This window comes from Vidua macroura, chromosome 4, assembly GCF_024509145.1.
Source record: "Vidua macroura isolate BioBank_ID:100142 chromosome 4, ASM2450914v1, whole genome shotgun sequence".
Classification (NCBI taxonomy): domain Eukaryota; kingdom Metazoa; phylum Chordata; class Aves; order Passeriformes; family Viduidae; genus Vidua; species Vidua macroura.
In genome coordinates, this window is record NC_071574.1 from 47019718 (window position 1) to 47588239 (window position 568522).

Here is a 568522-nt window from a genome sequence, read left to right on the forward strand (position 1 = left end):
GAGATTCTTCAATCTGAAACACACAGACAAAGAAGTTGTTTCTAATTGCACAATGTGATCTTGCTGAAACTGCAAATGTCCCAGCACCATAACTGCAAGCAAGCCCCTTTGTACCAGACACAATGCTTGATCATTTTGCATGCTTCTGTGCAGGGTTTGGTAAAGGTGCATCCAGCTGGCAGAGTGCTCTGACATGTTAAAGATGCTCACAGTTCCACTGACATCAGTAAATGTGAGGTTCTGAGCTAATAGGTTTTCAGGTTCTATTTGTTAGCCTAACTATATTTAAAGAGAGACTCTTCTGCATCTTGATCAACAAAAGTCCAAGCTACAGGATAAACATCAAAGATAAAAATCAAGTTCCTGCATGCATCTGTTGCATGATTTATAGCTCTTTTGAAAATATAACACGCAATTCGTAAAGTGAATTACCTGTCTAAGAAAAGTAAAATGAGCAAAGCCTGCAAAAATCATGTTAAATGCTTTGATTCCAAGAAAACACTGCCTAAAAGTCAGTTCTTTGTTCAGCAAAGCCTCAGTACTAGAGAAGTCCAGGGAATTGATGGAACTTGTATTAAAAACAGTGTATACAAAGAAGTATTTCATGGTCCAGCTGTTCTTAATTTCTTGTATACTTGTAAAATAAAATTAGCCCTTAATACATAGTTATTTATACTTTTCTACCCACCTGGAACTTTCTGTGAATATTTTACAGGTAACACCATTCATAATTAACAGTAAGCCAACAAATGCCTGGTGCTTGAGTGATGACTTAATGTACACTTGCAAGCTTAGCCAAGACCTGGTGTGACCAAGCCAAATGAAGGAGGGGACATTGTGCAAGAATGTGTCTGCCTGCTATTGGAAATCTGGACTTTTTTTTTTTTTTTTTCCTGCGTCAACTGGTGTGACCACCCCATGTGGACTACTCTGTGGGCTTGAGCCCAAGCAACAGACTTGGCTCAGAGTCCCTGGAGGCTCCAGCTCTTGCTGAGCTGCTCTTGCAGTGTATACCAGCTCACTGTACTTGCACAAGCCTGCAGTCGTCAGCTTTGGTGTCTCCTACCACCAGTAACAGCTGAGACCTTTCAATGCAGAAATCACAGGAGGCAATTCTCTTCCAAACTGTTTTTTTTTTTAAACATAGAGTATTTGGTGTGAGAGTCAGTTCTCATGATTCTTGGGGGCTCTTCCTTGTTCAAACTATCAAGGTGACAGCCTTGAAGTTAATGTGCATTGGCCCACAAGCCTTGTAAGGGGGTTTACTGGTAACAATAGCCACAAAGCCACAACCGAAAAGCTGTGTGCTTAATCTACAGGATTAACACAAACAAGATGTCCTTGAGCAGGATAGGTTTACAGCAGTCTAGCAGGAGTCATTTTTTGCGAGAACAGAAAACAAAACCTTTGTAAGCAGTGCCTGGGGAGACGGGAGCAGAGCAGACCCCCAGGGTGACTGTCAGCAATGGGCTACCGGCTCTCCCCACTGCTAGCCCACACGAGCTGCTCTCCAGCTCCCTAGCGTGTGTCTGTGCCTGTGTGGGATCCTCTGCTGCTGAAGCTGTTTCCAGTTCTCTGCAAGCTGGAGCCATTGCTGCAAAGAGCAATGCCCTGGTGCTCTGAGGTGCTGGTGAGCACATCTTGGGCATGAACTACAAGATATCTGAACTCATATGTGTCCTTTCTGACCTCTCTTGGTGCATGAAAGCCAACCTTTGTTCAAAGGTAGGATTTGGTGGTGGTGGAAATAATCCTCTGCTACCAGGGGCCTGGAGTAAAGGATGATGTCCATTTGTGAATGGCAGCTGGCTAACTCCATCTCCCACCGCAGTTTCCAGTTCTACTCCAGCAATAGCAACGTATTTTGTCCCACACCTTCATATTTGTTTCTCAGTTAATGACTCTGCAGTTAATTTTTGTTCAGTGGACTTTTGTTTGTGAATCTGTTCTTTTTGTCTTGGCCCACTTGGTCTTGCTGTCAGACCTCACGGAAAGCTCTCCCTAAACTTAACAGGGAGCCAAGGAGAAAAATGTTTCATATTTTTACTGTTCTCAAAACTACCAGTTGGAGTGAATTTATCTAAAAACAGGTTTAACCCTTTTCTAGTCCTCAATGCAAAGGATACCATCTCTTGTTGATGATATTCCTTGAATCTCAGCAATCCTGATTTAGACTTTTAAGACGGTTTCTGCATCCAAGAAGACTGGAAGTTCCCTATGAAAATTTTTTTATTGTTGTTGTTTTTTTTTTTTTAGGTAAAAGAGAATCCCTAACATGCACAAATGAAAAAAAAATCATGCTCTCAAAAAAAACCCCAAAAAACCAAAAAACCATATAAACTTTAATTTTATAATCATTCTTTACCAGTTGGAGGAACTATGCTTACTAGGAAACACAGTATTTACTGGGATAGCATGGGTTTACACCAGCTTCCCTGGTAGCTGATTTCTGCAAGAATACAAAATGCAATCCTAGCCCAGAAGTTTTAATGGACTCTGTGTCTGTGTGCTGCAGCTTTGCAGGTGTGATGGATAAATTAAGTCTCACAGCACTCCCTTGAGATGGTGCCCAGAGTAAGAATCTGGGCCTGGACATCTGAAGCTAAATCCCTCTGAATAATTTTAAAAGCAAATTGGCAGCACTCTAGAGAATAGTGAAGTGAAGCAGGGAAGGAAGGGGGTGTAGGGATGCTGCTATCCAAGCAGGGCTGAATCAGAGGGTTAAGGAAGGCATAACAATAAGGAATGGAAAGACTTAGGAGTCTGAGTTAACAGGTGACTTCTGTGAAGGTAGGGAAAATATTATTTGCTATTGTAATGCTAGGAACAGATTGATTGCTTCCTAATGCTGTGTATAAAGGCAGATGGAGCAGTGGTGGGTGAAGAAAGCAAGTGAAAAGGCAGTGGGTTACATCTTCCTCTTTCAGAAACTGTTCATCAAATAAATTAGAAGAATTTGTACACTCTTTTGAAAATACTTCTAGCCTTAAATACAATAAAGATAGCTATGTTGTACAATGAAATAGTACATTACAAAATAATTTCAGTTTCTCTCATGCCTTATATTGCCCTTACATTTACAGCTCTCTGTACAAAATAGGTACTACCTACCTGTGTCAGCTGAGTCTCAAGCAACAGCAGTATAAAAACTGCTTGTGAAGAATGTGCTGACTCTTGGACAGTATCAGAATATTTCACCAGCAAGACCTCAACAGGCACAGGTGAAGCTCTCATTAACCAGAGTAGAAAGACCATATATTAGATCAATTATAAGAAATAGTTATAAGAAATGAAATAATGCTAGAAACACTGGTCAAGAAGGATCCTGCTTCATTATAGATATCAGGCAATAAGACTTCTGACCTGGGCTTATAGAAGAGAGTGAAAATCTTTTGGTTATTCTGTGAAAGATTTTTACCATAGTCTCTGGGAGTATCTAGGTTGTTTGAATTCTGAATAATTTCTGATTAACAATTTTCCTAATTTTAGCAGTCTTGACTTATTAACATGTCATGCATTACCCAACACACTGACCTGTTAACTAGTCTTCTATCTGAGATGCCATAAACACCTCTGCACTTTCATTTTGCAACATCTATGAATGATTTTGGAGCACACTAATTCCTAAAAGAAGCATTTTGACTCTGGAAAAAAAGCAAACCACTTTGAAGGTCTGTCATCCCCTCACTTTATTTAAGAACCACTCAGCACAGACGTGACTGTCAGCATTTTATCCAGGTTGTGGGTTCACTCTATTGTGCCTGGTTTGGACACAGTTGCCTGAGAGCCAGCCTCAGGCACTATCACATCTCCTTTGCACAGATGAAAATGATAGTGAGACACTGAAGTAGTTGTGCAAGAGAGCAACACCTCTCCAGCATGACCAACCCTGCTTTTGGGCTTCTAAGGCTGGATGGACTAGGGAGTGCCCTGTGTTGTCAGCTGGCAGTTTTGAGTCCCTTTCCAATACCCATATTACACAGATATTTTCCAGTATGTGGAGCAGAAAAGTTAATAATTTCTGAGTGATTTCTTCTCTATCATTTGTGAAGTTAACCAAGTCTGCAATGACATCCATTTATTTTGGGAAGGCTTAGGAGGAGACTGAGGCCAGTACAAGTAGCATTCAGTTAATAGAGTAGAAAATGAAGACTCAAGTGCAACACATCGAAGACTTTGCTTCCATTAAGCTGTGCCAGTGCTTCACATGATCTTTTTGAGTGGAGAATGAATACATGATTTGAAGTGTGGGCCCAATATCTACATAAAGGAGTAAGTTCTCCAAGGCAGAAATGGCTTCATAAGCCAACATGACCTCTCAAATGAGACTACAAGGCTACTGTGCAAATGGGTGCCATCCATCTGCTACTCAGCTGGCAAAGGCTGACTGCGTTTCAGAAGCTGAATGTTCTTCCCATGCAGTTAATTTCTTCCCTGGCAGAAAATGCTGATGTAGAGTTTGATTTTAAACAATGGGAAGAATAATGGGAACTACAAAACAGTCCAAGGAACTTTGTTTCTTTCACTTGGCTCAGTTCCTGTCCTCAGGCATTGCACTGCAAGAAAAAAAGCCATCCTGGTAGAGTTCAGGAGATACCCTGCCTGAGGGTTTTTCAAAGGCTCTCTGAGAGGTAGCTTGTGATTGCACCAAACCAGTGCTGCAAAGAAAGAAATCTTTCCCTGAAATGTTAATAAGCTGCTCTGCTTGTAAGAGGTTTCTTCCCTTCTGGCCTGAGAATGACTAGTCAGTAACTGAAGGGATGAGGTGGTGAGGTCTGTATGATCAGCTAAGGACTTGGGGCAGCCTTGTGCAGCTCCAGGGTGGCTGAAGGCTCTGTGCTTCCCACTGCAGTCTCACTGCAGTGAAGACCAAAGGGCCTTCCTGAGCTCCACGTGTCCAATGTATTGAGTCACTAAAATGCACATGATCTAGACAAGCACTTTTTAATTTTTTTGGGGGTTTTTTTTGACAAAGATACCTACACCTTTGTATCTATCTCCCTATTCTTACACTTTACATTTTGGATATTTATTGTACAGTTTAAGTATTTGCTTTAAAGAAAATGTAATTCAATGTCTCCCCAAAGATTTGCTGTTCCCCATAAACATTGCCTGGAAACATCTGTTTCCCTCATATGGATCTCATAATTTGTGCTTTGGATTTCATCCAGTGCTCTGTGGAAAACTGATGCCTTCCAGAGACAGAAACCTGATTATGAGAAGCCTCATGGGCAATAGTGAGTGCCTTTGTTGCAACTGATTTTGAAGAGACAGAGATGGGAGAAGCGTTTTTTATGAAACTTTTTTCTTTACAGGGACATGTCATGCACTCTTGTAGTCCTTTCAGGGAGATCCACAGTAGCATCTGCTGAGTCTGCCTCTCTGTTTTTTTGACCCCATACCAACTCCTCCCATACCTGACAGACACAGGGGTCTTGAAGATAACAATGTTCTTGAGGTTTCGCCAAAGTAGGTTAGTGGAAGAGTAAAAGGACAATTTTCTCCAAGTGCTCTGACTGCAGCACTACATTGTTAGGCTTCAGAAAATCTATGCAGAAAGAATTTGCAAAGAATATGAGAATTAAATAAGCTTTAACTAGTCACAAAACACAAGTAAATATACCAGACTTTGTTTCAACATTGATAAAAATAATTGAAAATAAAGCACCTACGGACTCCAAACATCTTGAAGAACATGTGCTGTGTCCTGTACTGAACAGGAGCTTTGCAGAAAGCAACATATAGGACTGGGTCTCTTCTTCACCTTTCTCCCTCCCTCCATGGCAGTGGAAGATGGTCCCTTCTACAGAGCAGCAGTCCAGGAGTCCAAGAAGGTGGTGGAAAAAGCCTTGCCCTTTGGCCTGCTTTGGCTTGCACCAACTGATGGTACAAAGGAAGGATAATGTGTTCATTACCAGCCTATGCACTTCCTGGGGTTCAAATGCTCTTTGGCATTTCTTAGGACTTGTCCTTGTGGAGAATGAGAATGACTTAGCTTAAAATAAAACAGCTGGAGAAAAGAAGTGGCAAAAAATGGTGATGGGAGAAACTTGCCAGAAGAGGCAAGAATTCAAAATTCCTTTTCTCCGTTCAGTGTACGAATCCTGTCCACCTAGCCATTTGTCTTTGAGAACAAGCCTGAGGAGGAGGTGGCAGTATACAGATCGAATGATCAGAGAGTTTGCCCAGGGATGCAGTGTTCAGATATGTCCTCAGCCTGAAGCGCCCACGATCCCTCATCTCCTATTTCCTCCCATCCCCAGGACAGTGCTGTTAAGCATTTGCGTCTGAATGGAACCATTTTGCACTACTGTGATTAAGATCTGCATAACAAAGTCGGTTGGGCCAAGTTTGCAGTCAGTCAAGAATTTTATTGGATTCAGCTCTACATTTAGCTTTGCTCTGAGCTAGTCATGGAATTCTGGATAAATAACCAATCTGTGCTGTATTGTATTGACCTCCTAAACATGTCACAAGACTTAGGAGTTCAGCCTGTGGGAGCAGGAACTTCCCTTGTGTTTCAGCAATGCCAAGTTCTTTGACTAACATTAAGAAATGGTCCAAGATTACCATTGTCTCTGCACAAGCAAGTTTTTACCTCTGCTTGGAAGAGCACTGTGGGTCCACCAGGCTGTACATTTGCTTGTGACATACTACACTTCTTGGCTTTTGGTAGCTGCCCACACCCTTCCCTTGTGTTTGTTGTAATCGGTTACATCTGTCAGTTTGTTTTTGTGCACATACTGACCTCAAATAGGAACAGGAAAATCTCTCTTTGGGAATAGCTGTGATGAGGTACATATCCTTTGTATCGGTGCTCATGATCCCTGGTTGTTTGGTTTGGGCTCACCTCTCTGTACACATATTTGGTTTTGCCAGGCCTCTGGAATTTTCTTCTATTTTGCCCAAAGCGACTCTTAAGGAGGGGCTTTCCTTCTTGAGCAGTGAATTTTGGATACTCCCATGTGTTCACTATGTCCAAATAGCATTACGCATATGCTGCTACATGAATTGTTCACTTAAAATTACTGGGACTGGGGCTTTGATACCGGGCAGATCAGGACCATGGTGAATGTATGCGTTGCATCTTGATTAAGTGAAAGCAACGGCTTCATTATTCCAACACCTTTAAAAACTTGTTTTTATTGTAGTTCCTTCTTTCTAATTCTTCATCCTGTGGTCTTCTTACAGCTGAGGAAATCTCTACCTTCTTGCCCCTTGCCACCCTGTAAGAATCCTGATGCAAAAGGGTGGTTAAATGCTAAACTATGTGTTGCTCTCTTGCTCTATCTCTTGGTGCTGCAGAGATGCCCCAGAAGAGTCAGCCTGGGTCTGGGCCACCAAGCAGTCCCCAGATGATCAATGTAACCCTGCAAGCATGAGTTGCTCAGTGTTCTCCTGCCTCTGAATTTGCTCCGCAGGAATGGAGCTGCCAAATTCTAGTCAGAGAGTGGAGAGTCAATATTTATGGGATCTGAGCATTATTTATGTCACAGGAAGAAAAATAGGGTAGATTATGGTCACCAATCCATTTGTGTTCTACAGACGCACAAGAAGCATCATTAGAGTTTGAGTCCAGCAAAGACCTAGTTTGTTTAAAGCATAGCTCAGTGTTTTTCATTCCTGAGGAATAGGTGTCTCTTGGTTCTGAGTCAAATGGTACACTTAGGAAAGAAAGGAAAAACCAGAAAATGTGAGTACAGCTTGCAGTCTGCCTCTTCAAAATACGAGCTGTGCTGAGGTAAAACACTTCCCGGGATAGCAGCCATCTCTGGGTGGGGTTGTTTTGGAGGAGGGAGTTCAAGTAGGCACGGACATGAGCGAGGAAACTGCTGCAGTTTTCCTGAAAGTGGAATGATGTTTTAAAAATTTCTATCCACCCTCAGAACTTGGGGTTTGCTGTCTGTCTCTGTTAGGCAAGCACGTCTCAACTTAAAACCTAGCATGAAGTTCATGTTCAGATGGCCTGCTGGCTGTACTGAACATCAGCAAAATGCTGGGTTTGGACCTTGCATCTGTCTCTTCAAGAGCCTGGTCCTTTCCTCACCACAATCCAGCCTGAAGTCTGTCCCTGGGAGGGAGGGGGCTCTGTGTTTGCGATTGAGCGATGTGGCTGGGTTTGGGAAAGCCCAGTGTGTGATCCCTCAGACCCTTCCCGCCCTCTGCTTGCTCACCAACCCTGTCTATCTTTTATTTGTTTGTTGTATTCTTTATATTTATTGTCATCCTTCCCAGAACTGAGGAGGCGCCGCGGGGAGATGTGGGGTATCGCTGCTCCTGCTCTGCCCTCTCTTGGGTAGCAGCAGTGGTGTTGTGCCTTCCCCAGGGCAGGCAGCAGCAGATGCTTGCCAGAAGTGTTTTAACCAAGGTCTGGCACACCAGCGATGCTGAGCAGTGCCTGAACTCTCCCTATCCCCGTGGGATGCTGCGGACGCCTGAGCCCTGGCCCTGGCTGGCTGTCGGGGTAGGGGATGTGCTGACGTGGCTCGCTTAGGGAGCCCACGGAGCATCCCAGTCCCTGGTGACAGAGCTGCTGCAGCACCTCGGCTCTGGCACGTCAGGCTGCCCTGCTCGCACTTCGGTCCTTATTGGTGCTCATTGATCCTTCTGAGACCAGGGAAGGTAAAGCTTGGCAGCAGTGCGATGCAGCAGGAGCATGTGAACCTTTCAGCTGGGCAATCCAGGGATGTTCAGGGAAAAGAGGAGCCTTCAGGTTTCTTCATTTTTTTGTAATGAAGCCTTAAAAAATATTTTTCCCCCCAGTCTCCACACTTTAGAAAGGGGGAGGGAAGGACCTCCAGCTCAATATGAAAAGGTGACTTTTAAAAAGAGTAACAGTTTGGAAGCGAAGGCAAATGGAATTCATTTGTTTGCTTTTGTTTAGGTTTGAGTTGTTGTGAGGATTTTTTATTTGACTTTTTTTTTTTTTTTTGTAACAGCATTGCTCAATATTTAATCTTCTGCAGAACAAATAACTCCTGCTTCCTGTGTTATGAAATCTTGGAAACAGTTTTGAATTTTAAGGAAAGCAAGCACACTTCTGCAAAGAAGACGTAGCAAAAGAGCTCCCTCTCTTGTCCATTGTAGGTTTTGGTTCGTTTGCTGCAACGTAAAAGTATCAGGCTAAAAACAGAGAGAAACCGGTGTTAAATTACATTGAATTGAGGGTTTATCTGCAGTTTTCTGCTTTATATCAATATAATTCAAATGTTTGGAAAAAGCTGAGTAGCAATTGTTGGCATTCAACTCCCAGTTGAAAAAATGAAACCAAAACCAATGAAACATCCAACTGTTTTTGATAAAGCACTGAAATGCTACTTCTGAAATTAGTCCTTAAAAACACAGTGGGAGATGTGTCTTTCATGATATCTATAAAATATTCAATAAAAGTTGGTTTTGATTATATTTTTCTCATCAGTTTTTGTTACCAGTAAAACTTCATTATACTGGGTAAAAATAAAAATCTCTTTAACCCTCACTCTCAGAGTCAGGTCAGCTTGGCTTAATCCAGTAGTAGAGTAAGTCCAAGGAAAAGATGTTTTAACAGCAGCTATTGAGCTGTTAATTGTTAATTACTGTGGAAAGCTAGAAGCAAAAAACTTGTGAAGTGTCACTTTTCCAAGGTAGTTCTAACAATCCTGTATATATGAAATGTGACTTTCTGGGCACTACCACAATAAAAATTGCATGTTCAGTGTTAAATGCTCCATTTAATTTGTGCCATACCTTGTAAAGTCAAGTTACTGCATTTGTTTGCTTGGTTTTCCGGTGAAAATCTTTCATTTAATAGGAAAATGGCTATACTAAGAAGGCTTCTTAATGATACAGTGCTTCTTCTAAACTGTAAATTTTGCTGTGTTTGGAATATGTTTTCTTTTATGAAACACATTCTCACTTGAGATTTAATATCCTGATTAACTGCATTACCAGTTTTACGACTCCAGTCAATTTTTTTTTTCCTACTGAAATAAATAGATAACTTTTTTACAAGTTTGCATCTGAACACTTTGAAAATTACTCTTTGAAACACTTTGAAAATTACTCTTATGCCTTAGGAGTAGCCAAGTGCTTTTGATAGTTCATCTGAGATGACTTAGCAATTGCAGCATTGTAACAGCTTTGCAAATTCTGCCCTGCAAGAAGATAGAAACCAAGCAGCATGTAAATCTGCCTCCAATATTTTCTTAAGCTCCATGCTGTCCTACCTAAAAGCTCCTACAGATTTCCCTTCACTCAAGGCCAGACTGATGTTTGTGAAGACATTTAACAGTGATAGTTTGGACTGAAATCTGCCAGTCTTATCAAGGCTTGGGGGATACCGACTTTGCAGAAAGAGTTGAATGACTGTGGTTACCACTAAATGGATCCCTAGTACTCAAGATAAATTATGTTGCTTTAAAACAGTGGGCAGAAAGGTCTTCAAAGTTTGAGACAGGGATTAATTAAAGAGGCAAAACAGATCTTCCACCCAGCTTGGCTTCTTGCTCTTCTTAAAGAAACATTTCACTTCAACTAAAAGATAATTTAGCTTTTAGCTTTAACATTAGCTTCAACAGAAAGCTAATTTCATTGCCTTATTTGAAAAAGTTACTTTAGCATTTCAGATTTCTTGTTACTTCAATGGGATTTTTTTCTGCATATTATATGTTTCATTCAGTCTTTTCATCATATAATCAGGCATTTTTTTGATGGCACTTTCACAGTGCTTTCAAATAACTTGGTGAGTATTGTTACCTTGATTTTAAGTGTTATGCACTCTTCTGCTGATTGGAGACAGAGAAGTACAACTTGGGAAACAACTTGGGAAACTAAGAGAAAAATTCTTACTTTAGCAAACACAGAGTATGCAGAGGCAGCAAAAGCAAGTCTTTCCTAGAAAGAAAAACACTTTAGCCTTGCAAAAAAAAAAAAAAAAAAAAAGTGGGAACTTCTTGATATGCTTGTTTTCAAAAGTTCTTAAAAGCAAATTGATTTGATTTTTTTCTAATTAAGGCCTCAAAATTTTGTTGTATATATTAAGTGGGCTGTAACATAATGGAGATATGTTCTGTAGCAGACTAGGAATAAATTACAGAAAACAGCCTAGTTAATTTAATGAGCTAGGTCCCCCAAGGAGGAAGCAAATCTTCAGCTGAAATGGGATGCATTTCCCTCCCCTCAGTGATGGCATGTGCTGCTGTGAGCCATCCAGAGGTGATTAGGGGAGATGGATCCTTCCTCGACCCCTTCTGCCTGTCCTCTCTACCCCATCTTCCCCTCTGTGACTCTTTGGCTACATCTCAGCCCCAGCAGGGCATGGCTGCTCCAAACCTCAATTACTGCCTCCTGGGAACAGCAAGAGATGGCTGGGAAATGTGGCTTGCTACCAGGAAACTCAGTTTTACTTCAAAAGTACGGTTTTTATTTTGAAAGTGACACCTAGCGTTTTGAAGGTGGCCTTGGCAGACTGCTGGCTACTGTTTTGTATAGGTTTTGGCACTTGGGTAGCTTGCTGGTAAATCAAGTGAAAAATAATAACAAAACTAGAACAGATGCCTACTTTACAAACTGGAAAGAAAGAAACTTTTTTAGCTGACCTGCACATAGAAATCTAGAATCTGACAGGCTTAACTACTCAGTCTTTTTTGGCACCAGAACACTTTTGTGGCATTGTGCTCTGGGCTCCTGAAGCTTTCTTTATTTAATTTAAATCTCTGTGAGCTACTGTGTAAATAAATAAGGAGTAGAAGGCTGCGCTGTCCCTTTCCAGAGCATTCCATGATGCTGTGCATGGGGCCAAGACACCAGTTATCAACCACCTCTCCCAGCAGACACCCACCCCATCTGACAAAACAGGTCTCCCAGAGACCTGCCTTTGAACTTAATGTCAACAGGCAGAAAAGTGTGGGGAAAGGGCTCTGTGAGGTGGAGACCCCCAGCCCCTGCCAGGCTTTGCTGTGTATTTTCCAGCAAACCATGGCTAACAGCAAAGGAATTTTCTGAAATCGTTACACAGGTTTCAAACTATCATGGTGTTGATTTCCAGTGTGGTGTTTTTTTCAGTTTTTCCATACTTGTTTGGTCTTAAATAACTTGGGGAGAAGTTCAGAAGTAAATAAATGGCAGGATACTTTGTCTGAAGATTTCAGGGTCACGCTAGTTGTAAGTCAACTTGAAAACAGCTCAGACAATTGCCTTTTTTTCCTTTTTTTAAATCTAAAGAAAGCCAGCTCACAACTTTGAAGGCTGTAATCCATATACTAAAACACAGAGTAGGAGAGGCCGATTCAGCAGCATCTGCTGAAAAGTCCACAGCATACAGAATGTACAACAATGGATCCTATCAGGCAGTGAACTCTCATTTACAGGGCCATATGCTTTACAAGGAATGTTGATAGGTTACCCTTATCTCTGTTTGTCATCACTTCTTCATTTCATTGCTTCCAAAGGAAAACACTCCAAATTGTTAGCATCCTCCACTGAACCACTGTCATTTCTTATTTCTTATGTTGGCCCTTCCACCCTGGAGCTTTCTGCCCCCATATCTCAGCTTCCTTGTCATTTCAGTTTAAAGATGAGCAAGAGGTTAGTTTCCCCCTGCGTGGTGGTACTCACACTGTTGTCTCTTTATAACAGGCTACACAGCTTGTCACCTGCTGCCAACATCTGAAGACAGGAGCTTAGGGAAAAATAGCACAATAAAGTACACAAGCCCATAAAACCACACTTAGTGATTTGTCATGCTTCCCTGCATCCTGTTAAAAACAGGCCCTATTTTCCCCCACAGTCTTAGGGCTGCTCTGTTTCCTGCATGCATTCCTTGTGTAAACCTGGTGCTAGCATGCCAGCAAATCCCACAGTAGAGACAACTGTTATTTTGGGGTGTTCTCACCTGCAGGATGATGCACCAAGGTGATGTGTGTGATGTCCTGGAGTGCAAGCAAAGAAGTAGAACTAATAAGACTCTTCCACGGTTGGTTTTGGCAAATACCAAATTCTGCACCATGTTGTGAGACTTAACATTGACAATGACATCCCTTTTCCAAAGGAAGAGAGTCAAGTGTGGTGTGGCAGTCCCATGGGACATGGAAGGTGCAGCAGGGAATAGGTGTACCCCAATCTCCTTCTCTACTGCTCTCCCAGGGCGAGTGCAGGACCTGCTTGTGCAGGGGCCTCACTGCACTGGGCTCTCCAGGAGCCTTCATCCATGGGTACAAGCCCTGGTCAGGGAGCCTTGGTCAACCAGGCCCCAGAGCACCCAGCAAGAGGGAGTGCAGGCAGTACTTGGGCTGGGATTCACTAGGTCAGTCCCATGTGCTGTAAATGGGTATTTTCTACCTCTGAGTTTTCCACTGAGCAAACACCAGTCGGAATACCTGATGGGGGACGTTCCTCTTCCCATTCCTTCAGGCTCTGTCAGTTCTTAGGGTCCCAGAGTTTTCCAGGTGATTTTGCACTAGGAGGGATGCAGAGCTGCAGACAAGGAGCTTTGCTGTCATTTGCATTTCTTATGTGTCAATAGGAAATAGAATCATGGTGCTCTCTTCATTCAAGAGAGACAGGTTTTTGCTTTTTACATTTTCCCTCCTCTGCCCAAAGTTGTCCATGTGACTGGTTACACAGTGCAGGAAACTCTGTGCTGTGCTTTTTGACATTGTAAACTCAGTATATCAAAGGAAAGGAGCTATCAGTGCACAGAGGTTTACTGAAATTCCTATGGTGTGTACCAGGAGAAGGGACTTGCCAAGGAGCCAGCCCAGTTCAAATGGGGTAAGGCAGCTTATACAGGGAAAAGAGGACACAAGGAGTTTCTAGGCTCAGGCAAAAAGGCTGAACAGACTAACAGCCTCCTGGAAGGCCTCAGCTAAGAACAACACTAAGACCTCTGCAGGGACAGTCGGGGGGCTGTGACTTTCTCTCCCCACACTGAGCAACAGAGCTGGCCTTGTGCATGTGGGCTGTACAAAAGGACTTGGTGAAGCCACTCATGGGGCTGGCTTTGTGCTGATCTCCTCAGTCATAAAGACAGCAGAGTGAATGATTCAGGATGTGCCTTGAATGCTGGCTTTGCCTCAGGTTTCATTTAATTCCAAATTCAAAGTATTTTCTTACACAGCCACTGTTTTGTCCTTCATAGTATGTTATTAGCTTGCTTTTGCTGGGAAAGCATTCCCAAATCTACTAGTGCCTAGTGCAGACAGTGAGTTGCAGTCTCTCTTGTACACCACTGTAAAATGTCCATATTCATAAAACATGTTTATTTTGCAAAAATAAGGAATGTAATTGTCTGTAACATTTTGTCTAACTTTCCCATATTTTAGCTCAGATGGTTTTACAGTGTTAGGAGAGTCACACTTTAGGGATATGTGGCAAATGGGCTGTTGTACAAGCCTTGTAGGAAAAGATTGATGGCTAGGTTGGTTGTTTTGACACATCTGAAAGTCTCATTTCCCTTGTGCTTTTAGGAGTGCAGAATGTGTAATTTCCCTTGTGACGTAAGGGCTCAGAGGATCTGCTCTTCTGAGCCTCCTCTTTCTGGAGCAGCTTTCAGTAACACGGCTCAGATATCAACTGAGCTTATGGTCATGCCTGAGCCACCTCCTGGGGTTGAGTCATTACAAAACTCAAAGAAGGAGGTGTGGGCTGGGGGCAGCAGCTGTAGACACAGACACAAAAGGAAAACTGTTAATATGGAAGAGATTGGCTGGAAGAAAATAATTGCAAAAGAATTGGAGAAACTGGGATTTTTTTTGCTGTAAAATGATTTTTGTCAGCCTCTCTGTCTAATCATATAAGAAAAACGTAGTAAAGAAACCTGACTCTTCTTTACACCAAACAAAAATGCCTTTCTTCCTTAATAACACACCAAAGGTACGTTGTTTGTTTGTGTGAGGCAAATCTTTCTGTGGGAGCACTAAACTGCAGGGCTCACAGCTGTGCAAACGGAGGGCACACTTGCAACTGCCCAGCACATGCAGAACTGCTCCATATGGGGCCAGAGGTGGAAAAAAAACAGGCTTCAAAGCTGCTTTTTGAGAATTCCTTCTTTTTCCCTGTTAGCTCAAAGCTAAGCAAGGAGTGGTGCTAAGCCCAGTTCTTCTCATGCCTTGTAGCAAATAGGGGCTTATACTGCTTTTCAAGAAGAACTGCTATATTTCATAACAGCAAATGCACTTCCCAGAAAGGTGTCTAAGGTGCAGTTCTCCCCTCTTGGCTCCCTCAGGCAATCAAGGTGCAGGCAGCTACCATGCTGTGTGCTGAGAGACTGCAAGCAGTAGTGCCCTCCACACCACAGCACCTTACTCTAGGCAAGGGTGGGCAGCTACTTCAACTTATTAGGTACAGGTGTCAGAGGTGATGCCTTGCCCTGTGTGTGCTGCTGAGTCTTGTGCTCACATGTCCCTTTTCCTGCCTCCTGTCTTTCAGTCTTTCTTTCTTCTCTTGGTCAGGTCCTCTCTCAGCAAGGGACAGGTCTCACTCAAGGATGTACTTCAAGTTTTTTCTTGTAGTGAGCCTGCCCTTCCTTTGGTTTCTCTGGTTTTTGATCACAGCAGCTCCCTTAGCTCCTCTTTCCCTGTATCCACGCTTTTTCTCTTGCCCTGTGCACATCCTGACTGCCATTCTCACCACTGGCCTTTGCTTAGCAAACACTGCTGTAGGTAGATGTCCAGGCAGAGCAGCCGAGGAGCGCAGAGGCTACTGGAAGATGGTGAAACAAAGGGCTGACACATGGCAAAATGCCACTGCAAAAGGATTCCCTGTGGAGAGTGCAGTGGCCTGGAATGGCCTCGGCCCCAGGGCTTGGGGACTGCTTTTTTCTGTGCCATGTTGACTTAACTCTGTAAGAAGCTCATCTTGACTGCATCTGAGCATCCCTGTGGAGTTGTCTCTTTGTTAACTGTGTTATCAATTAAAGTCTTGCAGTAATCCAAAGAACCTTTCTGTTTATGCTTCCTGGTACATTTTTTTATTAGAAATAGCTCTTACCCATGCTTGCTGGATACTTTTCCTGCCACAGAAGATATCTGAAGTTTTCTCCCCAGTTCAGAGCCTTCTTTGGCCAGCTTTCCTAGCCTGAGGTAGGAAAGGAGCAACTTACCTGCATTCCCTCAAAGCTGCCTAAGGGGAAATGCAGACACTGGGTGTAGTCACAGCTTGGTCTGGTATAAAACATCAGAAACTACAAAATCCCCGTGGTTGCAGCTTTTTTTTTTTTTTTTTTCCATAGTACAATATTTTAGAAACCAGACAGGAAGTTTTTCCCATGTGATGGCCTGTGGCAAAGATAAACTGACTTCTGGTGATTTTAGGACAGCTGCTGGTGAATTCATTTCCATTGTATTCTCTAATTCAATTGCTTGCACTAAGTAAATGTATTTTCACTCTACTTCCAGCTAATGTTTGTATAGCTTGATAGAGAAATGGGGTCTGGCTTCTGCAGAAAAAAGAAAACTCCCCTGTTCTTTGAGACCCCATGTTCATTCATCTCCTTGCCCTCAGTGCATTTTTCTGTCAAGATCCCCATTCTCTGAGCTCATTACATTCCCCATCTCCTCTCCCCTCCAGGCCCCAGCAAACGTCTCCCACTAGCCCTGTAAGTCTGACCTTGGACCTCAGTTGCTCTCCCTATCTGACCCCAGCTGTGCATCCTGGCAATGTGCTGGGCCAGGGAGCTCTGGGAGGGAGAGGAAGAAGGACAGAAGTTTGCCTTATTTCACTCCTGTTCTCCCTAAGACACACAGCAGCTGCAGTGAGAGGTCACCACTGGGCACATGGATTCACACTTCCTGAAAGAATAATCTCTTTGTGAAAACTTCACCAAAATCAAGGGCCAGAGTACTTCTGCTTTCAGTACCACTTTGTAAGAACACAGCAATGTAACATCAGGCTTTGGCACTGGATCCCAAATCATATAGAAGTGCTGAGAGGGACTGGGGAGACCAAGGCTTTGAGAAATAAGGGACAAGTCTAATGTAGCTTAGACATTCAATTATGCTTTAACCCAAATAATAGCTTTTACCAGTCACCCCACTGCTTTCAAGAATGTGTTTTCATGCCTAGCTATAAATTAGTCCTGCTCAATAACTAGGAATTTCACCCAAAAATGCAACAGGCACCAGTTTGTGGTAGAATGCAAATAGCAATTGGACAAGGGATGATATTAAGATACAATAATAAAAGCTGACATGTTTAGGACATCTGGCAACAGTGACCTATTGGTCATCTCTCAGTAACTGCAATTGACAGGCTGCTGCATTTGCAATAATTTAGGAATAGGAATTAGGAAAAGTAATCCATAAATATTTAGTGTGAAGTTCTTGGAAAAAATTGTCTCCATACTCGCCCTTCATTCTCTGAGAAGTTAAGTAAGCAACTCTATTCCTATTTTTTGTGAAAGTAATATATCTTAAAGGTTAAAAGATCTTTGAGATTTATGATGAAAGGGCAGTGACTTGTTGCAGAAAAGATTATTTTATGCTTCTGGAGTATTTTACCCACTTTGCTGGCCTTTGGCAGGACTTGATCTGAGGGACTCACTACTATAATTAATACAGTTTGTCAGCCCTCTGTTTCTGAAAGAGCCCAGCTTTCTTTCTCCAAAACAGAAGTATAAATGTAATTGCAAAATAAATCTTGAGTCCATGAATGGATGTCATCCATAAAGGATTCTCCAAACTCTAGAAATCAGCTTGTTTAAGAGTGTTAGACCTGAACTGTAAAGATGTTCTTACAGGTGAATATTGATAGCTATTTCTTCACTGATTGTACAAACAACCGTTCAATATCCCACAGATATGGTCAGTTTTATTCCTGGGGAAAAGTAACCGTTTGGATTTTTTTTTTACTTCAGACTTTTCACCTTCCTTTTTCTGCTCTGATTTTTATTTTTAGGAAACAAAGTAAAAGTAAATATCTTCACTGAATAACTTTTCCTCTGAACTCTGGCATTAATTAATGAACATTAGCGTCCTTGTCAGATATCAAAATGAAGTCCATACTGTGGGCCTGTCTCAGTGTGCTTGTGTTCCTGTGCAAGCTGGTGATCAGTGTTTTTAAATCAGGGAGCAACACTAACATAAGCCCAGTGGTTGCCTGGCTGGTGGCATCTGTGGTTACAGATGAATAAATAAACTAAGCATGTTTAAACATATGTCTGTGCTTATACAATATACATTCTGAAAATCTTCCTGCTATTTTGATAGAACGAGGACAGAGAGTCTCCTGGGCAAAGCTAGGCTTTGCCCAAATGCCAGCTTGTGTGCTAAAAACATCTTCCAGAAGAGCAATTTGGGTTAGATTTTCTGGGAAACATCACAGGAAGCTTTCCTATATCACAAAGTAATTTTCAGCACAGCCAGACATCACTCTACTTTTCTTCACTGCCCCAACAGGTCCCAGTGTGAATACAATTTCCTCAGATTCTGCTATGAAGATGGGGACAGATAAAAGAAAGGGGGATTTACCAGTTGATCCTTTATTCTATATCACTTTTCCCCTTTGCTGGAAAAGTGAATATTGACTGGAAGCTTGCAAATTTGAATTTGAGAATATATATCCTACTTAAATGAAGAGCTGTATTGCCCTGGAATTTGTGATTCAGTGCAAATAACTATTAAATGTAAGACATTCTCTATATTTACACAAAATCATATAAACAGGCTCTTTTAAATACAAAACTTAGTCCAAGCCAAACTTTGAAAAGGATTCTGAAAAAAAAAAAAATTAAAAAGTGAAAATACAGCTATCAAGAACACAGCCAAAATTGTGCTTCAAATAATCACCTCAATGGAACACCTGATTTATTCAGTTTAGAATTTGATTTATATCTGGATAGAGATCATTCTCAAAGGGTAATCCTTTAAAACTCTTCTAGTCTGCCCAGTAGTGTAGTGGTAGGTACTTAGACAAAACTACTTCTTATAACAAACTTCCATAAATCAGCTGTAATTTGGGAGGGAGTAGTATCTCTCAGTGGACTTGGCATTAGTTAATTCTCTCACCAAATTTCTAAATCTTTTCAAGCTTTACTGATCATTCTGCACAGCTAAGCTCAGTTTTTTTAAATAACAGTTGAGGATTTCAGCAGTGCTGTTTTCTCCCTGCTGTCTATAGAAGAGACAAACCCAACACTAGAGCCAATGCTCAGTCTTTGCACTGGAAATTCTGCCTGTAAAGAACATATCAGCACTTGATTTGAAGGTCCATGTGATAATTTCTTCATGAAGCATGTCTAATCTAGATATTCTTTCCCTTCAGGGAACATGAGTACAGTAATTTCTGGTGAATATTTTCCAGTGTTTCTGAATGTCAATGAACCATTTGGACTTTTGCTACTAGTTTTCCTCTGTGCTTTTTCTGGCCTTTCATGGCCCTCCCATGTAAGCTTCTCTCTGCTTAAAAATTTATTTATTTATTAATTTTCCATTTGGCTGCTGTGATTTGTTCCAACATTACTGTCCCTTAGAGGCCAGTTTGGGATTACCACCATGATTTGCTTGTCCCTGTGTGGTACCACTTTGACAGGACTTCCCCAGCAGCAGCCTTACTCTCTTATCTGGTGCAGCTTTCTAAGGCGCCTTAAATCTGCTGCTTCACAATAGTCAGCAATCTTGACTATTGCTGTTGAATTCCCATTTATTTCATTTTCTGAGGCTTTTACATGGTGAGGCTACTGCAAAATAATTTGAAATATGGGCTCTGCTCTGTGGAAGTAAGCTGGAGTAGGGGTAAAGGTGCAGAAAGAGTGGAAATACCCATTAATTTCACTGAAGATTGATTAACAGCAATGACTTTACCCTTTTCAGTTCTTGTTTGTCCAGGCTTCATTATTTCAAATGGGCCAATTCACTCTCTACAGCAGGAAAAGGTTAGAGACATAATTAATTCAAGGCATTTGGCATTTCCTGTCAAAATGGCAGATATTCATCACGCTGTGAAGATTGCTGGGTTTCACGTCCACTCAGGGCTGATGTTCAGAGTGTTTTCCCAGCATGTCTCTGCACAACTTGCACATCTCTGCATTTTGAATACTTCCTCCACAGCCAAGCACAGCTCCTCATGCTGACCCTCAGTCTACTCGAAACCTCCTGTCAAACCCATTGCTGCCACCTCTTCCTGTCCTCTTCTAGGGTACTCTGAGAAGTGGCTGGAGCTCACCTGGCTCCCCGTGCCCTTAGGAGCAGCAGTGGATTACCAACACATGCTGCAGGGATGCTGTTCTGCCCCTTTTTATTGTGGTTGCAGGGACCCTGCAGCCATACCATGACCTTGCTGCTGTTCACTGCTGTTCTGGCCAGGAAACTGCAACAGAGGGGGTATAAGAGCGAGGGGACAAATGATGGGAAACAGGGAGAGCAGAGCTCTGGAGAATTTAAATTAACAAAGTCTATGGCTACATGGCTGGGTACAAGCCAGTTTCAGACTTTAAGGCACATCAGCAGAAAACTGTTAAACAACACTTAAACAGTAAAATAAAGAAACTGTTCTTGGCAGCAAAGCTCTTCTGTGGGGTGCTATGCCCCCAAGAAAACTTCCTGGCAGCTCTCCGCTTCAGGCTGTGGAGATGCACCCAGTGACAAGGGAAGGGCTTGACTATGAATAAAACCAGCATGTTTAAATACTGAGGTGATTTGATAGCATTTGGATGCAGTTCTTTGGCTCATTGTATGTGGTCACAGCTCTCACACTGCTGTCTGGAGGACACAGGTTCATATATTTTTTTCCCCTCTCTGTTACAGCAGTAATGGAGTGGATCACTCGGAGAACCTGTCTGTTCACAAACCCTTGTGTGAGATGAGATGGTAAAGAAAGAGTGAAATGTTTTCTGATTTGTGAAAAGTCTGGCAGGTTAGACTCTAACTTAGCAGAAAATGATTAAATTAGATGTGACGGTAGCACAAGAAGTCCATAGTATGGCCCTGTCTTGTAACTACCCTGAAATTAGGTGAACAAATCTGGTTGATAATGGCTTTAGAAAAGTAAATGCAGCATCTAAATTTGACAGCTATGCGGCTGAACTGATAGATATGGTGATTGTTGTTGGCACACAGCAGAAAAATAGAATTACATTGTGTTTAATCAAAGGGACCTAGTCTGGGATAAGCCTTGGATCCCTTCTCTACATGAAAAGCAGGCTTTAGAACAAAGGAAGTTCTGCATAATGTTATTTAGTCTGCATGAACCGCTAACTGTGTGTCAGAGCCCTGATGAAGTCACAGCTCAGAAACCATTAGGAGATAGCATACAATCGATGTGATATACTTTGCTTTAGCTGGGGAACACGTTTCTGGCAAGTAATGCAGCCATCAGGTCTGGTGTGCACACACAAAAATTGCCAACAAGCTAGGGTACATCAGATATAAAACTCCAAAGATTTCTGCCATGCTAAAAAAAGTTTCCTTTCAAAATGTGCTGTCAGACCATTCTTTTTGTTGTCCCATCTCTAATGTGAATCAGAACAGTAGATTTGTCTGAAAGGGAGGATCTCCAAGGATGAGTTTGATATAGAAAAAATATAATTTTTGGACTCCTAAAATACTTCAATATGCAACAAATACTGACACTATTAGCCAAGGGAAAAAGTGATTAAAAATTATTTCCTGCAGGAAAGAACCCCTTGGAGAATAAAAAACAGTATAAAACAAACAAAATAAACCTGAGCATACACACTTTGTTTCCTGGGGAAACATTTTAATTAAGTCGTGCAGTTCACCCCCACCAAAATCCATTAAATCATGAAGGTAAGGAAAATCATGTAGTACCAAGGGCTGCAGCTATGGGAGCACACAGGAGGAGTGAGGAGTGGAAGGGGCATGAGTGCCCTCCATCGCCCGTCACAGAATAAATCAGAGCTGAAATTTTTCTTTTGTGTGGTTTGGAACAGACGTGGGCCTCAAAGACAGAAGATTTGGACCAAAAGACAAGTCATCCCTTTATCTAGTTGTAATTAACTCCAGGTGGTTTCTGCTAACATAATGCAGATTTGAGTCTCATTTATCTTTTTTATTTGGAGACAGCAGAGCTTTCACATTTTTGGGAAAAGTCAGAGGAAAAAAATTAATTGTTTTCTTATTATGGCAGATCAGACCTTTCAGTTTGAATTCTTGGCGTGATTTTTCTTTCTTTTGATAAAGACAACACTGCCTGCCACTCTCTGACATATGAGCTGAACGTGACATGGGACAAACCAGAACTGTTGAAGGTCTGGGCCAGTCATTAAAACTGAATCTTGTCTATCAGAGCAGCAGTGAAAATAGATGTTTCTACTGGTGCATACTTGTCTCTTTCCCTGACAATAAATCAGTGCCATCAAATCCCTTACTCAGTCTTACGCTGCATTTTGAAGATTTTTGAAGGATTTCTTCCTTCTTGCGTCTTGGCTGTGTCAACTACAAAACCCTGGAGCCCTTACACATCTCTCTTTTTCTCCTCTCCCTCTTTCACATCAGCATCAATCAGGAAAGCTCACTGGAGAAGCCAAGACAGTATAAAGCTGCTGGGACAAAGCCGGGGCTGTTGTTTCTGTTCCATGCTGGCCTGAGGGTAGACACCTAAAACACATTGTTGCCTGAATGCTGTTTGTAATCAATATTCCTCTCTGGAAACCAGATCCTTCTTAGGAGAGTCCTGAGGTCTGAGTATTTGGCTTCTTTCTGGTCCCATAAGTCTCCAAAGAGAGAAGAAGTCTCAAAGACTGATTGAGAGACTGAGCAGTACAATTAATTGGGACAGGGTAGGATCTGCATGGACTTTTTATGACTTGGGATGTGAGAGTTGCATGGTGTGGCTCTGCAATGATGGCTGAGAGGAGCAGGGAGTAAGCTCCAAGAAGGAGTTTGTGCTCCTTCTGGAGGGAGAAAAAAAAAGTAGTGTTACTCTCTCTTTATGCTGCAGCTGAAGCTGATTCAAGGGGTCTGAGGCAGCAGTGCTTCTTAGCACAAACCAAACAGCAGCAAGAGATACTGGGAGTTCTCTGGATCCTTTTTGTGTTGCAAACAGACACTATTTGCATGAGTCCATTGCAACAGCAGAAAAGGTGAAATATGAAACTGCTTCCCCACCCTGGCTTGTAAGGAAGTATCAGGTTCTGGCAAGTTTGGACACCTGCAGCAATTGACTTCTTTCCAGCACAAGCCCAAAGACATTCAGCTTTCCAGCAAGTAACTTTCTCCTAGGAAAGAGGCACAAGAAAAGGGAAAATGGAGGAGAAAATGGGCAAAGATAATACAACAGCAAAATGCTCTGCAGGCTGTGTTTTGGGAGGAGGAAAGGACTGGAAAATTCAAGGCAGGGTGTATTTTTGAGGTAGCTACAGCTGTCACATTTGGTTTCAGCATTGCTTCTTATCTTGGGGAAAAAAGGGTGAGTGGAAGATGTGCAAATATGTTAAGGATGTTAAGATGGGATGGAAAGTCTCAGTGATGCAGGGTGGTTATATGGTTGAGGCAGACCATATGGCGTTTTCCTTCACCTCCCCAAAACCAGCAAAAAGACTGAGAGAACTGAATATACCAGAACAAATTCCTGTCTTGGCTACTTCAGAGAAACTCCAGAACAGTCCTTCTAGTATAATCAGGGTCGGATTTTGGCCAGAGCTGTGGAATGTATTAGGAGACTGCTGCAACAGTCCCGACAGGCAGTTCATTTAATGCCACACCAAGGCACTTCCCCTTGCTTAGTATGGGTATAAACCCTACTGTGACTTGGCTCTATAAGCAGGGGTACCAACTATTTACTTTGTCTTTAAGTGTTTGTGTTATTTTTGAAAATTATGATATGTTTTCATGATAAAATTACAATTTCTATACATTTAAAATTGGCTTCCAAAGCATTTCTGTCCAAGCCTTCCTTGCTACTTAAATTTGTTGACTAAGTCTAATTCAAGAGTCTACATTCTTAAATCCTTTAAGTTCTCAAAAAAATGCATTTGAAGACACTAACTGAAAACTTTGAGGTTGTTTCAAACGAGTTTCATTTTGAGCAGCTGAACTTTCAGCACTGGCTGTGAGGTGATGTTCATTTTTCTTTGGCTGGCTAAAGCCAATAAATGGTTCTTATCTGGCACATCAACATGGAATTCAATAAGGGGCATAAGCAAGCAGACAGTCTAGCCCCTGAGGAATGTTTTATTATGTGGAAGGGATGGGAATAATACATAGGCAAGTGTACACAAAAAAAAAGCATTATAATTGCTTAATATAGTGGGTAAAGATGCATTTGTAGCTGAGAGTGACAATAAATTTGCTGCATAAGGCCACAGAATGTGTTAGCAAATGAAAACTAAAAAGGAAAAAAGAGAGACTCAAGAGTGGATAAATATTTCAAAATAGATATTTAATTTTGAATATTTGTGAAAATCTTTAACATTTTTGGAAACCATAGTTACCCATTTGCATTGGACTTGATTTCTTATGAGTAGAAGTTATTCAGTCATCTCAATGGCACTAATTCACCAAATATGATTTGTGCTTATAATTTGTAGTATATTAATGGATTTTAAGTGGTTCCAGCAATTCCATTAAACGTAGATGGAACAACTAAGTGAACACTTTGCCAAAGGTGGAGACACCACAGTTGTGAAACCAGTGGTTTATGTCAAACACAGTCATTTAAAAAATATAGCGGTGAATTAAAGTAAAAGTGACTTAAAGATTAGGTATTCTACAAAGTGTTGCTCTAAATGAAGACAGGAGTATGAGCAGTAACATCTGGATGGAATAAAGACCAATCTGAGAATTCAAGTAAAATAGTGTTGCTTATTTGAACAATTTCAGTGTTAGAAAATAGAAGTTAATATGAAGAACAAGAATCTCTGGGAGTTTTTGGAAGGGGGACAAAAAGTTGACAAATGATGCAGAGTTTTTAGCTGCTTTACTGTCTGTCTTAAGCTAGATAGTTTTTTAGCATTTGCTTATGATGTGCCCAGTGCTGGACCACACTGTCTGTCAGCCTTGGGCATCTTGGAGGTGTAAAGTCCACAGAAGGAATCATAAAGCCAGCTGACAAGGGAGCAGAGGTGGCAAGATAATCCCTTCCGTGTGACTCCTCTGGCTTCACCTGGGGCCACATGGGGACTGAACATATGTGTGTGCTTTTACTTGTGAGAAAACACACATTACAGCCAAGTTTAGGTTTTCCTTTTGTTTAGACTTTTACTTATAGAGTGGTTTTAGTCAGTATGGAGGTCTCATATGCAAAGACATTTTTACTTTCATAAGAACTGCTCTCTTGCATATAAAGATTTTCTTTTTTTGGCCAACTTCTTCCTCATTAACCTACCAGAGAATTATACACAGCAGGGTTTATTTAGATGATCTTTCAAGTGTCCTTCCTGTTTATAGAGTGATTAGCCACATGCACCAGACAAAATATGAGGCCAGGGAATGGAGGATACCATGCTAACAGGGAGACACCATGCTAACAGGAAGCACCTTCATGTAAATAAGGCTGATGTTCCACAGCATCCAGTAACTACATCTTCCTGCAGGATGCAACCAGTTTAGAAATGCTTGTTTGGAAATAGAAGTATTTCTTCTATTAACTGGATTAAGCAACATATGAGATGGCCATGTTTGCACACATAGACACAAAAAGGTGAGTTGTGGAGTGGAGTGTAGGAAATTTCTTTGGGTTACTGACACTGTCATACCTTTGGGAGAGTTGATCATTGCTTTGCCTGATGGACTGAGATAATTTCCCCTCAATATTATTTACCTTGACCACATGAATGAACCTTCAGTTATGCACAGGGGAGGACAATGTAGGTGATAGAGCAGGCTCCTGTGAGCATACTGTTGTGCTTGCTCAGAAATCTTTATTCCTAGGGTGCTTACTAAAGGCATAATTATATCTGTTGTTAATACTATGTTTGTGCCATTATTTAAGGACACATATGGACACCAGAGCTGCTATATCACCAGCACAAAGTCATCCCAGATTTCCCTCTGAAATCCAAAGTCTCTGTATGTTCAAAAATACTTGTCAAATAAAATAGTGAAGACAAATTTGTTCATTTTTGTTAGGGTTTGTTTTTTCATTTTGGCATCTTTTGAATTTTGTGGTGTTTCCCAGTGGTGACAGTTGCCAGTGACCTCCTGTGGACCCAGGCCTACATATGGTGCACTGACCTCACCCACTAACAAACAACAAAGTTGATCCAGAAACTCATTGATGAACAAAATTAAACACTGCAGGTCAAATGGAAATCAATTACAAGCTGTGTATTAGACTTTGGAAGTCAACACCAGCTCTCACCCACAAACTGGGATGGAGGCAATCAAACATTAGGTCTGCTCAGGTCACCCTGGGGCTTTGGTGTCCATTTTTCACTCAGTATAGGATAGGGAACTATAAACATCTGAAAAAGTGGATGAAGTTAATAGATGACTTGGATATGGTGATAGATCCTTTGCTGAACACATTGTGCCAGTACAAACAAATAAAATTATTTAAGGAAATAGACCCTCTTCTTGTAGTAAGCATAAACATGGTCACAGCCATCTAAACAAAATCTGTTAATTTTTGAATTTAACTCTGCCTCTGATTTATGTATAAATTCTAATTGGTATCACCTGTGTAATGCAATTGAACAGTTTTCAGCACTGAGCCTCTCTTAACATTTAAATGAACACAGATTATTTTTACTCAGCAATAGGCCTAACAGGACTGACATCCACAGACTTGCAAGAAAAGAACTTAAATGAATTAGATGTCCAAAGCCCACTCATTTCTATTTCTATACAGCACAGAACTTTGAAATGACCTATGAACTAACTTAAAATGTTATTTTATGCCAATAGTCTTTGAAAATAATTGTGACCTGAGATGGCTCCAGTGCTTAAATTTAAAATGCAAGTCATGACTCCTTTTAACACTTAAGTTACACATATATAGCATGTACAAAAGTATCCTGAATGAAGAAATAATTTTTTAATGTATCTCGTAGTTATTGCAGACTTCTGGAACTATGAAAAGGACCCATCATAAATTAACTTTGTCTCTTCACATGGAGTTGCTTTCAGTCTCAGTTGGTAACCAAAAATGCAGGGTATTCCAGGCTGTGGGTCACAATGGTGATGATGGACATGGATGTCTTAACCACAGTCCTTTTGATTTCCAAGGCATTCAACAGAAGTCCTGCAGACACACAAGGGATGAAACAGCCCAAACTTTATTGACCCAGCACCTGACCCAAAACCAAGGGCTGTCCTATCAATCCTTTTTTGTATCTGAGTGTCTTCAGTCTCTCTTTGTGTTCCTTTTTACATTTCTTGCTACTTCTTTTTCTTGTTTTCTTAAACACCTACCCTCACACAAAACATATCAGGGCCCCATCATGCTTCTCCTCGGTTCCTGGGCAGATGTAAGATGTGTAACTCACCTTTGATTGGGGTGGTGATGAATTCCTGCAGCTTGAGAGCTTTGGATGTGGCTGTTTGTAAACCAGGGAGGCTCTCTGTCAAACTGGTTCACAGTAGTGAGCATAGCCAGATTCTAATTCTTTTAGAGTATGTGTTGCACAGTTAATGATATGTGTGAGCCCAGCTAAGGGTTGCATTTTGGGCCAAGGACTTTGTTTGTAGTCCTTGGGTACTTAAAGCATTTACCCAGCAATGTTAACTTTGCAATGGGGAGTTTGCTGGATTTGTCTGTGGTTTGGATATACTGGGGTGGCTGGGAACTTTCTAACAATATTGCAGCAGGTTTATTTCTTTCATGGAGCATGGGATTAATGCAGAAAAAAAACATACATTATTTCAGTCCATGCAAGGTGGAAAGCAACAATATTAGTAAATCTGCATATTCATCTCTGTGCTGCATTTATTTGAAGAAAGACTTGATCATAATTATTTTATGTGTAGAAGCCTACGGTATCTTATGAAAGTCTTCTCTGGCCAGGAGTTCTGGAGGGAAAAATAATTTGCATAAAATCAAATAGATAACAGTCTGTGCTTTTAAGGTAAGCATGACCACCAAGGCCCTGGGTTAGAGCATTAAATATTCTCCCTTGATCCCAGGGGCTTGGCTTCAATGCGCAATGAGACCTGAATTCTCCAAGGATTGGTAACTACAGCTGCCTGCAAGGAGTCTCAACTGAGGAGTTTTATAGTTTACATCTGGCTCACAGCTCGTACCTTAAATGTCCTCCAGGGAGCTTACAGTCTCATTTTTGTTCTTTAAACACTAGAACAAAATTAAAATGAAAATCTAAATGCAAACCTTTTTCCCAAACCATGTGAAGGTCAAGGAAATAACCTCTTCTGCAAAAACAGCAGGAAAACACATACAGCAAAGCAGATATCATGAATAAAAGTAAGCAGCTATTATTACACCACTAGCAATCTCCTTTATAACTGGTTAGCAGTTCAGAGAAGTTGAAAATGTTCTTTTAAATTACTTTCAACAGCAAAGGATAGGATATTGCACTGGGCATGATACTTTAGGAGGTGGGTCCCATTACCTTCTACTCATATGCATTTTCCGTAATAAGTCAAGGCAAAGAACTACTTTCCCTGCTGCTATTTTTAAAAGTGAGCTTTCAAGAGAAAATTCCACCATGACTCTTCCATCACAGTGGTCTAACAGCAGTGGTGGGGACATGCACAGAGCCCAGATAGAAATGCTGATGGTGCCCTTGGGAACAGGGCTCCTTACTTAACAGTAGATCCTCCATGAAATACATGAAAGGCTGGAGCCTGGGGGCTTCAGCCACCAGTTCCCGTTTGTAAGGAGGCTGTTTGGCAGCAGTGTTCCCACACTGCCCTAAGGCTCTTGAGCAACACGAGGAGAGATGATTTTCCCTGCCTCAGGATGAGCCCTGGCACCTACCCCCTTGCACGGGAGACACTGCAGGAGGAAGGACAAGGAAGGCTGAGTGTGGATAGATAGAGATGTTTCTGCACCCCATGCAACTGCCTTTCCCTCAGCAGCTGTTGGCTGACCACATCTCTCACATAGGTGGCAAAGTAAGAAGTGCTTTGTTGCCACAGGCTCTCCCTAGAGCCAGAACCAGTTCTGGGCAGACAGTGTAAATGTGTTTGAGTAGAGAACAGCAGCCTCTCCCCCTACCCATAGGTGAGGAGAAGTTTGATCCAACTGCTTTATCTATGTGGAAGAGCAATGATCATTTCATTACACACAAAATGTACTGCAGCCTGCTGACTCAAAAACCCCAGGTCTTTGTTGCAGCATTTTGTGCTGTGTTTCTGTGTTTTTATGATGCATACATAGGCTGCAGATCAAAGGCTATTTCTAGGTCATTTTACCAATAAGATTATTGAGATTTCCTGCTAAATCACTGAGAACAGTGAAAATTTGCAGTGTTTTTATTAAACTTTCATAGTCAGCACACAGCAAAATTAGAAGGTATGTCAGCTTGGTTTTGAATACCTCAAAGAAACCAAAATGCTTAAAAACCAAGCAGTTAAACAAAAGTCAACTTATAAATCTCTTGAAAAGTCCCAGAGACCTTCCAATCTGTCTGCTGACACCTTCTGCCTGTCTCTGACCCTCCTAAATCTAAGTGTTTATCTAAAGTACAAAAGTTGACAGTTTGCATTTAATAAAAGTTGCTTGTCTTGTCAATCTGCAGAGCTCTTGTTCCCACTGGCCGTTTCCTTGATGATGTGTTACAGCAGTGCAATAGCCAGCAACACTTAGAGAAATAGATGCAGAAAGTCGCCTGATTAATTTTAAATATGTCCGTTCTTTAATACAAATCGTAGGTTGGAAAGAGAGGCTGTGTATTTCAACCAGCAGAAATTCTGTTTTGGGGGAACAGTTACTGTTCCTGATAACACACATTGTATGACAAAAGAAAAATAAATAAAATGGACCTGGTTTGCTCACAGGCATTTTCAAGGGCTTTGTAATTAACAATAATTCTGAAACAGTTTCAAGTTTCGGTGTACAGTTTTGCTCATGAGCAAAGCTAAAGATCTATTACACTTGCAAGCATCAGAAAAAAAAAAATGTCAACATGTGCTGCTTTTGTGTCTCTGAAATTTTGCAGACTTAGGCTTCAGTCCTGTGTACTGGGGTTTTCCCTTACCCCTATGCTTTAAATGCAGCATTTTCCCACATGATGTAGAATGTAGATTGGAAGTAAATTATAATTTTGAGAAATACGTATTTCCTTGCATATCACATAAGAAATCCTGTTAATAAGGTAATGTTAATCTTGAATGCTGAGTACCCCAAGTAGCCTTCACAAAACAGTGTTAGGTTTTAAAGGTATTGAAATTTATTGGTTATACTTAGTTTCCCTTTTGTTTAGAAGAAAGATTTTTTTTTCTGATACACTGTAGAATACACATCAGATGGAGGCATTCTTAGTTAATGCTAAACACTATTCATTTGTTTACAAGCAATTGCTCTTCCCTGGGCTGGAAGGGAACTGTGGAGCCTTCCCGGTGACCATGGATGGCTACATCATCTGAAACAGCCTCTTAACTTTCAGGCTACTTCAGGGCTGTAAACTCTATTTGGTGGCTTGGAGAGGAAAGCCAAGTGTGCTGGGACCAGTTTAGGCACCATGAAAGATCAGCCAGGGTGTGGGGGGTATCAGGCTGCTGGTAGCAGCTTAGGATCACCAATAGGTCCTGCTGCCTATTTTTCCCATGCTGAGCTGTTGCATTTTCTTCAGGAAAGGGAAGAGGTAAAAGGGAAGCAGCTGCTTGTGTCCAGGCCCAGCAATGAGGAAGGATGTGCAGGACAGATGAAGAGCAAACCCAGGCTCCCCTTAGCTGCAGACCTCACTGGTACCTCTCTGGAAGGCTGTGACAGGGTGTAGGGGAGCGGGCATGATAGGAGGGGTGGTGGCAAGCCTGCACTGATAGGTGTGCTGAGACACAGAGGGTCTCACTCCACGCAGGAGTTGAGGACTTTTGTGTATGGACCATGTGTGTATTTTCTAGGTTCAATTTTACCCAAGTGCTCATTGGCAACTCCAGAAACGCACACATAAATATCAGTCTCCTCAGAAGAAGCACTAATATGTGCTTATCTCTTCTTCTCAAGACTTCATGGGTATCTTCTGTCCAGCTCACAGATACATTCTGAAACTTTCTTTCAGCCTAATGTAGGTGGTAATAAAGCTAACACTCTTTTATTGTCCCAGGCTGTCAGAATAGCTTTAAATCTATGTATTGGGCAGATCAGCCAGGTGTTTTTATCTAAAACAAACTGACTTCTAAAGTCTTCTTAATTAGATGAAATGTGGTTTAAATACATATTTTTGTTCCTTATTTTATAAACTATATCCTACAAAACAAATATTCCTGAAGAAAATGCAAAAAGGCAAAATTCAAAATTGTATACCTTTAACTTACTGTTGCTACTTAAAAAATGTTGCTGAAGAGGGGTTCAGGCCTGCAACTTGAGTTTAAATGTGGAAGAATATGCTGGAGGTGCATAGAAAAGACTCAAAGTAGGTATATAAACAAACTTACAAATGAAAATTGAAATGAATATTGTATTGAAAAACTACATATGCAGACTGTGGCATGAGGTTTGGGAGAATGCAGCTGAGCTTCTGTTGACAGAAATGGAAAGCGGCTTACCTTGTGCTCATCTCCCCAAGGATGCTTGTGGGAGGCCCAGCTCATGAATCTCCGTGTTGGACAGTGCTGAATCCTGACCTATGTATGGTTATAATGAGAGGCATTCTTTTGACAGCTTGGAAACTCATGACCCTTCATTTGCAAAAGACATTTTTAAATAGCAGTGTTTTGGACTCCGAAGACAATCCGTGCTTCGGCAGAGTAAAACATTTCTTTAGTTCATTTTTCTCTTAAGAAACTCCACTCCAAGTCAGCAATCTCATCTTCTGGTCCTGGTTAAGGCATCAAGCAAGGGAGTCAGGCTTTTACAGACGGGCTTATGCTAACACAGACACCCCTACACACCCTGGTTTGTTTTGTTATAAGGCAAGTGAGGGTCACCCAAATTTTTAGCAGGGGAAGTTCACAATTTTAGTTCTGACCCTGACCGTGTTTTAAATAGATGGAGCCCAGCAGAGTTGTGATTTAGTTGCCTGAGGTGTTAGTAGTTTATTAGCTGTATTTGTAGTGCTGATGAGAACTTGGGCTTTTGTGGCACCTTGTCTGCCATGCAGAGCAGACCAGTGGGGTGGTCTCCTTGTAAGAAATCTGCCTTTGGAGAGTAGCCTGTGTTGTAAAGATCCAGCTTTATGTCCACCTGGGTTAGCAAGCAAGGTTTTAAGGTATTTAGAGAAGTCAGGTTGTGAGATATTGCATTTCATTTGGGAGTCCTAAAACCAGCACAGCTGGTGAAGCTGGGGAGGCCTGGAGGATGATGTGAATCCCCTCTTGGCTGTACCACAGAGCTCCTTCCTAGTGGAGGGATGTGATGTGCCTGAACTCCCTGCAGCCACTGACTGCCATCACTGCTCTGCAGAGGCTTTTTGAGTGTGGCTTCAAAGCTGTGCTGTCTGGACTGAACACGTAAACCACAGTGCACAACCCTAAAGCTTAGGCTCAGCCTCCAGAGGGAAAGTGTGGGGGTTTCTTCTGGCCACAGAAAGCTGTGTTAGCAATCTCTGTGCCAGGCTGTGGTGTCGAGGGAGTGTGTGAAAGTGGCCAGTGCTATCTGGCTCACATGCCCTTGGTTCCACTTTTTAGAAATATAATTTATTGTATGAAAAAATGTATTACTGTAGTTTAAAGTAGCCCTGAGGTCTCTGATTTAGGGCTACTTTGAATAACTTCTGGGAATTACAGACTGCTCTCAGGAGTCTCTAAAGCAGGGAGGCAGCAGTCAGCTCTGCTGTGTCATTATTTTTATGCTGCTTTTTCACGGGGACATGTAGATGGCCATGCTTAATGAGGCAGTTCCCATTGCAAAAGCTGCTCTGCCAGAAGGCCAAATTTCTGTTTGCAGTTCACCCATGATAGCTGAAAAATTCAGCTGCGGAATACAGGTTTGAGTGACTTTGGTTTTAGTTGTATTTTTAAACCTCACTAATATGCTATTTTGGTATATATGTATATGTGTGTGTAAAGATATAATACCTATAATGTATTATATATAGTAGCATGCATTTTATATACCTTTGATGCTTGTTTATATGCATAAAGTATGCTATTTCCACTGGCAATCTTACTGAAGAATAATGCTGACAAGGCAGTGGCCTGGCATGGATTTTAAAATTAGATCAATTTTTAATAATTTTGTTATTCACGATATTAGGCTCTGCAGTATGTACTAGACCCACACTGCTCTGGTTGTCTGCTAGATCACTGACCATTGTTTCTCTTCCACCTCTGTATTAAGTTTTTATGCAGTACTGAAGTTTTAACTGTACACCCAGCCTTCTCTTCTTTCCACTTCTTGCTGTAACTCCTTCTGCAACACACATTATTCAATTCATTACAGCTTTTTCTCCATTAATTGACCATTTACAATTCACTGGAACCATAACAATGACCTGTGCACTGCAATGAGAGTAATGGAGTGTCCCCCTGACACAGAGCCAGCCCACCTTGAAAGCCCTGACATTACCTCCACCCCACTGGATTAGTGGAGATGTGGTTTATATTAGTGACCTGAAGGAGGTTCATGCCCTCTGGGAGAAGGCTGTTCCCTGGAATGGCAGTGTGATTAATGGTTTATTTACAGCAGTGACATCAAGGCTGTCAGGACTCTTCATCAGTCTTTGATGTAAAACACACTAAGAGGCCCTAGGTCATTCTTATCTGCTCAGGAAAGAGAAATCAGAAATGAGGAGTGGTTCAGTGTGGCCACAATTCTGGTACAATTATTTTCCACGATGGCAAGAGCAGAAGAAAATTACAAGGTCACATCTACTTCACTAGCCTTGCTGGTGAGAGAGTGTGACCACAAAGAGACCATGGCTTCCCTGTTTTGGCTGGGGGATGACAACAAGACAGCATTAGTGACAGGCAGCTTGTTGAGAAAATGCAAATACCTACATCAAATCCACAGGGTATTGTGAAGGGGGAGTGCTTCAGTTCAGCACAAATCACCAAACAGGACAGGTTTTTCATGTCCTTGGTGAAGCTGAGCTTTGATAGGAAACTTTAGGGGTAACTGTGTAGTCCCCAGCACTATCATGTATAGTAATTTCCAATTTCTGATATTTCATACTATAATACTATTTTAGAAAAGGCTTCTGCTCTTGAAAACTTCCTGTGTTCTTGCTGAGTTGGCTAAGCGTGGTCTGATTTTCCTCAGCTCTGTGTACTGGTAAATCCCACGCAGCTCGTGGGCCGGCTGATCAGTGAGATAATGTTGAGGCAGTGTCAGCCCTTTCCCTCAGCCCCCTGATGGGAAGGGGTTTGCTGACACTCAGCACATTTGCAGGGACAGCCAGCTCCTCCCCTGCCTGATCCAGCTCCTGTGGTGCAGGACTCTTCCAAGAAAGCTCCTGAGTTGGGGGTGCTGCACAGCACTGTGCCCGTGGTGCTTTGGTTCTGCATCGCCTTCCCAGGGCGCTTACTTACAAATGACTAAGATGCCTGAGAAGTTCTCTTGGGCCTACTTGAGATAATAACTGAATGAAAACCAGTTCCTGAAGCTGAGCCAGCTAAGACTGAAAGTAACGTTGAGGAGGGAAGAAAGCTATGTTGGAAAGGCTCAGCTTCCCCAGAGTTTCTCTCTGTTAAGAGGTTTGGCACTTGTGCTATCTGCATGTTCCAACCCACTTGGCTTGGTGTGGGCTCCTCACCATTTCCTGGTGCCAGAGCAGTACAACCCCATGATAGCTTTTCTGCATCCAATATCCTGGCAGACTGCACTCTTTCTTTCTGGGTTAAGATCTACACATAGCAATCTGTGACTGGCAGGAACATACACAGGATATCCCTGTGAACCAAACCATTGATCTTAACAGAGCATTGGCTTGTTCAAAATCCTGTTAACAGGCTTGCTTGGCAGAGCACATTTTGTGGGGCCTGCTCTATTCTTGGCTTCTTGTTGAGTACTGTATGGAAATTAGTGTATGCAGTGAGGACCACCCAAAGCAAATGATTTCCATTAGACTTAATGAGTCCTTAAACACAGGAGTGTAGCATGTATGTTACAGAGATTTCTCAACAGCAGGTGTTACTTAGGGGAAGCAAAAAGCCTCAGGATGTAGTAGGAACAAACCACCCAAATAATGCAATCAAGAAAAAAATATGGAAGCAAATTATAATTTGCACACAATGAAAACAGAGTTAAACAAAACTGTGATTCCCTGCCCTACCTTTAATCCTCTAAGAGGTCTTTAGACATTGCAGTAGACTTCTAGCCCGCTGTAGTATTTTCATGACGAGTATTTCCATTTAATTATACAGTCCTGTGTACAGGACCTAGAGCAGAAAGACTGGAAAAGACTGAAGAAATAAAATACACAGAAAACAAATCTTTGTTGATGACTTTCCCTGTTTGTCTTTCCCCCCATTTCATGGAAGATTTGAGGTAACAGAAGTTTATGTGGCTGATGAATCACAAACAACAATCATTATAGTCAATACACATTATACATATATTTTAGTATTCTCCAGCTCTAAGAGAAAGTTGCATAATTTTCTCATTTTCTAAAACTTTCCCAGACCACTCCCTTTGTAAAATCTGTGAAAGGGCTTTTAGCTATTTTGTGGTCAAGGCTCTGTCCTCTGTTCAGCCTGCTTGTCCCAAAATGCACTTCAGTAAACTCAGAACAAAGTTGGGCTACCCTCAGAACACTCCATTCCCTTTCTTCTCTCCCTCCTAAATTTCTCATGGGAACTCAAAAGCCCATTTTATTGAATGCTGCAGGATTTGTTGGTGATGAGCATCTGCAGCATAGAAATCAGCAAGGGAAACCTGGATTTTCTGGCACCCATTCTGGGAAACACCCGGACCTCCATCCTGTTTCTCTCCCACAGCTCTTGTCTTGCTATTGCAACCTGAGGCTCACCCCTTGCCATGCACATCTCTTTGTCCCTTCTATGCCATCCAGAGAGAGGGCTCTTCTCCTCTGCTGCCTGCCTGCCTGCTGAAGGGGACATGCACAGTCTGAGATGCTCAGGGCTGTCATCTACAGTGTCTCAAAGTGCACTGGGTGAGAAGCCAGCAAGAGGTAGGGTCTGCTCAGGCACCAGCTGCCCAGATATTAGATGGGAAGCTCTGTCCCTGGGGTGCAGAGGCAGGGCATCTGGAGCTGCTCTCTGCTGCTGCTGGTCAGATCAGGCTAAAAAACTCCCTGCTTTTGTCAGACTCCTCCAATGCCCCAGTGGGCAGCACAGACTGTTCTCTCCTTACAGGGAGAAGCAGGTGATGTACATGAATGTTTTAGGAGACCAGCAATCCAAGGGTTAAAATGCAGCTCTACTACAAGCTCTGTTTTAGGTACAGCTCAATCATTAGCAGCTGAATCATATCTGCTTCCCAGATCCCCTCCTCTAGGGGAAGGCAGTCCTGCCAACTCCCTGCATGACTCGAACCTGCCGGCTTGCTGGTCCTGCTTCCCACCCAACAGCCAGCTCCCCACCCACACTGCCTACAGAAAGAGGTGCAGAGCCTTTATACAGCAGTCAGTGCAAAGCAGGAACAGGGGACAGTAGGCCCTTTTTCCCACTGGCATAAGTTAATGGGTCACAGATTGGTTCTAAATCTTAATTCCTGCATCAGAAGTCACAGCTTGAGCAAGCTGCTTTGCCTGCGCTCCCTCTAAACAGCATGTCAAATTTCTACTGTATGCTGTATCCAGAGCCCAACATTGCTTCTTGACTCTGACATAACCTGCTTTACATCGCACAGAGTTCTTGGTGTGGGATATATTGCAGGCTCTGACAGTTCTTACGTTGTGTGTAACTGTTCTTCAGGTGCCAGATTTTTCCAGTTTAACATGCAGCAGATGTGCTCACAGTCTTTTCAGAACTGTTTTAAAAACCAGCTAGAGTCAATCTATTTTCAAAGCTGGCTGGCTTACTAATGTGTCCTTGTTAAAGGATGAATGTTTTTGTAACTACTGATGGAATGCCTCATCATTTTTTCATTGCTTTGTCTATGAAACATTGAACTAATGACTATTAAAAATTACTGCCAGATTAATGTGTTGATATGATATATTCTTTAAAATTTTTGGCATCCATCTGGAAAGATAATGGCTAATAGTCAAGCACTGACAAAATTCAGTGATGCATTTTCCCAAGAAGGTATTACAACTTTTGAATTCTGTAAGTGTTTCAATTATCAAATGCCTGTGCGTTTTGTACGAGGTGTCTGAAACATAGCTAAACTAAATGGATATATAACACTGACAAACCAAAAATCGGAGCAGCCACAATTCTCCAGGCATATTATCCCCAAAGACTTATAAGAAAGTGTGAAATGGGTATAATGCTGCTACATCAGAGTTAAAGACAAAAATCCTTTTAACTTAACTGGAAACAGTATCAAAGCAAAGAAATAACATCTGATAATGAAGCAAATAGGAACCTTCTTGCACTGGGAGAAACAAGAAATGATGCTGCATTGCTGTACATGAAGTTTTGTTTGACAAGGATTGAGTGTGCGGCATGTGGTCTTCTTCCCAGCTCACAGAAAGAAGCAGTGTTGATCCTGGAGTTTTTACCACACTTTGGAGGTGTTTGTTCTCCTGTCAAAGTAGCAACACAACAGTGTTAGCCACGTAGTGTCTTTTTCTTATGCACTGGAATGCAAGGGTGGTTTTCTGCAAGGATGGACTGTACTATAGTCAGGATACAGGAATGGGCCTCAGGTATGAGGTGATAATGCTCCTCTCCATTCGTATGCTGGGACTTCGTTGCCTGTTCTTGAGCTGGACTGAGACATGTAAGTTAGCTTTTTCTGCCCCTCAGTGTGGTGCTGGGGATTTTGTGTGATGCCTCCATGAGTGAGTAGTGTGCCTCTTACAATACCCAGCCACAGCAACTTGTCCCACTTAGCCCAGAGAGAAAGGACCATCAGCTGTGCTGGGCGTCACAGGAACAGATGAGGCAAGAGTTGCTTGTTCTGTCTTAGACAAGTCCTTATGATCAGATCAGTGGAAGAGCTCTTACAACTTGAGTAGGATGTGGGACATTTATGGGAAGCCCAAGTCCAATATGACAAAGATCCTGCTCAGCTAGTCTCCCAGCCTAGAAACACCCAAATTACATAGGCCTTTTCTTTAGGTTCTCCCTGCACTTAGGGCTACTGTGCTTTCCAGTAGTGCCCAGGGCTTTGGCTGAACTTAGACCCAAGATTAAAAGTTCCTCTGCTGAAGTCCCCTGGGATACCAAGTATGCTGAGGCTCACATTGTGCACCTGACTGCCATGGGCATGACAACCCTTTGCAAAGCACTGGAAGCTGCTTCCCTCTTTTCAAGGATGGCAAGGGACAAAGAAGCAAAAGCCCTGCCACTTTCTGTTCTCCCTTTCCCTCGAGATCTGGCTGTCTCCTCAGTTTGAAGGACAAATCCTCTGGTCTTGTCAGCTGAACAGAGTCCTACCCTCAATCTGCCATACTGAGAAACCTGACTCCTGTCTCACTTTTCAGCACATACCCACCTTGCCACACTGATGTGCAAGCACCAAAGTGATCAAGGCTCTGATGAGAGCTTGTGCATGGGATGGAATTCATGGTGGTGTAGTAGGCATGTCCTGGGCAGCACGGAGCACAGCCTGATGAAGAAGCCAACCTGTCCTACACGCAATCCCTGCTATGGAGGCATGGGACTAGAAGTCACAAGTGCCCAACAGTCATCTCCAGGATAAAGAATTCACAGTCTTGCCCTCTGTCTTCTCATGCTTTTGCTTTTGTCTGTTTGTGTCACAAAATTTAATTTAAAATCAATTTTACTAGCATACATGCTGATTTCACTCAAGGGAACTGGGCTTTGCTGTCAGCAGGAGAAGTGTAAAGTACAGCTGAAGGAACAAGGTCTGAGCAAAACACATTTACAAGCCCTGAGTCAGCACAGGCGCTGCACTGTAATCAAGAACATCGCCTGTTTACTTCGCTGTGATTAATATCAATCAGCTGCTCTTTGTTAAATGGTTAGATCCTTAATAATAGGAAATTTCCCAGAGTTATATTTGGAAATCCCATCCATCTCTCAAGAATTTACCTGCTGGCCCTTCACCTTGTGTGGCAGTAGCAATGGCTTTGGCACCAGGGTGGCCAGTGACGAGGCTAGTCCGGCTGGAGATGCTGGACACTCAGGAAATCCCAGAGGTGAATCAGAGCTGAAAATTAATTGCTTTTAATTTAGCTCAGATCTATGTGCCATATCTAAAATAAAGTAATGCCTGAGATATTAACAGTGTTCCTGGTTATGCTAAACTTAAAAAGAATTAAAAGGAAAGGAATCCCTTAGCTTTGTGCAGATTAGCTTCATGCTTGGTCTTTGACATGGAAACAGTTATTACTTGAATGTGGTCTCTTTTCCACTGTCGTCCTGAATTTGCCTTGCCTCTTAGCAAACTAATGCATGTCGAAAAGATTAATGGATTAAACATGGCCAGAGCTAAGCCTATTACCCTAAAGCCCCTTTAAAATCAATCCATAGCTTGTAAAGGAAGAGCTCACCTGAAATAAAAACCTCTGGGAATATCTACAGGGTGCCATGACCATCCCTACCCCATGGCTTCTGTTGTAGGCACATCTAGACTGGACACACCAGTTCTGAGTGTCACACAGGGCAAAGCTGGTCACTGGGGCTCAGAGTGAGCTTCTTGCTACCTCACCACCACCCAAGCCATACCCTACATAGCTAGTTTTAGCATTGGGAAAGATCTGCTCTCAGATGAATTTACTGGACATTTTTTCCCTTGACTTGCCAGAGGTTTCTTTTGCAATCAGTGGTCTGGGCTCAGACCCCAAAGCCACTACTCTAGAGAATCTTGCTGGTGTCATCTTCCACTCTGCCTGCCCTGTGGAGCCTCATGCTTCCTTGCTGCTCCATGATGTCCCTCAGCATTTTCTCAAGAGGTTTTGAAGAATGCTTCACAAACAATTGTCCTATCATGCTGAAAAAATAACCATCTTGTTTATCTATTTTCCTAATTATTTACCACAACTGGTAACTTTAAAATATAGTTTATACAGTGTTTGAACAATTTCATAATTTAAGGGTTATCTTTAGAGATTTTTAAACATTCCATAAACTTTTTTTTTTTTTTAATAGGTAATTACTTCATATAAAAAATGGAAATGGAGAGAGGAACAAGAAAGCCTGACCCTTAAACCAGGGCCTTTAAAAAAGAGGAGGGAGTTACTCTTTCAAGTCTGGAGCTGACATTACCTTTCTGCTCTAAGATCCAGAGCAAACACTGTGCCTTAGAAACCTACCCCTGGAATTTATGTCCACTAGAAGTGGCACAAATGAAGACTATAGAGTTCTGATGCTTTTCAAGCCAACTTTTCATGTATTAATGCTGAAGCCAAAGAGATTGCCTACACAGTAGGGTTCTGCTCCACTGTTTGCAGCTATGGCCAGGTAGCAGAGCCTTCATGTCTCCAGTTTCATGCTACCTGTTAAACTTACAGGGGAAGATAAGCCTTATAAACTTCTCCACAGCGTGGCAAGTCAGCAGCACTTGATCCAATACATCAAGATTTTTGCAAGTCAAATTCTGAATTTGACCTCAAGCCAGCAAGACCCCTTGTAAGAGGGTTTAAGAGAATTTATCTTACATACAGGGAATATAATACTGGTGCCAAGCAGAGGCAGTGTGAGCAAACACCTCACATCTCCCAGAGTGTGCGGTTCAGCCCACTCCCAAACCACCTGGTTGTGTTGCAGTTATCTCACTTCATTTGACTGCAAATTATAGCCATTGATCTCCTGTAACATGACAGCTCTATACTTGTTTGTAGGTCTCTTGATACTGAAAAAACAGATGAACAAATTTACTGCAAATAGATTCAGACTAAGACAAAATCTTTTCAGGAATATCACTTAGATGTCAAACACAAAAGAACTCAATAAGCAGGCCAAGCAAAAGAAAGTGAGAATCACAATCCTGGTGTGAAACACAAAGTTTTTGGGAAAGTATAGAGGGTCTTTAGTCAACAAACAGTTAACAAAGGTGACAAGTTATTTTGACTATCTCTGCAATTATGCATTCAGATGTAGGGGAGCTTGATTTCTAGAGGTGTTTATCCATTCTTTTCAGGAAAATGAGTCTTGCAGGGATGTTAGATGGTAAAACTCTCACACTGAGAAATTTAAAATACTTCCAGTGTAGTAGTAAAAGTAAATAATAGTAAAGTAAATAATATTACAAATAATATTACAAATTACAGTTATAACATATAAGGAAACAACCTTGCTCTGTAGGTGTTTCCATTGCACAAATTTGACTGATGAACTAGAATTTGATTGATGGTCCAAAAATGCTCACCATATGTCCCTTCTCTGTATTCCAGGAGACCAGATAAACATACAATGCTTTCCTGAGAAGAAAGATTTTGTAAGAGCCATATACATAAAACCCATGAATAAGAGATGTTTTGTCTCCATAGATAGTCTTATTTTCAAAAACATGGTATCTTTCTATTTAGCTAGGAACATAGAGGAAAATTTGTTTGTTCCTTTTCTTAAGGAAAACAGGGCTCGCTTCTTGCCTGAGAATGTTTTCCTGTCTTCTTTTTTCCTTAATCTTTTTCAGGATGAGCCTTGTGATGTAAATAATACTGACAATTTGAATTCACTCTAAAAAACAACAACAGAAGTGTTTTGTCTTACTGCAATAGCAGTGTAAAAGTTTAGACACTGGCAGGAGCACCCTGAGGGGTGTAGGGTCACTTGTTAGGTTTCTAAAATCCATTCTCTCTTCATTTCAAATGACCACCGGAATGTCATGAGCATTTGGAAATCGCTGCTTTTGCCTTGAAGGTATGTTGAATCTTTGCTGTGGAGAATGACCATAATGCTTTAAAATCTAACTGACCATCAACATTTCCAGATGTGCAAGGAGGACTGATTTCTTTCTCAAAGCTCCTTTTCAACACACAGCCAGCCAGCAACACAGTTCAGAACATATGGAAAAGGCACCAAGCGTCTGACCTTCTGCTGGAACAGACCTTTACTTGAGATTTGTCCAGTGTGTATCTTACATAGAAACTAGTGCTAAGTATACAAAGCAAAACCACATTTTTGGCTTTAGTGAAACAAATGGCAGCTCCTGACACTCCAAAAGAATGCAGGCTACAGAAAAAGGAAGGAAAAAAAAAAAAAAAAAAAAAGAATGCATCCAAAGTAAAAGAAATCCAACATGCTTAAATCTAAACCCTCCCAAAAGTTGTGTTTAAATTAAAATATCAAGGGAGAAATTTACTTTGATTGACACAGTATTTATTTCTGCTATAAAGGTCCTGTGCAACTCTCTTTCTGCATGCACATCTACAGTAATAGTGATTTTAATGATTTCAAATTACTGTTGATTCTTTAATAGAACACTAAAGGGAATAATAGTATTAATTTTTGAGAATAGAAAATCCTCATACAAATTAAATTACACATGCAAGGTGGTACATATTATATGTATTTTTTCTATTACACGTGTACATGTAATGCAACATCTAATACCCTAATTCATTTTTCAAAACAAGAGTCTCTTGTTCTTTTCTCCTCTCCATGTAGAAAAGCAATATACCTTTAAATGAGTAACATCCCCCAAAGCAACAAGCAAAAAACCTAAATCTTGATTTAATGTTATAATACCATGGCAGTAAATGAAGACTAAGGAAATGTCCTATTCCAAATGCATAGCTAATAACAGAGACTTAAGTCACTGTTATAAAATATAAACTATTCACCAATTCTTCACTGGGCTGTACTCCAGGGAAACTGTATTCTGCTTTGCAGAATTCTGGGGCTGACAGAAATGTAAATAGAATAAATGTCTACATTGAAAAAAGGTTTTTCTTTTGCACATTGAAATTATCTCAGAGAATTTATAAACCTAAGAGTGAATAATACTTTATTTTGCCAAAGCCCAGGTATAATAAATATATCCTCTCAGAAGTGCAGTTTGGGTTTTTTTTTAAAGCAGCAATAGCAGAATTAATTGTATGAATTATAACTTATGAGCAAAGCAAGACACTGAGCTAGGGGAGTTGTTTTGAGGTTTTCCTGCAGAGTATGATACCTATGTCAGTCCAAGTAATGTTTGATTCTCTAGTGTCTGGCATGCCATTTCACTTCATTTTGTGGCAGAATTTGGCCTCAAAGCTCAGGAAGTAAAAGGTGGTTACACAGCTTTTTGCAGTTATCACTCTTGCTGCCAGTAAATGCTGTGGATCCTGCCATACATTCAGCCTTTTAGAAACATTTGGAAAAAATTTATTTCAAACTATACTAAGTTATTTTTACATTGGAGAAAAGAGTGTAAAAAGAGCCTTTCATGTTAGTTTAATTGGGTCAACTTATAGGACCAGCCATTTGGCAACAGCATAACTTTTTGCTTATTGATAAATTCCCCCCTTGGCATTAGACCACATTGAAATATATTCTGTTTTACTACCATGGATGTTACACTTATATATTTTTTCTTGTTTTGACAAAGTCATCATATGATGGATGAAAACATGAAATAATTCAAACACAAGGACCGAAATCCAAAATACTAACTGCATTTCCATTTTATTGTTTGAGCCATTCCAAATTCCTTGACATCTTGCAAAACCCTCCCAGATATTTTCACTTTTTGACTGATGTACAGAGGAACCTCTTTGCAGAAGCCCACTCTTTATCTTTAAGACACTAACTCAGGGAGGAGTTGATGTCCTCCTTTGTCTCGTCCAGGTTCAGTATGGGGTTTGTCCTCAAAGAAGGGTTCCTTGTACAAGGCATGGCAAACAATTAATAATAGCTGTGTCCTGAGGGTACTTGGTATGGGGTGACACAGGCAAATACAGCTGTAGCCACAGGGTATGTGAGAGAAGCACTCATGCACAAAGAGCAGACAAGAAAGTGAGGAAGGGGACAGAAAAAATCCAGGGATACTTAAGCTGTCAAGACCAGCAAAACTGGGGTGGGTAGGTGTAGATTTAAAAGGTTCAAAAGTGAGACATAGAAATTCTGCATGGTTCTATAGGCTGCTGAGTCCAGTCACAGTTATAGGGAAGGGACAGAATATGATTTGTTCCAGGCAGTTTTTAGCAGTACAATAAAACTCTACAAAATGTTTTAGGAAAAGGTGTTGCTCAGGAGCATTCGTAAATGAGTCTCCAGGGAGATGTCAGGAAATAATACCAGGTCTTCATACAAATACATCTCATGCTTCAAAAATCTGTGTGAAATTGATCCTTTAGTCACACTTTGTTGGCCTCTTAGATAACTTCTCTTCACACTTGAAAAATGAAGAGGATGTAAAAAATAGCAATATGCCATGGAAATCATCAGGGATTGCTTATGTGTGTCCACGAGTAGATATATGGCCTCTGGAACCATTTTGTATCTGCTGAAGTCATTAGATTGCTGGATGATTAGCTTGGGGATGAAGGGGCTCAGGTCCTTGGCCCCAGTGCCCAGCATTGGATAGCGAATAGCCCCATCTGTTCCAACAGGCTTTCCAGCAAGTATGTTCTGTTTAAAAAGGTTATGCCTCTGGAATGAAATCTGCTTGGTATCAGTACACACGGGCATTGACATGTTCCTTGTCAATATTTTTAGGAATTCAGCTCCTTGCTAGCTAGCGCAACAGCCTGACGTTGGAAGGCAGCCCATAATGGAAAAAAGCCCATGGGTTTACATAGAAACAAGATAATATGTGAATGAGAATTTATATCAGCCTTGGCAGGGCACACTATTATTGAAATGTCCTGTCTTTCCCACCAGCACAGGGTGGTTTATGCCTAACAATAAGAGGATAATTGAAGACTGGGAGTGTTAGAAGTAATTTCTTTTGGACCCAACAGATGCCGGAGATTTTTACTATTATTACTACCATTATGTGTGTGCATAAAATACTCCAGGGGAACAAGCAAGGTCTGTATGTATCCGTAAGTGGTTGTATCATGGCATAAAATCCTCACATGATGTCCTGCCTTGATTTATACTGGAAAAAAAAAAAAATGCCCTCCAACTTGCTGGCATGGGACAGATTCATGGATAGAGGTCTCAGGTCAATGAGATGGGGTTTGGTATCTCAAATCAGGTGGTCCTTTCTTTTTATTCTTCTCTCATCAATCTGGGTTAGAAGATAAGTTGCTGTGCTTCAAACCAGTGAAAGGAGGAGAAATCAGTCATTGCCATTTCCTCACACTCAACTTTGATCAGATGTTATAATCTTTTTAGTAAAAAAAAAAAAATCCTTACCAGCTCCAACACTAATCAATTAGTTTAATATATATTTTGACTTAAAGGTTTGAAAGTGCCACTTATCTTTAAAAAAGCTCTGATCTTGTTTTTCTGAACATGCTAAACTGCTTCCTCTAGTCATATCCCAAATCTCCCACAGCCTTTTTCTCTCTCAGCCCAGTGGTCAAGTGTCTCGGAGGGGCAGCTGGTGTGGCCCTTTCTCCTTCTCCTTCAGCTGTACCCCTGGGGTGGTAGACAAACATCACCTCTGACATGGTGTTCATATTTGGAGATGGAAAGAAGGGACGTTGCCTCTTCTTCTAAAACATTTTGAGTTCTCTGATATCTCTCTGTAAAAGAAACAGCCTCCAAGCTCTCATTTGGACTCCACTAAAGCAGATGTCTAATAATCCCAATATTTGTAAAATTTTTCTCATTTTTACATCAAGCACCAACATTTATTTTAACTGTGCTTGGTAGGACATTGTGACAGGAGAGTCTCTGCCCTTTAATTCAGTGCTGAGACCATCACAAAGATTTCATGTTCCTTCTGATTACTCTCTTTGCTTCATACTTCCTCAATTTTCTATTTTTTATTTTTGGAAGAGATGAAATTAAATCAATGGTGCTGGTCTGAAAGAGGGATTGAGGACTGTAGTTAACTGGGTCAGTTTAAGCGAGCAGGGAGAGAAAAGAACATCTTTTGATGACCTGAGAACAAGCCAATAGGTTCCCAGGGGAAAGAGCAGCAGTGCCTCCTGAAGTGGGTTTTGAGAATGGGTTCAGGATGCATATTTTAATAGTCAGTTACACCACATCTTTTCCAGCACGGCTCTGATCTCCATGTCACAGAACTCCTAGGGGGAGGCAATGGGTGTAATGAATTCTACCAGCTGAGTTGGATAGTACATTAATTTCTTCCTCTGCAAATGCAGAAGGAAGTTCCTTGGTATTCTGCTGGCCCTTCTCACTGTGAAGGATGCTATGGCTGTTAATACTAGTAAAGAACTTTCCATTTTCTTATCTAAAAAATAATTGCTTTTAGGATTTAATAATGTGTACAAATAATTTTGTTGAGTGCAGAGATAGGATTATAAATTGATCTTTCTGTAATTCATATCTAGGAGCATAAGCGTTAATTTAGAAGCTTAACATTCTTGACCAGTGTTTGAATATAATGCTCCTGTAATTTCATGTGTGGTGATATCTGTAACACTTCAAGAGCACATGTTTTACATCACTAAAATGTGCACTTCTTGTACAATGTGCACTTCTTGTACAATCAGAAGATATGTTATCCATCATGTAAAGAGGGATTTGCACAGTTGCTTAGAAAAGAAGCCATTATATCTCTGCATCATGTGACTTTTAAAGAGATTTTAATGTCTAAAGGTAGTACAAGTCCTCCCTCCATCTTACTATTCAAAAAGGCTGAAAATTCACAGGTAACACACAGCATATACTTGGCAAAGTGCAGGTTTCTGCCATTGTCTTAAACATTCAGGTAGCATATTCTTCATTCCCTGAATCCTAGGCTTTCAGACTTCAGGCTGCAAAAAGATCTTTCTAAATATGAAGGTTATAAAGGTGGTTTCCAAAGCTGAGGTGCGCTTTGGTTCAGAGCTCTTTCAGGCAGGGTTGTCCATCATGTAGGGACAATATGGATTTATGCATGTTTGCCTTTCTTCAAAGTCAAGAATGTAATGGCTTTTCTCCCTACCAAAACTACATTAAACCACCAATTTTCCTTAAGGGGTTTCTTTGTGGAAGCCACATCTCTTTCAGAAAAAATCTTTTGGTGCTGCCACACCAGGGTCTGACTGTCACATGGCAACACACATTTCATGTGAGAATGATATGTCTTTAATTCACTATGGGAAAAGAGTCTTCAAGGTTATGTACCTCACATTTTTAGCTGTTGCTACTATTAGGGAAACTAAGTCAAAAAATCATGCTAAGAAAGTAGCAGAATCAACAATGTCCCAGTAATTTTCTCCCCAGTTACATTCTGCTGTAATTGCAGCAGCACAGCAGGTTGGGAGGAGAGTTCACAATATTTTGAAAGGTCTTGTTTAAAAGACTAATTCTATTGCACAAGAAAGGAAATCTTCATTTATCACCAGGATTTCACATATTTATGCCGTCAGCAAATGTCTTTTGTATTCCTCACTCTCCTAAAACCCCATCATGACTCATTAAAAAGCATTTTGTTGCAATAAACCGCTTGCCATTGTTCGTATTTGGGGCCAATTTTTCTAAGATGCCCCACAGTAAATCTACAAAGGACAGGGGCTCTGCTGTGCCCCTCATTAAGGCATCTCCCTGGATGTTCATGTGTGTTGGCTGGGCTGCCCACAAAGGGAATGGGAGAGTTGGTGCTTTTGTGGAGAGACAGAGGTAAGCACATGGATTTGGGGGCTGAGCACCTGGCAGTGCTGAGGAGAGGAGCGGGGCTTAAACTCTTACCTCTGAGTGATCTGAGTGCTTTACTTGTCATTAAATTTATTAATCCCAAGCTCTCCTCAAGAGATAAGCCACAGAAGACAACCACTTAATGAGAGCCTGGGCATAAAATGATTTTGAATTGAAGAAATACTAAAACATTATTTTTGTCCAGAATCACTCATGATGGTTAAATGCTAATGATATGAAAAGGGATTCAATAAGTATTTGCCTTATTTTAAAAGTAGTGACAGGCTGTCTCTGGACCTCATGAGAATGAAGTGCTTTCCATTTTCTCAGTGCCTGAGTGGATACAAAAAAAAAGACCATTTAGGCAGAAGAAGAGTTTTCAGTTTGGTTTCCTACAGAAATGAGGCAAAAAGGATCTCAGTCTGCAAGATCCTGTCCAAATAATTCCAAACCCACAGACTAATTCTTACCAATTTAGCAGAGGAGATATTTCATAGATATCAGCCCCCGCACACTCTGTGAAAATCAACATCTGGGCAGAGGAGAAAGGCCCCATTAACGCTTCAGTCCGTGAAGGAAAACTGCTCTCCATGGTGTTTGACTGCAGACAGCTGTTGCCAAGCCTGCCAGGTATATCTTGGCCAGATGCCCATGGCCTTTGGTCTCAGGTTTTCACATGGCCAGCCAGATTCACACACTTGTGCTCCAAAAAAAGGAGCCTGGGGTGGAAAGGTGAAGCAGGACACAAATTTGTGTTCATCCCTTCCACTGCTATTGTCTTGTTTCACTTGCAGACTAGGCTTCATAAACAAATGTCTGCAGGGATTTAAATCCCACTGAATGCAATTTCTACTGTATTTTGGAAATCCCATCACAGAAGTAGAGTTCTGTCATGCTTGGCAACTAATTGTAGATTGGTTAATTTGATATCACTTGTGTCAGCTGCCCATTTATGAACTTAAGAGACAAAGACAACAAAAGCACTGTACTTACAGCTAAGTCAACGTGGTTTCAGGAAAAAACGGGACTTGCTGAATGCTCCCGATGTCAGAGCTCTAGAGGCAAGGGTGACTGGGGCAGGTAGCTGGCACAAGTGGTGACTTCTGTGGTGCACTAACAACACTTAGCATCCTGATTATAAATCAATGTTTTTGTGTATCTAACAAGACACTTAACAAGTGACTTAAGGTACGGCTAGCTAACATCTCCAAATGAGGGCATCGAAAGAGACTTGTAACTAAATAGACCAGGGATGCTTCTGCAGTGTCACAGGGACCAGTGTTAAATACACTGTTACCTTCTGAGGTCTTTAATGACCTTCAGGAAAATATTAAATTTCTCCTGATTATAGTTTTGCAAAGATTAGCATGTTCTCAGCATAATTGCAATTGAGAAGAATCACCTTCTCTGGAGTATTTTTTAAAAACCAGGTTAGCTTATATCTGTTGAAGATCATCCTTTCTATGTGTATAGTTTAGGAGGATAGAATAGACTTGAGTTACATGAGTTACATTCCAGGGTTACATGTCTGCTGGCTTGCAGCCTGGACCATAAACTATGTTAGGCTTATCATCTATGACTTGGATTTTCTCAAAACTTTTCATTGACACAATACTTTGAAGAGTACTAGCATCCAAAAGTAAAAAGTCCACGCAAGACTGATTTACAGTCATGCTTAGATTTGTTATCACAAAGGAGGTTGTGAATTCTTCATAACTGATGAGTATTCTAAAGACTGATGAGTCTTCTAAATGATGGTTTCCCTTAAGCTATGAAATGGAAAATCATTCAAATGAACAAGGAGTAGAAATATTATTTCCATTTGTATTTTCAAGTAACAGCCTTTAGTAAACTATTGCCAAGTCAAATTGTCTTTTTACAGAGACAAAATGCATAGATCTAGTGTAAGCAACTCTATCAAATCTAGAAGCTCCTAAGTGGGTGAGTCTTCCTTGACCAGTGTTTGGAAATTGGGTGGTCTAAGACAAGAAAGAATCTTTGCACTGCTAGTCTGACTCGAAAGTGTTGTGTTTACCCTGCTGTAGTTTTGTAGCAGGCCAGTGCTGCTGAATAGGCACAGTTAATAAATCCTTGTGTGTTGGTGTTGTGGCTACCTCCATGCAGAAAAGAAAGGGCAGGGCACTTCCACTGCTTGGATGACCATTGCCAAACCAGTATCTGATGGGATCCCAGCCTCTCTCAGAGCAGGGCTCCCTTCATGGCCACACACAAAAGGAAGAAGGCATTTCTGCAGTTCAGATATTTGACAATCCAATACCACTGAGGAACTGGAGAGACTGTGAACTGCTCTCACAGCCCAGATAGGGACCCTCTCAGTAGGTGGTAGAAATTTAGGCGTTTTTTTTTTTGAGAAATCTTACTGTTCCCACTTTTTCTGCTAGGTTTCCCACAGGCAGGGGAGCAATTGCATGCCAGAGGGGACTTTTTTTGCACTGATGCAAACTGGTTATACATACAGACAAGAAGCTTCTCTGTCCTCTAAGTCAACCACTGCAGATGAAACAGCCCCCAAAGAAGAAGAAGAGATTCAGCCAGCTGCTTGGGCAGGCAGCATTACCCACCATCCTGCCTGCCCCATGGCAGCTGGGAGGAAGGAGGTAGCTCTGGCACTGGGACTGGTCTCCTGGCTCAGGACAGGACATGCGTGGGGAAGGTGGCTCCCACTGAGGTCAGGAGTAAATAGGAATCAGCCAACTCTCAGCAAAGCAGCACTCAAGGAAATTACATGTGGGCATAGGCTGGCTCATCTGGTGGGGGGTGCTGCAGAGTAAATCCCCCACACACACATCCATGCTTATATAGGCTGCTTCTGGAAAAGAGGAGAGAAAAATCCCAACTCTGCAGCGAGTTGGTATAAAAAAAGCGAGCCAGTGGGTGAGCTCAGGTGTTGGTGCATTCCCGTATGAGGGTGCTGGGAAGAAATGAATGGCTGTTGCCTTGGCTCCAGAGCCACATTATGGAATCTCCTTACTCTGCCTGATACAATAACCAGATGAAACTGCTAGATAGAAATCATGAATCATCACCCCTAGTAAAATGCATATGTTATACAGCTGTGCTCTGAGCCAGCCACTTTCCTATCAGCATGTCTCAGGGCTGTGCTAGATCCTCTAGAAGCAAAAAGGAGTAGTCTGCTCTTCCTGCCCAAGTGGGTGCATTTCCCAGACTTGCTGCATGATTGCGTCTGATCAGGTCCAAGCAGGCATTATAGGCCAGTAGTTTGAGAAAGCACTGCAAGAGCAATGTGCTAGTTCAGTGTTAAGCAGTGCTTACTTACAGAAAGGTAATTGGACTGGTTCAGGGAACTACTTTGAAACTCTACCAGGTGTTGTTTCAAAGACGTTTATCAAGTGATGGGCTTGATGCTCCTAACACCAAAGAATTTGCCTGTTTGAGTTTTGCTTTGTTTTGGTTTTGTTTTAAAAGCCATGGTATTTGTACCAAATGCTTACCCAGGAGAAACATTAGAAGAATGTCATAAAGCTTGTAAAATTAGACACTCAAGAAATACCAGAGACAAATTGCAATGCACTCTTGACTCGTCTCCACTGCTTTAATGGTAGTGTTTAACCACATGAATGCAGTCTCTCCTCCTGCTTGTTCAGAGTGGATGATTGTTTCTCAAGTAATATTACAGCTTTTTCTTATTCAGTACTTAGCATTTTGTCTTATTTATTTGTGATATTTAAGATAAAGCTGTTTGTTCCTGGCTTAGTCTGATGCTTGCCATTAAGGTAACTTGGTGTTTCACAAACATTACCACAGTTATTTTTCTGGTGCTTCATTGAAATAAGTGTACATTATGATGACTTTGTGACTGGGAAGTTAATCAAAGAAAGGTAGAAGAGAAAAACCTGGGATTTGAGAATCTTCTGGAAGATTCTCTGGAAGATTCTTCTGGAAGAGGGGTCCACTCTGTGAATGCTCATGCAATTCAGCAAACAACTCAAAGCAGATTAGCTCAGGTTACTAAAAAAAGAGGAATATGCAGAAGACCAGTAAAGAGTTTAGGTCATCTACTCTAGTATTATCTAGGAATAAGTGAATAGTAAATCTTATTTGCTGCCCCATATTCTGCTGCATTACATGGGAAACTAACTTTTTTCATCTGCAGTCCCCAGCCTCATCTCCTAAAATAAGTTGTTTTCTACAGAATCTGGATTATATCAACAGTTTTATATTGTGTCTAAGTCTATTGTATTTCTGGAGCTTCTCTTCCCTTTGCACTTACTCTGGTGAGGGATTGTATGGAAAAAATTCTAACTACTTGTGGAATTGCAAGACAGGATCCCAACAAACAAGCATAAAAGGAACTGCTTTAATCTTGTAGAGACAGCCTTGCTTCAGGCTTAGCTGATATTGCCAAACTTAGTTTTATAAGTACTGGTCTTTGCTGTTTCCTGTGTATAACTTCCCAATTTGCTTTCAAAAGACTATTTCTGCCCCCAAATATTTTGCAACAGAACATTGTTAAGGTATTCATTTGTCACCTGAACTGCACCTGAGGCCTTAAAAAGTATTACACAGACCTCTGGCACTTTAAATAACGTAGTTACTGGCCATCCATAATTGCTGCTTATCCATAGGGACCTAGGCAAGGGCAGAGAGAGGCCATTGGTCACCATCTCCTTGCACAGAGGGATGGTGAGCATCAGGCCAGCCGGGCTCAGTCTTTGCCTCGGGATGGGGAGATGCTCTGGTAAGCACTGCCTTTGTATGTGGGTGTTTCTCACCTCTGCCCACTGATTCCTGCTACTTCTGCCCATTTGCTGCATTCTTTGCTGTCCCTCTGCTATCTCCCCTCTGAGGCTTCCCATCTTGCAGTCATGCCTTGGCTGTCACAGTCCCTGTGCTCCTGTGCTCCTGCAGCCAAATCCCAAGTCCCACCCTCGCAGCAAGAAGGCTTAAGTGTTTTTCTTGTAAGTGTATGGTGTTTTCTTTAATGTGAGCTAAAAAACCTGAATTTTCCTCAGGCTTTGTTCTCGGAAAGAACTGAAATATATGGGCCCAAACTTAAAAAAATGTGTTTGAATAAGAATTTAGGCTTGGTTTCCTTCAGTTCTGCTTCTGGTGTTTGTTGTTACTGTCTTAGAGGGGAAAATGGGCAATTGTAGTAGAATCGGGAAAAGATTGAGAAGCAGTACAGACAGGTCAGGCTAATCATGCAGTGTGTGTTCTATATACATAAAGAACTTAAGGTGTTTATATTTCCCCAAACAGTGCTTGACAGCAGAAAGCATTTATATGCTATCCAGTATCTGTGAAATCTACCAAAGTGCTTTCATAGGATGATTTAATATCAATAATAGTTCCATTTCATGCCAAAAATATTTATGCTCTATGATTGCTACAACCTATGTATTAATCAAGGATAGCAGAGAAAGTACAGTTGGTGAGAGAAGTTAGGACAGTGTTTCCCTTGTGAGCATACCAGGGGCCATGGAGTGCTGTTAGACTCCAGAATTTCAGGAGAAATGGACTTTTTGTCTGATCCAGTATGGCAGCTTGAACAAAAGAGAGATTTTGGTGAGGCAAAGAAGGATACACAGAAAGCTTCAGCTCCTTGAAAGTAGGGTAATAGCCAAGGAGGGAGGTAATGGCACTGCAATTCTTTTGATAAAGGCTCGATGAGTGATGCTTGACTCAGTTAAGTAATGCAGTAGCTCTGCTGACTCACAGCTCAGGACCTAAAATCCTGGAGGCCAGAGGCCTGGACTGGGAGCACGGTGTTAAATTGAAAGGAAGGTGCCTTCTAATTTGATGTGATGGCAAGCATCATCATTTTTCCAGAAAGATGTGATGAAGTAACAAGTGCTTTGTTGCAGCATACCTGACTTACTCCTTCCACTCCAGTGGTTTTTATATCTTTTTGTCAACAGGATGTATTTTGTGGCTGCTCTTTGTTTACACATACAAAAGGACAGTTTATATTCCCTCTGTAGGACTGTCCCTATTTTATTGGGCCAGCTGCTTACAGGAAGTTTTGGAGAGTAAAACTAAATTAATAATTTCATACTATAACACCAAAAAAAATGCATGTGAAACATATTTTTTCCACTCTGGCTTTAATTTACTTGGTCACAATGTCACAGGGGACTAATTTTGCTATTTTCTGGAGGCACGATTGCATTATTGTTGTGTATGTCTGTCTGGTTTTATCAGCTGTGTATGGCATCACATCAAATAATATGAAGTGACATGACTAGTAGAGTCTGACAGGATGCTCTGGGAGAGCCTCTGAGCAGAGATGTCATCTTTAATGCATCTACAAGGAGTTTTGGAGTGCACTTTTTTCATCCTTACCATTCCCTGTAATTAGTACACCATAAAGATCCTGCTCCTCTATGATGGTCCTGGGAAACGGTTCATGCATTTGCTGCCCATAAATATGGGCCATGTCTCTTGAATTTTGATGCCCAGAGGAAAAAAAACTCTGAAGATATCAATGTCTTCTTAAAGTAACCACAGAGACATCCAGAACCTTTTCCTTTATGGTACCTCTTGCCTTTGCCATTTATGAAGGTTTCAAAAGTTAAAGTCCTTCTGACTTTTCTTCCCATGATTCTTGGCCAAAGTCTGCTCAGCTTTCTGCCTGGGGCAAGAAGAGAGTTGCTGGCAGCTCTTTGGGCTGTGTGACTTTTCTGGGGATGTTTGTGAGGAACATATACCCATGTACTCCTCTCAGGCCACAGGAAGCAGGCAGCCCCAAAAAGTGCAGCAAAGCTCTTCCCTTTGCTCTCATCTTTAAATACTACTGAGGAGGGGGAAGTGAGCAGCAAGGCAGCCCTTTCCCCCTTGGCAGTGGGATCTTTGGCTTCGTGTCACCTGGCTCCGGAGTGTTGGTGAAAGAATTGCCCTTCTCTCTGCAAAAGCTGAAGCCTGGTTACTGTCACAACTACAGTAAAATTTCTACCCTAGCCCCGAACCTGAAGGCCAGTGCTCCCTCTACCTCCATGCCAGACATCCCCTAATGCTAATGGGGAAGGCTAAAATTAGCCAGGAACGTAGAAGCAGCTCCCAGATGAACCATGGCCAGAAGCCCATGATTAGACATAGCAGGCTGCAGGTCGGCTAAGGCTGCCAACAAACCTCCTGAGAAGGAAGAAAACACTTAGAACTGTCAAAGCACTTAAAGGTATGAAACTGCTTTCTGAGCTAGGCTACTTTTTTATTTGTTACTTTTTGGTTTACCCATTTTTTTTTTTTCAGGGAATTTATGCTGCAAACAGTAAGTTCCTGAAAAAGATGCTCCTAACCTGAGCAGCATTTGGAGTTTTTGAAGGATCAAGGCTGCAGAGTGACTGAAAGGGTTTACAACAGGATCAGGCTGTGCTGCTCTCAGCTCTGGTGCTGACTGTCTCTTAAGTTTCAACAAGTCACTTAAACCCTTCTGCAGCTTCACTGCTGCAAGACCTAAAACATTTTTCAGATTGAGAGCCTTCTCTCCTAAGACTGAAATTTCTAATGAGGAACTAGAGGACTCTAGAGGTGTTGTGCTAAAGGCAGCCATACTTGAGGTTAATGACTGCATGAGATCAAACATGTTATGGTCTTTCTCTTTTTCTATATTGTATTTAATTTGTGCATTTGAATTGCTTGGGGGAGAAATCTTGGCTCTGCTGATTTCTGAGTATTGTCAACCACAATAATATCACAATGTTACCCTTTGGGTATAGAAGTTATGAAGTTTTGTCCATACAGTCACAGTGTTAGTAACTTTTCCTATTTCTACATGTCTTAACACAAGAGCAGAGGAAACATTTACACTTCTTTTTTTTTTTTTTTTTTCTTTGTTCATAGGAAAAAGTGATGGCTAAACCACGTTTTGGCAGGGGAAGTAGGAGTAGGTTTATGAGCTAAAATTTCTTTTAGCTGTCTTTATATTGGCTAATTGTCAAGCTGACTTGTTTCCATTCACAGCTACACACAGTACTGGAATTCATATGTATGTATATGTTTATATATGTATGTAAAGGAGGTGCACATATTTTTTTTATAAACTTTGTTGTCACTGTAGAAAATAAAAAAACAAGTACAGCAGGCTGTGTGTTGTGGAAGGTGGTTGGTTTGATTTTGTCACACACAGCATTAGATTGTACCAGTGAGTGGTAGAACAGACTTATCAGCTGGCTATTGCCTCAGGTCCATGTGTATTTACTCTTCCTGATTCCTTGTGTGGTGAGGGAACTGTAACAGTGCATCAAGACAAGCACTCAGTACATGAGAAAAAAAGTAGTAGCTAAAATCCATTTTCCTGAAATTTTTCAGCTGTGATCTCTTGAGATATTTTAGACTAAGCTATACATCTAGGGCACCAAAATCTGGGGTGATTTGGGTATCATGCTGAGCCATAACGAGTTCAAGAGACTATATCCTTTTCTGTAGGAGGCGGTGGTCTTGCAGAGAAGGGAACAGGCTGTATTTTGGCCCAGATCAAAGGCTCTGGGAGAACCTGCTGCTCAGCTGCTGTCCTGGGATGGCAAATGGTTGGTGCCTTCTGCAGTGAGGAGATCCCTGGGCAAGCCAGTCTCCTTTAGTCACCCTCCTACTGCTTTGACACTGCCTGCTGCCCAGCTGTGGATTCCCAAGCAAAGAAAACCAGAAGAAATACATAGATTTTATGGTTTCTTCTCCGCCACTATTTTCCTGTACCAGACCAGCAGTCAGTCTTATTTCAGATCTTAATTGCATTGACTGTACTATAGAAGCAAAAGTTATAATACATAACTTTTGTTATAATACATAACTGCAACAGTTATAATACATTTCTGGATCAGAAGTCCTTCTCAGGAGAGGATTTTTTGCAAACATAGCTGCCCTGCCTGCACAGGATGGAATTGCTGTCATCCACTCATACTTTCAATATTTTGCATGCACAATTATGGATCCTAGTCTTTTGCCAAGTCTGTTAAAATCTGGAATTTGAAAATTTGAAGACTAAAGTGCTTCCTGAAAGGGAAGTCTGCACTATGTAGACTGTGAGATTTGAAATTCAAATTCAGCTGTTGTTCTGGCCAAGGAAATCCTCCAGCCAAAGCACTCCTGTAATACCAGGGAATTCATTGGAAAATAACCAGCATCATAGAAGTCTCTGCTTGTGAAAAGTACAGCTTTTCTGAGCTGTTCAGAAGTGTATTTTGTTGAGAGAAAGGGAACTTTTGTTTTTTTTTTTTTTTTGCCTGTAAGCTGTTAGCAGAATTTTCTGATTTATACAGGGTGTTTCTTTCACCATCTGTTTCAAAGACCCAAACTGCTCGTGATTGGGTGTGTGAGGTTTGTCCTTGGTTAGGATGGCAGGTGATTACAGCTCATCACTGTCTGATGAGTGAAAAGGTAGAGATTGAAAGAACAACAACAACACTGTGACAGCTTTACTTGGTGCCATGGAAGGATTCATGTTTATGATGTGCATAATGAACATAAAGCACTTTGTATTGCTCTTTCTACATGGTGAATGACTGTCCCCTTAGCCTAAAGGGGGGTCACCTGTTAGTCTAACACAGATGCCTGAATGAGTTTTTCAGGTTCTGTAGTGATGGTGTTGGCAGGGCACCCCTCGAGGTGTACAGGGCCCCTCCAGGTGCCTTGCTGCTTCTGCACAGTCAAGCAGCTCCTCAAGGCACCTCCTTTCACCCGCAGTGAGCTGCAAATTTGTATTCTCCACCATCAGTCGTTGGATAAGCCACTGAGATTCACATCTGCAGTTTCTGGGCTGGACAACAGATGTTGTGTCCAATCAAGAATTTTTCTTCCAGATCTAAATTTGGCTGTGACTGTCCCAGACTCTCTCATTTGGCCTCCAGCAATTTGGATTACTGAGGGAGGATGGCCACAACTCTCTGCTCATTGCATTGACCTCTGCACAGCCACAGGTCTACTTGATTTTTACTTTGATATCTTGTAATAGGGTAGCCTAGACTGAAAGTCCATGTTCTTCATTACCATCCCCAGCAAGAGGGGTCCTTTGGCATCCTGCACTGTGTGGCTGGGTGCAAGCCACCAAGGTTTGCTCTTTTGTTTGAACTGGTTGAGGTGGTAGGAAAAAAAAATGAAGGGACCTTTCTTATCTGCATAATAATCTGTAAAGCCACACAAATATATATGCTCAGACAGCATCCAGAAGGTTTCATCAGTTAGCCTGGAAAGTTTTATGATTCTTTGGCTTGATTTTTTAGCCTTTCATCTTTGTACATTGAACTACCAGCCTAATGCATCCTCTGTTTTCCTCTTGTGAGTAGGGATAAGCCAAAGAATACATATATCTAAAAGATGAGAAAGCAGGGGAGGATTGAGAAAAGAAAAACCCTATTTTAAGTGCAGTTTATTTCTGTCCCAGTGGAGGTCTGTGAGACTCCTAAGTGTAACTGATTCATCATGACAGCTCAGCAAGGTCTGGTTTCTGCCAGTCTCTGAATTCAGAGGGTGCTGTGGGAAAGATTGCATCCATCTAGAGTGGTGTATCTCTGCTGACGTGGCAAAGGCTAGCTCTGGATCTTCCATGTATTAAATTACAAATCAATACATTTAAGAATAAACCTCTTTAGTGTGTTTGCATATTAATTGTCATTAAATTGTGAGAAGGATGGAAAGGAGGGAGGAAATGAGATAATCCCATCTCCGTAGAGTATAAGAAATTATCGTATTGTTAGCTGGATGAAAGCCATTGCCAGCTCAACTGTAGCACGTGATTTGCTGGAAGGCAAGAGCACTTTAGGTATTTCTGAGTTTGGAATAATTGCACTTCCCCTTCAATCAATACCTTGCATGGTACTTGAGCATATGGTATGGCACTTCAGTGGGATGCTTAATTTAGTTTTAATGTGTCTTAAGTAGAAGGTTAGGTTTATGAACACCCTGCTAAGTCACATTGCACTGAAAATTGGACTGTGTTGAGGCACAGACACAGATAATCATAGCAAGGCTCTGAGTGTTCCTCTGATGTTCCTTAGATTACATTGAATTTGGCTTGTCTTGTTGGAAAATTTTTGGCATCCGTTTAACTGGGTTTCCTGTAACTTTTCTAAAAATTGTTTCAGTCTCAAAATCCTTGTTTTAGACTCCCCCGCACCCCCAAACATGGACTTTCCCCCCTCTTATGGTATAATATTACCATACAACATCAAGATGTTTAAAAAAAAAACTTACTGGAATACAAACTACATTTCAAGTGACTTTATTTTTCTATGCAGTGGTTTCTATTCAAGAGCTATATCTAAAAGACCAGACTTCTGTGAGCTTTTTTTATTTTAAATATTTATTAATTGAGTAAACTAAAGCCTAGTAATGAAAGACAAACATGTAATGTATCCCACCTACACAAGCAGCAGTACAAAAAAGATGCTCATCTGGAACGAAATCCACTTGGACTAGAAAATAATGTGCATCTAGATGCATTGTTCATCCAGAAAGCATCCTCTCCTTCCTGTTTTGAAGAGCATTTCATACTTCCTGTATGCAATTGAGCTATTATCCTTTTTTTTTTAGTTGAGATGGAAAAATGCTTTCTCTCAACACTCTACAAGTTAAGTGTCTTTGTCAGTAAGTTAGAATAGATGGTGACATGTTTGGTAGATTTGTACTAATCCATTGGTACAAAGTAGAAGTGTGTGCTGTATCTATAGCACTTCTGACACCAGTGTAAGGACACAGCCATACTTTCAATCTCTTTCACAAATAGCTAGATCTTTGATTAGTCATTTAAAAACGTGGGAGTCTTTCCTGTGTTCCTGTGTATGCAAGGATGTGAAATTTCCTCTGATGAGTGAGACCAGATTTTGCATGATTCTGTTCGTCTGACCAGTAGATGATTCTAGCTGAATTGCCAGCCCAGTAACTCCTGAAAGGAGAAGAGGCATCATCATCATCCAAGACAAAGATCCTAGTCTGTGTTCTGGAAACAACCCAACATTCTGGAGTAATGTGCCTGGAAGACTAATTATGATTACAAATCTTTGAAAGAAAATATTTGTGGCATGAGAGACAGGGCCGTGACTGCCAGCAGTCATCATCCTCTGAAAGAGCAATCCACTCATTTACAAATGTAACTCAGTGGAAGCATCACTTTTGAGGAGAATCCTCTGAAAACCAGACATCTAAATCTAAGTTAAAACATAATTTCCATTTCCTGATCTTCTAGAATAAACTCTAATCTAGTCCCACTTGTCCTCAGCAATTTTTCTTTGGCAATGACATCTCCAGGAAACATGTATAGCAGCTTAGAGCACCACCTCTGTACTTGAACAAAATAGCTGAAATTTAGCACTCAAGCCTCTGAAGATGAAGTATTTAATCCAAACCCATTTATCTCAGATTTGAGCCCAGGATTTATAGCCCCTGTCTGTAATCACACAAAAGTTAATATTTGACAGTTGTGAGTTTTCTTACTGTAAGCATTTCTTGCAAGCTGAGGCTCAGATGAGAGGACAGTTTTCAGGCTGAACAAAGCCTTTCTAAACTTCATGTGAACAGCAGCAATCAGACCAGTGTAACTGCTGAGCAACAGTGGATTGTGGTCATGTATTTTGGGTTGTTTTGTGTTTTCTTTTTAACTTTTTGCCTTTCTGAGGCTGGAACAGGACAGAACAGTTCCTGTGCCAGGCTCCACAGCTCCCAGCCTCAGCCCCAGTGAGACAGGAAGGCCTCCGGGATTAGAGCCGATGCAGATGGCTGTGCTCCAAGGTGCACATTTCCTGCAAGAAAGCTCAGCTGGGAATGCTGAAAACCAGCTGGAAAACCAGGTCCTACACAAGGCTTCTTCACTGGAGCCTGTGCGGCAAAAAGAAGTCAGAGGGAGTTCAGCAGTGTGAGCTGCTGATCCTGCAGGCTTGTCCAAACCAGAGAAGGCACAAGGTGCTTTGTCAGGGACCTCATGCAAGACTTACATGTGGGCTGACTCCCTTGTCCCTGCAAATGAAGACATGGTGTGAAGCAAGGGAGTAAAATTTCTGGCCAGCATGTATCTGAGGTGTCTCTGCAAAAGCCTCTGGCTCTTGGTAAGGATGTGCCACCTTTTGGGAAGTGGTGTGCTGGCTGCCCTTGGGTCAGAAACTCTTGCACTCAGGGTGGGACTCCTGGGTGTGGCAGCTTTGAAGCTCACAGCCTTCTCCTCTGAGGGCACCTGATGCTCCTGCATCCACATCAGGGCTTGTCTCCTCCTTCCTCCTCATCCCTCTGGCTGTGGAAGTATCTCCCTCCTCCCTTCTCTCAAGGGCAGTCACCTGCAGCAAGTGAAGGTGCTCCTGCATCCTCGGTAAGGCAGTGTCTCAAAAGCTTTTCTCACCTGTTTGTACACCTTTGCATGAAGTTAGAAAAATGATGGGGAAAAAAAACTACTCTGCCCAGACACACTGCTGCTCCTTTGCAGAAACATTTGTTTGTTTGTTTGTTTGCAGCTGTTGTATGCAGAGGATTCCGTTTCCTTTTCTCCCCTGTATTAATAGGTCTCTGCTGTCATGATTTGGATCTCCAGCTTAACACAGAGACAAATTCAGACCACACATGGAGGCTGGAGAGGAGATGATGACCTGGTAGAGCTGTGCACCAGGTGCATCACCTTCCACATAGTGCTTGGGCCACACAAATGTCCCTTACTGTGCCAAGCAGAAAAAGTCACTAACCACTGACTTAACAGGCACCCTGCTTACTTTCACTGGTGCTGTCTGCCTTGGAGTGTACCCCTTTCTTGCTGCTGATGCACCCAGCAGTGCCTCTTTCCCTTCTGCTCTTTCAAACTGTGCTTGAGGTTCCCAAAAGAACAGATTTAGGGCTGTACTGCCATGTACTCTGGTGCAGAAATGGGCAAGTCCTGGAGGTGGTGGCTTTGCTGGACTTGTAGCCTCCCTAGAGCCCAATAGGTGCTGATGTTTAGAGGTTGGACTTTAGGGGAAGGGGATTTCCCCTTTCATTGACTGCTCCCAGCAGGCTGTCTGTGATGTGGGTCAATTAACCATTGCTGTTTGGCTTCACATGCAGAAGAAGACCAGTGCCCAGTGTAACAAACCAGTGGTGAGTGCATGTAGCTGTGTCAGGCTTCCTCTCTTTGCTTGCTCTCAGGGAGAGCTTTCCCTCCAGCTCTTGAGGCAGGACAGCTGTGCCACTTAAATCTCCTGCAAGACCTTTACTTCTGTCTTCCACAATACAAGAGAAAACTGCAGATGTTGAAAACAATGGTGAAATATGACCCATCAGGTTCAAGCTATAAAATAGTTCAGCCTCTGTGATGTGCTGCTCTAATTCCATAGCTGTTCATTGTTTGAAATGAATTCTTACTTGAATTCAAAAATTAAAAACATCAAGACAGAAATGAACAAGCAATCTTGATTCATATGCAAGAGGACGTTTAAGTTTTTTTTCAAACCCACTGATGATGGGTATGAGAAAGAGACAAATATCACCTCAGCTTTTTCAGTCTTCATAAATTCAACCTGGTTTGGTGTCTGTCAATTTTGCCTGACTCAGAACACCACCATAAAATTTGTGTTTCTCCAACAGGTTTTATGGACTATAGAAGCTATAGGAGCTATATAGGAGTTATTCCAGACTCCCCTCTGTTACAGACTGCCCAAAGAAGTGCAGCAATAACTTTATATGGGAACAGCTTGTGTCCAGCCAGCCTGCCCTGAGGCCCGGGGACTCTGCTGTGCTGTGACAAGGCATAGCAGTGTGGTTCCCATCTCCCCTCCACTGCTTTCCCTCCTGTCTGGGTGCAGAGGTGACAACTTGAGCATTAGTTATGCATTCCTAATTGTAGCATAAACCAACAGTAAGATCAGAGAGCATCAGTGATCCCGTCTCAGTCTAGAGCGTGGTCATTGAATCTGGTTTTTGAAGGCTCCCGCACTGGTACCTCTCTGCTATGATGGTTAGCCCAAACATAAATATCTCTGATAGTGCTGAAGGGAGAGAAAATCCCTTTTAGGTCACCAGAAGTAATGGATTAGGTAATGAAAACTTTTAATTTTAAAAAGAATTATTTGGCCAAGGTGGGCTGTTTGAATGCAGGCAGGACACTTCTGTACCTTTTAGAATTTGTGGTTAAAATATTCCCCATAGACTACCTTTTCCACTCATCTAGCTTACACAAATATTTGACTTGAACTGATACTGCTATTAATCTGTTTAGAATGTTGCTATACTGTTTACACAGAGAGGAAAGCTGTAAGTCTGCTTGTCCAAATAGTTTTAAGCAAGGGCAATGCTGCTTTTTAGCACCTGGCATAAATATTTGGAAAAATTTATAAACCCCAGATAACCTTGCCTCTCTCAGATGTAATTACTGCTTCCTAAAACCTCTTCCCTAAAGGTCTTCTCTTTTTTGTTGTTGTTGTTGTTGCATTTAAGAAGAGATTGATTTTTTTTTTCTTTGTGAATTTTATTTGCACATCCTTCATGAGCCCAACCAATGCTGCGACTTTATGAATTAAAATATTTGTCTACCTATATTTGTACAGATATCACAGTCTGGCAGAATGCATCAAGATCACTTAAAAGTGCCTGTGATGTGAGTTAAAACATGCCTACTTGAACACTTCAGAACAATGCAGTAAGCTGTCTCAAATTCTGTATGTCCTGTTTTTCTTCTTACATACATTTAAATTGCCTCATTATCCCCTTGAAGGTTTCTTATACTGAGAAAGATTGCCTTAAATAATAAAAATCTTAGTGCCACTGCAGTATGGTGGACCTTGGTTTTGAGGCTATCTTTTCTTTAGCTGAGGTATATATGAAACAGGTTTGTTTTTTCTTAAGATTTTATCCATTACTAATGTTTTTGTAATTGCTGTTAGGAAAAATATATGTGATTTTTCATGGAAGGAAAGAAACCCCTTCAGTATTCTTGAAGCAGTTTAAGGTTGGTTTTTTTGACTGTGAGACAAAAAAGCAAAGACCAGACAGAATATTTTTATCTGATTATGATTATTATACTGATATTCCAAGAGTGAATCACTTATGCTTCTAAGCAATCTCCCCACAGAGAAAGGGGGAGCTGAGTGCCTTAGGGGCAGGAGCGTGTTTTGTGCATTGAGTTTTCTATACAAACTATTGATAAGTGCTGTGAGATAAAAATATCTTTATGAAGTGTTTTCCCGGCTTCATTTAAAGTTTCTGTGATCTGCTCTTTTTTTTTTTTTTCTTATTAAAGAAAGCAAAAAAGTATTGGTTTTGCATGAGAGCATCATTGAATTTGAGAGATCAGTTTCAGTGTGCTTGACCTCTTGTACTACTTGTTCAGCTTTTCAGAAAACATTAGCTTCCTGGTTCTAAAAGTCTGGGTCTGTAGAATCACACTAATAAAAATGCAAATTGATGAAGACTAAGACTGATCACTGGAGTTAAAGTGCATTATAAATAATGATGCTTTCTACAAGTACAAACTCACTGCAAAAAAAAATGATCCAAATATTGAAATGAAAAATCCAATTTAAAAATATGGGAAGAATTTGGAATTTCTTTGCATAATTTTCAACTGCTTCTTGCCTTGGGGACAGCAACATGGGGGAATGCAAGGAGCTGACCCAGAGATCTGGGGATGATGGGATCTGCCTGTCAGGTGATTTGTGGGGACTGAAGGGGAAGAGAAGGCAGTTCCATAATGGAGGAGAAGGAGTTTGGAAAAAAGCTGCTGGTGAGGAAGCCGTGGATGCTCTAAAGAGAGGACTCTGTGGAGAAGGCAAGCTAAGGACCAACCAAGCCAGGAAAGGTTCAAATATATTTAGGTGTCTGTTATCGAGGTTGGAAATACAAACCAGGTTATTTGTGTGGCTGTGAAGTTAGATCAGATCTTTTCTATAGCAATGTGCACAAATATCACCTGCAAGTTCCAATCTGTTTTCCCTAGGCTCCATGGATCTGGTGAATTTTTGTGAATTGTCCCAAATGCCATGTGTGCAGGAAATGAGTAGTCATACAGATAAGGAAGTGATGAAGGGGTACATATTTCCTAAAGAAGTCAGAGGAGGAAGAGATGACAAAATTTGAGAGGCACTTTGAAAGGAACTCTGTGCCATACTTATATTCTGCGCAGTGTCACGTATAATTTCTTTTTAGCTCACAACAATCTCATTTCTTTCCAGTCTGCTTTCTCACATGCAGAAAATCTACTAAGTTGCATTTGATTACAACCCAAAGATTAAAAAATTATTTGTTCCTCTTGAACGGGTGCTCAGTAAATGTTCAAAGTGCCTGTAACCCACCCTGTATATTGCAGAGCAGAGCAATTGCTCCCATCTCCAGGAAGCTTGCCAGAACCCTCTTCTCTGCATTGTCTCTGAGCCAGGAAATCTAAACATGTATTGCAGTTTGTCAAACTTCCCAAAGTGCTGCTATGTATTTTGGACTATGGTGAGACTCTCTTTATACCTCCCTCAACCATGAACGTGAGAGCATGGAAAGAAGAAAGGAAAAATAATGAAGGGAAAGAAGATCAGAAGTAAGATGTTTGCATTGGAAACTTCAAGTATTGGTATACAGTCTGATTTCAAAGCTGGGGGTCTGTCCTCAGCCTTTGCACATTGCAGCCAAATGCCTGAAAAAGCTGAGAGTAGTTGAGCTGGGTGCAATTTTTTGGTCAAACCTCTTTAGACATAAGTAGAGGGAAGGAGAAAGGGAGAGAGGAAGAAGAAGTGGTAGATGTAAAAAATGAATCTGTATTCAATGGCATGGAGAAATATTGTGAATTTGTGTAGGTGTTAATAAACTGTGTTAGGAGAACAGAAATGCAAATACAGATGTCTGACAGGTAATGCACTTAATTTGACATAAAAATGTTTACAGATCTTCTTCCTATGTGTCCTCTAATTCTGTTGAAATGAAATACTGCAGTTTTGGTGGGAGTTTTATGAGCTGAACAAAGCAAGATGGACAAACTATTTTTTAAATGTGTACTTGATTCATTAAAACACTTGAAAAATATTTATCAGGTTTATCTTGAAGATGTTAAAAAATTCCACCCAAACCTACCTGTATACTTCATATTATTACTATTTACATCCTTCTGCAAAATTCCCACACAATAGGAATGCCAAGACCAGATATTTTCAGCATTTTGAAATGCTAGACACTCATGAAGGTGTCTGAAAGACACACAGACATTCATCTGTAAAAGCTGAAGTTTGGAAGTGTTGCTGTGTGGCTCTCCATGCCTACTTGCAGTGGAGCAATCCTTCATAATAGATCACAAGACAGGACTGTACTGAGCACCTCTGTACTGAGCACCTCTGTACTGAACACCTCTGTACTGAACACCTCTGTACTGAGCACCTCTGTACTGAACACCTCTGTACTGAACCTTGCTGCCAAACAGTCACAGAGGGGAGGGGAAGAGGGGAGGAGCTGTTGAGTTAGATCTACTTTCACGTTACTAGGAGAGGAAGGCAAGAGAAGCCTCAGAAGATCAGATACTGTGCAGTTCTGCCAGCCTCTACCAAAACACAGAGATTCCTTCTGACCTAAGAAGGTCAGGAGGGAAGTCACCATCTGAGCTGCTTTTTGTTGTCATCCTAGCTTTCCCCCTGTTTTCTGTCTTACCCTTCCTAGGAGCACACTTCAAGTACCGCTGGCCTGAGACCTGTGTGTAAGGAGAGGACTAGGGAAACCAACAGGTCGAGGGAGGCAATTCTCCCCCTCTACTCTGTGCTTGTGAGACCCCATCTGGGGCAGTGCATTCAGATCTGGGGCTCCAGCACAAGGAAGCCATTGACTTGAGTCCAGAGAGGAGGGCCACTATGTTGAGCACAGGGCTGAAGCACCACTTCTATAAAAACAGGCTGAGGGAATCAGGACTTTTCAGCCAGGAGAGGAAAAGGCTCCAGTGTGACCTTATAGCATCTTCCAGTTAACAGGGATTGCAACAAGGTTGTAGAGGAGCTTTTCACAAAGGCATGTAGTGATGTAACAAGGGGGAATGGCCTTAAGCTGAAGTGGGGTAGGTTTAGATTAGATATTAGAAATAAATTCTTTACTACGAGGGTGGTGAGGCACTGGAACAGGTTGCCTAGAGAGGTTGTGAATTCCTTATCCATGGAGGTCTTCAAGACCAGGTTGAACTTCTGAGTAACTTGGTCTTGTGAAAGGTGTCCCTCCCCACGGCTGGGGGTTTGGAACTAGATGATCTTTCAGGTTCCTTCCAACCCAAACCATTCTATGATTAAATGGTAGCCAGAAGAAACTTTTCAGGGACAGGTGGATCAGGACATGCCCAAGGTAGCACTCCCTCTAGCACAATCTTCAGGTCATCAGCAGCGTTATTGATGTTGACTCATGATAAATGTCATTCAGGATTCACCATTCTACAAGAAGTACACACAGCACAGAGCTTTGCCTGCAAATATTTCTAAAGTCACAGGACTACCCTGTTTTGTGAAAACCACTTCTCCAAATAATTATATGCAGCCTGAAAAAAAGTATTGGGCCTGGGTGGTGGCCAAGATGAGCTGTCCCCTGTGGCCCTGGCTGGCTGCATTGGCTGGTGAGGAGAGAAGGGGCAGGAATTTAGCTCTGCTTCATCTCCTGTCCCCAAGCAGACCTCTGCAAACAGGACATAGACAGAAATCTGTGCTTGAAATAAATAAGTTTATGTTGCAATGTTTCATGGCAGGAAAGGTTTTGAAAAATGAACGGCCTAAACCTTATGTGCTGCAGAGTAATCCAGGCTCTTCTACAATTGCTGAAGAAGTTTCCTTTTGTGTCTGAAATGCCTGTACTTCCAGGACAGGCTCTCAGTTTTATGGCCCCTGATGGAACAGAAAATGGTTGGGTTTGGATTCAGCTCATGAAAACAACAGAGAAAAACACTGTGCTGTGCTGTCAACTCTTTTTGTGAACAGGCAAGGGAATGCATTGGATGATATGCTCTGTGGTTATCTGTTACTTAAATATGCTGTCCCAAATGTATGTGTGTAACAAAATTCACGATAGGAACTACAAGCAAAAACTCAGTACAGCCTCTACAATGTGATTCTCCTACTGGAAGTCATTAAAGAATGGCTTCTTTCTTACTCCCTATTAACACACCCATTTCTGGACAGATTTTTAGTTTGCATTAAACCAAAATGTAACAATTTCCCAAAAGGAGGGAGGATGACAGGAAGACTGAATGGCAGAGGACTGGGGGAATGGATGAATGCTGTGGAACTGGAGTCCTTCCCGGTCTCCTGAGCTATTTCTGCTTGTGCAACACTGATTAGCTTGTGGAGCATTTTCTCTGTAATTGAAACCTATCTGTTTTCATGGATAACTCATTTTAAGAAGTAGTGGATAAGGACAAATCTGGGTAAGAGCAAATCTGTGCTATGTACTTAGAGTAGAAATATCCTTTTTTCTTTTCAGAAAAAAAAAAAGGGAAGAAAAAAGAAAGAAAGAAGGTGAGATTTTCTATGCTGAATAGTTAAAAAGTCTGTCTGAGATGAAAACAGTTCTAGTATTGCTGTTAAAATCTAGTCTCAAACTTCTGAAAAGATTGATGTTGAGCAATCAAAGTAAGAGTAAATCCCTACTAAAAACACTAAGGATTGTGGCATTCAGTGAAAGTCCACAAAATGAAAATAGGCAACAAATAAGGAGACAAAATATTCCAAGCACATATTGGAAAGAAAATGTATGCTTGTACAGCATTTTTCTGGGAACAGAACACAGCCTGCAGCTCAGATCTAAGAAGAGAAAACAGAGCATCTTCCAGCCTTGCTATAGTGATGGCGTAAGAATCATCTGGGTAACCTCTTAGCATTGAAAACAGCTGATCAGCAGTGAAAAAAATGTGATATTTTATCAAACTATTATTACAACAGAGAGATGATTTTATGATCTCTCTCTGGGATTATGTATTACAGTTAACATTAATATTTTTGCAACGTTGTCAAGCTCCACAAATGGCCTAGAAATGCTATAGTGTATTGAAATTTTCATAGATATATAAATTTACAATGTTTATATTGACAAAAATATTCTAAGGCGTTCCTGATTGCTGATGAAAAGGAGTGGATGAAGTTTTTCCTTCCACAACAATGAAGATATTGTCTGCCTGATAAAACAATTTCAAATGCTCAGCATCATTGGCACAAACAAACTAGTCATCTGCAACTGATCTGAAGTCAGCTTGTAAGGAAATTGGTCCATAATGTCTGGTCAATGACCTTGCAGATGGTATCATACATCATAGTACAAGTAGGAGAAGTGGTGAGAACACTGAAACAGAGGTAAGAATTAGAAAAACTTACCTAATGAGACACTGTGACTTGAAGCCACAGAGCCTCCAGCTTCCTGGGATGGCATAGACTTCTAATTTCCTTTCAGTGGAATAAATTTGATGAATTTCCATTTTTCAGTGTTGATTTTTTTTGTGGTCTTTTCACATTCACATTGCAAGCAGGATTCCTTGCTAACCCCTTGCTGACCCCTTTTATACTTTCCCTTCCTGTTTAAGATCTCAGCTTCCTTTATTTTCCTGAGCACTTTCAAATATTTACCACTAGGTGCACAACCAGATGTGCAGCACCTGTGCTCATCCTCTGAAGAGAGATTTCCAACAGACCTGCTCATTTTGTGTTCTTATCCATCACAGCTAGAATGTACTTAGCTCTTAAGGGATGGTCGAGGTATAAAATGCACTGTAGGGTATTTTTATGATTTGCTAGTACCAACAAAAGGGCTAACTTAAGCAACTATTATTATTTTGAAAAAAAAAGGTGATTTATCATTCATCTTTCAGACTATGGAAGTAGAAAGCAGTCTTTGTCATCAGAAAAGCTACATATTTTTTCCACATGGAAACTTAATAGACCTCTCCTTGTTTAGTAACTAAACCTGTAGTAAGAATATATGAAAAATAAAATTCCACTATATGGCAACATTCCTGAAGAATATGACATACATGAGAACGAGAAATGTCTCTTTTATAAAGATTTTGGCAATAGTAAATGCTAATGGGTTTTTGTGTTTTTAATTGTTCTAAATTCATAGAAATTTGATGTAGACTTCTCTTTTTGTTGTTGTAAATGCACATCATTTACTGGTTTATTTGCTGAAGTACAGATTTCCCTGTATATTCTTATGACTCCGAAGGTTGTCAGTTTGTGCATGTAACAGTTGATGGTGTCAAAAGGAAAAATATTCCCCCTTACCTCAACCCCACAGGGGGCTGTTTTTCTAACCATAGATTTGTTAGGTGGCAGCTAGCCATTCTGAGTGAAGGGGAGGACTCTTTCTAGCTAGGAACCCCACTTAGATGTGATCCCCACAGTTCATCCCTGGACTTGACACACGTGAAAACAATGAGCGCGACACTCCTGGCTGGAGAAAATATTGAGCTTGTCATATGAAACTGTATTTGACTTTGAAACCCTGATCCAGACACTGTGATTATGCCAGAAAATAAAATCTTCCCTTTTCTTGCCAACATTCCTGGTTGTCAGATACTTTAGGCAACAGGAGCCTGGAGCCCCATTATCTATGTGCTTTATAACTCCCCTATGGTTTGAGGTGGACTGAAGGGGTTCACATTTTTTACTTGACACCTCAGCTGTCTATTATTTTATTTGCTCCCCTATATCCAGATGTGTATTCCCTCACTGAGAGTAGTATTACTTACAGTGCCTTCATTTCTTTGAATTGACAGTTCAATTGCATGGATTCTTTATCGAGGAGGATGGGAATCTTTGGTCAAGGTTCTTCATTTACAGGTAATGTGGAGAAGGAAGCAGGAAAGCATCTCTCTGCAGGCGTTTTGCTCTCTTGCTCATTCCCAGACGCCTCCTGTGGGGCCAGAGCAGATCCTCACTCTGGCCCTATGGGGCTGTCTTTGCTTATTACTTGGGTGTGAGCCACTTCATTTCCAGTCAAAACTGCCTAGCTTATGTAAGAGCACACTTATTTCTTTCTGGTGTGTCATCTTGACATGCTCAAACACTATCACCAGCACTGCTATGTCTCCACAGGACCTTTGGAAGGAGGTCAGGGACATCCAGCTTGCACAGGGTGTTGAGATTCCCTGCTGAGCACAACAAGGTTGCGGTTTGATTAGGTATTCAAACTTCTATTTTTGGTTCCATTTTTGTCGGCAGGAGCATTATTTTTGCTGATAACCTCTCATCTGGGCAGAATCTCAGCATAACTCTCCCCAGGCTGATTGATGACTTCCTGGAGCAGGCATTGCAAAGCCGTCTGCTGAACGCTGCTTCCTCCAGAGGCTCCGCCAGAGCTGCTTGGGCTGTAAACGGATTGTGCTCACGGGCAGCTCAGGAGCTGCAGCATGCTAACATTTTATGGCTGTTTTTTCCTTCTCATTATGTCTAATACTAGTCATCCAGGTGCTGCGGGCTTTCCCTCCCCCAGTTGTCCTGGTTGCATGAACTTGTTAGGAACTGTTTATCTGACACATTACCAGGATAAAAAGTTGCTACATTTGTATTTTTTTTTTTATTTCAATGTAGCTGTACCCCTCCAGAGGCATTAACAACTGTACTTCTGCAAGAGTATTTGTTTCCATCTTTAATTTGGATGATTTCCATCCTGCATCTGCTATTTACTTTTAGAGTCATGATAAAACTTGAAGTTCACATGTGTGATAAAGATCTGTATGAACGGATCTAATCAAGATTTCTTCTAGAAAAAACTATGGAGATCATGCTGACCTTCCCAACCAGTCATCCAGAAAATATGTCTATGAATTCAAGTAATTTATTAGTCTTGGCTTTTATTTTATTATTTTGTATATTGCTCACCATGAAATTTTCTCTTGCTAAACATGAGATCCTGCTGGGGATTTTGGTAGCTCTGCTCCACTTCTGTTCTTGTACTATTGAAATATGCTGTTGTTTTTCTTCTATAAATGTGAATCTCTTTCAGTTGACAGGGGATTTTTTAGCACATAGATTGCTGCATCCAATGGCTTGATCTGGATTCCATGCTCTTATTCATTCCAGCTTGTTAATGTTATCTGCTGGTTTTTAGAGAAACAATTTTAGCTTTTATTTCCTGTCAGATCAACTTCCAGCCCCATTTGCCGCCTCCATCAAAAGTCTCTGAGATGCTACTGTCTAAATGTCTTGAGCTATAGTATAAATAGATCTAGCAATTTGTTTATAAACATGCCTTTTTGAACAGATCACAGGGAAAGAAAAGATATAGAGACATTTTGAAAAAACAGCCCCACTTAGACCAATGCACGTTTATTCAGGAGCCTAGGCTCCTTCTGGAGTGTATGATAAACAAATACATGATTGAATTAAATTCACTGCTCAAGCATCTCCCATGTACTGTGAAAGGATGTAGCAAATAAGAACAGAAAGTCCCATCTTGTGTGGTGTTTGTTTGAGCAACACCACTTGGAGAAAGGAGGCTTATTGCTCCCCATATCTCATCATCCCTGTAAGGCTGGAAAGGATGGCAAGTCTATGGAGGGGGTTGTGCTGCTGCCCTCTCTGCACCATGGTCCTGGGGTCAGCTGGGAGCCTGACCCCAGCCAGTGACTCCCACGGCGGAGGGGGGTGGGTGTGTGTCTGTGTGCATGTCTGTGTGTCTGTGTGTGTGCAAGGACCCCCAGGCAAAATTCCCACCTCCTCGTGTGGAGGGCATGTATTTCATCACAGCCTTAGATTGATTCCAGATGAGCAGAGACAACTTCAGAGGAAAGACTGTTTGCAAAGGGGGTGATGCTAGAAATGGACTTTCTGCTTGGGTAGCCTTGCTGCAGGCATGCTGAGCCCAGTTTCCCCCTGGAATCAGGGGAGAAGATGTGTGAGCTGGTGAGCCACTCTCTGCAAAGCTCTGTCCCAGAATTGTCCTCTGCTCTGCAGCAGCTCACCCAGAAAACCATCTCTGGATCAACATTCCTGCCTCCCTAAAAAGCAGACAGAGAAGATGGACACCTTGGTGGTATGGACTCTGAACCATGCCCATGCCATCTGCTGGGCTGTCATCTTCTGACAGCTAAGTCTTTAAAGAAAAGTAATGTAATGAAGTGCTATTGAATATATTTTCAGGGGTACCCCAGGACTCTTTCATTTCGTGTGATCATGATGAGGAAAGAATTGCTCATGGCTGCAGTCAGTAGAGGCACATTCAGAGGTGGCTGCGTGAGAGGTGATGCACCCAGAGAGTGGGGCTCTGGAGGGGGTCACAAGCTGCCTGTGAGTCAGTAGAGTGACATTGCCACAAAAAAAGCAAACTTCCACTGCCTTTATAAACAAGCACATAGTCTGCAAGAAATGTGAAGTAATCCTTCTGTCCGGCTCCACATGGATAGTGCAGCTGGAGTACGGCAGATGACGCATTTCCAGAGGGTCTGGAGAAAGTGGAGTTAGTCCAGAGGGCAGTAGTGGGAGAGGTTGTGTTTCTGAGGCCTGTGATCATTGAAGGAAGGATGGAAGAATTAAACCTACTGTTGTACTAAAAAGGGCAATGGACCAGGCTGCAGTCTTAAAGAATGCATAAATGTTACTAGGCCTACTCTGTTCTCCTTGGCATCTGTAGAAAGGATATAAATGAGTGACTTTAATTTCAGCCAATAAAATCCAGGTTAAATGCTGAGAAAAAGTTTCTCTTTGGGGAGGAGGGAAATAGCTCTCGGGTATAAATTCTTTGACAAAGCTGCAAAGTCACGGGCTGAGTGCCAACATTGGCATCCATCTTAGGGGGACAGGGAAGCAGCAGGGAGCCTGGTCACTCTTCCCTGCCCTCCCCTTCCCCAGGGCACAGGATGCTTGCCAGGCACCTTCCTGCCCACCTAAAACTGTACCAACCCCCTGGCAGAAAGCAGCCACTCGACTTCTATCTGTACTGACCTCAACTTTTCAGTGCAGGTTTTGATCTTCCTGAAGGAGTTATGTGTTGCATTTTGTCTAAAAGGGAAACTTCTTATAATTTCTTTGCAGATTTATTCTTGGGCAATGCTGGACATTACAAAGGTTCAAAACAAATTAATGTCAGTGTTGCAATTGCAGATTGTTTCTTTTTCCCCTTTGAGGTGTATTATGCCTGGCATTTTAATGACTCCAGTTAATAACCCAATTTTTGCTCAGTGTGTTTTGGTTTTTGTTCAGAAACACAAAAATGTTAAAATGTGTCATTTAAAGGAATTTTGCAGAAGCATAAACTATGTTAATCTACTTTAGAGCTTGAGAAGTTAAGAGCTTCCATATGTCAAGATGCAGCCCTGGGTCAGAATATAATGTATGCGTTCACAGCACGTAGAAATGGTAAAGCACTGGAGTCAGTGTCCAGGAGAATTCAGCATTTTTTTCAGATGAAATAGTCAAAACCTGAAAATATTCCTGGCAAGGCTTTAATAAGCATGATTGTTTCAGGTTAGACCTGCTGTGAGTGCCAGAAGACTATGAATTTCATTCATTTTTCTTGAGGGTCCTGGAAAGAGCATCAGCACAAAACATTTTCCTTTTATCTTTTTTTTCAACTGCATTTGATAGTTACAGTTTCCGTTTAGACTGACTCTGGCATTGGATAACTCATAATGGGAATTCCATGGCTTTGGAGACAAAACGTTTAACATGGAAATTTTAGATACCCCTGTGAAGTTGAAGAGCAGCTGCAGTGGCTTTTCATATCTAAATGAATGGGATTTAATTAAATAACAATCCCCAGCAGTTCAATATTGGGAAATGAGTCTCTAAGGTGTTTATCAGAATAAAGCACAGGCTGCTGTCTGCACCTCCCAGCAAACTGGGGACACAGGAGGATGGCAGAAATCTTGCATCAGTTTGCCAAAGCTCCCTCTGAGGAACTTCTCTTCCCAACAGTGGAAGCCCCTTTGTTTTGTGAAGTCCTAAATCAGAGCAGCACTTCCAAGCACAGATTCGTGCAGTCTGGGCTACATTTTAGAAGGAACTGGTCTGCTGCTCAGAGATGTGTTTTTCTAGAAAATGTATTTTCACACAAACTCTTCTTTGATAAATATATTTTCTAAGTTGCTAGTTTAAGGGTTTGCTTACTTTGTAAAAGTATGTTACTTGTGTGGATTTTTTTTCTTTTAGAAGAAAGTGAATGTTCATCTGATATTCAGAAGTGCTGTTTATTTATTCATCCATCCAAAGGCATTTGACTGAAGCATAAATATATTGGCTGTAAAGATGCCACCAACATTCATGGAAATTTCTCTTTGGGTACCTGAGATCTGTGTTTCCCTGGAAAAGATGATCTCCAGCAGATCTTTGGTTTATGTGGTGCACTGCAAGCACATAACTGCCATGAGGAATTACCATATCTTCTTCACAAAGAAAAGAAAACACTCTCTTGTGTGAGGAGCATGACTTTCCTCTGAAACCTAAATGATGTGCAAGAATGACAGCATCCCTCTTCTCATTCAGTTCAGATTTAAAATATTTCTTATTTCTTCAACTGCAAAAACTTTGGCCATTTTAGGTGAAAAATTTTCAAGAGCAGGAGGGATGAATGACCTTTTCCAGTTGAGTTCTGAAATAAATTTTTGAACCACATTTAATAAATATTTTATTTAGCTGCTGCTGCTTCTTTGGTGTCAGTCCAGAGCAGATGCTCACAAGTTTGCTTCTTACTGTCTTTTTAAAACATCATTCAGGGTTTTTTTTTTTTTGGTATCACATTTTATCCCTTGGAATTAACAGTCATATCACAGTGACATAGCAGATTGTCAGATAATTTTTACCCAAATATGCCTCTGTTTGATTTATAAAATTTAAGTTTCTATTAAATTCTGATAGGATGATGAATTTCAGAAGTAAAATAGCTATTTCTTGTTAGGCAGCCAGGACCTTGTTTTGGGCTGCAGAATAAAAATGCAATGAGACTAATTGGTGTAAATTATGCAGTGATTTTTCATTTTTTTAAAGCTTTACTTTGGATCTTTGGATGTCTCTGACTTGTTCTGGATTATTGGTCTTCCTTTTTTTTCCTGATCTACTCTTTGGGAGAAAAGGTTATTTTCATTTGGTTCACAACTTTAAGTGTTATCTTTTAGATATCAGGACTTCTGGGAAAATCAGGCTCTCATTTAGTCCATTAACATCTTGTTACCATCCCTGGAGCCCCCTAGACCCCTTTCTGTGTTGCTGCCTCCAGCCTGGCAGCCAGTGATATGTTCCACCAGGGTACACCAAGCCCTTCTTTGGGAAACCAGGCACCTCTCAGCATATCTTGTGCCAACAACACAAAATAGTAATGAGCAAATGTGATGGGGTGACACAGGCATCACTTCCAAGGAACCCTGTCAGAGAGCAATGGGGTGGTCCCAAATCATATCACCAAGGAGTTTCTGCAGCGTTGTACAAAAGTTTAGGCTTCATTCAAATACTTTCTTATTTGGAGTTTTTCTGCATTTAACAAAGAAATTGTGTTGTTTTCTTTTTTTAACCTCTTTGTAAAAATGTTGCATTCCTGAAAAATGCCCAAAGAGCTCAACTAAAAGACTATGGCTACAAGTCTGAAAATTGCATTGCTCTTGAGGTGGCTGGCAGCCCCAGCTTGTTTAGAAACCTGTCACCAGAACACAGGAGGCTCTTTTCTGAGTTTCAGACCCATTCCTTTCTTTTCACTGTTGTTTATCTCCAGTGCTGAATGCATAGAAGGGGAGATAAATCACTGCAATTGCTGGTATTTCATACTTACATAAATGCATCATTGATGCGGTATGTACTTCCAATTTGTGAAAAGATGATTGCTGCTCAAACTGAGAGCAGGTCAAAAGTGCACAGAAGCCATCTCAGGGTTAAAAACTAAATATATAAATAAATAGCAGAATATGTTGACTCTGGTGTGGAGAAATGCACATCTGAACTCCCTGTTGTATGCATGAGGTGTTTCCTCACTTACCAGACAGAAAATTTTGGAAGAACTTCCTGTGGTGACGCACCTCACATCAGCACTCAGCAGATAATAACAGGGAACAAGGCTGTGACTTGGGATTAGCATTGTGCATGCAGGGTCCTGTTTGGGACTTCCTGCACCAGTGATGCTGCAAAAATTTAAGGAGCCCAGAACAAGCACCACCAAAATGTGTAAACATCAGTGAAAAGAAAAAGGAAAAAATGGAAGGAAAGCAATCCTTTTATATTTCCTATTCATTTCCATCAGGATATCTGTCACCCAGCAAGCAGAGCAGAAAGAAAACAGAAAACAAGTAGAAAGGTGCTTTAGATGGGTAGATATGAGTGGCACAGACAGTGGAAGGGGAGACAGAATTTTAATGTCTGTGGTGCCAGGGTTAAGCCTCCTGTCCTGGGCCATGGCCTTGTGGATGAGCACCCCAAGCCTGCTGTGGGGAGCAGGAGTCTCCTGTGGCTGTGGAGAGGTCAGGGTTCTCTGCAGCCACCTCCACTCCCTGTTTTGAAGGATGGGTACAAGTCAGCGTGCTCAGTAATGCACTAAGCAGGTGGGAGGTGGAGTCTGTAAGGAGCCCTTAACTGCTGCAAATGGGCTGACTCAGAAAATAATGAAAAATAATAACAAGAGACAGCAAGAAGTAGGAGTGTAGTAAATAATGTGGACTATTCCTGCGAAGGAAAGCAGTGAAAGGCTCACTGCCTCCAACAGGAAGGGAGACATTCTTCGCCATGGTAGTGGTGAGGTTATGTAGCAGGTCTTTTCCATCTCTCTTTCTGAGATCATACACAACCTGCCAGGCATGTTACCTGTAATTAAGCATATCATCAGGCACCATTTACCCTGGGGTGTGCCTTGGCTCCTCTGCTCTTTCCAGAGTTATGCAATTACCTCCATTAGGCATAGCTCCCTGAGCACAAGCATCCATGACTCATGGAGGGCTGTCTACCTGCCCAACTGCTCCAGACTCAATTAAACACCATCATGGAGAAAAACACAGGGTCCATTTGCACTGCAGCATGCCATGGCAGCCTGATGCATGAAGTTACCTTGTAAAGGTGCCAGGTCAGGACCATGAGGGGAAGGGGGTGGCCCTCCCCTGCATATGCACATGGGAAGCTAGGTATTGCTCCAGCACTATACTGACAACATCAGGCTTAATACAAATATTGCTCTCCCTTAAAAAAAAAAAAAAAAAAAAAAAAAAAAGAGAGAACTAAAAAGTAGAGTGGAAGTGATGATGTATGCTAAATACTGTCCTTTTTAAAGGTCTGATCTCTCCTTGCTTTGATTTCAGTGCTGGTCTTTATCAGTGTCATTTTTAACGTTGCACACTTGGACTGCTGAATAGCAGCGATCCCCGGCACGATGTAGCGGATGGTGTTAAGACTCCAGCCTAATACTTGAGACGCCTTGGTTTTATACCCTTCTTTGATGGTCTAATCCCAGATTCATCCCAGCTAAATTTAGGAACTGTCTGAAGTAGGAGCTTTGCCTCCTTTCCAGAGGAGCCAGGGATGATGCTGGGCTGTGGTCTCTCTATGCCTTGTATTTCTTAGAAGCTGGGGAGGGGGCTGAGGACATTGGGAAAGGGCTGGGAAAATATAAAGAGGCTGGAAAAGAAGAGGGACTACTACCAAGCACTGAAGTGAAGGACTAACTCTCAGGTAAAAGCCATCAATTTTCATCCCTGAAGTAGGAGAAATGGGCTTTATGTTAAAAAAAGGGTGAGGAGGAGAAATAAGTGGAGCATAGTGAGGCATGTTGATGAGACAGTAATGGGGAGAAGGGCAGGGAACTTTAATTTAGAGACCAATCCCAATAGCTTGTTTCTTTATGCACCAGTGCTGCATACCAAGTAACTCATGAGGATTTGAACAAGCTAGCCTTTCCTTATGGACTTGTCAAGCCAAAGCTTAGATTCTCTGTTACAATTAGAAAACAAAGTGACAGGCAAGCTGCTGTCTTTCCATAGACCTCTGGAAGAGGCTCAGAGGATGGGGTGAACCATACTCAGGGGAAAGAAGTGTTCACAGGGTTGCCAGTAGCAGTACTGCCTGGTACATCAGCTTACACAGAAAGTGCCCTCATGAAAGAGAAGAAATAGATTAGTAGATGTTGTGATGATGGGCATATGAAGATTAGAGCAGATGTGGTATTTAAGACTCTGTAGTATGTGGCTACAGATCATCACCAGAACACGAAGAGAAAAAATCACTGGATTTCTGTAAGCACATGTTAATGCACCAAAGCTGACTTCCTTTTCATGATTTGCTTTTTTGTTTGTTTGTTTTGGTGAGTACAGCAAGTATGTTATTACGTGACTGTGGTAAAGAGCAGTGGTCTCTGATGATCACAGCAGATTAATCCTTACAAAAGCTCTATGAGTAGTAGCATTATTATTAATGCTGGCAAAAGTCTTTAAAGGCAAAGGTGTTCACATTAGCATTTGATAATGAACAGCCCCACAGACATGCATTTGCTCTCACCATCTCCTCTGGAGCCTGCCACAGATGAGGGATGGACAAAGTGTTGCACTGATCCTGAGGATGACTGTTGACTTTTAGGAAATGTCATCCTACATCCTGTTGTAGCTTTGTTGTGGTTGTTGATATCGCTGGTTCCCTTTATTTCTGTAGTAGGAAGTCTGGGGGATTTCAAGTGTGTCTAAAGGGCTTCTATTCATTTGTATCTTAGTGGACTTTGGCTATAATATGCAAAATAGCTTTATATAAAACAAATTACAAACGTACATATAATTACAGAATATATAGATATATATCATTACAAATTACCAAAAAGCTGTCACTCTACATGAGAAAGACAAAAGGGAAGATGTGTAAAAAAAACCGGAAAATTAAACATGCCTGGCAGCTTCCCTGCACCAGATCCAACATCCAGAAACCATGTAAAAATACTGTCTTCCTCTTCCTCTATCACTATTCTGTTTCTCTAAATTTCTGATTTTTTTAAACTTTTTGATAATTTCTTTCTCATTCCTAACACTGGGTTGTTACTGGGTTGAGGGTAAAATCAGATTCAGAAGAAAGTTTCTATTTAGTGACACAGCATGTGAAACTTCCCAGTAGCCTGTGAAACTAGGTGCTCCTGCTTCTTGGGCAGAGCTGTGCTTGGAGCAGCCACAGGAGGTAGTGCCCCACTCCTGAATTACTAGATTTTTCCCCTGAAGGAAGAACCAGAAGCATCTCCTTGAAGCCTTACAGGTGGGGCAGCATCCTGCTAGTCAGCACCAGCTGTTAGCCAGTCACCCCTCCAGGCAGTGGCATCCTGAACACTTCACACTGCCTTGACTTGGTCACTTAATTGGACAGAGGGACAGGTTGAAATTTGCCCTCAGCTTCCTGAGGTTGTCTGCACAAGTCTCTCCACTGTCCTTGTCCCTGCTGTGGATCTCCAAGTTTTATCTTTAAAGTGAGATAAAATGAGTTGCCAAGGCTTAGGGTGACTTTTCCAGGGTACCTTGATGGGTCATTTGGTCAAGCAAGGTGGGAGCAGATGTTTTGTCAGCACACATGCTGCCCTGGACAGGCTGGTGTGCTCCTCAGCTCCTTGTCTCTTGGGAAAAGTGGTCTGTGAATGTGCAGGAAACGTGCTGGACCTTATGAACAACAACTGGAAAAGAGACAGGTGATACTTCTGTTTTATTTATTTACTCATGTGCTCCCAAAGGGGCAGTGTGGCCAGAAGCACTAATGGGGCTTTTTGAATGTGGATTCAGGAAATGCTCTGGGGGTTTCAGTCCAGGCCAAGGATGCCATTGGTGTGAGAGAAATTTTAGTCTGGGAGTGAAGGTGTGTGTGTGTCCAGAAAGACTCTGACCAAGCTGCTCAGCTTTGGAAAAGAGGGATGAAGGGAACCTGAAGTTATAAGCATTTATTTCCCTGGAAAATAAAACCCTGTGGCATATAGCAGGCTGTTAACTAGGTGACCTACCAAGTTTTATAGTACATTCCTCATCACTGAGAGTTTTTGAAACCACGAGTTGATTTTTAACTAAAATGGATGTGTTTATTTCAAACTGGCATTAATTCAGGGAAGGCTTCTCACCTGTGTAGTAAGGCATATCAAATTGGATACTTGTGCTAATCCTTTTGATTTATGAATTTATTAACATTTTCTCCAATGTACTTCTGTATTTCACAGATTGCAAAAGATGTCCTGTGTGATTGTAAAAACTTCTTGTGGTCAGCAGTTTGTAGTAATTTTTGAACAGGAATGCATCTTCCTGTAAAGTACAACTAACTTCCACCCCCTCCTCTTCGCCTCCACCCTGGCTTGTGAGTTGGTTCCAGTTTCAAATACTTAATCATGGGAATTTTTGGTGCTTTATATTCTGGGTAGAATTCAGAGATTGCAAACTTTCTGTGATCCACTTTATTGCAGCAAGATTCTTTCCAGAAACATTATACTATGTGTTGCTGTTTTGTGACTGGGACATGTGGTAAATCTACTTCAAGAATGAGTCAGTGCCAGATTTCTGTGTTGTCATGCATATAGAGCAAAATAAGAAACATCTGTCCTTTTTTTTTTAATTCATTGAAAAGAAATGTTATAAGTACAAACTATTACAGGTGGTACAAGGTGATGCACAAGTGAAATAAAAAGAGCCACTTGGAAGCACAGTCTGGAGTTTATTAAAAAAAAGCAAATCACTAAACATTATTTACTAATAATAAATCTTGATGTTTAATATTCTGCATCTCTTTAGGGGTCACCACTATTTGTCTTGTGACCATGACCTGTGTCTATGTGGAATGCTATTATCATCTTTCAGGGTCTGAAATCAGTTGCAATTTTTCACCTTTGTTGAAGCTTGCTGTTATGTTTTTAAATATTGACTCCAATTCCATATTTTAGAAATGATTTTTTGTTTCAAAATGTTTTATTGCTGTGTTGTTCTTTGGGCCCTTCTTTGGGACTGTATCTGTTCAGAGACTATATCTGTTCCCTTCTGTTCACATTTTTCATGCAGAGAAGCTTCAGATTGACTGTATGGAAAACTGTTCCCAGACCTGAAAGCTAAAATTGGAAGTATACTTCTCGTAGGTTAGTTTAAAGAAAACCCAATTAATTTTGCTTTAAGAACTGCAGGTGAGATGAACCTTAGCTTGATACAAATTTTTCTATAAGCTCACAGGCAGTCCTCTCAATAAAGACAACAAAATTACTGTCATATTTATCATGCTGGGGTGTTTCAGCTCCATGGGATAAACTTGGCAGTGTTCTTGCTCTGAGTACTTGGAAAGCAGCCCTATACATCTCAGTTTGCAGCATTCCAGTAGATTAGGAAAAAACTATCTCTCTTTTTTCACCCTTCATATTTCATATAGTGATAGTGCTTTCCCTGAGTGCTTGTTACAGTTATTCTTTTGGAAAACAACATGCATTTTTCTGTACAATGTTGGCTGATAACACAACAAGACTATACCAGTGCTCTTCCCTTAGATTAACAAATCTCAGTCTAAACAAGATTGAGAGAATAAGGGTTGAGTGAAATGTTTTAGTTCAGAATTCCTTAATGAACCTAGGCAGAAGTTTAATATGCTTTGGAAAAAAGGGATTATCACAGCAATTTCTATTGGGGGAAGACAGGTTATAGCTGTAGAAGCCTCTGTATCACCTTAAAAACATCATAAATATAACTAAAGATTTATATAATTTTTATAACTAATAAAGATTACTTTGGTTCAAAATGCTTTGCAAATTTGATCATAAATATTTCATCTTCCTGAATGAAATAATTTCTTTTGGTTTACTGAAAACTTTGAAAAATAACTATATTTTTTTTAGCAGAATTGTAACCACCCAGATATTCAGTCACATGTGTCGCCCCTTGGCCTCATATTTAGAGCCTTCTCAAAATTACAGGAAGGTATATAATAGCAAATATTGTTAAAATATTTTTTCACTTTTGTTTCTAACTTTTCCTGGGCAGGGTTTGTCCTGTCTGGTACTTGCTCCCATGTGACTTCTTGTGACACTTCTGCCTTTGTGTGTGCATCAGTAACTTAAATGTTGGACACAGTGCTTTGGACTTTTGTTAAGATCAAAAAAGTAATATTATTGAAAAAGTATTAGTAAGATACAATAGATCATTTTCTTGGAATTTCTACTTTATATTTGTCCTGCTGTTCTTCTAATACCTCATTAAGCACTTTTGCTTGCTCATAGAGACATGCATTTTACAAACATTCACTTCCTTTGCTCTTATGGCAATTTTAGTTGTTGGTGATCATGATAAATTGAAATCAAGCAGTTGTAACAGTTTAGTGAAGATTCAACAAGACAGGAATGTCAAGAGTGCACTAGCTTGTTTTTAGGAGCACTATCAATGCTCCCTTTATCCTGTGGGAACAGTTGTGCCTTTGTTTTGGTGGTGCTGTTTTTTGGAAGATGAGTGAATAAGAGACCATTGATACTTTTCCCCCCCACAAAATCTCATGTGTGTTCTTTGCCTGGCATGTCACTCTCTGAAGTGTAAAACTAGTGTGTCACTTTGATTTTTACATATTTGAAGACCGAAAAATGGGGGAGGAGCAGTGAATACCAACTCTGCAGGTACTACTGGATTATTTTATCTTGAGACTCATCAAATGAGGCTGTTCCCTGGCAAAACCACAGAGCATCACTGCTGGGTTCCCAAGCCTCTAACAACTAGACACGTGTTGATGAAGGATGAGGTAATTTCCAGATGAAGGGTGGACAGAGCTGCAAGAGTAACGGTGGTAGGACAGCTGGTGGTGGGAATGGTCTCCTCACAGGTGGTTCCCACCGTTGTGCTCCATAGATGTCTGAGGTAGGTCCCACAGAGGGAAGGAGAAGGGAAGGTGGAGGAAAACAGTGCATTACTGACAGTTCGCTCTGTGTGTGTACATATTTTTTTCATTCAGCTCTCCCTTTGGTTGTAACAGCACAGACTTTGCATGACAGATGGCTTATTGTTTCTCTCCTATAAGCTGCTAAAAGATTTCTGAGCAGGAACTCCCAGTGTTCCTTTGGGAAAGGCACTTTGCAAGAGCTGGGTGCTGTCTAGAGGGACCCGAGATCTAAGTCACGTAGACCACGGGCAGCAAAAAAGTGGTGGGGCTTAATATGTAGCATTCAAAAATACATTTGTTGCTTGTACTAGATCCTCTTTAGTCTGGGATTCAGAAAACATAATGACTTCCAGATATTGCCAATAGTAATATATATAAAAATACCATTTTTTGGTGTTAAAATGTTAGTTGAAAGGAATGGAAAAATACTGAAAATATAATCTTCCTGTAGAAAAAAAAATCAATTTAAGTTTACATATTGAGAAGAAGCACAGCATCTCTAGAAACATCCATAATGAACCTTATGCTTTTGTAGATGGTAAAGAATGTAAGCAAATTTAATCAATTCTTTTCTAGTATTTTCTAGTTATTACAAAAAGTGTGTCTAAATATAAGTATATAATAGTTGTGGAAATAAAACCAAAATATACAAAATATTTCAACTTAGATACTGGTCAAGGTCTATAGCCACAGCAGCAAGTGAGTGGCTAGATCTCTGGCCCTGTATTTTAGTGCTAGAGGCCCTAAAACACAGGGCCAGAGAAGACACACTACATAAAGAATGGTTACTTAAAATCAGGGAATATGTCCTGTGGAAATTTCTTTTAGAATTCTCTATATCATAAAGTAAGACAAAAGCCTGGCTCTGGCTGTTTCAGTTTCAGCATAATATTTTTATGGATGTGGTAACACTTTAAAGCTCATCCTGTGGCTTTAAATCATCACATGAAAGCTGACTAATCTTTATGTATATTTGTGGATATTTTAGCAAGCACAAAATAACATTATGCTTAATAACAACTTATTCCTTTATTTGTTTTGTTTAAAGATATCATGAATCGTGAAGGCTACGTTTGATTAACATTAAATTTCTTTGTGGTTCTCATGCATATCCAGTATCTTACAGAATCATGGAAGAAAGTAGTGGAAGAATAACCAGGTGCAGACTTGCAGAAGTAAACAAACCTAAAATTTTTACATTAAGACTAAAAGAAAATGTGTTATACCTCTGGCCTATCATTCAAAAGTTTTGGTGACATTCTTAAAAATACAGAAAAAGCTTTCAAACCTGGCCCTGTAAGAAGACAAAAGGGTACAATTTTAAAAACCCAAGAAGTACCACCAGAAAAAACCAACTTTTGAGCAGGCTGGTGTGAGGTGCTGAACAAATGCAGAGCTGGACTCCTAAATGTTTAGAGCTGGATCATGTAAAGGGCTACAGAAAACAAGCTACTTGTTTCCTCTCAGGAATCATGTGACAGTTTTCAAACCTTCCACAGGAGGTGAGATCCTGCCTCCACTGAAGTTAGTGGGGCTTTATACTGACTCACCTAGGACCCAGCTTACATTCTCATGAGCTGATAAAATTAATGCTGAAATTAATTAAAAATCATGTTCTCAGTGATGTTCTGGCTCAGTGTTAGACCTTTGAGTGATGCAATACCTTTTCTGTTTTCCTGTGAAGATCCATTACCTGACAAACCTCATGATTCGTTTTGGGGTATTTTTGTTGTTATTTCTTTTCCTTTAATGATTCCCATGTCAGCTTCCCCAGACTGAATGAAATAAGGAGCTCCCTTGGTGACCAAATTCTTGTTAACAGTTTAAATGTGCTCGGGGAAGGGAGCAGGATTTGCACTCAGCAAACTATCTCAAGCTTACAAGATCTTATTTTATTCCTTTTACTTGGAGCTTCATAACAAGGCTGATTTATTTGCAAATGAATTACTTTAATAATAGGTTTAGAGTTACACTGAATATAGACAATCTTGACCCCCATCTCTGCAGCTGTAAAAGTAACAGCATGGGTGTGGTTGCCTGGTGGCTGGCCAGGATGATCCAGTTCAAGGGGGTGGATAAAATAACATTTACACTTACAGTAACTGTTTAAAAATGTAATTTGAGTTCTGCCAAATCCTTCCAGTTCATTTTGGGAATCCAGCTTATTAAGGTTGCCAACACTCAATTCTTCTCACCTTAGTTTTGTCCAAGTGGTCTCCTTCTGCCAGATGCATTTTGCTGCAATACTGTCACTGCAGATCATGCGGTTCCTCCACCAGCCTTGCTCTGTAAATGGTTATGGTGGGACACTCCTTGCTGTCAGCCTGCCCAAGCAAGCAGTGACTGAGCCTGGCCCGTGAGACTCAGCACGGAGGGAGGACGCAATCCCAGAGGAAGTGTTCCACTTACAGACAGCTCTGTTTGTGTCTGCTGCAGTAAATGCTCCCCAGCCAAGTAAGGTCAGGCGTTTGTTGGATCTTGAGAAAGCATGTGGTGGAGAAGATGGAGGCTTGGAGCCTGGAACTTGTCCGTCTGAGTTGGAATTTCAGAAGTGTTCCCAGGCAGTGTGGGCAATGGGAATCAGGCACCATGTCTAACAACAACACAGAGTGAGGTCTTGAACACTTTGCAGACTCACAGCTGCTTAAAAAGGGGCAAGTGTTGTCTGAAATAGCCAGATCACTCCAAATGGACTAAGTGCTCACTCTCTCAGTGTTCCTGCTAAGGCAGCACTTGTTTGAGGACGCAGGGTGATCCTGCACCGTGGCTGGCACAGGCTGCCACGCAGAGCTTTGCTGTGTCTAGTCCTTGCAGCTCTAACCTGCCTCACCACGGTGCTGAGCAGTTCTGAAGTGCTGCAGCACTTCGGAACAAAAAGTGGAAGGCAGCAGTTATGGATAGGAATAGCAATCACTTCCAGTGGCATACTGTGAGCTGTGCTTACTCGTGTAAATTGATGGATTATAGGGATTTTTAGATAAAGAGCCCAAGCAGGGTGGTGCTTGGTCTGCTGCTGCTGCAAAGAAAATTGTTTCAGAGAGTTTGCAATCTCTGCTGTTTGAAGGCCCATGTTCACAGCAGGCCCATCCAACCCAGCATTTGGGACTACTCACAGAGTTCTTGCTAATACCAACCTTCTGCATGACAGCATCCATAACTAAAGCAGAATGGTTCACAGATCTTAGAGACCTTAGGGTCCACTGTCTGCCCCGTCTTTATTATACCATCATATTTCATCCACTTTGGGTAAAATATGTTTTTTTTTCAAATCAGCATCTAGTGTTGAATATGAGAGAGATGTAGAATCACCTCTTCAGTGACTCGCTCACATGGCAAATTATTGCATTCACTTGTTAAGTCAACCTTTCTGCCTTGAATTTGGCAAAGTTTTTCAGGTTAAAAAGATGTTGTGCTTTTTCCAGATTAAAAAGCAGTCCTTTTCTTAGTGAAGGTATACACATGTCCACATGGTCACCAAGTCAGCCTTGTTTTGTGTCTGGATCATGCAGTGTTAAGATTTGTGATTTTCTTTTGTCCACTACCTTCTCTTATCCAACACATTTGGAATACTTTGCTGATTTCAGAAAAGTTTGAATAAGTGTAGAAGTCTCAAAGAGACTTCTTGCAGGCTTGATGAAAAATTGGCCTGGGCAGAGGAGAGAGATTCAGAGAATGGAGACCTCAGCTGCCACACACGATTTGGCAGCACATTGCCAGCCAGTCAGTGGGAAGGTATTTACAGGCCACCTGCAGCATGCATTAGGGGAGTCAGAAGAGACACCAAACTGGGAAGAGTTTTCCTCAAGTTTTGTTTACATCAAACTCTTTTACACCAAAAATTGATATGAATTTATGCATCAGGAAATTTGCTGTTCATAGAACATTTTCTCTTTTGTTATAAAATTAATTGGTTTTCACTTATTAAGCTTTTCAGTAAATTACATTTTCTTCTGCTCTCAAGTCCGCTGTCTTCTTGTCATTCCCTTTTACCCTCTGCAGATTTTTCAAAACTAAACTATGTGTACCAGACTATATGTAGAAAACTGTTACTGATTTTAATAATGTCTTGTTCAGAGCCTTGCTTTCTCCTATCTTCAAAACTTTCCAGCTTTTCTTGCTGTAGCTTTGAAAGGTGAATGTTGCTTATTTGTCATGAACCCCAACTAGACCTTGTAGCTGATGATTTCTAATGTGGTGCCTACCCAGTGCTGCAGACAGAGGCTGCTTCTGAAAGCATGGCCATGCTTGGCTCTGGACACAGTCTCTAGAATAATGTGAAGAGTTTTCCAGATCACTCTATTCAGCCACTATGGTATTCTCAGCAGAGCAATAAGCCCTTAATCAAATTGGTTTTAGCTGATAATTTTTTTCTTCTACTGAAGAAAAATGCCATAGTACTTTTTAACAGTGCCCAAAAACACCCTGAAATATAAATGAACAAACAACATTGTATCATATATGAGAGATAAAAATTACATCATTATGAACTAAGACAGCACTGAGGACAATATCATAATCTTTTAGAATAAATCTGCTCACTTTCCATAATACACTGACCTTCAGTTAGTCTGCAACAAAAAAGTGGTGCCTTGCCTGAGGTCCTACATACATTGTGTCAGATGGTCATCAGTGTCTTTAGAACCATTGCATATAGACTTCATGAACATATAACTTTGCATTTAATTTTATTTTCAATTATATTTTCCTTACCAGGAGAATATTCTTAACAAGTTTAGGTTCAAAAGCCATTGGATACTCCTTTATGAATTTCCTTTAAAAATTTTGAAACTCTGCATTTTCCATAGGAAACTGGGATGCTGGTTTTTAAAGGAAAGTCATTATAAAATCTTCAACATCTTTAAATAAGGTGTGGATATTTCTTTTTCTCTCCACAAGCTTCTATTAAAAATGTCACCAAATTAAAGTGATTCAAACACTGAAGTTTCCATTAAGTATCAGCACAGAAATTGTAGAATCATGCAGCCAAAAATCTGGAAGACATTAACATAAACTGTACCCCAATCTTCAGCATTTGTAAGTCAGATTAATCAGGAGGAAACAAGAGACTATAAAATTGTTTAGATGTTCAAATCAGTGAAAATTAATTTTGAGGAAGGTTTTCTATCTCCATTCACTAAACAAATTCAATCAGTAAGATGTGCTTAAGGTACCAATTGAAGCAAGCATCTAGGAGTATATTGTTTTAATTAGGAGATGGCAGTTTCAAATGCTACTTTTGAATCCAGTCCAACGTTTTCAATGTAGACAGACTGTTTCCAAAACACACTTTTAAATATTAGAGCTTCAGCTCTGGTTTTAAGTACTGCAGTTTGATGAGCTGTTCTGGTCTGGGGCTAGTAAACAAGTCTAGAACTTGCTGGATTTCTCCCAGCAGAAAAATCGTCATCCGCTTACTTTTAATGTTGTCTGGATTTGTCAAGTCTGTCCTGCAATCTTTTTCTCTGGGATAATATGCAATGCAGTCATCTCCTGGGATTATGGGAAGATTTTCAGTTGTAATAATAACAGTTGCAATAATAATTCAAGCGAGCTTTTAGCAAAAAAATCTTCCTTGTGTCTATAAAAGAGGTCAGCTTCCCTGAAGCTAAATTTTCACAACAATCTGCAAAGCTTTTGAAATATCACTCCTGTTGAATTTTAATAGGGAAAGAGTGCTTAGGTTTGTAAGGATGTTGGATTTAAATCCAGACCACGGGTCTGGTTTTTTGAGCTTCCCAACAGACAACAGATGTACAGGTAAGAGCAAACTAGTTTATGTGTGGATACAGGACAGCATGAAATTGCCAGCATTTGTGATTATGTTGCTCATGGACTTAACTAGTCAAAAAAGATCTTTTCATCCTTGCAACATTCTTCTGGTTGTTAAGAAGATGTGCAGACATGTGAACAAAAAATTCTTCCATGCTGGGCTTAGGTGGAAAAAAATGTGTGCAGTTCAGAGAGAGAGCTGCTTTTGGGTTTTGTTTGTTTGTTTGTTTTGGTAATTTAAAAACTTCTTTTTGTTCCTCTGCTCTTCATCAGTCCACATTCTAACATGATCAACTGAAATAATACTCACAAAACTCCTGCCCTTATTAACACTATACTGGGCAAACACTTTACTAGGCAAAATGTCTGTTGGTTTGAGAAGCATTTCTCAAACCTTGCAGAGATTTTTGTGTCTGAAGAGTCTGAAGAGCTTCTCAAGCGCAGACAACACGAGGGATAGCGTGTGCAGCATGGCAGGCACCTTGTTGCTTCTTTATCCATGAACATATTTGGACAAAAGTCTAAGACACTATCTGAGCTACCAGATGCCTTTTTCTAGGAAGGAGATGCTGGTCTCTTCTGCTTTTCTTGACACCTTTAAAAATACTTGGAGACTGCACAGTATCTGTGTTCTTACTGCATTTACTGCAGAAAACACCAGCTATTAACAGTCAAGGCTGGGCTTTTTCATCTCAGGCTTGCTTTATCCTCTGAGGATATTATGATGGTGAGTGTGTCACTCCATCAAAAAGTAGATGGGTTTTGAAATATATGCACAAAAAAGTCTGACCAGAAGGGCCCAGTGTCAGAAGTCTGGAGGTGGGTACCATAGGGAGATGGAGAAGGAGGGAGGGCATTATCCAAGCTGCTAGGAAAGCTGAGAAAAGGAGCTGAGTCACAAGTTTCTGACCAGGCTGACTCCAAGTTTCATAGACATTCTTTCCCATCAGGCAGCAGGGCTCATCCTGTGAGCCATGCAAAGTCTCCCTGGCTGGATGGGGAGCCTTGCTGGCTGGAAGGGAGAAGACATTTCTGATTACTCTTACTCTGTCTGACAGGATCACTACTGTGCAGACTGCCTGTAGCTGTAACAAAGTCCTTTCATCCCGCAGAGGGGACGTAAGATCTGAAGATCTGGTCTCTGGTGGGCTGGGTTTCTTTTCTTGGTATGCTGTGTAAAAAGTCAGAAAGACTTCCCTTTTGCACTGCAAGACTGCTAGCCTGGTTGTTACATGACACTTTTTAAGAGCTATTTAAAATCTCAGCTGACTGAAATGTGGGGTGGAAAGCCTGTTTTGTATTTTGTCACACAAAATATTATGTTTATTCTTCACTAGATTAAAAAAAAAAAATCTAAACTCTTTGTTTTAATGTGGGGCTGAGTCTAAAAGGGGAATTCTTTAGGTTTCCAAATTTACAAAGTGCTCTTCCTGAGTGGTTAACTCTTCCCACATTTGTAAAAAGGAGGGAAGAGAAAACTGGGAAGGAGGTTTTTGAAAATTCCTCTGGACATTAATGGTTTTTTCTGATTTTTTTTTTTTCTTGGTCTAATTCTCATAAAGGTTTCTCAAGTCCCAATATTGTGCTGCTCTCTCCTTAATGTCTACTATAAAAATAAGTTCAATATTGGGAACATTTGTATGGAGTTGGTCTGCTTTCCATCATAAAGCATTTTTGTATCATAAACCTCTGAACCAGGTCTTTACCTCTATCATTAAACATGAAGGGACAGAAACTGAGCCTACATTGGCTCAGTTCCATGGAATTTACTGCTCTGAACAAGTCAAAGATTTCACCCTTTGCAATAAGATTCCTCCTTATGAGATTTATTTTCTTTTGGTTATGTAAACAATCCTTGAAATACAAAAGAAAAAAAAATTGTATTGATTCAGCTTTGCCTAACTCATGGAAGAAATCACGTGCAAGGCAAAATGCAGAATTGCAGCCCCAGCTGCAGCAGTCTGCAAGTGGCAGGACAACACCATGCTGGAGGCTCTCTGCCTGGGATGTGCCCACATGGCTGGGACAGCTGTGAGCTAACTTAAACACCTGCTTGCAGAATGCACAGGTAATTGAATCTTAGCTTAAGCCAGTGCATGTAATAAAATGTAGCCCTCTCCTCTGTGCAGCCTCCCACAGGTGGGTTCCTATGGCAAATCCACAGGCTCCTGGTTCCTGGCCACCCTGGCAGAGCTGCTGCCACCAGCCAGCCATGATGAGGAAGGACTGAGTCAGTGACAACTGCAGCAGTGGTGATACCCAGCCTCTGGCTGCTGCCTTCTGTACCAGGCAGCACTCAGACAATTTTTCCTTGATATTGCACTCCTGAGATTAGCAGATGCCATGTAAATCTCTGTAAACCACCACACCATATTGTATATGGCAGTGTTTAGCACTCAAGTGCTGCTTACCTTGTTTCTGAGGTATTTTTAAATTGGTACATTGTTTTATGCATTTTGTTGCTGTGTTTGTTTTTGAAAACCAACCAGATGTGGAATCTGTTCGCAGTTGACAGAAGGAGTTAAATGAAAAAAACTGTGTTGTATTCCTTTGATTACCTAGCTCTTTCAGATGAAGCCATATCATCTTAAACTATCTTTAATTAGATAACTAAATAAGATATTTTAAATTAAGGACTTCATAAAAGGTCTTGAGAGAGGCTTTTTAGTTTTCCTTTCAAATAATCCTGGAGAGTTTACCACTGAAGTCTCCTGTTTTGATGTAAATTTCCTGGAGAACAAGGCACAGGTACAAACTGAGCTCAGTCATTTCTCTCACACATGCATGTGCAAAAATGCAGTTGCACAGGGAGCTTGCAGGCAAAACCAGAATGTTGTGACAGCAGGTTATGACAACACAGGTTTTGGTGATGGAACTTTTCAGTTCTGATTCCTATGTGAAATCATGCCTGGTTTTGGGAACTAGCTAAATTGCTTTCTTATTTAAGGGACTTCAGCAAAGAACTTGCAATGGTAACATTAATTTAAAAAAATCACTGTCTTTTTCTGCAGAACAAATGGATTCAGTGGATTTTTATTTTAGTCTAATCTCTTTTAAAATCTGATCAAATAGTTTGGGAATGCTGAGTTCTACATACGAAATGTTGTTTATGACCAATTAGAAATACATAATGCTGTCTCTGTTCTGATTTTGGGTGAACTTTGTATTAAGCAAAGGACAGACTTGTAGGTCTCTGAATGTCCTGGTGCCAGCATAAATTAATTTGTAGCTTTCTCATATTCTCCATGATCATGGAAACCTAGACAAAGCTTATGAAATACTTTCACCAGCACTGTTATGAGAAGCACTGTGCTGAAGATGCAGATTCAGGGTCCTTACTTGGCTTCTTTTTCTTCTCCACACCGGGGTAAGTTCTACTGCTAAGAATATTGTTTATAGCTGAGCTGTGCCTACACCAGGGCTAATTACTGCACAAGAGCTCTCCATAGTGTCCCATGTAGCCAGGTACCCTATATTCAGAAATGGGCAGTAACAAAAATCAGTGGAAGGGATAAAAGAAATTGTGCAGAGTGCCTGAAGGCACCTTCAGGAACCTTTACAGGTTTGGAAATCATGAGTCATAATTTGAATATAAGCTACTATGTTTAATATATATATATATAAGAATAATGCTCTGTAGCTCTGACCAGTTTAGGTTTTGATCAAGATGTACTTTGGACCTTTAGCAGAGGTTGGAAATGTATTTCCTTTTGTTGGTTTTAAGCCTGCTGTTTGATAGGCAGCAATCAATCAGGTTATTTCCTCTGTATCAAGGAAAAAGGAATAATCATTCCCTGTTTATTTTCCCTGTGTCTTTCATGATTTAATAGATCTCCATTGCATGTCCTGTATTGTCTTGATCTGTTGCAGTTCTACTATTGCCTTCAGGGGAAAAAAATCTCTGAATATATCCACAGATGAATGCAGTAAGAAAACATTTCCTTCTTTAAATAATTTCTGATATTTCATACAGTGTCTTCAGAGCAGCATGTTGACATTTTCCCAGTGATACTGACATCTGTTTTCCACATGGTAATGGCTATTTTAGAGCCCACTACAGGTACAGTTAAAATAATTTTTCCATAGTACCCTACTTTTAATTTACCAATCCAGTTGCAACATGAAAATGTTACATAATCAAAACTCAAAACTAGCTTATGCTAGTTCTGAAAAAAATGCCTAAGTCCACAATAAGGCACAGCTTTGTTTTCTTAGTTTTAATTGTCAATATATCATAACTCTGATTATCCATTTTGAGTCAGCTATTACAAGCTGCACCTTATCTCCTAGGACACACATACAGTACACTGTTCAGAAACACTTAAATATGTCATATTTTTCATTTTGCTGTAGTGTTATTAGAACTGTGTGAACATTTAAAGGACTTCCATGCCTATTCTTGGGGTTTTTTCTGATCTTTTTTCCCTGACATTTTTTTTGTTGAATTTGCTGCCGATAGTTAAATAAATGGATTTAAGAAGTTCATGATCTGCAGTAGACAGCTATTGATTTGCAGGCTGTTGGCAACTTCATGAGCAAAGATAGGCTTTAAATATGAGTTGTGTTAATTATGCAAACTATGCAATCAAGCTACACATTGACTCTTAATTAGGGACTGGCTCAAGCACAATAGATTCCTAATTGTAAAATATATGTTGCAAATGTAATTGTTTAATGCAGCTGTTAACCACAAAAGAAACGTGCAGTTTAAGTTCTCTCCTGACAAAGAAGTGTGCTCCTGAGAGAAATGCTGCTTTTAGAATGGGAATATTTGAGTGTTTTTAAAAGGGAATCTCTTAGGATATGGCTATGTTGCTGAACTATGCTTCCCTTCAGAGGTAAATGCATGGTTTTGGGTGGAGTGGGGAAAAGATCAGTTTGTCCCTATCAGCAAAATTTAATTCTTTCTCTCCAGCCTTCCTCCACCTTGCTCATTTTTGTTGCCATTTCTCTTCTCTCAATGGTGTGAGCCCTAAATATACAGGGATTAGGATAACTATACACAGGGTCTGCTTATGTGTAGTTCTGCATAGACAAAAGAGTCACTAATCTGAGGACTGAAATAGCTCTGTGACTGAGGCTGTGTATTGCACACTTTATTGCTGGCAGGTTGAGCTCTGTGTACCACTCACCTTGCATGTGCAAGAACTCACTAGGCTTTGTTAAAAAAATTACTGAAATGACCTTGCAAGTTGCCAATTAATTCTATTTAAATACTTACTAATGGCCAGAGAACAAGCGCAGTGCAAACTAAAGCTAAATCTTCCAGTGTTGTTTTGCCAATAATTAGACTCAGGGCCTGCAAGCAATGACCTGCTATTACAGTTTGCCTGAAAGCCCTGACACTTTTCCCCTGACAAAAGTGGTACTGAATGCGGGCCTGTAATGAGGGAGCTGCAGTTGCATTCATTGACAGTATGCCCGAGGGTAAGAGATTTGTATATACAAGGTGTAGAAAATACTTAATTTACTTGTTAAATCAGCTCTCTCTGCTGTTTCCCATTGGCAAAAGTCTTTACCAGCTGTGACTGTAGATCCTGCTAAAGCTTCATGGAAACAGTTTCTTTTTGCTCCTGTTTTTGCAGGTTGGATCTTAGCTCTTTGTGTTGCAGAAATTTTGAGTAGAGATTTCTGAATGAGAGCAGGAAGGAGCTGCTCTCTCCTGGGCTGCCTGGGTGAGCAGAGCTAAACTGAGCCACTCAGGTGACAGCAATGTGCTCTTCTTTTAGATGTCCAAACAAGCCAGTGGTGCTTTGCCTGTCAGTGTCTAAAACCTGCCTGGAAGTAACAAGTAAAGCATTTTATATGTGCCTTGGAAAGGAAGTGTGTGCCTGTGGTTCTGGTTTGATAGAGTTCTGTATGGAGCACATTCTCCATTTGTTGGTGGACAGGTAAAGTATTTTCCTGTAACAAGCTTCCTATTTGTAGCAGATTTTCTTTCTTTTTCTGTTCTTTGTCTTACCATATGTTTGCACTTTGCTTGCACATTGTGGTTGTTTATGGTCAATACAGACATACTACAGGTTTAATTATACATATAATCTATGTACCTAGACAGTGAAGTGCTTTCATGAAAATATGATGCTATCCTGACAGAAAAACTGAAGATATGTAAATTCTCAAATAACACATAATTCCTAATCTTTTTTCACTCTACATGTATGTCATTACTTACTATGTAAAGTTACAAAAATGTAAACGAAAATTTGGTTCTTATCCTTCAGACTTACAAGCCAAAATTATTTGAGCAAAGCCAAACCCTTTGAAATAGATTACATGACAAATTTGCTCAGACATTGCTGCTAGGTTTTCAAACCATTGGACAAGAGTCCTCATTTCTAAGGCCTTTTCATTGTTACACTATGGACAGGAAAAGCTGGATGCAGGATACCCTTTTTAATTCTCTAGAACCAGATGATCTGGAGAGAAGTCTGAAAAGCAAAAAATTATGCAGATGAGAGTATTTTGCCTGTGAGTGTCTTAGTCTGGTTCAACAGTCGTTGTTTCAAATATGCTCAAGAATAAAGATTCCCTTGTCTTCATATGGCTTTGCTCACTGTAGAGGTAAGAATTGTCTTTTAAGCTTAAATTTAGCCATGGATCCAAGTTATCCCAAATGGTGTTTGCAAGGTTGGAATCACTATTCTTTCATAGCTTCACACGTGGTTTGTACTTCAGGAGAGTAATGCATCACCACTGTGTCCTCATCTGCTTAGTAGCAGTTAAATAATAATGAAGCCTATGGAAAGGCTTGTTATGATTGTTTCCCCCCCCCCCCCCCAAGAGATCTGATACAGGGAGTAGCTTCACCCCAAAAGCAATGTGATCACTATCCCTGTGACTGATTTTTTTACTAACAACTATAATGTAGGTCATGTGGGAATTAAGAGCTGCTTCCTTCTAAAAAGGTGCGGGATCAAAAGCCCAGCTGAGGTGGATCTACACCAGTGCATACAGCGAGAGCAGCAAACAGAAGGAGCAGGAAAACTGATTCAGTTACCATCACAGAGACATGAGGGGAAGACTCCTCCAAGTGGAATGCTGCAATGGATGGCTAGAAACACTTCAGAAGGGACAGGCAAAGAAGGCGTGGTGGTGGGGTAGCCCTATAAGTTAGGGAGAGTTTTGCTTGTCTAGAGCTTAACGATGGTGATGATAGAGTTGCATGTTTATGGGTCAGAATTTGGAGGAAGGCCAACAAGACAGGTATCCTGGTGGGAGTCTGTTACAGGCCACCCAACCTGGGCAGAGAGGCAGCTGCAATATTTCATAAGCAGCTGGGAGAAGTCTCACAGTTGCTGGCCCTTGGCAGGGAATTCAGCTGACCAGATGTCTGCTGGAAATACAGCACAGCAGAGGACACAGCCTGAGAAGCTGGAGTGTGTGGCAGAAAACTGCCTGACACAGCTGGTGAAGGAGCCAGGCCCACCACTGAACCTGGTGGTTGTGAATAGAGAACTGCTGGTGTTTGGAGGCCTCTTGGGCACAGCAGTCACAAAATGATAGAGTTTTGATCCACGGAGAAGTAAGAAGGGACTCAGCAGAAATGCTGCCTTGGACTTCTAGAGGGCAGACTTTGTCCTGTTTAAGAGACTGGTTGAGAGAAGAGGGGATCAAGTGCCCCCTCAGTCTGTTCACAGATGACACAAAGTTGAGTAGGAGTGCTGATCTGCTGGATGGCAAGAAGGCTCTGCAGAAGGAACTGGATAGGCTGGGCTAATGAGAACAATTTTATGAGGTTCAATAGGTGAAGTGTTGTGTCCTGCCCATGGGTCACAACAACCCAGGCAGTGCTACAGGCTGGGAGCAGAGTGGCTGCAAAGTTGCCCAGCTGAGAAGGACCTGGGGGTGCTGATTGACAGCAGCTGAAGATGAGCCAGCTGTGCCCAGTAGTTTGCTTGTGCTGCTCCATTCCCTCCGAGCAGAGCTGCTCCTCCCTGGGTGAGGTCATTGGGTGGCTACGAATGAACAGGAGATAAAGGAGATGCAGGCTATGCAGGAGATGCAGTGACAATAAATAAATGCAAAGGGTGCCTCAGAAGAGGGAGGAGTGTATATTAAGGAAGGGAAGAAATGAGTGTTCCCCAGGAGGAGAACAAGGAGGCAGGGTGGGATGACCATGTCCTGTGGAGAGCCCCAGATGTCCAAGGTAGACATTTCACATAGCACGTTGGCTGGTTTGCCCCTCTGCAGCTGTGGGGTTATTCCAGGAATGGTCCTGGTAGCCTCCAGAGGAAGTTAGACAGCTGTGCTCTGCCCTTGAGATGAACATCATGACATGATTGAAAGACCACAAGGAGGAGAGAAGTAACCAGCAAACATGGCAGATTCCTCAGGGCTCCTGTTGATGACAGGTCTAGCTAAGGCATGAGGGAATACATTGTTATTCCAGAAAGCTTTAATGATTTTTGCAGTTGGTTTGCAAGGAACCTAGATTTTTTTTACTTTTCTTCACTGTAATAACAAGTTTCCTGGGGTGCCATAAATAGTTTATATTCACTTTGCTATGATGCTTTAGATTTGATTTGATCTCTTTCTTTTTTTTACACCAGTGCAATCTCTTGCTCAATTACAAATAGAACTCTTTTCCTTAACCATTGAAGATTTTTAGTGTAATTTGTGTGTAATTTTATATAAGTGCCTGAAAGCCAGACTACTAAGTCTGCTTCATTTCCTGTGAAAGAGGTTTCTTGCTTTGGTGAAATGAACTGCCTTGGTTTCCAGTGTGGTTGAGAGAGCTGGGGGAGGATGCATGTCAGCGTGTATATGTCCCATATACACATGATTCTATGAAAAATGTGGTTTTCTGCATACGTAATAATAGAACATGGGTTTGATGATGCATATTTGGAGTACAGGTATAATTTCTGTTCTCATTCATATGATTTGGTGACAGGTAGTACATGTTTATAGTAGATACATTCAAGTATCTGCTATACCATAGAGGCCCAGCCTGCACTTGGTGTTGTGGCCAGACTGGTACTTTCTAGGCAACTCATGCAAGTGTTCCAAGATTAGCTCTGAAATTTAGGGATATTCAAGGAAATTCACAATGGTAGGTCATTCTTACTGCTACCATTTTTAGCTCTCAAATAAACCTCAGCAAAATGTTCCTTGAACATCAAGAAACAAGGGTTTTATTAACCAAGCACTGGCACAGGTTGCTCAGAGATGTGGATCTTCATCCTTGGAGATGCTCAAAAGTCATCTGTACATGGCCATGGGCAGCTAGCTCCAGGTGGCTCTGCTTGAGCAGGAAGGTTCCAGAGGCCCCTTTCAACCTCAAATATTCTATGGTTCTGTGATTCTGCTCCACATTGGAGCTGGTTTACACCTGTTCATGTTTAGCAAGACTTAAAATCTCCCCTTTCATTTTAAGCCAATCTATCTTTCCTTTAAGAAGAAGTAACTAAAGAAATGACATTTTTTTTCTAAGATGATCTGAAATCTCAAGATACTTCAGTCTGGTGTATCTTCTGTGCCTCTGCTGCCTAGATTTAATTTGCTCAGAAATAATGGCAGGCCTTCTTAGAAGAGGATTATTCATGTGGAAGTTCCTGCTGCTTTCTGTCTAGCAGAGATGTGCCAGGCAATTCCTAGGGCTTGGTGTAATCTATTTTCTGCTAACTTCTTATTTAACTTAGCAAAGCATGCCCTGTATTTGATCTAGCTCAGCCATCCACTTGGATGGCTCACACAGTTGAGTTGTCTGAATTGGAAAGGAATGAAAAGCACCCAGCTGACATTGGCAATGCACAGTGAAAAGGGAACAGCTCCACTGTGTCAGGAAAACAATCCATCTAGTGCTTCTCATCTTGATCTGCAAACAATTTGCATGGTCAGATTGCCCATGCCTGCTCCTTAGAACCTGAGATCCTCATACTCTTATCCCAACTGTTTCAGTGCAATTTTCCCCTTTGAGTTCTATATATAAGTTTGAGTTACAAAGCAACAAGTAACGTCCAAGTGTAAAGGAATTTTCTTCTCATCCCAGCAGCAGGAGGCAACAAGGGATCTCTGTAGGAGAAAACAGGGCTCCCAGCCCATCCCATGCACTGGAAGCCAAGCATCTTGTGGGAGCTCTGGCAGTGGTCTGTGGCTCTCAGGTCCAGGTACTTTGCTCCTGGGGCTGTCACTCTTGCTTCCTTCTTGTCCCTCTGCTCTGCTGCATTTCCTCTGTCTTGAAAATGTCTCAGCACTGGGGCTTCTGCCACTCAGTATGCGCATGACAAGGCAGATCCCTCTTTCCACACGTGTGCATTGCATCTTGAGGTGTAAATCAGGATGAGCATTGCAGTCCCGTTGTAGACTGAGCAAAACATCTGCTTTCCCCAGACAGAAGAACAACAATGACACGCAATATTTGCCATACAGCAGTCTTGTGCAGCCTGCGATTTGCAGTCTATGGTTGATTCATAAACATAGGAAGATGAAAGGAGACATGATGGCTAAAAAACACCCTGCCTTCTGGTCATAGCAATGGGAAAATAGCTTTTCTCACTGGCAATGCTCAAGAGAAAATGTGCAACTTACAAAAAAAAAAAATAAAATTACAAGGATAGTGGCTTCTCTTCCCCTAGAGTGGTAGATTACTCCTTGATTTCAAAATGGCTAGAAAAAACTGCTTTCAAGCATTCAGCCTACTAGCAGGAATTGATCCTCTGGGAAATAGTTGATGTCAAGCATAAATAAGTTTGAAAACATACTGGCTAAGAGCTGATTGTGACTAGTGAATATAGTTAAGTGAGACTAGCTGATTTATGGTTTTAAATACTGTTTAATTAAAACAGACTTACTACTGTTCTTGAACATGGCAAAGCCCAATTCAGGTGGCTGGCTGTTACAGAGGAGCCATTCCTAGCTACTGTCAGAGGGGCTGCCTTTGGCAGTGCATGTAGAAATCACATTGCCTCTGTGTGGTATCTAGTCAGCTTATTTTTGAATAAGAGCACAAATCTTCTGGCAGGTCTGTGGTTGCAGTTACAAGGCTGGGGATGACAGTGAGAGTTGGGCCTGGAAAGGCTCTTTCCCCTGGGTCAACACTGGGGCTGCTCTGCAGCTGAAAAAATGCAAGGCTAAATATGTCAGATGGTACTGAGAGGGATTCTGGTTTCTGGGCCTTTTTCTGATCAAACCTCAAAATATTTCTGTTTTTTGGAAAACAAATTAAGAGGTTTTGGAGTGTCACCTTTACTGAATGGTGGAGCAGTTAAGGAATTGGTCCACTTCTCCGAGGATCAAGGAATTGGTCCTCGCCCAAGGTGGAGGCAATCAGGAGGACCTCAACCTCTCCTTTTGAAGTTGTTTCACTTTGGATAAACAATTAACATTTACTAGAAGAGGGACTGGTGCTCAGGAAGTCTAACCTCTCACAAGAAGACCCGCCAGGCTACTGATTCATGCACACACGTGTGTTCTCTCTCAATGAATAGTTAATGTTTTATTAAGGGTGGAATACTTCCAAGGGGATGATTCAAATCTTCTCCCTGGATCCAATACTTGGCTTTCAGCTAATATGCTTTTTGTTCCACTAGAAATGTCATTGCTTTTACACAACTCTTTCTTCTTCTCCTCATCTAAATGCCCTTCTTTGTTGCAGTTGATTTTTGTTTCGTTACTTGCTCAGACACAGCCCTCTACTTTGCTCCTTGACCCTGAGAGAAGGAGAACTGTGCCTCCATTATATTTGAGATTAGCTGAGTCTGTGGAAGGGCCAAAGGTAGTTTCTCCTCTGAACCAAGCTGAGGAGGGCTACATTTTTTCCATCTCCACACTGTCTCCCAAGCCATTTAGAGCATATTGCCCCTCACCTGCTCCATATGCCCTTGATGAGCCTGTAGGTTCTTGACACTTCTCAGCAGCCCATTTCAGAAATTAGCAAAAGTGCAAGGGTGCATTCAGTCCTCATCAGACTCATTTTCACTACCTTCTGCCTCTCTCAGGGTGGTTTTGAAGGGGGAAATACAAATTACAAGTGGTAACCAGCATGTGCAAGCAGTGGGGTCATGCTGCATTGCTTTGCAAATGGAGAAACCCAGAGGGAAATCCCAAGATGAGGACATATACATCACCTTTATTCTGTTGGAATATAGTCCCAGCCTAAACCTGAACCTAACTTGGGGTCACATGAAAAAATCTGCTTTTCAGGACTGTGATGTGTTACTTGGGGTGTGACGTTTCAGCTCAGGATTTTGTGCTGAGGTTGTAGATACATTTCTCTGCCCACATGGTGACATTGATAAGTGTGTTGTTGCACAACATGTCCTGTTCTTGGGGGGTGGAGGTGGATGGAGAAAACGAAAGTAGGGGTGAAACAGCTGAAGGAGATGAGGTTGCTGTCTCTGCACTGGCTGTTGGCCTGACTGGTTGGATCAGTCATAACCCAGAGGAGAATTAATGGCCACTTCATAGCTGACAATAAAATCTGTGGCTAAGTGGCACTTACAGGACTGGTAACAAATTGAACTGCCGATGCAGCCATGAACATTACGCGTTGACCTTCTGCTTTCCTTGGTTCCTTCTGTCTTTTGGCCAACATGTCTCTTCTAGCCTCTCTCTCCATCCCTGAAAATGTCTCCTCTGCTTTACCACCAAGTGGTGATAGGAGACCTGTGTAAAACAATTGTAGAAAGTCCTATGGTAACTGGCTCCTTGGCTAACCAAGCCCCATCTGTTGCAAACCACAGCAATTGCATTGATATCCCAGAGCCATTAAACCATTCCATATGGGAAGTTTTGCCATGTACATAACCTTGTCCACAACAAAGCCTAGTAAAGGACTTGTGATGTTAGGAATAAACAACACAAATCAAGACAAGAGTTAACATAATGAGAGAACATGTCTGCAGTCTGCTAGTTGTAAATTATAAATTCCAGTTGCCCACTGTGCAGCTGTGGGAGAGGAATGTGAGTGACACCAGCACCTACACTCAAATTTCAGATCAGTCGTACCACCTGCTTTGATTCAACTTGGTAAAAAGGGTTTTCATGATATCTACTATTCTTCATGTAGAGCAAGTTGATCTTGTGATTCAAAATGCATACAGCTTTGCAAATTGACCTCAACTCTAGATTTCTGGGGTTTTTTAGAGGACAATCATTGTGTCCTTAAGATGTTTTCTCTAGTTCGTTGTTGTGTCCCCCCACACAGCATGAGCTTCACATCTTGGCTGTCTGAATAAACTCCCTCTTACAGGAAAATCTGTACCACCTTATCATGGTTTCACTATTGCATATGGCTTTTTCTTATCCCAAATAGCATTTGAGCTAACTTGGGCAATGCAGAATGAATTTGGGTTATGCTATCCAAGCCAGTTTAGGCTAAGTTTTACCATGGTAGGGTGAGAAAATTAATGATGTAATTACACTGAGATTTAGTGGCAGGTTAAAGTGCAGAATCTCACAGGAAATGCAGTAAGAAGGAAAAGTCATTCCACTTTTGAAAACCATAGCCAATGTTCTCTCCTAAACTTGCCAGCTGCTCTTTGCCAATGCTTTTATTAGTTGCTTTGTAAAGGTGCCAAAGACACCGAAGAACCCGGGAGCTTTTATTACAAGTGGATTAAGACTCTCCTAGGGTGTGGTGGTTGTTCAGAGATTATGCTGTAAGAAAAGCCAAGCAATGCCACCTTGGGATAGGGAAATTATAGCATAGTAGCCCCTAGCCAGGGAAAGAGATACCTAAACTGTATCAACCTCATTAGAGAGAAGCACGGACAGAGTGACCACACTGAAACAAGCTCTGATGATTTTCTCATGTAAACCCCTGCTCCACTGCCTTGCTGACTTTCATTTGGTCTGTGCAAAACACAGCCCACCTGCAGGTTTTGCACATCTGGTCCCTACTGCTGCTTGGCTGACTTGGGAGTGTGCTGGGAGCAGAGCACAGGCTGTGTCCCACCGCTGGTCTCACAGCATGCCTCTGTGTGTGATGCAGCTGGTGGTTCAGACACGGAGCTGAAATGCTGGTCCCTTTCGAGGGGTGAGGTTGGGCTGTTTGGCCTGCAACTTCCAACTGATTTAACTCATGAAGTATCCCTGCCTCCACCAGGACTCTGCTGCCTTTTTTGTGTCTTTACAGAGATCTTGTCCTCTCTTTCCCTAATAATATTTGTGGACCCTAACAGATCCAGGCAAACTGAAATGATTATGCTACCAGAGGGTATCAAATCTCCATTTTTCATTAGAGACTTAGAATATGGATTTTTGAAAAAAAACCCCAAACCACAACATCCAATGGGCAAAATATCCTGGGAAGCTGGTGTTATTCATGCATAGGTCAAAGTCAAGCCTTTCCTTTCAATAATTGAAATGCAATTAGCAAGATACAACTGTAACTCACTTGGGCTCTCCTCTGAAGCTCTGTGTGCTGGGGGCTTATAAAGGAAGCTGCTCTACACCACCTTGTAGGAGTATAGTAGATACATTCAGCTGCTTTCAGGATACTTCCTAGTCTTTTATTAAATTACAGACTTTTCAAGTAGCAGATATTTTAGGATTTTTCTGCAGAAAGATGAAAGAAATATTCTTAATTTTCTCTCTACTCTTACACGTTCTTTTCTTGTTTTCCAGAACTGAGCAGGTGCTGTGTTTTCTTTCTTGTTGTAACTGTCACACTTTAACTCTTACTTTATCTTTGTTAAAAGCTATATTTTTATGAGCTTGTGGAACATGTTCCACAAGTACTTTCCTTTTCCTTCTGGACATGTAGTAACTTGGTTTTAAATAATTATCTTCAGCATGTATTCTGAAGAGGATTTTAGCTATATGTCATGACAGCAGTGAACAGGTAAATCAAAACACTGGCACATCATTTAAAGCACATCAGACACCTCTTAGAGGAGGAGACTGTCACTTTATAGACTTTCTTGTCTGAAGAATGGCAGCAACACAGATGTTTCATCAGCTGTATTTTGCCTGTCATATGAAGGAAATTTTTGTCACCTCTGTGTTTCTTATTCTGCATGAGTGTACTTCTGTAGAGAGCAAGGGTAATTTGGAGGTTTGTCCCTGCCCCTCACTCACTGCAGCCCAGGCAGCTCTTGTAGATACAAAGGACACTGACAGACATCACTGCCTGAGCACTTGTGCTCCAGCTCATCAGAGCTGCAGAGCAGATGGGAGAGCACTGTGGCAAATCCTATCCTTCCTCTCTCTACAAGGTTAATGTAAAGCAACTTCCCACTCTTTTATAAAAGCTTTTTCATTGGGAGGTTTCAGTTTCGTGTATTTTTTTCTCCCTGATACCTCATCTAGAACAATCTGAGGTGCCATGGGTTTCACAGTCAGCAATATTCTGTCAATGGTTGCCCATGTACCTACATTTTCATGAAAGCAATTTGCTAAGGTGGAGATAGTTCTCCATCTCAACATGCAGGGAACAGCAGGGAGCAGAGCCTCTGGCCGTGGTTCAATCAAGGCACAGCTGAAGTTCAACCAGCTGGAAGAGAGAAAGGATGACAGGGTTACTGCTGAGCCTCTCCCACGGGAAGGTGTATTCTCTGTTGAAGTAACAGCCAGCAGTCCTGTTTGAGCAGCTCCAGGACCAAGTCCAGAGTATGAAACCTCTTTTGTCAACTGCAGCCATGCTAACTGCAATATAGGCTGGAAAAGACCGGAGGAGAATCTTCTCTTATTTAAAACAGGTTACATACATCAAACTAGAACAAGTCTTCCCATGATCTGAGAGAGAGGGGTAAAAAACCTAAAGCAGAAAGTTGGTTATAGAAATTGCTATCCAGATAAGAGTGTCTGCTAAGATATTATTATGACTGGCAAATGAGCCAAAAAGCAGCCATTTACTGCTAAGGCTTTGGGTTAGAAACCTGGAGGGGGTTGAGAAGGGACTATTTTGAACAGGATTTTGGCAATGCTAATGATAATCTGACAGAAACATTTAATATCCACTCAATTCACCTCTTTTTTTTTGAACTAGCACTCTGTGAAGTGACTGAAAGAGAGTGGTGGAAGGAAGATGAAACAAACAGATGATAAAATAACACTGCACAGTAAAGCACTGTGAAAGCATACCTTTTTAAAATTAAAAAAAAAAACCAACTTTCCATTGAAAAAGAGCAACAATAATTTTGTGGGGGTGTTTTAATATGAGAGCTACAATATTTCTAAAATGATGCTTCAATTAGCTATGATTTATTTTCTGCTGTTACGCACTTTCCTTTTCCACGATTGTTGTGCAGTGACCTACAATTGCATTCTAATATTTTGGCACATGTTTTGAGTCTGCAACAACAGACACTGTGAGGCCATGCAGCATATTCTGGTTGGTCTCTGAGATCCTTTCTGAATGAGTGATTTTGGCCTTGAGAATGTTACTTGTTATTTGTGAGATGAAGTTAAGGAGTACAATTCTCGTTCATAAGACCTCTCTTGCCTTTTAAGGAAGACCTTTATAGTCAGTTTTCCCCTCGTTTCCTGTCCATTTTTTTTTCCTAGAGAAGCTAAACTGGGGTGCTGCCCGCAACACTCAGCTCTGAACTCTCATAAATGAGCAGGAACAGGCAGTGCAGTTCCAGCTGGCCAGTAAATGAAGTGTGACAAAAAGCTTTACCTTTCTATTTTAAAACAGAACAAAGCTTTAAACTGCTGTAGATAGAGAGATTACAGGCATTGAAACAAATTAAAATAGCATATATCCTGTGTAGCAGATGACAAGAGATGACTATTTCAGTCCTTCACAATTTTAACTCCATTTTCCTCAAATGTTTTATGCAGCTTTGTGAGACACCTTAATTGCTGTAGGATACCCTCTCTCAGCAAAGATTTCCATGAATACTGCCAATTTGCAATACGGGGAATGATAATACTTAAGCAAAAGCAATATCTTTAAAACAAAGCCCCTCTTTCCACTTAATATTCTGACAGTACCCCAGTAAAGGAATGAAGTTAGGATACAGTGAGACAATTTTGAAATTACATAGATTTGGGCATGATTAATGCTGCAGACTCCTGTCAGGTATCAATTAGCGTCAACTGAAAATAATTATTGGTTCCAATTGCCTGGAGAAGCTCTAGTTCAGTAAATGAGAATGCAGAGAACAGCAGGATGAACAGGAAGCAGGATGTACTCAAAGTATCTGGTTCTGAATATGTAAGTTTAGTAACTCCAGACTGATATTCCAACCCCTGTTGACAAACCACTGGTAGGCTCGTGATAATTCCAGTGGCACAGGGAAACTTATGTCTAATAAGATGAAGGAAAAGTGTAAATAAATCATATAATGGTGACCTGAATATAGAGGGGCATACATCAGGGGCATGCACTTTTTCTATTTTTAAAAGTTATTGAATTGTTGTAGTATTCAGCCTTAATTTCCTCAACAGATACAGTTAAGATGTTCAAAAATACATAGAGAAAACAGTTCCTTCCCACTGCAGGCATATGAAAGATTGTCAGATTTCTGCTGTTTTCATTTTAACAGTGATGTTGAACAGGTAGCTGCTGCCCGAGGTGTCGCTATGTGAGCATAAGAGGATGTAAACCTGGTTTTTTTTTTAAGTCCTCATAACCTTCTGGAATAGAAAAAGGGACTTCTTTGGAATGGGTGGTGCAGAACTTTTCTACATTCATGTAGAATAAGGCCCTGTAAACATTTGACAAGCAGATCTCTCACTTCATTATACGAGAACACAGCTTTGACAAAGAGCCAAGTCAAATCCTCTTGCGATCACTATGAAGATTTGAACAGATCCTGTATGAAAGCAGAACAAAATGAAGTTTATTTTTTCAAAAAAAAAAAAAAAAACAAACAGAAATACCCTTTAAAAATCCAGCAATTCCATCATCCTGACCTTATATATATTTGTTCTCAGTCCCTGAGAAAAAAACATTGTAATGCCATCAGGAACTCGGCCTACCTCTAAGGTGAGTGACTGCTTAGTCATGGTGTACAGGAAGGACTCAAAGGACAGAAGGAGAGAGAGGGAGGTACCAGGCACATCTGTGCAAAAAGGAACTCTAACCTGGAGTCTGCTGCTATCAGTAAAAACCTGCAATTAAAATTCCACTGTCCTTTTAGAGTTTTGTTGGCTGTGAAGTGAAGCTGCACTTGTAACTTTCCATCTGTTTTGCTGCTGTAGCATAGTTGGAGGATGAACATTGTGAGAAGTGACAGAAGCCTACAGCTTGAAATGATCAAACCCACAAACTGAACCTGCAAAATAAACTGTTTCACAAAATATATAGCTATATGTAAAGCTATAAGCTGTAAGTATAGCTATATGTATAGCTATGAGTAAACAGCAACATCTCAGCAGCTAGTAATTTCAGCATGAAACCTGTTACTAGTCACACTATTTCCCTAACCACTCTAAAAATCTGTTAACATCAGAAATCATGGATCAGCATTATTCATCATAGTGCAGGTTTCTCAGTTCTTTTATTCTGGGTCATAAGCAAGTTTTCTCGCTAATTTTTTTTTTTAATATTAGGGATACAAATATCTTATTTGCTTGTTATTTCTTTACTGCATTCATCCGTATTTCTTTTCTATTGCTTATAGTTGTGGTTTTACATGAGATTATGTTCTCCCTTCCCCTCCTACCAGGTGTGTACTTGCTTGAGCTGCTGGTATGTGATCACATAGTTTTTCTATCTACAATGCTGAAGCTCACGCAGATACTGTCTGTGCTGTAAAGACAATCCCCCAGTATTTAGCACAAGTGTGCCATTTCCTCCTCTCAGACTGTGATATGAATGTAGGTTTTTGTATGCTACAATTGGAAACATTTGGGAGTTTCAATAGGATAAACTTTATGACATTACGTGTCCCTTGCAGGTGATGCTGCTGTTGCTCAGGGAACTTACTCTTTCCATTTACCCTCAAATCTTCTAATCCTTGTGTGAAGGCCAGACAAGGCTGTTCCCTGGCACATTAATCTTGAACATTAAGAAAGATGCCTGATTAATGCATGTGCACATGCAGCACTCCACAGAGATGTGCCTGTTAACATTAATGCTGCTGTCAGTAATGTGCTTTCTGAAAGACAGGATGCTCAGTCATGCTAAGAAACAGAGCACAGGCCATGCCTGAGGACATTCTTGTGGTGTTCAGCCTTAAGACAGATGTGCAAATGGAGTCTGCCTTCTTTTCTGTCCTGACTGTTTTATATGGGAACTGAGCAAAGCATCATTAGCAAATTAACTATTTTAGTGAGAGGATGCTTTGCTTGCTAGTCCACTAATTGTGGCAACTGCGAAGACATACACACTTGCTCCTATCATAGGTACCAGAAAATGCAAGCAGATGTATCACTAAATGGGCTACAGGAGGATGCTGTAAGGGAGGATATACCCTTTATGTGGTAACCCTTGAAATCTCAGGCAGATGCCTGAATTTAGGCATCTGGTGTTAGATGAGAGACCCCAGAATGTCTGTGATATCCACATAGAGTTGGTAGCAATGTCACAGGAGCTACAGAAGGTCCTTGTCATGATGGAGGCCAGGCATCCTCAGCGTTTGATTGCCTGAAAGGGCATGAGAAGCCCAACAGTTGAGTTGCAAACCTAAGTCATGAGGTGTCAACAAAAACATGGTTCAATTCTTAGCAACTGGTTTTCTGTGGATAATCAGTGTTTATCAATACAATTCAGCATTTGGGAACACAATTCAGCATGAAACAGGCATTATTTCAATGTTTTTGTTTGCCTTCTGTTGTGGAAAGAAACACCTCCATTAAGAAGTTTTGAAAGCCATCAGCTATGAGGTGATATTTGAGCTCAGCAGGCCATGCAGGCTGCCTTAATGCCTCAGCAACAATGCTAATGTTGCAAATCAAGGCTTCCTGCAACACATTTTTGAAATAACAAGAATCAGAATAATGGGATTTGTCTTGCTGTGTTGCAGAGATACTGTGTTCCCCTCTAGCTTAAAGGCTGCGTGGTTTGCCTTGTCCTTTCAGGAGCAGCTGCTTGGTTTCTGCCGGGGAAGATGGATGGTCCTTGTTCTCCCTTGGTCAGGTCAAGAGCTGAGCAAACACACAGAGCTGATAGCCTCAGGCAGTTCATCGCCTATGGATCAACACCACTGCTTGCAGCCTCTCCTGTTTTCTGTTTCTCACCCCCTTCCCCCACCCTACCTCCATAAATATGACAAGCAGTGCTGCATTATACAAACTCTTCTTCCACAGTGGAAACATCTGCAGCTTGAATGCTTCTGCAGAAATGTCACTTGGGGAAATCACTCTTCATTTTGTGAGAAACCTCTCTTTCAAGCCCTCAGAGAGGCTGGGGGGGAGGGGACACTGGGTTTGACACTAGTTCTGTGCTGTTTTTCAGGGATTTTGTGGAAGAATGTTGTGTCTGATTTTGTGGATTGTCAAAATGAAGCCAGATGGCAGTGGATTAAGTGTAATGCTGTTTTGTTGTTCTTGGGTTCGCGACTGCGCTTCCCCTTGAGCGAGGGAGCCCTCCCCGCACAGCAGCCCCAGCCCTGTGTGCCCCTGGCCACCCAGGGCCCCTTCCCATGGGCTCCCGAAAATGCTGCCCTGGAGGGGGGTAGAGGGGAAACTGTCTTTTGGTGAGGACTGCTAATTGGAAACGGCTTCCTTGACATTTTTCATGCCTAGATTATTCACCAAGAGCCTGTTTGCTGCGCTTGCCATCCGACGAAATACAGGTATTTTCCAATTGTAGTAATGGGCTTGCTTGCTGAAGTGAAGTTGCTGGGTGAGCAGCTTAGCCAGTATCTTAGCTAGTATCTTACAGTTTTGTATTTGGTAGCTGTATTTCCTGATGTTTAGAAAGGTGTGACTTTAATTTAAGTGTTTCCCATAAGGCATTCAGGAATTTCAAGCCTTTTGTTGATTTCTCAGTGTATTTATGCTTCAGTCTTTCTCTCCATATGAATGCTTAGTGGGGTCTCTTTCCTCTATTACTCTGCCTTACTTTCTTTACATCTATGGGCACGTAATATCTTTGAAATCACTATCCTTGGTCAAAGATAAAGTAGTGGAAAAGGCCACTGGACTCTGAAGATATAGAGGGGGACGCATAGACAGACACAGACAGACAAAGGTGTGATTGCCTCAAATTTGTTTCCCTAAGAAATTGAGTTAAGGATAAATTCTTAATTAGGGAGAAGATGAATTTAAAGCTGTGATTCTGAACATTTTCTACTTTCTTAATTAAAGGCAGACATGCAGAAAATTTCCTCTTGCAAGAATTGTTCTTCTCTACACTCTTTCCCCTTGCCATGACACCTTTTTCTTTCCAAGATAACTTTTGACTAATTGGGTTACAGAGCAGTCCTGTCACTCATTCAGAGCTTTGTGAAGGTCACTCAAGCTCTGCTGCCTGTGCTCAGCACCTACAGATCAGTGCAACACCCCCTAGCTTATGAAAACACCAGCAAAGGATGCTTTACATTTTTCTTTTCAGACTGCAGGATCACTTCAGCTGTAAGTTTAAAACTTTTCCTTTAATTTACTCCTCCATGATCATTCATTGCAATTTCAGTTCAAACCAGCAAATTTTATTTTGTAATGAAACTGCATGCTTTCATGTAGACCACTAAGAGTCTGCTCAGGCTTTTTCATGAAGTCCTTAGGCCTGGAAAACATTCTGACAAAAACCTGCTGCTCGATAACACAGGAGAAACCATAAACCAAGTCAGCGCTGCTGCCTTGTTGTGCTCTGTCCTGTTCTTGTCTAAGACAACTTCTCAGCTGCTCAGGAATTTTTTTGAAAGTCAGCCATGCTTCGCAACTGTTCAGAACTTTTAAGCTTTTTTTCAGTAAGTCACCATCCCCTATCTTTTTTGTAAGTCCATCTTTTAAGAATGTCTTTCATGTTGTGCACAAAGTCCTGTACAGATCCATGCAATGTTGAGCTGTTCTGGAATTTCTTGTGCAGATCTAGTCTCCTGATCTCAGCTGCTTAGCTTGCAAAGTCTTTGATGTGCAGACTGTCTGTGTGGTTTGCACAGCACAGTCTACTCTGACAGTTTTTAGTAGGAGAAACTGGTGGAGAAGAAGGGCTGCAATTAGGGTAATGCTATTATATTGCATGTTGTCGTAGTGTAGAGTACAGATAGCCCTAATCTAGTTATTGTCCCCAAAACATAATAAGTAATGGCAATTTTTATAGTGACCATCTATTACCAAGATGCTCAGAAAGGCTGGGGTTTCCTAATCTTCAGTTCAGTGACCTTAGAGATAATTTTTTCCTGATTCTTGAGGAGATACCCTGGTGCTATAAAGGAAAGTTTTGAGTGAATTTGCATTCTAGTACTCAGCTTGTAACCTCTGGATTTCACCTTCTGCCTTGGTGGTCCAGGGGGAGCAGTCCCAACATCAGTTCTGAGTGTACTTTCATCTTCCTTGCACAGTCCGGAAGGTATAAATTAGACATATTCAAGTATTTGACTAATGTACTGAGTCTATTTTCAGCAGAAAATTCAGTAATTGTCTGTTAAGTAGAGGTGAGTTTGGATGTGCTTTTGTTTGTGTTTATTCTCAGAAGTATTTTTCATTTATAGTGTGAGCATCTCCCCCTCAAATTCTTGTCCTGTTTTCTTTACTGTATCCTGTTGTAATAGTCCCTTTGGAAGGTCTTTTAGAGAGTATTTTTTTTACAGAGTCTGAAAACTTCCTTCCTGGCATTTGCATTCTCTCTTCAGATGTCAAAATCAAAGATAATGGTCCATTGCTGGTGTTTTGGGAAGGGAGGGGTAAGCAAGGGAGTTTGCAGTCTCTACACACTCGTCAAGTCAACTCACTTTACGTGCAGTGTGAGGGACTTAGTGTGTACCAACAGTAGCTCACTGTTAGCCAGTACAAGAAGCAGACATTGAAATTCAAAGCAAGCATTTTGAAAATTGTCAGTATTTTCTGATCCATTTCCCCACATACAAAGTGAACAGATCTTCCAAGGAACTTTGTGAACGTGGTGCAAATCTAAATACGAATGGCAATTTTGTCCTCAGGGCATGAATATAGACTTGTTCTGTCAGCACCAGGGATGCTCTGAACAACTGCTTCAGTCTGAAGCCTTTGAAAGCTAATAGTAATGCCCTTCATTTACTCTTAGTGGTATCTCACACAATGTAAAGTTTCAGCACCAGTTCCCTAGCAAAGCAGCATGAGAGGTCAGTAGCAGGAAGCACAGGTATGTCATCATTGTACCTGTGGAGATTTGGGTTCAACTCCTGCCATCATACCATACATAGAAATAGCTTGATGCCTTTGCTGTCCCACATCTAGAATATTTCAGCATATGTGGTCTTCAGAGGCCTAAAAGTACAACAGCAATTGTTACATCAACATTATCAACTAAGATTCCAACAGATGAGCTGTGGTACAAGTGCTTTTTCCAAAACTTCTGCTTTGTATGCCTGGGTTATACCTTAACTTTCACATTTTCAGAAGTTAAACACACTAAATAGCTATTCTTCAGAAATAATTATGCTAGAAAAAAACACACAAAACATTTAAAACATCACCAGACACTGAAAGCTGAGTTTATAGTTTTGTAATGAGTTAAGAAATAATTCTTTCCTTCTTTTCTCTATTTTTTTGAAGACCTTTCTGTGGTTTTGCTGCAGCCCAGAATACACTTGAAGGGGAAGTGCACTATGACAATGACCCAATAACAGGAGATTCCTAGAATCTAGAATATTCCTAGAATATTCTGAATTGAAAGGGACCCATAAGGATTATCAAGTCCAGCCCTTAAGTGAATGGCCCATACAGGTATCAAACCCACAACCTTGGTGTTATTAACACCATGCTCTGACCTGAGCTAATAACTCAGCTAAATGAACTTCTGAATTTTTTTAAATAGCTTTGTTGGAGTTGCCACTCCTAAAATGTTTCCAATGTATAAAAACAAAAGTTTTCTCAAGGAGAAATGATATTTGAAATTATACTAAGCAATGACATTGTCGACCACAAAAAAATTCAATACCACTACTACTAGTACTACTATTTCCTTTATGAACTGCTGAAATGTCATTCAATCTTCAGTTGAATTTTATATATGTATGCATTATATATAATGTGTTATACAGTTACATATTCATTTTTTATGGTTTATGAAAATACACAGCATCTGAATACGTAATGTAGAACACAACAATAGTTAAACAAACAAATCCTTTACTACAGTGTAGAAAACAACTGTAGTTAAACAGATCCATGACCACCAAAGTCAAGGAATCTCTAGATTCATGACTTCTGTGAGCTTCAGGAGAAGATTTTCCTGCTTTTTTGATATTTAAGATCACTTTATCATGATAGGAGCAAGAGCTCTGCATTTTAATAAGACATTCTCAGAGAGAGTTTTCTCCCAGTGTAGTGCTATCAGTCTTTCATCTCCATGTGAAAGCTTACCTGCTTTCACCAAACTTGTTTAATTGCTGTTGAAAGCCCCTGTCATCTGTCAGAAGTGGTTGAAATTGTTCCTCAAATCCAAAAGTCATTGTGGGTTCTTGGAGACTGACAGGTACACAAGCACAGTTACATGAGCTGCTTAAAATGCAATTTCTGTGTCATAGGAGGGCAGAAACCCATGAAAGGAGGGAGGGCTTGCTCTATATGGGAAAGGTCAACAACACAGTTGCTCCTCTATCCACTATTTTCATGCCTTCGGCTTTGTAAGTAGAACAGTTAAGGACAGAGTAGCACTTGCTCATTTGAGTTTTAGGTTACATTTCTGAGTTAAAGACCTTCAGTTATCACCATCTAAGTTTGCAACAAAGTTCTCTGTATATGTTTGACATTTTATACTCTTCATTGGCCTGTGTGTCCTGTGTGGCCACGTTCCTTACAACTTTTGTTTCTGGTCTAATCTATACTGTATGCGTTGCACTGTCAGTAAATAAATGAGCAATTTAGCAGTTAGCAGGTGAAAGGAGCATGTTTAGACTGATGCTTAACTCGGTGAAAGAGACGTTTTCTGCAAGATGTGCACTATTCCCTGTTTGCTGAGCTTGCTGGATCAGTACACAGTGCCACAATCTCCAGGCAGCAGTGTGTTTAGATTGAATGTGCTGGGCTGCTCAGATACCAGTGGGTTGAAAAATTCTCACTGCCTTTGAGGTGGCCCCTTTCTGTGTGCTCTTTCCCAGCAGAAACCTTTCATGATTTGCTGTGTGGATATACTAGAACTTGAAGTGTGTGTGACCGAAGGAACACTTGCATTCCTGAAGGCACACGTTGTACCAATTAGTCCAGTAAAAGATACAGCTCTTCCACATACGGAGAAGATCCCTTACCTCTTCGAGCTAAGAGCAGAGTGCCCATAGTGCTCACAGCATCCTGACTCAAATTTATATCTTTGCAAGTTCTTCTTGTGTTGATGGAAGTGACACACTTTGTAAAGCATACCCTGTTTTTCTTAGCTAGATTGCACAGGCTTTAAAGCCTTCCAGGGACAATCCAGGGCTCAGTGCTGAGTTTTGTCCTCTTATGAGAAGGCAGGTACCAGCACAGTAACCAGGCAGATCCGAGAGGCCCCTGCCTGTTCCCAGAAGGCTTTCTGCAGAACGTTCTAGTTTGTGCTGTGTGGAAAAAAAGACACTTATAAGTGGGTAACTCTGAAACATGTGCAGCTATTAAGACATTTTTTTCTCCTGTGTGGAGCACATCTGGGTCTCTTCAGAGAGTTTCCATGACTGGCTCAAGCCAGCACTGAGCCTTTTGGCTGCAAGGTGTTGCAAGTATTGCAGAAGACTGCAGTTCCTTGATAAGTTGTGCCTGTGTGGCCTACATGGAGTACTTATACTGATATTAAAAATTTTACTTGCTGAATTATTTTGCAAGGCCACCTGCAAAAACATGACACTGACACAGAAAGAATGATGCTGAGTGCCATTTTTTAAACAGTGCTGCAGAGATTGTATTCCAGCCAGCCCATGTCAGCATTCCACAGGTCAGCACAAAATATCCATGTTGGTTTTGGAATGACTACATACCATGGAGCTAAACCCTGTACTGGCTTGTAATATATACAGTACTAAAAGATGGAGCGATTGAATAGGTGTGGCTGGGACAAAATATCCTGGCTCTTGGGAACTGCCACAACTGTATTTAAAGCAACTGCATGCAGAAGGGGGTTAAGAAAGTAAATGTGGTTCAAATTTTCCTTGTCAGGAACAAATTAAATCAGCATGGTGGAGGATCCAAAGAGAAATACATTTGGAAATGCTTATATGCTGAAGCTGGGAATCTGGGTAATAAGTAAGAGCAACTAGAATTTATTAATTATCAAGATAAATTCAACTTAAATGTCTCATCAGGTTACAGTGCTAGAGGGCTCAATATGTTAGAATATTGTATAAGTTGTTTAAACAGACCAAGGGGTGACAAAAAAATTGTGTGAGGGGAATGACTTTGTCTATGACCTGGTGACATATATCTGCCTTAGAACAGGGAAGTGCAGGATCTTAGGAAATGCAGCACAATAAATATGCTGATTATCATGACTCAGCAGTGAGCAGAGGTGGGCAGAGGTGACATTATAAGTCACTGAAATGAATCTGAAGACAGCTTGAGCTACTATTGCATGTGGGGAGGCAACTGTAATTATGGGGAACTTTATTTGGCACACCTGCTGAAGATTTCATTTAGGTACTGGTGAAAAATCCATAGAATAGCTTTAAATACTGGATGATTGTTCTGCAAAAAAAAGTCGTTATATCTAGAGTGGAAGAATTCTCCTTTTAGGTAGCCTGATAGATAAAACTGAATTTATTCACTAGACCAGAAATCAGGTGTTGTCTCAGGAAAAACTGATCATGACCTGGTTACATTTAATATACTTGAAGAGAATATAGTCCCAAATCATAATATCTACACATGCCAATTTGAAAAGGCCAATTTCCCAAAGCTAAGGACCACCCTTCATAAAACTGAATAAGCAGAGGTATGGAGGCATGAACAATACTGAAAGTTTTTCAAGAGCTTACTAAATGGGCAAAACATTGTTATGACAACATATATGGCAAAAGAAGAGAGACAGTAGAAATGGTCTTACTCATCTGTATACATGTGTTTAAACAGGCATGAATTTGTCCACACTTATCTATATATGGGTCTGCATAGGTATACATATCTATAGACACTTGTGTGGGCATGCAAATACACTGTAGTTGCATATTTAAATAAACCCTGTGGCTGCATATTGGAAAAAAGGCTATAAAAGGAAGAGAAATATCCATTGATATATATATATATATATATATATATATATATGTTATTAAATATGGAAATTACTAGTAACTCCTAAACCAAAATCTACTCTTGGCAAGCAAATGGTGTTTTGAAAGAGTTTTAAATTTACATGAGGAAAAAAAGTAGCAATGATGTGGGCCAAGTGAGCATTGTAGGTACTGAAACTATTAATAAGAAATGTATAGATGGCTGAAATGTTAAAAAAAAAATATTTCTGGTTTATATTTTGAAAGAAATAATGTGGTTTGTATATATCATGTGAGGAGGATGAATTCTTTTCCAGCCCATCTGCAACTAAAAGAAAGTTAGTCAACTCCTACTTTGAGGAATCAGCTTTAAGGCAGTAGCCCCTGTTTTCTGAGCAGCTATGCATCCTATTTTTTTTTTTTTCTTATATTGGCTGAGAAATTTTCTGGCCCACTGATAAGAACTTTTGATAAATTTGGGAACATTGGAGCAATCTGCAAAGACTGAAAGTATGCTCTTTTTTTTTTTTTTTTTTTTTTGCCAGTGCCCCAGTGGCACAAACAGGATAATTCTGATAACAGCATGGCAGTCAGCCTGACCTCACTTCCCGCAAAATAATAGAGAAGCTGATATGGGAATTCAAGTATAAAGAACAGAACTATTGTTAATGACAGCCAATGATGTCTTCATTGAATTCAGGTCTTGTCAGGTAAGCTTGGATTGCTGCTTTAATGAGATTACCCAGTTGGTTAAAAAAGTAACTATAGGCCTAACAGAAACTGAAAGTCTTCAGTTTGATATCCTACCATAATTTGATAAAAAATGTAGCATTTTGCATTCTTGTTTAAAAACATGTCAAGTGGCTAAGGGCTGGTGGATCAAAGGTGTTGTTGCAAAATCACTCTAAGAAGAATTTTTTTAGTGAGATTCCATAGCCAGATCAGGACTGAGACTTCTTCTGGCAATGTTCACTTAGTCTTGCAGGAAAAATACTGAACTACTAACTGATTATGCTTGGCACTAGAGAAAAGGGAATCTGAGTTGTCTCAAAAGCGGAGTTCAGACTGAAAAAAGTGTGCTTTAACATGGTCAAGTGTAAAATTATAAACCTGAAAACTGGGAACATGTAACATATGGGGGAGACAGCTTCAGAAAAAAAATTGAGACTTTGGAAAGACTTTGGAGACCTTAATGGACAACCTTAGAATGTAGTCATAAATCAATGGGAGGGCAAAGTATCTGTGTGATCCTTGAGTACATGTGCAAAGGTCTGATTTTGTCTGTGTTTATCATTTGTGTGCATATGGAGAGACTCATGGAGTAACATCAGTCCCATCACAGGCAGCATTTTAAAAGAGGATTTTAAATTGGATGAGATTGCAGGGAATAGCAAAAATGTTACAGGAGGGCTAGCTAATACACCTGCTATATTGCAAGGTCTCTACCACAGCCTTTGTGTTCCACATGAAAAACTGATGAGGATGTTAGTACAAATACCAGATACAGGTGTTAGTGCAACATGAAGAGGTACCAGATACAGATTCCAGCTCTTTCATCTTCCCAGGAATTGCATTGCATGAATTGATGACAATAATCTTAGATAGTGTCATCAAATTAGCAATAAATTATCTATGTGTTTTTACATGTATGCACAATTAATTCCCAGAATAAGATACCAAAGAGACTAGTGGACTCCCTACCTTTTGGTTCTTCAGACCAGAGAGGAATGTCTTTCATGTCTTTCTAGGAAGACTCCTTATAGGATTAAACCCAGGCATTGGGTTCCACAAAGGGATAGACCAGGGGATGTGCAGCTTGTGACATGCAAGGAGTAAGACAAGATGACCTCCATCTCTCAACAAATATTGAACTCTTCAGGTATAAACCTGGATGTAAAAATTAATTCAAGAGTGGACCGAGCACACTATGTATTTATACATGCTTTAAGTACAGAAATTTCTCTCCACCTTTAAACATTTCCTTTACTGTGTCTAACAAAGTATGGGAGAATTAGTGAGATGCTCTTTATGCCAGAGACTTCTTTGGTAATTAGGAGCAAATCACTTAATTTCTGTGCCTTGATTTGCCCACTTCTAGAGAATGAATCCCAGCTTTCCTCAGTTCCTCTCTTCATGCTGGAGAGACCTCTGGGAGGAGCTGCATAAATGTATTCTTCCAAAAAGACACAAATAGTCTGAAATTTCAGGTAGGGCACAGGACTGATGTTCTAAATAGATCAGAGAGCTTTCATCCTGCAGAAGGTACTCATGTTACCTTGGTCGGCAATTCATCTGTACTGTGAACCTTGATGAAATAAATATAATTCTCCTAGAGTTGGTTATGTAACCAGCTTGCATTGCAATTTAACTAATGAATGTGTTAAGAGACCAAAATAATCTTCTAACTTCAAGAATTTCTCCCAGTGGAAAACATATAGCGCCTGCCTATCTATATTATCCTCTCCCTACAGCCAGAGTGGTTTGGCCACTTGAATGTTTGTTTTGCTTATGTATGTAAAGCTCAAGTGTTCACAGATTTTTTTCTGGAAGAGGTAGAAGGACCCCAAGATTCCTGTGAGATTTTACAGCTGTGTCTGTGGGCTTTCCAAGTCAAGGCCATTTCTGAGGAATGCTATATAGGCTCTTTGGTGGGATGATTTTAGTTTCTGATATGGTACAAGTTGCTGTTTTGGGATTTTTCCCAGTAGGGCCATAATCCTGTGCTCTTAGTCTCTGAAAGCAGTCCATTTCAGAAAAATAGTGGTCTGGTACTATTGTTGGTTCATTAATTGAGGTCAAGAGATTATTTTAATTTTGAGATTTTAATTTCCTCATTACGCTCTTGTTCTCCTTCTCAGGAGCCATCTAGAAAATGCAACAATACTGGATACAGAAGATCCAGTAAATGCTTATGACAAATGAAACATGACTTCCCAGAGCAACATGCACTTTGTAAGAGCTTTGCCAACTGTAAACTATACCAAGTGGGTCAATTTTGGAAGTCAACATCTTAGTTAAACTGTCACACTGTGCAGAATTGCTTTTTAATATTGGTGATTAATGACTACAGAGTCCAGTCTAATTTCCAAGCAGACTGTCAGTGGCACTCAGTAGTCAGCAGAGTCCATAATACAAGTGCTTGGCAATCCTTTTCTGTTTTGTGATCCAATTCAGGTTGCTCATTTTCCACAAAGAGGAAACAAGAGATGGAACTGATATGAAAATGCTGGCCTGCGTGCTGGAGTTGTGTCTACACCTGATTATTCCCCTCCTAGAGTTTTTTCCTATTCTTCTGTATGCCTCTACAAGCTGAGGTGCAATCCCATGGGAGAACACTGAATGTTTGTGCTAGATATGCATGTGGTCTGCCATTTGGAGGTCAGGAGAGCCAGTTTCATCTGGAGGACTCCAAACTCCTCCTGTCTCATCTGTCCCCACCACTCTGAGTTGTGACCCACAGCTCTTGATGTTCCTTTCCCGGCACCATTCCTTCTCACTGCTCCTCCACTGAGTCAGAGGGCCAGCCAGGTCTACCTGTCCCCTTTGTCCTGGTCCTCATCCCACAGTCCATCCATGGGGATTGGGGACAAGGGTGTATTTTACCATTGTGGGCACATCACAGAAGTCCCCAAGGAATCTCTAGTGCTGATGAGTACTTGAAAGACACTATATGGCTCAGTCTCCTGCCAGAGCTGTGTGCACAGGAATGTAACACGCACTGGAGAAAGCTCTTTTATTTCCTTTTTTGTAAGCAGCGTGCTGCCTGGCCTGGAGCAGGGGCTGGGAGAGAGTGGTCAGTGGCAGGCAAAGAGCTGACCTGACCCCTGCCTCTTCTGCTCCAGTTTCATGGGGCTTCACAGGAGGATGCACAGGCCTCTGTGTTTGCAGGACACAGTGATCTTTTCAACCCAACACAGATGGCATCTATTACAAGATTATCAACTAACATTGATTACTACAGTTTCCCCTAATATGACATAATCTTTTAATGTAGCTTGCACAGTGTGTACTGCCAATGTTTTCAATGTATGCTGAAATAATTTAGTAGAAGTAAATAAATGAGTAAGTCTAATACAATACTTTATGACATGTCCTCCTGGAAATAATTGCAGCAGTAGTGAAGTATGGGAATATCTGCAACTTGAAATGTCTGTCCTTATACTTGTATTTGCACAGCTTGAGACACATGTACAAATTTATTTTAAAATTAAACTGCTAAATATGTAATTTTTTTTTGCCTCCAATGTATGAATCTATACCAGGAAATTAGAAGTTTATCAAACAGGTGTCAATGCACCAGTCAGATCTATGATACCCAGTCATTTTGGTGCAAATTAATGAATTTGGAAAATGCTCTCACTTTTTTTGTGATGTTGGTGTAGAAAATCTGCCGTAGGAAAGGAGGGAACTGATAAATAATACAGTACACAGTAGTTTAAAGGAAGTTCTTCTATGCTCCTTCCCAGCAGATGAAAGACAGGTTCAGCTAGGATCTTCCATCAGCAGATACCAAAGAGCTCACCAGCAATTTGGTTCAGAGCCAATAAATAACTCACCTTCTAGGAAAATAATTTGCCTGACATGTATAAAGAAGGATAAATGCCATTCCAGAGTGAAGAATTTGGACAGGAATGAGTGCCCAAGAGGGCTGTTTATGTGAGCAGGAGAGCAGAGAGTGTTTTGTCTGAGCGGAGACTTACAGAATTTGAGTGGAAAGGAAAACAGGAAAGCATATCATGAGATAGGAAAGGCAATTTAAGCAATTCAGTAACATTAGCGTGAGAACAAATGAGTTTGAGCTGGCCCTTAGTCTGGAAACTTAGAAAAGCCTCCCAGCAGTGGGAGGGAGGGCAAACTTGGCTAGTTGCTAGGATGGAAATTAAGTCTGTAACCGAGTGTCTGATGTGGTCACCTGTAACAATAGGGCTCTGGGCTTTCTAATCTGGGGCGAGCAGCCTCAGAGAGGCCTCCCATTCGAGGAAGGATTTAAACACAGGCTTTGCTCAGTGGGGATGTATTTGCTAATGTTTAAGCTTCTGTAGCTTAAGCATGTTTTTAAAAGTACATTTCATATGCATAGTTCAATTTTGCAGACGACTGACGCATGAGGCTTGCATATCTGGCCTTGTGACTGCCACGGACATCTGGTCCCGTGCGGGCTGTGTCTCTCCATTCTGCACCAATCCTGGGGGAAGAGCAGCAGCTGCACAGTGCCCCAGATCCAGCACAGCACTGCCTGGGTTTTGAACAACTCTACACTGAGCACTGGCAGACTGGCTTGGCAGGAACCCATCCCAGGTCTTCTTAAGCAACTTGGAGCTGAGGTGCTATGCTGTGAGGGCAGAAAAGGCAAATACTACTGCACCCAAATACAATACCTACAAATACAAAATCCAAATACTGCATTCAAATACATCCATCCAGCTAAGGGTATGACTGTCACACTTGCTGGTAGGACTTGATGTGTCCCTTGATGATTTCTTAAAATAAATATTTAACAAGAGATTTTATAGTCACAAATAATAAGCATGCTTTTAAAATGTTTGAAGAGAAACAAACTTGCATAAGAATAAATTGGAGGCCAGGACCTGGTAGCCATAGATGTTTACATCAAAGGCTGGGGATTTCCTCCTGCCTGTTTTCAGCATTTACTGCAATTGCTTGATTCAAGTCCATCTCCAAAGCTGCCTTTCTTCCTGAATAACACTTCCTTCCTTAGGAGCAAATGCTTAAGATGGCTGAAGTAATTGCATTTATTAGTGATTCATGTAGTTGGAAGATGAGGGTTTCTATTAGTCTATTGAAAATATTTTTTTTTAAAAAGATCTTTTTTGCAGCTGCCCTTTTTTGCTATTAACATTCACTCTCAGCTGTTGCATCACAGTGCAGCAGCATGACACCTTACCTACAGTACAACATTTTATCCCCTTCTTGGTTGCTTTTTAAACTGAACTTTACTGGGTAAGAGGGTTTAATGCAATCTTAATTTTGCAATGTTCAGAAAATTAACAGAGCTTGTATTTTCAGACAGCTGATTCTGGAATTTACAAATTGCTCTTATGTGGTTCAAGTGTTCATCACCAAGTATAAAGGAACAAGGTGAAGATTTTCAGATTCCAGACTATCAATTCTGGGTTAGAACTTGTGGACCCCATCTTCCTTTTCAAAGGGAAAAGCCAACATGAATCTTCTGTCTTGAAGCGATTTTTAGGATGGTCCACTTGTATTTGTTAAATTTGAGCCCTATTGACTGTCAGGTTAAAAGAAGAAAAGAAAGGTAAGGAAGAACCTGACTGAAAATGAACTTTGTTATATGCCGGAAAGAAAAGTGAAAGCTTCAAGTTACATTATTGTATGGGCAGCCTGCACATGCTTATCTGCCTGCGGGAGACATGACCGGGAGGGTGTGGTCTTTTAAACCTTAAATTGCTCAGGTTTATGCAATTCAGCTTTTCTGTATCTTCTGTCATGCCATAGGCTTCGCCATGTGACACGGGCACCAGCTGCTGTCTGCCTGCAGCTGAGGGCTGAGCACAGGCCCTGCCCCACCACACCAGCCCCAGCCTGGTGATTTTACACCTGCACAACTCCCTGCATTGGATGAGAGACAGGCAAAGCCACACAGGTGAGTTGAAAGACTTGTATCTTTGTGCTGTTCCTACTTTTCCCCTTGAGCTTGGCGTGAGTTGTTCCAGAGGAGCAAAGGTGGAAAAAATGCTCTGGTAAACAAACCAGCCCTATTTAGTGGCAGGGGAGTGGGCTCAAACCTCAAACTTCAGCCTGCACACTCTAGAGTGCCATGCAACCAGGCAGTGGTAAATATCTACTGTGTCTGTCATTAGTGATTCAGCTTCCCCATAGCCTTATATGGAGCTTGTTTCCATAATCTAACAGAAATGGCTATATAACATACCTGTAGGTTGCTGCGCTTCTTGGTAGGCAGGGTTAAAATACTACTTACACACATACATGCTGGTATGCAAAAACACTGCTTAGTTCGTATCCTTTTTGTTAGCTAGATGTGCTTGGGCTTCTGTCTTCCCCGTTGCTAAGAAGGTCTATTTATTCAGTAAAGTGTGTTGAAATCCAAACAATTATTTGTGGAGAGGTGCCATTTGTACTGCAGCTGCTTTAGCCCATTGCTTTATTAATCCTCTGGAAACCCATTTCTTCCCCTCCCCCAGGTTAAAGCCCACAAAGTCTCGTTGCAGCTGTAGGAGGTAAATTGAGGCTACATTTACCACTGCTGTATCTTCCTGCTCGATTTTACACATAAAATTACTGCTGAGGTGAGGAAAAAAGAGAGCTTGATTTAGTTTTTATCTTTAGCTCATGTTCTTCGCACTTAAGCTTACACTCAGTTCTTTACTCAAAATATCTTGTAATTCAGTACCGGTATATGCAGCAGTTGCAAACCTGTGAATATACATGAATAGGCATAACTGTTTATAAGTTTTATTTCTATCCATAAGACTGATTGTTCATGTGAGAATGTGTATATTCACAGTGCCAACACAGAACCCAGAACAGCAATGAAGATACGTGGACATCCTCACTCACTGAAATGTATACTTAGAGTACTCAGTAGACAAGAGGTCCAAGTACATAAATCAGAAGGACCTGTTCACATGTCGAAACTTCTTAATGTTTTGGATTGTTAATGTCCAGGGATGGACTGCTTGCATCAAGCTCTCAGCCACTTTTACATCTGCCAAAGAAAAACACAAAACACAAAAAGGGTGCATATTAGACTTGTATGTAATGTTTTCCTATGATGCCTGATAACTAGGAGAGGGTTCCTTCAACAGCAGGAAAAGCAAGATAACCTTTGGTGACTGTACTGGGCACTATGAAAGGCACTTGCTTTCCCACAATCTTTTGTAGAAATGGAGCTTCCACTGCCCAAAACGCTTTTCATTTGCTCATTCAGGTTCATTCAGAACAACATCAAGGCAATTCCATCACTTTATTGAAACAGCAGTGTCTCTTATCTGCTGTTGTTGGAAAAGCAAAAATGCTGATTTGCAAATAAAAGCCAGAAATCACTGTCAAGAATTTGGAAAGCTGCTGATGTGTGAGACGTTGTATCCTCAGTACTCCCATCTACTTTCCTAAGACTGAAAATTCCTCTTAAGGAAGTGATCTGTTACTAATTTGCTATTTTATTCTTCCACCCCAAACCTCAGAGCCTACGTGTATTTTCCAAAGATATAAATTGAATCAATCTGGGAAAGCTTGTCTCATTATTGTCTTATCATTTCCCCCTGAAAATACTCTCCCACTGCTAATTTCTCTTACTTGTTTGTGGTCCTGTAGAAGTGTCCTCCCCTTTGCTCACATGGGTTCTGCTTTCGTAAGGGTATTCCAAGCCCATGTGTTTGAACATTAACTGCATCAGGACTTTGTTGTAGCATAGAGTTGGAAAGAGGAATGTTCCTGGCTCTGAGTTGTGATCATCTACTAGAAAAGAAAATTGAATTGTCTTTTGGAAGAAGTTTGAATGTGCTGGCATCTTCCCTAGCATAGCTTTTCTTTAGTAAAATGGAAATAAATTTTGCACGCAGGATGAGATGATAGATTAACTCCATTTCACTGCAAACCAGGAAATCAAGCAGCATTGTTTCCAGAAGGAAAGTAAATTAATACAGGCTTTCAAATGTAGAGAGTCTCCTCAAGACTGGCTGCTGCAGGGAAGCAGTCTAGGATTTCTGGAGATGTCAGCCTTGTCTGCAGGGCTGGGTGCTGCCACCTGGCTCCTCTCACTGTCGGGGCAGATGGAGACCTGTGGTTGATTCAGAGGGACTCTGTGGCCAGAGCCTTTTGAGGAGGTAATGAGACCCTACTCTTGTTAAATGGGTGGACGCTGGTGTCCTGCAATGCTGCCTGACTGAGCACTTGTTTTCTGTGCATGTCCAGTTCTTTCACAGAAATTAGAAGCTGGGATGGACACATATGCAGTTGATCTTTCCAAGGCTTTCCCTAAAGGCTCAACCTGAATCTGCAAAAGCAATCATTATCTGAATCATGAGATTCAAAAGGATTCAGCACAGAAGAGAAGCTTTCACCTTCAATAAATGTTTAGGGAATGGTTAGTTGGCAGTTCCTGTTGTGTAAAACTGCTTCCCACTGTGTACTGTTCTCATCCCTCTGAGTAAAAGTCAATTCCTCCTTTACAAGGAGCTAAACACTCAAACTTTCTACCTGTCTAGCTGCTCATGGAATCCTCTCATTGGTCCTCCAGTTTCACTTTAATACACCAGCAACATTCTTACTGAAACAAAGAGTCTTAATAAAATAAATGGGGTTTATCTGCCAGTAATTTCTTATTAAGGAATGCTTCCTATTTCTCTGTCTGGATTGGTATATCTTTCAGAAAATGGCTTGTTTGAAAGCAGATAAATTTTGATTGATCTTGGATCTAATTTCTGTCAACTTTTTGCTTGTCTTTTCCCTAAGCTTTTGCTTTCCGTGCTTATAGCTACATTTTATAAATTGTGTTGAAATGCTGATGTTAAAAAAGTATAGATGCTATTATCTTATTTAATTTTCTACTACAAAGCTGATCTTGTACTATATATTTAACAGTGTCAGTTCTCACAGGATTTTACAAGTAGAACCCAGTGCTGGAAAGTATAGCTTTGGGTTCTCATAGTTTCAGTCTGAGAACTCATTTAATCACACTACTACTATTTAAAAGAATATCTCAGTTTAGAGCCACTCAAAAAGGGTCTGAAATAAATATGACTTGTAGAAGGAATGTCAAATAATTAAAAAATCCCCTTGCCTGCCTGCACACAGCAGATGACATCTGATTGTGAGAAAGGATGCAGGAAGCAGGGCAGTTTGAGCATGCAATTCCTAATTGGTTTCTCATCATGGGACTAAGCAGCACACAATTGGTCTTCACACCCACAGAACTGGTTCTGAAGCAGATATTAATTCAGCCACAGACTTAACTATCTTTCCCAGGCTGGTGTCACTCGTGTGTCCTGGCTGACAACACCTCAGTAAGCCTCTTGTTGTTAAGGGGAATATTACAAGGCCATCAGCAACACATGCATGTTAATTAGCAATGGGCTTTGGAGGAGTTCCCATGAAGCCCTAATTAAAGCAGTGGTGAATCAAGTCCAGTGAGTAGTACCATACTCAGGGATGTTGTTTCCCAGCACTGAGCAGATGAAGGCAGAACCAGGCTCTACAGGATGTGTTTTGGTGGCTGAGGGCTTGGTCACTATAATAAACAAAATTTACTTGCTGAGACTTTTGTTGGGCAGGGACCTTAGTCATTATCCTGCTACAAAAAAAAAAAAGATGCCCTGGAACAGAAACTATTGCACAGCCTCATCATGAGAGATCTGCTTCTGCTCCTGCTTGAATACTTTAGGTTTACCTAGCCCTTTCCATTTTAAACATTTTAAATAAGCTCTACTGCACACCTCCCAAATGAGCAATAGGGGCTATCAGCAGATATAAATGGGCACTGTCAGCACTACTTCATAAGAGAGGTCTGTTCAAGAGCCAAAATCTAACTTGTGTCAGCCCCAGAAAACTGATAGTCAGACCACAGTAACTGGGCTGCTGGGTTCAGCCTCTTCAGTGTCCAGTATATCTCCCTCTTTCCAAGAGTACATTTTTCTTAAATATGATATTCAGTACTAAGCAGTGCAAAAAATTGTAAGGTCATCAAAATTTCTTCCCCTTGCCCACCGAAATTTCTATTTATGGCTTCATATTGTGTGTTTTCCCATCTTTTTGGAGGCTGCCCCTAGGCTGTACCACTCCCCTAAGTTGTTGAAATTTACCTTACCAGGTCTTGGGCCCTCCTTTTTCCAGAGGCCTGAATGGGAGTGGGCCCCAGCAGTTGTGACCCTGGGACTGAGTGGCAAGTCATGCTTTCAGACTGTGCTATGTTAAACAGCAGAGTGTCACTGTACCATGCAGTTCTTCAATAGGAACCATTTTTTCCGCTTACGATTTGTTTATTCAGTCATTTTTGTGGACCCAAGTAGCAGGAGGAGGAAAGAATAAGATACAAGTATAATTTAAGTTATAGACCTTTACAGACCTATAATTTTACTTGTATATAGTATATAATATTTAACAATAATTTTCATTATTTTATAATGTATAATATAATAATTACATCTAAATCATAGTACGGGATTTATGTGCAACATAAATAAACTTGAGATACAGATGATTAAATCCTTGCTCCACTGAATTTACTTAATTTTTCCTTTGAGTGCAATGGGCCGGAGGTTTTAACCAAAGCATTTTGCTTCTATTGTTTAGACAAGTTACTCTGGGGAGCCAATTGCTGCAAGTTGCTGTTGTCCCTCCTAGAGATCCATGTCCATAAAGCAGAGGATGCAATCCTAGAAGTCAGGAGTTTGTGAGGGCTTTCCCTCAGATCAAGTCTAAGAGCATCTCTGTGGTCACCTTGCTGCACAAGGATTGCTGTGACAGAATCTGGGCACTGGCCCCACTGGCATGGGAGCAGCCAGCTGCCCCTTCCCCTGCTCATCTAACCAAGTAGGTGCTTCTAACCATATGGGTTGCTTCTAAAAAAAGGTCCCCACAGGGTGTTGTGAGAACTCATTAAGTAGTTTGCCAAGTATTAAGAAACTCCTGGATCAGAGAAGCAGTTGTAAAGGCAGAGTGTAATTAAAGCACAGTTTACTTTATTATGTGTTATTAGCAGGGTTATCCATCACATGTTCTTTGCTTTGTAGTTATTAAATGTTATCTCGTGGTCACATGTGAGAAGATGCTGTGTGGTCTGAAGGTGGCAGCTACCATGGCCGTGGGAGCCGGGTTGAGGTGTAAGGTTTCAGTGTCCTGAGGGGAAGAAGTCTTCCACTTCTCTTTTGCTCCCTCTTCATCAGCTTCCTCTTCCCTCCCCTCTCTGGGAGCACAGAGAAGTAGAATTACCCACCTTCCCTGCTGACCCACTTGGGGCCCTGGGAGAGGATTGCAAAAACAGATTAAGATTTACTGTGAAGCTGTATTAAGTCAAGATTTTCACAATCCCATGCAATTTACTCTGCCTATTGTATTTTTATTTTAAAGTTAAATAGGGCAGCCTGCACAGAGCACACGTGGTCTGCAGTCCCCATTGCAGAGACACAGCAGACACACCTGCAGCAGGGACCAGGGATGCTCTCCCTCATGCAGGTTGCATGTTGCACCTGTTCCCAGCTTACCAACATCTTAAAAGGTAACTGGGGCATGTGGTTGTCCAGCCACAAAAATACAGTTCTGTCATCTGCTCAAATGGCTGAAAGCAAGCTTGTGGTATTTGTGAGGCTGCCAGTCTTGGCAAAGTCAGACAGAGCAATCAGCCAAATCGGAGTGGTAGTGCACCTTTTGTTACATAAGTAGCCATGTCATTTTATAATTTAGTGTGTGGAATGCCGATGGCATTTATTATGTCAATTAGGATGAGCATATGTTTAGGAAGCCCTTGAGGAGTCAATCATAATTGCTCACATTGCCTTGCTTCGACCACATGATTGACTTCCTCTGAGCAGGTAGACTGTGTGCCTTTGGGAAGCAGTTACCCACAGCCTGCCCATTTTGCTACAACTCATCTTCGCACTTGGAGTCTGAGCTTTTAGTTCTGGAATAAGCTGTTGGTCCAAGTCTGGGTTTACTGAGCTTTGAAAAAAGCAAGAAACAGAAGTTACTACCCATAACCATCAGTATTTGACAACTAGAGGCATGCCAGCAATAAGTCTTCTTGGAAGTACTACTTTCTACTGAGGTGAGTTCATTCCTAGGACGTTTTCCTTATAGTAAGGAATACTTAACCTGACGGATATGCGCTGTCTTACTCAGATCTTCTCTTCACTCAGATCTTGTCCAGCTGTTCCTAATATTGTCAGTACTTCTGGACTGATTTTTTTTTTTTTTTCATTTTAACATGCTGAGTAAAGTTTTGTATCCATGAAATCATCAGAAAGAGTAATCTAGGTTTACGTGGGCGTGTGAGAGACAGACAAAAAAGCAGAATATATTTCCATACATTCCTAACAGGCATTTCAGCTACATAATTCCACAACAAAAAACTTTTTCCAACACTGGTTTATTCTGTAAATTCCAGCATGAGCCACAGACAAAAAAAAAAATTATTTTCAAACAGTCTGGTTCTGGTTTTAGAAGTTACTTTGCGTGTGACATTGCTGTTTGGTCTCAGAGCTTGAGCTACAACTTAAAAAGTTGGGGTTATTCACCTACTGTACTGTACCATTGGATTTTTCTATTCAGTAGGAAATGCCTTTCATCGCTAAAGGCTCTGCAAAGTACTTTGTTATAAGCTCTGAGAAGGACTTTTTGACTATTAATAACTTTGAAAAACCAGCTGTCTTAAAACTGGGACCGGGCAGAGGAGAGGTTTTGGAGCTCCTGTTTGTTGTCTCAGAGATGTTCTCTACTGATTTGCTGAACTTTTAAATACAATTATTTTCCTCTAAGAGCCAGTTGTAACAGTCTTTCCTATCATCTTAAAAGTCAAGATGAATTCTTACCTGCTAAATTGGTATCTCTGGGATCCACAAGTCTCCTCCAGCTACTGGCTTTTTACCAGGAGGTATGCATCTCGCCTCTGCCCATAACAAATTTCCATCTAATTACACATCAGGAAGAAAGAAAATATTGTGATTCTTCTTTAGTCAGAATAGATTTAAAAATAAGTGGAAAGGTAGGGAAAAAAGAGACAGTAGTATATATGTAGGAGGAATTCTGGTCAGAAGGCATGATGATAAGATTTTGGGCACCTTAATGTTTTATAAACTTCCTTCAAACAAAGTTTCAAGTCTAGGCAAACTGACTCACCCCTTTGGCCTTTAGTGGAGCTATACGAAGATTGGTGCAAATTATTACATGATATTTTATAGCCAGGTCTTTGAAATGCAAATCACTGTCTTTTTTAATCTGAATTACTGTATAATACATATTATTAAAGTGTAGATCACTCTATAATGTTTTCCACAACTGTTGTATAGTACCACCTTGAACAGTAAAATCAGTGTAATCTATAAAAAACCTCAGTTGGAGAGAAGCAGCTGGTACAAACCACGGTAATGGGAAACCTGGGAGGCTGTTACCAGGGAAGACAGTTTGATGAAAGGTAGGAAGTCAGTTACCATTTTACTAATGGCAAATAGTTTTCTAAAAGCATTCAACCTCATACTTCATTATAAAACCCTGAATATTAAATAAGTTATGTGATCTTGCAACCCAGATTCTGGCAGAAGCAGTAAGGACACAGCTAACCCTGCATAACTGGGAGACTGTTGTGCTTTTGCTTGAGAGGGCGAAGGAGGACCTCTGCTCCCTCCTAGCCATGAACCACTTCTCCCCAGTGAGGGTGAGCCACTAGATGGGGACAATGCCCACATCTAACCTGCCCACATCTAGCCAGTGGCAGCTGGGCTGAGGCTTTGTTAAAGAGCTAATTCTGTAACTGTGAAAGCTGTCAAGCCTCCTAGCAATTTGATGTGGATATTTTTTAACACAAACAGGCAAGATAGCAGTCTCCAAACCCTCAGCAAAGAAGCTGATTATTGAGAAAGCATGCTCACGACTAGTGTGGTGAAAGGAAGGCCAGGTAAAAGCATCTCTGGAGGAATAAGGAGCTCCTACCCTTACCTGACAGCTGTGACTGCTGCTGTGGCAGAGTGGTCTCCTTACATGCCTGTGAATGGGCCCCTTTGGCCATAAACTGCCTTACTGACCCACATAAATGGATGGCTGTGAGTCACTCAGAGATGCACATTTGTAGGAGATAACATCCCATGCTGGGACTGGGGCAAGGATGCAAAATGACTTTGCTATCATAATTTAGCTAAGAAGAGCACAACGGCTCTGTCAGTAGAACCTCCATCTCCCACGGATTGTACAGCAGAGAAATAGGGTGTGAAAAGGCATCTGTTTTAATTTGCAGATACAGGATTTATTATACACATGCTCTGAGTGTGTATAAAACAGACACATTAATTAAAAGTGTCCCTTAAACACAGAAAGAAAACCAAGCTACCAACCCAACAAATATTTGTCAATCTTACTGTGCTATTTAGAATCCATTTTCTTTATACATGCTGGCCACTCTTACCATTGACTGAAGATTTCATTACCACCAAGCCGTACTACTTCAGAATGAACTACTGGAGCTGAACTCCTCTTACTGTTCTGCAGCTCATCTGTTTTGCTCCTCTGTTTTCCAGTGATACCTGTTCACTGGCTTATCTTTCTCCATTTGTGATTTAAGCCAGTAGCTACTCCTCCAGGCTCCATATCATTTTTTTTCTGGCCTTTAGGCATCTGCTTTATTCTTTCTGTGATAGCCATTTCCACAATGTCTTTCATCACTTAATTATTTTTCCTTTAGCTTTGTTACTCATTTTTTGCTACCTGAAGTTTCTCCCATTTTGTGCCATGCTACTTCCAAGTGCAGCCTCCTGAACTGCTGGGTTAATATTTGACGGTGGCTGGGCAGAGGCAGTGAGGTTCTGCTTGGCAAGCCCTCTTCTAGCTACACTGCTGCCAGTGTAACTGTGGTGGTAAGTCAGAATTTAAGCTTAAGATTGGTTAAATGCTTCACTGGGATGGGATAACTATGGATTTGTTATTGCAAGGAGATGAAAGGTGTTCTCTCTACCTACTCTTCATGTTTACTGTCCAGGCTTTTTTCTTTTATTCTTGTAAGTGCTTCTGGTGGCTGCAAATTCCTAAACAGTAAAGACCAGTAAGATGCAAACTTCTTCAAATAAGTGCAGCCTGTTGGGTAACTTTTAAAAAAATATATTATCATGACAGTGGTTTTCACTGTGGTCACAGCCCTGGGGTTATTTTATGCCCTGATGTGACCATTATCATTACAGCTTATGGCTGAAAATTGGCAATATGGATATCCAGATAACAATGTTCTTCCTTCATCATTTGCAATGTATTCTTGTGCTTCTGGTCTCTGCCTTGGACTGAAGCTTGGTTCACCACAGTGTCACAACACTGTGGCATTCTTACAAATCAGTACTTGATTTTCTTTATCCAAGCCAATCTGTGCTAGGTGCTGTAAAACTATGCTAAATCTGGGACCTGAGTTGTTGAAAACTTCCTGCACAGCAGGGAAGTGGCAAATGCTGGTGATATCTGCTTAGGCATGGGACCACCACCTCCTCTAAAAGCTTCTCCTGACGATCATCCTTGGAACCACCCTCTGTCAATATGGCTCTGACTACAAGAAGCATGACACTGCCAAGGTGACATCCATGTTCCACTGAGGCTGCCAGTGGCGACTGACACCAACTCAAAGGAATATAGGATTCCTCCCCTCTGTTTTCCCATCTCTTCCCCTCTCAATGACAGGGCTTGAAGAATAGAATTTCAGTGAGGAAATTATTACCTTTCCTATTTCACTGTGGTTTGCCATCTCCCTTTGCAGGTTTTGTTGCTCAAAGTGTATTTTTGTTTTTTATTCATAGATTATGGAAGGAGCAGAAAATATGCACTAGTAATCAGTAGGTCGAATTTAAATACCTTCTCCCTTGTCTTCTACAATGTTCAAGAGGAATGAAGACTTTAAGCTTCCTAAAAGGACGTGATACTAATTATGTAGCTATTATATGACAGCACATAAATGTTATAAATACAAATGACTGCAAACATTGCAAAGAGCATCTGCCTCTGACTGAATCTGTGTAACAGTTCCATCACATGTTCTCCATGCTAACTCTTTTGGTAATCACTTCCCAAAGATGTCAATCATTCCATTGCTTCATATGTCCAGCAGTTTATGAAGGTTCATGAGTGAATGTGGACCAGGTTATCCAGAAGGGACTGAGATTTTTTTTTCCAGAATTTATATTACTATGTAGACAAAATTTTATAAATAATAGACCTCATAGGACTTGAATTTCCTGTTCTAAAAACTCAGTGCCTGTTACTAATAAATGTGGATAGTTTTGTCTCCCTGTGCTGTAGCAAGTATTTGTAATTTATGCAAACATTGTAAAATTCAGGTACAGCTCCCCACACCTGCCTTTTTCCACTAGCATTGCATTATTACTATGTCAGATTGATAAAGAGTATCGGTAACATGGCCAGGACAGTCAGACTTTGCCTCCTCTGGGGCTTCTCTCATCATTTTTGCTGCAGCAGAACATGGCCTTAGGGCAATGGTGCCTCTCTTTCTCTGTTGTCATTGCGAAAATAATTGCAATAACTGTGGAGCTGTAGTACTGTTTCCAGCTGTAGCTAATTTGTGTCAGGGGTCTTGCTGTGTTGTACATGTGGAAGTGGAGGAGAGGTACTTTCAGAGTTAGGACATGAGATTGGGAAGGGGTGGGTCAGATGTCCATGTACCTGTTCTGGGGGCTGCTCTTTCCTCAGAGCAGGATTTGGCTTTAGCTTTCAGGTTGGCTGATGGGAGCTGTGTATTGGGTCTCCTGCCAGCAAGAAGCAAGAATTCTGTCCTTGAGAACATCCATGAGGCAACAAAATGCTGGAGTTGACTGTATTCTGTTGTGTGGTGCACAGGGCGAGCACCCACATGGATGTACCTGTGCGTGGTGGTGCGAGAGGACATTGAGGGGGAGTGGAGAAACAGCATGATGCTGCCCACAACCCTGGTTGCCCCAGGTGCAAGGCATTCTGAAAATGTAAAAGACAACAAAGTTTATAGCACAGTGCTATTTTTGTCATGCTTTATTGGTTTCTAATTAATTTTACATCTATTTTAAGAATCATTCAATTTCCCAAGCCATGTGTTGCCATTCTTGAAAGCAGTTCTGTTGACTTGAGATCCCTCCATGAGCAAGGGATGTGGAGAGCATGGATACGCACTCACAGCCACCCCACTTCATCTAAAAGTTATCCAAGAGCTTCCTACAGGAGCCACTTACAGTGCCCAGATAGTCTCCACCACAGCCCCTGATAATTTTTGATCTCATTTTATTTTGCTGTGTGTCACCTTAATAGAATTAAATAATAATTCCCATATTAAGATAATAGGTGGAGCTGCTACCTGCACTATGGAGAGATGTTTGTTTCTTCACAAATAGCTTTTCATAAAGCTCTGGTGAATTTTTTTACAAAAGGGAATATTTGACCCAGTTTGGCATATTTTAAATATTTGCAAGGGTTCTAAGAGGCAATGATTTTAATTCCAGTGAAGCTACTGCTAATCAGGAGGCAGAGCTTATGCAGAACTCTCTCTTGCAAGCAAAAACAGGCACTTAACATAATTGCTTCATAAGAATAAGATCTAGCAAAACATTGAAGAGAATGTTTGACATTTAAACATCTGGTTAGTGTTAGTGGAGCTATTATTTTACCTTCATGTCAGAAAAACCTGCCATGTTAAAGTTTAATTTCTCAGGTTTAGAACCCATGAGCTTTGCATAAAAATAAGGGTTTATTTGTATGAAAAAATGCTCAGTCATTGTCATATTTTTCTTATTATTCTTTCCCTCATTTGCCCTCAGACATGGGTGTCTGTGGCTGACACATTGTCTCAGCAAATTAAGTCAAGCTGAAAGCAAGGGCACAGTGTTAAGGCAGAGCAGCAAATAAGATTTACATTTTCAAGCAAGAGCAGTAATTAGGCCATTGCATATTTTATACCTCCATGTTTATTTTCAGAGTGTTATATCAAAATAAGCATAGAAGTAATGAAACATCAGTGCTCCAACAAGCAGTTGGGGTTCATCAAGTAAAAACTACAAATTACTCTTTGGTTTTGCTGCCACCCACAGAGTTTACATCTTTAAAATACCAGCAGGCAGGTGTTGTGGCCAGAGCTAATTGGGTTTTTAGCTAGGGACATACTGGGTTTCTGTACGACAATTTATAAAGGGAATAGGCCTTCTTTTGAGCAATACACTATTTATCATTGTGCTGTGGACTTCAGTTTGTGAGATGTTTGGTTCTTTGCAGAGCAAATGAAGTTTTGAACTGATTATGCTGCTGCAGATGGCTATACCTGTTTGACTGCAGGCAGGCAAACTTTGAGTGCAGGGGTCCAGGTCCATTGCTGCTGTAGTATGAGAATGGTCTACAGGGCCCCAAGCTCTAAATTCTCATGACCCAAATTATCCTCCCTCTGGCTACAATACAGTGTTTGTATGCTTGTGTGTATTAGGTGAAGCTGCTGCTCTCCCTTGCTGTGCTGAACAGGCAACTTGGCCAGCAACCTTTATTCTTACCTGTATTTCTGCACACAGTCTTGCAGTGTTTGCCCACACACAATGCTACCTTTCTGGCAGAAGTAATGTGGCCACAAAATCGTCTGACTGGAGCTGCAATTATATGCTATTTTAAGGTTTTCAACCATTAAATACCTGTAGTATTTCTCCCTATCTTGATATCTTTCTTTACAATGAGATTGTATGTATAAATTAAGCTAGATTTATGAGAAAATAAGTCTCTGGAGTTAATTCTCTCTTTTTTTCTGCCCCCTTCTTTGCTTTACTCTCCCATCCCAAAGACACAATCTTTTCCTAGTACCTGATACAGTACTTCATATCTAGATACATACTGCAAGTATGATAAGAAAACAACCCAGAACATAATCCTTCGGCTTTCCTCCCCACAGATCTGACGGCACACAGGCCTTGCTACAGCTCTCACAATTAGAAAACTGGTTGGGTATTCCCACCTGCCCCCTTTTTAATTGCATCAATTCTGATTATGAGCCAGAAAGAAGAAGAAATGGAGGATAGCTCCCCGCCACTCTGTGTCACCTGCGGCCAAGCACATTTACCGGAAGAAAACCACTTGTACAGCTACACCGAAGAAGTAGATGATGATCTGATATGCCACATTTGCCTGCAACCTTTGCTTCAGCCATTAGACACGCTCTGTGGTCACACCTTCTGCACAGCCTGCCTTACAAACTTCCTTGTGGAAAAAGACTTCTGCCCCATGGACCGCAAGCTTGTGATTCTCCAGACATGCAGGAAGTCCAGCATACTAGTGAATAACCTCCTGGATAAGCTAATGGTTAGCTGCCCTTTCACAGAACACTGCTCAGAGGTTGTGCAACGTGGTCACCTTGAACAGCATTTCCAAACCCAGTAAGTTGTTGTTGATAGACCTTCTTTGACTCTTATTTTTGAGTAGAGCAAAAAATATCTTCAATTAATACTGATCAAAATACACAGTTAACGTAAAGAAAGAGTTGTTGATTTCACTCCTGATGAACAGTGTCATTAATTTAGAGCTCAATTTAGTCCATTTATAGTCTAAGATATAGACTATATCTTACTCTTTTTTTCAGAATCAAATGCATTTAAGGTACTTCATGCTATCATTAGCAGTTCTGGGTGAATACTTTGTGGTTAGCTGCACAATGACAGTGTGTATGTAGTCCAAAGAGATCTGCATGTTTTGGGAAGCTGAGCTATTATAAATATTTTAATAGCACATTAAGGGTTTTATAATTGCCCTTTCTTCAAACCTTTTTTGAATCACAAATGACCTATATGAGAAGTAGAGCAGAAAATATTCCAGTTTGGTATTGGTCTTTGAACCTGAGTGCTCCTTTCTTCCAGGTGAGCACTTACACAGGGCACCATGGGTCTCACAAGTCTGGCTGGACTCCTTCTTCAGCCTAATCCCTCCTGGGAGCCAGGACACCCTCAATCCTGCCTCTGGGAGGAACCCCTCCAGAGAGCAGTTTGTTTCCTCTGCAATGAGAGAACTGAATGATTCTCTGTTTTGCAGAGTAAAAGCATGTGCTGCTGCCTTTGTCTTGCATGTTCTGCCTTTTGTAAGGAAAGTAGAAAGGTAAAGAGGTACTTTAAGGGCTGTGATTTCTGACAGCAGACTAACACTTTGCCATAGTCTGCATAACAGCACCTCAGGTCTGAGGAGCGACAGGGTCTAAGATGTGTCCTTTTCTGTGAGCTGTATGCGTTACCCAGTGAAATTACTTGCCCTGAAGTTGGCAGGTGTAAGTCACGTTGCTAGGTGTGTACTTCTACGTGGGAAATGTGAAGGAAGCCTTGAGCAGCCAGCACAGACCGGCAGTACAGAGGACCAGAGCATGGCTGGTGAGCCAGAGGGTGGAGGTGTGCTCACACACTGCACACTTCACAGCCTGCGAGCCCACAGCCGGGAGTGGCTCTGCAGCCTGCCATTCAACATGTCCTCATTTGCACCGGAGACCTCATTTCCTGAAGCACCTGGATTCTCACTGGGAATTTATTCACAAAGTTATGGTATCCTAACCAAACAAAAATGTGATGATTTTGCATTACTAAAACAAACAAACAAACAAAAAAAACCCCACAAACTTTAGGGATGGTTTTATTAATCCCTTGTGAAGGTCATGAGACCACTTTTCACACGCTGGAGGTTTGGTGTTTGTGGATTTGGGTGCCCTTGTCCCCACATTTCCGGAGCTGGCTTTCCCTGTGAGGGTGCTTCTGGCTCATGGTGCAAGAGGCAGTGGCAGCAGGCCCCAGCCCAGGCCAGCAGTGCTCTGGGAGTTCCAATGTGTGTGGCTAAGGGGACAGAATAACAGTTACTCATCATTTTCCATCTTAGGTCAGCACTTCTCTAACAGGCCTCAAATGTTAATTTCAACAGAAATGCAGGTAAGGGGACTGTCAGTTTTCTGTGAGCTGCTGTCACTGAAATTATGTTTCTCTACAGATTCCAACCACAAAATCTTCATTGAACCCCTAGTGCAAATGCCCTTTCTCTTTGCTATATATATAGCTGAATTTAATGTGATTTAGACCTTCCTGTTTGTCTTCAGTTTTTTGACATGATGATGCTGTGGCCATAAAATTAGCAGGGCACTTATTCCCAATTTACCCCCAACCCCCCAAAAATAAGCAAATTGGAATATTAGTTTTTGCATGGAAGCCACACAGCCAGCACAACTTCTGATTTCTAGTGTTGGTTTTCCTACGTGGAAATGTGCCAGTCACTCCTGTGTCTTAGGTTCTTTTCCTTAAGGTGGTAGTAAAGGTATCCTTCACTACATATCTTACAGAATTGCAGTGCTATAAACAATGATTTGGTCCTGTAAAGGCCTGGCAAGTTTTATTCTAGCACTTCCTCTTGAATGTCAGTGGCTTGGCCTGGATCTTCCCCTCAGGATCTTCAAGATCCTGTGCTTCTGGCTTGCTTGGCCTGAGCCCAAGCAGGGATAGAAAGAATTGTCTCGGTAACATATTCCCACCATCTCTTGCTGTTCCCTCTTCCCTATGTCAGGTTCCCTGCACGAGGCCCCAGGTTTGCAAACCCCAGGAGCAGAAGACCAGAGACATGGAGTAGGGTCTTCCTACCCTAAAGCCTCTAACGTAGTGACGTACAAAGCATTGCTACATAGGCTAGACATTTTTCTTCTTTGCTACTCGTGACATGGATTTTCTTCCCTCAGAATGGTTGGGAGTGCTGAGTTACCTTAAGGCCACAGGGAGAATAGGAAACCACAGGGAACTTCGGCTGTTGGGGGTTTCAGCTTTATAGGGGATAGGTACTGCAACCCCACTAGCATTCCCACTTGGGGGAAGAAATAGGAGTCATCCCTGAAGGTGGACTTCTACATCCTTGTGCTTTGAGACACTGCACAGTACCTTTATTTTTTTTAAGTACAGCATTAATTCATTATCACCTGAGGCATCTTATGCCTTTAATTCTTGGAAATGCAGAAACCTCCCTTGCCACCCCATCTCCCATTAAGAGCAAAGAGAAGGATGTTGTGCTCTGTCATGCCCAGGGACAGATTAAACAGACTGAGCTGATGCTGTTCTCTTTAATTCTGGTGAATCAATAGAGGGAAGGGGAAATGTGTGATTTTGCTAATTAAAAAAATACAGTAATAATCATAAATATTTGGTGTCTGCAGTGAGAACAGTTCAGAGCTCACCTGACATCTCCACAGAACACTATTGTGTTCTCAGTGAATAAATTAAAGTAGACTCTGCTAGGGTCACCAGGGTGGTCAGCAGTCCTCACATTACTTGCATTATTCAGGTTCAGACCAATCCTGGTTCTCAGAAAGAAAACAAAAGTTTGCCCTGATCAGAGATGCGGTCACTGATGGAACAAGGTGAGCTTGCTGTTTTATGCTTTGTAATTGATGAGAGAACTTTACCATTTTTTTTTAAACACTGGTTACCATGGAGCAGTCCACTGAAAGCATCCGTATTTAAAATGTTTGCTCTTGCATCCTTCAAAAAAAACCCTGAGAAGAGACATGTCCTTGGATTATTACAAGATTTATGTTTGTACAAAAACATCTGACTGGATTTGGGGAATTCAGACTGAGATGCAAACAGCCAGCAGTTGGCTGTGATCTTTTGCAGTGTTTTACTTTAAAAAGGTGTGGTCTTCTGATATTGCCTGCTACAAAACTCCACGGGAGGCATTTTTTTCCCTCCCTTGTCAGGCAGCTACACCCTTCCGTGATGCAGTTTAGCTTGTAACCCATCTGCTTGTGGGCAGTGATGTAAACATACCAGCTGCCTCTGAAGAACCACTCTGAATCCTGCAGGAGGCAGGTCTCTTCACCGAGCATCGCTCTCCTCTGCAGCATAAGTCACTGTCTCGCTAACCACGCTGTGCTGTCCCTAAACCCTCACATCTACCCATCTGAGAGTCAGATCGAGTAATCCTCTTACAGGTCAATGATTTTTGCAGTGTAGCTTCGTTTAAGGGATTTAAGCTCGATTCATAATGTGCTACCATTGCGTTGAAATGGAAAGGCTTGCTTAGAAGGGGCTTGGCTGGCACGAAGGCTTCTCGTTGTGTGTCCCACCAGCACAGAGAGACGGTGGGAAGGAGGAAACCTAGCAGCAGTGCCAGCACTGCACTGAAAATGAAGGCTCTCCTGTTACTGGTCCTACCTTGGCTAAGTCCTGCAAACTACATAGACAATGTGGGCAACCTGCACTTCTTGTACTCCGAGCTGTGAGTACGCACAGTCGCGCTGGCATCGTGCTCTCTGTCTGTCTGACCCGAGTGGCGGGAAGGGGCTCGCCATGAACGTTTTGGGGGGTCTGTCTGCCTGTGTGTCTGTGCCTGTGCATACATGTGAAGAAAATCCTGCAACGTCTTGCCAACAGCTTCACACCGTGCTGCTTCCCATCCGGAGGGCTAATAATAGCAGTACGTCCCCATTGCTTTCTGCTTTGGAAGCAGCTGAGACGTAAAGAGTGAAGCTGCTTTTTTCCTCATCAACTCGTTTTTCTGTGCTGATGTTTTAGGTGTTTGTTGGTTTGGGGTTTATTTCAATTTCCAAATCCATGTTTTTCCTTTATTTTCTGTAAATAGTCTGGGGATCTGGGTATAGGGGAGGGCATCAGGATAGACACCCCCAGTAGAGCACTGTCTGTGTACATGCATAATGTTCTGTGTGTAAAGCTGCATGCCTGTAGCAAAACGCTGAGAAACCTTTCACCAGAAATAATTCACTTGAGACAGAAGAGAATTTTCCCGTATTTCTGTTTTTGCCCACAGCAGAATGTTATTTTTTCTGTGAAGCAAATTTAACTGTAGCAATCCATTAATACATCTTCATGTTTTTAAGAAACCCACCTCAAACGACCCCATAGCTGGTCTTTCCAAGCCAAAAAAACAAATATTCTATGATATCTTCTGTAAACGTTACTACTTTAATTTGTGCTTTAATTTGAATGTTATTGTACTAGTTAGTGGAGTTTTTATGACTAGAAATAGATATTTGTTTCACTATGTTTTCATTAATTATGTGTTGTTTGTATTTTAACAAATTGTAAACTTTCAAGATCGTCATTGAGATAATGAATGAAATGTCTAATTCTCTCAAAAATGAAAAATGACTGTATTATGCCTATTGTGGGAATATTTTAGTAACAGTTGTGATGAGCACCAAAGAGACTAATTTTCAAATTATTTTGTCTCTACTGTCAGACAAAAATAGCAGTGTTTTACAGAAACACAAAGTCCCCTTTTGAAATCCTTGTGTGATGTGCATGGCAACTATTAATAATTTAGTCACACTGCGTACAACAGCTTAGGATTTCTGTATGCTGTAGGTGTTTTTAAACATTTAACAAATCTAGTGTTGAGGGTTGCAGCTATGTCCTCATTTTAATATACTGGCATTTTGTTTAAGAATATTAATTAAAAAACAAAAACAAAAAAACACAAACAACAACCAAACAAAAAACAGTTAAGCCAAGCAGGCTACAGGAGCAATCAAGCTCAAATCAGGGCAGATGAACACTTATAATGGAAACAATGGCATCTGGGACATCTAGTTTCCAGGAAAACAAACCAATGGGATTAATCAGAGCACAGGCACAGATGCAGCCTACTTGCTTTTCTTGGGGAATTCAGGTTCACTGATTCTCCCAGGATAAAGGGCTATGATGTACGGTAGCTATTCATCTCTTATTTATTTAGCCTTCTAACCCACAGAGATGTTAGTTGTGCTGAGTGTCTGCACTTGTTCTAATGGAGTGGGTGTGGACTGGGGCTTGGACGTGCATCTTCAGTTGTCAGCAATGGGAGGTGCACATCCCCTCTCCAGCCCTGGATGCTCTCTGGCATCCTGCTGCCAGGAGCCAGTGCTCGGGGCCTCCCACACCACTCTGCCTCTGGCCAGGGCAACAGAAAGTATGATTTACTGTGGCTGACCCAATCCAAACAGGCGCCAGGCAGTTTGACCTCCTTTCAGGAATTTCTCCTTCTCCTCCACGTGTATGTAGTGCCTCTGGCTGCTGCTGGATGCCACACAAGGCGTTGATACATTAATCAGTGGGATGGATTCAAGGTCCTTTCTAATAACAGCAGTTGAAAGAAAAAGAGAAATACTGGTTTTGGTCCTGTTTAACCAGTTTATACAAATGTTATGACCTACAGGTTGATTCTTCAGTTGCTTGGGCACTTGGACATTTTTAATGCAGTTTTATGAGTGAAACAGATAAGCTACTGATGTCCAGGACAGCCTGACACCCAGGGGCATGGGTTAACTGCCACAGAACTTTTGTACCCCAAACCAGCAGCTTTGTATATCTTTCCCCACAGCCGACTGAAGAGCCCCTGCTGTGTGTAGTGTGTCTGATGACTTGCACCATGGCTCAAAACTAGACCGTAGTAGGCAGAAAGCATTTTTTTCGTTATCATACTATCCTTGGTTGCTGGCAAGTACTCATACTGGCCTCAGTCAGGACTCATTATTTTCTTGGCTGTCAGCCACCAGAAATACCAGTTGAGGAGGAAGAGTGGGATGATGGGTTTGCTAACAACAAGGAAAGAGCTGGAGGATAGCGGAGGATGCAGTTACCATCACCAGTGCTGGCACAAGAGGAAGAATAAGGGTGCTAGGATTTACACTGCCCTCTCTCTCACACAATCCATCTCGTCCCTTCTACTCTGTTCAAAGGTTATGTTATTTGTATTGCATTGCTGAGGTTTGCTTTAGTTCCAGGGCATTTTTGTTCCCAAATGTGGAATGGGCTACTTGGAGAATAGGGATTACAGCATAGCACAAAACCCATCTGGAGAGTCAGGCTCCAGAATCCAGCTAAGAAATAAAGAGATTTTAGGAGATTTGAAGAGGAGAGATGAAGTTGGAGAAAGGCTGTGCCAGACCTTTGCACTTCAGCTGGGTGCCACACAGGTAGGAAAGAGAGGTGTATGGATGTGTTGTAGTGGCACTTTATGGGATCGATGTTGGGTGCCACTGTTTTTAGTTTTCTGTTAGCAGTCTGATAATTACAGGTATTCCCAGGAAGCACATACATGTCCCCTGATGCTGTCACCTGCACTAAAACCACTTCCCTGGCTATTGTTTGTTGTCCTTCCCTTAGCACAGATCTCGACACAGTTGTTGTTCCTGTCCTTGCTCTTTGCCAAATTGTGAAGAGTGGCGTGTGGTAAGCCAGGGTTCTCCCTCTTGAAGAGAAGCCCATGGAAACACCTGACAGAAGAACAAGAGAAACCTGTGAGATGTATTTTGAGGGATCTCTGGGACATGGTGGGGATGTAGCCACACCTGCCCAATGTCTCACACCCTTGTAAAGGGTCTACATGGGTGTTGAGGAAACCCTACCCAAGGGTCCATGCCTTCTTCTTTATATACCTGTAAAGACTTTGAAAGGCATCTGCTTGCTTTCTTTCTTACATATCTTCAGACATATCTTCTAACATATCTTCATAGAGGAAATACTAGCCCCAGCATTCTTTTGGGTTGAGGGATGTTATTCCCTCCAGTTAAAAACACAGTATATGGATGGAGAGGCAGCCTGTGGTCACTCTTAGGAGGCTTTCCTGAATGTGATGGCCTGGTGTCACTGCTTACACCATTGATATCCCTCTCACATCATAGGACAAGCCATACAGCACGGTATTCCTCAGTAGCAGGATTTTCTGCACCTTTAGCTCAAAGAGCCACTTAAAATAAAATTGAGGGGAAGGAGGTTGCAAGACAAAGCAGTAAATAACCTCACCTCGTCTCCCTAAGGACATAAATCATGTAACAGCATGGGGTGCTTTTCAACCTTATCCCAGTTCAGCACGTGGCCATGCTGACTGGGCGAGTGCCCGGGATGGTGCTGGGCATTGCGTGTGTTCAACACAGGTCAAGCACTGGGGAGTCCTTGGCAGCCACTCTTGCTGGCACTCTTTCCCTCAAAGGATTAAACAGCTCCTGGCCTTAGTCCCTGCTGGTAATACATCAGCTAGATCTACCCCATTAATCTGAATCAAGCCATTGTTTTTTAAAATTTTTGTTTGGTGGAACTGCACAACCTACTCCCTCATGTGAAAAAAAAAGTACATTTTTTTTCTTACCCTTCTTAAGTTTTGCATGAAACAGTCAAGGGAATCTCACCAAATTAGCTGGATTGAGTTTCCCCATATAACTTTTATACAATAACTACCCTCTTAAATTTCAAATCAGGACTTTGGGATGGAATAACCAGTAAAATCTAGTTTCTCTGTTTATTCAATTTAAGAAGAAGAGATGCAGGTGCCAACTGTCTTCTAGAGCCATTGAGCACATTTTTTTTATGGTAAAAACAGTGAGGTGCACTCTCCCAGCCCCCTTACAGCACTGAACTCTGCAGCAAACGTCTTTAATTTCTGGTCAGCTCAGTGGGGAAACTTGTGTCTGGCTTCAAGTCTATCCTTGTAAAATACCCCACACAGAGGCTGGGGAGTACAGCACATGCAATACTCATGACAAAATTGATAAGCCTGGAGCACCTTTTGAGCTCATGTGTTAGTCCATTGCAAAAGCCACATGTTGGCCTACTTATTCTGTGCAAAGCTGTGTTTATGGAAATCTGTGTCAAAGATAAACTGTGAGGTTAATTAAAGCTGAAAGTGCTGGAAATCAAGGCTTGAATGGAAATATTCTTGAATGATAATATAAATAAAATGTTTAGGATATCTACATTAAATAGCCAGGACAAAGCACACTGAGATAAAAAAGATTCAGAGGGTCTTTTCCAAGATACTAGAATTGGATGTCTCTTGGAAAGCAGAACTGAGGTGAATTAAAACAGAAAGGCATGAGTGTGTCAAGGGCTACCATTAGCTTCACCCCTATGCTACAGCTTCACAAAGGGACCAAACATGGAGTTTGTTTTCCTTCAGAATTCTGAGTTCTCCCATAAAATCTCCAGCAAAGACCTACTCTCAGCCTAGTCCCTCACTGCAGTTAGTCTCACCCCTCTCCACCATCTCTCTCCCTTGTCCTTCTACTTCTGACCTCTGCCTCATACCTCTTCTGGTCCTTAGCTTTGTTTATTCCCCTCCTCTTTCATGGTCCTGCCTCTATTGTGCTCCTTTGTATTTCCAGCCTTTAGAGTGCACAGGAAAGCTTGAAATGTTAGTACAAATAAGGCCAGAAAGCCCCTAAGCAGAATCTCATGTAGGTGAACTGAAAATATGCTGTATTATTGTTAAAAGTACAAAAATAGTTGCAACATAAACTCTTAGTATTGAAGTGCCCAAACAGAAATTTCTAAATATATTGTGTTGCATTCAAGAGTGTTTTATGTTAGCAGAGGAGTGCAGCAGAAAGCTGTCATTTAATTGACTGTAAATGTCTGGGTCTGGTCACTCTTCAGCCAAAGATTAATTGCATCCCTTTAGTAGCACAGTGGGGTCTGGGTTTCTGCCCCACCTTCTGCCACCCTCACACAGAGATGGTGCCTTTCCCCACCAGCACATCCCTCCTGGCTTCTCTGCATAGGTTAGAGAGTGCTGAGTTTTCCTGGTAAGATTAACTGTTACTGGTTAGCATTTTTTTTCCCCAGTGTTGTGATTCTAGGTGCAGAAATAAATATGTCTAGGACAGCTCCAGAAACCAAAAACCCCATGAGAGCATTAAGAATTTGTTGGCTCTGCCTGGGAACTTTGTGTATAAGAAAAATTGGCATTTTAGTTAATGACTGAGAAAGATCCTGCTTCATTCCCTTCTATGCATGCAAGAAAGTTACCTTTACTCCAATCACAGCTACCTATACACACTTGAGATCAGAATTAGGCCTTTTATTCTTCTGGATTATTTTCTCAAGGCTTCTCACACCTTTGGAAAAGGCTGACATTGGCCAGTGTCAATCTCAACAAACATATTTTGTTGCCAAAAGTAAAACCTCAGCCAGCCAAAAAACACTAAAACCCTGCCAAGATGGAAAGGCAATGTAACAATTATGGTTGGCAGAAAGGTTTCTTTTTATGAATGACTTATGTCTCAATTATGTTTGATTTTTCTGTAAGTTGGTCAAAATAAGGCACTTACATGCCTGGCCCACGTAACAGGACCACAGAGAGGTCAAACATTTACCCCACTTGGAAGCCCCCTCACAACAGGCAATTCCACTTTGGAATGGGGACCGAAGAGGGCAAAGCACTGGAGGTCTGGTGGGGTAGGAGGAAGGAATGAGGTGGTGGGAGTTGCAGGAGGTCGGTGATCACTCACAAGCAGCAGACTCTCGTTTCTTGCCTGACATGAAGCCACACAGGCCGTATGCTGCAAGTTTGGCCGACCTCCGCAGCTCTCTGACAATTAACCTAGTTTAACACTGGCACTGGCAGCATGACAAGGATATTTTTCCTTGAGCTATTTCTCTGACAAATCTGCCAGAACTGGGCTGTCCTGCAACGTGAGGATAAGCACTGCTCTTGCAGAGCTCTTATGCCTGTTGTAGCTTAAATCCTGCTCTGAATACTGGTTCTGAGATCAGCCACAGCGCAGCTTGTTACACTGTAGGGAAGCAGACTAGCAGGTCTGAGGGTCTTCTTGGATATCTTTAACACTCTTGACCTTTTGGGGGAATCTGCCTTTAAGGTCCCCAGTCCACAGAGTAGCTAACTGCATTTCATGACCTTCTCCATGGTAAGGGCAATTGTCAGGAACTAGTACTCATATTCTGCATCTTGACATGTGACAGCATGTCTGAACTGCCTCCTGGAGCCATACAGTAACTGGGTGCACAAGGATGCCAACAAGCACAGAACTCAAACCCAGAGGTTTTGTAGTAACATGGCCGGCAATGTTGGACTAATAACATCCTGTGTGGCAGCGTGCAGGTGACTGCTTGGGGCTCCCCCTTTCAAAAGCAGGGTCCAGGCTGGTCCCTCCGTGTTGAACTGGTACCTCAGTGGAGGTATCTGTTAGTCAATGCCATGTCACAGGTCATGGCTAAACCCCCACTACCACCAAAGAATTCCTGGTTTGGATCTGAACTCTGTTTTGGGATTAAGAAAGTGAACTGGTTTTGTAACATCTTAAAAAGCTGAATGAACCCCTTGGCCTCAGCCAAGTTGCAGCTGATAAAGGCAGCATTTCTCCAGTGAATCCTTGGGCTCTCCCTAGAACATGCTTTATCCATTCATTTGGTGTATTGATTGACAACAGATTTTGCATACTGAGCAAGGCAAGTTCAGCAGCAGCCCAGTGAAACGGCTGGAGATTTCAACAGATGTACAACTTTTGCACAAAGAAAAAATTCTGTAAATCATCCATAACTTTTACATGGCGTACAATATTTCCTCCCCACATGAAAGAAAGTAGGCTGACTGTAACAGTGGGCAAGTCAAGTCATATATTCAGAAATTTTCTTTGTCATTTTGGTTGGATTTTTGCTGGCAGCATCCTCATATTTTATTGACAAAGTCTTGTTCTCAGCAGTGCAGGCAGACAACCAGATTTGTAACAATGAAACATTGCCATTGGCTGTATCTGCTCCCATTCTCTCTTTTTATCAAGGCACTGGGCTGAGTGTAGAGGATACCTGGGAGAGGAATAAGAAATCACCATTGACTCCTCTGGTTTAATGGAGTTGTCTTGCTCCATAACATTGCTGTGACACATGGTATGAAGTAGGCTAAGACAAGATATTTGCAGTTGCTGGAGCCATCTTAATTTTTATTTGCTCTTCTACTAAATTACAGCATGTTACTTATCTGAATAATGGAAAATAAGTGAATAAAATGCCTTTAGAGCTATAAATTTCAGCTACAAAATTCAATCATTAGTGTGTTACTTTGTAACTTGTTTTTTTCTGCTCAGCTCTCTTGAAATCATGTTGGCAGTTAGCAAGTGTTTTAGATCAGCAAGTCATTTCATGTGCATGTATTGTGAAGCTTACGCTCTGTCTTACGCATTGCAGTCCCATCATTCACTAGACAGGGTGCAATATATTTTTAATGCAGAATTTCAATATTTTAGCAACCTCTTAAATAGAAGGCAAGGGAAATCTGCTCCAAGGGTTGTGTTCTTCTTTCTCCTCTGCAGAACTTAGTGAATGGATAAGATTAGTAGACTCATGGCCTGGGTTTTTTGTGTTTTATTAAGAACAGACAGTACTAATTTTGAAAGTATAATTCAGGTATTTTCTTTTCTTCTCCCATATGTGATAAGCATTACTGTTATATGTTATTTTTAACATCCAGTAAGCACTGGTGGTATTCCACTGGTTTTAACTTTCCTTCCCATGTAAAAGGAGTAGTGGGATGGTTTCATATAAACGTCCACAGAGACCTCTTCACTTGTAGATTTTATAATTCAACAGTATGAAAGGTCAAAAAACATCCCTTGTGGAGCAGGCATTTATGGAGAGGAGATGGGCATGATTAACCAAGTCTGTCCTGGGACACCACTGGAAGCAGAGGGTGTACTGTGCTGCTGCTAATATATGAGGACGTGTAGGTTGATATGGATGAGCAAGGCTGTTTCTCTTGATATGTATGAACATCTTGTGCCAAGAGGCTAAATTACAGTCAGAAATAGGTGCTCTGTATGAAAAGCACATGTTGCAACTCAACCCTTTGCCCGGGAGGTTTTGCAGTGGGAGCAGAAATCCCAGGAGTTTGTTGTGGCTTGCCCTGGTCAGCTCCCAAAGGAGAATCACCTCTGGTTCTGATTTAAACAATTGGCACATCTCTCCTTCAATCATGACTACCTGGTTTGTTTCTACAGTGGGAAGATGGCACTGCTGGAGTAAGGCTGCATAAGATTCTTTTTCAAATGCAGTGTGTATATTCTGGTGTTTCTTTTTTTTTTTTTTTTTTTTTTTTGTTTTGTTTTGTTTTTTGTTCTTGGTGCTGCTGTGTCTGAGGTTGTCATTAGGATCTGTTGAGGGGATGCAGAATTGAAAGTGCCGGTGGCTACTACTTTGCTCCAACCCAGGCTGTGATGGAAATTTTGATACAAATAATATTACTAACAATAATATTAGTAAGTCAGTTTAGCTATGCTGAGAAGGTTTTTCTGTGGATGCCCAGTGGTATCTACTGCAACCCATGCCCCCCTGCTGCAGCATGGACCCTGCCATTAGATTGGCAGAATCTTGTGCATCCCATACAGCCTCCAGTGTTGGGAGCATGCTGTGTTCTCAACATCTGCTTTCTACCTGCGTTGTGCTGTCATGGGTCAAAGATATGGCCAAATAAATGTACTTTCCTTGGTGCCATATCTGTCAATTTTCTCAGTGTCCATTTTTAGATGGCATTTAAATTTTGCATATCTTGATGAATTTTAGTGGATTGAATGTGTGCAGTTTCTTGCAAACGTGCTGCTTTCAGTTTCTTTCCTCAGAGGAGATTAAATTCCAGTACATTTTTTATTCTTCCAAGGCATGAGTGTAATGAAGTTGGACAGTAATGGTTGCTGCATTTCAGTTTTATTCTGCTCTTTCCCCAGTAGCCTAAGTATCTGTAAGTTTGAAGGCACTTACAGTTATGGTCTTTGAGTTCAAAATAAATCAGAAGAGAACAGACCAAAACAGGACACTGCATCTAATAAGATATATTGTATACATATAAACTTGCACTTAATATGTTGAGCTGAGAAAGCAAACAAATTCAGCCTTGCAGATCTGCCTTTTATGTTATCTAGGCTCAAATAATAGTGAAGTGACCCAAGTGAACAAAAGAAATTTGTGAGGGGAGGCCAAGACCGAGTAACCTTCTTCTGGAGCAGATGAACTGTAATCCATACCAGATATTTAAAAAAAAACCCATTTGCACCTGTTCCATTTACCTCACAACAAAATGTCCCGTCCTCGTCTCCTCTTCTTGCCTCTCCTCGCCAGTAGATGTTAAGTTGCATCCTTCATATTTTTGCTAACTCAGTATTTGCAGAGAGGTTAACAGTCTCTTTCTCAGAGAGAAAATGCATTTCACAGATTTTCTTTTTTTTTTAAGGGCTGCTAATTGGTGCTCAGATCTTCCTGTGCTACATGTCTCCTCTGTTTTTCAAATCTCCAGCAAACAGAGGTTGACAACCAACACAAAAAATACCATAGTGATTTTGTGCCCTGTGGTGCTTTACAACACCAAGAGGACTCACAGCTGACAGTAAAAAGGGTCTAGCCTGTGATGAAAGTGTTTGATTTGTTTGCATGTTGGGTAAAAATAACAGTTTACTCTTAAATAGGTGCTTATCTTTTTGCGGTGCTACATAAACGCTCTGGATGCTACCTGCCAAGTACGAATTGGCTGCTTCTGTCCTATCTATCTTTTAAGAAAAGATGCAGGGTGAGCTTTAAATAGGTTCTTCTGTGGGTTCTCTTGACAAGACTTGTAAAGCTCATTTAGTTTCTGTCATCATCAGTACCAGGCTGTGTTTTGGTTTCTTTAGCCATTTTCCATGTGACTGCTCCTGGCTACATTACATCTTTGTCTTTCTCTTGCTTCCTCTAAATTCCTATTTTGTTTACAGCTCTTCTTTTGCCTCTTGCCTCTCCAACACTTCCACCCCACTAGGTCCAGCTATACTAAAGGATCAAGATTATCAGGAAAGCATGGCTTTGAACACTGAACAGCATGACAGCAGCATGTTTGTTCTGTCTGGTAAAGGAGAACTGCTTTTGGGTGCCCTTGGGTTGAACTGTGAATAGAGATCACCAGCTGTCATTTCAAAACCTCTTGAAGCTGGTAGGTTCAATCAATCAATAGATGGACACTTCTGCTGGGGCTGCACAAGCCGTGTCCTCATTGTTGTAGTGGTGGCAAGACCCTGTCTGCATCCTTCTCTCATCTCTGTAATAGTGAAAGAGTCAGTGAAAGGACAATTCTCTTGAATGTCTTGTCTTGTTAAAGGAAAGGAAGAAAAAAAGAGAGAAACTGGCTGACTTGATCTGTCAAGGACCCTTGTGGTTGACTCCAATGGTGCTGAAGACACCAAGCCTTCTGCCCTCTATTACCTTGCACTGTTGCAGCACTGCAAAACTCTGAGCTGATTATGTTTCTTACTTTAAATTTATGGATTAATGTATGAGTAATGTATTGTGAATTTAAGCTGTAGAACTTAACTTCAGCGAAACATGTGGAGCTGAAGGCTAAAAGCAAGGAAATCTTTATGGGTTGACCAGATTTGCTAAGACTCCCTTCATACTACTTTCACTTCAGCAGTCTCAGTGAATTCTAAACATTTGTCTGTTAGACTAAACATAGGTTAAGGCAGGCCATGGAAATAGCTCAGTTGAAGAGCTGAAATCTAATCAGAGTTTTATCAACTGATCCTCTGCCTAGTTAAATTACCATCTGGACTGAAATTCTTAAAAGAGTTGCAAATTGTCCTACAAAACCCCCTACAAATGGTGAGAATAAAACAAGCCAAAAAAAATAGGGGTCATAAGTTCTCTCCCGGTGTAATTCAATTCCTCTTGCTTAGTTGATTTGTTTAGTTCCAGAACCTTGCTCTAGTTGTTCTGTCTGCTATTCCAGTACCCAAACAGAGGATGCTATATATAGAAGTTATGAAAACAGCTATATCAAAGTGCTTGATTTTTGCCTCACTTAGTTCTATACAGGTATTACTCCACTGACTTCAACAAATTACTCTCTTGAATTTAATTTGAATTAATTTGGAAGAAAACAAGGTTTTGCATACATGGGAAAACTTCTGCTTTTCATACCTATAGAGCAGAGAGATAGAATAGCAGAGATACAAAATAATACTTTTGAGAAAGGAGCGTCTAACCACTCTAATTTACACCATGTGGTTTTTAGCAGAAACATAAATTTTAAAAAACAGAGCATCCCTTGAGAGCATGTGGGTGAATGAGTTGAAACAATATGAATAAAATGTCATGGACTCCAGCTTCTGCAATCTTTGTGACAACCTCTCCCTCCCTCAAAAAACACAGACCCCTGTGTGGGAGATTTGTAAAACCTCAGACTTCACTTCTCCTGTCCCTTGTGACAATGGTAGTTGTATGACAACAGATCTTATAAAACAGTGACTTTTCTCACGGTTTTCATTTTTTGGTGAAATTTATATCCCTGCATTGGCAAACACAAATTCCATGACTTTAACTCTGACCAGAAAGTCCCTTTGGAGAAGCATGTTTTCAGGAGAATAGCAGGACTCGGGATAAAACTGACCCACTGCTGAATAGTCACATCTGCTGCTGAAGGGCCAGGGTACAGAAAGGTCCCTGTTTGTCTCCAGCTCTGAAGTCTGTAAGTCCTTGTAAGGCCCATGCATGCCACCACAGAAGGCTTCTAGGGGTTTAGGGGTGAACAGACTTGCTGCCTATCTTACAAATTACTGAGGAAGCTGTATGGCATAGCTATAGAGTGAGGATTAATCCTGGTCCCCTCTCATTGACCATAGTAATGGGGATGAAGTAGGAATCAGTTTGACATATCCATTTCACCTCAGTGTGCCAGGCATAAGGAAGCAGAGAGTTCAGGTTTGACGTTCTGTTTCTATTGACTGAAGGGAAATTCTTGGCTTACGATTTCTTCATTCAAAATCTTCTGTGTGATTTTTTCCCTCATCTCCTGGTGGTGTCGGGGAGTGAGGTAAGTGTGGTACCATGTGACACACCTTCCTCTCTCTGTCCTCCTTCCTGATGAGGCTGTGGACACAAAGGAGGACAGGAGATAGCACATGTCCATCTGAGACCTGCTTTGGCTTGCTGCATGGGCATGAACTGGCAGTACTTCAAAACAGCCTTGAGATAGTGTTTTGCCTCTGAAGGTATGTGACTGACTTCCTGCAGAACCCAGGAAAAACAGAATTTTGCTGTTTTCTCTGGGACAACTGGCCCAAGGGGGCCAGAAGAGACACAAGTAGAGAGGTAGAGTCATGGGTATTACCTGAAATCCTCCTGGCACATTCTGTAGATGTGGCAGTGACTGAGCAGGAGAGGGCTCATAATCTCAGCTGCTGCATCTACACTGAGACACAGCTGTGCTCTCTGTAGAGAGAAACAGAGAAATTGGATGCTAAGTAATTTCATAATTTACATGTCTGATTTTCAAGTAGTGTTTGTTATTTGGAAAGTTAGTTGGGCCTGGCTTCCTGAACAAAGTTTTCAAGAAAAGCTTGAAACCGTGTGAAGTATCATTCTGGAACCACCTATTGTTCTTTCTGATGATGACAGCTCTCTCGGCACCTTTTTTCCCCCTCTCTGACATTTCCACAAAGAACAGCTGTGCTGCTTACGGTCCCCTGTGCCAGGGAAGCAGTTGCTGATGTAATCCTCCCCTCCCTTCTGGCTGCTTTGCAAAGAGTGCTTCTTCCAGGTCTTCTAAAACAGTCACATTGCAGAGAAATGGTCCTCGCCCTTTGAAGCCATTGGTGAGTTGTCAGGTCCAGGGCTGAGCACAGAAGTTCAGGTGACTCATGATTCTGCATCTTTAGCAACATGTGGATGCAGTGACATATTTAGTAACGCATGTTACTAAAGTCCCAAACTCTTTTGTGCTTTTAGAAGGTAAATGAGTGTTACTTTAATTCCCCTCTCTCCTTTTTGATAGAGATGCTGAGGGAATAAAGTGCTGTTCCTACAGTTAGGACTTTGTGGCAATGCTTTAAGTCTTACTGCTTTTTGTGCTATGGTAGTTTAAAGAGCCAAATGCTGTGTTGTGGGAGATATTGAAAAAGAAAAACAAACATATTAAGCAAAAGGACTTTTTATTACATATTAAACAAAGCAAACTTAGCAACTAGTTTTCAAGATGTGGCATACTGAGGGTTAGACCCTGTCTCTCAAAGAGACCCAGGCTTGACCAATGAGGCATTTGGTGTCCAGAAGAAAGAGTGGTGAAGAAAGGGCAGGAATTACTCTAAAAAGGTGGTTTGTACACACAGGGAATCCATAATAAAGTTGGGTGTGAAGTGACAATACTGTTCTTATTCTAGGATAGCTTAACCTTACTCTGGAATGGGTATGTCTGCAGGGAAGCTATTCTCTGATGTGTGCGTCTACACATATAATATACATAGTGTGCCTGAAGTATCATTCCACAAGCACCACAGTAATCATGTACTTCTCTGTTGCAGACAACCCCTAGGAAGCAGCACCATCTCTGTAAACTGAATGTGGTTAACCTTTGCAGAATACTTTGTGCTCCATTTTGGAAGGTCATCTTAATGCCAGTATCTTAAGTACTCAGAAAACCCTGCAACACGGTGCTGCAGCATCTTCAATTAGATTTTAAAGAAAAATAAAATATTTTTCCATGAGGCTGGCTGTTCTGTTTACAATTGCTAATTGTTAGGTATTTATTTACTTTTCTTCTTCCTTCTTTTCTCTCTGCATTGCAGTCTTATAAACACACAGTGCTGAGTATCTGGCTTTGCCCTTCAGGAACCAAACTTGCTTCAGGGCAGTTAAGGAAGTTCCTCAGAAGCTGAAGATAGGTAAACTGCCAAACACCGGTCTAAGACATTGTGAAAAATTACTACAGAAACGCATGTCTCAATTTCTAATATAAATATTTAAATGCACTAAAATTTTTGTTTAGTCTGCCTATCCCTTTTTTTTTTAATCCTCAGTGTCCATGTCAGGCTGAGGTGGATATTTTGTAACCAGTCGGAAATTTCTCATTCTATCTGTTACACTATTCTCTATTATATGGCTTGTCAAGCCATCTGCATTAACAGCGTGCTGTGTTTATATTTACATGAAGCAAGTAAGATTTGTTTTATGTATTTCCCAGTCAGGGCTGCAAACATGTCCAATGCCCTCAGCATGGTGCTGTCGACTGGACACTAGTATGCATGTCCAGCTGGAGATCCTGTCTTTTGATGATGGTTTGGGTCACCTTGAGGGATGCCTTTGATGTGAAAATTAGCAGAGGATGAGGCATGGCATAAGCATGCTGCTGGAAGTTAGATTGCCAGCTGCCTTCTGAAGGACCAGGGTCATCTCAGTCTGAAGAAGACAGATGTAATTATCCCCATCTCAGAACTGATAATGAAATGACATCATTTCCAATGCCACCTTGGTTTTCCTTCAGGGAGTCCATCATTACTGCTAGCAAGACCCAAGTCTACTTAAATTGTGACGTTAACAAAATCACAGCCTGGGCTGGAACAGCCTCAGGCACAGAGGCTGTCTGAGTCACCCAGATGCCACAAACTGTCACACAGAATTCACAGTTTGAATTCATTTCAGGACAGGCTGTCGCACAGCAGCCTCAACCCATTTTGTGGGAGCAGCAAGGTCAGGCAGGATGTTCCTTCTAGGGCAGCAAGAGCAAGGCCACTGTCCTGTATTACCCAGGGAAATATAATTTTAGCCCATGCTCAAGGTTCAGTACTCCAAACCTACTGCTCAGATTTTCCCACCGTGTTCTAAGTGCCAGCTGTACACATGATGTTTATATTTTAAAATTGAAAGCAAGACTAGTCATTAGAGCTTGAATATTGAAATTTCCAAGGCCGCAGTGTTGTAAAAGGGAAAGGAAACTGCAGCTTCCTGAAGAAGATGTATTTTTTATTCTGTTTCCAGTACTTTAGTTGGATGAATACAAAAGTTAATGTATTTTGTAACAGGACAGGATGAAAGGACTGCCTTTTATCCTGAAGAGGCTTTTTAAAAAATCGAATAATTAAAGAAAAAAAAAAAAAAAAAAAGCAGAGAGAAAACATCCAGTATCTGAATGGGGCCTACAGGGAAACCAGAGAGGGACTCTGCCAGGGACTCTTGTGATAGGACAAGGAGTAATGGGAACAAATTGACAGAAGGAAATTTTAGGTTAGGTATAAGGAAGAAATTTTTTACTTTGAGGATGGTAAGACACTGGAACAGCTTGCCCAGGGAAGTTATAGATGCAAGCAGTGTTCAAGGACAGGTTGGATAAGGCCTTGAACAGCCTGGTCTAATGAAATGTGTCCTTGTCCATGGAAGGTGGGGTTGGGACTAGATGGTCTTTTAGGTTCATTCCAACCTAAACCATTTTATGATCTTATTAATACAATGCAAAAATAGCATGAAATCTGAGCAAATAAAAATGACTAAGAAAACCTAAAGAAACATAAAACATCTGTAAACTAAGGAATATAAAGAGCAACAGCCTGAGAAAAACTGGTTTAAAGGAAGGTACAGAGCAAAACTTGTTTACTCCTCCTACTTTTTTTTCACAGTGAGTAAAATTATTCACTGGAACAACATCTCCAGGGATATAGTAGAGTTCCCATCACTTAAGGTTTTCAAGATGCATAAGGCTAATCACCTCAGATAAAAGTTTTATCACTCAAAGTTTTGGAGAAGATGCTAGATAATCTCATCTAGGCTTTCTCTCCTATGAAAGGTTGGACAACATGATCTGTTGGGGTCTCTTCCAGCCTAGGCTTTTCTATGATTTTATGGTACTTTTTTTTTGTCAGAGATACACATTTTGTGTTGTTGGTAATATGGTACCCACTTCTGACAGCATCTCTTGTCCTTAAGGTTGAATTATTGCTTGCACTATAATTTTTGTGTTTTATTCCTTGATCCACCAGTTATATCCTGGTGATCTGGGAAAACAATACACAGTTTTCCATAGAGGTTCTCAGCCCATATCTGAAGACTCTAAGGCAAATTCTTCAGCTTCAGACTGAAGACAGGTTTGTGTGCCTTAATGTAAATTGCCAGACTTTCCCCAAGATACTGACTGGACTAAAAGGGGAGTGCCTTTCCTGTGAACTCTCTCAAATGCAACTGAAAAGCCACAACAGGCTCTGAAGCAGGACTCAGTTTCTCCTTCCCTATGTGCCAGTTTTTAAGTTGGATGCAGCATTGGTCTCCTACTTGCTTAATTCACCTCTCAGAATAAGCTTCAGCGGGAGGAGCAGAAATCAGACTTATCCCAACCTGAGCTTTAGTGGTTTGAACACTCTTGAAAACTGAGGTGGGAGGGTGTGAGCTCCTTCAGCCTCCTCTGCCAAGTGAGAACTGACAGTGGTCTGCATCCAACAGGAGGGAAGCTGCACCACTGCTCTCTTGGGTGCTTTCCATGATATTGAACACAGCACTGCCTGTAGGTGCCTATCTGGGGAGAAGCGTGAGTGGGTTGGGCTTTTTTTTTTTTCAGATTTGGGTAAAGGAATTCAGGTTAAAAGTATTTCTGATAGTTCTGTTATAAAAGTGTGTTCCAAAAAGAATAAATTTTTACAATTTTTACAGCATAAGTGAGCATTTCCTACTACATGAGATTTCAGGAGACTATAAACAACATTCCAGCCATACTTGTGCTGTGGCTGGATTTGGACTTTCTGAAGTCCTTAAATGTTTTTATAATGTGTGTTTATTTTGATGGATGGGTGAAATATCTCACTGAAATATCTCATATTCAAGTGGGTGGAACCCATAAAACACAAGCAGTGAAGATTTTTGCATGCCAAATGGGTCTGGGGGGATTTGTTCTGAAAACTGGCTTGTGATGTTCCTCTGATCCACCCTCTTCTAATCATACGTGCAAAAGAGAAGACTGCAATGCAGTTTACTTATAGGGCTGATTTGGGGTCCTTGTTGAATATTAGACATCAGATTTTATAAGAATATGGGAAACATTTGTGACATTTCAAGAAGCTACTTAGTTGTACTGGCAGAGATGTTTGCTTAAGACTCAGACGGTGATCTGACAGGGATCTCTGTGGTTTTTCAACTGCTGAGGTGTGCTGAGACCTCCTTTTGTTGTGACCTTCCCTATGAGGAAGCAAAAATGTGTTTAGAGAGTGATATGTACCAAGATGTGTTAGCAGTATAATTATCTGTGTTAGCAGATATTCATGCTGACCTAGAAGGGATCTTATGTGACTTTTGGGTCACAGTGGTCAGAGACAAATGCCACCAGAGCTAGACCTGTGGATAGCTGTCCACAGCATGTTCTGTGAATAAGATTGTATAAAGACACCATTTATTATTTGCTGGATGTAGCTCCATTATTTCTTATAATTTCAAATATTAGTGGAGAACATAGTAGTAAAACCAAGCTTTGGGCTGAAAACTTCCTGAAACTGAACACAGTGTTCTCTTTTTATTCTATCTAGAGACTTATGGGCATGTGTTACTTGTCTTTGCCAACAGAAGCCTCACACCTGCTCTCAGTAGTGCTGGCTTGCTGAGTCTGTGACACAGCAGATATTGTAATTAGTTTTCTTTTAAAAATCAATGCATGCTAAATATGTGTAAATACAAAGTTTCTGTCAGTCAGGCTTTTCTGTCTGTAGCTGCAAGAATTCGGGTTAAGCTGATCCTGTCAACCTTGTTAAAAGCCAACCCCATTTGTCCCATTGCAAACATATTTTGTTCACTGCATCAGACAGTTTTTATAGCATAGGTGGGGATAGTAGGAGGGGAAGACAATGCTGAGATATTAAGTTCCAGGAGACTAGTTATACCTGTTGAAAATAATCCGGTGATCAAAAGACCGAACAATAAACATGAAAAACATCTGAACAATAAACGTGAAAAGCATATGAATCAACAGATTGAATGCTTATTCTTAATATTAATTATATGTGTACCTACATAATTTGAAAAATGTAGTGTATTGGATTGAGAGTATTGGATTATGAGTATTGGATGAGTGTATTGGATATGAGAAAGAGCATTGCAATGCCTCAAGAATTCCTTTGTCTTTGCACTTGCTATTTTTGTCACAGATAACCTGATTTTAGCAGCAATTTTTGAGCCTTTGTGTATATATGCTGTGATTTTACTTAGGCTCATTTTTTAGTTAATGTTCTAGATTAGGAATGTTTTTAGTGATCCTGCTGCAGCTTCATTATATACTATCTCAATTCCTAATGTAAAAAGGTTGTATTATCATTATTTTATTAGTATGAGGCAAAATCAGTGGTCAAGATTACTGGCTGAATGCTAGCTCTTTGAGTGGTCTTGGATGGATGTGAAAAGCAGATATGAAGCTCAGAGCTGCTCATAGCAGGTCTTATGTTGCTTTCTAAATACCCAACTGATACACATTACTTGTGATCCCTCCCTTATGCACAACTTCTGTAGATAGAAGAATATACAAATATTGCTAAGAACCTACATTTTCCATGAAGAAAACTCTCTTTCCAATTTGTGTTTTCTCATTTTCTTTTGGAAAAATGTTCAAGTTCGACTATTCTTGAAGTAGTAAAAGCTGAATCTTTTAAGTATGTTTTATAGGTAATGCTACGATTCTGAAAAGTGATGAAAAGTCTTGGTAAATTTTTCATCAAGCTCCACTTCTACTGAAGTCAAAAGGAGTTTTTAGTACTTCAGTACTTTAATACAGCACTTGGACAGGATTAGTGGGTTTAAATAATGTATTATTTGTTGAATGCTATAAGTATTACAAGCCATCAGCAAGGTTTACAGGTTCTCACCAGCTCAAAACTGCTAGTCCCACGTGTCTTGTTTTTCACTCTTATTTTGTTCTGAATCTCCTAATCAAGTGCTCATAGGTCCCTTGCTGTGTCAATACCTGAGCACCTACCAGGAATAAGAGATAGTGTGCTACCTATGTTTTTCTTGCTTGTGTCAGCTGGTGTGAGTAGATTGCATGAGATATGTAGATCACTCTTTGGGAGCTTCAGTATCTAATTAAGTTCAGTATAAATAAATATTGCTGTTGTTTTGTATCACACAAGATCTCTCTGGTACTGTACCTCTGGCCAGTATCTTCTCTGTTATGACAAATGTTTATTTAGCAGTAATGTAGGCAAATTAGTTTGTCTGTAATCTAGGAGTAAATAATGAATGAGACTGACTGCAGTCTTCCACCCTGCTTAAATCCTCAGTTTTGTGACTCCAGGTCTACTTGTGTTCTACAAGCACTACATTTAAAGGCAGTATTGGAAAAGGTAGAGGCTCTAGAAGGAAATCAAGGCTATGCCTTATGTGAGCAGTGGGAACAGTCTGCTGATGTCTTTGTGCATTCTCAGAGCATTTGTGACTTGAACATGGGGGAAAGGGGCATAGAAGGTGAAGCAAAAGCAATATTCAGAAAGTCAATTGTGAATATTGGCTTCTCTAAAGAAGTGTTATGTTAAGCAAAAACAAGGTGTGCTAACCTGTAAAAAAGAGTTTAAAAGCCGGGGTGCCAACTTGCCCATCTCAGCTCTCTTTAGCAGTTTACAACTCCATTCTCCTGTATGTAAAACAGTTGAAATTTGTTGTATTGCTTTAAGATTAGAAATTGAAATTATAATCCCACCTTGAAGAAAAATCAGTACAGTTGTGGTTTCAAAATCATCAGTGATAAAATAAGGGCCTGAAAGAAGTGTCAGGAGAGAAAGAGAACATGATCTGGACCAACAATTTGTACTTAGTCCCAACAATAACGGGGATCATTGCACAATAATCCCAGCCATTATCTTTGTCTGCAATTGCAGGCAACTAATGTTGTTTACCAATTTCTTCCAGTTCCTGTTCCCATGATAGATGCTAATGGGCCTTTTAAAAGATTTCATAATAGAAGCTCAAGATGGTGGTTGAAATACAACTTTCTGAGTTTTAAAGAGAAGGTAGGGAAAAAATCCTAAACGTGACCTCATGTTAGATGATACTTTGCTGGCATGCACATGAAATTTAAGCTCTACATTATATTTAAGATTAAATATACTTTCATCTCTCTTGAAAACTAATAGGAAATAAGGAGATACCCCCTTTTTTCAGTATGAGCAGTCAAATATGAAATAGTTATTTGGTTTTCATTGAATGCTTGTTCAGTTTGTGTCTGACACCAAGTTTTTGTCCATTGGTAGTTTTGGGAACTGTGAGGTCTGAACTCTGAAATGTAATTCAGTTCTTCACCAATGTAAAATACTTTTAAGGGCCTCAAATATGATGATGAGCCATGCTTGCTCCTCCTTCTCAGCAGACAAATCCCAGAAATGGGAACATGTCACTATAGCTGAAGACTAAATTGTAATTATCAAGAATGCTCAATATTTTTTTCCTCATATGCTTAGAAAGCCTTACCTTTTTAACCTATGAGAACTACAACTCCTTTTTCTACTGGTGGACCCAAATTCATACAGAGTAGTTGATGTGGAAATATAAGTATACAGACACTCCTGTGCACGTTCCTTATATAATGCACAAATATATTTTGTTTGACAGCACCTTAGTGCAAAAGCGTTGTGAAAATGACAGCCCTTCCCTGGGGTCAGATCTTTACAGAGAGGACAAAGCACAGTTTTAGGCTTTGTTAGTAAGGTAGTTTTCCAGAATTTATTGAGTTGTGGTGTCTTCATTAACACAAAAATTGTGTTAGGAAACACAACCTTAGGAAACCATAATGGGAATATGCAGAAATTAAACTGAAACAGATAAATATGTGAGAGTTTTTCCTATCTGGTGGGAAAGTATTTAAGCTAAATAACTTTAGCTTAATACAATAAATATTATGAGGACCTTTATAAATATTTAGAGACTAGTAATGCAGAAATACAGAACCACTAAATCTATTACATGCTTTTACTATGGCAAAGGCCTCTGGCTGACAATACAGAGCAAATAACATGAGAAAATCTCTCTGACAGCTAGACAGAGAAGCCATTTGCCTCATCTAGGTTTCTATCATAGCTATTTCTGTGCTGACACCGAGAAGAGCAGTGTTTATGGAACTGTAGGAAGGAATTGCTGATCCTCAGCCCTCCAGAGGCAGCAGGGATCATGCCACAGGCCCATGCTGCCCTCCCAGCCAGCCCTGATGCCCCAGGTGTCAGGAAGTTGTCTCTAAAACGCTTTTGTTTACAGGGTTATTGAAGAGAAAAAGCAGCAGTAACTGGGACAATTTCCCACTTAAGTGAAAAATATGCATTTTTTCTCCAAACAAGATGGCAAATCTCTGACACTGATGGGATCATCAGGGAGAGAATACCCAAGTGCATCAATGCCAGGGTACAGAGTGCACAGAACAGCAGTGGCAAGCACCTGGAAATACTGCTGGCATTATGAAATTCAAGTGCAGGTGCAGATCAGCCTATTTCTAGTTGCCTGCTTAGATATGGGTTTTGCAGCCTGTCTTTCAGCAAATGTTCACTGGAAACTGTAATCCAGAACTCTAAGCTCTCCTTTTTATATGGCTCATTTCCTTCTTTATCAATATTGAGTAAGGTTTAATGTAGGCAGGGCCTTCTAGCCATAGCTGATGATTACAGTAGCTTGAGGATTGTTCTTGACATGAGACAGTTCTTTATAAAAAGTGGAAAAGACACATGCATTAAAAAAAAAATCAGGTACTTTTCACACAATTATGAGTATTGGATGAGTATTGGATGAATTGGAATATTCCTGCAAGTTAATCCTTGCAGGAACTCAGAATTACCAAGGAAAAATAATTTCTGTGAAGTGTTCTGTTCCAGAATTAATTTCCTTACAAAGCAGAAGAAAAAAAACAAAAAAAAAACCAAAAAAAAACAAACCAAAACAAAAACAAAAAAAAACAAACAAAAAACCCAAAACAAAAACAAAAACAAAAACAAAAACAAAAACAAAAAAAAAAAAAAAAAAACAAACATAAAAACCAACAACAAAAATGAGAAATTTTGTACATAGGACCAGGACTCACAGAAGCTAATTTTCTGAGTAAGGATGTTATAATCAGGTTCAAAGGGCAGTAGGGTAGTGATCACCTTCACTGCCAAAGATATTGGTGTCTCTGATTTCTTAAGCACCAGTATGGTTGAACTGGATGGGAGACCATGTATTTGCTGCATTTTAGCTTGTAATTGTAACATGGGATATAGAGGGAGTTCAGGTGCCTTGCTTCTTTTTTGTATTTGACTCCATTTTCTTGGTGTATTTCCTGGCAAAAGTGAGACCAGAGGAGTTGGTATTAACCCTGTCTGAGACTTGCTCAAGTCACTTCACTCCCTTGTGATGGAGTTTCAGAAAACTTTAGAGTTTAAGTGGTTGGCCTAAAATCCTTGTGGTTGGTGTTTGGGTTATGTTTGGACTACTATCACTGCTAAAGCACGGTGTGAATGGTTCCTATTGGGCAGGAATTGTCAATACCTTCTTGTGAGTCAACCTCTCCAATTAAACCCCGTGTCTCCTTTCTTCCCAGGCACAGCAGGAACCTCTCACCAGGGTCTCACAAGCGAGGTTATCAGCAACAGGTTATCCAGGATGCTCCTGGTTGATCAGCTTTGGTTTCTCCATCATCCTTTCCACTGGATTAGTTTATGGGTACTAGAGCATTCAGGGAGTTTGTGTAACAGAGGTATGGCACACACTGTTGATACTTTGGATCCCAGCTTGTGTCAAGATCAAATTACACAGGGATGAGGCTTCTTGCAGTGAGACCATAGCTGAAACATACTTGTCCACCCTGAACAGGGTTTAGCTATGGAACAGCAATGACAGCCCATTATGCAGTATTTTCTTCTGATGGGCAATCTTAAGTGCTTTGTATTGTATACAAATATTATATATTATTCTTAGTTACATTCCAACAATGTGTCCGCTGCTTCTGCACTAAAGCAAAACAGTGCAAAATATGAGGGGTGCTGGAAGTGAGGCTGAGAAAACAGTACTGGAACTGGGCAGGAGAGGGGTCCTGCTTTGTTTATTTGTGTTGGGCCTGGGTCACAACCACCGTGACTCTTCAGATTCTCTCTTTTCCCCTGTTTCACGCCCAGGCAGAGATTGTGAAGTGACACAGAAGGGAGGGCATTTTTAAGAACACATGCATTATAAATCATAGGATCATAGAATGGTTTGTGTTGGAAGGAACCATAAAGATCATCTAGTCCCAGTCCCCCTGCCATGGGCAAACATTTTTTTTTTTTTTTTACCTGTGAAATTGTTTTATTTAGATCACTAGAAGAGAGGTGAAAAAATCCATGCAGTTGTCCTTGTTTATATTTTGGCTTTACATTTTTTCCCTATGTCATCCTGGGTAATTGAAATCCTTGAGGTCAATCTTACTTTCAATTCCTCCTTTGCTGGGCAAGTCAGGGATGCTGCAAGGAGAACTGTCTTTTCAAACCACTGTTTTAATTTGAATTTCAAATGATGTGGATATGTTACTGTTGGCCTTGAGTTTAACTGAAGGCTGTTTTTATGAATGGTAGGACCAAGTTAAGGCTACCACAAGGTTTTGGATCTCCTTGCTCCGGCTCTTGGGATGTGCTGCTCTTGAAGCCTGGAGTGCAGAGTGTCCCTCAAGTGTGGAACAGGGTGCAGGGCAAAGATTGCCCTGTGGCTGCCAGTGTTGATACCAGCCAGAATTGCAGCCCTGGGTGAAATCTTAGCAGCCACCACTGCTCTCATACCGCCCAGTGGTTAGCTCATACCAGTATATCAAACAGTAGATATCTGCTTCATAAAAGTGTAAACTGTTCTTCTGTGCAAACAGAAGAAACTATTTTCTCAGTTTCCTCTATGCACATAGTGACACTACTTTAATGGCACGAAGTGTACAACACACATTATTCATGTATGTTTATCTCTCTGGGGTTTGGCCTTCAAATTATTTCAGTATCGTACGGCTGCACGGATGTACTCGCTGTCCAGCACAACTGAGAAGGAACATAAATATGTACTTCACCTTGGCCTGCAGACAGTGTTGAGTTCACTTTCTGACTGCCTATGTTAATCAGGTATCCCACTCTTCCAGCTGCAAATCAGACATTGTGATTAATACTCACAATGAGAGAGCTAATTACTGCTGGCATGTAGCTGTTTTATGTTTCTCTCTTTTCTGGGAGCCAAATCCAACCATATGGAAAAATGTAGCTTAAACACTATAAATATGATTCCACTTAGACAGTCATCTCTTCTGTTTTCTGTTATCACAGCAGTGTCAGCACAAGCAAAACAATGAAAGTGAAGAGATGCTGTTGCAAATTTTATTACAAGTTTGAGGTCTTGGGACTTTTTTTCCTTCTTCAAGGACACTGTGTTAATCTGAGGAAAGAGGTCTTGATTTGTGTTCATTTATGCCTGCCACAATTATTTAAGAAATAGCTTCAGTGATCATACTTGAAGAGCTCTGGTTCTTCTTTAACTATTTCTGGCAGCGCTAGAAAGATATGCTTTGTGCTTTGTATCATGACAACTTGTCTTCTCCAATAAGCCACATCTTAAACTGTGTCAGTCCTCTCTACATTCAAAGTAGCTGTCTTCTGTTCATTGCTGTTGGAATGAAGCTGTTGACTGTGTGTCTGCAGTGCAGCCAGCAGCAGCAAGTGAAGATTTCCACAGAAAGGGAAGGCTGTAGCAGTGAACTGCAGATGGGCACCAGGCAGTGATTGAATCCAAATAGCTAGGAATCTTTGGGCTGAGCCACTTCTGATCTTCATATTGATCTTCATAGAGCTTTCCAAAGAAAAAAACCATCTGCATTTGAGAGCCCATTCACAAGGCTGGTGTTCTAGTATCAGCCACTGAAACTTCACTGACATGGGAAAACCACAGGTAAATGAAATAAAATGAGGAGGAGTAGGGATATCTCTTATATTCTGACTCTTTGCAAGATTGTTGTAAAGCAGGGACTGTCTCCTGAGAACAGCAGACAGTTCTCCCCAAAGCCGCTTCTTTGTGTTGGGTTTTTAGACTATTTTGAAACTATTTTGTCAAGCATTCATAGGTTGGATTAGCAAATGTGACTTTATTGCAAGAGGGAGGTGTCAAGGATGGGTTTCCAAAACACTGTGATGAAAACATTTAGGTGAGTAGCAAGAGGGAAAGGCCTTTGTGCTTTTGCTTCCCATGAAATCTAAAGGAGAGCATCCTGCCATGGTTTAGGGTTCTGGGGGAGTGAAAAATATCTGCTACAGTGGAGGCAGGAGAGCTCTTCCTTTCTTTACATGACTATCATTACAATCTTGCCTTGCAATGGGTGCCTCAAATAGCTGTTCATTGGTCTTTTGAAACAGTTGACTAATCTTCTCTTCCATAAGAGTATTTTCTTCTGAGATGCCCCATTTTGCTCATGAAAAGTTTCAGAAATAACTTCCGTTACAGCCATTCCTATCCAAGCCTTAAAGCACATACATAACCTTTACACAGTCGCATCAATATGACAGAGTTTGGTTTGGGTATTTTTCCCCTCTTTAAGATAAAAGTTGTCAGAAGCAGCATAAAGTAAATGATGGTAAACCATAATCTAATGCAAAAAAAAAGGTTCTAATTCAATTGTCTCATCAAAATCAGTGCCATGATAGAAATTAAACTGCTACTCTGAAGCTGATACAGAGGGCTCTATGACATCTCCTCATATCATCTTTCTGTCCCAGGAACTGCTTCCATAATCATTTCTCTTCCAAGTCTTCTGTTCAGTGTACTACTTCTTTTCATGACACTTAACCCACTAGTGTTGTGTACTGTATATATTATGCATTGCCTTTTGTGCATGCCATATATTACAAAGAGCCTTCTATCCCTGAGGGTTTCTGCAGCTATTTCTGTGAGTTTGTCCTACAGGGCACTTTCATGAAAGTCATCAGTTACCCTTTGCCATGAAGAAATGGATAATAGTAACTGAAAGTAGGCCAAGCCCATTAGATTATGATTAAAAGGCAGATTTTTTTTTTTTTAATGCACTGAATGTGGTTCTAATGGGTGGACACTGGGCAGAAATGGTGCTGGTGAAGTCACAAGTGCTGTGTCCTTGGTCACTCTGTCTTTACAGTTACTTTATAGCTTTAATTGAATACTGAATCATGAAGACTACAGTGACCTTTAATTTTATTCTAGTGACTTTCTTTCATGAGTCTTAAAAAAGAAATGCCACGCATGGTCCTGCCTTTGCTGTCTAGAGTGAATCTAGAGCAGATATTGGAAGCATAACTAAGTGTATGTCAAAGCAGGCTTGTAACTTGCCCCTTCTAATGCTATATCTTCAACTCTTTTGGGAACATGTATTTCTCCACTAGAAACAGAGGATTTTCCCCCAGAAGTAGTTTGGAACCTGCTTTGAGGTCCCCAAGCTGGTGAAGTCCCAGGCTGGCCCAAGGACTTTGGCATGAGGATCTGGCCCCAGCCCCTTGGTGGGAGCTCTGCACTTCCTCCTTGACTCTGGAGAGGTTGCAGGGTCAGTGGGACCCCTACCCCCACTTGCACCTCTTCCTCTGTCAAGGCAATGACCTGCCTATTTTAGTGTCTCAGCTGAGCTGGAATAGCAGAGTTGGCAACTTCATCTCTGTGGCTGAATTTGGAAACAATTCATCAGATGCAGTTCAATCAGGTCTGTACAGGCACCGCCTGGGGCCTGGATTCCTGCAGCCCCCAGGTGTTCAGCTCCCACCTGCAGCCCTCCCTTTATTGTTTGCTCTGCTCTCTGCAGACACAGTGCTGTGCTCCACATGTGAGCACGCTGGTGACCAGGAGGGTTTTTCAGGAGGCAGGACCGGGTAAGGTGCCTTTTATTTCACTAGCAGACCCAGAGAAACTGTCAGGCCACACCCTGCTCCCCTTCATCAATCAGAGGCAAGTAGGAAATTACAGATTGTAGCCTCTGGCTTAATTAGCTACCTGATATTCTTGTCCTCTTGCATCTACAGTAACTATTTATACACATAAGACTACATACAAGGCTGAGGCTCTCTGTTTTTCCTTGACCAGCAGTACTCTTCCCATGTAAGGTGGTAACTCACCTCCTTTGAAGTACACAATGGCATTTTTCCCTCTTGTTAATCATCCATATTTCACTGGTCACCATGATCATCACAGGTTGTACTCCAAGTGATTCCTTGAACCCGAGAATTTCCATAAGTATGCAGCATTTAAACACAACTTGCTATCATGTCTCTCTTTCCCTCTCTTCTCCTTAGATGTAAAGGAGCATCCCACTATGGCCTTACCAAGGAACGGAAGAGGCGTTCCCAGGACTGCTCTCCAGACCTTGGCTCCAGCTTAGCAGTAGCTGCCCTAGGCCCTGAGCTCTCAGCAGCTGCGGCCATCGCCTTAATGACAGATGAGCCAGGGCTGGTGAACCCGGCCTTCAGCCCCACCTCAGAGGACAGCCAGCTGGGCAGCAGCCCCGGAGACCTGCACCGCAGCAACAGGAACAGAAGTAAGAGCCAACAATGGTGGCTTCAGAGCCTGCTAGGCCCTTGCAACATTCATTTTTCTGTTAAGTATTAGTCACTGGAGGATTAAAAAAAAAGTAAAAAAAGAAAAAGGGGTGGGGGAAATGAAAGCTTTCATTTTTCATGGTTTATCAAATTGTGCATTCAGTGACACAATAGATTTGAGGTGAAAAAAAAATGGCTTGGCCAGGGGCAGTGTCAAGCTGAAAATGGACTAGCTGAACACATGTAAACTGCAAATCTTTGGAAAGATTATTTAGGTAAGTCAGCTCAGTTGGAAGATTAAATGTTATGTGTGATGGGCGGGGGAGATGGTGTAGCTGGGTAATGTGTCTCCACTAAATCTTAGTGGCTCAAGTAACGCCCACAGACATGGGCACCTACCCAAAACCCTCTTGGGAACTGTGTTTCACATTTGCCAAGTATTTTCAGGAAAAAAACCCTTAAGAATTGCCTTAGGAGCTTAGGGACATCTGCCAGCTTCTTGGGAAGGTGCAGTTTGGAGGACCTGGTCCTGCTGAAATAACAACAGTCAAGGACAAGCTGCATCAGGAAACTTTGCCTTGATCTTTCACCTTGTGATATTTCACCTGTGTCTGATGAGTGTCACGAAAAACATGGCCTGGCCAAAGCCAGAGTCAGAAGTGTTAATGGTGAGTTCAAAGCATGTATTTGAGGATTTTGAAGCTAAAATGGAAAGCCCACCTTGTGTGCTGCCAGTTGCATATTGGGAAAATGGATGACGGTATGAAGAAACACTAGGAAATGAGAAGCATTATCCTTTTGTTGTGCCAGGGTTTGGAGAGGTGAGGAAAGGAAGGGTGCAAGAAGAGAGCACTATAATCTCAATAAATTCTGTCAGTTTTATTGAGTGTAGAGGCCACAGTCTGGTTTGAGGGAATGTTGTATTATTAGATTACAATATTTGGCTAGCATGCAGAGCTGGAACAGACAGAACAGCAACAGCCATGAAGATATCTTTAGCAGGGTGGGAAAGAGTGACATGTTTTGAAAGTATTATGACTTTTCTTTTGTGTTGCAGTACCCGAGTCAGAATATGTGAGGTTTTGGTCCCTCCCACCTGATAATATTTGAATTTTTTTACATGAAACAGTTGGCAATCATTGGTAGCTTTAGAAGCATTGCAAAGTTTTGAGGCAGTAGTAGTAGTGGGGATTTTTTCAAGAAGAGTTTTTAACGACTTCCAGCTTTTTTCCTTCAAACATGTATAGCTTGGGAAGGGCAGTGCTTCTTCCTTTTATATGTATTTTTCACAGAATTGCTGCTGATGGAGTATTATTCTTTCAAAAGCTACCACACTCACAGAAGATTTCTCCATGTGGCTGGCAAAACAAACAGGAAGGTGGCAATTCGAGGGTGTGGGACTGAGGTAGGGTGATTGTACCCAGATTCAGGTGGGTGCAGCCTTGAAGTATCAGCAGGACTCAGGGGCAAAGCTGAAGTACAGGCAGCCCTGATGTTGATGTTGCATCCCATCATATGCCGAGGGTTGCAGAAATGCTGTGGTTCTGACCAGAACTGCTGAACTGTACTGATTTGTTTTTTTTCCTGCTGTTGCAGCTCGACACTTTGAACGTTCCACTATAAGAAGCAGATCTTTTAAAAAAATAAACAAGGCGTTCAGTGTTCTTCGAAGGACAAAAAGTGGAAGTGCCGTTTCCAACCAGACTGACCGGGAAAGGGAGACTGTTGGAAACTCTGCTGCTGGAGAGGAAGGTAATGTTTTGTTCATCTTGTGTTATCACTCAAAATGGGGTAGGGAGCCCTATTCACATGGGAGCTGGATATCCATGACTGACGGGCCTTTCATGTGGTGGGCTGTGCGTGATTAAAAAACAAACAAACCAGAAAATGCAATCTTTCCTTATTTTCTTCTTTCAAAAGATGTTACTGACTGGCAAGCAAGAATATTGCTGGGGTGTGTGGGACCTCATGTAGGGCTGTTCTGGTAACAGCCTGTATGCTATTGCCAGCCCAGGATCTAGCTCATGGGATGTGGGATCTGGGCATTTGGGATCTATTACTGGAGCTGTCATTGATTTGCTCTGTAATTTTGTTCAAGTCTCTTCATCAGCAAGTGCCTGTCTCTCTAAAACAAATGGATCACAATAATCATACTTTAGAAGAACTTAATGAGTTTTGGCTAATGTTTATGAAGCACTGGAAATTCCCAGTGGGAGGACGGTATGGAAGTGCGAAGTACTGTAATTATTCCGCATTTCTGTGGGCTCCTTTATTACCTCAGCCAGGCAGGTGATGAGGTAAGAATGCTCTGCTCTTAAACAGCAGGGAGAGGCAAGTTTGTCTGATGTATGTCAGGGATGAGGGGTCTGGCAGGTAGTAACACTTAACATTTGGCATTCTCAAAGCAATAAGCAAATGTTACTAATCAGTTTGGACCATAATTATGAAACCAACAATGGCATTCATGCATCAAGAGGAAGTGATGATAGAGTGGGAATCAATGTCTTAATCAAGGTCTTCACTCAGCTTATTATTCCTTTGCTTGATGCCTCAGCACGTCATGTCTCTTCCCAGTTCAAATGTTCAGGATGCAGGCTTTAAGAATACAAAATATCCAACTTCCTTTTGCTCTGTATTCAGGTTCTCATTGAAACACAAACAAAATAAGAACAAAAGGCTGCCAAATGCTACTTTCAGGTGTCATTGTGATGCCATTATGAATAGTGGTGAATTGGAGAACCACGTTCAATATTCTTCTGCTTTATTTGTTCACTCTTTCAGGAGAGTTTCACAGTGTTACTGCGTTCTTGGTACTTACTCTCCTACTTCACATACTTGCTGATAGAGCAGAAATAAAACCTGGTAATTCAAAATTGTGAACCTCCTCCATAAAAGGGATGGGAATATACTCCTTGACCTGGAAACATCATGAATAATTTTACTATATTTTAAATAATTTTTATTATTAAAAATAATGGGTTTTTTTCCCCCAAGTAAAATTTTGCAAGTAAGTTGTTTATATCTCTGAGCAGGCAGATAGATTTCTTGTTCCATAGCAACTCTTCAATCCACTGTGAGCAAATGCTTGCCTTTTTTTAGAATTAGTGAAATTCTCCATGCCTCAAGTTCATATTTTTCAAAAGACATCCCTTCAGGATGAGATACAATTTTCTACCTAGACATACAGTTGACATTAGTAATAGTTCCACTGAAATCTTGGCTTCATGTCCAGGGTGTGCAAATAATCTGGATGTCAACAGCACCTATCCAGTAGCCCAGTGCAGTCCAGATGTTAGCAGAAGTTAGCAGAAAAGTGTGAAGATGTCACTGGCCTTTACATTCCCAGCAAATGAAAGGCATTGTTGTCTCTGTAAGGGATGTATAATGGCAATCACTCCAGGGCCCCAGTGACGGTGTCAGGATTGTCATTCTCTCCTTGGCTCTGCTTGTGGTTTCATTCCTCTGCACCCAGCACGCCTGTAAACTTCCAAATGTATTCTGCTGCACTGGAAAAACCAGGTAGGCGTATAATTACTTAATAAGCAGTTACTCTTAAGTATGAGATCACAGAAGCTGTGTACCTAAATTACTTTATTAATTACATTTGCAAAGAATGCATTTTGATTACATAGTTCTGGGACTAGATCTTTAAAAAATGCAAGCAAGTAACTTTACAAATAAATTCAAATTTTTTGAAGCAATGCAAATACAACTTGAAACAAAGATTGCAATTCAGTCCTTTGCAACAGGTGCTTTGTGTAATGGCATCTCAAAGGCTTTCTCTATTTCCTCTTCTTGGAGGAGGAAATGAATGGACTTCTTTCTGTAGCGATTATCATCATCCTGCCAGCTGGGGGCTGGTTTTCTTCTCCAGTTCTGTATGTTTTCTTCTTTTTTTTTTATTTTTTTTAAACCTCAGCTGCTCTGAGCACTCTGCAGCTAGACTTCTGATTAGAGCTGTGGGTCAGTCTTTAGGGATAGCTGCTGTATGCTCTGCCCTGTGCTCACTAAAAGTCTTGCATATTGAAGAAAAGGGAGCCCTGCATATCTGTCTAACCATTGCCTCACCACTCTCCTAGGAATGGAGGTGCTCCTGTGGGGGTGAATGAGGTGGTTCCTCACTTCAGAGGTCCCCACACCCAGTGGGAAAGGTGCTGCTGCCTTGCCCAAAGTTTCACATGTTTGTATCTGGGACCATCTGAGAACAGAACTCAGCCATGACTCATTGCCCCAGGAGTTCAAGCAGCACTTCACCAACTCACTGGTGACCATTTTCCTCACCAGGTTTAGTCAGTGCATGAGCAGAATAAAGCTGAAACTATACCAGCCTCACAGAGTGATATAAGCCCCTTCTTGCTGATAACCTCTTCTTGATAAAGGAGAGGTAAGATCATCTGGCAAAGCTCAATGTGTAATTCATCTGACTCCAGTTTTCAAAATACCCCCATCTTAATTCATATGTCTCTGTTTCATCTATTTTGCCTGTATTTTGGTCAAAGAAGCTCTGAGAATGAGCTCCATAACAAGTACCCGTGTATTAGCCTTCAGCAACCTTTCATTAAAAGTGTGTAGGTGCCTTTAATCCGAAGTTGCTATGTTTGTTGAGCCAGTGCTCAGCTGCAATATGACTGTAAGGGTACAAGACAAAATAATGGTTTCTGATGAGGGAGAAAAAACATTCAAATTCTTGTTAACTTGAAGCTGAATCTAGTACTGGTTTTGGAAAATTCTTTGACACCCAGGGACATTGTAAAACATGATGTTTAATATCAAATGTGTTTCTGTTATAATTACAGCAGAGAAATAGTTACAGTCTAATGCTATCTTATACCTGGAGCTGGTAGCCATCCCGAACTGCAGAGACTACTTCATGATTTATGTTAAAATCCTGTGGTTCGATTTGTTTAAACAATGTTATAGGGGCTCATTTTGGATTTAAATCATTCAGAGGCTTTCTTTATTTCTCTGTTTTTGCGGCATTTTCAGTAGAGAGTTGTTAAATGTCCAAACCAAAGAAAATGTTAGAGGTGAATGAAAAGTACAAATACTAATGAGAAAATATTTTGGGGGAAGGAGCTGTTAACGTTGTCTCATTTTTAATGCTTTGTTATTTGTAAAATCCCATGCAAAGAAATATTTGTCTGTAGGCAGCACCCAAGTTTGTGATATTTATCTGAGAGTAATTTCATTAACAGCATTTACAGCTACAAATAGCTTTCCAGGTCTGAAGTAGAAGTTTAGAAAGTTTAAAAGAAAGAATTTCATTCTGAGATGTGAGGGAAGGTGACAGGGACATGCTTAAGGCACTGATGCATCTAAGATGTAATATCTTCTGACTAGATCTACTAGTGTAAATGACCTTGACAATCTACTTAAATGATAAAATATCTCCAAGCAAAGAGTGTCCAGCTTTGCTATGCTTATTTGTATCACTGTGCTCTTAGTTTGGCTTTACACCTTAAATTCAGTTCCAAGAAGGACTATAGATATATATACTCTTTACTCAAAGTGATCTACAAATACAAGTTGTGAACCAGCTAATGTTCTAGGAGCAAAGAATTTGCAGGTACAATTGAAAAAACTTCCTTACAGTTTTAGAGTAAAAGAGCTGTGTTTTTGACTTTCAAAAACATTCACTGATGTCATTTTGCCGTCAAGACATTGTAAAAGAAATTTAATTTAAGATCACTTGAGGATGGCCAATGTTTTTCAAAGTCAACTCAGTCTCAAAGTGGATGTGGTTCTACCATCTGGTATTGCTTTGCAGCAGGCAAGACCAAGGCAGCCCCAGCAGGCACTGGCAGAACCACAGAACAGGCTTCCCTCTTGTACTGTTCAGTGTGAACCTTGTTATATTTCTGAGCGATATATATTCACATACATATATATAATAAATAGATAGATAATATAAATACTTCAGTGTTTGGAAAAGTACGTGAAGAAAAAGAAGGTAAGTGAAACAAAGATGGTATCAACCACTTCATGGCATTAAAGCTTTCTTTGTACAGAAAAAAAAGTGGTTTATCCAGCCCCAGGACAAGACAGTGTAGCCCAACCTCTGTCTCAGGAAGGCTGCACCCCACAGAAATCCCACACTTTTCCTATTTTTCTCAGATTTGATTCAGTTGCCATTCTGATTTCCCAAAAGAGCTGTTACAGAACTGGTTCAAAGTACTCCGCTCTGGAATGATGAGCCAGGCAATTTCCTGAAGAAAAAGATTGTCTCTATAGCATTTCCTCTACTGCAGACTGATGAATTTGCCTGCTTCATATGAGAGTCACAACTCTTTAGATACACAGTCAACTCCGCAACAGTTTCATTTTAGTTCTTTTGGGACTCCTTTGGCGAGAGGAATGTCCAGAAGCAAGAAGAGAGATTAGAACTGGCATCACCTTCTACCTGCCCCTCCACTGGAGAAGCATCACTGGAGAATTAATGGAAGGCATTAAATCAAAATGATGGCAAACCTTTGGGAGAATGGCATGATAAATGAAAATCTATTGGAAAGGAAAATTTGCAGAATAAAGTTCCCCACCAATACAAGGGCATGTGACACTTACAGACACATTAATTTTCCAAGACTAGGTTATACAAGCTTAATTTAAATTCTGGTGTCCAGATGCTGGGAAGGATGAATGTGTGCTCCTGCAGATGGTCCTGTTTGTGGGGGTGAGCTGGCACATTAGTCAAGCTGCCTGATCTAAATGAGGATTTGCAACCACAGATACAAGTTTTGTTTACAGTGACCTTTGATTAATCTGGACTCAAGAGTCACTGCAAACACTGCACATTGTCACACTGAGTCCCGGGAATGAAGGCAGAAGCTACCCTTGTGGCAGCACTGTTGGAAGGAGCATGATATGCACAGAAGTCAGCAGAAACCTGAGCACTGAAGAAATGCTACCATTAAACATTATAAACTGCGGGGGGAAAAAATAGTAGGCATAATTAAAATTTTGTAAATACTCTGTCTTGGCGACTATACTAATGAATTCTCAGCGTCCCACACTGTGAGATAAATGGAGTTCGCTGTGCAAAGCTGGTCTCTCCTATGTTGTTTACCCATAAAGTAATATGTGAAAATATTGATAACATTGCACACTAATATTAAGAGAATACTGCTTGAGAAAAAAGCCCACACAGTCTTTCTGAATGCAGGTGACATTTTATTATATTGACAGATTCAGAATGCTCCACACAACCCCCCGTGACAAAAACACAACACTCTGTGGGAAAACCTGGAAGAATCACCAAAAACAAGACAGAAAGTTTCCTTCTTTCTAGATTCAGCAGCTCTTCGATATTTAAGGACTGGAAATATAAAATGGTAAAGAAAGGTATGCAATACTCCTGGGTTTTCCTGCTCTGGAAAACCTGACCAAAGAGAACTGAGAATTTTAAATAAGTGTGTAAGGGCTGGAAAATGGAGTCTGTGAAAATTGTTACTCCAGCCTTACAACAGAACGTATATATGTCTGAAAGGTACAAGCCCTCAACTCAGTTTAAGTTCCTTCAATTGGGCTCCTGAGGCCCCAGTGGTTGTATGTAACCAGGTGCTGAAGCAGGATCCACCTTTTCTGTGTATGGTCTACACATTAAAAATTCAATTTGATGACATTGCTTTCTAGACATGGCATCATCATGAGATATGCATGGTAAGTTTTCATCAAACTGCACACAATGTATGCAGATTTTTTGGTGAAAAAGCAATTATGAATTTTCTTATTTTTAAAAAGTGTATTTGTGTACTTTATATATTTATATTGACATACTTACTGTTAGTTTATCAAAATAGGCATTGACCTTTTACTTAGGACAGTCTAGGTTGTTGAGAATCCAAATCTCCATGTAAATGTCTGGGATGAAAAGAAGAGGCAAGTCTTCAAGTAAGAGAGCAGAAATTAATGGATCATAGAGGAGTTATTTTGGTTGCTTAGCCCATCTGAGGAGAAAATATTTTTTTATTATGTATATTTGATAAAGAACACAAATCAAATGAAGACAGGGAATGAGGCAGTACAGTCTGCTAACTATGAAAAGGTGGCATTAGAGACTTGCAGACTGGCAAAATAAAAACATTTTGGGAAGATTTGGGTTGCTGTAGATTGCACATTTCAGAAGAAAATTAGACATTAAAAATTCCTCTAAAAAATCTACATAAAGTCATATTGAAAGCCAAATACCACTACAAGGCTTAACAAACCAGGTAAGGCATTGTTCAAAATGCAAAGAAACCTATTTATGTTTATACATATGTAAAGATATAGGTAAGTCTTGTACAAGTATAGAGACTTGTTCACTGCCACGTTGCCCTGATTTTGCTCTGGGATAATTACAGGTTGAAATAACATGAGAATGTCAATAGCTTGTTCAGTCCGCAATTCTCCATGGACAAGAAATGCAACTGGAATATTTCTTTGGAAGGGTTTTTAGAATGAGCTATGGTAAAATCAGCATCAGTGTCAAAAGGTGTAGTTTGTTAGGATGTGAAGTGAGTCATCATAATAGGTCTATTATACCACTGTTGTGGTAGTCTTCAATATATACACGTATATTAATTTATTTGCATGCAGAGAAGATCCAGGTATCCTGATTTTCATCTGTATTTTTACACATAACTATCCTTGTAGCCACACTGAGAGTGTGAAATGTGCATGCTTATTCTGATGCAGGGATCAGGCCATTGGTGGTTTTTGAGGAGTATTTGTACTGTGTGACTTTAAGCACCCCCCTGAGATGCCAGAGTTAATTGCCTCTTTTCTTACACACCAGTGGAGAACATTTGGCACCTCCGGGGGTGATTTTGCATGGGAATCACTCTCTTTGGGTGCCTGTGGACTGCAAAGGAAGTCAGAGCAAGTAGATCACCAAATTGTGCATTTGAGGCCTGGATTTAGTTCAAGTGAATCCACCCTTCAGGCTAGAGAGAATTGAGCAAATTACAATCTGAGCAAATAGCGTTTAGAAAATAAAGGAGCATGGGGGAAATGAAGCACCTTCCATTCCTGAAACATTAAAGTTGCCTCCAAAAGTGAAGTAAACCTGTATCAGCACAGAAACTGCTATTACAAGAATAAATGGTTGAGTATTAGGTTGGTGAAGGCTGTGTAGTTATCTAGACAGACTTTTATTGCCTGTCAAGTCTGTATAAAACCACAAAGTCGAAGTCTGTGCTACTGGTAGGTGCTTTTTACAGACGTGGAGGAGGACAGCTTCCCACCCTGAAGAGCATATGATCAAAGAAGTGGTAAGGGATGCAACATGGTGTTTCTTAATATTTTTTCCTGTTCTTTCTTTCCCCTTGCCCTTTCTTAAAAGGTTTTGGTGCCTTGCTGGTTTGTTGCCTGCTAATTCTGTAGTAGCAAATATTTATTCTATCTCAGATTCTGGTCTATAAAGTTTCATTTTTCACTAACCACTGTTCATTAACACTCACTGTACTTTAATTTCTAAAATAGGTTCTTGAAAAAATATTAGCAGTTAATTTTTTGACTTACAGGTTTGTCATATAACCACTGGATTGGATTCACATGCAAAAAGCTTAAATGCTTTCTCTGAGCTTTGGGGAATTCAAAATAATTGAAGGCTGCTATGCCTGTGCTGGAAAATTCACTGCTGCTTTTACTTCAGCTTTGCTCACTGCTGAATATGGATTAAAATTTTCAATTGACCTAGAAGGAAAGAAAGTGTTAATGACATGCTGTGAAATCAGACATGCCAGTTGAAAAGTAGGGTTTGGAAGACGATACTCTAATCCAGTGCATTATAAATACAAAAAGGACTCCTGCCCACTATTAGTCCCTCCTCCCCACAGCCAGATTGCCAGGGCCAGCAGAGATCTTTCCAGGTACTTTGAGCATACTGTGGTTTTAATAGACACATCACAGTAAGAGCCACTCATTCCTATTTCCTAGAGCTCAAGCAGTGATAAAAGGAGAGCAGTCTGGTAGGAAAACTACTGTGTTCTTTAGTTTGTCCAAACCTTTGGTTTGTTGTATTTCTGGTAGCTAAAGATAAATAAAAGGCTTCCTTGGATGTCACAAGACAAGAGCCCTCTCCTCCACTGTGACACTAAAAATTGAGAAAACAGAGCAGCCTGGGATGCTACCAGTGGGTTTACAACCCAGCACAGCAGGAATGGATGTTTGTTGAGGTGCCCATGACCATCTGTTCTAGGGCCAGCAAGAAATGTGGCATGGTTCTGAGGTGTCTCTGGTGACCAAAAATGTATTTGATTCCCATAAAATGTTGATGTGTATAACTGTACGTACATTTCATCTGTCCAGATTACATCAAAGGTTTAAGGCTGTATTTTGTGGGGGAAAAAGGAAGTTTTAATATATTATTTGTAGAAAGATCCCTTCAAGTCCATTCAGCAAGCTTACCTATCCTATTCTTCCCACTTGGTATAAATTACATCCACGCATAAAACCTAGCTTGACTAACTGGCAGGTACTCGAGGTTATGCTGTGCATGTTTCAACAAAGCAAAGTTGTGTTGTCAAATAAATACCTTACAATATGCATTTCCAGGTTTTCCCAGGTTGTATCACCTGATTCCAGATGGGGAAATTACCTGCATTAAGATCAGCCGTACCGATCCCCATGAAAATCTGGCCATTAGGATTGTGGGAGGCAGTGAGACCCCTTTGGTTCACATTATTATACAGCATATTTATCGAGATGGGGTAATTGCCAGAGATGGAAGATTGCTGCCTGGAGACATGATACTAAAGGTACAGTACTGTGGAGGTACGAGATAAAAATATCCTGACAAAGAATAAGATGGTTGAAGTCGATCACGATGAGATTTGCAATGTTGCATGCAGAAAGCCATTCTAAAGTTCAGAGCACCACCTGTAAGGCACTATGATTTCCTAGCTTTTGCTGATCCCAGTGATAGCTGAGGACACTTGAGGCATGCCAAGATTGTGCCATGCCTTCTGCTTTATGCCAGACAGACTTGGCCAAAGGGATTTCCCAGGATCACAATGTGGGCATACTTCACTCTAGCAGTGAATAAAAATGCTTCTGCATGGTGGTTCCCAGCAGCTGCTGGATAAGCATCCACTGCCCAGCTACGTGTTTCAGGGAGCCTTTTTGTCCTGGTGCCAGCACAGAGCAGCAGAGTTAATGGCACCACTAAAACAAAGATGTTCCTACAGGGCACGTCCAAACTGCACAATGAAGCTGTGACTGTAGCATGGATGGGCCCAGCCTAGCTCTTCCCAGTCATGGCTGACTGCCCGGGATTTACTAAGGATTCCTGTGAATTTCAGCCCCATCCTGGTGCAGCTCATGCTGTTTGTGGTACCCAAGGTAGCAACCTAAAGCTAGTTGAGCTGTGTTGCTCTGGGTGCAGTCCTCCCCACCAGACTGCAGCAGAACAGCCCCCGTCATTCCTACATAGGAAATCTGCAAAAGCAAACACCAGCCAAGTACTCTTGTCCATGCTGGGGAGTATTTATCTTGCATTTTGGGGATGTTTCTTAATATTTAAATGGTTCAACCTGTGCAATGTAAAGCTACATGGAAATATCTTGTCTGATTCAGGTTTTCTAGCCAGTGATGAAATACAATCTTGCAACTGGTTTTCATTTAGCAATATAAAGTGCAATGCCTAGTTACTCTTACACATATGAACATGATGGGATTGACTGGAAACTCTTTTGTCCTCTTTATTTTCCTCAGCCAAATTTTAAAAATGGTAGTTATACAGTTTTACTCTCATCCGAATTAAATCTCACCTGGAAAACACTGAGAAAAAAAGGAAAGTCTGATTCTCTAGTGTGGTAAATCAGCATAATTGTTAGTAAATATCCAAGGCATTTAAACTTCTACTTGAGGCTCTTTCCTTCTTTGTAATTAGAGATTCATTAGTGAAGAAAAAAAAAAATTTACTGTACCTAGAACAGCTGGGAGATAAAGAAGAAAAGAAACAGCAGGAAAACAGTGGGAGTGAAAGGAAAGGCTGGCAAGGCAATTTGAAATCAGAAGCCTGTAGAATAAAACTAAGATATATGAAAGGATATTGAACCTTGGGAAAGAGCAATAAGAAAGATGAAAGCTAACATGTATGTCTGGAGACTATCAGGGAGAGAAGGGAAGAAAAAGGACAGAAACTGTCTGTGCAGCGCATCCTTTTCTTGCGGGGAAGATTGTTCTGCACCGCAAACTTGGCCTCCTGTGTGACACAGTTTGAAATAGCACGTGTCACTTCAGATGAAGACATCTCTGTATATAGATCTGCCCTCCTCAGTGCCAACTCAGAATACACCATCTTTCTGCTGCTGATTTACTTCTCTGTTCCAGGTAAATGGCATGGACATCAAAAATGTGCCTCACAACTATGCCCTGTCAATCCTGAAGCAACCCTGCCACGTGCTGCGACTGACGGTGCTCCGAGAGCAGAGGTACCGATGCCGAAACAGCGGACTTTCCCTCGATGCTCACTGCAATAGGGATGACAGCTTCCATGTTGTGCTAAACAAGAGCAGTCCAGATGAGCAGCTGGGAATAAAGCTGGTCCGCAAGGCTGACGAGCCAGGGGTATTTATTTTCAACCTGCTGGAAGGTGGCATGGCTGCCCGTGATGGGCAGCTGCAGGAGAATGACCGGGTGCTGGCCATCAATGGGCACGACCATCGCTACGGCAGTCCAGAGAGCGCAGCCCAACTGATCCAGGTTTGTCATCCCCACTTTAACCACAGGGTTCGAACTGTGAAAAACACCAGGAAGTGTTTTTTCACCATCCATTGCAAACACTGAGTCTGTGTATTCAGAAGAGGCAAGGAGTCAAGGTTGAATGGGAATTTACTCCTCTGAAAGCTCCTTGGTTTTACTGTGGGGACAAGTGTGAACATGGGCGTGGACTCTCACAGAGGTGCCTGCTACCATCAGGTTTTGGAAAATATAGATCAGTGCAAACATCTGTATACTCTGATCACCACCAGAGTGATGCCAGCTGCCAGAAGGCATGCCAGCCTGCACCCTGGCAGCACTGGTTCCAGCAGAATCCTGACTCCTCTGGCTCAGGAGTCACCGTGCTCTCTGGTTCAGCCCTGGAGCAAACCAGAGTAGCCTAAGGCAGCGGACTACCAGTATAAGGGAGTCCACACCTTGTAGATATTTCTTACCTAAATCCAGTATATGGAAATCCAGATGTTTTGGGAAAATGGATCTGTAGTTATTAATCTCTCTTTAGACTCATGTGGAGTACTAAATGAGTGCTAATACAGACCTGTCAGATCAAAAAAACCCCATGCCTTTCTCAGCTGTGAAATTGGTCAGCTTCTGCCTAATTTTCCCTCCAGAACCAATTTGGGGTTTTTGCTTACAGACTATGTTTTTAGAAAACTTCAACATAAAAAGCAAAGCCAAGAATCTTTTGTTGCTTTTATCTCATTTTTATAACTGTTATTATACTTGTGCAATTTTGAATTTCATTTGGAGGCGTGTAGACTGTTCACATATTGAAGAATTTCATGGGCTTCAAAAACAAGATGTCAAATCAGGCCAACTTCTTCTTCTTTCTGACAGATATAATCAGAGTAATATCAGTCAGACTGAAACAAACAGTCAACTCCATGCATTTTGTGGAAAGGATTCCTGTGTTAGCATACATTCACAGTTGGTTGGTTGTAGCCAACTTTTTTTGTGAAGTTTATAGCATAGGTGAAGAAAATGTCATCCCCTTACATAATGCCAGTTGTTGAAATTCTGGTCCAGCTTCTTTCTGGATTACCTTATGTAGCTCACTAACTGAGAACAGAAGGCAGAAGGAGGAAGGTTTAAATTCTCTGAGGGCAACAAGTCTGGAATGAAAAATTATCTAAAAAGCTATTATTCTTGGAACAGTTCTTTATGGCTACAAAATAAGGCATCAGTGCTTCACAAGCAAAAAACACATGACATGAAACGGAAAAAATTACTAACAAGAGTATTCACATACAAGTGTTTAAAAATGCAACTAAAGCCCTTATTGGTCTCCAAAGAGTGGATGTTAATTATAATAATGCTTGAAATGCACAACAATCCCTGGAAATTTAAACAAATCCATCAAAGGGGAAACTCAAGTTTCCAAACAGCCAGGATTATATTGCATTGATGTGAGCTCTATGAATCACGTTTGTCTAATGCAAAATTCCTGGAACCTGTGTCTTTTTTGTAATGTTTTTCATCAATTACCATTTGCCTTTCCTGTTTCCATGTTATGCCAGAGAAAAACCTTTATACCGAAGCCACAGGTGTTTTGCATTTGCTTCTTACACGAAGGGCTATTTCACTGTGTCCTCTGATTTCTCAATAGCATCCTTCCTGCCTGTGGAGAGCTCAGCATGCCACTTGCAGTGCATTGAGGTTCTTCTAATTTATGGTGGTGAAAGCTGCAAATACACCATCAGTTTCTTTAAAAACAGAACGTTCACTAAAAGGCGCAGTGGCTTGTTAAACCAAGCGCAGCAGGAAGACTGTCAGATTTCTGTGTAATCTGATTATTTTTGACTTTTAAATAATGAATAATTGAGACAATTGAGGCCTATAGAAACTATACACTAGCATATGTGAAGCAGTTGCTAATCAGTAGGTGTCTGGCTGTTTATAAGCTCTAAGATCTGTCACAAGAACTGAAATGAAGAAAACATGTAAGTGCTAATTAGGAACGTGCACACATCATAACACTTGGGAATTTGCTGCCTCCTGTTTGTCACATCATCTTAAGCCATGGCCTTGTGTCAAAAGTGGCACTTTGAATCTAAATAACGAGACATTCCACATCTGTTTTCCATGAGAGTGACAAGAAAAGGAGCAAGGTAACAGATATGAGGTGCCCATGTGAGCACATCAAGCCAAGCTACATGGGCTGAGTCAGACTTTACTGACCCCAGATGTTCACCCTCCTCCCCACCTCCTTCTCCCACCAATGTTCAGAGCAGCTGCTAGGAACAGATGAGCAGCTCTCCTACCCAGCAACTGCCTCTGACAAGCAGGTTGTGATGTGGAGCGTATCCATGCTCCTTCATCCCGGTGAGACATGGGGCAGCTTCTGCCAGGAGCAGCCCTTCTGCCTCTTTCTAAGATGCAATTACCTTACATGCTACTGAGCATCTTTCTAAGATGCTCAGAAGTTGCCATTGTGTCTCTGCCTTCCTGTTTGATTTGCCTTGGCTGTAACAGATTTTAATTCTTAAAAAAGAGTGTTTCAGCTCTTACTTGCACTTGGTATCAAATGTCACCTCCTTTCTTTAATTTTCACTTCAGCATAAAATACAGAGAAAGAATTGTGGGAAAAGCCACTAGTAAGAGGGAGGGAGAGATTAGAATGAATCAGTAATAAATAATCTGATCAGTAGAAACATTAATGGGTTTTCATACGCATGTAAATACAAAAAACTGTTCTTCTTGTTTGGATAACTTTCTAAACCACTCTGACTTCTGAGAAACTAGTCAGCTTGACTGGCCTGTAGACAAATGTGCCATTGCAACAGACACTCTTGTTGAACTTTTGCTAGTTGTTCTATGAGAATTAATCATGTTTTACAACCTTTCTCTAAATAACCAGCTTTGAGGCTTACCATGTGGCAACAGATAAATTTCAAAATGAAGTTGTGTTAAGTTGAAACTGTTCATTTTAGAGAAAACTGTATCTTTATAGGGCCACATGCCCTTGGGAGGTTTAATCTCATGTTGTTCAGTTCCACCTCAGTCATATTACAAACTAGGGACCAGGGTGGGTTCCTTTCTCCCAACCTACAGAATTCTGCTTTTGGGTACCTGTTGAGTCCAGAGTCCATGCATTAATATTCCATAAAACCAGATCTGTTTAAAATGCCTAGAAAGTTATTTTGAAATTATGTGTGTATGCACCAAATTATATATTATGAAGCTGTGAAGATTTGAGTTTCTAGTCAAAAAAATAGCATACCCCAAGATATTGGGAAAGTAACAAAGACGTGCACTTTTTTTACTTCGCTGAAAATAGCATAGCTTGAACATGTATATTTCAAGCTTGAAGTTGGAGGTTTAGGAGAGGTAAGTTGCTTTTTCTTAACTAAAATGACATTTTTCCAAAGCTTTTTTTAAACTCTCAGCTACAACTATTGAATTCAGCTCCAGAAAGGACAAACCAAGCTATAAAAACAAAAACAAAATTCCCAGAAGCTTCCTCTGGCTTCTGTTAATTGTCTGTGGAAGTTTTGATTTCAATAGCGCAACTGGATCTGGGTTTGGTTTTCCGCTGCTTTTTCAATGCCAGCTTTCCTTGGAGCTTCTCCCCAGTAAGCAGTGCCAGCAAGTGAGCCAGGACGTCAGCAGCCCCCAGGGCTGTGGTACCAACAAGCATTGCAACAGCAGCCCCAGGGCTTCAGGCTCCAGATGTGTTTGTGGGGGGCTAGATACTGAGCAGTTCCTCTGGTATAACCTGAGAGCAAGCAGGCAGGAGTGCCTCTGCAGACTGGTCATCAAGAGCCCCTCCTTCCTAGCACAACACCAAGGTCTTTAGCCTAGAGAGAAGGAGATTAGAGGATTATTTTTTACATCTTCTGAGTATGCTTCTATAGCACTGAGGTTATTGCTACACTGTTCTTCATTTCAGTTCAGTATGTTGGTTTATGGCAGGCATCTATGATTTATCCAGGTAAACTCCACTCCCTCTCAGCTTTATCTTTGCATCACTGTTGTCTTGAACAGATTCATATGAGCCTCACTGAGGGGCAAATGAAGCCATTTGCTTCTAGGCAAACAGTGTTGATTCAATAAGACAGAAAAAAAACCCTACCTGTGCACAGAATTAATGCTAATATCAGACAAACAGAGAGCCCCTTAAAAATAACAAACATAACCTCAGTAGAAGCACTGCAGCATCTCTCAGGCACACAAGTATTCTGACTGCATTATGAAAAAAGGCCTAGAAGTTCTTTGAGCTTGGGTTATTTGCTTTGAAGCTGCTCTTCCTAGAGTGAGAGTTTGTGAGCTGCTTTCCCATCCTAAACTTCATTACTTTGTGTGCTTGCTTGTGCCTACCCTCTTTCTCTACACTCAGCTGCAGTTAGGATTTTATTTCACTAAAGAAAACACCTTTTCTCCCTTTCTTTAAGCTTCCTTACATTTGTCATGCTCATTGCATGCAGGTGGACTTAATTACATTGTTTATTCCCCACTTTCACTGGGCAAGGCCTAAGCACATCCCTGGTTTCGGGGTTAATTGTATCTTTTTCAGTTTTCTCATCCATTGGGCAGCAACAGCTCTGGCAGTCTGCCTGTCTCTCTACCATGGCAGGCAAATTGCTGCTTTGCAGTGGTATACATAGGTGTAGATGAGAGCTGATCAGAACTCACTGTGGTGGATCACTGCTTCCAGCCAAATTTTGGGGCAGGTAGAAAGGACTTTTTAGAGTTAACACCAAATTTTCAAGAGGAATATTAAGTAGCTGGCAGTAAACTTTTATGGACTTCATTGACCTGAACGGATGTTACTGCTTTATGTCATAGCAACCTCATTAATGGGAAATCCAACCAATGTTTAAGTGGTTCCTGCCTCTCACAGACACTCTGGGGCTGAGGTGCAGGGGTTTGTTGCACTGGGGCCATGGGATTCACACTGTGCCTCCTCCCACAGGCCAGCGAGAAGCAGGTGCACTTCGTGGTGTCGCGGCAGACCAGGCAGCAGCCCCCTGACCTCTTGCAGGAGACGGGCTGGAGTTCCAGTGCTGGCAGCTCGCAGCCGTGCCCCGCCGAGAGAAACAACCCTGGCAAGGTGAGGGCACTTGTGTGGTTTCTCTGCCATCCATGGGACAGGGGAATGGGAGGGCACCTCTTGTTTCATGTCTAAGAGTGTTATCTCTGGCTTCTGTCACCAGAAAAAGCATGTCTTACTTGGCAATGGAAGCACAAAAGCTGTGCTGCTCATTATTATTTATCCACTGGTTCTGCCCTGACTCTGCCTGGCGTGGGGAGTGAAAGAGAAGGCAATGGACAGTGCTGGGGCGGGTGCTGATGTGCACACAGTATCCTGGCCATGGCCAGGACTGTGAATCTGCAGAGGACAATGTGCTCCAACAAAAAGAAAAATTTTTCTGAAATTTTCCCACCTGTAGCATAATCTTCACACAAAAATCTTTCACATGCTGGCCTGAAAGATTCCCATAACCTACTTGAAAATTATGGTCATCATTAGGCTGTTGCTCATTTATTAAAATGCCCTGGCTGCTGAGAGCATGAGGACTTTCTGTGGAGCTTTAGACCCAAAGCATGTTTGGTCTGCTCTTGCAGCACCTGGAACTTGCAGGGTGTGGGGTCTGCAAGGGCTGCTGGTGTGCAGCACCCAACCCAGGGACACAGCACAGAGCAGCCATCTCACCCAGATAAGGCTGTGGTTACCAAACTGTGCCCCAGCTGTCCCTGTGTACCTGGTCAGAGTGTGTGTTTATTGCACCTAGACTCGCAATATTCTCTTTGCATAAGGCAGAGAGATGCTGATGCTCAAACATATGAGGTTTTAAGTAGGAACCAATGCAGCTAGAGTTTTGAAGATATGCTTTCTGAGTTTGCTCAGTGTTATTCTTTCCACTTTAGAGAGAGCAAAGCATGTCCTTGCAGGAACTGAATTTATTTCACTAAATTTGAAGCCATATTTCTGGATAATTTACTTTAATCACCCTGAGTGTTACCACTTATGCAAACCCATGCAAGCTTGACCCTGGCCACCGGTGCCAGGGGTGTATCAGGGAGGTGTGCAGGCAGGGCTTAAGTTCATCTTGCTTGATGGATAGCCAGTTGTGTCCTTAAAGGGACCTCTGGACCAAATATCTGGTGCACAGCTGTCAGCCAGGAGACAAGTCTAGCTCTGGATTTTACAAATGTTAAAATATGCCCATTTTTCAGGTCTTTTAAAACTACATTATTCAGTGTTTTTATGTGTTAAAAATGCTAATACATATTTACGTATTTTTAGTTTTCCTTTTCCACAAAGTCACAATCACAGTTCTTATTAGGTGGGGTCAGATTAGCAGGAGTTAAAACAGAAAGCAGTCAGTGTTCAGTAGCTATTACCAAGTAGCAAGTAGCGCCCAACTAATCATGTATCTGCAAGGCATGACTTTCTAATGAAGCAATGATTTCCTTAGGAAGATATGTGTAGGACAGCAATTAGCTTGTGTTGCTACTAAATGCTTCCTAGGGAAAATCCAAGCACCTGCTGACTCTACCATGTTGGTCTGAGTAATTAATTGATACCACATGGGATTATTTGGGAACACAGCTTGTCTCTCTCTGCCCTGAGATCCTCATTTTCTCTTCCTGTACCAAGAGATGTCGGATGGGAGTTCTTGGTAAGTCTCACAATATTTTGGGTAGCTGTGAGATTGAAGGTACAATGTTGGCTTCATAACAGTCCTTTAATGAGCAAGTGCTATAAAGACTAATGAATCATTTCTTGTTGCACAGGCCACAGCTTTTAGGGGGATTTCCATTTTCCCACAAGAGAGGAGTACTGCATAAGCACATGAGTGGGTGTACTGCTGTGGGCTTCTGTCCAATGCCACCATTTGGGCACTTTCCAGGGAAGATCACAGCCAAAAGAAGAAAATTCTGAGCTGTTCCTACCTCCCTTTAGCTTTGTGTGTACATGGTAGAGGGCTTCTATCAGAGAAAATGCTCTGGCAGTAGATCAGCAGATCAGTACAGCCAGTAGACACCATGAGCTTCGGGCCCTGTAGAGTTTTGGTCTGATACAAACATTACTGGAGTGTTAGTTGCCCTTTTATAGGGCATGATTGTGTCAGTTTAAATATTTCATGATATTTTGCTGAGGGTTTAACTGAACATAATTTGCAATTCAAGATTTTTAAACTGTCTTTGAAAGATTAAAAAATATTATTTATTTTAAGTAGGCATTACTGCTGGAGTAATGATTGCAAGCCTAGGGCCTTTACAGTATCCTAATGCAGTGCATGCTCCTGCCCAAAAACCAAGGTAATGCTTGTTGGTTGGACCTCACTGTCAGGGGAGACTCCTATGTGTGTCGTCTGATGAGTCTGCTACCTACTGCTATCTCTGGGATTGCTTTATTGTATGTGATTAATAGAGGATTGCTAGCTGCCTCGATTTCTGGCTTATTTTAAGGCTTTTTTTTTTGTCCCCTAAGCTTACTGAGGAAAGTGATATTAAATGGTCAGGAATGCTTTCTTTGAATGAAACTGCTCTCACTGTAGAGCATGTATGTATACATGGGCTGAAATCTGCTCTCAAGCCGTGGCTGTATTCAGCATTAAGAATAAACTCTAGCTCCCAGCAGCCCTCTGGCTCGTGCGGTGGCTCAGGAGCCACTTTGGGCCAAGCTCTTGGCCTCAGGACAGCCAAGCTCCATCTGTACAGCGTGGGGAGGTGCCTCTCTTTCAGGCCAGTGGCAACCAGCCCTGTTGCCCACAAGGCTCTGGATAAGAAGAGGATGATCTCTTGTGACCATGTCCTTCTCTGGTGGCAGCAATGCCAGGTGTATGGTGTGCCAAGAGATTGGTCCTGCCCAGGATCTCATGGATCTGTTTTCCTTTGTACAAAGACTGGGGGAGCACAGCCCAAACTGTTCTGGCTGCTGCCTGGATTCAGAGAAGAGATGTCACAAACACTTTCTTGTGCAGCTGAGGTTGTGAAGCCAGGCTGTAATGCATAAACAGGCCTGATTCAATTCCTTTGAACTCACTGGGAGCTTTGCCATTAATTAAATAGCACTTGTTTTTAATTGGAACTGTTTTCTTATTTCTTTCAAAATAATTGTCTAGTACTTAGAGCAAAGAAAATGTTGCTGGAGCAGGCAATGTTTCCTGACCATATGAGCAGGTTAACCTTCAGGTGAAGTACATTTTCCAAACAGATACAGCAATGTTTTTGCCTGCAAGACACGTGTCATGGCTTTGATGTTGTGATAATCTGCTGTAAATATTTATTTTCCAGTAAATATACAGAAAAGGAGGAAAAAATAAAAAGAGGAGGAGATGAACTGTTATGTTTTTCTTCTCCTGACCTCTAAGGTCACTTCAAAATGACAGAGAAGGACAATTGTTTAGAAGAGAATGCACTGAAATGCAGTCACTGATAAACACTGCCTTTTAACTGGTTTACTTGCTATCGATTATACCTCCAAGCAAGTTCTACGTGTGTTTACTAAAAAAGGCTTTACTTTCCTTTCATCACTGCCTTTGTCTCAGTCAAGTCACCCCAAATCCTTTCTGCCTGCAGACATATAAAAAATGACATGGGATAGAGTAGCTTCAAAAGAAAATTGGTCCTTTGTGGTTCAACATACAAGTACTGGTACTTCTATAATTCTTCACTGAAATGTAGCAGGACAATTTGTTCCCAAGCAGTACTTTGAAATCTTTTCTCTCTGTGCTGATTCCTCAAAAAATACTGATAAACCAGCTAATGCTCTAATGCTTTTGTTGTCTAAGACAGGATGTATGCTGCATAAGTAACAGGACTGCTCTCTCACTCAGAGTGACAAATAGAATCCCAATTTCATGTTTTGCTACAAAATTTCAGATCGCAATTTTGGGAAAATTAATAGTGCCCCTATCCCACATGTTTCAAAAAGTGGCCTTTTCCTGATTGAAAACCATTCATTTTCAAGGGAAAAGGATATTTTTGGAAAACATGGATGAAACATTAAATTTAAAGATAGAACTAATATGTTTAAAATATTTATATCTTAAAGACAAAGGTGAAAGGTTAAAATTATCTGGATCAGAACATAAAATTTATCTGGAACAGAACCTTTTCTGAAGGTTTTAAAATCTTCAGAAATTCATAAGTTTGTTTGCAAGCCCTAAGCCAAATTACTCTGACATAGTGCCTATGTTCTTCATGGACCACATCTAACATGTCCAAACAACTGTGTTGTTTGGTTTTCTCTCAGAGACTGAGAGAATTCTTCTTTCCACCGAGCTCTTTGCCTTTTTGTTTCTGGAGTTCTGTGGCAGCTACTGTTCATCTGCTCAAGCACAGAGAAGTCCTTTGCTAAGCTTCTAGAGGGTCCTGTGTTTTGTTGTTAACATTGCATCACAAAAATCTTGATGTGGAGTTAGTTCCACCAAACATACCTTAAAAAAAAAAGCACAAATCAAAGACATAGTCTGCCCTACTCCCATGAAAAAAATTCTTGCCATAGCCTGCCTTTGTCCCATCATTGTCACTTAGGGAGACGTGAATTCATCTGCTCCACTTTCCATGCTGCTGGCCCAGGAACCAATGTGAAATGTCTTTGTGAGATGTCAGATTTCTAAAAAGAGATTAGTGTGGCTTTAAATGAGTTTTATAGATTATTTTTGCATATTAAGAATGTGAGGTCACATTTGTGAAAGAGTGTTTTAAATATGCATTTGAAATGTATTTAGAAGCGTGGTATTATATATGAGCCTGAGTAGATAATACTGTTCCTGCAAGAAGGGTTGGGATTGTCAGGAGTTGATGTCAGGAGCACTGCTCATGAAATACTTAAGGAAAGCAAATCAATTAACATTTAAATCCAGATTTATTTGCCTTTCAAACTCTTCTGTAAGAACTGAGTGCATGGTAAACATGACATTCAGTTCACAGGTTTTGTTGGATCTTGCATTGCAGTGGTTCTCCATCCTGAGGGCACCTGTGAATTTGTTGCACCCTCACTCATGCACTAGTTATTGCATGTCCAGCTGTGTGTATTTAACTTTTCCTGTTCAGGGGCAGAAATATAAGGATGACTGTCCCAAATTGACCCTTCAAAGAGAAGCACTAAGAGCACTCTGGAAACTGCTGGCTTTACACTGTAAATGTCCTTCTCTTTTCCTGAACTGAAACACTTATTATTCAAGCGTATTTCCACACATAAATTACACAGAAACACAAATATCTGGAAGATCAAATGTGCCCCCAATGGTTTCATTCCTCAAACCCAAGAAGACTATTTCTCACTAACTTTACAGATGATACTGTATAACGTATCATCTGTACATTGCAACGTACAGATTGCAAGCAGCAAGATAAGAAGCATAACCTGATAGTCAAAGATATGATGACCACTAGTGATATTATTATCAAGAGCTTTTTTTTTTTCTTTTAAAATCAAATTCCACATTTACATTTCAAGGACCTGATTCTATTAACCTTAGCACTGAAACAACTCTGGTTTTCATGGGAGCAGTGTCTGACTTTAACTATTAAAGCACAGTTATCTTGGTAGTAGCTCTGATTGCAGATGCTTAAGCCCCTGAGGGAGTCCTGCCTGCCATCAGGCCAGATGGCTGGGAAGTGTCTTGGTGTTACTTCCATGAATATTTGTTTTGATAGAAAATGCCAAAGCTGTCAGGGAGGTCACCATGCCCACAAAATGTGTTTCTTGTTGCTATTTTCTCCGTCACAGAGCACCCTTCACACTGTCACCTGTCATGAGAAGGTGGTGGCTGTCCGGAAAGATCACACAGAATCACTGGGAATGACTGTGGCAGGTGGAGCATCTAACCGGGAATGGGATTTGCCTATCTATGTGATAAGTGTGGAACCTGGAGGAGTGATCAGCAGAGACAGCAGGATAAAAACAGGTAAAAAGGGGGGATTTTGAAAGCCTGCTTTAAATCAAGAGCTTCTTTTGAAAACTGCAGGATAGTGAAAGAACTTCACACTCTGACATTCTCAGCAAGCCTATAGATTTTGGGATGTGTCGGATTAGAGAGTCTCAAGTCAGCTACCAGAAAAGGCATAATTATGCAGGCATAATATACATATCTCTGTGAAGTAGGATATAGGAATATTCTGGTAGAAAAAAAAGAGAAATAGCTTTTCACAGGAAATTAGTTTGCACCACCATCTCCTAACTCCTGATATATTCATTGTGCAAACTTCATGTGTTTTTAAAGTTTTTTTTTTGCATATTTGTCATTGCACTCATGAATTTGAATGAAATATACAGGATCAAAATTCCCATTATACATTAAGCCATATTAGTGCCTTGTGGCTCAACCTTGTGTCTGGAAATATTGGTTTCCTAACCCCATTTAGCTACTGATGTAACAGAATAAAGATAATAGTTTCTTCCCTTCTGCGTGAATAAGCTTTTAGAGCAAGACGAGGACCATATTTTATCAGTTGGTTTTGTAGGAATAGCTGGGCAGCAAAGGAAAGATGAAACTCTCAGGTTTCAGGATGTTACATCCTCAAGAGTCAAATCCCTCAGTAGCCTACATCCAGCAATGACACAGCTCACCTACCCTTCATCCCCTATATTCTCTTTCAGTCCAGTCACTGCCTGGAAGCTGGAGGGAAATCCTGAGTTTGAGGGAAGTGAAGGCACCCAAAAATGGGGCAGAATAGCTGCAACCAAGTCAGACCCCAGGAGCCTGGGTCTCAGTGTCCAGCATTAGCACACATGGGAACTTCCTCTTTGTGTCTGCTCAATGAAACCCATGTGAGAACTCAACAGGAGCAAAACAGCAGGTTTCTCCTTTCCTTCTGCTGGGAGATGACTGCCTCTCAGTGGGGTACACTTTCTAGAAAATATTCATCATGCGGCAGCATCGAAAACTCAGCCTAGTTAGTTTGCTAAAATTAGAAACAAATGAATATGTGATGTTATAGTAGCACTGTAGGCCTCTGATTTAGAGCAGCTCTTTGGCTGTTGTCCTTCTAACTGGGGACAGACAACAAGAAGAGGTTAATGTTCATTTGCAGTGCCTGGACTGCCAGTGATACATCCCTGCCTAGAGAAGCATCCAGGCTAAGCACTGAGGGCACCCAGGAAAGCCCTGGCATAGGAGCCTGCTATGAAGGGTTGCAGAGCACTTGGCACTGTGGCTGCTTGCATGACATAAGTGATGTCTTTATTGTTCTTCCTGTAGTAATTGAGGTCGTCTTTGCATTTTTCTCTCTGGCTGCTGTGCCTATATTATAAATAAGGCACACAGAAAAATGGCTTGGCTTGCAGCCATTCAAACAGGCATTAATGTGAAAATAATAACATGTTATTCCACAAAGCAAACTAGGAAGAGCCAGTTGGAGTGGCAGTCCTCAGCTAAGGGAGAGCTGGGAGAAAAAACGTCACTGAGTTGTTGGGTTTTAAGCTTAGATTGAGTACAAGTGTTGTTAGCTGGAAGTGGACTTGAGAGACACAGACCAGTAGTAGGCACCAGTACCAAAACTTGTTGGTACAGCAGGACCCCAGCTGTTTGTTCAGCTCCAGATGCAGGACATGATGTGGAAAGAAACCAGGACAAATCCTCTGTCCAGCCACGCAAAGTTTCTGTGTACAGGAATCTTCCCTCATGCCTGTGGCATGTTTACTAGCATATGCTTCGTTAAACAATAGGAATAACAAAAAGCCTCGTCAGGCAGCCGGTTCTTGGCCATGGATTTGACTCACTTGTTTGTGGAGGTGGGGAGGGGATCCTGGAAACACTTGCAGGGGTTTTATCATCCGCTTTATTGGTCTCAGGTGACATCCTCCTGAACGTGAACGGCATCGATCTGACGGGAGTCAGCCGGAGTGAGGCTGTCGCCCTGCTGAAGAACACCAACTCCTCAGTGGTGCTCAAAGCCCTGGAGATGAGAGCATGTGAAGCCCAGGAGGAGCGGGGTCACCTACCACCCCCTGAGGACACACAGGTGACCTCTGAGAGCAGCGAGTGGTCACCGTCCTGGGTTATGTGGCTGGGGCTGCCACGGTAAGTCCACAGATTGCAACCTCTTGCTGAGGGGGAGTGGGAGGAAAGATTTGTATTTTCTGGCAATACTTTCTTTTGGCTTGATTCATTGCACTGACATCTTAATTAAATCCAGGCTCTGTCACTGACTTGACTCAAAATACCTCCCTTTTGTAAATGGGTATGTGTACATGGCAAAATAGACATGCGGTTCCCCTTGCGAGGGAGGATAGGATACTGAATTGTTTAAATCTTGTAAACATATCTGGCACTTAGGGAGTGAAAGGAAAATCTTAAAGGGATACAGGAGCTTGCTGAACTGTAGTTTAGGTTCAAACCACCCTGCAGAAGGCAGATACCCCTCCTGCAACATTCAAGCTGCACAGCCCTTCTCCTTAGCCAAATCCGGCTGATTTGCTTGACTTTACCCAGATGTTGTAAAGTTTGTGCAGTTGGCCAGTATCTCCAAATCACCTCTTTTAACCCCACCCCCGCCTGAAAGAAGTCCATTTGTCACACACAGGAAGCAGCTGTGTTGTCATTTCAGCAAGGATAATAAGAGCCACGTCATCTGTCACTAAGCTCTCTCCGTGTGCGCGGTATAATACCTACAGCTTCCATGACATTCCAGAAAGTATGAAATGAGGACACATTGTGAATCTGTCAATATGCAAAGCTGGGATCACAGAGTTGAAACTGATACTCAGTTTGAAGGAAAGAAGAATTTATCTTATAAGTTCCTCTTGACTGTACTCCTAACTCTGACAGCAGTTCAGGGTCTCTCTTTCACAGGAAAAGATGGTCTGCAGGACAAGTGGGCTTTTCTCTAGGCACAGTTTCAGGACTCCTTTTCATTTCCCACTTTTGCATAACAGGTTTCCCTCTTTCTAGCTGGAGCCATTTTGAGGTCGTTCACCTTGCAGCAAGGTCTGCTGTGAGGGCCAGATGTTTTTCAGGGCTTGGTCTGATGCTAATGACCTGTGCTGAAGCACTGCAAGAGCAGAGGGCAGCCTGTGTGTCTGTAACCCGCAGGCAAAATGTCCTCTCCTCCTCCAGTCCTCTCCTCTCCTCCTCCAGTGGAGAGGACTACATCTTTATACCTATAAAAGAAAAGCAGTAAAAAGAAAATGCAGCAGATGGATGCCCCTTAACTTGCTAGCCCAGGCAATGGTAAATTTTCCTCACTCAGTCTCTGAAGACAGGCAGCCCAGGGAGATCCTCATTCCTGCTAACAACTTCTGCACTCCTGAGCTTGACCAGCACCACGGTGAGAGTACTAGAGCATGGGTAATGCTCTCAGTGAAGAGACAGCAACAGACCAGAGGCCTTATAGGTGCTGCAATCTGCAGTGCTGAGTCTTGCCTTCTGTCACCATCCATTGCTAGATGGACTGAAACAATCACACCCTGCCTATGCCACCTTCATTGGGCAGTGTAGAAAACCTGAGCTGCATGGTCATCATCTTCTACTCACAGCTGCCTGAAGTTCCCACCACCTTAGCATGGTAGAGGACATGAAGGACAGAGCTCCACAGTACGGTAGGCTTGCACTCAGAGTTCACATCAGTCAGTTCCACTTTGCAGTTTGGCAATAAAATGAGTTTTCCCATTTTAGAAACAGTTTCTGAGCTCACTTTAGCCTTCCTCCTCTGAAGGCTGCATGTGTGAAGGCATTCCAACTCTTTTCGTCTGAAGGAAAATCAGCCCCAGTGTCGGCAAGGCTGAAGACAAGAGCTCATTGTAACTCTATCCCCAGCTGTGAGGCCGTGCACAGAGCACAGCATGGCCCTTCTCCTTCAAAGAGACATGGGGACATTGGTATGCTGAGTGGGGACACTGCTCTGAACATCAGACTAGTGCCTGGGACAGGGACCGATGCACATTAGATGTGACAGTAACAAAGGTGCTCTGTTTTCTTATTAGCAGCTGATTGGCTGAGTAGGGGCACAAGAGGATCAGGTTAGGGATTGCTCACTAGGTATTAGCAGACCCTTCAGTCTTCGCCAGCATAATTGTGCTCACTCACTTACTGTTCTGATTCTCCAGGGTTCACATCAGATATCTGAAAGTCCTTCAACAAGTTCTCTCACAAGGATGTGTATCATGTTAACTCACTGTGCTCCAGGTTGAGCATTTAACCTTTCTCTGACTTTCAGTTTGCTTTTGGCAAGGATCACATCTCACTAGGTCCCAAGATATTGTCAGCAGTCTTATGACATTTTCCAGGCTGTTAGAGAAAATGATACTCTGTCTAAATAGATGTCTGACAGGTCCATCTTGGAAAAAAATGCCTGAAATGCAGTTATGGGGCAAAATGTTGAAGAATCACCTACTTTAATTACAACAATTTACTAGAAGGACTGCTCCAAGATATGTGAATCTAAGAATGTTTGGTATAGCTAATGGAAAAGTAGAAATGTCAAAATCATTACTATGCAGGATCATGCAAAGTACTTGGGAAGATGGGCAGAAAGGGGCACACCTATGTAAGAAAAATTGAACAAATAGAAAGGGCAGTAAAACTGGTAGGCCAGGAACAGGCATGGTTTAAAAAAGAGGAAGCTGGATGGTAGATTATTTAAATTCTTTTGAGAAGGGAAAGATGTGGCTCAAGACAAGCCCTGGTAGTGCAGTGTGTGTCTCTTCACAGCAAACAAGGGGGGGTGTTCAGAGGCAGTTTGACCTCACAACTTAGAGTGGGATGTTCAGGCTCAGGAAACTGAGGGGGCAGGAGAGTCTTTCCTTCTTTGTTCCAAATCCATGAAATTTTGAGGAAAATCATGTGAATGGTACCATAAAATGTGCTGAGTTGAACTAAACAGTAGAGCATGTCTACAGACTTCTGTCCATGACCAATGAAGTAGAAAACAGGCTAACATTAATAATAGTTACAAGATTCAAAGTAGCTTACTGTAAATGCCTGATTTTCAATACTAGAACAGAACTCTTCCTTTCACAGGAACTGCATGCATATTGCAGAGATGGTACAGACAAGAGACACAAATATTGAGAATTAGGGAATTATATCATTTTCCTGGATGAAGTTGGTAGGAGTAGAATGAGACAAGTTATGTGATCCCTTGCACCAAAGCTCAAAGACTTGGAAAAGCCATCTTGCTAATTTAACATTTGTGGATCTCACTTAAATTTTGTCCTTTTCTTGTGAGATCTTAGAATTGGTTTTTCCCACTTTTGCATGGCTTAATAATACATAAACAGCTCTTCTGTTCTTTCTGTAGTACAATCCAATATGTGGTGGTTATAAAATATGTGCACATGTGCATCTGACATCTGTCAAAACTTGGCCTGCACGCAAGCGGAGGGGCTGCGGGCTGGGCGGCGGGAGGAAACAGTGATGCAGGACCTTAAGCATTCTCGCCTGAAGACTTATTTCAGGGTAGCTAATTTAATTGTTTGTTGTTTAGGAAGACAGAACTTCTTTATTGGTAAAGGGACACGTTGTTGTGAAGCATGCACAAAGGAAATAACGGGGAACAGCTGGCGAAAAGCATTTCCCCAGCTCTGTGATGCTGCTTCTACCCTTGCTTGTTTTCCTGCTCTCCTTTTTTTGCTCTCCTCACATTTCCTTCCCTCAGCTAGTACTTAGAAAACTTTTTAGATCGTCCTGTCATAACATTTACAAACATTTGTCCTTCACACAAGTGCTTTTCTTCATCTGTAAAGTGAGATGAGAAAGAGACAAGGTGGCCAAAGTAATTCTGCAAACCTGGGGTAGAACAAGATGTAAAACATGAAATTAGGACAGAAACACCTCCAAAGTAACTCAATCTGGGCTGTAGGACGCTGGTGGAAACAATTCTCAAATATTACTTACTTGGCTGCCATTTGTGTACTGTAATGGGAGGGAGGAGGGAGTTATCCTTTTCATAGCTGCTAGTGCTGAAATCCTCCTGCAGTTGGGCTGGTTATCATTCCTAGAGCATAAGGCTACTTGTGCTTTATGAAAATCAGCTGGGAATTGTACATTTAACGGCTTGAAAACAAGCACTTTTAAATTAGTTAGTTGTAGTATTGCTCAGGATAGGACCCTGTGGCTAGACACTGTATATCCCCAAATCTTGTACCTGAGGCAGGTTCACACATAAGTTAGTCCTTATCCTCATCTTCTGGAGTATTTAGTGATATAGGCTGAAGACTGTGAACTGCTCTCTTCTAAGGAGATGGTTCTCCTTAGACTGGTTGCAGTTTAGTGGGTTATGGTACTTTGACTGGGTCAAAACACCCAGACTGGGGCTTTCATTATCACACAAATATGAGCTACTTAAACACACTAGGTATCTTCATATGATTTTATTTTTTCTCTATGGTATTTTGTAGCTTGTCTTTATGATTAAACAGCCCTAAAAGAATGGACTCCCTTTGGGCTGCTCTTTGCTTAGGCAGAGCAGGCATCTCTGCTTAGGCACTGAACTCTTTGGAGCAAGCAGTACCTGCATCACATACAGCTCAGCTTTGCCTGCCAGCATCCTTTTCACAGTTGTGACAGTGCTGACAAACAGCACTGATGCACTGCCATGCTTATACCTCTACCCCATAGGATGGAGATTAGAAAACATTGAATTAAAGGCATAAACACAGTTCAGACACTCCTATTCTTTTAAGAGTCAGTCTCTAGCTATGGCTGTTGTGATGGGTTGGACCTGCCTGCACCAACACCCACAGCAGGGTGAGTGAAAAGGGGAAGAGCGAGTAAACTCATTGGTCAAAAGACAGGCAAGTCCCTCACTCATTATTGTTGTGGCCAAAGCAGACTTGACTTTCAGAACTGAAAGCATTTAATTACCGATTTGGGTATTGGGAACCAAAGAAGACAAGCTTGTAAACATTTTGTGAAAAGGGGAGAAAAGGGGGTTTCCCAAACTGACAATCTCACCAGCACTTCTCCTGACTTCCATGTCTTCACTGTCTTCTTGTCACAGCAGGTTACTCCCAATCCCTTTGGTGAGGCAACAGGCAGCGCAGGGGCTTGGAGTCATAAGAGTGCTTGTTCTCTGCTGTTCCTTGGTTTCCATGTGTTTTCTCTGCTCTGGCAGAGAGAACAATCCTAATGCTATTGTGCTGTGTCTATTTTACTTAAATTTATCATACACTTTGACAGCAAATATGTATTTATGCTTTCTGGACTGATGGAGACCATGCAACTAATAACCTTATAGACTGCATTTATAGAATGCACATAAGGTGTGTTTGGCTTCACTGCCTTTTATCCTCCTGTCTTTACCTGCTTGCCTACTACTTTTCAAAGGCATTAGCATTTAGCTGATTACCTTTCAATTTCAGGAATGTGCTCCTGAAGGAGCAGAGAGTGTAGCACTGGGCAGCAGAGACCTCTGCCCCAAAATCAATGCTGAATTATAGCACTAATGGCTGAATCCTGGCACTGCTTGGTCATAACCTTGATAAGTACCATTAAACATAAAGGGTTTAAGTGATTTTGCATGTTGTTGAAGTCCACAGATGGTAAAGTAATAATGCCTGGCTGCTGAGGAAGAAGCAAATGTCACCTGTTTCTTACATTAGCAACCAGTGAATTCTTGTGCAAATATTACATTTGTGCCATCCTGGCAGCAGGTGAATATTTGTAGGCCTATTAGTAGGGGACTAATCTAGTATGACTGCTGGGAAAGACAGCAAACACACTTTTTAAAACACTAGGTATATCAGTCTTTAAGATAAAGGCTATTTGTTGTCCTATAAGATAAAGGCTATGTGTTGTTGTGTCAGGTGCTTCTTAGAAACCTAAAAAGTCTCTGAATGGAGCTTGTAACAGTTGCCTGCTGTAGGTCAGCCTATAATTTAATATTTGGAGTAGCAAATATATTTTTAGTCATTCAGAAATTTCAGTCATTCCTGGGGACACCACTAATGATAAGATGGTAAAGTACTATGGACAGAAATTTTTATAATTGGAATTTTTATAAATGGAATTAATTTGGTTTAAAAAAAAGGAAACAGAAATTAATGTACTCAGAGCATTAGGCAACATTTAAGAGTCTAATAACACTATTCTTGTTTTGCCCTATCCCTGCTTTTGGAATCTAAGCTTTGAAGAGCATAACATACAGTAACATAAAATACATTAAGAAAACAAATGGAGGGAGAAGCAGATTTCAGGTCTCTTACTGCAAAATCTTGTGTTAATCATTACAGTAAGGACAAGCTATGTTCTTGAGAGCAGACTCAGTACTCCAAAGCACTGGCTCACATGGATAAGTTTCTCTCATCTTCCATGCTCTAACTTATCAGGTTACTCAACAAGAAAAGCTCAGGATCCCTAATTCCACCAATACCTGTCTTTGTGTCATCTGTCATTTTTGTAGTTCATTTCATTGGCCTTAAAATTATTTTCCTTTGACATGCACCACAGTAGTAAGTGCTGGAGCAATCTGACATAATTAATCACATACAGGCTCATATCTGGAAGATAAGTCATTGGGGTGTACAAGGTAGAAGAAATACAGCTTTTTGAATTGCTAATTTACAAACATTAAATCCAGGCTTAAGTGCTTTTCTCCATCACACCAACTAGATCATTGGCATAGACTCCTACCCTATTAAAAAACCTTATTTACTACTTAAGTCCAAGACTAATTTTAGTTTTGACATAACTGATTATCTGGTTATAACAGGAAAGCAGTACTACAGGAACAGAAAAGAAGTGTGAGTGCTTAATACAGTGGAAATACGGCACTACTTTAACTCTTAAAAACACTTTATGGGTGCATGAAAAGGCCGATTCATTATTAGTGGTTCATCAGAATCTAAAGTTACTATAAGACATTTAATTAAACTGGTTTATTTCAGGTATTTGTACAGCTGCAAAGAAATTGTCTTACGAAGAAATACATCTGGAAGTCTTGGCTTCAGCATCGTAGGAGGTTATGAAGAACATACTGGGAACAAACCATTCTTTATCAAATCCATTGTTGGGGGAACACCAGCATATAATGATGGCAGAATTAGGTAATGATTACTATCTAAAAAAAGTTGCATTTAATTAAGTTCTTCTTGTGGCTAACTTGTGGGGGGTTTTAAAAAACGTGTTTTCATTAAGGCAGTGGCAGGGACGGGGGAAGGACTTACTGATACAGCACTAACTCTGGGAGATATGGAAACAGGACATAAGTATCCTGAAGTTTAACAGATCTGCCTTCATAGCATAATATTTTCAGATGTCTAGCACTCTACTAGTACGTAAGTTAAAAGAAGAGTCAATTTGATATCTGAGGTGGTACAAAGCATACCAGCACAGAGGTTTCCCACATAGTTCTAAACACCCCAAGCAGACACCTTCCCTGCAAAAATCAATACACTTGAAAAGAGTAGATGCACAATCATGGCATAAACTTACATCAATTAACAAGGCTTAAAAGGTACAGTTGTTCAGAGCACAGATCATTCTAGTATCTAAAGAGGGTCTACAAGAAGCTGGAAAGGGACTTTTTACAAGGGTATGTCGTGCTAGGACAAGGGCTTTAAACTGAAAGGCAGTAGATTTAGACCAGATATTACAAATTATTTAATGTGAGGGTGGTGAGGCACTGGAACAGGTTGCCCAGAGAAGCTGTGGATGCATCCTCCTTATTCAAGGACAGGTTTGCTTTGAGCAACCTGGTCAAGTAGAAGGTGTCCCTGGCCAGAGCAAGGATTGGAACTGGATTATCTTTGAAGTCCCTTCAGCTGAAGCCCTTCTATGAGTCTGTGATGATGATTCATTAGCATGAATGTCAGAAGAACTATATCATGTTTTCTTTCAAATATGTCTAATTAATTATAAATTTGTAACAAACCCAAACAAGTGACGTATTTTCACCTGCTTTATTCCCTTATTCATGAGCAGTAGCCAGAGATGGAACCATAATACTCATTTCTACCCCTTTCCCCGGCTTAAGGATGTGCTTTGGCATTTGAAAACAGTTACAATAAGTCACCTTGTCTAATTGTTGTCTTGCATTTATTTTTTCAGATGCGGTGACATCCTCCTTGCTGTCAATGGCAGGAACACATCAGGAATGATGCATGCCTGCTTGGCAAGGATGCTCAAAGAACTAAAAGGAAAAATTACTCTCACAATTGTGTCCTGGCCTGGCACATTTTTATAAAACAAGTCTTCGTGGAGAGTATGACAAGTATCTTAACATGCGGAAAAAAAAAATTAAAAAAGGAACACCAGTCTGCTTTTTTGGGGAGTAGAGTATGTATTTATAAAGAAAAGGTTTGTGAAATTTCAACCTGCATGTCAAGAAAAGTCAAGCTTAGGCAAAGCAGTGACACCTGTCAGAAAATCACTTCAGAGTGATCCAAGCTACAGACTTAAGTCCTTCCTTCCCTGTGTTCTTAAGGGTTTTTTGTTGTTTTTTTTATACATACCTATATATCTATTTAATGCATTATAATAAAAATAATGAAATTTATGGAGCAACAGCTTCTGCTCACCCACTTTATTTTGATTTACAAGAAGAAAACCTTGAATAACTTATGGAAATATTTCTTGCAATTTTTCTAGTTGCAATAATCAGGTGAAGGTTTTTATCCAACACGTTAATAGCACTTTGATTATGTGTACCTTTTCATGGTCAGCATGAAGCTGGTATTTTCAAGACTTTCAAGTACTGTTTGTTAGTCTGTAAAACTGTGACTGAAATTTCTAAAATAATTAAAAATAATTGTAACTGTGTACTTGTACAGACATTATTTTCATCCAAAACCAAATTACCTCGTTTCCCTGGTTTGTTCTGATTAATACTATTAAATCTGGGATTTTTATACAGAATATTACTTTTAAGGAAGTACACTGCACCCTCCTAACTCCATCAAGTAAGTCTTTTGAATAGCAGTAAAATTTTTGTGGGACTGCCTTATCAATCACACTTGATACTGTTCTGCATGAAGTAAATCTGAAAGTGATGCTGGTCTTATATGTCTCTTAAAATAGTCCTTTGTCTTTCTCTGCAAATTACTCATGTTCCACAGTCTTGTTTTTATCTCACAAGCTTGCAGTGGGAAGAGGATATGTTTGTTAATCTTTATCATGTTAAGGGCAGCTGTTCCCCTAGAACAAAGACTAAAATGAACTCTCTCTTAAGCCACTGAAAAGCAGCAGGGACGATTATCCAGCTTAATTCATCCTTATGCACCCACACAAACCAGACATAATTACCAAGTGTATCATCACCATGATCAGTGTTCCATTCAACTAAGAACAATCGGCACCTTTCCCACTTTCCCTAGTTTTTTTTTGCTTCACATTATTACAAGGTTTTTGAAGAGCCTGCAGTTCTTGTGTGTCCCTGTAGTAAAGGATGACCTTTCCAAATATGACTCCAAAAGCTATGCTAAACCCACACTGTTCCAGATGTTGGGTATACAATAAAATGAATGCACACTGTTTCTAAAGTCAATAAAAGAATGACCTTCCCGTTGGCTTATGAAAAAAGGAGACAATTTAATGCAAACAGTTTAAGCCCTACTTATATTGTAAGAGCATAAGCCTCTAGCTGTAAGATTTTTTTTCACTGTTTCTTAAAAGACAAAGTCAGTCCAAGAACCTTAACATGAAAAATTCGTTCTTTTATTTTCAAAAAAAACCAAAGTAACCTTTGATTTCAAACTAACAGAACAAGATTAAGAGCAAATTATTATAATTCCCAGAAAAATAACAAGATTTATAGTAATCTATTTCTGGCACTAATATATATGCAAGTAGGCAAAAAAATCACACAAGCCTATTCCACAGGGGCAGCTTCAGTGTTTTCCTGTTCAGGAGCAGGTTCACCACTGGCTTCTTTTCCTTCTTTGCTTCTTTTGGACTTCTTGTGTTTGTGCCTTCTGTGGCTATCCCCTTCTTCACTGTCGTGACGACGTCTGCTGTTACTAAATAGAGAGAAAACATGCCTCAAATACTTGACACTTCAGGCCCTATTTCATTACAAAGTACCAAAAAAACAGTTTCTGCATTCATATTTGAAAACTGGCATCTGCTCCCAACTCAAGAGTTTTTGGATGGAACTTTTTGAATTTTTTTTGAATTTTTCTTGGAACAGAACATACATCTATCCATCCTGTACTTTTTTGGGGAAAAACTGGATGATTTTTCACATTTGTAACCCATATTCTAATAGCAATACTTTTAACAATGTCATGCACCTGTTGGCGTTCCTTAATAATTTGACATTCTTGTTGACCCCATTTTCTGGACTTAACTTTTATTTCTAACTTAAAATGAATCAGGTAGAACAATTTCTATCAAGTGACTGTGAGGATTATTTTACTTACTGAGAATGACTGTTGAGCTGTTCTGTTCATGCTGCTGAATGTCAGCTTCATTCCATCCCTTTCTGACTCACCATTTTTACCCTTCTTTCCCCGATGTCCTAATTTCTGTTCACATACTGACTATCAAATACATCACTCACTATGAGGTTACCCAGGGTCAGTATTGCTTTTTGTCTGTCTACATTTTACATGGCAGACTTGTTCCAAGTAGCACATTCAAGTGTTTACAGTCTTTCCACAAAACTCCTGTTTGTTTGGGGTTCTTTTAAAAGTTTACTTTTTTTTTTTTTTTTTTTTAAACTGGGCAAGTCTTTCATATCCTATTAAAAAAAGAGAAATCAAACCTTCGAGATGACTTGTGTCGAGTCTCTTCTTTCTCTCTGTGTCTCCTGTCTCTGTGTCTGTCTTCTTTCTCTCTGCTTGTCCTATGGCGGTCGTAGCCCCTCTCTGCATAGTCTCTGTATCTGTAGCGTTCTTCATCACTGACTCAGAAAGAAAAGATTTTCAGGACAGTAAGACCAAGGAGTATAACAATAATAACCTAAATGACAGGAAAATCTTAATATTGCATCTGGTGTCTACATGAGTTCCAGGGCTTAAATGATAATAAAGTTCTTCATGTTGTACACTAGACTTGTGCAGTTAATCCAGTTTTGAAAGGAAATTGTTCATTAAAAATGAAAGAGAATACAACAGTGCCCCATGTAAGTTTATATAGGAGTTATCAAGCTGTTAGCTTGAACCTGTATCTAACTGTGAAGGAAATACAATCCTACATAAACTTCAGTAATGTTTTTGGATCAGTGTTTGAAATATTCAACACTTATCAGCACACTTTTGGACTATTATACAATTTGGGTAAATTAAAATTAGATTTTGGTACAGTTAGCTATTTCCTTATACTCGCTTCAAGAAAAGGAAGTACTAAGTACAAAGAGCAAAATATACTAAATGTTTTGGGCTGCTTTTGAAATGAGTTTTTCTCCAATGCTGGTGCTAACCCTACTTCCACTTTTCTCTTGGATTGCCATGGAATGCTGCCCTGCCACAATGCTGGTAAAAACCCCTGAACACGACTCAAATGGTACATTAGCATAGCTTAAAAAGGCATGATCATTTCATCATTTCTCTACTAAGAAAATGCTACCCAGCATAATTTAACAGTGCAACTTCAATACAAATGAACTTAGTGTAATTATTTATATATATCACATGAAGCCTTCCCTAACCATAGTTTGGGAGATCCCCACCAAGTCCTAAAGAAAGGCACAATGTAACCAGTCGTTCTAAAGAAGTAAAATCAGTAACAACTTAGATACTGTTGACCTAATGACAGGCAAGTGTTTCTGTCTCTGCCAACATTCACCATGAAAGAAAGTATCTTCTTGAGGTCCCTGCAGCAGCAGAATGGATCAGACAAATCACACAGGGAGAACAGCCCAAGCCTAAAGAGATTTCTCATGACCTGGAGCAGTGAAAACTGAGATCAAACCCATTTTATCTGCCACAACCTAGATCCTCTGGCCATTTCCCAAGTGAGGATATTACACTAATGATTATTACAGCTATGCATGAAAACTCAGTGAGAAGGGGGAACACCTGAAGCAACAGCACTAGACTTTTTAATAAAACCCTGTATGATTACATCACTAAGCAAATGCCAGAAATTAATAATTTAAGACACTGTAGAGAAACATTAACCACCCGATCGAAAATTCTGCTTTTCTAAGGGACACAAAAAATATTCACACATCAAAACCAGGAAAACTACAGCTACAACTACTGAACTCAAAATTATGATTTGCCACTGAGTAATACAACTTCATTGATTTTATAATGCATTTATAACCTCAGACCTGAGAGCAAGCTGATCAAATCCTGAAAAGCACATTTGAGATCAAATGGCACAAAAACTGAGGTTGGGAGGCATAAGTGGAGGTCATCAGGACCAAACCTCAGCTAAAGCAGGGCCATCAGGACCAGCTGACCAGTAGCATGTCCAGACAGCTTCAGGATATCTCCATGGATATGGAGACTCCCCAGCCTCTCTGTGCAACTGTAGTTTCCTCTCATAACTGATATTGCTTCATAAAACTAATATTTGGATGATCAGTATCTAATTAAAAAGTTAAAATTTGAATGCTTACCACTAACTTCTGATAACATTGCCATGCCAAATAGGATGGCTACTTGTAGACTTACGACTTGGTTTCAAAGATGAGATCCAAAGCCCTTAATGGCAACTCACACTCTGCATTTGCTCTGTCACCCAGTTATTTTATAACACTCTAGAAAAGGTTAAAATATTACTGATATTCCCTTTTAAACCTTATTTTGGCAAACTACAAAAGAACCATGACAGCTTGTAAGTGTGTCTGATGAAAATAAACAGCTTCTCTAAGTAAAACAAAAAATCAGTTTGCCAAGACCAGTGTGTTGGGAGCTTTCAGGAACACTCCAATGCTGCTCAGTGTTTTTGACCTTTATTGCACACTGATCGTGGAGTCTCGTTTAGTTTGTTGACCACCAGGACACCAATCCTGTAAAGTTGCAATCCAGCCAGGTAGACCTTAATTTGCTCTTCTGCATGAGATTATTAAGTTCTTAGAAATACAGTTGCTGGGGTTTGGTTTTGGTTTTTGGTTTTTTTTGGTTTTTTTTTTTTATTTTGTTTTGGTTTTTTGTTTTGGTTTTTTTTTTGTTTGTTTGGGTTTTTGTTTTGTTTTAATTTTTCAAATTGCTGAGGAAGAACCACACTAGAGTAACATATAAATCAAATTCCAATGTCTACATTTTTAGTGGTAACTAATTGACTTGAAACTACCAAAATAAAAACAAAACAAAACAAACGAACCCAAACAAACAAAATAAAGTCCCAGCCTTTGTAGAAGGGAAACAGTCCAAAAATAATGGCATCTTCTCAAAGGGGCAGAGTGAGATGCATTGTAAGAATGCACACTTTTCTCCGAGGATAGCAGGGTAAAAGCAGAACAGAATATAAAGACAGCTGAAAGTTCATTTTTAAACCACATTTTGGTTATAAGAGAATAAAAATAATCTTATTTTCCTATAATTTTAAGAAATGTTGTAGTAAAAACACGGGCTATTCATCTGGAAAACAACTGCTAAAAGCATTGAAAGCTGTAATTTCTGAGCAGTAAAACGCTAAACCTGATGCTTGCTACAAACCCCACCAAAGTACCACTTGATCAAAGTTTAAACAAAGGGAATATAAATAAAAACTATAAATCTGTGCAATCTTTAAAATAGTTCATGTTCTCTTCCTCACAGTTCCATTCATTTTATTTTCCTAAGTGCACACAATTGAAAATAAACCTTCTTAAGAAATATTATATCTGCATGTTCTTTCTTAAGCCTCTCACACATCTTCTGCGATTCCCAAACCAACTTATCCCAGTTAAGGGCCTCCCATTTTCTAATACAGCCATGTGGCAACAGCTTTGCTACAGATGGTGGATAATTCAGTCACATAAAAAAGTTGAGGCCTGCTCTTCCCCCTCCTTCACAGATAACTCTGGCAGCAGCACAGAGATTTCTTGAGGCCTGGAAGCTATTAAGGCTCATTTCAAGCACCCTTGAATGACCAGGGCTCTTTCTGGCCTTCAATCAAGCTGTCTGAGAAACAGATGTTTAGACAGGTCTTCAGTCCTCAGAAACTGACCCTGGAACGAAGCACATGCCCACAGGAGAGGACATCACCACACCAGCATACATGGAAAATCCCCCAGCCTGCACCCAGTTTGGGTCTTCAGCAGCTAACAATCATCATGCAAAAATGTCATCTCTCAACCACAGTAATGCTGACTCTCAGTACTCTCCCTTTAGCTTAAAACCATTAGTAAAAACAATCTGCCTAATAGCTAACATATATATTCTGCAAAAATTTAAACTTAACAATGAACACTGAGAAAAGTGTCAGATATTTACCTCAAAAAGCAGATAACAAGCAGAGGAAATTTAGAAAAATCTGGCTAACCAGTAGACTTCTGTTCTATGGAGCCATAGTGAGCTCAACATTAAGTGCTTTGTACTTGAACACATGAACCACAGAACAGCTTTTTTTTTAAAGCAATTAGAAAGCTGAATACATTTTTCTGACATGATTTTCATCATCTACATCAAAATTAAAGAAAAGTTCTTGACCTTGAAATAATAGTTTTAAATGAGAGAGATTATTATCCAGCCATTTTTAATAACCATATTAACCATTTTAGCAGGTATTTAATACCATTAATTAAGGTGAAATGTTGCAACATGTTGCTCTTAGTACCAAATTTGGTACTTCTATAGATTTTTCTGTAGATTTTTTCTAGACCTACTGATGTCAAAAAGAGATGGGTATTTCAGACATTCTTAAGACTTAAGTCACCTTTAACCTCTAAAGCATTATGACCAATTTGGATGTATACTGTCCTTTTTTTCTGCTTCTGTTTTACATGTAGAAATTTAGAACTATAGCTTCCAAAAGAAAAGGGCAAAGGCGAGGAAGCCACACCACCCAGCCCTCTGGAACATGCAGCAAAGCACTAAATTTGAATGTTGAAGTACACTGTTTAACAGAGACAAGGGTTTTGAGCAGAGTTACAGCACGTTTAGGACATTTCACTGACCTGTTGAACGCACTTGAAGACGGACTGTGATCTCGGTCCCTTTCCCTGTCTCTGGCACGGTCTCGATCTCTGTCTCGGTCCCGGTCCCGGTCGCGATCCCGATCTCGGGATCTCTCTCTCTCACGTTCCCTATCTTTCTCTCTTCGTGCATAGTAATCCCATTGTTTGCTGGTGTCCAAAAGACTAGACCATGAGGGTGCAGAACCTGCAGGGTGTGGAAAGGTGACTAAAGAAAGAGATGTATTTATTAGAAAGAACAAAATCAAATATCATATGGAAACTAATGCACGAAAAAACACTTGTCAGTTTCCTCCAATGACATTTTTTAATCTTTCCCTTTCACTTAATGCTATGCAAACACTGCATTTTCCCCATGATTATTACAAAAGCTTCTGGCACTCATTTAAATACTTCTTATGAGGATGTACAGAACCAGGGTACATGCCCCAAAGACTGTCTAAATACTTATGGGGAAAAAAACCAGATGTGCAAATACTGGCTTAAAGAATCTGATTGTTTGTGGTCAAATGGCTTTATTTTGGGGGAACAACAAAACAAAAACACCAGAAAACAAAACTACGTTTGAAACTCAGGTGCTCTGAAAATACAGGACACTTCCAGCCTTATATTTAAATGCTATTATTTTTATCTCTTGTACTTTAAAATCATTGTATTTGAAATACAATGTTAGCTATGAAGTTCTCATTCACTGATTTATTTTCTATACTATACTTTGTCATACTTTTCTGATTACAGATGTAAAAGGAGCTTAAGAAATAAATTCACTCTGGGGAGAAGAAATAATGCTCCCACTTGCGCTCTGTAAGATAACATTTATGAATACTCAGCACAAACACTAATACCACTAAAATGTAACAGTTTAAGAAAATCAAGCATAGTCTTAATCTAGAAGTGACATGTTAAGACGTTAAGAAGGTAGTTTTAACACTGTCTCCCAACCTTTTTTTGATAGCTAGCAATGGGGAGAAGGAATGCTTCTCCACTGCTTTTTGCCAACTTCAGTGTAATACAGAGCTGCTACTTTTAATACCCCAGTTGTTCTGTCCTGCCCTCCCTCACCAGAAGTCCCGTGAAAGCATCCTGTAAAGGAAAAACAAGGGCTGAATATTTAGCTGGAAAGAGCACTCTCTAGCGGACTTACAGTACTGAGGACTTCTCCCTTTCTGCTTATCTGCCTTGCTAGCTTTCCTAACTTTCAATAAATCGTTTGTTTTGAGCTCCACTTCATCATCTATAATACGAGAACAATATTTACTTGACTTCATGGTGTCACAAAGAGATTAACAGTACAATTAACATAAATATCCACTGAACAATGTAAAGTGTATTACTGGTGCTGTATTTAATACTGTTGAGTTATAAAACCAGTGGCTCCTGCTCATAGCTATGTTCAGACTGCCTTGCCTGTAACGTCTGGGGTATGCCTGCCTCAGAAAGCTATGGCAGAAGCTTAAGAGAGCAGTTTGCCAAGCATCCAGAGGAGGAATACAAAAACCTTTAGAGCAGGCAGTGGAGCAGGAAAAAACACTTCATTGTTAAAATACATTTGCAATGAAAAGTATTATAATTCCTTAAAAACGCATTAATACAAGATTTTGCCTCTAATAAAATACTTGACACAGTTTAATTTCAGGTCTACAAGCAAAATGAAGGGTTAACAGATAAAAATGTCCTAATACAATATTCTGCTGCTCATTATGCTGCCAAGACCTGAAATTCGTCGAAGGAAAGCAGCCAGAAATAGCAAAAAAACCCAGCTGGACTTAAAAGACTGCTAATTTCCTTGACTTGCCACTATGTCAACAACACATGTATGGTACATGAGACATTGGCTGTCAGCATATTCTGATCTAAAGTTTAAACTTAAACTTAACTTTAAATGTATACTACAAACCAATTATTAATGGTAGTACAAACTTTTACAATAAATTTTGAGATAGTCCATCAGATCTTGAGTAATTCTCATCAGACAGAAGTATTTCTCCCCAGTAACATGACATAAAACAGTAATTTAACACACTGCACATTTTTATATCTAGATTTTCACCAGGAATCATTCACAACACAGAAGAAGCTTACTTTCTAGCATGAACTGGTGTTCTGCTTTTACTACATTGAATGAAATAATTTGTCACTTTTGTTATTTCTACATGGATTATTCCAGTAATTTCTACAAGAAGGAAGATACTTCAAAAATTTAACTCTGATTTTATTTTTAAAACAGGAAGAGAGCTTTGAATAATTACTAGTTTTGGAGACATGAGCCCAGTTTTGGAGATACTTTAAAAACTTAAAGCTTCATGGCATAAAGCAAACTATATTTAATGCTTCTTCCTTGTACCTCAAAAAATACTGACTCTTAAACTGTTTCTGTAATGTTAAATGTCTTGCAAGTTCCTAAGATTTAAAGAACATTTAGAGCACAGACTAGAAAACTACTTGAGGAAAAAGCAAAAAAGCATATGATAGAAGGTGCTTCAGTGGCTGATCAAATGCAACTCAAGCAAAGCCAAAGGTATGATGGCAGAGGTAGCACTGAATTGTGAAAGGATTTAAGTGCAAGTTGACTAAACCACATTGATGCGGTGGAAGAGCACAAAAACAGAACAGACATTCTTAAAGTTATAAGTCATTACTTTACTATGTAACCTTCCTAAAGGGTCTTCAGTGGGAAACCCAACTGACCAGAAGAAAGGAGACACCAAAGCGTGAGCTAAGGAATTTGAACAGGCAGAAGAAGGGCTAGTACCTTAATCAAGACCGGTACTTTTTATACTGTGTTCCATTTGCACATCTTCCCCTGCAATTTTGACTAGGAAGTGCACAGACTGTCAAAGAAGACAACAGGTTGGAGACTCAGTGCTATCATCCAAAGCAACTATTAAATAAATATACTTAGTGACTGTAAATCGCAGTGATATCCGTATCCTGCTGTGCAGCTCTTGATGTCCCCAAGTTCTGATTCACAGAGAGCACTGCTAAACACTGACCAGTGATCACACTGCACAACAAGGACTGTGACAGTATGATGCTGACTAGGAAAAAATTTTTCACTAAGAGATGAGCAACAGTGATAAAATGCCACTGAGTCTCTACGGATTCAAAAAATCCCTATGACATAGACAGCTTTGAGACAGACAATTGCTTTGGCAGCAAATATTAAAGCTTTTGCTGCAAAAGGGATACCAGATACACTGGAAGCACACTGGGAAGATAGGAGTAGACTGTGCTCCTTGGTCTCCATAATCATATAAAGGCAAACAATATTTTAATCCTGCTGAAGAAGTTCAAATTCAGTGTTGGCATGATGGTAACAGTCATCCTTTAGAACTGGTGCTGCAACAACACAAGCATGCCATCATCTCTAAAGGTCAACATAAAACTTAGAAGTATTCTTATGTCCCTGACAATATTTGACAGAATAGAAAATTCTAACAAGAGACACTGAAGTGAAAAACATTCTACACTGGAGACTATGTAATAGATGCCACATACATATGTTAGTATGTGTTAGTAAGACTGCTTTCCTTATGATACTCTATATGGCTTTAGTTGTACATCTCAGGTTTTACCTTTTTGCTAAAACACAATTAAATTACTGCTAAAAACAAAGTCTGTGTAAAATCGATGTTTATGAATTCTTTTTCAAGAATTCTTGAAAACATAACAAGCTTTCAATGCATGAAAGCAAACATTTGATAACTGATGAAGATCCTTACAATGTCAACAAAGTACTGCTTGTTACTCCATGAACTGCTACAAATTCAAGAAATTTTGAGCCATTACAAAATGTCATTTTGTATACCCATGCTTAAAACTTCGGAACATTTGGGAGAGAGATTTGCTGAATATTTGATCTGTGCTGAACATCACACATCCTCAGAAACAGACAAAACTTTCCCTACAATTTCTCCTCTCGCCAGCTAGGGTTCAAAGGAACAAGGAGCAAGGGAACAGAATTTAGCTGAAAGAAAAGGCACTAGGCATAGGGCAGGATGGCAGATGTACTGAAGGCAGAGGTAGTGACTGCCAACATTCAAGGTCCTGCATCTGGGTGAGGGCAGTCCTCACTGTCGGTACAAACTGGCGATGAACTGATGCAAAGCAACCCCGCAGAGAAGGACTTGGGGATACTGGGGGGCAAAAATGAAACACATGCCAGCAGTGTGAGTTTGCAGCCCAGGAAGCCACTTACATCCTGGATGCATCAAAAGGAAGAGGCCAGCAGGTTGAGGGAGGTGATTCTTTGTGTGCCCTCGTGAGACACCACCTGGAATACTGCATCCAGCTCTTAGGACCCCAGTACAACAAAGATATTGAAGAGCAGGTCCAGAGGAGGGCCATGAAAAATTATCAGAGCTGGAACATCTCTCCTATGTTGTTCAGGTTGTTCATCCTGGAGGAGAGAAGGGTCTAGGCACACCTTATTGTGGCTTTTCAATACTGCAAAGGGACTTAAAAGAAAGAAAGAAAGATGGAGAGAGACCTTTTGCCAGGGCCTGTAGTGACAGGACAAGGGGCTATGGTTTTACTCTGAGAAATGGTAGGTTTAGATTGGACATAAGGGAGAAATTCTTTATGATGATGGTGGTGGGGCATGGGTTGCCCAGAGAAGTTGTAGATGCCCCACCATTAGAAGTGTTCAAAGCACAGCTGGACAGGACTTTGAGCAAACTCATGTAGTGAAAGGCATCCTTGCCCATGGCAGGGAGGCTTGAAATAGATAATTTTTGATGATTCCTTCCAACTCAAATAATTTTATAATTATATCTACATTATCTTCTTATTTTCTCCTTCAGGTCAAGAAGCAGAGCAGTGCTAGCAGTTCTAAACTCAGCATATATTCTGTGGATGCCCATTTGGTGGCACGTGGTGAAGCTTTTATTTTAGTTCATTCTTATTTCACTTTTACTGAAAAAAAAACACAAAGTCAAGTTTTCCAGCATCAGATTTTTTCCCATAACAGCAATTAGAAAAAGAAAAGATGGACTTTGCAATAGGATAGCTGAAGGTTGTAGCATCTTAGACAAATGTTTTTTTCAAAGGAGAGGTACATAATCAGGATTTCTGAATGATTGCTCTTAGCAATTAAAATTCTGATGCTATCTCAACAGTACTTGTTCTCCTGCTTTTAAATCCTTGAAAAATTCTCCCTGACTTGCAGTCCATATTATGGTATATAATGCTTCAAAAATCACAGTTCTGCAGAAACAGCCGGAAAAGATATCCAGTATATAAACTAATAAGCAAAATAATAGTATTCACCAATAGTAGTTAAATTTGCAACAGCATGTATCTATTTACAATGGTCAGCAATGAGCTTTCATAATGAAATACTGACAGGACCTGTTTAGTTTTCTAGCTAAAATCCTCGTCAGTGTATCAAACAGTTTGATATCACACTGGTCAAAATTTCCAAAGCCAGCAAGCTTGCTTACTTACCACTGCCATATGAAAATGCACGAACAGGACGACCATCATAGCCAGAAGAATGTCCACTGTGGAACACAGATGCAAAACCAGTTTCAGCATGTTGAAGATACACGTTAAAACTCAGCTTTAGCAACAAAGCTACCTCCTTCAGTAAATAGATGCATATATATAATATATTATATACAATATGTACAATCAGAAGTAGCACTCATTCACAGCAACTGTCAGTACAAAGTAAAAATTTTACTTAAATGCACATATGCTGTATTAAGTTAGGATTTTTTCTCAATTAAATCATATGAAGATTTTCTCGGAGATTTTCGATCATCCTCCTGTACCATGTATTTTAACAGAATTTTCAAGTTCAAAGGAACAGATGTGTGCATCTTCCTTCAGTGAGATCCAGAGGACGGACAAGAGGCTTGCACCATCTTAAGTGAGTTTTGCATATGACCTGATTTTGGCCTCCAGCAAAATACAAATATTTTTCAAGGACCGTGCTGGCCAACCTTTTTCCTACTTTTATATATTTATATCTATATATACAAATATATGTATGTGTATACATATAAATGCATATAAAAATAGTATTGAAAAACTCCTAGCCTAACTGGTTAGGCCTGTTACAGCTGGACACTTAGAACAGAATATAAATACAAAATTGGATTCTGTGGAACTCTGGCACTTATAGCTTATGAGAGCTTGAATTGGTGCTCAAGTTCTTGTGTACATCCATAAAAAAGGACATGATAGCTGAAAAGTATACAGATCACATAAATAAGCCTTCAGACCACTAAAGAACACTGTAATAATAATTCCCTTAGGTCTTGGCATTGGTTTACTATCAAAACTGTAACTAATTTGGTATTTTGATAATGTGTCATAACTAAACTAGTTAAGTGGCCAAGTAATCTACTCAAAAAATATGTTGAGAGGTGAGACTAGTAACATTTCTGTAAAATTACTGTAAAAATCTGAAGCTGTCTCTCCTTTTCCAGATGTAAATCTATAAAGCAATGGGCAATGCAAGAGTATTATTCATTTATTTCAGTTACAGAATACTGATAGATTGCTTAGTAAGATTTCAAACAGATAATCACCTGTCTATTGTGGGTATGAGGGAAGGTGGAGGACCGCCAGGTGGTGGTGGAAAACCTGTAACAAGAAATTGGGTAAGGAGGGGAGAAAGTAAAAATCTATCACCCATAAACACATAAAAGAACTAGGCTAAGCATACAATGGCAAACAAATCCCAGAGAGAATAATGAATAATGAAAAATTGTTTCCATGTAAATGGGTTTTCATTTTGTAAGACTAAGAACTACTTTTCAGCTTGACAAAGACAAAACATTAAACATGTATTATCAGTGCTTCAAATTAAAAACTTTATCATTCTCAAAAATATGGTGATACAAAAGCATGGGCAAATTTTAACAATACTTAATTAACAACAAGCAAAACTATTTACTGCATAGCTGAGAAAAAAAGATTTCAAAGAAAATAAGGAGTTATTCATCTAGAAAAGTGGCTGATTAGGTCCACTAATCAACAGCATTTTCATACAATCTCTCTTCTGTCCAGCATCAAAATAACTGAGCCTACGTATACACATTAAGTTTAGTACACAGAGCCCTTTATCTATATTAATTGAAAGAAGTTGGTAAGTTGCACATCAGTTAAAGCTTTCATCTCTTAACCAAATGTGGGAAAAAAAATCTAAGCAAATTTACCTGGTGGTGGCACTGTTATTGGTATACCTAAAAAGACAACAAATATCAGTTATAGTAATAGTTTCTTATCTGAAGTAATAGTTTCTTATCTGAAGACCAGATTGAGCTTTCACTACATGATCAAGAAGAATGACAACATATTTTCTGTGTCCTCAGGTTAAGATGTCACATTAATACTGATTGTTAAAATTTTATACAAGCCTTGTGAAGTCTAGCTTTTGATTTAAATTCCTATTCTTTAAGATCTTATTTATTTAGAGGCAAAAAAAACAGTGAAGAGTGACTCTGGGTCTCAAGGTTAGAATTAAATTCATAATTCTAAAATGCTTAGTATACAGAATGAAACAACATCCCATAGACTACATTTGCTTTACTTTACATTCCATGGCTGGATGGAAGGAAATGCAATTGGCCTCTGACCTTCAATAGCTTGGCACAGGAAACAGTAGGTCCACATGAACAAAGAATTCAGGCAGCAGTAAGCAATACAGATGTCTGAGTCAATGCTATGACACTGCAGTTCATCATTCATTTGCCACGTGGAGGGAAAAAGATTGTTTTTTCTCTATTTTCTTGTAACTATCTGAGAAAGGAGCATCCTTTAACAGAAACATGTGTAAGAATTACTCTAACCTGATTTTCAGATCTAGCTAAGCTGTTATGAATCTAACTAAAAGCTGAGAAAATTTTTCCCAACTAAATTAGTTAGCCTAACAAAATATACTGCATCAACATATAAACCTATCTTACTGATTATGAAAGGAATGATTACAAGATAAAAATAATTTGTACACTTCAAAGGTTCTTATCTTCCCATGCTTTGCAAAGAACTAGCTTTACCTGAACCGAACACATAACACTGCTATATAATAAACTGGGCTAAAACAATACTGGCAGAAAATAAACTTCTTCATCATGCATAAAGCACTTTTAGTTATCAATAATTCTGCTTCCATTAAAAAGTATGTATGTTCAATCTGACAGCTCATGGCAAAACTTTGGGGAGGGAGAGAACAGAAAACTCTGGCACGTGCTTTCATCAGTGTTGACATAACTGCATAAACATTCACACAAAAGAGTACTGGCCACTGCATGACAAAGTTTATATATATCTCATTAGTTCAACACTAAAATTAAAAGACCATTGTATGGCAGCAACATTTTACTAAATCTACGTATTTAAAATGTCTATAAATGCAAACTGGTCCCAGACTGTCTTGGTAGAAGGACAGAATGAAGGAATATGCAAGCAGAGGAACAGAGATCAATATCAAAGTTCACTAATTGTTGACAATTTATCTGACATTAATTCCTAACAGCATTAATCCTACAGGATTAAACACATGGTGAAATATAATTGAGATTTCTTTCCAATCTGGAAGATTTAAAATCTGATCTCTTAGCCAAAATGTAAATCAAGAGACAGTGAACTCCAACAGCCAAATTTCTGAACTGCATGAGCCATTTTCTCTTCACCAGCACACAAGCTTTCAATATGCACTACAGTTGTTAAGAACACTGGGTATCACACCATAAAATTTTTGACAGTGTAACATTTAAAAGACCAAACACTCTAGATGAAAATTCCTGAAAGAAAATCAAGATTAAGAACTCAAACTGTTGCACAGCCAAAGTATTTACAATTCATCTTTTTTGGTTAATTGTTCTAATTAATAGATCCTTCATAAGCCTAAAACATAGGAAAAAAATGTTAAGCATATATGTAATATATAATAATACATTATATAACTGCTATAATATAGCAGTGTTAAGAACATAAGCTAGAAAAATACCAGAAATTCTCTCAAGGTGATTTATTAGCTCCACCTTATACTAAAAAAGACTTCAATTGCTGCACTAAAACCAGTATATTGTTAGCACTGCAAATGGCACTCAGCACTATCCAGAGAACTGCTTGGAAATCCATCAGCTAACTCCTCCTTACAGAAAGGAAAAATTTTGTATTAAGCAATACAAATTTTGTATTAATCAATATTCCTCATTTACAAGAATGTTATCTGTGCAGAATTAAAAGTGAAAATATCACCACAAGACTAAAAGCCAAATGAAAAATTTCACTTAACAACCATTCAAACAAAATTAAGACAGACTGAATACAACTAATATCTAGAGACCAAATGTCCAAATAATTTTAATGAATTTGTTCATGTAGGGTATTACACCAAAAAACCCATAAGCATTCTTTCCCACAAAAATCTTTAAGAACTTAAAGAGTCATGATTAAGAGAAGCTAATTTACTTGATGGTATCACAAAGGAAGAAAGATTCTATGTGCCAAATTGACAAAAAATCTAAAAAGATCTAAACAAATCTTTTTCCTCACCTTCCTCACAATAGACAAATATGATAAAGACAAAAAAAAATCATACCCTTCAGTTAATGGAAAACAAATAATTTCTTAACTCTTCACTCCTTTGCCTTCTAAGCATATGAGAATATACTTGTAGTGTCACTAGCCAATTACTACTTCTGAGAAAAAACACTGAAATATTTTGCCATTTCTTGCAATGAAGAAGAGACTACATTGTACCGGTGCAAGAATGTGGCTTAATATCAACATGTCCCTACAACACTGTTGTACTCCCATAAAAATACATCCAGCATAAACCTAAATACTCAGACTTGTGTGTCAAAAGCAACCCAAATGTCTTTAGTGCACCATTTTACCTACCACACTCAAAACTGCCTTCAGAACATTGTATACCATCCTACTAGCTCAGGGCTGGTAAGTATTTACAGAAAATCAAGTATGTTTTACTAAAGGAAAGCAATGCCACACATGTTCTGCTTGTGGAGTAAGTAATCAAACATGAACAACACAGCCAGAGTTTAACAACATACTGTAAATTAGCTGAACTGCATAACAGCCCTCAGAAATGTAATATATCTCAACTTGGTTCTCTTGCCACAGGCTAAATTAGGTCAAATTCTCTATATCAAAAGATAAAAAGTACACAGGATGCTGAGCCTGAGCAGTCACACCAAACCCTGGTATACATTGCAAAGTTATGCAACAGAAGTTTAGTATTTCAGAGCAATTTCTTTTTTCTTAAATCACAAATACATGTCACATTTTTAACTACTTATGTGCTTAAACCAAAGCACATAAACCAACTTTTAAAGCCTTGGTAACAAGCATACATATTTTGCTTTAGATGAAAATTACACCAACATAGCAATAAACCTAGCAAACAGAAACTAGCACATATTTTGCCACAGCCAATCATCTCCTAAGGACTATTTGAGAATTTTCTACATTTGGTGCTCTGAATTGTTCCAGGACTTGTTCCTCAAAAAAGATTTGAATCACAAGAGTGAATGAATACAGAACAAGAGACCTAACTTCAAAGCAAGATCCTTTTTCAAAGGCGCTTTTGGAGGATGTTTTATATTTGGAATACTTAAATTTTCTGGCAAGTAGTCCCAGTTTAATATTGGGTAAGTGTATTTTTTTTTACTTCTCCTCCAGTGAACCAAGGAGGGGTGGCAGAACCTATTTTTGGAACAGCTTTGATGATAAAGAGCTGGCAACAGCACAATTAAAACACAGGCCTGAGGAAACTAAATCCACAGCTCTTAATCATTATTTTTGAATCTACTTGAAATACTGAAGGATGTTCCAGAAGATCTTCTGAACAAGCCTGTGTCATAAACCAGCCTGTAAACCATGAGACTAAAGCCTAACCTGCTGGCTCGATCTACAACACATGTGCACTTCCTTCACCTTTAAAATCTCAACAGGTGAGGGGTTTTATAAGAACAGTCCAGTACCTGTATGTGACATCCCTGTACCAAGTGTGTCTGGGGTGTCTGTGGGGGTGGTTCTCATGTTTTTGATAATATGCAACTTAGAACGCCTTTTCTGAACCCAATTACAGTTAAAATAATTACTTTCTAAATAGTTGCAATGCATTACATATATTGTTTTATCATAAAGGTTAAATGAAGCTTAAAAACACAGGAAGCATTACTGTCACAACCATCCCCTTTCTGTCCTTCCCCCTCCGCAGTAAGGAAACATCACAAAATCACCAGAGCATTACCATAATCTCACTTCAGAGACTCTATTTTTTATATTTATATTAAAAAAAAAGGAAAAAAAAAAAGGAAAAGGGCAGAGAATTACTTCATTTTTTATGTGTTGTGATTTTTGTGCATAACCATCACAGAGGAAAGCGAGAGCTTGCCAGGCAGAATGAGTTAAGTTTTAAAATTAGGAGGAGCAATTAAAGAAGCAACTTCTTCTATGAGGATTTAAACCCTATAGAAGCTCATACTAGTTGCACTCAAATGTGACTTCTTTGCTTCTGCATAAGAATGTTAACAGAGAAACTTTTAAAATATTCCCTCTGCAAGCAGAATAGCAAAGAAGCTGCTCAGCATGATTTTCAGAACAAGTTAAACAAAAGAATTCAAGGAACAGGAGGAAATAAGGAAAGAGGCTCCATCTTAAATCAGTCTCCTCTGCAGACAAATGCATCACTTTCCTACTCAAATACACCACAAAGATTCTCCATCTATTTTAATTTCTCACAGACAGTTCTTCTTAGTTTCTTGCCAAATCCTTTTGAACTTAATATCTTAAAATGACAAGTACAGGTCACTATACCACTTGTGCAAAAGCCCATGACACTTCTGCCAGGAAATTTCCATATATGTCACATTTCAATATATGTTCAGTAAATATCAGTACATTTTGAAACAGATTAATAGTGGGATAAGTTCTCAAAGAGCTTTGATTCCTCTAAGATTCACAGACATAGAACACTGGAAAAACACATCAGGGACTAATAAGACTTCTAACTGGAAGAAAGGATACGGAGCAAATGCAATACTTATCAGACTTTTGGGAATTTATACATACTCTGAGAGAAGGAGAATTAGAACTTCTCTTGCTGCCTTGACCTTAGACATCAGAGAATCCAACTTGTGACACAAATTCATGGTAAGCCATACTTTTAGTTCAAAAGTTTGTAGAATGATGTGTTAACATATACCTCTCAATTGCATTAACAGTTACTGAATTACAGAATACAGCTTCTCACTTCAAGCATTTTCAAAAACAAAAGAACCAGCAGTTAGTCTTTAAGTAATTAATTACTACTTGGGATTATGCTTACTGAGAAAGTAAAAATAAAAGTTTCTGGGTTTGCCTTGCAGATACACTTAAGAAAAGAGCAGAACATGAAATTCTGAAATTCTGCACAATGTACCTCAAGAATGTGATGTTAATAAATCTCTCATTATTCACATCCTATGTGTGCAGGATATTTACCTGGTGGAGGAATCAGAGGTGGAGCAGTACTGACAGTTGGAGGGGGTGGGAGGAAAGGAGGCGGTGGAAGGTGAGTAGGTGGAGCTCCTGGAGGGAAAAATGGAGGTGGCTTGGTAAAACTGTCTACTTCAGGATTAGAGCGTTCTGAAAGAACCTGTAAAATACCAAACTCTAGTTACAATTGCTATGTGAAAAGAGTACAAGACAGGTTTCCTCTCTTTCAGTTACTAAAATAGGAAAGCATTACTTCACATCTAAAGACCCATATTCAGATGATACAAGTTCTACCTGCATACCTATGTTCAGTGTCCCATATGTGCCAAGTACCTTTCAAGGCCTAAGAGCACCTTAAATTTGTATAATGGAAAATATTTTAAAATCAGTATGAAAAGCAAGAAAACAACCCATGACTATAAATTACTTAAATACTCTTGAGATCAGATGAAAAACACGTGGTAGTGTTTTCAATACTAGCACTACAATCCTTTGCTATTTTCACTATTTAACCTCAATCTCAGTTGGCATGGAAATGCAACTGGAGAACCAAGCAACCCTGATTCTTCTCTCTGATGCTTCAGGAGAGAAGTGTATTCCATCTGTGTAGATGTAGTTGTTTTCTCAGGATAATAAAAGTCTAGATTAAAACCATAAAGACTAATCTTGCAATTTATGGTAAAGTACTACAATACAATTAAAACAAGCTACTACCAACTGTTTATTCCTTCACACCTTATTTTTAAAAGACTACATTTCTCAAACTGCATACAAGGGGGCTTTCACTTCCAGCATTAGTGTCTGGCAGGAATAGGGGGACGAATGGGGGACAAACGGGGGATAAATGGGGACAAAAGTTCAAATATTTATCTTTTCACTCCATAAACAGAACAATCCCACGCAGATCTAGCAGAGCCAATGCTGTCTCCTGGATTGTAAGTCTGCAACATCACTCATTTCTTTTCAGTAAGAGGTATACCAAAACATTTCTCTTTTGAAATTTATCAAATATTTCATCTTAATATATTTTGGAAACTGCCAATATTTTATTCCTGGACTTAAAGTTACTTATGTGTTACTCATTCATACACACTGCTGCTTTAGTCAGAAGCTATGGGGAAAGCAAAAATGTCTTTTAGTCAAAAATAGAATGCAAAACTGCAGTGTAAAACCTGTATGTTGCTGTTTTCATTAGCACGCCGTCGTCCTTCCACCCTGCTGATAGTGATGGTCTGTCCAATCACATCTATTGTGCCAGATATCCGCCTGCAACACAGGACAAACCAGGATCAACAAGCAGAATCAGAAAAGGAGGAAAAAAGAGAAAAAGTTAAAGAAGAAAGCCTTATGGACTTCTCTCATTCTAAACGGCAAAAATTCTTTCTTCTGTAGAAAACATAAAAGACTGTTTCTCAAGAACATTAATGGTGATGCATTTGCTGAACTATGCAAGAGCATAGAACTAAACAATGCAGCAAAAAAGACTTCTTTGAAAAGCAAAGACAAAAGCTGACTCTACAGCAGTCTCCTTCCCCCTCATAAAAGACAGTACTTCTGCTTTTCTGTTACAATAAAAAAACCTAAACAAACAAAAAGATCACAAAACTTCAGTAAGAAAAGAATATATTATGCAGAACTTTCTCAAAAATCTAACATAAAACAGCTATAAACTATTAATTAGAAGTAATTTCTAAATTGTATGAAACTATAATGAAGGATTCCATGGAAGATCAAACAAAGGTAAGGCAGAAGAAAAAAATATTAGCATAAAACATAAACACTAAAATTCAAAGAATAATCAAGCTCTCAAAATCTTCAGGAAATTAACCTTAGAGGAATGTACTGATACAAAAGAAGTACTCCAGGAACCAGACCAGAAAATATGACAAGTATCTGAATGGGACCAAGTAAAACTAAAGCCTGATGTTTATGACAACAGGAATCACTATTTTGAAGAGAGGAATAATCTAGTATAGTGACCTTTTCTGTTTGCAGACCTAAAATGCCAGAAACCAAGGTTTATAGAAAATATATAACTCTTATGCAGATATAATAAAATCTATCTGCATGAGAGTTATAAAAACCACGTCGGACTAAGGCCATGAGCAACCTGCTCTAGGGGGAGATGTCCCTGCACATGGCAGGGGAGGTTGGGCTAAATGATCCTTAAGGTCCAATTCAATCCCTTAACCTTCTATGATTCTACCTGCTCTGCAGGCCACTGTTGATTTCTAAAATAGGTTAAAAAGTAGGATTCACCTAGGTCATCTTTGTTAGAAAATGAGGTATAAAACTACAGTGCTAATGGTTAAGAGAAACAAAGGTACAAAATCTGTGTCTCACCTATAAGAGACGTATATTTTCACCTGTGGTTTCACCTATAATGGAAACCACAGCAGATAAAACTGATATTTACCAAGAGCATGATATGTAACAGTAAAAGACGGGGAAAAAAACCTTCCTAAAATTTCCACAGAAACAAATCCATAGAAAGAAAAAAAATATTTCTAGTTTCAGAAGACAAGTTCTTGTCTTTTTTGCATCTAATGTACTACTAACCACATGAATACAAATATTAGGGAGAACAACTGTAAATTGGAATTATAGGCTCAGAGTTCTGCCAGAGTTCTGCCAATTGCTCAGATACCTAGATTCCAATGCAACTGAAAAAGACACAGCAGACACTAGAGCATGAAGTAACAGTTAGATCTCTCAGAGATAATCTGAAGTTTCATAGCAGACTGAATCCTGAGGATGATACCAATGCCTGTCCTCTCAGTATCTGGGTTTAGAGCTTCCTCCTGGATGTTAAAAAGCAAGCTTATTACGGACAACAGTTTAGAGTTAAAAAAAAAAAAAAAGACCAAATCAGTGCAATGGTACAAGAGTAGAGAACATACCTTCAATTAAAGAGTATATACTATACAGCAATATATACTATACAATGATAACAGAAGTTTAAGAAATTTTCTGGTCTTCTAATACCCCATGCTAGAAGTTAAGATTGTTCCAATAATCAACACCTGCTTTTCTAAACTTCCCCAGTGGTCTTGCATGGCCTTCCAGCACTGCTACACTGGATTATTATTTTCCTTTAAGTAACTGAATTGAAAACATAGGTATTATAAAACAGTTGTTAAAACAATTGTTCTCACTATCTCAGTCTTCACTGACAGTGCATGTGGTTTGAGAATTCTAAGACACTTATTCTCCTCTATCACTGGTATCTTCTCTTAATTATCCAAACCATATCCTAGAAAACTCATTTCACCTAGCTTTAGTCCTTGTGTGTAACAGATTACACTCTTCTACAGCAAAAGGTCCCTGCCTGGCTCACACCACTGATTTACAGGGCTTCCACTTGGGAATGATGTACACAGCAGAATTAAGACTTCCTCTCTTGTACTGTTTGCACACTGCCAGAACTCTTGGAATCAGCACTGAAAACACATACAGTGACACCAGTGCAAGAGTACCAGGCATCAAATCAATATATGCCTCAACTATATTACAGTAATATTAATTCTGGCTTGGGAAGCAGCCCAAACACACCACTGCAATATCAAATGCAGCAAATGCAGACTACCAATTAGTTGGTTCCTAGACATCAATTTTACTGAAATAAACGTTTTCATTTAATTTTTTTTAGATTCGGAAGAGTATACCTGTGCTCACTCAATCTCACTGAGATTATACTTTGTATTTATTATTTAAATAATGCTGTGTAGTGTTATGTCCACTGCTCTTTCCAACAACTGCAAAGAGATTATTTTTCATAATGATGGATTTTGCCATAATACCTTGCACTTGACAAATTCTCTATTTCCAAGATTGCAATAATGATTTCATTGAGAATTTCACTAGAAGAGCTTGAAATCAAACAAAAGAAAGCATAGATTCAGCTGCAAATGAAGCAGCAGATGACACTTCAAATCACATGTTAAGTCACACACACATTAAGTCACAGCAAGCTGGCACAAGGAGAAATTTCCACAACTCCCTAGACATTATCTAGACTCATGGTAAATAGCAGGCAAGACTCAGTTTCTGTCTCAGTGCCATAAGCAAAGAAAAGGAAGGGCTTGGTTTGTCCCTTACGTGATCAAGGCACCTGGGATACAGATGCATTCTCAATGGATCCTCTGAAACATAAAAAGGCAATCCACACGTGTGGGATGCACATGAGCCCACAGCAGAGTTCATACAAAGTGTAGCTTGAAAGGAACATTCCAGCAACTCTGAGTTATCTCACTCTAATTAGAGAATGGTTATTTATGAGCTATTTGCACTAAGAATACCACTTCCATGGAGAGTAATTCAGAAAGGTAACTCAATCTCATTTGGCAAGCTCAGCTTAGATTCTACAGAGCAAAGAGAAAGAAGGGGAAAAAAGAAGAAAAAAAGAAGGCAAACCCAGTTATTTTCCAAGTGCATAGCTTCAAAAATCCTTATCCTTACCACAGATAAAATAAATAAGCTGCTTTTTGGAACACCCCCAAATGACTCTTCCGAATCAGATTAACTATGGGATGCCACATTTGTGCAGTAGACTTATTGTATAGTCTAATATATATGGAATTATGCTTCAATATTTCTTATTTCTTGTTTTACTTATGTATTTTATGTTTTATTTTCCTCCTCTTGAGGAGGGCCTCAACTTTGCTGAGCTCACCACTAACTGATATGAATAAGAACCAAATACCAAAATGAAACAATTTTTATAAAAACCCACTTTTTTCAAAATAACATCTGAGTTTCCATCACTTCCATTACATTTCTCTGAAAGAAAAACCCATTTAGATGTAATGAACACTTCAATAACTATAAAAGCATAAATGGAGGTTAAAAACCAAAAAACTTCAGACAAAAAAAAATTGTGATGGAAAGCTGTAATAGGTATTACTTGAATGAGAAAATACAAGCTTTTGCAGCCAGCTTATAAATGAAACCTATGCTTATGTCTCTATTACTAAAGAAAAACTATCTCATAGTCTTTGAAAAATGACATAAGGAAAAACAGTGGTCTGGAAACAAGACACTTTTATGAAGTAGTTGGTTAGGATACATTTGAAATATGTCGAAGTCCTCTTCATGGCCTAGAAAGCATTGTAGTCAAAACAGGTTCCTTCAGGTTTTTACCGTAATTAGGACTATGCACACAATAAGCCTTTAACTCTCTCTGGAGAACAAAGATTTTATTTCATACCATACTATTTGCATACAATGTCCATTTACTAAACTATTTCCATTTTGATTTAACTCCTCCTTCAGGATTATGCAACACTTTACGCTGCTCAACAGCCCTAAGTATCACAGAATCAAGAAAAGAAATTCAGGTGTCATTTCTAAACAACTAATATCTCAGCTATGATTAAGACAGTCACTGTTCAAGCAAAATTTCCCAGAGATACACTGTATGAACAAGCACTTGAATTACACATTTAGGGTGCAATTCTAGTGAATTAGCAACAATTATTTGCTGGTGAGCAGTAATACTCTTCCTATTCCATCATCTACAACTTCGGTATTGATAACAAGCAATATCATTGCTAGACCTCAGAGGTTTTTTGGGGTTTTTTGAGACAATTTGCAATCACATGCAAACATATACTGGACTCAAATCAAAAAGATGAAAACATAAGCACAAAATTACTTCAATGTTTGTTTATAAACAAATGAAATAAAAAGTAAGCACCACTATCTGTCCCCAACCTGGCAACTGAAGAGCTATATGTAATGCCCATGTGTAAAATCATCCATGAAGCAATATTCAAGCCCTGACTAGTAAGTGAGGAACTAAAATGTTAAATGAGCATCATGCCCTGAATTGTTTTTCCCCTTTACCTTAATTCCCATGATTGGCCCCTCCTGTATTGTTTCTACCACTTTCTGATGCCTGAACTGGCTTTTCGGGAGGCAGTGTTTGTCTGTGACTGAGAAGAGCTGCTGCTTCTTCTGGTGAGGTAAACTGCCTAGGTCTTTCTGTTTTCTTACTGATCCTCACACCAGTGCTGCTATACCAGATTGTATCAGTTTTCTCTCCCTTTCACAAAATATATCAACTACTGCTAGCAGTTCAGAGTTTTACTGCTACATGAGAAATGCTTCCAGCAATTTCTCAACAAGGCTATTGCAAATGCCACATGGCATAAAGGCAATTATTTTAAATTACTGATGAGCTACATTGCTGAAAATTTTCTGCCTACCTAAAATAAACTCTTTAACTAAAGAAAGAAAATAGTCCAACCCCATAAAACCCTGTCTGGTTATACAGAAGTTACTAATACAGGCACTTAGAAACACAAAATACTAGATGTATTATGGAAAAGTCATTAAAGTAGAAATATATATAATCCACACACCTAATACATATTCACTCCTTGAGCTACTCTCACACTTCAGAGCATACAGTTTTCTTTCAAAATCTCTTCCGACCACTTGGTAGAAATACCTTTCTTTACAGAATAATCTATTTTAAGCAAGCGTCTCCATAGGAGCAGATATTAGGAAGATGTCAGTTTTCTCACTGTAACAACTTACAATTACAGTATTCACACCAAATATATACAAAACAACCTATTCTACCCGCTGGAATGCACAAGTGATATAATTGTCAAAGTGTTATGTCACAAAGGGATACATCAAAATAAATGTCACAAAGTGACACAGTCACCACAACTGCAAATTTCACACATAATCTACACAATACATTTTTTCTACAACTTTATACTTGACTACATTTTAATGACCAGGTGGTCATTAATTACTTCCAGAAGTAGTTTAGAGGTTCTGTCCACTGAGATAAGCAAAGAATTGAAATCTTGTAACAAAACCTCTGCTAGATACAGATTTGGAATCCTTGCCCTGTGAAAAATACATTCCAGTTTGAGAACTCTGTTACAAGAACATCATACATTAAAAGCAATTCAGAAAACCAAATTTTAAAAACAGCTACAAGGTTAACAAGAAGTTTGGAAAACTCTTCTCGTTTCTTTGACACAGAAAAATAGAAAAACAGAACTAAAATCTACTAAACACAGAGCAGCATAAGCTGATAGCTCAGAGAAGAATACAGGAAGGAATATGCTAGAAGTGAAAGAAAAGTGCAGGCAAGGGTATGATTGATTTCCTCCTGCCCCCCCAACCCTGCCCCCAAGAAAAATACTTTTGGGTGTTGAACTGACTCTTACAAGATGGAATAATCTAACACAAGTGCCTCTAAATAGTCAAGGTACTTATGGATGCAGCACTAAAGATGGGTCATATCTCCTCATCTTTAATGGCTGACAGCAGAGTATCCAATGTACAACCTGCTCTACCTTTCTTACCATTGTTTGTAATATGATGTAATATAAGGACTTTTAATTTGCACAGAACCAAAACTTCTAAACAGGGTCATTAAATAATTAAAGTAAAGCAGAAGCATGGATTCATCTTAAGCCAAGTGCCAAGTGCCAAATACCAAACAGCAGTGGCTTAGATAAAGAAGAGAGAACTTATTAAAGCCTGGGGCTGGGAGAAGGAACTCAGTAAGGAAATAATTTCTCTCATTTCGAAGAAAATATAATAAAATACTCAAATATGGGGAAACCAGAGCTGCCTTGCAGGAAAGAGACTAGGAATTTCAGGAATTCCTCCAGTTGTTAAAGTCAGAGTTGTAAGATTCCATCTTGTTTAACTGAAAAAATAAGTTACCTAAGACTCATAAGGACCCTAACCAGAAATATTATTATGGCAAATTTAATTATACACAGCACAGTGTAATCAACAGCTGAATTTTTGTAACTGTCTTGTTCCTTGGTCCTGCTGGTTTTTCTCCCCTTTTCTTCTACTTTTTCCCAAATAGCCAAGAAGGTAGCACAGTATTCATGTGCGATTATGCTAAATGTGATTAGGATATCTCTACCCTTCTTTTTTACCTGTTACAGAAGCATAATTTCCATTTTTTTTTCCCTACAAAAATCATAAACTTCAAAGACATAAAGGTAACAGTAGAAAGAGTTTTTTGGTCATGAGTTACAGCTAACTGACCTGTTTGTTGGAATTCCTGATTTGAATAAGGCTGGAGGAGATGTGAAATCGGGTTTGGTCGACTGCACTGCCAACTCTTTCTCCAAATTTCCAGTTCTGCCTTGCTGTACCTTCAAAATAATGTTTCATCATTAGTTTACCCTCACAAGTGCAGTAGCTCCAACACTCAACACACAGCCAACACAAAAAGAAAGTCCAACTCTATTCAGAATTTCAAAACCTGTCACCTCTGCACAGCTAGAAAATTATGTCTTTTGTACTGATGTATTCCTTAAGTACTGTGTTTGATAGATATATAAGAATCAATATGCCAGAGAATGCATTTTTACAGAAGATTAGACAGCTTAAATATTTATTTTCCAAGCATTTCATTTGTATATGAACAGACCAAACTGATTTTCTTGAAGAACTTCCTGTATGAACCAAATTACATCTTGATTTTTAGAAGAAGGACACATATTTTAAAAAAAATTCATAATCTTTACAGAGATATCTAACAAGCCTGCTATCAACTACCAGCAAACCATGAGACAATAAACTTGAATGGATTCTCCATCTGCATCATTGATCGTGAGATCTAGTAACCGCTTAATTTCTGAGTCATACCAGTAAGTCATCCCATACTCTGGGTTATGCAAACTGCAAAAGACTTTTCATTAGTTCAGACTGAATACTTCAGAAACACCCTGCTGTTGCTGAAGTACTGCAAAATTCCAGACACTTCTTTTATTAAAGCTATGCAAAACCTTTGGTGCAAGTACATCAAGTATTGTTTTACTTCAGCAGCAGTTATATATGAGAGAAAAACCTGCATGGGTCAGTATTAAAGACAAATATATAGTGATTCCATTTTTAAACTCACTCCCACCATACAGCTACATCACTCTATGTAGCTAGTTTACTCATACTATAACATTCTATAAGCTGTGATCTCACAGCTTGTAAGCAAGTGAACTACTGTGTTTCTGCAGAACCTCACTTTTAAACATGGGCACATTTCCCAAACCTACAAAAACGTACATAAATAGTTAAAATTCATTAAAAATTGAATTAATGTTTCCTATCCAGAAATATGAGGGGAAAAGGTCAAAGTATTTATCTGAAAAAGATTTCTACAAATTAATGAGCAATTGGGAAATGTAGGAGACATTCTTGCCAGTTACAGGAGATTAATATAAATTACATGTAAATATAATAGAAATTACATTAGACTGTTTCAGAAGAGAAGGAAAAGAAGTTAATGAAATTAATAATTACATGTAAACTCCTTTTAAAACATGACAAACTCTTACAACAACATTATTACCTGTACTGTTTGATCACCAGAGTCAGTACTGAGCTAGAAATAGGGGAAGTTTTGGGTTAGACAACTTACCTTTTTTCCTTCAGAGCATTTCAGAAAAGTTTGAGATTACAGTCAGTTGCAAATTGTAACTCCTACTGTCCACTATATCTACTGTCCCACAGCACTATTAAAATGATAACTGAGAAAGGTATAAAGCCCCAGAAACCTTCTGATCCATTCTTGCTAAAATAAAATCAAAATAACCGAATATCCTCAAGTAGCATGTAAGAGAAAAACACCCATCTGCAATTGACAGTTCTGTATCCGCAATTGACAAGAGTATGCAGAAGAAAGAAACCGTTCCAAGTCACTTCAAAGACAGTTCAAGAACAAAAATTACTACATATTAAGAATAAGTAAAATAAATAACCTTTGTATTATAATTTTAAGCTTAGTATCAAACAAGTAAATGAGAAACTGAAAAGATAAAAAAAGTTCAATCTTAAAATAAATGTTGTCATGTAGGTCTTTCTATTCTCTGAAAACCAGCATTTGTGAATGGAAAAATTATTATACATAACTTGATTTATTGTTAACTAACCCCAGAAGGGCAACACAAAAATATGGAAGATTGATTTTCATCTCAGAGTTGTCAAAGATAACTGTTACAAAACATTGTAGTAAGAGCTACAATGCCAGAGGAAAAACAAACATGCCATAATCTACAAAACTTCCCCACCACATCTGCACAAATTCTTTAATCTGCACAAACGAATGCACTACAACTACAAATAAACCATCACATCAAGAAAAATTAATTTCACTGGGAAATCTGTTAGTTCACCAGGCCACTAACTCACATGCTTGCAGAAGTGACGAACAAAGCAACACTTTTCAATCCACATTTTGTGACATATACAGAAAGTCACTGATGTAGGATGAGAGTATGAAATAATGGCTGTGTCCATATCAGTTGTTCTTCTATCGGTCTGTTCTGGCATGGGAAGCAATACCCAAGAAAAATGAGAGCAACCAACAAAATTTTACTAAAATTCACCTTTAAAAGATGGTATCTGCCATCGAGAATCTCTGCACTTGGTCTTACTTCCATAGCTTTGTCTTCAGCCTAAGTTAAATAACACATTGCCCATTAAGACACCACACAATTCTTAAATGATGGGCCACAGTCTCAATAAAGGTACAAATGCAATCTAGCTGTAGCTGTCTGTCACACTATCCACACAAACTGCCAGTGAAGCAACACAGTAACACTCAAGGTTCAGGGAAGGGAGTCGGGTGCAAACTAACAAATGTACTGAACTGGGCAGAACAAGCTTATGACACACAAGCAGCTTTACAGGGAAAAAAAACATGTACAATACAAAGAAAGCACTATTTACCGTAATTTTATTTGTGGTTGAGGTAACTGGCAAAATTTCAAGACCCATTCGTATTCTCTTTTGTTTTTCACAGTAAGCTTTCCAGGTATCTTCATTGAAGCCATAGTTAAAATAATCTGAGAGATCAGCCCCTTTAAGCAGAGAAGCATAGGATTTTAGGACATTACAAAGTTCATCTTTCCTCCACTAAACATATATACACCTCTACTTAGAGCATCAAAAGTGATTAGGTATTGATCTAAAAAGCATAACTGAAATGCACAGTTCATCAACAGACAGAGTATTCATTGCTAAGATTGTAAACCCATTAAAATTTAGTCAGAAACAGTAACTTGCCTAGCATCATGAAGTGGGGACCAAGAGTAGAGAATATAATGTGGTATTATAATCTCCCATATCTTTACAACAAGATAAATATAAGATCTATAGATTTGCTTTATGTTCAGTGAAGAACTGCTCCCTTTTGTTTTGCTTGTTCTGTATTTGACTTCTCACTTTGTTTTGGCTCCTAGTTTCATTTGATGCCATGAAGTATTTTTAGGGTAAGAGAGAACAGTTGAAACTCACATCCATAGAATATATTTAATATAGCTAACATTTTTGTATTACCATAGCAATATACAAACACTAGAAGAAACCTATATGCAGCAGCAAGATTTACTGGTACTAAAAAACCAAACCAATGCTGATAAAATTAGAAAAGTCTGGACAAATCACTTGAGCCAATGAGACAATACAGAGAAGACTCATGAAAAGTCCATGTGGAAAGTCCCCGTTTCTTATTCAAACCTCATGGATGTCTGTGCATGAACACAACCTAGCACTGGCAGTTATGTTTCACCAGTCTTCATGCTAAAACCTGCCAGAACTATTTTCCATTTTGCTTTATCTTGTGTTCCATGGTACAGAGCAATGGCAGTAATCTCCACAGGAACACAGATTTCCAAGGAGAGCTCAGGATACATATGTATTAAAAAATTGGCCTATCTCTTTCTCCTGACATGTGATGGAGATGTATACTAACAAACAGGGCACACCCAAGAACGCTGTGGCACAGCAGGAAGGCAACAAGTAACATAGTTGCTTTTTCCAAATAATGCTGTACAGTACCTCTGAGGGATAGGTAAGGGGACAGCTGCATGCAGTCAACAGGAAACATTATTAAAATAATCTACTGAACACCTATGAAGCAGTTAACATAAACCAGACATTACCTGGCTTTCTCCAAGGTTTATCTTCAAATGAATCTAAATCTACTTCAAGAAGTGGCACACCATTAATACTCCCTGGTGCATCTAGATCCAGTCCTTTAACTTTTGCACCTGTGAAGAAAAGTTAGTTAGAGCCTTCTGTCTCTACCAAATGGAATTTTATCAGTAGCATTACACTTAGAATAATAACAAACAAATTAAAAGCCAGGCAAATTTATCAAGAAGTTTTAAAAGAAACAATTATTTCCTTAATCCAAAACAATCCAGTTTGGTTTTTTTACTAATATTACTGTATAAATTTTCTTACCAGAAGATCCATAAGCTCGTCCTCCTGCCTTAATATTGAGATTCACAGGTGCTGCTCCATAACTTCAAGAAATTAACAAAAAAAATTAATTAGAAAAAGAAAACTTTTAAACCAGAAGAAAACACAAAACAAGAGACAGCTAGATCCAGAAACATATTGGACCCAGGCTCAATCACCATCCTGAATCTCTAGCTTTCCAAGCTGGTAACTGTAAAAGTAAAGAGATCAGCCTAGGAGGAAGAAAGAGTACCTTTCTATGCTCAGTAGCAACTTCTCCAACTAATAAACAGTAGTGAAGCAAGTCCCAGTCACTCTTCCTGAGTTGAAAGGATAAAGACCTTGATAGAAACAAGAATGGACAGAACCAGAAGAAGAGAGAGAAAGGAAAAATGCAGTTCATTTAGGGATACAGATGACAGTCCGGGGATTAGAGTAAAAACAAAATTAAAAAAAAAAAAGGAAGTGCTTAGATGGATCATTTTCTCTTTTCATAATCATTCCATTTTATCTGTACAGGTGTGGAAAATACAAGCATTTCTCTAAAATTACTGAAGTGCTGTTTCAATGTACTTCTAGTAATCATCCATTCTTGGGAACAATAGAAAAGTATGTAATTTTTCACTTTCTAAAATACTTGAGAGCTTTCTTCATAAAAATGCACTCAGAAATCTAACTACTGAATAGATTTAACTACCTTAGGAATTACAGTATTGTTCATTTGTAACATTAAGAGCTAGCTCTCCCTACCATTTGTGTGTAATGTAACTTATCCTCACAGGTAACCCATATACCTCCTGAGATTTGCATATAATTAGAAGGTCAGGGTATAGTTTACAGTATTCACTTCCATGCAGTGCATTTTCTTTCAAGTGCTACAACAGCATAAAACTGACACAAACATTTAACCTTCTGATCTGCCACGCTGTATTTGTGCATGATTTTGTGAAACAAAATTGTCAGGCTTTTTAAATTGCAGCTGACTACTATATGAAAACCTGTTTAATCCTATAAAACAGACTTGTTCTACTGCAGCTAAAATGTACAACAATGTTCAGTTTGTTTTAGATTCCTGCCCTTCTGTGAACTTTCTGTCTAATTCACCCAGAAAATAAGATTTTTCAGAAGACAGACATTTCTATATAAAATTTTCTACTCTAATTAGATTTAGGATCATCTGCTCATTGTTTCCTGCATACATGGAAAGAGCATCAGCAAATCCACTGAGAATATAAATATAGTTTTGCTTTAGTACCATAAAGTTTGAAGCCACTGCCTAGATCACAAGAATACTGCAAGTCACTGAAAGCAGAAAAATAAAGAACTGAAAGAATTGTCGCTTTTTCTATTACATTCGTTTGCATATTATTTTAGAACATGAAATACGGAAAGTTTAAAAATACTATGTTTCAAACAAGAGCAAATCATCTGCATTCTAAAGTTAAAAACATTATATACATGTGTCAGACCTACCTGCAGACCTGTCATAATTCAATTAAGAAATAGCACCCTAGTAACTTTGGTTTTAATAAGCATAAAAACATTAGGATTGCCAAGAAAAACAAGCAAACCATGTCCCTCAGAAAATTTCCATGCAATGAAAAATATTATTTCATAATTTTGGGTAAAATTAGCACTATACAAAAGTGTTCAGGGAAAAACAAGTCCTTTTTCAAGACCGGAAGGGATACAGGGCAATAAAAGTAGCAAGATCAGTATAAATGCCTAAACAATGATCTTGATAAATAATCTCCAGAGACTCACAGCTTCATCCTTAAGTACATTAAAATCTTATTTGAGAACATCAATAGGAATTGAAACTACAGAGGTCTAATTAGAACTGTATCCACTACAAACAGGAAGAGGGACAAACACTTCTCATTTTCTTGCCATTCTATCCTTGGCAACCAAAATGTCACTGTCACAGTAATGACCCCAAAAATGCTATATATCATGGCAATTCTCTAATAAAAACCAACTCATTCCTTTACAAACTTAATACAATGATTTCTCAAACTCTGGAAACACAATTTAAACTCATATAGAACTCTTCCTTGTACTCCACTGATTTCATTTCACTTGTTTTCAAGCCACTGTATCATTATAAACATTGTTAAAGAGCTGAAAAAGTTCTTAATTGTGCATACAATCTGACGTTTTTGGCAAGTATTAAATGGCAAATATGTGGCAAAGATAAAAAATATATTAAAAATATAAATATAAAAAAGGCAAATAAATGGCAAGCATTAGAGAGACTGCATTAGTAATTAAATATAATCTCAAGTTTCCCCAGTTAATGTTTGCAAATAGCTTACCTAAACTGTGGAGCTCCTGTCTTAATATCCCCTATGGTGACTTGAACATCATCTTCATCGTCATCACTATCACTATCACTGTCATCCTCAGCCTCTGCCACCTTCTATAAAAGAAAAAGTCGTTGCTTAGACAAAAAGCAGTCACTTACCTTCACAATGGAAACACAATCCAGACAAAACCATCCATTCTAGAAATCTTTGAAAGAAAATTCTCTTCCTAGACTTCAGAATTGAGTAGCATTAACAGCAAATTTAGGAGGTAACAAGTACCTGAAACATCTGGATCAAAATAGAGAAGTGTCTTTAACACTAGGTTAAATTTCTCAAGCATAAAAGAGTTTCCACTATCTAATATCCTCCTTCCCTCTATCTAGCTCATACACACTGGCTCTATCCTTACCTTGTCATCCAGGAAAGGACTAAAAGATATGGAAGACTAGCTTCTTGCCATAATCAATTATACATTCAGCATAACTCAGGTAAATGTTTTTCCAGTTGATGATGAACACTGGAGAAAACTATTTAGTTCCTAACTTAAGTCAGCTACATAAAATACTTGAGACATTTCAGCAAACAGACTGAAAAATCAGATACAAGAGCACACTGTATGCTGTATGATACACTGAGATTTTTAGACTCCGGACAAACATTTAAACTTGTCCCTCCTAAGTAGTAATGATCAATTCTGACCATTTTCTTTGTAGATCTGGTTTTTTTCCTCCCAATGAACATCACTCTCCTTTTTCTATGCAGAATTCAATAACCATGTATTAACCAGTCAGTTCTTCACAGACAGACCTTGATCTTACTATCTTGATTAACTTTGTATCATCAGAAAACTTGTGATTTCACAACTTAGCTCTTTTCCAAGTAGATACATTAAACAGCACAGGTTAAGCATAAAATTCCAGTGAATCCTCCCTGGAAGTGACTTTCTTTTACTGAGAAAACAGAACCTTGACTTCTACCCAGTGTTTTCTATCTATTACAAACCAGCTAAAATCAGTTACCCACATAGGACTCATTCTATTACTGCATAGTTTTTAAAAATCCTTTGGTGAGGAACTTCTTCAAAAACTTTGTGGAATTCAAATGAACTTTTCCAACCAAATCACCCTTATTCACATATTGGAATCCTTCAGCAAGAGGCTGAACTCATCGAAGCCAAGCTGATTCTGCCCTAACAGCCTTCAGGTATACATGCACAGCTGAGTTCCAGCCCTTGTCTACTATACCATCTATTAAGTTGCCCTGTACATAAAAAAATCAACAAAAATCAACAAAAATCAACTGCTCCTTAGAAGATAAGATGCTGGAGTGCAGTTCAGCCTCGCTACACAACATTAATATAATTTCATAATGATGAAGAGTCTATTCTTGGAGTAGGGAAGATGGGGCAAATCTAGATCAGTATGGATATTCTGTAAATGACAGCTGAAGACAGTCTTTCAATTCCATATGGCTGAAAAGTGCAAATTCATCATTCATCAGGCAACCCACACAGATGCCATTAAAAAGGCATCAAAAAGGAAATAAAATTTTGTCCAGACAATGTACCTTTTCAACCAAAACCCACTTCATTTATAATCAATGATTTTTCAGTTCCCTCCTCACAGAAATATTCACCTGTTCCTATTCATCTAACTCGAACAACACCCATTTTTCTAAGCTGCTGCTGAACATTCATGGACACCATTTACCATTAAGTTCTCAATTTTATGGAGATATTCTAATGATAATCTAACAATGCCAGGCTTTATATAGATAAAAAAATACACGAGTACAAGAAAACGGAGCCTATAAGGATTTCCAGAAATACAAAAACCTTTGATGCACTTTAAGTAGCTTTTCATTTTAAACAACTGAAATAAGTTTTAAAGTTTTAATAACTTTTTCCCCAATTTTAAATAAACTGAAATGCCTTTCATAAATAAAGTGTTAGAGTTACTGTAATAAAAGTATTTCACTAAGAGGCCAGTTCTTGAAACTTGCAAAAATAGCTCAATAATGGTTTCTACATCACTTAAAGTTATTTCTTGGAAGATATGTTAAAAAGTCCCACTGAACTAAAACTACAGTTTTCTCATAGAACTTCTCATACTTAAATTTTTCCTATTCCCAGTAACCTGAATCCTTCAACCAACACAGCAACTGTAAATTTAATTTCTTCGTCCTTTCCTTCATTGCACTAACACTGACGTTATCAGACATACTAAACATTGACTACTACAAAACAAGTGTTTTGTTGCCTCTGAAAGGCACATGTGATTCATCTCTTGGTTCACATTTTCATAGTTCTGCAAATCCTGCTTGTCTATCATATGCAAAATAAGAAAAATTACCAGAGGACTTTATTTTCTTATCACTAAGAAAAAACAAACTATCATTTTGAAAAGGATGTCCCTGAGAAGAGAGGTGTCTTCAAGCACCGTCTTTCTGTCCTTCCCAAAAAAACTGGGAGTACTATTTATTTATTTCCTGTAAATTAGATTTTGAAAGTGGACTTCGCTGGAAATTTGATTTCCTAATTCAGTAATTTCGGCAGATCACAAATACATTTTAGAAAAAAAAAAAGGTGCACACTTAGGCATTAATTCATTTAAATATATGTCCTAGTCAAATTATGAATTCTCAGTAAGTCATTAAATCAAAACAGATTAAAACAGTATTTCAAAAACACATTTAAAACTACCGTTTTCACAATGCCATTTTCTGCAGCTTCCTCTTCACTTCCAGGTGGGGGTGGAGCACTTGAACAAAAACAAATAGGAAAAGGTGAAACTAGGTATTTATGCACATGTTGCTTCACAGGTATCAGCTAATGATGAAAAAAAGCTTTGCTACATCATTCCAGATGAAAAGCCAAAGCTCCAGTTGTCTTCTGCATTAATTAAAAACCAAAATCAACTTATTACAAAAAACCCTAGATGAATATAACTTTATATTAGCAATATTTAGCTATCATAAATCATACTAACTGGATGTTTGTAGAATAGTTGGAAGCAATGAGGCATTATGCTTGGACCTTCCTTTGAAATCAAACTGAAATACTTTGCAACATATGAAGGGAGAATAAGTTGTCTGTTTTTTTTTTTCCCTGCTGACTGACACTTTTCAAAGACAATAGAAAAAAAAAAAAACATTTAAACACCCACAGGTAATGTTTCACTGAAACAGAATTCCCACATCAGCATTGCGAAATTTTCTTCTACCATATGGAATAGTTACAATGCAATGACTAATTCAATTATATTTTAACTGTAGACTGAGAACCATAAAAATTTTAAAACTACTGGTCCATCTAAAAGGATGAGTACTGTGACATCCATGCAAATGAGCTGTCTCACTGAGCCTATCTACAGCTGTTTCCTACACAGTAATATTTTAATTTCCACAGGCCCATTAGCTGTTAGGATGCTGCACCACAAATGGCAGAGTAAGCAGGGAGCCATCTAGAAACAATATTCTTTCACTGAAAAGGTATTTCTGAAACAGAGTGAGCAACTGCCAATTTTTATTGAATAGAATTAATCTAACCCCATACTCTGTTGGCAACACACCCATGAGTGTTGCACCCAATACAGCCCAGTTATTGCCTCAGGATTCAAGCTTGATCATTTCACCTCATCACCTGGTAAAATGACAGACTAGGTAGAGAACCTGAATAACACATCACCATTTCTGTATATACAAACAATGCCAAAACTGAGAGGCCAGAGACCAAAACTTGTAACAGCTGAACTGTCCCCATACTTCCACAGTTCCAAACACAACTCCTAAGATGGGTAAGTTGGTATTTGTTATGCTTTTTGTCCAAAACTATGCATTGCAAGAGCCAAATGCCAAGCTAGACACTATTGACCAAAAAACTGGAGTACACTGTTTCTAAAGATCATTTTAGCCTCCATGCAAGTAATTTTCCTAAGGAACAGTAGTAGTGACAAACATGACAGGTCAAGAAAAGGTATCTGAACATAAGGAATAAACTGATATGGAATAGCTTCTAAATAAAGAGCAAAAATATAAGAATTTCTTTGTTCTGGAAGAGATGGAATTCAAGTCAAATGCAACAGAGGTCTAAAAACCTGTTAAGACATGGAAGAAGGGAAAGAAAACAACTCTGTTTCTTATACTACAGAAATAATGGGAATCAAACAATCACACCTAATAGCTGCTTCACAATGATATCATATATAGTCATGTGATGGAGATCATTATTGCTTTGTCACTCTGTGCTTGTCAAAGTTGACATGAGTTCAAAAGAGCAACTGAGCAAGCTTATGAACAAACTGTCCACCAAGGCTAACCAAATGCAAGAGTTCTCACTGAAAAAATGGAAAACGTCTATAGAAAATAACAATGTATATTTTTATATACTGATTTTCCCTTTCTTTGTTTAATATACCTTGACAATCGATAATTTCCATATTTTACCAATTACAAGAATTCCCTTCATTCAGCACAAGTGACTGATTCCCTTTTCCAGTCAGTCCTCATTACTAATCTCCATTAACTTTGTTAGATTTTCAAGGGAGCATCTTTGTGCCCTCATACAGCTCTTTGTAACTCAAGCAGGCTGCCCTCAAATATTTCCAAAGCTTTCTTAAGTTTCTCTAAGTTTCTTTCAAATGCTGTCTTACTGGTAAAAAAAAAAAAAAAAACCCAAACCAACCCTGAAAGCCTAAGCAGATGTGATCTGTACATCAAACTACCTGGTAATCTTCCACTGCTTCCTTGTATTCCTGCTTTTGCAACTACACTGCAAACTCTTTGGGAGATAGCGTTTTTAGTTGCTAAATTATCTCAAACAAGTCCTGATCCATCATTAAGACCACAAAGCAGAATGATTACAAAAATAAAAGACCTGTTGGCATCTTGTAAGGGGTTATTGCTGCATACAGTTAAACTAACTTTCATACTTAACTGGCCCAATTTCACAGGTACAGTCATTTCACAGAAAAGCAAAGTCCAAACATACTATCTTAAGGACATTTTCTAAGACACCAGAGCGTGTTCAGGTCCTACCAACTTTCAAGGAGCTGGGAAGAAGTGAGCACATGTTTTGTGCAGTCATGCTACAGGGCTTCCAGTTGTCAGGATACTCACCTAGATTTTTCTTCCTCTGGTCTCTCTGCTTCATTTTCATCTACCATAAGAGAAAAGAAACACAATATTTGAGAATAATATCCCTAGGGTATCAACTGTAACAGATTATCTTGGCATGCAGAATATCAGGCAAGTCTTCAGAGACATATTGACTACTGAGATACGTCATTAACATTTCAATTGTGAAATCAGTCGAGTAAACCCCTAAGCGCCCACAGTGCTCTCCACTGACAGGTCCACCACATGGACAAGGTTTAGTTTATATGCTTCATTAGTATCTGAACGTAAAGACAGTCTCTGAAGTTGTATAAAAAGTTAATAAATAAAAGGTTAAGCCTCTTTCAGTATTTCAACGCCGGGAACTCGGGCAGGAGAGCAATAGGGAAAGCTCGGTGCAGGGATGCCTGTGGGGCAGGGACACCACGCGGGGCTCTCGCCGCTGAGGCCCAGCCCGCCTCGGCCTGCGCGGCCCGGGCTCAGGGCCCGCGGCACAGGCGGCCGAGACCGGGGAAGGGAAGGGGCCGGGAGCCGTCGCCACCGGGGGGCTGGCCGGGAGGAGAGAGGGGCCTGAGCAGCCACGGGGGTGGCGGGACTGGGGCGCCTTGTTCAGCGGCCCGGCGAGGCGGCTCACGGCGCGGCCTGCGCACCTCCGCACGGCCCCCCCGCCACGGCGGCGCCGGGCCGGCCCGCTGGGGAGGCGGGCTGGGCACGGGGGTCGGGGAAGGTCCGTACCGCCATAGAGCCACTCCTCCTCCTCGTCCCCGGCGGCCCCATCGGCGTCCGCCGACAGCCGCTCCGCCTCGCCGGTAGACATGGCCGCCTCCCGCGGGACGCGCGGGCCCGGCCCCGGCAGCGCCTCCCCCCGCCGGCCGCCCCGCCGCGCCGCGCCGCCCCCGGGCTCCCCCGGCGCCTCGGTCCGCGGCCAGGCGGTGCACGGGCGGGCGGCTGCGAACGCCCAACGCGGCCTCTCGCGGAAGATCCGCCGCCGCCGCCGCCGCCGCCCGGCGCTTCCCCTCCCCCCCGCGTGAGTGACACGCACAGGAAGCGGGCCCGGCCCGGCCCCGCGGCGCCCCGGGCACGGGCTGCGGGGGGCGGCCCGGCCGGGCCCGGCCCCGGGACTGCCCTCCCCGCCGAGCCGGCCGGGCACCGTCCGTGCGCGGCCACTCACCGCGGCTGTGCGTTCACCGCTCTCCCGAGGCGCGCTGCGAGAGCCGCCTTCCCTTCCACTCGCTGCCGTTTGCTCTCGGTGGTCCTTGTGCTCTCCTGCGGCCCTGGACGCCCGTCCGTCCCCATCGCAGGGATCACCGGCAGCATGGCCATCTCCTCAGGAACATCCTTGCCTATCTGCAGAAGCAGGACTCGGCTAAACACACGTACACTCCAGTGCCGTGCATCTACTGCCGGCTGATGGCAGCTGCCGAGGGAGCGTAACCACGGGGTAAACACGCCGCTGCCTCTGCTAGTACTGTCCCTCGGCTCAGGAACTATCCCAGCTGGACGTTGTATTTTAGGTTTAACAACTCTTCATAGATTTTTTTTTTTCCCCTCCACAAATTTCCTGACTTTGTTTTTAGGTACAGTGAGAGTTTAACATTCATAGTGTGCTGTGAGTCTTTCAACCTGTTTCTATGTTCGAAGTGTTTCTATGAATTTCATTCATTCTGTTTTAGAAGCTGTGGGGAGTAGTGAGCCATTTTTTTCTGGTGATTTGCTCACTTTACATCTGTGAATGCTAGACAACAACTGTAAGATGCATTAGAAAGGTTAAGTACCAACAACGGTTCAAATAAGTTTCAACCAGTTGTGTGTACAAATGGAGCTTGTGGTGTTTCAGGATGTATGTGAAAACTAAAACAGGAACCTGCTTTTTCACAGCAGGTCATTTTGGGAAAAATCATAGTAGAGGACGGTAACATAAACACAACTCTCAGCAGGTCAGTTTGGGGAAAATCAGACTAGAGGACGGTAACATAAACACAACTCTCAGTGAGGGGAGTTTATTTGAATTGCCTGCATAGAGAAGCTTATTTGAAAGTTTCACATACGGCACGACATTTCACTGGAGTTCACATGAATAACCAACCCACTCAATTTTTTTTTTTTTCACCTAAAATTAAATGTCTGAGTATTACATACAGATAATGAATTATGTGATGTAACTGGGTAGGTTTTCATCTTGCTATTTCATTTTTTATGCAAAAGTTGTGGAGTCAGCAAAGGCATTTTTCACCATTGAGTCACTTGCTTCTCATAAGACAAATGTGTATATGTAGTACCTCTTCATAGACATCAGTGTCTGAATTTTCATTCCTGTTATGTTTACTTTGCCATTTAACACAGTTCTGGCTGACATTAAATGACATAGCTGAATTCAAATAGTTTCATTTGGCTGCAGACATAGAAGAAAGAAAGAAAGAGAAAGAAAGAAAACCATGTTTGAGAAAAATGCAACAAGAGTAGGCTAAGAACAAAAAAGATCTTAAAATAGTTTGATGCAGATCCTCCAAGCAGCTTTCCTTGTACAAACCTTTAAAGAAAAATCACAGAAAGATGGTGGTGATGGAAAAACCCACTTTGAACAGTTGTGGCCTGTAAAAACTGTTTCTTCTAAGGCTTTGAGTAGCTGAAAGGCTGAAGACACAATACATCTTTGCAAGCTGCATCACCATCTTCACTCACAGGTTAAACCCTAGAAACTGACAAAAATGTCTCAAGTTTATGGGAACTCTTTAGTACAGTTCTTCTTCTGACACAGTAGTTGTCACCTTGCACAAGGGACAAAATAAGCTGTAAAAACTACTTAGATAATTTTGTTCTGTAATTTAACTATTGCGCTTTAAACTGATTAACTTCATTTTGTCTCCTAGCAAGCAATTTTTCTTTTTTTCAACACTGGCATATTCAGAACTAGTTGCAAACTGTACAGTATTAATAAAAGGTAAAACTATTAGCTTTCTAAAAAAGCATCTGATGTTTTGATAATAATATCTGAAAAAAACCTCTCAACCTTTTAAAAGAGGTCAGAGCCCCCCACCACCACCACCTTTTTTAATGGTTTTAAGGGTAAATAACCCCTATTAAATTGTTGGGCAAGCCATAATTTATCTAAATTTTGTGGCTCTCAACCTGTGGCTTTCAACCATAAAGCAAAAACTCAGAGATACATAATCTCTGAGGAAATTAACTAAGAGAAGGACAATTCTACTTGTTTATAAATTCAGGGGCCCAGTAGTTAACTATCCCCCATCCTTTCTTAGTGTTCATTTTTCAAATCAAAATAGTCAAGAAGGGTATTAACTTACATATTTTTCTAGCATCATGAAGCTATATGCCCTAAGGTTAAAATAACAGATTGGTGCTGGAACAGCACAAAGAAAGCAAAGAAAGGGAAGAATGTGTCTGAGTAGCAATATCACTAGAGCCCACTGAAAGGAAAGGATCTGATTTAATTACTGGAAATCTAGTGAATTCAGTGTTACTCATGTTTTTCAGTGTTCTGAAACCATTTGAATCTGTAAGAGACCTAGGAACAGCAGTTAAGATAGAGTGTGTACTAACTATTTTATCTCTTTATTAATGCTGATAATCCTGCTGTGTCAGAAAAGGTGCTTTCATGGCTGTGCACCAAGGAGGCTGCCCAGCTGAATTCTGTGTAGAACACAGATTTGCAAGCGGCCCATCCATTCTCCGGGGAGAAGAAACTGTAAATGCTTGTTATGGCGTTTCTCTCGAATTCGAGATCAAGGGCTTTTAAAGGGGGAAATGGAATTAAAATAATTTGTCATACGTCTCTAACTGTACAGAGAAAAGCCGCATTTACTGAGCAAGAGTACTCCGTGTTGCCAGGTCATTCACCGAAGCATTTGTTAACACTAGCACAATGAATACACAAGAGCAGGGCAGGGAGCAGTGGTGAAAGCCTCGTCTCCCGGGTGCTGACCATGTCAGGTGCCGCGGGAGCGGCCGTTCCCGCGGTGTGCCCCCGGCAGCCGCCGGGACCGCCAGCGCCCCGCCCCGCCCGCGCGCAGCCAACCCGCGCCCGGCACATCATCGCGCGGCGCCGGCGGCGCGCCCCGCACGTGCGGCGTGTTGTGGCTGTCACGGGCATGGCGGTGCCGGAGGTGCTGCGGCAGCTGAGCCGCCGGGCCTGGGAGCCCGCGCTGGCCCGGGCGCACCGCGCCGCCGTCCTCATGGACGCGCCCTCCGCCGAGGCGCTGCACTGGGCCGGCGGGGCGGGCGAGCTCCTGGCGGCCGGGGCGCTGGCTGTCAGCGCGCTGTCCGCCGAGTCGGCGGTGCCGGCGGGGGCGGCCTGCGTCGTGTTCGTGGTGAGCGGGACGCTGCGGGGCGGCGCGGCGGCCGCGGTGCGCGGCGTGCTGGAGCAGGGCGCCGCGCGGCACTGCGTGCTGGTGTGCGGCGACGAGGCGGACGGCGGCGGGGCGGCAGAGCTGGAGGAGACCTTGCGGCGGTGGATGGGCGAGGGCGGCCGCGCCGAGGTGGTGCTGCGGGGCCCGCCGCTCCTGGCGCCCGTCTCGGCGGAGCTCTGCCTGCTGCCCGCCCTGGCAGCGCTCCTCCCGCCGCTGGCCGGCCCCGGCGGCTCCGGCCCCGCAGAGGTCGGGCTGGGTGCGCTGCCCGCCGAGCTGCGGGCGGCGGTGCGGGCCCTGGTGGGTGAGCTCGACTCTCTCTTCACCGCCCTGGGCCTGCGGGAGGAGAGCTTCGCTGTGGGGGCCCTTAGCAGGGTCGTCGCCGCTGAGCTGGCAAGCTATGCCTCAGCCAGAAACAGGAGGAGGACAGCCACCAACAAAGCGTCTGTCATCTTCGTGGACAGGACGTTGGACCTCGCTGGTAAGCAATCCTCAGCTGGTATGGGCTGTCATTCTTCAGGGCCCATACCCACCCCACCGGGAGGGTGTCAGATATTGGGAGCACTGGTGTTACCAAAAATCCATATTCCACTTTGTACTGTGTCCTCCCATGGGTGTATAGCTCTAGTTCCAGGCCCTTGGTGGGATTGCTCTTGAGATCTGGTCTGCTGGAATACACTTGTTCAGTGGTTACCAGGCAGTGACGGTAGAACTCTGGGCTTCTCACGAAGCTTGGAGAAACGTGGCTGGGTTCAAAGCAGTAGTTCCTGTAAGTTCCACATCATCCTGCTCCAGTAGGAAAACTTGGTGCTCCAGCATTCTGCTGGTGATACCCAATGTCTTCCTTTCTGTTCCAAAACAGCTATTACCATGGGGGATATGTATATGGTAATCTTTTGTCCCAGTGTCAGTTTCATGCTTTCTGGATTTAAAAGCCACTGCTCACAAGCATCTAGATCATCCATTACTCATGTTATCCAGTTGTTTGGAAAAGTATCTTACAGGCTGCTTCCATGACTCCAAATGCTGTGCCAATGCCCCTAGTGCCAGGTGCATCCTTTCATGCAGAAATAGCTCAAATGGTTTGGTTAAGTAGTGGTCCCTGGGGGTCCCCAAAGTGACCTCAAAGTCATACTTAACTGCCCAATGAACTAGTGCTGCTTTCCAAATTAGGAGAAAAGTTGACATAACTGAGCTGGTTACTCTCTTGTTCTTCTTGGTTTGTGTTTAACATGATCTTGCAGAATAAGCGGTGTTCGGTTCTGTTCCACAGGCTAATGGTTTGAAGAGTAATTGTATTTAGCCACCAGGTATGCAAACAGTTCTTCATCTGGCAACACTGGGAGCATGTTTAATCCCATGGCCATGATGGTTGCTTACACACCCTTGTATCCCAGTGAATTATAGAAATGAAGAGTAAGGCAGAAGGCTCTACTGGAAATCCAAAATTTTGCTGCAAACTAGAAGCCTTAAACTGTGCCTGTGTGCCACCTTGAGGTGTGAAGGAAACTGTCTGCATGTTTCAGACTCAGCCTTATGGATTGCTATGAAGTATCCAGTGAATCTATTTGTCATTGTTATCTTTATGTCTGTCTAGGCAGACAGACATATGTCTCTGTGTAACCCTTAGCCATATCGATATGCCTGAAAGTGCTTCTGTACATATGTGTATTGATATAGGAGTGACTGCATTTGCTATCCCAGTCATACATACCTCCTGCTGGCATGCACAGGGTGTGGGCCTGGTTTTGTTTGTAGTCAATGATTCAAGTCATAATTTTTTGCCATCACATATCATGTAGCAAGTACTTGGCACAGTGTTGCACCCTGCAGCTCGTCTGTTTCTGAATTGTCCTCCATATTTCTTTTCCTCCCATAATTTTGCCATTGTGTATCCTTGAACTGCTGTAGGGTTCATAGCTATCACCAAGGTGCTAAAGAGCAGCTATGAATCCAGGCAGTTAATGCTGTGCTGAGTTGGGAAGATTGATCAGAAGACTGCAGGAAAGTGGACTTGGATAAGGAACCTCAAAATGAAATTATGAGAAGAGTGTTGGTTTGGGGTGGGAACGGGGAAAGGATTTGTTTATGCACTCAGATAGTGATAAGAAATAAAAACAAGAAACAGAACCAGATGTGGGATGACAGGGAGCTGACTGACAAGGAGACTCTTGAGGAGGTATGAAGAGAGATATTTGGTACCAGCTTAAGCTTGAGAAGGGAAGTGTGGAATCTTGTACTTCAGTAGGAGAAGGTTTTTTGGAGATAACATCAGGGCTGTAGTGAGCAGCATTGGAAAGAAATATCAAAGCTCACAGACTAAGGATGAGAAGTTACAGGATTTGTTTTTATTCTCAGTATCTGTAAATGAAATTAAGATCCCTGCATGCAACCATTTTTTTTGTTACCAACAAATGCCTCCAGAATTCATTGGTAATTTCATTTAATTATTCCTATGGTTTGGATGTGATACTCATGCTATCAAATACAATGCAAACTGAAGGAAGAAAAATCGGGTGCATTTCAGAGATAAAGCTGTATATGAACCTGAATTTAGTGCCACACAATAAGATTTGTTTCATTGGTTTGCTAAAAACTGTACAGTAAAAAATGCACAAGGGAAGCAGGGGGTCTAGTTAGTGAGTTTCTTGCTGTTGTTAAAGAACTGGTTGGTTGACTTTGCAAATTGTGTCAGCTACAACTTGTATCAAATGTCACCTATTTCAGTTTGTAAGTTATAATGTAAAGAAAAAATGAAATTAGAGTACCATGATACATAAGAGTTCTTGTATCCTGAAAGCTAGATGTTAGCCTGGCATGAAAGCTCCTATTTTGCAGTGGTCAGATAACTTGTTGTCTGTCACATGAATGCTCAATCTGTCTGTACTTTGGGAGCATTCAAAACCATCACCTGTGCCTTGAACACTGTTTGCTCATGAGAAGCTGCTGAGCAGTCTGTTGACTGTCCTCAGAAGTGGGGAGTAGAGAGGATCAAAACTAGTCCCATGCACCCTTCTGAAGTCATTGCAGTTTGAAAGTGACTCCCTGTGATTTCTTGTCCTAGTCTTGTGAAGTTTAACAATCTTTTCATGCTTGGTTAACTTATGCAGTTGGTCGGGGTGACAGTCACTTTTAAAACCTCCAGTAGATGTTTTGTGAATGGTTTGATGAGGTATGGCAAAGGCCAGTAGCACTGGTGGACCAGTGGAAACCTCCAAGAAGTAACAGTCATGGGAAAGAGACAGAGGCTCTCATTGGCTGTTCACAGAAGCAGCTCGAGTACTCTGAGTCTTCCCCCTCTGCTAGGAAGAAAGGAGAGATGTCAATAACTAATGTGGGTTTATTTGCATTTGAGGTGTTTCTAGTTTAGCTAAATGTCTTGTCTAACTAAATGTTGCTCTCATGCAGCATGTGTGGAGAGACAGATGTTGCTTCCAGTACATGGGGTGGAGGTTCAGAAGGTTACCATGGGTTTTCCCTGTGCAATTTTGTTGCAGTGTGCCTTACACCTGACTGATCTAGTAAGAACAATGTAGAGATTTTGGAGAACAAGATAGCTTAGGGAGTCAAAGACAGCCCAGCTCATTCCATCTGTATTTCACTGTTCTAACTCTGGCTGGGAATGGTAGAAAAGAAAGTTGCTGTTATTCTGTAATTGTTGCAGTTTTTGGTGAAACAAATGGGTAATAAGCTGAGTAGTCAGATGTCCACACTGCAGTACCACTCCACACTGGACATATGTGCCTTCTTTGCTTTCTGTGGATAAAGGCATTGCCAGCACAGAGTTTGGCTTCACTTTTCTTTTCCTTTTTCATTCTTGTTTCTCTTTTCAACTTTTTGCACTATGGAAAAGTGGATAAACCATGGAAAACCATGGCTTACAGCCTGGATACCTGGCTGCTGTAGAATTGCTGGAGACAGTCTTCTGCTTCTGCTGTCCAAGAGCACTTAATAATCTGACCTTAGCAATGTACTTGATGTAAGGGCCTTGTTTGGGTTTATGGAGCATGTGAAGCTAATTCAGCTGTTGAAACAGATATTCTCTGTCTTTGGAAATTATGAAAACATAAGAGCAGATAGCTGCCACACAGATGGACTTAGGAGTGGGACCATACCCTGAGAGAACTTTTTCCTGCCTCTCAGTGGTGCTTCAAAAGTTCCCGTTTTTCTGTGATTAAAGCTAGGACAACAAAACTAAGCTCAGCACTTCTGTCCAGCCCTGTGTTGATGGCTGAACTGTAGCTTAAATGGCAGACTACAAATACCTTCAACTTGTTCCTGACCTAAAGGCAATAAAGTTTCTGGTCCCTCTGTCTTGACTTTTATCTGTAGTGTGTCATGTTTTTCTCCTTTGACTTGGCTCACAGCCCTAATGTTTTTTAAGTTGGTTGTAGAGCCTGTGTTGAGAGTTCATGAATGGAAAGAAAAGCATGTGTGTTTGAAATCAGGAAAATTGAATAAACCATGCCAGCTGGAGTTCAGAGTTTCTCTTGGAATACAGTCAAATTGACATTTTATACTTTGTAACATGGGTTGGTTTAGTTATTTCATGTTTGTTTCACCTGAGCTGCCCTCAGTTCATATAAAAGTGATATGATCTTGATTGTGGCATGCCATTGGTAGTTGTTTATTTTAATATTAGGCTAGCCTGTCTGGGTAGCTATTTATGCAACTTGTAAATAGACCTTTAAAGCACAGCCCTATTAGTTTATGTAGAAAAGTATAGTATGCATGTGGGTGTATATATAAATATTTGCTTGATTTTTTAATAACCATTACAAATATTATTTAACAACTTCCTTAGGCAAAGAAAAATGTTTTTCATGTCCAAGTGTAAAATCAGTGAATATCTAACAACTGTAAAACTAGGTCTAATTTAGTAGTAGTAATATTAGTAGTAGTAATAGTGCTTTTTAAATGAATTTTTCTGAAATGTTTTAAATCCCTTTAACTTTATGCATTCTAGAAATTAATTTTACTTTTGTAGAAAAATATTTTTGAAAAGCTAAGTGTCATTTTGATGTTAGGAGTGCCAGTGTCCTTCTCACCAAAACATGTAGTTATTTTCTTTTCAATTCCTTGTGTTTGTTTTTCTAGTTATGCACCTGATAGTTCTTGGGTCTTTTTTTTTTTTTTTCCATTTTCCTCAGGAGCAGTTGGTCATCATGGTGACAATCTTGCAGAGAAGATTCTTTCTGTGCTTCCTAAACTTCCTGGCCACAAGACCGATGTAATGGTTAACATGGTGGAACTTACAGCACTGCAGACTACAGATGAAACTTGTGGTATTATAGCACCTGGCTGCTTAGCACAACCAAAGTAAACATTCTTTTCTTCTTTCTTTTTTTTTTTTAATTTTTAAATTTTTTTAATGTTGAATATGTTTGTTATCTCTCTGTGAAAAAATGATCAGAGAACAAGTCTTTAAAAAATGAAACAAAAGAAAACAGTCAAGCTTACAGCAAAACCCCATCTGGTCGTAGTTCTGCTGGAATGTAATAGCCTATATGTGTACATTAAGTGAGCAGGCCAGATAAGACTTCCAAAAGTGGAAGAATCTCAAGACCTTTTATACTTGGGTTGTTTAAATTGCTGTAGATTACTGTAGCAGAAATCAGTGTAGAATAACACCAAGAATTCTCCTTGTGAGGAGAATTTTTTCTCCTCCATTTCTTTTTCTGCCTAAGTAATAGGTCATGCAAACAGGTAGGTCTCAATGGTGACTTCCTTTTTCCATAAGCCTCTTTATAAAGTTAGATGGGTGCTGAATTTTTGTTAGAGTACCTGTTAATTTAAGGTTATATCCCTGTTTTCAAACACCATACCTGTGGAGAAGGATAATAAGGCACAAATTCAGGTATACAGACAGCTTCACAGGGGCTTGATTTTTGCTTAAACAAGAACAACCAAAAAGCAGTAACTTCAGGCAATTGTACTTAGCTATGTATAATGTGTAGCTAAGACTTTACAAGTAACGTGCATCAGATTTGATGTTTCACTTTCTAAATTTAGTTGTCCAAACAAAAACTCTCCTGGAGCTTCTGTTACTATGCAAAAACAAGGAAACATACCAGGTGCTGGTTTCACTCCACAAGAAAAGTTTTTCTCAGCAGTGCTTTAGAAACTTATACAGTGCAAAGGAGATTAAAAGTTCTTTCTCTTTTACTATAATGCTCTCCTCATATATTAGAAAATGGTTTTTCGAGATGGGCTATTTAATATAGTTTCTATTCTTCTCTCTTGATTTGTTTTGTGATTTTACACCTGCACTGTATCCTTTTTCTTCCCTTCCCCCCAACAAAGATTTCACAGATTTCTACCATTAGCAGCATATGGCCTTTATTTTCTGAGAGCCTCCAGATCCTTTGTCACCTTCCATCTCTCACACGTGCTGTAACTGGGTCCAGTTTCTAGGTTCTGCATTGCATAACTCTTTTCTTCCATAGAAGCTGGAGAGGAAATGTTTCCTCATAGAGGTGGACTCAGTTGTAACCTGCTGCTGGGGTGACTAGCTTAAATAAAATTTGTTCTGGTTTGCTTCTCACTGTCTGCTTTCCCTCTGATTCCTGAAGCAGAAGTGAAATGTCCTTAAAAATCTGTCTACACAGTAAAATGAAGAGGTCATTGTCCATAGTAGAACTTTGTGGTAGCTTTTTGTGCTAACTTTGAGGAGTAGCTACTAGAAATAAAGAAAATTCTGTCAGTGTGGACGAGGAAAAAAAAAAAAAGATATTTACTGCCCTGAGATTATTGACCTGTGCTACCACTCTATTATTTCTCACATTATTGACATTGAGAGGACTAAAGGTAGTGCTGGTATGCCTTCCCATGGCTAAATTATAACTTCAGTCATGTATTCGTGTTTTTAGTGACAGCTGACAGAGTTTTACTATGTTCTAAGGTGCCTAGGAGTATATATACACATCCATGCTTGTTTGCCTATTTGCTGGCTAATGGGAAGTGCCCTCTGCTAATAGTAGATAGTTTTAACATATTTTGCAGTTTCATATGGACACAGCTGCTTAAAGAACAGCAGGATTTGGCTATGAGATGCAAGTGTGGCAAAGTTGGATGACAGCAGCTGATACCTGGTACCAAAGCAGTGGTGCCATTAACACACTGGTCTGTAACAGCTTCTTCGAAATATTCTCCCTGTGCAAACTCATGGTACAGAATCTGTTACACTGAAAATTTTTGAGAGCAGATCAGGCAAATATTTTAAACAGTCTTAATCTTGCCTTGTAGCACAGCAAAGGGAAAAGATGACCTCTGAAAATCTCTCTTGTTATCACTGTTCACAACTGAAGAAGAGTTGTGGGCCTTAGAAGAGTCTCCAAACTCCAAGTGACAGTGTGATGTTCAACCTGGTTTTCGCTGCTTCTCCAATTATATAATGATCAGGAATAGTTCCTAGTTTAAAATAGGCACTTCCAAACTAGCTTAAGACAGTTGATGAACAGTGCTTGAAACCATAACAGTGGCTGAAGGCAATAGTTTCCATTCTCTTCAACGGGACTATTTTCAGTGTTGGCTTATAAATGCTAACCTTAATCATCTTTGCTAGTGAAAAATGGTTGTTTTTCTGAAGCAAAAAATGAAATGGATTAAAAATTCCCACCAGTAGGTTTCTGTGTCAATTCCATAAGAAATTCCTTAGGACGCTCTCAATTCCTCATGAGCTTGGTTGTTGCCCTTGGTAGCTAGCTCAGAAGTGTTTCTTATAATTGAAAACTTAAGTCTTCATTTGTATTTGTAAATGATGCATGGCAAGGAATGTTCCTCTGCTTGTAAATTTTCAGTTTACTCTGGTGAGTGAAAGTGCCAGCCCTTTCCCCAGAGACAGGGCCAGCGACTTTAGTTACACCCAAATGAAATGTGTGGGGGCTCTTTCACATGAAATTTTGTGATCAGACTGTGGCATTTCAGACTCACATATTCAGAATATTTTTAAAATGTTTTCATTGTTTTCTCTCAAGTAATATTTGAGCATGCTGTAGTGAGGGAAGAGAGACAGTCTGGTTCTTGCATACAGCTTGCTATATTTAACTTCTCTTATGGCATGCCGCTCTAGCAGAAACATCTGGGCTCAGTTACAGAGTTAGCAAACAGAATTAATGAATAATTTATGGTTGGTGTGGTGAAATAAAGCAGGGCTCTTTTCTCAAATCTAAGGAAATAATGGGCTTCTTTAAAGATTTAGATGAAAATGTAAATGCCATATGCTGCTTGAGTTACTGTACTTTGAAGGTGCTCTCTTTGTGAGGGAGGGAATTTCTTAAAAAAAACCCCAAACTATTCTAGTTTGGGTTCTTCTAGTTGGGGTTCTTCTATTTCTTGATTTTATTAGTTTTATTAGTCTCAATAATCTCACGGAGTAATTGTTTGCCCTACTGTAGTCACTGGCATACTGCTGTTCAGTGTGGATGACAGTAATGTTCTTTCAGAATTGTGTCAAAATATTTTATTCATTTTTATATACAGATGGATGTACATAACAGAAGGGAAGCAGTTCACAGGTATTTAGCTAAAGACATCCACTCTTGATGAGAACTGCTGGTGTCTGAATCAAAAAAGTAGTAGCCACCCTGTCCTTTCAAACAGATGATGCATAATAGAAGTGAAATTGTAGTGAAAGCTTAGTGATAGGGGTGATTTGAAAAAATTGATTACAGTTCTCTTGCTGGTCTTTATATTTTGATAACCCATACAGTGTTTTTGGAGAATTCTTGCAAATTTCAGATTCTGATTTTAAGCACACATGTAGTGACTTCTGGGTGTTGTCTGTTTGGATAAACATCAAACTCTGTGTGTTTGTGAGCAATCCATCCTGTACATTTGATAACATTTTGGCCACATTGTTTCTCAAAACACTCCTCTTGTGTTTTGAAAATCTTTTTTTAGCGTGTTGAAGTGTCTTGCTGTCATTAATTAGTTTATTTTGATGGAGGCTTATCTTTTCTGCCTCTTGTGAGCTGGGAGCTGAGGTGCATGAAGCCCCTGTGGCTCCAAAACCCCAAGTGAGGGTTCAGGTGCCTGAATCCTGGTCACAGACCTGTGGTGTGTGAGAAGTAAAGATTTATGTACACCGTGGGCTACCAAAGGAATATCTGTTTACTCTTTTTTCAATATGCTCTTTTATTAGCCAGGAACACTTTTGATATGCTCTCCTATTTTGCTGAATAGATTGAATATTTAATTTGCTTATGCACATTTCAAGAACTTGCTGAATAGAGGTTTCTTGCCTGTTTTTCCACTCTTGCTTCCTTTCTCCAATGTTTGGAGTTTCCAGGCTTCTTAGAATTCAGTATGGTGTTAAAATCTTTTTAGAAAGTCCAGATTTTTATTTAAAACATATATGTATTTAATGCAGTATACAAAGAACCATTGGACTCCTGCAACAAACATTTTTCCATAAAGATGAAATACTTCAATGTTACACAGTTCATATCTGGGCTGCTATGCCTAAAGCAATTCAATAAGCAATACAGCTGAGCTGTCTGGGCACTTTTGACAGAGCATGTGGAGCCTCTAAATCATCTGTATTTGCACTGGGGGGAGAAACAAGTTGAGAATGAAGTGACCATGTTGATGGGTGTGATGCAGAAATCATTTTTATGCAGGCCAGATGTTTGAATAACAGCACCCACAAACATCTTTCTTTAAGTCTTGTATTAGGAGTGGAAAGGTAGGTGTGCTGGGGGAGTGGGTTAAAAATTAGGACATTCCTGGAGATGGAATGATAAAATTTCAGTGTCTCATGTTAGTGGCAGTTGAAAAGACATACTTCTCCCAATCATTCTTAGTTCTGAAGTTGTTATTCACATTTTGGACTGATCAGTACTTCTTACAAATGCTGCAATTTGGATGGAGAAGAAAGCCCTGTTCCAACTGCATCTTTGCATTTGGGTGTGATGTGATGATTCAGTGCTCCTCTGGTACTGGTGGGACTTGGATAACGCCAAGCCTAAAGGAAGGTCATGAGGTCAGGGGACTTGTATTCCAGTCCTGGTTCTGCTTTCAGCTTGCAGCATGATCTCAGGCAGGTCACTTAATTCCTTTCTGCCTCTGATTCCTCTTGTAGTCCTTGTCCTAGGAACTTGTTTTCTAAACCAGTAAAACAGGGAGTTTCTTAGGATACAAGTTTACATACTGAAGGCACAAAAATCCTAGGGGTTCTGATCTCTAGGGGTGCAAGTAACAGTGCAGATGGGTACAAGGGGAGTTAAGGTGTGTCAGGACTATTGAGCACAGGATCCCCATTTGTGTTTCTTTGGTATCGTGTCCTTCCCACTCCTACTCACAGTGCTCTGTTGTCCTGGGGAGGGAAGACAGTTTTGAGTTGTATTCACCTGGCCCCTTTCCCTGGGAACTGATGGAACAGCAGTTCCAGTGATCTCTGTATAACACACACTGCAGTATTCTTTGAACAGTCACATGTATGATGTCAATGTCAAATGAAAGATTTTTTTTTGTGTGTGTATGGCAAAGAAAAGGGCAACAAGAAATAAAACTGAAGAGGAGTATAAAGTCTCCCTTTAATTTGGAAAATAGACTTTTTTTGAATAGTTGATTTTATTCTCTTGAGGTTTTTTTTGTTTGATTGTTTTTTTTAATCAGGGAACAAGCATCTGAAGAAAATTGGTGTTTTGGTTTTTTTTAAAAATGGTGTTTTGGTTTTTTCTTGGATGTTTTTGGTATTTTCAGTCTTTTAAAAGTATTTCCTTTATGTCGGCTGTAGATATTAATTAGGAATAAAATCACAACTTTTTTTTTTGCATGCATACATTTTTAGAAGCTTATAATGAGAAAGTAATTTGGGACAGTGTTATTCTTGAATGAGCTTGAAATTTATGGCATAAATACAAGTAATTTTCCTTTCTGGAATGTTAATATTAAAGAGGAAACATTACTATTGCAGTAAGAAAATCCAGATGTCATGACTCTATTGCTTCATATCCACTGCGAGTCTTGCAGAGGAGGAGGGGTAACTCAAAACGAAGGATGATAAGGCTCCTTTGGACAGGGAGAGAGACAGCTTCATGTACAAACTGCTGTTGGATCTGTCCCGCTATGTTAGTGGTGGCTCAGCAGCAGTGGAGTGCTCCCTGCCCATCGCTGCTGCTGGGGGTGTTCCTCCAGCTTTTCTGCTGCTGGACACTTCCCCCTGCTGGAGGCTGCACGCTCCTGTCTCTGCTGAGCTCTGCTCCTAAAGATTGTTTGAAACTTAAACTCAATGCCCCCAAGACCAAAAAAAAAAAAACCAAAACCAAATCACCCCAAAAGAAGCCACCACCCATGATACAGCTGTTTCCTATCTGCCCTTCTGAACAAGGTGAGCAGCACTTTGGGGAGAGAAGGAAGTTTTAACTGAGAATTTATGAAAAGCAGCCATCCCATTGCATTAAATAAAACTCTAAAACTTTCTTTCATCAATGACAGGTGAAATTACATCCCGACCCTGTGCTTCCAGGACTCCTGTTGTGCCACTAAGGTCCATTTTCAGGGAGATGAATTGTGCTTTAGAGGGTTTTTATGTTGTTATCTTTTGCCTTTCAGCAGTCCAAGCAGGAGATGCTTCACAGAGTGGTGGATTGGGCAGTAGGAATGCCCCAAACACAGCATTCCTTCCTCTCTTCCCCCATGCTCCTGGACTGGCAGCCATCCTGATCATCACTTTATTGTACTCATACAGGCTTAGAGCATAGTCCTGAATTGAGGCCTATTTAGAGTTTCCTCATTGTTTGAAATTTCTCAGGGCATCTTCTTATTGGAAATAAGAGCCCGGACTGGATCAGCTTCTGGGATTTGTCAGTCAAGACAAGCTTTCCAGGAGGTTCTTTCTGCTCATTTTCAAACCAGCCAGAATCAAATGAACGTAATTGACTGTTGTCACAGGATGAGATGAACAAGCTGATAAGATTTATTATATTTTACAATAAATGTGTATATTACCCAGATCCTTTCAACATGGGACCTCACTGAAATGGAAAAAATGAAGGGGTGAGAGGGCTGTGCTGAGAGTGGAAAATTCTGGAAAGAGGTCAGGACCTCCAGCTTGCCTGTGCTATGTAACATACAGCATTGTTAGAAGACCTTGCTGCCACTCTGCAAAAGCCCAGTTTGCTGCAATAGTGAGTCTGTTGAGGGAGGCAGCAGAGGAGTCTCACAAGGGTTCTTTGTCCGACCATCCTCCTCCCTAAAAGGTGCCACATTTTTGTCAATTGTCTGTTATGACAGGGCTCAGAAGCCTTAGAAGTTGTCTTCTAGATAAGAGGAAGTTTGAAGCTTATTTTCCTTGAGATAAAGAATGAATTGGGCTGACAGGCTCTTGGCATCAGCTGGGTGGCTCTTCCTTATCTATGCCTCTCAGCCCACAAAAAGGACTTCTGGGGGCTGTGGGAAGCTGGACTGCTCAAGACTTCTTTCTTGTACTTTGAGAACCTCTTAACTGCCCTCTTTGTCTAGGCAACCCAGGCTTAGTAATGAAACTGTTCAGATGGAATTCAGACTGTTTTTCCTGGGCCCTCTGACACTATCATAGCAGTCCTCAGAGTACAAGGATCAAGAGTTTTGAGATGCTGTTGCCTGTAGAATCAGTTTGGTGAAAATGGTAAAATCAGAACTCTTCATGCTTAATTTTTTGAGGACATTTTTAGTTCTGAAGAAGAAAGACTCCCTGTATTTATATTATTTTCCATATTCTTTCCCTCTATTTCAGTTCTGCCATTAAGTCCCATGTTTTTGATTTTCCTTTGTCCATGGAAAGATGCAATAAATTTGAATCTTACCCTGAAGTTGTCCAGCCATCAACATGTCTGAGTACTTGCATCTTCACCTGGTTATCAGTCAAGGTAGCTTAATGCCTATAAGGAAATTCAATGAGTACAACCCCTCAGATAGTTTGTCATCTAGCTGTTCCCTTGTTACCATTGTGCTCTCTTCTGCAGGGTCATTCCTTGCAAGATATAAAAAAAGACAAATCTCTTTCTGATGACCTATCAGCGTAACTACTGTCTGCACTCAGGACAGAAAGGGAAGATCTTTATGTTGCATAAAGGCAATGATTTTTTGTCTCTCTGTAGCATTTCTTTTTAAACTGACATAACTTTCCTATTCCCTTATTGTTTTTGTTTGTAAATTTTGTGAAGTTTTTTTTCCCTGTGTAAGTTTGCAAAGTGCTTTTTTCTTGGTGTGGCCACAGTGCATTTTCCTGCAGATGTATTCAGAGTTTAATAGTAGCATAAAGACTCTGTCTGTTTAAGTAGACTTTATGGTTCTCTAAAGTGAGCTCTGATCTTTCTTGTGTTGTAGTACAATCTCCTGGAGACTGTTGCTTTGGCTGATGTAGTGAGATTTTTCTAAGACTAGCTCTTACTCTGTTTGGCCATCTGCCTCCCAAGTTTGCCTCCTGAATGACCTCAACAGCGAGGTTTTAAAATGCAGTGATATGCATTGGCCTTATTACATACTGCAGAATTACTCATTTGCTGTTCAACCATAGTGCTAGAACAGAGAGTGACTGAGTGACCTGGAAGGGGTGTTTTCATTTATCATTTTTATACTATAAAGTAAGCCAGCTGTATCTTAAAATAGAGAGAAATGTGCCGTAATAGACTGAGGAGAAGAACAAATGACAGCTGCTCATTTGGATGACGGAGTAATGTTTGGGAAGGAAACAGTATTATCTGTTGGCAACTGGTCTGATTGCAAGTTTTGACTATATGATTTGTGTTATTTCATGATTCCAGACTTAATATGAACCAGGAATCAAAGGTTACACAGGCTTAAATTTATGTGAAGTCAGCTATTTACCTGTCAGAACTTGAAGATGCTTTTACTGTGAAAAGTAGATGGAATCTTGCACAGAGAAATACTCTGGTTTTATACATACATACACAACTATTGATTTTAATTTAATTGAGACAGAAATCCAACATTCTTTTCTGCTATTTAGCATGGCTAAGTAATATTTAGCTTCTGTTATTTAGATGGCAGATCATTGGAATCTAATTCATGATCCCTAGGTCTAGTGTTTACCTCTGTGTGTGTGTGTGTGTGATTTTTCCCGAAGTGTATTTAGGGGATGCTGAAATGGCTATTATAATATAATAATTATTGTGCTTTATAATTGTTCACAGTTTCAAAAGTAGTTGTGAATATTGACCAAGCCAGTTCTTGTGCCCTGATGAACTGCAACCCCCAAGTAGTCCTTCTGCAAGTTCTGGATGACTGTACTTCTCCAAGTACCACTTACTTTCCATAGGTTGTGAGTATATGTTTTTAAATGGTCTTTGACTAGGAAAGATTTCCAGCCTCTGTGGGAGAGAAAAAGTTTTATGACCTTACCTAATTCTCTGCACAGCTCTACTACTTATTTAAATAAGTAACAAGAAAAAGAAATCCATATCAGGTCATTTTCACTAACTGGAAACAGCCACAGAACACAAGCTGAATGTGTATGCTGTATGTGACTGCTTAAGATCCAGTTACCCCTTAAAAAAAAGGAAATGAACCTCAGCAGAAAAAGCTGCAGTTCTTATTGATGATAGGAATGGGTCATGGCTTCAGACCTTCTTTGACAGGTCTGAAAACGCCATCAATGGGACACTTGGTTTGGTGGTAAGGAGGATATGTGGAGGAGGAGGGAATTAGATGGCATCAAACTGATTATAGAAGCCTGTTTTAGGAGGAGGATGCAGAGTTGATAGTGAATGACTACAAAAAGTGACCAAAAATCCAGAGATTTTGGATTAGGACAGAATTCTGCTCTCATCACTCATTCTGTGGCAGGCAGAAGTGTATCAGGAAGGAGTTGTGAGAAGATACCCAGAAACACCAGGTAAATATATGCAATGTGGACAGAAGTCCTTAACTGTTTCTCATGACAGATCAGCCTGAGTATGGAAATGGTTATAAAAATGAAAGCCTGAGGCTGGAGCTTTATTCTCTCTGAGTAGCTGTCAGTTTGGTTTTGAAGGCTGGAATTGTCCATATTAGGTTTGCATGAGATCTGAGGAAGCTATAGCTTTGAAACTATGCATTGAAACTATGACAAATATGCTACTTTGAACTAAGAGAGAGGAATACTGAAGATATGCAGGATTCAGCCCTCAAGTTGATCTAAGTTTTACCAACATGCTAGCAAAGAATCTGGTTCTACATGTTCAAGCATCTCATCTTTAAGATTTAACGACTGCTTCAGATTTTTTTTTGTTTTGCGATTTATTTTGGATCTTGAAGTATCTACTTGAATATTTGTTCCCAACTCATAAAAAGAGTATCTTTGACTCTTTTAACTACTTATACCATAGAACTTACTAAACAGTGATTTTTGTGGTAACAGTCATTTATGCAAAGAGTTGTCTTTCTGTCTGTGATGAAGATGTATTTTTGCACATTACGCCCTCAAAATGGATTGGTCAAGAGGTTGCATTGATGACTCCAGGCCTTAGGCAAGCAAATGAGGGAGGGAGGTCAAAGGAGACTACCAAAAATTGGCTTTATAAATGAAAAACATGGAGGAGAAGGAATTCTTGGCATTCCATGGTATCTGGGTTTATTTTCTTACATTTCTCTAATAAGAAAAACACGCCTCAGATGTGTTCTTGGTAAATGTTTTCACTTGTCTCATCTGTCTCTACTGCCAAACGTGACCCAAAATACATTGGTCTTACATGCCCTGAGGACATCTACTGGATAGCTAAGCAGCGCATCTGTAAAAGTGGACTTGGCACTCCAGCGCAATCCCTAAATGTAGATTCAATTGTCAGCACCTCATTACTAACTGCTCTTTCCCTGGAATCATTTTTATTAAAATAACCTTATGCAATAGCTTTAAAACGCAGAGCAGAATGTTCTAAAGTAACCTATTGTGTTACATGTAGTATTCTCAAGCAATATGTTTGTTGTAAGGATCAGACTTTATATTTAGTATAATTAGTTGCTTTGTCCAAAACTGAAATTAAAATCCCTGACAAGTAAGTCTTTAATATACACATTTTAAAGACATGCTTGCCAAGAATGCTTGCTTTTGCTGTACCTTGTAGTGCACAAAATCCTACTCAGAAGCTTTCAATTAAGTTGATTCATGCAGTAACTCAGTCTGGCATTCTGCATAAGCTGTCCTGCAAGCTTGTAGGAATGAAACATTTTGCTGAAACATTTTGTTGGACTAAAAGGCAGCCAGTTGAAATTCAGACGGGGTTAAGTGATGGTTACGAGTAAAAAGTTTTAGGAAATTATTTGTATGCCCTTTTTTTCCTTCACCCCTGCAGAGTTTGGCCACTGTTAGAGGAGCAAGATTGAATTTTGGGGTAATGCTGGAATGATGGCCTGTTTTATTACAGTGGGCAAGAGGGCTAAGAGGCCTCTCTTAGTGATGTATCTGGGAAGCCTTTCAGCATCAGTCGTTCCCTTTACCTTACAAAGTAGTACGTATCCAGATATGCTAATTGCAAAACAGGGTGGATCAGGTCACAGTAAGCAATTCTACTTCTGACAGAAAGAATTTCACTTTTCAGTGATTTTTCTCATTTGTTTGTCTTGAAGGAAGCAAGTGTTCATCTGGATGTCAGTTGTTTTGTCTCTGGCAGTCCTCCAATTGCTGTGGTGTGCTTGGTTGTTTATTTGGACCAGTCTGCATTTAATTGTTGCTCTGGGGTCTAAAGATCAGGTGTCACTTCTGCTTTTGAATGGTGATGGACAGCTGGAATAACCTTCTTATTTTTGACTTTTTGCTGAGTTTTTGTTTGTTTGGCTTTTAACTCTACTTGACAATAAATCCACATGCTATTCCAGGCTACGCATCTTACCTTTCTATTCTTTCTACAGGAGACCCTTTTGAGAAATCTCTGAAGACCTCCAAGGAATGTATTATGACTGTGGGGGTGGGGGTGCAAGAGGAGACTAGGAAGGAGCACTTCTAGATCTGGTCCCACACTGAGTCAATACAGAGAAGCTTAGTCCTGAACACCTGTCAAGAAATGACAACACTACCATGTGTTTGGTTGGAACTGAAACTTGTTTTTCCAAGTTCAAGTATGATGCATTGTTATCCACAGAGTGCCTCAGTATCACCATAATTGTTTAAGATCCCCTTTAGTACTACTTAACAATGGAAAAGTAAATGGAGTAGCTAAATGTTGTGTTGCCTGTAATAAAGGCTTTTCTGCAGAGATGACTGCTGTGAAGCTATTGCAGAAGGGAAGGAGCCTTATGAGCTGCTTTACAGATAGAAATTCTAACAGTATGTATTATGTATTTTTAAATAACATAATTTTTCAAAGGAATACCTAGGGGTTAGAGGAAGGGTAAGAGTTAAACTGGTTTGAGGTGTCCTGAGCACATCTTAGAGCTAGGACACTTTGCCCAGTGGATAGTTAATCTGCTTTTCTGCTTTCACAGAACGTGTTCAAAATCATGTCTGTATACAAGATGGAGCTTAGTGGGATTTAATACTTCTAGGACTAGTAAGACCTAAAGATCAGTTGGCGTCTGTCAAAACCAGCCCTACTTTCCTGAGATGTGTCTTGTTTGTTCTCCAGTACCCTCAAAATAAACTGCTAGCTCCCTCTGCTTCAGCTGTCAACGAATAGGGTTAAAATGATCCAACCTTGTGTTTAAGTACACTTGGTGTAGATCAAAAAAAAAATAAGCCTTAAAAAAAGATTAATAAAATCCCTCTTTTCTTGATATACTTTCAGTAAAGTTTTTGAGATAATCCAACTTTTGAAAAAGACACACTGAAATTCATTTTAAGACATTCAGAGGCATTTGGTTACAGGGTAACAATCATGCAAGATTATAGACTTCAGAGGTTCTTGAAGTCAATAAGTAACTGTCATAAAAGGACTTCAGGCGAGGATGATGATCTGTTTCTTTTGATACAATTGCCAGGCATGGCTTCTGTTTCAGGCTGTTTGCGTGACCAATGCTTCCCTTCCCCTCATGCTTCAGCCTGGCAAGCAGCGACAGCTCTGCAAGGGTTCCTTTTCCTACACTCCTTACCTTCCCAAATGTGCCTTTTTTTTCCTCAAGACTTGCCTCAGGGTAACATCTTCCAGAATAAGCATGACAACAAAAAATGTTGCAGTTTGTACAGTAGTCATGTAATGGTGTGAAACATCACTGTTGGTTTTGTAGAATGTGAGTAGAGCTGGATTCAGAAATTTATTTAGGTTGAACCTGCTTCTTCACCAGCCATTTCATGCTGGTGCTGTTGCTTCTTCCAATAGTTCACCAGAGCAGCCTTACTTGTTTAGAGGAATTTTCTTTCTCCCAAAACATTTGATAGCTGATGCAGAAATAATCTTGTAGCAGTATCAGCTGCCATATGAAATTGGAAAGCTAAGTCACCTTGCTTACATGACTTCCAGTGTGTGTGTGACAGTGTTATACTTAAGTCAGAATTTTCCAAAGGGAGCTTTGATGTACTGGTCAGTAACCTAAATCCAGTAATTTTGTAACTTGCAGGCAATGGGGGTTTATGGAATTGAGCACTACTTCTCCTTTTCGCAGGGTAGTTTGGGAAGACAAAGAGTCCTGATCCAAGCAGTTTCTCCCTGCAATATCAGCCTCTTCTGTTTAGTCAGAAGATTTTATAGATTTGATGTACTGTATTGGGATGCCACAGCACATGAAGGGCACGATGATTTATATCTGTATTTTTTTCTGATGTCACAAATAGCGGTATCCGGTTTATCTGCGTGTATAGCTTTGTTAGTGTTGGCATGTGTCATTTGCAGAAGGATAGCTGTGAGAGGAAAAGAAGTCCAGGAATTGCAGAGATTTTGCTTGATGTTTAGTCCACAAACAGATCACTCTTGATCTTGAGAGGTGTTGTATTTGTAAGGCTTTTGTGCGTTCTCAGTGCTGCTGTCACAAGCTTATAGGTGTAACATAACATGTCGCTGCTGTAGCTTAACAACAACAATCAATGCAGGCTAAAGGGTTCATGTTGCTTGTGACAGTGGTAAGATATTCATACAATATTACAATTTTGTTTTGTATTTTTATTCTATTTCTGGACTGTTTGATCACTATTTTTTCTACTCATTTCATTCTGATTGTGTAGCATTTTCTAGAAAGGCAGAGTTACTTAATTTTAAAACTACTAACTAAAAGAAATTGCTAGTCATTCTGTAAATCCTCCAAATTAACCTCCATATTAAGCCAGAGTTTATCTTCCTATCTTTTCTATTACTAAGGAAAAATTAAAGTGCGGTTTAAGGAAACTGCGTTAATGTTTTGCAATATATAATCTAGTTGAATATTCCATATTATATTGCTTCCTTATGTTTCACCTTTTGTTGACCTTCAAGTTTACAGGTTCAAATGGATATTAATGATCTTGGGAATAGCTAGAATAAACAGAACTCAAAAGGGATGAGAACCTATAGCTCCCCAAGCTGTTTGTTGGACTGTGTAGTTTTGGTTTTTAACACAAGAAAGTGCTGTGTTTGCCATCTATAATCAGCTGAAACTTTGTAGAAATGCTGTCTGGCTAGAGGATTATTGTGAACAAATAATTTGACAAATAGATATAAAATATCCAGGAGGTTTTTTTTTATGTAGAATTTTATAAGAATTTTTTTCACTGACTGTTCTACTATTAAGCTGAAACAAATTCTGTATTACTAGTCTATATAAATGGAATATAATAAGAGGATTTCTTAATCAATTTTCAAGTACTCTCTGTGTACCTGTGCATGCATGCATTTGTGCTGACTTGTATGACTTGTATTATGGTAAAATACAGTGCAGGGATTATTTCTCTGCTGTCTTGGTTTAATGCACACTGGTGTCATTGGTTTACACTGTAATTCTTTGATATCAGAAGCAGCAATGAGTGGAGTTGCATTACTTTTTAATAACATCATTCATGCACAGCTGCACTGTCTCCTGCATGTGGTTATTAGCAAGTAAAGTTGTTTTTTGTCATAGATGTTTAAGTGTGTATGTTAAACTTTTTGGCTTTCTGAAGCCAAAATACTTATTGTATGTGTATCAGAGCATACATATATATACAAATATGTCTATATTTAGATCAGCATGAAACCAGACTGTGATTAAAATACTTGTCCTTACAAGTTTACACGATGCTTGGACCGAAGAAATGTTTGATAAAACTGAGGATGGTGGGTTTGGCAAGAGATGAACATGCTTCAGATGGTGATTGACCACATTCATCAGACTTGTGTACATATTTTAATTTATAAGTATGGCCATCTGAAAAGTAGATATATGAATGAGCCAAATAGAGTTAAGTTTCTCTTTTATTTTTTTATTTAAGAAAAAAAAAAGGGGAAGCGTAGAATGCTATGTTATCATTTACTTTGGTTGGGAGTTTTTGTTTCCCTTCTTTTTAATCAATTCCTGATGTGAACTGAATCCTTGCCAACCTTTTAATAATTATTTATTAAATTTTATTTTAATTCAGTTCACCTGTGGGACCAAAAATATGTCAAATGTTAAGAATCTGATTTACTTTCCATTATCTATAAAGGAAGGAAAAGGAATTCATCCCAAAGCAAAGAACTGTAGGTAAACAGAGAAGTTTTGTGACATCTTGGGGTTGCTGTGTTGGTTGTGTTTATAAGTACCTCCTGAAATGTTTATTTTTAAGTTCTCCCATGCTCTGCTGATAACAGGGAGCATATTTCTTCCTGGTTTGGAGTATAGTGGTTGTGGTTTTCTTGGAACGTAGTAGTTTATAGTTTGCACAAAACAGCAGTTTTGCAACTTAAAATTGCAGTGATGTTTAAAAACTGGTTTGATACCACTCTGTTCACAGTTTTTGTCTGTCTGAAATAAACTTTTGATTTTTTTGTGTTCTCAACATATTTTAGACCATGCTACTATGTTAGTGAAAACCCTGTCCCATACTTCTGTATGCTTCTTTGTAAGATAAATGGAAACTTATTCTCTCATGATGTTCAATAACAAAGAACACTTTCCTATTACTGTTGGTCTTAATCACTAGATCTGTCTTGTGAATCTTAGTTTCTCTTCTCCTAATGGTAAACAATAATCTGTTTTATCATCCTGTGTCTGAAAATGATGGCAAAATTCAAGTTACTTTGACTGGCATTGCCCTGAAGTGTCAGTATCAGTAGGTATGCCCTTATGAAGTTAAGTATCATGGCTTGAATATAATAGCTTGTGTACAGTAACTGTTCCTTGTCTTATTGGTGTGTTTTAACCAACTTTCCCCTGGTACACTCCACAATGTACCCTTCTTTTGTGAGCCAGAGCTTTCAAAGAATGCTCTGCCTGTTGGGATTTTTTATGGCCATGTTGAGTCAGCTGTAGACAGAACCAGTGATGAAGGAAAATGTGGGCTGTGTCCTGTGGAACTCCCTGGCAGCACCTCCCAGCTGTCAAGGAGTAGGCAAAGGAAGTTCTTTGCTCCTCATTCAATTTGCAGAATGATTCTGCATTCTGGGTCAGTGTTACTGGCACAAGGAGACCCATGCCAAAGTAAAACGGGAGGAGCCAAAATATTAAGAAATTTTTTACTTCTATTGGCAAATCTTGCCTTTTTATGAATGAATCTACTGTATTAGTCCAATGAATACTGTGCTTCCTTGGTATGTATACCTGGATATTGCACAACATACAGTGAACTGACGAACTCCTTGTCACCTTTTTTATTACAAATATTTCAGGTAGTCCAGAGGAGAATCCATTGTAAAACTTGTGGCCAATAAGCAGCTCCCAGTTTTGCTCAAAATGCTTCAGCCTTGCTGGCTGCAAGTTGATTTGCAACACTTTAAATATTGTTTTAGAACTGCTTTTAAAATGCCTGGCAGCTTCATTTTATATGTCTGTTGTTTAAAATTAGTGTTTTAAAATAAATTGGTGACAAAAGGCTCTTAAACATTTAGTCTTATTGTAACGATTTTTGTCTATATTTTTAAAATTAGATTTTATTCTTTTAATTAAAAATTGATGGTGCTTTTGTCTTGCAGAAAAGTAATTACTGTATAATTTGATAGTGAATTTCCCTAACATCTAATAAATAATAACTTGGTCATACAGGACTATTTTCTGAAGTATTTTAAGTGTAGAAACTTATACTAGGAAATACTCCTAGTTTGGATATACTAAATAGCAAACTATATCAGATATGCAAGACCTCTAGTTTTCTTTTGGGGGAAGTTCAATAGTTTGCAGAACTAACAATATAGAAAATTCATTTATGTGACCCTTTCTGTTGTAGGACGTGATTTATTTTTTGCTTAAGCATCTCATGAAGCACTGATTATTTTCTGAACTTTGCAGTACAATTTAAATGACAGATTAATTTCTTCTTTCATCTGTTTTTCTAGGGAGATTATTTCTTTAAAATTCCTGTTTGCAGCGTGGAAAAATGCAAGTCTCAAAACCTTTTGTTGTTGAGGCAGAAAAGTTGGTGTTTTAACAGCACTCTGTGTGACCTTTAGTGAATCAATTGTTTTATCAATCAAATTATGCTAGTATGAGTTAATTAATTAACCTGATCTTGATGTGACACAGTTTTCCTGGAGTATACACAGAGAGGAGAGAGGGGAAAGAAGGGTCTGTATAAACACCATATGCAAAGGCTGAAGCTATCAGCCTGCCATTAGCCCTTTATCTAAGAGGCCCTTGGCATATAAATCAAACAATAACCTCTCTGTTTTGACTCTGTGCCAAAGTATACAGCCACAGTTGAGTCTAGGACAGATTACACCCACCGAGTGGCTTGAGGGCTTGGAGTGAAACTGGGAAATAACCATTAAATTATTCAGGAATATATTTATGTTCTTTAATGTTGGCTGTTGGCTACTTTTTTTGGTACTATTTGCTTCATGTTTTAATCATAAAAACCAATACCTGTAAGCATTTTAACATGCATCTAGGTGAGGATGTGAGAATAATATTCTAAGTTGAAGGGCTGCAAAGAACTTGGTTTTTTAAAAGGTTTTGTCTGTTATGCCATGTTGCAAAATTTTTACTAATCTGTGGCTGAGGTGGTAATTTTCATTCTCCTGCAGTTTTCTGCAAGCACAATACCAAGATGACATTAGCTTTTTTGTACGTTTTTTTTTTTTAAGGTTAGGATGGATTGGAATATAGTTCCAATTTCTACTGTCTGAAGTGCATTTAATTAGGCTGAGCAGACCTGCCAACTGTACAAAATGTTCAACAGCACAATGACAGCCCACTGCTAGGAACTACTTTAAAACTTAATGTTATTTTGCTTTCTTAGAAATACTGTTAGTCCCTTCTGGGGATGTGCAACTTACATTTATTTGAAAACAAAAATTTTGTGGATTTTGTATTTTTCTCTGACTAAAGTATTGCTGACTCTTTAGTTGAACACACATTGGCTTAGCCCATCAAGAGCACATGCTTGGGATGTGCTCAAATTGCAGCCATGCTAGAGAATGAGCTCCTGGAAATACTGATAGCTGTTGCCATATGGAAAATTTTAGATAAATTATGTTGGAGCTGTTTGGTGACTTTCAGAAGGATGAAATGAAGAGCAGCTTCATTCTCTGAATCCAGCTGTGATCTGGGAACATGGCAGCGTGGAGCTCTTCTCATCCACCTTGTGTTCCCTACAGCACGTCCACACAATCCCTGTAGCATAGAGGAGCTGCTCTTCCGGGGAGGCTGTTCCAGATATTGTTGGTTGTTTCCAGTGGGGGGCTGCTGGATGTGTGGTGGGGTGCAGTCAGCGACTTTGCTGTCCCCACCGCAGTTGTCAGGCTGGCACTTGTCCCCAGGAATCTACAGTACATCCAGCATAGCCTTGGCGCAGCCTCCGCTGTCTGCAGAACAGCAGAGCAATTGGAGGAGGGAGGATGTCTCTTCATACATGGCCCTTTGCTCCAGGCTCAAAGCCAAATTGTTGCATTTTATCACAGGCTTGTGCTTCTCTTTGTTTTATCAGTATTCAAGTGACATATTGCAGCAATGGATTTGTCCTTCGTAGTAATGGTCTTCTGACCACCTGGTGGTTTTTTTTTGAAGTGATGTGCACTTAATGTGCATGTTGCATTGTCTTTAAAGAAATGTGTTATTGCAAAGGCAGTATTGGCAGCACACCCTTTTTTTTTTTTTTTTTAGCAGTCACTCAGTTTTGGGCAGCTTTGTGGTATTAATGACCCTCTAATTTAATCTTTACTGAATTTTTCCCTTCTCCCTTCCTCTTGTGAAAATATACAGATGCAGCTGAGTTGTAAAGCTATATAGACAAAAGGTGAAAGCTTTGCTGATACAATAACCACAGAATCTGTCACATGTTGAGACTACCACAATTTTCCTTCTGATTTTTTTTTTATCTGTGAAAGTATAAACACGACTACTTTGTTATGCTGAAATTCTGTCATTTTGGTTGATTAATTTTTGAAGCCTACTCACAGTTATTTTCTGTCTCCTATTCAGACCCTGTGTCAGCAAATTGCTGTTTGAAATCCCATGTCCTTTGCCAGGTGTATAAAAAAGAACATTTGCTTATTATTTCTTCCTTATTAGTATCTTGTTCATATGATGTCCTCCACCTGGTTATTTGCTGTTTATGATGTTATGATATAGGCTGTGCTTTCACCTGATGCCAAGAGGTTTAAAACCAAAATAAAACTGTAAAAAGTCATATTTTTCTTCCTTCATTTAAGCTACAGGAGACCTGTGAAGGAAACTTATGCAGATACTGATTTCTCAATTTGGCCTTTGAAAAGGTCGTGGAAGAGACTTTTGACCTGTTTTTCAGTAAGCCTGGGGGCATGGCAACTGCATGTAACTGAAAAAAATGCCAATGTTTTATAAGGAGAAAACAGGATGACCTGAATTTGTCCTGTTAGGCAAAGAAGTCCAGATAAAAATCCAGTAATAGATAATGTACATGTCACTTTTATCTTCCTTGACTGGAAATTAGATCACATCATAATAATTCGCAATAGCTTGCCAGAGACTACATATGTGGCTGATAATTCTGGTGATTGTGGTATGCTGCTTGGACAAGAGTGTTTGACTTGTTTTTATTGGTTAATTACTCATGCTGATTGAAGAAATATATTGCCAAACTAATACTATAAATGTTAGGAGGGTTGGGAATGGTCTATTCATACATCTGAAAACAGAATGATAAATGAGGAGCACTTAGTCACTGAATGAACATATTTTCTGGTATAGGCTTACCACTTCCTGACCTTTTGCTCTTGCATTAGAGACCAGGAGGACCATATTTTAATAATTTGTAAATAATAGACAAGACCTGAAGCAGTAAGGGAAGTAAGGATCTTTCTGTACTGGTGGTATGAAGCAAGACACATGTCATTTCAGCCAAGGGTAAATTGTGGTGTTTGCACTGGGCCCCCTCAGGGTAAGTGCCTCCAGATTTCTGTGTTTGCCTCTAGTTTTGCATCTGCTCTGAGAGTTTGCTCTCCATTGACTGGTGCTTGATTTCACCTATTTCCAGGCTACTGCCTCCAGCTTGGTAATAGCACATCCCAGTGCCACCAACCTCCCCTGTTCTCCCCAAATTTGTTCAAATTGAATAGCTTTGATTCTAAGCCTACAGATGATCAGGGACAGGGATGCTTTGTCTGTCAGATAAACTTGGCAGTGTTGTCCTTGCAGGACTGGACCAGACCAGACCAAGAGAGTAAGTTTCAATTATTTTAACAGATGCAAGATTAAGCATTTGATAATCAACCTGTAAATGTCTAGATCAAACAAATTAGTTTAGTTATCAGAACACATTACTGAAAGGAGTTCCATGGGAATGAGAGCAAGCTTCCCCACAGTGACTATTGCTGAAGCTAGTGCACCATCACCAAAAGAACTACTTACCATACTGTACCCTTACTTCTGTCCAGGGTTTTGGCTTTTTCACCCTGCATCTTGTAAACAACAGATTTCATTGTGTGGTCTTTCCTTTGGATATTATAAATTTGAGAAGCCAGCTAGTTAGCCACTTCATGGCTAAATAGTTTTATTATCAATTTTTATTTTTGTTTTTCTATCTCTCCTTGAAACACCTGCATCAAGCTTTAGTCAGCATTGAACATCCCAGTCTTTCTGACTGGTTCTCATCAGCACCGTTTCCTGGCACAATTGCCAACTGGTGTCTCATTTTAGGATTCTTATAGGCTATGGATCTGATGACTTGGTCCTTTTCCCCTCTGTCTTCCTGATTCAGCTTTGAAAACTGGCATGCAAATACCAGAAGTAGGGGAGCTGCATCTTTTAGTTGTCTAGATTTTTCCATCTTTCTTTATAATCCTTTTCATTGTCATTTTAAAGTACAAATTCTATGCAGTTAAATTTTAATTTGTTTTGAAACAGAGAATGTCTCATTAAAAAAGTTTGTGTATAAGGGGGAGAAATTTGCAATTATGAGATGTCTGTCAATGGCTGCTTTATTTAAATTGAATGGTATAACTGTGTCCAATGGGGCTTTTCAGAGACTTATGCTTTTTCTCAGGACTTAATGTGATATTTTTGTTTAATAAATTTCTGCCAGGTTACTGCTACGCTTGTTTTTATTAAATTCTGTTTTCTGATATAACTGGTTGATTAGGTACAATACAATGAGTATAGTGATAAAAGAAATGGACAGGGTATCAAATCTGCGAGCAAAACTCTACCCTTGTTGGTGAAACTGATTTTCTGGAGAGGCTCCTGCATTTTAGTGTTCTCTTCTCTTTGTCAGGTTTGCCGTGCCCTGCAAAGCATTTTGTAATAGAAAAGCACACACATGTGTACTGTAATATTTACCTAATTTTGTGACATTTATTTTAAAGGGTGTTTTTGAATTCCTGAGATGTACTGTTGTGTAACTGTAAAGGATTTATTTCTTCTTAAGCAAACCATCATCATTCAGACAATTTCTTTTAAGGGTTTTGTAATGCATTGAATATTAAAAAAAAAACCCAAAACTGTTTCATTTCAGAAAACTACTTTCAGAGTGCAAAGGTTGACTAGATAACGTGTAAAATCAATACATAGTTCTTGGGAAGTCAGGGAATGCAAGACGAGGGAGAATTGGGGTGGTGGATTCCATAGAAATCACTGATTACCAGTGTCACCAGATTGGGACATTTGCGCCAAAGCAGAGGAACTGCAGATGGGAAAAGGAGGAGGGGAAGGGCACCATGACAAGAGCTGGAAGGCAGTTGCACTCAAATGTTTCCCCAAAAGGGTAAGATAAGATAATAAATGTTCCGAGTGTTAGAAATCTCTAAAAGGAAAATGTTGTGGTAACTTCTCAGATCAGGCAAGAGGCAACACCAGAGCCCTGTACTGTGTCCTACTGACTCATTCCCAGCAGTCATTCCTGTCTTGTTACTGATGAAGGTTAAGAGTGGGTGTTTTTCAAAGCAAAAACCTTTATTGGAAAGGGTAATAGAGGGGAGACAGGAAAAGTGTTAGCAGCAGAAAAAATACAATTACTTTTGTGGCTCTTTTCCTCTGTTATATTAAAAAAAAAAAAAAGAATGACCTTAAAATTGTTTTCTGTGGATTGACCTAGTCACTTGACTGTGTTAGCTGTTGATATACATTGACCTCACCCTGCTTATATATAGTTATATATATATATGATACCTAAACCACTAATCATTCTGCAAAGCAGTGGGAAGAAAAATGTCTACAGAAAATCTGGATGACAGAGATATAACATACAGGAGTGTGGTTGATTCTCTTCTCCTTTAAGGTTGTACCATAGTTGTTTTGCTTTTTGCTATTTTTGGTGTATTAAAGCAACCCTCAGGGATCCTGCAAACTTTGGTTTTTGGGATTAAAGAAAAACTTACTGTGGCTAAAGGAGGAAGAAAGAATATTCAAAGCAAAAAGTAAATCGACACCCCTCCCATTTTTTTGTTTTCCTAAAACATTAGTATGACTCTTTCTTAATTTTTGTTTCTTTGTTTAGTGTTAAATAATGGGTCTGTTATTTTGGAGGAGTATTAGAGTTTATTAACAAGTAGAAGTACCAGCTGAAACAGGGACTTCTGGTAGTGATGGTACAATATAGTGTAATACATGTTGCTTTCAAAGGCCTTGCCACCTAAAATGACAGGACTGATGCACACCTGATGTGGAAAGGGAGAGCAGCAAGCAAGGATTATGGAAAAATGGTGTAACCTTACGATATGCACTCTTTTATTGACTTCTTTAGATGCTTTTAGGATGAGTTTTCTACAGTTTACTGTTTGCTAAGTATCTTTATGAAGTATAGGAGTGAGAAAGATGGGACTACAAAAGCCTGTGCAAAATCTGGCAGGCTTTTATTTTAGCTTCCTTATGTTGCTTGTTTTCCTTTGTTTGAAAGGCTTAGCTCCTGGTATCTTGTTTATGTGAGACTCTGTGCTTACGTTTATGGTGATGAAGGGAATTCAGAATGAGAACAGGTTAAAGATCTTAAACAGAAACTTTACTTTTTTTTCTTCCAAATAGGGGAAAAAGTATTTTTAAACCTAGCTTCCTGCTGTTTCAGGTTCAGTTCCTGATCTCTATAGATTTGGTATTGGCACTGTATGTTCAGGAAGGGATTAGTTATCAGGCAATGCAGTGGCCTTATAAAATCCAAACCTCAGGCACAGTTGTAAATGACAGTGAGACATGCCCTGTGAACAGGATCAATACAGTGCATTTACAAGTGATGTTGGGTGGGGAGTAGATTGAGTAGATAATCTGTAAAATTAGCATACCTGAGGATCACAGAATCAGAGCTATTAAAAGACCTCCAAGATCACCAAGTCCAGCCTTTGACTGAGTACAGTGTGCCCACTAAACCACACCACAAAGTTCCAGATCTACTAATTTTTGGACACTTCCAGATATGGTGACTCCACCATTTCCCTAAGGTGCCTGTGCTTGACAACCCATTCCATAAAGAAATTCTTATATTGTGTTGAAGCATCTAGTTGCTTTGGAAATCTCTTATTTCTTGCACTATTTTATGTTACATATCACTGTAGTTTTTTCTTGTGAGGAATCTTGGAGCTGCTGCCCAGGAAAAGTCACAGCATCAGTGCTCAGATCGCACTTGGTGATGGAGTAGAGGGAGCTGCTGCAGGTGCCCCAGCTGCTTTTGGGAGGTTCTGCCTCCTGCCTCTGTGTTTAGAAGGAGAAATGGAAAGGCTGTGTTAGGTCATCTGATTTTTTGTTTTTTCTTTGCCACCCATGGCAGTAGGGTGAAATTTACACTTCCTATTCATTTGTGATTTGTTCAGAAGAGGGGTAACTCAAACTTCGTCCCACAGTCCTTCCACCCACGCAGGCTTTGACAGAGGATGTGAGTTGCTTGGATGTCAGAAATGGAGCTTGGTGATCCTCTTACCTGGTTTGGGAGATAGCTCAGATTTGCAAAATACAGCCCTGCTGTTGCAGCAGAGCATAAGCACAGCTGCTCTGGAATGGGTATCAAATGAATTATTATGGATTTCTCTTTCCATGAAACAAAGCTTGTTTTGGCATGTTTATAAGCATGTTGTAAATGACATCAAAATGTCTTTAGGAGTTAAATGTCTCCTGAGGAGAAAACAGATGGAAGTTTTTCCTTTAAAACAAAAAATAGATTTAAAAAAATCAACACAGTTAATCCCAATGTGTGGCTTTAGCCCCAAGCAAGGGATTTTCCTACCTGATCCTCCCTTGCCACTGAGAGAACACTGAATTCATTCACACTAGCAACAAATGCATTGTCTTGGAGGAAAGAGAAGACTGACAAGGAACTGAGTGCAGATGAGCTGCACAAATGCCTGATTTAAGTTTAGCAGCAACAACAACAAAAAGGAAATCTGTAATTACAGAAATCATAAGGACAGTTAATTTTGGCTATGGATTATTCATTTCACATACGGAGAATCCATGAAACCCAAAGTGACTGTAGTTCATCAAAATTATAACAACAGCCTTCAGCATTGGGAGTACCAACTTTTTATATCCCAAAGTGGGGAAATTAGAGCCCATCCTTTCCATAGCTTTTTAATAACTGAAGAAGTTTGGACTGTTTCTGATATTCTCATGGTTGAACAGTAGTGGTTACTTTTAGAATGACATGCTTATTTATTTTATGTGAATTCTAATGCTTTATAATTGGTAGCAAAAAAATCTAGCTTTTCTGTAAAACTGTAGCAACTCTTCTGCTGAGAATAATCAAGCTTCTATATCACTTTATTTTTGCTTGTATCCTGCCTACCTGAGAGATTAGTAAGTAGAAGCATTCATCTCAAAGCATAAATGTTGATATAAGTTTACTCCATTATTCAAGCAATGTTTAGTGTAACAGTGTCATTTTCTTACAGTGATCCAGCTGCCAAAGCTCTCTGGGAGTCCTTCATGAATCTCAAACAAAAGGAAGCTGTGATGGAGGCCAGGAGACACCTTGTGGAGGCTGCAAGCAGAGAAAATTTACCTATTAAGATGAGCATGGGTGAGTAATGTGACATAGTCTCCCTTACATAGCGATAATGTGAAAGATGATGCCAGCTTCTCTTTTTCCACATAACCCTCTTGGGCAAAACCCACCCATTCTTGGTTCCTCCCCATCCCTGTCAACAGGTTTCAGGTAGCCTTCATGGCTACCATGGGATCTTTCTGGTATGTGAGAGACATTTTTTTTTTTTTTAATTCAACAACCTTAAAAAGATTGAGAACCATGACGAAGCATTGGAGTTCTAGAAGGAGGGTTTTAAATGCATGTAAATGGTTAGCAATGCTACTTGTCTTTATTTTACAGAACATGAGAATTTTTTTCTAAAAAAGTTAGCAAGATTTGTGTCCTGAAAGCAGATATTGTAAATAGCAACTGGAAGTTGTGCAGCTCTTGCATATGATGACATTATATTAGGTAGTATTTACATTACATAGGTAATAAGGTTTATGTCAAGTAAGGCTGTCTGGCTCAGGGGAGTTTAAGCTGAAATCCATGTCTGGGCACACTTTAAACCTCAATTTTTCAAAATATTAGAGAAACAGATTAAGACACAATGACTTTCATTAGCTCTTTTAGAATCTCATTCTCATAATGTACCATACTCAGTAAAACATAGAAATTGATATATTAGGCATATAAAAACTGGTATTGCCTCTATAGAGCAATGTTTTTTGTATTGTGTATGCTCTTAGGTCTACTTCTTGCTGAACTTTTCATCAAGAGAGAAAAGTCCTCATGGAATAAGAGTAACAGAGTAAACTGCCAAGATATTGTAGAATTAGATGTACAGCCAACTAATGAATTCCTTACAACTACAATGTGTAAGATATTGTATGGTCTTTACCAATATCTAGAGCATGCATTTAATAGATTATTAATCAGAAATACTAGATTTCTGCACCAGTAATGTTGTAAGCTGTTTTAAAGAAATGGAAAAGGAGTAGCTCAGAAAAGGCTATTACAAATTTGTCTGAAGGAGGGAAGGTTCAGTAAACAATAGAATCTTGTTTAAGTTTTTAATATGTGTATGTGTGTCCACCATAATAACGTTAAGAAGCCCCCACTATTTTTCTGTGACATACACTTTAAAAGCAATTATTATTAATGTTGAAATTAATCTTTGTTATAAAAGTAATTGCTTCTTGTCTTCAAGAGGTAATGATCCATCTGTGACCTTTGCTCCTTTGTGTGAATGATTAGATTAGCCACCCTTTCCTCTGTGTCCCCTTCCTGTGGTATCCAGTGAAGGCTGCAGTAACCTAGTTTTTAATCACAGTGGCTGACACTTACTGAATGTCTTGCATACATGGGCCTGACACAGCATTATATGGAACCATTAGGAGTTGATGGTGAAACAAATTCTTGATTTTTTGTTGTTGTTGAAATGTAGCATAAAGTAATATTCACTGAATTTTGTTCCTTTGTGAATTTTGTATTTATCTTGCACTAGACTCATAGTCTTAACTTTGTAGTTGAAATTGAAAGGGTGAAGTAAAGTTTGAGGTAGTCTTGTAAATGATAAACAGGGATAAAATCAGAAACAGAGAGAGGGGGGCACTACCTCTCAGTCTTGACCTGAACCAAAATAAAACATTTCTTACGGAGCAGAAATGCAGAAAACCTGAAACTCACACCCAGATGTCATGTTGTGCAATGACACATATTTGTTGATGACTTCTTAAAATGGACATCTATACAGCATTCGCTGTTTATTCACCATGCTGCAGAACATCTTGCTTTTCTGTAGGGAAGCTGGAAATTGTGCTGTTTATCAATTGCTGCATTTGCTGAGAAGCAAAAAATCATAGTGGCCTGTTCTGGTCCTGATTGCTGTGTTTTTTTGAATGCTCCTTCCACTGCAGCTGTGATATGAGGCAACTCTGGCTGGAGAGAAGGGAAATGCTTTCACTGGGGTCTGTGCTTAGACTTGAGTTTTTTATGATTTTACCTCAGGTTCTGCCTGTGTTGGAAGATCTCAGTGGATCGCACATTGTTTTTCTCAACACTTAGGGTATTTTCTGAGTTTTTTATGGCCCTGATATTAAATGTCAGAGACTTTCTAGCATGAAAGTTTCCTCTTACTCTCTTTACTAAGACCAGCTGTGTCAGATGGTAAGAGTATTTTCCTTAGTACTTCTTTTTTGCCTTTTTTTTTCCCCTTGGAAATAAGGAGTGAATTACATTTGAAAGCAAAGCTTTGAATTCCATTTGGTGTAGCTGAGCCCTCCTGCAGTGGCCACCTGCCTGAAAAACTGCATCACTTGTGACACTGGCAGCATGGGAGCCCTTTGCAGTGATGGGAAATTCGATCACATCCTGTTTCTGTATTTTCAGTGAAAGGAAAAGAAATTCTGTTGTTTTCTGGGCTTTGAAATGCTGCTCATTACTCTGAGGTGTTCCTGTGCTTGCCCATGTTTTCCCTGCAAGGGATATGCCTGATGCCCACCTTTCCTCTTTCTCTGCCTCCTGCGTGTGGCAGGAGCAATGACAGTTCTGGGAGGACACACAGCTCAAGCCTTTGCTTTCTGATATCCTCTGAATGTGTCTTCTTCCTCCTGAGAAGTAAGGAGAGTAGGAAAACAGTAGAAGGGGACACATGTCTTCTCTCCAGCACCTCTAAATGTCTGCAGGCCATTGGGAACTCCATCTTTTTCCATTGAGATCAGCAGGAAGAGAGGAGAAGAAATCTGATGAAGGAGAAAAAAGAGAAATAAAGGATACAACAATTATGGTTACATTTTTTGAACAGGCTAAATTAGAGCTCTGCTTTCAAATGTTCTTGATTTGCATATTCACTGTTTTAGTTGTTAGTTGTTTGAAGGGAAGTGGTAGTGGGGATGTCTGAAGTATTTGTTTGCATGTAAATAGGTGAAGCTGTCCTTTTCTAGATGTCATTCAAATAAAGAGGCATTAAAATATTTCATGCCAATCTATGTACACACACACTCTTCAAAAAATCCAGAAGCCAACAAACAACATTTTTAAAGAAATACATCAGCTCCATTTTTCCTCTGAGGTATTTGCATTTGTGTGTTATGTACCCAGATAAGGGCTGGTAAATACTTCCAAATTCTGGTCAGATGTCCTGTTGTGTAGGTGTAAATACATAGGTGTAAAATATTTTGACATAATAAAAATCCTTATATTTAAAATGTATTTTATTTAAAGAATTAAATACCCTTTTGAAAAGCTCTTTGGAAGAAAAGATTGTCTTAATAGCTTTTGGGCAAGATTTATAGCATTGTACTAAATTTAAGTGAAATTGTAAATACTGCAAAGGGATTACTTCTGCCCATCCCTTAGTAAGTGAGTGTAACAAAGCTGCTCTCGAGCAGCAGAGAGCTGCTTTTTCCATTCCTGAATTTCCTGCTCCATTCTTCATACATCTGATGCATATCTTAATCATCCTCTGAGCATGGCTGCCCCTGACTCCTGAAAGCTGTACTATTAGCATAGTATTTGGCAGTGGTAAAAACTTTGCTACAAATATTCTTCTGTGGCTTTAGCAACACCCTTACCCTTCTGTTTGAAAAGAACACAGTAAACCTTGACTGAGTCTGAATTCCTTTATTGTGTCTTTTTACTGGCATGGAGACTGGTGAAAGTCGAAACACTGGTACAGTAACAGAAACAAATTGCAGTGTGCTGTTACACAAGCCCTTGTTAGCGGGAGAAAAGCCATTTGGTTTCTTTCCATTTGAATTGTACAAATACAGTTTTAAAAATCAAGCTCACTATAAAATTAGCAAAACCTTAGACTTTGTACAGAATGCTGTAACTTTTTCAAATGGGGTGGTTTGTATGGGTTGAATTGAACTCTTATTTGTTTGGGTAGAAATAGGAAGATGTGACAATACAAAATAATATTTTGAGTTTATAGCAATTGCTTAAAATGGACAAGATCAATGCACTAGATCAATACTTTATCTAAAAACGTAAAGCATATAAAATGGGCATTATTTTCTTTTTAATGAAGAATTGCGCTGGACTGCAACAGTGTTTAACATGCTGTTTGTTCTTTATGAGACCAATATAAAAATATTCAATACCTACATTTCTGGAATAAATTTTAAGGATAAAAGCTACCAGCCAAGATGATGAGCTAATAAGGTAGGTAAGTACATATATGTGTCTTTCTAGATAAAACAAGTATGATCTTGGTTATCTAAAATCCACCCTGGCCAACCATTAGGACAATTTTGTGATGGAGACAAGTAGTGAGACAGTACCAGTCTGAGTTTACAAGGGAGTAGAAAGAAGGTCATCATTGCAGAGCTCAGTGTGGTCTGTGGGGTATTTGAATCCATTCTGCAGCATGTCTCTGTAAGTGATAAGTACCTGGATAGCAGCTGGGTTTGGAGACACTATGGCCCCTCATTTTGCAGAGTAGACATCATACTGGAGGCTCATTCTAGGGATGCTTGTTATGTTTCTCTGATGCCTGTTTACCTGGTTTCCTAATCCTTTGGGAGAGCAAGTAGCAGGATCAATAAGGCAGCAGCCAAAGTTCTCCTCCAGGCAGCTTCATGAAGTGAGTGGCTTCCTGTACCAACTCAACTGATGCTGGCCTGGCTTAGCCTGAGGTGTCCCAAATGTCTAATAGTGGGTCTCATGCTGCTTCTTCAAGGGCTCCCTGATCTTCTCAGGGATTTTTCCAAAGAGAGGGAATGCTGCTTTTCTCAGACCTGAATTCCTTCCATTGTACAGCCTGGATCCTGAACAGGCAGTTCTTAGGTTAAATTAGTCTGCTCTTCTCTTTGTCTCTTTAAAAGTAACAGGAGTCCTGCAGTGTGGGACTTTCTAGCCAAGTGGATTTTTTTTTCTTCCAGCCTATTGCAATAGTGAGTTCCTGATTTTTCCCTGTAGTGCAGCTAAAAACGTAGTCTTGACCTGAAGCAAATGTTCCCAACCTCAGTGATGGTCAATATAGCAGATGTTTCGTTGCATCATTCACCCCCGGAGGCAGGAAGGCTTTTGCTTCTCAGTGAGCTAAATGTTTTTGAAGACTTTGAAGTCAAGTTTCTGTAAAATTTGGAAATGTTCCTATTTCAGAGGCTTCTGTATAGGCCTTTGCATTTCTAGGGGAATGTACTTTGAGTATTGTGGGGATAGGCTTTCCCTGATAACTGTTGATGAAGGTGGTTTCTGAACAGTATTTACCACATTGAGAACTGTAGAAAGACATTGATATTATGGCTGTTTCACTTTGCAGTATTACAACAGGCTGAATGAAGTTCAGGGCTTCAACCCTGCTAAGGGTTCACCTAAGTAACTAAATAGATCCCATCTTCTGATAGTCATCTGGGTTTGCCAGTTTAGGACAGAAATGTTCCAAGCTCCACATGTGCAGAGAGTATGCTGTTTTTCTTAAACAGCTAAACTTTTCACTTAATTCACATACCTCACTAGATGTAACAGAAAAGATGAAGGATACTCATATTCCTACCAAAATTCTCTGTTTTTCAGGAGATGTGAGATGCAAGTAGCTGATATGGAGAGACATTCATGAGCAGAAGTTTGGTTTTCATCAATAGGTGACACTGCATTGGCATGTAGTGTTGTTTAGGAGCAACACCAGCTGAGGAACCATCTTTGTGCTAATCATTATACTTCTTTCAAGCTGGATATTATGCCTGTTCATTTTTTTTTTCACTCTTACCTGCTGATACTCAGAATAGCATCTTTGAGATCTTAAAATAGTTACTCAAAAGAAAAAAAAAGCACACCTCAAAATAACTGGAACTACGTGAAGTGAGACATCCATAAGCATATTTTACAACTTATCCAGCCTTTTTTTCCTGTCTAGCACATATAGGTTCCTGTAGTTGAATCCTGTGAAGAAGTGCAGTCATAACAAAAATAAATTTTAAGCAGAATAGGTAAGCAGAGTTTAATCCAAAACTGCAACTACCCAGAATAGTATTGAAATTAAAAAAAAAAAAAAATCTTGGGGAACATTCTGTAGCCTCTCTATTGCAAGAAGTTTATTTGGAGGCAAAATTTCTCCCTCCATATTTTAGGAAGGTATTCCCTGCAGGTGACTTTGAATGGCTTTTAGCTGTTCTTGTTTAGCAGATCAAGTGTTCTTCAAATTTGTTTTGAGTGTTGTGAGTTGGTTTGAGTTAGGGTTTTTTTGTTTGTTTTTTGACTACTTAATTATGGGTTGTGTGAATGTACCTTAAAAAAAGAAGTGTAAAATTGAGAGTACTCAGTCTTGATTTAAGTTTAAAGAAAAATTTCAGCTGGTTTTGAAGTACTAAATACCACATTTTACCCTAAGGTCTTGTTGATTTTTTTTTTTACTTTAATTCTGAGACTACATATTCTTGCAAAAATAGCTTAGGTTAAGTTAGTTTTCAAAGTATCGGTAAAGGTATTTTTGTCTTAATTGTCTCTCATTGTTCTGTGAGTAATGTACTGCATGCTAAGTAGTTTCTTGTGGTGTAAGGTGAGTAATGGTTCAAGCCCTAATAAAATTGTAAAGCCTATTGTATTTGTGTCTCATACCTCATCTACTTTGCACTTCACTGCTGTGAAACAGTTAGCAGATGGAAGTGAAACACAGAACCCTGTGCAGTGATGGGAAACAGAAAAATATGTTGGTAGTATGTTTTCTTTGATTAAATTGTGGTTGGCACATGGCTGCAGAGCTATTTGGCAAACCTTACTGTTACTTTTAAGAAGGGACTGGTGTGACATTAGTCTTTCTATGATCCTTGATATTTTTGGATAAAATTTTAATTTTTTCATTATTTTTATATCAACTTTTTTGTAGAAAATAAGCCAACACACTGAAATATAAACATGAGGCCATGTCTTCTTCTGTGTCTGGTTGTGATTAGAATTGAAAATAATTCTTAAAAATTTAAAAGTAAACACAAGTGTTGCTCTTGCAGAAGTTCTATAAATATGTAATTTCATTATTTGCATTATTTCCTAATGTCTTACTGCAAAGCTGATATAAACATCAATATGAAGTCTTTTTGTCTTAATAAAAGTATAAGGAAAAGCCTATGTTAATGTGTCTTTCTCTAGACAATTTCAGTGATGTTCACGATAGTTAGGAGTAAACATTGATGTGCAGATAAACATTTGTGAAGTCTTGAAACAAAGGTTTAATGAAAATACATGTTGTTACTAATATTTTGTACTGTTTAAATCAAGAGAAAACGATTTTGAGTGAAAAGCTTAAAAATTTAAATAGCGTTTACCTGCACATATACTGGCAACTGGGATTTTTTTTTTAGGATTTCACAACTAACTTTGCTTGTTCATTTTCTGGAATCTGTAGTGATAACAAATCAGCTTCTAACATATCTAAACAAACAACTTTTATACATAACAAACCAAATGGTCCAGAAAAGCTTGAAGTGTTTCTTCTGGTTTTTGAGCACCTGTGATAAAGCTAGATCAAAAATCCTTCTCTGTAGAAATAAGCTGATTAAAAAGAAAAGAAATATCTATACACACACACACATAAATTTGTAATGTATCAGTTATGAATGCTAATGCAACTTCCTGAAAATAAATAATTGTATTACCATCTTCTGTTCTCTGCTTAAATTTATTTGGAGGGTATTTTTCAGGTAAACGCCAGACTTTTTTTTACTAACTAAGCTTTCTTTATTTTTTGCTGCTATTGAGTTCTATTGTATCATCTCAGTCTTGAAAGTAAATATTTTGATTTTTGAATTTGAAGGGGTTTTTTTTAAAAAAAGGACCCCACTATACAGTAGATTGACCATTTGTGATAAACAAGATGTGGTTAAAAATACAGGAGCAGGTTCCTTAAGCCCCTTTGTATCTGGGTGAAAAATAAAATACTTCAAGTTCCGAAAATTAAATTCACTGCAACTGCTGTTCTTTTATATCAGTGGGGAAGCAGCCTGGTTGAAAATAAGATAGAACTTGCTGTGATGTGTGCTGTAATATCTTCATTTTGTAGGGTGCATCAGCCACAAGAACTGTGTTTTACATAAGGAAGACTTGATGAGTGTGGGCTGAGCGATGCTGATTCTGGCATGCAGTGGGAACACATGGCACCTGCACTTTGATGGAGCATTGTTGTGCGTATCAGCACTAAGGGATGTGCTTTTGTGTGTCTGAGGATCACAGAAAGGACTTTAGAATTTGCTTACGTTAAAAAGGGAGGGGGAACAAACTTCAAGTGGTTGAAAGTGATGTAGAAGTAAAGGAGCGAAGTGCCACTGAGAAGAGCGTGTGCCAAAGGATTTAAAGCAAAGATAAAATACGTGCTGTTGTGCTTCCAACATCTGTAGGTGTAAAACTTGAGGTGGAACATGGCAATTCAGTACAACTGGGTGGGTTGCCCAATGCTTTTTTTTTCCAAGTATACTTGTGCAAGCCTCTTCGTTCAGTCTCGCAAAGGATGAATTGTTACACCAGATACATGGTGAATTACATATGTACATACTCATACATCATCATGTTTTCCATCCCTATTTAATTACTTACCACCCAAAATGATTGTTAGGATCAATCAGCTGCAGAAGTCTTCCAGAAATTATAAGAGAAATAATAAGTCCTGTGAATAGTGTACCAAAGAAGAACAATGACCTCCTTCTCTCTGGGGCAGTGTGCCAAGAACACAATGAAGTGCTTCAGTGTCTGAGAACATATGTCGTAGGGCTAAATGAGGACATGCACAAGCCACCTGACATTCCTTTGGGAATGTTATTTTTAAGACAAACAAGTTGATTCATTTCTGTGAGAAGTTTAAAGTGTTCTGGATATGATTCAGCCAAATTTGTAGATTTCAAGTCCTTTTGCAGAAACAGTGAATTACTGTTTCCAGGGCTTACTGGGTTTTAGGGCTGGAGACTCTCTGTTTGGGAGTTGGCCTAGTACTCTGTATTTATTAACTTGGTGGAAGTGGTAAAAACTAAGTAATAAAATCCAACCCCTATGCATATTTACTCAGGATTTTGAGGAGTATTTGGTAAACTCTGGTGTGCCAGTTTTAAATTACAAGTTTAATATTGATGATAACCCTTCCGAAGCTTAATTCTGGAAAACAAGATTTCACCTGCTTATTCACACAGTTCTTTTTTTTTTTAAAAGTATTGTGGTATTGTATTTTTTAAAAGTACTGTAGACACTGGCTAGATATGATTGTTACTTTTCTGTGCATACCGACTTAACAATCAGAAGAGGGAAAACTGAATAGTAGAGTACACAAAGAAGGAAACAGTCATTTGAAGGGCCAGAACATTTAAAAACAAAGTTCTGAAGGACAGAAAAGAAAAAAATTATCAAAAATCTTGATGATTGTATTAGAGTGCTTTCGTTATATTTGACCTACCTAATTGATTAGGTTTTATTTGTTTTAAGACATGTAAAAGAATTTCAAAAGAATAGTCAACTAAACGGATATTTAAGTGTGGCTTCTATTTTGTAATAAAATATTAAGACTTATTAGGAGAGAAAACTAAAACAGCAAACATATGGAACTTATGTGAATATAATTGGGCTCTATAGGAACATTGTTAAAATAAGGATTTAATGATACCATACATATCTAGTGATATAGAATAAACTGCTCTTGGGATAACTACAGCTGATGGGACTGAAGCCAAGTCAAGTTAGAAGTTTAAGCTCACATGGCAAGTGCTAGTTGAGTAGTAAATAAGTTCAGCTTTATTTGTTCTGGGTATATGCCTCTATTCCAGAATTTGCTGAACATTAGTGTAGTTGTCACCACTGTCTGTGGCTCCATGAAAGCCACTGCAATACACACCTTCAGATGTGAGATGTGGCAGGCTCTGCCTCCCCCAAGGGCCCTTACTGACTCCCATTCCTCTTGCCACCTTAACATCTGCAGAACACAGGCATTGGAGGTCAGCCACTCTTCCCTGTCCCTATGACAGACCTCCAATGCCTGTGTTCTGCAGATGTTAAGGTGGCAAGAGGAATGGGAGGTTAGTAAGGGCCGGTCACAGCTCTTCCTTGATGGCACAGTGCTGTGGGGGCAGGCAGCAGGAGCCCGACCCTGCCTTGTGGCAGCTTACTTTGGGGTGTGCTTCAGGGACTGCTCAGAGTCCCAAAAGGGACTTATCCCGGCACTGCTCTAGTGGGGACTTTTTGTTTGTACTCATACCTGTGACCATGGGGTTATCTGGGTACTGGTGTTTCTGCCAGAAAAAAGGGAGAGGCCTACAAGTGACCATAAACCCCAGGACTGATGGGCTCACATTTGCAGGAGGTGAGCGTGCGCAGTTAGAAATAAGCCTGAGACATCTGTTTTCAGTCTGCTGTAAGGTTTAGAGCTCTTCAGGTCCAGAGCCTTATTCTGGAGAAGCCAGCCAAACAGCATCCCAAACTGGCCTACTTTCCTTCTCTCCAAAGAACTAGGGATTAGCTGATGTTCTTCTTTTCTTTATTAACAGTTTAAGGGCTGGATGACTTTTGAAGTAAGCTAAACAAAAGTTGAGATTAAATTATTTTCCTGGCGCTTGTTGTTAAGGATTGTTATTGAAGCTTCCCAAGAAGTACAAAAGAATTTTGAGTATTTTAATAATAACATCTGGAAATTAGACTAACAAGGAGATATAAGGGGCATCATCTGCCCTGCTCAATTGCTCTGACTCAGTTTGTCAAATATCCAGCTCCCTTAGCAGCACAGTTGCCCAGTTGGCTTTGTGGAGTACAAGAGCTTTCTACATTCCTCTCAAGTATCCAGCATTGCTACTGGGAGGGATAGGTCTATGTTGCTTACACTGTGGACAAGGAAAACAGTTTATCTGGATTTCTTCAGCCCTCTACTGACTTGAAAAATCTCATCTGTGAGCATAAGCATGCCAAGATTGTTTTTTATTCTTCATTCTTTCAAGTGGAAAATGGACCTCAACAAAAGGATTCCAGCCAGTGAAACTCCGTGTTCTTGCATAAAACTGAACAAAGTTAAAAGCTGTGTGTATTTGGCGGTTCCTGCAGTGTTGGAAGAGCATCCACTGATTTACTCAGTTGGTCGCAAAATGTACTTTCCTCTTTACTTGTTTCCTTGTCCCTATGGAGATAATTAACTAAGTGTTATATGAATAAAATAAGGCCTGGATGTTTGGAACAGTGCATTGATAATTCTGACCTTTGCTCTTTAAACACCTTGTTCATCCATAAATTTTTATTGGATGCATAAGCACTTTTGGATTCCGAATTTTAAAAAATTACTTCTACGAGTAAATCCATCTTGAAAAACAGTTATATTCTTGAAGCAATGCCTGCGTTGCACTACATAGACTGCAGCATTAATTTCAAATGGAAAAAAAGTCATACTGGTAAATTGTGTCTTAATGTCTATAAATGCAGTTTGTCCAGTTGACTTTTTGTGTAACTGTTAAGGTGAAAGTCTTTCTGTTCCACTCAGTCTATTCTTACTACTCAAACCCAGATTTTTGACAGACCTTCAATATGAGTTGCTGGTAATTTCTGCTACAGTATATCTATGTTGAGTGATCTGCTTTGCCAGTAACAGAAATACTTCTTCCCTTCAGACTAATTGTGCATGTCACCATTTGTACATGTATTATGAACTGCATATATTTGATATGGTAAAACATTGAAAATGTTGATATTCAGTGCTGCTGTTTTCATATTTAGCAATTAATTATTTATTCAATTAATTATTAAAAAAACCCAAAACCAAAACCGAGCAACACCTTCTGTAATTGAAAAGTAGGCAAAATTGTTGTGCAGTTCTTTTGGGATCTGCTCTGAATTCTTGAAAGTTGGAGGTGGAGTTCAACCAATATGTTTACAAATTTATTATCATAGGAATAAAGGATTGAAGGGGACAATTTATACTGAATTAAGTCTTGTGAACATTTATGCAGCTGCTCATTAGACACTCAATAAACTTCACATTAGAACAAGCTACATTGGTTTGCATCCATTCTTGCCTCCAATACTGGAAGACTGATTGATACAGTGATGTTTCTTAATGTCTTGTATAAATATATTAATATATTATTTATCCCCACTGGTTGTAGTACCAGTCTTGAACTTTCATGTAAATGTTTTTTATGCATTCAAAGAGACCTCATTTTTTGTTCCAGCTGATGCAGGGAGCCCATATAAGCCAGAAGTTTCTGTTTTGCTTTCCTAACTTTAGTTCTCCATCAGCCTAATTGTTATAGTGACCTCTCTGTGCAGGCATCACAGTTTTGAGTTAAACTTCCAGGAATGGGAGTGATTTGTGCTGCACAGAGTGCTCCTGGAGGGAGAGGTTTTGTATTGAGGCATTTCTATGGCCTCTACATATTGGAGCATTCTATGGCCTCTGTTTTTACTACAACTGTAGAAATGTACCTGCTCTTTTACAATGAAGAAACTCAGACATTATTTCCTCCTTCTGTCATTTCCAGGTTTTAACTCCACATTTTCAACTGTTACCCTAGCCTCAAAATGCATCATTTTTATACTGTTAAATTTCATCCTACTTACATTGGTCCAATACTCAAAGCAATCCAGATCTGCTGGCTGCTCTTTCTCCATATTACTGATGTTCCACAAGCTTCTGACAGCACCTGTTTTGGCACCATTTATTACCAAAATTTGAACTATAAACATGTATAAGCACACAGAAGAACACTTATTTTACCTTTTCTTTTTATATTCTAGTACTTCTCTATTGCATATTACATGCCATCTGTTTTTGAGCGTTTCTTAGGTATTTTACAATTCTTGTAATCCTAGTCTTTTCCCACTCAAATAATTAATGCTATGTTAAATCTATTTGCATTGTAATTAATTCATTAATTGGTTACGTAACAATTTGACATGATGTTCATTGATAAATGTATTTTGCATTTTATCCCATTTTTAAGTGTGATGTAATTTTTTTTTCTAGGACATTTGTCCTGAAGCTTTTCACACTCTTGACATTAGCTAAATAAGGTAGCTAATTTCACCATTTCTTTGACACAAATGTTAGATTTCTCTTTTCCTAGGCTAGTCTAGTCTCTGTTATATCTTACTTTTTATCTTCCATTTATCAGAGCCCTAAAACACAGGGTTGCTTCATCACACTGATGTTCAGTGTTTTTTGGATGGGACAGGTCTCTCAGTAGTGAAATTGGTCATTAGTCTGTCATGTTTCTGTTACTTCTGTAATATCCAGTCTATTCCCTACACTATTATTTCATTCTGTTTCCCAAGATTATTTATTTAGTGCACGAATATGTTAATTGTGCCAAACTAGCCATTCATTGTGTTTTAGCTGAATTAGTTCCCACACATCATCAGTCTGTTTTTCTTCCCTGCTTCCCATCCTCCTATATTCTGTTAAGTTTTGGGTCTTGCTGTGATACTTCCCAGTGACTACCTACTGATTTTATCCTCCCTCTTATACTTGTGAAGCGGCATGAGGCTTCAAAGTATTAGGGTGATTTGTGGTGTTGTTATTGTTGTTGAGGTTTGTAGTTGGTTTTGTGTGTGTGTGTGGTTGGTTTTTGTTTTGTTTTAATATTGCTTTCAGTAGATGTCATTTTTCAAGTCCTGTATTGGGATTTAATGCAGTTGACTGAGTTTGGGACAAATGTACCTGATTCACACATTCTGCTTGATAACTGTTAATGGCAAAGGTTATTTCTTGGACAATATGGAATTCCTGGCATTTGTGCAAAAAGGTTATCGGTATTCTTGAATCCCTTAACAGTGGTTGAGGTTAAGCTTTTCCTTTCCACATCCAGGAATTTAAAAATTATCAAGTGCTTTGTCAGCATAATGTATTTCTCACAAGTCAGGCTTTGATGCCCATGCAGACTTCTGACTGTGCATGAATCTAGAGTTTGGAGCAGCGTTTGACTGTGATGGAGCTGGAAGAAGAGAGCAGGACAAGACACTTGCACTAAAGTCTTTTTGCCAGCAGTTGTCATGTTCTGCCTGTGAACCTTGAAATATGCTTTAAGAGAACAAAATGACAGTTGAGACATGATGTGGTTGAAATAGATCTCTTGATTTCTTAGGACCTATCTGCAACATTGCAATGAAACTATTTAAAACAACAGAGGGACTTCAAAAATCCAAAGGGCTGAAATTAGGGTAGGGTTGAAATTAGATTAAAAGTAGTCTGTTGTGCTGAAATCTCCCTCTGTGATCAAGCAGCAGGGAAGATGATGAGGATTTAGGCCTCAGGAAAAGTCATCTAATTGCTGATTACCACCAATTACTTTCCCAAATTCCTTTCCTCAGCTACTGGAATAGTAGAATACTGGAACTATATTTATCAGCCAGCTGTCCAGGGAGATTGCTGTGTAGAAGTTGGCTGGAACTCTCAAACCCTGGATCTGAGTGGTTCTATGGGTATTGTAAATATCACAGCTGAGATGCTGCACTCCTTAATGCCAGTATAAGTTTTGTTAATGATTTGCTAAGGTCAGGATTCTCCTTGTACTTACATATGTGTTGGACTTTCTTTTAGTGGTATTCTGAGGGTGGGAAAGAATTTGATTGTTTATCTAAAATGGTGCTGAATAGCTCTCAGACTGATCCAGTGCTTCATCTGGATTCACTTTCATAAGAAACAATGTGGAACAAAACTCGTGCTTTTTTTTTTTTTTTAATTGAAATCAGAAGTCTTAAAAGCCCTCCTATTTTTCTGATTCGTATGAGGGAAGGGCTGGCAACTGCATGTTTTCTCAATTGAAGCAAGTTATCAGATTTTGAATATGCTACAATATATCAGGACTGCTCTGGGTAATAATGCAGTCATTATCAAAGGTATGCTGCAAGGCATCATGGACTGACATTTTCAAATCACCGTGTAAATCTGCCTGACACAGCTTTAAAAGAAATAAAACAAGACTGAAAGCTCCAGTGTTTAGTCTAAAAACACACATGGCCATGGTTGCTGTTTTAGCCTATGTGGGCTAACTGTGGAAGCCTTTTGTCAGCCCTCTAGCCTACTGAGTGGTGTCAGCTTGATTTGTGTGTTAATTTGCTGACTTTTTGGTTTGATGCTTTCCATTAAAATTCACATAAAAAGCCCGTGTGTTTTCGCTTTATTTAGCAGCTTTCCCAAATCTAAACGCTCTTCCAAAGACTGCCCTTGATATCACTGAAACTAAGAGGAAGAGCTTTCAACATTTATTCACTGTTGGAATAATTTATTTGCCATTTATATGATACTGAAAGGATGAAGGCAGATGGGGAGCCTTGTTAAGTGATGATGTAACCAAACACAGAGAAGAAACACAGTGGCTTTTACAAGATTTTTTTCCTTTATGGAAAAATTCTGACTGAAATGATCAGTGTTGTAAGCTATGACCCAGTTAGCATCAGGACACCCTCATGTCTCCCTGGCACCAAAGACTGTCCTATTTAAGTTAAAGGATCCTTCTCACTCTGTCTCATATATCCCTGCTTTTTAGGTCTGGTTTGCTTGAGGAAGATGACTTGTTACTGGCAGATGCTTCCAGGAACCAGCCCTGGGCTGAGTCACAATCCAGACTTGCAACTAGGATTGTGTTTTGACACCGTTTTTGCCTGCCTGTTGATGGCATGTGTAATTGCCATCTGGGGTGATTTTCTTGAGATAGATGAGCTGCCTTCCTTCCTGAAAGAGATCCCTTCTAAAATAGAAATTGCTTGAGCAGTTTGGCTGGCATTTTAATGTTGGATGGAACAACAGCTAATCCTGTAGTGTTCATCAGACCCAAATGGTGCCCCTCATGCTCTTCTAATAAGAAGAGAGCTACAGGACTGTGTATGGGCATTGGGGTGTTTATTTTCAAACAGCTGGTGAAATCATGCTGTGGTTACTGCATGTCAGAAACTGAAGGGTCACACCTTGGAAGTGTCCTTTCCAAGAAGAGCTCCAGAAATAAGTTCCTTGTGTCACTAACATTGTATATGTTTCTTGAGTCAAGACTAATCAAAAAATGTGCCCTCAGGAAGTGGTGAGAAGATTTGAATTTGCTGTAAGGTAAAAAGCTCACAAATTCCCATTGGACTTCTGGTAAAAACAGAAAGATTGTTTAGAAGTAGTCATCAAATATTATTTCCCTAGCTGAAATGAATGTCCCTCTTTGTCTGAAAACAAAAATATTACCCTTTATGTCACCATCTGTTGTACATTGTTAAAAACCTGCCATATTACATACCTCCAGGCACAATTCATGGGTGATGTAAGTCTTTGTCCTAACCTGTTGCTGCAGCTGAAACTCCCAGTGATTGCAGCAAAGCTAAGATCAGGCCCATAGTGGAGAGGTCTCTAAAGTTCTGCATAACCTTTTCACTCTAATTTAAAAAATTCAGTTTTGCATTTGTCTCCACTGAATGCTGTGTTCTGTTTTCCTTTCTACAGGCAGAGTCACCCCAGAACAGCTCAGCTCATACATTCAGCTTTTCCGAAACAATCTCAAAGCTTTGGAGAACCACTGTGGTCTTCTACAGCTTGTGCTGGCCACAGTCCAGACTTTGAAACACCCCCAGACTTCCAAATGGGACAATTTCCTTGCCTTTGAGCGATTACTTCTGCAGGTACACATTATGTTTAATGGTTTGATTTTCCATTGCATTCTGTAGCTTGTATTTGTTCATGAAGAAATGCATTGGGATGTCTTGCTAAGGAGCTATTCCTTATTACCAAATGGATAAAAAGAATGGGAACCTACATATTTATTGTTTTATAGCTGTGTCTAAGAAATTATTTAAACAAAAGAGTAGGTATTAAAGGTGAAGCACATAAGTAATCTGAATTGGGTGACAGTTTTACATTTATATGAAGTTTCAAGAAGATACAACTTCTGACATTGCCTAGGATTTTTGTTATCATTATCATTATTATCATTATTATCATCGTTTGTGAGGTAACGTGCCGAATCAAATGCAGAGAGGAGTTTGTTACTATGTAAGTGTAAAACTTGTGTAATTTTCTGAGTTGGAAATCCATGCACCAAGAGAGTGAGGTTTCTCTTTCTCAAAACTGTCATCTACCCTCAGTTGTTCCCACCACCACATTTTTTATGGCATCCTGTTTGTGACCACAGTATTATTTACATACCATTTTCTATCACATTTGGATTGCTCTCAGGAAATTAAGAGTTAGTGATATTTTGAACTTTATCCTACTAACCTTTGGAGATGTACCAAACAAAGGAGGAGCTTTTTCTAAGAACCTAGTAAAGCTAATTTCTGCTGAAGTTCACAGAAAGCTTAAAACATTTCTTCCTGTACTTTTTATTGTTTTAACCATCTTCTGAAACCCTAGCAAAAGGCATGTCTTGATGAGCAAGCTCCTAATTAAGTTAATGAGTCAGACTTAAATGAGTGAAAACGAGATACCTCTGTAAAAATCAGGTGTCTGGAACAACCAACCAATTTGATTCTCCTCATGATCTCTGGCAGCAGGGTACAGTCACTGGTCCTTCAAGAAGAATATGCCCATACTTCATAGTTTTGTAGTCAATGGCTTCCTGCAAGGTCTGGAAAGCAAAAAACTACAAAACTTATATAATAGCAAGCTCTTATCTAAGTTCATTTTCAAAATTATTGTCTCTTGGTAAGGCTGAAATATTTTTGAGTATCATAGGCAACTTCCTTTCTCTATTAAAAAAAAAAAAGAAAAATCCACACCTTAGGTAAAAAACTAATTCTAGCCATTCTTTAGTTTTTCTGTAGAGGATGGGACTGATAGCCCATTGTCCCCTCTTCTCTTCCACAGTGAGTCATGTCACATAGCTCTTCTCAGAGGCTGGCTAAGTTCCATCTTAAAACCAGTTCAACTTTAGAATTAAAATAAAGCTGCAAGCTCAGCATAGTTTTCACAACAACAGACAGCTGCCTATATAAAAGCCATGCAGTAATAGAGCAGGGAATGGGAAAACAGAGGTAAGGAACAACCAAACTATATGTTTAATGAAAAAGAAATGTTTAACAAGCACTCTCATAATCATAGGTGGCTTTGGATTATACCCTCTGCCTTCCACCCATCATATTAAGGTAAACTGTGTTAGCCAAAGCAAACTTTTTAGGCTAACATTTGTAACTGTTCCTTAAGCACATACTTGTTTTCAGTAGTTCAAACAACAGTTATTTTGAATTATATTGACTCTATTTTGAAGACAAAATCTGACAAGCATTATCTGCTCTGAGTGCGTGGCCTGTCGTTGAGCTGTTGACAGGGGTTTGTCGGGAGAGCAAAGTGTTGAGACCTAGAAGACATTAGAGATATTTTTATTAAAAAAAAATCAACCAGGACATTACTTTGTGAATGGTTGGTACATAGCACACTGCACTAAATTTGGTGTTGTGGTATTTTGTTTCAGCATTACTACTGAGAAATTCTTTAGCATATTTGTTATGTTTCATATAGTTTAAAATAATAAATCTTAAAGAATCATCAATAAGAAGTACTTGTTTTTCCATGAAAGTAGTATTGTTTCTATTGTATATTGGAACAACATGGAAGACAACTGTTTGTAAAAGATGTACTGGGACTAATATTGTTAGATTCTGACAATGTAGGAGTTCTAGATTTTCTGCTGATGGATGCATGGCAGACTCCAGCTGATGCTAAAAGAGATAATGCAGTAAAAACAGTTGATGTTAGAATCTCAGATTTCCCAAAAAAAAAAAAAAAATCTGCACAGTGTTGGAATTTCTATCATTACTGGATGTCTCTGATGGCTCTCATGATTCTCTGCTTAGTCTACTTCATGCTTTTCATTAAAAAACACATTGTTAATAAGAAACTTTCAGTCTAACTATTACACTGAGTAACCTTTTTGTTTTTTTCTTTTTCTCTCTACTCCTTGATTTACCCTTTTCAATTGCAAGTACTCAGTTCAAAAAATGGTCTGCTAGTGGTCAAAACAACCCACTTCTACTATTTTGTCATAACTAAAATCTCTACATTTTTCAGACTTATGTTGGCTCATTAAGTTTTTTACTTCTGCAAGGAAGTTTGGTTTTGACTGAAGGTCTGCTAAAAGTGTAGCTGCATACTTAGCATGGTGTTTTTCTCTCCTTAACTGGGATGGATGAATAGTTTGGGACTGAAATTGGATTTCAATGGAATCATGGTGTTGACCTCAAAGGAAAGAGGATCATGATCTAAGAGTAATGCATCAAAATGATTCATTTTGTCAATCACAAGTTTTCTCTGTGTTCTACTGCTCTACCTCTGCACATGATAGAGCTTTCACTACTGAGGAGTTTTAAATGCTGTGTGAATTGAAACAGTTTGTCCTATTTGCCAAGGAGATATCCTACCCCATTGTATTTTTCTTCTCTTGAGATCCTCTTTCTATTTTTTCTCATTCTGACCATCTGTAAAACTGATAAATGGAAAAGGGAGCAGAGACCAAATGCTGCACCACACAGCCTGTAACTCTCCAGTATTCCTCATGTGACTGCCTTGTTTTCTTGCAACTGAAGATTTAATATTTAGGGAGGTAACAAAGTAAGAAAGAGTGTTGCCACTCCATACATTTTAGCTATATTCCCTGTTCCTCTAAAATGTCTGTCTTTATTGCAGGCTTATTAAGCAGTATGGGCCCATGAAATACAAAAGCACAGGAGGAGATCTCTCCAGAGTAAACAAAATGTGACACCGTGAGAGAAAAAAATTTGCTGTTTTTAACATATACTATTCATATCTTTACTGAGCAGGGATTTCTGCCTCCAAATTCAATTTAAAACTACCCAGCAGATAGTGTGAAGAGGACCATAAATGTGCCCCAAGGGAAAGTGTTTTTCCTCTTTGAATGGCACTACTCTAAAATTGCCGAGGTTGGGTGCTGCCTCTTAGAATTTGCTGAATCCTTCTGGCATAATTTATTCTCAAGATTTAAGAGTAAATTACTTGTCATACTGAGTAGAAGTCTATTTCATTAATATCCCCACCATTGAAATTCCACGATTATGGTTTTTTTCAGTTACCTTTCCCAAAAGAGGAAGCTATCTTTCTTCTTTAGGATGAGGACATTCTCTTCTTTTTTAAGATGTCTGGGGTAAACTTCCTTCTAAAACTGCAAATATACCAGCATTGTTGTCTTAGAATAGCTGGATTGACAAAAATAAGGGTATCTGAAAGATTATTAAATTTATTGTTATTATAGTGTTGGAGAGGGAAATCTTGCTTCTTGAGATTTTTTGTGCCACAGGCTTTTTGCACCTCCTGTCCAATATTTCACAATTTCCTGGGAAATCAGACAGCTTCAGCATTGATGTAAAAACCATGATGGTACCATTGGATCTCAGAACTGTCAAAATTTTGTTTTGTGATGCTGATTAATGTCACATAATCTCAAGAGTAACTTGAATTAAATTCATAATAAAGAATTCTATAAAAACCCACAAACCAAACAAATTCACAAAATCAATCCATAACCAAAGATCGTTAACACATTCACAGTTTCATCCTATAGATCAGTGGATATAACTACCTTTATGATGCCTATCTGACTTAAAGTCCTTTCAGCTACTATAAAAAAGAGAACATTAATATTTTAGTAAAAGCAACTGGAATTTTTAGTCACTCCTGGTAGTAATACAAGTAAGTCAAATACTTTGGTGGTGGAAGCTGTATACATAAAATTAGGTGGAGAACTCTTGACAGTATAGTATTTTCATGTTTAAAATTCCAAGTACTAATTAGTACTAATTTGGTGCTGTAAAATTTGTCAGAATACAGATTTTATTGTTGTCCTTGGTGTCTTGAGAAACAGAAAGTATAAACATGTTTTTAAGGAAACAGAGACTTAATGCCAGATGTGATTCCAATGTTTTTATTTTCCTTTTGGCAGAAAGTGGTTATGAGTTTCATCAATGACATCATTCTCTTATGAATATTAGTGTTCAAACTCAGAAAAAAAAAAGAAGTGGAAAAATCTCAATACTGCTGAGTATTTTATATTGTAGTTAATGTTTCAGTAGCAAGATCTAGTAGCTGGGGTGTTACTAACCACGTCATCCTGTGCTGTGATTCTTTACCATTTTTACAAATGTAAGGTACACGACTCATTACTTTATCAAGGGTGACATTATTATTTATTTGCACATAATAGGTTAGGCATTCCTCACACACACATACCTGCACATAATTGTTTGCCAATACATTTGAGAACTCTTAAGAGAGCTTACAAATTTTCCATGCCTAGAACTCAATGTAGTTTTCAGACTGCTCAGCTTTCTACAGGATACAGTAGTTACTAGGTAAATTTATTGGCTCTAAACTGGTGTAAATCAAGAGCTTAAGCATGGGCTTCAGTCTGCTGAAGCAAGCAGTTTACTAGAAAGTGAGAAAATAGAAAAGCTTTTGTAGTACTTGCTCTTGCTCTGCAAGAATAATTCATAGGTCAGCTATTGAGAGACCTTCACTTCCACATAGACTAGATTAAGATCAGTGACATTCCTTGTTATTATTTATATTGCTTATTCTATGCGTAATTTATAATTACATAACTCAGCTCAGTGCAATAAATTATCTTTTTGGTGGCCTACAATGTTGATCAGTTAATCTTTTCAGAAGAGATATTGCAATAGTGTTTGGAAAGAAGACCCATAGTGTTAGCTGCCCACAATTAGAGATTTTACATTTTAAAAATAAATCTTGAAATTAGCTCAGTTACTTTTCAACATAAAGCTACATATGGAATGAATTGTCTTGGTGGGAGTCTTGCATGATCCAATGGTGATTGCAAAGGTCATCCTCTGGAATTTGGTATCTTTTGGATGAGATTGCAGTTTGGATACTGATACACATTCTGTCTTACCCAACTAAACAATCAAATGTAATTTGTTAATGAAGTGAAAACAGTAATGTATCAATTACTTAAGCTTCCAAATGATTTACTGTTAGTTCTTATTTAGCTGTCTGTGTGATGGACTTGCTCCATTTACACTGTAGTCAACTCCATTACAAGTAAACCCATTTGTATGTGTGTATATATACCTGTATAAATTATTTTCTTGTATATATATAATTCTTCTAGTTAAAATAATTTCCTGTATGTAGAATGCTCTTGCTCAGGCTACTTTGAAAGTACAAAATAAAATACAGGTAAGGATTGTTTTAACATTAAATAAATACTTCGAGAGTAATCAGAAGCTGTCTTTATTGACAGTTTATTAATCGGTTGAAAGAAAACTATTTGAAGCTTTTCTAACTCTGGCTGACAAGAGGTTAAAATACTTTAAGTGTGGTTATCATATCACATGGGAATTAAGAATATTTTTCAGTATTCTTGTCAAAGAAATGTGTTTGCATTTGGTCTGAAAATTGCCAAGTATTGCCATTATGGCTCTCATTTAAAACACAAAGATGTCCCTCTCTCACTCTGTGAAAGGGCTAATATTTTGTATCCAGACACAGGTCACCTAGAACCACTAAATGAAGAAATGGCTTTCTTAAGTGTACAAATGTCAACATCTGTAAAACTTTTAAAGCCTTGTGGGAAGAGGCTAAACATATTAAGTCAATTGGAACTGTTAAATTAATGTTCTGTGTACAAAACCAAAATACTTATTGTAAAATAAAAGAATCCCAATATATAAATTATTGTAATAGGAGCCAGCTTTTCAGGGGGGAAAGCAGAAAACCACTATCAACCCCTCTAGAGAAATGCACTTTCTCTTGTTAGAGGTTTAAGCAATTAATACCTTTTACTTGGCAGTTTTTTTAGATAACATGTTGTGATTACATGGCAGCTGCTATCTGGTTAAGCCACACTGCAGAAGGGCAGCATTACTCTCAGTGTCATATAAACACTCACCACCAGTGAAACCCAGAGTCCTTCCCCTGTCCTGGGAATCCCTGTGCGGAGCTAGGGCCCTGCATGTCACTTGCCGTTCTTTCTCCTCTGTGGCTTTTCTCCTTAAAATGTAACATTAGCTCCTTACTTTCTGTAAGAGTTAATATTTACTGTGCCAAAAGGTGGGTGCCCTCAGTCCCTGCCAGTGTATGTAGAGGAGTAGTGAGGAGACACGGTATTAACAATATTGAATAAATCATCATTTATTCTTACACTGACAATTGTGCTCCAAGAGGCAAAGCTTCTGTTGCATTTCTTTGCTCTACACAGTGCTCCAGTGATAAGAGTTGCCTACTACCTGGTTTCCTTTAGATGCAGGATCTGGTTTCCAGTGTCTGCTTCTTAAGGAGATTGGTACCACCCTCACAAAAAAAAAAAAAAAAAGCTCTTGCTTCTTTATGGTTTTGCTTGCACAGGACAGGCTGAGTCATACATGAAATGTGTTTTAAAAAGCACTTTTCCTACATGGCAATTGTCCCCAATAGACTGGACAAATGTCATGGCTCATTAACCCACAGAAAAACGGCATGCATTATTTTGGATCCAACAAAGTGGAGGAGTAGACAACTCTTGGCCGCAGCATCTTTTATATTGGAAGGCAGGGACTTGTAAGCAATGCCTTTTTAGATGTGGCTTCTGTGGTCACAGGTAAGCAGTGTAAGACTGCAGATTTCTTTAGTTCATGTTTTTGCTTCTTAACCACAGAAATCCCATTAGCAATGCCCATTCATCAGCCTCCTGATGGACAAGTTAATTGTCAAAGTTTTGCTAAGTACCGAATCAAGTGTGTTTTTGTGGTGTTAAGTCTCTGCTAATAAACTCATCAATTTGATGTTAATTGAGTGTTACTGGCAGGCAAAGTCATATATGAATAGAGATGGGGAAGTAGACAGCTCCATTTGTATTCTAGCATTTTATTTTGTATCAATTTCATTCATTATGCTACTCATAGTTATTTGATAAAAATACTTGTTTGGTGTAAATTTTTTTAATGCTTTCAGTCAAAATGGTTCACTCACCTTGTCATAGGCTAAGTTAGAAAGGCAAGGGGTTTATTTTGAAATGATATGTAGGATTTCTAAGCTAATAATTGTAATTGGATATTACCCTCTTTTTAGAGCCAGACTGTGTTTACCTTTAGATTCTTTTTGCTTTCATACTGTAGTCTTTAAGGAAATAAGCATTGCCTTATTTTTACAGCCCCTGTGTCCTCCCTCCCAACACATGCTCTTGTAATAATAATGAAGTCAACACCACAAAGCACAGTGTATAGTGAGAGCTTTATTCATAGGAACTGCTTATCATTGTGTGTCTTAGCTCCAAGGCAGTAATCACCTATCAAATCTCTTATCTGCAAACCCATTTGGTAGTGCCAGCACTGTATGTATTGGTTTGAGTGTGATTATATTAGTCTGTCAGTTTGGTTTTCCTTCCTTTGGAGGATATACTTGATTATTTTCTACAGACTAGCAAGGCGAAAGCAGAGAAACAACACAGTTGAAGACTAGTGAAAACTTTACTGTGGGCAATATCTAAAATTAACAGTGGGGCTGCCACTGTTTATCTCCCCACCTTAATGAGTTATATTTACTTTCAACAGGCCACCCACTCTTCCTTGGATCAGATATTTCTAAGCACATGGAGCATGCATAGACATAGAGGTGCACTTACTTGCAGTAGGAAAACATGTATATTCTTTAATTTGATTTTGCTTATTTGATGGAAAACAAGGCGGTGTTAATTTTCTGAGCTTTCAGGCCAGCTGAGATCAGGGTGGTCTAGGACTTAACTTCTTTTCCTGATTTAAGATTTTGTCTTTTATATGGTGAAGTGGAACTGGCAGTATGTCGGAGAACTCACAGAACTCTGTTGTTTTCAGTGAAAACCCCACCCCCAAAGGAAGCTACACAAAAAGACACTAGTACATAACAGGCTGATTGTGGCTCAGTCCAGCTGTGGAGCCATGGTAGATTTTTGTTCATTATAAATTATAACCTAATTTTTTATAGATATATAGACTTGCATGCTATTGTTTGCTCATTTCCAGCAAAGAAGGCAGGCTCAGCTCTCCCTCTCTAGGTTAGAAAAGCAAGCCATGTTTGAAAGCAGCATGTTGATATGGCCAGCAAAATACTAGTGGAATTTTACCTTTGCAGTAGGTAGTGAAGAATAATTTTTAAAATCAAATCTCTACTTGCCAGTACTTATTGCCAGGCATTGTTTTGGAGTTGACCAGTTAGGTCTACTTAAAACAGAGTTGTTGCTCTAACTCTTCCCTCTTATAGAGGTGTAGAATTTTAGAATTTAATCAAAGAGATTACTGCTATGTCTGCTCTCCCACAGGTATGTGTAACAGACAAATGACTCAACCAACTAGGTGTTTCCCACACATTCCTGAGTTTTCTTGGGAAATGAAGAGAGATTTTCCTCTAGGGATTGTCTTTCTTTAGGTTTTGTCCAGTTCACCTCTCTTCAGCTAAGTTACATTGCCATGAAGTTTCTTTAGGGACTCTCAGTCTAAAAAGATGCCTCTTCAGAAGCCTCCCTATTTCACCCCATGGCACCATATTTGAACAGAAGAACATTAAAGTCAGCATACCATAGACCTTGAAAAAAGTGGATTTATGCTCAAAGTGCCTGCTGACTCCGATGTTCCTGGCTTGGTGCAGGGCAGTGTAAAGGCTGATAAAATACACACTGGTGTAATAAGCCTGCTTGATTCTCATTTGGATCCCACCTACCCCCAAAAAGCAGAAGGAAGTATTTTCTCCATACCTAGAAATTACTTGCATTTCCTTATTCTGAAGCTTCTGTAGCATTGTAGTTTCTGTGTTTACTCCTTTGTGTGTTTAATAAGAATTCTTTGTTAAATAAAAATGTGGTAGGCATAGGAGAAAAAATTAAATTTCCTTCTGGATGTCCCCCCTGCACCACCTCATCCCAGATTGTTTTCCTTTGTGTGCCTTTAAAACAAATAGCATATGGTTCTGCGAGTGTTCCTGTAATTTAAAGTAGTGGTGTTGCCTGCAGAAATGAAGGGTACTTCATTTCATAAAACTTGTATGGTATTTTCTAATGAAATATGACAGCCCATTTGTGCAGCTGTGTCTAATAAGGCATGAATACATTTAAGTGCTGTTTACGTCCTCACACTGTTTGTTTGAAGTACAGAAATGCTGTACAGTCACATTAAGCAATTCAGTATAGAAATCTAACTTGGACTGACTATTGATGGGAAGTATTTCATGATCCTGTAGCAGGTTAAAACATATGGTTGTAGTTACAATAAATAAATTACTTGGTCCATAAACCATTGCCATTCAGCACAACTGTCAGGTTGATGTAGGTTTATTCTTCAGGAAAATAAAATGTAGATAACAGATAAGTAATAAATTATAATCTGAGTCTCTGGGGAAGGGAAAAGTTTCAAATTCTTTTTAACGAGGGCACTTGGAAGAGAGGAGGAAAAGGTAACGTGCCAGAGATGAGAAACTCTCCAAACATGACTTAATTCTATTCATCAGTTTTTCTTCTAGTATTTCTTCCCTACCCATCCTCAAGTCTAGGGAAAATGAAATTGCTACTAAGCCGTAGGCAGCAAAGGATTCAGGCACTGTCATAGTTGCATCTGATTTACCCTTGAATAGTACTGTTGCCTGTTCTGAATGGAGCAGAAATGTTTTTCTCTGATAAAAAATAAGAAGCATTTTCTTTCAGTTTTTAAAAATTGTTTCTGGCTTTATCTGAATTTCTTAACCCAGTATTCTTCTGCAACACAGAAACAGAGATAGGACAGTTGAATTTGGGAAGATGTAGATACTGTATTAAGATAACTATTCATAGCTGTAGATAGTAAATGTATCTGCTCAGAATATTGTTTTCCAGTAACAGTATCAGAGTGTGGTTAACATAAAGGATCCCTGAGGAAGACTGGCACAGATCCTCAACTGCCTTTTTATTAACATATAATTTAATTATGGCTTTGGTGTCCCTGGTGACCAGGCTCTCACTGGCATTATTTTTTTTACATTCTGTTTGGTTTTGAAAGTATATTTTTAAAAATCATTCAGTCTTACATCTGTTTTAACAGATATGGTTATGAAAAAACTCTGCAAGTTTCTGCTTACATCACAAACAATGAATATTTAAAAAGCTTAAATTCTTGGTATCATGTAACACTATTTAAAGTTCATTATCTCTACTGCACAGTAGCCTCAGCTGGGCATAATTCTTCTGATTGTAACTATATGATACATAGGAATATATTTCAAAATATATGTTCTTGTACCAAAAAAAAAAAAAAAAAAAAAAAAAAAAAAGGTGGAAATCTCTTAGCTTTCTCACTTAATTTGATTATTCTGCCTCTGTCTGTGTAGGTTTTTCCCCAGACTATAAGTGTATTTTCTGACCAGGTCATTTAATTTCTGGAATTCCACAAAAAAATACTCAGTGTTCAAGGAGTCAGTACACAACATTCAAGTACTCTGAATTTCATAGCTCTGGAGAGCCTCTAGAACAATTCAGTTAGCACCCTCTATGTCCCCGTATCTACTGCTTCTCCAGGCTTGTCCTCGTGAGACCTTGGCTTTTGCCGTAGTTGTTGGAAAATTGTGCTTTTTCTCTGTCCTGTAGAAGACAAAGCTATTTGAGAAGCTACCTACTGTAGGAGAGAAATGGTTCACAGCATCTTCTCATTGCATCTACAGAGATGACAGCAGATGCACATGGGCACATGGTGCTGCTGCTGCAAGGGAGTCACTCACTGGCATAGGCCAGGTCTGGCTTTGTCTACGTGCTGGTTGAGTTTCGTCTGCTTGTTCACTGCAGAGAAGGGGTTGAATATACTGAAGACATATGTGCCCACATTTCATTTGTGGGGGTCTGACTGCAAGCATTGGCAACAAATGTATAGATTGGGAAGCCACCGCGTGTTTTAGGGGAAGTCTGTTAACAGCTTGCAAAAATTCAGTGGTTTGCTTTGGGTTCTGATTTCATCCAATTTTTGAGCTACATGGAATGAATTTTTTTCTCTTTATGAATTCACCCATGTAAGACTATTGGTTTCAAACATCAGCATCTGCAAATGGTTTTGTTGCCTCTGTAAAATTAATTGTTTCCTAGCCTATCACTGTGCGCATATATGTTTTATCCATAACCTGAGCAAGATCTCCTCCAGAAATGATCACTAGCAGAAAATGAATTGTTTCTTTAGTATCTGATGGGTAGACTTAGAGTAGTAAAGATAAGCATAGAGTGGTGTGCCTCTTCTCATGATGTTTCCTTTCTGTAAGTCAAAAGAGGAGACACAGTTTTAAGACATCACTGAGGTACCCTTGCCTGGCACTAGTTTTCTTATCCTTTTCCTGCACATGTTGTTCATAGGAGTTTTATTTTCATAAAATACAAAGAGGCAGAGGAAAACTTTAAGTCTTTTAAAATCTTTTAAATCTAAATTTTAATTGTTTCAGTAAGTAATGGCACAGGAATGGAGTTTCTTTACGTAAAAATACAAAAGCTAGATGCTGTCTCACACAGGGAGAAACATATTTCAAGCAGATGGGCTTTCAAATGAGGATGGAAACAGCAACTCATGGATGACCAGGTGCCCAGTTTTTCTGTCCTGAAGAGCTAAAAATAATTTACATATTTTTGTTTTTAAAACATTTGCATGTCATCTTGGTGTGATTACTGGCACATGTTGTATTGATTCAACTTTATTGTCACATTATTCTTTCACATTCAAGGGTCACATGTGCTCCACATCTGGTGAACATTGAAAAGCCTTTTGAAAAGCATCACCATGTTTTTGTTCTTAGAAATGCTTATGACAAATATCACACTCCTGCATCTGCTTCTGCTATTGGTTGCAAACAGGATGCACTAGGCTGTGCCTACTGTCCAGTTACAAAACCACCAATGATAACATAATACATTTCCTGTTAACTGAAGTGATTAACTGCTTGGCTATTGGTCCTTGTTCTTTGCGCTAGAATGACTGATAGGAATGAACTTTTTTATAGTTATTCATGCTAAAATATACTCTTGCTTTTGAGGAGAGCATGCTTTAAAAACCACTAGCATAGTATTTAATGTCAGAAGTCTCCAAGAAACTACTACTTAAAACATTCTGGAAAATGTTGAATGTTTTCCAACAGATCTGCCGGTGCAGTTCTGGTTTGGTACATTGCTCAGTGCATTTTGGAGTGTGACTGCATGACTATTTAGAACACTTCATGACAATGCTGTTGCATTGATGTATTGAACATCTGATGGTGTGAAGTATGCTCATTGTGAATTCCATCTGTTTAGAATATACATTTCCCTGTACCAAACCAGTTGCATGCAAAGAAGACTGCAGTGTGCTTTTCGCACATTATTTATTATGTAGGGCAAAGTTAGACATCATGATTAGCATCTTCTTGCATTTCACCCTTAGGTGCATATTATATAAAATCTCATTTGGAGATGCCTAAACACAAACTCAAACCTGAAACATGTTTAGTTGGGCTTAGAATGAAGGAGAAAATATTCTCTTGACTCAATAATGACCTTCATTTCTCTTTTGGGACTTGACTTCTGACACAGAGCGAAGGCCAAAATAAAACCCAGACTGAATGAGGGCCCTGACTTAAACCTGCTTTTAATTAAGCCTTGTAAAGAAGCTTTTCTGCAAAAATTCTCAGGTTGAAGAGTTCATGCAAAAAAAAACTCCCTGTGGCTTATGAACAGCCAAAGTGGGGACATTCAAATATACATTTTTGAATAGTTTAATTCAGAAAAAAAATCAAGGGAGAAAGTCCATATTATTTATTTAATGCAGTTTTTTATCAGATCACTCCTTCTCCAGTTATTTTCTTTTTTCATTGTTCTGTGTGTTTCAGTTAAAACTTAATGCTGCTGCAAGATGCTTTGATATGAACAAATATGAAAATGAAATTGTTTTGGTTTCCCTTTTTCCTAATTGCACATAAATCTGGCCCAGTTCAGCTGGACACAGTTACAGCGCATTAGACATGTAATACACATTTCAAATCAGAATCCTTGTGCCAAGGCAAAGGTCAAAGTAATTTTCTTGTTTGTTTGTTTTTAAAGGGATTAAATAAATGTAGTTTTACCACAAGAAACCTGACAGCGTCCATTGCTCACTTACGGCTTTGAAGTCCACATTTTAATGGGAGAGGACAATCCTGTCTGGATCAGTAGCAGGGATAATTTCAGAAGTAAAGGCTGTGTGTTTTCTGTGCAAAATAATGCTCTTTGTGCAAGATGTCTGCTAGATCACTTACACTATCAACCCCAGACAAGAGCTTATACCACATTAAAATAAAGCTGTGGCTTCAGTGACAGGCTGTAAACAAAAAGGGTGGGATACAGTTAATGGCAGTAGTGTAGTGCTAAAGAAAAATAAATAATTCCCTTTTACTTGCAACTGGCAAATGCCCAAATGCTGAAACATCATCAATCATCCTTGATGACTAGATGAGATCATAAACTGAATGAGGAAAAATAAATTTGAATTTAACTTAAATTGTGATTGGCACAGTAAAAATTAACTTTCACCCTAAAAAATGTTTTTTTCTTCCAAAGCATTTCTAATTGCCGCCCTTCCCAACTTTTCCCCACCCATTGCAGAAGTTCCAAGTGCTCCTCACTGTTGGTAATGTCAGCTTTCCATGGTCTGTTTCAGCATGTGCTTTTAGGGTTTTTTTTGTTGAGAAGCAAGCTGCTTTTGCATTTCTTCCAAAAAAAATCTTAAGTGTAGTCTTCATATAAATACTGAACATCATGTTATTCATAACCTCATAATTCACCAGTCTAGCAGCTGAATAATGTAGCAGGCATAGAGGACTGAGAAGCAAATGATAATATACAGACCAGGAGAGTCATTCTGACACAAAAATGTTGGGGAAAAAATTCCTGAGAAAACTACACTGAGTTTCTTTTTCAGTTCTTCACATATTACAGTTTATTATGAACAAAATACACACTCTAGGGAACAGTTATGTAGTGTCAGGAAAATTGACTTGATATTTTAATTTTTACAGCTGTTTGTGTTTTGCACCGTGATTTTTTTAAAAGTGTCTATATCATATCCCTGCAGAGAGTTGTTCTTCACGAGTAGATAGCTTTAAATATAAGAGTTAAGTTCTGGAAAGTTTGAGACCTGGTAGAAATATTCCACCAATAGTATGAAGTCCTGACATTGTGAAGTCAGCTTTGAAGCTGGCAGACTACAACATTATTTAAAAAATAATGCAGTGTATCACAAATATTGCAGTCAGGCAATGATCATTACTGATTATTTGAAAAACATCAGATGTGTCTGGAAGAACTGGTTTGACACTGATTTTGATAAGCAATAAGCAAGGAAATGTTGTAGTTTTAGACCATTGGTTTAAAGGCAGTGTTACATCCTGGCTATTCATGGCACATACCAAGTAAATTGAGAATATCAATCTGGTTCTTAGGGGTCTAATTGATGCCAAATTGGCAGAGATGGAGTAGTATGGGAGCACAGGTTCCTGAGCTTTTGCATATTTCCTTATCAGTTGTGTAGATAAGGTCTTTTGCTTCACCATGCTGTCAATCTGGTCTTTGGTCTAAGATGAAAACATTGAATTTAATTATGTAGCATGGGCTTGGCTTCAGCTCTCCCCTGTAATATCAGATGTGTAAAGGGAACCTCTGATGGTAATTAGTGTGTATTACTTGTGAGTGTTGGGAACAAACTATGTGAGCAATCTTTTCAATAGATACACTGAGAGATTGTTTTTTTCCTCCTTAATTAAAAAAAAGGCATAAATGCTGACTTAGAATAGCTCTGATTATGTTGTGAGATCAGTCATGCTGCTTGTTTATTTATTTGCATAATAAGATCTGGGGGAAATCTATTCTAGACTGAGTTAAATTTCTGCCAGCATATGATGATGCCACGTTATTTTATGTGGAGAGAACTGTAAACTGAGAACTTGTGATTTTGGAGGAATGTCTTTCGAAGGCTTGCTGCTCATTGCAGTTGGAGGGATGCAGCCAAAATAGTATTTTAACTTTTTTTTTCTCCTGTTATACATATCAGGTTTTTTGTCTGTGTTGGCAGGAGGCTCAGTTTGTGGATAGATGTTTATCCTTTTGTACATGATCATGTTCATGTAATCATTCTTGCCAGAAAGTGGAAACATAAGTACAGAAGGTTTTGAGACACCCAGAGTAACTTTTATGGACATGGAAGATTTAATAGTAGTCAGTAGGGCATCTCAGTGGCCAGTGTAGGAGCATTTGGATGTGAGAACTGTGGGCTTTGTGGCAGTGCTGTGCTGTTGTCAGGAGAGGAAAACACAACTGCCATGCACTAGGGCCACATGGCCCTTCTAGGGTCACAGTGTTTTTTGAAAGGACCAATAGTAAAGGTTAATTGTAACACACTGTTCTGGAGTATTTTGTTTCAATTTTGCTTTACTGAAGTTACCACATACATTCCTTAAGTGGTTTGATAAAGGCATTTAATAACCTTGTCTTCTCAATTCATGGTGTAGTTACATGAGATAGGTGGCTAGTGAAACATGTGACTTAATTCAAGACTGAGAACTGGTGGAGTGGTTCTTTATGTCCAATTCTCAGTTATTTTGCAGTTGGCTCAGTGTTTGCTAGCCTGTGCTGAAAAGAACAGCTGAGAAAAGATGGTTGCACTGGTTCCAAGGAGAACTTCTATCAGCTGAAAGCTGAGTCAGCTCTTGCAAAGCCCATTTATACCTCAGTCTCAGGATCAAGAGTGAGTTTGGAACATCCCAGGACTCCTAACATTTTTTCAAATTAAGAAATTTTACCCATAGTTTTGCCATTAGCAAAGTTGCCTTTGCTATGTGGTTTCTACATTCCTACCTGCAGCATCAGAGCCTGTTCTGAATTTTGTGGCCATGGAACTAAATATTCTACATTTAATTGCACGCTTTGCTGAGAACAGCATGAAGTACTGGCTTTAGGAGCTCACCCTTGCTCTTTTCCTGGTGTTTGAGTTATTATTGGTCATTTGACTGTTGATCAGTTACCTGCTAGTTATTCTCAGCTAAATGCTTTGCTTTTAAAGCAAATTTTCTGTTGCTTTGTGCCTGAGGATTTTAATTGCTTCACACGAAAAGTTGGTAGATCCATGTATTGGAAGGATAAGGGTATGTTCTGGAAGATAAGGTGAGTAACAAGTATAACGTTCAGGCATCCTCCATGAATTCAGCACTTCAGATAAATGTAAAACACTTTTGTTCCTGTAGTAATCTAAAACTTTAGCAAGCTGTTTTTCGGTAAAATCAGTAAGAATTAGTAACAGAGATTTCAGATTTTTTTCCTGATAATAATTTTTTCTTTCAGTAACAACAAATATATATTTTTCATGTCCTTCACTTTACCCATGTGTACTAAAAGGTTGCAAGTTTTAAATTATCACTGAACTAGTAAAACAATAATCCTTATTCTTCAATGATCTCTGGGAATCTGGTACCAGAAAGAAAGATTCCAGGAGCCAACTCTCCTGCAGGAATGAAGAATTCTGATTACTTGTTTCAGAATATTTGTCCACTCCATGGACTGGTTTGAGGGTCAAGATCTGGCAAAGACATTTCACTCCCAAGCTATTGAGGCCAGTGGGTAAATTTAAGTAGCTTCATTTTTCTTTTCTAATGCTTCTGCCGAGGATCATCTAAGCCCTCACAAAAGTGCTAAATAAAAGGAAACTGTTGCACTTTAAGTATACATTTGCCTTTAGTGGCTAATGGAACTTTCACATCATCTTTCATTTTGGACATGAAATACAGCAACTTCTGGTTTTTCTTCAAGGAATTTGAGTTTGTCGAGGAAACATCTGGTTTATGTAAATGAGCAGGGAATTCGATACACGAGAATATGATTGCAAAATAGCATCTACGTGGTCTCTGCATCAGTCATTCAGTTACCTTTTGCAAAAATAAACAGCAATTACATTTGTAATTACATCTGTAATTGCTGTCCCTTTTTCAGTGTGCCGTGTTAATGAACATGTCTTGCTCCTCTCCTACGAATTTAAAACAAATTTAAAAAATAATAAAATAAAATTAAGAAGACAGCGAAGCAGCATGTCCGCAGCAGAAAGGACGCAGCAGGATTTTCCTGATGCCGAGGGCCGAGCTCAGCCTGGATCAGCTTTCCAGGCGGCGGCTCCGCGCCCGCGGCGCTCCAACAGCGCCACCTGCAGGGCGCGGCCGTGGCCGGGGCGCTCGGGCCGCGCCGCCCGGAGCGCCCGGTGCCGCTGGGAGCCCAGAGCCTGGCGGCTGTCCTGCCCTGGGGCTGTCCTGCCCTGGGGAATGTCCTACCCTCAGGCTGTCCTGCCCCGGGGCTGTCCTGCCCTGGGGAATGTCCTGCCCTCAGGCTGTCCTGCCCTGGGGCTGTCCTGCCCTGGGGAATGTCCTGCCCTCAGGCTGTCCCCCCGTGGGGAATGTCCTGCCCTGGGGGCTGTCCTGCCGTGGGCGCTGTCCCTATACTTCGCCTTCCTCGTCACGGATCCGGTCCGCGCTCCAGCGTGTTGGGCTGCAGCACTGCACGCCGGCCTCCTTCCTCACCAGCGAAGAGGTCTGCGCACTTCTCTTTGCTCTTCTGCCTTTATAAATTCAAACACAGAGAAACAGTTCTTGTGTTAAAGTTTAATTATTCTCAGTTCAGCTTTGTTCCGTCTCGGCCATGTTTTATTGAAATTATTTTGGTGGCATTTCTCTTGCATGTTTTCTGATGTGGAAAAACAAATCAAAACCCACTTATCACATGAATCATTGTTAAAGTCAGCAGTAGTCTTCTGTGTAAAATCTGCCAGTAAAAGCCGGGAGGATGGGGATTAAACCTGGAGCACATTAAATTAGTTCCAGTCTGTCCCAAGCAGGCTCTGCATTGCTTGCTTAGGCAGGCAAAACGGAAACAGGCAGTTTATAACGAGGCTGGTTTAAAAACCGTGGGGTTCATTTGAAAAAGATTTATATCCTTCACTATATAAACATTACAAACGTGGGCTGCAAGCAGGAGGCAAATCTTTATCAAAATCTCTTTAAGAGCTTTTTCACTGTGAATAAAATGGACAGTGTGTACTCTTGTTTGAAGATTCGCCAATATCTGTACACTGATCTTTTCTCAATGCTCTTACTAATTAAACTGTGGCTCAGGGTAGAACAGCGAGACCACCAAGCAGTAGTTTGCTAGGGTCTGGCAGAAGTGGCAATGACTGAGGTGGCAGAGGGACATTATTTGGAGGTAGGAGAAGAGATTGTCCTGAGAGTAGTTTTGGATTTTTGTAGTGGTTTTAAAAAAAATGAAGAAAAGGTGAAATTTTAAAGAGAAATGACTGTGTCTAGATTTATCTCCACCCACCCCCTTCCCATGCTGCTTTTCTTAAACAGTAGCAGAGATATTTTGTGGGGTATGTGATCTTTGCTAGGACCTGCAGCACTTTCTGTTGGGAAGATCAAAACATTTGCTCCAGGAAAACTAGAAGTAGTCTGGGATGTGAGGGTCCCGGGTGACAATTGGTTTGCTACTCACATGGTAGCGCTACTCACATGGTAACATTTCTGAGTAACTTAATTGCAATCATGTTGTTTTGAAAGGTTATTTTTAGAAGGGGTAAACATACATCACTGCAATAAAAAAAAATATTTCTAGTAATAATGCAGTTATTTCTAGCTGTTGCAATACCATTTTACTGCATTTAGGGTACGTTATAAGAGTTGTTCAGATCCTGGATTTAACAGAAAGTGCTTTTCATATTTCATTTTGATGTTAATAAACAGTGTCTAAAAGAGCTTTGTAATACTAGTCTGTCTTCCAAAATATGATCCAAGACTCAGATAAATGATTTAAAGTATTTTGTGCATTATAATATATCACTAAGGTACTCCAGATTCTCTCATCAAACTAGGGTGTCTCAGACCTCTTTTTTTTTGCTGCGGTGGTGTCTCCATACGGAATATCACTTATGACCCAGAAGTCTCATTGTCATGTCCTGAGAGCATACTGACAGATGGCTTGTTAGAAAAGCAGAGTGCTGTGGAGTGATTTAAGAATTTTCTAGTAGTTCTTTAAGAAGAAATCTTGATTTTTCTGCTGTTATAGTAGTATGAGTATGCTACAATGGTAAAGATTGAAAGCACTCCCTTCCTGAAGTGTGGAGAGCCAGATAAGAAGGAAAGAAATTATATAAAAATGTTGTATTTTCTCTTTTGTAAGAGCTGTGCAAGGGAGACTGTGAGATGCACAGACTGGCTTTTGAAAAATGAAGCCAGTTGATGGTGAGGTCCATCTTGTGACAACTTGATGGCTATTGATGCTCACACTAAGTAGGTTACAGGGGGCTCAAGTCTGGCTCTGTTGCACTGGCAGCAGCATACCATGACTCACATGTAGGTGGGGGCTGTAAGGGAAATTCTTAGCTACACTGAATGTTATTTCTCATATCCAGGCCTCAGCATCAGGCTATCAGAGCACTCAAATTCACGATTGGTAGCATGGGAAGCTACCACTGCTTACAGGTGTAGAAAAGCAAGAAGCTCACATTTGGACTTGAAGCTGATCATTGGTCTCTAGAGGATCAGTCTAGTGCTGACCACTGGGCCAGGAATCCTTTCTTTGCTACCAAAAATCACAATGGGTAACTAACTGAAAAACATTTTTTTTTAAAGTAGTTAACATAGAAGTAGCTTAAGCCAGATCTAGTCTTATCTTTAAAGTGGAATATTTTTGTTTTTCTAGTTAAAATGAGATGGAATATACTTTTGCCCACCTCTTTAGAGTAAAACTTGGAACATAAATGCTTTCTGCATGAAGCGACTAAGAAATATATATGAAAATAACTGAAAACTTCTGAAGTCCTTAAATATTTGGAATGGCATGCATGATTTAAGTGGTTTAAGATATTAGGACCAGATGTCCTGGGCTCCAGTGGTCTCCCTTTGTGCAAATGGGATATCATGAGGGATAGCTATGCTGACTCAGGCGTTTGGTTGAGTGGGAGGGAAATCCCAGGGGGACAAAAAGTGGGATTGTTTTTCTAGTTGTAGCTCATTCTGGACAAACGGATGGGGAGGAGGTGTGGCAGGAGCAATCCCCAGCAGCCAGGATGCCCTCACATGGCCCTTGCAGCTGGCAGTGGGAAAGCAGTCTGACATCTTTTCCATCCAGAGCAAGGGGCCAACAGCAGAACCCCTGCTAGTGCCACCCAGCTGGCCTGGCTCCACGTGGGGATGATGGGAATGCTGAAAGGAACCAAAAGAGGAGAGGACTTGCCACATGCCAACCAAAGGAAGGGCACGTGGGCCAAGAGGCAAAGGACATCATGACTGACAAGCAGGTGTTGCATGTATTCTCCAGTAACGAGCATCCTAAAAATTCACATACCCACACCAGTCCTGGCTGTGCAGTCTGCTCACTGCAGGTGAATACCAGCACAGAAGATTCCTGCCCAGCTAGGGAGCTGAAGAAACAGCTTGTAGGTGGTTGAGTTAAATCGTGTTTGAAAAGAGAACTGTTAGCTTCTAGAGCAGGAAAACATTTCCAAGATGGGATGAGAAGATTAAAAGAGTGGGATTTCAATAGTGTTTCACTATAATTGTCATTTTGCCTATGCCTGTATTTCACTTGATGTTTAATATTATATACATGCTGAGTAGCTCTTGTTGCTGCAGTTCACACATTTATAGGGAAAAAAATATCCTTTTCTTTGGAGTATCACTGTTTTGCCATCTGCTGCTCTCTGAAAGATGGTTCGTTTTTCAGGGTAAGAAAAAACTGGACAGGAAAATTAAAGTTTTAAACGGATACATTTCAAAGGATGGAATGAGATATGGTTGTATAATTAACTTTCTTTTATTCTTCCCAACCTGAAGAGAAAAAAAGAATGTTCTTCTCTGCGCAAATCATGCTGCAGTGAGCATCCTCCAATGAAGATGTCCTGTGAATAAAAGATTCCTTCCACACACAAAAATGAACCAGGCATTCTTAAGTTATAAACTTACTTATACATATGACATCTGCCTTTAATCACCATGAAAGCTTGAATCCTGCTTGAAGCATAGTGAGCCTTGTACAAGGGCTAGAAATGTCAGTACTCCATTGTGATAACATTTACTGTACTGATCAACAGCCGTGGTGCTTTGCAGCAGAATGATAATCTGCCTTTATGTGTCTTTGTGTTGCCTTTGTGTCTCCTTCCTGTGGTTCCAGCTGGGGCTGTGGACAGAGCCGTGGGATCTCCTTTGCAAACCTCCCATGTCCATATATTTTTATGTATTATGTCTTTGTCTATCTGCAAACCAAGGTGTAAAATATTTCAAATACAATGCAAAATATTTTCAAATTAGCTACTGCCTAAATTTCTATAACAACATGATCTGGCATCTAGTCTCATACAACTATCTCATAAAAGTTGATGCTTTAAATGTCTTTTAAGTTTCTTGACATGTAGGAGTTTCAGTCACTAGTATTTTAATAAATTCCAGTAGTTTTTTGTAGATGTGTTTGTCTTAGTGGTAGATTTTCACCAAGTTTCTTGGCTGCTTTTTAAAAAAATAAAGGAGCAAAATAGAAGGGGTAGGGAGAATGAATGCTGCTTTGCTCAGATCTGTATCCATTTCCATTGAAATAGCCAACAGAAAGTTGAATCTCAGGGATACTGCAAAATGGAGTATGTTCTGGTCAAGATAGTACCCCTATTCAGCATATTTTATGTAAAAATATGATCTCTAAGCATCACTAAAAGATACCAGTGTATGTTTGGCCCAACCTCAGTTGAAATCATTATTTGAGTGATGCTTTGGTGCAAACTAGCATTGTGGCTTGTGGCAATGTATGATTTATATCCTGGTTGTCTGTTAATATCAAACTTGTAGGGGCAGAAGTTGACTGGATTTATTTTTAAAATTCTGATGGCAAGATAACACACTTAAACACAAAAAGCCAGAAAACAAATGTCTTTCAAATGGAGTCATGAAGGCTCCAAATTCCTTTTGTTTTTCATATGACTGGTTTTGCCATTTTACCCTCGGCCCCAGCCCTCATTTTGCATTTCTGGTACCAGTGTCCACCATGGTCTGACCCATCACCAAAAGTCTGGAGGTTTTCCTGCAGCCATGAGGAGTTTCTGGAACATTTGATGTTAGATTAACATAGGAATGAAAGAGGATGCATAAAATGAAGGTTTGAGAGAAAAGTTATGCTGGAAAACGCAAGAATGTGAAGGAAAAGAACAAGATGGGCTTGTTTTGACTGTCAGTCTTGTTTTATAACTCACTGCTTACAGCCTTCACAGCATGTATTGCCTTCATCCTTTCTGCCATTTCTGAAATATTTTCTCCTCACAGTTCACAATTCCTTTCACTGCAATCAAGAACCATGCTAAACAGTTTATAGTTTTATTCACCAGATTTATTTAATGCACAGTATTCTATTCCATAAGACCACTGAGTCTGTGCTTTCTGCTTGTTTTCTGCCCTTTCACCCTCCAAAAATCTTTGTGAAATGTGCAAAGAACATCCTCACTAACTTAAGAACAGGAAAAATCATAGTTTCAACTTCCCTCATTCCTCATGTGCCTTTTTTTGACTAGATTCAAGAGCTGTCTGATACTCTGAAATTTTCTTCTGCCCGAAGAGACATACATAAACTGTTATTCTTCCTTTTGATAAGGAACTGTCTCCCACTATGAAATTTACCCTTTCAATTCTTTTGTAACTCCTTTCAATGGTATCTCTAGTTTTTCACATCCTCTTAGAAATATGGACTCTAGGACTCGGCCCAATACATAGGAATTGATCCTGACAGTGCCACATACTGTAGTAAACCTGCTTTCCTACTTCTGTCCCATGGATGCTGTATTCTATACTTACACTGGTCCTTTTGCCTTAGCCTAGATGTAAGTATGTTTATTACGGATTGGATCACAAGCTGAGCTAGCTTGTTTAACAAAAAAATTCACTTCTGCTCAAAAGCAGCTGCCTACAGAAGATTAAGAGAAGAGGACAAGGTTATATGATATTCTCCCTGTTCCGACCATTATGAGTTCTGTAACAGTTGTGGTTTCTGTGTATTTACTAATATTTGATGGAATTTTTTTCCCCGGTGAGATTTCCCATAATCTTTGCAAGCCCAAGTAAGAATTTAGCAGCCCAACAACGTTTGGCAAGAAGTTCCACATCTGAACAAATTACATGAGGAAATACCTCAATTTAATTTGCTCTTTGAACTGGCTCCTTACCAGCTTTGTGTATTGCCTCTTTGTTGTTGTGGTGAGACAGAGTGAGCAATCATTCCCTACCTGCCTTCTCAGGTCCACTCATCATTTTTTAGACCTTGTCTCTCTACTGGGTCATCTATTTTTCTAACCTGAATGATTATAGTTAGTCATCTAAGCAGGAATTCAATTTTCTATGTCCTGAGCATCTCCCAAATCTATCTCCTGGGACAGAATCCCCTCCTTCTGCAGACATGATCTGCACTATTGAATGACCAAATCAGTTATACTATATTTTTCTTGATTTATACCTCTTTTATTTGTTTTCTAACCCTCTGGATTCTTATCCCTTGCTTTGTTTGTGATTGAATGCTTTCCCATTTTTTCCCTCAAAGTTGATATGAGTTTTAACCTCATAGGATACTATGTTATCCCTGTGCCCTTTTCTCAGTTTTGAACCCCTACCATCTTCTAGCAATTTCCTCAATATTCCAAGACTTATAGAAACAAACAGCTTCAAAAGCCACACACAAAGAATCCTGAAAAAGATCTTTTTCTAATACAGGTTTTATCTTGACTGTGCCTGTATTCCTTTTTCATTCTTCTGACACTGTTTTTGCTGTGCTGATTCATGTTTTCACCAGGCATGTCTGTAGAAGCTAAAAGGTTTGACTGAGTAGGTTGGAAGTATTCCCTTTTTAACCTGTTGATGAGTCTCTTTTGTTAGACATGAGGTGATTTAAGTAAAATTCTCCTTATCCTTGCAGAGCTTCATCTAATAAAATCCAGACTTAATAAATATCCTTTTCTTAGTACACTGTTGCTTCCGAGCCCCCATGAACCCATTAAAATATCTAACACAGCTGTACATGTAGTTGATCTCCAAAGAGAGAGGGAAAAACTGGACCATACTATGTAATGATACATTGCCCAACAGCATAACTCACTACAATGAGGTGATTTTGGTGCTGTGGAAGAAGAGATATCAGTGAGCATTTGAATTTTCTTAAAATATCTAAGTCTTGCAGTACTGAGACAGTGACAGAATCTGCTTGTTGTAGCAGAAGAAACAAAAATAACTGAAGAAGTTGTAAGATTGAAACCAGGAAATTGTTGTCAAGCAACTGTGGTCCTCAGTGAAGACAGGAGAAATGTTTTAAGAAGAAATCTGAATTATATTGTTCAAAATATAGTTTCTTTTATGTCTTAAGGATATTCATTAAAGAAAAATACTGGAATATACTACTTTGGCTGTGGGATCCAGATGAAATCCAATTGCTTAGGTCATGATCATAGGCTAGGGAGCTATTGGCAGAAACAACTGTCCTGGGCTTTGCTTTTGTTTTGGTTTTGGGAATGATAAGGCTTGAAAAGCTTGTTTTAAATACTTGTGTTGTTATCACATATTAGCTGTTAAGTGTCAATGCTGTGTTTTTGGAATTATGCAAGACATGTTAAAAAAATTATCTCTGACCAGAAGAGCTTACAGATGTTGTGCTTTTAAAAAGTTTTGTGTTGTCAGTAATTTCTTCTTGCCTTTGACTTGTCATTGTGTTCTGTAGTAACTCCTAACATCCTGGATAGATATTCATCAGGTATATCAAAGGGATGTTGATGTCTGTCATGGTGACTGATAGACACCAATTAAGCATCTGGCCATTTGACAGTGTATTGAAGAAGTCATCAAATGAGCAGGTGGTTATTTCTATAATTTTCTTTTATCTCTTGGCAACCTTAAACTCTAGTTCATCTAAGCTTCAAGCCAGCACTGTTGCATAAGGAGGCAGTCCAATCTTTGTCCTTGACAACTATAGTGTCTCTATGGCCAAGCAGTAAACCCAAGCAGAGAACCATTATGGTTAGAATTATTTGTTTTAATGCACAGTCACAGAAACATTCTAGCAGGTGCAAAAGGAAGAGGCTGTTGTGGTGAGTGGAAGCTGAGAATGAAGTCTAATTGGGAGAGCATGGACATAGAATGAATGTGAATTTGTATCTTTGACAGCATGAGCCAGGTCAAAAATAGCTTCTGGAAAGCTTACTCCTTTTGTTTCATTTGTTTATAGTAAAATTTTAAGGTGCTGTCTCTCTACAAGGAGAGCCTGAAAATTGTCTCTCCAGTTCTGAGAACATAGTTCTTTGGGCAATGTTCAGAGTGGGTGATAAATGCAGAAGAGAGGGCAGGAGCTTGATTTGGCTCTGTAGGGATATTTCATTCAAGAAGAATCATTAAAAGTAATGACAGAGAAGACAGGTCCTAGATTCTTTTACTGTTTCCTGTGTCTCTTACTAGCAGTTTAGTTCTGCACTGTTTTCTTTATATGTGTATTCTTGGTGTGTTTCTGTATCGTTTATCAAGTGAATAGACAGACGCTGCCATTAAAGAGAGGAAGATGCAGTCTCTTGGTATTGGCAGGGGCAAGTCATAAAGCTGTTTTGGTCTCCAACAAAAGGCACTTGATGTCTCTCCTGATCTTGAATGGCTTACACTTTTTTTTTTTAAACTGGAGGCAGCCATTTACTGCCAGCATCTTACACCTCCACTCTCAGTCTGCTGTGAGTTCACTCAATGCTTTGTCTGCTTTCCCCTGAGGCCAAAGTTTGCTCATTCTCCCTTCAAAGAGAGGCTTTGTAAGCCCCTCCCCAGCTGGAAACATAAGCTTGAGACTAAAACTTTACTTCCTGCAAAAGGATATATATGGGTAGTGGACTTTGGTTATCTAAAATCACGTGTCTGAATAACTGTATGCTCTATATTTTGACATTTACAGATTGAAGTGTTTCCTAATGGTGAGAGTGTGGTACTTTGAAGAACTATTTTTTTTTTTTTTGTGTTGTGTTCTGGTTGCTTATTCTTGAATCATACCTAGAAATATGTAAGGAGAAGACAAAGCAGAGGTACACTTTAATCAAAACCTGCCTAAGTCAATAATTATAATGATTTCTAGAGCATCATATGGGGAATCACAATTTGAATAGTAAGATCATATTTAACTGATTTGTTGTGTCAAATCACTAGTCACATGTAGGCCATTTAATAAAAACTAAATACATGAAGTAATTGTTTTGCAGGGAGTACAGACATCTCCCCACCCATATGGAAATTATGTGCAACCAACCCCAAATCTCAGATGGCCAAACAGTGTAAAACAGCAAGTAGCAGAACTGCAGCATTTGATTTATGGGCAGCTGAGCACTGCAGGCAGCAAGGACTCCTCCTTAGCTTGGCAGCGCCTGTTGTTTTCACTAAAATGACTATTACTGCAGAGATCTATTCCCATCAAAGGATCTGAGCCAGTTTCACATACCCATGAGGTCCTCCTTTGGTGCCACTGTCACTTTTAGCAGTTAGAATGTTCTTGCCTGTCTGGACAGTGGGAAAGTTTATATGCAGTGTGGCAAAATCACAAACCACAAACAGTCAAACCCAGGTAAAATGTGAAAAATCAAATAGGGCAACATTGGAAAGCTGCTTATTCCACATCTCTTTTCCCACCTAAGTTATCAGTAAAAGGAGCTGTTAATTAAACAGGCCGGTCCGGGAGCATGGGGCAGTAAATTACCCAAGGACTCGTGAGTTTTCACTGAGTTGTCTGCTGGTTCTACCTGCAGCTGGGTTTTGGGGTTGTTTTTAGTTTTGGTTTCCCCCCAAAAAATTCTTCACTTGTATGAAGCTGTGTGGTTCCCATTCCAAGAAGTTCTGTTTAACTCATGAAGCCTCTGAAGGAATTAAACATGTTTTGCTTCCTGAACAGAAAGCCACTAGAATATTAACATACTGAGGTAGTCTCTCAAGATTTATCTCCTCCTTCCTCCTGGATTTTAAAGAAAATAAATTCCACTTAGATGAAGTTGATTTTTGCTTTAATATTTTTAATGATGAGTTGAGGACACTGGGCTGGAAGCACAGGGGTTACTGTGCTCAGTTCTCTTCTAAGTTCTGTCAGGGACACGTGTTAATTCAAGTAAACTCTGACCATCGTCTTCTCTTCCTCCCAAACTCGCTCTTTTTTCTATTGTGAAAAATAAATCTAATGATACATATGGCTTTAGATTCTTACAGGGTTTTTTAATACTGAAAAGAATGCCTCTCACAGAATTGCAAAACATTTTTTCTTGGGTTATTAAACTTTCTCCTAATTCCTGTAGATCCTATAAATAAGACTTTAAATAATATTTTGAAGCACAATGCCATGTTCAGTGTTTAAACCCCCTCCCCCGAATATGTTTGTACTTTCTTCATTATTATCCCATCTGCCAAAATTCAGGCCTTTTGCAAAAATCAGCAAATTGACATCAGTTTATTTATCCTTAGGGACATGAAATTATTACACCGCTTAAGTTCTAAAAATAAATAACTAAAGAAGGTGGATGAAAGAGACAAAAAACAACAAAAATCTGTCACAAACTCTCCCTGAATTCTGGAGAATGTATGACTAGAGCATTAAAATGTCCTAACAATGCAACCGAGCAGAAAGTGTTCGAACTTGAGCCCTTTTAGCTGGCTCTGCATTAAGCAGCATTAATGTTTTTATACAGTCTTTGGAAAGCTCAGAATTGACTTGTTTTTATTATTTTTATTGGCTCCCTTGATGATAGACAAATGGGGCTAACTTGAGGGCAACATAACCAGCAGGAAATTTGGGTCATGGGTAGTTACATTTTTAAAACTCGTGTTCTAGGGCTGTTCAATCAGGGTAATTGATTGATTGTTAGGTGGTGCAGGGAGCCCCTAAATCACTGGAGGTGGCCAGATAATGACAATCTGACAGTGGATTTTGTTTGAGGCAAATTTCCCAGATCCCTGTGGAGCCATGCTCTGCAGAGAGGTTGTGAGTCCCTTTTTTTTTTCATGCACAGTCCAGTCCAACTGGCCTGTTTGGACAAAATAGCCTCTAAAACTTGGAGGTTCCATTTGAAGTCCTCTGCGATGCCATTTCCCAAGAGATAAGAGGAGAAACATTCCAGAGAAGTTCATACCCCAGAAAGACCCTACGTGCATTCTGAAGTTAATGGTTTATTACAGCTCTTTAATTTTTTTTTCTCTTTCATTTTTACTTTGAAGATAAGAGGTGGCAATTGTTACTTAAAGTTGTTGAGTTTTAGCCTGTCCTACAGTAAATCACCCTGAAAGTTTAGGCATTATTTTTTTTTAATCATGTATGTTTGAAAGTTTGCCAAAGATGCTGTACATGTGTAGCTGCAGGAGCCACGATCCTCAGGCAGGAGCTGCTCACTCTACTGTTCTGTACAGCCATGTGCATCCTCAGTGCTCCATGCCTGTGGCTAATCTGTGCATGCAAAATACAGCTTTTTCAAGAACTCATCTTGGCTGGTGTAGCAGCATGCTATGCACTTAGAGATGGAGTGAAGTAGAGTTTGTGTATTGGGAGGGGAGGAGGGGAATAGATGATGTGCCAGTAGATAGTAGATGATGTTCAGTAATACCTGGCATAGGTCTTGCCTCTTCATAAAAATTAACTCAGGCTAATATAGACTGAAGTGCATCATCTATTCCAGAATGACTCCACATGTAGGTTTATCTTGATTTCTTAGATTTTTAGGGCTGATTAGGCTTTTGTTCATTGCAGATGGCTTCCTTACGATAGATGCATACCTCTGAGTTCCTTGAAGCTTTGTCTTTTTCCATCTTAGGATCTGAAAGGATCTGTACTGGCATCCAGATGAAAATTTATTTGTGTCACTTTTTCAGAAGAGAAGTGGTAATACTGAATTTAGGCAGGGCTCAGTTGAAATCCAGGAATCAAACAGCCTTGTTTCGAGGATGGCCCAGCTACCAGCACATGCCAGACCAGTGCCAACCACCATAGATTTGCTTCCTGGGTGGAGCAGTGCTTGGACTTACTGTGTATGTGATTTAGTACTCCCTGCCCAAACACTGAGGGTGCCAACCCCTCCTGGATTTCACAATGTTCCTTCTTGGCTCCCACATGCTTTTGACCACTGCAGCTTTGTAATTTACTGCTTTAAGTCTGCAGTTGCACTTACTGTTAGGCTTAGTGGATAGTTAGAAAATTCTTCTCCAAGGTGTGTATTCAAATGGAAACGTAACATCTGACCACACTGAAGTCCCAGGAAAGATGGGCCCATGGCAAAACTTGTATGTCAAGAGCAGGGTGGGGTACAAAAGTCCACAGAAGTGTAGTTTCTTACAGCACAGCCTGGAAAAAAAGTTTCTTGGAGCTTAAGTAATTAATGCTTTCTTAATGATTGTGATCTGCAATGGATCACTGTAGGTATAAAAATGACAGTTTATGAGATGCTTGTTAGTGTTTCTGAGACTGACAAAGAACAACTAAAAATACAACCACACCCCCTGAAGTCTTGTGTGGAGTACACCAGGAGATAAAGCTCTCAGTTTCTGTGTTCCTAAAGCCATTGCATGGTTTTGCTGTTGTATAAACTTGTGTCTCTTCCTAGTATGTTTGATTTGTATTTTATTTACTTATTATGAATCAATTTAAAGGGTTTATTGTTGGCTGTGGTGCCTATCTACCATGACTAGTCTGTGTGAAGTTACTGTAGTAACAACCAAGAATAAATGTCTGCAAGCTTAACTCCTGGGATTACAAGAGATTTGATGTTTCACTGCACACTATGAACTGACCCACAGGTTATCACAGGGGGATCTTGTAGATGATCACAGGGCAAGGGGCAGGGTACTGGTGTTGCAGGAGACCTCCTGGATGGACCTGAGCAATTGCTACCACAGGAGAGGAAGACTATTCTTTACTCCCACACTTCCCTCCCCATACAAGAGCAGTGTGTTCCTCCTGTTTGCCTTGCAGTGTTCCCACCTCTCACCTGATCCTGCTGCTGAGTTCCCAGCTAAGCCAAAGCAGAAAATTAGCATGTGAAGTTTCATCCACAGGTGTTTGTGGGCAGTGAGGGTGGCAGTTTAATGGTACAATTAATCACTGGCCTGTTCTGAGTGGCAGAGACCTGCACAATGGATCTAAATGTCAACCCTGGTGTTGCATGATGTGGATCTCAGCAAGTCAACAGAATCTGGGCTTTGAACCCCTTGCTCATGTACAAAATCAGACCTGAGGATGAAGCCTAAAATTTAGAGGAAGTGTTTGACCTTGTGCTTTGTACCATTTCTACCCATAGCAAGGGATGGATGCTGTCATTCTCTCATCACACTGGTACTTGGAGAAGATCTAATCATAAGGCTTTTCAAGTGCTAAAATGCTGTTGTCATTAATCCCTAAGAAAAAAAACTGTAGACAATTAATAAATTTGCTGTCTGAGCAGCAAATAAATCACATCACCATCTACTGACTACTGAGAATGTGAATATTGAATGATGTGCCATGGGAGTATGTCTGGTCCTAACTTACAAGCACTATGGAGGCAATGTGACACAAGCTTCCTTCTGTTTTTCAGACTATTGGCAAGTCAGAAATGCCCAGTGTTTTGAACCAGTTATTGCCAATGATCAAGTCTTACAATGAAAGGACAAAAGATGATTATGCCTGTGAGGACTTCCTTGTTTTGCTGGTATACATATATTCTGTGGTTGGAGAAATCAAATGTGGAAAAGAGCTCGACGCAGCTGAAGAAGAGGTGAAAAGGGCCCTTGTCAAGGCAATTTGTGATGAGCCAGAGCCATCTCCTCTGTTGAAGAAAATTACAGGTAAGATTGTGCTTGTGTGGTGAGAAATTGGATGTCTGGGAACGTGTGAACTGGGAGAAGTGTATAAAAATGGCTTGACTTGTCTGTGGTGCTGAGAGTACATGAGTAAGCACAAGGATTTCCTGTAGATTTGTTCCATCTCCTGTGTTCATGTATGCCAAATGCTGACAGGCTGTCCTTGAAGAGTGCTGAGTCTGATGAAAGCTCTACAAGTTGTTCTTTTTGTTAAAGGTTTGCTAAGTTGGTGTGTTTTTGTAAGGTAATCTTTTCCACAATTTCTTTCATTGATTGGTGTAAAGTTGACCCTGGGAAGTCAGAATTAATCCTGGAAACATGTTCAGTGAACCACAGTTGCTTTGTGAATATGAGGAGCTGGCTTGTCTGGCATAAAAGAAGAAATGTGTCTAAAACCAACATTGAGCTTTTTGCTGAAACAACATGAACATTAGCCTTTAAAAATACCATGCTAAGCCTTTTTTTTTAGATGAGCACTCATAGAATAGGAAAGCCCTAACCTCTTGTTGCTGGTATCACATTTTAGAAAAAAAAATTGTTAAAAACTTAATTTTAAATGAATGAACTGTGGCTCAGGGGTGGCCTAGCATGGCAGAAGGGATCTCACTTTCTGCTATCAGTTTTCTCAGTATTTAATAATATTGAGTAGGTCATTGACCAGGTAATCTTTGAGGTGGGGACCATATGAACATAAGTCAAGATGTTGAGAGGAGCTTACAGTTGAAAGCGTTTGCCAAGAATTGGCCTAAGTGGGGAGTCTCAAGGGAAGTGGAATAATACTGCTGTTGGTTATTCTGGTACTATTCCCTATGGACACTTCTAATTCAAAATACAGGTGTGGTCTCACTGGTCTGCTGTTGCTTTGAGTGTAAAATACTGTAACAGTTAAAAGACTTCGGGTGGGAATGGAGTCACTCAGTCATATTTGCACTGTGGTGTTATTTTAATCCTCCTGGCCACAGTGTCCACAACTTCAGTGGTGTCTTCTAGTGAATAGGATGCAGTAATTTCTAAATCTCTGTTTTCATATTTTTCTGTTTCTCCAATAATCAAAGAAGTTGTAAATCACAGTTTTGTCAGTTTCTCTTCATTGTGCTTAATGTAAGTCTGTGAAGATTTTAAGTCTCTAAAACTTCAGCCTTGTACCAAAGAGAAGCTGAAGAGAAACCCAGTACAGGTGGTTTTGGACCAATCCCATCATTATTATGTGATTAAATTAATTGCATAACACAAAGCCAGAGTCTTTACTTCCTTATATTTCTGTAAGCACAACCATGTCTGTGCAATCTGCACAAACAGGTGACAGTATTGCATGCTTTTTGCATACTTATTCCTCGATACTTTTTTAGTTCTTCAGCATTTTTTGGTTTTACATCTTATTTATTTTGAGTTATTCATGGGAGAGGGCAAAGGAAAATAACATCTATTGTCAAAACCAGAAATAAACATTGTGTTGGCAGCAAAGTATCACATGTAATTTCTAGGAATACTCCATAGGTAGTTTTCAAGCCTTTATTTATCCAACCATATGCTTTGTCAGTGCTAGTGGAATTTGCTGAATTTGCAATTTGCTGTATTTGCAGTACACTTGAATTGGGAAGACTTAAAGCTTGGCCAGCCTTAGACCAACTCCTCTTTGATCTCTGTTTTGCCAGGCCTGTGTTCTACAGCCTGCTGCCCTCTGAACCTTAGGTAGCTTGCCTGCTACTTGAGGGGCAAAGCAAGTCAGAACTGAAGGACCATCCACAAGCTTTTCTTCAAAGGCACAGCAGGACTCTCTTTGTAGCAGGACTGAAAGTCAGGGAATAGAAAGCAGTGACGGTTTATCCTTTTGTACAGTCATAGATATAGTGTCAAGACATATTCTGCTACCAGCAGAACATCTATGAACTACAAACTGACTATTCCTTTTAGCAGATGCAGGTTGGCATATTTTCACAAAGTCAACACAGCTCTGCAAGTTAGCAACAGCCACGAGTCTGGACAGATCATGTTCCAAACCTACAGCGTTCTGCCCTCATTTTACTTTAAGTCAGAAACAAGACAACCTTTTTTTTTTGTTTTTATGGGGCCACAAAATTTAATTAGACTAAAATGAATTTCAATAATGCTTAGAATTATTCATTCACGATCAGAACAAGGTAAAATGCTCACAGTCTTTTATTTTCACCTGTCCATCAAGGTAAATAATAGGAAGAATGTAAAGGGATGGGTCAGGAGAGAAAACCGCGCCAGTTATTGGGTGGATTTGATGGGTGGATTTGAGAGACACTGCCTGCTGGCTCATTCCTCATCTCCAGGGTGGAGTTTCAAACCCTGCTGGCAATCCATGATTGGACAGCTTGAGTTATAGCAAGAGATAGCAAAATTTACTGTTGCCTGTAAAAAAAGGCACGCAGAAGTAATAATACACAGGCTGCAAATCCAAGCACTTCAAAGTTGAGAAATGCCAGTAAATAATTTTCCCAGGTAACCATCATTTGGCTCCTGTGTGCATTGTAACACAGTCCTCAATTTCATGATTATATAGTGTATTTTCTATGAGCCATGGCTGCATTCACTGTGTGGACTGAACACCACAGAGAACTAGAACAATATAGCTTTGGTTATTCTTCACATGAGAAAGTACTAATAAAGTAAGTGAGACTCTTATGATATTCAGCAAGTAACTTTCTCTGGCTCTCAGTTTGCAGTTGATGAAGTGGATTGGTACTCTCAGCTTTGTGACTCATTTTGGAACTTGAAGCAGAAAGTCATTAAATTACATTTTGAGGTATTAGTGATTACATGTCTTTGAACAGAGGGGACTTTGTGCTCTGCTTCCCGATACACCTGGTGCCTGATGTTTTTAGCTTGGGCCCAACACTGTACTAAGGCTCTGTGGTTGATTTAAATTGAAATTTAAATTAAAACCCATATCTTAGCTGTGGCTCTGAACTGCTGCCTCAGCCTTTTGCTTTCTTCTTTTCTGCAAAGCATGGAAGTTGTGCAGTCTTGACAAGAACATGTTTTTCTTGGTGTTCTTTGTTGTTCCCTTAAAGTCACTTGAGAAATTCAATGCAAAACCTTTTAAAAGCTTTAGAAGACTTGTCTTTTGAGATCAAATTATCAGTCAAAGTGTTAGTCAGGTTTATATGAGTTATCTTTTATTCCTATTATACTTGTTAAATAAAAACTTACTGATTTTTGCGTGAGTTTATGCCTATAGGAAATCTCCAGTTATGTGTGACTACCTCAGAGAGCTAGTGCAAATCTCCCCCAAAAGAGGCAGCCCACAGGTGCACAGGGGATATTTCTGCTATTTGGTGTTACCTAGTGAAACTGGACTAGTATTTGCAGCAGTGCAAAGAAAGGAATTGTCAGAGACAGGGCCTGTCTGTCCCACTGGGCACACTAGGTTTCCCTAAGGCGCTCTAGGTTACAGCCCTCTGCAGAATAAATTAAAGATGCAGCACTTACACAAGCTTTTATTGTGTAAGAAGCACAAGCCCTTCCAATTTCCTGGCTGTTGAATGTTAGGATACTCAACCTTACTGTTGCCTGAACATATGTTTTCCCAAATATTTGTACAATAGCATTCTGCATTTATCTAACACCTTGTTTCATTGAAGCACTAAAAAATATCCTGGAACTGTGAAGTAAAATGAAAATGAAGTGCATTAATCCTGCATTGAATTTTAAGAAATACAATACTAATTTTTGCATGCATAATAATATAAAAGTACATAAGCAGTGTCTTGTTTGATGGAACTGTTAAATAATAAGTGTAGTGCTAGAGTATTCTAATACCTTGGGTAATAAAACTGAATGTAACAGTTCCAAGATTTCTCCTGGGTGTAATTTATCTCAAACATATGTTCTTCATCACTGATTCCAGCAGAATGTTACAAATTGGAGGGGAAAAAGAATAGACCAGAGCATAATGGAAAATGATGTTTTCCCAGAATTCTAGGTTTGGGAGCTTTAGGGGTGGGGCTTTTTGGCAGTCATTTGAAAAACAAAAACACCAAACAAACGCTGCAAAATAGCATATTTATTTTATCATCTTATCTCTTCATCTAGTTTTCTAAATGGCTGTGTAGAGCTGTGTGCAAATGCAAACGTCTGCAAAAGTAATGCTAATAGAGCCACAAAGCAATAAAAGTCTATTTTTTCAGCTGTGTCATTCTCTTTTTCATCTGTACATCTCTGTGGGAGCTTTGTAGAGCAGATCTGCCTTCCATGGTGTGCTCTGAGGACCCCAGCCTAGCCCCAGCACAGGCAGCTGGCTGTGCTGCCCATGTGCAGTAACTTTCACCTGGTAGGGCTGTATCAGTTGCATCCTCTTGAACACAGGTGTAATAGAAATAAAATTCCTCTTTTGTGCCAGAAACTGCTGGAATTTTTAATCACAAAGTGGATTTCTGGACCTTTCTCTTGCTTTTTCTAAATTCTGTGTGTAATATAATGCAGGGGGGAAAAGCAAACTGAGAAATCTTTGAGTAAAGGCCAAAGTGGAAATGCAGAGTTCTTTAATGTCTAGAGACTTGCATAAAGGAAATACAAGCTGTCTGAAGTCTGTACTGTACCCTTTTTGACCTGTGTAAAAGTCTAGGGACTGGAACTCATAAGTCTCTTTATCTTTTATTTGTCTGGAGATAGATCTGAATCTTTGGTTGTGAGAGGAGAGGTTGGATGCTATTTCTTCCCCTTTTCTCATAGATTTGGGTTAAATTTGAAAGAACAGAATAAAGATGATGGGCCAAGGGAGGATTCCTTGCCCATGACAGAGGGGTTGGAACTAGAGGGTCTCTTCCAAGTCAAATCACTCTGTGATTCTATGATTCTGAGATTCTGTGGAGTGTAGGCATTGCCATATTGGATTAGACACTTCGCAACTGATTCTGCTTGTCCTCAGCACATGATTTTTTGGGGAAGATGTTTCATATTAATGAAGTTAACATGCTAATGCCAGTGTGGCCTAAGTATCATTAATCCTAAAGTCACTCCTGGTTTTGCAATAAATGTTTGCATTCCTAGATAGGGACAGCCAGTTCTCTCAGAGGACAGACATACACACTTTTATTTGGTTGTGATCTTAACTGCTGGTTTGGAGCAACAATTTCCCAAACCTGGCTATATTATGGGTGGGTAGGTAGGTATGAACTAGGCTGAAGTTATACTGTATCCCCTTTAGACTAAATGTGCCACTTGTTTTGTGTAGGAGCTTCCCAGCTTCACAGTAGAGATATAGCTCAGGTATCTGGTAGTGATTTTTTTATTCATACAGAAAAATAAACCATTGTTTAAAACAAAATCCAAGAGTGAATTCTGAGTGATTTTAAAATGTCCATGCTTTTACAGAAAATAAGTGTTTTCTGTAAAGTTAATAGAGTTTACACTAGTCCATTGGAGGGCTAACCCACCCCCTTCTTTGCATACTAGCTTATTTCCAAGTAATCTGTGAGTTTTGCAGCAGAACTGATGGGAAAAAAATAGTTGTGACTTGGAAAAAAATGAAACATATTGTGGCAACAAGTAGCCAAATTAGAGAAAGGGTTGATCTGGTGTTTCTGTGTAGTGTAGGTATTTATGTTGGGAACTATAACTAGCTGTATTTATACAAAATAAAATTAAAACATCTGCAACCAAGTTGTTGCTTGCTATCATTTAGGGAAATACAGAAAAAAAAATTAATATTGTCCTTTCTGAGTTTGCAAAGATTACATAATTCAATAAATTTAAAGTTCTTTGTTTTGAATGTTTAGAGAAGTCTTAATGAGCTGTGCTGTCTGCAAGCCTTCTCAAGACCTTCCATTTTGCCCATTCACACTTCAGGAGCTCTGCATTTGCATTATCTTCACAAAAAACCAAGAGCCATTTGTAAGCAATGCTGGATCCTTCTGGGGCATTCTTGCACATCTGGGTAGAGGACTCAGGTTTAAAAATCGATCCATGATTCTAGGTGTGTGGAAATTGGTGCCAGTAGATTTAGTAAATAGGCATCTGCTCCCTACCAAAACAAAGGTTTTTAAGTGTTGTGGTTTAACCCCTGTCAGCCCCATGCAACCCCTGCTCACTCACTCCTCCCCCATGGGATGGGGAAGAGAATCAGAAGAGTAAAAGGGAGGAAACTTGTGGGTTGACATAAAGACAGTTTAATAGGCAAAGCAAAAGCTGTGTGCACAAGCAAAGCGAACTGAGGAATTCATTCACCACTTCCCATGGGCAGCCATCCCCAGAAAAGCAGCGTCCATCATCTGTAGCAATGACTTGGGAATTAAAATGCTATCCTTCCAAATGTCTCAGCCCTCCCTTCCTTCTTCTTCGCCCAGCTCTATATGCTGAGCATGACTCCATATGGTCTGAAATATCCCTTTGGTCAGTTGGGGTCAGCTGTCCTGCCTGTGTTCCCCTCCCAGCTCCTTGTGCACCCCAAGACTCCTGCTGGGGTGAGGTAGGAGCAGAAAAGGCCTTGAACTCTGTGTAAGCATTGCTCATCAGTAACTAAAATATCCATCTCTTATCAACCATATTTTCAACACAAATCCAAACCAGACTCACACCAAATATTATGATGAAAATTAACTCAGTCCAAACCAGCACAATAAGCTAAATGGCTCATCATAAAATTTTACAAGGGTTACAGAGGGTGACAGAATACCTTAATACATCAAATAGCTAAATATTTTGAAGGTCCAAATAGGCTTCTCTCAGAAATACTGATTAGCTTCTTCTAGTCCTACTCCTTGAATATGTAAAGAGTCATACTCATGCCTAATGTTAGTGGGACAGCTTTGCACTCTGGTTTGAAATGGGAAGACCTCTTTCCATCAGGTTAGTCTGTCTGTGTGCATGATTGTAGGCTGCATTGTTTGGGTAATCTCTGTTCTGTTTCCTGCAAGTCCTGCAGCTCTGTAGTGAAGACAAATGCCAGAAATGTCACAGAGTATGATCTGTGTAGAGTTATCTATACATATCTGCTGTGATAGAGAGAGAAGCTGCAAATACTGGTGTGCTGTGGCTGCGCAAACATCAGGCAACTATGCAGGCATTAATACTGCAGCTAGAGAAAATCCAGATCATTTCCTTCCCAATTCTGAAATGAAAGTTGGATGTTCAGGAAGTTTTTTTTCCTGTTGCCCCAGCTGATTTTATAGACACCTAAAATACCCCTCTCTGACTGTGTGTAAAATGACCTCCTGGTATCTCTGTTTCTCAGTGTGTTTTGGACATGATCCAGGGGAAAGCACTTGTGGTCCAGCAGTCCCAGATGGTGGTGGATCTGACATTCACCCTGCCAGGAGCACTGGGGAGACACGAGCAAAGCTGCTGTCTGGCCAGCTGAGGGGGATGCTTGGGGAGCGCCTGCAAATTAACTAATCCTGAGATGCTGCCACTGCTGCAACACTTCAACCCTTTGCTTCATGGTAACAGAGCCATTGAGCAAAAAAAGGTCACTTCACATGTCCCAAGATATTTATCTGATTTACACAACAGTCAGAAGGATTTATGGGGATTCTTGTGATCTCTGCAGAAACAAGGAGAAATTGTGTATGCACTGAAGCAATGACCTGCTCTGCTTTAGCCAATGCAAGTATCCTAAATTTTATCAGCTCGCCTTAGGATCCTTGAGCTCTCCAAGACCTCAGTACCTTTCTGCTGTGACCTTTCTAAAGGGTTTTCCCATTTCTGTTCAAAACCTGTGGATTGCAAGTGGAAGATGAGTGAGCCAAATCAATTGAGCCAAATCAATTGCAGGCTTTTGCTTGGGTGGATTCCTAGCCTATTTTTCAGCTGGGAAACATGGAAGGGTTTCTAGTGAATTGTTTGAAAGACAAATTGCGGTAGTTTTCTGGATTAATTTATATCTAAGTTTGCATAGGCATATTTTTTATAGGTTTTAAAAATTTCAGGCATAATTTAAATATCACTGTTAAAGATCCATGGTCCTAAACATGAGAAAATCTGGTTGCTTTCTACACATGCAGGTATATTTTGTTTGTATTTCATGATGTACATTAAAATCTATGGAAGACGAGTAGCATTGGGGATTTTTTTTTTTAACCTTTCATATGTTGTCTGTTTATTTTGTCTTCAACACCTGCTCTCAGTTGGTTCCAAACTGGATAGTAATTTTTATTGATGTGTTTATAACATGAAATCTTTTTTTTTCTTTTTTTAACATGAGACATATGCCTGCAGCTCTGCAGGCCACTGTCTCGCTGCCAACTTAGCAGACAGCCAACTGCAACAGGAAACTGATACCCTGCAATTTTCATTAATGATTTATATTCTTTTTCAGCATGCAATTTCAATAGCATGTAGAAGATGCTTCTAATATCAAATATATTTTTGCTTCAAGCATAAATTGAAAACTGAAGCATCTTTAGAATTAGACAACTTTTTAAAAGGTACTTCTGTATGTATGTGGCATGGTTAAATAATTTTTTTCTTCTTTTCATACAAGTCACTTCCTTGTCAAACCTTCAAGTTTTGACGTCATGTTGTAAAATTATGAGTCAATTCTTGCTGTTTTGCAGAGCACACCCAGCTTGGGAAGCCAAAGATTGTGAAGTATTAAATAACTGTCAAAACAAAAAGAAATATTTGTTAGTCATCACCCATATGACAGAAAACTAGTGAGATTGTTTTAGGGCTGTTTTTCTTTTGTATACAGACATAAATGTTAAGGTATGTGCTGTAGACTGCAAATTTTCCCTTGGTTCATTTGAGTGCTTTCTTGTAAGAATTTCTAAGTATTCTATTCTAATTCTTGTCAATTTGCTATCTGTTTTAAATGCATGATGTGTGCTGGATCTGATGGCACAAGGACAGACAGCATTGCCTCTGCAGAGGCAAGGAGGAATAATTGCCACTTTTAGATATTTCTAGTTATTTTATTCAGCTCAGTAGTGGTGGTAATTCTTTTGAAACCATGAGATTTTCTCAGAGGTGAATGCTGTTCTTTGAATTTTGGACAGTCATCCTATGTATGTCATGTTAACAATCTCCACATATTCTAAGGATAATGCAATGTGTTGAAATCCAGTATTTCAAGGAGTCGAGCCCACACATAAAATGGAGTTACACAGTTCTGCCATACCACCAAACCAAAGAAATCTTTTTGAATAATGGGCAATAACCAAGCAATCTTTTATCTTGCAACACTGTTGCTGTGTTGGTCATCTTACCATCTCAACAGAAGAACCAGGACTAGAAAAATCACATTTAAAAGAATTTCTAGAATTTAATAAACAGCTCAGGGATTTATGGCTTAAACATGCATCACTTGCCCATGCAGTTCACTCAGCATACCCTGACTTTCTTCATCTCAAGATTTTGAAGACTCGTAGATTTTGGCTCTGGACATCTGTTCAACTGCTCATTTTAGTCAAGATAATTGACTTTCTTACATACTTTCACATATACACAATATTTTAAGTGTTAGGTTCTGCTTTTGTATAAATTGGTGTGAAAACATATATTTCTCCTTGTGTTTGCAACAGTCCTAAGGTGAAGTATAAGGGGTGGATCAAACTGTTTTGGTGTTGTCTATGGATCAATTCTGACTTAAGGGGATAAGCAGGATTAAATGTTTTCATTGTCAACCTTGCCTAATGGATCTTTCTTCCACATAAAAATTAAAATAAAAATTAAATACCTTCTTTAGAAATGTTGTAGTGCTACTACCATTTGCATTTTCAATAATGTTCAAGTATTGCCCTGTGTTACAGAAATTCAAGAACTCTACCTTATTATATCAGTACTTTCTCACAAATCTCTTCATGTGTACTCAAGGTCTAGTAAGAAAGAACTAAGAAGCAGAACTTTCACAGTCTTGAATTTTAAATCAACATGGAGGAGGCACTGTTATAGTCCTTTCTCCCTATTTGTTCTTGTTCAGTTTTAAATTTTATAGTTGAGTAAATATCACCTCTGGTGGTTAAAGTTCAGGTCAAGTTACATTTTGCTGTGACCCTTCTGCTCTCTTTTGCAGACACTGGGACTGTGGTCTGTCAAGACGGGAAAGCTCAGAGATCATAACCTAAGGATTTTTTTTCCTCCCTCCCCTTTCACAGATATCATTTTGTCAGGCAAGGAAAGTAATGTTTGTAAAATTGGATTGGGTAAGCTTTTTTAATGGAGAGTTTGGTGTAAATAACAGAATGATGTTTGTGACGTACACAATTTTAAAAAGCCAAATGTTAACTAAGGTTAGTTTAGTACCAGATGTCTCATTCTCTCTTACTTTCCCACTTTATTCATTGAAATAAACATTCTGGAAGTGGTTGCCTGATGAGAGCTGGCAACAGCCAGTCACAACCAATTAGACAAATTTACCTAGGGAAAAACAACACAAATAAGGAATTTGACTTGCCTGAGTTTGTGTTAAAGTGGGGAATGTGTGGATATAATGTGTGAATGTTCCTTGTTGATTCAAATCTCCTTCAGGTTTTTGTTTCTGGTGCTGTCTATGTATACTTGTTCTACAGATCTTTGCACACCATGTGTATTGATGTAGCTACCAAGACCTTAAAAAAATAGCAGAGAGAGAGATAGAATGAGTTATAAAACATTTGGGGACTGCTTATAGCCACAGCAGCCCCTGGCTGCTGCCAGTTCACCAAGCTGTGCTTCCTAGATGACATCTTTCCCAGGCTGAATATTCAGCCTGTTACTGAATATCAGCATGTCTGTACCAGAAGGTTCCCCAGAGATATGCCAGGATCCCAGGGAGAATTCTTTCTTCTCTTAAAATGTTGAGCAATTGGAGAATATATAGAAATGGCAGAAGTACTCTTGTGTTATTTTAAAGGAGATATCTTATGTAATCTTTATTAGACTGGAGGGTGCAAAAGAGAAAAGCCTAACAAAAATTTGGAAAAAGCCATGCTTCCAATAGCCTTACCTACCAGGTGAGACCTGGGAGTCAGAGGAAGTGAAACAAATTCCTCAATTTCTTCTTCTTTTGCACCTTTCTGTCATCTTCTCCATACTCTGCCCACATTCCTGAAAATCCTGTGCACTAAGAAGAAATGGCAGAAGAAGTAATAGGGATTAATTGATTGCTTCTGCATCTTAATGTTGTTGATGCTGAGGAACTGTAATTCTGGCATTTGTTAACTTTTAGGCACTTGCCTTCATGAACTCACTGTTGTTCCTTTGGTGCATTCCACATAATTTCTGAAGTAAGCAAACAAAATTCTTAAAAGCTGAAACAACATTTTGACTGTAGAGAATGATACTTATTTTACTGACAAGTTCAAATAATTTATCTGCACATCATAGCTGTCTGCTGCTTGAACTAGTGAAGTGATCAATGCAATAGCATGTTGTTTTCCTTGTCTTCCAAATGGATCAAATGTTTACCAGCAGGTAAATATGCCACCTAGGCTTTGCAGGTATTTGACAGCAAGAGTCCTGAGGTTTACCAAGAATTAATTCAATTTGTGATTTTCTGCCTATATTCTTTTAGCTTCTTCTCTGGCTTCATGCCTCAACTCTTTTCCTCCACCATCCATCTCATATGCTTTCCTGTCCATCTGTTTTTTCATCTGCCCCCATTTCCAGCCAGCTGTCTCTGTCTCTCCATCACCCACATGTATCCAGCCCTTAGCTCCTTGTTACACTTGCTTTTTTGTTTACCTTCTCCTAAATTTTGCCATTGGTTTACCCAGACTCCCACCTGCAGGCCATCTTGTACCTTTGCTGCATTCGTGTAGGTGAACATCTTCTTAGTCTTTGTTATTCCTAATTTCAGGTCAGGAATTTATTGTGAGGAGACTTCAGTGACCAGTTGCTATCTGCAGGTGAAAATGCCATGTTCTTACTATCCCACTCATGTTCTCCAGAATAAGCTACTTAGGACAGTTCCATCCACAACTGGCTATGAAATTAACTTTTAAAAAGGAAAAAAAAAATTAAAAAAAAAAGAAAATTAAACAAAGATATGCTTATTTTTTTTATAGCTCTCTAAAACTCTCTATGTTAACTCCATCCTACATTGGGCCCCCAAAACATTGACTTGTATTGACCAGGGATGAAAGTGAAGAATATTTGGTTTGTTCCTGTCACCTTACTTCAAGACAGGTTTAAAACAGGAACCTTGTCTGTCTGTCTGTTTGTCTGTCTGCCTTTTTCCGGCACACAGAAAGGGCTTTTTGAGGGTATGACTCATTTTGTTTAGTTAGGTGTCTTGAGCCAGCTTTAGGAAGTACCTGTCCCTCCATTTCCAAGGAAGAGCTGTGGGAACCATTCTTCACCAAGCTGGTTTTGTACTTACAGAGCAGGCATCCCTGCCTGGTTTATGGTTTGCCTGCCAGGGACCACAGCAGGATGGTAGCAGTGAGTGCCCAGTCTGCATTTTCATCAACAAAGGTCAGGCTGCAAAGTTTGTGTGTTGCTTTGTTTCTGTTCATAATTATTCATTTTTGCCTTTTTCTTGACTTTACATTCTGTAAAACCATTTTTCTTCAGAAATATTCTTATATTGGAAGTTTATCTTATATTGGAAGTGCATCTCCTTTTACCAACACTGTCCTTGTCCAAAGGTCTGGATATTCTACTTTGAGTTCATGGTCCCTAAGTTATGTTTATGATGGTTACTTCTCAGTTCTTTGGCTTAGACAGGAAATATGCATTTCTCTGGCACATGTTTGAGAAAGAAGAATATATATGTGGTAATATATACTCATTTACAAGTTTTATGAGACGTTCTTTGTTACTTTTGCTTTTATTTGTCATGCCAATTTACCATTTTCTCCCTCATCACAGTGTTTCTGGCAGATAGACAGGAACTGGAAGTGCATCATGCCTTTGATTTTGTAGTGAGTGGGGTATTCTACATTTTTCAATGCACATGTCCCTTCCTTAATTAACTCTCTCAATCACCCTGAGATTAAGGTGCCATCTTGGGTGTTGCCTGTGCAAATAATTTCTTCCAGTCTCTTATTTATAGTGGTGGATGGACTGGTTTGATTTGTTTTTCCTTGTAGCAGTTGTGATTGTTGGATTTAATATCTATTTGATTCTAGTATATTTTGCTAGTATCTCTTTCCTGGTTTTCTGGAGATAAACTGCAATGAGTCATAAAGCATTTATTCCCAGAGATAGCTTCAGCAATTGAAGGGAAACCATGAATACTTCAGGCAAAATAGCTAGATATTAAACATAGATGGTAGGAAGGTCACTGGTTTTTGTTATTTTTTCCCCCTCCCTAAGTAGATGAGGTTCTTTTCAAACAGACTGCAGAAATACCAATTAGTGTGCTTCATTCTGAAATGTAATCAAATTTAAAATGTAAAAAATCCCTTTCGGCTACAGTATAATCAGACCCCTAATTATGAAAGGCATATGTTCCCCTCAGTCTTTCTTCCCTCCACCCATGTAGATAATTGTCCTTCTTGAATGATTTCTTCTTTGCAGAAATCTTTGTGATGTTCTACGCCAGGTTTGCTCAAAGCAACGCTGTTATCTGGTGCATTAGGTTTGTGTTGTTGGATTCTCGCAAGATAATATTCCATATAGTTGCACTGATTACTTGCTATTTTGTCTGTCATCTGTGTTTTGGAATATCTCAAAGCTTGTCAGTCTTCCGCTGGGGATTACATCATTTTGGGGGTCTCAACCACTCTGAAACAAAAGCATGCTTCAGTGGTAAAATATGTACGCCCGGACAGCTGGCAGTCTTTCAAGGCCCCGGAGTTGACACAGAGTTAATCTCAGAGAAAAAACCCCCTCCCTCCCCCCAACGCCCCTGTTCTTTTAACTTCCCTTTCTTAATGTAGGGATTTCTTTATGGATAGTAAATAGTGACATAAAATACATTTATTTGCTTTTTTCACAGCAGTTGCAGGATTTTATCTGGTGGTGATTTTGGTTTCTGGTCTTTTGACTCTTTTGACAATGGTCTATTTGAATTAACTGTTTCTTTAGTGGTAAGCCTGATCTTTTTGTGAAACATGCAAGTCTCTCAGTTATTAATTTGCCTTTACTTTCAGGGGCAGACTTCTGAGGAGAAAGTTGCTTGCACCTTCTAAACTCCTATGTCCTGTATTGACTTCTAACAACAAATTGGTCTCACAGTCTGTATGCCCCATTTATGTTGTAAGGACTTCATAAGGGTTAAACTGGAGGACAACTGTTTGCCTTAAGGTGAATTTGATCCCAGTATCCACTATATAAAATGGCTTGAGAGCCATTGCAAGAAGGTTCTGAAAAAAATAGCAATGCGAAATTGGACCAAGAATTTCCCATGAGCGAATTCTCCATGTGTGTAGTTAGCCTAGATTTTCATTCTATTTCTACTGCTTTGTTGGGTTTAAAAGATATGTGCTGCATTTCAGTTGTTCTGAGGAAAATCTGCCAGATCACCAATTCCCAGCTTTCTTTTGGGTAGACTGATTCTACACTCGTGCTTTGGTGGGTTCTGTTTTGGTACCAGCTTTTGTACCAGTAAGGCTAATGCATAGGAAAACCCTGCTTTGGGAGCCACTGCATTTAGAGACACTGCCTAAATATCTCTCTCTTAGACTAACTATGTTGGGATGTAGCCAAAATAAAAACATCTGCAGAATATTCTCAGCTTTAACAGAGTATCCTTTTTATTTTCCTAAACTACTATTTAATAAGTTATCTTTACCTTATCTTCCTAACATTAAAAATTTGCCTTTTCCTTTTAAAAAGGATTTAGGCATAGAGTATGAGTAATTGATATGAACTAAAAAATAACAAATTAAAAATGTAAATGAGATAATAATACTAATTTATTTTGATTGGCATATAGCACCAATAAATAAGTTGCTATTGCTAGGGATGTAGGTGTTAATCTATTTGTATATTTGATTCACCAGAAAATTTGTGTGAGTTTCTGCTTGATTTTTTGATAGATTTTTTATTTAATTTCAAAATATTTCATAGTGAAAGAGTTTAGGAAGTGGAGAAATTATGCTTTTGTTTCACACAATATGCAGGCATCTATGGTATGACAAATAAGTTTTTCTTTATGTAGAAAAGCATTTAAATAAGTGGAAAGCAAATATGAAAATGTTCTGGGATTTTTTTTTAAGACTGTAATTTTCCAAAGACATCCCTCAATAAGATTTTCTTCTCCTTTTAACATATCACAGATGAATGAACTCCACGTTCCTCTTAATTTTAGTGGAATTTAATTTTAATTACTCTTTCCTTTTTCTTGTCTTGCAACAACTTTTTAATATAAAATGATTAGATGGACTTCACAGTCTTTGCAAGGCATACCATTGCCAAAAGAGCAGTTTGTGAACAATTGAGTGGAGTTGTGCAAGCTCTTGATGCTGTTGTTTAAATCTATGGCAAATCTGATTTCCCATTGGTTTTGCATGCAAGTCATGCAGTCAAGTGTCTGCTATGCAGGTTGTGCAAATTAAAAGTTTATTGAAGAGCATGTATAGTGACTAATGGCAGCCGTCCACAGGGTCCTGAACACTGAGCTGAAAATTTATCTTTTGATTTGAATAGTTCTCACCCCTAAAAGCATTAGAAAGCCTCAAGAGCATTGCTATTTTTAACTAAATAAGGTTTATGTCTTTGAGTTTACTTAGGCATCAGCCCAAAGATCATTGAAGTCAATATGAATTCTTCACTTACATCAGCATGCTCTAGGTCATGCCCTTAATAAACTGTTGTGTTTGCTCGCCAAACCAGAAGAGATTGCAGCATAAAAAGTGCTGTGGTACAAACCAATGATAGCCTGAAGTACTAATTCTATCTCCAGTCAAGCCCTGAAAAACAGAGCTAAACACCCCACAAGAAAAGCTGAACTGTTTATTGCATGAGAGTTACCTGTCACCTAACCCTGGTGAAAACATCTTGGCATTTCCACCCTGTGCCCTGTGCCCACAGTGTGAGTGAGGAGAGGTTGAGGTGGGCAATAAAATGCCATGTAAGATTTTGGAGCATGAGTGTTTAATCACTAAGCAAACACTGATGCATTTGTGAAATAAAAAAAGCATTTTGATCTTTGTTTTGAAAGTCTTTTGATCATGGTAGGACAATGATATGTAAAATGCAAATGTTTGGCAAGATGTGATGAAGATGATAGTAACAATTAAGAAGCCCTATATCAGGAACCATGAAAACATACTTGGATTAGAAAGTTCAGTAGCCTAAAAATTAGGAATTCAGGTAAATTGTACTGCATTGGACTGTTTCACAATAAGGAGAAGAAAAGAAAGACAAGATAGTATGTAACATTATTCTGTTAGTGTTTAGAGGAAAACATGAAATGAAGAAAAATCAAAAGGCTATATCAAAAGGCCCTTTCATGTCATTACGTTGTAACTGAGTAATCCTGTAGGCTTAAAAATAGCTTTATAAATAAAAGAAAGGGAAGAAAAATACCCTAAAATTAAAAATATCCAAGACAACCAATGAATTCAGGATAAAGAAGTGTGCAATAGGGAAAAAAAATCTGATTTTGGAGCTTAATTTTAAGGCAAGCATCTTCATCATTCTCTCTGAAAAAGCTTAGAGAAGCAGAATATTTTCTGCTTTAAATGAGGCTAAATTCTGTTCAGATCCTTACTGAATGGCATAGGAGGAATAGTCATAGAAGGGGAAAAACATTGTTAGATAGAAAATTGCAGTCTGAATTGAGAGTTGACAAAAATACAAAATCTGAATACAAAGTCTGAATGGAGAGTTGACAAAAAGTCCTTCAACCATGGGCCTGAAAATGCAAACCCTTTTACTTGCTTTTTTTTAGCAGATATGTTAACTTTGCTGCAAACCTTAATGATAGTACACCTTTTTTTCTGTGTGAGGCTGAATTTCATCTTTGCAGCAAGAAAAAGCACAAGCTACTGAAATGTGATAATAGTATGAAAAATATTTTATTTAGTTTAATGTTTAAAATGGCTTTTTTTTTTTTTTGAGGTACGAAAGGAAATTGAAATAAATTGATATCATTATGCTAAAATATTGTCTGCTTTCCAGTTTTGTTCCATGCTAAATTATTCCCTTGACAGGATAGAAAATATTTATACATCCCATTGTATGATGTATCAGCCTGTGTGTTTGTGTCTGGGTTAGTAAAAACAGAGCTGCTGTTGAAGGGTGAAAATAATCATGCTGGCTTATGTCTGTGGTCAGTGCTCCTGCCTCCGTTGGGTACATTTTTTCCAGAATGTATCAAATACTGTATGTAAGGTGCAGCAGTGGCAGAGGAAAGGGCTGCTAAGGGGCTCTTTGGGCAAAGGCTTTCACTTACACTGTATACTGTTCACTAGCAGAGGTGCCTTGGTATTATTAGTGTTCATATTAAGTGCCTGAGGTTATTTTTTGATGCTGGCAGAATCTCCAAAGATGTTTGTCACTACTGGCCCAGGAATGAGGACTGGTTAGATTGGTGCTCCTCACCCCTGAGAGTGATTTCTTCAAGTTGCTTTATGGTCCAGCTGATGGAGTAGCTTCTTTGAACACAATTCACCAGCTACGTTGAAAAGATTATCACTAAAGGCTCTTCAGTACAATTTTCAGTCACCATAAGCTCCCTTGCAGTCCCAGCTCAGATAGAAATTCTTCTCTGATATTTTGCAGATGGACCCAGAGGGGATCTCAGCTCAGGTTTCTGGACACTTAGCATAAAGCCCTTAGGAGGGCACCATGCATCACTGAGGGCATCTGAAGTTCAGATTTATCTAAAAGAAGAAGCTGAGCCCTGGAGTCCGTGCTTTCCCTCACCTTGTCTGGGTTGGATGGAAGGCAGGGCAAGTGCTGGTGATTATAACGGAGAGGTGCACACCATGAATGCTGGCTCTGTTCCTAAACCCTGTTTATCAAAGAGGAAGGTACTTATTAGCACAAAAGTGAGAAGGGAGTGCTGCTGGCCTACAAGTCATTGTTATCTGGATTCTTGCATGGGAATAGATGGGAAGAAGAAAATGTGCCTCCAAACACAGCCTTATCCACTAGCTCGTTTCATAACTTCCTTCACACAATCAATTTGCATTCCTTATAAGCAGTGTCTTGCTTCTGTTTTCTCTCTGCCAAGGGGAAATGGAACTAAATGGCTCATTTTCTTGTGTGATTTTGGCATCTTCTACATTTCATAAGAAATAGTAGATTTTTTCTAAAGATAGTCTTGAATAGAAGTGTTTACGTGGTTTAGAATGGAAGAGGCAGGTTTTTTTTCACTATACCTCAAATTATGCATGAAGCTTCATAGCATATGTTCTTATTTATGAGTAAAAGTGGTGTTCTGTTAAGGTAAGGTTGCTCAGTTTATCCACGCAAATGCTACACCACAAGCAACTGCCATTGTTTATAAACCAGCATAGAAAAAGCAAAAGGTCACCATGAAATAACCATAATGATTTATTAATTATTATAAATATTAAAATAATAATGCAAAATGCTTGTTCAGTTTTCTTAGACACCTGCAAAAAAGGTATTTCCTTACATAGGACAATTCAGGGAGAGATGGAACAGAAAGGAGATGGTTTTCTGACCATTAGTCTAAGGACAAGTAATGAAAAGCTGTAACCCTGTAAAAAAGCAGGGACTTATAGTAGTTTGCAGCATTTTTTTACAGGTTGTTGTTGGTTCTAACTGGGATTAATTCCTTGATCTGGATGACAGTGTGCTTGTCTATCAGCTTATACCAGCACGGCTGAGGGAGTCGGTTTGCAGTGCCAGAGGGTGCTGGGTGGGTTGAGGACTCCTGCTGTCATCCTGGCTGCTGAGCAGCCTAGACAACCATTTGTTTCATGAACTCTGTTCCACATGATTAGCACTTAATCAGCCAAATTCATGAATTCCATAGCTTTCACCACGGCATCCTCCTGCTCTTTCTGTTCAGTCTCTACCCTGGTTGTTGAATTGTTGGTGAAATAAAATAGCAGGCACTCCTCTTGGAGATAGAAATTGTGTCAGTCCCTCTGGTGCCCTTCAGCACCTAGCTGGTGCTATCATTGTCCTGCAGCTTTTATCTCCTCATAACAGCAGAAATGCATCCCATCAGTTTTGTTGTTGGATGGTTGCTAATCCCCACTTCCCTTTTTCCTCCCCATCCCCACAGCATTTTTCTCTAGGGCATTGATTATATCTTTATATACTCTCCTTTATTCATTTTAATCTAATCTACCTCCCTTACATCATTCTCTCCTCTTCCTGGTGGGAAGTCACATGGAGAGGAGCTCCCCTGGCCCCCTGTGCGTTGTCTCAGGGAGATATCTTGTGCTGCTGAAGGTCCTGTTTTATGCTTTGTGGAACACAGAGGTCTAGACACAAATTGCATTTTGCCTTTCAACAACAAGGGCTGTTCAGCCTGGAGAAGAGGAGGCTTTGGATAGGTCCAATAGCAGCCTTCTAGTACTACAGGAGAGTTGGCAAGGGACTTTTTAGAAGGGCATGTAGTGATTTAATGGGGGGGGGGGGGGGGAATGGGTTTAAACTGGAAGAGCATCAATTTAGAGTAGATACTAGGAAAAATCCTATGGAACAGGTTGCCCAGAGAAGTTGTGGATACCCGATCTTGGATGTGCTCAAAGCCAGGGTGGATGGGACTCTGAGTAACCTTGTCTAGTGGTAAGTGTCCCTGCCCATGGCAAGGGGGTGGAACTAGATGATCTATAAGGTCCATTCCAGCCCAAACTATTCTATGATTCTATAAAGTAGTGCATTTAACACATACCTCCAGCAAATACAGCAAGAGAAGAAACAGTTAGCAATGGTCCCTTGGGGCAAGTATTCCAGTTGTCTTGGAATTTTATAGTGCCTCAGTAAGGCCTGTTTATATCCCCCCTCAGGAACATTGCTTCAAGGATATGGGGGTGCTATAAAATAATACCACAGTGCTGGCACTGTGCTTGCTGAAGTCCTTGCAGTATTTTTTCAAACCTTATTCTTTCTATATAGCTGTTTGTTATGCTGCTTTACAAGGAAGTAATGCTTCAGCATAATAGTTAGACTTCCTTTGCTCCCCAAAAAATTATGTCTTATGCAGCCACATTTATTTAAGAGACTACATACCTTAGCCTCTGTTTGCATTTTTTAGATAGATTATTTTTTTACCCATAAATTGTATCAATCTCTGCCCAGATGAAATGTGAAATTAAATTTTAAAACTGCAAACAGTTTTTTGGTTTTAATCAGTTATATAAAGCTTCTTTAAATGTGTTGAAGGCTTTTAAAAACTGAGTTCAAAGGCATTTTGATAAATTTAAATGCAAGTTTTTCTAGTCAATAATAGAACTGACAGATCATACTGTCCTAAAAGCTTCACTGGACTAGACCTCATCCATTGCTATCTGGTTTTTGTCTGTAAATTGGAAACTGGTTCTCTTTATCTAACAAGCAAGGATTTTCTCAGCTTCAAGTGAACTAGCCTTTGAATTGAGCTACATGAATAAAGTGACTTAAATAAAATGTTCTCCCTGCACCTGCAGAAGAAGCTGCAGCTGCCAAAAGATGAATACTTCAAAAAACGTGGATCCCTAGGATTCAGCCAGTGATTTCTGCCAGTTTAGTACTTTGATGTTCTTTGAAAATTCAGCATCAAATGGACAGCAATGGGGGTTATTATGTAAGTATAGCCCTTTAAAAAAATAGTATGATCTCAATTTGGAATCTTAATAAGCAAAAAAAAAAAAATCAATTTCAATGAAACTGTTGATCCAGGCAATTTTTAATACCTGCTTTTTATATATCCTTTTCGCTCTGAAATTAGTACAGGTTTTCTATATGATCATGTCAGTGCAGGTGATGGAGGTTAACTGTCAGCAGAGACAGATATTTATTTAAAAAGAAAAAAAAAAGCTAAGCCAGGGAGGGAAGCATAATTTCCCTAAGTCACTAGGACTAGAAGGTGTTCATCCAAGGTTTCTGGAAGAATTTCAGGAAACAGCAGAGTTACGTTCACATGTAACTTACTGAAAACAATTACTTTAACAAAGAAACTGATATGGCTGACACCATACCTAATTTAGGAAAGTGGGTATATTTATGAACCTTGCTTTCCTACTGGCACAAAGAGTGAAGTACTGAAGGGAGAAGTATAAAATATGGGTGTTAAAACCTCTAAGAACAGGCAGGAAACTTCAAGCAGGGATACAGGGGAGGTCAGTGCCCGGGGCCAGGGGTTGCAGGAGGTAGCAATGACCCATGAAGGAATTCACCCCAGTTTTTAATGACACTGCAGATAAATTCCTGCTTCTCCTGATAGGACAGTAGCCATCAGAAACCTGGATCATCAGCAATGTGCTGATGGGCCTCCCTCACATTGTGATGGGAGGAGCAAGGAGCTATTCAGTGCATAGTCTTCTTCCCTTTATTCTGCTTGAAAATGTGGAAATGTTGTGCAAATCTTATTCATTTAGAAAACAAGTTGCAGAAATTCACCATACTCAAATGCAGGAAAGAGTATATAAAGCTCTCTCTGGCTTGTACCCAGTACAAATGACATCTGATTAAGTCTTTTGCAAGTAGGAGATTAGCTGTGTTTTAAGCCTGGACAGCAGTTGTCAAATAAATTCATTTATTATTAGCATTTTTGAGGGGTTTATTTTACATAAGTTGAGAATGAGACTTAAAAATGAAGTAATTCTTCTCTTTATTATGTTCAGTTCTATAAATTAATAAACAAGGTAAAAAAAATGGAGCAATGGGAAGTGAATAGATGGAAGAGTGTACAAGGAACCAGGATTATCTGGGAAAGTTGAAAAAGGAGAAAAAACAAAAAGTCTAAACCATGAGATTTTGTATGAAGAATTTTGTTCGGAATTCTTATTTGCCTGTAATATGGGGGTGCTGAAATTAAAATGATAAACAGTTTAGAGGCTATCAGTGGAGATGTTTCAAATACAGCTCTTGTGTTAATTTTCTAGTGTGAACCCAGGAGACACATTCAGTTAAGTGGTGCACATATGCACCTTCATGCACTTCCATGAATGTATGTGCCCTGTAAAGTCTACTCATGGCTGGAAGAGATGAAGCAGGATCTAGTGCTAATTTCCTTTTTTGTGCTCTTGCCTGAGCAAAGTTTGCAGGATGCAGTCACATGCTGATATTTCAGATGGTTAGGTGTCATGGTTTTAAAGGTAGCACCATTTCATTAGAAAAAAGCCCTCAAATACCAGAATTATATATATATTTTTTTTAAATAGCTGAAATATATATTATATTAGCAGTAATGATGTGGTAGAAATAAAAATCAAAATGCCATATTTCACAGCTGAACACTTCAAAGGATACTCCTCTCCCAGTAATCCTCTGATCTGCTTCATGTCACAGGTCACCTAAACAATATTTACAAAACTCCTGACTGGAGCACTCATTCAGGATTTAAGGTGTCGCAACTTTTTTTGACATAAAAAGTTCAAGTGCACCAATATTTCTCTAAGAATTTTACATCAGAGTTATTTTTTCTATAGGCTTGTGTTTATGAATATGTCTCCTAGAGACCAATGTAAAACTTGTCTGGTGAGGGGGAAAACCTTTCTCCTGACAGCTGTGTGATGAGGTTATGCAGTATCTGGTAGCTGGGTTGCTACTTTGAATGTGTTCAAAAAGGTGAGGACCAAAGTAGGAGGCAAAAGGTTTGATGTGCCAAACTGAGAACTCCAAGTTCCAGTTACTACTGAACATAAATATCCATATATTCTCCACAGTGCTTTGCCTTGGAAGAGTAAAATGCAACAGCTAGTAACTGCTGCTATAATTTTGAGTGTGGGCTGGATTTGGCTGTAAAGTCTCTCTTTTGGCACCAAACTCATCTTGAGAGGCTGGTGTTTACCACACAGTGCTTGGGCAGCAATGGATTCTGCTGTCTCAAGCAGGTATTGTCTTTAATTCTAGATAGCCTTTCCAAGTCCTCCAAGGGATGATGGTTTGGGAGTTTTGTTCTGATCAGACAGTTGCTAGTTGCATCAATTACATGGTCCTCTCTCCTACTCTTTCCACAGACTAAGCTTACTTTCACTCTGTCTTATTACTCCAAGCAAATGATGTATGAATGAAGCTGATTACTGCAAGTTCCCATGCAGTTTATTGCAAACCCTTGCAGTAGGAAAGCTGCTTGGTGAAGCCCTGATGTTAGGCATGTTGGCAGGTATTTGAAGAGACTTTTAAATTTTTTTTTTCTTTTTTGTTTTTACAAGACAAGACCATATTCAAAATATTTCTGCCACATCAAGATGAAAGGGCCAAGTTCCCAGGGTCACAGCTGAAACAAAACTTGTGAATATTTTACTCTTGCTGAAATAGGAATGCCTGGTTGCTTTGTTCATGAATGATTGGAAGGAAGAAGGATATTTTTTCGAATCTGTTTAATTAAGATGCCTCTTCAGTTCCCCCTATCCTTCATTTCAATAGGTTTTCAGAGGCTTTCAAAACAGAGCTACACAGGCCTCTATTTCAAGTGTGCTGTAAAGACCTGATAATATAGCCTCTGTGGCTGGGGCACAGAATCTTCCTTATATAGCTTTTCTGAACAGGATGAGCTTGTTCTGCTACAGATCTTGCGTTGTTTATTCCTGATAACCATTCTCAAGTCAGTATAAATGACACTTCCAGATAACTTTCTTCCTCCCCGATAACAATCTGGTAGTTTATACCACTTTCCAGAAGTGTATATTTCTGTTTAGTTTTTAGGGTGCATTTGGTATGGCCAAAGTAGTAATTCTTTCAGTATCTGCCAGCTAGATCAGTTTTGAGAAGAGTCTCTTCAAAGCAATGTCTGTTTAGAACTGACTTATTTATGTGCAGTTTCTGTTCTACAACAAAGCAGTCAGTGAAATGGAGCATCAGTTCCCGGTGCCTGAGAAAGAGGCCTGAGAAAGGTCTCAGAAAACAGGTATAATTTAGAAAGTCATTTGCAAGGACTCTGTGTCCTCAATAGCTGTTTACTTGTGCACATTTCAGACCTTATTTTTAAGGCTCTGTTTTTTGAACAAAGTGCGGTTGGATGTGGAGGCAGCAGTGGGTCATGCTAAGAAGGAAGTGATTGGGATCCAGGGAGGTAACTAGCAAAGCTCTTCAATGGTGGTGCACTCAGGACAGTTGTAGGGTCCCATAAATGGCTTTAGCATATTAGAGGTGCATGCATGTAGGTTGCTGGTGTTGTCAGGTGGTGTTGTACAGGGGAAGATGGGCTGTGATGCAGAAAGGAACTGGACAATGTCAAAGAGCCAGAAATTGGGCAGAATTTCATAGGTCAAAATAGATGTTGAGACTACTAATGAGATATGTTGTCTGGAAAGAGTGACTGTGGTATATTGCCAAGGTATCACAGACAGGTGATCCTAAACTAGAGCTTCTTGTTCATGCATGTCAGGCAGCAAATTACAGGCAGGCAGATGGGGCATTAATGTTACTGATTTTGGGCTAGGAGATTTCCTTTAGTTCTGTTTGCTCACATGCATGAGAAGTTGCTGTAGCTGGAATAACGCTTGTTGCGTGTTAGGGAAGGAGTTTTTGGATGCTAAAAAGGAACGTGCATTTTACTGGATGGAGAATGATTAAGAATGGGGAGCAAAGCAGGAGTATCTTACATGGGGGATTAGCTGGTTTGAGTTGCATAGCATTACAAAAGCAAAGGGAGGAGGTGGATGCTCTATGTAAATATGCTTGGGAGCCAAAACGCAAGCAAACAGTGGTGTACACTGCATCTCTCAGAGGACAATATTCGTGTAAAAACAAATAGCATAAAACTGATGATAAATAATGCAGGAAACCAGTAACAACTCTCTAACTGTGGAGTAGCACACTTGTATGTAGGTCTGAGGGCACAGAAATCCCCTACTAACATCCCATTTTCCAAACAGAGCTCTGTAAATAAGTAGGACTGTATAAGAGGGTGGCCCACAAAATAAGAAATTATTAACAAGGGATTGATAATTGTCAAAAAATACACTTCCAATCCTTTTTGTTAATAAGTTTTAATATATCAGAAAGGTAAACACAAAGTATGTAGGGGTTTATTAGCGATAATATCTCTCTTGCTATCTCTTTCAAGCAATTTAAAGTACTTTGATTTTTTTTTTTCTGTTCTGAAATTGCATTTACTAGTAGAAAAATGAAAATATATTGCCATACTTGTAGGGGGAAAAATATGTTCTGTTGGATCTGGCAGCCCATGAGATGCAGGGCTGCTGCAGTTCCATGTCCCCAGGTTCAACCAGTAGCAAGGCTGAAGATGTATTCCCAGCAGCTACATGTATACACAGTGTATATACAGATAAATATAGATAAATACATAGATAAATGTATATATAGATAAATATAGATATACATTTATCTATAGATAAATATCTAGAGAAAAAATATATAGATAAATATGCATATAAAATATATATTTATCTATATATAAATATAGATTTGTTTGTTTGTTTGTTTATATAGAGATAAATCCCCTCCTCTGAGTCCTCTGTTCAGGTTCCCCACGTGCCATTGTGCCACAGTGCTTCTCTGGGCTTGTGCATGGGTTATTGGTGCACTGAAATGTCACCTGTGATGGGTGTAGGAGTAGCTGGGCAGGATATTGTTTGGGCTCCTCCTCCTGTCATGTCACTGTGCTCCTTCATGGGTGCAGATGAGATTTTGTCAAGTAACTAACAGTGAACAAGCTCAGCTTGGAATGTGGTTCAAAGAGCAAGCAGCTCTAAAGACAGAGGGGTCTCTATTTGGTAGCTGCACAGCATGGATCCATGCTTAACATCAAAAACATTGAACTTCACTATATTTTCCCAGAAGATTGGTGGAAAAAAAGTAAAAAAGTAGGACTGCAACATGGAAATGTGTATATGATAGCAAATATGTTTGTCGGGTGATACTGGGAAAAAAAAATGAAATGCAGACATTCTCATCTGGGTATGCTCTTATGATGCACAGAAATACTCTGTTCATTCTGAGCTTTTAGGGAAATGTTATAGAATATTACTTAAAATACAGATGGAGGGATAGATTAACTCTTTTTTCCTACAAAGCAAATAATTCTCTCATCTCCTGTTTTCACTTATCAAAGCTTTCTGTTTAAGTTAATGGATACATATGGGTATTACTGGGGGATTTTGCTTTCATTATAACTAGCTCACTCTTAGGTACCAGAGAAGTCTCCTACATGCACTTTTTGACATAGAGTTGGCTTTAATACATTTCTGTTTACAATAAATGATTGCGGCCCAGGTAGCTGCAATTATATTTATGCTGAGGTTTTTCCCCTCCAGGAAATGTGTTTATACACTTCTCAGCTTGTCACTCTGTCCAAGTGGAGAGCCTTAGTGAAGTTGCTTGTGTGACATTACAGTCAGAGGAGAAGAATTGAGTAGAATCATAGAATCATGGAATTATGACCTTCAAAGACCATCTCATGCATCTAGCCATCTTTCACTGTCTCAAGTTGCTCAAAGCCCTGTTTAAACTGATGTTGAACACTTCCAGCGATGGGTAGTCCACAACTTCTTTGAACACTTCTCCAGTATCTCACTACTTTCACAATTAAAAAAAAAGTCTTCCTTACAGCCAATCTACTCTCTTTTAGTTTAAACTGAGTAGCAGTGCTTCCAGCTTTGCTGAACACCTACCTGTCTTTCCTGAAGGAAAAAGGCAGGTACTCTCAGGTCATTTGAAACACTCAGGTGATGAGCAGATTTCCCTCTCCTGTTTCTTATTTTATTAAAACAATGCATATGGACAATTCAAAGCTTTTATTATTTGATGCCTACCAAAAATTACTGTCAAAGACTCCTTTTAAGAAATCATCTCGAATGAAGATGAGAAGGGGCTCCTATTCTTTCTAACTAACAAATATATTTTACAAATCTTCATTACAAATGCAGTAGAAGTCTTTACGTTTTTAAGATGGTCAGAGCAGGATCTGCTTTAATGTGGGCACATTCCCTAACAGTAGATATATATTCTCCTGCTTATGTCTTGCTTTCAAACAAAACAGCAAAGTAAGTATTTTTTGGCTTTACAGCATCATTACATGCCAGGAGTATATAGATTCTAACAGTGCTGATAGTACTTTAGCAATAGCTAGAAGCTGTTGTTATAATGCAGTCCAAAAGATGTTCAGAGTGGTTGTAAAGTGAGATGAACCAAATAAATTAGTCTGTAGAAGAACTGCAAAATCTGCCAAGTATGCTCTATCACCTTCCATCTTCATGTGTCTCGCTTCGGTGTGGATGGTGTGGCTCAGCCTCCCTTTAAGAATGGGTGCTTGAAGTGTGCCTGACTGCCAAGATCTGTGTAATTGGGACCTCTGTTCTTAATGACTTGAAAAACTGAAGGCTCAACAAGGATGACATGGAGAACAATTTGGGGCAATAGGAAGGAGTTGCATTATTCCATGGTGCCCCTCTCTTTTCCAATAAAGCAGTAGTTGTGCAGCAGTAACTGTGCAGTGCATTTATGTTGTGCATGCAGAATAAGCCTGGCATGTCCCCAGCCCACTGGATTCTCCATGGATGGGCTGCACAGCACATGTACAGACTCTTGCATAGCTGACATTTCTTTTACTGAAATATGGGAGCCACGTGTGCACATGCCTGGATTATGTGCCATGACTGTGCAACATCATCTGGCCAGGTCTGCTTGAACCATATGTCCACTGCAATGATCCTGTGCCACACAAAGTGGGCTTGTTACATGCTGAAGTAAGAGAAGGGAGTGACTCCTTTCTGCAGTTCCAAGTGATGAGAATTGGGAACCCCAACACTGAAAGATTTAGAAAGTATGAGTCTTTGGCATAAACTATTTTTGTCTAGGATTGTAGCTAGATTTGGCTACACATCTGTCTCCATACTTCTGTAAGGAAACATAGCTGTTGTAAATATAAATATCTTTAAAACTTCAATTTAATTGGTAATTCCACAAATCTACAGTATTTTAAAATTTATTTTTCCCATATTTAACTTCTAAGGGCACTGAAATAAAGAGGCTTTGCAAAACGGCGTCTAAAGTGTAGCTGTTAGAATTGTGAACAGCTGTGTATGGGAATCACACAATGCACATAATGTACTGTGACAGCAGGGGAGCTAATTTGCAGAGAATTTATGCTTTTTTTTTACTTTCAAGGTCACTTTAAACACCGCTGCGCAAATCAGCCCTCAAAATTATAAGATAGAACAAACTATTACATATCTTTATGAATGTAGAAGTTAATAAGAGTGACTTCAATAACATTTATGTGAGCAAGAATTAAAGATCATAAAAGCATTTTTACGTGAAAGAGATGAAATATCGGAATAATCTGTAATAGAATTTAAGTCCATTTGAAGCTCAGATTGGGGTTCTTTTTGAACTGAAACAATGCACAGCTTTCAGTGTGGTTAAAACTTTCATTCAAATGCACGTTTGTTTGATTTTTTTTTTTTTTTTAATTCTATAACCACAGAAGATATTCATCCATTTTCTTTCTGCTTTAAAAAAGACATATTTCAACTTTATGAAGTAGGTGTTTTCTGCAGAATGGGTGCTGATGAGAACCATGCACAGAACAGGAAGTTCAGAAGACAGGGGATGGCAGCCGAGAGCGGCTCCATCTGCTCTGGAAACTCATTGCTGTAAGCGTGGGCCAAAATAACTGACAACACAGAGTCATTATTTATGGAAAGACTCTGAACTCTGGCCATTTGTCAAGCTGACTCAAGTAGTCTGCTGCTGGGCCTGATGAGCTAGCAAGTATCTAACATAGATTTGTGCTCTAATAAATGTCAGATACAGAGGCGTTACTGAAACAAATTGCTAAAATATCAGTAGAAAAGGGGAATGCACATCGAACAGCAAAAGGCCCTAATAACTGACTTCACTAATAAGGACCGGAAAGCATAAAGATGCATTAATTTCAACAGAAAAGTGGGGGAGAGAGCAGCATGATATCCCAGCCCTGAGGCCAATGGCAGAGCTCTCACTGAGTGTTACAGAGCTAGGGTTTCACCTACCATGTACAGAATTTAAGTGTACTTCTCCATACATTCACTTCATCCTAAGGGAGTCAGGATGGTTCATGGGTTTGTGAAATTGTTTCCGTGTCTTCCTATTTAGTAAAAGTTCCAGTCCCCAGACCAATGAAAACATTCCCCGTTCTCTTTAAAAATATGCATCAGAAAGGATAGATTATATCTTTTAGACTAATAAAAAATATTTAGGATGATGATGTGCTTTTTTAATGCTAACTTCTGTTGAAAGCTGGGATTTAGAAGAAAATCAGCTGAAAGAAACATGGCAAATCTCATAGCCAAGTCAGGTTGCAATTTTTTTTTGGCTGTTCTTTTGAGGGATTCCCAAATCTTGTCATCATTCTCAAACAGATGAATTATAACATGTTAAAAAATGACCAGAAGGAAGACTTCTTTCTGTAACCTGTATGGTATACATGTTATATACACCCAACAGCTAGAAATTCATGTGCCTTCCTGCTCAGTTTCTCTAGTACCTAATTTAATAGCAATAAGTAACTTGAGGCTGTCTTCAAAATGTGTCATGATTCTTAGTTAGTTACAGGCATTTTCCTATTGCAAAAACATTTTCTAAAATAGACACTTCTAAAAAAATAATAAACCCAAACCTCCAAGTAGAGAGCCTGTCTAAATTCATTGCTTGGCTGCGTGACACACAGCAAGAAAGGGAGCCACATGTTCCTGTCTGGAAAGTGATCAGTTACATTATTCTAAGCATTAAAATGTGTCCATATGTGTGCATATGTACACACAGACACGCATACTTCAGATCATGCTGATAATGGCATTTGCAGTCTCAAAAAAAATAGATTGTGTACAAAATACTTTATTTATCAGGCGTAGAATTTCATTGTGGTCTCCCCCTTCAACTTTAAAAATATTCTATTATGATGGCAAGAGCAGTTTTAGCATGGTTGGTTAACTCATTCTTTCATTTAGTCTGTTACTGACTAAAAAAAGGAATCCATTGATCTCCTACTTCATTTATCATATTTTATCTAGTGTAAATGCAGGTTATGTGTATCTGTAGTTCTAAAGAAAATAGTGTATCTGTTATAGTCCTGTACATTGGACATTCTAGAGTGATGAGAGTCTCATGATGAGTTGTAGGCATGTGACAGTCTTTTATTACATGGCTGTGACAGTCTCACCTGCATGCTGGCCATCTGCTTTTCAAGAATGTGTAACTTTACTGTCCCCAGGCAATTTTTCAGTTTCCCTGCACAGAACGTCAAAACCTGCGTCAAAACTCTCTTTGTACTATCAAAGGTAACGCTTCCTCCAAAAGTACTCTCAGTGAGGTCTAAAATGAGCAAGGTTCAGTCTAGAACTAGTGGTGAAGTTGTGGATCGTTTGCATAATTGCAAATTCTAGGCTACCCCAGACCGAGTCCCTCGGGGTGACCCTCAGTTGGCTGGTCAACGGGTGCCTGGATAGCGTGATTAAAATCCCCACTGGGAAGACGGAAGGACTCTTGAGCTGCTGGAATCCAAGCGGGTTTATTGAGGATTGATCGAAGGAGTAGGGAGGCAGAAATAGGAGCAGGGAGACAACCACACTCAGGGAAAGCAGACTCCGAGAGCCCCAGGGAAGGAGGGACCAGAGTATATAATTGGGGAGGGAAGGAGTAACTAGGGTACAAATGATCCAATGGGAAGAGGGTGTAAGGGATGGGGTAGCATAAACTGGGCCAATGAGGGAAAAGGGAAGGAGTGGTTTACAGAGGGAACCATTAGAAACAACGAGAACGGGGAACTTCCCAGAACTTGGGGAGATGACAACCACAAACTGACAGGTGATGGGCATATGCTCATTTTCACTGGGGGGCAGAGGACTCTGGGGAAATGCCTTATCCTAAACAACTGTAGTTTCCCATGGCATTCCCACTCTGTCTTCCCCCTGGGCACATCTCACAGCAAGTGTTCACAGCCAGACTGGACAGGCTTCTGAGTGACCTGGTCTAGTGGAAGACATCCCTGCCTGTGGCAGAAGGGTTGGACTGGAAGATCTGTGGTGGTCCCTTCCAACCCAACTATTCTATGGTTCTGTGAAGCAGGACATTAATAATGAGGGGGTGAGGGGGCAACCATATTTCTGCTGACCTAAGAAAAGCCTCCATCACAGGCATTTCACACTGTAGAAGGCTTTGTCAAAAGTGGTAAGGTGGAAAAGAACAAAGCCATCTTTCAGCCATTGGGATCTGAGGCTATCAGCATGATTAAAAGCTGTAGATGATGAGAAAGCAGCTGAAATTATACACATGGCTTTCAGCTTGATCCAGCCCGTTTAGGAGGAACTGGAAGAAGACTTTGGAACCTTCCAGAGTTGTGCTGGTGACAGTAATAGTGTTTGTTAACAGCACTGAACCTGTATGGGGGTTTGTCTCTTTGTCCGTGGGTGGTGTAGAGAGGCCCTCCTAGGACAGGGTACGCAGTGGACCATGAAGTCAAAGTGCAAGCACCCTGAGCCATGCTGGATCATGACTTCCCTGCACTTTTCCTATCACAATGTTCCTTACTATCTGCTTAAAAACAGACCCTTTGGGGGCTCTGGGCATTAGGTCTGATCTGATGGTGAGCCTTCTGTAGATAGCACAAAGACATGGCAGTGGCTTTACCTGTGTTGTGTGAGATGTTACTGCACTGTTTTATTATGTTCATGAGATTTAGCTGTGTTTTTGTGTCTCCATTAGGAATTTATTTATAACAAAAGCAATTTATTTTGTCAGTTAACTTATTTACTTTTCCTTCACTGAATTGTAATTTCCAGTGCGGAAGTCAAGTCTTGGTTTTGGGAAGGGGAGATGGATCAGATATTTTACAAATGAACAGCCAATTTCTAAATTCTATGCTACAGAGGTTATTGTGGATTTTTACTGCATTTGATACTCATTATGCTGAACATGATCTGTTCTTTCCATGAGGAATCCTGCAGATGTAAAGGCTCACACAATGGCTGGTTTAATTAGAAATACAGTGTCAAGAAATTTGGCACCTTTTTCATTCTTTGTTCAAATAACAAACGTTAAACACATGGACTCCAATTAATTCCTGAAACAATTTAACGAATTTGAGTGGCATTACAGCAGGGGTCATTTAGGCTGTGACATTAATTCCAATGAGTTATTTTTTTATTAACTTCTCTAATTAGAATTGCCATCAAAAATTTGCTGGTAAAAGAGGAGTAATCTGAGATCTGGGAAAAGTGGCATCAGCTATACTTTTATTGGCAAGTAATTTCATAGAATCACAGAATCTTAGAAGGGCTTGGGTTGGAAGAGACCTTAAAGATCATTGAGTTTCAACCCCACTACTGTGGGCAGTGAACCTTCCATTAGACTAGGTTGTTCAAAGCCCCAACCCTACATGTCCTTGAACACAGATGAGGCATCCACAGCTTTCCTGGGCAACCTGTTCCAGTGCCTCACCACCTTCACAGTAAAGAATTTGTTCCGAATATCCAATCTAAACTTACCCTCCTTCAGTTTAAAGCCATTCCCCCTCATCCTAACACTACATGCCCTTGTAAAAAGTCCCTTTCCAGCTTTCTTGTAGGGCCCCTTTAGGTACTGATTTGTAGGCAATTTTCTGACTGTTGTTCTGCTAAGGCCTACCACTGAAGAGGAGAGTATTTTTATTAATCCCTCTTTTTCTGCTTTTTGGAGAGTGATGACTACAGATTACTGAAGGTCCTCTTCTCTAACTAGAGTTCAGTTGTATTCTTGCAAATTGTCAACTGAAGTAGTTTGCTGCTGCAAGTTATTGGTAGTAATGATTGCAAAATTAGACTCTTAAGTTACAGTATTGTCATAAGTAATAAGAATCTTTAAAGTGTTTTAACTGATATTTGCTTTGAGAAATAGTAATTTCACATGCTTTTGCTGCAAATGTTGATTTGTATGTGTGTCCATACTCATTTCCAAGGTGCAAAATTAGCAAATGACTAGTGGAGTGAATCAGTAAAACTATTGTGCTCTGTGCAGAAGTGAATAAACCAGCTATTTTAACCCCAGCTTTGGCTTCCCCTCTCCTGGGCTTCCTAGCGGATCCTTTTGAGATATATCTGTTCACAAAATAAAGACACTTTTTATGCTTTTTAGTACTTGCTGACTATTTGCCAAGGATTTCTATGAAGTATCTGTGAATATAGCCTGAGACAACACGACACTGCTTCCCCTGTTTCCTGTGGTGAATGGCGAGTCCCAATGATAAACTGTAACACTACTCAAGGTAGGAAGGGTGAGCTGCCAGAAACTATTTATCACTTCACTGGCTTTGTACCATGTACATCCGTCTGAAGTTAAATTGAGGTTATAAGAGGAGTTTTCTTTTTGCTCCAGCTTTGCCAGCAATAGTATCTCACATAAAGATGAACATAAAAAGTTCAGTGTTCAGCCCTTAGATGTTCCCATGTGATGAAAAGAAGATGGAAGTGATAAAAAAATTTAACTCAAATACCTCCAGTTTCTGACAGCTAGTGCTATAATGTTAATCTGCCCTCCGATAAGGTGAATGCCTCTTTATAATGGTGGATTTCAGGATGGTATTTTATGTTTTATTATATAATGTCAAGTTTCATCTTCTTTGGCTATTTTAGGAGTTTTTAAATACTAATATCTCCAGTCCTTTCATTCTATTTGATGTTGCAGTTACAGATAAAAAAGTGACTTCTCTTTTGTCTGTACAACCTTATTTTAGAGATGGTAGATATTTCTAAGCTAAAAATAAAACTTGCATGATATTCTAAGCAAAGCTTTTGGTAATTCTTTGCAGTTCAACTCATTCTAAACAGATAAAGCCACATGAAGTTAATCTTCTTGCAATAGAATGTGAGTTTAATTTTTTGTGATGTTTCTCTCTTATTCAGTGCCTAGTGCTGTGAATCCCATGATACATAAGTATTTTGTAAAATGGAAGTATTGTCCAAAGAACTCAGAATGCAGAAGTACAACCTAGCACTTCTCATTTTAGCACATTCAAAGCAGACATGCATCTTCTTTTTATGTGCTGGTTGTGTTTTGATGTTAATGGCTGTGCCAGGTGTTGCTTCACCTCAGAAAAAAACTGAATCAAAGAAACAAGAGACTTCACTCGTGAAAAGACAGTACTTGATATGCAGCCATGTGATAGCAGGTGGCTGCTGATACACACATCTTCCAATAACTCACAAGCTGTAGTTGTTGCAAAATATGATTTTGCTAGGAGAGATTTCCAGTGATTGTATCATTCTTTTACAGTTTCCCTTTCTACTGACTGCAGTTTGTTTAAGTTTGGGCAATTATTTTTGAGCAGTTGGCTCATGCTAACAGGAATATTGGCAGCCTATCTCATCAGCTCCAGTGGAACAGGGTGCTGAAGCCGACCACCCTGCTGTCTGAAGACAGGGAGCCTGAGAGCAGAGCACACTGTTTGGGAGCAATTATGTGCTGGGTGACCTCCCAGCCACTCCATACAAAGCATCTCCTTTCCCATGCTTTCTCCAGACCTTGGCAATAGCAGAGAGCTAAATGGATGAGAGGATGTGGTAGGAAAGACAGAGCTGGGGATGAAGGGAGGCAAAGGAGGCTTTATTTCTAGACCTTGAGTAGGTATGTATTAAGCCTTTATGAATATTTTGCATATGATCCCACAGCTTTAAGTGAGGCATATTTTAAATTAATCAAAATACATCACTGAAGAAAACTTATTTGTATTACCAAAATTCCATCATACAATCAAAATTCACCTATTCTTTAAATTTATGGTAACAGCAAACTCACTTCAATGCTTGCTTGTTAAAACTCTGAGCATGTTAAAAACAATTAATATATTGTTCAAAAAATGTCAGTGCAGTAAATATGTTTTCTTTTTACACCAAAATACAAAAATACATTATGAAAATGCCACAAAGAGAAATAATTGATTGCTAGTTCATGCCATAGAGACTGACTGACTGCACAACACCCTTAAGTAATTAAATTGCTTTAACCACAGATAGCTAGGCCAGATTCCTTTACGTGATTCCTGTCCCCTACCCAGGAATTTCATTTCACTTGATGTTGGCCTTGCTGTAAGCTACAAATACGCAGATAATGTGTCAAATCCAACTCACAACCTTGTTTTTGTGTTATGAAAGAAAAAAATTGGGCTTGCTCCAGTATTCTAATGTTTGTGCTTAGAGAACTTTAAAGAGGTCAGTTGCTTTCAATTCTTCAATGTGTGGGGAGGGTTCTTTCATAAATAAATGGGGATATTGAAGCTGCTCAAGTAAAGGAGACATTTTCTGCTAAAAGTCCAATTCTCATGACTCACTGCCTGGTTTTACCATGCATTCCCTTTTCCTTTTGAATTTTGCTCTTACAAGGAAGAGTAGCTAAATAAATACAGTAGCACAGAAGCAAATGGAAAACATCTGTTGTTCTTATTCAGGAATGTAGTGACTCAGGTTTGATGAACATCTGAACTCAGCACTTTTATATATTTGTAGATTTTTCTAGTTTAGTGTCATGTACTGTAGTTTAGAAGTGTTGCTATAAAATATATACTTCAAGAGAATACGGTAAGAAGCGTGGAGATTGTGCTTGCACTTTGGAAATGCCAAACCTGAACTGGAATGAGAGGAAGGTGTTTTTTTGGTTTTGTTTTTTCTTAAATGGCAATTATTCAGAACCCCAAGGAAATATGAAGAGCATACAGGGACACACCGTGGCTTAGGGTAGTGACTGTGTCTGGAATGGCCACTACAAGGAAATAAAAATTCCTGCTCTTCTCAGAGTGATCCTTCCCTGATATGCCATTGAGTTCTTCAGCTATTGGAGCATTATAAGATTTGCAGAGCTAGCGGTGGATCTTCTAGTGACAATAGCAGTGTAAAGGAAAGGGGTAGTCTGGAATTTATAAACTGCAAGACTAAGGGGTATTTGAAATAGATGGAAGCATAGGGTTTTTTTTTTTAAATAGAAAATAGGTAGTACTGTGACTCAAAGAGAAGGTTACTGTAATGTAACATCTGGTCCTGATAATAGAGTAATCTGGCCTAAAATACTGAGAATGCCTTTCTCAAGTTGAAAATGGCTTCTTCTGCTAGTATGGCGTATTTTTTGTATCAGAGATCACTGTGGAAATCTTTTGCTGTTTCGCACTCCCTCAGACCATGAGTTCCATCTCCTTTATTTCTACAGCTTTCTCCTTCTCTGCATTTAGAGCCCCTTAAGAACTTTATTCTGTGCAACTCTGGTATTTGAGACATATAAGTATTACCACAGTGCCAGAGCTGCATGTCATTACTTTCTTAAACCCCTAGTGTTCCCATATTTTTATTTCCACCTGCTTAGGATTATTGCCAATGTTCATTAATTCAGTACCTGTTGTGTTGTTTTTATTTTGGAAACTTAAGGACCCTTATTCACACTCATCTTCCTCAGCTGCAAATTGCTGAAAGTGGGATTGCATTAATTCATTCATGTATCAAAATGTAGCTCTTCATAGAACTCATTAAATTCTGCTTTCTTGAAAGCTAAGCACTTCATTCCCACCAAATGCCAATGTACATTTTCTTGCAGTCATGGCAGCAATAATGAGATGTCATCAGTACCTTTTTGGTAATCTTCAAAAAGGGAAAAAGAGCCCACAGTTTCTGCATGTTCAATCACAGAATGTGCTGAGTTGGAAGGGAGGATAATCAAATCCAATTCCTGGCCCTGCACAGGACCATCCCCAGGAGTCACACCCTGTGCCTGAGAGCATTGTCCAAATGTTTCCTGAACAGGTCAGGCTGGTGCTGTGACCACTTCCCTGGGGACCCTGTTTCAGTGCCCAAACACCCTCTGGGTGAAAAACCTTTTCCTGACATCCAACCTAAACCTCCCCAGACTCAGCTTCATGCTCTTCCCTTGGGTTCCGTCACTGGTCATCAGAGAGAAGTAAAGGTACTAAACTGTCAATAACTGTCTAAAACTAAAATTGATCAAGAAAAGGTTTTTTCCAAACTTTGTGGAAATTCAATACTTCCAAAGATATTTTGGTTCTATTTAGTGGATATCTAAGCTATAATAAAGGACTACATGGCTGGGTACCAAAAGCTTGAAAAATTCAAGTTAGTCATGCCTCCCACCTTTAAAGTGTATGTTAAAAAAAGTTGAGACTAACACAAACATCAACTATCAGAAAATATTTTGTGCTAAAAAAAAATTTAAATGAGCTTATTAAAACATGCAGATATTTCAGAATGAATTGTTGAAAAATGCAGTGTCAGCCATGATGTTAACAATTGGTAATTATGACGGAAAGAACCTTTCTGTTTGTTGGCAGATGTTAGGTTGCAGCCATTCCTCTGCCCTGAAGACATTTACTAGTCTGGAAGGTCTTGTGTAGTTTGAAACATTAAAAACTAGGTATATAAAATCTGCTGTGTTGTTTTGAGCACTGGAATACTGATGCAGTGAATGCCAGCTCTGTTTTCTGTATCTGGTTGCCACATGGGGAACAGCACCGGGAGTCAGGCTCACCCATAAAAAGAATGCATGTTTTCTGTGATTTTGCCTGTATATGCTAATTATTGGCTTTGGTGTGCATGCTATTATTTCTTAGCAAGAAGATGAACAGGGCATTTTGCCCTGAAAATTGCTAAAAGAAAAGTGTGAGTGTACCTTTGTAAGGTCCAGAGTGAACTGGGAATCCATTCCTCTACATCTCTCAGTTATGCAATTTCAAATCCTCTGCTCTTCAAGGTCAGTTGAGTCATGTCAGAGCCAATTCAAAGGAGGGCTGTGTGGTTTGTAGTTTGAGGATCTTACTAGTTTCAGCCTTCTCTCTTAGATCTTCAGTAGCTTGTTTTATGCCTCTCTGACAGTTTGTATCACCTAAAACGTCTTGCTTACAATGTGCTCCAAGCAGCTAGGTATGTTTGTTGATGCAGGCTTTACTGTCTCTTTTGTGCTTTCTTAAATTTCCAGGTTAGTCCCAGTGTAAGGTTTTTAGATACTGAAAATATTTCGTTTTCCTTCGGTATATTTACATTTCCTAAATCATTTCTCTACTGTTTTCACTTCATTATGTAGAAAGCTGGTATACAAAGCCTAGGATTAGAAATGTTTTTATGCTCTTATGTTTACAGATGTAATTAAACTGAAAAGAGGGGCTACAGTTTTGCTCACCTAATAGAATGACAACAGCAATAGGTAGTTACTAATCTTGGGACTTGACTTGTAGACAGTTTTTGTTAAGTCCCAAAGCACATGCTGTTGATGCTGTGTAAGTAGTAAGTAATGATGATGAGCTTTCAAGTAAAGAGCACTATTTCCATTTGTCTTTGGAGCTGTCATCGTGGTATCTGAGGGGCTTGAAATTGTTAACCCCTCAGGTAGATTGATATATCAATCTGGAACAATTGGCAAATTCTTAACAGGAATGAACTGGGGTAATTCCATATAAGTATGAGCATCTGTGTTGTTTTAATCCAGCTGAGAATTTGTCACATAATTTTCATAACCTTGTGGGTCTGTCTACGGTAACCATCCTTAGAGAATGCTGCCATCTACCATGACCTAAAAAGCACATTCAGTTTCAGTTTAGGGGCTCCATTTTTGTTGGGTTTTTTTTAAAGAATTACTGAGATTGAGAATTCTCGTGAGAGAATTCCCCTCCTAATGAGAAAACCAAAACTCCATTCCCTACCATAAGTGATGCTTTAGCAGGAGGAGATGGCTATCTCCAACTTGTAATGAAGGGTTTCAGATATCCCACCTGTGTCAGATACACATAATTTTGTTAGTCCTGCTCCATAATGTTATATTTATTGGCAAAAAGGAAAGACTAGCTACTTTGTAGGAATTTTCCATCCTTCAGGTTTGTAATTTTGTGCTTCTACTTTATGTACATATTTATATACATACATATATAGCTATATATGCATGTAAATCAGTGTCTGTCTGTTTGTTGGTTTGTTGGGTTTTTTCCCCCTGACCGTAGTTTTTGGTACAACAAGAAAAAAAAATCTGTCTGTACCACAAAATTCTCCGAATGAACAATGGAAAAACACTGAATACGGTTTTGGTTCATAGCTCTTAAGAAGTAGAAACAAAGGCAAAACATGATGAGGAGTGACTGTGTTGAATTAGGGTGCTTTTTGCATCACCTTTCATCTTCCTACTTAATGCACTGCTCTGGGGATGGGAGAGTCTTAAGAGAAACAAGCTGGGACACACCTAATTTAATGCAGCATCCAATAGCTGCTAAAAGGGGCACAAAGTTTTTAGTATTTCTGTGTCAGCTTCTTGACACTGTTTTCTATATGCCAACAGTTATGAAAAGGTTCCTTGGAGGGCTGTGTTAAGTTAATCTGCCAGAGTTTTGTACCAGAGTCTTCCTTGAAAAAATAAGAAGTTGTCCTTTGTACTACATCAGCTTTTTGCACGATGCCAGGGTGGGAAAGAAGATCTCATCCTGTTTCATGCCTTTATTTAATATACTGACCCTATTCATATAATCATCAATCCCCTGATAAATGCATTCATGATTTCTAGATGCAGGACTTTGACTCTTACAGCCTTGTATCTCGAAATTCTGTATGAAGATTGATCAATGCATTCATCCCCATTGCTGTGGATGTGAAAACAGCAACATTCAGGATAACAAAGGGTAGGACCATGACATAAAGGGTTAGACACAAGAGTTTCCTGACTCTCTGTCTATTTTTTTTAGCTATTATTGTTTTCTTTCCTTCCAGAAGCATATTATATTGTCATATTTCTATCCCATTCTCTTAATATATGAAGAGATTAATTAAAATTATTTTAATTTAAATTATTTTTCAAACTCAAGTGGGTCATTGTGGGCAGCTGAAATTGAAACAGGCAAGACAAGCATTCTTGCTGTACCCCATGATTATCAATGTGTCAGGTTGTACTAAGAACATTCTGTAAATGTTATTCTGTGTTACAACAAATCCCCTAGCTAGATTACAGCACTGACAAATTTTTACCAGATTTTTACTGCCAAGTTCACCGGGAGCACATCTGGAACTATTCGACATTGTCGCATCTGGCAGATCATGTTCCTTTTCCATTTAGGGCAGGTTGGTCATCACTGGGAGAATTCCTAGCTGCAATCCTATGTCCTTTACCACCCATAACTTAAAGAGGTGCCCTGAGTTCATTGTTCTCCTCTGTTTGACACAGTTAAGATCTATAAACTGAATTAAGGAGGCATAGAATCAGTATTTGCATACTGACACATCTATTAGCATTTATTGGGTAAGGTATTTATATGTACATATGTGTCCAGAGGGAGAGACAATTGTACTCCCAAGTCCCAGGTCTTATGCACTACTGGAGATGGAGTATGACAGGATCTTGAAACATCCCTCACTGCATCTGCCAACCCTGAGCAGACCCACTTCTAAACCCTTCTTACTAGATGTTTCTCTGCAGTTCTTAAAAATTGCCATGCACAGTCCTAAAACTTCAAAAACTTTCCCAGAGAATCAAGTACATAACTCATTTTACTACAAAAGGTCCTCCTAACATCCAGAACCTTAAATCTTCCTGCAACTTAACTCCAGCCCCACTGGCCATAGAAAAGTCTGTTAGGTAAAGCATGACTAAGAAAAGTATTTGAAAAATGTTCCCCTGTTCCTTCCTGTCTTCTCTGCCCCAGACTAAACAAAGCAAGGTCTCTTATTCTTGGTTTTGCTAGCGGTGTGATGATTTTGGGCACTTTGCTCTGGGCAGTCTCCAAGTTTTCCTTGTGCTTCCTCAAGTACTATGGTCACAATGAAGAGGAATACTGCATGAGAGTCATCTCTGCAGAGCAGAAGACTGGATTATTTCTTGTTTCCCCCACACAATACTTGTCTGTAATTCCTAGTGTGGGACTTATTTCTTCTGCCATGGTGCCACACTGTTTGCAGGAGTGGATCATTGCTGTGCTCCCCTTCATAAAGACAGGCACTATACTCTGGCCTTTATAACTTCAGCCATTGCCTGTACCTCCTCAAAGAAAGCCTGTAATGGGTCTGAGATTAGTTTACTGACTTCTTGAAATTCTCTTAGGTGCAATTCATCTGACCTAGCTGACATTAAAATGTCTCAGCTTATCTAGTCTGCTTTTCCTCTAGTCTGTCCATGATAATTCTAATCATCTGATTATTCTATCTTTCCTAGCAAAGGCTGCAGCAAGGAGGCATCAAACCTATTAACCTTCTCAGTAATAACTGTGGATATATTTGCCTTGCATTTAATAATGGTATCTTCAATTTTTGTTGTCATACCCCTGAAATTTCTTCCTTCCTTTCCTGTTTTCCTCTTTCCTTCTTCAAATGTTTTCTTGCCATCCCTCTCAGGGGATGTTAAAAGCACCTTTGTTCATTCTGATTTTGCCCCTGAGTGCCTGTATTTCATCTGTAGTGGTCTGAGCTGAGTTGCACTTCCCTTGACTTTTTGTTTCTGAAGTCAGCAAAGTCCTCATGATTTAGCCAAGAGGATCTCCTTCTATTTCTCTAGGTTTTCTGCTTCATAGGGGAAATTTATGCTTATGTCTTGATTTGTGTCTTTTAGGAAAGAGTAACTTTCCTGGAATCTTTTTACCTTGTAGTTTTGATTTGGTTGTAGTCTTGTATAAGTTGCTTCATTTTTTCAGCCTGTTTTCTTAGACAAAAACAGATGGTTTTTGTGTTCCTGTTCTTCCTTTTCCCATGCTAAACCAGGTGAACTAAGTAATTTCAAGTTTTTTGCTAGTGTAATTGCTGCCTACAATCTCAGTAAGTTTTTTGTTGTTCATAAAAATTAAATGTAGAAAAATCCTGCCTCTAATGACTTTTTCTATTACCTGTATGAAAAAAAATTATCAGCTGTACATTTAAGGACTTTACTGATTGTAGTACAGAACCTAAAGGTGACATAGCTAATTAGAAATTTGCAAAATATACTTGAAAAATAACTTTTGTGCCTTGCACAATCAGTGAAAAATACTACCAAATCTCCAGGGGCTAGCTTGTATTTGCAGTGAAACCTCAAATGCACATTTGATTATGAGATAGCTTAGCATATCCCAACTGTTGGGATGCCAATGTCTGCAAGGAGAGTCACAAGTTTTCTGAGACAAGATGGGAAAGGACAGGGCAGAGCTTTAGACTGCACAACCTGCTTTCACAAATTTAGTAATTTAACCTGCCTGGTGCATGAGACAGTCCCAGCAACAGTCAGGTCTAGCTGGCCAAGTGCTTTGCATCACAGCTTGTAATGTCTTGCTGTGTGGTGGCACTGGACAGACAAGGTGCCTGTGCACCATCCTACAAGGGTCTGACATCTATTGCAGTGAGTCAGTCTGAGATGCATAAGAATTACAAGATGTTTGCCAGGAAAGCTGACTTGTGGTTCTGTGAGCATTGATAAAACTGTGCTTTACATGAAAGTGTACTCCTAACCACAGGTGATCAACAACTTACTAGTGGCAGGGAGCCAGTAGGAGTAGTTCTGTAAAGAAGTCTGTTGCAATAGGCTGTATGGAAATGCTAAATATGGAGTATGGAGGCTGATACAATATTCTGAATGCTGTATTTTAGGTAAGCTTTCTTTGTGTAGACTTTTAGCCATCAAGATGAAAGATTACACAAAATAAGGTGCTTGATTTGTAGTTTTGTTTTGAACTACAAGATTATGCTACTTTGTTTTCACAGGAGGTAGGTAATAGTGTTATTTTTAGTGGTGCTGATAAATGCTGAGTTGTGACTGTGATGTTCTCCCTTTCACTTTATGAATTGCTCATTCTGTGAATCAGTAATATCTTGCATATGATTGCACTATATGTAAGGCAAAGGTGGCCAACTTCTACATAAACACAAAGGCCAGCTTGTACATAGACACAGGCTTGAGATGAGCTCTGGGGAGTGCCAGCAGAAGAAGCTTAGGTCTGTATTGCCCTTGGGTACAATGTTGTAGCATCTTACAAATTCAAATTGCCTCAGATTCTTTTTCTAGAAAACAATGAAAACATGGCAACAGTGTCACCTGGAATCTGGAAGGAGCCTGAGATTCTTCTGTGAGTGAGCACAGGGCTGAGCTGAGGGGTCCTGCAGCTGCCAGCAGGGATGCAGAGAGTGCAGGTAGGGGGCACGGTGTGTATGAGCCTGTTCTCCTCAGGAGCTCTGCCTCATCTCCACCACAATTCCAAGATGCTCAACACCATTCCTGGTGGTCCAGGCTTCTTTCAGGTTTGAGAGATCAAAGATCTACAAATCTGTCTCTCTGCTTTGGTGTTACTTCATGGTTCTTGTCATCTTTGTGCTTTAGTACCTTGTGCTCCTGAAATTGCTGGCTCTTTGGAGGTATGTACTCTGTGGATGGTTTGGTGGCAAGCCTTGGATACAAGGTGCTGTATTGGTCACATGCATATTCATTGTGTGTGTAGATAATTTTTTATAAATACACATATTATATATACACACACATTCATATATATGCATTTATATATATTTATACACTCTTTTATATCTATATGTATGTATAGATATGTGTATATATATACACATTTATTTATTCACAATAATGAAAATATTCCTTCCCCATCCATAAAGAAATGTTTTGCCATTTTCAGTTAAACTTTGTCACTACCTAGTAAACAACTTCTCTTAACCAAAAGAAAATACCATTCCCCATTGTGTCTTTGCCATGTAAGCACTGGGACTTACTGCCTACTGTCTTACTGCCTGGGTCTGACACTTCTTTTCTTTGCCATGAAGTAAAAATCAACAGAGAAATTCTGCTAATTGGTCTGGTATACATCTTCCAGGATGAAAAAGATCTGCACATTTATTTCTTCTTTGCTTCATCCAGACACAGCAGCAATTTTCTGACCACAAAAAGGGTGTATTCTGGTATTATCCAATTTTAGAAAGAAGGGTACTTCTGCTAGTTGCTTCTGTAAGAGTTTTGAACATTTGAGCACCAGAAGAAACTACAGCTGAGAGCCAATGTTGCATGATAACGCTGGAAATGCTCTTCTGAGTTCAATGAGTGTTCCTATTCTGAAAATTATGAAATTAATTAGCAAAAGCTTGCAATATGAGGGAGATATATTTGCATGTGTATCTGAAACTGATGATTTGCAAATTGGAAAAAAAGGAAATCTTGAAAAAAAGAAAAATTAGAAAAAAGGAAATCACTGTATGCTAACCTGAAGAAATTTAAATTGTGGTTACCATGTATTGTTTCATTACAGTGGCCTTTTTTTCTTCTTTTTCTGTGCTTTGAAAAGAAGTTGGGGGAAAGAAGCAAATGTGTGACAAGCAGCATATGCAAACTGTAAGGTGGAAGTGGTAAAGGAATAAGACCACATTTGGAAAAGACAGATGGTGCTTTTTCTTGCTCATATGGTAGCACTGGCAGTAGAAATGTTTTGGAGTTAGAGAAGTGGAGAGGCCAGACACATTTCCTAAATGCAGGATGATTTATTTGTAGAACATGCAGAAATGCAGGAAACAAAAACATTAAACAACCCTTGGAGATGTGCATGAACATGATATATTTATTTGTGGTTTGCTTTGAACTCCTGGCCACTGACATGGGATCTGTGATTATGTATTCTTGCTTTGGCTGATAACATGTCCCAGCATTTCTTGCCCCCACTGCCAGTTCCTCCTCTTCTGGTATCTGCTTAGCTCTTGCTGCAACGTCCCTTCTTCAGACCCCGTTTAGCCAAAATTGTCTTATATCTGCCCACAGTTATTTCTGTTCTGGTTGTTTGTAGGTTAACATTCAGTCAGCTGGACATCTGATGAACAGATACAGCCATAGGCCTGATTTGGCAAAACCCTGGTTACTGGGCTAGTTTATTACAATGCTAGAGGGACTAAGATGTCCTCTGTCAGGAGGAATGGTGCAATACAGGCATATGAAGTGGATAAAAACTCACTGTGTGCTGGGGAGATATTTTTTATGTATATATATATATATATATATATATATATATATATATATATATAATGAAAAGGATGATTTCTAAAAATCAGTTGATAGAGGAAATAACTTTCTGCAGCTGTATGTTTTCATAATTCCTTGAGCAGCATCTCAGGTCTGTTACTTCTGAAAATATATAATCAAAAGGACTTTCTGGAAAATAGTGTAGCAATAGAATAATTAAACCTTTTAATTACCATTTGTTTGATTGTGTTGTTCAGTTTTTAGGAAACTTTCTATTTCTTTTTGTAGCTTTAACAGTCTATCTTAGATATTTTTAACAACTGAGCATCTGAAAAAATAGAACAACATTTTCATAGCAATATTTGGAAGATGTATAATGTGCAAAAACCTTTCTATAATGTGGTAAACAAATGCTTAAATACAGTTTAAGAGTGAAAAAGGAAAAAAAAAAGGAAAATAAAGTTTGCAAGCAAAACACGTATGGAAATAGCAGAAGGTACTTTTGAAAATCCACTTGTCACCTTTTTTGTCCTGCAAAGATGATAAAACTAATTGCATTTCACACACTAATGGAAGGAAACAAAGTAGAACTTTCAGCTGACAGGATGAGAAAAATTTTGCTAAAGCTTCAGTAGAAAGTGCAGAATCTAAAGCCTAGCAGGGTCAGGAGTTTACTTTAAACCTGTTTGAAGATAATGTAGTCCTGCTCACAGATATCTGAAATCTCAACAAAAGATGGAATAGTCAGTTTTTTTTACTTTTATAGCATTAATAAAATGTTGAAATTCAAGACATTTCTTGACAATAAAACATTTCTTGTTTTGTTGACTAAGGGAGAATATGTTTATTTGTACTAAATATGAATTATTGAGAGTTTTGAGAGGAGAATTGTGAAGACAAAATACTTTGGAAATCTTCCACACATTATAAACATTGCAAAAGAATGGATGCTGATTAAATGTTCCTCTACAGCCTGTAGAGGAAAGAGAATATCTTCATAGAGAAGACATTTAAAGATTAATTTTGACTCCTTCTGCATCATTCTTCCTTGGCACCACCCGGACATACCACGGCAGGACCCACTCAGCCATGGAAAGGCACACTGCAGTAGTGAGAATGATGTTGAAGGGTGTGACTGGCTAAAAGGAACTTCTTAGGCCCCACAAGTTCTTTTCATGGGTTGGTATTGTGATAAAAAATCACACATCTCCTGCCAAGATTTGGCATGTTTGAAAACATCACCTGGTGTCAAAGTTTGTGAAGACAGCTTGTCCCTGGCTGTTAGTGCTGCTTAAATTTATGTTTTGTGTACATTTATAATTATATTAAATTTTATTTTCAGATGGGCATGAGAGCAGTTGATATGGTCAGATGTCTTCTGAGTCCCTCATTTAAGTCTAGGCTTGTCCTTAATTAAGAGTTAACTTCAGTTGAGCTTCAATAATTTCAAACAGTAGGAGCCCATCCACCTGCAGATTCCCTGAGAGCTGTGGTGCTGCCTGTCCCTAACTCACCCCGGACCTGTCTCATGACTCAGCCCACTCTCAAAGCAATTCACCGTCGTGTTGGCTTATCCTTAACTTCTCAATGGTAGAAAACACATTTCCATCTTTCCTAGATTTCCTGCAGCTGGCAGGCCTTCCATGTGTTTTGCAGCCCCAGCATGAGATGATTTTATATTCAGCAGTGCATTGGCAGCATTACTGGCTGGACAAAGTCACTGTGATCTTCCTTCCAGTGCTGCACTGGATGAATGCTGGAAAGTTAATCCATTTACCTGAACTGGAAATGCTTTGTTTCATTGACCTGCTCCATAATACTTGTAAAGCAGCAAGTTAGAAGATTATGTTTAAATTACAGAAAGTAAACTTAGAAACAGCCTTTATTCAAAGAGAATTCAAAATGTATCATTTTGATCACAGTGTCAAACTGTACAATAGCTGACCAGACAGGCATAGATAGCAGTGGGGGAAGGGGGGAATCAAAAGGCATATCCAGATTCAGCACTGAGGCTGTGCCAAGCTTAACTTTATTGAGACCTGTAGGGAGAGATCAACCCTCCTTCCTTTATTCTGGGAGTGGGGAGTGTTTCAGACAAGCTTTTCACTTTATCAAAGTTAAAATATTGCTGACTGCACAGTACCCTCCTACCTTTGACTCAGGTACTTGAGTTTCTATGCATTGGAGACTTTTCAGGATATGTTACTGAGCAGCTGAAATCACGGAGATTTTAGTTTACTAAGTTGTACAGATTCAGACTCTTAGTTTGCAGAGGATTGACCTAAAAGATACCTCAAAATGGGTCCTTGGAGTTCTGAAGTTTATTTTTGTTTCTGCACAGCTGGTGTACATGTGTTTCTTTAAAACCACATGTTTAAAGTCTTATGAAACACTTAAAAATACACTGCACATACTATGGACTTGCTTAGCAAGTCTTAGTATCTTTATTCATTCAAAAACTAAAAATATTATGTTACTTAATTTTTCATAATAGGTTGACCCATATTTATTGGATTTTATTACTGAAAAGCAGTTAAGTAATATGAAAAAAGAGTTTGTATGAACTAGACTACCATTTGTATCCTTTCAAGGTTTAGAACAACGAGCTTGTGTTATAGAGTTTATTTTGTTTTCTGGAAGGCCTAGGAGCAGCAATTGAAATCCTGAATCTGCTGGAGCTGATGGCAAATTCTTTGGAAGCAAATTTCTTAGGACTAAAATTCCTTTATTCCTTGCCTGTATGAAATGCTGCTAGTCATCAGCTTCGACTGACTGCAGCAAGTTGGAATTTGCAGCAGAAACTTTGGTAGCCACAAGAGTACATTAGCTGGTCATGAAGCTTGAATTCCTAAAAGGGAAGAAAAAACCGATCAACTAAAGATCAGAGTTGTTAGCAAAGACTCCTGGCACAGGCTTGGGCAGTGCAGATGTAACTACCTAGGTGTTGCCCAACAGTGGATCCTTTAGCATAATTGCCTTCAAATAAGTTCTGACTGAAGCTCATGAATGGTATATGTGGTCCATGCAGCCCTACTCTGTGAATAAGGATGTTTTGTGTGTGTGCGCATTTCAAAATGCTTAGGATGAGACTTGCCCTACTTCTGAAGCTGTCTGCTCACTATTTCTCATGACAGATTACCCAGTCAGTTTTGGTATCTCAGAGGGAAGACCTCAGATGTACAGAGATGTTTTCCTGAAAAAAATGCATTCCTTTAAATGCAGATCTCTGTGTGTTGGTAATGCTAAGCTAAGAACTCCGTGGTCTGCAGTTAAATGTAAGCCAAATCTTGCAGCAAGGCTGGTTTGGAGAAGTCAACAATAATTTGGAATAATTCACATCAAGAGTTGTCTTTCATTAATTAAGCAGCTTGATTACTGATGCTCTGATGTATTGCACACCAGCTTATCCATCAGTAAAGGCTCCCCACAGCATCTTTGCCTTTTGCTTCACTGCTCATTAGGCACCATTTCTAGGGGAGTTTAGGCAGTCACAGATTCCTAAAGCCCTGAGATACTGTGAGAAGGGGACTGTCTCCCCTCTCAGTAAATGCCAACCTTGCAAAGCTACTGCAATCAACTTCCAGCTGACATACCAGGGACCAGATCTGCTCATTTATCTCAGCTATCTTGCTCTGCTCCATAGATCCCCTGGTGGTTTACTAACTGTAAACTTTTCTTATTTGGGGATGCACACCGTCTTTGCTTTGATAAAGCAATGAATATGTACAAAAAATATATGTATGTCTATTGCTATGTATCTTCAAACCATGGAAATACCATATATGACATTTATGGTCATGTATAAAGTAAGGAATGTTTACAGATTATTAAAAAATGAAGGACTTAAGGATAAAAAGGTTGCAGGAATAATGGAACTCTCCTCAAATCAAGGATTACAGTAAATCTTACATTCACATATAACCACCCTTGAAAGTAATCTAAGCATTCAAACAGAAGCAGCCTTAACTCCTTTTGTTAACAGCATGAAGTAAGAGTGTCAGGGGAAAGCAAACATTTGTGAGCCAACTATCATAATCAAATAGATAAAAAGCATATAATATACACTAATAGCTTTCATGGTATTTTTGTTTGTTCTGTTAATTTTTAATTTCATTTATATTTTAAATGTTTTTTTTAATAGGAAATCTGCATGAACAGACTAGAATTTGGTCAGCTTGCATGCAAGGATTTCAGAAAAGAGGACAGTATTTTCAGATTTAGCCTTAAGGTTTATTTTGCAATAGAGATTGAAATTCTAGAAAATCCTTTCATGAAAATGCAAAAACTGTTCAGTGCAATCAAATAAAATATTTTTGTTTCAGGAAAAGAGAAAATAAAAAATGAAGCAAAAATTCAAACAATTTTACTGGGTATATTTGACATCCCCTGTGTAAAATGATCTGGTTCTGATCATGGTCATGAAATGTGAGGTCTGATTGCAGCAGTTCTTGACCCAGACACAAACAAATAGTGCTTCTCACTTTAATTTAATTCTGGTCTATGGTTGGAGCACCACCTCCACTAGGGATTATAACTGTGGGCTTGTTACAAACATTCAAAGTGGAACAGCACAGCAGCAGAGGCTCCACAGGCATAGGCCATGTTGAGTCTTTGACTGCCTTTCTCTTTATCACCTTAAATCTACAATTGACAAGGCCAGTAGTTGGTTACTTGCTGTCATTCTCAGCCTAATCAAACTGAAAAGTGAGGCTGTATATGTGTTCTTAAAATAAACTCAAGATTTTTTAAAATTACAGGCTTAAAAACTGAATTCTCTAAGCTGTATGGACAACAGCATACATGAAAGTTCCCTCAGGAAAAAGGGAAAGCAGCATCTGAAGAGCAAAAACTATTGTGCATCCATGGCAAACACCAGAAATTGCTGGTGGAATGTGATAGCTGGGACCTGCTCCTGCTCCCATCCGTCCCATGCAAGGGGTAGTTTTCCTTCTCTGAGAGCCAAGTTTGTCCCTCGGGAGTATCCAAGCAGTCATCACATGTCTTAGCTGCTCCAGACTTGGCTCTTAAGCGATGATTAAAGCCAGAAATTGTAGATACCATTTTCCTTCTTTGCCTGTTTCTCATCTTGAGTTTCATATTTGATTCCCCAATATCCCTGTGTTCCAAAGTGTGATCCTCCACTTTATTTTGTGCACAGACATTAACTTTTCAAAGTATGAGCTTATTTTTCCTCCATTTGTATTGGGTTTTGGACCCAGAAACCTGAGAATCTGTCAGCTTCCTGAAGCTGGACAAATGTCATTTTCAGCTCTTTTCTGGGGCCCATTTTCCTTTTCTAATTTCTCAGTCTTTTCTGGCCACTTAAGCAGCAGACCCAGATACTTAAGGGTGTTTTTAGCTTCCCTGCCTGGGCAGCCTCCCTTGTGCCATGCAAGCCCTCTCATGCCTGCAAGCTTTGTTTACCACATAGAAGCTCATTAGGAAGGTGATGATATTAATCTCTCCTCTCACCTGAATTCAAGACTGAACTACAGAGTAGTCCTGTCATCATTCCCCACTGAAGTGTATTCATGAGCCCAGAGTGGCAGGAATCAGGCTTTGCAACCAGCCCAAAGGCACAGCCAGAACAGCAATTCCCTCACTCCCCACCACAGGCAGGTTTTTACTCCTGGGAGGGAGATGCCACAATTTTTTATTCGCCCTCCATCACTTAACTAGGCCAGAGGCATAGTTTTCAGCATATTTTCTCTGGTAGTTTTGTTTCTAATTCTGGGCTGTCCTTCCTCCACCTCAGCTCTCCCACCTTTTCTTCTCTGCTGCTTTCTGGTGGTTGCCCTGCAGAGCTTAAACTGCCTGTAAGTTCAGTTGCAGCTGTTTGTAGAGTTTGGCTTTGCTGGTCATAGCTCTTGCCATTGTGTAATGAAAAATATAGCCCAAATCTTTCTCTTGCTTTGCCTTTGGTAAATATGGCCACTTGAGAAGGTAGACTTGCTGTTTGATTCAAAGTTTATCAAAAATAAGAGGGGCACATGCAACAGAATCCGTGAGTGAATTGAGGAAATTGCCATTGGTATTGGCTTGTGTCTGGCAGACCCTGAAAACAGCAGGTTTCTATCTGCAATTGTTTACTCTGTGATGTAAGTCCTTACTAAAGAGCAATCTATTCCCAGGCTGTTGTATCTGAGTGCCTCACAGAAACTGAGTTAGTGCAAAGGAGCAAAACACATTTCAGGTGCTGGTGTTTTGGCAGTCAGGGTTAGTTTGTAGTCTGAGTTTTCCTTGTTGGGGTAATATGTAGGGTGGAAATGAAGAGTTTGAATTCCATCCTGCTGGTGAGTGGGGGCTGGCATCTCTCTGTCTTTCCTGCCAGGTCACTCTGGCATGGCTTTTACAACTGCAACCAACTGCTCTTCTTCCTCTCAGTCTTCCTCTGCTCCTGATGTGGGCTAATCAGCAGCAGCTCTTTGGGACCACCACAAGGAAGGATTTTGCAGACAAAAACCAGCATCTTGGAACTGTCTAAGGGAGAGGCTGCACAGACTGCTGCATTTTGAGCTGATTGGTGCTCTTTCCTTATTTCAGAGACCCCACTCCCTCTCGCTTTCTAACTGAAATATTTCTATCCCAAACTGTCCTTTGGTAAGTTTTGAATTGTTTTCCAGCAGTAGATGGTTATCTACACATTTCTTATCTTTTTGCTTTCTTCAGTGTTTGGACTGAGACCTTACCATAAAGTGATTACCTTCAAAAGTTTCTCAGAACAGAATTGCTTATCTCCAGTCTCATTGAAATCCAAGTCGTAGTTATTGAAAATTCTTGCAAACCTATCATGCCACAACAGAGGTGTGCAACACTTTGGGGTAAAATTTCTATTTCCTGAGTGGTGTTAGGAGATAGCTACTAGCTCTAAGCTTTTATTTTTGTTTGTTTGTTTGGTTGGTTTTTTTGCTTCTATTACTGTGAAGCACTTTCAGTCTTCTTCTCATTTATTTTTCTCCCATACGACCATTGACAGAGCCACAGTACTGGGGGAATAGCTCCTTTATTATCAAAACAACAAAATTATTGTTTTCAGTAGCCAGCAAAACTTCTTTTAAACCCAAAAATCCAAACTCTCATGAAGATCCTTGTTTTTTTATAGCAATGTCCTCTAAGCCTTTCATACCCTGAGATCCTGGCATTCGGTTGTTTGGACAGGATTGTCCCGCTCTGTAATGGGTCCCAGCTGCTGTCTTGGCATCGTTGCTCAGGAGGTGTTGCTCAGTTCCTATCTAGGTCTCTCTCAAGCCAAGAACCCTTGCAGTAGAGCAGGCAATCTATTGCACCTCTTGGCAATGAGGTCTTTCTTTTAGATTGTGATGATTTACATGAAGTGAAAAAACTGCAGTTTTGAAGGAAACAAACTGTATTGCGTGAGGTTTTTTCCTACGGAAGGGGCAAAATATAACACAATGAGCATTCTTTTACTGTTCTTCTGTAAAAAATTACAAACAAATTATGTAGCTTTTTTTTTCAGCTGTGCTGAACAAAAGTTGAAATAGTCTGACTGTTGAGAGCTTCAGAGCACAGCTCTTCTCCGCAAAACAGGTCACTGTAGATGCACTCTCAGAGTTCTGTGCTGAGAATATTGTGTTTGCACACACACCTCAGTTTGCCATGTGTTCCTAATGTAAAAGCAGGCAATTAAAACAACATCCTTATCAAAACATTCATGCAGTGATGCATTGCTTTGGAAAGAAATTCCTATGCTGTTCCCCAACACATGTCAAAAAGTTAAAATGCATGATTTTGAAAGGGAAGTAGGTTTTGAGTTTTTTTCTGTGGGTTTGTTTTTGGCATTATTTTCTCTCTCCTTGCACTGATATTTTAAGGTTAAATGCTGAGCCTGGTTATGAAAAATAGTTTTATTTTTAAAATATAGGGGTTATATTAAGGTAACTTCTAAGATAATTACAGTAAAATCTGCGTTTTCTAGTGGGATATTCTTATATGTAGAATTAACTATAACAAAAATATTAACTATAATAAACCTACTATATAGTAGGTTTATTTTGTAAAATGGAAGGTTTTCTTTTCCCTGCCAACCAATACTGTATGTCGAAGGAAACCAGCTCAGCATTTCTGAGTGCTGTTGTTTCACCTGTATAATTTCTTCATCAACAAAGGGGCATTTTGCTTTTTTTGAGGTTGGAATTCAGACTCACTGGTCACAGAGGAGAATAGGACCTTATATGGAGACAGGTGATGTATCCACACATCATGAGAACCCACCCAAATGGAAGCAGTGCCATGCAAGGCTGGTCACACTTATCTGCTGGTCCTGCTGAAAGTTTTTGAAATGTCTGTTGCCCTGTGGATTTGGGCAAATCTGAGGTCAGCACAGATCCCATTTGTTGGTTTATTGTCTGGGCACCAACAGTGGAGAAGCTGCTCAAAGCAAACAGGCAAACTGGGAACAACTGCTGGTGTCTCCTCAGATGAGATGTGCTGTTGGTGCTCACTCAGGGTAGGGAAGACTTGTTGAGTCCTGTTGTCATGGATTTGGGATGGATGAAGGCTGGTCCCTTCTTCCTGGCCTGACAAGCATATGCCATCCTCCCTCATCAGAACCTCATCAGAGGTCTCTCCTGCTTGCTCAGCAAGATAGAGTCAGTTGAGGGAGGCTTTGAAGATTGCTCTGTTTAGCCTCTGCACAGGACATCACATTCAAACAGTAACTGGCAATGGGGTGGAACTAACGCAGGCAATGTGGGAACAATGCTGTGGGCCCAGCTATTAAAAAAAAGCTACTACGCTTTTAAATTAAATCAGTGTCTTGGGAAAGTTACTGATTTGTCTCTTCCTACCCTGCCTTTGCTGTTTCATCCCTTCCACCCCAGCTGAAATATTTCTAGGCTGAGTTTCAGCAAAGGCTGCTAATAAAAGCATTTTTCTGTGATATAGACACAATTGGTTATGGATGTTCAATGGTAATTATATTAACATAGTGGAAGAAAAACATTCTACTCCATTATCAGCTTTGTTATCAGTGATTATGATTTTTATGGGATAGTATTTTTGTAATTTTGTACTATTAGCAGTACTGTATATGCAATTGAAAAGTAGGTGCAGTAAATTATGGCCAAACACCAGCAGTCCAAAGGTTAATTTGATTGTACAAGTACAGTCCCAGAGTTAAGTATGAACATATGCTCTACATACTTCTTAATGAGCAAGGTTAGACTGGCATGAGCTGGGCTGTATTTTCTGAGTGTTCTTCTAGAGTTTACATATGATCTTTGGTACAGATAATGCAGAGATCCATTTTCCAGAAAGACCTATTTAAGCATAAAGAAAATAGTAGGATGCAAATTGTTAGCTGTAAGCTTGATTGTATTTCAGCTAATGGAGGGGTTGAGTGGGATCTGAAAGGGTGCCAGGAACTCGTGATTGGCATCACCCTCAGGTCTGTGCATTTGGGAACAGCACAAAAAAGGACCCATGAACCCAAAGCATTTGCAAGCTGTAGTCAGCTGAACTGTTGCAGGGGAGTACTCCAGGGAACCTGGCTGGTGCATTTTTATTTAAGTGCAACTGGCTATAGCTTGAGAAAAGGCTCTTTCAAGGCACCCACCTTTCCAAAATCATGTTGCTTGGATCAACTCTGTCATTGTGACAAAGGATCTAGGCAGCTAATGGAGGGTGAAATGAAACTCCTCAGATTTAGGGCATTTTCCTCTGATTGTTTGCTGTAGGATAGCTGTACTGGATAAAAGTGCAGCCTCACATTTCTCTTAATGTAGTTTCAGACTTTCTTCATCATACCTGATTTACTGTGTTATTACATTATAGTAGCTTGGCTTACTTAGATCCAGTTTAGTGTTCACACAGTTCATTCAGTCTATGTGTCTCATAGTGGACTTAAAATTTGGTGGGTTTATTTAACATCCATGCTGTGGCAGAATCCAGGTGTCCTGGCAGTTAATTTTGATGATCTAACAAAGAAACTCATCAAAGTAAAGATAAATTGTACTCTTTTACCTAGGAGTAGTAGCTTCATGAGTTAAAGCTACACAGATTTTTATGAGCTGTGGCCCCACTCCAGTGTTGAATCCAGATGTGAGGTGTGTGCCCAAGAGGTAAAATTAAACTTGTTTGCTGAACCAGTTCTCCTTGAAAGTGTACTCAAGGGATTGAACTACAAATGCTTCAGGGGAATATTGGTTTTCAGATACCAGTGCTCCACGAATGTTCTAATATAACCAGAAATACTAATGAAAAAAATGTAATTGGACATATTCTAGAATATCTGAGGAATATTTTTTAATAAATCTAGACTTCTCTTTCATGACAGAAAAGGGTCGGCTGGTGGTTATCACTGAGACTGGCTTCCTGTGTTGCAAGGGAACACTTGCCCCGTTGTTCCCTCTTATGTTGAGTGGGTTATGGATTGCTGTGGAATTTAGTGAACTCTAAGGCTGACATTTTCACCCAAGCTTTCCTTCATTTTTAACATTTTGAGGTGCTTAACATCAGTGTGGCATGCGTAAGAGGAAGAACATAGGTGTTATGAGTGTTGGCATGCATTGTTTTCAAATCTCTTCAAAGGGAGAGAACATACTCGTTATAAATTCCACCTCCATATCTTTGAGCAAAGATCACTGGCATAGTTTGTGCTTTGTGATACAAGTCTGTTCAGCGGATGTGGGACATGTGAAAGGGAGGGAACTGTGTCCCCTTCCTGCATGACAGCCCAAGGCAGGTGGTATGTGTGAGCTGTGGGTAGGTGGCTTTCTGCTGGGGCAGGGGGTGCCTAATTTAATTTGGGAGAAGAGGCGTCAGCTAGAAAGCAAGCAGTTCCATATACTACCTCTGTTGTTATTGCCAGTTCAACTTAATTCAATTCTGATAATGTCAAGAGATCTCTCTGTACAGCATCTTTCAGCCGTATGGAGCTAGTCTGGCAGCTCCCACAACCCAAGGAGGCGTCTGGCACTATCTGTCATCTTGTTCACGAGGCTCAGACAGTGTTTCAGGCAGGATCACGTAGAAGCCTCGGTTTATACACTACCTGAAAGTAGATCTGCAGTGACCTTGCATGTACCATGGCTCTGTGCTGGCCTTTAGCCTTGTCATCATGGAGAATTTTGGCCTATGCCAGACACTGTTTGAGGTATACAGACATTGGAAAGAGCATCTTCACTTGTTTCTTCAATGCAGCTGCTTCTGCTTTTTTGTGTTCACATTAAGAGGGGAATGAAATATGGCTGTAGAAAAACACTGTTGAGATTGTCCACTCCCTTGCTCATCTCTGTCAGCAAATAGATCATTTGTCAAGGGAAGAGGAGAGTCTCAATTCTGCTCTCCTAGCTGACAAGTTCAAATCCAGACAAAGAGACTGAGAAATCTGTGCAAATGAAAAGCTGCAAATGATTTAAAGTACAATCTTCCTGTTGGGAGGAATGTTCAAGATCTAAAGTACAACTTGCTTGTTGGGAGAAATGCTCAAATATTTTAGACCAAGGCAAGACTTTGGGGTTTTTATGTGTTTTAAAGGTTTGATATTCTTCCAAAATATCCTTTTTCTGTTGCACTCACTGCATACCAAGCTATTTCTTAAAGACATGGTCTGTCTATGACACCCTGTTCTCTTAATATATGATCCAAAAATGTTCATACTGATTAATTTGTGAAATCATATTAATCTCCATGACAACTGACGAATGTTGCAAACAAAGGATTAAGTGCTTTGTTGTGGCATGAAGCAGAGGGGGAATTTAGATCACATGAGGAAAAAGTGAAGTGTCTATACAATGGAAACATACTGTAATTGCAAAAGCAATATAACAAAGGAAGAGCTAAATATGTTTTTCTTTAACTAAATCTTCAAATTCGCCAAGCTTGTTTTAGTGTTAAAAGTTGCTTTCTGGGGAAGATGTACAAGAATATCAGTTAATTCCTTGTGCAAGGCTGAAGAGCTTATCTCACTCACTGGTCAAGCATCCAAACTGCAACTGGCCAAACATCTGCAGGCAGACAAAGGCAGCTGCCCTTCATGACGCTGGAGAAACCCACACATCTTGTGCTGGGTCTTTAGCGTCGGCGGGAACTAAAAAGTCAATTCCCTCCAGAAATCCCGGCATGTTCCTATTTGTTAACACACAGTGCCTTCTTGTGGGCGCTGGGGTTTATTGCCGCCTGGAAGCCTTGGCACGGCAGCTCCTTCCTCCTGCCTGCTCCTTTTTAACTCAAGGCAATTCGGGGAAGAAACCCAAGGAATGTAAAACATGTGGGTTTAGATACAGAAATTGCAAACGCATGTGGAGCCATCCAGCTTGCTGTACATCACAACTTTCCATTAATGAAAGCTCTCTTTTGAAGTCTCTAGAAATGGGATGAACATAGGGTTTGACTTTCACAGTGCTAAGAAGCATTTTTCTTTTTTGATTTGATTTTGTTCAAGAAAAAGATGCAATCTCATACCGCAATAGATGTAGCCATTGTTGGACATTTTCTCATTATCTTCCCTTTTTGCAGGAAGGTTTTTATTTTTCTTTCAAATTCAGACACATGTGCATACATGCACGTGGATGCCGGACGCTCAGGCGCACACATGTATGTACAGAGCTGGGTGGATGGGACACGAAGTCATTTTTGGCATTTCTGATTTCCCTTTTCTGCTTGGGGAATTACCTGGCTGTGCAGGTTACCTCGAGCACCTCTGGGCATCGAGCCCTTTAGCAAGCTGAGGCTTCAACCCTGCACCACCTGTCCCCACAGTCTTCTACCTCTCACTCCTCAAGGATTCTCCAGGCAAGTGTATTTATAAGCTTCTCTTCTCCCCATAACCAAGTGCCTGGTTGTACTTGGGGGTTTCAGGTGCTGCAACACCGCTGCTAAACCCAAAGCAAACCCAAAGCAAAGATGTGATTAGCAAGCAGGCTGCCCGTAGGCATGGGAGCCTGTTGCAGTGGACACTGACCAAGGAACAGAGGGAGGCTCATTTCTAAGTGGAAGGAAGGGACTCGGAATGAGAGGCCATATCCCTGCTTTTCTTGTAATTGTTGCATTGTTTTTGTCACATCTTTATAGTAAATATAATAACTGGGTACTTCCCCTTCAGGAGATTTTAAATGTTTGTGAGACTAAACTGCAAATGTGTTTATTGCTGAGATGAGGCTTACATTTGAAACCGGTTCCTGAATTTGCAGCTTCTTTTATGCAGCCAGTATCAGTCCAAGTGTGGTGGAGTTGAGTCTAGTGAAGGCCCCTTCCTGTCATAAATAAGATTACTTTCATTTCACTTGTGGAGTGTGTTATTCCTCAGAGTAATGAATTTCCTCTGTGCCTTTGAGCACATAAACATGGTTTTCATTAGGTTTCTATTAAAAAAAAAAAAACAACGCAGAGTAAAATTAATAAGAGGACTATTAACTCCATAAATGCAGATGTATTTTCACTGTATAACTGTGTTGGAAGTAAACAGCTTCTTCGCTGAAGGCTCCAAATTACAGAAAATGAAACAATTCTGCAAACCTGAATTCTGCTATCTGAGAACAAAAATACTGGAAAATCTCACTGTTAAAAACTAGTTTATTGGGAGAAAAAGTAGACTATCAGATTAAATGTAGACAGACAAATAGCTTCAGGCTTTTTACTTAATAAGTAACGTATGTGATAATAATAGTTTTAAGCTGTATATTCAGAATTAGCATTGCAGCTAAGGGTTTGAACATGGCTTTTTTTCCTGTATTCTACCAGATATATCCGTACAGTTGCAGAAAGAGGAATAGCAACATTTGCAAATATTTCACTGTTGGACCCCTTAACTCATAAAATTTTCATGTACCATTTGTATTTGTGGCTTAAGATCTATGTCAAGTGGTGAATCCATACAGCATCATTGTGGTTTTCTTTTTTTCATAGCTGCCAGCATTTTAAACAGAAAACTAAAAATCACCATGCATGTGAAAATCACCAGGCATTTTCAGAAATACAGACCTTAAACTGCTGGCATCTCATTCCACCTCACAGTGAAAAGTATATCATAAAATGATAGAAACTAACAGTTAGAATACATGCTCTTTGCACTCATCTAATATATTATTTTATTGGGGAAAACTGAGGTCACTTTATCACTACTCAAATCCCGTGCAATAGATTTCACTTTCTCAAAATTAAGTTGCTAGATTTGAGTAGAAACTAAGCTAGAAAGACTACAGCTTGGCAATTAATTAAATTTCAAAACATCATCAGCCTGCTAAATGTAATTTTATATTGTTCTGTAGGCTGTTTTAAGCCTTATTTTAACAGAAAATAAAAATTCTGGAATTGTTTATGCATAGTTACTGTTTCCATTCTGCTCAGGCAAATTCAATGCAAACAACAAAAAGGCACCACATAGTGATTTTTATCCTTGATGCTAATCAAGATATTTTGTTTGAACACAGAAATGCAAGTATTCCTTTCATATATAAACTCACTCTCTTTTAAAATAAATTATCACATCTTTAATTTTTCTTCTCACTATTTATTTCTTAATAATTCTATACGGAAAACTGCTGATTTTACCTGAGAGTCATTTTTAGTCTGATGCTAAGCCTTTTAATCATTCTTCTCTGTTATCATGCAAGTTTTGCCGTTCTGTTACTGTTAGCGGTGCAGATGTTTAGCATTTAAAATCATAAGGATGAAGTTGTTTAAAGAGCCAGTCTCATTTATGGGTGATCTTTTCTGTTGAAAACTAACAACGGAAGTAATCTTAAATACTGGCTCCTATTTCCCTCTGCTTTTGGGCAGAATTTAAAAAAAAAAAAAAATTGTGGGGGTGTAAAGATTAAAAGTCCTGCTGCACATTAAAAGTTCTTTAATATTTGCTCAGTAGTGTGCTATCCCCTAATCAAGCCCCTGCAAGCTGTAAATCATGGCCACTATGTCACTGTTTTGATTGGAAGCAAAAGCTGTACCATGACAAATCTCTAGGGACAGCAAACTTCTACAGCTGTGGAAGGCTGGAACTATTTGCTAGCATTATGGAAGGAATCAGATTTTTTTATTGTTGTTTTTATGTGAAGTTGTAGTGAATTCATAATGTGCACAAGGGATGTAGTATGAAGATTTTACAGCAAGTGTAGTTTGTAATAGTGTTTCAGTAATAGAAATTAAGTTGTCCTAAGTGTCAAAGTAGAAATACGAAATTTCTTTTTCATGCCCCTTTTTCGTGTCTTCCATTGTCCATCTTAGGAAAATTTATATGTAAGTAGTCATAAAATATTTCTAATTCTGAAACAACAGCCAAGCATTTGGGGCTTCAGTAAAATGTCTTCCTGTTGAATGTAAGGACGTGTTTTCCTTCTAGAAACATGCTGGTAATTTTTACCATAATTTTGTTTTCATGAAGGTGTTTTGGTCTTCAGCTTCTGAACTACAGCCAGTATAAATGGAGCCTTAGGACAGAAATGTTAACTTCTACAGAAGTGCAATGTAAATACTTGAGTTAATTTATGTACTGTTTATCACAGATGGTTCTAGAGCTAGATGATAACTTTCCTTAGAATATTGTCTTTAACATACAATAGAGTTCTTCTCCAAGATTAAGGTGAATGACTACGGAGGAAATTAATTTTTGACATATGCAAATCCACCATCCATATGCACAGGCTTCTTGCAGGACTGATTGTAATAATATTCCCAGAGGCCCAAATCATATGTTATGCCTTGATTGATTAATTAAAGTAATCACACTGGGATTTTTCCTAACAGTAAGTCTGGCATACTGGTATATTCAGTTTGAAGGAGGGAGGTGTGGAGGAATGTGAATGATAGCGTGCTCATTGACATGTGGCTTACACCAGTGGTTAAGAATCAAAATGAAATATGGATGTGGAAAAAATAATTCCTGTTGGACTAAAAGATGGCCTGATCATATTTTGACATCTGAAATCAGCCTTTGCATTTACTGCAACAGCATCCTGTAGAGTAGCATGTCTCAAATCCTTGGTAATGTAGTACATTTATAATATAATGCATAACATGGATAGAACATATAATATCTAATAAATAACTTAACTGGGCTGTTTGGAAAACAAAACAAAATCTTTGCACCTTTGAAAAGAAGTGGGTAAACATTGAATAAACAATAAGCAGAATAAGCAGAATAATCAGATAAGTTTTATTGCTGTAATCTCTTTAATAAATTAATCGTTACTCAGCATAAATAGTAGTGCTGGGCTTCTGCAGGGCTAATGCTTCTTGCCATTGCCATTTTGAAAGTTCTGTAGCTACAGTCTGCAATCTGCCTGGCTTTATTCAGGATTATTCATAGCTCAGCTTTCATAATTATGAAATGAACCGAATTTTCATACTTCCTTATTCTGATACAGATCTATTTTTAAAGTCCTAATGAAAGAAATGTTTTCTAGTAATAAACCCACCTCATTAGTCATAAGCCTTGCTTAAGAAGCAGTAAAAGGTGGTGGTATGTTTGGAAGTGTGCCTGGAGGGATCACGTTTTGAATGTGACTCTCATACTTTGTTCCCAGGTAGATCCCTTTACACCTCTCTCTTTATTTTAAAGTGGCTGTGAATGAGCATAGATCAAACTTGGGGCCTTTTTTCCTTCAACTAACATGAAAAAGATGTGGCAGAAGGCAAATCAGGTGTGTGATATTTTAAAATGTGCAGTAAAAATCTAACTTGTGTAGAGCACACAGTGCCTCCGTGAAAGTCTTTTCTTTCTCCCAGATATGTAAATTCAGAGACCACCCAGTGTGGTTAACAACACCACTGGGATTAGAGCTCAGGAGCTGGTTTTGTGCAACCCACTAATCTGCTGTTCCATGTGACTCTCTTTGTGTGCAAACCATGCAGCCACATACCTGCATTGCTCAACTGCTCCTACAGAGGTTGAGGGATGAATGAATGCATCCTTCCTGGCTGTGAGTGATCACAAGCAAGCCCCATCCCACCACCAGTTCTGCAGTATTGGCACACAGCTGATTTGAACGTGAAGTATGGGGTTTTCTTCCCATAGTCCATCTCAGAACCTTTCCTGCAGTATTTTAGCCCAGTGTAGAAACCCCACCTGAGATGTGTTGCAGTGTCACCAGATGACTGCAGCTGGGCAGGATTTGCTGTGCTCTTTGGACATTCGCAGTCTTCTGCAAATGCATCAAACAAGTGAGCTTGCACTCATCCATGTTTACCACTCTCCGTCCTAGGGAGACAAATGATATAAAAATCTCCTCAATGGCTCTGTTTCAGTGAATGCCAAACAAGAAGAGAAAGATCCCACAGCCTTTCTGAGGAATTTCTTAAAAGGTGATTGTTTTTATATGGCAAACATTTTTCAACATTCATTCGTTTTCATTTTTCAACATTCACCAAAAGTCCAGCTGCTGGATGTGTTTGTGTAGACTCAACCCTCTCTGAGTAGACAGTTATTTTTTCTCCCAGTCATTTTTAGAGCCTGGATTGCTTGTTTTTTCTTTACACCCTTCCCTTCCAATTCTGCATATCATAGTGGAATCTTACAAAAGAGTCAGGTTGGATGTGCCGATGGTTTTCCTAAAACATTCCTATGATGTGAAAGTTAAATCCCTAACTTTGTGTGCCAGATAGAAATATAACCTGCTGGTCCTTCTTCATTTAGAACTTACTTTGCCAATTAGCATACTTTGCCTCCTTCTTCTTGAAGTATGTTGTGAAAGGCCACCATTCTAGCAGTCTGGCATATATCTAATAAGACCTGCATGCATGAAATAAAGAATTTTTATTTTGACATTATTCATTCATTATTTCATATAGTAGCCCAAATATTATGTCATGTACAAAATTCATCAACAAAATATTAGGGGCCCAAATCAGCGTAGTTGTAGAAGTCACTCTAAGAATATCTAATCAGAAAAAAGCAATAAAATATGATGCATTGCAGTACCTAGCCTTTTTAATTAAAACAGACAACCTATTAATATTGCATGTTGATTTTATATTGAATTTATCTGTTAATTGATTTTATATTGAATTGATTCATTTATTCACCTACTGTTGGTGGAAGAGTAAAATACAGTGACTCTTTCTGATAGTACTTTTTCTTCTTTTGTAATGCCCAGCCAGCCTTTTGGAGAGATATAATATTCCTTAGTGCAGCTGTCATATCACCCTCACTGCATGCACATTTTTCAAAACCAAAACCAAATTCTCATCTGTCCTATTTGGACAGTGAATAATATATTTCGTCTGAAGTATAGGAAATCTGCTGTATGTCTAAATTAGAGTAAAGCTCTTCAGCTATGCAGCAGAATCAATTTTCCTTTGTGTTTTTATAAATAATACTAACTTCAGCACCAAAGTTCTGCAGTTACAAGAATATTTTTTGCAAGTTTCAGTTTGGACAGAATCCTCTGTTAGTCTTCTGAGTCAGATTGATTGTTTCCTGTTGCCATTTCATGCTTTACCAAGTGCCATCTGTAAGACATAACCATACGTAGTGTGGGGTTTCCCTCTGTGGCTAAAAACTAATTATCTAGGTATCCCTTCTATTTATTGAAGAGTATAGCAATCACAGTCTCTAATTAAAGGATAACACAATTACTGTTTAGAAGTCTAAGAAGATACTCAGAATCAATTGAAGCTATTTTGGACTTACCACTGCCCTCTATTGCAAACCACCTTGAAAATCTAGCCAAGGTTACCCTTGTGGCTTGTATCATCTTTTCATCCAGTATAATTTTAAAAGTTGCCATTTCCAATGTGACCAGTACATTTTTTCTCCTGGTGAATTTGATCATTGGTACATTAGTACTCAAATGTCAAAAAGTATCTTTCTGTGGGTTTCTTTGGTTTAGCTTCTCTTTAAAGTGGTGTCATTTCCTTTTCATTTTTCCCCATCTCATTCCCAAAGGAATTAGCAACAAACTCCCTTTGAGAAAAAACACAGCTGAGGAAGAAAAGTACTTTTGATGATTAAGGCCCTTCTATTCAAACAGTTCCTGCCTGCACTATGGAATCCATAGATACTGGAGATATAAAGGAGAGAGTTAGAAGATAACTGAGACCCTTCAGGCTCGGTGTGTAATCAAAGAAGTATTGTTTGTGAATGACTTAAGGGGAAGTGGAGTGGCTAACATTTTGGCCCCAATCCAGCTACCACTGGAATTGATGGCAGAATTCCCACTGACTTCAGGAGAAGGGAGAGCAGGTCTTTTGTCTGGTAGGGACAAGCAAATGAAAACACAACAGGAAAGATGACAACCATGCAAACTGGGAAAGACAACTGCCTACAGATTTCTTATTTAAAGGACATCTCTGCCTGGGTAAATGAGCTTGATAGGAGAGGCATGTTTCCTCCCCAGTCCCTGCACAGTGCCCAGCTCAGTCAGTCAGCAGTGCCTTTTGGTGAAGGCAGGATCCTACTGTACAGATAAGAGTAATTCCAGGAATATGGCTGTGTATCTTGCCAAATGAAGTTGTAAGAGCAGCTGAAAATTAGCTAACAACATAAGTGCAGTTGTGCTAGGTAGTAACAAAGAGCTAGCTGTCCTGGCTGTCTCCTTTCTGTAGAGAATTAAAGAACAGCAGCATAGGTCATGTAGAGCAGAGCACTTCCTTTTGTACAACATCCCAACTTTCCTAAGTCAGTAATTTAGAGCTGTTTGGGTATTATTTGCATTTCAGATCATTGTGGACCTGTGTGCAAGCAGTTGAAGTCTGAGCTCCAGGCATAGCATCTCCCACTATATTTATGTTAACAGCTCTGCAAATGAGGAGATGTACCACAGTAGCTCTACTGTAGGGTACCTCTTGCAGGGTCAGCCACTGAAAAAGATGCTCTCTACCTCTTTCCTGCTCTCACTATTGTGGGAGTGATCAGAGGCACATCTCTGAGGGCCAGGAGGTCATTTTTCTGGGTATTTGCAGTTTAGGCATTAGAAGGCTGGTGTTGGACTCTAGCTTCTGGTTTGGTTTTGGCCTCTTGGAATTGCGTGGTTTCCCTAAAGAGCGGTGATTGGCATTCCCTGAAGTAGAAGAGCTCAGATACCTTAAACTTGATTAGGAAGCAGCACTGGGAGACCTGGCAAAATCCACAGAGAGAAAATGAAATCTTTAGGGAAGTCTGAGAAGGAAAATAAATATGCAAGGTACAGAAACCAGGGGAAAAAAGGACAGAGTAAAAGAGAGATTTGACAACTGTTCAGGGACCTACAAAAGGGGCCACATCTGTACTGGCACTATCCCAAGCCATGAACTGGTCTGACAACTACAGAAGAAGCTTTCCCCATGGAAAGATTGGAGAGGTGTTTGGTGGAAAGGGTGCAGTGAAAACTAGCTGCACTTTTCTTTCCCTTATATTCATATGGTTTCCATTTATTGGGTGGAATTGAATATCTGCAGACGTGCCACTCTCAGAGGAAAGAGCTCGTCTTACTGTAAAAGTCTTGGGGGCGTTTTTGCTTGAATGTATGAGAAGGACTCTTTGGCTGTGACTTGTGAAACCTTGCACAGTGCACAACAGGAACTGCAAGGTGGTTTTGCTTCAGTGCAAGTGTGAATCAAGGGCATGTGTGGACACAAATATCATTCAGCTGCTGGAGCAATCTTCAGTGAGCAGAAAGAGCCCGGTGCTCTGATATCCACTCTGTAGCTTTGTCAAAATAGAGTTATAAACACAAGAGGGATGTGGGAAAAATTCATTTGTTTAAGGATTCTGGGCATGGAAATAAGACCATTTTCTATCAACCTTTCTCAGGTCCAGGTTGTTGGAAGAAATGAGCCTGGTGCCATTTAGTGGTGGCAGGGTCGGTGTCAGCTATAATTCCTCCCTCGATCATAACTCTTCCACTCGCCCATGTCCATGTCTGACAGGTTTTGGTCTTCCACTTCAAGCTCCAGCAGCTGGCTTTAACCTACTACCTGAGAAGAAAAATAAGTTGGTATCTCTTGTGGCTGGGAAAAGAGGCTGAAAACGTGAACCTGAGATGTGCCAAAGCCAATTAAAGAATTCAAAATTTTAATTGTGTATGGATTTTTTAAGCCTTTTCCCCCAATTTTTTAATGCTAGTTCATAAATCACTGAATAACTCAGATGAATCAAAATATGCACATGATTCTCCCTGCCAGCATTAAGCAAAGTAAAGCTGTAATGTTATTTATTTGCCTGCAGAGTTTGGAGGAACAAATAGTTTAGTGAAGGATACCATTTATCTGTAGTCAAAGACTGCCTGTTTCAGGGATAAAATGGAAGGCTTAAAACAGTGATATCATTTGTATACTGAGTGGAAGAAAGTCCATTCTCCAAGCTTATTTCTCACTGTGCTAAACAATCCCATAATTTTTTTGTGGTCCTTAGATTCATCAGTACTGTCAGATTTAGTAACTTATATTTTTTGTATACCATTTTTGACAAAGTTACTCTTTAACTGAGCATTTCTCCAAAGTACACAACTATTTTTTAACAAACTATTATCTCGTAAACAAACTCTCTTCAAAAATTTTCTTTATCAGGTGCTAAAACATAAATACTAATGAAAGAAAATTCTGATTGCATTCAGACTTGAGCAGTTTCCATTGACATTGCTCTGCTTTGGAGGTGTAATGCTCTGTAATAGACAAGGGAGCCAATAAACCAGTGTCTGATCAGTCCTGCTGGAGAGAAGAGTCAATGTGGCTTCTGCAGAATTAATTCTGACATGTTAGTGCTCAGTGAGTAGAGTAAGGAAGGTGCCAGCAATCAACTGTCTTTGGCTGAGACCCTCTGGATAACATGCTTACATTTCATCCACAGCCATCACCCAAGGCTTGTACATAATCTGAATGGCCACAGGTCAGTATGGAAAATTCAGTTACAGATTACTAACTGGTTACAAATTAGGACATTTTAAAAAACCCACAAGCAGGGTAACAAAAATAGTCACAGATGTTCAATGTGAGTGTGCTTCAATTTCTCCAGGCATCCTGAAGTGTGATATTACAGATTGACTTTGCCACTTCTCTCCCATTTGGACTGTAGAGCAAAGGTTTTACACCGAGTAGCAACTCAATTACAGTCCCAGGGGTGAATGAAACATGAGTGAGGAAGATAATATTAGGAAATTGCACCACTACTCTCAGATTTTTTTTGCTTTATTTTGACAGCTGAAGTAACGTGAGTTAGCTCTGCTCAAATGAAGTTCCCCAGCACAGCACAGCTTACTCAAGAACAGCCATCCTACAAAATTATGCTGGAGCACCACAGATTAATCCAGGGATCAACAATGTGCCTGTATAGCAGCACGGAGATACTAACTTGGGAAAACTAAATATTTTGCCCCTTCATTACAGCTTGCCACAAATCACACAAATTAAGAAGTACCATCACTTTTGAACTGGTATTTTTCTTTATGGTTTCAAGTCTGGCTATGGCTGAAGTTTTACTTTGGCTCAAATTAATTCTACACTGAAGCTAAGTGCTTTGATTAGCAGTGTACAGAAGAGTATAATCTGAAGAATTTATTTCAGTTTCCTTCTAAGGGATGTCCAAGCAGCTCTGGGACTCCAATGGCTCCTGGGAATGAGAGCAGAATGCCTCTCATTCATTCTGCTGAAGAACTGCTTTTGGAATCAAAACTCAAATCCCACATTCTTTGTTTACATATATCTCATTTTGCTCTGAAAAGAGAAAGGAAAGTTGTGTCTGGCAGACAAAATGAGACTGGAAATTTAGCAGGATACTTGAGAGTGATGTTAAAATTGCTTTCTTCAGCCAGAGCCCACGAGCACCTTGGGTGCCATCGAGGTAGGATCACCTCTTGTTTCAAAGCATTATGGAGCCCCCAGGAGTATGTTTGACAAACAGGGTTGGAAACGGAAGGCCATGAACTTAGTGAAAGTTCAGTTTGTTATTTTTGCTGTGTAGTTAATTTAACCTCCCCCTGCCAAAAGACAAAGCAAACTAACAAACAAGAAAAACCAAACAAACAAAACCAACAACAACACTATCTTCATTCTGTTAAAGCCTTGAATTTTCCAAATGAGACGTCCAGGAGGGACTCTTTATCTGTGTGTTCTCCAGCACTGGCAAAGCTGCTTGTTTCTTATATCTAGAAAAAAGGCTTTTTTCTGGGGAGAAGTCCCAGCTGCAGACAGCCTAATTTGTTCTTGGCACATCCTAGGATTTGTGTTGCTGTGGGGGTCAGAACTGTAATAATTCACAGATCTATCTCCTGAGCTGGGCTCAATTAGTCAGTCTTCTTTTTATTTCTTTTTTTTCTTTTTTTTCTTTTCCAGTTGCCTTTTGGGATAAGTAGGGCCTTCCCTGAGCAGAGCAGGGGGTCTTGGATCACGCTGTGTGGCACTATGCCTAGCAATGCCACTGGAAAGAGCAGATACAGGACAACACTGTCTCTGCTTTCAGCAGGAATGGAATTGGGGCTTGTCAGGAGACGTCACTCATCTCCTCTGCATCCTTTGTTGGTACAGGAAGAAATTGCACTTCCTTGCTAATATTTAAAATGCTTCCTTCCATCCCTTACAAAATCTGCAGGGAATAAACCGTTTTCATCCAAGACTGTGGCTTTGCTCCTTGCTAGACCTGGCAGAGGGCAGCCACGGGAATATAAATTCTTCCTGTCCAAGGAAGGTCCCATCCCAACATTTGGCAGAGCAGCTCCCAAAGTGCTGGGAAGTTGAGGAGCGATCAGCCTGCAGCATGAGAGCTGCATCTTCTCAGAGGGCTGCTATGAATTTCTGTGAAGTTTGGGGCAGGCTATGTCATTACTTCCTGCCTCAGTTTGCCAGGGCTGTGCATAAACAGTGGAAATACCCCCAGGTGGGAGCTAGGTGCAGTGATTCGAGTTTCACAGTTCTGGGATCCTCCAAGCTGCTCCTAAGCATTGCAGGTGCCATTATTCATAAGGTACAGCTGTGTGCTTTAAAAACACTTAAAACTTGGCCATATCAAAATGGATGTTGAACAGACACACTAAAATATATACCTACCTAATCTCAAACCTGGATTTAAGCTTCCCAGCTACTTCTAGGTGTTAGAGCACAGATAAGCAAGAGAGCTGCTGGAAATATTTTAAATGGCAAGGAATTTCTCTGTTCCCAGAAGCAGATGGAATATTTTTGCTCCTTCCTTCTAAGCACATACACTTTTTGAGTACAAATTGGATAAAAAGTATTCAATTTTGACAGAATTATCAGAATCTGAAGGACTTTTGCATGCCACTTTCAGCTAGAACTACCTCTGATGGCTCCAGAGATAATGAAAGGTCACATTTCATGCAACTAAAGGTTCATTTCATGGCAAAAATCCAGACCTTGGTGTAATCAAAAGCACGATGTGCTGACTTGCACTAAGACCTGATATAGGAAATGTGGTTACAGGGTAGCTCAGGTGCATAGAGTCTTACTAAAGGCAGTATGAATGTATATACATTCTCTTCCTCTTTCTCTATTGTGGGGTGAGGTCTTAGTCTGGTTGGGCTTTTTATGAAACAATGTGCAGTTGTAGAAGCATGAAAGGAAATTCTCTTTAAGCAAGATATTTCACTGCTATTATGCTGATAGTGGGGAAAGTCCACAAAATGCCAACATTACTCCTTTGCTACAATTAATGGTACAGCCATTAATATCTTAAGCCACAGATATATATGTATATTAAGAAATATCAGCTTTTATAACACTAGGTGAAACCTCTTTGTTCAGTAATAATTTCATTTCTCGGTATTATTTATCCATATGTATGTGCTTGCTGACATTAGAAAGGTAAAAAATCAAAGGTCAGACATTATATGAAACCTGTTTTACATGTGCATATATATAGAATCATAAAATGACAAATTTTAAGAATAATTTCCATTGGAAAAGTCATCCTTAAGTCATCAAGTCTAACCATTAAGCCTGCACTACCAAGTCCACCACAAAACCATGTCCCTCAGTGCTACATCTACACATCATTTAAATAATCCTAGGGGTGGTGACTCCACCACTTCCCTGGGCAGCCTGTTTCAATTCTTGACCATCCTTTAAGAGAATAAATTTTTCCTGATATCCAATCTAAACCTCCCCTGGCACAACTTGAGGCCATTTTCTCTCATCCTGTCCCTTGTTACCTGGGAGAATTGAGCGACCCCCACTTAGATACAACTTCTTTTCAGGCAGTGGTAGAGAGCAATAAGGTCTCCCTGAGCCTCTTTTTTTTCTAGGATAAACAACCTCAGCCCCCTCAGCCACTCCTCATAAGATTTATGCTCCAGAGCCTTCACCAGCTCCGTTGCCCTTCTCTGGATTTGCTGCAGCCCCTCAATGTCTTAATTGCAGTGAGAGGCTCAGAACTGGACACAGGATTTGAGATGCAGCTCCACCAGTGCTGAGCACAGGGGGACAATCCCTGTCCTGATCCTGCTGGCCACACTACTGCTGTCATAGGCCAGGGTGCCATTGGCCTTCTTGGCCACCTGGGCACACACTGGCTCATGTTCAGCTGCTGCTGACCAGCACTGCCAGGTCCTTTTCTGCTGGGCAGTTTTCCAGCCACCCTTCCCCCAGCCCGTAGCACTGCAGGGGGTTGTTGTGACCCAAGGGCAGGACTTGTTGAACCTTAGCCTATCAATCCAGCCTGTCCAGATCCCTCTGCAGAGCCTTCCTGCCCTCCAGCAGATCAACAACCCCACCCAACCCAGCATTGTCTGCAAACTTGTTGAGGGTGCCTTCTATCCCCTCATGGAGGGCTTTGGGAAATATATTAAACAGAACTGGAAAGATATTAAACAGAACTGAAATACACATATATAAAAAGTCCTAGGCAAACAAATATTATTTCAGGTTGTATGTTAAGAGCTATTGAAAATATATGAGCAAAGGGTTGCAAAATATCTTTTATTCAGAGGTCTGATAATTGTTTCCACTTAATGAAATCATTTGGACAAGTAGCTAGCCCTAAATATTGTATGTCAAGCAAGAATTGCCTATTGTGTCAATCAAAGTTCACCAGTAGGGTAAACTCTGAAGTATACTTTGCGGACACAGCCATTAGAGGGGAGCTTAAAGAATTTGATTTAACAGAGAAATGACAGTCATTTAGAACAGTACAGGTGTATTACATTACAATAAAATGTAATTGGAAGGAACATTGTCTTGGAGTACTAATTTACACCAGATAGTGTAAACAGTCTGGGTAAATAGGGACTGTGAAATATTTGACTCATAAATTTTAATTCGGTAGAACGTTTATGTAGTATGTGAATGATACTGGGACTTTTATTTATTTAGAATGTCTCACACATTATCATTCTTTCTGTTTATTTATTAAGAGTTTTGCACATATACAGTGATAAGAAAACAATAGCAAGTAAATAAGTAGAAATTCAGTCAGTACTATCCAGTGGAAATAATTGTAAAGGAAATTAAGAAGGTGCTTGTGCAATAAAATGGTTGGAGGGAAGGAATAAATGCCTCAGAACTGATGAACCGATGGTTTCCTATAGATTTGTGTCTCAAGTGTACTAAAAATCTCCCTACTACTTGCTCTTTAGTAGTTCAAACCTAATAATGTGATGGGAAGCATTTTCATGTCATTATTTAAGAGGTATTTTTTCTGAGGTAGAAGCTGTGAATTCAGTGTGACACAGCATAGGGAACAAAGGCAGATACATCAAAAATGCAGACATACAGCATACAGCAAAAGTAGCAAAGCTGAGTTCAAAATTCATGGCTATTTTCATTTTCCATTTATTTAGGCATCTTGGCAGACACAACACAATTTTTTGAAATTTTTTCTGGTTAGTTCAGCACATCCCTGTCTTAAATCCTCTCCTGGAGCGCCGGTCGCACTGCCTGCAAAAGCTCTGTGGAGGAGAACTAATCAACTGTGAGCTCCCCTGTGGATGTGACCTCTGTCAACAAGCTGTTTATGATTCCCAGAATGGATTTAAATGGATACCAGTTCTTCTTCTGCTGTGAGAAACTGTTGACATGGTTGGAGTTGATTAAAAAAAAATCCCTGTATCGTAGAGGAGAGTAAGTGAATCATTGCTTTACTTTGGGAGCCTTCAGATCAACACTTCGCTCTTTGAAAAAAACCAAAGGACAACAAAAGCACCTCTGGGATGTGCTGGTGATGCCCACCCAGAGCAGAGTTTCCATGATTTTCCACTGCTGAGACAGACAGACATCCAGAAGGATCCTCTCTTCCTTTTCCATAAAGAGCAATAAGAAGCAGTAAGTTCATTCACTGCGTAAGGCAGGGAACAGATCAAGAGGAGAAAGGCAGGGACGTTCTCCTTGCTGCGTATCCAAACAGGCTCTTTCACAAGACAGCAGGGGTCAGTGTGCTCATTAGGAAAGAAGTGGGGAAATCGGAAGGCACTTGGCCTATTTCAGTCCTCAGCTGACAAAAAAAAAGTGTCTTTCTTCCTCCAGAAAGGAATTGCTAATTCCGATTAGTTTTTCTATAGTTAAAAACCAGTATCTTTTAGCCAGTAGTAAATACAAAATCTGTACTTAAGAAGAATCCTCTGAATTCTCACTGCCATTAACCCAAAGAAGTTATTAAAAAGGATATGGGGTTGGAGATGCCACACATTAAGATCTGTCACTTGGAGGACTGGAGGGTATGCAACAACAGACCCTGGGCAGCTTCTAGTCTTAGCCCTAGAATATCAAAAGGCTTTTTAATGACAAATGTAATTTGCAGGAGCAGCCCAAGGGGCTTTATTATTGTGTGTATTTCTCACTAGAGAGCTGCAGTTTTGAGCATGATAAATCCACTATTCCCTGAGATAGCAGGAAATGTGTGTGCTTCCCTGGGTAGCCCTCATGCAGCGTCTTTCAGATGACCCTGCTTAAACTTGAGAATGGAGTGACATAGGAGAGGTGAATGATAGGAGAATAAATAGAAATCACAATAAGCTTTGTATCCAGTCAAGCAGTTGCTTTCAGTCCTCAGTGCAGTCTGTGCTGTTACCTACTATCCACATTATAAGTTTCTATCCTTTCTTAAAATTTGTAAAATCAAATCTAGCTTTGTTTGGACAGCTGGCATTAAAACTTAATTTTTTCCTACCTCACAGGAAAAGAAAATAATCTGTTCTTTGCTTGGCTGTCCAGTTGCCTATTTTTTGTCCAAACCCAGCAGGCTGAAGCTTGAACAGGAGAGGGCAGTACAGGAGTGTCTGAGCACCCAGACTGTCAGAGCAAAATAGGGTGAGCAGAGATACTGGCATTTCGGAAGCATGTTTTGTTCTCATCGGTGACAAGAGAGAAGTTCTTAAAACTCTATTTGCTTTTTTCAAATAAATGTTTTTGTATCACAGACACACTGTAAGTTAAATTCAGAATTGTTTAGTGGCTAAAACTGGAGGATGATATTATTTATGTTAACACATTGGGTTTATTTATTGTGATAAGAGAGGACCATTTCTTATGGGGGCTAAAAAAGCAAGACAGCAATTTTTAATTCAGCTAAGGATAATCTGGGATATTAGACACATGTATTCAGGTATCTTTCCTGAGCTGCATTGAATCAGTTTCATGGGACTGCATCCCTGCATCCAGCTGCATGTGTTGGGATTTGCGGTGTGGCTGAGCAGGGGGAATGTGCTGAGGCACCGCTTAATCCAGAGGCACTCCAAGCATGTGCCATGAAGTGAGGAGAGACAGCTTTGCCCTCTGACACAGGACAGCAGTTGAGCCTTTTAGTGCAATTCTTTCACAGAACAGCAGTGCTCTAATGTCTCCACAGTGATGTACAGCTCAACGAGCACATGAATAAGCATCCACTGTTGCTGTGCATCCTGCCAGCCTAATTCCCCCACTTCTCCTAGAATGAGGCTCACCCCTGAGCTTTGCCTTTCTCTGACTCCCCACCAAAACATCCATGTCTTACAGGGTGACTCAGATGATTGTAGGCAAAGGAAGAAGGTGATCCTCCAGACAGGAGGAAATCCCTCTCTCATCTCTACAAAAGCATGGAAACACAGCTTTAAAAACACAAGGCCAACTCATCAATGGAAGTAGAGTTTGGCAGTCTGGTCTTTTGACACAGAAAACATCCGGGACTGGTAAAAGACAAATTGGTCAGCTGACCTACAGCCTTTTTTTAGCCTTCAGAGATTGTCTCAGGTGTCATAATCTTCCTAAAGATCCCCTTATTTCTTGAAATAGGGAAGCACTTTATTAGCATAACAAAGAAGGATTCAACTATCTCCTACTATCTGGTTTGAAGAATGTGTTAGGAAAGATCTGATCATCATTTATGGTAGCACAGACCTATTAGGGGTCACTATGTCACCTGGTGCTGTACAAGCAGTTGTCAGTACAAGGAAGAGAGAAACTTCTGCTCCTTAAATCCCTCCTAACATCCATGTGCCAATCACTGATACAGAAGTCAGCACGAGGGTTCATCTTAACTCCACATCTCAACCCAGTTGTACCAGTTCTGAAGACCCAAACCACAGATACAGGGCAGAGAAGAACTGCACTGAACCAATATATATTTGCTGCTTGGTTTTATTTTGCAAGCTTCAGTATCGTGAGCTGATGGTGGGTCTTTTCTACTCACATAGCTAAATTATAAATATGAAACACAGTAAGTGCATAGAAATAAAAAGCAGGCAAAAGAATTTGCCTTGGGTTTTTGTTGTTGCTGTTGTTGTTTTGGGTTTTTTTTTAAAGAGGAGATGCAGAGAGGAACTCAATCAAAACAACAACAAAAAATACAGGATCTATTTAAAGACTGACCTTAATGACGTTAGTGATTCCTCGAGCACAAGTCTGCTTTGCTTTGTACATCCTTTTAGAAAAAGGGTGACCTAGACTCACTCAGATTTCTTCCTTTCATTCTTTTTTTTTCCTTTTCAGAAACAATCTCTCCAATCTCTAACAACCTCCTCCCTTTTTTATCCTAACAATTCTGAAATGTTTACTTCCACACCATTATCTTTTATGGAACTTAGCAGCACGGTCATTTGTTATTTTTAGAGCTTTTCAAACAGCAGAAGGTTTCATTGCAGTTTTGCATATCTTTGCTGCCTGCTAATGTTACTTTTCTTTCATTAAATCACTTAGCTCAGTGTGTATCACAGCATTTTCTCTTTGAGTGAAGTAACTTTCTGTTTCCCTTCTGCTTATTCTCCATACACACTGTCACAGCTCATGCTGTGAATCCAGCTTGATGAGCTGGAGATTCATTCTTGTCTACTCCTGTGATATGAATTAGTCATTGGAGGGCATTTTTGGTTTAGTTTCAGTGAGAAGGAATTCTGTTCATGCTCTCCAAGGTTAATCTCTAATGCAAATCAAAGCACAGCAAATGGGAATTAGAAGGTCAAAATTCCTAACCCAAACTAAAATCTAATGTAGATACAACTAATGGGATTTCGTGCCTATACCATAAAGGTACTTCTGAAAGTGAATCAGAATTACTTCTCAGCTTGTCTACATGCATTTTTTAAGGGAACACACAACTGACTTTAAGCACAGTCATGCATGGATAACTGGAGTGACACCACTACCAAACGTCTGTCCTAGCTTAGCTAGTTGGTTGTGTGATTTTTATTTTATATGTAATCTTTAGATCTGTTAGATATTCTTAGGCTTGGAATTTGAGTAGAATCATTTTTTTGGTATAAAGCTTGTTTTGGATAAAGTATTTTCTTTTAAAGATAATAGGGTTGGTAACTATATTAGAAATAAACGTTGCGGGGTGAGTTCTGTAGGAACATGACAAAAGCTTTATTTTCATCTGATTTCTAAAATGTTCAGGCTCAAGCATTGGGAATCAACAATCTGATACCAAGCTCTCTTACCAGGTAGATTTATAAGCATAAAGATCTGCATGCACGGTGCTGACCTCTTTCCCACCTACATAGATTTACTGCTAGATATACTGCACCAGTAAACCTCACCTCAAGGGGGGGGAAAAAAAAGCTCTATGGAAGTAATGCGACACAATTTGACAAATCTAAGTTCTTGACTTAAGAAAGCCCTTTAATTTGTTAAAAGCACAAATGGGTATGTGCTGAGACACTACCAAATAACAGATAATTGCCTGCGCCTGTGTGTTCACCAGCTTTCTACAAGGGATCTCTTCTAGCACTTTTCTGCATTACTAAACACACAATTTTTAATTCTTCCTATTTTTTTTTCAGTTAGCCTCTCAGTTGCAAGAGCTCTTTTTGAGTAACAAATAGAAGCTGATGAGACTCGTGCTCTTACCCAAGGGAGGATGACTGGGTAGACAGCTACCTTTAAAAAAATCTTCTGCTTCTTTCTAAATTTTTCTGTTTTCCCTGAGGCCATGCCTTGAACATCAGAGGCCGGAAGGCAGTATTAAGGCTGGGAGTGGTTGTATACAATGGCATGCCCCTTTTCAGTCTAATGAATGTGTATAGAGGGATCATTTGAAGTAGTTTATAGAATTGTGGGTTGTATTGCTGTGTCTTTGAAGTAGCTTTTTCACACTGACTTGTGCTAAAATTCATTCTTTCGTCCTTAGGGTGGGGAATCTCCTAGATGTCTGTCAGAGCAATTGGCTTAACTCCTTTGATTTGAAGGGTATTGCAGTATTGAATTACCAAAGGGATTTCTCTAAAGAAAGGAGAGGAAGGAGAGAAGGAGACCTGGGGAAAGCCTGAGCTGCCGGTACCAAAGCAGTGACCAAACAACCTTTACTTGTACTTTCCCAAGAGCTGTCTGATCACACCACACAAGTACCCTTTTTTTACCTGTAAATTTCTGAAGATATGATTAAAATGTGTTGAGTGGTTTTTTTAAGTCGCTGGATACCTGACCAGTTGTTGCTCTTACTGGAAGGCTAAGATGCAACCTGGAGGTGAAGATCTAAAGGCTGTCACTCCTGAGAAGTGGTTCCAGCTGTGAAGTGTGAGTCTCCCTGTTGAGCTCCAGAATTTGTTGGCAAATTAGACTTCAGTCTCTGTTTCAGTGTTGTCTACAGTATCTTATGTATAGAACTATGAACTGAAATGATTAAAGCAGTGATTTTGCATACCTTATACATTATATAGAACTTTAAGTGCATTTCATTGGCCTGTCTTTTCTTTCTCTTGGTTACATAATAATAGACTAATCAAAGCAGAAATAATTCCCCCAGCATCTTATAATGGAAGGATCTTAAAGTGAAAGGAAGAAATCTCACCTTTAAAATATACACCAGAGCTTATTATAACTACAGCTTCTATGTATTATCATTGGACTATCTCTCCTAAATGATCCAGAGGGATGCAGGTGTAATCTTCAGAAGAATTTGACCCAGTGCCTATTTTAGTGCATGTTTATCACTGATCTGATATTAGATGTATGCTCCATTGGTTAAATACATCTATCTACCTGTTGAAGAGGCCAGGCTGAAGCCACTGATGCAAAGAGGCTTCATCAGCTATTCAGGGTGCAGCACCAAGCAACCAGCTCTGGCATGCCCTGTGCATTCAGGTTCTCCACCCATGTAACTTCTCTGTCATGCCAGTAGTTCTCTTAAGAAAAACAAGTTAAATTTAGTGCTTAGGGATGGAAAGATTTAATTTATCTGGCCACCTATCATGCTGACATCTATCATAACATTTTTGACTCCTAGCAGATAATATGCTAAGTGTAAAATACCCTTCCAGCATCTCTGACTTTTATTAATACAGCTATAATGCAATTTTCATTGAAGCTCAATTCTGCTTCAGTGTTTCTCCTGGTGAAGCAAGGGATGAAATGCATTTTCACTGAAAGTAGAATGCAGTCCCTACAGTTAATTTCTTAAAATATTTTAATAGTCCATAGGGGTTTTAGCAGTGAAAATCCCGTTTTAACAAATATGTAATGTTTGCAGATGGTCTTCTCAGTTTGAGAAGTAAATGCAGTGGCTGTGGAAGCTACACACTGACAGTCAGGGCAACAATAAACTCTGGTTTTAACACATTTAACATTTTAAAAGCAGAGAAACCTAAAGCAGCAGCAGCATCATAAGTTTCATTATGATTCCCAGCATCCCAGGAGGATCCAGGCTATTCTGTGTGCCAGTTCAGTCTTTGGCTTTTATTTTGACAAAGCTAACTTTGGTGTTCTAATTTGCAGGTGTCTATAAAATTAAAAAGGATCTATCAACTCAGGTCACTTGAATCACAGTTCTTTTTTGAATAGACTCCTGTTAAGATCAGTTGTTGCCTGAAGAAAGACACTTGAGCCACACAGAGATCTCCAGAGCTCTTCTCTAGAAGTCAAGGTCCTTGTCTCCCACCCCTCCATTAGCCAAGGGAGCCTTTCTAAAACAGTTTTTAAGCCATATTTGCAAAACAGATTAGTGCAATATTTTGAGACTAATTAATTTGTGTTTAAACAGTGGCTAATAGTCCTGGAGCCTTTGGTTCTTAAAACTTCTTCCCAAATTTACTGCTAATCTCCTTTTAATGTAGCTCTGATGATGTCACTTTTAAATAGTGCATTTTAAGTAACTTTGTGTGGATTTTTTCCTCATAAAGATGTAAAAGCAACACTTACATACAAGCTAGTAAAAAGATTGCCCACTAAACCTAATTAGTTTCTCTAATGAGAAACCAAGTTCATGATGTCCCTCAACTGCTCAGTCTTCTGAGGTTTCATCTGGTCGTGTTCAATGTATCCTCCCTAAGTATATTCCTTTTGAGGTGGAAGTCTAGCTCTATGTCACTCAGTCTTCTGCAAAATCCAGAGACCTGAAAGGTGCACAGAACTATGAGGATTTGGACCTTCCAGACTGTATTGCTTGTAGCTTACACAGTATTTTTGGTTCTGATCATTCCTGCTTTCTCCATCTTGAGGGCAGCAGTTCAGGTCCTGTCCAGTGGACAGTTCCAGGGGAACTTCTCATGTTGAGTAGGATTTCCAAGCAGCAGAAAATGCCCAGTCCATCCTGATCTCCTCCTCAGTGCTTAAAGCCAAGTATTCTTAGGTACGCCACCTCCGATTCCTCTACAGTGCTTCATAATAAACCTCAGCCCTATTAGGTCCCATATTTCTAGTAATTTCTACATTTATAATCATGTTCCTTTTAAATGCGTTTGGTGATTTTTTTTTTGCCCATTATAGCATTTTAAGGCTCCCTAAAACAAACTTGATAAAATTCCTTCCTTGCATATGACACACAGACTGTTGCTTCCTGACATCTGATTTTACATTCTTGCAGCAGCTGCTCTTGAAACTTCAGCAAGAACATCAAGAAACATTTTCCCAAAGAAAAGAGTACTCTTCCTTGCACTTCACCCATTTTATGTGCTTACCTATTTTTGTCACTTTTTTATAATATAAACAATTTCTCTGAACTAATATTTTTTACTGACTCCCTTTCTGTAATTCCTTCCATATGTTTATTGTCCTTTGTGAAAAATATGGAGTAAATTATTCCTACTGAGGTCATGTCATTTTGTTTACATTCTTAGTAAATATGAAGAGCGTGATTGGAGCCCTTTAGGCATCTCAAGTATGAATGTCTTTTTCCTGAGTCTTCTATAAAAACAGGATGCTGAATTTTGTGGAGCTAGCCTAGCAAGGAATAGGTTTAATAAAATAAATAGATTTATTGATAAGTATAGTTGTTTTTTTGTTAAATTCTTCTCTAGTTTAACAGCTTACTAAACATAAAAAAAAAGGAGGAACTATCTTCCTATAGCTCATTTTCTATATGGACTTTATCTTTAGACACAGTCTCATCATTGTCTGGGTGTCATCAGCAGCCTGCTCCTTTCTGAAGCAGTGGGTATAACCCCATGGCACCAGTGCAGTGGGTGAGCAGCCTTGGTCTGGGTAAAGCCCAGAAAATGTGCCAGGCTCACGGTATTTTTTAAGAATGACACATTTTTAGCTGTCTGATCACAGTTAGGAGCTGGGAAGTAACAGATCACAGCTTGCTGCACTTTAGGAGTGATGGATGGACTGTTCTGTTAGCACTATGTCCTGTGAAAGACTGGAGTATGTTTGGCAAGAGCATCCTTAGACATCTTAATGGTGAAAATCCAACAAGGCTTAGCTGAGCATGTGTGAGCAATGATCTTTCAGGGGTTTACATCTTGCCCAGACTTTCAGAGGAGCAAGGAAATGCATGTCTCTGGCTGTAGAACCAGGCAGTTGCTAAATGCCACCTCCCTGTTCTCTGGAGTACAGGCAGCAGGAGGTGTTTAAAATATACTTTTTAACAGATATATCCCCTGCTTCATCCTTCTCTCCTCAGCTAAGCTTTCTAAATAATGAGGAAGTAGCCATGCTATTCAGAAATATGTGATGCAAGTCCTCCCCTGCAAGAATAAATTGCACATTCTACAGAATCCCATGTACACCACAAAACCTCTTGCTTCTCCTGCCTTTTAGAAACGTATCACATAACACTAGTTTGAAGTGTTTTCCTCCGCCTGTTTTCCTTTCAGCCTTGACTAGTTCATTGCTTTGCCTCTCAGTTGACCTTTCCACATTTCTGTGCAGAAGCAGCTTGGTTTATTAGGAAAGTTAAAGAGCTATGCATCTGTGTTTTCTGATGGCTTTACTATTCCTACTAGGCTTTTCTAATGGCTAGACAACTTACTCAACATTTATGTTTTGAGAGAAGGAAGGAGAACTGTAATAACTTTCTGTGGGGAGAAATATTTTCATTTCTATTAGAGACTGATTCCCAGCTTTGAGCACTTCATCATTAGTGGGTTGTAAACCTCTCAGACAGGCTGTCCCATAGCTATCTACTCAGCCATTTGTCAGGGCAGAAAAATGTGCCTGATGAAATTGGTCACTGGCAGCCTACAGCTAGACTGAGCAGGCTTTCAAAAAGGCTGCCAGACGTTGCTGCACTTTTAATAGTCAAAATCCTACATTAGCACTTATGAGAACGTTTATAGAGAGTTTGAGCAATTACATGGTTTTTCTCCTTGATGTAATATTAAGTCTCTGAAATACAAAAATTGTTCGTAAATGATTAGGGGTGTATGTGGAAAGACAGGGCAAGGAGGTGCTCCTCTCACCACCAAACCAGACCCATTGCCCCTTCCAAGGTAAATATATTGTGTAAGCTCACTTACAAACTTATCAAAATCCATCTTGAAACTGCTTTTATTTCCAGATGCATTCAGCTACTTTCACACAAAGGCTCCTTTAGCGGTTGGATACTTCATTCAACTCTCTAGCTTTTTAATTTTCAGTTTTCCTGTTGCTGAGCTGAATAAGCCCCATTTTTTTCAGAAAAAAATGTTTTTATTTCTATAATCATGCTTACAGATCTGCTTTAAGTCTGTTGCAGTTTGAATTCAAACACTAGTGAGCAGAATTGCTTCTGCTGTAGTTCTAACATTTTTAGGACAGAACTAGCATATCTTGTGTATTTACAGGAAGCACATTATCTGATGAGTTCTGCATGTCTCATGCAGTGCTGGTAATCCAGAGTCGTCCCTGAATCAACTAATGCCACCCAGATTCTTCTCTGCCTGTTGTTTTTGATCACAGGGTCCCAGCTGGAGAGATTTTCTATTATTGCCACTGAGTTGATGGCCCGGGTGAGGTTTATCTCATTTTGTATTGTTGTATTGGTCTCTTTTGTATTATTCTTGGTTCTTCAGAACTTCTATCTTGTATAATATTTCAGCCTCTACTACCTTTAGCAATACTTCATAGCTTTGTCATCAACACTCCTAGTTCTTGTGAAAAGTCATCAATAAACATAGTAAGACCAATCCTCAAGAAATATCACTAAGATTCTGTGTAACCCAGGCCACTCCATCTCTCCTTCTGCCTGTTCCTTACAACTCTTTTATGAAGTACCATCTCTTCACTCCAAACTAATTCTCCAGGTGGCATTGTATCAAATGTTTAACTGAAATCAGATAATTATCTACCAGACTTCTGTCAGCTGAACATTCAGTTATCTCACCCAGAAAACGGGTACAGCAAGCTAGGTTATCAACTGCATTGTCAGCTTTCGTTCTACTTCCTCATTCCTTTTTCACACGTTGTTTTTCTTTTCAAAATCTGATTGAACTTTGTGCCTGTTTGAAAGGCAAGTGACTCGACTGTGGGTTCCTGTATAATTTTTCCTCTTCCCTTACATTTATGTGCTGTATTTGGTGTTCTGCAGTTACTCAGTTATTCAGTCTTCAATTGAACCAAGTGGATATATGGAGATAAATAATTTGCAAACAGCTCTGTGGGGGTTGCATGTTTACAGCCGCTGTGACTCATATCAAATTTGCTCAACTTACAACTGCAAATATGTTTTTCTAGCTGCTATCTCTGCAAAAATGTGCTCAGCTTTTTATGCCAACCTATGTCCATTTTGGCTCCATGCATTAGAGTTTTGTATCCTACTGCTTTTCTGCTTCATTCTGCCATCATTTGTTTCCCTTTGTCTACAAGATTTGGTTGAGGTAAAGGCCAGACTCTGAATTTTGTGAAGGTCAGCACTCTGGAGAAGCAATGAAAAAGACTGTGTAAAAAAGCTCAAATAAATTAAGCAAGCATTATACATATTAAAGACTCCTCACGGATGGATCTCATTCCATTTATCATTCACAGGACAAGATGTATTCTAGCTAATATCTCTGTTCTTTTTCCTTTCTGTAGTGTTGGTGGAAGCAGAAAGTAGGACAGTTTATTTATATCTGCAGAGTAAGCATTTCTGACTTTGAATGTGCTGGGGGCTGACGGTAGCATCTATTAATAGTTATGTTTTAGATGAACAACACATGCCTCTTTATGTTTGTCATAGTTCTTTTGGTCTACAGATTAATACTTTTTTCTTATCTCAGATTTGTACTGCTTTAGTTTATTCCATGTCAATTATTTGGCCCTTTAGCTGAAAGTGGGAATTATTTCACGGAGTTTGATGTTAGCAGGTGAAACTTTAGAAAGTCTGCCTCTAGTCAGTGCAGACAGATCGGCCTTTCCAGGAGATTTTGTGGGATGGGATAATGAGGATGGACTAGGTTTCTGTTTTTAAGACGGCTAATTGTTAGAGATTAATCCCACTTTCTAATATTTCTTAATGGCAAATAATCAACATTAAAGAAGTGCTAGAGCTGTTCTGCAAGAGCAATGAATGGCCTAATTGAGTTTCTGGGAGTGCAGAGAAGTTACAAGGAGCTATGACAGGACAATTCAAGACTGGGACATTGCAGTAGAAGCTTAAACATGCTATTACACCTAATGCAGAGCAATCTTTGCTTGCTGTGTGCTCTGCTTGGTGACATCTGAGGTGGGTCCCTGTAGCTCAGGAACTGCCCAGAAAATGCAGCGTTCCAGTCTTGCAATGGGCAAACCTGGTAGGTTTGGATGAGATATCATCCTTGTGAGTTAGTGTTTTTCCTGGGAGCTGAAAATGGTGTGTTGCTGTATTGCTGTATTGCTGAGCTCAACCAAGGAGCTTGAGCATGGTGCTGTCTTCTGCCATCTCCCTCTAGCATAAAGATCACTGTGTAATGATTTTCAGGCTCTACTCTCAGGTTTTGTTCAGGTTCTACCCCAGTGAAGAGACAAAATACCTGTGCAAGAAAACAGTGTATTTTTCACATGTCATATAAAATAGATTAATTTCTAATTCTTTGGCGTAAAAATAAAAATCTGTTAAAAATAAAGATGTCTTGCAAATATGAGGAAAATAAGACATTATTACATCACAGATAATGGAGGCTGTCATAATCTTACATCTGAGGTTGGTAAAAACTTAACTAAAATTATCTAGAACATCACCATGACGTTGTCTAAGACTGTAAGGTTACCCAGAGTCTGCAGTAAACAGCCCTGCTTATCTGACAAAAAAACCCCATAGTAATAAAGTATATGGGGAAGCTTTCTCATGTAATATTTTTCATTGCTTGAAAATGTAAACACATTCTTACTCCAGGGTGATTCAATTCTGAGGTGCCATTTGCTGCTGCCAAGCCCCATGGCTGGCTGCACATTGCTGGCAGAGGGGGAATGATGCACATGGAGGCTGCTCTGGTGGCAGCACTGAGCTGAGCTGCCCTGCTGTGCATGTCCTCTGTATCTCCCTCCGTGTGTGTGTGTGGTGGGGGGGTCTCCTCATAGCAGGAGGAAGAAGAAGGAATGGCTGAAGGATGTCCATCAAGCAGCAGTGGGACAGGGAAAGGTTTTGATGGCAGCCTTCTGTTGTTCAGAAGCATGCGTCCATGTAAACTCATTGGATCAGAATCAGTATTTTCCCTATCTGAAATGAAACAGGGTTATGGCAGGAGTCTAAGGAGTCTCTTCTCCTCCACAGGCTTCATTACATACCCATGGAAGCGAATCTATATCTCCTGATCATTTGAGTACCTATTGGCTTAGATGTATTATATATTAATATTTCTATTGTAGCTACACGATTTTCATTGTGTGAACACCCTGCAACTACCCAATCCCAGGATAGCAAACAGCATTCAGCTGCCACAAACCAGCCTCATGATTAAACTTCTGCTGTCAGCCCATCAGCCTTGACTGGTTTTTTGCACTTAATAATGTCTTTGTCTCCTAAACAACATCAGCAATCAAAAAAAAATCCACCCCAGTTAATTCTGAAATTGTATGTCTTCTTTCATTTTTAGTCAGGCACAATTCAAAGAAAAAAATCCCTGTGCTTCTGCCACATACTTGGAACATAAATCAAGTTATTCTTATTCTTTTGGCAACAATAAATAAGCAGGTGTTGAAACTTGACTGCAAGATGACTAGTGTTTTTCATTATTTCTTTTTCCTGAAAACATTAACAATTTCTACTAAATGGAAATGACTACAGATCTCAGGCATTTTCTGTCAGTTACTTGTTTCTTCAAACTTCTGTTAAAAGCTGTGTTTTTCACTAATGCACACAACATTTTCAATTGGTTTTAAAGACAAAAAATGCTATTTCTTGTGTGCTTAAGAAACATTTTATACCAACTCCACAAGCCATTCAATTGTATGTTAATTAAAATAGCACAATTAATTCTGAATTTAAACCAGAAAGTAACTCAACAGGGCATTTAACCACTGCCCTAACTCCATCCTGTCACACCTTCTAAGTTGAATGTGTTTACATTTTCTGTTAAACTAAGACCTCTGCCAGCATCTTTTTTTTATCTATTGCACATATTGTGAATTATTGCCTGTTTTATGAATATGAGTTCATTCCACTTAATAGTCTAGGATACTCCTACTGCTGATAATTTTCTTCATTGACTGATACTTGCCATCTGCACTACAGTGTAGTTTCTAATTAACAGACAAGAAGAATAAAATGAGCATTGATTGTATAATTTTGTGTTATTCATAGTTGGGGATCTGCTGTGTCTTAGGGCAGCTGCAACCCTCATGTACTCAGAGGAAGGGGTGGCTTGGCACATGGTTGTGTTGTTCATTCTTTGGGAAAAAATAGCACTGCATTGGTCCATCTTCCCATAGCAGGGTTCCTTCTCTTCAGATCCTTTCCACAGTCTCACTTCTTTCATTTTGTTTTTCATCCAAAGTATGCTTCATGCTGCCTGTCTTGTCTCTTGTATAAAGTAGTTTCAAGTTAAAAATTAACAGAAAGTGAGATAATTCATGCAGTTCTTTCTTTCTAGCTTGCATTTTTTATTGCTTTATTTTTGCTCTTCCCAGGCTTTTTACTTGTTTGCCTTTTCTTGTTCATCCACAGATGGTGAAATGTTTAGACTGAGCTGTGTATTTATGATCTCTGCAAAGGGTAGTGCAGTTTCAATGGGTTATGAGCGTGGATGAACATAGGAGGACTTTTAAATAATTTATACTAACATAAAACTAAAAAGTCTGTAAAGGTACTTTTTATAGGATGTTATCCTCAATCAGATGTGACCTATTCCCAAAACAAGAAGAGACAGTACTACAGCAACAATTTCAAATAAATAGTTTTACAGCAGGTGATGAAAAGTACCATTTAAACCAAAGCTGGAGAGAGAAATAGGCAAAGACCTCCCCTGTTTTTTTTCTGACTCCAAATGCAATATGGGTTTTGCTTAAATATTTCCATGTGATTCATGAAGAGCAAATGCCTCTGCAAAATATAGTTTTCTAATCTCATCAGAGACATAATGCTTATTCCAAATAACGTAATCACCTATACTGTAGGCTGAGATATCATTTACCTTTTCACCTAAATGCAAAGCATTTTAGTATCAAACTCTGGTAAGTAACAGATAATACACGTTGCTTTTATACTAAAATTAGCTTGTTCATGATTCATAGCTTCAAAAATTGACTCATGCATCCCAAGCCCGCGCTGTGCTTTACAGATAGATGAGTATCTGTACCAACAGTGGCAGTTTTTCCGTGTGTATTCTTTAGAGAAAGATATGACACACAGTAACTTCATATTCGGTCATTTATTCAGTAGATCAAGTACAGTACCAGAGACAGGGTTTGTCTCCAGAGGGCCTGTTTTATGCACAGCATGCAATACCCAGAGTAGGTGCTACGCATGGATTAAACCACACGAGCTGCTTGCCGTGATCTCTCTTGGTTGTGATGGAAGGGATTGACAGGGCCGTGCTCCAGTGTAACTTCTGATCTGTCTGCAGAACAGGGACTCTGTGCCCTATGTTCACCCTGGCACGAGTGAGGAGCTGAAGGACTCATGCATGGCTTCTCTGCAGCTCTCCTACAGCCTCAGCTCCTTGCTGGAGACACCCCCCAGCAAGGCTGGGACACCAGAGAGAATGTAGCCTGTTCTTTGTGTGCATGGTACCACTGACAGTGGCAGGACAAAACAGCTCCAGCGAGGGACAAGTGTTGCTGCAGTGTGAATGCAGAAAATTTCAGTGTTCCAATTCTTAGTCCTTTTGTCCTTGGTCATGTGTGACTTGCAGTGTGGCAGGTTGCCATTAAAGTAGAATTTCTGATTTCACTGTGGAGAATTGTGGCTGTTGCTTTCAGTATTATGGGTTAAAAAGGTTTGGGGTTTTTTTTTTGGTTTTTTTTGGTTTTTTTTTTTTTTTTTTTTTTGGTTGGTTGGTTTTTTTGTTTGTTTGTTTTTTATGTCATGCAGTTAAGCCCCTTACCATAAATATTTCTGGAAGTTGTTACACTTCAATTATCCTCACTTGCAGGATGAAAGAACAGTTGTTCTGCCCTTAGCCTATTTTATCTCCATATTCCACCTCAGTGTCCAAAGTGTTAATGTTTATTTTCAGGAGAAGCAGTATCAGGAACAAAAAAAAGTATAATATGGTCCTTGCCCAGCACAGCTCGTGGTCTCTAGGTCTCCAGCAGAGCATCACAGGCCACATTTCTCTGCTTTTCAGCATCATAAATGGTTTCACACACCCTAGTCATCTTTGGGCTACATTTGCAGAGGCACAGCAGGTCATGGTTCTTGCACTATTGATGGAAGGACAAGCAAAGGTCTTGTGCCATCTGCCAGATAGAAAATTGTTCCCTCTAATCGCTTGGCAGGTTCTTAATATTATAGAAAAAAGGGAATCCTTCCTTCTTCCTCCTAACAGCTGTAACCCCTGGGAGATGTGCCACTTGATTTTCTCTTCTCATCAGCTTGTGCTCAGCAGGCCACAGTAAGTCATAACTCCCTCAGCAAACCTGCTCTGAACTGAGCCTGGAGTTAGGTTTTTATTTAGGCAGTAGCAGTATCTGATTTAGCTATCTAAGTCTAAATTGCAATGATTCTATCATTCTTTTCTGTCATTAAATATTGCCCATTGAATGCAACCTAAGTGCCCATTGTCTTTGCCAGTTTTCAGATGGCTTTTCACCTGTGCTATAGTATGCTGGGTGAAGAGGCCTTTTGGAAAAGATAATTATACATAGCATTAGAATGTGATTATTTTTGTCTTTCTGTTAAAAATATTGTTTTGTTTCTCTAGCTGATAAATAGATTCCAGTAATTAGTTTTAATTGTGGTCTTATGTTTTTATATATTTACATTATTGTGTAAAGCTGCCTACACTAAGTTATGGATACTGCAAGTCCTGTGAGTTTGGTTCAGAACTTAAACTGGGAAAGAAAATGTCTCTTGTACACTTCTCCATTATCATCATTCTTAGATCCATGAGTTAAAACCATTTCCTGCATTTTTACAAATTCTAGGTATGGCCATTGTTTTCAGAAGGAAACATTTACCAATTTATGTCCTGCCTGATTTAGCAGTTTGAGGAATACACAAATTGGACTGTGAATGCAAAAAACATTGATTGTATTCATTTTCATTGTCCAAGAAAAAAAAGTACGGAAAAATCAAATAAAAATACTGAAATACTTATTTTACTTTGTTATTGTTTTAAAAGTAGGACTCATTTAAATCAACATAAAGAAGAAGAGGTTTTTTTTAAAAAATAAAGACCTTTACAGATCTTGTTTTCTGGATGTTCCCCTCTGAATACAAGTGGGTTAAGCATCTAGGCTCCCATGCTTGCTTGGACTTCTGGTCAAGGCAGCTGTGCAGAACCAGTCAGTACTGGTAGTACTGACTGTCTCACCTGCTGCTACCTGGACACAAGCCTCATCCCTCATCCTTTGTCCTTCACATACGTGGTACCTCTTGGAGTACTTTGTGGACAAGGTGGGAGGCAGCAGATCCAAGGGTGAAACTTTATATCATCACTGGAAGTTATTGGCTAATGCCTCACCTGAATGGAAAGGACATCCTTGATGGGAGTAAAAATCGGTCCTTGCCACAGTGCAGCCATTAGTCTGAAGACAAAAAGAGGGTATCTGAGAATAATTTGCAAAAGACTGAGCAAGGACTTTTGAATATATGGGTCCTAGGGTGGTATGCTCATAAAGTTCTCTAGTAAAACCTGGAGTTTTACTGAGTTCTTGCAAGAAAATTATTGGGAGGCCTTACTGGACTTACAGAGCATTTACCATAGCTTTATTAGTATCTGTGTTTTTTAATTAAGATATGGGCAGCTTGAGGGAGCAACTAAATGGTTCCCAGATGAATTTGTTGCATTAATTTCCTTCAGAAAGCACATCTGAGCCTAACTTAAATTCCTCCTGCAATTAATTCATGTAATTTATTGTAGTAAGTTCTGTAGTTTTTCCCTGAAATTGTTCACTGAATTGACAGGCTTAATTTCATGTAACATGAGATCCAACAGTACCAAGCTTGCAGTGCTTCATAAAAGTTGATATTACACGTTGTGCTGTTGGATTTTGGCAAGAAGAAGGCAATAAAATATTCCTGTAGAATTGAAACATCCAAATAATAGATCTTAAGGCCAAAATTAAAAAAAAAAAAATTACTCTTCTAAGGTAGCTCTTAAATCCATATTTAATCACACAGGTAAGTGGCCAGATTTTTACATGTGCAGCTTTAGAGCTTGAGATCCAGCGAAGTTCCTATCCACGTGACCTGTGTGTCCTTTGTACACCAAAGAGCAGTTTCCAGAAGAGGGCTCAAAGACTTGATGCCAAAAACAACCTTTCTAAGCACAGTGCTCTTCAGGGAAGTCCAGAGCTTGCAGGATGTGTCCTTATATAATAAAGATCGGATAATGTGCTGAAATGCCCTTGAAGACATACATGTGCAATCCCTGGATGCTCAGCACTGCTAAAGTGTGGATGCATATTTAAAAGCTGAAGCAGGGATATAGGATTCTAAATTTAGTTAACTCTTAAAAAAAGAGTTCAAATAGGAGATGTTTGTTGTAATGAGAACAAAACTACAAATTGCATCTTTGTCAGTCACAATGCTGGCTTCTGTGGTTTCCTTGGAAGTGGATCAGATGCACTCTCCTCCTGTCATAGACACCAGATCCATACCATCACTTGCACTGCATGGTGCTGGTGACTGCCTCAAAACTCATCGTTGTTTTGGCACATTCTTCCGTGTGCCAATCAGATCATAAATGAAATTTATAGAAAAACAGAACTTTGATTTTTGATATTGTATGCATTTTTCCTCCCTTTTCTTATGTTTTCCCATATGCTGCTATTCTGTGCTTTCCTCTTGCTCCCTGTCTTTTCTGCCTGCTAGCATTTGCAGTCCAAATTCTGAGCTGCATCAAAAGGAGCGTGGACAGCAGTTTGGAGGAGGTGATTCTTCCCTTCTCCTCTACTCTTGTGGGACCCCTCCTGGAATGCTGCATCCAGCTCTGGGATCCCCAACATTAGAAGGATATGGAACTGTTGAAACGAGTGCATAGTAGAGCCACAAAGTTGATAAGGGGACTGGGGCACCACTCCACTCTGTGAAGACAGCCTGAGAAAGCTGGAGCTGTTCAGCCTGGAGAAGAAAAGGTGGTGTGGAGACTTCATAGCAGCCTTCTAGAATCTGAAAAGGCCTACAAGGAAGCCAGAGAAGTACTCTTCATCAGGAACTGTAGTGATAGGACAAAAAGTAGCAGGTACAAACTGAAAGAGGGGAAATTTAAGTTAGATGTTAGGAAGAAATTTTTTACTGTGACCGTGGTTAGACAATGGAACAGCTTGGCCATGAAGGTTGTGGGTGCCCCACCCCTGACAGTATCCAAGGACAGGTTGGATGAGGTCTTGTACAACCTGGTCTAGTGAAAGGTGTCCTTGCCCATGGCAGGGCAGTTGGAACTAGATGATCTTTAAGGTCCATTTCAACCCCTTAACATTATCTGATTCTGTGATTCAGTGCTGTGTGGACTGGCAGAAGGGTCAAGTCCAGGACTGGGAACTCCCAAATTCCCAGTCTGGCAGTGATGCTAAAATCTTGGACACCTTGGAAGAGTTTGGGTCTCTTCACTTCTGGTACAAAAATAATTTGCCCTTCACGATGTTGGAGTGGTTTTGCAGCCATATGGTCCAAGCTGAGTTCAGCCTCCCAAAGCCACAAAGGGCTGAGGCATGACTGGGGCAAGGAGCCATCCCAGAACACAGAGGGAAGAGGAAGGGTGAGAAAAGGGATTGAATTGGGATGATGCCTTAGAATTCTGCTGTGGTTGCTGGTAGGAGATGGGAAAAGAGCATCCCAAGGCTGTGGCTAGGGACAGGTTGTCTGTGTAGGTCTGTGCCTGCCCTTCCCCAGCTGATGAGCTCCTTCCCCTCTCTGCCAGCAGCACCAACACACTGCTTTGCCAGGGCTTCAGCAAAATGCTCGTGTTATTTTTTATGATGTGAGCTGCCAGCAGCACAGACCTGGCTGTCCATCCAGCACCACACATGCTCTGGCTGGGGATGCAGAGGACAGAGCAAGCACAGAGCAGGACCCTCTCCAAGCCCCAGGGATGGATGTGCTGCAGGGAAGCTGTCACAGGCATCACTGTGTCTGTCTTTCTGGACAGTCTCTTCTCAAGGGCTATAGAACACACCTTTCTTCTGAAGTCCTCCAAACTAGAAGGGAATCAATTACAGTTTTTCACCTTCTGCTGGTATAACTATAAGGAAATGGCAGATTCCTTGTGTTCTGACCTGGCTGTCCTTGTCCCACAGTGTCACACTCGCTTAGCAGATTTTTTCTTTTAGATGCATCAGAGAGCATCAGACAATTCAGTACAAATCAGATGGAAGAATAAAGATTCAAATGCATGGCAGAATCCATAGGGAAGAAAAGTGACAAAGAATTATACAAATTACATCCTAGTTTTGGGGTTTTATGGAAAAATAAAGATTCAAATGTGTGGCAGAATCCATCAGGAAGAAAAGTGACAAAGAATTATACAAATTACATCTGAGTTTTGGGTTTTACACTTTTTTTTTACCCTGCAAAAACCAGCAATGATCTCTGTCACTGTACACATTTGTAACTTCTTTTGCATAAAAAAATCTTAATGCACAAATATTCAAAAAACTATTGTAAAACATACGGCTCTGGATATGCATATGTAGGTCCTTAGATCTATATGCTAGAGAAAGAAGGGCCCACATTGCTATGCTATCACCTAAAGTATAAAAATAGAAGATTTTAATTAATTTAATATCATAGTGCTGTATTTTGAGTTCTGACCTTCAAGGAACCCTTTATCTTTCTTGTTCTTCTGTCTTTTGCTGACAAGCATATTAACTCTGCATATCTAGAAAATGAAATCCTGCATAATGAAATCCTGATGCTGGATTTTCTGTCCCTCAAAGTGCAAGTTTTCTGGTTTAGCCCATGATTCAATGTTTGCCTCTGAAATGGCTTGGTTATTCTGCTGGCTCTGTTCCAGGGTTTGCAGGGTTTACATTGGTTTATTTCTGTGAAAGGACTATAAAGAGAGCCTAAGGTGGACAGAGCTGACATGAATACTAATAAAACAGGGTGGAGTGGTAAACTTACAACTTTCCTAAACTTTCAACTTTGTAAGAATCATAGGCCTAGTGATAGCTCTGAATTATCAAAATCCTTCAAAAAATGTTGATAATTATTATACTGCTTTGGAGAAAGAACATGTTTGTTTATAATGCCTTTATGTGTACCAAAAGAAACTAAGCACAGTGAAAGGTTTCCTGAAACTCAGGTCTGAAATTCTTGTTTGTTACATTTTTGGAGGTAGAAGGAGGACAATCAATCACATGCTGCTCTATAATTATAGATCTCATGGGTTCACAGTTCCCATGTCCTTTTCTTAAAACATTTTCCTTCCAGTTTCAGAAATTAGTTGAAAAGCCAGTCCTGTTTGGTTCCTGGGTCACTCATTACTATAGAAAACAGCATCTCTATTCATTCCCCTTTCTTCAAACTCCTTGTGAAAATGGATTAATTGTGGTAATAATGGTTGTGCAGATGTCTTGCTTAAGAGGAGATGTACTTTGTCTCATGAAAAAGTTCAAAAGTCTCATCCTGGTAGGTACTGAATGCAGCTCCCAACAGACTCATTTTCCTCAAATTTGGCACAAGTGGATAGGAGATGAACAGAAGCAGTATCAGTGAGGATGGGCACCACTTACTGCAGAACTAGGTTGTGTTCTTTAAAATCTTGAGTCCTCTGCAGGTTAGTGGTGATTTTCTTTTTCTCCACAACTGGGCTTCTTCAAGTCCAACAGGAAATCCCAGATTTTATTTAAATGCCTTTTCCCATATATAATAGAGCTTGGGATTCAAAAGAATTCATTCAGCATGCTCTCCAAATGGCATTTAACTTCCCAAGAAAAAACAGTAACAGGAAGTTTTGTTTTAATTAGTACATGAGCTGTGCAGCAGCTAATGTATTCCACCTCTTCACTTGTAAAAGGGGCAGATTTTTGGTAGCTTGAAGCGAGCAGAGAAGAGGGATTGTGTTCTGCTCTCCATATGCTGCAGAGCCCCATTTGCAGGGAAGGTGTGAACGGGAGGTGATTTGTAGCTGCCTGCCACTTGTAAAGAACAAGCTTCTGTTGTTCTCCTGGCTGGAAAGAAACCTGGCTCCCCTCTATAACCCTAGAGCAGTGCAACAGGTAGACAGCAGCCTTCAGAGATTTTAATTTCAACAATAAGGGATTGTAAAGAAAACTTGTTTTTCATTTACATTAAAAAAAGAAGTACTAGTTGTCAGGCTGGAAATAGATATCTCTGGTTTCCCCAGACATGATATTTCATAATGAAAAGTCCCAAGGAAGTCACATTTTAGAGGAACTTTGAAAGTACACCTCTTTTCCCTCTGTCAGGCCAGCCATAAACAGCCAGACTGGTTCTTCAGCTCCCAGTGTCACCTTGGGGTCCCAAACTGGGTCCAGCTCAGCACTCTGACATGGAGACTGGAAATGGACATTGGCCCTTCCATACTCCAGTGCTCCTCAAGATACATTTCTTTGTCAGAAGGCACAGCTGAACACAGCCCAGAGCACCAGTGCTCCTACACTTCTCCTCAACAAATGATATTCAGACAAATGAAAGCTCAGTGTCTAAGCACCATCTTGTAGGACCAGTTTCAGAACTCTGGAAGTGTATGTGTGTGTATGCATTTATATTGTATATAGTTTTTACTGTGCGGAATGCCAAGGTATGAAAGTAATTCAGATTCACTGTCAAATACTCCCTGTATATTTTGAACTTACCACCTATTTATTGATTTTTTTAAGTACATAAGGATTCTGTCCTTTGTCAGTTGCAGAGAAAGTTTGTTCAGGGATCTCCTACCCAAAAATCCAGGCGCCTTCTTGACAGTCTGGATGCCTGTTTTCAGTGTCAGGCTCCAAGGGTGCAGCACAGTGCAAGCTGGACCTGCAGGGAGACCTCGTCCTCTCAGCAGGATTCTGCATAGACATAGAGGTTTGCTGGTGCAGGATTGGTTTCTGAACTGGAGGATGGACACACAAACCACTACAGCAGCATCCCTGGAGAAGATAACAGCAATGAGCAGGAGTGAGTGTGTTGGTGAGAGCATGTGGCAAGAAGGATTATTTTGTGATAGACTTTCTGCCACAGGGATGAAGAGTCATGCAAGAAGAGAGGCAGGCAGAGATGTCAAGGGGAATAGAGCTGTGTTAACAAGGCAAAAAAAATATCAGGTGACCCATTTACCTCTCACTTGGCTAATTCTCATCAGCAGCGGAGCCAGGAAAGCATTTCTTTCAGTGCTTCTGTGCAATATGGGTTGTACAGTGAGGGGGGTGGAGCCAAGATTAAGACATTCTTTTTTCCAATACCCTGTTTGGCCACCCAGAGGGACATTTTAGGTGGTCCTGTAATTGGAATTTAGCCTTAGTGGAAGATAAGCATTATACTTTCGCAGAAGTGCATTGGAAAAATACATTAGAGGTAATAACTCTGCCACTTTGAGGGATAGGAACTTTTTTTGTGATAATGCAGCTATTTCCAATGTCTGGCTGACCTTTCCACTGTGTTTAGCACAGGCTCTTCCATTTTTCTTGTCACCAAGGTAGGAAATGTATTTGGAGTGAGCAGGCTGCTGGCCAGGGAGGAGCAGCTCCCTTCTTCATGGCTGTTCACCCAAGCAGACCAGCAAACCAGCTGGCTCCTTTCCACATAACAGGGGCTCTTCTTTGGGGTCTGCTAGCATGGAACGTTCTGTTTGCTGTGAAAAGCAAAATGTACTCTGTGCTGATGAAAATGCTGTGTGATTGAGGTTACAAAGAAAGATGCTCTTCACTTTGCCTGCTGTCCAGAATTTTTGCCTTCTTGCTTATCTGCAGAGACTTGTGCCATGCTGAGGACATGCTGTCTAACAAGCACCTGAGTTTCTAGAATATAATACAATGAAAATAATTTAAAACTTCCTCCCAGTTACCCTTTTCCTACCATTTATTATCAAAACACATGAACGTTTTTCACTCACTCATCTGTGTGTTTCTTTGTTTCTTTAGGCTGTGACTCGTCACTGAACCTGACATCTCAGAAAGCCGCAGCTGCAGTGGACGGTATCTTCCAGTCCCTCAGGGATATTGCCAGAGTCCGAATGCACATGAAACAGTTTCATTCCATACATAATCCAGGCAGCAACACCCACCAGGCAAGTGTAGCTTTCTTTTCCCTGTGTTTGTTATTTCTCTAGCCTGCTGTCAAAATTACAGCGCTAATTTTGTGGATGTGCTAATCCTATACACATTCTGTCCATGAAGAAGATACTTAAGCATAGATTTTATAATTGACGTAGTCATCAAAAACTTCCTCAAGTCCTTTGTCCAGAGTCAGGCATATACATATCAATGATAGCTCTGAGGATGAAATTTGGGCTTTGCTCTGCAGCCCTGTGGAATGACATGAGTGCCTGTGAAAGGCAGGGCTAGGTCAAGATGGCTCTCAACTTGGACCACTCAAGGCAGAGTGAAGCAGGATGTCTGCATCCATACTGCAGCCATATTCTTGTTGTATTTTCTCTCCCATCCCTGTAAGCATGAGAGACAAACCTGTTTGTAAATAGGTCACAAATGCAGCTTCTGTTTCTGAAATAGGAACACGTGATCTACAATACTGCTTTAGGTCATCAGGACTAATAGACAGTGGTTCTCCTTCTCTCTGTCTCTCCTTTTCCAGTTAAAAATAGAGTTCTACAGCAGAAAGCAGTGATTTAGAGAGAGGTCATAAAACATGATTCTAGCCTTGAGCCATTAAAAAATACTTCCAAATTCCTAACAGTGCTGTAGACCAGCAAAGGGGTGTAGTTCAAATTAAGCACTGCTTTGTAAAAACATGAGTATTGCAAAATGTCACTGGAAATCTAAGGTGAAGAAAACCTGTTCCTGAAGCCTTCTAGCAGTTTGGACCAGTCTGGTGTCCAAAATGGGGAAAATAGTTAAACATTTAGTACAGTTCAGTGCCGGGGCAGTGAGATGATAAGAAAAGTTTCCTGGAAGTGTAATTAGCATCAGTATATCCTTTGGATGTAATCCACTTTGCTTGCTTTGGGATAAGTGCAGGAACACAGCAAGGGATCTATTAACACCTTGCAGCCCCTTAATCTAGCCATGTAAGGGATCTAGTTGCTTGAGTAGGACAAACCTTCTGCTGAGGGAAGTCCTAGAGATTTATAATAGTAGAAATAAGCAGGCAGTATGTGATTGTCCAAGATACTTACAGCTCTCTGGAAATGGGCCTCTCTTTTGACTGGCAGGTGTTGTGTGTGATCAGTTCAGCTCCTCAGAAGTAGTGCCTGTCCTGTGACCACACTCATTGCCAAACCTGCTTAGTGCTATGGGAGTGGGTTTAGCTTCTACATACTTTTTCACTTTGTCTGTTCAAAGCTGGGAAGCCTCCATTTCTTCTTACGACTCATAAAAAGGTTTCTATGGATAAGTAACTGGGAATTGGATAGCCTCCTAGAAGGACTTTTTGTAGCATTGTAATTTATATGTCTTACATAAAATGATAAATGTTTTCATCAGGTTATCAAACTAGTACATGTAGTGACCATGCAAGAACAGAATTTTGCCTGTTACTTTATCTTGATATAGGTATATTTCTACCTTCCTCCTTCCCATCTTCCATTCCTTCTTCCATCCCTCACTGTCCTTTCCTCATTCTCTCTGTCTCTCTGTTTCTCTCTCTTCTCCCCTTTATAACCTTGTATGGGTGTGTCCCATAACTATTGAGGTTTTTAACAGCTATTTTAAACAAATTTATGCATGCCAAAATTTAAAGTGGTTAAAAGTTTCATTATATGAGATAGAAACCAATGCAGCTTTTGGGGGTTTTATGAAAAAAAAAAAAAAACCTACAAATATAGCATATTAATTTCAAGTCATAAAGGATTTTTTAAAATTTGAAACTATTACACTTAAAAAAGGTAGGGGATCATACTATCTGTATTTTAGTATCTGTGTAGTCTGACTGGGTTGTTTTGAAGGGCACCGAGTTTTGGTGCTGAAAATTCAGACATGCAAAATCATAGCTAATTTTTGACGTCTTTTGAGTAGATAGTTTTGTCTGAATTATATTTTTCATTTCAGTCAGATGATGTTTTTCCTTTAATATTGTGGAGTAAGCCTCTCTGTTAAACTGTGATTTGATCTCTGCTCCAAAAATATTTCATTCCTAATGTTTTTCTGTTCCTCATCTATGAAGATATTAAACAGATTTTTATAAATAGGACTTCATGCCTGCATGTGTATTTTCAAACAGTTGTTTATTGCGTGACTAGATTTGACAGAAATCTTGACATGTTCTAAAAGATCCTGCAGCTCATGTCTTCTGTAATTTGCTTTGTTGGCTCAACTAAAAATTATGCACATGTTGTGAGAAGAACTAGATGAGCTGTATATATCTTTGTTGACAGCATTGTATTAAAAAACTGTAAGCTTTGTTTCTCACTCTAAAGAGTTGGATGAAAAACATGTCTTTAATGACTCCAGAAAATTTTAGTTTCAAGCCAAGTGGTTTGTGTTTTATTTTCCATCCATTTTTACTATTATCTTGCAATATGTCTCTTGTAGATATCATCTTTGCAAAATTAATGACATTGCACTTGATTCCCCTAAGTAGTCTAAGGGATGATATATACCTGGGGTAGTCCCAAAGCCAAATAAGTGTGCTAATTTTAAAGCTGCTCATTTTCTAAGATGGTTGCACTTTCTGAAATGACCGTGTTCTGTTGCAGTTTGGGAAAAGTTAAAAGTAGTAAAACAAAGCTCCATCTGTAAACCAAGTAAGCTTGAATTTTCATTAAAGATCTTTCCATTGGTTCATAAAGTTTTATCTTCAAAATTTTTTCAGCATGTCAGAGTGATTTAAACCTTAGTATTGGAATGTGGGGATTATTAGGCTACTTCATTTTCAGGCTGGGTTTGTGGATCCTGAAGAGGATACAAGGTTGATCCTTTGGGAGTAAACCTCCCAGTATGATGGCCATTTGTACCATTACATTTTCCACTTCTCCTAGCTCCTAACTTCTCTGAAGCTCTGACATTCATGGTAATGGTGGGGTTGTTTGGCCTGTTTTTCAGCAGTCTTCCATAGGTGGAAGTATTATGTGGAGTGTCATGGCCATAGAAGCTAAAGGACTAACAGGGAGTCCCTTAGCTCTGCTCTCCCATGAGGGACAAACAGGCAGGTTGGCCTCTTCCCTTCCCTGCTGGAATCCAGACTACAGTGGGGACATGACATTTGGAATAAGGCAGGAGTGGGTAATTAAAAAAAAAATTCCCTGTTTAGGTGTTTGTTAGATCATTAGAAAGGGAATGAGATCTGGGTGCACAATGGGCAACAGAGTCTCATCGGTATGGTTATCCATTTCTGTATTAGCTCCAAAAAAATTCAAGAGAAAGTAAAAGTCCCCCCTTTCTTCCTTGTCTCTCTTTACTGATATAATACATATGGGGCAGAGTAAATGTGTGGCTCTCTTCCAGTCTTTTCAGTCTGATGTTGTGCTGGTGCACACCATCTGCAGTCAAGGTCACGTCTCTGAATGCTTTCATTTCTAGGATAATTATTTCTGTAACCTTTAACAGAAATAAAATATTTAGAATCATGGTTGCACTGAGTCTAAACAGGTTTACTCACAATGCATTTTTCTCTTTGTGCAGGCTTCTTACAAACCTCTGCTGAAACAGGTAGTGGAAGAGGTCTGTAATCCCGATCGGCCTGATCCTGTTGATATTGAGCATATTTCATCAGGCCTCACTGATCTCCTTAAAACTGGATTCAGCATGTTCATGAAGGTAAACTAGCCTTCCTAAGCTCATCTGTAAGATTTTCCTGAGGTCAGAGCATCATGCAGCAGTAGCTGATTTTATTATACTGTTCAGCAGAACTTAAGAGGAGGTTAGGAGAGTTAAATCCTTGAAGGGGGGCTGGGAATAGCTTGAGGCATCACATTGCAGGTACAGTGCAGCCAGGGAGCACCTGCTGAACAAAACAAGAGGAATGGAGCAGACTGAACTTCTAAATAAGGGTCATGGTGGACACCAAAATAAGTATGATATATCTGGGAAGAGGCAATGTAGCTTTGCTACAGGGAAGTCCTAACTCACATAGCTTTTAGAGCTCTTCAGAGGCACTCAACAAACAAATTGATAAGTGTGTGTCAGTTCCTATTACCTACCTGGCATTCCTAAAGACATTCCACATGGCACCTCATCAAAGGACTTTAAGGACACTCAGCAGCCTTGAGATAGGAGAGAAGTAAGTATGAACAATCTGGTCTCACAGGGGATGAAGGAGGAGCTCCGTATTCAATACATTTTCTATAATTTGATATGGCTCAACTTGTACCATAGGGGGAGGAAGGAAGCCTGTAAGTTAGGAATTTCTTTGAGGATCCTCTTAGAATGTTTTAAGACAGTCATTCTACAAGAATTTACTCTGTCTTACAAATTAGCCCATGCTAAGTGTCCGCTAAATATTTACAGAGTTGAAGTGTGGAGTAGCCAGCATATTGTACATTCAGCCTTGTTTTACTGCATATCCTGAATTCTCCTTTGAAAACAACCCTAAATTCACATCAAACCACAGCAATACTATGGTTATGAGTACAGTACATTTCAGTACTGTGCCTGGTGGTTTTCCTTCAGTTTCACCACCACCACCCCTCCACATGGAAGAGACACCAGCAAACTGTGTGAGGCAGTGGACACAAGCTGTAGCAAGGGAAATTCCAGTTGTATAAAGGAAAAAAATTCTAACAGGAAGAGTGATTAAGTCCAGAGAATTCTCCCTCTCTGAGATATTCAAATATTGGCCAAACAAAGCCCTGAGCAACCTGATATAATTTTGAAGTTGGCCCTGCTTTGGGCAGGAAGGTGAACTAGATGAGCAACAAAGACTCCTTCCAATTTGATTCTGTGATTCTATGGTAATAGAAAATAATTTTTTTTTCTCCTTTGTGAAAATTCCTGCTAGACCTGCATTTAAAGTCAGGTAACAAAAATAGTTTTGACTGTTGTGTTGGTACTATTCTAGAACCCAGTATCAGAATAACAGTTATTTTTCTGTTATTGCAAAGAAAGCTAATATTGAGCACGTAATCAAGTAAGCCTAAAATCCAGTGCTTGTTTTCAGGAATCTGTTTCCACAGTTGAAATGGATTTCCAAAATACATCCAGTTAAGTTCCTAAATTTAAATTCTCAGCTCTTCAAAGCCAATGATAAAGCCCTAAGACAACAGAGGATACCTATAGAAAAAGTGACCCAATATATCTCCATTCTTGCGTCAGAACTGAAAAATTTATGCCAACACTCCAAAAATAATAGAGTTAAAAACACATTCCACTATCAAAAAAGTAACCAGGCTGTTGCACCCAAGTATTTTTTTTTAATTATTGGTTTCATTTACCAGTAATTTTCATAATTTATTGATTTCATTGTATTTGTTTATTGCAGAATTTTTAAGCACAAATATAGTTTAATCTTAAAAAGGAAAAAAAAGAATAATATAAGGACTTCAGAAGGCCTAAATGGTTAGATGGTAACATTGACACTTTTAACTAGTTTGAAGACTAATCTGTCCTTTTAGAAGGGGGGTGTGGGTGTGTGTGTGTGTGTGAAAGAGAGACGTAAGTAGTTATGGCAATATGTGCCTGTTATGGCAATATGTGCATCTTTCCTGGTAAGACAAATATCCTACTATAAGGAATATTTAAAAGATGAGCAAGTGAACTTTGTGTTGGGTAAACATTTCATAAGTATCATCATATACTTCATAAATATGTGTCCATGCTTGCTCCCTAGTTTGTAGCCTGGCTTGCTGGCATGTGCTCAATTTTTGCCTGAATGACTGTCTGACCAGCCTGCATTTCTGACACAATCACACCATCAGTACAGTAATTATTTTGTGAGCTTCCTTATTTTTGTTTCTTTCTCAATGCCTGAATATAAATGCCAACTCACATAAAAATACTTTGGTGATTGCCTCAGGTGTGTTAGTTCAGGACAGACATTTAAAGAAGTTGTTTCATTCAGAAGTTGTTTGTCTGGCAGATATGTTTGTTTTGAAGCTAAGGGATGGTGAAGGGAAAAAGCCCCCCTGCTTCAAGGATTCCTGTTTTGACTACTGCTCTAGATGACATGTGTTTTAGGATCATCTGAGCTTGCTATCATTGATACCAAGTGCCCTACACAGCAGCCTAGTTTCTGGTGATTGTTTTCCTTTTTCCAGTTATTGAGCTTATTAATATGAGCTTATTAATATATGAGCTATTAATTGGTTTATGGTTGGTCACAAATACCAGAGTCATCAGTGCTGCTGTTTTTGTTGGGTGGGTTACAGAACAATAACAATTGTTTTTGCTTACTTTCCTCAGAAAAAAAACTGTATTTTGTCCTCTAATGTCTTCCTGTTTCAAAGTTTTATTGACCCTGTTTCAGTTTTAGAGTTTTATTGACCACTGCTATCCTGTTTAACCACCTCCTCCTCCTGTCTCTCCTCCACACAGACACATGCACCAGCAAAGAGCCCTCTGAGCACCAGCATCCTGAGCATACCCTGTGTAGTGAGCTCAGAGCTGGGGAGAGGCCCTGATGTCCTACAGGGACACTCTGCTGGCTCAGGGCACCATCACCCCCTTCCTTTGGGCTCTTTCATGTCAACATAATGGGTTTGAGGGGTTTTTGGTTAATCTTTTTAATTGCTTGAGATAGCTCTCTGAATTTTATTTTAATGTATGGCATTTTGAAATGAAAGTGACTTTAACTCAGGGGTTTGGCAAAATTCAGATTTCACAGTAAATTCACAGGCAGTGGAAATGCCCCAAATCAACCGAACTGTAGAAGGATCCCAGAAGATACCCATTGCTTTTGTTGCAATCCATTTCAGTTCTTCTTCTCTATCACTGGAATAAGTTGTGTTTAGCTACATGCAGCCAGTTCCTTCAAAAGAGAGAGTCTTGGGTGGTTGTATTATCAAACAAGAAAAAAAAAATTTGGCAGAAACTTGCATTCTCAACACAGCCAAATATTTTGTACCCAAAGTACTGTCCTCCTTCAAAACAATTACACATAGCATAACAAAATTACAGATTCCAAGACCCTTTTCATTTCTGTTTTAATTTAATTTAGAGTTTGCATGCCTAATAGTATTTTTAATACACATTTCTGGAATTTGTGGTTTGAACTTTAGTCTTCTGAAAAATAGTAAGTTTTATATAGGCACCATGTGTTTGGATCTAGGTTATTTTGACTGAAGGAAATTATTTGTCAAGACATTTTCTCTTTAGCATTATCCTGAAAGCTCATGTTTTCCAAGTCTTATACTAGGTCTCCTTTCAGTGTGCCCGATGTTCTACATGCATGTTTATTATGAGTTTGTTTTTGCTAGGAAAGATTTTAGGAATCATAGAATCCCAGAATCACAGAATATTCTGAATTTGAAGGAACCCACAAGGATTATTGAGTCCAGCTCCTGGCCTTGCACAGCACCATTCCCAAGTATCACACTGTGTGCCCAAGGGTATTATCCAGGCAGGCATGGTGTTGTGACCACCTTCCTGGCAAGCCTGTTCCAGTGCTGTGGAATTGTAGTATATATGCTACCAACAAAGTCAGAGAGTAAGAAAATAAATACCCAGTATGCAAATACTCAGCTCACTAATACATCTGTCTAAGGCTTTTGTACTAGTTTCAAATGCTCAGGAATTCAAGAGCTCCTTGTCTAGGGAGCAGCATTTAACAGGGAACCACCCCCATGTAATCAAAGCCAGCTAGCCTGGAGAGAGAGCATGGCATCTCCCTGTGCTGGCTTCAAAAGGAAGAGTCCTTGCTGAAAGTTACCAGACAGAAAGCCTGACAGACCTGCAGGATGAAAAAGTGCCAAAAGGCTAAATATAGGAAAACCACAATAAGGAAAAGAAGAGGAGCTGTACCCCCAGGATCTGGAGCCACAAGGATCAAAGCAAGCTGCTGTGGTGAGGAAAGCAAAGGAACCCTGCTCTGCCCAATCATGGCTTGACACCAATTCCATTCTGTTGAGTGAATGCTGTTAAAAGCCTGCACTCACACAAGGAAAGGAGGCAGAGAGTCTAAAAAGGAATTAAACTATTTTGTCACTTTTCAGAACCGAACATTTGGAGTGTTTCATGTTCCAGGGTGATGTGACAAGAGCAATTGCATGGGCTCTGTTGACATCCCTCCCAAAGACTGGATCAAGGTAGTGTCAGGGGAGTGTGTTTTCTCAAGGAGACAGTTTGCTAGGAAACAGCAAAGTTATCAAACTTCTAGAAGTGGCTAAGAGGAAACTGATGTAAAGCATCACCTTCATGTTTAAAATTAAAATACACATTTAAAATTAATTAAAGCATCACCTTCACATTTAAAATTAATTATGAGGTCTTAACTGAAGTGGGATATTTGTGCCATTTTAAAGATAATTGAGGAAAAATGAAACAAGTATTTTCTTGGAGCTAAAGGTTCTCTATATTAGTTACAAGGTAGTCATAGAAGCATTGAAAACTCTGAATTGAAACAAGCTGTAAACTGATTTTATACTATAATGGACCTTATTTATTTTTATTGGATGAATTGTAAAAGATTATTCACCGCACCAGTGAAAACACATTGTATAAAATTCTTTTCCATGTTGACCTCAGGCAGGGATTCTAGCATGTTTAGGCTGGACTCCTTGCTTCTACTGGGTAGTAATTTACCCCTCATTCCCTGAAGTCCCCTGTGTATGTGTATCCAAAGTAAACATCCACCCAAGTACTCTCCTCCCTCTCTGGGAAAGGGAGGACAGTAATGAAGAAGGAATGGAGGGAGAAACTTGGAAACTTCAGGAGAAACTCCCACAGGTTTCAGGGGAATGCATGGAGATTTTATTTCCCTGGAAAAATTAATTAGCTCTAACTGGGCTTCATCCTCGTTGATTTCCCTCTCAGCTGCTACAGCATTCCATGAATATTTCTTTCTGAGCTTCCTCTTGGATCTTCCTCTAGCCACTTAGGGAGCTGATCACTCCCAGGATGGACCTGGATGAAGCGAGTACAAATAATGCTTTTCTTCATTATGCAGGTGAATCGCCCTCACCCTGGTGATCATCCTCTTCTGATCATCTTTATGGTTGGAGGAGTGTCCGTCTCCGAGGTCAAAATGGTGAAGGATTTGGTAGCAACACGCAAACCTGGTACCCAGGTACAAACAGCTCTAAGCATACAGTTCCTATCCAAACAATAGGAACAATAAGAAAATTCATCAAATAGTGTTCCCTATAGCGCTGGTACCAAACCTACAGAAAGCCATATGGGCAGGAATGATGATAGGATTGTGCTGTGAAACATCTGTAGGCAACAAGTATTCAGGCACCAAGGGTCTGTTTTTTCACATTATAGTCAGCAACAAAAGTTCAAACTCAGGTTGGAGAGTTCAGAACAAACTGGCATTAATTTGAAGGAGCTTCCATAGTGTCTCAAGATTATCTCTTCCTATTCTTTATAAAAAGAAACATTTGCTGTCCAGAAAGCTACAGGGTCCCTGGCTGCCCATCTACAGGACGTAGTGCAGGGAAACAGCAGTGACGTAGCAGTGGTAATCCTGCAGGCACGCAATGGTGAGGAGCAAAATAAATTAACCTGGATACAGCTGTACTCTTCCTGTGTCTGGCCAGGTATCTCTAATAGATAGCTGACCACTAGACCTTAAGTAGCCTGAAGCAGGTTATGTAGAGAAAGCCCCAAATCTCTGTATCCCTTGAATGTGCTGTTGGACTCCTGGAAGGAGGATGGTTCCCACAGTGAAGCTTCAGTAATGTCCGTGTGGCTGATCTTTGCCCCATCCACTCTCTGGCAGCAGAACTACAGTAACTGTCATTTGAATGGAGGAGGGAGAGGAGGAAGAAGATGGGTGAGCTCTGGTGATACCTGAGATTTTTAAAATCATCATTAATTGTGGAGGACCAATCAGGTGTCTGTTGAGTACTGCAGATACGTAAGATAATACAAAACCTCTAAAGTGCTGTGTAACCAGCTGCATCATAAACATAACTCTGGTTTCCAGGGTGGCTTGTAAACATCTTGTTTTCAATTCCTATGGAAGGTGGTTTTGATTAGTGAGAAATCATTAGCAAAATGAAACCAACCAAAGGCAAAGCAGCCCCTCAGTTTGACATGTGTTTCCATGTTCAGTTGTCTTTGCAAGGCAGTCTCAAGCAGTATTTTGTAAGATGGAGTACCATTTTAGCAGGGGTTTTTTTAATCTGATAACACATTTCTTCCCCATTAGTCTACTGCTAATCTCCTCAAAATAGCAAATTATATTTTCCTTCTTGGAGGGGAATTGAGTTGTGACACAGTGATGGACAAGTTAATCCACACACAAAATGTATTAAGATACCCTGAAAGATAAACAGAGGGTTAACATCTGAGTTGGTTGAAAACTATGCAGGGAGATTTTCAACTAGCTTTCTAGAGGGACTTAAGGCTTGACAGTAGTGACATGGGATCTGGTGTTGCTTTGCTTTGGCTTAACCCTGGCAGCAGGTCACCCTCAGAGGCAGATTCCTAAAGCATTTTAAGCTTTTACTGCATCTTGCCCTTTATCCAAAATGTGCTGTGTTAGAGGTGAAGGAACTTCAGGGGAGAGGCGGGAGGAGGAAGAGAAAGAAGAAACTAAGCAGTTGTGCAAATCTCTCACAAAAAAAAAATGTTTGTAAGTTTGTTGGCTTTACCTGGATTTCTGCACTATAGCTGTGAATATGCACCACCTGTTTAGGATTATTTTCTTTTCAAAAAGTCAGGCATTTATCTAACTCAAGCCAGGGTTTAACAGAGCCTTTTTGTGCTGTTCAGGCAGTCAGCTTCAGGGAAACACTGGCCTTCCAAGTCCATTCCAGTCAAACAAAGCACTAACATTTATACTAATTACTGGCTCTTGGAAAAATGGAGAAATGTGTAAGTACAAAAATTGAGTAAAGTAATTGAAGAAAAACTGACAGGGTGCGCTGATTACTTTAGCAACTGTTTGGAATTGAAGCAAATGACATTTAAATGTGGAATAAGAGACACATGTTACCATCCACAGAACTGCTCTGCATCTGAATCTGAATGACAATCTTATTTCTCATGGAGAAGCACAAAGAAATACAGTGTTTCCTATGCAACATTTGGTTTTGGATGGTGGTAAACAGCTCCCCATAACTAGTGAGAAGTATCCTATTTTTGAAGGAAAAAATTACTTCTCTTTTTCTGCTTTAATCAGGAGAGTAATAAAAGGGAAAGAGCATGAGAGAATGTTTCTCCCTCCCTTTCTACAACATGCACAACCATCGTGGCTGAGGTCGTGGCTGAGGCCAGCAGACTGATAAACTTTCAGATGCACCTTTAGATGTTAGCTGCATCCTTCCCTGCCTTCAGCTGTGCTGGGGGGAAACTTCTCACTGGAGTTCAGTGGGTCAGGATGGGAGCTCCTGGCTCTTCCACCTTGGCTGCCACTAGGAGGGGATAGCCCTTCAGGTGAAGCGTGAAAGACAGGCATGGAGTACGGAACAAGGAAAAGGTCTGCAAAGGACTGTCCTGAAGAGAGCTGCCTGAAGAAGAGATGGACATGACTTATCTGGGCAATTCTCCTCTGTAAAAATGAAAGAACAAACATTCACATTTATCCCCCTCAACAAGCCCTTCGAGATACTGGAGGGAAAGGAGAAGTCCTGCTGTATTCAAGCATCTTTTCTGAGACATTAAAGTTGCAGATCTCATTTTTCTCTCTGGGCTTGCTATTTGTTGTGCAAATCCCCTGAGGATTCAGTGGTAGGACTCCAAGAAGAAATTGCTTTTATCTGTCATTGGCTGTTGTTGCTTGTACACTAAAAAAACTTTAGTAACGTGTCCCTTCGTGTTTTTCAGAGTTAAGCTGCATGATAATAAGATGAGCACATACTGTACTATAGTCTGATTCTCATGTAACATAAGTAAGACAGTGTCAACTTTGGCATCTGCAAGTTACAGAGACTTTTTCAGGCTTATGAAGGAAGAGGTAATCAGTGTCAGTTTGCTGCAGATTGTGTGGGAGGACAAGGGAAGAGGAGAAGTGAGGGGGAGGCTATCACCAATACAGAAGGGATCTTTTCAGTATCTGAAGTGAAAAGATGAAAGAAAGAACAACAAAAAAAGTTGAAATGCAGCATTACCACATACTTAAGCTACATGACGGACAGCACAAGGCTTTTGATAGCTGCTGCAGTAGATGGACACACATACTCTGTTGTTGATGTTCGTGCTTCCTCTCTTTGGTTTTGCGCTGAAGAAGCAAATTCATTTTCAAGTGAGCTAGTATGATTAAATCTGCCCCCAGATCCCTGCCTACAATCCTGACCCTACAGACACTGCTAAACTTGGGGCTCAGTAAGAGCAGTGTCCTATGATTTTAACCCTGGGTTAGCTCATCACAGCAAGTGTACACACTCACTCCTGGATGATAGCTTTGCTCTGCAGAGAAGCCTTCACACCACATAATTATATACTGGTTTTCACTTAGGGAAAACAGATACCTGCACCTAGCAGGATGTGTATCATGGTTGTAGTGAGCGATGGTTTCATTCATCAGACCTGTCTGGGATTAAAAACTGGAAGAAACCAAAGTGATAACATCTGACAGTGCTCAAGGTTGGATGTGCAGAACAGCCTTTGCCTTGTCTGAAAAGATGGTTTAGAACCAGCAGTCTGGCTTCCTGCAGCAGTCACTTCTGTGGTGCTCACCTTACGTTCATCTGAGAGGAAACAGGCATGACCCAAATCTGTGCTGTAGGAGAGGAAACCACAGCTTCATCAGCTGGTGCCTCACAGTAAATGCACTGGCAGTCACAATAAATCACCAGGTAAAATGTGGGTAGAAATGTGTCAAAGCACACATTCATTAAGCATACAATCCTAGCAGTCATTATGCTCCTTAGAGCGATTTAACTACAGTTATTAGTGAGCAGACAGTTCTGCTGGACAAGTTGTATTGCTCTATCAGTAAACACCAGAAGCAGACAGCCTGCCTAGAGCTGGGTAAAGCAAACAGTTACTATCTATGGCTCATTAGTACTGTCTCAATCCCTTTCAGTTTGACTTGTTGCTTCTTGTTCCCCTTCTTTCAGGTAATTGTGCTCTCCTCTGTACTCCTGACACCACACAGTGCTGTTGAGTTATTGTTTGCCTCAGACCGTCTCCAGCCTGACGCTCGTATCTGACGGGGGAGGCTGTGGAGAAGATGAGTGCCTTGCCTGGAAACATCAAATCCCTGCTCTGTCACTCTTCTCAATAGCCCTCCAAAAATGGATGCATCAACTGCCGCAATTACAGCTCCAGGTGAAACAGCTGGGTATCTGGCTGCAAGGGAACACCTGCAGCTCATGGGCAGCTCTTCAAAATGGTCCAGTTGTCCGACAACAAACCTCCCCTCCTTGATGATAGCACTGTGCAGTGCTGAATCACTGCCAGCCTCACTCAGCATGGTGAGAGTGATTGTTTGTAGTAATTCCCTAGCAAAGGATGCACAATTTGCACTCCCCAAGCAGTACCATTTTTCCTGACGGTTTTGCTGGGCTTGCTGGTGGGAAATGCTGCTGAGGGAGTGAGAGGCTAGCAAAATCCACCCTCTCTCATGCTACCTTGCAAAACGTGTGCCTTATACAATGTAAACAGCCTTTACTCTTACTTTGTCCCTCATTCCAGAGAGATCATGGAACACAGCCCTGATTTAGCTGGCACAGCAGCTCACAGCCTGGCGATGCTCTTTCAGCAGGCCTGTTAGAGGCAGGGAAGCAGAGCCAGACTCAAGACCTGGGTTACATGGCTGCTTCTCTCTCAGCTTTCCATTTCCTGCTCTAGTTTCTCCACCCACAGTCCCAGAAGAAAAGGCAGTTTCTGACGGCACACATATCTGTAGATTTACACAGGAGGCCATATGGGCTGTGATGGTTTGATGATAACCCCAAAAGAATCCTCCCTTCACATGCATTTGAAAAAGAAAGAAGAAAAAAATAAAAAGGGCATGATCCCATTTTCAAGAGGCCACAGCACAGATTCTTTCTTGAGCTAGATATCTGAACAGCATGGTTAGAAAACTGCTTTTATTTTTAATTTATGATCATGAAATAGCTGCAATCAAATTCAGTTATGTAATTTTTCTTTATTAAACTTTGCTACAATGTATGATGAAAGAGTAGCAGCCAATAGAGATTTTAATTGCATATAGCACCAAGATTTCCAAATTGTAACATAAAATGGTGGCGCTCTAAAGCTGCATCCTCTTCCTTCATCCAAGTAATGCCACAACTACAGCTTACACTGAAATGAGTATGTGAAATTAAGTGACATTCACTCTATCATGGCATTCTTTATTATGCCAAAGGAGTAGATTAAATGGGAAATAGTTTTTATAAATTTTGTTCACTAGCTAGCATTAGTTCTCCTAAATGTTTATAATGGTCTTCAGAAAAGGGTGCATTTTGGTTTAAGTTCAATTTTGACTGGCTGGAAAGAAACAATGGACTGATTATAAAGCATGGACAATGTAGCCTCTATGGAAGAGAAATTTATAAGAATGACTATAGAATGGAACTTTGTGCTATAAAAAATGAGAAATGCTATGAGATTGCAATATTAAAAGCTCAAGGAATAGTTTGAATAGAGCAACTGGAAAGCAAGTAGTTGGTCTCTTGGTTTTTCTGTCGTTCTGTACTGTTCAATCTTTCTTAGAATATGGTTGTTTCATAAATTCTGTAATCAATAAAGCAATGCTCTCGCAATGCCAAACCTGATCTGTCTACTCCTTTTCTCCTAGTATGCAGAGCTACACATGCCAGAACTGCATATTCCTGCAATCTCTTTTACTTTTGCATTATTTGATTGCCCCTAGGAATCTAGACCATCTGTCTTGGTCCTAGAATATTTCCTAAACTCTGCTCATAGCAGAAAGGCTTGCCTATGTTCAGTGGCCATTGCTGAGCTCAGGTACTCAACACCTCTGAGATGCTGCTGCTTTCCTGAGCTGATGGAGGCTGCTGGTTGTGGTCTGCACTCCCTGAACTCTCTTTCATCAAATGTCTTCAGGTCTCTGACTTGGCCATCTAAAGACCTACTGTATTGAAAAGGCAGAGGGTGAGTCTAAGCAGACACCAGTGATCTTGCACTTCCTCTGGGTCAAGTAGCTCCTTTGACTGAGACAGACACTAGCTTTCCAGGCCCACACACACTTGGGAGGAATCTTCTCGGCCTGTGGGGCCACAGCTGTGGTAATTGATGCTGGAACTCAGACACCATCTCATACTTAAGTACTTATAGACCAAAAGTACAGTGGAGTCTTTCCAGTGGCCCTAGTGCAATAGTAAGCTCATATGTAGGAAATAGCTGTAGCAGCTACATGGACCCTGTGCTTGGGTAAAAGGTCAAGGGATGAGGGGTCTCCTGCCAGTCCCATGTGAGCAGAAACAGTACAAAGTTGCACAGGCAGGTGCAAGAGCGTCTGAGTCCTCTGCCTGCCACACCTAGCAATACTCAGAAGGCAAAAAGAAGAGAAAACATAAAGCTACTCTTGGGAAATTGATTTACTTCTCTGTTAATAAGCTAAGCACTATTTGGTATAACCTCTGAGTGGAAGGGGAAGCTCAGTTTTGTTTGCAACTTCAATCCTAAGTCACTAGGCTAGTAACTCGTGGTCCAAAAAATTATCATCAGCAAGACCCTGTCAAAGTTTCCCTGCGTCACTAATTGCAGCTGTGTGCTAACAAGGTGAGCCTGTATGGTCCTCAGCCTAGCATCAGCTCCAGCACAAACATTCTCCTCAGGAAGGCTTTTATTAAAGCTACTTTAAACATGAAAAAGGTAGATGAAGGCTTGCAATTTGATTAAGTTCTTTATGGTGATATAGCTCAAAATATAATTTTTTTTTTAAAGTGGTAGTCATGTAGAATCCATGTTCTTTCAGGTTTTGACCTCCCTCACACCATTCCTTTCTCATTTAAGACCAAAATATTTTTGACAAATGAATCCTATTTTAATTTGACAGGTCTTTGCCTTATTTAGCTCCTCTCCTACAAGAATTTCTTAAAAGGAAGTTGTAAAGCACTTGTGAGAGCACAACCCCTGTGGTTTATGCTAATAAAGCAACAGCATAAGCAGGAAAGGACACCTTGCTGCTTCTGCAGCATATGTTAACTACCTTAAGAAAGCTATTACTTTGTCTCAACATCTCACTGGTTGTTTCTCCTTGTTTCTCACCCCCAAAGAACACACAAGGAAACATGCAATTCAAAAATTTAATGTTGAACCAGGCAGTGAGAATGAAAAGTCCACTCCCTAGGAGGAGTAACTGTACACAAAATAAATAAATTATAGTTTAAACAAAAGCACAACTGGCTTTTTAAAGTGCATGTGTATAAGGCCCTTAGGCTCTGAACTCCATTGGCTCAATATTTTAAAAAAAAGTATTTATATAATCTGCCATGTGTTTAAGAAAGAAGAGGGCCTGGCTCAGCTCAGAACAAGCCATCAGCTTCATTGCCTGGAGCCAGCCATGCTTCACACCTTTTGTTCTTTTTGTGCTTACTGCACACAGGAAAGAGAGATGGATGTCTTAGAATGTCATCTGTATTAGACTATCACTCCACACACATTCCTTAGAAGCTCCATGTTGAATTTAGTCTGGAAAGTACTTTTTTAGGACAAAAAAAAGAGTTGTTTGTAATTGGATATGTTTACACCCTGTGGACAATAGCTTTGCATACAAAGAGGTCAAGTTGTCAGCAATAACATGGCTAGTAAATAATAAAAGGACCATTGTTTACAGTCTTGGTGCTCCGTTCTGCCCACTTATTTTACACTTATTTTTACAGAACCATTTGATGTTTGCTTATTTGTTTTGAAATACACAGGAAAAAAAACAGTTCTACTGTGCAATAAAATTAAACAGTTGCATCATGCTGTCCTTCATCCATGTGAGAACAAAACTCAAGTGGTTACTTCTGAACAAGGACCTGCAGTTCAGGGTATTTCCCCGCTCGAGCTGAGTTACAGCAAAAAGGTTGTTTCTGCACAAATGAAAGCCAAATCTGTCCAACTGGGGAAAAGGCAAATTGTTTCATTTACTGAAGAGTTCCCTTTCCAAATGAAAATATCTGTTCAACAAGTTGCATACTAGAACTTTTTCAGGAGGTTTTATAGGTTTTTTTTTCTTTTCTAATCTGATACTGTTTCTTTTTTAAGCAACTCCTTAAAGACTACCATGCAAAAGGCTACTCAAACAAACCTCCTTTCACAATACTTTGGATTCTATATGTGCCAGTGTTAAACACCCCAGGTTTCAATCTCAAGCTAAACATTGGGTAGACTGTGATGTCAAACAGAAGTGACAGTCCTCACTTTGGCAGACAAAGCTTGCTTAAACCTTCTCTTCAGATCCTGCATGTTGGGTGATTTTGGCCGTGGAATAAGAGAGGTTCTCCTCCTCTCAGGGGTGCTGGTTATTTGCTGTTTATTGACTTCTTTACAGAGGAGATGGAAGGCATTGAAGACATTATTATAGTTTTCACTGACAGATACTTCATAGAAAGTACAGCCCAGCATATTGGCCAGCTGAAGTCCCTGCTGAGGCTCCACCTCTTTGATATGCAAGAGATCAGCTTTGTTTGCCACAATGACAACAGGGACCACGTTCCCTGGATGCAGCTGTCGAACATGATGGTAAAGGTGACTGAGTAGTTCAAAGCTCTTATAGTCAGTGATGGAGAAGACAATCACCAGGGCATCTGCCCAGCGAATGCATCTGTTCAGCTGCTCATTACAATCCAGACTGTGTTCATGGATCTGAAAAATGAATGGTCTCAAATTAGATAGCTGAAGTCACAAAAGATTAAAGGAATCTGTCTTCAAGACTCTGTAAAGCCAAATAGCATTTTACAGTTTCAGACATGTATTTGGATTTCACATGGTAAGTATGAACTTAATCTGAGCATAGCAAATAAATGCAGATGTTGATTCAGCTGCAAAAAGCTGGAATTTAACACTGGAGTTTGCTATACTCAAATGGAAAATTGACCTGAGTAGTTCTGCATGCAGAGAAAGACTTTGTAGTTCCACAGAATGGGAAATTAACTGGCTAGACAGTAAGTCTGGGGAAGCAAAGATATGAGCTGGAAGCATTTAGACCTGGAGTCTTGCCCAGTTCAAAAAGGCAACAATCCAGCATTACTCAGGTCTATACATTCAAAACTTCAACTTGTGGCACACTAATGAGCACAGCCACAATGTAGCAGACTTCACTTTGTCATACACATTTATGAAGCTTGTTGGGCAGTGGTCATGACATTTATTTTGTCACATACCATATTTCACATATACCAGTTTGAATTGTTTCTGGGTTTGTGCCTAATGTTCCCAATATACAGGAATGAAGCACTTCAGTAACTCAGCCACTCAAAAGTAATGGGCTTCCAATGAACAAATGATTCATTGAAACAGTCTCTCAACACAGCTGGCTTGACTGGTTAAAACACAAGTTACCACCTCTCCCACAAAGAACACCAAACTCCAAAACACACAGCAAAGTACTTTACAGAAAGACAAGATGCTGCACAGAGGGATGCACACACACAAGCATTTAGAGCTACTCTGGTAGCATGGTTGCATCTAGCTCACCTGAACTCCTGGAGTATCTTGCACTTGGATAGCCAACATCTCTCCATCTACCTGGATGTGCCTGCTGTAGAGATTACCTGACAAGAACACCAACAGGTTCACAAGTACAGTCACTACTCTACAGACAAATGTTGCTTCTGCTGCCCATTATTTGTGTAGGGAAAGTCATATCGCCACTCATGAAGCAAGAAACCAGTGTTATAAGCTTCTTGGGTGTTAACAATATTTATGATATTACTAGAAACTTAGGATTAAATCATGAATTGATGTGTACTGAAGCTGGGCATTAAATGGTAGACAACTTGGAACTTAATCACTCTTAAAGACTGTTTTATCTTGAATGATAAAGGTAAGAGTGCAAAATAACCAGTTTTCGTTACATAAAAAAGCAGTTTTCTTGCATTTAGTATTCCCACAATTTAGTGAAGCTTCCCTTTAAAGGTTTTCTTCCCAATTTGCCATAAACCAAGACAAATGCATTTTCTGGTTCCCTGTTGGCTGGTCTGTAAGATTTTCTGGGTTGGTTGTTGTTTTTTTCATTTGTTTGGCTTTTTCAAGTAATTTCCTCAACAGAAAGGTGTGTGTTTTACACTGGCATTAGTTCAGACTCTGCACTGTACTCACTGAATGAGGTATGTAACATCACCTCTCCATTTTCCCCTTTAAAACTGGCCCTGCCTAGCCCATGTAGCTGCTGGCACTCAGTTTGCAGAGAATAATACAACAGTAGGTTTACAGAACATTTTCCTGTTTTAGCTAAAAGACTCCTTTAAAAAAGGGGATACTTTCACCACATAACGCGAATTATGCCAGAGACTTGCAGTACAGCCCATCTCTAGAGTTGCTGCGACCACAAATCGCATGTGGCTGTGGCTGGCGCGCCCCTTTCCGAGGGCTGCGAGTAGACCGGGCAGGGAAGCGGCTCTGAGGGCGCCGGCAGCCGCGGAACCCTGGGGATTCGGGCCGCTGGCAGCACCTGCCGAGCGCCCCGCACTGCCGGGGGAGCGAGCTCTTCCCTCCGCACCTGCACCTCGGCTCAGCGCTGGGGTTCTCTCAGGGCTTGCACCCCGCGGCCCCCCAGACCAGGCACCCTCAGGGGAGACACCCGCCGGCACCAAAGCGGCCGGGACCGCGCTCCCCCCGCCCGACCACCGCCATCCCGGCGGGAACAAAGCCGCGCCGCCGCCCGCCTACCTGCGTTCCGCTCATAGTCGCCGATGAACCGCCGGGTGAGGAACCGCACCACGAGCGCTGCGGGCAGGCACAGACAGGCACCATTAGCCGCGCTCCGCCGCTGCCGGCCCCCCACCCGCCTCGCCCCGGCCCGGCCGGTGCCCCCTCACCTGTCTTGCCCACGCCGCTGCCCCCCACCACCGCGATCTTGACGAGGCGGGGCCGGGCGGCGGCGGGGCCGTCGCCGCCGGGCGCGCACTCGGCGATGGTGCACATGCTCTGCGTCAGGCGCATCCCGTCCGCGACCCGCGCCCAAGCTACCGCCGCTGAGCCCCCGGCCCTTTTCTCGCCCCCGCGTCCCGCCCCGGCCCCTGGCGGCCACTCAGAGCACCCGAACACCGCCCCGCCACGCCCCGAAACACGCCCCGAAACACGCCCCGAACCGCGCCCCGAACCGCGCTCCGCCCATGCCGGGCGCGGTGAGCGGCTGAGGGGGGCGCGGCGGACCCCGCGCCTCGGGTGGAGTGCGTGGGGAAGGATGTCAGAAAGGAGGAGTCTGTGTCTGTGTGTGACCTCCCCGCTCGTCGGGAGTCAAACACCCGCAGCACCCTAAAGCCGACGGGTCGAGCTTCTCCGAAGATCTCAGCTTCGCCGTCTACTCCCAAAATCCCGCCAGGCTGACCGAAACGCGCGCGGCGTCCATAAAGGCTCAGCCACCCGCCGGTGCCCAGGCTGGCGGCTACATCGGTCCTGTGCGTGTCAGCCTGGGTCGCACCTGCCGCCCCACACCTCCCGCCACCCACCTCCTGATGCCCTGCCTTGCCTTGCCTTGCCTTGCCTTGCCTTGCCTTGCCCTGCCTTGCCCTGCCCTGCCCTGCCTTGCCTTGCCTTGCCCTGCCTTGCCCTGCCCTGCCCTGCCTTGCCTTGCCTTGCCCTGCCTTGCCTTGCCTTGCCTTGCCTTGCCTTGCCTTGCCCTGCCTTGCCGTGCCATGCGAGGTGCGAGCAGTGCTGGGTGTAAGAGAGGAGCTGCTCTCCTTGCCAGCCACCAGGCCAACACCAGAGGTGATGGTGGATTAGCTTTGTGAGTAGTGGATGTATTGTAAGGCTGCTATGGTCATAGAGGGGGGAAAATTGTTTCATAGGTGCAGTTTAAAATAAATAGATGGGTAAAACAGATTTATTCTAAGTCAAAAGGGGAAAGGGCAAGAGACACAATTAACAATAAATCAACAAGGCTGAATGACTCAAGGACTTGAATATGAAGACTGGATTTCTTTCTGCCAGTGCAGCAGAGAAGAACTGGAATTGTACCTTGGGCAAAGGGAAAGGGTTTCATAGAAGATTATCTGGCATCTTGGTAACTAAGGTCATTGGAAATAGAAAACCTAAATGTGAAAGTGAAGAGGATCACTCTCCTAAGAAAGTTTTGTCTTCAAGATGAGGAAATGCAGAAGATAAATAATGTCAGCTAGAAGTAATTACCTCAACCAGGAAAAAATAAGCAGGGTGGTGCAGTCATGTGGTGAGAAGGGCAAACAGATTGAAGGAAATCTGGCATTATTAGAAAACCAAGAAGTATTTTGCTTCTAGTTTTAATAAAGATGATTGCATGAAAGATGGATGCAGAAGGAAGATGAGTAATGGGAAGAAAGTTATGGGTAATTACTATAGTGGGGGAAAACAATCTTGTCCAGTGTGCAAACAGGCCAAGTGTGGGTGAAAGGAGCACAAAGTCTCACTCTAGCACTCAAATCATTCTGGAATGCTTGCATTGAAGTAAGAGAGGGAAATAATTTACAATAATCTAGACAAATTTTGAAGGACAGAATAATTAAAGATATGAGAATAAATGAAATAAAAATTAAGTATACAATTACATGAGATGTTGGTTCAGCAGGATATCTTTCTGTGTTTCCCATTTTCTTCAAGAAATGAAAGGTATTATTTGGGACCAATAATACCTGGTGCTGTCCAGACAGGAAACAGCTGTTGAAGCAGAAGAGCATGTGGATCAGGAGGCAATGACAGAGGGTTGTTTTATATGGGGAGGTGTCAGACTAAAGGAAAGTGCTCAGTGTGATTCATCAATGTTCCTGTCATCCTTCATGTTTTCATTGCAATGGTGTCATCAAGAACACAAGCAAGCTAATGAAATCTACTGTTGACAGAGCTGGGAGTAGTTAGTATATTGGACAAACTGTATGTCTCTTGGAACAGGTTTAATGAAAATATAATTAAATTCAATAACATTAATGATATGCAGAGATTAATAAAAAAAAATTCTTCCATTGGCTATAAGATCAGCATTTGGATAAGAAAGACTAGTTAGTCTTGAGATGAGTAGAAGCTGCTTAAAAGGGGAAGTTTAAACCCAGCAATGTCAGATAAGTGATTTCAGAAAAGATCTGCAGTACAATGTGTGATTCTATCAGCCAGTCAAGAGTAAATCAGTGTTCGTTGTGGTTTAACCCCAGTCAGCAACTAAGTACCACACAGCTGCTTGCTTACTCCCACCTGCCTGCCTCACTTGGAAGGAGAATCTGAGAGAAAGTAAAGCTCTTTTCTCAGGTAAGAACAGTTCAATAGTGGAGACAAAATAAAATATACAAAAATAGGGCTTAGAAAATGGACAAGCCAGGAAAGTTAAAACTGAGGCCAACGTCAGCATAAGAATAAGTGGGTATAAACTGAGTCAGAGTACCAAAACACCGGAACAGATCTCTAACAAGAGTGGAAGGAGCAAAATCAAGCCTAACTTCTGTAAAATTGAGCTGGAGGATTTCATAGAAGGAAAAACATGGTGTGATTGACTTCCGTGGCAATGAGATTCAATGATCCCTTCTAGAGGCCTACAGAGAGTATTCTAACATCATTCCATAAATAAATATGCTAACATATAGCAATGCATACAGCCCTGGTGTCTCCAACACATGAAGGGGTGTGGTAGAAACCACAAAAAGGGGAAACGGGAAAGGATGATGAAAATGAGACAACGCCTCAGTAAACTGGTTTTATAAAGGAGATGATTAATTAGGGACTGGATGAAAGTGCTAAAATAACTGGAGAATGGAATCTTCTTCCTCTGTCTCAAAATACCAAAAGCAAAACAATCAGCCAGATTGAAAGGTGGAACTTCTGGAAAAACTGAGATACAAAATATGTTCTTATAAAATGCATATTTGAATCACTGAGTCAAATTCTGTAGGAAGGCACTGGAACAAAAACTAAAATTACATCTGTAATAAAAAAGGAGGACGCATTTATAAAAGAGGAGATGTATTTTTCAATACTTTATGCTACCTTAGAATTCATTGGCAGCAGTAAATAACCTTCTGAAATTTTACACGAATTTCTTAAGTATTATGGACCAGAAAGAATTCCAATGTGGTGTGGACAAGCTTTCTCATCCATCAGTCTTTTTAATAAAAAATTTCTTATATTGTCCTTTCAGGCAGAAATTACTGCTGTCAGAGATTACTTAGCCCAGATGGTCATGGGGCAGAGCTGGTGGGAATACAATTCCACAGTTCAGGGACACATTTGGACACATTCCTTGGGCTTATTTTATGCTACTGGATAGAGGCTGTGTTTGTATGTGGTTTTACACATTCTATAAAGGCACTTCACTCAACAGCCAGGGAGTAAACCTTACTTTGTTACCTAGTGCTTTGGTAATTCCAACTCAGTTCCTCAAAGAAACAAGTGCTGTGGATATGGTGGTCAAAGGCTGCTCGTTCCAGATGAGCATTTACTTTCCAAAGCACTGTGAGATCTTTCTGTGGTTTTATAAGAGTAAATACAGGAAAGCTCCCTTTCTATGGCACAACACATGTTCCATGCTCCCAACTTTTAAAGCCAAGTGAAGCAGCCCCTGTGAAAAGCCTGAGAAGACTGGAGTTTATCCCTCCTCCGACAGAGCCCTGCACCACCTTCCAAGAGCAAAACAAAGGAGAGAGGGAGCAGAGATATTAAAAGAAACTACAAAAGCAGGAAAACAACTTCTCTCTCTACTAGGAAAGATCTCCTGGCCAGCAAAAGCCAAGCTTACAGAGCAAGATATGATCTTCATTCCAGGGGAGAGAAAGGCGGGAGAGAGGGAATGACATGCTCCATGCACTCTCACCTACTCACAGGCCCTATGTAGTTTCTATAGCAGCACAATAGCAGACATTTTTCTCTCTCCACAAGAAAGCCTGAGTAATGTTCTGCAATTATATTAGTCTGCATTTTAATCAGATTTTATCTTCTTTTAAGCTTGCATTTTTTTCCCATTTCCTCTTTATGTAATGCTACCAAACTCTAATCCAAGAAGTGAAAAGCTCAAAGGTTTTGTTTTTCATTCAGGGCTGCCCATCTGCTGTCAGTATTTTTTTGTGCTGGTTTGTGCCCCCAGAGTACAAGCAGTTGTTCTGCACACAGAGTGCTGGTTTGATCTGAAGAGTGGGGGGGGAAAGCCCCAGTGGCAAAATGTCTTGAATGAATACAATCTCTGATGCCTAATTCAAAAATGTATGTGAGAGTACACAGCAAAATTTTTGTTTGCTATTTTAGGAAAGCCTCAGGATCTATATTAAGCCTTCTAAAAATTATGGGATTAAAGTCACGTTACCAACCTCTCTCAATCTCACCTGATGTTACAACAGAGTCAGTTCATCAAGAGGCTAATGCCTGGGTTGCATTAGGGAAGGTCAGTGACAGGTCCTGCTGTGCCAGGCCAACTGTAGGATAATGTTGATACTGGCAGAGGAGTTCTGGGGCTGGTACAGTTTCTCTCAGTTGCTAAGTAAATGAAGAGCTTGTTTCATATTCACTCTTCAAGTCTAACCTCTGCAGATCCTTTAAGTTTGTGGAGTCATCACCCAGAAGTTGCATCCCTGAAACTGCAGAGAGGGAAGGCAGTGTTTGGATTACCACCTCCCCAAATTTCAGTTGGCACCTCTGGGCACACAGCAGCTGGCCAGCTGGTGAGTGGCCCTGGGTGCTCATGTCCTGCCCTGCTCAGGGTTTCAGCCAGAATGGCACACACCCTCACTGAACATGTCTTGAGCTGGCCCTGTGCTGAAGTCATAAGGTACCGTCAACTTTAAATTTCTAATATAACTTTCTGTAGCAAGAAGGAGGCAAATTCAAGTCATAGCTGCATAGTACAACAGAAAGCTATGATGCGTGAATGTGTAGGTTGCAAAGTCAATTGCAGAAAATATAGATAATGTCAGAAATAAGATTGCCTGGGCAACCTTAACTCATCCACCTACAGGCATATGCATTTTATTAGAGCCTTAATTGCATAATATCCTACCATTACACTGTCTCCTGATATACTGGCAGTCTGTCTTCTATTTGCCCATAGGAACAGAGAACCTAAATATACTTGAAGGTCTGGATATTATTCCACATTTCTTTTAAATCCTCAATTAACCAGCCCATGCTGCAACACAGGAAGCATTCCCTTTGTACAAGAATTGCTAACTCTTTCATAGGCTTATCATGGTGTATAGCAAAGATACATGAGAAAAGTTCAAACTCCAAGTGAACCAGGTTGCCTAAGCCCAGCATGTACCTGCCACTCCAACTCCTTCCAGTTGCTACCTCATCTTGAAATACCTCAATAATTTATACACCCAAAATATTCTGTGGCAAAGTCCCATAAACACACTGCATTGAAGCAGAGACTGCAGCCCTGAAGTTTGAGATGATCAGCTGAAGCATGGAAGGAGTCCTTCTCTCTCTACCTGAATGAACATCAAATCCCTCAGGACACTGGAACAACTTGAGCAGCAAGACTGAGAGAACCACATCTCAGCCTACATCAGGCTCAGACCACGTCTCTGAGCCTTCTTCTGTAAATGTCACAGCCTGAGGCCAAGGCCTCCCTAAAATCAAGGAGAAAAGAGACAACCTGAATATGTAGGCTGCAAGCATGGCAGTAGATCATGTTAGGCCAACCTGGCAGGAAAGGGGGATGGGATGGGTGGGAGCTCCCCAGCAGGCTCAGGTCTTCCAGGCATAAGTGGTGCAGCAAGGGGCTGTGAGGGCAGTCAGGGGGGAAATGACAGTTTTACAAGAAGAGAGGAGGAAAGACAGATTCCCTTAGCCTAGCAAATGGTGCCTATGAGAGGAGATGACAACCTGCTGCCAGCTCACATGAGAGGGATCATGGAAGAGAGCAGAGTTCCTTAGAGCAAGGAGCAGCTCATCAGAGGGTTTTCCTTATGAGTGGGTTTTGCAGACCTTAAATGCCTGAAAGAACTAGGTACTTTATGCATCTTGCCTTTCAGTAGGAAATGGATCTGCATACCATTTTACAAATGCAGTTGCTGTTAACAATTTGTAACAGTTTTCTAAAAAGCCCAAAACTATCGAGATTTCTGTGAGGAACCAGGTGATTCAAAATATTTTGTCAATATCCAAACTAGATAAACAATAAAAAGGTAACAGGGAAAACTGGAAAGTAAATGATTCCCACTTGGGAAACATTACTAACAAGCTATATAGGCATGCAGACTACAGGAGATGGGTTACATTCTGCTTGACTGTGTTTCTGTTTCATAAAATTCTATATTCTATTATGCTCAAGGCTCAAAACCACTGGTGAAACTTAGTGAAGGATGTGTTTTAAATCATTTAAATGAACAGGCTTTGCTGTCTACAAGGCAGTCTTAACAGTCTTAAAAACATTTTATTCATCAAAGTTTCCGGATCATCATTAACATTCACACAATTACTATGCAGGCAGATGACTACAGATAAGCATCCAAAAATTGTCAGAGGAATGGCATTCATTTTTATTAGCAAAAAAACATGAGACTTTGGAGCTACTGCAACACCCAACATCTTAACAACAATCCATTTTTCAACAGTACACCGTTCAGCAGGCTAAATATGCACAAGGATTAAATACAGGAAGCTTAAGAGCAGACTGTCATCTATGTTTGTTTTCTATAAACCCCTTTGTGATGATGATGAACTGCACCTCAACAGAGAAGTATGGTTTAATGTTATTATATAGATGACTCATATAGCATCTACAGTTTGACAAGAGCACAGGTTTTTGGTTTCTCTTTTTTTTTTTTTTTCCCTAAATAAAGCAAGTAGTCAGTCCAAAAATAGAAGTAACACTTGGAAGAATGCAGCTCCTGGAGGAATTAAAAATTCCATCTACTGAAAACACAGAGGTTGGTATGCTGGGGCATCTCTGCTGAGAATATTGTGCGAAAGCCATTAATTCCTCATCTGGAATGTAAATCTCTGCCATCCAAATGGGATTTAAGTGTTTCAAGGTAGAACTTCAGTTCCCGGCTGGTACCAGATTTTACCGGTTGGGCAATTTTCATGGTCATTTTTGTATTTGCTTTCTTGCTCAGAGCCCAGAGTTATTTGCCCTGTGCTACCTGCAGTGTTGTGGCGTGGAATGGCTGGAATGGGTCCCCAGGCGAGGGAGGAAATGGAGCCCTGGTCCCGCCAGCCACCAGCTTTTCTCCTCCTTTCACCCTGGCATGGCCTCCCCCAGCAGCCTGCAGGGCAGTTGCACAGCTGGCAAGTCGAAGGGCATGCTGCTGCTGCAGCACATTCATTGCACATTTTAAGGTATAATACCATATTAATAATAGGAAGGAAGAAAAGCATCAATTACAGATAGAAGGAAAATATTTCCATGTGTTTCTTAAACTACGACAGAGCACTTTTGCCTTCTGTCCAACATATTCAGGAACTCTGAAAAGAAATAATCTTGTTTGCCCAGAATAGCCTGGAGGCATGTTTCTCTGGCTGAACTACAACTTACCTTTAACTTAGTCTCACTGATTTCTCAGAAACAAACAAACAGATGTAAAAAGTCTCAGTGTATGAATTCATTGGTCATGTTTTCTTCTGAATAAATCACAGAAATCTCCACCAAATGAGAAAGAACAATGCTAACAGAGAGCAGCTTATTGTCTAACTTCTAGCTAGAAGCTGGGGATGTAAGAGCCTCAGACAGGCTGTCCTGGGTACCCCATGCCCTGACACACCATAGCTTGGGGGGCAGTTTTATCCAGCTGCCTAGGAAGCATTTGTTATTCAAACCAGATTGAACTACAACCTCAACCTTTCTTGTTCATACTGTCCAAAATAAAGCCCATCACTACTAATTCTTGTTGGACACAGCTGAAGATGTGAAAGAAAACCTGGGCTTAAAGTAGCTCCTCTGAGAAAGGTCTCTCTCCTGGGTGCATGCTAGGGCAGCAAGTTTTGATGAGAGTATGAGGCCCAGAAAACAAACCAGCTGGCTAAAGGCAGAGAGGTTTCCATTTGGATCTGTTGGTTTAATGTGGGTTTTCCTTAACTTCTGGTTTCCATGGAGTCACTATTATGGGATGGTCACAGAAAGGATGCAAGTACACCACATCATTTGCCCCCTGTCCAGACAGGGCAGGTGACTTGGACTGATGGCAGCCTTACACATGCCAGAAAGTGACTGGTCTTCTCCAGGGCTCTCGGCAGCAGACATGCCACCATTTAGGAAGTAGGACTGGGCTTGGTTTTGTTGTTACAAAACATAAAATCTCTGCAATATAACCTAAATAATCAAGACAGCCGCTGACTTATCCTCATTTCAGTATTGCTCCTGATAAGACCTCACAACAACTCTGTGCTTTTTGCATCAGGGACATCTTCCTGTGCGTGGAGCAGGTTGCAGAGCAATGGCTTCAGGAGAGCTTAGCTACCAGTGGGCTTTGTCTGACCTCAGGACTCCTCTGCCTTCACATATTGACTGACAAAGGGAAGATTGGAGCTGAAGTCTCCATAAGTGTTGATCTGAAATACTGCACTTTAAGATGAAGGGGCATTTAAATGCAAAATACTACCTTTTATCCCTTTATTTGAGTATGCAAGAAAATGCCTCATTATATTCCACTGTAATACTGATGCAGTATGTGTTTTCCTAGAAGTTTAAATCCTCTGTTGGTATTAATAAAAAATTACATTAATTTTCATTGTATGTGAATAGAATTACAGACTACAGAATGCATTCCTATAGTCTGAAGTTGGGGAAAAAAAGTATCTAGAAAGTCTGGGAAAATGTATGCTTTTTCACAGTTGTGTTTGTAAAACAGATTTTTTCTTTTATATTGAAAAGGAATTCTGGCCGAGACTGACTTGTGATTCAAGACATTATCTCAAATTGCTTGAATACTAAGAAAGAATACTAAGAAACAGCATCAAGCTAGCTGTAAAGCAAGAGCAATAGAAAAGAATGGTGTAATAAGTCAGGCTTAAGAGCAGTTCCAATTAGAATCGACTACTGGAAAATTAGGCAATGTTGAAATTTGATACGCATTGGTTTTTACTGCATTCCAGACAAAGGATCTCTGTATCTGCAGGTCTAACAACAAATAGTAATTCTCCACAGTAGTTATTGTCAGCATCATTCCTTCATTCCTATGGGTGTGAAAGGGAATAGATTTTGCACACAAATAATTAGGAAAATCAGTCAAATAGGTGTTATTCCAGCCATACTGCTTAGCTGCAGATGTAGATAACAGCTGACTCACTGCTTAAAATCCCACATTCTCAAACATCTTGACATCTGAAATAGCTGAAACCTCACATACTCTTAATAGGATTTCTAACTGAGAAGTGGAAGTATTTTGCATTAATATTACATATAGCAATGAATAAAACACTAACAACGTAACTAGAATGTTTTTCACTTGTACTTGAACAGTAACTGCAATCTCAGCTGTTTCAAAATATGTATTCTTTCAAAATACCAAGAGGCAGTGGTACATAAAAGATTCATTCTCTTTTGGTCTATGAATCAGCTATGAAAAAACTGAAGTTGCAGTTCGTTATTCTGTCCTCTCAGCAAGCAGTACAGCTACATTATTACTGATCTGGGAGAGATTGTAATGTTAACTCTGAAATAAAAACTCATTAAAAAAAGTCAATGCTCAGTAAAACTACTCCAGGGGAAACAACAGAACAACTGTTACAATAAAGCATCATTTTCTCAAACTCTACTCATACAGTATTTTCTAAACCAACATCTATATGTATTAATGGATGTCCCATTTTCTTTGACTACTAAATCTTTTGTAGAAGTAGAAAACTTTGTTCAAAGTTGTAATAAAATATTGCATTTACAGAAAGAAACCTTTTTTCCAAGACTCTCTGCAAGCTGTACAGCACCTCATCTGCGCCAATTTAGCTTACAATTTTTACTCACATTAGGACAGGCTGTCTTTTAGTTAGCAAAGAAGTACTAAGCAAGGATATTTTATTTGCCATCTCTTATCATTTTTTACAAAAATGCAGGGGCAAATTATGTGAGTTTTGGTTTGTCTTTCAGGCCTATAGCTCCACTAGCACTTTAAAAATTGCCCAACATATTCTCAGGGAAAAATCCTTTGAATGTGGTAGAAGAAGCATCCAACAAGTAGAGAATGGAAAACAAATTCTGCAAAGAAAGTGAATCACAGCCAGCACTTGTGATGGGGAAAGAGAAAGACAATGCAGGCAGGCTGGATATGGAAAGTGGGGCTGTGGGAAGAATGCATTCACACTATAATAATATTTTGTAGTCCGTAATGCATAGGTTTCTTAAATAGAGCCATACAGACATACTTTTTGCAGGTGGTTGTTTCAGTCATTACATCCTTGGCATTCTGTCAGTCACCAAAAGGGACAGCAATGTTGTGCAACAGCATCTATGGACTGAGAGATGAGCCTGCTGCCAGCCTCACCTGCAGGCTCTGCCAGCAGCTATGGACTCCTGCGATCCAAGCAGCAGAGGGAAACACAACAGGATTCATTTGCTTCAGAAAACAGAGTAGCTGCTGCCATGAGCAGCAGTAAGAAACCTATCTCTTTGCTTTGTTCAGCCCAGTCTCTGTCCCTGGCCAGATCAGAAGCTTACTGACATCACATGGGATTCTGGAGCTCGGTGGCCTCGCCTCAGGCTCTCCAGGATGTGAGAGCCCACCTAGAACTGAGGTGCCCAGAGTTAACTTGAGTGCCACCACTGTGAGCAGTAGCTATAAAAATGTAAGGAGATGGCCAACACCTTGAAGAGCAGTGATCACAGGTCTGTCTCTTGTCACACCTCAGGATGATGCATGTCCCTATCTGCTTGCTCCATCTTCCTGTCATCCAGCCTAACACCAGGCCAAGCCGAACCAAACTCCCCTGCCTTTCCTCACCACCACCTTTGTCCCATACAAAGTCACATGCTGAGCCCATCCCTCACACTTGTCTGCAAGCTCCTACCCTATGCCTTGAGCAGTATTTTGACATCCTGAGCCTAAAAGCATGAGATCTGTATTGGTGGCATTCCTGCAGGTTTCAGTGCCAGGCCACCCTCACACCTGAGGGCTTGCTGGGCAAGAAGCCACAGCTTCCCCCATCCTCCACCAGTGCTGATAGGACACCCCAGGCAGCAGATGTCTGCCATGCCAGTGCTGGCAAGAGGAAGGCAGAGGCAGCTCCAGTTTGGAGTTTGCATCTGCTCGTGGTCTTCTTACCAGTGCCATGGGCACTGGCACGCTGCAGTGGTGCTGTAAATGACATCAGTGGCCTGGGTCTGAGGTCAGGAAGCCCTGTCTCTCACGGCAAGTTAGTCTGTTCACTCTTACAAGGGTTTTTCTCTGATTTTTTTTGTCCCCTCAACACCTGCTCATGTATTTTACCCTGGCTAATTGCCATCAAGATCACATAAGATACTGCCAGTATCTTTACCTATCACAGTAGGTGAAACTTGTGGCTTCAAGAATGGCTTTGTCAGGGGGTGTATGAGGAAATTTAAGCATGAAGGCATGCAGGGCTGTTGAGGCTCCCAAGGAGAGGCTGCCAGCACAGGCAGTGAGGCTGGATACATAACATGTACAACTTACATTTCATCATATATTACTGGAGGACATGTACTTCATGTCTAGAAAATGAAGTTATTATTACAGGATGAAAATTCATATGCCACAAGCCTTGTTTTTGGCCTTGCTGCAAGGCTGTACTCTTAGGAGCAGAGCTGTTGTGAAACAGTAAGGGACACGCTCTGATTCACCGTGTGATCCAGCAAGAGCTTCCAAACCATGGAGCAGTTGCTTTTCTTATAGCATCCAAATGGCTTTTGTTTGCCTGCCAAATTCAGCTGACATGTCCTGCCTTGCAGCCCTTCGTGAAGAAAGAGCAGACCCAGATGGCACACAGCATAGTCACAGCTAAGGCAAGCTCCTCCGAGCTCAGACATACCTCAGCCCACAGAGAAGAAAAACTGTGGGTAAAGAAATACAGTATCTTTCCAGGACACAAATGGAAGCAATATGTGCTGTAACAAGTACTAGTGGGCTATGATTTTAGGGTGCATGCTTTTTTTTTTTTTAGAGAGCCAGAGTAAGATTAGTGTGGCTCTCTAAGAAACCCCGAACAAGAGCACTGATACAAGAGACATATGAATTCTTAAATCAGCACCATTGCTCCAGGAGGTTTCTTAGGCCTCCTGCTATAGTGCCTTTACTTGCTTCTTGAAATCCCCAGTATTCAATCAGCTTTAACAAGAGGAAAAATGCTATACACAAAAACAATATTAGGGGAAAAAAGGTACATTAGGTGATTTCCTAATGGCAGAAAACTCAGGACAGCCCCTCATTGTTTTCAAGAAAGCCAGGATGGTTCCCCCCTCCTTTCTTCTTCCTTCCTACCCTCTAAGTCTGCTGATAGATATTATGGGATGTATTAATTGTGGCCACAGAGTGTGCATTTCTAAAACCTGCTCTGCTCTTTACCTAACTATAGAATATGTAGTTAGCCCTCTCCAACCGATGAGAAATATTGAAACATTCACCTAGATGTTAGCTGCAATGCTGTATGTCTTCCAGTTCTGAATTATATCAAAAGCAAGCTGAATTGACTGGTTTTTCATTTTCCCCATCTCTGGAATGAGGCAATAGTTTTTCACATCACCATCAAGTACACACAGTTGTGTGGATGAAAAGCACTATCAAGGTGTGATGCATCCTTAGTAAAATGGTGGCTTGCAAAAAAAAAAAAAATTGCAGGTGCTTTCAGAGTGCAAGTGTGGCCAGGTTGTGCTGGCTAAGGATGAAGGTTGGAGCAGCTTTCTGGGAGTGAAGTCCCATGATTCCCTAGGAGGGATTAACTTCTATCAGTTTGGCAAGTTGGCAGAGCCACCTACCTACAGCTAAACTAAGGATGAGGCAAAAAGTCTGGAGTCTTTTCCTGCCCTGTTGTCAGTGGTGGTCATCCTCTCCTGGGGCATGTCCAAAGCACCTTCAGGAGGACATCCACAGGACTTTCCGTGACCCAGCAGAGCTTCACAGGGACTTTCCTATCAGAGTTAGCAGGAAGGATACAAAGCCAGTCCATTCCTTATTGTCCAAAGGGTCACATGATGACCTTGGTTGTATGAACACTGATGCTGTGAAGATTATAGACCCAGCTTTACTAAGACACTGGACAATGTCTTAAAGGGGACAGTGATTCTCAGAGACATAGGTCAGTTCCTTGAGTGCAGATCTTCAGCTCACTTTTTTCTCTTCAGAGGGCAGAATGATGGAGACTGCCTATGACTGCCCATGATGGACAAGAGGTTGAAGTGCTCATCCAGAAAGCAAAAGACTTACATTCAGTGTTCTCCCAGCCTGAGATGAGTCAAAGCCATATCTTGCTTCCTTCAGGACTCTCCTTCAACCTCTGGACTGGATATTCCTATGGAGACAGGGCATTCCCTGCCTCTTTTCTCAAAGCAGAGTGATAGCACAAACAAGAAACAAGCTTCAGAGGCCAGAGAGAGAGAGAACACTCAAGAAAACTGCTTCCCTGTGTCATCCACTATTGTAACATTCAGCTGAAGGAATGAGGCATTTGCTCCAGAAGAGTTTATATAATTTCAGCTAATGCTTTACAGCAGTAAAGATTCAGAGAAAACACACCCCAAACTAAAAACTGTAGCTGTTATTTAATGAAATACAGAAGTCTTCATTGGCATTTATTAACTCTGAATGGCAAAAGGACTTTAGGAGCTGTATACATCCATTCCAGCTCTAAGAATAATTAATATGAACAGTCCTCTTGAAAAATAGAAGTTTTCTCTAGCAACAATGACTGTTGCTAGAATGCCACATCCCATATGAGCAGAGGCAAACCAATGATTCATTCATACTTCAAGCTGGACAAGGTAGTGGCTGCTGTCCTATTGATGAATGTAATGTTCTATCTCTCACTAGAGCACAAATTGGATGCCAGCCCAAGCCAACCTGTATTATTATTATGAGTCAATATGAACTGTGGCAACTGTCCAGACCTCCCCTGGTGCCCTCTCATGCTAGGTGGAATCAGGGTTAGTCCAAAGACATGACTTCACAGACCAGTCCTGTGACTATTGCAGTCACAAGGTAAGATCTGCAGTGGTGATAACTGGGGGTCAAAATTTGCCAACTCAGCAGTAAGGCAGCCTAACAGTGATCAGTTTGGGAGGATGGGTAAAATTTGTTAAGGTCATAAGTAAGTGCATGGATTTTGTGGTGTTTTTTTCTCCCCCTGCCCCAACTCTATTTTTGAGAACAGCAGGGGATGGAGAATGACAGTGATCCAGGTTTCTGAAATGCTCAGAGGGAGTGAAGGTCAAGTTCAATTACCTCTTATTTGATAAGCAGGGAGCCAGTAGCCAGGATATGGGGCCAGTGCAGTGTGCCAGCATGTGTCTTGCATCCCAGGCTTGCTGCTAATGCTGCCCTGCCTGCCAGAGATGTTTAATGCTGCTCCAGCCCATTTTTGTAGGCTGAGGCTTTCTATTTATTATCAGATTTCTTATTAAAAGGACAGCATTAGGTTTTACTTTTGAATCCATTTTCTGGGTACTCAGGGATGTCACTAAACATTAAATTCACAGGAATCATGATACTTGTATCTTAAAGTCTGCCTTGTACCTGAAACCTGAGAAATACCATCTCAGAAATAATTGAGTTAATAAGATAAAAAATACACAGAATAAAAGGTGTTTGTACTTCTTTTCAAAGATCAGTGTGTATTCAACATACTAGAACCCTGCACAAAGGTTACATTTTCTAGCAGATATTTGAAAGGGAAAAAATGCTTTAAAAAACTGTGTTGAGTGGAAAGAAAGACAGTAAAACTAAAACTAAGTTTTGCAAGGGCAGGCAACAATAAGGTAGCTTGTCTTTTAGAATTAACTTTTTGTCCTCTGAGATCTACAGGTTAGTGTCTTGGGAATAGAGGCAAAGCATGGAATAGTGAAAATCCATGAAAATCAAAAAATAGTTGCTGAGTTACACTGATGTTTCACATTTTGAAAACATCTTCAGAAAGTTATTGCTTAAGCAAAAGCAACAAGACAGGTTAAAAATCTCAACAATCCCATAATGTCTCAAAACCAAATCATAGAAATTAATGTGTTAACTCTGCAAGCTGTTGAGATTGAACTTGCAGGGCATGAAGTAGCCCCAAAACCCTTTGAGATTACCATCTTTTAGGTTAGACCCATTTTTGTTAGTAATTCCTACTGTGTTTACAAGTTGGTTAATCACTACTAGACAGCTTGAATGCAAAGGAGAACTAGGAGCTGGGGGAACCTGTCAGACAAATTTCTGGCTCACAGGTTTTAAAATGAGCAAGCAGGAAATGTAGAGAATGAGATCAGACTGCCCAGACTCACTACCTTACTGGCTTCCTGGAATGGGGAGAGGAGCAAACACTGGTAAAGATAAAAAATACTTGTAACTTAGCATGAAGTTGTTTGGTAGCATCTCTACCAACTTTAATGTAATACTGATGTTTTAAAGCAAATAAAGAAAGACTTTTTAGAGAAATGTGATCCCAAAGCCTCAGAAATTACAGCCATATAAAAAAAAGAGAGGTAAAATAACATAGCAATACTGCTTTTACAAAGTGCTAGGAGGAGAATTACAGGCAATTTCAGTCCTATGCTATTTTCTTTACTGCTTTGAAGGAATGCAGTAGGTTACCTGCATTAAAATGGCAGGCTTAGAAAATGGTTCTCTTTTACAGGCTGCAATAGCCTCAAAGTCCTCAATGCCTTTGGACATGTCCACACAGCAAAATAAAGGACACAAAATAATGTAGTAATCCTCAACAAGCTTTTATCTTGCTACTACAGATAACAATAGCATCAAAAACATAGCAGTTAGAAAGGGCTTTTCACACCAGCATGTGTCTGTAACATCTACAGAGACTGCCCCAGGAGAGTTTATATTTGGTTTGCTGGTTTGTGCTCCAGACAGTCTGTGTCTGTCCATCATGTTGTGTAGGCGTGTTTTCTGTCTTATAGGCAGTAGATGCAAATGATAACTGTGCCTAATTAACAGAGCTCTCCCTCACTCACTGAAATCTGAACAGGCTACAGACGAAACTGAAGCACATGTAACATCGAACACTAGCACAGACTGTTAGCAGGGGGGTTATTTTGCATATCACATCCATGTTAACTATGATACTAAGAGAACAGGTCTGTTAGAAAAGACCTGCAGGGATGGAAGTTTTCAGAGCACAAAGACCCAAGGCTCCTGACTGGTTCTTTTTATTAGATGTTTGGCAGCCTATGTCTCTATGGGTGACCCGAACCACTTGAGGAATGACTGGAGACAAGATCAAAAATAATCAGTAAAACTCTTTTTCTTTAGGCTGTCTCAAATACAGCCTTCTGGCCAGCAAGTAGTGGCCAGAAGATCTGGTTAACATCTCCTACCTATTGCTTAACTTTTTTTAAACAATCATCATTAAGACTTTCATTTGCGCTGGGGCAGGTGCTGTGCAAATCAGGCAAAGCAATAGGGAAGCCCAGTCTAAGGGGGGAAAATAAGTTAATGCCACTAATTTGGGTTCACAGACACCTAGGCAGGCTCTGAACAAGAAAGCAAGGCACAAAATGACATATCAGTAGCACTGGAAGAAGCTGCTTTCTATGTTCATGCTTTGTCAGTCCAGTGGCTATCACTTACCTGACAATTACACAAGATACAGCCCAAGGTTATCATTATCAAAATAACTAATTACCACACTGAATCATTACACCCCTTGCTCCTTCCCACACCAGTAACAGAGTCATCTGCATTTTAATTCTGTTCAGGATCTGTTTATATATATGGGTAGTTAGAGCTAGTTGGAAAAGAATGGTTTTTATTCCACTGGAATACAAACCATTGCCAACAAAAAGCTAAACTGTACACTTTTCTTCCATTTCTGATCTAGAGCTTGTTGCAAGAAAAAAAAAAAAATTAAAATGTTGAGGTAACTGTTAAACTGATTTCTTTTCACTTCATCTAGTTGAAAAGAATCTGTTCAGAAAACAATCTGATCTGCCGGTCAGGCTATGTATGCATTGACTGTTGTAAGCAAAATTTCCCATCAAGCTGGAAAACACAAGAGCAAGGAGTCTCCCCTTGTCCCACTTTTTGCAGCTGTTTGCCATTGCATGTTCAGCCTGCAGTCATCTCTAGGCAGAAACAATCATACCAAGTTGGTCCAGACACCAGAGAGGTGCCAACTCAGAACTCCCTTATCTACGAGCTAAGATGCATCTCTGTGACTGTGACAGACACCTCTTTAAGTTGGGTCTGGGTAAGTCAGTACTTTTCAGGGATAAGACATGTCTTTATTAATGGCTTTCTATTGATAACCTCACTGGCGTACATTTTTCTAAAGCAGATAATGAAAAAGCACACAACCTTTCCTACTGAGAAATAACCTTGTCCTTTCCTGTTAAATATCTGTAAAAGGGACTCAACAAGGTCACACAGTCCAACCCCACAACTCCCACCCCAGGCAGGAACAACTAAATTTAAACCATCTATCACAGGAACTGCTTACTATATTTTCTTGTCTGGTCACACGTTCTTCTTAACCAACCTTAACCTTTCTCTTTCAGTTAAAAGAGGATGGATGATATTGTTCTTGCTCAGTAGACTTCCTGCTGTTTCTCTCTTTCAATGTGTTGTTTTTGCTGGATGTTTTTCTAAGTCAAATGCCCTTCCTAGGAATCCGGGCACCTTGTTGGATCTTAAACTGATGTCGGAGTTCACTGTTGACTAATGTGTGTAGACTAGGATTAATGCCATTTTTGTAAGAAAAGCAAATGTTTGCAGGAGAAGAATGGGAATGAATATATATTATTGTGGACATTGAGATATACATTGTGGAGACTGTATGTTTTCTGTTTCTTATCTGATAATTTCCTTGATTTCCTGGGACAGATTCTCAGCTTGAATAAACAATTTCCAGTGGGACTGACCCATGTGCATTCATACTAAGCAATAAAATGTCTCTCAGTCTCAACACACAGTGTACTTGGGCAGCCTGAAATGAGAATTCACAATATTTCTCTGTGGCTCCAGCTGCACTGTACTTTAAGGTGTCTACCAAGAAAAATATAAACCTGTGGGAAAACACAGATTTGTTTGCAATACAAGTTACCAAGAAAAGAGCAAAAAGAAAAAATTTTTAATAGAGATTTTACTGGTAAGGTGCTGTGTTTCAAAGATATATTTTGGCCACAATGCTCTGATGGAGCACAGGAAAGCACAGACCACAAGAAATCAGCTTTGGTAAATGAATGTAGCATTAACAGAGTTATCACATAATTATGTCCCTGCCATTCTATACTGAAAATGTTGCAGAGTTGTGGAAATCCCTGGAACAGAAAGGGAATTAATACAAAATCGCCATTTTCTCATATTTCAAGTGATGCAGAAGGAGGTAACAGTCTATCCATTTTCACTGTGCATTTTTTCAGTTTTCATGAGCAGGAAAAAGAAGGAAGTCTCCTGCCTGTTTTCTCCTCATATGTATTAAACTAATTATTCTGCTTTAACAAGGGGAACTCTGTTCTCATAATGTCCAAGTTTCATTCCAAGCCCTGCAGCTAATCATGACCACGGTCGCTGATAATGAGTAGTAAATTGTTATAGTCCTTAGAGCCTGATAGGTACATTCCAGTCTGCATCATGTAGCCCTGCTGCTCTATACATTATTGTTCGCAGATGGTAGCTGTCAAACTCTGTCAACTTCATATACACATTCAGAGAGTTACATCCGCATTCCTGAAATTTATGACTGCACAGCCCTCACCTTCTAAGGCCCTTGATTCAATAACATGTCACGTCCCTTCAGTCTCACCCTGCTTTAAAATACTTTCACCCACTTACAGGCCTTCAATTTCAGGAAAAAAAACTCAAAACACGAACCCTACTGAGTTATTACAATGTAAATATTTTAATAGAATGGGGTGGTAGTAGGGAGGGGGGCAGGGAGAAGCCTATCTGAGTTTAAACAGCTCCATTATTACATGAAGATTGATGATCAGGAGCTAATGGAGCATTTTCTTTAAAAGTTTATTTTACTACAGGGAAAGTGGATATAGATATGTGTATCTATTGACTGCCACATCACTGAGTCTTTGGATAACAGTACGTAATATAAAGAGATATTTGCCAGGGTTTCATTGTCTGAAGGGTGTTATTTAGACTAACTTTGCCTAAGTTTAAACCCCACAAGCAAAATAAAAACAGGTACGAATAATTTCCATTTCATTTTAAAAGCACTTCTTTTTACATTATTGAATATTTCATTTTGAAAATGGATGTCTGAGGATTCTGTCACTAACCATAATAATGAAAAATTAGAAATTCCTTCCTTTGCCCAGACTGAGATAATGAAGTGCAAATTAATAAACAGGGCAAATAAAACAAATAAATTGAAAGATTTTTTATTTTTATTTTTTTCTCATTAGCAATGTAAAGATATAGCTGGTAACTCAGAGACAATACTTGTTGATTGTATCCCACCTTCTTCATTGAGCTCCTCTAGCCAAGCTCCTGTTGGCTTAGGGAAGGAAATTCATGAAAACACCTTTCCAGAGCTTTTGCACTTTGAAACTGGCCTTGTCTCAAATTCATCTAAGACCATCTTCCAGAAAGGACTCAAGGAAAGGAAATTGCAGTAGTGGTCTGTAAACTGACATCATCTCAGGGCTAGAAACAAACCAGCCAGAGCTCTGAGCTGGATCTGCCCTTGCATTTCCCATCTCTGAGCTACTCAAAAAGGCAGCAAGCCTTTAAAACTGAGGGAAGTTGGATTTTATTAGGATGTGCACATGACAAATATCAGAAATTAAAATGATTGGTACCTAGCTCATTCTGTCACATTGTCCTGAAGTAAAGGCTTGGTTTTTTTTTAATTTCACCCTTTCCACAAATGAAGGACACGAGCATTGCCCTGCTGACACCTGTGTGAGTGTGTCACACGTGGCAGGAGTGCATCATGTGCTGTGAACAGCACACAGGTTTACTACTAACTCAACAGCCACACTGGCTGTGCTAGAATTTAAGGTAATCTCATGCTGTGAACAAACTGAACTAAGTTTTCCTCCTACATGTCTTTCAGGCTAAAGTAAGTGAGTTCTTTTCCATGAATAATGCAGTAGGATGTATCTGGTCTTGTAGAAACACTTCAAATACACCCCCACACCCTCAGTAAGAGAACTATGAGTAATCTGATAGGGGTAATTCTGAAATTCAGTTGCAATGCTTCTGTCTCCTTTCCCTCATTAACCTTTTTAAAAGAACCCTAAGACTCTCACCAGCATCTCTGGTGGGAACTGGTGCCACCATAAGTGGCATGTAGCACACATGCTATGTCACATTTATGGCCATCTCCTCCACTGCTGTATCACTATGAGCCCATTGTTGCAGCAGTGGTGTATATGCCACATGAAAGGTCTGTAAGGCTATAATTTATCCAGAGCTGCATGGTCTGAGATTGCAGCCATGGTGACCTTGAGGCCATGGCACAGTAGGACTCCTTTGTAGGTTCCCCCACTCAAAAGTGCATCCTGCCAAGGTAGAGACACAGCCTGGGTCAGAGGATGGCTCTTGCAAAATCTTGTAAATAGCATTCTGAAAACTATATGCTCTGATGTCTTCCTTCAACTTGGGTAAAAGGATAATAATTAAATAATTGCAAAATACATCAGTTGATACTTTAAGTACTAACAACAAAGCTAAAAATGGAGTGGGATTTAATTCAGGTTGTGATTTTAAATCTCAAAGTGTGATAGATCAGGGTTTCTAGGAATACAAACAAAAATAAATATGTCCTCCACCTGCCCTCATTTCTCCCTCCCCACCCCTGCCAAAAAAAAAGGCAAAAATGCTTCCATACAATTAGTAAAACATTAACAAGGTGAGCCATGTTTTGGTAATCTTTGATTTCTGAGATTCCAGTCTGATTGTCTTGCTGCCATAACTGGGTAGCTTTATCACAGAGAAGATAAATGGACTCAAGGCTCCAAAACTACTGAGATAGCTCAGTAAAAGTAGCTCCAAAAGGGGCTGCATTATCACAGGTCTGGACTTGAGTCAGGGAAACATCAATAGTCTGGAAAGCTCTTCAAGTTGCTGAGAGATGTGGTCTATTCACAGCAGCACTGTCCCAGTGGCCTGTTGTTTAGAGAGCTGAGGCAGAAGGATATTTGAAAGCTTTTCAGTAAGAGCTTATCTGGTTTTCAGATATTAGAAAGGGGGGGAAAAAAAGCAATTTATAGGCTGTGATTTTATAAAGGCTCTTATGCATAGGTTTTTTGCCATGAAAATACAATGTCTCAATCTGTTCTGCATATTTTATAGCACTGCAGGGCAGAGAAGAAATGAGCATTATATGGCACATTACCTGCTAACCCAGCCACAGCATCCTAAAGCTGTAGAATCAGTCACCCAGGCCCATTCTAGCCCTTAGTCTCTTCTGATTTCTTTATAAAAATTCAGCTAGAAGTACATGGGATATCTGAAAAAATAACCTCAAGGATTAATCTGGTCTTCCCTGTAATATCTATCTTGATCAGCCAATTGTCTAAATGAAGGGAGCCATAGATACCAATTACCCTTTTAGGTGCTGGTCTATCACCTGTAACATGTGATGAAGATCCATGATATAATAGAGAGCAGCAGGCTATAAGATAGTGATTCATACCCTCTGAATCCTATTGGCCAAACTATTGGGTCTGTATGATTCTACAGTGACAGTATTTGGGTAGGAAAATATTTCTCTCCTCCTATTAGTATTTTTTATTGCAATAGCTTACCAAAATGTAGACTGCCTGAGCATGACAACTGTATGCAGCATTCAGCAAAATGTGGCTTGGATCCTAACTGTTTATTTAAGTGTTAATATAGGATAAATAATTTCAATTCATACTCAAAAGAAACTGCTAGAAAAATACATGACTTTTGGAAGAATGGTTATAATTGTTATTTACATTTAATAAAGGGGGAAACTATTCATTTGGAGAAGAAATGCAGGTTATAGAGAAAAAATCTAGTAATTCTAAGATTGCTTGGGTTTAGATTTGCAAACCTTTTCTATTGTTGCAGGATCTGAACCAAATCCAAGTTTGAAAGCCACTGAAATTTGCTCTTTTCAAAATACAAATCTAATCCTCTCTAACTCTATGCACTGCTTGATACAAACAAAAAGTCAGCTTTTTTTTCCTGTTTATATATCAGTTACAGCTTAACTGAGGATACAGTGGAACCACTGTACTGGTGACTTGCTGCTGATCTACACCACATTCCTTCAGGTGCCAATTGGAGCAGCCTTATCAGGGAGATTTGTGCAGGTGCAGCAGGGAGCGTGCTGGTCTGGCAGCAGGCTAGAGAGCATTTTTCTGCTGAAACATCAGGGCCTAATTACACAGTATTGTTCATTGGAGAACATATACAATACAGAGGATTTCTGATCCAAAGTCCACAAATAATAGCAAAAATAATTTTCTAATGTTAACAAACGTGGTTTTGCAATATATGCTTCTGCTTCACCTTGACAATAGATTTAAACAGAAACATTTCTTTGTTGAATATTTAAACAGAAACATTTCTTTGTTGAGTGAAACTACATGAAAAATACACAAATGAATCAGTAAATAATAAAATAATTTACAACTAGCTTGTAAATAGTGTACTAGGTACATGGGATTTTTTTAATTTATATGGGTCCATATTACTCTGCTTATTTTCTAAGTGTTTTTTTACCTTGAGCAGCTGGATTGTGGATTTCCCAGGTTTACCTGGCAGAGAGGTAATGGTGGGTAGCAGGAAGATGTGTCAGAGGCACAAAACTAACATTTTGGAGGGAAAATAATTTAACCCAACCTGCTGTTCACCTTCCCTTCTCTGCTGCAGGCTTGCTAAAGAAGATGTAAATGGAGGTGAAGTATCACATTAACAGGCCAGGACTGGGGGAGGCAACCTGGAGGCAACTCTGGGCAGGGAGTTGTAGGGGCACAGGAAGGTGCTTGCCAGCTAAGATGAAGCTATACAGAGAATTTGTTTCATGTGAGGAGGTGCAGAAAACTTGTTTTCTTTACATGAACAATGTTTTAGATCTGAATTAGAGTAATTACAGCAGCAGCAGTTGCCAAAACCACTCCCTCTTCTAGGTAAGTGTCCTGGTTTCAGCTGAGATGTAATGTATTTTCTTCTCAGTAGCTGCTACAGGGCTGTGTTTTGAATTCTGTACAAGAATAATCTTGATGACACACTGATATTTTGTTGCTTAGTAGTGCACACTCCAGTTTTAGGACTTTCCAGTTTCCCATGCTTTGCCAGTGAGGAGGTGGATAAGAAGCTGTGATGGAGTACATTCAGGACAGCTGACCCAAACTGGCCAAAGGGATATTCTACACCATAAAATGTTATGCTCAGTACGTAAACTGGTAAGGGAGAAACAATATGCCTTGTTTAATCATGGATCCTGCTGTAGAAAAGCATCACAGGTGGAAGAAAACTATATGAAATCCATTATGACAAGATGTGGAAACTGCTGAAGGAAAGGTAAGTCAGTTTGCAGAGGTGAAACCCATCCAGCTGGGTTCAGACATTACTGAACAAGAAAAATGGCCAATACTTCACCTCTGTACTGATTCACGGATGGTGGCAGATGCCCTGTGGGGGTGGTTGCAGCAATGGAAGCAGAATACCTGGCAGTGCTGAGGTAAAGCACTGACAGCTTGATTGTGAAGGTACATCATGTAGATGGATGTTCCTGTACCCAAGGGTCAGATCAGAAGAACAGGAGAATAACCAACAGGTGGATCAGGTTGCTAAGACTGAATTGGCTCAGGTGGATTTGTACTGGCATCATAAGAGTGAATGGTTTCTAGCTCAGTAGGTCCGTGACACCCTCGGCCAGCAAGAGATGCAACATATAAATGGGTTCATGACCAATGGGTGCACTTAACCAAGGACACTGTCGCATAGATTATGTGTGAATGCGAAACATGCACTGCAATTAAGAAAGCAAGTGATTAAAGTCTCCCTTGTAAGGAGGATGATGGCTGAAATATAAATGGGGGAGGCCTGACGTTGACTAAATCACATCCATAAATCACTCCCATAAACCCATCAAGGCAAGCACCATGTGCTTACAATGGTGGAAGAAGCCACTGGATGGTTGGAAATATATCCTGTGTCCCATGCTACTGCTTGGAACACTCTCCTGGGTCTTGAAAGGCAATCCTTAAGGAGACAGTATAGCACAGAGAGAATTGTCAGACGCTGGGACTCATTTCTCAAACACTCTAGACACTTGGGTCAAAGAGTGCGGCACTGAGTGGGTATATCGCATTCCCTACTATGAACCAGCCTTTAGGAAGACTGAAGAATGCTGTTAAACACTCCATAGAGAGCTGTGGGTGGTGGGACCTTCAAACACTGCGATTCACATTTAGCAAAGGCCACCTCCTTAGTCAACACTAGGGCATCTGTCCATCAGGCTGGCCCTGCTCAAACGAGACTGTTATGTACTGTGGAAGGGGACAGAATTCCTGCAGTGCACATTAAAACTATGCTGAGGAAAACAGTCTGGGTTATTTCTGCCTTAGACAAAGGCAAACCTGTCCATGGGATTGCTTCTGTTGAAGGACTTGTGTGCACTTGGTGGGTAATGCAGGAGGATGGAGCACTCCAGTATATGCCTCAAGGGGGATTTGGTTCTGGGCAATAATGATCAGTGATTTAAAAAGTATGATGTTATTTGCTGTATAATGTGGCATATTATAATTTCCATGTGGATTTATTACCATCACCACATTAGGTGCCTGTATCCATCACTCCATATTTGACGGTGAGAACCTGACTGCTTTTGATCATCATGGTAATAAGGAATGAACTTTAATAAAACAGGATAAGTGCAGCAGTGACAGAATCAGAACTGGCTTGAACATGCAACAGTCCAAAATGGCACACACTCCTATGATGGAAAGAGCTCCAGATCACAAACTAAATGAACTCAACAAACTTTTATAGACATTGTCAACAGACTAAGGGAGTGATTGTTGCATATGCATCTATCAAAAGACAGGATAGTTAATGGTGCATTGGAAAGTGTGGGAACTAGCAAAATGTAAATGATGTGGAATAAGGGGTGGATACTGTCCTGGTTTTGGCTGGGATGGAGTTCATTTTCTTCTTAGCATCAGGTACAGGGCTGTATTTTGGATTCCATATGAGAGTCATGTTAGTAACACACTGATATTTTGATTGTTAGTGAGCAGCAATTAGAGTAAGTCAAGAAGTTCCCAGTTTTTCCATTTCTGCTAGTAAGCAGGTGCACAAGAAGCCAGAGGAAAGATGTCCAGGACATCTGACCTGAACTGGCCAAAGGGATATTCCACAGCACAGAATGTCATACTCAATATGCAAATGCCAGGAGCTGGCTGGGGAGAAGCTGGCTGGGAGCTGCTGGTCACTGCTCAGGGATAGGCTGGGCATCAGTCATCAAGGGGTGAGAAATTGTACCATGCAATTGTACAATTGTACCATCAGTTGTTTCTTCTGAGGTTTATTCCTCTCTCCCTCTCTCTCTGCTTTTTGTATTATTACAATATTTTGTTTCAATTATTAAACCATTCTTAACCCACGAACTTTAATAGAGATGTGGGGAGGTGAATTAGGTGCTGTGTGGTATTTAGTTGCCAGATGGGGTTAAGCCATGACAGTAAAACAAAGAAACCTTGATAACAGATTTATGGCTTTTGATTAACAGCAAGTACTTCAGAACATATTTTTTTGGCCACTTCATTATTAATATGAAGACAAATTAATTTCTGTGAGAAATTAATTGCTCTTTAACAGTTGAGTAAGGTGGTCCAGATATACTGTGGGATATATTACACTGAACCTTTGCTCTGTGAAAGAAGGGATTTAGTTATTCAGCACTTTCTTCCAAAAAAAAAAAAAAAGTAGATGAAAGATGGGACTATTTCCTTCCTCTTCATCCCAGTCATCCTGTGTCACCAGATGAGAAAGCTCACACTGTACTAGTTCTAGGAACAAAAGGAACATTTTTTTTTTTTCCCTAGTGCTGACAACCTGATACCATTCACAAGCATTGCCAATTTAAATTAGGAACATAGAAAAGGTACAAGAATTTTAGGCAGTCAAACTGAATTGGCAGGATTCTTGAAAAGGGCCTCTGGTACCCAGAATTTGTATGCAGTTGTAGGAGCTGCTAAACCAGAGCAATTGATCAGCAGGAACAAAAATGTGGGCCAGCCATATTTCATTCAATTAGGAGTTCATTAAGATTTTTGGCTTCCATCGAGGTGTTCTAACAGCAAATGCACACAGGTGTTATTTTTAAAATAGAATCATAATTTGAATACTGCCAAGCCAACAAGATAGTTACCAGAAAGGTCACAAGCATCCTTAAAAATAGCACAAATTGACCTATTTTCTAGTACAAAAGGCCTTGGAGGTATGATTTTATGACACTTTACATGCAGTTATCTTTGTCTCTTGGTGTTTCAATATCAGCTGAAAATTATCTTAAGTGTTACAGCATGGTGGTGGTGAGTTCCCTGCCCTTGCACTGGAACAAGGAGGGAAGGTCAGCAGAGTTCTTTGTGTTTACTTACTAAACGTTGTATATGTAGAAAAGAGTAAGTTACAGGGGGGAGGGGTGTCCACTTTTTGATGGTACAATGCAGTGGATTTGCTTTTCATTAGTATAGTCCAGCATTTTGTCACTCATTTTGTTTCAGGTTTTCATTCTTTCAGGCCAACCCGCGATTTAAGCTTTGAAATTGACCAAGGCAAAGTCTCTACCTTCTACAAAATATCCTAGATTTGATACACTAACATTTCCCTCACAAGACAAAAAGCCATTCTGTTACAATTCATTCCATTTCAAAAGCCTGTATGTAACACTTCACTAGAATTTTACCATTTCTGGGATTTTGGAAAGCTTCTTTCAAGTTGCTGTGAGTCAGGGTAGACCTGCTGTAAAGTATCACTTGGGGAAAAGCATCTCTGCTGCCACGTGCAGCAAACCTAACAGTTACAATGGCCTGAAAACAATGGGGCACAAGCACATCTTTAAATAAAACCACACTTTTGTCCTCAGGTAGCCAAGGTATCTGGCTGTGGCACAGAGGATACAGTGAGGTAATGGATAATGCTAGAAGGAAATAATTTTCTCAATGCAGTAAAATCAGTTATTTATAGAAGTATAATTACAAGGAGACATATTTGCTCCTATTGTTTAACACATAATTCCAGCTATGAAAGAGTTGCAGAAGATCAAAATTATCTTTGTGATAAAATAATTAATACTAAACATCCTGTATTGCTGCTGAATGTGAACACTATACTCCACTATAGAGAACCAGGTCCCTTACAATATATCCAGATTCCATGGCACAAACTCCCCCATAAAATTAGGTCTAAGCAGATTAATTTGCATACTGCAAGAATGCAAATGCAAGAATGCAAATGCTGCATTTTTATGGTATTCCCTACAGCTTTGTTTACCATGTTCCTCTCTGCTACCACAACAAGAGCTGATTCTATATAAATTACAGTGGAGTTTTTTTCACACTGCACTGATCACATCCCTTTGTAGACTTGCAGCTCCATGGAGAGAACAGGAAATGAACTCCTGAGTGAGGAAACTGTACCCTTCCCCTGTTCTGCAAATGTCTGAGAGGATACTGTCACAGGTATACCATTATAGTGAGGCCCTATCCATTTCCATTACATTCCCTCTCCACTCCCTAAGTCCCCTCTGAAGACATAAAATCCCATAGAAGCAGGGCCTGCTGAGACCTACATTCTTGCTGAGTCCTCTACCTTTATTCAGATTCATCTTGAATAGCCACCCATTCTGAGTGCAGATCCTTTGCATATGCCTGTTCACACAAACAGACCTGCTCCACAGAGCTTGGAATCAAAAGCAGAAGGCAAATGGGGTAACCCACCCCACCAGCTCTGGGTTCAGCTGAACAAGGAGCCACGAGTGTCTGATCTCAAATGTCTCTGTTTCTAGTTAGATCAGCACAGAAACCACACAGCCAAGACAAACAATTTTGTTTTTAAACTTAAAGATGGTTTTGCTGAATTTGCATACTTCTTTTCTAACAAGCAAGGGTGACATTACACTTGAGTTTTTTCAGCTGAATTACAGCAATTACCTAAACGAATAAGTCATTTTCTGGACAAGCTGCTTGCAAACAGACAAGGCGGGAGGGAGGTAGGGCAAGTTATACCAGATTTAATTTTTACAACAACATTACTGTGTTTTATGGAATATACTTAATCTTACAGCTTGTGTTTTAGACAGCGTTTTAGTATATTACAATTGTAAACAAAGAGTATTTCCGACTGCTAAACAACAAATCTACAGACACTGATAACAAAATACTTGTATTGAGTATCCCACCTCTTGCTAATGTTATAGGCCAGAAATGTAAGAGGTGTGTAAAATATTTGAAAGAAGAAAACAAGAAGAAAACCTAATTTAGCTTCAATGCACACTAGACCTACTCAATTTCACAAAATGTCTGCATTTTGTTCTGTGTTTTGTTCTGGTTTTTCCAAATTTATATCAGCTCTAGATGATATAAAGCTCTAGATGAACCAACTAATTCTCATTTGAACTTAGATTATATAAGTCACTTTACATCAAAACTTTATGGGTGGAACAGCTTATGTTGTTACAAAAAATATTTAACATCTCTTTAGCAGGCACTTTGATTCTTTTTTTCCCTTCAGTTAATGTTTTTAAGAGATTGACAAAATACAATTCCCACACTAAGAAATACTCAGCTAATAGTGTTTATTGAAGTATTCTAAACCAGAGCAACCAAACTGAACTCTCAAGGTTCCTGAATAACATACAAAACACAAACCGTTGAATCTTTGCTTTCTCTCTCTCTCTCTCTTTTTTTTTTTTTTTTTTTTTTTAAGGATTCACACAACCATATCTACGCCTTTCTTCAGTCCAAGCCTAAAAAACTTAAATTAAATTTGTGGTAGCTTTACGGTTTCAAAGTAAAATTGGAATTAAACACTGCTGTACAGGATGGCTATAATCGCTCTCTCACTCATCTCATGGTGCTTCCTCAAGCTATCCTATTCTAAGTAGCTTTGTTTAATAATTATAACTCTTTGTTCTATCTGGTTTTTAATTGCAATTAATTATATATTGTTTGAGTAGGATTTTCTTTTACCCTGTGATGCTCCCATGATGACACTGAGATACTACACTACACTCTGAGACTGTCCCTGTGTTCTAGATTGAGTCTTCCCTACCATTCTCTGTATGAATCTATTTTTTCCTTAGAAATCTTAATCTCTGTGGATGCTTTGGTTTACAGGTTGGCACTGTAGAGTGTTGCAGACTATAGGTGTGAGCTATCAATAATAACTCTACCTCGAGAACTGTATTTTAGGAAACAAAATTCAATCAAGCAGTAAAGTATTACACAGGACTAGCTCAGGTTCTTAACAAATGGCATGGTGAGTAACAAAATGTTCTCAAATCAAGCTTCTGCCTTTTAAAATAGTTCATATTTACAAGACCATTTGTATTTTCCAACATATTTGATGGTACCTAGGGCATGAACTAACACTTCTAGAAAGACAGTCTACAACCACATCTGTGTGTTCTGCATTTCCTTCAGTGCTGACACAGTAATAAATTGCTTTTCCTGTTGGCTTCATGATATAAGTATGGAATTACATTACAAGAGTTTCTGTGTAGGCAATCCCAAATTACCTGGCTGAAGCAAACACGCCCTGCCACTTGAAGAGATTAAGGAATACCAAAGATTTTTATTTTAGTAACCAGCAGTGGGTTTTTCAAACTATTCAGTACAGGCCAATTTTTGTTCTATTGATATCAACTGTAAAACTCTTCAGAAAGATTGGAAAGAATCCAGTTCTGAATACTTCTGAAAAACCCTACCCTAAAAATCTTTATTTTAAATTACTTCAAAATATGCACTTTATGAAATCTACCACAAGAAATTCTGCCACCATGGATCTGAAAGGCAGCTGGGGATATAAGAAAACAGATGATCCACATGATATTCTTACTTGGAGCTGTGCAATCTGACAACTGAAAATAATTTACTTGGAAGGAAAAACAAATTCTCTCTACCCCCTTTTCAATACATGAAATATTCAGTTCTCATTTATTTTTCCACAAGAAAATGGCAACAGCACTTTGTACTACTGAATTTTATGTGAAACCCTCTCAAGCAGTCCAATTTGTTCTCAAATCTCAAGACAATAAAAACATATATAAACTATCGAACAATCCAACTGAATAAAAGCAAAGGCACTTAAATACAGTCTATAACTACTTTAATAAATTTGATTACAAATTGCAAGGTATTTTTTCTTTTTGTGCTCACATAAACATACAAGACATTAAATAACTTTCCTAAGGTAGACTCACTAGTAATACAATTACTCTGAACAAAACCAAAAATTAGTGTAATGGAAATAATTTACAATTGAAGTGCAGAAGTCATAATGGAAGGATGGATCAACTAGATGGAAGAATAAAGATTATAATTCTTAAAGTGAAACTCAATACATGAAAAGCTGTGTGAGTCAAGCTAGAAACTTATGACACCTTGCTGAACAAGATCAAAGATGAGTTCAGGTTAACAGCATGAATATTAGTAAACAATTGTATAAATAACCCAACTTTATATAACCCCAGACCTGGGCACCTGGCAGCACAGCACTGAGCAGGAATGGTGAGGTGAGCTACTGAGATAAGAAAAAGGCAAGACTGAGGACAGAACCCCAAATCTTAGACATTAGGTTATGAAAACGTCAGAAAGATACCTAAGGCTTGTAGAGAGGATGGGTGGCCTGACTCTGCTGAGGTAAACAAACAGGATTTAATTGAATTTTGGTGAAACTGACTGAAGATCTACTCTGCATTTGTGTTAGTTCTCTTACAGGTCCTAGTGACCTCCAACTAAGTATGCATAGCTTATTTTTTGGAAGATTTCAAGTTAGATTCTAGCAGCCTTTTCAAATTATAATTGATAAATCTAAAGCCAGAGAGAGCTGAGAGAGTAGCTCTTCTATCATGTTACAGTTTACATGGAATGACATCTTCATTTAGTAAGGAAATACAACAATTTTCTTAAAAACCCCACACCACTAAACAATGGTGGTTCCCTATCTATATTTTCTTGCTCATAAATCAGGTCCTGTCCAAGGGTCACATGGGAGCTGTTACTAACTTCATAACAACTGCTGGTTCTGCTTACAGTTCCTGAAGTGCCAGGAGCACAATAATTGAGTGTTGTGAAGCAGTTTGAGATACATGATACATTCAGGAGGGTGTATAGTATATTCACTATTTTTCTTCACTGTTTTATTTCATACCTAAACTCTATATCCAAATATGGAGAGAGAGCTCTCATCTGATAACTGAATCTGCATTCAGCTGTCATAATTCTAGTCAAAAAGGAAGACCATCAGCCCCTCTCTAACAGTATAAATATACACACTCAAATTCTCAAGGCTTTATGATGAATTCTTGGCATGCTTTCTTTTCCCTAGCAATTTCCAAAGAAAATGAGCAAGAAGTGCAAGAAAAGAGTTCATAAAATTGTGGACTACACAATATTTAATGCATAAGCTAACTTAATTACAGAAATATGTGGAAAAAAAAGTCATGGTATGTCAGGGCATACCAGCAACTCTAAAAAGCTTGTGCCATACTTGACCTGAAATCAGTACCTTCAGACTGGGTAGGTGGAAGAGAACACATTATTTCTGGAAACAAACTGCATCCTTCTCTATGCTGTACTTGGCTATTTCTTCTAGTCGGTTTACCAGTGAAGCATATTGTGTGTATGTTATGTTTACACTTCAGAGGAATAAAATCCTGAAGTGATGATCCTAATAGGATCCATTACTAAAATCCTGAGAACATTACAGTTGGCAATCTTTTTGAGTAGCTTGCTAAGATTTTTTTTTCTGCAGAGCTATCGATTTTCTTTCATTTTCTGAGCTGAGAGTCTTTGCTTAGAAGTAGAAAGTTGGAAAAGCACGCTGAATCATAGGCCACATACCATTTCTGCTTTAGTGCACAATATACCACTGAGAAAGAAATAAAATTACCTCACTTGTTACCATGTTAAATAAATTAAAGCTCTGCATGACCTATCATCTCCAAACACAGGCAATGCTAAAAGCAGGAACTCCCAGCACTTTTTCCTTCCCTGGTTTTATGCACACTGCTGTTTCTAGACCTCTGCCTATTTCCAGTTATTCCTGCTCGTACATTTAATAAAGTATATTTGTTGAAATACATTTATTAGAATGTGTGGTCAATTAAATAACTTTGTGTCTTAAAATAAACACATATAGTGCAATCTGAAGATGGCAAGTCATTGTTGACAGCTTCTATACTTTTTTAAACTGAAAAAGTATGAGTATTTTCAGTTTTACAGTGTTCATTATTTATGCATTGAGTCAAAGCTGTAGAATTTTATTATCAAAGCATAGGAGGAAATCTCTGAGCTTTAAATCAAAGTCCAGTGAACAGAAAAAGTCCTCTCTGCAGCAACAAATTTCAGGCCACCTTTACCAAGGTAAGCAAAAGTATTGATGTGTGGAAAAATCCAATGAGACTTGCATCTGAAACCCAAAGTAGAAAGTTTTAAGAAAATGTGGTTTATATAGATCTGAGATGTAACAAGCATAGAAAGGATTTTTACATAAACTCTAGTGTGGTAAGAAATGTCAGCTGCATTGATCCGAACCAGAATGCACAGGATGCATGCACATTGTTTCTTTGATTCAAGCGCATTCAGCCAACATTCTCACCCTCTTTGCATGAACTGAAGGATCTTGGATACAACTGTGACATTATGAGAAAGCATGAAGAAAAGTAAGGAAGATGCAGTCAACTAACCATGAACTCAGAAGAATAGCTAGGACAGCAAGTAGCCATTGTTACTTAGGTATTATCTCCAAGCTTCCCACTGAATATCAGACTGATTTGTTAATGTAAGGCCACAAAGAGTCATAAAGCTTATTCTGGGATGAATTAATACCTGCATCCAAACTTCAGATTATTCAAAACAATGCACTACAAACCCCTGAGATCACAAATCTGTTACTAAGCAGAAATCACACAAGCTTTGATATTGACAAGCTCGTCGGAACTAAAATTCTTGCAGAGTACCAGACTTTCAAGGTGATCTCCCAAGAAAACAAAACATAACAAAAACCCCAAAAACCAAACAAAAATAACAACAACAATAAATCAACCAAAAAAGCACATTTTTATGCCTTGCCAGATCCTTGCACAGAACATAACACAATGTTGCTTCATGTAGCTCTGTGTATAGAAAACTGTCCAAGGCTAAGCACATTATTCCATAATTATATTCTTCAGGGTTTTGGGTTTTTTTTTTTTTTTGCATTCCTTTGATAATTTTAACTACTTACTATATCAATTGTAACTACTTACTAAAAGGAAGTGAAATAGAAAATATCATGATTTTCAATTGTGTGTGAGAACAGGAATAAACACATAGGTATGTAAATATTCCCCCTTTTGTTTGACAGTCTTCCATCTTGATGAACAGATTAACCTTAGATCAGATTTAGTCAAAGAAAACCCAAAGCAGCTACATTTGCTACAATAGCTACATTTGCTATCAATAGCCAGAATAAAAAGAAGCATACAGATTAAAAACTGTATTATATCGTTCCCTGTTCTTTAGTTTCCCCAAATCTCTCATATAATCCCTGTTGCACAAAGCATACATATAAAAATGTATAAAACAACTGAGTATGGTTTCATGTCATTTAGCCTATAGCAAGGCTGTAAGCCAACTCAGTAGCCCTTGACTATTCTCAGGCAAATCTGGCTATTTTTCTTCCATTAGTCTTCACTTTTCCAATAAGTAACAAAAGGGAGAATTGTAATGTTATCACTCCATTTAGAGCATAGCATTCATCAAACAAACCAGGTTTCTTGGTGAACTGCACAGCCCCAAAGCACACAGTCCCCCAAGGTGGTGGTCGGGGTGAATGAGCTCATTTACACCAATGAAGTTACTGGATTTAGACCCACTTCATACACCTAGATTAATACTAATCCCTTTGTTTTGCTTCACTACTTTAATGTGATATATCATAAATGTAGTCAGGTGAGTGATGCCTGCACTGACATATTTATATTCCCAAAAGACTGTCGATGGAATAGGAGCAAGCCAAAGTTAATTGAGGAGAGATTTCTTATAAATACTCATGAGAAGTCACAGAACAAAGTACTCTCAAGTGACTTATAATTCTAACGAGTGTTTCTTCAAAACGAGCTTCCAGCATAAAGCAATGGCCCCAACTTAATAATAGCTATATGTAAAAAGATATAAGGCTTATAAATACATGAAATAATTTGATATTTCTTTAGTCAAAAATATAATCTATACTTTGATTTTGCATTAAACCAGATCAGTTTTTAAAGAATAATGCCTTAAATTTGCCTAGTTATTTGAAGAACAAGACTGGTGAAACTTTAGGTGTTCACCATGGAGTCTCAAGTAGACTTTATTTCATTCTTGATCTCTCTCTAGATGTACTAAACCCACTAAACTTATTCCATTTTGCTGTGTGAAATCAGAATAGTGGACCATGTCTCGAGTGGACTCTCTTTTCATTAGCCTCTCTAATCAGATGTCTCATAAAAAGAGAACAGCAAAGGCTGGACCTTGCATGCAGCATTGTGACTTAGTGGCATGTGGGTATTTCATCAAAAGCAGCAGCAAATCATGACTTCATCAACAGAGTGATTCTATTGTGGAGCTTTTACACCAGTGTCAATATACTGTGTAAGCCACTAATGTGAAAAATTTATCTTCTGCATCAGACATACTGACACAAAACAAAACTTTAATTGTCAGTAATAAAAAGAGGTAGATCCTAGAACACTTTTACATTAAACTTCTTGGAACTTAAGATACACCTCTTTTTAAGAAAGGGGAGGGGGGAAGTGGAAACTAGGCAGCAATGAAACTACCAAAAAAAAAAAAAAATTCAGAACTAACCCTGGCTGCAGACCCCAACAGACCTTGATTCGGACAAGATCCTTGTGGACAGAGCAGCATATGGAATTTAATGCCATTTATTGCATGATAAATTAATATGGAAAGGAAAACTCAAACCCTAATTCTAAGATACAGAATTTCTGAAGGAATCAGGAGGTAAGTGTAGACAGTTCACTGAAAACATCATGTCAAACTATCAAAGGTAAACAAGCTTACTGGTTAAGGAAAACAGGAGTAAACATTCAGAAATCAGTCTATACTAGATATCAATTAACACCAAACTTGAGAGAGGCAAATTAGAAATCTTGCACAGGGCAGACATAGAACAACCCCATAACACCACTAAACAGACTAAAAAGTAATCCTTAAGCATGGCTACAGAAGACAAATGCCTATAGAACTGACAAGACTTCTAAGAAATTATATAGTTTCTTGCAAGAGAAATCAACACTTGTCAAGTTTAATATCATGAAGATAAAGTACTTCTGTATAACCTTCAAGCTTAATTTTGTCTTACTAAAACAAGCAAACTTAGGTGAGCCTAGAAGGCCACAAGTAGATCATTACTCACTCCTTTTAGTGTATGTTTAAGCAAAGGTAAAAAGAAACAGTTCCTGTCTAGATGGGGGTTAAATATGACCACCTACTTATAAATATACATTTTGTCCCTAAATCCACACCAACTCATTCTCCTAAATAGGCAGTGGTGAGCACCTGACAGCCATTTCTGACTATTTTATATCCTTGCTTGTGCATTCTACAGAAGCACTGGCAGTAATAGGTTGCACAAAATTAAGACCTACCATTAAGAAAAACATTTCCAATATTAAGACATAAGCTACTGTTAAGCTTTCAATTGCTCAGCAATAATGACCTTGCTTTTCAAGGACCTTCTCACCGATAGTGCTTTACATGGAATATTGCAATATTTTCCTTGTTAATTTAAAATAGGCAAGGAATGAGATTCTTGGTAACTTGTTCTTTACAGTTTGAGACAATCCTTTTGTAGAGAATACATACAGTGTAATGAAATAACTAGCTGATTGATCTCGGTGCTTTTGCAATACAAAATACTTTAAAATACTCAGAGGGCCTTTTCAATGGAATTGTAAATTTAAGACTAAGCTTATCAAGTCTGAACGTGGCAAGAGAATGTTTCTGTGTGACGGCACAAGTGTTTACATCCATGAAACAAAGTCTTCATATAGAAAGTACCTTAACAAGAAACCTTCAGAACACAAACTTTTAGTAGCATACTTTTAATTAGTACTCAATTTATTTCAATAATCCACAAACACAGTCAAATTACAGCAGTTTTTGTTAGGAAACCCATTTCAACATGATCACTGAAGACATAATTTAAGCCATCACTTGTCTCAAATTCTACTTCCAAGACGATACTTAGAGATGACAACTGGAATCATCTTGTATGAAGTCAGAAATCACCCAGTCAGGAAATCATAAGCTGATGTTTAATGTCAGTTCCTGGCACACGTTGTCTTCATTCCTGTAAAAGAAGTTCTATTTAAATTGCAGTCAGCATTATGCACACACAAAACAGGTAACTGCTCTAAGGTTGAGCTACATGAACCTTCTAACCTTAGGCCAGAGCCATTTGTCAAAAGAAATTACTTTGTACAGGATGGGATTTTCTTTTCCTAAACCATTAGTATGGATTCCATTCCCGAGGACCAGCTATATTAGAAAAAAAACAGACCCAGTAACTATCATTTGCTTTCCTTTGATTTTTTTGCTATATGTTTTTGGCTAAATCTATATAAAGTTCTAACTGTTACCACACAAGATTTTCGCCAGTCAAAGCTATTTTGCTTTGTTTTCCAGTAAGGAGTAAATTAAACTCCTTCAGGAACAGAAGACAATGCATCCACTATTATCTGATAACCCTTTTCACTATTACATACCTGGAGATTAAACAATTTACAAGGAACTCTTCACTCAAGACATTCATCACATAGGTTTACAAAGCACAAAGATTTGAGAAATCTGTGATATTAAGATTCAGATATCATAACAATAGGACAGTTCAAAATCTTCCTACAAACCATTAATAAAGTTGATTCAGCAGCTTCCTGAAGTTCAGCAGTTATACAAATGTGTTCCTCCTAAGCATGATCCAAAGAAGAGTTTCAACCTCATCTCTGAGTTTGCAAGAGAACTTTTATACCCCTCTGTATTGGCCACTTAAGACACTGCCAGACTTAAGAGGGCAAAGCATAAAAGGGGAGTAGATTTTAGTATATTGTTTTCTTATCAACATAGATGATATGTTGAACTTACTATGTGCTCAAGAGATACTACAATTTGCTTGAAATTTTAAGTTATTAAAGAGCAATATTAAAAACCATTGGCAATTGTCATTAGACGAGCACACTTACCTTCCATTACAAGGCATTATTTATTCCTAAGAAGTCCTGAGTATTGCTTCACATTTAGGTGTGATTATCCACATCTAAGACATTTCAAGCATGAGGTTGCTATGTGAGGCCTCTAAACAACAAACAAAAATTTGTAAAGCTCTAATACTGTTTAACTAAAGTTAAAATTTTAAACTAAACTTTATTCTACAGAGTTGCTACTATGTTGTTAAACATTTAAAAGTAATTTTCCATGGAGATGCAAAAGTCATTTACAAGAAGTTCATTTTCAAATCAAAACCTAGAGCGAAAGGTAATTAGTGGTTCAATCTGATGGTAAGGCATGTTCATTAGCCCAGTTAAACTACATTAACCATATTTTTAACATTTTGTAAAATATAATTTTAATAATAAATAATGGAAAGTTTATTAAGCCTAAATTCCTTTTAGTGCTGACACTAAAAGGTAAGGTATAAACCTGTAGATTTTACTGAATCTTTGCCAGATAGTTCATTGATACCTTGTGTCTACTCACAGATAAATACCTTGTTACAAATTATACAGCACTCCAGCAAGAGACAAAGGACACTTAAAAGTGGAATAGAAGACTGCAGGGAAAGCCCAAGACAGAGGGTTTTTTTCTTTGTTTAAAGAGTTATTAAGCCCATTTGTGCCCAAGTCCTAAGTGCCTACAGCCTAAACATCACAGGTTATAATTGCCATTTTCTTGATGTGGCCTATACTAAATTAACGCAGTGATTCAGATTTACGGTTTGTGCAGCTCAATAGCTGCGGTTCAAAGAACAGAAGAGTGCAAATGTAGACAATTATTTTGGCTCAGAGACACAGGGCAGGACCCCACATATCTGCCTTTAAAAAATCTCAGGATTCAAAGCCTTCCACTTCTGAAGCCCGAAGCCTTTTCTTACCAGCCTCAGGCTGTAAGAGGAGCGATGAGCTCGGTGTGCCCCTCACCCATAGGCGTCCAAAGGCCTGAGCTCAGATCGCCAGCGCTTCCCCCTGCCCAGGCCCGCCGCGCTCGGCCTCCTGCCCATCGGCAGCATTTGAAGGGCTCGCCGGTACCTCGGGACACACTGCGGAGGGAGAAAGGCATCAGCCGGGCAGCAAGGGGACCGTGAGGGAGGAATGGAGGGACGGACCATTTGTGCCTCACGACAGGATGCAGGGCGGAGGGAACGGCTCCGCACTGGGTTTTAGTGAGGGAAATCTGCTCTATCCCCCTGTGTTGACTCCCCGGAGCACCGCCAAGCTCCGAGAGGGCAAGATGTGAAGGGAAAGCCACACCGGTTCTACCCCCCAGCCCCAGGGCCCGTCCGTGCGGAGCGCGGGCGGTTTCCCCTGCGAGCCCGCAGACAGCTTACCGCGCCCTCGGCCGGCGGACAGAAAGGCAGAGCCGCCTCTCGCCGGCCATTAAATACCGCCCCGCGCTCCCGCGAGACCCACGCGGCTCCAGCCGCCGCTGCCTATTGGCGAGAACAGCGCGCGTGACCTCGCGCGGGGCGGGGCGGCGCGGCGGAGGCCGAGGGCCCAGGAGCAGCTCCAGAGCCGGGCCAGCCCGGGCCGGCTGCTCAGCTCTGCTTCCTGCAGCCGCCCCTATGGGTCAGATCAAGGCTTCCGCGGGGACACGCTCGTCCATTCCTGCCCAGGCCGAGTTCTGGGTGCCCGGAGATGTTTAACACCGGGAAACAAAAGTGTCTTCGGTGCGAAGTGGCAGCTGTGTAGCGGTTTTGAGGCTCTAAATGCCGCTGATCTCTGTCTAAACTCCTGTCTAAGCCCTGGTTAGGAGGCTTAGGAGCTGTCTGTGAGGATGGTGAGGTAAAGCCCCGGGCCTCGCTAATGCCCTGGCGTACAGCACATGCGGCTCTGCTGGGCTGCGCGCCAGGGGTGACGCGGTGGCACCAGGCCCGTCCTGCGAGCCAGCGCTCAGCGCGGGTGCAGAGCACTGCTGCTGTCCTGCCCCAGATAAAATGCCTGCCTGTCTGGGGATGCTACTAAGAGGTTTTGGAGTGAGCAGATTAGAATAAACAGGGAATTAGTAGTTTGTAGCACAAAGATTTTGTATGTTGCCCAGCAAAGCTGGTAGGTAGGAATCACAATATATCATAGGATATACTCAGTTGGAAGGGACTCATCAGGATCTTCAAGTCCAACCCTTGGCCTTGCAGAGGACACCCCAAGAATCACACCCTGTGCCTAAGAGCATTGTCCAAACGGAATTGAATGCAAGTGCCTGCTTCTCAAATAGGCGTGTATATTGCTGATAATTCATACCTTCCTTTCTCAGTGAGAAACAGTATTTCCTGGTTCATGCCGAATTACTTCCTGCATAGTGCCTGTAAAGTGTGTGGAAAGAAAATAACGAGTTGGCCCGCTATCCCTAATCGGAACCCTGTATTTAAATTACCCTCGATAGAGCCAAACCAATCTGATGCACCCTGAAACAAATAGTCACATAGTTGCAATCAAGGAATGATTCTAGAAATTGTTTCCTACCACTTCTAGTTACCTCTCCTGTCTACTTCTTGACACTCAAAACATTGTTGCACATTGTTGCAACCCGGTGACAGTTTATTGTCTGTACATCAAGATTCAAAACCTTTCTTATGTCTCTAGGCAAATCCATCTCTGGAGATAAATTTGTGAGACATGTAGTTCTAAGTTATTTCAAGTGGGCTCCTTTGCAATGACTATTTTCTACAGTCAGACACCAAAGTCAGATCAGTCCTTTTATGTAATGTAGTCAAAATGATGAAGTGGCATTCAACCTTTAAATGTTTAGCACTTGTGCCAGTGGGACTTATGTCAAGTTTGGTTTCTTCTTTTCCAGTACAGAATGTAAACTGGCACTTCTGTTACACAGAAAACCAGCAATCCACAGCAAACCAGTGATCAGTATCCATCCCAGCTGAGCATTTTAATCATTCACATAATCCTACACCTTTTTCTTGCCCCTCACAAGCTTTCTTCTGTTTTCCCAATACAAAGTTTGTATTGTTTGCCTTCTCTCTGGCTCCATGAAACTCACTTTTGTGTCGGATAGTGTCACAACTTCAAGAGAAGAAATGCAGAGTCTACCTGACCTATCTGTCCTTTTCCAAACCCTCCCTATAGAATAAAATAACTGCCCTTTAATAAATTGCTGCAAGGATCAGATCTGGATTTGAGCCTCTTTACTTGCAGGTTAGTTCTCCCATTGCTGGAAAAGTGCTGTGACCACTAAGTTGCTGCCTACAAGGCTGCAGGCAGATCTGCTGTTTCCATGTGTGTGGGATGTAACTTTTATCTGAATGAACTCCTCAGCTGGGCACTGACTCTGCCTACAATCCGGGTACTTTGGGGACTTGAGGGAAAGATCACAATATTGGTGGATCTGAGTACAGGTTAATTAATTTTGAGATTACACTGGATCACTCATTAAATGGGAGAAATACAGGCATGATCATGAGCAGAATTTGTAGGAAATCCAATTGTCATGGGGGCATTTTGAAATTTATTAAGTGGCAGCAGGGTGTCTTGGTTATTTTGTTGATTAGTGTTGAGCTTTTTAAGGAGTTGTGTGAGCTGAACTAACTTGTTCAAATCTTGAAGAGTGGTGCTCTAACTAGCCAAGTGTCTCTTTGTCACATGCAAGAATTAAGTCTCAAAGTCACTGCTTTGATGCTTCTCACAGAAGAAAGACTCTAGAAAACAACTTAACAACATCAGGAGTTTACCACAATGTGCAATTGTCATAAATGTTTCACTTCAATTTTACTGTCTTTCTCCACACTGATATGAAGGAAAATCAATCAAGTAAAACATCATTGTAACCTTCAGTCTTTGCAGGTGGATTACCTGCAAAGTAGTATTAGTATTCAGTAGCATTAAATAATTGTCAGGTTTCAAATCTTAGAATGTAATAGGCTTATATATATATGTGTGTGTGTGTGTGTGTGTGTAATTTGGTTAAAACTTTGAGATGTAGTGTAATGTAATAAAAGTGTAATTTAATTAATTTATGCACCATTTAATAAAATGTAAAGGTTATTTTAAATTCATACTGAAAATAGACTAAATGCCATTTTCAGCTTATCTGCCCTTTGGGTTTTTTTTGTCCTCAGAATGCTTGTGAGTTAAAATTGGAGCCTGTAAAATAGAATAAAACTAATAAATAAAATCTTTGGAGAAGAGGAAAGCAAGCCAGAATGATTATTTCCTTTTCAGAGGCAGAAATACCAATATATTTCTGTAAAAAACTTCAGTTTTGTGTTATTTTTGCTCAGTGAGTCTCTTTTTGTTTGGTAAACTACTTCCATGGTTAAAAATTTTGGTTATCTCTTTCCAGCCAATATGTATTATTAGAATTTAAATAGTATTTTTCCACCTGAAAGCACATTTTGGATAGGTAAGAAAAATGCCAGTAAAGTTTGCTAGTGAGCTCTCTTGCTGAATAATATACCTGATGAAGAGGCCATTCTTCAAGATTCTTCTTTCTGGAAAGGTGGGAATATTTTTACTTGAGTAGTGAGTGTGGGGAAGGTTAATATTATTTAAACTGATGAAGCAATACACTGAAGTTCTCTTATTGTCACTGTTCTAAGCTCTTAACACAGTGTATTTGAAACTCAAGCAGAAGGAAAAGAGCAGGAAAAAGATATATATAATGAGATAATCACAGCTCCAGGCCATTATCAACATTGGACTGGCTGCAGAGGCTTTAACAGCCTCTTCATAGAATAGAATTTAATGGCTTGCACTCGAGAACTCTTTGACCCTTTGTATCTACACAGTCAGCTTTTGGTACCTCGACATCAATATACTTGCATCTGTCTTATTCTGCTCTCTTTGGGCTTTCAGATCTGGTGTCTGGCCAAAAAAAAAGATGATGTCAGATGTTGTAAATGTGTTTTGTTTTCTTCTGTAGAGTAGTAATTTCTGAGAAAAATTAAGAGATGGTATTCTCTACTTGCCAACTAGTAAAATGCTTAAACTAGCAAAAGGTAGGCAAGATTCGGGGATCAATTTAATGCAGTTTTATTTCCATGCTTTATCTTTAGAATGCTGACAAGTCATACTGTCACCAAAACATGAAGTTTTACAAGATTTTGAATCAAGAGAAATACTTTCTCAGATAATTTGAAAATGCTGGGTAGGGGTTGCTTTGAAGATGACAGTCTTAAAGAAGAATAGTAATTCTAAAGTTGTGTTGATTTTTTGGTTTTAGACTCTCCACATTTTCTATGGATTTCCATGAATTGTTCATGGACTACAACTCACTCTTACCATTAGAATTTCAGGTGCAGATGGAGTGGTTTCCATGGACCTGCTATGAGCCACGTGCCACAGATTCAATCCATAGGCTGCAAGCTGGTGTTTGGCATTGTACTAAAGCCACTAGTCTGTTCTGAAATGAGGCCAAGCTTCATGGAAAATCCTGATTTCTCATTCTTGTGAAATATTTACTCTACATATTTACAATTTTGTTAAAGAAGTTTTGCTATTTTTTGGTAGAACATAATTTAACATTAGATACAAAACATATTTTAAAAATTGTAAAATTCTAAACCTACACTGTCAGCACTGCAAGTATTTCAGATCTCTGAATTCTCTTTTAATTCTCTTATAATTCTTATATATTTTCCATGCTTCCAGAAAACTTTTTTCCAACTTCTAATTGGTTGGAAATATATCCTGAATTTGATCTATTCCAAATATTTGTTCAGCAAAACTGACTGACGATTACCCACTTCTGGACCCAAGTTTATTACAAGAAAAACATAAATGAACCCTTTGTGGAATTTTACAAGATTTCTGGAGAGGAAATGCAATATCCTCTTTGTAGCACAGAATGAACAGATATTCTAATCTCAGAATTGCTACCAACTTTCCTGTGTTAACTTTGGACAAGTCACTAAATTTCTGCTGGCAATTTTCTTGCTTTCTAAAAGAAGCTAATATTAACTTGCCACCAAATAATTTGACAATTCTGAGTGAATGCCTGCAAAATACTCTTGCAAAAAATTCTGATGGCAAATGTTATGGAAATCCATGCCTGTGTTAGCCAAGTAGGATATCTACAGTAGGTCCATATTTTATGTAGTGAAATAGAAATGTTCAAGTGTAAAACCAGATGAGACCAAGATGGATCTAAAATTATATGCAGGAGGTATTTTTTGACCTTTCAACAGAAATTATATAAGCACTTTTAGGTTATAAATAGTCCTTTGTTTTCCTTCTCTTTGTCTAACACTCAGAAGAAACACAGGGTTGGTTGTTTGTTGTAAGGAGATAGGGCAGTGCTTCAGAGTGGAAACAATTGTGCACTGTTCTTTATTTATATTCTTATAAAGTTAGTAACTAATATCTGTTGCATTGCTTAGCACTTTTTTTATCTTCAAAGAGCTACAGGAATAAAGTTTCTACTCCTGCAAATTACAACAGCAGAAGAAAACAAAAACAGATACCAGTCCATTTCCAGCATGAAAGTTTCTTTCTTCTTTCCTGTTTTGATATGTCTGAAGAGTGAAAAGACAGTGCTACACTATGGTCAAACTGACACATAAAGACTTGTATATTATTCCCTATTTTTATTATTTATCTTCAGAAACAAGGCATGAAATGTGTCCACCTTTAAATGAAAGTATTTATATTAGCATTAAGGAATATGATACTGAATTCTTCACAGAATGATGTGTGTGCATGTTTACAATTATTCCCTTGAACAACTAATAAGTGCTTAATCAGCAGCAATTTAGTTTTGTGTCAAAAAATGTTTAATGATCAGAAACAACTGAAAACTTAGCCTGAAGTCAAGTAATTGGCATTTGAGAAAAACAGAAGTATGAAAATACCACTTTTTTCTTTTTTGTTTTCACACTTCCTATGATTTCTCTGGGGTTTGTATTATGGAAATAATGTTATTGACATTAAAATATATGTGAGACAAATGGCTTTATTAGATACTGCATTTTGTTTAATTAAAATTTTTAATCACCTTTCAAACCCATTTGTTTGTTCCATAATTTTTCACTGGTAGCAACTATGATTCTCCACAGTAAATTGGGATAAGCAGGCTGCAGCAAAGAATACATGATTAGGCTTGTGTAATAACAGGCATCAGTTTATAAACCAGGGATGGTGCAGTACTGTCCACTCTCTGCAGGCTGCTTAGAAATGTGCTGGAAACTAATCAGACCTTGATTGCTTCAGTCCTGACACATCGGCTTAACTCCCATTTTCCCTGGTTATGTTGAGAAAACCTGTCGTATTATGTGTAATCCAGTCCTCTGAGTTTAAGCAAATTAAACACTTGGGATCAAATTCACACATAATGTAAGACCATGAACTTAATAGAATTATACCAAAGATAATTTTTCCCCCATGTTATTTAATGGCTCTTTTGCATAGTGATTCGTGGATTTATGAAGCAGTTTAGTGGCCCTGAGGACTTCACTCACTCCATTATGTCCAAAAATCTTTCTTCATCCTGTATGTTGAATGTCTGTAATGATTTAATATAACTAATCCAGCTTGAGGAGGAAAGAAAATTCTGTCTCTGTAACAACTCAATTTTGAGTTTCTTTGCTGAAACTGTCAGCAGGATACCAACTAATGCCAAATTTGATACCATTTTTATAAAGTGGGCACTTGTCCGCAGTGAGCTGGATTAAGGCCACTTACCTAACACTATTCTCAGGGCAGGAATTTATCTTTAGATGTTATTGCTGAAGCCAGATTTTTACTAGTAATCATAGATCTTAATTTGAAATGATAATTAAAAAAAACCAAACAACTGACTTCAGAATGTTTCCTGTAAATAAAGCCTGTGGATGCAGGCTCTATAGGCTGCAATTATTTTATTCTAGCATCATGAAATGAAAGGCGTAGGCAAGCATGAGCATGCCACACTTGAGGTGCTGTTAGGAGCAGAGGTGTCTGTAGAAATGTTAGTAGTTCTCTCTTCACTTTACTGATTTCCTCAGCATAGCAGAGGAACAATAAATGGGCCTTAAGCTCCTGCTGAAAAAAAAGCAACATCTGCTAAGGAAAAGGGAATTCTAAGATGAGGATTTCCCTAGCTGAACTCTGTTCTTGCTTCTCTCAGAGATTTGCTATGTGACCTCAAGTTAGCTATTTAACAACCTCGTGCCTAATATCACGTGTGTAAATTTAATATACTTACACTGCTCTGCCTTGGAGAAAGGCATGGGCCTCAATTTGCTTGTGTTTGAAGAGAAACTGAGATTATTACATTAGCTGTGTTGTATAAATGCTACATGTTGTGAATTTGTGAGTGAGCACTTGCACACGCGGTGTGGACACAGTCCCAAAACATCATTTGTGAAGATAAATGTTATCTGCATGAATGGCAATGCAAAGCACCAACTGAAGGCAGTAAATTACATTCCAGCCTACTGTTCTGGATTTTGCAGGTACCTGGGCTCCTGTGTACCACCTAATTAGGTGGGGTGAATATGTCCCAAAGCACAGTGCCGCCGTCCTCCTGCCCGCACTCTGCCTTCCTGTCCTTCACCCTGCTGCCTGCCGCTACGGTTGTGTACGCACTGAGGCCGGGTTTCTCAGCCCCGTGGCCATTCCAGGCCCGGCGATTAAAGCACCACGGCCCCTGTCGGAGGGCCCGTCCGGAGGGGCGGCGGGCGCAGCTCCTCCGCGCCCCCGCAGCGCATTGGCTGCGGCGGCGGCCGCCCCGCCGAGCTCGCTGGGGTGCCCCGTGCCGGGCACTGCCTCTGACCTTCCCTTCCCTTCCCTTCCCCGGCGCTGTCAGAGCGGATCAGCGGGCGCGGCGCTGCGATGGAGAGGCGAGCGGCAACGGCAGCCGCCGGGAGAGGAGGAAGAGGAGGAGGAGGAGGAAGGGAGAGATTAGCGCGGTGTCGGCTGGCGCAGAGGCGCGGCTGAGCGCTCCAGCGGGAGCCCGGGGCCCTGCGGACCGTGCGAGGGGCACAGGCGGAAGAAGCGGAGATGCGGCCGCTCTCCCCGCGCTGCTGAAGCTCCCGGTCACTCGCCCGGAGGAGGGAGGGAGGCCGGGAAGGTCCGTCCTTCTTTCTGCTCTGCGGGCGCAAAGGGTGCCTGTGCAGTCCCCTCCTCTCGCTTTTATCCCAGCCCCGGAGCAGGAGCCGCCGCCGCCCCCTATCCCTTCCTGCGCTCTTCCCACCATGAGCGGGGCTGTTTTCACCTTATAAAGATGGCGGTGTGGGATCGCTGCAACCTTTAGACTCATGACTGTCAGAAACATCGCCTCCATCTGTAATATGGTGAGTGCTGGCGGGGGGCGGGCGGCGCGGCAGCCCCTGCGGGGGCCGGCTGGGGGGCTGCCCCAGGGGCGCAGCCCAACGCCGCGACTCCATCCCTTGCCCCAGCGGCGGGGGAGCCGGGCAGGCTGCGCCGGGAAGTGCCTGGGATGGAGTTGGCGACGATGTCCCGAGGAGTTTTCCTGGAGCAGTCCGGGCGTGGGCCGGGGAGGGACGGAGATGCAGAACCGGTGCGAGGCCCCACGGAGCGGGTCTGACCCCGGCCGAGGCGCGCTGCAGACGGAGCCGTGGCCCGCCCTTCCTCCGCCTGCCCTTCCTCCTGCCCTAATACTGCGAAAGGACCAAAGTTGGGTTCTGAATCCGCATTAAATCAATGACCCTGTTTAACACTCTCAGGCAGGCACTCTGAGGTCTCCTAGGGCCAGGAGCTCCCCAGATTACATAGAAAAGGAGGACGTTTAGGTGTCTAATAGCACTTGGATCCCGATGCTAGGTGCCTGTTCTAGGAAGTCTTGGCTTTAGAGCTAACAGGGTTTAACTTGCACTGCATGCTGCTCGAAGAGAACTGGTGTTTGTAAAGTACTCTTGAATCACTTAGCTTTCTCAAAACCACTTAGGCAATTAGGAAGGAATAAGGAAACGTTTATATTTTTGTTTGTTATGTTCACTTTGCTACTTTTCTCCCCATGGAACAGTTGAAATGATGTTTTCTGCATTCTGTTTGGGTTTAATTTAAATTTTAACAAACTTGGAGCACCTAATTTAGTTTAGGTTTTTGAAACTTGGCAGGAGGAGGAAAAGCTCAAACTATGTCCAAGACTTTTTAATACAGTGAGACTGTAGCAAACGTACTGAATAAATGGTTGCATTCTAAGCATCCCAATGCAAACAGAAGAGAATCCTGTTTTTGCTCATTTTGGTTTTTTAGTCTGTATTTTTCACCCTTATTTCCAGGTTCTTCAAGAGCAGCTACACACAGTTGCCAGCTTCCCTCCATGTGGTGCCCCAGCATGCCTTGTGCTGCTGATGCCACACATACCATTCATCTGCCCTGGAGAATGGAGCCTGTCTCTAGGGTAAGGCAATGGGCACAGCCCCAGAGGCTCGGCTCCTGCGGGGTCTGAGTGAGGGAATGCAGATTGCAAGCCTGCTCCCCTTCCATGTGTCCGCACTTCCATTTAAGTGGGATTGCTCTTTTGTTGTAAATGAGATGCCTGGGAAATCCCATGCATAGGTTTGATTTGAACCTCAGCCCTCCCTTTGAAATACCTGCTCTGAAATGCAGGGAGGGTGTGTCGATTCTGGGCTTAAAAGAATTAATACGAAATCCATATTTGAGGTATAATAACCTGGGTGCTCACCTTTCTTCACCAACAGTAACAAGTTTTCTGAACTCTTCATTGTTCTTAATGATTTCCAGTCCAGTGAGCCACAAATACTGCAAAAAGAGTTTCAGGAAATGGTACAGAACTGAGGAGAAAACCTAGGTGCACTTACCTTCTCTCTGAGACAGGCTCCAGTTTTTACTGCTGATTAGTGGTAGGTGTGATGCCTTGCAAACTGTATAAAAGAGCAGTGCATGAAGGGGAGCTGGAGACTCAGAGGTGGATGTAAGACCTTGGCATAAAGTGCTAGGAACTCTGATTTTTTCATGTGCTTCAGGCAGATGCACTTGTATGCAGCATACTTCTCCCAAATACTGTGAATACTGTGAACAGATTCACAGCAGAACTGATGAGCTTGTTGCAGTGGTGTGCTGCTCAGCTGTCGTTGCCAATATATCCTGCAAAAGTAGCATCTGAGAGATGGAGAGACCAAAGGGAAGAAGGAGAGCCCAAGCAGAAAAGGCATACAAGGATTCATACTTCAAGACAATTCTAGCTCATGGTACTGTGACAGAAGGTGCAGTTGATTGAATGTTAATGATATTTTACATATTCCTTGAGGTCTGTGTACTTAGCTTTTAGAGATGCCATGTTGTGTTGGTCACATTTAGTTTTTTTCTGGATAACCCTCAGGGACTGGAAGTTCTTTTAGGCAAAAACAATGGAGTTTTAGACAGCTACAGGAATTTGGGGCTGTAAGAGAAATACAAATTCTTGCAAGTGTTGGCAATATTGCATTATGGCTCCTCCAAAAATGTGTCCACCCTGATGAGGTGATAGACTTGAACTCAGTGATCTGTAGAAGGAGCTATGACAACCTTCCAGAGGGCTAGAGGTATAAAAGTAAACCTTTGCTTTTTTAAAACCCAAATATTTGCAGCACTAGTTTGATTTAGGACATCTGTAGAAATCTATCTAGAAAGATGCTGAGATGCTGATTCTCAGACCTTGTTCCTGCACTATAACATAGTGCTTGAAAACTGAGCTACTGACAAGCTGTAGACTAAGAAATAACTGTGTAGTTCTTAGGTAATATAATATGTTTTTCTATATAATGCTACATAATAGTAGGTTTCTAAGTTTTTTAACCTGGCTAAACTCAGTAATTAAAAAAAGGGGTTCTGGTCTTTATTTTTTCCCATTCCACTTTAGAGTGTTCACAGAGAGTTTTTTTGTTTTTGAAAAAAAAAGCCCCCAGAATCCAAACAATTATGTCTGGTTGATTTTAGGGGTGGTGTGGAGAGTAGAGGAGGAGAGACAGAGGCAGCAATTGGTCCTGAAATACTTGTCCTTCCCTGAATGCAACTTAGATTGTGTTTTCAGTGGTAGTCCTTTCTTGACAAAGTTTTTTGTGTGTGTTTGTCCAATGTTTGGTCTCATGTCCTGAAGGGAAAAATAAAAATATTACTGAAATTTAACTGAATTAATTGAAAAACCTGGCTAGCCAGCATTTTTGAATGTATGTTTGCTATTTAGTTGACTGCCTGATATTTGGTATCTTGGGTTGTAATTTTGATCTCCTAACGATGGTAGAGCTTGTTAGTCTTTTCAGGAAGGATCAAAACAAGTGTAGTGAAGCAAGAAGGACAGGGACAGTATTTAACTTGCAAAAGATACTTAGTACTGGATAAGCTCTCACATGCTGAGACAGACACAGGAGGAGCTAGCCAGTAAGAAGCAAATATTTGGTGGGGGAAGTTTCCACTTGGCACATTTACTTGTAGTAAATATTTAAATGCACAACTTTCTAGAATTAAACAAAATTTCTCTATTGTCTTTTACCAGTTTTGTCCCCTAAGTTATAATAATAGCAATAGTTCTAGTTATTATTCACTGATTTGCTTAATGAGAAGTAAGAGCTAAAACTTGTTCTGAATGGGTGGAGGGGATGAAGGCAACTGTGCCTGAAGGAATCAGTAAGATTCTTATGTGGGCATGATGGCCATGTTCACTGAGAAGGGAGGTGTAGTCTGCAGGCAGCTGCCTCAGCCCAGTAAAAGCTCATTCACTCTGCCTGCACACCATTTTCACCACTGAGGGATGTATACAATAGGCAGTTGTCATCTTTTCTGTAGGACAGGTACAACAGATGAGAAGTATAAGATACATTGGAAAAACTCTATTTGAGGGAGTACCAACAGCCAGTGCCTTGTAACACTGGTAGACTGCAGGCACCAACTAGGCATGTGATGTAGCTCCTACAATGCTGTAATTCTCTTTGGTTATTGTTTCTGTGGAATAACTCTATGACTCAAGTACCAAATCCTGGTTCAAATGTAGACAGGTATGCTGGCATTTCATGCTCACTGAAATCCTCTGCAGTGTGCTTCTCTGTTGATGAGCTTTAGGTACAGCCTTGAGTTCTGAGTTAAGCTCATGCTGCAGCTGTGGCCTAGGGATATTACTGTTATGTGCAGTGAAGGACATCTAACCATTTCAGAATGTATTGATATATATTTATACTGATCTGGCTAACAAGCTCTGTGGATCGTATTTCTCTCTTTTAGAATTCTGTTGAGAACAGGTATTAATTCCCTCCCTTTCATAATTTTGTAATAGTATTTCAAATATTCCAATTAGAACTTCATAGTGTTCTGAAAATTAATGAACAGAATAATCTAAACACATTCAGATTTCTCTGATACAAGGTATCATCTGAGATACCTCATAGTTACTCCTGGTAGTTGTTGTATAGATATCCTTTGGAATAAAAGTTGTAGTTCCTTGGATTAATTTTGGAGTTTCACATTACTCTTTCTTCTCATAGTCTCATAGTTATGAGTTTCAGAAAAATAGCTGGTTTTCTGCATGAAAACATTCACACAATTCATCAGGAATTATGTGAACACCTGTGAATTGCAGCTTTCATTTAAAAATAAACAAACAAGCAAGCAAACAAACAAAGAGTTTCTAACAATCCTAGAAACTGGTTGTAGAGAAAAAACATACAAGCCTAGGAGTCTGTACATTCAGGAAACAAAAAAGAATAAATGTTGGATTTTTTTTTTGTTTATTTAATAGCATTATTTTAGAGACTAATTGCAGCATTTGTTTGAATATTGGGCATTGGCAGAATGAAGACTCAAACTACAAACAGATTTGGAAAAGGCTTTATACAAAAAAAAAAAACCCTACAATTTTAATGCTGCAAAAATACTAAAATCCTGTTTCATACAGGAATAATAAGAATATTATTCAATTACAGAATTGATCACTATGATTTTCAACTGGATTTATTCATTTGGACAACCTGCAATATATATTTCTTCATGTCTTACATATCTTCCCATAAATACAGATAAAGGCAAAATAATACATGCCAGACAATAAAAACAGTTATCTGAAGGCATATTTAGATTGATAAAGGAAAATAAATTTTTACATCTGATAAGATTAAAGAGTTCAAGCAATGCAGTTTTAGAAGCATAGTCTCAAGAGTGCACAATTTCAATATGACATAGAAAATATAGAAACAAAAATATGAAAAGTATGGAGAATATGAAGTCTAATCTTTGTAATAACTTTCTGAAGTAATAAGGAACTTGAGAGTATGGCTGACAAATGGGTATTGGACTAACAGACAGAAAGTGTGCATTCCATCAGAAGATGAACGGAAGATATTTTTTATTGGATAGAGGAATATATGCTAAATGAGAAACATCTAATATATCATTCCCAAAGTATAACCTCGAGTAACGGCTGAGGCTTGTCTTGCATGAATATATTTTGATGGCTAAAGTGGTTATTATGTACTTATTAGCTGCTTAGAAAGTAAGCACAAAAGGACAGTTCATGAACACAATGTGCAGTGTACAGTGTGTTTCTTTTAGATGCATGTAGTCTGGCTTCCTATTGCTGAATTAAGAGTAAACCAGTGGTTATGCTAAACACCTCAGTAAAGGAACCTCTTAGTTATAGATCAGCAAGGCTGAGTGAATCTGAATTGTGGAAGAGATTACATTAAAAGCAGACTCTGGACTCTGATTAACTGTGTGTGGTGGGCAAGTGCTGCACAGGAGGTGAGGTTCTGATGGATTTGAAGAGCCTCAGTCTGTGGAGTCTAAATCCTGGCCAATCAGAGAAGCAGTCAGCCAGTTCCCTTCTGCTGACCTTCCTTTAGCCTCAGAAACTGCCCTTGGCTGGCTGTTTTGCAGGTACGCTTGCATATATTTATTTTATTTATTTATTTTATTACCTACATTATGTGCTTAACACCCCAGGATATCAGTGCTTCTGGGGAAGAAGCATCCCCACTGTCAGGACTCCACTGTAAGCATGTTCATGGGTATGCTCAGCCATTGCAGAAAAGGCTGTTGTGCTGAAGGTTTCAAATCAGCCATTACTGGATATTGTGTGTTTCAGTTATTTAATTTGATTTTTTTGATTTCACAATTAATGTCCTCGTAACAGCTGTATGAAATGTATCCTATGACAATAAAGTCTCCAACTGTCCACTGAATATGATAAACCTGTGTTATTTCTGATGTAGGTCAGCCAAAGTTGGAGATTGCCAATGATAGGAACGACATCGCATTTCCTAATGTCTTACTGGAATCTACATTACGGTAATTTGAGCTTGGTACTTCTCATCCTGTCCATTGCTGAGACCAAGAACAGACTAGTTCTTTTCTGTAACAAGCTGTAGACTTGAAAATATTGTCATGCCCTTTCCTGCATTATGCAGCCTTTTCTGTCTTATGCAACACAACCCCATTCAACCCTTTTTTATAGGTCACTTTTCTCTAGAGTTGAGTCTTCTATTTTGACTGGCTTCTTTTGGATTCTTTCCAGTTACTTTTATCTCCCTTGAAACCAGGCACCCAAACCTGGATGTAAGATGTCTTACCAGTGACAAGTTAAACAGGAAAGTTACTTTAAGATCTTAGTAGACCACCTGCAAGAATTGATTATGCTGTCAACATTTGTTGTTGTGGTTTTGGGAATTTTTTAAAATAACACTGCATACCTGTGGCTTATTCATCTTAGATGACACAGAGACTTCCCTTTTCTGTCTTTCTTTTTTAAAACTTTACTACCTTAGTCAGCTGTTTCCCATTTTGTACATGGTGATTCTTCTCTTCATGTACAGAATCTTACACTTGTCTCAGGTCCTTAAAGGATTTCTCTAAAAGAAAAATACTGTAATTTTTTTTTTTTAATTCTAAACCTGTCCTGCAACATAGCTGCAGCCCTCATTACTCATCTTTTATGGAGATTTAATGAATGTATTCCTACTTCTGTCTCCAGGTTATCAGAGTATTCCAGCTGGTGCAGCTGTGATGAAGTTTAGAAGGCACCTTGCTTTTAAAATGCTCTGAGGCAGCACAAATGCAGTATGTGGTCTAGACAAAAATGTAACTGAAGAAGTTAATAGTTTGTAAGCAAATCTTAGTTTCATTTTGACTCATGAGACCATCTTGAGGCTATGCATTCTGAAGAAGGAAACAGGCCAAAACCAATGGTTTTGCTGCTTCTTCCAGCGCAGGCCTGGGTGCCTCTAATCTAAGAACAATTAAGCTGGAGATACAAAAAGACTCACAAGAGAATATTGAGTTGCAGTTTGGTAAAAGCTGTCTAATCTTGGAAAGTTTAAAGGTCAATATTTTTAAAAAATTACTTATGGATATAGACACTGGACTTCCAACACTTCAATAGAAGCTCACCTGCAGTACTTTGTTGCTTTGTGCTTTGAGAAAACCAAGTTTATCAGCTATGTAAGACTGAGTACCTTAAAAACTTTGTCCATGGTTTTAAGTGGTTCAAGATTTCAGGTCTTGCAATTATTATCCATTTCTTGGAAACCGTATAGGGGTGAAGTTATTTGTGGTATATGTGATACTTAGATCTGTAAATAGAGATAGTTTAGTGTACCCAGCAAGAAAAGATGTTAGGCCTCTCCTTTCAAGCTCTTCTGATTTGCCTTAATGATCAGAAGGCTCTTTGGAAAAAACACACAAAAATAATTTATTTAGATACGTTTTGATAAATCATCTTTCCTAAAAAAAAATTGAATACACGGTCATTTTTCAGTCAGTCCAGGTTCTTTTGCTGTTTACTATGATCCTCTATGTGTTTTCATAGAATTGTCTCTTTCCTCTTTCTTCTTGTGGTAAAAAAGACCCAAAATAGCTTTGCTGGAGGAATAAAAAGCATTTCCTCACAGAATGAAGAGAGAGCTAATCTGGTGAAATTCAACCATCTTGTGGGACTTACACTTTAAAAAATTACAGAAATGCTCTGCGTTTGGCATTTAATATCTATGATTTTTTAAGAAGGCTGGTTTGGCTATTTCATACTCACCATAGCTCTCTGAAAGTTGAGATTGCTCCTGAGGATAGCCAAAGTCCAGCACTGGGGACAGGTGATGGATCTTTGAAAGCAGCTGCATGTGTGCTGCATGCTCTGCTATTGCTAGTTCTCCTTTTACTCTTGATTCTTTGTGTTGCTTCTGGGAGCAAATTTTGGGATTTTTACAGTTGCCTCCTCTCTTTTGAGTTATCTATCACTGCTATTTGTTGGCCAGGAGACCTTCCCCATATTTCTTTATTTTCTTTTTTCCTTTCCTTCCATGTGTTGTGCCTTCCAAAATCCTTAAATTCAGGCTGCCTAGCCCTGAAGCCATTTCTATTTTTACTCTAATTTCTCTTCTACCAGCTCAAACATCACCGTTAGTTTGTCTTAAGTCTTCAGTTTTTCCCTTCAGGAAACTATCATGTTGCTCTCACTTTTCCTGAATACTAAGAAAAAAGAAATCTAGTCTATAAATGTATATGATCCAAAACTCTTTGTCGTGGACCAGCCATCTTCCTTCATTAATCTCTTGCTCTTCATGTATTTAAGTTCCTGTTTTAATTATTCAATTTTTATGTGTTTTTCCATTATATTTTGTAGATTTTCTTGTGAACAAAATATTTCTTCTTATTTCTTTTTTTTTTTTTTTTGTCTTTGTACAGACATATTTTTCTATACAAAGAAAAATTTAATTAATTTTTTAGTTTTCATACCATGTTTCTGTTTATTTAGTGATACCCACTTGGGGTGGGTATCACTAAATAACATAAGGTGGCTTCTGAAGAGTTCTAATTTCTTTACTGTATCCATCTACTTTAAATTAAACACATGTATATTTCTAGAAAGTTAGTGCCATTTTTATAGCTCTGTCACAGTATGAAGTTTAGTCTGCTGTCTTCTGTTGACACTATCTTTCATATTAGCTCTTGTCCATTTCTCATCCTCCATAGAATAATCGTATTTAGATTACTTTGCTACATGTGATTTAATGAACCAATCCGATTACTTCTTTTTATCCTGAAGTTTTTTTATATATCTGCTAAAGTGTAAAGGAACTTAAACGTTTTTTTTTTTTAACTAATCTGTTTCATGTGATCAAAAGCACAAATGAAACTCTTAGCAACATTATCAGAAACTTCAACTGAAAAGAAAACCAGCAGTCTTATTCTTTGGAAAGTCCAGGGCAAAATAACAAGAGGAAAAAATATAGGTCATATGGGCCGAATGTTTTTGGAGCCATGCTGTGGCAAAAATCTTGGCCTGAATTGACTTGTTCTTGGCTATGTCTCCAGCTGTATGTCTTTTTATGAGGGCTGAATACTGATTGTTGAATTAAGTGGTAAAACTGAGAAACCAAGGTTCCAACACCACAGAATACATAGTAGGAGTTTCCACATTGACCTAGTTCTCACTCTCATTAGGTCTAGAGACCACAGTCACTCCACTGCATTTCCTTCACAAGTGTATTCTTTTAAGAAGGAGCCAGTCTCCTTTACTGTCTCTACACTCTGATATGACTTTATTTAATACTCCCAAATCCCACTTCATTGACTTATGCAGCCTTTCCTCATTTCAAGCTCTGTAGCTACACTGCTGCTCCTGCTTATTTTTATGGAACTACAGTAGATTCAGCTGTGGTAGGATATTTCTGCTAGCTGAAGCTTTTATGAAACAATAGAGAGTGGTTGCATTAAAATGTCTGAGCAGGTTTTCACTGTAGAAGTAATCAAAATTACTTGCTAGGAGTGAGAACAAACACAAACATGCTGAAAAAATAGTCATGGTTGACATTTGCTGTAGATTGACATCAGTAGACTAACTAACATGTTTTCCATTTGATATGATTAATTTAAACTGAATTCTGGACCACCTTTAACACATCCCTAATAATATATTTTACCAGTTTAAACCTGGATTGGGTGTAAAGTTTCTGCTATACTTTCTTGGAAAAATTTCCTTCTTCTGTCCTCATGTCAACTGCTTATTGAGGGGACTTCATATGCAAAACAAGAAATTTATATGCAATGTGACATGGTTTGAGTTTTACTAAGTAGCCTGTCTACATTTTTTTCTCCGTGTAAGGAATATATCCTTCTTTGAAGCACCAGATCTCTCTGCTTCTTACCTATGTTCTTAGACTGCTTTTCCGAGGATTTAACAGTATCTTTTTGGAAACCTCAGAATAAACAAAAATCAGATTGAAACTCCTTTTGATACAAGGAGGCCCTACTCCTAATGAAGTCTGAGTGAGTTATGTCAGTTTACTCAAAGATTGAATTTCAGCCTCACTGTTTTGTTGGGTCACTGTTACACTGTACTTTATTTTATATTTGCAACAGCGAAGGCCTGGATTTGGAGAGGTAAAAAAGCTCCATGATGAGATGTTACTAAGCATGTGGTTTTTTCAACAGCAGATACTTTGGAAATTTCCATGCAATGTAGAGTTTTTATATGAAGATTGGTTAGTATAGATCATTAATTTGTTTGGTTTTCAGTGATAATTTCATTTGATCAATCCTGATTCTTGATCTTTCTCACAATATTTACAAGAAAATTTAAACACAATAAAGGGTTTTTCCAACCATCTGGCATCCTCTGAAATAAGAAAACCTGGCCCTGGAGAAAAAGCAAATGAATAATGTAGGAGCAACTAGTTAGCAGAGCATTTGCATCGTATTTTTCTAACAGAATGCACTAACCTGTAGTTTTATGAAAGTGTAGAAGGTTACTTTCTAGAGATAATATTTTCCATGAACTGTAGAGGAAGAATTTATTTCAATGTAAAGAATACTTCCTACAAAACTGGAAAAACACCCATTTCATTTTTTGTTTAGGGTACTCGATTGTAATGTTCAAAGTGAATGCAAAGGAAACCTTCACTTTGATCTGAATGCTGTACTATGAGTATTAATATGAAGATGTTTTTCCTCAGAAGCTGCATTAATCTTCTGTAGTCATGTTTCTCTTGTATCAGACAAGGGTTTGAGGGTAACAGTGGCTGTTTGCTTCACTGCTAATATCAGATAGGCAAATATTTATCAGTTTCTTCCCTCTTGGAATGCTTTGCTGAATATGTGCATCTTTGGCAAGGCTGACTTCCCAAGCAATGAAACTAATCTTCATATAAGACTTGCATAATTATCACACTGTCATCTCTGTTGAATGGTAGCCAATAATTGCTTTGCATTAATCAATCTTTTTTTCCACATTTCTCACCAAGGCTTAGCAGAATCTGGTGAGACCATATATCCCTTATGAAGTTTCTCATGAATGCTTGTGCTTGTGAAGTACTTCAGACTCAAAGGATTTTGTGAGAGAAAGAGAGAGAATGGAAAAAGATCTAAGAAAGGGATGTGAAATATGAAATCTTTGGAGCTTTTTTTGAACCTGCCAACTTAAAGGAGATGTTTTACTTTCAAGGCTTGCAAATTCTCAAAGACCACCTGTGCTGAGTTTCACACTGCTAATTCTGTTGACTAAATCTTCTTTTAATGAATTGGCATGAAATAATAATCTAATTTGGCAAGCAGTGGTGATGGTAGGTGCAGTGAGGAAACAGAAATCAGGCCTTGGGGAGAAGATGGGGAAGGGACATGAGAATTCTAAATCTGATTACCAGTTACTTTGAAAATTTTAGCTGATGAAGTCTAAGCAAATGTCTACCTTGACTTCATCAAGGCTTTTGATACTGTCTCATACAATGTCCTCATAGATAAACTCAGGAAGCATAGCCTGGATGAGTGGACAGTGAAATGGATTGAGAACTGGCTGACCCCAGAGAGTCACTATCAGTGACACACGTTCTGGTTGGAGGACTGACACTTGTGGTGTCCCCCATGATTCAATATTGGAGTTCTTTAACTTATTCATCAATGACTTGGATGAAGGGGCAGATTCCTCCTCAGCAAGTTTGCTGATGACACCAAGCTGGGAGGAGCAGCCAATACCCCAGAGTGCCATGCAGCCCTTCAGAAGGGCCTCGACAGGCTGGAGAGATGGGCAGAGAGGAAATTCAGTGAAGGCAGGTGCAGGGTCTTACCTGGGGAGGAGTAACCCCATGTACCAGCACAGGCTGGGGATTGACCTGCTGGAAAGCAGCTGTACAGGGAAGGACCTGGGGGTTCTGGTGGACAACAAACTGTCCATGAGCCAGCAGTGTGCCATGTGGCCAGTGGTGTCCTGGGGTGCATTAGGAAGAGCATTGCCAGCAGGCTGAGGGAGGTGATCCTGCCCCTCTTAGTACTGGTGAGGCCACATCAGGAGTGCTGTGCCCAGTTCTGGGCTCCTCAGGGCAGGAGAGACATGGAGCTCCTGGAGCAGGTCCAGTGGAGGGCAGTAAAGATGAGTGAGGGGTTGGAGCATCTCTCTCATGAGGAAAGGCTGAGGGAGCTGGGCCTGTTCAGCCTGGAGAAGAGACAGCGAGAGGGGAACTCATCAATGTCTGTAAGTATCTGAAGTGAGGGTGTCAGAGGATGGAGCCAAGCTCATAATGTGTATCGGAATGATGACATTTGCTTTGGCAGCAACTACCTTACTTGCTTAGTAATTTAAGCTTGTTCAAAAATGGGCATTTTAATATAGCCAAACGACAGGTAACATACCAGATTAATGGTTGTGCTTACAGACCAGCAGTTACCTAAACAACGTTGGTGTTGAAGATACAGCTGAGCATAACTTGCCACACTAGGGCAGTGACTAAGAGATCTAACAGTTCTTGGATTTATGTGCTCTTTAATGTTAGATAGGACAAAATGACATATATATTGCATTTGCTTTTAGCATCTGTGATGTTACCAGAACTGGGTGCCAATCTGAAGCCCAAGTATTGTTACAGGCTGATGTTTAATTCAGAAGGATTCAGAGGAGTTTCAGTAATGCTTAGAAAACCTGCCTCCCATCTAGAAACTGGTTTTTAGGGTTGTACTTAAGATCAACTACTGTCTGTATGAGACAAGAGAGTAATGGGATCCAGATGACCATGTACACAGTACAAATAAGGGGGAAGTGGGTGTGGGAAGAACCACCATTGTGACCTGTTCATTCTTAGTCACCTATTACTAGAGGGTCCATGCCAGGCCAGCTCAACTATCCAGATTTGCAAATATTTTTAGTGGCTCATGAGACTGTTGTGCTTGCCTATCAGTAAGACAGAGTTAGCTTGACTAATCATAGCTAAAAGGAATGAATTATTTTCTGTCTTGATACTGTCCATAATTTTACTTTAGAATCTTAATATTTTAAATAATTTCTTCCTTTTTAATATTTTTGTTGTTGTTGTTGTGGTTGGTTGGTTTGGGTTATGTCATTTTTTCCTTTTTTTTTTTTTTTTTTTTTGTGTGTGTGTGTGTAGGGCACCAATGCCTCTGCTCTGGAAAAAGACATTGGCCCAGAGCAGTTTCCAATCAATGAACACTACTTTGGATTGGTCAATGTAAGTCCCATTTTGATGTTACTTGAAATTTGCCTTATTCCTTGGTTTTGTTTTGTTTTTCTCCCCTGCACTTACTAATCTTATTCTAATGCAGGATTGTCTTTTATTATTAAGTGCTGCTCATGTTGCAATTTTAGGCAAAGTGGGTTGCAAAACTCTATCAGATGTTTGAAGATGGGTTCATACACCCCCAGAGAGAACAGTTCTATGAATATTTCCAGGGATTAGAACATACACTTAAATAAAATTAATAGTCTATTTTAGGTGTGAAATAGGACGGAGGAAGTGATGAAAGTATGTACAAGTTTAGGTACAGCATTCTGCATCGGCGACTCTTAGAAGGAGCTTTTTTATTTGACCAAGGAGAAAATGAGTGAGAAGAATGTTTGAATCACTTGTTTGTTCCCTGATATATGATATAGGTATGTAATTTTTCCATTGAAAACATTGTCATTCTGCTACTGAGCAGTAAGATAGAGCCCAGATATGGAAATAAACTTAATGAAATCCACTGCAATAAATATTTTTCTTACAAGTGGAAACCTTTACTTTGTATCCTAGTTAATTTAGAACACCATAGTGTTTTTTCATGAAGTGTCATGGTGGGTGTGGAAATCTATTTCTACTGCAATTACATGGCAAAATGGCTGGTTTGTGACAGTGACAGGAGTCAGAATTTGGATGAACAGCTAGTTTTGTTGTGATGCACAGGCATTAAGCTTGTTTTTAATTTTACATGGCAGTTTGGGAACACCTGCTACTGTAACTCCGTGCTGCAGGCATTGTATTTTTGCCGGCCATTTCGGGAAAATGTATTATCATACAAGGCCCAACAGAAAAAGAAGGAAAACCTCTTGACTTGCCTGGCAGATCTTTTCCACAGTATTGCTACTCAGAAGAAAAAAGTTGGAGTTATTCCACCAAAGAAGTTTATATCAAGGTTACGAAAAGAGAATGGTAAGTGTAAAACCGAAGTTCTCTGAGGTATTCATGCATTGATCAAAAAAGTATAAATACATATTAAGCAATGTGATCATATTAATCAGAAACATGGGTTAGATTTGTAAATTGCTTTTATTATTTTGTGGGGTGTATTATTATTTTAGTATCTGTGTATGTGATATTATGCTTGAAATAACCATAGCAGATTTCATAGGCTCCCAGAGGTGTGTGAATTAGTGATGTTTGCACAACATGGTGGGGCAGACCTTACTGTAGGGTGAGCTAGGGCTGGGAATAGGGTGAAACTGCTGTAATTAAATTTTTTTTTTTTGGAGTATGGCAGAGAGAAATATTGAGGGCAGCTGGCAGTGTAGAAACTGTGTGACCTAGGAAGGCTGCAGGCACCACCAGCTCCAGAACACCCTGGAGGATAAGGAGCCGGGTACACGTAAGGTGGTCAATCAACTACAATCAGCTGCTGCTATGGTTCTTGGAAGTGGTGGACACAGTCTTACTTGGTGAAGCATCAGACCCTTTTTGACCATTAAGTTGGCAACAGCATAGACCTAATCTTGTAGTAGTTCTGTCTAAGGGATATGAGCCTGTCACAGCTCCATTTTGGCCTGGATTCATATCGGTGTGGATGGTATGCTTAGAAACAGAGAGGCTTTGAATGAAGAGACGGAGTATGAGTCAAACACCTGGAAGAAATTGCTTCCTGGTGACAGCATATAAATGAGCAGACTGTTCATTTCAGAGCAGACATTTGAAATCATGAAAAAGTTAACTCTGAGTCATCTAGTGATAAATGCCCCCACACTATTGGGGATCACGTAAAGACTGGATCTCATGTTTTCAGCTTTTTTAAATTAGTGCCAGAGTCAGTGTGTATTACCCTGCTAATATGTCCAGGCTAGACACTACGAAGCCAACGGTTCTGTGCAATGTTTTCTGAGGAAATCCATGTGAAGTTTTTCAGGAGCAGGGGGATAAAAATACACATTTCTGGGAACATGCATACTTTTTTCTTTGACATGGTGGGTGAGTTAAGCCTCTACTGGAGAAGTCTGTACTAAATCACCACTGGGATATTTTCCCCTCTTACTGCAAGCAATTTGTATTGAACAGGACAAGTCTTTTCTCACCAGACTTGTGTGTGAAAAATGAACTTTGTTAGGTAGTGTTATTATTACTACTTGAAGTGAGTTAACCTTGACTGGCTGCCAGGTGCCCACCAAGCTGGTCTCTCACTCCTCCTCTCAGCAGGACAGGGGGAGAAGATAAGAGGAAAAAATCTCATGAGTTGAGATCAAAGTAATTTAATTAAAAAAAAAAAAAAAAATTACATGCAAAAACAAAGAAAACCAAAGGAGATTTATTCTCTACCTCCCATCAACAGATGATTTCCAGGTACTATCTGGGATGTAGGGCCTTGACATGTGTAGAAGTTTGTTTGGAAGAGATATATCTTAATAATGAAAACCCACACATCTTTCTCTTAGATTTTAGTGATGAACATGAAGTCACATGGCATAAAATATGACTTTGGCCATTTTGGGTCAGCTGCCTCACCTATGTCCCCTTCCCAACCTCTTTCACACCCAGTCTACCAGACTTTGGGAGGATGAGGGTTGGAGAGACAGCCTTGATGCTGTGTGAGTGCTGCTCAGCATCAGCTGAAACACTGGTACATCACCACCACCATTTTAGGCACACCTACAAAGCACAACACCCTGTGGGCTACTGTGAGGAAAGGTAACTCCATCCCAGACACAGTACACAAGTATGTGTCAGCATCCAATGGCCTCAATTTTCTCAGCTATGTGGCTTACTGTCAAAACTCTGTGAAGTTCCTGAATGTCTGAGGGACTTGGAATATGGGAATGGAAGTTAGTGCTGACTAAAGTTAGGCAGTGAGTGTCTAGTGTAAGGAAATAATTTAGGATGAGTCACTCTCTTGCTTTCTTCATTGATTGTAATGGGAGCCTACACAACCAGCTCCAATGAGTGTAACTTTCTAGACAGCTAAAGTTAGGTGAGATGAAGCTCTCCCCCAGAGTAACTTCACTGAAGCCAGGGTGACTGACTGCAAAACTGTTCTTTGGAATGACTCAAAATACTTTGCTGAGCAAGGATAAGTATAAGTATTTGGGGAAAAAATTAATTTTCTGTCTTGGAGGAAAGGATATTCAGCTGTACAAATCTTGACTCTCTTCTTCACAGATCTCTTTGACAACTACATGCAGCAGGATGCACATGAGTTTTTAAATTACCTGCTCAACACCATTGCAGACATTTTGCAGGAGGAGAAGAAACAGGAAAAGCAAAATGGGAAACTGAAAAATGGCAACATGAATGAAGCCGAAGAGAACAATAAACAAGAACTGACCTGGGTGCATGAGATTTTTCAGGGAACACTGACTAACGAAACTAGATGTTTGAACTGTGAAACCGTAAGCATTGGGATAGATTTTTTTTTTTTTGGTTGTTGCCCATTAATAGATAGATACATTTTGTATATATAAATATATGAATCTTTTCAGACATCTGAGAATTGTGGATATTCCTGTAGAATTTACTTCTTGAAGTGAGTATATTCTTTTCTAAAAATTTATTTTTCTAAGCATTACTTGGCTAATCTCTGCCAAGTTTTGCTGTCCTAATACATATGTCTACAGTTAAAATCCTTGCTGGTAAATCAATACCTTTCCTTATCACTGTAACTTTGAGAGATGATATTCACATCATATTCATATAATAAGTGAAATGTTAAGATGATTTGTGTTAATTCCATCTTAAGAGTCTGACAGGTATACAGAGGGTTCGTTATTAACAAACTGTTTTCTTTTATCTCCCTAATAATTTCTAGAGGATGATGTCAGTTTGAAATGTCTTATGCTTGAGCTATAAGTAAAAATTAATTTTTGTTGGGAATCCTGATTGCAAGTCTCCTGTTGATTACTGTCTTTTTCAAATACATGCTTCTATTGAAAGAGAAAAGAAATAATTTTTTTTAATTGTTCCTGTGAGGTTGCATGAAAGAGTAACAGACAGGAAAAAAAATCTTTGGGAAGAGCAGTGACACTGACCTTCCACAAAGGTTGGAATTAACATCGCCTAACCTTTGCTTGGTGAAGCAAAGTTGATAGGCATCAAGGATGAACTAGTTATCTCAACTCCTGCAGATGATGGAGATTGTGAAGGAGCTTTTGCAGGAAACTCTCTCCATCTGTCTCTAGGCTGTTTCATGAAGCAAAGTTTTTAGCAGTACCCGGTGTTTTGTTCCATACAGCTTGTCTTGGCTTCCTGGTGTTGCAATTGTTGGTGCAGCAATGCTGAGAACTGGGCCAACAAACTGATCTGGCCTAAGAATGATGTACTTTTACTAAGATCAGTGCTGCTACTATGGGCTTCCTCAAAGAAAACACAACTTTAGATTAGCTGCATTAAGATGGGAGAAGGTGCCCAGACAAGGTATCTTCAGACAGCAAGCTGAGGTTTAGACAGCTGAAGCTTGGTGAGATAAACTCTACCCATGTCCTACCAGATGTGTCAAAGAACAAAGTCTGATATTTCTAATAATAAAGAATAGTTCTATATTCCAAGAAAATACATGTGGCTCTTCCAGGAGCTTGGTCAGAGGAGGATGGTGAGGAGAAGAGATACAATGATAGTCAACATAAGATGTTGGAGCAAGTTTGGAACAAGCTTGTATAAGTGAACACATGAGAGAGATACTGAAAATTAACTATTTAATCTATTTCAATTATAAAACCTTGGGTAACAGCAAGTTAAAATAAGTGAAAAGTTAGAATTATTTTTTAACTGACAAGCTTCTCTAAATAGTTGTGGCCTAATTCTAAATCAATATCTAATATTTACTCAGAGAAACTGTTGTGAAGTGAGGATGTGTCCTTGGGTAACAGCATAACTGCACAATTCCATACTTGAAATTCAAAGTGAGGAAACTTTATGGAAAATGTAGCTTGTCTGTAGCTTTCTCTGAGTACAGAAATACTGTATACTACTCAGGATATTTTTCCAGCGTGTTTTCCTTGGATTAATGTAACTTGAAATCTTAGGAAAATAGCAAAACAGATTAAAAGTTATTCTTTTGCTAAAATATTCGTACGTAGTCCATGAAGAATCATTCAGATTTCAGCGGTTCTTATTCTCACTTACAAAGAGTATAGTTTGAATTTGGTTTTCCAGCTGCCTTTAGTTTTAATCTGTATTATTCTAGCGCTAAGTACCTCATATTCCCTTCCAGGAAATATTTGATATGCAGAAATCAATAACAGAATTCCTAGCTTCTTTAAGGCATTCAGATGAAGCACTATGCCTGCCAAGGACTTTTTCAAGTGTTTAAGTTCTCATGATACTTAGTGTGTCTGACAGAAGTCTAGTTCCAGCTGTAGACACACAATGTTCTCTGAAGCTTTGTTGCTTTATCTTTCAAATTTTAGCTGTATATTTATACTGCAGTCAGTTGCTGCTGTTTTTGTGGTTTCCTGTCCTCTGTGGGTCAAGTCATGTCTCAGGGAGGATTTTTGTTTGAAAAACTGTTGTTCATTTCAGTTGGGTATGCATTTTTCCTCTGTATATCTTTGAAAATATCAAAATTAATCCAGCCAAAGGTGTTTCTCTGCATTCAGGTCTGATATGGGCTGCATTCACCAAGCTTATAGGATCCCTGACATAACACAAACATGAGCTCAAGGTGGTACATAGCTATTACATCCACAGCATTGCAAAAATCTGAGCATGAGGGACTTCTGCCAGAACAATGGATCCTCACAGAAGTTCTTGATTTGGACTTCACTATTTTCCCATCTGATTTAGTTATTCTAAGGAAATGCAGTAGGAGGCAAAAATATGGGGTGTTCATGCAACATTTTATAAAAATATCATTATGAATATGACTGAATTCACATGCAGTAAGTAATTCTGCAATCTTTTGACTCAGTTGAAGTATTACAAGAATTAGCCATTTGGATTTTTTTTTTTTGTTAATATTACTTCAACTTTGAGATTAAACACTCTTAGTGAAAAATAATTTTCAATGCAAAAATCGGGATCTGTCATTCTGAAAATATTCGGATTTAAATTTTTTAGATAAAAACTCTGCCGTATAATTTTTCTCCTCTTGTTCTGTCTAAAAAAACGATTGGCAACACTAAAGTGATTTTGCAAAATATTATCACTGAGCCATTTTTACCTTTAATATTTTAAATTTTTAATCAAAATATTGACCAGGAACAATATACAATGGGGAAATGTAGCTGTGTCAACCAGAAGTATAAACCCACACTTTTCAATACTCACTAGAGAGAAAGGATAACATGGTATAGTATGACTTTTGTGACAGAAATATATTTGGAAATTATCTTCATTGCATCCTTAATAGTGGAAATAATTATGTAAGAATAAAATGTGAATGCATATTGTAATATGTTATACAAAGGGTAAACAACTTTCTGATAATGAAAGAAAGTAGACTGTGCTACATAACAAGGAAACATACATAATCTCTGATAATATAGGGGGAGATGGTTCACCTTTACTGAACAGTAGGCTGTCATTAATAACCCACGGTTGGTGGGATTGGATAAGTGGAATAGACAGAAGTTAAATTATATGAAAGCTGCATTGGTAGAATTACTAATAAATACACACTGAACATTAGTCACACTGAACTAAAAAATATTAAAGCATTGAAATGAATTATTTTTATGTAAGAGCAATTTCTACAGAAACAAATATCTTTAGCATTTGCTAAAGATAGAAACACCACTTAGATATATGGTATCTCTGTTTTACATGTATGTTTTTTGCAACAGGTTAGTAGCAAAGATGAAGATTTTCTTGACCTTTCTGTTGACGTGGAGCAGAACACATCGATTACACACTGTCTAAGGTAAACCAATGCATCTTTTTGGCAGCTAGTTGTAACTGCTAGATTTTTCAGGTCTAGTAGGTATAGAAAAGTAGAAAAACATACAGATTTGAGCTTACCCTAAGCAGGAGAAAAAGACTTTAAACTGGATGTTTCCTCTAATGACAAAATATACATTAATGTACTTTGCTTTACTCACTTTCTCTTTCAATGTATGTATTTGAAAGAGGAAAAGAAATCAACTTCCAGGGAAAATAATTGATTGTGTTGTTGTCTGGAAGAATTGCTGCAGAATAATAATTGTCTTCAAAGAGATTTTAATGTGCTTATCTTTAAGCTTCTACACAAGTGCTTTGCTGATTAGGATTTATATGCATATTAAAAGTTAAGTGCGTGTTTTGCAGAATGAGTGCTAGAGTCTGTAGAGGGCAAAATATTTCCAAAGTCTATTTTATTATCAGAAATTTCTTATTCTGTGTCTCATCCTAAAATTATGTGAAGTCTTTTATTCTAAATTTCTGTTCTGCTCCTAGTATATTTTTAACTTAAAAATTCTAGACATCAAAAAAAATTTTCAGTTTTACATGGGTGATTATTCTGAGAGATTTAAAATGTCCTGAGTTTTGACATTAATACAATAAACCACTACCTATATTTAAGACAATATATTGCTGTTCTAAGGTAATGATTATCAATTGGTCAAACTCCTTCAAACGTCAAAATTGCTATCAAGGTTGAAATTGCATTATTCACTTATTCTGGACTGCCTAGGAGGGGTTTCCTGGTGTGTCATCCCAAGGTGAGAGTTACAGAAAGAGAAAGAATGTGAGGTACTAACTATTTCCTGGATCAGAAAGCAGTGACTTCTCTGTGAATATGACAACTGTACTAAGTAGGTTCTGTTGTAATTTAAAGATCATTCCTTCTCAGTTTCTGTTCAGTCACCCACAGGATACTGTAGCAGTCCTTAGCCCTCAAGTAGTTCCAGACTGCATTAATTAGCCTCCCTGTAATAGGTGAGCAAACCAAAGAGAGGCTTTGGAAAGCAGTACATTCTCTTTTCCCCCTGTAGTCTCTTTTCCTCTTTATAATAACCAGTAGTTGAATCTTTATTGGTATTACAGGCTTTTGTTTGCACACTTTTGAGTACTCATTATAGCCACTACGCTGAACTTGCCAGTATTACTATTCCCTATGGTGTTCAAAGTCAGTTTGAAATCCCACTGAGCTGCAAGAGTGCTGCAGTGCCTTTGTAGACCCTTTCTAATCTGAGTTGTTGTTTGGTTCTGTGGTACTGGAGACTGAGCTCTGACATTTTCTTACAGCTGAGTCTGGTAAACATGTTAAAAACTGCTGCTGTATAGATGTTACCATCTGTCCTTCAGCTTTCTCCAGTTTTTTATTTACATTCTTGATCTTTCATATTCTTGGAAATGTTTTCATAGGAATGGCCATTTTATGTAAAGGCAAAGTAAGTACTTCAGTAAAAATACCAATAGCATTTCTTGTACTTAACAGACAGTGGCTGTAGCTTAAGGCATGGAAGAACTGCGTCTGCACAACTGCAACCAACAAGTGAATGGTGGAGTTGAAAGTGACCCCAAAGAGGTTATCCCCTACCTTCATGTCAGAGAGGATGTTTATCCAACATGTTCCAGAAGATCTTTTTAGCAGTATTACCTTGATTGTCTATCCCAGTCCTTCCTGTTCTTTAGTACTAATAAGTTTTCCCTACTGTATAATATGAATCTTTGGTGTTTCAGTTCAAGCCTATTTCTACTTGCCCTGTGTACTCTAGACATAAGCCAGAGGTTGCCCCCATTCCCTTTTGCAGTAGCCTTTTGCACACAAGAATGTAATCACTTTTTAAAAAAATTTAAACAGCCTAAGGTCATTCAACTTCTCCTTCTCAGGCTATCTTCTCTGGATCTCCACACGTTCATTACTCTTCAGCCTTCTCTCCATTGGACCTCTCTCTTGAACTCTGTCTTTCTTGAAGTGCTGCTGTCTAGAACAGGACATAATATTCCAAAAGAGATCTATACAATCCTGAGAAGAATGAATGCCCTAAGTCTCTTTGTGCATTCCAGTGTAGTGCCTTTACTCCAATAGCAGGACATGCATTTTGAAGTTTACCCATTGCTCCTTTTGGAAATAAAGGAAAGCAAAATCCTGATTTTTCTTTTCTTGGGGTGGGAGGTACAGGCCACTATTTACAGATTGAACAGGAGGAAAGTTATCACCTCTCATCTATTCTATTGTGTTTTACGTTAGCAACATTTCTACCTCTGTTTAGAAAACATATATTCAGTTAGAATATGGGTTTCCTCTCATTGCTGTCTGGTATTATGCATTATTACCCAAAATGTAACTGGTTTTGTGGTTTCTTTCAATGGGAACATCCAAGTTATTACTCTTTTTGGAATCTTTGCTGTTTCCTTTTTTTTAAACAACTGCTTTGATATGTCTTAATAGCTTTAAGGGCTGCTGCATTTAAAAGGTAAAATACAGAAAAGCTGTGCAAGGTAACATTTAAGTATAGTGAATCTCTTTACCACTACAGATGAATGTTCTTTTATTTTTGTAGTTTTTCAAAATGTAAAATGTTCTTGTGTGCTCAAGATGTCCAAAGAACAGAAAGAATACAAGCCTCAGGCATAGTCTAAACCCACAGCATAGACAGCTGGGCCTGAAGCAATAAAAGTCTTATAACAAATATAGTATATATCCATTGTTTTTATTTCCACTTGGAGTTGCAATATTTATCAGTCAGTTTGATCCTGACTTGTGTAATAATTTATATTACACTAATAATTGTCTCATCTCTTAAAACACAAAATTAATACTGTTTATTCATATAAGCAATAGAAAGCAGCTTTCACACTGTAGCAGAGAGGCTGTAGAAGCACAAGGTCAATGATAAGTTAGAACATCTTGAGCAGGTATATTAAAAATTTTCTTTTTCTTGCTAAAATAACATATAAGCAGAATGCAGATTGGACTGTTAATGGGATAGGAGAGAGTTAGACATATCTTGAAACTAGCTTTGCAGGCCTAGAGAAGAGTTCTGCAAGGCTGTGGCTCTTGCACATGCAGACTTTGTGGACTGCAGTCAGTTATCTGTTGTTTTTAACCATTCAACATCTGTTAGAGGTGCCATGCTGATAATTCTTGATTGCTGAAAGAGTTACTGAAGTTGAAATTATTTCAATTCCTAACCATTTTTCAGTGAAACATTTTTTTCTAATACTCCCAAGAATGGATACCATAATGCTACTAATAAATAAATAAATACTACTACTACTAATAAATCATACTAATAATAGATATTAAAAGCATCAGAATAACTAGTATATTTTAAAAGGAATTCAGAAACTCTTTGAGTTTAATTAACTTTCATAGGAGACTTGGAATACAACAAACCAGTATCTATCAAATTTCTACCATCTGCATGTTTCTTCATGTTAGAAAAACATTTTTCTGTGCTTCACTTTGAGATGGGAAGAAAACTAATAGATTCCCCAAATTTGTTTGCTTTTTTAAATTGAGACTGTGGGCTTTGAAAATAAATATCAGACTCTTTCTCTAACAGCCAACCTAAAACTTTCACAGGCACATTCTACTGAGTCTTATATTCTCAGCACATATAATATTTAATATTATATTAACATCTTTAATATTTTCTAAAGTTTCCCTGAAAGGTTACCATGCTTTTCAGAGGAATTGGCTGAATTAAATTAATTTTATGTTTAAATTCAAATGTGAAATCACATATTGAGATCAGTGTTTACCACTGAAGCAAATCCTTCCCAGTAAAAACGTTTTGTTTTCTTTTAGAGAAAAAATAATACTTATGATCAAAGTTTAGCTGTAACTTATCTTTCAAAATATGTATTTTTTCCTAAATTTCAGCACTTTCTCCTCAATGTTAAGGCCTTATAAAGAAAATAAATCAGTAAAAGTATTCTCAGTTGTTAAAAATATTATGTAGACATATGAAGTGCTTATTTGTCATGCTCTGTCAACCTTAAACTTTTATGAAGTTATGTCATTAATTTCTAATATCTATGCCCTAGCAAACAATGTAGTCTTCATCTCTCCCACCTACCCCTATAGTGATGATGTCAGGAAGGAATAATCATCCAGAATCCTCCCTTTGCCTTGTAAGACAATTCTGGTGCTGCCTACTGTGAGAGCAGGCTGAAGTTGCAGACAGTGTGGATTCAGGCTCCATGAATGTGAATTGCAGTGGTAGAAGGGAATTTATTTGGGTCTGAATTTGCCTGGAGTTCGGAAGCCTGTCAGGTACAAGGTAGGGACACTCGATAAGACAGTTCTGGAATTCTGATATAGCTATTTAAGGCCCGAAGTCACAGGAAAATCCATGTGTTTAAAATGGAAGATTGGTGTTTATATCTGAATTCACAGTTCTCAAAACACCTGTGCAGCTGCAATGTAACACAAGAGGTGACAAAAATAATTACTGTTAGTTTTTTTTAAAGTTAAGTGGTGTTAGGTACCTAAAATCCTGCTCCAAAGTGTATCAATGCTGTGACTTCCAGCAAATCTTTTCTGTGAACTGAGAGATGCTGTCCTTCCAGCATAAAGGCAGCCTTCCACTGCCTTTATCACTTTAAAAGCTCAATCCAGAAATATCTCTGAGTGTATTTACTTGATCAGTTTTTACAAAATTTTCTAGAAAATGAAAAAGTATAATCTAAAAACTTCTGGATGACTGTTCAAAAGGTTAGAGCATACAGGAAACTAAGTTCAATTTATTTCTTCTTTGTAAGAGGATTCAAACCTTTCTTATGGAAGAACACCATAAAATGTGGGATATTTGGGGATGGCAGAAGTGCACTTAAAGCTGTTTTATTCTGCAAATATTTTAAAAATAAACAGAATGGATTGAGTGATTGTACCCAAGTCTGGGCAGTCCCTTTATGTGAGAGAACAGACATAGGTCCTATTTTGTGACACCTGACCTTTCATTTGTATCATATAGAGGGCCTATGCTCCTAATATAACTTATCATAGCAGCCAGATATCCTTAGTCCATTTGTACCCCAGTACAGTCATTTCAGATGCTTTAGAAAACTGGAATGGGTGAAGATTTCATCCTGTGTGTCTTTTGAGTTCCAGTTTGTCCGCCCAAGTGGGGCAAATGTATTCATATCCTTAACGAACCGATGATTGTATTTATTTACAGAGACTTCAGTAACACAGAGACGCTATGTAGTGAACAGAAATATTACTGTGAAACTTGCTGCAGTAAACAGGAGGCACAGAAGAGGTAAGCAAAGAGCAGGCTGTTTCACCATGCCCCTCCTGGGTTCTGGCAAACTTACTCCTTGATATTTATTTTGTTTAAATACCTAGAAACCAAATGCATTCTCTGTGTGGATAGGAGAACCTGCAGGCAGATTTAAAGACATGTGTCTTAGTCTAGAAGCTATTTCTAGTTGACAATTGTTACTTACAAAGTGCTTTTATAATGCAGCCATTTGCTTATTTAGGGAAGAGAGGATGGCTTTGAACTGGTCAGGTGTTCATCATATGCATTCTTAATGGTTTCACAGGATGAGAGTAAAAAAACTGCCAATGATTCTTGCCTTACACCTCAAGAGATTCAAATATATGGAGCAGCTGCACAGGTATACAAAGCTGTCTTACCGGGTCGTGTTTCCTCTGGAGTTACGTCTCTTCAACACCTCTGGCGATGCCGTCAACTTGGATCGGATGTACGACTTGGTCGCGGTCGTTGTTCACTGTGGAAGGTAGTGTGCCTTCATGTGTGTCACAAGCTATTGGCAGGTGTTTGCCAAGGGCAGAGCTATCCCTGACAAAATGTGGGGAGAATGGACTTAAAGCCTGCTGCTGCATGGACTTGCATGTGTCTTGGGCTGAACCATTTAGCCAACATCCCTCATAGTAAATCAGTACTTGTTTAAGAAATAATTACTCAGGTCTCCAAAAGTCACAAGTTTGGTTTAAATTGATGAAACTGCCTCCTTCCTCATAAGACCCCTTAAAAAAGTTGGGAGCCAGGACTCTGTGAGAGCCAAAGGCTGTCATCATGTAGGTCTCACAACAGATCATTTTGGTCAGTTGCCCCTCTATACTTAGTTCTTACAGTTTTAAAAGTATTTGATGCCTACCATGAGCAACTTGTGAAGTGTTCTGTAGGATAATTTGCTAAATGGTCCCGGCTCAGGTGAAAATTACACTTTAGCTTTCAGTTGATTAGCTTTGCAACAAGTTAAAATAAAAAGGGAAAGGACTAAATGTCTAGAGTACCACCACAGGTGGATTCACCATGTTTTTCATAACATTTGGTTATAATTCTGCATTCATAAAGAAATGTGGCTTATCAAAATGGACTCAGTAGTACATTCTAATATTTTGGGTTTTTGTTTTGCTTTATAGTGGACCTAATCGGGGGCATTACATTACTATTGTGAAAAGTCATGGATTTTGGCTCTTGTTTGATGATGACATTGTAGAGGTCAGTATGCTGAAGGTCATGAGCACAACTTTTGTATTAATGTTTGCTTCCCTACTTGGGGTTAAAATTCTGATCCAGAACTGGGTAGAGATTGCCAGTTTGCAAAGCTACAGTTGAAATAATGTTTATTTCAACTCGGTTAGGAAAAAAGATTATAAACAAAATTATTAATCCTGTAGTTTGTGCTCTGTCAGTGTCAGAGTGTTTTTGTTTTTTTTTTTAATTTCATAGCAACATCAAATGTTTTTAATACCAGACTTCAATAGTTTAATTTTGAATGTTTTCTATATCTAATAAAATTAATTTAATTCATTAAAACATCACTTGGTAAATTTGAACTAAGTAAAGCTAGCATTGCTGTAGAATTTTCAGTTTTGAATAGGGAAGTTACAATAAAGTCTGAATTTTGTTGTTGATCTGGGATTGCCTGAATCTAGATTAGAGTAGAATCTGTCCCACAGCAACTGCAGATTCTGTCTGAGCACTCTGAAATTCATTCTTATGCAAACTCTTTATGTCATTGTGGCATACTGGCAAAACTGAGGTTTCAAGTCTGATTTCCCAAGAGGTAAGGAAAGTAAGCACTAGCACTTTTTGAGAAAGATGGGATCCCATGGTCACATTTATATGTTTTAACAGTGTTCATTACTGCATTCCACTGAGTCTCTCTGTTATTGGAAAAAGCCTAATTCAGTTAGGTTCAGTGACAGAAACATGCCTATGAATTTCATGAGTGAGACCAGCAAGGCTCAGCCCCTAGTCTTTACCCTTTCACTGCTTAAATTGCAAATAGAATTTGCTAATTGCTGCCTCTGAACAAATAACTGAATTTGCCTTTTCTGTTCATGCAGTCATTTAATGTGTTTGGTGTTTTATCTAACAGCATATTAAAAAAATATTTATTTTTCAGAAAATAGATGCTCAAGCTATTGAAGAATTCTATGGTCTGACATCTGATATATCAAAAAATTCAGAGTCTGGCTATATTTTATTCTATCAGTCACGAGAGTGACTTGGCAAACTGTGATACTGTGATGATTGCGCACAAGGATGCTGCACGCAAAGGAAGGCGATGGCTCCCCTGAACTGACTTTTACACAGATCACATCTCTGATGGTTGAACAACAGCTCACTGTCTCCTACTCAATGGTCTCTGTGATGTTGACTATAACTATCCATTCTTGACATTCAACACTTTGTTTTAGATTGGGGGGGGGGGGCTGTTTGTAGCTTTTAAGTCTGATTGAAGAGCTAATTGAAGTCAGATTTCAGTGGAATTTATATGGACTAACATTTACAGATAATAAGATTTGGATGTCAACTGTTAGACCCAATCCAGCTAGAGTAGTATTTTATATGAAAGTGTTCATTACATTTAGGGCAAAATTATTTAAAACTTTCTAGATGGTTTTGGAGTGTGTTGATTTACAAAGCATTCCTTTAAATACATCCTGACATATACTTACCCCTTTTAAGTGTAAAAAAGAAAATCAATTTCATGATGATTTGAGTTGTGGTTGCATAGGGGATTTTTTTACATGTTACTCTGCTGCAGAAAAGATATTCTTCCAGAATCATTTCAATTTTGGTTGTTAAAAACTTTCAGTGTGTAACCACAGACCTAAAATTCATGTAGAGGGATTTAAATTACACTGGAACTAAGTAATTCTGTATGTTCAATCATTTTGTTATGAGATAGTACAGATGAGGTGAGATTTCAGAACTTACAGAGCACTGGAATAAAGGGAGGAAGATCACACATATGATACAGAGATAATTGCTTTTATAAAGATTGATCTTACATTTTGGTTAAAATTATATAGATTGTTTACTTGGATTGTGTTTGCAAAGACTGCAACACTGCTCACATGTAACATATTCATCAGGACTGAAATTATGCAGTCCATTTAAATAAGCATTGTTTGTACATAAGACATAACTTGATCCCACAATTTTCTAAATATCTGTAGGTCCCATTTTCATTTCTTAAGACAGAGTCCATTTCTTAGAAACATAATACATAGCAACCACTAGTGTACATGCTGTCATGTATATATCTCATCCTTAACATTTTGGTCATATTTGACAGAGTTTTGTCACCACAGAAACAGATAGGGATCTGGAGTGCTTGATTTCAAAATTAGTACAAAAGAATTAGTTTGTGATTTTCCTGGATGAATTTGGCTGGCACTTGTCATGCAATGGCTAATAAAATTTCTGAATTCACCTGAATACCTGAATTTGGCAAAGAATAAAAGTAGAAGAAAGTATCAATAGGGTTTGAGAAGGGATTGATAGTGGCTTGAGTCAGTGGTCATGCTGGGTAACTACCTTTGACACTTTCACTCCATTATATAATTCTTGAACTTCAGTAGCCAAAGTCCTATTCCAATGACATCAACAGCAAAAGCACTCTTCTTGTCTTCATGGGGACTGACAGTTGGTTCTAGTATTTATAAGGAAATATTCTCATCTCACAACATTTATTTCTACCTGTTACATTTCACTTGCTCATTATGTATTTATCAAACTATGTTGATTTTTGTCCTTTTTTCTAAGAAGCCTGCCTGACACTTTATGGCCAACACTCCCTTTCAAGAAATGGCTTTTGATGTGCAGATACGTCTCATATTTTAATCTTCTGTAGAAAAGATAGTAATGTTTTTCATTGTACTCTACTGTGAATGTGAAATACCTTTTGTGAAATATTGGTGAAAATTAAGTAGCTTCTACTGTAACATCATCTGAAGTTCAGTTGGATTTATCAATGGCCATTTTGTAAACTAAGGCAATGTAGCACTTTACACTGAATGAGAAACAGAAGTGGACTTTTCAGCTAAGATTATTTGTGATTTATCATGTTATTTTATTGATGCAAGAAAACAGACGTAGAATGTAACCTTAAAGGACTTAAGTGAATGAGAGCAGTGGTCTACAGAGATCTCTCACATGAATGAAGGCTGGTATGCAGGCTCATAATTAAGATGCAGCTCTTATTCTTTTATTGATGTTAGAATGAAATGTTCTGTCTCTATTACAGAAGATAGACATCTTACAGCAGACTTCAACTCCCACTGAGACCTGGGAGCTTTTCCACTGAAAAGCTAAACTTGAAAATCCCTCTTTAATTGATTTATTTATAAACATTCAGAATTTCTGCATAAAGATATAAAAATTACTGGCCTTTTAAAATGGATAAGGTTTCCTCACTGTGAATGAAATCACTTTCTAGATCAGCATTAATCAGTGCTGGTCCAAAGGTCTGTATTTAGCAGTTTTCTACTGAACATTCTTACAGCATTCTTTTGTTCATAAAAAACAGATATTCTTAAGGTATCATTTGAAACTTCAGGGCTCATGTTTATATGAAAAGTAATTTTCATAAAAATAGTTTTAAAATCAGTTCAATTTTAGGAAAAATTTTCCTTATTTCAATAGATCTATGTGAAAATTGGTTTTTAAAATGTTAATAGTTTGAATTCATACTTAAATGCTAAACTACAGGATAATAATCTCTGTTTTTCTCCACTGCAAGACAGCTTTAAATTGTAAAACATACAGATCATTGCAGTAAGTCATTGAGAGGAAAATTACTAGAATAAGCTGTTTCATAAAGTATGAAAAAGCATTTTTCATGCCAACCCATGGAAAGATCACAGCACTAGCATCACGCCAGTCCAGCATCAGTAATCTGACATCAGCTCTGAGCACTGTGGAATACAAACTTCATATTAACACTGGCTAAACTAGGGAGCATTTTCTTTTGATTAACAAAGTTGCAGTCACAATTCTATAAATTGGATCCAGTCTCCAGTGTGCCAAATGTCTTGACTTCAGTCCAAAAGCTGTCTGTCACAGCTGTATGCATAGTGCCAGTCTAGGCAGAGGAACTCTTCTTTGTCCAATTTAGCACATTCACTCAAGTTTTGCAGGACTGGGATCCCCACAGGAACAATCATATGGTGTAAAGTATTTCAGTTGGTTAAATAAAGCATAATCCCTTTTCTCTTATGCTTATGCATAGATTTCCAGTCCCTCATGAAAGAATGGAAAAATATCTAAGACAATAAAAGCTTTTCAGCTAGCAGCTAGAAAACAAAATGCTAGCACAAATCTCTAATACTATTTTGTGCTTCCCTAAAATGACTATATTTTTTGGTGTCAGGTTCTAGGTATATTAGCTCTAACAACAGTTGGAGTTTTCCAGTTGTTTCCCATGCTGTTGCTGAGATGCCCTGTCCATTTGTAAATACTATGTTCTCTACTCAGAAAAAAACCCATTTTTGTCTTGTGCTGTGTTTCCACAGCACTGCAGTGCTGATGAATTAGTTACCTTAGAGGATGAGCTCAGAACTCAGCTTTTATATTTCCAAGAACAGGCTGTCAGGATTTTATGGAATTTCTAATGTGGGGACATAGCAGAGGGACCCAGAAGAGTGGAGTGATGGAAAAGCCGTACCAATGAAACAGAACTTTTTGAAATTCAGTCCCAAAATTACTCCTGTCAATAGTATTTTAACAATTTCGTTACCTTAGAGTGCTAGATTATATATGAAAAGTCTTGTTCCTTTAGCAGTTGGAGTAAAGAAAGCAAAGAAGTAGGAGTTTCCTTCATATCAGGTTTAGTATAAACATTAAAGACCTAACAGAATTCGACTGAAATTCACCTTACACAATGGGTCCTAAAGTGCTACCCCAACCTTTTATCTTCAGACATTACATTTCAGTCACTCTTCTGTTCCAATGTCATGTAGTTGGCACCTGAGCTGACAGCTTGCAGCTGCCAGTGATTTGATGCCTCTCAACAGCAGACCCTTCTTGTTTTATCTCTTTTTTTGCTCCATGTGGCTGATAGTTGCGAGCAGTGTCTTACAGCTGAATGAATACTAGAAATTTTAGCAAGTTTTGGCTGTGTACCTGTTGTTTGCTAGTATCATTTAGAAGGGTTTGTTTTAATTTATTTTTCTTTTGTTGGTCTGTTACTGTATTTGTATAATAACTTATGTGGTTAATACTATTTGTTTTGCTTTAATTTTTATGTAATGTTTTAAAAATGTAATCAACCCAAGCACTTTAAGCAACAATGTCAATCTTGTGAAATTCCAATCACCCTAATATTTTGCCTTTATCTTACTGCTTTTGCAGCTTTTTGCTTGTGATCCAATATCTCTAGTTACAATGCAATTTCCATTTTTAGGCTTGTTGTCCTGGCTGGGTTGTAAAATTGGAAAGCTCAAGCATTTTCATATATATTTGTTCATGTATAAAAAGGGCAGAGCATTTGATGTGTGTCTGCTACACTCACCAGCGTGTACCTGACGAGCTGCACTCTGCACATTTCACAGCCTCTTGTGCTCTCTGCCTGCTAACCCATCTGAGGATGACTGCAATACTTCAATCTGTGACGTGGGTATCAATGACTAGAATTTAGAAAAGTTCCAGGAGAATTCTCTTTTACCAGACACAGACTCAGCTGTTAGTCAGCTGATAATACAGGTATTGCTCTCTTTGCCATTTTATCAGTGCTCTGTTTGGTTTCAGCCGTGAATAATCTAATGAGTCACAATTATTCTTGGCTACTGTGTGCGTGCTGGCTACGAGAACAAATTTTTGCAACTTTCTTCTCTTCACTTGGGCCAATATAAAGCAAAGAGATAATAAAGTAAGATAAGTGCTTGTGTAAAATGATGGTTTTTAGAGGACAGCATCTGTAGTGTCCATATCAGAAAGCCAGTGACTTTCTGTGTTGTTAATGCAAGGGTTATTCTTAGTGCTTTAGATATTGTATTTTCTTTGATCAATGAAAAGACCAGAACGTTTTCCTGTTGCATCTGTTCTGATACTGAGGTATTCTCAATCTAACATGGCCCTTAGTATGTAAATAGCCTTTGGCAAGGCTCGATAGACACCCATTTAATTTCTTTTCCGTTAATATGCATTACTTCAAAGAGATTGCTAGAACCTGTCTACAAGATTTATTCAGATAACACAGTTCTTTTGCATACAGGGTCAAATAACACCTCTCAGGTGGTATGTGCCCACCTGATGGGACCATCTGGCTAGACCCACACCATTTTACATACTAATGATTCTTAACCCTCTAGGAGGTTTGGTTGCTGGCTTTGCCTGACTGATTTAATATGAAACTGCAAATAACTCCCTTTATTCATGATCTCTTGCTATAATTCTTTAATAAATTCTGTTTCATTTGGTTATCAAGACTGGGACTATTGTACTATGTAAAATAAATTAACTTGTGTGTGCCATTCACTGCAGTCAATTTAACAGCCTAATGCTTCTGATGGAGGCTGTTGCAGGTGGCAACTTCACTGTATGTAAGAATATGAAACAGTAAGTAACTTTTCTGTGGTAGCACAGTAGGTCTATAGGAGAAGCTGGACTGACATGCAGCTTCCTAACCTCCATTCTCTAAATCCTGACCCTTCTCATAGCGTTCCAAAGTGGCAGGACTAAGCCCTTCATGAAGACATCTTGCAGTTCACCAAGACATGTTGCTTGCTGCAGTAGATAATTAATGAGTATTTGCAACCCCTTTGTCCCCACTCCCCAAAATCTCATTCATAGATATACATTCCTCAGAGAGGCTGAGCTTAAACCTCAGCTTTGTACTTGCAATGGTGTTCATGTTTGAAATGTCCCACACCAGACTCTGGCCACATACTAAATTGTTTCCTAGTCCTCTCTCAACTCTCATTCTAACAGCAAGGGCAACATCAGGGCAGCCGTGTTACAGGTGCCAGTGGTTTTCCTGGAGACAATTTTCTAGTCTCAGTGGCTTTCATTAAAAAAGACCTGACACAAGCTCCATAAATTATCACGATGCTTTAGGAGTAAAGCTACCACATGCTGTATGAATATGAATGTAGGGTAGCAGGAAGAAGAAAGAGAAGAGGATGAAATAGGGAAAGGGTCGTTTTTTTCAGAGGCTTTGACTATGTGTATCTGTTTGTAAATATATAGTCCCTCTCTACCTTGTCATAATGATGCAATCATAATAAAACTACTTAAATTTTGTGCTAGTTTTTTAAATGGAATAAGAGGTACCGGAATTATGAGGCACACACTGGGGACACATACAAATACTGGATTTCTAGTAGAGCGTACAATACTTGGTGTATGTGTACAGATGAATATCTGCTCTTTTTAATCATCATGTACATGTAATTGAACCCTGCACAACCTGCAGAACTGTAAGATAAAAATCATGTTGGTTATTAAGGTTGTAACATAAGAAAACAGTATTTTCTCCTGTTAACATGTTTATATTTTACATAAAATAAACTCCCTATGTGATCTCACTTCCATTCAATTTGCTTTGACTTCAGCTGGAGCCACATTGAGTATTGATGTTGGTTGTTACACAACATGCTCCTGAACATCAGATGCCTGTGTTCTTACAGATGACAAGACTACTGATGCTTGCTTTTTATTTCATTTAGTGTGATCAACACATTTTAAGTGACTTCAGAGAATATTTCACCACGTGGGCTGATGCATCTCAAGTGTCTTAAAAGAACAAGTTTTGCAAGCAGTTTCTGAGTTGTCTTGGTAGAATATACATACAATTGCATGACTGAGCTGTACCCAGTTAAAGCACACCACTGACCTTGTCAATGTTTCTGAGCTTCAATGTTTCAGCTAAAACTGAAGAGAATAAAAATCAGCCAGAATTAAACTACCTTTTACATCAGGAAACAATGAGCCCTTTTAGCCTGGGATTTTACCTGTGACTAATGGGGTGGAAAAGGATTTTGCTAATGAGGTCTAAAATTTTGTCAAAGAGTTGAAAGGTTCCTGTTGTCTACTGGTTTTCCTTTAGTTATTCATTAACAAACACAATTTACATTCTCAAAAGTGAGGTAAATAAAAGGCTGGAGTTTCTTGCTCCTGTCTAAATGGATTATCTTTATTCCTTCATAATCATTTAGGGAACTGAAATCAAACATAGCTGTCAAACTGCATGTTGCATTTATAGCTAACACACTAAGATTTATGTAAGATTTATGGCACATCAGACTATCAAAGGGCTGGGTTGGAAAACACTTCATAACTTACAGTACATGTTTCCTTTCAAATTAAAAATATTTGAAGTACTTTCAAATTTATTTCTGGGTTATTGGGATATAAGCATTTGACTGCAGGATGGAGATGGAAATTTAAAACACAGGAGATGACTGAAATAAATATTCATAAAACCGTTCTTTTAAAACATTTTGAAGAAATAGAATTTATGATGCACAAATAAAGAAACCAAGAAAAAGTTTCCAGGAGCAGGATTCATAATCACTGTATGTGGACTCCACTAGAATTTCTCTCACTTCAGAAATGCACTTTCCTAGAAGCTGTATGATGTTTACCTGTATCTCTGTTCCTTACTCTTTTGTATGAATTAGATTAATCCTTTTATATTAGACTGGGTTATGTTCTGTGCACCAGATAACCAGAGAAGTGCTAAAAATGTAATTTAATCTGAATTGAAAAGTCAGATATGGTAGGAGAAAATTTTATGGTTACTCATTTAAATGTAGTCACCAGACTTCAAATGGTATTTATTAGATATGACTAAATACATGACATGGAAAACTACGTTCTACATTTCTAGAGATATCAATTTCTTTGAATGCTTGTGTGCAACTTTAAAATCTAGCACCAATTCTTAAAGAAGAAAAATAGGACAACCATTTTCAATACATACACATACACACACACACACACACACACATATGGCAACAGGAAATTTTAATTATCTGTTCTGAAAAAAATTTCTTCTTATTAATTTTTTGACAAATACTTTGAGATCACTCCATTGCCTTGTTAAATTTCACTCACCCTCATTGCACAATGCAGGGTTTAACCAGTCACAAATACTTCACCTGGTGCTAATAGTGCATTTCATCTCACCATGAACACAGAAACAGCAAAGGAGTCAACACCCTGGAGTTTGCAGGTTGTCCCAGGATGCCTGGAGAGACCTACCAGGATCAAATAAAAGTCAAGAGGTGGAAGCTGATAAAGACTTTTTTCCAAATCTGCAAGAGTAAAATAAAGAGGTCAATGCTGAATGAAATTTGGAATAAGACAGAGAGAAACATCCTTTGGATTTCATTTGACACACATATGAGAAAAAATATTCAAGTCATGTACAGAGCAAAGCCAAAGATGTCAAAGCAGAAGATACAGATGTCACCTAATATTGCAAATCAGATATCACAAATGCTTAGAGAGCAAATTTTAGTATCAATCACTTCACTATAGCTGTAAAGAAGCTCCAGGTAGGTTTGCAGCTTAACAGTGGGATTAGTACTAACAGAATCTGGAATAAGTTTCTTATAGCATCCTCATAAAAATTCTGGTGTGCAGAGCTGTGTTTTCTGTACAGCTGTAAGCCATAGTAATGTGTGGAACACTGAACACTGGAGAAGAACTACTACTGCTATTACTGGATGTGTGATTGTCTCTGCTCTTTGAAAACAAGTTTCAGGAGCACAAATAAAACCATAAATTTTATTTATTCACAAATCATGTAATTCTCACTGTCATTTATGAAACATTTTTCACCTTCAAGGTGGTTCACATGATAGTCAAATACACTTCCAATTCTTAATTTGGTGAAAATGGTAGAAATTGGGTAATGTGTACCAAAATCCATATATATTTTAGATAACTTCAACTCAGCTGAATCTGGCCACCACTCAGCTAGAACAGTTGAACTGTAAGAATATTTTCACCAAAGTTATTTTCACCTCCGTAGCTACCTTGATGACCTGTTCATTTCTGGTGATGCCTGGAGAGGCTACCTAGAACAGAGGCTAGACAGAGTTGAAGGATAAAGGCAGGCATTTATTGAAAGGCCTTCACAAGGTACATCTTGGGCAGTGCAGGAGTCTCACAGAGACTACACCCAAGATGGGCAACAATCACAAGTTTTTCAGACAGATAGAAGTTTGGTCTATTTGCATATCAGAGGTTAATTGTCCAAATACAGCTTTAGGTAATGTAATCACATTCCCCTAGTTTGCTCCCCCCAATTCACTTTTTGTTTGTGTTTTTCAGGGCCTGAGACAGTAAGGTGTCCTTAAGTTTCAGGCCTATAGAGAAATTGTTTTGTCCGAATAAAATGGGAGAACAGCTGCTGACCGGCTATGGAGTTTTAGAGTTATATACTAAAGCAATACTGATCTGAAGAATGTAAGAGCTAAAACTTAAGGCATCACTGGATGCAGTTCAAAGTGCAGACCTTGTAGCACATTGTTCCAGTAAAACCTGATGTTGTCTCTGATGCAGCTCATCTTGCCTGGAATGCACTGGGGCAGCCAAGGTTACTCTAGAAGTTTGTCATTACAGCATTTCACTTTCCAAGGAATGGGTTGGTTTTCTTTTGTCCCTTAGTATTCGTTAATTATTAAACACTAGCAGAAAATGTTAGGTAAAGCAAGGGTGATGTCACTTATTTATGGTTTATTTCTCTTTCTTAATTCTGGATATACATTTTCAGATGAACAAAAGTATTCTGAGATGAGGTCACAGACTGTTTTAATTCTGCAAGATGAGTAGTTCAGGCAGAGACCAGTGTTGACTGAGGCAGCAGCATGACACTCTCTTGTCCATCAGAATATGGCCTTGAGGACAATACAAAGCCCAAAAGAATTCTTCCTCCTAAACCTTTACAATTGTGATATTTTTAAATACTCAAGCACAGGTTGCTAATTCTACTGTTGACATTTATGGGATATTTCTGCATCACTATCCTGTCATGTTGTTTCAACCAGCATTGAATCAGCCAAACTTTTATATTAGTATGCTTTAAAGTAGTATTCAATATTTATATTAAATTGTATTTTTACCATGACTTAGAGAACACGGTTCATGATAACTAAAAGCTTGATTTTATGGCAATGTTACACATTCATACTTATTTATTGTTCCCAAATGCAGTTCCTGAGGATGAGGAAAGACAATCAGTTTATCCTAAAATAAGTGGTACTGCAGAGCACAGACTGTGCCCAGCCAATGTTTGGTGTGGTAATGGCTGTGAACAAAGGCTCACTGTTTAGTGTCTCTGTTTAGTTGTCATGACACTGGCAAAAGTAATGTACCTGGAAAATGTATTTCCTTAATACAGTGAATCTCTCACTCTTGTGCAGCCAATCCCCACCTCCAGATACTGAGCTGAAAACAAACCACTTCATTCATCATGCTCTAAATACAGCTGAAATTTATTTATCCAAAGGTGTTTTATTCAAAATCCCTGTAATATGATATTAAGCCATATCTCCCAGGTGATTTTTTTTTCATGAAACTGTGTTAAATTTTAATTCATTATACTATTTCTTAATTGAAAAAACCCAAGGTGCAGGTCCTCCTCCAGTGGCAGTCCTCTAGTGGTGTTTTGTACCCTTTACATTGGGGTGTTGGGTTCCTATTAGCCATTCTATATGGGCTACATTATTTTTCCTATTACTTTGGTGATTTTTGACAGTATCATCTACTATTCTAGCTCTCCTTAAATGGAAGAGTACTTATCTTCTCTTTCTCCAAGGGATTGCAATGTCAGTCCAACAGCTTCAGTGAATTTTGTAGCCATTTATTAGTCTGTATTATTGGGCACATTCAGAGGACTCAGCCTTTGGGAGAGTATGTCCAGGAAAGCAGCAAGGGCTGTAGTTTGGATAAGCAAGTCTGAGCTTTCCATTCTTATCCCTGTCAAGAACTCATTGTATTACATGGGACAAAGAATGCAACCTCTTTTCCTCTATTTCTCAACTAGAAAATGAGTAAGCCAATATTTATATATATATATCTCGGAGAACTATGGAGAGAACTTAGATCAGAGAAGTAGAGGTTGCCACCTAAATTACTCTTACATGCACAATTATTAGGTCATCACATTTTTTTTTTTCCTTTTTCAGGCGCTCATCAGTTAATTGCAGCGCTCTTTGAAGGAGGGAGATTTGTAAATATTAAGAGTGGTAAACTGCTATTTGACAGAAGATCTTTACAAAGACAACAAACAAATGTCCAGTGGTGGCAGGAATCAATTCAGTGATACAAATGTGCTCCAAATTTATCTTAAAAGGTCAGTGCCATTGGATTTTATATCCCCTTATCCCCACATAAGCCCAAGCAAACTCAATGTAAAAAAATCAAGTCCAGCTTACTGTCTCTCACCATGACTACATCTAGTGATTTCAAAGGAAGGGGAGAAAATTCTATTGCAGACAGCTTATGAAATAAATGACCCATTAAAGATCACTTCCTTAGAAAGTAATGAAAGTTTACAAGGGAAAGAAACTTTCTCTCCGTGCTTACTCAGTTTATGGTTGCTTTTTTTACAGATAGGAATTAAGTTAATGGGTTATGCACTATGTATTGCCTCATTCTTCATGTATTTGCTTAGCTAATTCCCCCCTAAAGTATTTTGTTATCCATAATAAATTTCCATGTATGTCTTAGATAATAAGATGCTATCATGTTATTTACATCATTACTTATTATTACTTATATTGGGCCCTTGGAATGATTACATGGATACATGAATATCAACAAAACTGACCTAACAAGCATAAGGTAATACCAAAAATACCAACCAACCAACCAATCAACAAAAAAAAGCCATAAAAAAAAAAAAAAAAAAAAAAAAAAAAGCAGCTCTTAAAAGGCTTTATAAAGTTAAATACTAAAAAGGTGAGGCTTTTTGTGGAAATATTTTTTCCTAGAACTCTTTCCTTGAATGATTTTACTCTTGGGTTTTATACTTAATTTTAATCTTATTTTTCATATCTGCAGAGCAGAGGAGTCAGCTAAGTCATGGCAGTGTTCTGGGAAGGAAGTGGTTAATGTCCCTGAAGAGCAGTAAGAAATGCTGTGTTCCCCTTATAAAGGGCAATTCCTCGCCCACATGGGCATTTGGAGTTCGTAGGGATCAGGTTTCCAAATAACCCACGTTTTGAGTCTGGAACAGACAATATGCAACATGCAGAAGTGAACCATCCTCAGCTGTCACTGTGATGGGCTGCTGGTTTAAAAAGCTGCTGCTCATTTCCAATGTCCTTTTCTATCAGACCCTTTCAACTGGTCACCAAACAAAGAAAAGGCAAAAGCATGTAAGATCCTTTCTAGGGGAAAATCTTCTTTTAGCTGAATGTTAATTTTATACTGCTGCCCAGCTATAGTAGAATAATTTGCTTTTGCATCCTCCACACACTCAGCACACACAGAGCCAGGAAGGGGCTCTACAAAACCTTCTCAGCTTCTTTGAACAAGTAAGCAAAGCCGCGTCACTGGGTGGCTTTTCTGCTTAACTAAGAGACACTTCACACAACAAATAAGTGAAGTCAAGGATTTTACATCACAAGGTCACTGTCCCTTGGCTTCAGCCGTATCGGCTACGTGAAACAAAAATGTTTTGTTCTACTTAGTTCTTTCATTTGGGGACATATACCAAGTGTTGCCTTTACTCTTCAGTTTCTACTTAACCTTCTACTAATCATCTCAGTATTCCTAAATTTTGGGAAATCCATAGATCTGTCAAATCCAGACCTGAAACAAGTTCCAAGTTTTATTAATTTGATGTGAAAACATAAGTAATACTTGTTTTTAGAAGCAGCACACCCAAATAACCTCACTGCTAAGGCTGTTCTGAGTTTTACAAGCCATGTGGTTCAAATCCATTTACATGGCTGGATAGCTCGTGCCCACCTTCCTTCTGGGTGATACAGCAGATTAGATAACTAACATAAGTGTGTAACACAGGAACTTCTAAGTAGCAAGGATTTTTTTCTAAACAGTTAAAGCATCACCCCCTTTTACTTGCTTTTTGGTCAATAGACAATTTCACACACAAAGAACACCGTGCACTCAGGTTGGAAATTTATTTGAGAGAGTGATGGGAGAAGAGATGGATGACTGCCTCAGGCATGAGCTTCAGGGCAGGGGCATCCTTATGCTCTGTGCTGTCCTGCAATGCTAATGAGAACACCAAATATCATCCCACTGTTACTTTGTAAAAAATATTCTTAACACCATGTGTTCACACCCAATTATTTTGCAACAGAAACTTCTCTTCCCATTGCTGTTTCCTCTGGATTGTAGCACAGATATTAATTCAAATACAGAAGTTGCAGTAGGAGAAAACTATGATTTTATTTGTCAAATGAAATTTATTTCCTTAGCAGCAGATGGATTCTGACACTGAAATCATTCACAATGGAACTGTATTTACCCCCTGTGAAAAAGCACTGCTTTTCTTTCTTCCAAATCCTACCTGCCATCCTTCTAAAATTAGAATTTAATAAAAAGCCCAACAAAGCAAACCCTCTGTACATCAAGAAAAACACCAACTGCCAGTGGACAAAGTGGACTCAGGCACTGATGAACATGGTCTGAGGAAAGATGAGCTCAAAACAAAGCATTTTATTGAAATAACTCCCAACTGGCATAAATTATCATCATTACATTCATGCAATATTTGATACATATGAACAGATGGGAAAGAAATCCTGCCTTTCGCATGCCACAACTCAGTGTGCTTTGGGGCATTCACTAAAGTCAGTGGGAGCAGTTTTTATTGTGTTGTGTTGGAAAGCTGTCTAGGATAGCCAGTAACCAGGTGTCTGTTAATTGAAAATGCATAATAATGCTCTCAACTAAGTGCATGTTACTGTGCTTGCAAATCCAGTGTGGGGATCTTGCCCCTTGGTAGTTCATTGTGAATTTCCTGCTGTTATAAACTCTCTGACAGTTTTGCCTATGCTTTCTAGGACAATATCAAAAAAAAAACTGAGTCAGAAAAAAACAAAAAATAACCAGGTTTCTGGAGAAGATATCAGCTCCAAAAGAGTGGTTCATCATGGAACAGCAGGGTTTGGAGGTCAGTATTTTTTTCTCCTCTCTTTTAGTCCCTGGCTGTAAACTGACAACTTGTATAAGAACAACTTGTAAACAAGGAGCTTGAATAAAAACATCCTCTAGGCTGTTTGATCAGGAGTGTGTTTGACAGAGGTCTCTCTCTGGTGTTGGGAGCAAAGAGAATTCAAAAAAGGCATGTCTTAAAGCTTCAAAAATATTCAAAAATATTCTCATGCTACATTTCTTTTGATTCTTTGCTGTCTGAATCACTGATCAGTATGTATTTTGTCTCTGTGGAAGCAAATTTCCAGTCTCTGATATCAAAGAATACAGAAGTTAAATTGAAAACTACATCTACTCTTTAATTATTTTATTATTCTTTTCACATAAATCACTTGCATTTAAGCAGCCTAAAATCTCTCCCAAAGATCTTTTTTTTATGATTTGCTATAGCAACACATCAAGAAGCAAGAATTTTAGTTTATGGTGTACCTAAGTTATAAACCCACATTTTCCAGATTCTGACATAATATGTAGTCATTATTTACTTTATTAACTCTATTTTTTCCCCTTCAGAAAGGCTGCTATGCCTTTTGGAACTGGAGAGGGAGCAAGTCCTTTCCATGTGTTAATCCAGGTAAAGTCCTTGACTAGAGTAGCACAACATGCCAGTGACATGTGGGCAATAAAACCCAGAGCTCCTTATTCCTACATTTTCTTAGGCTCCTCAGGGTGCCCTTGACACCCATCCACATCCCAGACAATTTTTCCTTTTTCCCATTCCCACTGGCTTGTAGGACCCTGAGATACTTACCCAGGTTGATTGTTTCACCAGTAAACTGCTGGTGAACCTGCTCTTGTTCCAGTAAAGAGTCACCTGGTTCTGAGAAGGGCTGGAGTTCCACTAATTAATACCACTAACAGCACCAAAGTGACTCCTGGGAAGCACAGCAGTGGGAAGACAACTATTATGGTAATAAGTATAGATGATTTTACAAGCAAAGATGAGAATATCCCTTATATAATTCTTTCAACTTTTAGCTATTTTGATATTAACTTAGAACAATGTAGCATGCTTCAACTATTTTGTGGGTAGTCAAAATATCCTGTTCCAATTTTTTGCTAGAAAATAGGCAAAGAGTATATAGTAGCCACTTATATGGCTTGCTTCTGCTTCTTCTGAAATCTAAAGGGACATTCCTTGGGATGCAATACATTTTGAATTAAGGCTGCTTTAATAAAGCTGAGGATCTGGACCTGGCCAGTTCTGGAGATGGAAAAATGGAAGAAAAGCTCATTTGGTCTTAGACATCCATTTATTTCAATGAAAATGATGCTAAATTTAAGGTACTGGCCAAAAGTTGCTTTACTCAAACATTATGTTTCAATATAGCTGTTTATCTAAATTTGAGAATGTTATGACTGGTTAATAAGCATTTAGTTTAAAAAATCAAGATGTTCATATTCTATATTTCTTTTCTAACCATAGAGCTCATGAGGATTTTAACAGGAGTTTAAAGTTAATAAAAATATTTCTTGCTCCTCATGGCCCCTCTAAGTTCAAATTCAGCTTGCTCACTGCTGCTCTTCATGAATTAAGGTGCTCATAATTCGCATTCATTCTAGAGGAACCTTATAATCTAATGGAAGCCATTAAATTGAACAGCCCAGTCCCATTTAGCTGGCAGACTCATCATAAAGGAAATACGTCAAACCAAATAATGAGATGAAATAATCAGACAGCTATAAGATTGTATGTAGATTGCACTGTTTGAAGCCTATTTTAAAAGTTAGGGCAATTTATGTCCCTTTTGTTCCATTATAAATGGAATATATACTCTAAATTCAGAAGTGTCTGACACTGAACACACTCACAAATTTCTGTTTGAAAATTGTTATGGAAAATTTCCATCAAGGCATTTCATCTGTGCTATCTAGTCCTTAGAGTAAGGAAGAAGGCACTTAAAAACCTGAGATTTTCCCCCAGTATTAACATGTGTTGAGCCCAGCTTTTTTAGTCTTGTGTCTTCTGCTCTAGGGCTTCCCAGCAGCTTGCTGACTCTGGCATGCATCTCCAAGAGCAGAGTCATCTTTGACAAAAAGGCATGTAGGAATCTAAGGAGCCAAGTTCTCTGCAGTGTAGGTCTACTGAGAGCTGTGGAAACTTACTGATTCTCACCACATGGAAACCACCCTCCATCCTTAATTGTTGCTGTCTTTTCTCAACCAAACAGTTCTGATTTCATATGTGTAGCCCTGGGGGCATGGGGGAGCTGCTGTATGAAACTCTTAGCCCTAGAATTTTGGATACATAATTTTTGATATATTGCATGGTAAATTCATCAGTCCCGTTCCTATGCAGTTTGTTATAAAAGTGGGTTATATAATTGTCAAGAAGAGATAGCTCCAAGTATCTAAACTACACTTTTGCAACAAAGCCTGTGGCTGTAGCTCTGTGGTTCCTTCACAGGAACTTGTACAAAGTGAAATAACATTCTGTCTTACCTGTCTTCATGGTTAGATAATGCAAAGAGTATCTGTGCTGTGTACCTAGTGCAGGTAGCTGTTTTTTCTATTTGTAACAGAGCATGAGATTGTCTTCCAAAATGCACTTGGGGTAGAGTCACAGCTTCTTTTTACTAAAGCATGCCTGAAACTCCCACATCAGCAGGTTTCTACATAGGCACTTCTGATTCATATGGCAGTACAGTCGAGTTGTATTTGGCATATGCACATAAAAAGGGAAAACTATGACCACATCCATCTAGAAATAAGCCCTGACTTTTTAAAACATTACACTGAATCATTAGAAGATGCTATGCTATCTTTCTGAGTCTTCATATGCTAGGGGAAAAAAACCACCTGAATCGCCCATCACTCAAATAAAATGATCCATAAGGATGTGGCCTTTGGTTTGCAAATGCAGGCAAAAAGTGGAAAGGAAACAATTGCCCCAGTGGAAGCATGTGGGTGCCATGCAGAGTGCTTTTGTGACCCACACAGTGGCTGCAGCTTGCATCCGACCAAGGAACTATTCTTCTGCCCTTGAAAACAGGACAAAAAGTTAGATGGCAAAAAAGTTGTACAGCTCCCCACTCCAAGAAAATTCAGTCATAAAGGTCTGTGTGTTTAGCAGCAAGAAAATCAGGGCTGCAAAAAATTAATTGCCCTTAAAAGAAGTTAAAGATGCAATACTAATATAACTAAAGATATCAGCTGCAATGAATCATTGGACTTCTTGGTTATTTGACTGACTTGATCCATTTTATCTTGAAATGTTTTTATAAAATGCACACTGATCAATTTAATCGGGGCAAGACGTTCACTGAAAGAATAAATTTGTGTCAGTGTGTGAGTGACAGTAATATATTTCTGCCAATAATAGTGAAGAATAATACTAAAGAATGCAGAAGAACAAAGTGCTCCTTTCTTAAGACATAAGCCAAGGCATAAGCACTGAGGAATGGTTTGATGTCATAATGGGAGGTAAACACTGCACTGACAATATCAGGGTCAAAAAAGTGCAAAATTAAATACAGAGATGAGAGTATATTTGAGATTATAAGGAATATATCCTGATAATCTTTCTTTGCCTTTTCCTTTTGGCCTTCAAGTTACTCAGAAACAGCTTTCTGTTATTCAAAATCAGAAACAGGCTCCTGCTACAGAAATATTACTTGCTTCTTTCCAATCTCAAACGTTAGAAATATTTTTCTGATTTAGGGTGCTTTATACATCCTGGATAATCAGTGATGATGGTTTCAGTCCTGATTTTTCTCTCTCAAGTGGCAAAGGGTAAAAGTAGACATGGAGATGCCATATCAGGGAGACCCAGACTTGTTCCTGGACACCAGCCGCCTCCATGGGGTCATCAAGCAGCACCAGCTGGCATTTCTGGTATAGACTGAGGGACTTATGGGACACTGGATTTTTTAAAATATTATCTGTTATTAACTGAGTCATCTGCAAAGGTTTGTGGATATTTATACACCCAGTGAGATGGGACAGGAGACTGGAACCTTCCAACTACCAGCAAATGCAACTTCACATTCAAACCAGGCCTGTCAGCCAGAAACTCTTGTTCAGAAACACATTTACACAGACTGCTACTATTAAATATTGTTCTTACAGGATCAGTCATGAATTCAGCAGTAAGAATGGGCAACACTGTCTTTTTCTATACCTCTGCAGATGTGTGTGGACAGAGCCAACAAGATCTATGTGAAATTGTAAAACTCCTGGAGAAACAAGGTGACTCATGAGCAGCATAGGTGAAAAGCTCTCAAGACAGGTGAAAAAAAGGTCAATTGTGAAGAATACCAACAAATTGAGACATACAGCATTTTATAAACCAACACTTTGCACGTGTAAACCTCTGCACAAATGGTAACTGGCTCATTTTCATTACTCTCTAGCAAGCTTCTATCTTCCTTTGTAAGATAGAAACTTGAAACAAGTAGATGAATTACCCAGTATGAGAGATCAGTGGTATAACCAGGACCAGAATGCAACAATTCCCATTTCCTTCTTTAAAACAAAACAGGGCACACAATTTGTTGGGCTCTCCATCTTTGCCAAATTTGAGCAAAGTCCATCCATGAGGACCACATTGCACTCAGTGGAATTTGTTTCACCCACAAACATGATGACCTCTGGATATCAGCATGTATTTGTCTTATATAGGACCATAATTTTTTTTTATTATTTGTTTCATTGATCTGTTTTGTTTAAAGATCTTTACTGATCTACCGTAGTGACATTGTTGGTCTGCTTTCCCTTCTCACACAATGACCAGCTCTCTCATGTACTGATATTTTGCAAGTACAACTCTTCAGCTGTTTCTAGGAGATATTCACTGCAGTATCTCTTAAAAACAGATTTGTTTAATTAAGAACTCAAAGTGTCACATTTCCATACCACTGCAATTACCAGGTAACAGTGTTTTTACTTTTAAAATACCATTTCCAAGTATATCATCTCACTCTGTGACTTGTAATTCTTCTGGATAAACATGTTTGAGATCTGTGATGGTCTCCCTGGTGATGGTTGCCATAGTGCTTCACAGGATTTTATTTCTGCTCATTCCTCAAAAGCAGGACTGTGGTTCTCTATGGGAGGCCCAGAGTTGCACTAGTCTCGGATTTTATTGTCTTTGCTATTCTGCCCCCACTAGGGAATAAACTACTCACACATGCCACTGTCATCTTTACCCTAAACCACCAATTCTGCTCAAAATGCATGTCACAAATCATTCTCCTCCTTTTCTTAGCACCTTATTACATCTTATTTCCTTGGTTTCTACTTAGTTTTCATCTCAAACAGAGATTATTCTCTATTTAAAATTTTAAACTACATTTTATAACATCATAAACAGTACACCAAGTTTTTTTAAATTTCAGTTATGCTTAAATATACTTTAAAAGAATTAAAAATAGGAAATAGTAAAACTAGTGTGATGCTAATGTCTTCAAATGCTATGCTGCCCAGAGGAGCAAATACACCTGCCTTAGGCCAGTCCAGCCTTACTCACATTGATAAATACCTTACCCAACCCCCGTTTTTTTTTGGGGAAGCTAGTGCATTTCAAGAAGTAGATAATTCCCACTACCTTTGCTTTATGTTAAAAGGCACTTTCAGCAGTTTCTTGTCTAAACAAGTCAAAGGTGAAGAATCATCTCATAAAATAGGCATAGAATCTGGTTCACTGCAGTTTCGAAGTCAGGTGTTCAGACTGGGATTTCCAAAGGGCATATATAAAAAACTTTTACCACAATGAAGCCTCTCCTCATGGTAGATAGTCATTTTCAATTAGTAAGCCCATATATATACACATATTATTATATAAAATAGTAGTTATTGTCTCTCTTCTGCAGGATTTGCATCTTCTTAGAGATTAAGGAACAAAGAAAAATAGATGAACTCTCTTAAAGACCAATTTAATTTTTGAGATTCATTTGACCTGAGGACAATTTGGCACAAAACATGCAAGAAAAGTACAGGATTCAATTGAAGGTTATCAAAAAGGAAAAAGCTCTCAGAGAAGCATGGGCGCAAGGCAGTGGCCCTCCAAACTGCCACACAGTTGTTCAGGCAGCTGGCATTATAACACCACTAAGCAACTACTTTGTGGCCCTAGACCCAGACCCAAGAAAAACAGGTTAGAGTAACAATACCTTGCATTATGGACCCATCCTTCTCTAGGATCTGCAGCATGGTGTGGCAGGATGGAGATGATGGAAAGGCCACAGTGGCATCCACCTGATTAGAACTGCCTGCAAAATGGCTTTCTCCCATGAAAATTTAAATTGGAGGCATTGTCCTGTTCCTTGACAAATAACTTTAGAATTTTTCTAGCCTGTATGCAGTCACAAAATGTGTTTTTGGGAAGACTAATAACCCATCTTACCACTAGGGTCCATACTACTAACATACTGCTCACCTCCCTGGGCTTGCTTAGCCATAGCAGTGGACAAAGGGTCCAACCTTTGCCCATTCCTGTTTCTTGGTGGTAGACAGACCTGTCTACCTGAATGGAGGCTGACTGCAGAAACTGTAGCAATTTTAAATTTAGGTCATCTTTATCCAGTGCAATACTTCTCCTTTCTGAACATTAATAAAGCTGTATGTGCTGAGTAACAAAAGGAGATAAAAGTCACCTGCCTGGAGTGGGTGTAAGGGATGGCATACCCTGTTAGGCTGTTAGAGTTGATAAAGAGCTGCTCCAGGTCCTGTCTGCCTCGTGATCACAGGCTCATAAGTTCCAACTGTGAACACCTGATGGTCACTTATAACTGGGGAAAAATTGTACCAGTCACCAAGCATATCATGTTTGTCAATGCAAACCTGTCTACGTGGCACAGAGCTGTGCCTAGGAGGCAAAGCAGCTGAGTTGGAATTTCCATCAGGGTACTGCCCAGCCTGGGACAACAACAGGACAAACTGGGACATCTGTGCATAGCCCTGGTGCTGCAACAGGAACATTCCCTAGTGCTTCACCAGGGCAGAACTTAAACTAAAGGGAAAACACAGTGAAGATAAATCAATAATAAAACAATGTCACCTTTTCATAAGGATGCCAGACAATGTTCATCTATTCCAGGTAAAAATAGAAACTCTCCCATAATTACCTAGATTTTCTGGTTCACATTTCTAGCTCAGTCTAAACTTGCATCGTTCACTACTAATCTTTCCAGAGACTCTAAAGCCTGCCTTATAAACACATCATAGCAGATTTACTGTTGAACCAACTATATTATGTGTGTCTCTTAGAAACACCCAATAAAAAATTATAAATACTTCAAAGAGGTTTTAAGTAGTGATGAAATAAATGGACCCGGCGTATTGGAGAGAGCTAGATATGGTACAGGCAGGGAACAGCCAAGTTTCCTTACATACTTATGTCTCTAAGGCTTGACCTGCAGCAGCCATTTTTCTCAAGGGCTGGTTCCTCTCCTTTCACCATGGTAGATGTCTGCATGTGCCAGCAACTGTCCCCAAAATGTCATTCCCAAAAAAAGGACTGGGGAGGTGGCAAGGCCCGCATAAATGAAATATATACATACATGCATATACATACCTACCTATGCACACATACTGGGCTAGCCTCAGGGTTTTTAATAGCTGAGAGAGAAAGAAATTTGGTGGAACAGGCACAGACAGTGGAAAGGACCAAGTGCCAAAATCAAGCGTGTGCTATGAAGCCAGGCAAACGGCAGCTAAGAGCAGAAAGAAATGGGACATCTGTGGCCTCCCAAGAGGACAGACACATTCAGAAACTTGATGGAATAAATTAAGTGGTCAGTGGTATCAGATGGCAATACTAACTACAAGGTATAACAGCACTTAACCTGTGGTGCCAGCTGGGGATTGCTGAAAAAAGACAGCACATACAAGTGGCAGATTGCTCAGGTGGAGCTGCTTTCCAAAGGATCAATAGGGGAGTGAAAACAAGGTTGGTTAGTCTTGTCTCAAAATCAGAGAAGCAGCAAACAAACAGGCTAAAATTTTTAGCTGTTACAGACAAGCTAGGGAGAATGTGGACTTCTTTGCATAAAAACTCCTCTTCTTGGCATTCCATTTCTCTTGCTCGTGTCAATGCAGTTGAACATTCTTTGAATTTGAAATAATTTCCTTCGTCCAGCTTTCCTCTCTCCCAACCTTGTTCTTGGCCTGGCTGAATTAAGGATTTAAATTAATTAAGAACATACTTGTCTGAGTCAAAACTCTTTTATACAATGCATTAAGAAGAAATGCTACACATTGTTATTATACTCATTTCAAGTTAAAGAGATTTTACCTTTATGACTATGTAGATTTTCCCTGTTGAGAAGACCAATTTTCTGTGATTACAGGGATATCTTCAGTGCACAATTGTCATCAAATTTCTTTCATTCCTTCTTCAGGAAAAGACCTTGATCTTCCTGACTCTCCTCTTATTTCAGTGAATAATTTTTTAATGCAAACAACACTTGACTGTTTTCCAAACTATTTACGTTCTTCCCTTTCAAACCTTTTGTCTCTGTCCAATAGGATTTCTACATACTCACAATTCCTGGGATATTTCCTCTGTATCTGCCTGTTCCAGACTGAATTGGGTTTTAGGGGTTTTATGAACTTCTACATATATTCCTAGCAATACTGACTTCACTGTCTCTGCTTACTGATCTTATCACAAGCCATTTACTGTTTCCATTTTATCCTTCAATTAGAGCCTTCTTCAAACCCATTCTTTCACATTCCTTCCCTAGGTTGTATAAAAGGGAGGTCTTTCATCTCCCCTTTCCTCTAATTGAAGCTGTCCTTCCCAGCATGTTTTCCACTGCAATGCTCTGGTTTTCATTAAGCAATGACAGCAATACTCCTGTTGCTGTTGCTTTCTCTTTAATGTGGTTTTGCAAGAAAAAATAACAACTTCTTGTCTTTTTACAGAGCATGGAAAGTAAGTTTTAATTTATTAGCCTCATAAAATAAAGCATTGCAGTAGTGATGCCACATGAGAGCTAGGATAAGGAAAAATAAACTTCCAAGTCCCAAACAGGCAATGTATTACCAAGACTTGCTGCCTGATTAGGCACTGAAACATCAATACCTTCCACTGTAAATGGAATTACTGCAGATTAACCCTGCTAGGTAAAAAACATGAAAAGGAGTTGGGAATAAAATGAAGAAAGGTTTCTTGAGGCATATAATTGGTCTATCCAGGGGCACAGTGCACCTAGTCACAAAATCCTGGTCCAGATCTGCATAGATGGAGAAGCTGAGGCAGTCAAGCCCCAGCAATAACCCAGTGTAAACTGAGGGGAGATGTTAATCATTCAGACTTTCTTCTCCACTGGAAATTCACTGACTAGTAGCCACAGACAGGTCAGATTAAAATAAGACAAGTAGTGATTGTTTCCATAAGCAGGAGATCTTAGGCTACAGCAATCAACAGAGCTCTGCTATTTTCCACCAGCCACAAAGTTAACAGTTTCTCAGACAGCTCTCACAAGCAGTGAGCAAGAAAATAGAGCAAGTTCCTAGCCTGACTTGTCTCAAATGTGCGAGGTTGCCAGTGCTTTTGTGCTGTGCCCTGTCTTAGGATCACACTTGCAGACTGCTAGGTTTGCTCTGAGACAAGTGATGAAAATGAAAAGACATACTCAATATGTGCTGTAAATCACATACAGCTGTTGGAGCAGGATAACACCTGCTTTTCTCATCGTTTGTTTTTAGTTAAAAAGAAAAAGCAAAAGCAATTATTGTTTCTGAGTGGGAAGGGAGAAGAAGGCAAATTGAGGAATGAAAAGCAATCAAAAGCTTCTCAAGAAATTTTCTGCTGTTTTTTCTTGCCTTCTTCCAGGATGAGATTTCAAAGCCAGAGCTTAAAGATCAGTTTGACTTGGAAGCAGAGGGTGTGTCTATGTTCAGTTTAATCAAGCTCAGGGTTACAGTCAAATGTGATAAAAAACCAGCTGTTTCTGGCTCATATGATTCAAAGCAACTGCAAAATCTTCAGGGTATCTGTGAGGTATCTCCCAGCCCATCACAGGTGAGAACAGGGTATTTCTGACTACTAAAACACATCATGGAAACCAGATTACAGGTGCTTCAGATAACAAGGGTTTTCAGGCATGTAAAGGATCTTCCTAGGTATTATTCCTATTACCAAATTCCTTGCAGGTCTATAAATGCATAGACTTTTTCAGTTTTAAAACGTGATGAGTGAATAACTTCCATACCTGTCAACCAAAAAAAGAGTCTGCCAGCTCCAATGGCCAGTGAGAGGCCATTTCTCCACAAAGGCCCTTCTTCTCAGGGTATGGGCTCAGACAAGGGGTGCTTGTCTGGGACAACACCTGGGAGTGGGAACCCAGACTGGCTCCCAAATCCACACATCATGGATTCAGGTTGTCTCTACTTTGGGTATGTCAGTGGCTCTGACCAAAATAAGAACAGTGTTGTACTGTGTTCAGACATCTATAGTGGATGCTAAAATCCAGATGAGCCAGAAGTCTTATGTCTCAACATAATTCACTACCAAAATTACTGGGGCTGGAGCTACTTTTGTCACGGCCGGTTCAGGAGCCTGCTGACCATGGCATCCTTCCTTGTGACCATCTCCTCTTCACTTCCTCCTAATGTGCACTCCAGTGTTTAACAGCACATCTGATGAGACATCAGCCCAGGAGTTTGGAATGAATAAAGCTGATTGAAATTCAGAATTTCTTTATTATAAGGAGGTTCTGATAGTGCAAGTTAATTCTTGCTATCAATTACAGTTTGAAACAAAGTATATTTGTCATATATTGAAAGTATTTTGAGGATTTTCTTTTGGACTGTGTAAATTTTTTAATATTAATTATATTTATCTCATTATTGATCTTAATGATAGCTTTCTACATTGATTTTAAAAGATTAAAACTTTTAAATATTTAGAAAATTAAAAGTATTAGAAAGAGTGTAATTTCTAGATGGCAAATACAAAAGTTGTATTTGGGAAATTGAGAAAAGTCCACCATTATTGGAATATCTCACTGACGTATTTTTAAGTGATATTTCACATAACAAGCATTTAAAAAAAAAACAAACAAGGAAATAAACAAAAAACCCAAACCCACACAAAAGCCTAATTATGAAGCAGCATTTTCAGATTGCTAAATGCAATGGCAGAAATTTTTTGTTCCACTTCAGAAAGAGTGCTGATGATGTGTTCCTGTGAGTAGGTCCCCTTGAAACATGATTTGGAACCAGAGACATTAATAGAAAAGGCCTTTACAGAAAGAGTGCTGGTCTGAGGAGAATTTCAAGATTCTGAACTTGCTGCTCCAGTTCTTGATTCAGCTTTTTCTAAGGGTTTTTTTTTCACATTTGGCAGGCAGCTCTTGCCTGGGTTTTTTCATGGTCATGTCCATTGACTTTTCTGAAAGAAAACTACATAAAGCAAGTAGGGCAAGACCACCAGTTCCTTTCTTTAAAAGAAGCAGCCACCACAGGAAGTCTCAAATGTAGCATTGGTCACCAAATTTTTGTAAATTAATCTCTTCACTGTTCACTGTCAAGTAACAGGTTTAAGTCAGGCTGGATGGTAAGTGCTGCACAAGGATTAATTTAGTTACAAAACCTGATCATTCTGGTTTGTGTCTGGAAGTTCCTCAAAGAAAAGACAGGCCACTTTGCCTTTTGTTCCCAGTCACCATTACTTTATCACAATGTATCCAGACCACTCTTTTAGACACAAAATAATTTTGTGGACTTTAAAAGTAGCTTTTTAATGCACTGTGATTAATAAAAAAAAGTGTTTGGTCAAAAGATCTAGTTTCTTGTAAGTTATTGTTATGATTTAATCTAAATATATTAATTAGCATTTTTCTTGATTGTTATAATTTAAGAGTATTATAAACTGTGCAATGATGAAATTTCAATAAACAAGCTTATATTAGTCATTCTCTAGCCTTTAAGAACAGACCAGATTTCAAATACCTGAGTAACTAAACCAATGGCAGTTTTGCTAAGGAACTTCACTTTTGACTGCTTCATTCTTAAGCCTTAAATTTTGCTCAAGCCTAAGTAGCTATTCCATATTCACAAAAAAGTGCCACAATATCCTCTCTCCTGCTTAGTGAAACCTATATAAACTGCTGCACTTTCTAACCACAGCAAAGAATCCCTGAGGCTGGAATGTGACTGTCTTCCATCCTCTTCCCATAAGCAGTGCACTGCATTGGAAACCTTTCCCTGAGGCAGAGTCTGTTGTGTTCTGCCATCGCTGGCAGTTGGGCTGTGCAGTCTTCACCTAGCTATTGGCTTTGCCTTCTGTCCTCTCATTTTCTACCAGAGTCATTTTCCTTCCCAGCCTGGGCTACCCTGGAGAAATGGTAGTCAGGAAAAGAAAACCTCTTACTAGGTTTCTGCAAATATGAGAATTGAATAAGAACATAATGAATAATGAAAATTTTAGCCTGAGTCAGTGAGCAAACAATTCAGCTCAGGAAGCAGACAGAGAGCAATGTGGGCTGTTAACAGCTTGGCAGTGGTTGTTTCCTCTGCATTGACCAAGAAAATGTCCTTTTCCAGGAAGCAACTGAAATGGCAATGCAGCTGGGGTGAAAGGTGTTCATTAAGAAGAGTCCAAAGCAGATTGTGATTTTACTTGAGCTTCTGTACCACAAGGGCAATCAAGAGATAGTTAATTGGAAGTGTAGATCAGAGCATGCCACATAAGGCATGTTACAGGACACCTGGCATAATTTCAGTGCTAAGCTACAGTTCATATGCTATAACATTTTTATTTCCAGAAGCCTAAATTTGGACTTTCAATCACTCCTTAGTTTTTCAGCTGTCACCAACGGTTTTTTACATTGCAAAGTGCCCGTGACTGATGGCAGGATAAGGCCATCCGTGTATCAAGAGTGTATCAAGCTTTTTTATTTGCAGGGTTGCACTTTGCAGGGATGCAAGTGGCCCCAAACACCACTCTTAGTCTTATCATGAGCTATCTTTTTTTCAGTGTTGCATAGCATGCTTTTGGTTCCTTCAGACAGTGGTTAGAGATGTTTTACAGCTTTCAGTGCCATCATGATTGTTCATTTTATCCCAGTACTTTGATGTTAGAGTCCTAAACTTTGTTCATGAGGAAAAAAAAAGCAAACAAAAGACCTAACAAAAATATCACAAGAGTATAGTTGTATCCAGCTGATATCTTTGGATCCTACTCCTCGTGATTATTGTTTGACTGCATAAAAATATAGTCCAGGCTTTGGTGAACAAACATGCCACACCTAGCATAGCTTAAGTAAGAACTCATCTTCCTTTCAACTTTGTTTTCCAAGGAAAACCAGAAACCACCCTCCTCTGTACACCAGGAACTGCAGTCCATAGCTGAGCTCTCATGAAAATCTTCAGACACCTGTTCAGGGCTATGTGAAGATCTTCATAATCAGGAGACCCAAATGGTAGGGTCAAAAGGTACACTGCAAAAAGGTGTATAGTATAGACTATATGATGTGTATGCTATATATGATGCATAATACAGCATACACTATATGATGTGTATACTAAGGTGTATAGTATACACTATTTGATACACTATGCACTACTTTGTTACTTTTCCTGCAGCCAAAGATGTCAAATTCTAGGCCCATTTTTAAACACTCATCTGTCTCCCTATGAAAAGTGCATCTACCACATCTCATTTCAAAGTCACAAATAACTTATATATGCATCTTTGTTCTTGCTATACCATGTGTTTGATTTTGAACTAAAACACCCACCCTGTCAAGCTATTTTTTGGGCTATATGTGCTGACATGTGCTGAAGTGAGAAGCATCCTCTGTTTATTCAGTCTTACCCAGATCCTTATACCTCATTTGTAGCAAGTCATAAAACACAGGCTGAAACATGAAAATGTTCTAACAGGGATGTCGTGGCTTGGCATCACCTTCAAATCCACTTTAAGCTATTTCTCATCTTCCTTTTGCTACTCAGAATAACAATTTCAGGGCTATGCTTGATTCTTGACAATCTGCTCTGGGTTATGCTTTCTCCCAGTTTAATGAATTTATCATATCTCCTGTGCTTACTGTTGCTTTTCCACACAAGAACCTTAACATCATTGATATATTTTTCTGAAGTTTTCTCTGAAGTTGAACTCTTTCTCTATCGTGGGATCAGGAAAGTAATACTTGATTTTCAAAAACAGCTGGATAAAAGAAATAGCCAAATTAAAAATAAATACTCAAATTTAAAAAAAAAAAATCTGTCTAGCAAAATTAAGCATTACCATCACAAAATGAAGTGGAAGAGTAATCACAGTGCCTATATAATGGAATATACAGGAATATACAATGGAATAGATAATAATAATATTTGACTAATATATAATGGAATATACTATATTTGCCTACATAGTAATATGCAAGAAATAGACACCACTTCTCTATTAAAGTAGTCTGATGTTATTTTCAGACTTCTAGAACATATTTTCATTATTTAGGTGGAGAAGGATGGCTAATATGTAGTATATGTTTTTCTTTAGGAAACATGTACTATCAGGAAATGGAAACACAAGATCCAAGATGATTTTCCCTCTATTTGTATTATACACATATTGAAATCACGAATAAGCCAGGTAACAAAATATCTCACACAGAGAAAGGCTGGATTTTAGCTATTTATATTTATTTGACTACTAACTGGCAGAGTGATGGTGAACTGGGGAAGCTGGCAGAAACTGTTTGAACATCGCATTTATTCTCCTTTCTCTGACAATGAACAAGTAAAAATAAATATAGAAGCATTCACCATAAAAACACAGTAAGAAAATCAGTTCAGGAAGGTTGGTTTATTTGTGATAGGATGATATGATTAAGGACAATTAAATTTTAATGTCCATTTAAGTCAAGTAATGTGGTCCACCGTCATCAGAATGAGTGATAACCAATGCCAAAGTATCACTTATCTCCACATTTTCACTTGTGAGGAGTGAGAGAAACTGGTTATGCAATCCTTAAATTAAATAGCTGTTTAAAAGGCAATCTCAGATTAGGTAGACCATGCATGTGTTTATTTTTGCTCTCAAAGTGGGTCTGCTGGTTTTAACAGGACTGCTCACATACATCAAGTTGGCCTTGCTTTGCAAGAATGAGCCCTATCCCCACTTCTCTGCATCAGACCAAAGACCAGTCCTCTGAAGCAGAAGATTGTGACAAACCAGCCATTACAGCTTCTTATCATCATAGCACAAATTTAGTTGTACTTCCCCAAGCATGATGGTCCACTGCCAAGCTTTCCTTGATACATCCCCTGGAAAGAAGAAGAAAGGGGAAGAGCAAAGACATAACCTCCTCCTTGGGAGACACAGTTTGGCCATTCCTGCTGATGATGGGGCTTTGGTTGGGTAGGAAAACTCCTTCTCCTACTTGGAAATAGGATTTTCCTACTCCACTGCTGCCCCACATATCTTGGCCCATCTTCCAATGCAGTCTGGGTTCAGTCCCATGGATCTGAGGTGCTTTTGCTGCAGCTCCCACCCTTCTGATGCCAAAGACAGCTGGCCCACACCTCCAGCATCTTCATACGAAAGTGGGTCTCACTGACCCAAAACCTGCAGTGCAGGGCAGCCAGGCCTTTTTGGCCAGTAGAACACAAAGATCCGGATGTGTCGGTGTTATTATGCTTGTCCATATTATCAATCTGTGCACCCCTGTAAATTTGGACACGTGCTAGACCTATTGGATTAAAGTCTCTGTGTGGCACAGCAGCAGCAGCTTTGCTGTGTCCTAGTTCTGGAGCAGCAGCACATGCATGGTCTGGTTACCACGCATATTAATCGTATCTGGAGGTAGCCGTTTTATTTGCTTTTTAAATAAGACAGCTGATCACAGATGGATTATCTTTATCCTTGTGCATAATAGCATGACCTTTCTGGACTGCTATCCAAATATTTAGTCCTTTTTTTGGCACACAGTAATTTCCTGTGCTTCAAACAAAGAGATTATTAAACACAAACACATTTGAGGTGAATGCTCAAGTAAGAGTAAACTCATCATTCTCTTCAGTGAACAAACACAGTGGAAACCTGACAAGAGCAAAAATTGTTGTAGTCTGAAATGCATTCATTACTGACTGAACATATGCTGCAATTGTTGCTACCATTTATCACTGCCTGGTGGCAAAGCAAGATCCATGACTAAGCAGTGTTGGTGATCTCACAGTGCCCTTCTCTTTTCACAGTCACAGCCTTCTTACAGCTGTCAAATTTTCAAGCTCTCACATCATATAGGTTTGAAAACCTGAAGTTAAAAAGCCTGGAGATATTTGCAGGCCTCAGGTCATACAAGCCCACTCTGTCCAGTGGGTGTTCCTTCCACAGTCCTGTTTGATAACACCATGGTTAAATGTAGAATAGCAAATGCACAACAGTAATGAACAACCCATTCTGGCATTGAAGTATAGCACCATTTCAAGAATATTCTTTCAAAGGTGCCTTAAGTCCAGATCTCTTTGGACTGAGCAGATGCCAAAAGATTTTGTTGGTTCTGCAGCTGTGAACCCCTTGCAAATGCATCATTTAATAGGAAACTTTTCCATTTCAATCTAAGACAGATGGTATGCTGAAAGGAACTGTGTCAGTCTAGCCTAATGACACAAATAAAATGGTAATTATTTTCTTCTTTTTTTTTTTTTTTTAACATTGAAACATTGTGGTTTTCCAATGTTTCAATGTATTTGAAGCTGTTACTGTATTTGCTGGTTCTCTTTATGATATGAAATCTCTCAGGAGTGCAGGGTAATTCAGGGTGCATACGTCAGTGGGAAAAAAACTAAGACACATTGAGAAAATGGAAATGAAAGAAGTGTTCCATTTCTGTTGATGAAAGTTTAACAGGTGAAAAAACCCAGACATTTTCAGAGGAAATGGGATACTGCTTTTCAATCTGTTCTTTACCAAGCAAAGACTGAAAAATTGTTTGCTCTCACAATGGTCTTTGTTGTTCAGATCATGAAGTGGGGCACTAGCAGAAGAGCTTCAAAAGTAAAGAAAAGCTAAAGTCAAATTGCTCAGAGAAGCAAAAGCAAAGCAAAACCTGGAGTCTGGAAAACTTTAGGCAAAACCAGATACAAACAAAAAAAAAAAGGGGAAAAAATCTTATGATGTACAGCAATGCAACTAAGACAGAAATAATTTTGTGAATAATGGCTTATAGCTGGGGGAAGACAGGATGATACAATATACACTACACAGTTTGCTCTTAAGAGTGGTAAAAGTGGGATCAGTTATCTTGACATTTCTTCCATTTCATAAAACTTTGAATCATGTCAGAAGATTTAATATTACTTGTATGTTGACAAGAAAGCAACATTCCAGTTCCAGTATCAAGATATCAAGAGAAGGAGACAGGTGGGGAGGAGACTGCATCTCCACAGCAGTGTTAGAGAGTGAGGAAAGGAGCAGATTATGCCTTGTGCTGACTCCTCAGGCGTGTGGCAAACACAAAGCCAGGCTGAAGAGGAGAGTGCAGATGGGGAAGGTGGGAGGTTTGCAGACATGTGAGTGTAGCTGTGGATATGGGGAAAGGTGAGAAAGCTGCAAAGATCAAGATGAAGAGGGCAGAGATGAAATTCTGAACCTGGTTCTGTTGATTTCCTTGGGGCAACTATATTGACAAAAGATATTTCTCTGTCCCCACATGACCTTTGTAACTTATCCCTAATCTCTGTCCAGAAGGTTGTCGTACCTTTGAAAATGCCAATTTCAGAAGGTATTAAGCGTGGCCCTTTTTTAAATATCCACTTCCACTGGTAAATTTTGTATAATTGCAGAGGGTTTTTTTCCCCTTGAATAAATGCATTAGTGCTATATACCTTTCTTTTTATCATCCACAGCTTTGCATATGTGAGAAAACACAGACATCTTCCTTTGGGAGGGAAAATCAGTTAAGTTTGTATTAGCTGGAGAAAAAAAAGTACAAAAAGAAAAATAAAAAAAAGCAGTTTACCAATGATTAGACAAATACCTGATTTGATTTCAACTTAGACCACACATAGGCAGGCAACCCTTCAAACTGAATTATACAGAAGGTCTTCTGCTCTCACAGAAATCACTCAGTAGAGCACGGAGAACAGCTTATCATGAAGGCTCATGGACCATGAGTGTCCCATGGCTGTCCCATGGACCCATGATGTCTTCTGGTATTTCATCACACTGAATCCCAGGTTGCTGCTGGAGCTGGCAGCCATCACCCCTGTTATGTCTTCTTTTTCCTCTAAAGCTGCTCAGCCACATACCTGCAGTGTCAAAGCTCCATGAGGGTGGATGCTACAGCCCTTCAAAGAAGACTCAAGAGAGGTTAGCAAGGTTCACCTCACCACAGCTAAGGGCAGTAAGCTGAGCATTGGATACAGTCTGCTTCCTCATGGATATGGTGGCACAGTCACAGAGCCCTCTCCAAAGTGATTCCTACAGTCAGACCGTGTAGATCAAGAAGTAGGTTATTTTTACTGGCCAAATATTATACCCTCTGTCATCACATCCAGGGTGATGATCCTTCATATCCTTCTGTCACCTTTCTCCTCCGGCACTGACTCTGAAAACTGCATTGCCAGCTGAAGTTACCTCTACATTGGAAGTTACAGTGAAGTTAGAACCATGACAGTCATTCAAATATGAGCAATACTGCCCCCCAGTATTTATTTATTTATTTGAAATAAATCAAAAAACAACATTTCTTCAGACAAATGTTTCTTAAAAACATGCAACATACCAATTTTTCTCACATTAAAAAAACCCCTCATCTCATTGTTTCTGTTTCTAGTATCATTTGTCATCCTTTTTTTTGCTATCATCATATAACAGCACACTTTCTTGTATAGCATAATTTTGTCTATACCAACATCCCCTGAAAGCAGCATTTTTTAATTTCAGCATGAAAGTTACTTCAAAGTTATCACAATGTCACATCCACAGACTACTGAAGATCCAGCAAAAATTATAATACCACGCAATTTAGCTCTGCTTTCTTATTTAAAACACCATCCTATTGCAATCACAATGTGAAAATGGCCTAAATAATAACAGAATAAAGAAAGATGAAAATGAAAAGATTCTACTATTCTGCAGTAGAATAATTTATCAGGACATTAATTTAGAGCAGATGCTAAATGTGAGAACAATACATAGCAAACACTATGAAAGCTGGGTTTTTTCAGAGCCTTGCAAAACCTTAGGAGCAAACAGCTTTCACAAACAGACAGTGGGACGTGCATAAAGGAATCTTTTTTCTTGAATAAATATTTCTTGATAAATATTTATATAAAATTATGAAATCAGACAAAACACAATGCAGAGGGTTTTCAGCATTGTTAGAGTGGGTCAAACCTTTCTAGGAAGGTAAAATGCCATTTGAATATGGTATCATTACTTTATATATGGAGTATGGACTTCATATTAACTGACTTCAACTGGAGCCAAACTAGAGCAACGCTGATGCCGTGGCATCTTCCAAAGATAGAAGACAACGTTACCAATTTAAAGACAGCACTGATAGTCACAAAACCTGTCTGCAGCTCTCAGCTTTGCCACTGAAACCAGTCATGGCCACAAGAATGTTATTTAACTCGTTTGTGCTGGAATTCATTCCACTAGCTGGCAATGCACTACTGGCCTCCTTTCCGGGTTCTTGGTGACTTGGTACTAGACCAAAGAGGTCTTGCAATAAAGTATTTTGCTTGCTGCACTCAGATTCTACTGAAAAATTGATATAATTTTTATTTGTTTCATCCAGGTTCATTCATAAGTCTCTGTACTATAAATTATTAGTTCCCTTCTCCTTTCTTTCTTCTCTTTAAATTAGTACAAAACTGATTTTAGTGACATTGCCTTCAGTGGAAATAGGATTAGAAACTTTGATGGAAATTGCTGGCTGTGTTGTGGAAACATTGGAAACTACCATGAAAAGTTATTCTTGGGGGACACAGGAAGCAGAAAGTGTTGCTCACTGTAAAAGTCATACAATTTTTAAGCTGTGAGGTTAGTTCCAATAGCAAGAAGAGAGATTCTTTAAGAGACCTAATGGATGCTGGCAAATTCTATGTTTAAATATTTGATGTAATTTTATTGCCTAAGAGTATCCCATTCCAGGTAGTCTGGATTTCAAGGCACATGAAATCTGATCAGACATGGACTGCATATAACAGTAGGCTCCTAATAGAGCAGTCAATATGTGGCACAGATGTCAGCCTTCTCTTGAGGGATCTCTCTTCAGGAATAATTAGCTGGTGGTGTTACTGGTCAGAAAGAAGAGAAACCTTAAGTGATTTCAGGTTTTCCGATAAGCAAACACCCACACAGAGCTTGAATTTAACAGGGACTCTTCATATTATGACCAATACTTTAGGCCCAACCTTTAAATAGCAATTTGCTTGAACTGAGAAGTCTGGTGGTTTGGTTTACAACCCAGGGATTCGAGTGATATAAACTGCTACTTTTGTAAGAAGATGGCAATTTATAGTATCTGAAGGTCTGTAGAATGGTTGAGATAATTTCCCAATAATATTCTATCATTTTCAGGGACTCCAAAAGCTGGAAATTTCAACAATACCATTTAAAGTGTGTGAGTGGGTTTACAAGCCTTTTTTTGCCCTGTCTCCTGCTCTCAAGATTGTTTAGCAAGTTTGATATCATGATGTACCACTTGAAAAATAAGTATAAAACTAATCACCCCTGCCTGCAGCACTAGACAGCCACATCTCTCCTATCTCACCATTTTCCCCCTGAAATTTACATGGAGACATAGGAAGACTAAATTATTCTTTTTTAATAGGAAGACTAGTATGCTTATTGAAGCAATAAGTTCTCCCCTAGCAAAAATCACCGGAATTTCAGACTCAGATGTGTTAATCTGTAAAAGAAAACTCATCTTGCATCATGCTGAAACTCTATTAGAAACTAAACTATCCCTGTCTTCAGCTTTATTGATTTTTGCTTTGTTATCAAAGGAGTCAATATTGATAGCACATATATGATTAATAGACAAAAATAGTTTGCCTGCTGGAGAATATTGGTATGGAAAGAGATATCACAAAAAGGAATTTTCTTAAAGATAAACAATAAAAAACCAATAACCATTACAGTTCCACTTACTCCTTTCTCCTTAAAGGCTTTAGTGTGTTTTCCTGCAATGTTTTGTTTGATTCCTCAGGTATAAAAGTTGCTGACAATAATGTGTACTCATCTTAAAAAATACAGGAACATTAAAGGCACTGAGCTTCAGTTATTGCTTTCTGAATGCTTCCTCTGCACTTCTGCACTAATCTAGTTGTAGAAAGAAGTCTTATAAATGAGAACAACCTCATTGCTTTGACAAACTGCATCAACATTTCAAAAACAATCAGTGTTTTATATTGCAAAAGGGTAGGAATGCACTGCTTTGGAGGACTGATAACAGCATCAGTGAGAAGAGAGATGTAAAATTCTCTGCTGGGCTGAATCAATGTCTTCTTATAGAACTCAGACTCCCTTATGAAATGTAAACTTATTTTCTGTTTATCACAGTATTACCTCTTCTGTATTGGCAAAATGAAAAACAAGGTAAGTGGCCAAATTAAAGTGCAGGCAGCCTTGGACTCCACAAGTCCATTTCTTTTCCTTCTGTATCACCATATTATCTGTACCATAATATTTTTGCTTATTTGTCTTGAAAACACTTTTTAAGAGGAACATCCTCTTAAAAAGAGGTGGTCCACACCTCTTGTACAAGCTTCTGGATGCATCTGATCACAGGCTCTTTTCTTGCATATGGCAAGTTAAACCAAGTACCTACAGAGCCCAAAGCACACGCACAGCCCAGAACACACACACAGCCCTAAGCTCATCTGCACAGTGGTGGGTGCACCCACAAACTCACTGATGGTGGTTTTGGTATATCAGGCTAGTGGCTTTTCTTGAATTGTTTGAGAATCATTACAATGGCTTTTTGGCAAATGCAAACATTTCAAAGGTTTGATCCAGAGTGTGATCTGCCCTCTCACCCCATCACAATCGTAAGTAAAACAGAAAGCAGCAGTGATAGTATTTAATAGAGTAAAACTTAAAATAGTTTTGAAAGGGACAAAAACACAATTTCATCTGCTTTCATCTACTTGCTGTTTACTTTCAGCATTCAACACAAAACACAACACTGTGATGCTATCCAGTAAAAAAATATTCAAGAACCATCTGGACCCAATCCTGCAATGTGTTCTAGGATGACCTTCCTTGAGCAGAGAGGTGATCCAATGTAATTCTTTTCAACCTTGCCCATTCTGTGATTCTGTGAAAGGAGAGAAAAAATAAAGCTTGGAGACACCTGTGTATGAAGCTGTTCGAACGAAAACAGAAAGACCATTTACCATGTAGCTTTAGATATGATAAGAAAACAATGATGTATCAATATAGGAGGTTCTGCTGATTGAAACTAGACAGCAAGTAATTCCAAAGGAATATATCAGGGACTTTCAGAGTATGTACGACGCTATGTGAAGATCTAAAAGCCCTTTTTTCATGTGTTGTAATTAGGACAGCTGCGTTGCACTTTACAGTTAATTGCAAATCACCATCAGTTATTGAAGGTGTGTCAGTTTTCTCTAGAGCATAAGTGCATTGTGGCAGGCAAAGGTTGTCTACATTAGAGACAGGAGTGGAAAACAATGTGTGTGTTGCTGGCTATGTGGTCTGAGATAACCTACTTTGCTGCCTGAGCAGTTACTTGTGTGTGGCACATTTTGATACTTGGGCAGAAGTTCTATTAGAACTACAGCCAAGAAAAAGAAGTTAAAATAGCTGCAGGATGCTTATGAACATAACACTTTTCAGGTAAGCTTTTGTGAGGAAAAGACCACACACACAGAGCAGCCCGTGAAGTATAACAGCTTTCCTTTTTTCTCCTGCTATAAAAGAAAAATAAGGCTGTTTGTAAGTCCTCAGACACTTCTCAGCTAAGCCAGTAATTAGTGGTACATGCTCTCATTTGGGTCACTGCAACCCTCTGACACAGACTGTTTTCTTGATGATTTTTGTGCTTTGCTCAGAGGTGTAACTCCTAGAGCTGCTACATGTTGATCTGACTCAAACTGAGGCCATTTTCCCTGATGCACAGGGATAATTTCCCTGATAAAGGGAAACATGAGATGCTTCTAAGAGAGACAAAATCTAGTCTGTTTTTTTTTTTCCTCAACATCTCCCTCCAGTAATTTTGCTGAAATTCTTACTTTGACCTGGGTGCAAAAAGAGTGGTGGACTTTGTTTAAAGAGAACATACTGCCTGGAAAACCCAAGCCAAGATGTCAGTATTTTACACAGAGCCTGTGGCCAAGGCCAGAGAGCAACAGAAAACTAGAAACAGCTTGAAATCACTGTGACTATTGCTTCCTTTTTCCAAATTAAAAAATTATATAAGAAAAGAAATTATGGCAAAAATCATCTGATTTGGCCGTTTGACCTCTACAAGGTTGGATGGAGAATTCCACCCAGCAACTACAGCACATTCTTGCTTGCAGCAAGTTGCAAGCCTCCTGTATGAGCTGAAGTCTCTGCTTACAAAACACCATCATGATCAGCTGAAGTACATCAGCTAAAATCCAACATCTCATGTAAAAGTAAGGTTAAGTTTCTCTCTGGAAAGCCCGAGTAAATATGCTTTAAAGATGATACAGCTTTGGAACAGCAGTATTTGTACTCCTACCTTCCCTAAACATAAATTTCCTTCCAGTAAGAAGCTGGTACTGCAGTAATAATGATTGCTTCTGCTTCCCCTCGTGCTGTCTCAGAACACAGGCACACATTTTCCTGAACCACTGTAGTATCCCATGAACTCCCTCCCCTTGTGCATTTGCACATAATTATACACAGCTGTACTCAGCCTTTTTGGAAAGTGCAGATTTCCGTGAAGACTTGAGGAAAGACAAAATTCAGATATGGAAGGGAAGTTGAGGAGAAATAACCACAAATATTTCTCAGTTCAAGTACAGTTGTCTTCCTAGCATTATCTCAGTTTTTCAAAGTAGTTGCATATGAACAAAAGCATCCATCTCCCTGAACAAAAGCATCCATCTCCCAGCTGACCAGTATCTACAGTTACTGTGCATTATTAAAGATTTATGGAGAAGCAGCTTCCAAGAAGAATCAGTTGAACACAGGAGGAGCATTTTCATCTAAGGTTACCTCAGAGTCCAGATGTCATTCAGCTTGATCTGTGTCTTGGAGGCTAACTGTGGCTGCAGCATTTATAATTCACAGAAGAACAGCATAACTTAGTCTTGACTGGCTTTTAAAAATTATATAAGGATTTTTCATTCATGCTGCCACCTTACACAAGGTAGTGGAATCCAAAGCTTCAAAAAGACTAAACTCACCTAATTCCTCAGTTGTGAGTCCAAGACTAGGTTGTTCAATACTCACCCCAATTCATTTTTCAGAGGTACCTTGCTCCCCTCTTCATCTAAAGGCCAGAGACTTAGCTCTGGGTAGGTTTGAAGCATGTGTGGGTGGAGGGGTGATGGTTATAAATGCTATCTTTAGCATGGTAAGCCTGGTCTTCCCAGCACCTCTCATGGCTGGAGTCAGATGGGCACCTCTGCAGGGTCATCCAGTACAGAAACCAAGCTTTGGATGCTCCTGGCTGCCTTCTGGGGGAGTTTGTTCCCATCCCTTTACTGAAGAGGGAGCTCAGAAAGATGTGCTTCCTGAGGCTGCCATCCCCCCTGCCATGGAAGGTGTTAGCATTGCCAGAGAACAATTCAGAAACAGAGAACAATTTGAGGCTTTATGGAATAACCATTCTTTTCTTGATCATTTGCGCTTGCTGTTTCCAAGCTCAGTGGAAGCAGCAGATCCTCCCAGAGAGACTTTGTTAGTTTTGGTCACCTGAAAGTGAGAGAAGGACAATTTTAGTGCAAAGTACGGCTTTCACTAGTATGCTGCTCCTAATTCAGAAAACAAACACAAAGGCAAAATATCACTAAAATTAAATTAAAGAATAGCTTTGAACATATATCTCTGCTGGCTGAACCCAGCAGGCATAACAAGTGCTGGCTCACTTTCCTTGCTTCAAGAGGCAGTAGCACCTTTCAGGAGGCTTCCATCCTGTAGTTGGTTAGTAGCAACTGAAATCATTGCTTGAAACCAGGAGACTGTGACGTTCAAGCTGAAAATCTCTATTGCAAAAATCCTCCCCCAAATCCTTGTGCCTTACTTCATACTTATTGCAGTGTCCCACCATTCCTTTATGCTGTTTGTTGCAGGTGGGCTCAAGGATGATGTGGTTTCTGCATTTTTTTTTTAAAGGAAGGCCAAAGTAAGAGCTATCAGTTCAATCTGTATAACAGTTGTTCCCCCTACCCCTCACTGCTATGCAAATACTCCCAGTTTTGAACCACTGTGTGTTCCTGAGAAGCTGCCAACAAAGTTTAGCTGTCTCTTGATAAGCTCCTGAATTCTATAATAAAACAGCAAGAGCAAAATGTACTCTGGAAGATGGCCTAATGCAAAACTGTGGCACCGTATTTAAATCATAATGTTACTGCCTTTTGGAACTTTTTCCCACTTTAATGTGCATGTCAGCTGGGATAAAAATAAAGAGCAACAAGCTTTGAACTATTTTGGTGTTCTAGTAAAGTGTTTGAACAATACTGCCACACCAATTTTTCTACATCTTATAATAATCGGTGAATTGGAACAAATTATAGCATAAACACAGCACGTCAGAACCAAACAAGTTCTTTTCAAGATATTCTAAATGAAAACATATTTAAGACTATTGTTGTTTCTTTTAGTACAATCACCATGGAAACGATATAAAGCTCACTTAAAATATCCATTCTTTCTTAAATGCTTCGTGTTGCCTAAATGATAAATGAATTTAACATAATTGGTTTGGTATTTCAGTGGTCAGTCACAGAATAACATGTTCTTTGGAACATGCTATAACTGAGTTAATTGCTGCATTTAGTGTATGTGAGGTGAAAGTTTATACCAGCTTTGTTTTAAAAAGAGAATGGAGCAAAACTTTTAAAACACTGAAAGATGTTCTGAGTTACATATATCTCTATTCACTGCAAAGTTTTTAAATTCCAGCAGAGAAAAACTTTGTCAGATTCACCCCGACAGCAAACTCAGCCAAAATAAATGCAGTTACACTCAAAAATAAATGTTTAACTAGCTTCAGGGCTAAGACCTATATTCAAGGACATTGTTAGAGGTGTAACCACATTCACAGATCTCAGCACATATGATGACCCCTTCCCAGGTTCCTAGGCACAGCATCTAAGTGCTTACTGGAACCTGTCATATAAACTCTTACCCAAAATACTCTGTGGGAGATGAGTGGCAAGGGACAGACTCTATACACACACAATTCAGTCAGCTGGTTCTTAAACCTGCCAAATTGCAGGTACAAGTGCTGTATTTTTTTGTACACACACAGAGGAGCCATTAATTATCCCTTAACCATGGATTACTGGGAAATACTCAGTAGCCTTATCCTTGCTCAGGTCCAATGATCCTTCTGGTCTTTCTAACTAAGCTGGAGGTTGATTTGAACATTTCACAGGCTCCTCCCATCATCTAACAGTGGCCACAGGAGATGACCTGAGAACCCTCATTTTCTCTGCCAGCATCAGTCTGTGGCTAGACCCATGCCACAGGCTTCCAGAGCCCCCAGAGCTCATGCCCTCCAGCAGGTCCTGACGATGCCAATTCTTGCTTCTGGCTGCCAGCTGTGGCTTCATCTCTCAGTTCAGTGAGAAGGAGTGAGGCTGCAGCAAGGCAGAGAAATCCCAGGCATTAACAAGTGAGATATGACCTGAGGCCTGACTGTGTGATGCTGAAAGAGACCTAAAGCTGCCACCACAGGCAGACTGCAGCAGTCAGTGAAGAATCCCCATGTGAGCCTCATGACAAAGTTATGCATCTGTAAACACAAGTGGTATCACATGTAAGTGAGAGGTTCATTTCTTCTATTTCTTTAACCATTACATGCCTGGTTTTCTTCTCATTAAACCATGAGACAGCAGTGACTTTCACAGTGCAGTTTGGGAGTCATACCAGCAAAAGCAAAGGCAGAATTTTTTTTAAACTGTCTTTGAAGTAAAAATTGCACCATCAGCCCAAGGGGAATGCATAGTGATAGAACACAGAGAGTTGAAAACAAAATAAAAAAAAAAACATATAAATGCATTTTGGCTGACTAAATTTATTAAAATGCTTGAAATTTAAATTTGAATGCATAACCATCTGCCTCAAGGGTAATTTTGATATAAGCTCTTATTCTAATTTACATACATCTTACTTTGCAAAATGCCACCTGAAACTCATGCTAAGTAGTGCACAGAGGAAGTAATGCATTTATCTTCCAAGCATTTGATTTTCATTTTGATAAAAGACCTAAAGAAAGTTCTTCAGGCAATCCTAGTCAACATATCACATATTTCTAATCTAATTCCTTGAATCAGTTTCTCTCTAGGAGCAGAAAAGGTCAAATTATGTAGTAAAATTACACTCTCTAGTGGTGAAATCCTGGCCCTCATGTCACTTTTTTTTTTTTCCTGTGGCCCCATCTCATCCTCTTTGTGCTCCTTGCTCTTTCAGAAGATCAACAAATAATTCACCTCATACATGTTGTTACCAGGAGTTCTTTTTATTGGCAAGGGCACAGTTACCAGCTCTTCTTAATCTAAAAATTAAAGGGGAAAAATTGTGATTTCAGCAAAGAAAGGTTCAGGAGATATTTCTCCACTATATGCAATAGTTGGAATAGCTGAAGGAGACAAATAAACACCATCTTTATGCATACACACATACATTTTATGACCAAAATTTATCTTCTGTATTTATGGCCAGGTGAACTTTAATGTAATGAAGTACAGTGGGCTGTGAGGTCAGAGTGGGGATTTTGCAGTTTAGACATTTGGGATTGTCTGTACATGATCAAATGACCACTTTCTTCTCTTATGAAGTACTGCAAACCAGCATACAGAAACATCTGTTCCCAGTTTTTACATGTAATCAAAAACCTGACCCCAGAATAAGAGGCCAGAGTATCACAATCTCATCTTTTTTCAATATGGCCCAGTTCTGTAGTACATTTGGGTCAAGATCCAAATGTTGATACCAGATTCTATTTCTGTTACAGGATAAATCAAAATCCAGGCTAAAGTAAACAACTCAGGGGGAGAGGGAAGGAAACTATGAATTAATGTCTTAGTTTTGTAACTGAGATTAAAGCCAGGCCTTTATTGTTTGAGACTCTGAAGTGCAGAGTAATAAATCCTTGCTGTGAAACCCATCATTTTGCAGTCATGAAATCAATACATTGGCTCTCATTTTACTTCTGACCCTGACACTTAACCCCTTCATGTGTCTTTCCTGGTGTTTTATTTTATTTCATGAGATAGCATCCTTCTCATTTTCAATTTGATCCAACATTTTAGATGCCTCGAGGGGGAAACATTCATGTCTCCTCCTGAAAGACCACGGGTATAATTGTTGTTTTTCCTGGATTGCAGCAGGGTCAAGAAGTTTTAACATTTTGCTTTTGCTTCTTGAGAGAAATAAATGAGGCCAAAGCATGTCCTTGCTGGTGTTGCATTTGAAAACAAGAGGAAGATTCGTCATGGTAAGTGCAGCTTAAATACAGATGACACCCTTTAAAACAACTTGTTCTAAGCCACCTACTACATAATCACTACAAAATGTTCACTTACAGCACTGTTTGTGTGTAAGGGTGTACTCAGGATGGAATGACTGGATAACAAGGAGACCATATGCTGCTCTGACTATGTCAATAGTGCTTTTCTTACCAATTTTTGAAATCTGCTGTCAGCATCATCTTTCAGTGTCCTAAAATATTGGAAATGTTACAGGTGTTCCCATGTCCATTTACTTCATCACTAGTGGGGTGCAAAAAGAGCATACCACTGAGTGGTCAATCTCTCTTGTTCAAAATGCAGCCATTCTTTTTACCCCTGCTATTTGCATGATGAAAGAGAGTAGGCTAAAACAACACTAGGAAGAACATCTTTATTGTGAGGGTGGTGAGGCACTGAGACAGGTTGCACAGAGAAGTTGTGGAGGCCCCATCCCTGGAAATATTCAAGGGGCTTTGAGCAATCTGGTCTAGTGAAAGGTGCCCCTGGAGTTGGAACTAGGTGATCTTCAAGGTGCCTTCCAATCTAACCATTCTGTGATTCTATGATAACCCAGATCTTGTGCAGATCTCTTCTCTGAGTGCTGTCATGCAAACCTTGAGGTCAGTGTCAGCCCTCACAGCACTCCCCCAGCTGTGCCACCTCCCTCCCACCATTGTTCCACCAGCTCCGCAGGGGCAGATGGCAGCAGGGCAGTGGATGCAGGCTTTACTCAGAAAGTCTGAATTACAGCACTCAGGTCGCTGTTTCAGCCACAGAACATTGCCCCAGTTCTAAGAGAAGCCTCCTGCAGTGGCTTTGAACTGAGGGCAGCCAGTCAGTCAAGCCTGTGCACTCTGCCCTTGCAGACTGCAGGGTGCCAGCACGCTGGTGTGATGGATGGATGGAAGGGCTGCCAGAGTGAGCAGGAAAACAGCAAGAAAGGAGGTGGGATCTCCCAAAATATAAGAATAAGATGCTCTCAGGTCCCATGGTTACTAGACTACTCAAGCACATGGTAAATAAACAAGAATAACAAACCTCTTTGCATTCCTACCGGAACACAAGTTTTGAACCTGTCTCTCTAAAGGAGAAAAGCTAATGAGTTCCCAAGCTTCCTGTGCCTTCCTGGTTGGAATTATGACAATATTTACACCTGCTGTTAAGCATGCAATAATTATTTCCAGATGTACATAAATGTGGCTTATTTTTTGCACATTAATCTTTCACACAGTTTACATGCATTGTAGAGCTCAGATGTTTACCCCAAATCCAAATAAAACATAAAGGGTTTAAAAAAACCTATGTTGTTTGTTAAGCTTCCTTAAAAGGCAGCTGGTGGCATCTGCCTAACACTTTAACTTCATTTTATTACTGAAATTCAGGATGTAACCGTCCTGCTTTTTTCCGAGGTCTACATTTTTGTCCAGCTAACTCAGTTCCCAATGTCCCTATAAAATTAAGTGAAAAAGAGCACTAAATTTTGACGCCCATGGTTCTACTGAAGTTTTTTATTATACTGTGGACAATATTAAGGGCTCTGTGAGAATCCCTGCATTTTTTTCCTGAACTGAAGATTTTGGGTTGAATAGATGAGTCTCTTCTTCTCCTCACTAAATGGCAGTGTTAAATCACAGTAAATATCAAAAACTTGGTTCACTTTTGCAAAACATGAGAGTGATGCAAAGGATATTCAGTGCATCAGCCCTGATGACTGAGCTGCAAGAAGCAGTGGCAAGGTTGTACCTCACCCTGCCAACAAAAGCTGCCCCTGAGACACACAGTGCCCACATGTTTTGAGGGGACTTGGCACCATTCCTCACTTACCAAGTCAATCGTCCCTCCTCATGCACTTGCAAAAAGGTGCTGCCTCTCATGCTTCCATGCACACATTTTCTTGTCACAGGAGATTTTATCAAGAGCAGCTGTACCACCAGGAATATTCTGATCACTGCTTTGCAAACGTATGGAAATGTGAGTTGTTTAGCAAGAGCTGGCACAGAGAGAAAAAAAAAAAAAAAACAAACCAAACCATCAGAGATGGAGTAATCTCCAGCCATTCATGTGTCTGTAGAATGTGTTTAGTCTTTTGGCATCTGAATATAAGGGGAAGGTGATTAATGGAGTTTTAAGGTGCTCCCCTGCAGGTATACCCCTGGCTTTGCACTGGTCTTCAAGCCTGTCAATAAATGGTGGCTTTTAAACACTAGATGTACTAGTTTGTTTGTTCAGTGATTTCATGATCTGCTGTCATTTTAAAATTATACTTGGTGTTTATTTTTCAGATGAATCTGACCTTTACAAGCAGAGCTGGATTTTAATTTCCTCTTCACCTCTGCAGAAGTCTGATAGATTAAGATTTTGGTCCCAGCTGTAACCAAGGCATCATGGCCAAGTATGATATTTATATGAAGGCCTGTGTTCAAACAGTAAAATATTCTTCTCAGAAGTCTTCAGATTTAGTGTGGCTCAGTCTATGTCCATAATACACAGTAGACCAAGAACATACATCATCTTATTCAAGGTTCCTTACAAAATACAGACTGATTCTGTGTGAATTTGGCTCATGTAACTAATAGGCAGGCATCCATGAGTTTATTCATATATAGATCATCCCTGTTCATTAACGTCAGCAAACTCTGACTAATGCTTAGCTGAGTTTATCTTTATGGATCCAGCTCCAACAAAGAAATGTCAACACTAAACCTATCACTCAACAAATTGCTTTATCATATTTGAATAACACAGTGGGCATAAATAATGAAGAGGGAAAGGACGTTTGATTTTTTACACCTTTCTTAATTCTATTTCAAGCATTTTACTGTACAGTCTAATATTTATTAATCAAACAACAGTTTTGTTTACCAGAGAGTGTTTTGGCACATGCTTTTTTTTTAATAGGACAGGCAGTAACTGGATATCACTATTTTTTGTTCCTTCCCACTCCCTACACTGTAAAGTTAGCAGCCAAAAGTTCAGGCAGTTCCTCAATGAGCTGTAAGAAAGAATACACAGATTATGCAACCTTTGTTATCCGAATATTCCTAGGTTGGGGGAGAGTTGCCTTTCTATTTCTCTTATGAATACACTGCATTTTCCTGAGCATTTCTCTGGGGTAAAAAAAGAAAAAAACAAACAAGTGCTGCTTTTTTATTTAATGAACAACATCTCCCAGTACCACTGGGAGGGGACAGAGATGCAGAAGCTGCTCAAGTCCCTTCAGGTGGCCCTGTGAAAGTCCCCAGTGTCATTTTCCCAACTACAGCATTATCACCTCTAGCAAGATGAACCCCTTGGAATTACCTAGTCACAGATAAGCTATTTTTCCCTTCCTTTCTCCAGTTTTGTTAACCAAGATCAACACTTCAAAACAATTGATTTTAACTTGTATCTTGTTTGATTTATACTTCACTTTTTCTATTAGTACAGTACTTACTCCTGTGAGTTTTCATCAACTACTAAATATGCAAAATGGAAATCCATAGTAAGACTGTCCTCTATCTGCAAAATCTTCAATATGTCTTCAGAAATCTCCTATACTCTTTTCCTATATAATTGGCCCAGTTCCATAAATACGTTTGGTGTCCTTATAAGCACTGGAAAACTGAGTTAAATGGGATGTCTCACAGCTTTCTAGGCAGCAAAGCTTTCGAAGATTTGCAGCCATTATTACTATCACATACTAAATAATCAGAGGTAAAAAAGTCAAACTGTCATGTAGCTCAAAATGTCTCACAGAGTCTCACTCCATCACAGATTCCACAAAAAAAAAGTAGCTCAATCTATATTGCTTTTCTTTCCAGACCACCCACTTGCTCTTTGTACTGGATTTCAGTTATTTTTGTTATCAACACTAAAATATTATAGACTACCTAAAGAAAAGTCAACATTTATAAAAGGCCATATTTTTCTACTTATGAAGAGAAAGGTTTCTTCCCATGTTTGTACAATCATATTTCTCTTCAGCATATAAAGTGACTTTAGGGACTCTGACTAAAGGAGTTTGGGACTGGATAAAAATAAACCTTGATGGGTTTTGCTGCAACCAGCTACTGAGTGGTTTGGGTTCTGTGGGTTTTTTTTTTCCTCCTGTCAGCTTCTACATCATGAATCTGAAACATATGAGTAAATACTCCAAAACTTCTGTGTTCTTTGATGTTTTCCAGCTCAGGAGAGTGTTCAGCTTTTCGACTCGGCATCTTGGAGGTGGTCTCTTACCCAAGGTGATGGTAAGAAACACCCTCCACTTACAAGGGGAAATGATGGATTAACATTATGGGGAAGCCCCCCATCTTACTTGTATTTCTTTTAAACCAAATTTATATGGCATTTGGTTCAAGGCAGTCCATCTCTGATCACAGCATTTCTGCTATGCAGCTGAGGATATATGGGGCAAGGCAAAAAAAGATAAAGTCTTCTCAGGAATTACTCTTCACATTATTATCTCATCACCCAAGTTCAGGTATGATATTTTTTTCTCAGTAGGAGGCTGTGGTACAGCTGTAAGAAAATACTCAGAGAACAGAATTTGCACTTGTTCTTATTTGTGACTGACCTCCATTCCCTGAACTTTGTCTTCAAATAATTAAATCAAACATCATTGCCAAGAGGCCAATGCCAGTATTTTTTGCATGCTAATCTTTATTGAGGACCACAACAGGCTTATAGGCTTAACTTGTCCAAATAAATGGGGAAGACTTTCAGTTGACTGAAGCTCCCCTTAAGTCATTAGAGCAATGTCAATTTATCCTGGAGAAGGATTTGTTCTTAACTGTATGATGGATGAGTCTCTTACTACAACTGTGCTCTCTTTCCATTCTTAATTAGAAGCAAGTAATTAAAGAGAAGTGATCCTAATCACTTGATTAGGAGATGTGAAAGCAAAAAGAACTGGAAAGTCAAATATTCTGCCACAAAGGGTACAGCAACACTCCATAATCATTTAAGGCTTTCCCCAGGATTATGGTCAGCTGCTTTCCCAAATGCCTCCCTTGTCCACTCCAGGTGAGCTGCACGGGGTTCAGTTGATATGATATGGATATCTGCCTACTAAGCATCAAGGTAAAACCACAAGTTCCTTTTTCACTGGCTAATTTATATTAAAGACAGAGCTCTAATCAAATTGTAATGATATTTAGTTATAAGCCATTTGGGACGATATTTGAACCAGCAACCTCCTGGTACAAATAACATCCAACATCTCGTGCTCTCCCATAATTGGCCAGGAAGGCTGAAGGAAGCTGCTTCCCACAGACATGTAATCACATCCAGGAAACGCACAGCCCAGAGCAAACAGCGCTATGTTTTGCCACATTTGTCATCTGACACACTGTTTCCGCTAGCCAAGACTGGAGATGGTCAAGCCAGAATGCCAAGGGGAGCTCTTTGCATTTGCTCACACTGCTAAATATGCTGTCTGCTGCATTTCTCTGGCTAATCCTTTTTGTTCCAGCTGGGGAAGCAGCATAGCTGTTCTGGTTTCTAAGTCCCATATGATTCCACTACCAGTTAGGCAAGTAAATGTCTCCGGGACACCACTGCTGGCATTATGAAAAGCCCCATGGGTGAGGAAGCAGTGGAATCTCTTTAGAGCTATCAAGGCACAAAACTTCAAAGCTGGCATACCAAACATGGGATTTTCCACAGACCTCATAGGAGCTTTAGGAAACCAAATTCCCTGTGCAGTCCATAGGCACAGAGTTATCACTAAATTCCTTATGCTGCCTTAGCCTTCACAGGCAGCAATTGCTTATTGTGGCTTATTGCTATGAAACTACTGAGTGACTGCAAGGAATGCAGCAACAAAATGTAGCAAAAGATTGGGCAAACAACCACTTAGTAAAGGTGTTGATAAATGCTTTCTGCAGAGTCTGAAATCTTTGTAAACTATTCTTTGCAAGGATGACTTAAGCTGCCAATTTATTTTAATAGCATTATGTACACAAAGGCAAAAAATCCCCCTCAGTCTTATATTTCAGTTTCTAACTTCCACTGACTCTCTTTTCCCTATCACAGTCTTCTGTAACTTTACAGTACTTAGTTCCTCAGTGTCTTGATGGTTGGAGTGGTTTACCCCTGCACATGGCGTGGGCAGGCTGCTTTTCTGCCAGGTGACACAGTTCTCCAGGTCCCACTGCCAGCTAAAATCCAGGCTCTCGGGTCTCGCTGACCGGGGAAGCTCACCTAGGCAGCAGAGCTCTTCCTTGTTACCGCACAGCAAGAACCACCATGGTGCTGCACGGTGCTCAGCCCAAGCTCTCCCTGCCTCTGCGGAGGCACCATGCGGCAGCTGTGCCCCTGATGTCCCGCAGCAGCTCCCCCGACACCGCGCTCCCTGGCCTGGGCGGCTGCTGTGCCCCACGGCAAGAGCCTGTCTCCGAGGGAGCCGCAGGGGTCACTCCTGCAGCCCGCCCTTACAACACACCCATGTTTTTAAGACCCTGAAATATGAGCAGAAAGGAGGATTCTCTGTGAATTACAAATTGTGAAGAGTGACTCCGAAAAGAGAGAGATATATCAATTTTTAGCAGTAGCTCTTTTGGCTGAGCTGCTCCAGCTCTGTGATGAAGAGAAATGGGATCAAGCCTACCACAACGTTTTGCTGCGCTTGATTAAATGCCACCCTACAGAAATAGGGATAAGAAAGAAACAAAAAGCATTCTAGAGAGTTGCTTAATGTGAAACTGTTGATAAATAGGTTTGAGGTCTCACCAATCAAATTATCTTCCATGTGATTCTTCAATACCATTTTCCTTCACTTACATTGTTTCTATGCAAATTCTGTCTGAGATAAAAATAGATGGTAATTGAATTAGAAAAAACAAGACATATCATCATCTGTTTTATATCTTCTGGGCTAAAATCTTCAGATCTACTTAGGATAAAGCTTCTTCTAATTTCAAAGGTCATCTTCAAAAAGACACACAATATATTTCAGGCAAAGTCCTAAGAATAGGAGTCCACTGGCTGGAATTTTAATTGTCAATTGAGTAATGGTCCAGACTGCAAGTCTCCAGGAGACAATGTTATATAAGTGGAATTTGGCTCACTGATCTATACTGAAACCTTCTGTACACTTTATTGAAGTATATGGGATTTTATACACAAAGAACTGCAACATTAGCCAAGTTGCCTCCAAGTTGATACTTTCTTAGATAACAGCAATAAAAGTAGAAATCAGGTAGAAGAAACAAATTACAATGAAGAATAATTCTATGTTCTCTGTGGGATCACCATCACTTAAAATGGAAAAAAAATGCCAACCAGTCCTAACACAAAATGATTGACAGTGTCTGAGCAAAGTTGGCCAGAACAAACACGTCATTCTTGTGACAAGCTTAGCCTTTCTTGATTTAAAATCCAAAATATTTGTAAACGAATGGCCTCTTTTCATATATCAACCTTCCAAAATGCAAATCATGGCATGCAAAAATAATTTCAGAAACTCAGTTACCTCTAGTCATTCATCAAAGCACTAATATTACTCTTTAGTCAGGGTTAGAGAAAAGTTTTAAGAGCGGTGCATTTTCTTCACACACCCTTAATGAGTGCCTCAGGCTATACTTCACATGCTTGATGAAATGGCACTCATGCTGTCCCATGTAACGTAAAATCAAGGCATTAAATATACCTTTTTTTCAAGGGAATCTCATGCATAGTTGACAAGGTCATATGTATTGATATGGTCTACATTGATTTCTGCAGGGCATTTGATTGAGGAGCAGGTGATAATTTGTTTTAAAATATTGCAAGGGGAATAACAAAGTATATATTAAAATAACTAAAAACTGCCTCACTGGTGAATTTCATCATGTCTTAATGGAGATGTAGCTGTTACCAAGGTCATTCTAGTCCTGTCTATGGAGACCAGTCCTTGAGCCAACACTAACAGTTTATCAATCATTTAGGAACTTGAAGTATTTGATGGCATCCACTGTAGATGAAAATAAAAATAATGGAATAGTAGACTGCAGAGGCTGAGTTATCTGAATTGCAAGGTAAGTCGGTCACCCTCCAACCTGCACCTCGGAGTCAGGGACATGGGTGATGGCCACAGACTTGTGATAACAGCCACAACTCACACATTGTTGACAGTAACTGTAAGTACCACCACTAAAGACTGCCATAAGCCTTCAATAAATACGAAGAGAAACAATGAAGAGAGGTAGCAAAGGGAACCTGGCCCTGTGCACAGCCTAAAATTGAATGAATTGCTAAAATTCATTCTTTTGCTGAGCTTATACATTGAGGAGGATGTGGGAATACAAGAGGGAGCACAGAAAATGTTTTTAACTTATCCAGCTTCTTAAAGAGACATGATACACCATAAAAAAGATTTATAGTCATTTGGGGAGAAACAGAGTACAGGTTTATTCATGCTGGAAAAGACAAGGTTTGAGAGTTAAGGTTAGATATATGTGACTATTTATACTTGAAAACAGCCTGTAAGGGGAAGAAGGAACTTATTACCAAATGCACAGATCAGATTCCCAAACACAGGTGGCAAGTAGTATCTTGAGATGCCCCAGGGCATTCAGCCAGGTCTCCAGATGGCATGGAGGACTCTGACGTCCTGCAGCCATAGCAATCAGAGATCAGCCAGGATTCTGCCTGCCCCAGATTCCCAAGGACACCTCCTATGGTGCCTCACCTTAACAGGGTTCAATGTGAGACCAGACACTGCTCTGGAGGAGTAGGATGATCTGCTCTGAGGAGAAAAGCTCAGTGGACAGAGGTGAATGCTGGATGGTCAGTGCACTCAGCCAGCCTCTCTTCTACGTGGCCAGGGACTCCTTCTGTTACAGATCCCCTCCCTGTACCCAGCTTGGACATACCCACAGTATTCCCAGTATTCCTGTCATACCCAGTGCTACACTCTAACAGTGGTCAAAATCACATCTCAAAGTTCAGGGCCTCACTCACCTCCTGGGGGGCTCAGGAAGGTGATTTTGTGGTGCACAGTGACAGAGCCACTTGATAAAGAGACCCAGATGTGGACCAGGATCCCACCACAATAGACGTGGTACAGCATGGACTGAAAATGCCATGAACACAGTTCAGTGTGTCAGACTTTCTCCCCTCACTCCAAGGGCTGTGATAAAGCTGATAAAACCTGCTGTATGTCTCAGTTAGCTGCCCAGAGTGCAGTCGTGTTAGATTTGGGATCAAAAATTAATTTTCTTCAGTTTATACTAACAAGGATCAGAGATCGCATCTGCTTTCATCTTGGGGCATATGATTTCATCTATAACGTCTTAAAAGCTTCAGTCTAAAGTCTTTGGACAAAAAATGAAAAATAGGTGAAATTTTTGAAGTTCCTTATAAAAAGGGAGTATAAATAAACAGTTAAACTACTCTTTCTTCTTCACTTTAATCTCTGTGGAATCAGTAAATTCATGGAGAATAAGAGAATTGAAAATGAAGAAAAGCAGGAGAGGCAAAATGCAATTCAAAGACTAAAACTATGAAGGGAATAATGTCAGCCATGTGTGCACCCAGGATTCAAAGCAAATTAATAAATACTTCTGAATTTTCAGCAGAGAGGACACTGCATGTGGAAAGGACAGATTAGCAATTGTTAATCTGAAGCACTACTTACTAAGAATAGGTATTTTCACACAGTCCAATGCAATTTATCTCTACACCCAAAAGCGAATCTGCTCAGTGCGGTAGGACTACCTGCAGATGGGAAGTCAAGACTTCATCAGCCCAAATGCCAAGTTTTGAAGTTCATATCTGTAAGGAGAACTTTCCTTCATGCATTCAGAAATTCATAAACGTGGAGAAAACATCTTGCAGCATGACCATCTGGGGTTTTAAAATAATTATTTCCATCTCTCTGTGGTTTTTTATGTCGACCACCAACCACCAACTGCTTAACTCAATACCAGTGATATCAGTAGAAATCTAATCACTCGACCACAAAGAGTAGGCATACTCTGGATTCCTCTTTTTTTCCTTGTAGGCACTTTGTTTCTTGTGTTCTGACATTTTCTTTTGGCCCCATAGCACTCCTGGCACAAAAGGAAAGATCTGTTAATCTTATTGCAGTATTGGTAAAGAAGCCCAGTCATGAATTAGGATCTCATTGCACCAGGCTCTATATAAACACAGAATGAAATGTTGATACCTAAATTAGGCTTTTGGTTGGAAACTATTTACAATCTTGACTGTAAAAGGATTAGCTTCACCTAAATGGCACGGAACAGTGAGAGGTATATCTGTGCAATTTTCTCATTGTTACAGCATCAAGCACATTTGATTTGAAAAGGACTGTGAATGCATGCCACAATCTGGGCATTACACAGCCTTGTAATGCATATGGGCCATGGGAAAAATCCCTCAGCACACCCAAGGCATGTGATTTTCTCATGGCCAAATCCTGTTTGCATAATTTCCTTCTTTTATTTTAGGATTAGAACTTCTGCTCTTCAGAAAAAAAAAATAGATTTTTATGCCTTCCTTTTGAATTCTTTTGTGAATTAATTACCTGGTATGTTCCCCACAGCTCACTGCTGCACTGGAATGCCATGTAGGAGCCAAAGAGCTTTGCTTAAATGCTTTGTGAATTGCCCTAGTGTTTTATTTCCCCAAAACACAGTCTTACATCCCAAAGAGCACACTGCTCCTCAGCTCTGTGGATTTTTTGGTAGAATGAAACAGAATGCAATACGTATTCCCAGAGGTAAGGAAGAAAGAGAAAATTCAATATTTAATACTTAATATTTTGATTTTTCAAAATATCAAAAAATTATCTTAAATGCAATATGCAATGGGAATTGCCTATGCTTTAATGCATGAAAAGAATGTTGTCCTAGTACCTTTCTCTTTCTAGTTTCTGGCTTCCTTGAGATGCTAACAGAACAACAGATGGCAAACCTTGTCTTCCATTTGGTGTCAGTGGAATTTAGGGCACACTGCAGTGATTAAACAATAGAGTTGGGGGGATACCCAAAAACGGCAGCCTCAGCACTGAACTGTGCACTGTTGACTGCAAAACAGACAAAGCAATGCTTGTAACCCTCAGCACTGAGCACTTGATTCAAATCTGCTCATGTAAGAGGAGATGGAATATGGAAAGAGGGAAAGATATCTCATTATAGGAGGCATTAGTGCTGTAATAACAATAATAAATACAAGAATTTCTAAGTGTCGTGAAACTCCATTTCAAAACCAGGCAGCTGAAACAATAGTTTGCCAAAACCAGGCATGCATCAGCGTTCCCCAAAAAGCACAGAGAAGGCATGGGTCTCCCAAGGAAAACTCAGGGCTCTACTTCTAAACAGTTTCAGGTGTGCATGATAAGAGTCAGAAACACCAGAGAAGGAAGGCAGTAAAGACACAGCAGATACAAACAGATATAATGTGTTATCTGGTTCAGGTATAAATGCTGACAGAAGTCTTTAGGATTAAGAGTTAGCTGTGATTGATTTGTGAATGTCAATGTATTTTTACAGTCGGGTTATTTAGATGATGCTGATTGTGAAATAGCTTCAGGCTGTTCTGTAGCACCAAAGAAATGTGAAGAAAAATTACACAACCCAGTACTGAATCAGTACTGTAGACACACAGAAACTCTGACAATTTCCTGTTCCCACAGAAGAAATAAAGAGGGAGGACAGAAAGAAAAAATTGTGCCCTGGTAAGATGGTGACTGGCTATTAGATCACCCAGACAAGGTCTTTACTGAAGCTGATTTCCACAGCTAATGGGGACAGCTTTCATCTCATGTTGTGAGAAAAATGGGGCTGGACTTGCAGGTAAACATTTTGTCTAGATCCTTGCTGTCCTCAGGCTGTTAAAATAAAAACCAGATTTAGAAACATTTGTGTAGCAAAAGCAATAAATCATAAACAAGTGTGTAGACAAAAGTGGGCACACAGGAAAGACCGGGGAGAATGCTGGAAAGGTACAAGAAGCCCATATTGGTGTCTGCTGGGACAAAGAAAGGTAGCATAGCAAAGGATAGGCCCACAGGTCAGCCCCCACACACAGCTGAGCAGATGAGTTTCTATCACTCTTTGAACTCTTTGACCAGGAACTTTCCTCCATAAAGAAATACTTCCCTATTTCATCTGTCCCATGCTCGGTTCATAAATTCTGCATCAGAGAAAGTGTCTAGATCCCACATTGTCTTCTCCCTGCCAAGAGGAACATCTTACAGGACTTGTATTTTTGGTTAGGCACTTGGGCCAAAAAAGAACTTTATAATACTGAGGTTCTGGGGATGCTTTTCAAACACTGTATGCCTATCCCATGTGCCAGACTGTCATACTAATTGCCCCTCCTATGCCATTTATATGTGTGTTCTTAGGCTTCAAATCCCCTTTACCTGCTAAAATAAATAAATGCATTAAATAATTTCCTCTGTAAAGTCTTCTTCAAGCATTTTCTTCTTGCTTTTTAACAAAATCAGGCTGAAATATAGCATTAAGGTATTAAGCCAGATGTAAAACACTTTGTACTTGAAATAAGAAGAATTTGTGATGACACTTGCATCTCTAAAACATTTAGTCGGTTTCAGTTTTTTTCCAAATGAATTCTCCAGGCCAGTTCTATTGAGGTTAATTTCCAATGTCCCCAACAGCACTGTAACTAGGCATCATTAACAAAATAAATCTAGGAGAGGCAATTCATTTTTCTTAGCTAAACAGTTATAAGCAGAATGTGTATCTCTAACAAATGTTTGGAAATGTCTCTTTTCACAGCGGTAACAAATTACAGAAAAACACAATACTTGGGCAGTTTTATTGTAGAAATCAACTTAACTTCCTAGGAGACAGATTATAGCTTTGGAAAAAAAACACTGATTGGGCTGGTGAGGCTAGAAAATTGGAAGAGACTTTCAAGCTTGCTTAGAATGGAGGATTAGCAGTGAATCACAACCTGATTTACAGAGTTGTTTGTCAATACCTACAAGACTCACTGAGCACTTCTGAAAACAGCCCTGCACAGAGCAGCAGGAGCAAAGAAAAGGTTTACTAAGTAATTGTCAGTTGTGGGAAATGTCAAAATGAAGAAAAGTTTAAAAACGTTGCCCCAGATTATTTGATCAAGCCCACATAGTGTGTGAGTGAGCAAAGGATTAAAACTAGAACTCATGGCCACACCTCCCCAATGCCGTCATGTCCAGTGGACTCAGCCTGAGACTTCTGGGAGAAACGTAGCTTAATGCAAGAATTTGGCTATTGAAATGCTCCTGGTTCCTGAAGCAGGAAGGAGGCGAGTCCAATTCTGAATTCACTTTGGAGTGAGGTGTTTTGCAGGAAATCAATCACTCTGAAAGTCCAGGTGAGGAAAAGGATTTTTCACGCTATGGAGCGTAAGTCTATCTGGATGCCTGGATGATCTGTTCTGGAAATTTGCCATGCAGCAGATTCCTGCTCTAGGTGACAAGACAAATTTCAGCAAGTAATCCATAATTTGTGCCGTGAACAGTGAGAGAAAGAAACATTCTGTAAGCAGTTAATTGTACAGGATGATGTTACAGTGTTATGCCTAAAGGCAGGGGTACACAGCACTTCTTCCAGCTCACTAACAAGCTGAATGTAGGAGCTTTCACTATGCAGCACTCCAGAACTTCAGTTCACAATACTTCCATCTTTAGGGATAAAAACAATCAAGGAATATATCAACAGAGAAATATGTCACTTTGGAAAAATATATTCTGCAGTAGATTTCATGGATTTCTACAAAATATTAGAGTGGGTTAAATTGTG

General features: G+C 39.7%; 5 protein-coding genes, 2 long non-coding RNA genes and 2 other non-coding genes across 13 annotated transcripts; 3 read left to right on the forward strand and 6 right to left on the reverse strand.

Moving 5' to 3' along the window:
* Positions 1-135906: 135906 nt before the first annotated feature.
* Positions 135907-202284, forward strand: LNX1 (ligand of numb-protein X 1). Of its 2 annotated transcripts, none has more exons than XM_053975530.1 (10): positions 135907-136304; positions 167684-167925; positions 169523-169678; positions 178460-178662; positions 180239-180610; positions 185541-185678; positions 191316-191493; positions 193380-193608; positions 200412-200570; positions 201574-202284. In XM_053975530.1, the coding sequence occupies exons 1-10, from the start codon at positions 135919-135921 to the stop codon at positions 201707-201709; spliced, it is 2199 nt and encodes a 732-aa protein (XP_053831505.1). In that variant the 5' UTR covers positions 135907-135918; the 3' UTR covers positions 201710-202284. The 2 variants fall into 2 exon arrangements, with proteins under 2 accessions (XP_053831505.1, XP_053831504.1); XM_053975529.1 differs by lacking the exon at positions 135907-136304 and adding an exon at positions 139753-140154.
* LOC128806165 (uncharacterized) lies at positions 197002-198520 on the reverse strand. Its single transcript, XR_008436728.1, has 3 exons — positions 198481-198520; positions 197422-197521; positions 197002-197313 (listed from the first exon to the last, which is right to left on the reverse strand). It is a non-coding gene; the product is annotated as an uncharacterized LOC128806165 (long non-coding RNA).
* An 872-nt stretch (positions 202285-203156) lies between the features above and the next one.
* FIP1L1 (factor interacting with PAPOLA and CPSF1) lies at positions 203157-241509 on the reverse strand. Of its 4 annotated transcripts, XM_053975534.1 has the most exons (18): positions 241372-241509; positions 240640-240679; positions 238226-238283; positions 235534-235637; positions 233222-233283; positions 232918-233025; positions 231704-231834; positions 231361-231429; positions 229019-229128; positions 222160-222253; positions 220994-221147; positions 215698-215724; positions 215068-215122; positions 213977-214032; positions 209676-209765; positions 208514-208739; positions 204227-204364; positions 203157-203480 (listed from the first exon to the last, which is right to left on the reverse strand). In XM_053975534.1, the coding sequence occupies exons 1-18, from the start codon at positions 241451-241453 to the stop codon at positions 203333-203335; spliced, it is 1752 nt and encodes a 583-aa protein (XP_053831509.1). In that variant the 5' UTR covers positions 241454-241509; the 3' UTR covers positions 203157-203332. The 4 variants fall into 4 exon arrangements, with proteins under 4 accessions (XP_053831509.1, XP_053831506.1, XP_053831507.1 ...); XM_053975531.1 differs by lacking the exon at positions 231361-231429 and having other exon boundaries at positions 241372-241496; XM_053975532.1 differs by lacking the exon at positions 209676-209765 and having other exon boundaries at positions 241372-241496.
* Positions 241510-244736: 3227 nt separating this feature from the next.
* Positions 244737-432763, forward strand: SCFD2 (sec1 family domain containing 2). Its single transcript, XM_053975535.1, has 9 exons — positions 244737-245481; positions 250151-250319; positions 275279-275406; positions 291731-291906; positions 322825-323074; positions 417974-418119; positions 421628-421762; positions 427044-427163; positions 431104-432763. The coding sequence occupies exons 1-9, from the start codon at positions 244746-244748 to the stop codon at positions 431194-431196; spliced, it is 1953 nt and encodes a 650-aa protein (XP_053831510.1). The 5' UTR covers positions 244737-244745; the 3' UTR covers positions 431197-432763.
* Positions 432764-434251: 1488 nt separating this feature from the next.
* RASL11B (RAS like family 11 member B) lies at positions 434252-438136 on the reverse strand. Its single transcript, XM_053975536.1, has 4 exons — positions 437986-438136; positions 437837-437893; positions 436643-436719; positions 434252-435811 (listed from the first exon to the last, which is right to left on the reverse strand). The coding sequence occupies exons 1-4, from the start codon at positions 438107-438109 to the stop codon at positions 435344-435346; spliced, it is 726 nt and encodes a 241-aa protein (XP_053831511.1). The 5' UTR covers positions 438110-438136; the 3' UTR covers positions 434252-435343.
* A 36311-nt stretch (positions 438137-474447) lies between these two features.
* Positions 474448-477035, reverse strand: LOC128806914 (uncharacterized). The gene is made up of 4 exons (XR_008436975.1): positions 476962-477035; positions 476509-476673; positions 475601-475712; positions 474448-474711 (listed from the first exon to the last, which is right to left on the reverse strand). It is a non-coding gene; the product is annotated as an uncharacterized LOC128806914 (long non-coding RNA).
* LOC128806991 (small nucleolar RNA SNORA26) lies at positions 475317-475435 on the reverse strand. Its single transcript, XR_008437006.1, has one exon. It is a non-coding gene; the product is annotated as a small nucleolar RNA SNORA26 (small nucleolar RNA).
* On the reverse strand, positions 476741-476863 carry LOC128806992 (small nucleolar RNA SNORA26). Its single transcript, XR_008437007.1, has one exon. It is a non-coding gene; the product is annotated as a small nucleolar RNA SNORA26 (small nucleolar RNA).
* Positions 477036-484523: 7488 nt separating the features above from the next.
* USP46 (ubiquitin specific peptidase 46) lies at positions 484524-518617 on the forward strand. The gene is made up of 9 exons (XM_053975891.1): positions 484524-484851; positions 497875-497955; positions 498699-498912; positions 501121-501350; positions 504738-504814; positions 510003-510086; positions 510373-510570; positions 511220-511298; positions 512209-518617. Exons 1-9 carry the CDS (start codon positions 484816-484818, stop codon positions 512308-512310), a joined length of 1101 nt encoding a protein of 366 aa, XP_053831866.1. The 5' UTR covers positions 484524-484815; the 3' UTR covers positions 512311-518617.
* Positions 518618-568522: the final 49905 nt, after the last annotated feature.

Bases quoted from the DNA above. Each gene is read 5' to 3' on its own strand.
- LNX1 (XM_053975530.1), top strand. From the start codon at position 135,919: ATGAGCCAGAAAGAAGAAGAAATGGAGGATAGCTCCCCGCCACTCTGT. The intron at 169,679-178,459 runs GTAATGTTTTGT...ATGCATTTCCAG, and splicing joins CTCTGCTGCTGGAGAGGAAG to GTTTTCCCAGGTTGTATCAC. The intron at 185,679-191,315 runs GTGAGGGCACTT...TCTCCGTCACAG, and splicing joins AGAGAAACAACCCTGGCAAG to AGCACCCTTCACACTGTCAC.
- FIP1L1 (XM_053975534.1), bottom strand. From the start codon at position 241,453: ATGTCTACCGGCGAGGCGGAGCGGCTGTCGGCGGACGCCGATGGGGCC. The intron at 231,835-232,917 runs GTAATGTCTGGT...CTCTGCTTAAAG, and splicing joins TAAACCTTGGAGAAAGCCAG to GGGCTGATCTCTCAGATTAT. The intron at 215,123-215,697 runs GTAAATTTGCTT...TTCTTGTTACAG, and splicing joins AATAACAGTGCCACCACCAG to GTTTTCCACCACCACCTGGC.
- USP46 (XM_053975891.1), top strand. From the start codon at position 484,816: ATGACTGTCAGAAACATCGCCTCCATCTGTAATATG. The intron at 484,852-497,874 runs GTGAGTGCTGGC...GTGTGTGTGTAG, and splicing joins TCGCCTCCATCTGTAATATG to GGCACCAATGCCTCTGCTCT. The intron at 498,913-501,120 runs GTAAGTGTAAAA...TCTTCTTCACAG, and splicing joins AAGGTTACGAAAAGAGAATG to ATCTCTTTGACAACTACATG.
- RASL11B (XM_053975536.1), bottom strand. From the start codon at position 438,109: ATGCGCCTGACGCAGAGCATGTGCACCATCGCCGAGTGCGCGCCCGGC. The intron at 436,720-437,836 runs GTAGGCGGGCGG...TGTTCTTGTCAG, and splicing joins CGACTATGAGCGGAACGCAG to GTAATCTCTACAGCAGGCAC. The intron at 435,812-436,642 runs GTGAGCTAGATG...TTCATTTTTCAG, and splicing joins AAGATACTCCAGGAGTTCAG to ATCCATGAACACAGTCTGGA.
- SCFD2 (XM_053975535.1), top strand. From the start codon at position 244,746: ATGGCGGTGCCGGAGGTGCTGCGGCAGCTGAGCCGCCGGGCCTGGGAG. The intron at 323,075-417,973 runs GTAAGATTGTGC...TTGTTTCTTTAG, and splicing joins TCTGTTGAAGAAAATTACAG to GCTGTGACTCGTCACTGAAC. The intron at 427,164-431,103 runs GTACAAACAGCT...CCCTTCTTTCAG, and splicing joins CACGCAAACCTGGTACCCAG to GTAATTGTGCTCTCCTCTGT.